At 42.8% G+C, this 512462-nt stretch overlaps 2 protein-coding genes across 3 annotated transcripts; one reads left to right on the top strand and one right to left on the bottom strand.

Moving 5' to 3' along the window:
* Positions 1-1256: 1256 nt before the first annotated feature.
* stard9 (StAR-related lipid transfer (START) domain containing 9) lies at positions 1257-375660 on the top strand. Of its 2 annotated transcripts, none has more exons than XM_078562913.1 (34): positions 1257-1534; positions 16152-16221; positions 25438-25554; positions 139329-139445; positions 149195-149227; positions 153524-153585; positions 160292-160404; positions 172876-172945; positions 182220-182292; positions 184534-184601; positions 192878-192975; positions 195473-195664; positions 198571-198668; positions 199529-199606; positions 201096-201170; positions 207887-208066; positions 215490-215541; positions 225773-225910; positions 229569-229651; positions 235308-235414; positions 243958-244008; positions 287712-287932; positions 307552-308083; positions 315237-326795; positions 331351-331554; positions 332843-333026; positions 333604-333738; positions 349234-349345; positions 359099-359229; positions 363202-363266; positions 363746-363951; positions 370478-370557; positions 374791-374949; positions 375047-375660. In XM_078562913.1, the coding sequence occupies exons 1-34, from the start codon at positions 1488-1490 to the stop codon at positions 375146-375148; spliced, it is 15612 nt and encodes a 5203-aa protein (XP_078419039.1). In that variant the 5' UTR covers positions 1257-1487; the 3' UTR covers positions 375149-375660. The 2 variants fall into 2 exon arrangements, with proteins under 2 accessions (XP_078419039.1, XP_078419040.1); XM_078562914.1 differs by having other exon boundaries at positions 359102-359229.
* A 189-nt stretch (positions 375661-375849) lies between these two features.
* cdan1 (codanin 1) lies at positions 375850-479262 on the bottom strand. Its single transcript, XM_078562917.1, has 28 exons — positions 479157-479262; positions 477492-478165; positions 467422-467646; positions 458982-459157; positions 457893-458012; positions 453278-453353; positions 452245-452365; positions 451054-451163; positions 446821-446910; positions 437555-437630; positions 436551-436756; positions 431312-431426; positions 425518-425661; positions 420766-420932; positions 410716-410797; positions 408056-408136; positions 400552-400606; positions 398943-399076; positions 398121-398224; positions 395274-395423; positions 393914-393977; positions 388248-388326; positions 383514-383674; positions 382155-382262; positions 380686-380749; positions 379668-379864; positions 377250-377363; positions 375850-377132 (listed from the first exon to the last, which is right to left on the bottom strand). The coding sequence occupies exons 1-28, from the start codon at positions 479244-479246 to the stop codon at positions 377028-377030; spliced, it is 3888 nt and encodes a 1295-aa protein (XP_078419043.1). The 5' UTR covers positions 479247-479262; the 3' UTR covers positions 375850-377027.
* Between the last annotated feature and the right edge of the window lie 33200 nt (positions 479263-512462).

A 512462-nucleotide genomic window follows, 5' to 3' on the forward strand; every position in this document is an offset into this window, starting at 1 on the left:
ACGCTTTAAAAATGTGGCCTCTGGTTCTCGATCCATTTACGAACGAAAACAGTTTCTCTCTATCTACAACAAAAACAGAATTACCTGGAAAAACTCAGCAGGTCTGGCAGCATCGGCGGAGAAGAAATCAGTTAACGTTTCGAGCCTTCATGGTCCTTCGGCAGAACGGGCCATGAAGGCTCGAAACGTTAACTGATTTCTTCTCCGCCGATGCTGCCAGACCTGCTGAGTTTTTCCAGGTAATTCTGTTTTTGTTTTGGATTTCCAGCATCCGCAGTAGCTTTTAGCTTTTTGTTTTTATCTCTCTATCTACTCTGTCCGGACCCCTCATGATTTTGAAAACTTCTATCAAGTCTCCTCTCAGCCTTCTCCTCGCCAAAAAAAACAGTCCCAACCTCCCCAATCTTTTCTCATAACTGAAGTGTCTCATTCCTGGAACCATTCTCATAAACCTCTTCTGCACTCTCTCCAATGTGTTCACATCCTTCCTATTGCGTGGCACCCAGAACTATACACAATGCACCAGCTGAACAAGGACAGAACATGTCTACTTCTCTTTAGCTCTGAAGAAGTCATACAGACTTGAAACATTAACTCTGTTTCTCTCTGCACAGATGCTGCCAGACCTGCTGAGTTTTTCCAGCATTTTCTGTTTTTATTTCAGATTTCCAGGATGCGCAGTGTTTTGCTTTTATCTACATGTTCGTTTAATTTTTCTTCAGCGCTCATCAATCTCTGACCTTCTATTTTGCTCCCCCCCCTACAGTATAAAATCCATCACATTTCTACCTCTCTTGTTCCTCTCTCCACAGATAAATGCAAAATACTGCGGATGCTGGAAATCTAGAACAAAGTCAAAAATAGCTGGAAAAACTCAGCTGGTCTGGCAGCATCTGCGGAGAGGAGCACAGTTAACGTTTGGAGTCCGTATGACCCTTCATCAGAACAATGATGAATCAGTTTTGAGGAAGGGTCATACGAACTCGAAACGTCAACTGTATCCCTCTCCGCAGATGCTGCCAGACCTGCTGAGTTTTTCCAGCATTTTCTGCTTTTATTTCAGGTTTCCAGCATCCGCAATATTTGTCCCTCGGCCACGCCCCCTTTGCCACCCACCCAATCACGGCTCTCTTCTCTAATTATGGTCACCGCCCCTTCGATGTGATTGGCACCTGCCTAACGCCCCGTCCAGTCTGATTGACAGTGGGCCCGCCCCGCGCCGCCCCGCCCCGCCCCGCGCCGCCCCGCCCCGCCCCCTGCACAATGCGGACCGGGTAGAGGGAAGATTTGGGGGGGCCAGGAGCCGGCGGAAAGTGGGAGCGGAGGAGGCGGCGGCCTGAGCAGAGAATTCTTATCCGGACAGACATCACATTCGAGGCGAGGGCGAGCCCCAAGCCGGGTTATACCGGCGGAAAATGACGACCAAGACGTGAGGCTGCGGAATAAATTAAACTCCGAGACCAACCCCTTGCTCAACCCCATCCCTGATGGCGAATGTGAAAGTGGCCGTGAGGGTCCGACCTCTGAGCAAGAGGTGAGAGGAAGGGCGATAGAGGGAATAACGAAAATAGAGAGGGGGGGTGAGGGTGAGGGGGAGGAGGGGACAGAGAAGGGCGTGAGTGGCAGGGAAGGGAGAGTGTGTGTGTGGAGGGGACATTTGTCAAATACTGATTCAGACGTGGATAGCAGTTGGTGGGTGGGTGGTACCTCACTGGGGGGGGGGGGGGAATAGAACTGTTAAAAATGTTGAGTTGTGAAGTTGGGACTGTGCGCTTCTCAGATCTGTCAAAGTGCTGCGCTGTACCGAGTTATGGAGATAGATCTCTGCGATTTATTTGTCTTCTCTTTAGGGTTAGTCTTCAGAGTTAACCCATCTCATTCAGATTGGATTTGGTCTCTGACTGGTGGCAGATTCTAATGAACTAGCTTTCTATCGTATGAGATTGTATATTCAGATTATTTAGCTAGAATATAATTTTAGTTTGTTGTTAGGAACGGAAGTTGGGTGGGGGGGGGGGTGGTGGTGGTCGTTGAGTGGCGAGGGAGGACAGAACAGAGATCATCGGCAATGGCTGTCTTTTTAAAAATAAGTATGCTTCCAAATTTGGTTACGACATACATCTGGTTGGCATCTGTCCTGATAATTTAGAGAGGAGCGTATAAATTCTGGCGAGAGCTTGGCAAAGACATAACTTAGTGTCTATCCGCTAAACACTGCATGGTGTTTTCGTGTACTGTATGTATTGTGTCGAGATCCCTGGAGGAAACACCACTAACGCCGATATGTGGTTTCCTTAAACTTCGATCAGCAACAAACTGTACACTTATCACTTTAGATGATTTTAGTTTTATTTGTATAAAGTTGATTTAAGAAAGACAAAGCAAAGTTTATGCAATATTTTAACCATGAATTGTTTAAATTAGAATTCCAGCTAAGTATATTTTGGTAATATTTAACATAAGTTTTTCCAGCATTTTCTGTTTTTATTTAACAAATGTTTTGTGCTCAGACTTCCCCTAGAGTTTGGTACAGTATAAGCTGTTTGTTATAACTAAATGCTGCATGATTCTGTGATTGAACTGGATGGAGGTCAGTGGAGATTGCTGTTCAGAGGTACTGCAGAGAGGTGGCTCAGTGCAGGGTCTGTTTTATCCTGAAATAGCAATCTGATTTTAAAGGAGGCAGCTTGACATATACTTGTCTAGTTGTAAAAGTGTCAAAATTCCTGTTTGTTAATTTTGGCAGAAACAAAACTGAATAAGAGTGATATTCTTCTACCACCATCTCCTTTAAGATGCTCCTTAAAACCTACCTTTTTGACCAAGCTTTTTGTCACCTGTCCTTGTATCTCCTCCTTTGGCTTGGTGCCACTTGTTCTAATTGCATGCAGGTGAAGAGCCTTGGGTTGTTTTACTACATTAAAAGCATTAAAAGTTGTTTGCTCTCTAATTTGTGATTTTACTCAAATTAGCAAAACCTTCAGGAACCCTGCCCATGTTCTTCTGACATTGCTCTTTGTGTTATTGTGGATTTACTTCTAACTGACCATTTAAATATCCTGTGTAAACACCACTTAAAAAATTAGAAGTGCCAAATGATTATTATATTGCTACCATGGATGACAGTAAAAGAATCAGCACATCACCTTCCGGTGTGCTTCAAGTACTTCAAACACTTGTTTAAAATAATCCAGTGTATGTTTTCTGTCAACCAGAGAAATAGAATACTGTAGATGCTGAAAATCTGAAATAAAAACAGAAGATGCTGGAAATACTCAAGTCAGGCAGCATCTGTGGAGAGAGAAAAACTGAGTTAACATTCCTAGTTGATCATCTTTCAGTCCTGATGAAAGATCATTAAACTGAAATACTTAACTGTATTTGAGTATTTTATTTCAGACCTAATCAGAGTTTGGTTTGTTTGGAAAGCAACAAGATCTGCAAAAAATATTAAAAAATGGAGTGATGAAAAATTTACCAATGGCAGTCTAGCCTTGTTACAAATTGTGCTGAAAATTATATTTTGTATATTGTTATGGAGTTCATTTACGATGCCCTTAATGCAGAGGATAAATTGTAAATGTTTATTCATAGATGTAAATCGTTTTCTGTACTAATTTAACATATCAAATTTATATATAGAACTGTCATAAAATAACAATTAAGTTGAAATATTAAAATGTACTTAAAATTTTCTATACACTAATTCTACCTGGAGCTTTAAGTTCTCCTTTCCTCAAACAGTGGGAGAACCCCATATCATTAGTTCCAGACTTGATTGTTCCAATCTTCTCCTGGGCCAGAATTTTGTGTTCTGAGGCTGGGCGCTCGACCGACCCGAACGCACCTAAAATTGCGTGAAAAGGCGAGTGTCCCGACGTCATCGTGCACACGTGCAATATTGAGGTCAGCACGCATGTGCGGGAGTTGGAGCAGCGCCCGCTGACAATTAACGGGCGAATTAAGGCCAGTAAAAAGCCAATTGTCCGTGACTTTGCGTTGCCTGTCCGATTTTTAGCTCGTCGCAGGGGCAAAACGGGTGGGTGGAATTCACATTTTTATCATTTCCTTATCCACGGGTGGGATAAAAGGCCCCTGGAGCAGTAGCACTTTCTCTGTCATTGCCAGTCCTTTGCTGTGTGAGTACAGAGTTGTCCCAGAGTTTCTTGGCATCGCGTTTGATTGTCAAACCTGCCTTCCAGCATCTCAGGTCCTCATCTTCCCTGGAAGGTTCCTCTGAGTATTGCAGCATAGCGCCCCTTCATTTTCAAGGCACTGCTCCTCTGCATCCCATCTAATGGGGATAGCGTATTCCGCCAGTGGAACCTCCTCTGAAGAGGGAGAGGAGGCCAAGTGGGCATGGGCAGCATCCCAGGGACAGACCTTTGAGAGGAGAGGCAGGGGCTCAGATGGTACAGGGCCAGCAGGGAGGCCAAGGCAGGAGGGCACACTGAAGGTGCCACTACCCAGCATCTAGAGTGTTCAGGCAGCGCTCCTGGGTGACCAGGGCTAGACCTTGAAGAGGTGGCTGATGGCCCCACTCCATCACCCAAGAACTGAGGCCGAGGAGAGATACAACAGGAGACATGCCTCCACAAGGGTGGTGGTGGAGAGGACCATCGGGTTGCTGAAGATGCACTTCAGATGCCTGGCCCGGTCAGGGGGAACATGGCAGTATCCTCCAGAACATAGTTCTCGCATGCTGCGCCCTGCACAACCTGGCTCTGGCAAGGTGAGACCCACTGGAGGCTGAGGAAAGTGAGGCAGCTCCACGGGCCATGGAGGATGACTCGTGATGGCTCAGAGGAAGAGCCTGGGGAGGCACAAGGTGAGGACCTCGAGGCAGAGGACAGGAACCCTCATGGAGGCAGGGACACCAGGGATGCTTTGATCCAGCGAATCTTCTGCTAGGCATCCAAGGCATCTATGCTTCGTCAAACCAATGGCACTGTCTCCTTTGCTAACAATCAATAAATGAGAACCCAACACATTACTCCAGCACCACACAATGCCATACTTTTACAAGCTACATTTGGCACCCCTTCATACCATCCAGACAACGCAGCCCATTTAAGTAAAATAAATGTTTGTGGTACCTAACATGAACAAACAAAGTGTCCATCCCTAACACAAGAGTCAAAAAAAAATGCAAAAAATGTCACCCGTGACATTCCCCTGCTGTACTCGAGGTGCCTTCAACTTGTGTTTGCAGGTGCTGTGCATCCTGGTGTTCCCTCCACCCCCTGCCCCTCGCTGACAGTGGCGTTGGAGGCAGTCTGCTGACTCTGCTGTCCTGGTGGCCCTGATGACCTTGGCGGTCGACTTCTGGCCACCGGAGCCTGAGGGTGCATCCCGTAGCTGGGCTCTCTGCCATCGTGGCATCATCAGATGCAGCAGCCACTGGCAGAGGAGCGGAGGAGCTGGTGCCCTCGTCCAGGGCGCCCTGAGAGAAGCCCACAGGGACAACAGGCAGCTCGTCTGCCAGCGTGAGGTGCATTAGCACCTCCCTGCTCACCATTGATGGACGGGGACCTAGCAGGGAGACTAGGTGCCTCATCCATCTCTCACACTGGCAGTGACCTCCTGTGGTCACTGCCTGTCTGAGGGCTTGCAGGTCCGAGTGCAACCCTAGGAACCCCTGAGTTTACTCCTGAAGCTGCCTCTCCATGAGAGTTGCCAGTCTCAATGGAGGAGGCTGTGCGCTCGGTGTTAAGGGTCAATACAGAATTCATGCTCTGCATGGACTCCTCCATGAAGGAGACCATGGCATGCAGACCCTCATGGATCTCCTTCAATTTTCCTTGTGCATCCCACTGGACATCCAGCATCTGTTGCCTGATGGACGACTGCAGAGGCTTGTCATCTGCCTCAGACGCAGCATGGTCCTGGTCTCCAGCTGTGCTTCCACTGTCGGCTCCCTGGGATCTTTCTGCCTCTGCCAGCTCCTCAATTGAGTGTGATGTGCCTTCACCACTGTGCATTAACCGCAGAGCCAAATACATAATGCCCACCGACGTGCAAGTATCTGTGCTGGTGCCTGGTTCAGAGACAATGTGACAGTGGTGCAGGTGTGCTGTTTTTCCTGGAGCTCGGTGGGGGGTCCTCAGGGTTGCCAGTGGCTCCTGTGGATGGCACATCTGTGGGAGGAAGGCAAAATATCAATATATTCAATCATCATTGTACACCTAGCATGCATAGTGACAGAGGAGGTAGTGGAGACGTGCTGCATGGTGCCATCTGCATTGGAGCTTCAATGGGCGCTCTGGCTACGACAGTTCACTTTCTGATGAGAGGAGCCTGTTATGTTTCCTGTACCCACCGCACACGCATCTGTCACCTGCACTCTTACCTTTATCTGAGACCCAAGCCTCACTGCGACCGGAGCGCGCTGGCCGGTGGCATTCAAGCTCTAGCGCATTGCTCTTGTGCTTAGTGATGATGCACAGATTTGGCACTCCTCCACTCATTCTGCTGCACTCCGCGGCGTTATGACTCCTCTTCTCCTGACGGAAAAATATATGCTCATTATTGCTCCGTCTCCCTGATAGTCCTTTCCTGGTTCCCAACCACCTTCCCACCTGGACATTGGGCTGGCCATGTCACTGTGGCACATCTCACCCTGCAAAGCACTGAGGCCAGTCGTGCTGACATCCCAGCCTTGGCAGGGCAGGCTTAAGTGCCAGTTAGCATACACATTCTTAGACCCCTGAACGTTCTGGGCAATGGGCACCTGACTAAAGTTCTCCACACAGGTCCATGCCATTTCTGCACTTACCCTTGCTGACTACAGGAGATCATTGAATCTTTTGTGGCACTGAAACCACGTGCGGTGCACCACCACGTGCCCGCTGACCTGGGTGGCGACCTCTGTCCAGGCCTTCTCACTCAGATGGGGCAGCCTTCTCTTGCCATCCCTGGGCATTAAGATATGCTGCCTGGCACTGACCTCCTCCACCCGCACTCCCAGGCACTCATCTGAGAAAAGAGGGGGCAGAGTGCCTACCCAACTTGCCCTCCCACCTTCCACGGCCTCCAGGTGCAGAGGCCTTGACTGTACACCAGGATACTTCTTGAGTAGCTTCCAGACATCTTCCTCAGCCTGCCCCACAACTCCTGGCAGCCTTCAGGGAGCTGCCTCTTCCATTTTTGAACACCCCACCGGGCCCGATGCATTCCCACCCCTGTGCATGGAACACACATCCGGCGGTCGTGTTTCACGCCGACCGGGCCTTAATTGGCCACCCAGCGTAAGATCGCGTTCATAGCGCAATCATGGCTGGGACCGGGTTTTACATTCGCTTTCAGCCACGCCGAGCTCTGGCGCACTTCAAGGGTAAAATTCAGGCCCTGGTTCTAGTGCTTTGAGCAATCTTTCAGTTACTTTCTTATTATTACCTTATTGGTATGTCTGATTAGGCTTCTGCGAAGCACTTTGGGATGTTAAAGACATTACAGAAATAAAGTTGTTGTTAAAAAGGTCACTTACGGTAATGGTAAAGTTAAAAAGATGGAATTGCTTCGAAGACCATTTGCATTGCTCAGTGACTTCTGCAAGTGCTTTTGGAGGGAGCTCTATCTTAGTGACCAAAATTATGTTTACAATGAGAAGCGCTGGCCATGTGTTTATTTGGCCAGTGAGGTGGTTTTGGACTTGCTCGTACCTTGCACATCATAGTTACAGTTGCAGTTAGAAAACAATTGTACAAACCAAGCTGTCATTATGTTGTCTTGACTGCTGCAGAACCTGTTGTACAAACAAGGTGGTTTCCACAGCACCCAGGACGTGGAGTTGTACAGGTACTGCAGAAATGCTTCCTGAACTCTTGGGTACTTTTCATACTAGTTTACATCACAGGAGTAAATGACTTTGTCTTGTATTTTAGCTTTCAGTATAATGCTAGGTTGGATGTCTCTTTACTGAATTAGCCTCCAATGTAAATATAGGCGATTGTAATATAAAGGCTTTTCTTAACTTTTTTCTACTGATTTTTACTCTCCATTCCCAGGTTCTAATGGGCCTAGAAATTAACACACCAGTTGATCATGTAAAAACCTCTTATTTTGGCTCCCAATTGGCAGAAGACAGACTTGGATTTTTATAGTGCCTTCACAACTTCAGGACATCCCAAAGCAATTTAGAATCAATGGAGAGTTGGGGGACTTGCATTTTTATAGCACTTTTCAAATACTTTTTGAAGAGCAGTCCCTGTTATGATGTAGGAAGCATGGCAACCAATATGCACACAGCAAGCACCCCCTCCATCCGGCCAGTGTGCTCACAGCAAGCACCCCCTCCATCCGGCCAGTGTGCTCACAGCAAGCACCTCTTCAATCCGGCCAGTGTGCTCACAGCAAGCACCCCCTCCATCCGGCCAGTGTGCTCACAGCAAGCACCCCCTCCATCCGGCCAGTGTGCACACAGCAAGCACCCCCTCCATCCGGCCAGTGTGCTCACAGCAAGCACCCCCTCCATCCGGCCAGTGTGCTCACAGCAAGCACCCCCTCCATCCGGCCAGTGTGCTCACAGCAAGCACCCCCTCCATCCGGCCAGTGTGCTCACAGCAAGCACCCCCTCCATCCGGCCAGTGTGCTCACAGCAAGCACCCCCTCCATCCGGCCAGTGTGCTCACAGCAAGCACCCCCTCCATCCGGCCAGTGTGCTCACAGCAAGCACCCCCTCCAGCCGGCCAGTGTGCTCACAGCAAGCACCCCCTCCATCCGGCCAGTGTGCTCACAGCAAGCACCCCCTCCATCCGGCCAGTGTGCTCACAGCAAGCACCTCTTCAATCCGGCCAGTGTGCTCACAGCAAGCAGCCCCTCCATCCGGCCAGTGTGCTCACAGCAAGCACCCCCTCCATCCGGCCAGTGTGGTCACAGCAAGCACCTCTTCAATCCGGCCAGTGTGCTCACAGCAAGCACCTCTTCAATCCGGCCAGTGTGCGCACAGCAAGCACCCCCCATCCGGCCAGTGTGCTCACAGCAAGCACCTCTTCAATCCGGCCAGTGTGCTCACAGCAAGCACCTCTTCAATCCGGCCAGTGTGCGCACAGCAAGCACCCCCCATCCGGCCAGTGTGCTCACAGCAAGCACCTCTTCAATCCGGCCAGTGTGCTCACAGCAAGCACCTCTTCAATCCGGCCAGTGTGCTCACAGCAAGCACCTCTTCAATCCGGCCAGTGTGCACACAGCAAGCATCCCATCCATCCGGCCAGTGTGGTCACAGCAAGCACCTCTTCAATCCGGCCAGTGTGGTCACAGCAAGCACCTCTTCAATCCGGCCAGTGTGCTCACAGCAAGCACCTCTTCAATCCGGCCAGTGTGCTCACAGCAAGCACCTCTTCAATCCGGCCAGTGTGCACACAGCAAGCACCTCTTCAATCCGGCCAGTGTGCGCACAGCAAGCACCTCTTCAATCCGGCCAGTGTGCACACAGCAAGCATCCCATCCATCCGGCCAGTGTGGTCACAGCAAGCACCTCTTCAATCCGGCCAGTGTGCGCACAGCAAGCACCTCTTCAATCCGGCCAGTGTGCACACAGCAAGCACCTCTTCAATCCGGCCAGTGTGCTCACAGCAAGCACCTCTTCAATCCGGCCAGCGTGCTCACAGCAAGCACCTCTTCAATCCGGCCAGTTTGCGCACAGGCAAGCAGCCCCTCCAGCCGGCCAGTGTGCGCACAGCAAGCAGCCCCTCCAGCCGGCCAGTGTGCGCACAGCAAGCAGCCCCTCCAGCCGGCCAGTGTGCGCACAGCAAGCAGTCCCTCCAGCCGGCCAGTGTGCGCACAGCAAGCAGCCCCTCCAGCCGGCCAGTGTGCTCACAGCAAGCACCCCCTCCAGCCGGCCAGTGTGCGCACAGTAAGCAGCCCCTCCAGCCGGCCAGTGTGCGCACAGCAAGCAGCCCCTCCAGCCGGCCAGTGTGCGCACAGCAAGCAGCCCCTCCAGCCGGCCAGTGTGCGCACAGCAAGCAGCTCCTCCAGCCGGCCAGTGTGCGCACAGCAAGCAGCCCCTCCAGCCGGCCAGTGTGCGCACAGCAAGCAGCCCCTCCAGCTGGCCAGTGTGCGCACAGCAAGCAGCGCCCCTCCAGCCGGCCAGTGTGCGCACAGCAAGCAGCGCCCCTCCAGCCGGCCAGTGTGCGCACAGCAAGCAGCGCCCCTCCAGCCGGCCAGTGTGCGCACAGCAAGCAGCGCCCCTCCAGCCGGCCAGTGTGCGCACAGCAAGCAGCCCCTCCAGCCGGCCAGTGTGCGCACAGCAAGCAGCTCCTCCAGCCGGCCAAGGTGAAAATGACCAGAGCATCTGTTTTTGTGATGTTGGTTGAGAGATAAATATTGACTAGGTCACTGGGGATAGCTCCCCTGCTCTTCTTGGAAACCCACAGGACTGTTTTTTACATCCAGGGTAGGCAGATGGTACCTTGGTTTGAGGTTTCATCTGAAAGATGGCAAACCTTTGACACTGCAGCACTCCCTCAACCCTGATTTTTTCTTTTTGTTCAGGTCCTGGAGTGGGATTTGAACCTGGAACCTTGCGACTCAAGATGCAAGAGCAGGGTGACCAAATATCCCATAATTCAAGGGATTGTTCGTTTTTTTTTCTGTTTGCCCTGTGTCCTGTCCCAGGGAAAGATTATATGCCTTTTGTTCCATATTTTTAAGGTACCGCTGTGGGAGAGTGCTGGGATCTCCTGTTACTGTTGCCTTTGCCATTTTGGTTTCCTTTTGACCATGTCCACTAGGCTCTCACCATCAGCCACTGGGGGGAGAAAGTGTGTTGAGCGGGACTGCAAGTAGCAGCGGATAGTGGCACTGAAACTTGGAGGGAGTCCTTCCTGTGAAATGCCATGCAGCAGACCCATGTAGATGCCATGACTGCCTAAGGTAAGTTTTGCATTTGAGCTGCTATCATAGCACCACCACCATCACACCCCCTCTTTTCCCCTCACCTGCCACATCACCACTCTCATGTGTGGTCCAAATATCACTTTTTTTTTTCTCAACAGTTGGTCACCCTGGGCAGGAGTGCTACCGACTGAGTCATGGCCGATGCTAGAAGTGTAGTCACTGTTGTAATGTAGGAAATGATTAATCTAGGAATCATTGAGCTGGTTGATGCATTGAATCATTACAATGCATTTAACAGTGCACCAGATAAGCTACGTATTCCGACATCAGAATTCAAGCTCAATGAAAGATCACTTAGATAGTCAAGTGAGTTGACCATCTTCACAATACATTTGACATACAGGATGTTGAGTTAACAGCACTGAGTCTATCAATGCCCTTAAACAGATTATTTGAATGATCCTAAAAGTGCTGTGCAGGTTTACATTGCAGACTCACTATGAAAAGAGGAAAGAAGGAATTTGAATTTATGTAAGTACTTTTCATGATCTCATGATGTTCCAATGTGCTTTACAGTCAATGAAGTACTTTTTGAATTGCGGCCACTTTTGGAATGTAAGAAATAGGGCAGGCAATGTGCTGACAGCAATGCCTCCCAAACAGCCGTGTGACAATGGCCTGATTATTTATTTTACTGGTGTTAATTGAGGCAAAGCTGGGGCAAAGTATTGCCCAGTGCTGGAAGAACCGCTCTGCTTTAGATAGTGTGATGGGATCTTGTAAGTTTGCATGAGACAATCTTTGCATCAAACAGCATAAGAGGAGACCAGCTCATTGTGTTGGCTGTCTGATAGAGCCAGAGCTCAGTGTGTTAAGCCAAAAATAACTTTTGAAGTGTAGTCACTGCTGTAACGTAGGACATGTGGCAGCCAAATTGCCCAAATGAAACTCCCACAAAAGAGCATTGTGATAATGACCAGATAATCTCTATTAGTGCTATTGATTGGGAGATAAATACTGGACACCAGGGGAACTTCCATGCTCTTCTTCAAAATAGTGCCATGGGATAGTTTTGTATCCACCTGAGGGGGCAGATGCATGCGAGTGTCAGCTTAGATTTTTGTGCTTTAGTCCAGTATGAGAATTTTTCTACAATCTTGAGACTGGTGGCATCAACAGTTATGTCTGGCGCTTCATAGTGTGTACCTGGTGCTGGTTGAAACATAACTTCGGGCGACATTGATTTAGAGACCAATGTTTTTGGCAGTACTTGAAAATTTGTTTGCCATATTCTGGATGTCTTCCTTGTTGTGGGCAGCTCGTGCATAGCCAACTGCATACAGAAGCTTTTAGATTACTGCCACTGATTTTGGTGGGGGTGCACACTCTGGAGAGACTGAAGAGCTTCCCTCAACAGAAACTAATATGATGCCTGCAGGCATGTTTCTGTCAGCTGAGAGATTGAAGAGTTAGGGAGCCACGCTTTATCCTTGCTTTATGTTGTTGGTTGCCAAAGGCATCAGACATCTTACCATAGACACAAACACATTCAACCATGCCATCGTGCAGTAGGTGTGGGATTTTGGCAAATTTGTTTGGACGTCCTAGATTGGATAGCAAGTGCCAAAGACCAGATTGACTCTCACTGCCAAAAGCTTTGGGTAGATCAATGAACAACATATATGTTGCTCATGGCACGTTTCTTGGTGTCTTGCTGCAGACACCATTATCGGCTGTCCCACGGTTAGCCCTAAACCCATATTGATTCCAGGAGGAAATCATCTCCGAGACTGTCTAGTAGGCTGTTTAATAGGATCCTTTTAAGGATCTTTCTTGCAATTGAGAGAAGACTTATTCCTTGGTAGTTGGCGCATACAATTTTGGATCCTTTACGCTTCCAGATGTTGACTATGTTGGCATCCCTGAGGTCCTATGGTTTGTCAACCAGTTTTGTATTATTACACTTCCAGGAAGGCAAATATAACCTATTGACCCAGAGGAGAGAGTGTTACAGCCTAGTCACAGGTAACACCTCTGCTGTTGTTTGCTATCATTAAGCGTCTGTATGATGGCTTTCATACTGGTTGCAAATGGAGACTTTAGAAACCAGAAAACTTGAAGCTAAAAACCTGGTACAAAGACCCTCATTAGAGATGGCTTTGTCTTTCAGAGAATGAAAGAAAGAAAGGTGCCATATGCATAGGGCTGTGTTGAACGCTGTGAGAGCTAATAGTTATGGGATAGGAAACTGACCTGTCTTTCAGTTGCCATCCTTCTCATGGCATATCTGCTTGCTGCCTTGAGCAGATGTTGTGGCAGAGATCAGGAGTGTACCCTTGTTGAAGTAAGATGCACAATAGTGCACTGGAAAACATCTGTTAATTTCATGCTGCTGGTACTTGTCAAGCTGAAAATTAAAGTGAAACAAAGGAAACTATTTTTTCAAATTTAAGTTGCGATTAAGAATAAATCCATAATACAACCCAACTATTGTAGGATGCTTAACCCACTCTTTAGAAGTTGCAATATTCTTCACATTTATTGCCATCAGACAAATTTATAACTGCAGTGAATTTGGTCGTATTGTGTTGGAAAAATACTTTTCTTGGCCATCCATCTTATGTCTCCATTTGCTCCTGGGAAACAAAATACTGTGGAGTTCAAAATTCAAGAAAAAGCAGTGAACAAACTGGCTTCTCAAATTGTTGAGTTCACTTATTAAATTATTTTTTGTTTGATTTGGTTGCTTGAAGTGTCAGTTGGTTAACTTCAATAACTGTCATGGTAGAAAGTCATCTTTCCTCATTCTCCTTGTTTGCCGTTCTATCACTGGAGATTACACTAAGCAGTTGAATCTCTGTCTTTTGGCATAATGCAGGTATGCCTCAGCTTTCTACTTTGGTCAAAAGGACATTGGAAGCCCAGTCAAGAGGATCCAGCATTTCTGGTTCCTTTGTTTGCACTTCTCCCTAGTGTGATTTGAGTTTGGGCTCGCTGTAGGGGTTTTTGAATTTGTTCTTGTTGGTTTTGATCTGCTGTTCCATGGGCATCTAGTTATTTGTTTCATTGTAACTAGGGTGTTGTTCAAAAGAGGACAAAATATTTGATGGGTTTAAATTAATCTTTAAAGACTAATATTTTGGTGATAGATTTTAATCAGTGTTTATTTAATGAAATGATATATGGTTACTAATACCTTACCTTAGAAAAAGCTCCCAAGGTACTTCACAGAGGCATAAATCAGACAGAAATGGACACTGAACCAAAAGAGGAGGAAGAGAGAGAGAGAGATTAGGAGGGGTGACTAAAACAATGGCCCAAGAGGAAAGTTTTAAGGACGGCCTTAAAGAAGAAGTAGAATGTTTGAGAGGAAATTCCAGAGTTTTAAACTCAGGTGACCGAAAGCAGAGCTGCCAATGCTGGAGCGTAGGCAAAAGGAAGGGCAAGGCAGAGCATCAGAATTCAAAGAATGGAGAATTCTGGGAGGCTTGTAGGACTGGAGAAGGTTGCAGATATGGAGAGGTGAGGACATGAAGGGATTTAAGCATGAGGATAAAAATGTTAAATTGGTGACACTAGGGTACCAGGAGCAAGCTCAAGAGTGATAGCTGAGCAGATCCTATTGCAGGATAGGATGCAGGCAGCAGTTTTGGATGAGCTCAAATTTACAGAAAGTGGAGGACAGAAGGCCAGACTAAGAGAGCATTGGAATAGTCAAGTCCAGAGGTGGTAAAGGCATGGGCTTGATGGGCTTGGCAGGGATAGGAGGTGGACTTTGTGATAGGGAGCATATGGGTTTGGAAGACACTCAATTGATGTTGATTATCTAACGTCCTAAAACTGGCATTTATCACTGTTCAAATTCTTAGGATAACACATCAGTTGACATAAACCATCTGAATTATAATGAATGTTTCATACCTTTAGTGTCAGCTTGGTTTAATGTTAGCACTTATCATTCAGGACAAGAGCACATAATCTGTTCATTGTCAGAGATGTCACCTTTCAGATGAAATGTTAAACAGAGGCCGTGTTTGTCCTCTTGTGGACAAAAAAATTGTTATAACTAAGCAAGATAGGCAGTGAAGGATAAAATAAGACTAATCTTTACACACACATTATTTAGAGAGACAAACCCAACCAACATAGTTTCGGTTTGCCACAATATATAGGAGCACGAGTGAATTGTCAGTTATTGGCCACCATCTGATACAGTTAACATCCAATTCGTATACAATGAACAAAGTTCCCATGGTACTATTTGAAGAAGAGCAGGGGAGCTCTTTCAGTGTCCAGGCCAACAATTATCCCTTAACTAACATCACTAAAACAGATAATCTGGACATTGCTTTTAGTGGGATTTTGCTGTGCAGAAATTGGCTGGCACATTTTTCTACAGACCCAACAGTGACTGCATTTCAAAAGCAATTCCTTTTAGGGAGAAGTGGTTTGGGATGTCCCGAGGATGTGAAAGGCACAATACAAATGCAGGTTTGTTCTTTTAACTGTTTTTAAAGCATCCCCATTTGAAAAGTACAGATATTTTTAAATTTAATAAAATGATTTCTCCCACTCCTTTTCTCTTGTAATCTAATTTTGCCAGGAGATGATATGGTTTCAAATGCAAGTGTCTTGCTATGACTAGCCAACAGCTTTGGGTTCTGTTTCTTCTCTCTGATCTGAATTTTCCTTTCCATGCAGTGACTGTGATAAATACAAGTAACCCCCAAACTAAGGTAGTCCTGAGACTTAAGGGACCTTTTGGTTAGGTGTTGAGTTGTAAACTAATTGAACACTCTAGGTGCCAACTGAAGGTAATTAAAGATTATTTGTGTTATTGTAGATTGTAGATGAAAACCATAATTATGTTATGAGCCACACATGTAAGAGCAATTTTAAAATGGGGTTTATTCTTGTATATTCACGGAAATGATAGCATTAATGGTTGTGAAACAAAAGTTATTGCATCCTTTCTAAATGGTTTTAGCAATCTGGTTATTGTACCAGAACAGTGCTTCAATCAGATGGATGGGAGGATGGGTGGATTACATTCATGTAACTTGATGTTATTTTTTTTGTGAAATTCATGTTTTGGGATAGTTTTTCAAGGCATGTTTGGGAAATTGTGCAATGCAATGGATTAAAAATATTTTGTTAGAATTGCTCAAGTACAAATGACAAAAAGGAAACCTAGCATGTTAGACTGAATTTTGAAATGCAATCTCGGCTTTATCCTTGTACATACAATGTATTTCCTGGCATCAAAACTGCCTTTGTAAGGTATATTTACTTATATCCATGTGTGTCTCCTTCAGAGAAAATGCGGAAGGATCAAGTATAATTGTGCATGTGGATGACAAGACAGCCAGCATCAGAAATATGAAGGTAAGAGTCCCTCTATTTGGAACTGTACTTCAAGTGGCAGGGTATTCTAATTCAGATAAATTGAGGATTTAGTCTGTAAATATTAAAATTCTCACCATTGTTCTATTGAATACAATTGTTTTGACAAAAGAGCCTTTCTGATTAGGAGTTTCATGCATGTAAACATAAGAAAAACATTTGCAGATCTTTTTTTGATATACTGGGCATAGTATCTTACAGTACAGAAGGAGGTCATTCACCCCATTGTGCCTGTGCTAGCTTTTTGAAAGAGTTGTCTAGTTTGTCCCATTTGAAAGAGTTATCTAATTAGTCCCATTTCTCTGCTCTTCCATTTGTAATTTTTCATGTAGAATTACTTTTTAATTTAGTATTATGAAAGATAATAAACTTTTTTGAGCAGTAAATAGTTTAGACAGTTTAGAGTGAAATTTATACTTTGTCCTTGAGGATTTCCATTGTTTAAAAATATCTGGAGAATTGTTCTCCATGTCTAATTCTGATATGACTAATTGTGATGCTTTCTTTCATAAGTATTGTTAGTGGCTGAGAGTAGTTAGGGTAAACAGGAAGCCTGAGCTCGGGAAAGAATTCTTGACATAGGAACTTTAACCCATTGAATGCTGAAAACTCTCAACAGCTTTGATATACGCTTTAGGGTGTGGCGTGGAAATCAGACCTTTAAATAATAATAGTATTTTATTCAAGAAACATGTTTGCAGCCTGAAGGCTGAATTGAAGTGTGACCTTCATTGAAAAATTCACATATAGATTTTAAAAAATTCAACAAGTTAACAGAGAAATCGTGAAAGTAATATGAAACGAAGAAATATTGAATTAACATCTATTAAAGTTACAAACCAATGCACCATTCCTACATTACAGACACTGAACTACATATAACCCTTATAATTTAAATACTTCATTGAGGACCCAAACCATGTAAGGAATAGATATCTTTCTGTCCTTCTACTTACAGGGTTAAAGTTAGTCGAACCTCTCATAAAGGCCCAGATTTTCGTTGCCCAGGCAAGTAGCACGAATCAGGAAATTTCATGGCTTGCCACAACTGCCTCGAGAGAAACCAATGGCGGGATCTTCGTTCCAGGGGCAGGGTGCGGGATGGAGTTGGGTCCAGCGCCCCGGATGCAGATTGGAGATGGCCACTGGGGCAGCTGAGGGCCGAGGCTGCCTGTTTAACAGGCCTGCCTCAAGTCTGGGGGACTTCATTCCAGTTAGTTGCTCATATTTTAGGCCCTCTAGCCCTCACCCCTCACAGCTGCTCATCGCTCCCCACCCACTTCCATGGCCCATCTATGCCAACCCATGCTCCCCATCCACTAGCGCCCCTTATAGCCCATGCCAACTTAATTACAACTCAGCCGACTCATGCTACTCACCCACCACCATAGCTCCTTATAGTTTCCTTTCTAACTTAATGCCTACTCATGCCAGCCCACCCACCATCCTTTACCCTTACATCCTCCATGCCAATTCACCCAGTATCCTCCAGAGCCATGTTGAGATGAAATAAAATAAAGTTCTAAGTATCTATTGTAGCCTTCACTATATTTAAAAAAATCTTGCATTCATGAAAGTCCATTCAAAACTTTAAAATCCCCTCAAGTACTTAATCCCTTATCAACAGACTTAAATTCATAACCCCACACCAAAGACAGCTACTCTTTAATAACCTCTTTGAGCTATCAATCAAACTGTGAACTTGGAACTCCCTGCAGTGATAATGGTATGTTATGGAAAGCAGCGAAGCATTAATAATGACATAATGATAGCCCTTGGTAATGCCAAAAACAGTTATTGTGACTGCTAAAACAGTTTTTTTTAACTTCTCACTGATGCAGGCAGGCTGTTTTTTTAAAGAGATGGGGTGTAAATAACTTCATAGCTTGACAGTTCGAGAGAACTTATTCACCCTTCAAGGGCATTTACATCTACTCTAACACTATGTAATTCCAACGCTCCGTGCTAAGGCCCTTGCTACAGCGAAAATGGGGTATGTTTGAACTTGGCACTGAGTTCAAATGGTCCTGCTGAGTTCAGGTTTCCTCCATGTGTGAGTCATGCCCTGGCCCCTTTCACCTATTGGTGAAAATTGGATCTATTAGAAATGGAGATCCTGCCATCACTTTGGCAGGTGCGTAGAGATTCCATGATCGAGCGAAAATCTGAGCCAAAATAAAGTCCATTTATAGTTTTATGCATTAGAATTAGAGGAAGGTTAAGAAAGACCTGGGGAATAGTTCTTAATTTCTTAATCCACGCCTTAAAAGCCAACCAAAGGACATTACAGAACATAAACAGGCCATTTAACTCAAGAGATTTGCGCCAAACCATTTTCTCCACATATATGGCAGTTGGTTTGATCCCACTCTCTTGCTCCCTTGCCTTACCCTTTTTAAAAAAAAAAGTTCTTATTCCAGCAAGTAACTAATTCCCTTTTTAAAGTAACTTATGATCTTTGAATCACTCTACATGAGAAACTGTTAACAAAAACAAGAGTGCATGGCATTAGAAGCAACCTGTTGGCTTGGATAGAGAATTGGTTCGGAGGTAAAGCACAGAATAAGAATAATGGATATGTACTCAAATTGGGATGGGATTAGTAATGTTTTACAACCTTTCACTATATTTATTAATGACTTCTGTGGGAATAGATAGTTTTATATCTAAGTTTGCTGACAGCACTAAGGTGGCACAGTAAGTGGTGTAGCTTGGAGCAGAAAGTTACAAAGGGACGTTGACAGATTAAGTGAGTGGGTAAAACTCTAGCAGATGGAGTTCAGTGTAAGAAAGTCGGAGGTCATCTGCTTCAGGTCCAAGAAGGATAGGTCAAATAGCGAGAAGATAAGGACTATGGATGATCAGAGAAATTGTGGTCCAAGTATAGAAATCACCAAAATCTAATGAGCAGGTACAAAAAAAACTTAAAAGATGAATGGAATATTGGTATTTATCTCAAGTGACCCAGAATACAAAGGTGTGGAAGTTATGTTACAACCACACAGAGCTCTGGAATACTGTATTGCACTGCACCCTAGTTATGACCTTCAAGGAAGTGAAGTGTAGATTCGTCAGAATGATACCAGGGTTGAAAGTATTTAATATGAAAATAGGTTGCATGCACTTGGCTTGTATTCCCTTGAATATAGGAGATTAAGGACTGATCTAATTGAGGTGTTCAAGGTGGTTAAAGGAGTTGATGAGGTAGCTAGAGAGAAACTATTTCCTTTTTGGGTGGTGGTTGGGGAGAGGTGGTGGTGGGGAGTCCAGAAATTCCTTAAAATTAGAGCTAAGCCATTCAGGGGTGATGTCAGGAAACACTCCCTGAAGGGTAATGGAAATCTGGAACACTCTCCTCAGAAATCTGTTGCAGCTGGGCGTCAATTGAAAGTATAAAACCGAGATTGATGGATTTTTCTTGAGCAGGGCATTAAGAGTTACAGAACCAAGGTGGGTAGATGGATTTAAGATACAAAAAGACTTGCGTATCTGTAGTGCCTTTCATGACAACCAGACATCTCAAAACAGTTACAGCAAATTAAGTTCTTTTGAACTGTAGTAAAGGTAGGAAGCACAGAGGCAATTTGCTGACAGCAAGCTCCCACAAATAGCAGTGTGATGATAAGTAATCTCTTTTTGTGAGGTTGGTTGAGGAATGAATATTGGCCAGGACACTGGCAATAACTCCCCTCCTCTTCTTCGAAATAGTGCTATGGGATCTTTTATGTCCACCTGAATGGGCAGATATTTAACACTTCATCCAAAAGACTGCACCTCCAACAATGCAGCACTCCCTCAGTACTGCATGGGAGTGTCAACCTTAATTTTTGTTCTTGATCCCAGGAGTGGAACTTGAACCTGGAACTTAGTGACTCAGAGGCAAGAGTGCTACCAACTGAGTTCCAACTGATACAGGTCAACCATGATCTAATTGAATGGCAGACCAGGCTTGAGAGGACGAATGGCTTCCTTCGTTTCTAAGTTTCTATCAGCAATGCTGTATGAAGAGAATTCCATATTCTAACCACGCTCTTTGCATAGGATTTTTTTCTTCTAACCGCCTCCCTTAATTTTCCCCGTCTTTTTACTATCTTGCCAATCAGTGAAATCACTGTCTCTCCATCTTTCAAAATTTGCAGATGACACAAAATTTGGAAATATTGTGAACTGTGAGGAGGGTAATATTAAATTTCAAATGGACAAAAACAGGTTTTACGTGGACAAGTGTGAAGTTGATTCATTTTTGTTGGAAGAATGTGGAGAGACAATATAAAATAAAAGGCATGATTCTAAAGGAATTGCAGAAGCTGGGGGTATATGCGCACAAATCATTGAACGTGGCAGGACAGGTTGAGAGAGCGGTTGATGAAGTGTATGAGTTCCTGGGCTTTATAAATATGGACATAGAACACAAAAGCCAGTAAGTTACAGTAAATCTGTATAAAACACTGATTTGGCCTCAACTGGAATATTGCATCCAGTTCTGGCTAACACACTTTAGGAAGGATGTGAAAGCATTAGAGAAGGTGCAGAAAAGATTCATGAGAATGGTTCCAGAGAAGAGGAACTTCAGTTACATAGATTAGAGGAGTTGGGACTGTTCTCCTTGGAGAATAGAATGTTGAGAGAGATTTAATAGAAGTATTCAAAATCATGAGGTGTCTGGACAGAGTAGATATAGAGAAACTGTCCCCATTGGTGGATTGAAAACGAGAGGGCACAGATTTAAAGTCATTAGCAAAAGAAGCAATGATAAAATGAGGAATATATTTTTTACAGAGGGAGTGGTTAGGATCTGGAATGCAATGCCTGAAAGTGTGGTGGAGCCAGATTCAAAATGGCACTTAAAGGGGAATGGGATCAGTATCTGAAAAGAAAAATACGCAGGGCATGTTCTGTAATAGAATTGTACATTACATCAATTACATTCAGATATGAAGCCAAAGATTCTGTTTGCCTTCAGTTGTCAGCATTATTTACTTGGGTAGTTCTTTCATTTCCATTTTTAGGAGTTACTGATATATTCTTGAATAAAGTTGTCCTGTGGGGGCAGTACTTGGCAATTTAAAAAAAATCCGAATGTTTAACAGCAGTGTGCCATGAAACAGATAAGTAATTTGTTGTCATTGTGGTAAGTGTGGAATTTCCCAGGTTTGTTGCCATGTCATTTGCCCTCACAAGGTCTTGAATGAATTTTCCATTGTAAGCCATGACTAGACTGCTGCCACTTTCTGACCCGCCTTAGGTGAGTAGAAATGGAAAAAGTTTTTTTTTCCCCTTTATCCTTTGATGGGATGTGGGCGTTGATGGCAAGGCCAGCATTTATTGCCCATTCCTAATTGCCGTTGAACTGAATGGCTTGCTAGCCCATTTCAGAGTTAAGAGTCAACCACATTACTCTGTGTTTGGGGTCACATACAGGCCAGACCAGGTAAGGATGGCAGATTTCCTTCCTGAAAGAGACATCAGTGAATTAGATGGGTTTTTACAACAATTGATAGATTCATGGTCGCCATTACCGAGACTAGCATTGTATTCCAGGTTGTTATTAATTGAATTTTAAATAGCACCAGCTGCTGTAGTGGAATTTGAACCCATGTCCCCAGGGCATTAGCCTGGGCCCCTGGATTACTAGATTACATCACCATCTCCCTCAAATGTTGAGTAAGAAGTGAAGCCAAGTTGGAAGATAGTTATTTATACTAGATAAAGAAGGAACGAGTGTAGCTTGACAGGTTTGTCTTTTAACCTACTTATGACTTGGCTACTTTCAGTGTAGCTTTTCAGCTTCTCCCTGCAGCCTACAATTGCAATACATATATCGAGAGTTGTTTTGAGGAATATATAGGGCAAAAAAGAAAGACTTGAATTTCACGAATTTGGGAGGTCCCAGAATACTTTACGGCCAAACATCGCAGCCAATTTGTGCACAACAAGCTCCCACGATGGCAGTTGAGATAATGACCAGATAATTTGTTGTTCAGTGATGTTGGTTGAGGATAACTATTGGCAAGGACACCAGAAAGAACTCCCCTGATTTTCTTTGAGAAATGTTATGACATCTTTTATGTGCACATGAGAGGACAAATGTGGTAATTATGGCTCTTGCATGATTATCAAATCAAATATTTCCCTCTGTATTAAAGTCTCCTGACCTGTAATAGAATGCAGAAAACAGAACTGTGTCGTAATAAAACATAAGTTCCCCTATTGGGCCCAATGTAGAGTGCTGTGTACTAGCTTAAAGATGAGGAATCCAACACTCAATTGTTACAGCGCAGAAGAAGGCCATTCGGTCCATTGTGTCTGCACCAGCTCTCCAAATGAACAATTCACCTGGTGCCATTCTCTTGCCATCTCCCTATAATCCTGAACATTCTTCCTTTTCACATAACAGTTTAATTCCCTTCTGAATACCTCGATTGAACCTGCCTCCACCACACTGTCAGACAGCGAATTCTAGATCCCAGCCACTTGCTGTGTGAAAAAGTTTTCCCTCATTGCTTTTGCTTCTTTTGCCAATTACTTTAAATCTGTGCCCCCTCGTTCTTGATCCTTTCATGAGTGGGAACAGTTTCCCCCTATCTACTCTGTCCAGAACTGGGAGCTGACGGACTTTTAAGATTGATGTATAGCACACACTTCAGTGCCTTCAGCCACAATACCCATTCACCTGGGAAAACTGATAGTAAGTACTTAAGGTTCTGATTTACCGTGTTGCTGTACACTCAACTGCACCTCATTGAAATAATTATGACAAAAGAATTGATCAGATTTTTCTTCCCCCAGTTTGCTAAAACTCTCTTTAGGAGGAAACATTTTGAGGAGTAGTTTGTCCTATAAAAACATATTGTACCTCTGCAAACTGTGTTCAGCTGTATTGTAAAGAATGATGCTTTTTGATTTCAGTAGTCTAGTGCTCAGCAGGAATAATTCCCCCTTTCTGGAGGGTTTGGTTGCTGATTGTATATCAGGGATTGTAAGATTCCTCAGTGGATCCAGGCGACAGTCTATGCTTATTAGGCAAATTTAGACATACAATCCTAACTACTGAACAAATTAGAAAGGAAATAAATGTCACGATGAAGAAAATCTACTAAAAAGTTCACCTTTAGAACTTTTTCAACTGCACATGGATTAATTCTATTAAATAATGAATAATGGAGTGATTGAAAGACCATAATCCGATAAAAGGCTCACCAGTTCGGCTGTCTTTTTAACTGCAGGATGATATAGCCATGGAATCACTCAAGGGTATTTAATTTATTTATATAGTGTATTTCCCAGAGTGGATTAAATGCTGTACTTTTGTCCAATCAAACTCAATGCATGAAGATTGTGAATTAATCCCTGCAGAGATAGCTGAATAAAAATAACGCAACCAATACTTGTTCAGGCCAATAACTTATTGATTAAAGAATCTCGGACATAACAATGTCATGTGCAGCTTGTCAGAGCTCCATCTCCCATATTGCCCCCATCTCCCATTATTCTTTTGTTTTATAAACTGCAGCTGCGTATGTAGCATATAACTTGCTACCTGTAATACACTTGACGTGTCAATCTAGTATAAATGCAGCATAATGTAATCTATTCCACGTTGTAAAGCTAATTGGGAATAATATGTATTTATTTCTTGAGTAATTTGTGGTTTTCAGTAAAATATGCAGATAAACTCAGTGTTCTTGCACTCCTACTGGGAAGTTGCGCTTGAAGAGAGTGTGGATCAGAGACAAGCTATAACCCTGTCACATGTTCAATGCCATGTATAAAATCTTCCTGTGTTGCTCCTTGTTAGAAGTGTTGAATAACTGAGTTTATAGAATTCCAGAATTCAATTATTTGACACAGTTTTACAGGTTATTAAGACTTTGGTGTTAAAGCACGCATTCCAGGATTAAATTTAATTGAGGATAGCATTGTCCGCTGATAAAACAGTGGGTTTTGTCTATGAGCCAGAGTGCTATATTTTTAAGTAGCTACTTGTTCAGATGTGGGTAATGATCACTCATTTTTAATTAACCAAAAAGGAAAGTTGTCTGTTGTATTTCAGTCAGTACATGTCACCATCCTTTGTCTGCTGTTCCTTGTTAATTGACAAGAGTTTACATGGATTTGTCAGTTTGACAAAAACATAAGTCACTAGCCATGGATTTTGTATTGTCATTTGTTGATTTTTATATATTGGGGTCTATAATGAAATTTGCTGCAACTATATATAAGTAGCCTTAAGATAAAGGCAAAATACTGCAGATACTGGAAATCTGACAGCATTTGTGGAAAGACAGAGTTAATATTTCGAGTCCATATGACTTCTTCAGAGCTGGTGTTGTATATGTAGCCGTGGCTGGCTGTGTTGATAATATTGAAATGTTTCAAATTGAAACAAAATTTACACTTAGTGAACTAGAAATTCAAGATAAAGAATTCAAAAACTATTTATTTCCCTATCTGTTTAAATTCTTTTTGATATGTTCCGGTGCTGTGTCCTTCCCCTAGTTGGAAGGATGAAGCTAGACATTTGTTCCTGGCCTCCAACAGTGCCACAAGCAGTAGTCAGGATTTGCTGAACAAGCAGCTTGGGGTGACCGACACTTGGATTTTTCCATCTCCTTTCAACTGTAATGTTTTAATTTATATCAGCTTCATAACAGGAAATAGTATATTAAGATCTCAAATATGTTTGGTTTTATAACATGTGGCACTGTTATGTGACACATCTCAATAGATTTATTCAGTATTATTGCATTGAAAGAAATTATGTTGTGCATCCTTGGACATTTATTTTTTCAGATTGAACTTCCTTTTAAAAAGGTGCACTTTTGTAAGAACGCTTTTTCATCAATAAAATTAGTCAGCAATTAGAATATTATTCCAATATGATGGGAATGATCCATGAGTGTGAGCCATAGATAATGAGTGCCTTAGGTGTTAATGATCTTGCATGAGCATTCCAATGAGATGAAAGTACTTTTTCTACACTGACGTTTGTTGGAGTTTTTTTGGAGTGTGTGTCCTCAGTTCATTTTCATTTTAATGAGTTACTGCTTTTCAGACCATGATAAATATAACTGACAATCACAAAATTAGTATAATTGGCCAGATCTCTCAAAAGGTCCGATGAATATAATTTAAAATGTGCATTTGGTAAGTGAAATTGGTTTTAAATCTGTTCTTGTTTTCTGAATCCTGTACCAGCTGGATTCCCGGCTTGATAGTCCTGGGAATACAAGGGAGCGGAATATAGAGTTCACCTTTGATTACTGTTACTGGTCAGTGGATCCTGACTCTTCCAACTATGCGCCTCAGGAACTGGTGAGTATTGAGTAGTTATCCAGTTCCTTTATTATCCATTGCAACCTCTTTTTCTTTTAAGTGTGTACTTATGGTTGTTGTCCACTGTTTTAAAACACAATTGTGATTGCCTGATATGCAGACTGTTGGAAAAACTCCACCAAATGTAGCTGCAGGAATGAACATTTTTTTTGGTAAAGTAATGCACAATTGCACTGAATGCAGGCTGCAGAACTGGTACATTTGCACTCATCCATTGAAATTCACACCCGTTAATATGGAACCTTGCTGTATAAGTTCAGATGTTGATTCAATACAGCATAGAAGATACAGCTGACTTTGTTAGAGCAATTAAGAATGCTATATACTGGAATCTTTGAATGATCAACCTTCTGATTCAGAAGTGAGAGTCTTTCCAGTGAAGCCAAGCTGACTCAGGTGTGGTGAATTATCAACTCACTCCTAAAGCTGCCACTGTTGTGATTTCTTTCAGACATTTAATCAATACATCTAAAACAACAATATAGTTTTGGATGTTTAGGATTCTAAATACATTTTGTAGGTTTTTTTGCATTTTTAATGGTAGCTAATTCTCATTTATTAGTAATTTATTTTTTAATTGCAAAGTTGATAATGTGTTGTGCCAGTTGAGGGTGAAATTGACCTAGACCACATGAAATTGATTGTAGTGAATCGGCAAGCCAATTGAAAAATAAAATTGAGTGGGGTGTAAAACGGATTGTCGATTTGCTGAGAGCCTGTTCTGTGTTGCTGCTGCAGATCAGTTTCACTCCTATTAATTGCGGGTGTGTGTGTATAATATGTGCATAATTAATAACCCCCAGTGAATTAAGGTTGTAATCCAATCAGCTTTGTGGGGTAGGCAGGTGATATTGTAAACCACAAGAGCAAAGCAAGATTAGTTTATGTTTGCCACCTGAACCCAGGTATTAGATTGCTGTCTTATGTTTAGCAAGAAATATATTGCTCCTTTATAACATAACGTTTCAAATTTCCCTTTTGAATTTTTTTGCTCCTCTTTGTGGCGGTGTTGTTGCAGTATTACTGCATGAGATGGGGTAAAGGATGTCACTCATTTATATGATGTTGCACCTGAAGAGTATTTAGGGTTTTTTTCTCATGATTTGGACGAAGATTAATTTGGCTTGGGTGTGCAGTATATTGTACTTGACAGTAATTTTTTCACCTCCAGGTAGCATTCTGTGTTAAATGTGAACAAATATAGTGTAAATCATGAGAAACTGGTTCCAGTAAAAGGAGGGTTGATAACCAGACAACATAGATTTAAGGAATTTGCATGCATCTGGTAATGTAATAGTGTGGGTAATAGAAAAGTATAGTAGGTAGTATAAGATGGGTTAAGAAAATGAAGCCGTCTTTTTAAATTATGACGGTTCATTTTCTCAAAGATGGAGGTGTCATGAAAGTATAATAATTTTTGTAATATTTTTCTGGTTTATTGTAAAGTAGGTTTATGAGGGCAAGTATAGTTGGGTCTGTCTGTGTGTGAGTTAGTTACATTTGGAGTCAAGTAGACTGCAAGCTTTAACTCATCACGAGAATCTAGATGCTTGACATGCTAATGAGTAAACATGGATGCTGGCTTAGCATGTAAGGTGTGAATGGAATTTGAATTTTTAGATGAATGAAGGGAGATTTGGATTTCAAAGGGATCTCAGTCTGTTTATAACTAGCCAGATAAGTAAGGCTAAGGAATGTGTTTATTTTTCCCAAAGGTTACAGATAATAAATAGTAGCAACATGAAAGTTTTATATTGTGAGGAAGATACAGTTTCAAAGACATATGAAACAATAGAATTCACATATTAAAAAGAGAGAAACATATATAAAGAAGAATAAAGGGCTATGTATGAGGAGAAGACCATGTGAGATCTAACAGAAGTGTGTGAAATAGCCTTAATGAAGCCTCCAGTATTTGTGCATAAGGCTGCTGTGCACCAAAACTGAAGTTGGAGAAAAGCCATTTGGAATTCCACTGTCCAGGGTATTGTGTTAATTTGCTGGATCTGTTTAAAATCTACAATCTATTTTTAGATCATTGCCTTAAAGGGGATGTAACTGGGAGTCAGGTTAATTAGGAATTTTAGGAGTTATTATAGTAGAAATTTGTAGTCTTGTGCATGTGTTTGAAATCTTTTCTTTTGTTAATAAATATTTTAATTATTTTTTTAAAATCCCCAAGTCTTGGTGGTTATTATTTCTGAATTCAGTGCACGCATCTCAAAATAAATACAAATTGCAAAACTGTTGTGATAACGCAACCAAGTTTCCCTTGTGGATTTTGGACCAGATGATATATCTGCTGTGTTGTAACAAATCCAACAAGGCAGATGAGACTTTTCTTTAATACAGGGAGTTCTGAAGATCTGGAATGCACTATCTGAAGCAGAATCAACATTAACTTTCACCAGGGAATTGGATAAATATTTGAAAAGGAAACAAAAATTCCAGGGCTTTGGGATAGAGCAGGGGAGTGGGTCTAATTGGATTGTTCTTTGCAAGAGCTGGCACAGGCACAATGGGCCAAATAACCATGTTCTGTACAGTATGCTACTATAATTCTAATGCAAGTACAAGAAGGTCAGTGGTCTCTGTCACACTCTCAACCAAACATTATTGAGATCTTAAATATGGAAATCTGTAATTTCTTCTCAGTTAAGCAAAACTCAAGCATGTTCTCTCTTTTATTTCCAATCCCTGGCAATTCCACAAATACAGAACTCAAATAATGCCAGTTAATTCATTAATACCAAGGAACATCCTCCTCACAGAAAGCAACAGGAACTTGTCTTAGAAAATAAACCTTCACACAATGCAACTGCTTGGCATGCACCTGAATGTTTCTTTTGATGAAAAGGGAAAGTTTTTAAAAGCTGCATTTTGATAGCTTATTTGTTTATATGCAACATTTTCGTGGGAAAGACAAAAATGCAGTGTATAATCTGTAACTGAAACTGTCAGAAACCATCAGTTCATCTTAAATCTTTTCTGCCTCAATTTGTGCACGAGCAACTAACGGAAAAAGACGTGCCTATACTGACAACCTCGTGGCCCATGTTCCAACATACAATCCTAGTAAAACAAAAGCCAAATTTTCTTACGGATTACTAATGAGACATATTAATTGAGATACTGTCAGCTTAAAAAGTTGATGGTTGCATGGACGTTCTGAACTTAGATTTTCTCTGGTACTTCTCCAACCGTAGTCTGTAAACTGTTGCTTCACTCATGCTTCCCCTCTTCCTGTAACCTATGTGGTTTAAAAATCCAAGATTGGCATTCTCTGAATACTGCTCGATTTATCCCAAATCATCTTATCTGCTCTTTAAATCTTGGTGGCGTCTTGCATTGTGGGATTTGTCCCTTCACCCAAGTTTCTGTTTTGGAAAAAGTCACGTTAATTGCATTTAGTATTGGTACCAGCATACACTCATTACTAAGCCAACTATGCCAAATTCATCGGATGGCTGACGGTCGTATACTCAAAGACCTTCTGTATGGCGAACTGGCCATTGGGTCATGAGCTCCTGGGCATCCATACCTCCACTGCAAGAGAGATATGAAGATGGTAGACATTGACACTGACAACTGGGAGACGGTCATGACCTCTGGAGGCTGACTGGAAGAGCATTGGAAGAGGCGAGCAGAAACGAAAAGCTCAGCTGGCCGAGAAGATTACAGGCCAGTCAGTCTAACCTTGGTGGTGGGGAAGTTACTAGAAATAATTCTGAGGGACAGAATATATCTGCACTTGGAGAGACATGGATTAATCAGGGATAGTCAGCATGGATTTGTTAAGGGAAGGTCGTGTTTGACAAATTTGATCGAATTTTTTGAGGAGGTAACCAGGAGTGTTGATGAGGGTAGTGCATTTGATGTGGTCTACATGGACTTAAGCAAGGCTTTTGATAAGGCCCCTCATGGCAGGCTGGTCAAGAAAGTAAGAGCCCATGGGATCCAAGGCAAAGTGACACTTTCGATCCAAAATTGGCTGAGAGGAAGGAAGCAGAGGGTGTTGGTAGAGGGATGTTTCTGTAACTGGAAGTCCGTTTCCAGTGGGATTCCGCAGGGCTCAGTGCTGGGACCCTTGCTGTTTGTGGTGTACGTAAATGATTTGGACTTAAATGTAGGGGGTATGATCAAGAAGTTCGTGGATGATACGAAAATTGATAGAGTGGTAAATGGTGAGGAGGATATCAATGGACTGATCAGGTGGGCAGAGCAGTGGCAAATGGAATTCAACCTAGAAAAGTGTGAGGTAATGCCCTTGGGGAGGGCTAACAAGGCAAGGGATTACACTATAAATGGTAGGACCCTGGAAAGTACTGAAGATCAGAGGGACCTTGGTGTGCACATCCATAGATCCCTGAAGGTATCAGGGCAGGTAGATAAGGTGGTTAGGAAGGTATATAGGATACTTGTCTTTATTAACCAAGGCATAGAATACAAGATCAAGGAAGTTATGTTGGAACTGTATAAAATGCTGGTTGTGCCACAACTGGAGTACTACGTGCAGTTCTGATCACCACATTATAGGAAGGATGTGATTGCACTGGAGAGGGTGCAGAGGAGATTAACCAGGATTTGCCTGGGCTGGAAGGTCTGAGCTATGAGGGAAGATTGGATAGGCTGGTGTAGTTTTCCTTGGAGCAACGAAGGTTGATCGAGGTGTATAAGATTATGAGGGGCGTGGATAAGGCGGATATGAAGGCACTTTTTCCATTAGTAGAGGGGTTCATAACCAGGGTGGGGGGCATAGATTCAAGGTAGAAGGCTAAGAGGGGAGTTGAGAAATTTTTCACCCAGAGGGTGGCGGAAGTCTGGAACGCACTGCCTGAAAGGGTGGTTGAGTTAGGAACTCTTGTAACATTTAAGAAGTATTTAGATATTCACTTGCGTTGCCATAGCCTCCAGGGCTATGGGCCAAGCGCTGGGGATTGGGATTAGTGTAATCAGATCTTTGTTGACCGGCGCGGACACGATGGGCAAAATGGCCTCCCTCGTGCTGCACATGTTTATGAATCTAAGAGGGCCCAGAGAAAACCGAGGCCAGCAAATCATGCACCTTCTCAGCCCACTGTCTTCCTCTGCAGCAGACACTGCATGCCAGAGTGGGACTCCTGAGCCACACCAGGCAATGCTGAACACAGTTTGCGCCATGGTGATGAGCTCTATCGAGAACTAGGGGGCACTGTTTTAAAATTAGGGGGCGCCCTTTCAGGACAGAGATGAGAAATATTTTCTGACGATTGTGCGACTTTGGAACTCTCCGCCTCAGAAGGCGGTGAAGCGGGGTCATTGAGTATTTTTAAGGCAGAGATAGATAGATCCTTGTTAGGCAAGGAAATCAAATGTTATCGGGGGTAGATGGGAATGTGGAATTAGTAATACAAACAGATTAGCCATAATCTTATTTAATGGTGGAGCAGGCTTGACGGGCCAAATGGTCTACTTCTCCTATCTTGTATGTACGTTTGTATGTATGTCTTATGAGACAGAAGGTGCTGTGCTGCCAACAATGTTGCTGTGGGTTAAGTGTCTCACAAGTGTGGAAATAGGAACAATATCAATGGTCTTTATCTGATTAGTATGGATAAATACATAACACATCTTCATATATTGTTATTGTGAGAGCACAAAACATGTTTGATATATCTTTTTACGGAAGGCATTGTGTAACAAGTAGTATTAATCTACCTGTGGTTTTTTGCAAAGAGATGACAAGTCTGAGCTTGTTGACTGCTATCAGTTGCCGTTTGTGTGGCATGTTCGAAACCCTTGGAGGTCCACTACAGATTAATGGCATTGATATTACTCTTGAGTGTCAGAAATGAAGAAGGGTTTTGACTTGATCAATTTATATTATGCATCAGATGTTTTAGCAGCACCACAAGCATTTAATGCTGAAAAGTATCCCAATGCTTGTATATATATATATATATATATTTTGAGAGTCTTGTTGTTCTCTAGGAAGGTCCAAAGATTTCTTCATTCGTAATTTTGAGTGCGTTGTAAAGGGATTAATAAGGTAAATATAACATGGGGGTTTGACCCACCAGGTACATTTATTTTGAAACAAAGGAAGGTGAAAGTCTCCATTACAGGCGATCGCAACTAATTTGAACCAGAGTCTGGGTACAGCCAGCATAATGAGATAACATTCTCTGTCTGTTAGTGCAGTGCAATAGGATCATGTTCTGCACAAGAATTGTAAACACTTTGTGAATAGTCTGTTATTTAACAGCATGTAGCATGCTGCTTTTGGCTGTTTGTGAGAGGTATTGATACAGAAAAATAGAAATATAATCAGACTGATTATAATGATTGGGATGATGGTTTCTGTGTTTTTATTTTCCTGCTTTAGAGATTGGAGCTTTAGCAAAGGTGCCAACAGGTTCCATGGAATAGCTTGGAAATTACAACACCAAAAAGTAATTCCTCAAGCCAGTCCATGCTGATGTTTGCCTTGCTCACAAGTAAGGATCCTAATCCCATGTCAGCACCTTTTACCCCTTTCCTCAAAAACAAATAAAACATACTCTACAATGTTGACATGGTCTCTCCTTCTCCAACTACTAACTCCAGCAGTGAATTTCACAGCCTCACAACATGGTAAAGTATCCCTTGCTTTCAGATCTGAAACACTTGCATTTCATTTTGCATTTGTTTACATCTGCCCTACGCTATCTCTTCATAATTTAAAATATCTCTACCATCACCCTGCAATTTCCTCTATTCTAAAGCAAATAGCCACAGAAGTTCTGATTTTTTTTATATTTCCTCATAGCAGGCAGGGTCCTGGCATACACTCTCTAAAGCCTCAACATCTGTTCAATAGTGTGGTTTCCAAAACTGCACAGTTTCCAATCCTAGCCTTATGGCAGTTTGATATAGATTGACAGATGCATCTCAACTACATATTCCATTCCTCTAGCCACAAAATCCAGAATAGCTATTCTCGTAGCCTTATTCACTTGAGCTGTTTTTCATATCTAGTGTACCTGAAAACCCCATTCCGTCTTCCCTTGCACATCACCTAAATTTCAAGTATAATTTATAATGTTTTCAAAATAACACTTGCATTTGCTGGCATTAAATTCTATCTGTCACTTTCTTTGCCCATTTCTAAACCTACTCTATCCCCATGCCTTTGGTCCTCAATTATTTACTGTACCTCCTATTTTAGTATTATCTGCAGGTTTGGTCTCTGCTCCCTTTAGCTCTATATCCAAAACATTAAAGTATACAGTGAGTCGGTGGTCCCAGAACAAACCCCTCTGCAACACCACTACCCATTTTCAAACACTCCTAGAAACAGTCCTAAACTTCTATTGTCTCTCCCCTCTCGTAACCAACTTTTGCTCCAATTTATTTGTTTTTCCTCTAGGCATTTGCAAATTTGGATATAACGTTAAAACAATGAAATTGAACAAATTTAATTAAAGTTGGGAATATGTTTTGAAGGCCCATAGTTCCATGATAAATGACTTTAGAAAGCTAGGTATAGATAGTGAGTGAATCCTCTGAACTGGTGGCACATTGAATTCTGGTAGGTGATGACACCATTTTGATCACACCAACTGGGTGTAGATAGGCTGCAATGTAACTGTAGCCAGTTTGCAGCAAATCTTCTGGACCACCTAGGAGCTTTAATTTTAGTCAGAACTTTTTTAATGATATCAACATAGAATGACACAGAAATTACAGCACTGAAACGGTCCATTCGGTCCAACTAGTCTATGCTGATATTTATGGTCTAAACAAAGCTTTATCCTCCCTCGCTTCCACTATTCCCTTCCCCCTCATGTATTTATTCAGCTTCCCCATAAATGCATTTAAACTATTCATCTCAGGCAGTCCTTGTGGTAACACGTTTCATGTTCTTACCACTCTGTGACACTAAGAATCCTTGAGCGCAGAGCCATTCAGCCCTTCATGCCTGTGCTGGCTCTTTGATAGTGTGAATAAAGGAAGTAAAGTTGGTTGGAGCAAAGGGGTTTCTCTGCATCACAGGGTGAGGCACTGCAACATTGCCAATGATAAGCGGATGTAAATATAGTGTGACAATGTTGCGTAGGCAATTTCTATTTTAAATGTGGACATGGAAAGTTATAAGGGAAAGTGTTGACAACAGCGTCTTGTGGACCAGAAGTCCATGCAAATCTAAGATTTTTCAAATATATAAATCAAAACACCTGAGCAGCAACAGAAACTGTTCATAAGACCTGCTTATCTAAGGATAATGTGAGACTGTAAAATAGATCCAACCAGGAAAATATTCTGTTAGTGTTGGTGAATGGTTTACTTTCCTGTCGTAGATGTTTCTTTTTTTTTGACTGACCAGAGGCTGGTAGAGAGCTGACAGCATAACTCAGCACTTCTCTTCCTTACCGGTCTAAAACAGGTACCAGTTCAAATAGGTGCTTAGAGTATAATGGCTTTATGAATACAATGTTAATAAATCGATACAAAGTCTTATTAAGAAGGACATTTCTCTAAAGGAGCTATGCTAATTTTTCACAAAGCAATAATACTTGATGCACTTAAATTATGTTCCATTGTGATTGCTGTACAATGCAGGCTATAAATTAAATATGTTGCTTCGGTTTAAAAAGAAAGGGAAGTTTCTTACCATTTTTTCTCCCCTTCCTGTCTTGCCTGAAGGCATTTATTTCTAACTGTGGCACATTTCCTTTGCTAGACACATTCACTACCCAGTGCATTTGGCTATTATTCATTGTAAATCTCAACAATGAGTGTTGATGGGCTTTTCCTCCATGCCCAATCCTGATACCCACATGGCATGTATAGCAGGAGTCTCTGGAGGAGGGGGCCATGGGCTATTCACCCCTTCCTAACCCAGGTACAGGGAGGCTAATTGTATCTTACCCTTGTCCCTGTTCAGGCTGAAAGCATCTAACTCAGGACAGGCCAACGATTGAGGCCCATACCTGGGATCCTTTTGTCCTCACTGAGTCAGAAAACTAATTTTTACTGCACCGATGCTGCTTACAATACCAACATCTCAAATGCTTACAGCATTACACATTGCTTCTTCATTAATACCTATTCAAGAAGAATTTATTGGGCTTGAAATGGGTGCAACGCAGATTCACTGGAACAGTACTGGAGCTAAAAGTGGGTAAATTATGAGGACGGGTTCCATAGACTAGGCTTGTATTCCCTTGACTAGAAAAGAAAAAGAAGGTGCGAACTAATTGAGGAGTTTAAGGTGAGTAAAGGATTTTATAAGGTAGGTAGAAACTATTTCTTCTGGTGGGGTGTGTCCAGAACAAGGGGGCATATCCTTAAAATCAGGGCTGGACTGTTCAGGGATGATATCAAGAAGCATTTCTAGAACCCTCTCCCCCAAAAACCTCTAGGGGCTGGGGGGTTCAATTAAAAATTTCAAAGTGAAATTGATAGATTCTTGTTGAGCAAGATTTCTTTAAAAAGTTTATTCGTTCATGGGATATGGGCAATTCTGGCAAGACCATCATTTATTGCTCATCCCTCATTGCCCTTGAATTGCCTTCTTGAACCACTGCAGTCCATGTGTTGTAGGAACACCCACAGTGCAGCTAGGAAGGCAGTTCCAAGATTTTGACTCAACGACAGTGAAGAAACCGCGAGATAGTTCCAAATCATGATGTTGTGTGGTTTGGAGGGGAGCTTGAAGGTGGTGGTGTTCCCATGTGTCTTCTGCCCTTGTCCTTCTAGATGGTAGGGAAAGAGGTGGAAGAAAAAGCTTCAACAGAAATCCTGACCTGAGAGAAGCTCCCAACAGCAGCTGAAGATGCTGAGAAAATTGGCCAGAAAACGCTCCAGAGAAAAGAGCCTGGAAGCTGAAGGCAGAGATTTTTACTGCAGCAGATGACTCCACTGAATCTCCCTTGGAAGTCCAGCTTCAGAATGCAGAGTCCACAAAGCCTGCAAGGGTGAGCTGCAGCTAGTGCTGAGAGCCCTTTCACTAACCCAGTGTCAGAAGCATCGTTTGAACGAAACTGGTCACTAAAACCCAATTCCCAACTCACAGCCTTAACGTGTGGTTTGCAAGCTCTTAAAAGAGGAAATAAAAATAATTAAATCTCTTGCGAACATTGCGACTGTCCAACGTGGCAAACAGCAAGCTTATGTTCAAATTTAAATACCTTGTTACTTGGAAAAGCAAACTGCTGTACAAAAGAAGTCAGCAGGCAGCCATTATTTTTTTAAAACTTCCTTCAAAAAGAGACATCGTCATTTTGTGGTGCCCGCCAGAATTGGCAAGTGCGGGAAATTCTTTGTATTATAGTGAATGGCGACGGAATCTTGAAAGCCTGTAAGCTCTTAAAGCTGTAACTGCAAAAGAAGCAATGAGAAAAGAATGATTACGGCACGCACATTTTTAAAAGGGCAATGACTTTTAAAGTTGTGACTGCAGAAAAATATTGCATGACCATGGATCAAAAATGCAACTAACCAGATCAGTTTGGACTCATCCCAGGGCCAAACTTAACAAAAAACTGGGTGTCCTGGAGAAGAGAATTTTTAAATTATCGGAATGCATCAAGTCTAAGCACAAAATCTGAAGACATCCAGATTAATATCTTTTTATACTCGTTTGGTGAACTTGCTGACGAAGTAATCCTAATGCAGTGCATTGATGAGTTCTCAACTGGCTTCGATGAAATATTAAGTGCCTTTGACAAATATTTTAATCCTCAAGTGGAAGAGCCTGCAAAGCTTAAAAAGAGGCATAGAAAACCCTCAGAAAAGCAACAAAAGGGAAAAAGACAGCACCCGAACAAACCACATAAGGACACCAGAGAGGCATAGAACTTTCCTGAAGTCCCAGGAATATATCTTTTTGGGCAGCCCCAAGACAGAAGTCCCAAATGAGTTCCTTTTCGAAGACCCAGACATGGTTTGACAACTGTACCAGCAGCTAGTAGTAAATGACAAGGAAAAAACCCTGTGGTAAGCAGAGCAAGAAAAAGAAGCAAAATCAGAAAATGTTCGTATCAAAGCTGAATTGGAAGATTTGGCACGCAAGCTTCAAACTGAGTATGTACATTTGAACATGTACGATTAAACTAAAGTCTTCAATGAACCGATTGCTCGAGATTGGAACAAAGAAATTTCAGAGATGAGACAAAGATACAAGGAGGAAATAACTATCCTCAATTCCAAGGTTGGCAAAGACTCGTAAGCTCAAAAAAAAACAACTGAAAAAGAAGAAAGGAATCAAAAATTTGGCTAAAATTATGGAACAGGTACAAATAATGATGGTTCCATTGTTGAAACGTGAGCGTTCACATACATTGAGATGGCCCACGTGACGAAAGAAGGAGAAAGACACGCCAGGGAGATGAATACAAGGTTCGTCACCCCAACGATTCAGAGTAACCGCAACCACTGATGAATGCAACCACCGAACCGACCAACTGCGGTACAACATGAAGCAATAGAAGAAAAGAATGAAAGCATACCCAAATGCCAGTCCAACCTCCAAGTCAACAGGAAGAGCCAGAACCTACCACTCCTTCAACAGAATGGCAAACGAGATATGGAAGGGTTATAAGGCCTCCAGACCACCTGAACCTGTAAATTCAAACTCTTTCGAGTTATCAACAGTCACAGATTGCAACTCTTTCGAGTACAATCACAGTTCTTGGTTTCCGGGAGTGGGACACGAACCCACAACCCTCTGATTCAAAGGCAAGGGTGCTATGAACTGAGCCACAGCTGACACCTCCAAATTGTTGGTGATCCTAGAAAACTCTTTCGAGTTATCGACAGTCACAGATTGCAACTCTTTCGAGTACAATCACAGTTCTTGGTTTCCGGGAGTGGGACATGAACCCACAACCCTCTGATTCAAAGGCGAGGGTGCTATGAACTGAGCCACAGCTGACACCTCTAGAGCTGAGAGAAAACTCTTTCGAGTTATCGACAGTCACAGATTGCAACTCTTTCGAGTACAATCACAGTTCTTGGTTTCCGGGAGTGGGACATGAACCCATAACCCTCTGATTCAAAGGCGAGGGTGCTATGAACTGAGCCACAGCAGGACTTGAAGTGGGGAGATGGGGTAGTGATAATGTTGTAGTAGTGCTAATGTAGTAATAGCAATAATGTGGTAACAACAATGTAAATCCATGAGACTGATAACATGAAGTAAACTAGTGTAAGTTCGTATACATTGGATAAAGACTTGGGGAGGTGTAGTATAAGGGTCTGGCATGTATAGCGTAATTGCGTGACTGAGAACAGTATCGTCCACACAGTGATGTAAGAAGGAACGTGACCTAGACCTGGGGTAAGTGTGGTGTTGAGCAGAGATATGTCTAGGTTTTCACACAGTTCCTTGTCTGTACCCTTTACTATATATATGTATAGTTACAAGTAAAGACTTTCTGTTAACCTGCTGAAGACTACAAAGACTTTTTTAAGAGACACCATACTGTAACCAACACCCTCCTAACATGTAAAAATCCTGGAACTCCCTCCCTGACAGCACCTTAGTTAACCAACACTATACAGACTGTAGCGGTTCAGGAAGGCGGCTCACCACCACCATTTTGAGGGCAATTAGGAATCAGCAATAAATACTAGTTTTGCCAGTGGTGCTCATATCCCATGAATAATTTTTTTAAAACTTTGTTTTACTGTAAATATACTTAATAATAGAAAAAAGCCAGGTCCAAAGCCACAGTCTGGTCAGCCTGGTTGAACTAAGAACAAGCGTGGGAGAAAAACACTTTGAGCGAGTTTAAATCAAAGTCCTAAGCAGAAGTTCACTTGGAACTACTGAAAAGACAAATTGTTGCTCATGAGAATAAACTGTGTTCTATTTCTCTAAAATAGACAATTTGATCATAATTCAGGAATTCTTCTGCAAAGTTCATGAAGTCTTTATTGTATTTCAAAATGTATTTTTTTTAAAAAGTGTTCATTCTTCCAGCCATTCCCCAACCCTTTCCCACCCCCCTGAATCTTGGCTGATATTAAATTGAAGAGTTGGCAGTGATCAGTGATATTACTTCTTGCCTCTGTGATTGTGGGCTCAAGTCCTGCTCCAGGAACTTGAGCATTAATCCTGGCAGAACTGAAGGATGTGGCATATTCTTTGCTCATCAGGTGGATGTAACAGACTTCAGGTCACTGTTCAAACTGTTCTCCCAGTATCTTGCCCAACATTAGACCCTCAACCAACAGTTAAAACAGACTATCTGGCCATTTACTTTATTGCTGTTTGTGGGACCTTGCGTGCAAATTAGCTGCTGCATTTCCTATAGTACAATATTGGCTATACTTTATTAAAAATAAAACAATACTTCATTGGCTGTAAAGCTTTTAGCGATGCCCTGAGTTGGTGAAAATGAGATAAAGTAAGATTGAAAGTCTTACATTAATAAGTTCTTGTAAAATTTATGTGTGCGATTATCCTGTGGAAATTCTTATTGTTAAATTTATATTCAGCAGAGTGGTCAATTATTGTTGTATTACTGAGTTTTTGAATCAACTGCATGAAGGCCAGAAAGGTCAGGTCATGCAAAATGGAGCCCTCTTGGACAGCTTCCCTATCTTGAATGGTGTTAAGCAAGGATGTGTTCTGGCATTGACTTTTCACTCCATTTTCTTCAGTATGATGCTTTAAGAGGCAAAGACAGGCTTGACAGAGAGCATATATATCCACTTCCAAGCAGATGGCAGTCTCTTCAATCTGTGACATCTACTGGCACATGCCAAAACTGCAGAAGAGCTTATCTCGGAGCTTCTGTTTGCTGATAGTTGTGCCCCTCTGATGCACGAGGAGGAGGCAATGTGCTTTCATCAATGCTGTCTTCTATCCATCACTAACATCAGATGGCAGGACTACATCACAAAGAATGAAGTCCTCAGCAGAGCCAATCTGCCCAGCACTGAATGTATTCTCTTACAATGCCAGTTGCGTTGGGCAAGGCAAGTTTCATGCATGGAGGATTCTGGAATGCTAAAAGCAGTGGTTTATGGTGAACTGCGCTTCAGTAAGCGAAACCTCAAAAGCTTCACGAACCAGCTGCGCGGGAGGCTGCCAACAGAGACAGTTAGCACACCACAGCCGGGAAAGCATCCTACAAGTTCAAAACAGATACCTGGCTGCTGAGGAATCGCACAGATAATGGGAAGAGCCTGCCTATATAAGAAACCCTCCAAATTAGGAGTTCTTACATCCCAATTGCTCAAGAGCTTGCAGATCAAGAATTGGCATCTTCAGTAACAAACAGGCATGTCAACTACTACAGATCTTCGCCTGCAAAGAATCTGCCATCGTCATCACTGAGTTTTTATTGTACCATTTATTTATATATATACATATATATTTAAAATCTTCATAGTTCACTTGGAAGTATTGTTCTCTTGTACATAATATGCAGAGACAGAGTTGATCTTGCTGAAGTACTCTGATCGCTAGAGAAATAATTGCCAATGACTACTAAAATGATGCAAGTCTATATCTTTTTCCCACTGTTAGTTATTTTGTGGATTTGTGAACCTCACAAAAGATAGTTTTATCATGTATGCCATTTGACTTCAAATTGAATGCCTTGTCTAATTGGGCTTCATGGTATTGTGGGATTTGTCAATCTGGGCATTTCTCATTGTTTCTAGTCTACATATCTATAAGAAAGCTTAAGTATATCTGCTCTGAAGGTTGTGCAAAATCTTAAGGGAACACCAAAAGCATAAATTCTTCTTTTTAAATTTAGAGTTTTTTCCCTGGTCTTAATTGTCCGAAAAAAAAGTCACAACTTCCTGTCTGCATGACAGCTAAAAATAGTTAGGCTGGATTTCCTTGATTTTGCTCCAAAGCCCCAGTGTATAAGCTGCAGACATTAGCCTCATTATTTTTTAGCTTAATTATAAAGGGGTTGGCATCTTTCCATCTACAATAGATGATGAAGACATAGAAAACAATCCATTTCAGATGGAGTAACTTCATATGGTGCACCGTCGCTGATGGCTAAAGAGATCCATCCTCGAGAGGCAGGTTCTGCCACAAGTATCACATATGAAGTACCAGGTGTTGTTGTGGGTTGTTGTTTTGGCATTGGTGTCTGTTGCCAAGCTGCTGTAGCTACTGGTCATTGTGGCGGTGCACACCAACCCACAGGAGGCGTCACCATTTCCGTCCATTGTTGGCTCGTAACTCCCAGGTGTGATGATCTATCTTTAGGGCCCTCATATCACACTTGCAAGCATCCTTAGAGTGGAGCTTTGGGCATTCTACTGGTCAGCTGGTTCCAGCTAATTATACGGAGGTGTTCATGTTTGTAAAATGCTTCAGTTGTAAATACAACTTTAGAAATCACAGTAATTCAGAAAAAATTGTTAACTTATAATTCCTTCTTTCCTGTGCGTGTATTTCTCCTTCCTCTCACACCCTCCGGAACATTTGCCCCAAAACAATCAGCACACAAGCAGTACTTAGGCATTGTGCAAATAATAGGGTTGTAAAAAGTAATCGATTGCTAGTTGCAAAAAGCTAGCAATGATTGCTGTGCTTTATTTCTTTATTAATTTCCCCCTCCTCTCCTGCAAGCACTGAGTCTATCCTGGGTTTTGGCACGCCTGTGATATATGGTCCAAGTTGTAATTTTTCACATTTGAACCTGAATAGTGAATATAGGCAGGCTATTTGACTGTGGAGGGCACTGCACCTGTTTGTCTACATGTGGATATTCTAGCAGGAGCAATTGGAGAGAGAACTCTGGCTGACATTTTAATCCCCCTTTACCCTTAATGCCCAGGCCAGGTTTAGTCCTACTTTAATTGGAATCAGCTAACATAGGGACAGAAAGAGGTCATTCACTCCTTTGAGCTTGTTCTGCCATTAATAAGATCCATATCTCTTGCTTCATATCCCTTGAAACTATTACCCAACAAAAAGAATGTTTATTTCAATCTTGAAAGCATTAATTGCCACAACATCCAGCAGCCTTTTGAGAGGGTGAGTTCCAAATTCTGCTACCCTTCGTGTGACAAAGTGCTTTCTGATTTCAATCATGGGCATCCTGACTCTCATTTTAAGATTTATGGCTCCTTGTTGTGGATGCCCCACCAGAGGAAATAGTTTTGAATCCACCCTATCAAATCCCTTTATCATTTCAAAGATCTTGATTAAATCTAAACATGAGTAAATACAGGCCAGGTTATGGAACCTGGCCTCACAATTTAATCCTTTAGCCCTGGTAATGTTTTGCTGAATCTATGCTGCACTCTTTCCAAGGTCAGTATATCTTTTCCGAGATAGTGACCAAAGCTGAATGCAGTATCCCAGAAGAGGTCTGACAAGGCACTGTACAACTGAAAAATTACTACTTACCCTTAATGTTACAGCCCCCTTGAGATAAATGACCAACAATTTGTATTTTAATCACTTTCTAACTGTGCAGTAGTTTAAAGTGCTTTGACTACATGAGCCTGATACTTTTTACTTAGTATGGTTTAGTGCCAAACCATCAGTGCACTCTACCCAATAAGCCATCTGAGGACTTGTGTGAAGCATATTTTGGATTTGTGTTGTTGACCATTGCAGTTTTTCTTCACTCTCAGGTAGTGCTTGAATTACGCCAAGTGCTGTCACTGAGTTCACATACTTATTCCTTGTCTAACAGCATAACCATTTTTTTTGTGTGCCAATTGATGTCCTTTTTAATAGGAAGGATTTATTCTAGGTGCCGCATAGTTGCATTTTTGTTACACCCCTTGACTGATGAAGCATGTGACTCAGAGGTCTTTTGCTGCTCCACCCTAATGACACATGATATCCGGTGAAGGAAGCTAAGATTTAGGGGCGTAAATCAGGAAAATCTTTTGCCCCTTAGGCTTTGTAAAGTAAATGTATGTCCAATTAATCAAAAATTTATGCAATTAAGAAAGAAATACACATTTATACTGTTTTTCACAGCCTCAGGACTTCCCGGAGTGCTCTACAGCCAATGAAGTACTTCTGAAGAGCAGTTATTATTGTATTGTAGGAAACATGGCAGCCAACGTGCGCACAGCAAGCTCCCACAAAGAGCAATGTCATAATGACCAGATAATTTGTTGAAATTGCTTGAGAGAGAAATTTTGACTAGGAAGTTAGGAAAACTCCTCTGCTCTTTCAGTAATAGATCTATCAAAGGATTATACATATATTAGATCTTGTTGATGACTTGAGAGGTGTTAGGCAGAATGGGAGAAAGGCGGGTACCCCACCATAAACATTACCAATGCATTTGCATGTAATAATGTAGTGGCAGTGATGGATTATTTTGAATCTGTGTAAGTGTAATGGAATAAGACAGTGAAATCTGTAATTTTATCAATTGTTTCATAAGGTTACATGCAGAGTTTAAAGCCTAGAAAAGTATTTTGAATAAAAGGTACACAAAATCGTGAGGGGTCTGGACACCGTAGATAGGGAAAAACTGCTCCCATTGGTGGAAGGATCAAGAAACAGAGGGCATAGACTTAAGGTGATTGGCAAAAGAAACAACAGCAACGTGAAGAAAAACATTTTTGTGCAGCAAGTGGTTAGGACCTGGAATACACTGCCTGAGAATGAATCCACCATAATTGTGTCCTTTCAAAAGAGAATTGGATCATTATCTGAAGAGGAAAAATTGTAGGGTTAGGAGGAAAAGGCAAGGGAGTGGCACTAGGTGAATTGCTTTTGCAAAGAGCCGGCACAGACACAAGAGGCCAAAAGGCTTCTCCCTGTATTGTAACCGTTCTAATTATTCTATGAAATCAAAATGTGCTTTCAACACCTCCAATTTTGCGAGCAGCTTGTTCCATACTACAAAATGTCATCAATCTGAATTGGTCACAGATTAATGCATAGGATGTAACGTTTTATGAAAACACTGATGGGTTACAATAGTCACAAACTATGAAAGCAAAGCTCGAGTATCTTTATTGGTGTCATCACAGCCTCAAGCTGTGTTACATCTTATGTTTGTTGTTATTCTGTACAGAAGTGTGGTGATTTGAATTTTTGTCTTGGATTTGTTTTTATGTTTAGTGTATTTTAGTGGGGACTTCCTTGGTGGCTAGCAATAAATGATCAGTGTATCATATGATTAAGCCACAGACAACATCTTATGAGACTGTAGTATAACAAATGATGTAAAGGAGAAGCATAATTTTGATATATTAAAGCCGAAGAGCTGGTGAGGCCTGAAAGAACTCCATTCTACAGCAGTGCTGTCCAATAGAAATCTCTTTAGCCACAAGTATGGATACAACAGAATTTTATCCACGTGAACTAATTTTAGTACAAACTGTCTGACACACAATCCAGGCAAATGTACAAAATATATATTTTTTTAACAAACATCTCCCATCATTCAGTAACCAAGGAAGTCAAACACAACCATTAAAAGCACTTGTACACTTTTCTTTTTATCTTAGCATTTTACCAATTATTATACAAGAAGGTTAAAATTCACATGTATGTTCTGTGTGAGTATGTATATTGAGATCACAAAGACAGACAGATTTGCATTTCTATAACGTTTTTGACGACCTCAGGACATCCCAGAGTGCTTTACAGCCAATAGTATAATCCAAAACCCAATTAATCTCATTTGGATTACCAATTTAGTCACGCGGCTAATGTATTGGACAACAGTACTTTCCAGTATGTGCTGATCTACAACTGTAGCATCACTAATGGACACAGAAAACTGCAGCAATCAATCTAATATTTCTGGGAGTGAAAAACGTCATTAATTTTTTAACATTTTAGCATAAACGTAAAATGCTATCAATACCTTGTGATGTTAGAAGTGTAAACATTCAAAAAAATTCGCTTAAGCGAATATTGTGATATCTTTAATGTAACAAAGAGAAGTGACCTGTTTTGATATGTCTTTGCACCAGGGAATGTGAGATAAGACTTATTGTTAACATGGTGACAATACAGAGGCTGCAATAAGCTTGTGTGACTACAGTGTATTGCAGTCACAATAAATGCAGCTAGGTAAATTTTAAAGAATATTTTGTACTGAAGTTGTAACCAGGTGAGCTTGTTACACTAGTTGGGTTGCTGTATTTAAAACAAAATTATAAAGCAGCAGAGCCAAACCCAGAATTAGAAGTAAAATTAAGAATTTAGCCACTAATTCATACTGTTTGTTTGAGTGGATAATCCAGACTGACGCTCCAGTGCAGTGCTGAGATGCTGCATTATTGGAGGTGCTGTCTTATGGATGAGAAGTTTAACTAAAGTCCCTTATTTGGCTCCCTGACGTGGGTGTAGAAGATCCCATGGCATTATTCGAAGAAGAGCAGGTGAGTTCTTCCTCAATTTCCTGGCCAATGTTTATCCCTCAAGTGACATCACTGGTCATTACCTGATGGCTGGTTATGGCACCTTGCTATGTGCAGATTGACTGTCAACTTCCAAATTACAGCTAAAATTTAAAATGACTAAATTGGCTGTAGGCACTATAGAACGAGATTGTGATGGTGCAATATAAATGCAAAGTCTTTATTTCCAAGGTTCAAAATTTAAAATTGAATTTTTTTTCTTAAAATTGCTAGTTTAAAAAAATTATAAAATGTTGTCTCCAAGCAAGCATATTGATTTGTTTTGTATTTTTTTGCCTCCTTTACTGATTGTTGCTGAATGGCAATCCTCTAGTATCTGACCATTTTCATATTTCAGCCTTGACAGTGGTGGGTTTGTCTGTCATGCAGGGCATTACAGGCGATCCTGATTTCATCTGACTTGGAATCGGCGCAGTTTCCAGCAGGAATCACTGGGCAGTGATTGCAGCAAGAACCCAAACTGATTATTTCTTTTACAGCAGGCATTCTGGCCTGTTATAGAAATTTAACTGACTTGAGCAAGAAGCTCAGCATAAACCAGTAAGTTTTCCAGCACTTTCTGCTCTGTATGTGAAACAATAGTTGGTACAATTACCAACTAAATTGCCAAGGAAGCAGGCAGTTGGTTTTATTTAAGTTTTTAGAAGAAAGCTGTTTAAAATTTTCCCAAATTAAATGTCTAAAATAAAATAAGGACTAAAATAAGTAATATATTAAAGTTTGTTGTAGGGGATAATTTGGATTTTACTTCAATAAAACGTTACAAACTAACAAGCCATTAAAACTGTAATGGCTGAGTATTTATATTTGTGCTCTGTAGTTTGTAATCTTGAGAGTGAGTTAGTGTTTTTTGGCAGTTCTTTTGAGATGCATGCATGCCAGCACCATCTGATATGAATTATTTTTTAAAACTGAAACGTCTTGCTGAAGAAGTGGTTAAACATTGCTTTATTAGTTAGATTCTGCTTAAAACTGCCTTTCTTGGCTCGGGACCTCTCCACGTCTATGCTGCACAGAAGATAGATCTGTTTTCTCCATTTACTTTAAAAATAAGCGCAATTCTTAAAGATTAAATTGCAATTTCATGATGGAATGAAACTATACCAGAAAACCCAGCAAGGACAGTAAAAATGGTAACCGATATCCCCAGGCGCTTTCTTATGAAGTTTTTGCATCTTTTTTTAAAAACACAAATAATTCGTTCAGCCTCTTTTGAAGAAATATCGCTTTTTAAATCATTATTAACTCTTGGTTAAAATCATCTAAATGTAGTTTTGTAGTTTTACTGAGAGATTTGTCTCTGTTTAATCCAGATTTAAAAAGGTGATGCTCAACTCCAGGAAAACACATGCTTTATTCAAATGTTCCATTCTGGGGTGGGCAAACCTGGATCTCATTGATCATCTTTGTGTAGGTTTCTTCATCCCAGTGTATTATGTTCACCAGTTTTGTTCAGAGATTTACTAAAACAGTACCAGGATGATGGGTTTCATTTATATAGAGAGACTGGAGAAATTGGGATTGTTCTCTTTACAGCAGATAAACTTAAGGGGAGATTTAATAGAGATATTCAAAATTGAGCAATTTTGGCAAATAAAGAGAAGTTATTTTCAGTGGCAGGGGGTCAGTGGCTGGAGGACACAGATTTAAGATGATTGGCAAAAGAGCCAAAAGTGAGATGAGTTTTTTTTTACCCAGTGAGTTGTGATTATGCACTGACTGAAATGATGGTGGAAGTAGATTCATTAGTAAATTTCAAAAGGGAATTTGATACATAGTAGTAAAGGAAACATTTTCTAGGCATTGGAAAACATTTGGTGTGTGGGATTAATTGGGTAGCTCTTTTCAAGTCTGTGCAGGCATGATGGGCCAAATGGGTGTCGTCCTCTGTCCTGGATTATTTTATGAATTATGCATTTTATTTATTGTCAAATTAAACATTACCCAACCACTATCGAAATAGAGACAGCATTATATTACTGGAAAAGAGCTGTTCGTTTTCATAGAATTGTAGAATGATGCATTTAAAAGAATATAGTTGGATGAAATAAAAACAGAAAATACTGGAAAAACTCAGCAGGTCTGGCAGCATTTGTGGCGAGAGAAACAGAGTTAACGTTTCGAGTCTGTATGACTCTTCCTCAGAGCAGTTGGATGAATGTGTAATTGTCTACTTGGCTCAGTAGTGGCAATTTCACCTCTGAGCCAGAACTATGGTGGGATCAAGACCCATTCTAGCACTTGAGCAGATAAACTAGGCTGACGCTCGGGGCAGAATCTTATGACACTTGCAGAGGCAGAACCGGGAGTGAAATCCAAAAGATTGCTGTTGGGTTGGCAGGACGATGCGTTCCTGCTTTTGGGCGATCTTGCCAGAGATGGGTAAGCAATGGAAGTGGCTACCCGCCATCAGTAGCGGGTGGCCAATTAGGACCAGGTTGGGGAGGTGCTGGGATCTTACTGGTGATGGGCGGGCACCACGCTGTGGGTGAAGTCTGGCATGTCCCTAAAGGCAGCCTGGGGTCCTCCCCACTTCACAATAATAGCCTCGCAGCTATAGCCACAAATAATCTTAATAATTCCACACATCTTCCGAGCATGCCTTCACTCTCCCTGTGGCAGGACATTGCTGTGGGGTCTGTCATGGGGCCATCTGGGTATCTGTTCCCTCTGCCGTCATTAATTGGACAGTGCTCTCGGAAGCTGCTGCTTATTCGGCTGCTTTTGGCAAGATTGCACAAGTGGACAGCTAGGCATCACTATGATGACATAGACCTGCATTTGGTCCCAACCTCAAAACCTTCAAAGGCAGTAAGATTTTGTTCTCCAACGCAGTAGTGATGAAGTTCTGCTTTGTTAGATGTGCCACCTTTCCTATGAGATGTTAAACCAAGGTCTGCTCAAGCAGTTGTAAAGCATTACACTTTGAGGAGGGGTAAGGGTGTTTTCCATGTGTCCTGGCCAAAATTTGTCCTTCAATATCACTAAAAACAAATTAGCTGCTCACTTAACACATTGACGTTTTGGTACCTTGCTGCACGCACGCGCACACTGCTGGGTTTGCCTGGCGATTACATTTCAATCGTACTTCTTTTGCGGTAAAACTCTTCAAGAGAAGAACTATATAAATGAAAGATGCTATCTAAATCTACATTCTTAACCCTGCACATTCTTCCTTTTCAGATGACAGTCTAAATTTTTCCTTATATTGCTTTTGCTTCTTTTGCTAACTACTTTGCATCTGTGTGCTCTTGTTCTCAACCCTTTTGCAAGTGGGAACAGTTTATCCCTACTCTGTCCAGATCCTTCCTGATTTTGAATACCTCTAGCAAATCTCCTCTTAGCCTTCTTTCCTCCAAGAAAAATAGTCCCAACTTCTCCAATCTGCCATCATAATGAAGTTCCTTATCCCGGAACCATTCTTAAGAATCTTTTCTGAAATCCTTCCAATGCCTTCACATCTTCCCGAAAGTGTGGCTTCCAGAACTAGACGCAATACTCCAACTGATGCTGAACTAGTGTCTTATAAAAGTTCAACACAACCTCCTTGCTTTTGTACTTTATGCCCCTATTAATTAAGCCATCCTACATTCTCTCCTTTATTCCTCCCTCACCCTCTCTCCCACACTCTCTTCTATTCCTCCCTCACACTCTCTCCCATATTCCTCCTTCAGTCTGCTAACAGAGCCTATAAAATGAAAATATATATCTTTTTCTCTTTCCTGGCAGTCCCAGGGATAGTTTCACTGGTACCAAGACACAGTTCCTAATTTAAGAACTTAAGAAATAGAAGTAGGAGTAGGCCATTTGGTCCCTCGAGCCTGCTCTGACATTCAATAAAATCATGGGTGATATGTTTGTAGCCTTAACTCCACTTTCTTGTCTGCCTCCCATAACTCTTGATTCTCCTGTATGTCAAAAATCTGTCTAATTCAGCCTTGAATATATTCAATGCCGCAGCCTCCACTACTTTCTGGAGTAGTGGATTCTGAAGATTAATGACCCTCTGAAAGTAGAAATTCCTCTCCATCAACATCTTGATTGGAAAACCCCTTATTCTGAAACTGTAGCCCCTTGTTTGAGATTTCCCCACAAGAGGAATCATTCTCTCAGCATCTACCCCGTTAAGTCCCCTCAGAATCTTATATGTCAATAAAATCACCTCTTTGTTCTAAACTCCAATGAGCACAGGCCCAATTTGCTCAACCTTTCCTCAGAAACAACCCCTTCATCCCTGAAGTCAGCCTAGTGAACCTTCTCTAAACTGCCCACAATGCAAATATATCTCTCCTCACATAAGGACGCCAAAACCATGAGCAGTAATCTAGGTAAGATATGAGGTACATACAAATTAGGAGCAGGAGTAGACCCCTTGAGCCTGCTCCGTCATTCAATAAGATCATGGCTGATCTGAATGTAACCTCGACCCCACATTCCTGGCTACCCCCGATAACCTTTCACCCTCCTTGTTAATCGAAAATCTATCTGGCTCTGCCTTAAAAATATTCAAAGATTCTGCTTCCATTGCCTTTTGAGGAAGAGTGTTTCAAAGACTCTCAACCCTGTGAGAGAAAAAAAATTCTCCTCATCTCTGCCTTAAATGAGCAACCACTTATTTTAAAACAGTGACTGCTAGTTCTCGATTCTCCCACAAGAGGAAACACCCTCTCCACATCCATCCTGTCAAGACCCCTCAGGATCATAAAGGTTTCAATTAAATCGTCTTACTCTTCTAAATTCCAGCAAATGCAAGTCTAACCTTTCCAGCCTTTCTTCATAAGGCAACCCACCCATTCCTGGTATTAGTCTAGTAAACCTTCTCTGAACTGCTTCTGACACATTTACATTTTTCTTTAAATGAGAGCAGTGCTGCACACAGTACTCGAGATGTGGTCTCATCAATGCCCTGTACAACTGAAGCATAGCCTCCCTACTTTTGTAATCAATTCCCTTCACAATAAACGATAACATTCTATTTGCTTTCCTAATTACCTACTGTACCTGCATACTAACCTTTTGTGATTCATGTGCTAGGGCACCCAGATCCCTCTAAATCTCAGAGCTCTGCAATCTCTCAGCATTTGGATAATAAGCTTTTTTATTCTTCCTGCCAAAACGAACAATTTCACATTTGCCCACATTATACTCCATTTGCCAGATCTTTGCCCACTCATTTAACCTATCTGTGTCATTTTGTAGCCTCCTTATGTCCTTTTCACAATTTACTTTCCTACCTATCTTTGTGTGGTCAGCAAATTTAGCAACCATTCCTTTGGTCCCTTCATCCAAGTAATTTATATAAGTTGTAATAAGTTGAGGCCCCAGCACTGATTACTGTGGCACACCACTGATCACATCCTGCCAGCCAGAAAAAGACCCATTTATGTCAACTCTCTGGCTAGCTAACAAGAAGCAATCTTCTATCCATGCCAATATGTTATCCTTATACCATGAGCTTTTATTTTCTGCAATAACCTTTGATGTGGCACTTTATCAAATGCCTTCTGGAAATCTAAGTACAGTACATCCACCAGTTCCCCTTTATCCACAGCATATGTGACTCCTTCAAAGATCTCCAATAAATTGGTTAAACATGACTTTCCTTTTACAAAACCATGTTGACTCTGCCTGATTGCCTTGAATTTTTCTAAGTGCCCTGCATCTTTAATAATAGCTTCTAACATTTTCCCTATGACAGATGTTAGGCTAACTGGCCTGTAGTTTCCTACTTTCTGTCTCCCTCCCTGAATAATGGAGTTACATTTGCTATTTTCCAATCTAATGGAACCTTCCCCAAATCTAGGGAATTTTGGAAAATTAAAACCAATATATCAACTATCTCACTGGCCACTTCTTTCAAGACCTTGGGGTGAAGTCTATCCAGACCTGGAGATTTGTCAGCCCGCAGCCCCAACAATTTGCTTAATACCACTTCCCTGGTGATTGTAATTTTCCTGAGTTCCTCTCTCCCTTCCATTTCCTGATTTACAGCTATTTCCAGGATGTTACTCGTGCCCTCTATAGTGAAGACTGAAGCAAAATACCTGTTTAATTCATCCACCATCTCTCTACTTTCCATTATCAATTCCCAAGATGTATTTTCTATCGGACCAACGCTCACTTTGTTAGCTCTTTGCTTATTTAAATATCTATTGAAACTCTTACTATATGTCTTTATATTACTAGCTAGCTTCCTCTCATACTCTAATTTTTCCCTCCTTATTAATCTTTTTGTCATTCTTTGTTGTTCTTTATATTCTTCCCAATCTTCTGACCTGATTATATGCTTTTTCTTTAAATTTGATACTGTCTTTAACTTTTTAGTTAACCACAGATGGTGGACCCTCCCCTTGGAATTTTTCTTTCTCACTGGAATGTATCTATTCTGTGTATTGTGGTGAAATATCCCTTTAAATGTCTGCCACTGAGCTTCTATTGACCTATTCCTTAATCTCATTTTCCAGTTCACTTTAGCTAGCTCAGCTTTCATGCTCTCATAATTTCTCTTATTTAAGTTTAAAATACTAGCTTTGGACGCACTCATTTCTCCCTCAAAATGAATGTAAAATTCAATCATTACGATTGCTGCTACCTAGAGGTGCCTTCACTATGAGGTTATCAATTAATCCTATCTCGTTGTGCAATACCAGGTCTAGTATAGCCTGCTCTCTGGTTGGCTCCAGAACATGCTGTTCTGAGAAACTATCCCGAAAACATTCTATGAACTCCTCATCTATGCTACCTTTGCCCATCTGATTTCAGCAGTCCACATGTACATTTAAATCCCCCATGATTATTGTTGTACCTTTCTGACAAGCTCCCATTATATCTCTTCTTTTATATTCGGCCCTACCATGTAGTTACAATTAGGGCACCTGTATACCACTCCCACAAGTGACTTCTTACCTTTATCATTCCTCATCTCAACCCAACCCACTTCTACATCCTGGTTTCCTGAACTTGTGTCATTCCTCTCTAATGTGCTAATGCCATTATTAGTTAACAAAGCTGCCCCCTCCATCTTTTCCTAACTTCCTGTCCTTCCTAAACGTCACATACCCTTCAATATTCAGGTCCCAATCTATGTCATCCTGTAGCCATGTCTCTGTAATGGCTATCAGATCATGCTTATTTATTTCTATTTGCGCTATCAGTTCATGTGTTTTGTTCCAAATGCTACGTGCATTTAGATACAGAGCCTTTAGTTTTGTCCTTTTATTATTTTTGTAGCATCAAGACATATCTGCTGATTTACTCTTTAGAGTTGTACTGTCTGTCCCTTCTTGTCATGGTCTGTTTATCATTTCCCATATTGTTATCTTTCTCTCTTGCCTTGTCTCTACTCTTTGGTTTACCACAACTCCCCAAATTTGATCCCTTGCGCCCACTATTCTGTTTAAAACCCTTTCTACTTCCCTAGTTATGTGGCTCGCGAGGATACCAGCCCCAGCACAGTTCAGGTGCAGACCGTCCCAACGGTACAGATCCCATTTTCCCCAATACTGGTGCCAGTGTCCCACGAACTGGAGCCCACACCAGTCTTTGAACCACGCATTCATCTCTCAAATCTTATTTGTCCTATGCCAATTTGCACGTAGCTCGGGTAATAATCCAGAAATTATTACCTTTAAGGTTTAGCTTCTTAATTTGGTGCCTAGCCTCTCTTACTGACTCTGCAGAGCCTCCTTCCTCATCCTGCCTATGGCGTTGGTACCTACATGGACCATGACCACTGGATCCTCCCCCTCCCTGTACAAGATTATGAGGGGCATGGACAGGGTGGATAGGGAGCAGCTGTTCCCCTTAGTTGAAGGGTTAGTCACAAGGGGGCATAAGTTCAAGGTGAGGGGCAGGAGGTTTAAGGGGGGATGTGAAGAAAAACCTTTTTGCCCAGGGTGGTGACGGCCTGGAATGCACTGCCAGGGAGGGTGGTGGAGGCGGGTTGCCTCACATCCTTTAAAAAGTACCTGGATGAGCACTTGGCACATCATAACATTCAAGGCTATGGGCCAAGTGCTGGTAAATGGGATTAGGTAGGTAGGTAGGTCAGGTGTTTCTGATGTGTTGGTGCAGACTCGATGGGCCGAAGGGCCTCTTCTGCACTGTGATTCTCCCACTGTAAGTTCCTCTCCAGCCCTGAGCAGATGCCCTGAACCCTGGCACCGGGCAGGCAACACAGCCATCTGGACTCTTGCTTTGCTATAGAGAACAGTGTCAATCCCCCTCATTATACTGTCCTGTACTATCACTATGTTCCTTTTTGCTCCCCCCACTTGGATGGCTTCCTGTACCACGGTGCCATGGTCAAATTGCTCATCCACCCTGCAGCCCCTGCTCTCATCCAAGCAATCTAAGAGAACCTCAAACGTATTGGACAATTGCAGAGGCTTATACTCCTGCCCTCTGGGTCCCCTTACCTGCATCACTCGCAGTCACACCCTCCTGTACCTGGCCATTGACCACACCAGAAGACCCTATCCTAAGCGGTGTGACTGCCTCCTGGCATAAAGCATCCAGGTAACCTTTTCCCTCTCTGATGTGTTGCCGAGTCTGCAGCTCAGCCTCCAGTTCAATGACTCTGAGTTGAAATTCCTCAAGCCGTAAACACTTTCTGCAGATGTGTTTGCCCTGGATCACAAGTTTATCCAGGAGCTCCCACATGCTGCAGCCTTGACACATCACCTGTCCTGCCACCCTTCATGTGTTTTATATAATTAATTATATTAATCACTTATTTATGTTGCTTTCTTATATAGTTTTATTAACTTTACCACCAATTTCTGTACTATTTTAAACATTAAGGATAGAATAGAACTTATCCACTTACCAGATACTCACTAAACAGCTAGCTCCTTTCCCTGTAGTAGAGTGGGAACCAATTTCTATGGGGTGAGAAAGATAGAAAAAGGAAACAAACACATCCCCCCGCACCCCACCCCCAACCTCAGCCTGCTTACACAGTGCTTTCCAGCTAATTACAGACTAGATTAGATTTTAAGAACAAAATTAACATTTAAAACTCCCCTCTCACCAAACTCCAAGTCTTCACTCAGTTAGCTCAGCTGCACTCCATTTGCAACTCGCTCCCGTGAGTTTAAACAGTAGGTGCTGGCCATGAAGACGTGACATCTGAACCTTACTCCTGTACTCTGTGAACTTGTATCGAATGTTTGTTTCTGTGTTGGCTAATTGGGTGGATCTCAAAGGCATGGACTGTGTCATGGCTATATCAATATAAATGCAGAGTGTAGAGTACCTGCAATATGATTGGATTCATAACCAACTTCCTAATTTTTGTGTACCTGATGGTGGTTAAACAGGGCCATAGAGAATATTCCATTCAAGTCAAAATACCCATTCAGACTGCTGGTTCTGGAAATTTGATTGGCAATATTCTAATTAAATGACTGCTCTGTTTACCTGCAGCTAGGTTATGTTAAATAGAGTTTAGGAATAATAACTGTAGGAAATGGAATTACATCTAATACTACATAGAAATTACAGCATAGGAACAGATCGTTCAGTCTAACTGGTCTGTGCTGGTATTTATGCTTTTTCATTTAACTCGATCGGCATATCCTTGTATTCCTTTCTCTCTCGTGATTATCTTGTTTCTACCTTTTCCAATAAAACCACAGTAACGTTATGGGCGGAATTGTCCCAGATTTGCACCAAGTGTGGTAATGGGCGGGTAAAATGACATTTTACCTGCCGGCTACAATGGCGGCTTTTCACGCTATATCATCCCAAACCCGTCGCATTAATTATGCATTCCTGAAAAACACACCATTTCCATGGTGGGTGGCCTCTCATTCGCCTGCCACGCCATCATCTCGCCGCTTCATCACTCCAGGTGCCGTATTTAAAGTTCAGCCGCACGCACACCTCTCAGTGCTTCCAGCCCAGGACTGCTGCAGGGAAGATGTCTACGAAAGGCAAAAAGACTGCAGCCCCCAGGCTTAATGATGCATCACTGGAACTCTTTTGGACAACGGGGAGGCCCACTGCGATGTCCTCTATTCCCTGCTCTGGCCGCAAGATAGGCAGCGGCGTGACCAACCAGAAATGGGAAACGGTGGCAGCAGTGGTCAGCGCCAACGCCATTCACAAGAGGACAGCCACCCAGTATCGCAAGAGGATGAATGATGATCTCTGTTCCACCAGGGTAAGTCACTCTTCTCATCACTCTCAACTCTCACACTCATATACCCATTACTCACTCACTGCCAGTTCAAGGGACATCACCATTCACTCTCTTTCTCACACACCTTCGTTGCCCTCATCCCGTCCATGGGACAACTCACCATCCATACATGCCAGGCACGTTTATCATCTGGCTTGCCAGGCGTTCTGCTTACACTCCTTCATCTCTATTTATGCAGGACAAGCTGGCAAACAACAAGAGGGAGAGGTCACAGACCGGCGGAGAAATGCTTGAAATCAAGGTCCTCACAGACTTGGAAAGCAGAGCCATCCAGCTGGCTATTGAAGATCTGGACTGTTCCTGTGCTGACGGTGAGGTTGGTGGTGCTCTACCAAGTGAGGATCCAGCAGTGCAACATCCATCAGACAATCATGCTGTGACTGATGTCTCCTGTTTCACAGGCTACTGCCATGCATTAATTATCTCCCCTTACTTCCACAGGTACGTCTGGGAAATAGCCAATGGAGTCCATGACCCAGGGCCTCCAATCAAGCCCTGAAGAAACCTCTGAAGAGGAATCTGGAAGCACCCTCCCTGAAGTCCCATCACAACCCTTGCCCACACCCTCCACCAGCACAGAGACACGCACCTCAGTGCAACCTAGGTTTACAGTAGCCTCAGGATCACAATCTGGTGAGTACATCGCACTGTCTGATCCACAGCATGCGGTGGCAAGGACTTCCCTTGTGTCCAGCACTCGGAAGACTGCTGGAGACCAGAAATTTGCTGAGTCCGAGTCAGATGACAAGCCTCTGGACTCGGTCATGTCATAGTTGCTGGAGCTGCAAAGGCAAGCTCAGGAACATCAGAAAGGGATGTTCGCTGCACTCAGATTGCAAGGCACGATGGAGATGTCCGTCCACCTTCAGGCTGAGGTGACCCTGCACTGCTGCGTGGGCTCAACTCCATCATTGACGCCATAGTTGGCCTCCAACATTGTGTACGCGAAAGGGGTGCAGGCAGCTCCATCTCACTCCAGCTGCCCCTTCTCTTCAAGGAGCCAGGGACCCTTGGACACCCATAGCAAGGAGGATCAGCATGTATACTTCCCGGGGCCATCCATCCAGGTTACTCCGGGAGTGTCCGGCCCATCCAAATCTCCTCTTCCTGTGACCTAAGCAGCTCCAGCACCACAGGCCGAGGAGGGTGCCACTGCCATGCAGCAGGCTTGGGCCCTCCAGGTCTCAGGCCTCCAGAGGATGCCCACCAAGGTCATCCCAGACAGGGCGTAGCAGTCAGCATGCTGCCTCGACCTCCACTATTGATGGCCGGGGAACACCAAGACATAGCAGCAGGGTTAGGAAAGTTAAGACAATGTAGTCACACAGCCTGGAGATGGGTGGTAGTCACTTGTACCTACTGTTCACTATTGTCAATATACTCCCAAGAATGTCTCCCTCCCTATGGCTCCATGTTCTGATGAGCAGTGTTCTTGTCACTCAGATGTGAAACCTTTCTGCACAAGATAAAAGGCAGGTGTCTCAGTCCACGGCCTCTTCCCTGTGCTCTGTGCAGCCTTCAGACCAAAGTGATGGTCCGGCTTCTCACTCCCTGGACACATAACTGATGCCTGCACCTCAGTGGTGCTTGTCATTGCTGCCAGGATGTTGTGGACAGGCGTCACAGAGTACCATCATTCTCTATGTGTGCTCTCAGTACCTTTTTAAGGTGGGGCTGGCCCCCATCTCTCCAGCAATTGTGACCAGTGACGCTCTGCTCCTGAAGGAGTGAGGTGCCGAAGCCGAACAAAGGATCAGATGCTTTTAAAGTTTCATGTCTGCGTCCCTATGATATGATCCTGATCACAGAGCGCAAGCTAGCTGCCCTCGGCCAGACAGGAGTCAGACATTCTCAGAGGCTATGTGAAGATATATGGAGTGTCCTCACTGCATGTTGCCATCATCCTCCTGCTATTGAGTGACTATTAGGGACTCCACTGCGTCTCCATGACAGGAGCATTATCACAGAGGGTATGTGTGTTGTCATAAATCAGACTGGAGTCAAACGTTCATAGATGCAACATGAGGATCTATGGTGTCTCCTCACCCTCCACAAATCTAGCAGCTGTGAGGGCCTCCCGAGTGCACCTGCCTAGTCTGGCCAGTGCGAGGGCCTCATCCCCGTCATCGTTGCCTTCGAGGACCTCCTCATTCCCATTGATGTCCTGCTCATTGAAGGAGATCTCCAGTTCCTGCATTTCCTCAGCCAGCTTGTCTCCCCGATGCAGCGCCAGGTTGTAAAGGGTGCAACAGGTGACGACGATACATGACACCCTCTGTGGACTATATTGCAGGGCTCCACCAGACCGGTCCAGGCACCGGAACCTCATTTTCAGCATCCCAATGGTCTGATCGACCGAGTTGTGAGTTGTAGCATGAGCCTTGTTATACCTTCGCTCTGCTGCAGTTTGAGGCCGCCGCACGGGTGTCATCAGCCATGTCCTTTTCCTCGAGGAGCCCATCCCTGCAGCTTCTCTGGACCCTGGAAGACTTCAGGGATCTGTGACTGACTGAGAACGTAGGAGTTGTGCACACTCACTGGAAACCGTGTGCAGACCTGCAGGATGCATTTGTGATGGTCACACACCAGCTGCATATTCAGTGAATGGAATCCGTCGCAGTTGACATAGTTGACCGTGTGTTGCAACGGAGATCTGAGTGCCACATGAGTGCAGTTGACGGCACCCTGCACCTTTGGCGAACCCAAGATCTGGGCAAATCCAATCGCTCTTGCATCCTGGCTATCCTGGTCCTGGGAAAAATGCACAAAGTTGTGTGCCCTTTCGAAGATGGAATCCATGACCTCATGGATGCATTTGTGGGTGGAAGCTTGTGATATCCGAGGTCACCTGTGGAACCCTGAAAGGAGCCACTTTCACGGTCACTGGCAGTGGATGCCCTCCATGTCTCCGTGGTGCCCAATCCTGCAGTAGCTGGCAGATGTGACCAACCAGTTTCCTAGACATCTGCAAGTTCTTGGCCATCTGCAGGAATGAAAAGCGGCGTCTTCAGCCCTGGGTCTAACTAGGTGCTGACTGGCGATGACACACTGTGGCTCTTCGGTAGCATGTGCAGGAGCCCAAGCCGCTGCCTTCCAGAGTGTGCTGCTTCTCCCTCTGTGCAGCCAGGCACTTCAGTCGCTCTCTTCTCCATTGTCTTGAAGATGGTACACTTTCCAATCCCGCAACGACCACAGAGACTCAGGCTTCCTTTTAACCGGTTTTATTCAAGCATATGCTCCCTTATTTCCCCCTAACAATCTTCACTCTCTGTAAGCCACGAGGCATACAGCTAGTTCACCAGGCTCCATGATCCTGATGATGTACTCCTGCAGGATGAAAGCGAGAGACACATGGGTTAGCATGGGTGTACTAAGAACCTGTCTTGGGTAAGTCTGAAGGCCTCTTACTGCATCCTGGAGAGTGCTAGCCACCATTTGGATGGTCAGATGTTAGTGCACTGCATGGGTGCCCGAAACCCCGCCACTTCTGCCCACTCCACCTGTCCGATTGGCGGCAGCCTTGCCCATTGGACTGCATACTGTGCTCTCAGCTCAGGCATTCTCCTAACCCGCGCTGCAAGGCTGCGCTGTTAGCTTGAATCATGGGGGAGACTGGTCCAAACCAGGATGCTGACATTGCAAGGGTCTGTGAGTGCCTCCACCAGTAACTGCTCCATGGACAGCTTTAGCAAGGAGATTGTACAACGTGCCCAGTCATCCAACTGTTCTGCAGTCCACTAAAAATGCTCATTACTTTGCAGTCTGTGCCCGAGGGGTGAAAAGCTCTGGAGCACTTGGTGGCACTTTGATGTCTCTGCGTTGTTTGAGTGGGCAGATAAGTTAGAGGCCTGACTCCAATCATATCAATGTGGCTGCACCTGAATTGTCTAAGCAGCAGAGGAGTGGTCACTTTATACAAGGTTTCCCTAATGCGTGGCCGCTTCCCTCATCCACCCTCCTTCATGTGCTTGTCTGCCATCTTCAGTGGCAGGTGAGTCCTTGTCCTCCCCCACCTCCAACACACCTCAACCTTGAAGTCCAACAGGCAACCCAGGCAAGTGCTCTGCAATGTTACTATGTACCCACCTCTGACTTCCCTTCAAGTGCACGCCTTTTATATGCCGTTGTGAAATGTGTTGGCGTACAACGATGAGGTTCTCGACGTCTGACACTGGGAAATGTGGCCTGTCGTCAGGAGTAGATGATCACAAACTGTTTCACAACGTTGTGAAACCAATTTTTGGCCTTGTCGCCATGTTGTCCGCTTACGTCATTGAACACGCCCAACCCCAGCGGGCACAGAAAATCTCAGCCTATGTTTTTGTTTCGTTGTATGCTTCACTGCTAATGCTTAAAATATTAAGGAAAAGAAGCTAGTTTTCAAGAAGAAATGTTCTTTGATTGCAAGGAAGGGGTGTCCAGTAGTAGTGGGTGTGGAATGTGAGTGCTAGTTTAGCAGTCTAAAATATTTGCAAGGCTGCATTAATTCCTTAACATTCTAATTCAGTTTTAAATGTCCCATAGACTGCAGAAGAATGTCTGTTTTGTGCATTAATTGAATATGGTGTCTGCTTAGATCAGTGATAGAGCATGTGGAGGCTTGAGAATATTAATATGTTGGGGGAGGGGAGTAGAAAATAAAGGTTTAACCTCTGTTTCTGAGCCAGTCATGGGCCTCTTCACTTATGTGGCCCTTTTGCAATCAAAAACTTCAGACTATGCAATTCAATTGTATAATTTTCATTCCTTAACTGGAGTAGGCAACTTCATGAAAGTTGGAAATTTGCCTCTTGAGACTGGAGAAGATTCTAAATTTTTTCTCTATTCTCAACATATTTTGAAATTGTTTCTCCCTTTTGCTCATGATGGGGAAAAACATAGCATTTTATACTGACATTGATAGTGAAATTGTCCAGGTAGATGTAAAGTTCCAGCCCTCTGAGTATGTATTTTCTTTGCATTGAAGCCTGTATAAGAGCAAGAGACAAACTTTTGGATGTGCTTGACAGTGTGTGTATGTGTGTGTGGTTGGATTGGTAGGTGTTGGAAGGAAATGGTAATTGTTATGTAATCTTTATTAAAACTTCCTACTAGGACATTACCAAATTTGCTTCTTTTCTGGTTGTGTTCCTTCCATATTAAACAAAAAAGGCACAATAGTGGCATTTGACCCATTTGCACAGTAATACTGTTGATGGAAACGTGTGCTCCACATCTGGTTCTGATAAAAGATGCTCCGAGTTCATTTACTGCATTTGGCAAGGAAAATAATATATTTGTAATTTGTTAAATTATTAATTTTGATAAAGTAAAAACATAGGGCAACAAATGAAGATTTCTGCTAGTCATTTGTTGTATAATTGTCTCCAAACATTTTTAAATTTGCAATGTTCACAAACTCAATTTTTTTTAAAGCCAATTCTACACCTAGTTTTGATTTTGTAGAGTCAGCGGTTGGTGATCGCATTGAAATAAGTGAATTACTGTCTGCTACTCTCACCTTGAGGTTGACTTCTGATTTATGTTATTGGTTCTACAACAGCCTTGGATTCCGGCTAGTAGAATTTTTCTGGTTTCTCCTGATAATAGCCTCAACTTCTGTGCCTGATTTCTGTGTATAGCTAGAATGATGAGTAGCTTATTTTGCAGAGACCTGCAAAACATTTGTGGTGAACTAGTATCTTTATTGCATCAGTCCTTATTTAAATCCCCAAACCATGGCAGTCCATCCTTCCTTAGCCATTCCTTTCATCCCTCCCATATCATCCCATCTCACCTTCTTCCTGTGCCACCCCATGCCCAATTCCATTCCCCCCATTCCATCCCAGCCCCAATTCCACACCTCCCTGGCCATTCCCCTCCCACCTCCCATAGTGTTTCCATCCATCCCTCTCCCCGTGCCATACCGCTCTGGATCCGCGTCACCGTCATCATGAACCCAGTAATTGAGGCCGGAGAGTAGCTGCAGCTGGTGGCCAGTAACCTAGACCAGGGAGTGACAGGGCCTATTGGCCAGTAGCCGAGGCTAAGGGCTGCCAGGTCCAGGGCCAGTAACTGATGCCGGGGAACGGCGGAGTCTGGGAGCCAGTACTGAGCACGTACGTGTCAGGCTCCACCCACCAACCAATCTGAAAATGTGGACAGACAGAAACTGTATTTTAGATTGTGAGCAATTCCTGTAAGCTTTCATAAATTTTATATTGGTTTCTGTTGTTTTCCTTTCTATTCATAAAGAAAGCATGCTTTCTTATTTTATTATTTCTTATATTCTTATTTCTTATGTTGATGTGAATCATGCACCCAGGTTAATATTTAACATTTGCAATCTCCCTCTCTTTTCCTCTCTCCCTTTAATGCTCTATTCCCTCCCGCTCCCTCCGCTCTTGTCTGCTCCTCCAACTGTGCTGTAATTTCTCCTCACTACTCTACTACCCTCCTCCTCATTTTAACCTCTTCATCCCCTCCTCGCTTGCTTCTTCCTCCTTCCTTCACCCACTGTTGATTCACTCAATAAGTACATTTATCATTAAACCTCTTGTGTGCAATGTCAAGGGAGATTGCCTTGCACGTTTAACAAAGGAACAAATTAAAGTATGCTAGGAATTAATTCAATGTTGCTTAATCTTAATGGGAACAACTTGCATTTCTATATCATAGAATCAGAAACTTACAGCACATCACATCATCTGATCTGTCATGTCTATGGTGGTGCTTTGAAAGAACAATAGTGTTTAGCTCTGTATCTCCACTTTTTGTCCACAAACATGCAAGTTCCTCCTCCTCCAGTACCTGTGCAACACCCTTTTAAAACAATTTATGGAATCAGCTTCCACCAACTTTTCAGGTAGAGCATTCCTGTTCCCAATAACTCTTCCCTCTAGATCTTTTGGCAACGATTTTAAATCTATGACATCTGTTATTGATCCACTCACCAGAGAGAATAGTTTTTCTTTCTCAACCCTCTCAAAACTTCTCACCATTTTTAAAACCTTGATTAGGTAACCTTTAACCTTCACTGCTCCAAGGAGAACAGTCCTAACCTTGCCCATTTCTCTTCATAACTGGAGTCCCTCATCCGTGGTAACATCCTGGTAAACGTCGTCTGCACCCTTTCTAAGGCCTTTACATCTTTCCTGAAATTTGATGCTCAGGATTGGCAACAGTACTCCACCTGAGGCCTAACCAGTGATTTATGAAGTTTGAGCATGATCTCTGCTTTTATATTCTATTCCTCTGTTTACAAAGCTAAGTAACCCGTATTTTTTTTATACCCGTTATCAACTTGTCCTGACGCACTGAAGGGCTTGTGTAGACTGACACCAAGGTCTCTGCCCACCAACTTGTTTCATTTATAGTATGCTATCTTTCCATATTACTCATCCGAAAGTGCATCACTTAACACTTCTTGCATTGAAAACCATCTGCCATGCTCCTGCCCATTTCGCCATCCTGTCTGTCATCCTGACGTCTACAACTATTGTCACTATCTACTACTTTGCTAAGTTCCATATCATCTCCAAAACTTGACAATCTGGCTCCCTACACCCTAGGTAGTTTATAAAAATTACAATGAGTAATGGACCCAAAACTGACCCTTGGCAGCACCACTGCAAACCACTTCCTGTTACTGAGCCAGTTCTGTATCCATCCCGTCACTTTCCATGGTTTTCCATCTTCTTAATAAGTCTCCTATGTGACGTTTTGACTTCCAAAAATTCATATATACAATATCTGCTGCAATACTTTGATCTACCTCTGTTATCTCATCGAAGAATTCAACAAGTTAATCAGACACTATTTACCTTTAACAAATCTATGCTGACTCTTCTTGATTAACCCATGCCTTTCCAAATTAATGTTTATTTTGTTCCCGATAATAGTTTCCAGTAACTTCCCCACTGCCAATGTAGTCTGTATTTTCCTGCTTTATCTCGCACTACTTTCTTGAATAGTAGTATAACATTAGCAAGCATCCAGTCCTTCAGCAGTAATCCTGCATCTAGTGAGGATTGAAAGATTGTGAGCAACACCTCTGCTATTTCAACCTTTGCTCCCTTCAGCAACCTAGGATGCATTCCATCTAGACCAGGGGACTTACTAATTTTCAGTAATGCTGATCATTTTAGGATGTTTTCTTTATCTGTTACATTTGTGTCTATAACTTCCCTTCCTCTTTTAGTGTAACCTTCACATCATCCACTTCCTTTGTGAAGATAGATGCAAAGTACTCATTTAATACTTTAGCCATGTCCTCTGCTTCTACATGAAGATTTCCGTTTGGGTTCTTAATAAGCCTTTACCCCTAGCAAACCACTTATACTTTATATGTTTACAAAATGTTTTAAGATTTAATTTAATGTTCTCTTAATCTCATTTTGCCTCCCATATTATTTTTTAAAAATCCCTCCTGTACTTTCCATGATCTTCTGGCTATTAACTGAATATTGCTCCTAACATTTGTCATAAACCTCCCTTTTGTTTTATTTTAAACTTTATTCATCATCCAAGGCACATTATCTTTGGATATTCTATGAAGATATTCCCTTCAAAGAAATATGCCCAGTTGGTTCCTGAACATTCTCTGAATGTATTTCATTGCTCTGTTACTGCTTTACTCTACATTCATCTTTTCCAATCTACCAATCTAAGGCCTTTCTTAAATCACTGAAATTAGTTCTTCCCTAGTTGAAAATTTTTACTTTTGATATTTTATGGTCTATTTCCATAATTACTTTAAACTGAATTATGTTGTGGTCACTCTTAGCTAGATGATCTACTGTAACACATTGTACTTTCCCTACTTCACGGCGAACAGAACTCCATACACTACTCCAGTTATGGTCTTACCACGGGTCGATACAGGTATAACATAACTTCTCTACTTGTAAATTGGGGAGATGATGGCATAGTGGTATCCAGAGGCCATTTCTCTGGGGCCATGGGTTCAAATCCCACCATGACAGCTGGATAAAGAAAGAGAGGGCACAGATTTAAAGTAAATGACAAAGGAAACAAAAGCGATATGAGGAAAAACCTTTTCACACAGCAAGTGGTTAGGATATGGAATGCACTGCCTGAGAACATGGTGGAGGCAGGTTCAGTTGAAGCATTCAGGAGGGAATAGGATGATTATTTGAAAAGAAACAATCTTCAGGGTTATGCAGAGAAGGCAGGAGAATGGCACTTGGTGAACTGCTCATTCAGAGAGCTGGTGCAAACACAATGGGCCGAATGGCCTCCTGCACTGTAATAATACTGTGAATTTGGTGCAGTCCCCCTCAGTATCTACTATCTGTGCCAAATTGATGTCATCCGCAAATTTATAAATTGTATTTTTGATTCCAAAGATCAATAAATTTGGCAGCTGAACTCTCACCTGTCAAACTTGTTTTAAACTGTTGAAATCCTAGCTGCTTCAATCACTAACCCCTTTAATGCATTCCACAGCCTCACAACCTGTTAATAAAATTTCTGCTACTCTGTGTCCTAAACCTCCTGCATTTAATTTTGCATGTATCTAGCTCATTGGGTATAGGGGTTAGAAATGGGCATCCGTCATTTTATAAATGGAGAATGCTGATCGTTTACAATAAAATGAGAAAATGACACATACACTGTTAAGTAATCATCTGAGAAAGAAAAGTTAAATGTTTCAGTATGACCTCTTCATTGCACTGGTGAAAAGCACCACCCAGAACATGAGCTTGTTTTCTCTTTCAGATTCTGATCAATATGCTATGCATTTCCACCAATTGTCTTTTGTTGTGCTGTCATTAGTTTAATGTCACATGATACGTTCAAGCTTTTCTCACAGAGGGAGCTAAATTTTCCCTCTGCTGCATGCAACTGATAATTGAAAACTTATAGATTCTGCTTAGTAAGACACAATTGTTCCCCCCAAAATATATTATTCCCCCTTCTCATAAATGTAAATCCAAGATGTTGGATATGTGCAAGGTTCCACCTTGATCAGTGATCTTGGAAAGATGAACTGTATGGCCATACAAGCTGTGCTTAGGTGCTACATTTTGCAGGATGATTTCTATCAATTGCACTGCCTGAAGTAAAAGAAGGAAGCAAAGATCATTTATTATTATTGATTTTGTTAAACAATCTGCACCTGCTAAGTTTTGATTTTAATTATATACTGATTTATGGTTGGATTTGTACTCTTGCTCTGGTCATGTGTAAGCACTAATTACATCTGAAGCATAAATAAGAGATTAAATGACTGAAAGATTGAATGGACCAAAGAAAATCATAACACTGTGAGCTCAGTCAGAAATTGTCCCATCAACACAAACCCTTCATGTTATCTACTATAAATTTAGGCATCCTTGCATTTAAGAACATGTGAAGCATGAGCAAGAGTGTACCATATGGCCGCTCAAGCCTGTTGCACCATTTAATACAATCACGGCTTATCTTCAGCCTCAACTGCACTTTCCTACTCGCTCTCCATATCCCTCGATTCCCTGAGAGAGCAAGAATGTCTCTATCTAGGCCTTAAATATATTCCACACTGGAGCAGCCATAACCCTCTGGATTACAGAATTCCAAAGATTCACAGCCCTTTGAATGAAGAAATTTCTTCTCATCTCAGTCCCAAGTCATTAGCTCCTTATCCTGAGACTGTGCCCCAGTGTCCTGGATTCCCTAGCCAAGGAAAACAACCTCTGAGTTTACCCTGTCAAGCACGTTCAGAACCTTTTAATGTTTCAATGAGATCACCTCTCATCCTTCAGGGCAACCTTGTCACCTCAGGATCCAATCTCAAGAAGCTTTGCTGTATGACCTCCAATGAAAGTATAAACTTCCTTAGATATTGTTTCAAGTTCAAGGACAACAGTGCTGCTTCAGTGTCTGTCTCAGTGGGAGGTCTTTATTGAACTGTCTGTTAGGATATCTGCCTCCACAGACACAGCCTCATGGCATAATCAAATGACTATGGAAAGCCAGATGTGACATTAGACTGATTGCATTTCAAAACCCAGACATCCCCCTTTACGTATCGAACAAAGAAACAAACATCGCCCTTTTCCTAGTGAACAGATGACACATTGCATGCACGATCCTGTGTGACTGAGTTACCCAAGTTACCCACTGTTCTCATGCATTAACAACTGTTTGTTTTACTAGTCAGCCACTGCACATGCATTGTATACACAGTCTTTAAATCGTGCTGGTCTCTTAATGGTATGCATGTGGGTTGGCATTGGGCGTTCATCTAAGTGATGTTCTTTGTCTGCAGGTGTCTTTCCTCTGGCCCTTGTTGCCTTGATGACTGTTGTTGTTCCATTGTGGTTGTTGGGGATACTTGGACCTCTGGGATTGACGGTAGTTCTGTACTCAGTACAGCTGGTGAGACCCCTTCTCCTTGACTGGTCAATTGCTGTGAAGGAACAGCTTCACTAGTTGATCGTATATCCCTGCGGTTGTGCTGGTATATTTGGTTGTTCACTTCCACCATGTATGATCAAGGTGACAGTTTCTCTATATGTCCCAAGTTTACACGTGGGCTGACTCCTGTTAAGAGCATTGAGGGTTTGTACCCTGACTGACTCCTCATGTTCTTCCACGGCTACATAGTGATTCTTCAAGGAATCTTTCAAGGTTGCAACTTCTTGGCGTGCCTTTTCTGTCTACTGTTTTGCCTGGCTGTACATCTGGTTGAGTTTTTTCAACTCCAACTTTGAGTTGCCAACTGTGGAATTGAGGGTTATTATTTCCTCCTGATACCTTTTGTGTTGTCTCCAAAATTTGTTTGTTCAGACCTCGTACAGTTTGGTTCATTGAAGACTTCAGTTTATCATGTGTTGTCAAAGGTATATATTCAGCTGAATTTTGCCCTTCAAATCTTCCAGTTCAGCTCTGATGTGTACATTTTCCTGTAGAGCTGCTTCATTTACCTTTAACTTGTGCATTTCATTGCACTGATGTGGTCAGTAACCATCTTGTGGTTTACTTAAATATTGTCTCCCTTGCTCTGGAGTCTTTTGTTTCCCTCCCTCTGGGGTTTTCTGTCGCCTTCTCTCTGGAGTCATTTGCTGCCCTCCCTGTGGGGTCTTTTGCTGCCCTTTCTCTGTTGGCATGTTTAGGGTTACCAACCCAAGATTTAGACTTGCCCAAGCTGAGATGAGTGGCCATTGTGTCCCATTTATGATCTGGAATTCTAGACCTTCCTTCTTGCCATTGCATTGGGCTTTCGGACTAATTTGTATTCTTGGTATGAGTATTGTGCCATCATATAGCCTCAACCTCACTTTTGAGGGTTTCATTTGCGGATCGCTATGTTGTGCCATTTTGCACAGGTCTATGAAGGTCATGATGTTGCATGATTCACCAGTGTCTGTCTGATATTTCTTGTTTGCTTAATTCTCTCCCTCTATGGTCATCATTGTTACAGTCACAAACCATTCATTGCCTATAGATTTGACGGAACCAACCGGTTGTATTGTGTATAGTTCTTCATCAGACTCTTCTGCTGATATTTCCCCAGTAGCCATCTGTATAAGCTTGTGTTGCTTCTTTCTAGCCAAATGCTTGTGTGTGAAATGATTCTGCTTCTTGCAGTTAAAACACTGCTACCCCCATGTTGGGCAATCCTTCTTTCCCTTTGTATGCTGTCCTCAACAGTATTTGCATCCTGCCCTTTGTCTGTGATTGCTCTGCTCTTTCAGCCTGGAATGTGTCTCAGCCTAATCTCCTGGTCTGCCCTGCCATACATGTGCTCTAGCTGAAGTTTCACAAGTTCCACATTTTGACACATGTCTCTTGCTTTCTTCAGCATCAGTTTCTCATCTTTTAGTAGACTTGCTCTCACCGAGGGCTCTCGCACGCCTAAGACTAATCAATCTTTAATCAGGTCATCTTTTAGCTTTCCGAATTCACATGATTCTGCAAGCTGTGCCACTGCAATCACGCACTGATTTTACGGTTTCTGTCTCTCCTTGAGCTCGAGTGTTGAATACAGAGCATTCATACGTAACTTTCACTCGGGGTTCAAAATGTTCATTCAAGGCATTCAAAATCTCTGCTGTCTGTTTTCTTTGCTCATTGGTTAGATTTAGGATGGCATACAATTTATAGCAGTCCATCACCAGCAGTGCTAAGAGTGTGGCTACTCTTATCAGTTCCAGCTTGTTAAGTTCATTGCAATCTCATAGTTTTGCCATTGCAAGTGGAAAAACTACCATTTTGCCATGTATCTCCTTTAATTTCAACTGGAGATGGGATTGGAAAGTTTACAGCAGAGATGTGACTCACTCAGTATTTTACTTGCAGCTTTTGGTATATGTTCGCCTTTTCTTGTCCTTTTCAGCAGCTTTTTGCAAATTTGAACATTTCTGTGTGCCTTTCTGAACTGTGTCTTCTATGCAACATTTCCTGGTTTGAAAAATCTATTTTTTCTCCATTTCTGACACCATGGGTGCTATTTTCCACACCCGCCCGCTGCCAGCATCTTCCGGTCCCACCGCAAATCAATGCATTTCTGGCTGGGGCATGGCCTTGCTCACAGCAGGTCCCACCTGCGACGGGGCTAGAAAATCCTTGCCCATGTTTCAAGTTTAAGGTCAGCAGTGCTTCTTCAGTGTCTGTCTCAGTGAGAGGTCTTTATTGAACTGCCTGTTAAGATGCCTGCCTCCAGAGATATACAGCCTTGTGGCATAGTCACATGACTACAGAAAACCAGATGTGATATCAGACTGATTACATTTCAAAACCCAAACAGAGATGGAGACCAAAACAGCACAAAGTATTCCAGGTGTGGGCCTCGCCAAAGTCCTGTATAATTGTAGCAAGACTTCCTTGTTCTTGTATTCCAACCCCATTGCAACAAAGGCCAACTCGCCATTTGCCACTTTAATTACCTGCATTCCTTGTATGAGTACACCCAAAAGAGCTTGAACTAAGAAAGGAATTGCAAGTGCGGCTCACAACCAATCTAGAAGATCTTCAAACATTCAACTCAGTTCCAGAATGATGAGATCAAATAAAGTCAGCTATACTAGATTCCTGTGCCTAGACCATTAGGTTCAAATGCTCTCGTCACCAGGACTGGCTCGATGAAAACGATGCTCAAATATGTGACCACCTGGAACGAAAACAGCATTCTTCATGGCCTGGCAGAATAACCCGTCGCGACTCAAGAAGGTAGCACTCTAACAGCTCAAGGCTGACGCACAAAGAAGATCTGGAAAATAAAGGACATGTAGTGGGAAGAGAAAGTCCAAGAGATTTGACAATATGCTGATCATCATGCAAAGCTTTTTTGAAGCCACCAGGGCCATCTGTAGGCCATGGTGGACAAAATCCCTTTCGTTCACAGGATGGTGTTTCCCTTAAGGATGACAATGTCATCTGTTAACACTGGAAAGAATATTTTGAACAATGCCTCAACCATGAATCCATACTGGCAACTGATACTCTCCAGACTATCCCCTTGTGAGTATCTCCCCCTGGTATCCCCCAGTACTCTGTGGTAGAATCCATGGGTGAACCACCATCAATGGGAGAGCTGCAACAAGCAATCAAACAATAAAATGCAACAAAACCTATGGTCCCGATCGTTTTCCAGCTGAGTCCTTACAGCAGACTTTTCCTCATGTCAAGAGTCCATGCACTTATCCAACAGATTTGGGAGGAAAAAGAACCCCCCCCCAACCCACCCCGAATTCAGGAATGTGTCAATTGTAAATACCTTTAAGAAGGGAGATAAAACATGCTTTGGGGGTATTGAGCAGGGAAAATCCTGACATGCATTCTCCTAAATTGCCTACTGCCTGTGGCTGAGGAAATCCTCCCAGAAACAATGTGGCTTTCGACCTTGCAGAGGAACCTCTGACTTGGTCTTTTTTGCCAGATAAATCCAAGCAAAATGTTGAAAGTGACACCAGGAACTCTTCATTGACTAAAGCATTTGACTCCGTAAACTGTGAGGCTCTGTGGATTGTGCTTCAAAATTTGGATGTCCACAAAACTTCATCTCAATCCTGAAATTGCTTCATGATATGACTGCAACTGTCTTAAGTGAGAGATCTGAAACAGCCTCCTTCAGAAGCTGGACTGGAGTCAAGCAAGGCTGTGTGATAGCCTCCATATATTTACAATCTACTTGACAATGGTTATTCACCTCATCAAAGATCAACTGTCCTCTGGTGCCATTATTAAATACTGTCTAGATGGAAAACTCTTCAACCTCTGTTGCCTCCATGCCAAAACAAAACTGACCTGCATAGATATACGGTCTGCAGACGACTGCACTCTGCACTGGATTTGCAAGCTACTCTTAATCTCTTCAATTATACAGGATACTCGGCCTGTCCTTGAATATTGCCAAAACAAAACTCAATTCACAGCTAGTCAGCCAAATATTCCACCTCCAATATACATTGAAGGAGAGACTCTGGAATATGGTATTTTTAATAATGCTATTTTATTCAAGAAACAAGTTCGCAGCCCAAAGGCTGAATTGCACTATAACTTGCATCGAGAATTCATGTATAGACTAAATAATCAAGTTAAAAACATGTGACAGTCATGTAGTAACAAAAATAGCAAACAACTTCAGCAGGTAACAGGAAATTGGTGGACAGATTATTAAAAGAAGGAACGTTGAATATATTAAGCACTTCCCATACCTTGATAGCTACCTCTTTCAAAAGGCTGCCATTGACAAGGAGACCCAACACCAGATCAGCTGTGCCAGTTCAGCCATCTGAAAATTATGACAGCAAGCGTTTGACAACAAAGACCTCCATCAGTCTACAAAAGCCCTAGTGTACAGAGCAGTTGTCATCAACACACTCCTGTACTGCAGTGAGATCTGGCGCAACTTGTGCAAAATCAATTTCAATGGACTGGCGCTGTGTCCGGATGGCCAAAAACAGCCTCCCTCCTCCCCCGGCAGTTCCTGTTTTCTCAACTGCCAAATGGCCAACATTCTAGCGGAGGACAAAGAAAACACTTTAAAGACATCCTGAAGCTCTCCTAGAAGTATGACAGCTTGACGTTAATAACTGAAGGAGCATTCAGAATGGTAACAACTTGCCCATCAATCTGCATCACGCTTCGAGTCCTACCGCCTTAATTATGAGGCAGAGCAGCAACAGAGAGAGAAAGAAATGGAAGCAAATTCTGTATTTCAGATCCCACTACCTCATGGGACTTCCTGCTCCATGTGCCCAAAGATCTGTGGGTCAAGAAGCCTGTTCAGTCACTTGAAGACCCATGGCAGAAACTTGCGACCCTGAGAGGAGGTTATCCTCGAATTGAGGGATAGCCAGTGATGACACCCAGATGTCTTTGAACGTCAACATTTAAAAGTCTTTTAAAAGTATTCTGCTTTTCTATTCTTACTACCAAAGTGAATAACCTCACACTTCCATTTGCCATTTCCCATACTCTATTTGCCACCTTGTTGCCCACTTGCTTAGCCTTTCTGGCTCTCTTTGTCGCCTCATTGTGACGTTCTCGCAGCTTGCAGTTTCACCCAGCTTTGTATTTTCAGCAAACTTAGATACATTGCTCTGTCTCTTCATGTAAGTCATTGATATAGATCGTAAATAGCTGAGGCTCCAGCATGGATCCTAGCGGCGCTCTGGTAGTTGCGGCCTGCCAACCTCCTGTCCATTAACCAATCATCTATCCGTTTGGTGAGAACAGTCAGTTTGCAGAGTGCATATATAATACATGATTGTCTTTTGAAAGAGAATTCTTTCCTGCTCCCCAATTTTATAAGTCTACATTGTTCTTTGGGATGTTGTGTATATGAAATACTGGAAGTGTGGAAAACTTCCAAGTTTTATATCCCAAGGTAAAGTGTAGGCTTTAATTGCTGATGGTAGTGGGTGTGGGGGGAACTATTTCCCTTGAGAAAGTCAAGTCTGCTTTTTAAAAATATTATGACCATGGATCTGAGTTTCTTATTAGCCTAAATAAGAATGTTGATTATCATTTGCAGTTTTTACATAGATGGCAGAATGAGAGCGTTGGCAGACTTCACCCTTGCCATCCTATTAAACTGAAGAATGTCACCATTTTGCTCCCTGGCTGCTGGCTGCGGTGCCTTACATAATTACCCAAAACCATACAATTACTGTCCGGGAGCCTATCGTTTTGTGCCAGCGTAGCATGGTTAATGAGGGTTTTCTGTACAATTACACTTTGTTTTAGTCTGATATCACATGGAGAATGATGAGAGACACATGCAACTGTTTTGAACTTTGTTTAGTAACGCTCTGAGATTACTTTTGGAGAAGCAAAATATCTTTAATAAGAGTCATGAACATCCTGAAGCAAATTACACTTCCCTGTTTTTCTACTAGACCCCTCCATTTTTAAAATTATATTTCTAAAAGAGGTAGTGAGGAATCCTTTCTAATAGTTATGGGATAGCAGAAAAGGCCATTTATTATCAGGAATCAGACTTTGAAACAACACTTCAGTTTGGTGTTTTTACTTTGTTTTTAGAGCTTAGTTCCCAAATTTAAATGAAAACGAATGTGAACAGTTGATGCAACAAATTTGGACCTCTCGCTGTAAAGCACTTACATTGTTTGCAAGAGAGAAACATGGCAAATATAAAATCGAACTTCAAACGTTTATGTGAAGGTAACTGACGAGCTGGAAGATGGAAAATGACAGACTGAGTTATAAATGTGTGTGAAAAGTTAAAGGTTTCAGAGCTTGATCCTATCTATATCTTAACTAGGGTGTTAACTAGAACATCAGAGGGTCTATAAAAGAAACAGTCTTTTCAAACCACATGATCAGTAAGGGGCGCATGAGGAGCCAGGTGACTGCTCCAGAATGAGATGGAGATTGACTGAATAGCAAATTAGGCTCACGTGGGAATCCGGTGCCCGGGGAAAGAGGTGTGGTATACATTGGAATTGTGTTAAGTTAATTCAGTGAGTAATTAAGTTAACTAAATAACACCTGTCCTGCCGTTGTTACTTATGTTGCAGCTGTGGAATGTCGGAGCTTTTGGACACCAAAGCAACCCATGACAAATACGTTTGCAGAAAGTGTAAGCAGCTAGAGGAATTCTGGATCAGGATTATTGATCTGGAAGTTGAACTGCAAACACTGTGCAACATAAGGGAGGAGGACAAATGCCTGGACACTTTGTTCCAGAAGACGATTATGCTTCTTAGAATAGGGTCGTCCGTTTTTGGTCAGCAGTGAGGGACAGGAGGATGTGACCATGAGTGAGGCAGGTAATGGGACTGAGCATACAGAAGTGGAGGAGCCTTAGACTTTGCAATTGTCAAACAGTTGCTCATATCCTGTGGGACAAAAGTGAAACCTGCAAGGTGGATGAGCAGGCTGGCCATGGCACCATGGTACAGGAAGCTGTTCCAAGTGCGGGGCGGGGAACAAAAAAGAATGTCGTGGTAGCAGGGGACAGTATAGTGAAGGGGATTGACACTGTTCTCTACAACAAAGAGTGAGAGTCCAGAAAGCTGTGTTGCCTGCCCGGTGCCAGGGTTCGGGACGCCTGCTCAGGGCTGGGGAGGAACTTGCAGTGGGAGGGGGAGGATCCAATTGTCATGGTCTATGTAGGCACCAATGACACAAGCAGGACAAGGAAGGAGGTTCTGCATTGCCAGTATGAGAAGCTAGGTACTGAATTAAGAAGCAGAACCTCAAGAGTAATAATCTCTAGAGCATTACCTGAGCCACATGCAAATTGGCATAGGGCAAAAACGATTAGAGATGTATGCATGACTCAAAGACTGGTGTGGGAGAAGTGGATTCTGGTTCGTGGGGCACTACCACCAGTACTGGTGAAATTGGGGGCTGTGTTGTTGGGACAGTCTACACCTGAACCATGCTGGGGCTTGTGTTCTTGCGAATCGAATGACTAGGGAAGTAGAGAGGGCTTTAAACTAAACAAGATGGGTGAGGGATCATGCTTGGGTAGATGTGGAAAATCAAGGGGCAGATTCAAGGCAGGAGACCATAATAATTAAATGGGAAATGAGGGTCATAGAATAGCAGAAAGGGACAGAGATAAAACCTAAGAATACACCAATAGACAAAGCTAGATGTTACAAAGGTAACAAAAAGACAAAACTAAAGACTGTGTATCTGAATGCGCATAACATTCATAACAAAGTAAACGAATTGATAGTGTACATTGAAGTAAACAAGTATGTTCTGGTAGCCATTATGGAGACATGGCTGCAGGATAATAAGGATTGGGCCCTGAATATTGAGGGGTTTATAATATTCAAGTAGAATAGGAAGCTAGATAAAGATGGAGGGGTAGGACTGTTGATCAAAGATGGCATTGATGCAATAGTTAGAGATGACCTTGGTTCAGGAGATCAGTATGTAGAATCAGTTTGGGTGGAGATGAGGAATAGTAGGGGAAATAAATCACTAGTGGGAATGGGCTACAGGCCCACTAATAGTAACCACAAGGTAGGACAAAGTATACAAGAAGAAGTATTGTATGCTTGTGATGAAGGGACAGCAATAATCGTGGGTGATCTTAACCTACATATAAACTGGAAAAATCAGATTGGGAGTAGTAGCCTGGATGAAGAGTTCATAGAATGCTTTTGAGAGAGTTTTTAAGAGCAGCACGTTCTGGAACCAGCCAGAGAGCAGGTTATATTAGACTTGGTATTGTGTAAAGTGACAGGATTAATTAATAACCTCAGAGTAAAGGCATCCCTAGGTAACAGCAACCACAATATGATTGAATTTTACATCCAGTCTGAAAGGGAGAAGAGTGGGCCTAAGACTATTTTAAACTTAAATAAGGGCAACTATGTGGGCATGAAAGCTGAGTTAGCTGAAGTGAACTGGGATACTAGGTTAGGGAATAGATCAATAGAGAAGCAGTGGCAGACATTTAAGGGGATATTTCAGAATACTTAGAATAAGTATATTCCTACTATAAAGAAAAATTCTAAGGGGAGCACCCACCTTCCATGTTGAAATAAAGAAGTTAAGGAAAGCATCAAACTTAAGCAAAAAGCATAAAACTGTGCAAAGATGAGTGGCAGGTCAGATGATTGGTCAGAATATAAAGAATAGTAGAGGATGACTAAAAGGTTAATCAGGGCCAGGATTTTGCCCTCGGCGGTAGTGGGTGGGAACAGTCAGGAAGCTGACCATCACCTGTGATCGGGCAGTGACCACGATTTCACGCTGGTGGGCCAATTGAGGCCTGCCCAGCATGAGATGCATGCTGCAGATCTCAGCGCTGTGTGTGTGTGTGTGTGTGTGTGTGTGTGTGTGTGTGTGTGGGGCGGAGGAGGGGGTGGGGGGGGGGTTGCGGGAGGAAGAAGAGGAGGAGGAGGAGGGCCAGTGGGGAACCTCGTGCAGGTAAAGCTCCCTGAGGTACAGAGCTACCTCAGGGAGATGAAGAAGATATAAAAAAAAACGAAACTTAAGAATTTTAAGGTGTTAAAAAATATTTCCCGCTCATGTGACTCTGTCACGAGCAGCGATATGTTAGAAATTAGTATGAAAATTTTCAATTTTTTTTAATGACGGATGGAAACCTCATCCCGCCCGTGGATAAGGTTTCGCAAAATATGTAAAGGCTGCTTGGCATTTTCACCTGCCAGCTAACTGTTAATTTCGGCAGACACTTTGCCAACTCCCCTGCGCGCCCTCGCTGACTGAAATATCATGCATCAAGACGCTTGCCCGACATCATCACGTGTCATTTTACACTTGTTCGGGTTGGGTGCACGCCTGTCCGACGAGCAGAAAATTCAGCCCCAGGAGAAAGAAATTAGAGTTTTGGGAGGAAGCTAGCTAGAAATGTAAAAATGGATAGCAAGAGTTTCTCAGGTATTTAAAAAGGAAAAGGGTAAGTAAAGTGAATGTTGGTCCTCTAGAGAGTGACAGTGGGGAGTTAATAGTAGATAATAAATTCACTAGGCTGATTCCTGGGATGAAGGGGTTGACTTATCAAGAACGGCTAAACAAGTTACGCCTTTATTCATTAGAGTTTAGAAGAATGGGGGTGATCTTATTGAAACGTACAAGATTCTGAGGGGGCTTGACAGGATAGATGTTGGGAAAATGTGGAGGAATCTCGAATGAGGGGACATAGTTACAGAATAAGGGGATACTCATTTAAAAATTAGATGCAAAGGAATTTCTTTTCTCAGAGGTAATGAATGTCTGGAATTCTCTACCCCAGAGAGTTGTGGAGGCTAGACCACTGAAAGCATTTAAAGAGGAGGTAGATAGATTTTTGAAATATCGGGGAGTTGAGGGCTTTGAGGAGTTGGCACGAAAGAGAAGTTGAGGCCTGGAGCAGATCAGCCATGATCTTATTGAATGGCAGGGCAGGCTTGAGGGGCCAAATGACCTTCCCCTGCTCCTATTTCTGATGTTGTTATGAATACCAGAGAGTCCGAGTTCCTCAAGGGTTGGTTCATTGGAATGGGCTCAATTTCAGGTGCAAATAAAATAAAATGGAACTAGAGGCAGCAGAAAAATAAAAGGAAAGAGCATTTCAAAGGGGACAGGCAGGAAAGAGAAAGAAAACAAGAAAGGTAATTAGAAATGGCGAGGTTAGAAAAGGCGGGAAGAGAAAAAGAGAGAGAGAGAGAGAGTTCCAGCTCAAAATGCAAGCAATTAAAAAAAGAGACTCCAGGAGGTGAGGAAGGACTTATTTCCAGATCAGAACCCAGTGGGAAGATGTTTAAATTTGTACAAGCTCTTCCAAAGTTTGGAGAAAGAGATGTTGAAGCATTCTTTATTTCATTTGAGAAGATAGTTAAACAGATGAAATGGCCACAGGAAAATTAGACATTGTTGTTGGTGGGTAGAGCACATGAGGTTTATGCTTTGCAGTTAGAAGAGGTATCGGGCAGATCAGCCATGATCTTATTGAATGGCGGGCAGGCTTGAGGGACCAAATGGCTTACTTCTATTTCCTATGTTCTTATGTTGTTATAAATGATGGATGAAATGAACAAATATTTTGCTTAACAAAAACAGAAATACCTGGAAAAACTCAGCAGGTCTGGCAGCATTGGCGGAGAAGAGCAAAGTTGATGTTTCGAGTCCTCATGACCCTTCAACAGAACTAAGTAGAAATAGGAAAGGCAATATTTTGCTTCTCTCTTCACTATAGAGGATACAAAAAACCTTCCGGTAATAGCTGTAAATCAGGAGGTGGAAGGGGGAGGGGATCTTGGTGAAATGACAATCACAAGGGAAGCGGCACTGAGCAAACTGATGGAGCTGCAGGCTGACAAGTCTCCGGATCCTGATGGACTTCATCCTAGGGTCTTAAAAGAGGTAACTAATCAGGTTGTAGATGCATTGGTGTTAATTTTTCAAAATTCCCTAGATTCTGGAAAGGTTCCATCAGACTCGAAAGCAGCAAATATTAAAAATATAAAAGTAACTCAAGAAGGGAGGCAGGCAGGAAACTAGAGGCCAGCTAGCTTGATGTCTGTCGTGGGGAAGGTGTTAGAATTGATCATGAAGGTGGTTATAGCTGGGCACTTAGAGAAAGTCAAGGTAATCAGGAAGAGTCAGCATGGTTTTGTGAAAGGGAAATCATGTTTAATCAATTTATTAGAGTTCTTTGAAGGAGTAACATGTGTGCTGGATAAGGGGGAGCCTGTAGACATGCTGTACTTGTATTTCCAGAAAGCATTTGATAAGGTGCCACATCAAAGATTATTGCGGAAAATAAAAGCGCATGGTGTAGGGGGCAACATATTAGCATGGGAAGAAGATTGGCTGGCTGGTAGAAAACAGAGAGCATGCATAAATGGGTCTTTTTCTGATTGGCAGGATAAGACCATAAGACATAGGAGCAGAAATTAGGCCATTTGGCCCATCGAGTCTGCTCCGCCATTCAATCATGGCTGATAAGTTTCTCAACCCCATTCTCCTGCCTTCTCCCCATAACCTTTGAAGCTATCTATCTCAATCTTAAATACACTCAATGACCTGGCCTCCACAGCCTTCTGTGGCAATGAATTCCATAGATTTCATAGCTAAAGAAGTTTCTCCTCATCTCTTCTAAAAGGTCTTCCCTTTACTCTGAGGCTGTGCCCTCGGGTCCTAGTCTCTCCTACTAATGGAAACCACTTCCCCACGTCCACTCTATCCAGGCCTTTCAGTATTCTGTAAGTTTCAATCAGATCCCCCCCTCATCCTTCTAAACTCCATCGAGTATAGACCCAGAGTCCTCAAATGTTTCTCATATATTAAGCCTTTCATTCCTGAGATCATTCTCGTGAACCTCCTCTGGACCCTCTCCAGGGCCAGCACATCCTTCCTGAGATACGGGGCCCAAAATTGCTCACAATATTCTAAATGTGGTCTGACCAGAGCCTTATAAAGCCGCAGCAGTACATCCCTGCTTTTATATTCTAGTCCTCTCGAAATAATTGCCAACATTGCATTTGCCTTCCTAACTACCGACTCAACCTGCAAGTTAACCTTAAGAGAATCCTGGACTAGGACTCCCAAGTCCCTTTGCACTCCAGATTTCTGAATTCTCTCCCCATTTAGAAAATAGTCTATGCCTCTATTCTTCCTACCAAAGTGCATGACCTCACACTTCCCCATGTTGTATTCCATCTGCTACTTCTTTGCCCATTCTCCTAACCTGTCCAACTCCTTCTGCAGCCTCCCCGCCTCCTCAATACTACCTGTCCCTCTACCTATCTTTGTATTATCTGCAAACTTAGCCAGAATGCCCTCAGTTCCTTCATCTAGATCATTAATGTATAAAGTGAAAAGTTGTGGTCCCAACACTGACCCCTGGGGAACTCCACTAGTCACTGGCCGCCATCCCGAGAAGTACCCCCTTAACCCCACTCTCTGCCTCCTGCCAGACAGCCAGTCTTCTATCCATGCTAGTACCTTGCCTCTAACACCATGGGCTCTTATCTTACTGAGCAGCCTCCTGCGCGGCACCTTGTCAAAGGCCTTCTGGAAGTCCAAGTAGATAACATCCATTGGCTCTCCTTTGTCTAACCTACGTGTTACCTCCTCAAAGAATTCTAACAGATTTGTGAGGCATGACCTCCCCTTGATGAAACCAAGCTGACTTTGCCCCATTTTACCATGGACTTCCAAGTATTCTGAAATCTCATCCTTAATAATGAACTCTAAAATCTTGCCAACGACCGAGGTTAGGCTAATCGGCCTGTAATTTCCCGTCTTTTGCCTCACTCCCTTCTTAAACAGGGGGGTTACATTAGCGATTTTCCAGTCCTCTAGGACCCTCCCTGACTCCAGTGATTCCTGAAAGATCACCACTAATGCCTCCACTATCTCTTCAGCTATCTCCTTCAGAACTCTGGGGTGTAATCCATCTGGTCCAGGTGATTTATCCACCTTCAGACCTTTCAGTTTTCCTAGCACCTTTTCCTTGGTAATGGCCACCATACTCACCTCTACCCCCCGACTCTCTTGAATTTTGGGGATGTTATTCGTGTCTTCCTCTGTGAAGACTGACGCAAAGTATCTATTCAGTTCCTCTGCCATTTTTATGTTCCCCATTATTACTTCTCCAGCATCATTTTCCAGTGGCCCAATGTCCACTTTTGCCTCTCTCTTACCCTTTATATATCTAAAAAAAACTCTTGCAATCTTCTTTTATATTACTGGCTAGTTTACCCTCATATTTAATCTTCTCCCTGCTTATTTCTTTTTTAGTGTTGGTCTTTGTAGGCTTCCCAATCCCCTGGCTTCCCACTGCTCTTCGCCGTATTGTATGCTTTCACTTTAGCTTTTATGCTGTCCCTGACTTCCTTTGTCAGCCATGGTTGCCTCGTCCTCCCTTTAGTATGCTTCTTCTTCCTAGGGATGAATTTTTGCTGTGTCTCCCAAATTACTCCCATAAACTCCTGCCATTGCTGTTCCACTGTCTTTCCTGCTAGGCTCATCTCCCAGTCAATTCTGGCCAGCTCCTCCCTCATGCCTCTGTAGTTACCTTTATTCAACTGTAATACCGTTACATCTGATTCCAGCTTTTTCCTCTCAAATTGCAGGGTAAATTCTATCATATTATGGTCACTTCCTCCTAAGGGTTCCTTCACCTTAAGCTCCCTTATCAAATCTGCCACATTACACATCACTAAATCTAGAATTGCCTGTTCCCTAGTGGGCTCCACCACAAGCTGCTCCAAAAAGCCATCTCGTAGACATTCCACAAATTCCTTTTGGAGGATGTGATGAGTGGAGCCCTGTGGGGGTTTGTGCTGGGGCCTCAACTTTTTACAAGTTATATTAATGACTTAGATGAAGGGTGTGAAAGCATGGTAGCTAAATTTGCAGATGACACAAAGATAGGTAGGAAGTATGTTTTTTGTGTGTTTATTGAAGAGGACATAAGGAGTTTGCAGATGGATATAGGTAGGTTGAATAAGTGGGCAAAAATCTAGCAGATGGAGTATCGTGTGGGAAAATGTGAACTTGTTCATTTTGGCAGGAAGAATAAAAAAGCAGACTATTACTTAAATGGAGAACAACTGCAGAATTCCGAGGTGCGGAGGAATCTAAGTGTTCTCATGCATGAGTCACAAAAAGTGAGTATGTAAGTATAGCAAGAAATTAAGAAGGCTAATGGAGTGCTATCCTTTATTACAAGAGGGTTTAAACATAAAAGTAAGGATGCTATGCTTCAGTTATACAGGGCATTGGTGAGACCACATCTCGAATATTGTGTGCAGTTTTGGTCTCCTTATTTAAGGAAGGATGTAAATGCCTTGGATGCAGTTCAGAGGAGGTTTACTAGATTGATACCTGGAATGAGTGGATTATCTTATGAGGAAAGGTTAGACATACTGGGCTTGTTTCCACTGGAGTTTAGGAGAGTGAGGGGTGACTTGTTTGAAATATTTAAGATCCTGAACAGTATTGCCCAGGTAGATGTGGAAAGGATGTTTCCTCCTGTGAGTGAGTCCAGAACTAAGGGGACTGTTTTAAAATTAGGGGTTGCTCTTTTAGGACCGAGATGAGAATTTTTTTTTCTTCTTAAGGTTGTGCGACTTTGGAACTTTGTCTCCAAAGGTGGCGGACGCGGGCTCATTGAATATTTTTAAGGCAGAGGTAGGTAGATTTTTGTTAGGCAAGGGAATTAAAGGTTGTTGGAGGTAGATGGGAATGTGGAATTTGAAACACAAACTGGTCAGCCATGACCTTGTTGAATGGTGGAGCAGGCTTGAGGGGCTGAATGGCTTATTTCTGATCCTATTTCGAATGTAACTATGCAGTTACATAGTTACTGAAGTGGTGGATTGCATTACCTGCTGTTGGATCCTAGTCACCAGTTTGCATGCTTGTTGTAAGGGGTGGCCGATTTGTACTAATGATAGAGTTAACTTGCAGACACTTCATAGGTAGGAACTCTGTGTTTATTTACAAAGGGACACAGCAGCAACTAAACATGTGCTTACACTTCAAACTCTATCTCTACACTACTCTAACTACTAACTACATACTACTAACCAGAGAGGTATCCTGCGCTACTCTGCTGTTGGATACTAAATGTGATCTTCCATTATAACATTCTTCTTAAAGGTATATTGCACATCGGATTACCACAATTGCCACTATGCACAAGGTCATAACACAAAGATAGGTGGGCGTACCTTTTAGCTGATCTTAGCTCCTCTTTTCAAGAAAGAAAAGTTTTGTCATGGGATCCAACAGGTTCTTGAAAGAAGGTTATTGTTTGCATTTCTGTTGTTGAAAGTCTATTCCGGGTCCTCATATTCTGTAAAAGAATTTTTTCTGATATTGGTCGTAAATGCACCTTTGATCCAATGCCCTCTTGTCTGACGTCATGAATTAATTTGGAGTGGTACTCTAAATGCACTTTTTAAAATCAGAATTAGAATCTCAGAATTGTTACATTGCAGAAGGAAGCCATTCAGCCCATTGTGTCTGTACCAGCTCTCCAAATGAGCAGTTCACCTAGTGCCATTCTCTGCCTTCTCCCCGCAACCCTACATATCCTCTTTTCCGTTAACAGTCTAATTCCCTTTTGAATGCCTCAATTGAACCTGTCTCCACCATACTGTCAGGCAGCACATTCTAGACTTTAACCACTTGCTATGTGAAAAGGGGTTTCCTCATGTCACTTTTGCTTCCTTTGCCAATTAATTTAAATCTGAACAATCTTTTAAAAAAAAGCCCAACTTCTCAAGTCACTTTATAGCTGCGACTCATCATTCCTAGTAATATTCCAGTGAATCTGTTTATATAGCACCTTTGACAAAGGAAGAGGCCCCAAAGCACTGCACAGAGATGCAGTCAAAGAAAATGGGCACCAAGCTAAGGAAATTGTCTGTGGTTTTTCCTGCATTATAACCCTGACTATACTTCAGAACCACTTCACTGGCTGTAAAGTGCCTTGAGATGCCCTGAGATCATGAAAAGATGCCCTATAAATGCAGGACTTCACTTCCTTTATCAAAGGCCTGATTACTTTCTGATATTGCTAGTGTGCTAGTACTTAGCTATTTGTCACTGTCCTAGTTCATTCTCTGATGGTGAAGGGAGGCTCCATCCTACTTGCTCACTGGTACTTAAAAATGCATACATTGTGTTAAGATGGGCATGATTGGCATGTCCACTAAGATCGAACTAACTGGCAAGCAGTTCTGAGGAGCTGAATGGCTTCCTCCTGTTCTTATTCATTCATCCTAATTCATTTGAGGGAGTTGTGGAGCATGATTTTACCCTGCCGCCCCACACTATAGAGTTCCCTATCACAAAAGCGATGCGTGTTGTGGGGTGGTGTCGAAGCAGAGCTCAGCTGATACCATGTGAAAAGGAGAATCTAGTGATGATGGTATCCTGTGGCAGATGGTTCACCTGACTGCTTTGTGTAACTTGGGAGGATCAGGGAATGGGGAGAAAAATAACTTGGTTTCCAAAAAAAATCCAATTTTGCTTTTGTTTGGAAGAAGCATAGAGACATCATACTTTGAAATAAAAAAAAGCTCATTGCTACTTAATGGAAGAAAGGCTTAATGACACATTTAAATTGAATTACAAAAGTTGATATGAGGTAAGGAATATGTCATAGTTTCAGAAGACATTAATCATTATCACAGTAAGTGTTTATTTTGGAGGCTCATTCAACTTAGTTTCTTTTGATTGATGCTTTTTATTTCAGATAAATCCCATTTCTTTTTTATTCTTGTTTAAGTCTATTTGCTGCCAAATATTTTGAAGACTTCTTGCAGTGAAGTTCTATGGTAGGGCATTAACTTCCTGGAGAAGTATTTGTTTAGTCTAGAGTACATCACAAGAGTGCATGATGTTGGGAAGGCAACTTTGTATTCAAGAACTGTGTTCAAAATCCCAGCGTCAGCCTCCATGATTATAAGCATGCAAAATTCTCAATATATAAACAAACAGCTTGAATGCCAGAATAGCAATGGACCAGAGCTGATACTGCATCATGATGGCATGCACCTGGTTCCTGTGATTCCTGGAGTGATAGGTTTCATGTAATACATTTGGGGACAGTTTTTAGAAACAAATAGGGAACAGGCTGTTTTAGATCTAGTAATTATGTAATGAAACAGGGTGAATTATAAATCTTTTATAGGAAAGGATTATTTGGGGAAGTGTGTTCTTAATAGGACAGAATTTTATTTGAATTTGGGAGTGAGTTGGAAACTAGGGTCTTAAACTTTAAACAAAGCCAATTGCATATCTATGAGGGGTGAGTTGGTTGAGGTAGATTGGGAAGTTAGATTAAAAGATATGACTGTACATGAGCAGTGGTGAACCTTAAAAAAAAAAAATCACCTCTCAATTAACATGCATTCCCTTCAGGAGCAAAAATTATTGGAAGAGTGGTCCAACTGTGTAACTGGAGAAGTTAAGGATGTATTAGATTTAAAACAAGAGACCTACAATGTTGCCAGAAATATTGGTAAAATTGAAAATTGCAAGGTTTTAGAAATTGGCAAAGGATTAACAAAAAGTCACAAGGAAAAATGGAATGTGAGAGTAAGAAATATATAACAGATTGTCAGAGATTTGTAAAAAGGAAGAGATTAGTAAGTGGGTGCCTTCGAGCAGAGAAAGGAGAAATTATAATGGGGAATAAGAAAAGTAAAATATTTTGTCTGTTTTCACAGGAGGCATTATGGGAGTATATAACAAGGGTAATGCAATAATCGTGGGTGAGAGAAAATAGTTGGGAACCAAGAGCCAAATGAAAGTGAGGAAGCTAAAAGTACTAATAAAGAAAAAGCACTGGAGAAATTAATGGGACTAAAATCTGATAATTCCCTGGACCTGATGGTGTGTTTTAAGGATTGTCTTAAAGGAGGGAAAAGAGGTAGAGAGACAGAGTGGTTCAGGAAAAGAATTCCATAGCTTAGGGCCTTGGCAGTTGAAGGCTCAGCCGTCAATGTTGGACCAATTAAAATTGGAGATGTACAAGAGGCCAGAATTGGAGGAATGCAGATAACTCAAAAGTTGTGGAGCTGGAGAAGGTTCCAGAGACTGGGATGGACAACGTCATGGAGGGATTTGAACACAAGGATGTGAATTTTAAAATCAAAACATCACTTAACCAGAGGCCACAAGCAGTTAGGAAGGCAAGTAGTAATTTTTAGCAAAGGGACCTGGAGTATAACAGTAAGGAAATATTGCTGCAGTTGTCTAGGTTCCTGATGAGAGTGAAGTACTGTTTGCAGCTTTGGCCTCTTTATCTAAGGAGGGATACACTTGCTATATAGGGGTGTAATGAAGGTTCAAAAATACACTTAACACCCATTTGATATACAATTAACACACTAGATTGATTCCTAGGATGAGAGGGCTTTCCTATGAGGGGAGATTTAGTAGAATGAACCTCTTTACTTTCCTGTTTAATAGAATGAGAAGTGATTGAATTAAAACATGTAAGACTCTGAGGGTGTTTGACAGGCCAGTTGCTGAGGGTTGTTTCCCTGGCTGGAGAATCTAGAAGTAGGAGTCGTAGTCCAAGGATGGGGGTTGGACATTTAGGACTGAGATAGGAGAAATTTCCGCACTCAAAAGGTTGTTGTCGGCCATCCCTCGATTCGAGAATGTGTATTTGGGGTCTTAAGTTTACAGTCACAGAAAGATCTGCGACAGAAAGGCCGATTCTCAACCTGCAGGTCTTTGGGCACATGGGACAGGGCGTGTCACAAAGTAATGGGTTCCGGAGCAGAAGATTTGCTTTCTTTTCTTCTCTGCCACTGCTCTGCCTCATTAAGGTGTTTGGACTCGAAGCATTTTGCAGCTTGATGGACAAGTTATTGCCATTTTGAACAATTGGTTGTGAATGCTCAGTCATTAAATATATTCAAAATGGATCACTAGGTTCCTGGGCAATAAGCAAGTCAAGGAATATGGGGATAGTGCGAGAAGTTGAGGAAAAAGATCAGCCATGACCTCATTGAATGGTGGATGCATTCCCATGAAGGACAAGTCAACAGAGAGTTACAGAAATTCCTTCAACCAAATACCAGTATGCAAGATATGTGATAATTTACTTACAAGCCAGACACACTCATTTTCCACACGAATTGCCTTGGCTCAGTGGTAACAATCTTGCCTCTGAGTTAGAAGGTCATAGGTTCAAGACCTACTCCAGATGCTAGAGTATCTGGCATAGATACCATGCTATGGTAATCTAGACTGACTTCCCCAGCTCAATACTGAAGGAGTGCTGCACTGTTGGGGATGCTGTCTTTTGGATGAAATGTTAAATTGAGATCCTGACTGCCTTCTCATTTGGACATAAATATTCCCATGACACTATTTCATAGTGCAATGTCCTGGCCAATCTTCGTCTCGCAACCAACATAATTGAATCAGATTGCCTGGTCATTTATCTTGTTGCTGTTTGCAGGAGCTTGCTGTACTCAAATTGGCTGCCATATATCTAAGATTAGCAATGCTTCAAATATGCTTAATTTGAGAAAAAGTGCTTTGTGACATTCTGTGGTTACTGGATTAATGCAAGTCTTGCTTTTTTCCCCCCCACTTTCCCCCCATTGTTCAGTGAATTTAAGAAGTGAGTGGATGAACCCGGGAAGTCCCAGGGCTACAATTGGCCCTGTGAGGTAGGGATGGAAAATCAGCCATGGCCCCTGATCATTATTGCTATCTAACACCCTATGCGTGTGTGGACATGGTCAAGTTTGGTGATTCTATTTCCCCATTCTCCACCACCTACCACCGCTTGCCGCACTTGTACAGTCTTCTGACATTCATTGTAAGAGCTCAAGTATGAATAATGGCCACTTGGCATTAATGAAACAGTTACACAATATGGACAGGGAAGGCAAACTGTCGAGCAAAAAAATCGGCGCCATTAGTGTCACGGATATAATCATCAAACTTGGCCTTGAGTTTAGAGTTATGTTGATTTCTTAGGAATAAATCCCAGATTGAAAGATCTTAAAATATTTTAATACAATTATTATTGTTCAGTGTTTCCTTACAGCATTCTGATAACAAAGCACCTTCACACACTGATGCTCAGTTTGGTTGCTTTTTTTGATTGCTCTGGAAAGTCTCTCACCAGATTGAAATATTGTCATGCTATGCAGGACAAGCAATTAGAAGAGAGTTGAAAGGTGAAGCTTCAACAGGCATTCCAAACATCTGTTTTCCTGATATAAACCTCTTGGTTGGCAGGGATTTGTATGCTAAAGCAATGTTCCAGCCATGTGAGTAAGGATGCCCTTAGGAGAAGTTAGTTAATCTAATGCTGCCCCTCTACACATTGATATGTAATTGGAAATTGTTTATCAAACTTGAGGGCAAATATCTGAGAAAGGATTGCAATAATGCATTTCATTCTGAGCCAGGGATGTTTCCTAATAGATGCAGCAAAGATCTTATTTTTCACTTAAGCTTTTTGAAAATGTTGGTGAGTTTTTATACTGGCAGCTTTAGATTATTGTCATACCTTTTTAAAACACTTTTTATGAAATCTATTTGGCCAAAGCAAGTACCCTAGATTTCAACAATGGAGCCTCAAAATGATTTCTTTCTATTTGTGTGATCCTGTTCCAGTGGACTCCAGAATTGAATGTTTTAACACATGCTTAGTACGTAGTGAGCCAAAGGCATCCCAATCCTTGCCCATGCTGGGAACACACCAATGATATGCATCACTAGATTCACACCCAACAAGCGCTAGTTTTTGAATACTTCCTCTTGTCCCTATGAATAAGTATGGTCCCCATGTGGATGCTGTAGTTAGTTTATGCTTTAAGGGTCAAGGTGACAGCACAATTGGCAGTAATCTGTTCAGGTGGTTTTGATATAGAACCCACAACTAGATTCATGCTCTGGACTGACACATTTGTTGTGCTCTACAAAAGTAAACTGTATATGAGGTAATTGCACCCCCAGTGGCAATGAGATATAAAGGGAATTGCAATAAATATAATAATCTATGATTGTAATCACATGATTGGTATAATGTGACAATATTTGTTTTACTTGTGGCAGGATACAGAAAGATGTAGAATACTTTACACCATAAACCATTACAAATACAAGTGTCAGCAGTATGTGTACTGAAGATTTATTGTAAAAAATATTCCTCCCTAAACTTAAACAATATTTATGAAATGTTCAATTTTTAAAGAAATTGTATTATAAAATGTAGATACATTTAACAGAGTAACATGCAACGCGCTTTTCAGGTTTAAAAAACATTGTTAAAATGGTATCAGTTATAGCTCAATGGTAACATGCTCGCCTCAGAGTCAGGAGGTTGCATGTTCTTTTCCAATTCTAGGAACTTGAGCACAAAATCTAGGCTGACATACAAGTGCACTGCTGAGTGAGTGCTGCACAGCCAGAGGTGCTGTCTTTACAATGAAGTGTTAAACGGAGGCCTATATGCCCCCTCAGGTGGATGTAAAAGATCCCATGGCAGCATTTGAAGAAGACAGAGCTCCCTAGTGTCCTGGCAGTCCTGAGTTCTATTTGCTGCAGTTCCTAAGAAGCTCTTTTTAAATAAACTCTGTAAATAGATAGTAAAATAAACTTTACTATGAGCCCTGCTGCAAGTCCTGCACCATCTCCAACTTATTGGCTGAGACAGTGCCATCAATAGAGACTTTGAATATTTATCCCTCAACCAATGTCACTAGAATAAAATGGATTACCTGTCATTATCACATTGTTGTTTGTTGTCACGACTCACTGGGGATCGTGCGTTGTAATATCAAGCCCCACTGTTCCCCGAGCCGCGACAAATGTGAAAAGTTTGACCAAACCGTAAAATTGCCCAATTCTACCTAATTGTTTAATTTAGGTTAACAGAATACAAATACCAGGTTTGTAAACTTAATAAGTAGATAACTGTTTATTGAACAAATTGTCTTTAACTAGTGGCAAAAGAAAGAAATATGAACTGCTAATTCCTAACATCATAACTTAAACTCTATCCCCTTCTTAAACCACTCCCCCCCCCCCCCCCCCCCCCCCTCCACACACACACACATGCACAGGGTGACATAAAACAGTTTAATAGCACCAATCTGGAGTACAGGATTCGATGGGTTGATTTTGATAGATGTCTTCCAAATTCCTTTCAGTTCTTGTTGATGACACGAGATGGTCTTCCAGCACTTTCAGTATTTAGTTCACTGAGAACTTGCTTTTCAATGTCTCTAAGAGTGGTTTCCCCCTTTTCTTTTTTTACAGGGATTTCCTCAGAGAAAGAGCAGGTTATAGAGAAATGAGAAGAAGAGATTTTAGATGTTTTCTCTTTGCAGGCCATGAGCTTTCTGCTGCACTGTTAACACACAAAACCCTGGTCATTTGGTCAGGAGCCAATTAAAATGCTGTTGTCAGGCAGCTCCCTTGGTCCAGGACTCTTTTCCGGCACCATCCTGACTTTCATGTCACACTCTATTCCAGGACTACAATATTGTTTATATCTCTCATCCTGTCCCTGTGGACATGTTTTTCAACCTGCAGTCATTGTGATTCTACCACAGTCCAACAGAAAATAAAAAGATATGTTCTTTACAACAGTTCAACAGAAATAAGAAGATATGTTCCTTACGTTGTGGAAAGTTGCAAATTACTGTGTTTTCTACATTACAACATTACTTTTCATTGCCTCAAATGTTTTGGAACATTTCTGAGGTTGTGAAAGGTGCTGTATATACAAGTTCTTTCTAAGGTGTTTGAGAAGTATGTTGATTGCTCTCTTTCAGTTGACTCTTATTTTCTCTGACACAGTAGGAAAATAACATTTTTGCAGGTTGGGTATAGTTGTCAATTTTTGCCATTCCTAAATTAAAACACCTGAAACCTGAATTTTAGTTATTTCATGATTCTAACAGTTACATAATGTAAAAAGGTTTGAGAAAAATGTTGCCGATTAGAATTACTTAGTGGTCTTGGCTATGCCAACAAAAATATTGTTTGAATTTGATATGCAGGTTAATCCAGAATACTGTACCAGAACACACTATCTGTTGAGAGACTCATGCATACAGTAAAATGAGTTGATGACTTTATTTTCTTCAAAATGGGGTGTTTTTCGTTTTATCTAAGGACAGAGATGCTGCTCTTGTTTCAACTGAAGTATAAATGAGCCACAAGAACCTGTAGACAGTATTTAAGAGGCAAAGGATTAGCCTAAATTAGCCACAGATGCATTGGATGTAATCAAGAATGGGTAAATAATCACAGCATTATACAGGGTCTCTAGAGGAATGGCAGAGTTGATGCAGCTACTCTCTGTTCCCTTTATTTTCTGATTGTGCTGTGAAGGATGCACATTTCCTTTTGAGGCTCATTTGCATGCTGAGCAACAGATACTGATGTAATTTGTTTAGCATCGAAAAAAGAAAAGCAAACTAAAACAGGAACACAGGATTTAAAATAACATTTAGTTTGTCAAAGTTGTCCTGTTGCATAATTTTGATGGGAATTCTGGTGATCTTGAGAATGTATCAATTTTCTAGATATGGAAGTTCCCCAAATTGTTAATGTTTACCCATCAGAAACTTGTATCTGTCAGCTGCAGCCCAGTTAGTAGCACTCTTGCCTCTAGGTCAGAAGTTGTGGGTTCATGTGCCAGTCGGTGACCGTTAACACGAAAGAGAAATCTAAACACCTTGTTTCAACCAATGGAACCACGCCACAAGATTTCACTTTTTTTTTGACGAAGCAAACTTTATTGTATATAAAAGAATTAAACAAAAACAAGTACCATTAACTTAACAATACGGTTTATAACTATGGATGTTATGCACTTACTTCCCCGAAGAACTCTCTTACAAGACACAGCAAACTTAAAGTTATTTACTTCTGTCGGGACCACCCATTAATATGTCACAGTCCTCTGGAGAATTCTCCTCAGCTGCAGTTATCCTCAGAGGTAAAACTTTCGTTTACCATCTCTTGACTGTGGAGGTCTCTGTCCCTTGTTCTGGTTACTTTTAATTCTAAATACTTTCAAGCTAATCTGCATGTTGCTTTCTTCGACACAAGGGGGGAACCACTGTAAATTCTTCTTCTAGTTTTAAGGTAGGCAATCTTCCAGCTTCTGCTTCTTCACAAAATTCAAACTGAGATTAAGCCTCACCTACATTCCAAATAGTGAATGAAGAAGTTAGGCTTTTACTCTGCTTACAGTGCAGGCCTAGCTAACTATCATTTACTTTGGCTATCTCTTAGTGAGCTCCAAATCACACTGGCCCCAGTTGCAACTAACTCTCTCTGTAAACACCAGATAAGTTGAAACCAAAGAACCTCCCGAAGCTCCACTTATTTCCATGATAACGTAGCCTGCTCTAGGTTGTCCTCAAACTGACCTTTAGGTCCGTTAATCTCTCATTTACAATTTGCTCTTTAATCCAATGAAGTAAATGGGTTTTACAATCTTTCAAGGTTCACTGAATGCTTTTAGACTAACTTAGCTCTAACTCCCAAAATAAAAACATTTCTCTGGAATGCCCTTGATGCAAGCATTGCAGACATCATGTCCCCAGCTCCCCAGCTAAGTGAGCCCATCTGTTGTTTAATGATCTTACCTATCTAGCTGCTAACCTCTTAACTCAACGTGCCCCACATTTTAATTGTAGTTGGCTCCAAGCTTTGATTGCATTTATCCCATTTTCTACAGTTAAACTTTAATTCCTAAAACTAGAAATAATATATAAAATGCATGAATCATTACACCATGAACTAGGTATTCACATCATAATACAGGGTTTGAATATAAAAATCTAGGCTGACACCCAGCGCAGTACTGAAGGAGTGCTGCACTGCTGCAAGTCCTGTCTTTCAGTGAGATGTTAAACTGAAGTCCTGTCTGGCCCTCAGGTGGACGTAAAAATCCTATGGCATTATTTCAAAGAAGAGCAGGACAGTTATCCACAGTGACATGTCAATATTTATCCCTCAATCAACTTCACAAAAACAAATTATCTGACCATTAGGACATTGCTGTTTGTGGGACCTTGCTGTGCACAAATTGACTGCCACGTTTCCTACAATAGTGACAACAATTCAAAAGTACTTAGTTGGCTGTAAAGTGCTTTGGGGTGCCCTGTGGTCATGAAAAAAGCTATGTAAATGCAAGGCTTTTATTTCCTCTGAGACCAGAGGAAACTATCCTTTTAAAAAATGCACAAGAAACTGGGTAGTTATATAGTGAAAAGCTGCAATAGAGCCCAAGGAAGTGAAATTAACCCCGACAATAAAGAGTGACATAAAGGCAATAGAGAGAAAGGATCTTAGCCTGGAAAATCGGGATGTAGAATCAGTGTGGATGGAGCTTCTAAATAGCAAACAACAGAAAACATTGGTAACAATAGTTTATAGGCCACGAACAGTAATCATCGTGCTGGACAGAGTGTTAATCATCAAGTCAGAAGAACGTGCAATTTTGCGGACTTGAATTCTCCTCTGGACTGGGCAAATCAAATTGGCAAAAGTAGGTTGGAGGGCAAGTACATAGATTGCATTTGAGAAATATGTTGAGGAGGCAAAGGTTATTTTAGATGTCGTATTGTTCAGTGAGACAGGGTTAATTAATAATCTTAGAGTCAACGATCCTTTAGGGAAGGGTGATCATAATAGGATAGAATACAGTAGAATTTCATATTTTTGAGTGTGATTAAGCGGCTCTTTATTTTAAATAATCAATTGTGGAGGTATAAAAGGTGAGTTGACTGAAAAAGATTGGAAAATTAGGTGAAAAGACATGACTGTAGATAAGCAATCAGATAACATTTAAGGAAAATTCATAACTCAAAATGAATATACATTCCCTTTAAACTCCACTGTTCTAGAGTAGGTTCAGGTTCAAACCTGGTGACTGCCTCACCAACATGGGTCCACAGCTGATGGAGGCAGTGACAGCCAAGGTCTCCGACATCCTGAGGACTGCTCAAGGTCAGGCCCTTGCTGAGACAGAATCCGATAATGAACCTCTGCATTTGACCCTAGCAGACCTCTTAGAGATGCAGAGTCAGGCAGGGGAACATCAGACAGAGTTGTCAGAGGCTGTCTGCTGTTTTGGCTCCTGCGTGCAAGTTCATCAAAGTCTCCATTGGAAAGTGGCAGCTGCCATGGAGACCCAGATCCAGCAGTTACTGCTGGATTTGTGCTTGGACCTGCACATCATCACTCTAGCCATGGGTGCATTTCAGCAATAGCTAGGCAAGAGCTACTTTCAGCCTCCTTCCAGGTGCCCCTTCTTCCCAATGAAGTCAGGGAGGGGCTATCCTGCAATTAAATGGAGGAGTGCTAGCCAGACACCCTGGGGGCATCCACCCAGGATACTCCAATGGCCACCCCATGCAGGTGAAGAATGTCCTAGAGGTCCACAGGTGGCTGAGCAACCCCTTCAGACATGACTGTGCATTTACAATGAGGGCCTTGATTCAGGCGAATACACCCATGCGCTATAACCCTCAGTCAGACGATTGTCAGCGTGCCTCCATTAGCCTAGACACTCACTATCAATACCCTAGTCTTGTACTAAAGTCATGACTATAAACATGGTGGCTTGTAGGCCATGATCATCACAATGGGAGTATTGAAGCTTATGTTGTGCATGTAGCTCCTGTTCAGCAGCCGTAGCCCTTGATTGTTTGATCCTCCTTCTCTTTTTACATACCTCTGTCAGGAACAGATGGCCATTCAGACCAACCATAGCCTCAAGTCTTAATGGTTTCTCGCATTAATGTGCACCATTAATAAAGGAGCACTGCTCATTCAGTGGGCATTTGACCCTTGAAACCAGTACTCAGCTGAGCCTTGTTCTCCATGTCTTGAGCATATAATTAAGAGGGTGCCCCTTCAGTTGGCCAAAAAAAGTAGTGCCAAACTCCTCCCACATGCCTGGAGACCCCTCTCATATCGTCTTTCTCAAACTTATTTTTCCAACTGCGTCATTGATCACTAAAGGCGAACATGGTGCTCCTTACCTATGTGAGTGTGGCCAACAGCTTCCAACACCCCCCCCCAACCTAGTCACAAACCAAGTTCCTCCCATCCTCCTCCACAGTCACTGCCTCCTAACTCTCATCCCTCCTGTTGCTATCTAGCTTCCCTCCATTACCCTTAACCCTATCATTGTCCACGTTGATATTCCTGTTCTCCCCTGCCTACTCTCGTTCCCTTCAATGTTGATGTCCCCATGCCTTTTGTCGATCTGACCCCTCCCTTTCTTGAGGCCACATGCACCCTTCTTTTCCAAGACCAACCCCCCTCATGAGAGCATTCCCCCCCACCATGGCTTTATAATTGCTGACCTACAGAATCCAGATGCCTCCCCTAAATGTAACTATACCCTCTGCTGCCCAATACTATGACTCTAACCTCCAGGAGCAAATACCTTGGTTGACTGACCACTCCCTACACACCATTCTGTGCATGACTGTCACTGCCCAGAGAGGCCTTCCCCCACCCAAGACCGGGACCAGTACAGAACCAGGACAGTCTTTGAAACATGCCCCTGACAATGTGGCTTTATTCCCTGGAGAGTCTCATGAACGTGCCCCCCGGACAGCCTTTCAACCTTCCCTGGATAGTCTTTCACTCTTCCCCTCCTGTTCTTACCCCCGCTTCCCCTCCCAGTCCTGCCTCCATTCCACCTTTCCCCTCCTGTCATTTCCCCCCCACCAGTTCTGCCTCCGTCCCACCCCTCCCCTCTGGTTATGCGTCCCGTGCCCAGCCTTGGAGCAGCTTGGTGCTACTGGCACCTGATGTATCTCAGTGATCTACTGACCTGCAAGCCCTGGATGAAGCGAAGCTTGCCACATGTGCACCACTTATATACAATCATAAAACAGAATGTTCTAATTAGCCATTGGTGGGACATTTACTTTGGAAGGGGAGCATGATTCCGGCGAGTTAGCCTTTTAATAAGCATTTATACTGAAGCAGTCCATGTCCAAATGCAGCAAGACCTGGACAATATCTAGGCTTGGACTGCCTAGTGGCAAGTAAAATTTGCGTCACACAAGTGCCAGGCAATGACCATTTCCAACAAGAGAGAATCTAACCATCGCCCTTGAATATTCAATGGCATTCCCATCACTGAGTCACCCACTATCAACATCCTGGGTGTTACCATTGACCAGAAACTGAACTGAACTAGCCATATAAATACTGTGGCTACAAGAGCAGTTCAGAGGCTAGGAATCCTGTGACAAGTAACTCACCCCCTGACCCCCCAAAGCCTGTCCACCATCTGCAAGGCACAAGTCAGGAGAGTGATGGAATACTCCCCGCTTGTCTGGATAAGTGCAGCTCCCACAACCCTCAAGAGGCTTGACACTGTCCAGGACAAAGCAGACCGCTTGATTGGCACCGCATCCACAAGCATTCACTTCCTCCACCACTGACGCACAGTAGCAGCAGTGTGTACCATCTACAAGATGTGCTGCAAGAATTCACCAAGGCTCCTTAGACAGCACCTTCCAAACCCACGACCACTACCACCTAGAAGGACAAGGGCAGCAGATAGATGGGAACACCACCACCTGGAAGTTCCCCTTCGAGTCACTCGCCAACCTGACTTCGAAATATATCACAGTTTCTTCACTGTCGCTGGGTCAAAATCCTGAAACTCCCTTCCTAACAGCACTGTGGGTGTGCCTAAACCACATGGACTGCGGTTCAAGAAGGCAGCTCACCACCACTTTCTCAAGGGCAACTAGGGATGGGCAATAAATGCTGGCCCAGCCAGCAAAGCCCACATCCCATGAATGAATAAAAAAAATGCGAATGAATGCAAATGGGGTTCGCGACATTGCTCAGTGGGAAACTCAACCTGCCTTTTGCCCGCCTTGAAAGTCAGGAGAACAAAATTCCAAACTATTTTTCCGCTGGCAGGAAACTGATTTTTTTCATTCACACCAAATTAAGTGTCCCCGCCCACCATGATCCCTGCTGCTGGTGAGAGTGGAAGATCCCAGCCATGAAGAGAGACTGGATAGGCTAGGGTTGCTTTCCTTAGAGCAGAGAAGGCTGAGGGGGGACCTGATAGAGGTATACAAAATTATGAGGGGCATAGATAGGGTAGATAGGGAGAAACTTTTCCTCTTAGCAGAGGTGCCAATAACCAGGGGTCATAGATTTAAGGTAAGGGGCAGGAGGTTTAGAGGGGATTTGAGGAAAACGTTTTACACCCAGAGGGTGATTGGAATCTGGAACACGCTGCCTGAGGGGGTGGCAGAGGCAGGAACCCTCACAACATTTAAGTAGTATTTGGATGAGCACTTGAAACGCCATAGTATATAGGGCTATGTGCCAAGTGCCGGAAAATGGTATTAGAATAGATAGGGGCTTGATGGCCAGCACGGATACAATGGGCCAAAGGGCCTGTTTCTGTGCTGTATAACTCTATGACTTTATTTCACCCTTTGTGTCTGTCTTCACAGTAGAAGATACAAAGAACCTACTGGAAATAATGGGGGACCAAAAGTCTAATGAGAGTGAGGAAGTTAAATTAATTAATATTACTAAAGACAAAATACAGAATAAATTATTTGGAATAGAAGCTGACAAATCCCCTGGACCTCAGGCTTTAAGAGGTGCTGCAGTGATGATGAATGCCAAGGTTTTGAACTTGCAACATTCCTTAGACTCTAGAACAGTCCTCCTGAATTAGAAAGCAGCAAATGTAACCCCACAGTTCAAGAAAGGAGAGTGAGAGGACATGAGGACCTGTAAGCTATTTAGCCTGATATCAGTGGTAGAAAAAATATTGGAATCTATTATTAAGATTGTGGCAACAGGGCACTTAGAAAATCACTATGATCAGGAAGAGTTAACACAGTTTTATGAAAAGGAAATAGCATTTGACAATCTACTGGAGCTTTTTTTGAGGGCGTAACTGGCAGGGTAGATGAAGGGAACAGTAGCGGTAGTATAATTCGATTTTCAGATGGCAGTTGAGAAGGTGCCCCACAAAGATTTTGCACAAGATTAGGGCTCATGGAATTGGAGGTAACATATTTGCATGGATTGGGATTGGTTATGGACAGAAGTAGGGAATAGGAATAAACCGATCATTTTCAGGTTGTTATGGTGCTGTGCCTCAGCTATTTACAGTTATGTCAATGGTTTAGATAAGGAGACTAAGTTTAATGTACAATGTATAAATTACAGCCTTCCGGACTGAATATTGAGTTCAACAATTTTAGATCTTGAACTTTCTCCTCCATCCCCACCCCCTTTCTGTTTCTTCCCCCTCCTTTTTGTTTTTTCCAATAATTTATATAGATTTTTATTTTCCCACCTCTTTCCATTCTTTTTAAATGTATTTCCGCCCATTGTTTATCTCTACCTTTTAGTATTCCTTCACCCCACTCCCACTAGAGCTATCTGTACCTTGTCTGTCCTGCTTTCTACTCTTAATTAGCACATTCCTTTAGATAATATCACCACCTTCAACACCTCTTTGTCCTTTTGTCTGTGACATCTTTTGGTTATCTCCACCTATTACTGGCTGCTGGCTGCTTGTCCCAACAACAGCCCCCCCCCCCCCCCAAAACCAGCTTATATTTCACCCCTTTCTTATTTTTACTTAGTTCTGTTGAAGGGTCATGAGGACTTGAAACATCAACTGTGCTCTTCTCCGCCGATGCTGCCAGACCTGCTGAGTTTTTCTAGGTATTTCTGTTTCTGTTTTTGTTTTGAGTTTAATGTATCCATGTTTGCTGCTGATAAAAATCTAGGTGGAAAAGTAAACTGTGAGGAGGATGCAGAGAGACTATAAAGGGATTATAGATAAGATGAGTGGGCAAGAATGTGACAAATGTAGTATGTGAGAAAGTGTGAAATTATCCACTTGGAAGGAAAAGTGGAAAAGCAGAATATTTTCTAAAACCTGAGAGACAAGTAAACGTACTAACATTTAGAGGGATTTTGGTGTCCTTGTGCAGGAATCACAAAAAATTTACATGTAGGTACAGCAAGCAATTAGGAAGGCAAATGGTATGTTGGCCTTTAATAAGAGCAAGGAAGCCTTGTTACAATTGTACAGGGCTTTGATGAGACCAAACCTGGAGCACTGGGTGCTGTTTCGGTGTCTTTCACCAAGAAAGGATATACTTGCCTTAAAGGGGTGCAACAGAAGTTCATGCGATTGATTCCTAGGATGCAAGGCTTGAGTTATGAGGACAGGTTGAGTAGAATGGGCCTATATTCTCTGACGTTCATAAGAATGAAACGTATAAAATTAGTAGGCTTGACAGGATAGATGCTGAGAGGCTGTGTCCCCTGACTGGAGAGTACAGGACTAGAAATCATAGTCTGAGGATTACTATTCAGCTATTTAGGACTGAGATAATGAGCAATTTCTTCATTCAGAGGGTAGTGAACTTTTGGAATTCTCTACCCTAGAGGACTGTAGATGCTCAGTCCATGAGCATATTTAAGACAGAGGTGGATAGATTTTAAGATACTCAGGGAATCAATGGATAGGGCTGGAAAGCAGAGTTAATGTACAAATTTAGCCATTATCTTACTGAAAGACTGAGTAGGCTTGAGGGGCTGTATGGCCTACTCCTTCTATTTCTTATGAATCCCTAAGAGGTATTTGAGATGTGGATTTTAAGAAGACACTTACCAGAGATGGAGGAGAGAGGAGTTTAGGGAACAAACTCTATAGTATGGGCCTATGTAACTGTTGGCAAGGCCACCAATGGTGGGGCAAAAGCAGGGAGGCAGAGGATCAGAAATATGGCTGAGTTGGCTTGGCGGATTGGAGAAGTTTAATAAGGTGGAGAGGAATGAAGCCATTAATGGATTTAAACAGGAAAATGATAATTTTAAATTTGAGGCTTTGTGTGGATGGTGAGGGTGATCAAGACTAGTGAAGATGTAGATGATGTGTGAAGGGGACTTGTTACAGCTTAGTATATGGGCAGCAGAATTTCTAATGAGCTGATTTAAAGAGGATTGATGTTTGGAGACAGGCCAGGAGAGCTTTGGAATATACAAATCCGATGATCACATTGGCATGGATGAGGGTTACAGCAACAGAGGGCTCGGTTAAGGGCAGAGGCAGGAGATGTTTGAGGTGGACTAGGTGACCTTTGTGATAGTATAAAGATTTGCAGATTCAGTTTAGGGGTGAAGAGGCTTTGAACAATTTGGTTCAGCCTGAGATAGTGGCTTGGGGAGGGGAATCAAATCAGTGGTGAGCATATCGCGTTTGTAGTGGGTGCCCAAGAGAGTGGCTTTGCTCTTAGCAATGTTTAGCTTGAGGACATTTGGATCATCCAAGGCCAGATGTCAGACATGCAGGTTGGACAATACAGAAGTATTAGAGGGGCAGAGAGAAGGGTTAAAACTGGGTGTCAGCAGCTACATCTGGAAGCTGACCCTATCTCTAGGATTGATGTTGCCAAGGGTATGCAGATGGGGAAGTGAAAGAGGCCAAGACTAGAAGCTGGGAGACTCTGGATGTGAAGGTTCATGCAGAAGGACAAGGTGTCAGAGGAATATCAGAAGTATAGCCAGATAGCGAATCGTCAATACATAGCAAGGTGTTGCCACCTGTGAGCTATGTTGTAGTCAAAGCCAGGATGTCAGTGCAGCCATCCACAATAAGTTGGTAAGGAGCTTGTTCACAAGTGAATGAATATTATGTAGGGAAATGTGGAGGGGGAAATGATTGATTTGGTGGTAGAGCCCAAGGGGTCTGCCAGATTGGTGCAGTTCTGCACCACTTGCACTTGGAGTGAAGATGAGAACCAAGCCAGGAGGAACAACTGGGTTGGAAAGAGTGAAGATTTGCTCAGGGCATCAAAGGTTGAGGTGAAGGGATGTCTGAGCAAATCAACAATTACAGAAGTGTCCTGGTCAATGGAAGGAGATTACTTAGTCAGACAGACTGACAGAATGTATTGTTGGGTATAGTTTTAGCATTGAACATGAATTTTGTTTGCACATCAACTTTGTTGCACCAGTCCAGTTAGGGTGGCGTTGTTTGTAGCAGTTTAGATGGCTTTCATAAAATTAACTAACTGCTAATAATTTTCCACATGGTGGTTTGTCTTCTGGGACAGGCATTTTTTTTGTTGCTTTGTGCTGAGATGAAAGTCTCAATGCAATAATATTTTAAGTCAGATAAAACCTATAATAATGCTCACAACACACTGTCATTATTCTTCCAAAAATTAATTATAACAGTCAAATTGTTGCAATACCAGTGGCCAGGTATGCTCCTCACGTTTAGCTGGCTGAGATGTTAACTACAGGAAAACCCTAGAATGCTTCATAACACCTTGGAAAATGTTGGAAATTTCCACAGAGCTGCTCCCCACCGCCCCCCCCCAACCCCGAATATAACTTTGCTAGAAATGTGACAGAAGCTCTGTTTGCACGCACTAACTGCCCATGTTTCTGGGCAGTCAGCAGGATCAGCTACAAGGAAACTCTCAGCCTATTTGTGTTTTAATGGAATTTCAGTTTGTTTTCATTATGTTATATTACATAGGAGTGTCACTTCTGTGGATATCTGTGTAGGGTGCTGTGAATTATTGAAGGCAATCATGAAGAGAAAAGGATGGGAGAAATCTAAGGAAGTTTCATTTTAACTGCACTATGAATGTTTGCTAGCATCCTGTTTTGTTTCAGAAGCACAGTGTTTGAAAGAGATGTGATGGATTTTGATTTCAATCCAAGAATGATTGGTGAACTTGTCAACACTTTTATGCTCTCTGGGTGTTGGGTGAACACTTTCCTCCATGCCCTTTTCTGTTGAAATTGCTTTTCATTTAAATACAGTGATTGAGAAGCATTTACAGAGGTTATTGAACACTAGCACTTTGGTTGGCCTGCATCTCCATGATTGAATGAATGGATGGAGCTTTTGCATTTTTCATTGACTCACGAAAGACGTCAAACGATTTTAGATACTTTTATTGGCACCGTACTATTGTAGTGAGGGTAGTTTACTCCATCAATGGCATAATGGTGAAGACTTTGTCAGCTACTAATCCATATGGCCAGAAGGTTCCTGGTTCAATTTCTGGTCTGTGCTGAGTTAGTTGATTTCAGCTGAGGTGGCGTACGGAATGCAACAATTGATCTCAATGTTATTTTCCTCCCTAGCATCATGATTTCTACCTAAGTAATCATGTGTGAGGACAGGACCAGTCCCCACAGTCAGAGAGCCTATCATGTTCACCATCTAGATTTAGACATGACGAATTGACAACTGGTTGAGGTACTGGGGGGCTGCTGGTACCCATTGAAGTTGTTTCCTGCAAGACTTAGTGCTTTCAGGAGAGGAGAGGTAAAAATTAGATTGAGGGAAAATGAAGGATCTGGAGTAAAGTGACTTTTCCTTACCCATCATTAAATTTCCTCTTCAAGATGTGAGTGAGAATAGCTTTGCACAAACTTTGACTCTCACTTTCATTTTGTTGCTTGTCACATTGCTGAGCATCTCCTCTGGATAGCAGGGCTTAGAGTCTGTTGCAAGTCTTCACCCAATCAGCACCATCAGCAAAAATCTCCTTTAATTTTATATATTTGGTGTCTTTAAGATTATATCGGCTTCAAGCCCTTAGAAGTATAAGTCCTGTTTATTCATTACTGTCTTTAAGAGTAAGGACCGTGGATATGGGATGCCAGTGCTATGAATAAAACATCTTTCTACTTTGACACCCAGTGGCCATGTCAAACTTTCCTGACTTGGATGCTTCTTAATCTTCGTGGAAGAGCATCCACTGATGTGACAGTTTCACCTTCCGCACTAGCTATCCTCATGGAAGAAGTGAGATGGGATTACACAGCAACCCAGTGTTCTGTGTTAGAAATCCATGATATTTTGAAATTGAAGCAAATCAGCAAAATCTCCTGGATAATGTTTGGACTTTGGGACCATTTCCGGGCCCTGAAACTTCTCGGGTCAGTGATCCGCTGGCAGGTGAGATGTTCTGGGAGGTGCCTCTGTGTTTTCTGTACATTTAGGATGGTGGGCAGAACAGGGATGTGGGAACACCAACGGGAGATCCACAGGAATGCGCTCCTACTGGGAGAGGTGAGCGGTACAGTGGAAGAGGGCACACTTCAAAATGGAGGCACTTGCAAAAAGTTCCCAAGTCAGCTTCAAAAAAGCATGGCACAAAACAGTGAGGGGCCTCAGAGTTCTGGGGGGATCTTTCCACAAGGCACCAGCCATGAGTGAACCTCTTTGAACCTTGCGGTTCCCTAATCCTGACATTTCATTCAGTCTCTGAGGGCCCTCCAACCTCCTGCCAAGAGGCTACCTCTGATGCGTCACTGCGGTCCTGAGACAGCAGAGGGCCCATTGACATGGGGAAAAATTCCATTAATATTAGAAAATGGCCCTTGATTGAGTTGTTAATTATGCTGAGAGTTTGGTCGCTTCATCGCGTGAGTTACTGATTCCATTGGCAGCCTGTCCCTGGCCAAATGTTCTTCAGCTGAGCTAACTGAGTGAATACTTGGAGTTTGGTGCGGGGGAGAGTTTGGGGAAAGAGGTATTTGTTTCCTTTTTCTATCTTTCTAACCTCATAGGAATTGATTCCCTTACAGGGAATGGAACTAGCTGTTTGGTGAATATCCAGTAAATAGGTAAGTTCTATTCTATCCCTCAGGTTTAAAATAGTACAAAATTGGTGGTAAAGTTGATTAAATATATTTAAAAAAACATAAATAAGTGATTCATATAATTAAGTAATTATTTGAAACGCATTAAGGATGGCAGGATAGGTGATGTGTCAAGGCTTCAGCATGTGGGAGCTCCTGCATAATGTTGTGATCCAGGGCAAACACGTCTGCAGTAAGTGTTTGTGGCTTGAGGAACTTCAGCTCAGAGTCATTGAGCTGGAGGCTGAACTGCAGACTCTGCGACACATCAGGGAGGGGGAAAGTTACCTGGATGTTTTATACCAGGAGGCAGTCACACTGCTTAGGGTTTTCTGATCTGGTCAGTGGCCAGGCACAGGCTGTGAGTGAGGCAGGAAAGGGGACCCAGAGGAGTGTCAGCCTCTGCAATTGTCCAATAGGTTTGAGGTGTTCTCAGCTTGTTTGGATGAGAGCAGTATCACTACTCAGCAACAATCTCCTCTCAGGTGCCTCAGTTTGAATCCCTCCATCGCCACTTGGTGTCAAGAAAACAAGAAATTGTAATATTTTTCACCCGTTAATATTGCTGTCATTTTTCTTATGTACTAGAAGACAGGCGGCTGTGTAATTGGAGTAAGAGCCAGCGTGACTGAACGAGTCTAAAACCAACAGTAAGAAGTGATTTTGATATGTTAATGAACCAAGAGGAACTTGAATCAGAGTTTTACATAAAACAATAACAGGAGTGTTTTTGAATTGAGTTGTTTTAGTTCAAAGGAAGATATATGCAGGTTGTAAAAGGTGCAAATAAGGGAAAATAGGGTAGGTTTGTTTTTACATGTCTAAGAGCTAGGATAACGAAACTTGTTTGATCAATTCTAGGAAGAAAGCATTTCTGAAGAGACTGGTTGAGACAATAGGGAAATCAAAGGGAAAGAATGCATTTAAGGAAACCCTGATGCCTAGGTGGGTGTAGCTGGTCAGATCTCCCAGAAGACAGTAGAGTAGCTGCTTAGATCTCCCAGAAGAAAGCAGGATAGCTGGGCAGAACTCCCAGAAGACAGTGTGAACAAGGCCAGACGTGAAGACCCAGTTGCTGTCAACCTCAGAGCACACCCCAAGGAAAAAGGCACTGTGTGGTAAAAATTACTGGAATTCTATAGATTTTAAAATCTATAAGGATAGTTGTTGAACATAAAAAGGGAAGGTTGGCTTTAAGGGTAAAGTTAAGATCTTGTGGAACTGTTTAAAGCACTGTTTACTGTGTAAAGCCATTCTTGTGTTTAAGTGTAATTGTGTTCTTTTTTCCTTTTATTCTTTTAATAAATACTTACTCTACTATAAAATCATCACAAGTAGTCGGGGACATCATTTCCTGATTTCAGAACCTCTCTTCATCCTGTACGAATTGCAAAAACCGTTTTGGTGGCTGTTTCAAGTTTCCCCCTGGGATTTGGGCAACTCAGCATTTACTATCAGCCATGCCATAACATTGGCTCCAGACCTCTTTACAGCCTTGGTTCTAACATAGCAAAAATAGCTGACTTCCAGAGGTGGGGTGAAAGTGACTACCCTTAATATCAAGGCAGCATTTGACTGAGTGTGGCATCAAGCAGCCCTTGCAAAATTGAAGTCAATGGAAATTAAAGGGAGCACTCTCCACTGATTGGAGTCATACCTAGCACAAAGGAAGATGGTTGCGGCTGTTGGAGGTCAATTAACTTAGTCCTGGGACATCCTGTAGGAGTTCCTTAGGGTAGTGTCCTAAGCCCAACCATCTTCAGCTGTTTCTTCAGTGACCCTTCCCACTAACATAATGTTAGAAGTGGGGGATGTTCACTAATGATTGCAGTGTTCAGTAACTTTCTTGACCTTTCAGATACTAAAGCAGGCTGTGCCCACATGCAGCAAGACCCAAACTGCATTCAGGCTTGAACTGATAAATGGCAAGTAACATCGCGCCACCCAAGTGCCAGGCACTGACCATCTCCAACAAGGGAGAATTCTCCACCATCAATATCTAGTGGGGGTGGGGGGGGGGGGGGGGTGTTGCCATTGACCAGAAACATAACTGGACCAGCCATAGAATTCTGTGGAAAGTTACTCACCACCTGACTCCCAAAAGCTTGTCCAACACCCATAAGGCACAAGTCAGGAGTGTAATGAAACACTCTTCACTTGGAGCTTGACACCATCCAAAACAAAGAAACTTGCTTAATTGGCACTCCATCCACCATCTTAAACATTCACTCTCTCCACTGCTGATGCACAGTGGCAGCAGTGTGTACTATTTACAAAATGCATGGCAGCAATTCACCAAGCTACCTCCGACAATACCTTCCAAACCCGTGAACTCTACCATGTAGGACAACAAGGAGAGCAGACACATGGGAACATCATCACCTGCAAACTCCCCTCCAAGCCCCCCACCATCATGACTTGGAAATGTATCGCCATTCCTTCACTTTGCTAGGTAAAAATCCTGGAATTCCCTCCCTAACAGCATTGTGGGTGTACTGACACTACACGGACTGCAATGATTCAAGAAAGCAGCTCACTATCACCTCCCCAAAGGCAATTCAGGATGGACAATAAATGCTGGCCTTGCCAGCATCGCTTACATCCCAAGAACAGATAAAAAAAAATAGCAAGCTTTAAGTAGAGTTGTTGTGATCTGACCTGGAATACACTGCCTGTAAAGGTCATGGAAGCAGATTCAATAATAACTTTCAACGGGGAACTGGATAAATACATGAAAAAGGAAATTGTGGAGAGCTGTGGGAAAGAGTGGGACTAAGTGGATAGCTTCCTCAAAGAGTAAAATGACCTCCTGTGCTGTAAGATTCTATGATTCTAACTTCCAGCTCTTGATGTTTTGTTGACCTGTTGCCAGTTGCCTGTTGGAGATGTTGTATAACAAACTGTTGGGAGATTTGTGAAGGTGGCCTGGAATAACTTGTTTGCCTCCTTCCCATTTCCCTTCCTGAACTTTGATATTTTGTCTTATTGGCAGCAGATATAACGAATATAGTAAAGATGCAAACCCATATGTCCCTGTTGAAAACCTTCCTTAAATTCAGTTTCTTCAATAGCCTGTTCCAGCGTGATAATAGTATTGTGTTGAGTGCAATTTGCTTTGTTCTTAAGTAATGTATCATTACTGGTAGGTAGAAAATCAGAGCTTACAAATACTGTTAAAAGGATTAGTTACTTGTGGCCACGTTACCTCTGAAGGAAAGTTTTGCCCATAACAATATTTACACCGTGTCATACATATCAGCAAGATTATTAAAACTTTGCAGCGACTTCATTTTTGTACCTCAATATTGACAATATTTTCCTAGTTGGATACTTTTTAGAGCCTTGGAGCACCTTTTTTATTTTGAATCTGGCTAGTATTTTGCATATAGTTCCTTCTAGCCACCCATGCACCTCAAAATTAAGATTGTGATCCACAAGAGTGATCACTCTAAGCTTCATCTCTGCACCAAAGGTACATGATTTGGTCTGCTTTAGTTGTGAACATAAAATTACTCAGTATTTGTGATGCTTTTGTTGGTGTGCTCGATGTTTGGAACAGATGTGGTTTGTAGCCAGCTGTTTAATGGGATCGGTGAAAGAGCAGAGCCGATGCTGCCAGACCTGCTGAGTTTTTCCAGGTAATTCTGTTTTTGTTTTGGATTTCCAGCATCCACAGTAGCTTTTAGCTTTTTGTTTTTGAGCTCTTCTACTGTTGTAAAACCATTTATAAAACGTTTCATGGCTGTTCTTTGCAATATAAATTTACCCATCTTGCAAGTGGGAGACATAAAACAAATCTCCAGCATACGTCAATTCAAGCATTGCCTCTTCAGCCTTGAAGTAAAGTGTTTCATTAACTACATCTATCTGCTGCTCTCTAGTTTCCCCCATTTGTTTTCAGTAACTTCTTCTGCTACCCAGAGGCTAGGAGCTTGTGCTCATATCCGGGGCTGTCATGACTCGGGCAACATCAGCTGAGGAAAGTCGGATTTCTTCAATAGAGCTCCATCATGGGCAACTAAGTGGAGCAATAAATGTTTACTGACATCAGAACATTATGGGTGGAATTTTCTGGTCCTGCTAGTGGTGAGAGTCGTGGTGGGTGGGAGTGGAAAATTTGGAGTGAGGCAAAAAGTCAAATTTCTGTCGGTGGGAAAACAAGTTGAAATATTCCCCTCAGCTTTTTCACAGTGGCCTAATGGTGGGTCAACTTTCCCTCTGGTCCACGTTGGGAGCCCCATTTGCATGCACTTACATGTCGTGAATGCTTATTGAAAACACAACGCACCGGAATCACGTTTTCCCTCCTAATTACGTGCCATGGCAGCGGAAATTAAACCGGTGTGATTCACGCCCAGATATAAGTGACATGCACCTGCCAACCTTGGCTTCACTTGTAACTTCCAGATGCGTGCAACTTTGAAAGTCTACCAGCAACAATGCTGCCATGACTCGTCACAGCTGCCAAAGCTGCGCTCTCAGGCAAAACATGGGGTTCACACTGGATGCTGCAGGGCACAGGCAAGGCTGTACTCTAGCAGCGGAGTTCAGCGTGGGGGTAATAGGCAGAGGGAACAGTAGACGGAGTGGGGGGGATGGTTGGCAGAGGGATGACGGGGGTGGATGGGGGTATTAAGAACAAGGGAGGGAGGGGGGATGGCAGGCAGAGGGTTGATGGTGGGTGAGGAAGCTGGAGCCCAACATGGAAGGGATGTACACAGATTTGGGTGGGGGATGGGTGGGGTGCATGTGGCACAAGTGGGAGGGGGTGCATGTAGACTCTGGACTAGGGGCAGAGGGTTTCCTGTTGCACAGGAAGGGAGGGCTTCACGCAGACTAGTGACTGGAGGAGGTTAGGGTTGCACAAGAGGGGAAAGGGTACACAGAGACTCATGACTGGTTGGGGGAGGGTGGTGGGTGGGTGAGCCCTGAAGGAAGTGGGGGGATGCGTGTCAGACAGTTATAGTCCTGGGACTGAGGCCCAGTGGTTGGGGTGAGAAGTTAAAGGCAGCCTTGGTGATCTGAGGACCACATTGTCAAGGTGAGAGATTAAAGGCCATCCTGGGGCTTAGCTGGCCATAATACAGGGCTGTGCATGACATGAACATCATGGTCCTGGCCCAGAGAGGGGCAAGGCGTTTGTGCTCTATCGGGGTCGTGCACAGCATGGTATGCAGGGCCTGGACAATGCCTCACGGTGGTCATGGAGGTGGCTGGCTTGCTACTGGGCTGCAGATAGAATAGTCATGGTCAGGGGAAGCATCTGCAGCCTCTAAATGGGGAAATGTAATGGGGGTGTTGTGACTCGAAGCTGTCATGGTGGAGGGTGGGTGCGGTGGGGATTGTGACCGTGCACACAGCCTCAAGATGGTGAGGGGTGAGGTCCACATGGGGCAAGGGGACATCCCATAATGATGGGTTCGGGGGAGGGCATAAATGCCCACAACAATTGCAATGGGTTCCAATGGGGTAGGCTGGAGAATGACCAGAGCAAGGTCTACCTGCACTTCATGGGGTTCCGGGATGGTTGGAGAGATGTGAACGGTGACAGAGGGAGGGGTCAAAGCTGGCCTGGAAGTAGAAGTGCAGCACCACCATGATGAGACACTGAATCAATGGCCCAATTTTAAACTGGAAAAAGATCGCAATGGAAAGGGCCTGAGGCAGTATGGGAGGAGCCCATGGCTGATCTCCAGGGCCCGGCGCCATCTAGCACAGCTCCAAGAGGAGTTATGGCCTGAGGTCCATTGTCCAGGGGTGTCCGGGAACACCCAGAGGCTGAGGAGGTCAGACCCATCCCACGGATGGGACTGGCTCGACCAAGGATATGCTGAAGATGCCTCCTATTTGGAGATTAGTGAGAGGCTGTGCACGTCTACGTTTGTCAAGAGATGTGGTGGCTCATATCTGCCATGTTCTGCAGGAAGATCTGATGCCGCATGGATAGAGGCCAGTGCACCTGAAGGTCATCATCGCACTCAATTTCTTTGCAAGCAGCTAGCTCCAGGGATCCACATGGGACCTATGTGATGTACCTCAGGCCTCAACACACAAACATATAAGGAAGGTGACAGATGCCCCCACAGTAAGGCTCATCATTATATAAAGTTCACAATAGATGAAGCTAGTCAGACTGCTAGATTTCTTGGATTTGGGGTGAACTCCCGCCTCCCAAGAGTGTAGGGAGTGATCGATTACGCACGCTTTAAGAGCTCTCTGGCAGCAGCCCCTGCTCTTCATTAGCAGGAAAGGGTTCCACTCCATCAATGTTCAGCTGCTCTGTGATCACCAGAAGCAAATCATGAACGTGTGTGCCAGGTACCCTGGGAGTTCTTGTGACTCCTACATATTGAGTCACTCCCGATGCTACAGATATTCAAAGAGTCGTAGTGCTTACAGGGTTGGCTGCTGGGTAATGAGGGGAACCCGCAGAAGTGATGGTTCGTGACACCGTGCATCATCCTCAAAGTACCTCTGTGGAGAGATACCAGGAATAGATCAATAGAGATGCAGTGGTGGACACTTAAGGGGCTATTTCAGAATATACAGAACAGCTGCATTCCAACGAGAGAGAGAAACTCCAAGGGGAGGACCCACCATCCGTGGTTAACTAAAAAAATTAACGATAGTTTCAAACTTAAAGGAAAAGCATATAATAATACAGAGATGGGTGGCTGGTCAGAAGATTGGATTGAATATTTAATAAAAAGACAAAGAATGACCAAAAGATTGAAAAGGAAGGAAAAATTAGAGTAGGAGAGAAAGCTAGCTAGAAATATAAAGACAGATAGTAAAATTTTCTAAAGATATTTAAAAAAGAAAAGAGTTAACAAAGTGAGAGTTGGTCCTATACAAAGTGAACCTGTGGAATTAATAATGGAAAATAAGGAGATGGCAGATGAATTGGATAGGTATTTTATATTGGCCTTCGCCGTAGAGCATACAAATAACATCCCAGAAATAGCTGTAAATCGGGAAATGGAAAGGAGGGAAGAACTCGGGAAAATTACAATCACCAGGGAAGTGGTACTGAGAAAATTGTTGAAGCTGCAGTCTGACAAGCCCCTGGGTCCTAAAAGACTTCATTCTAGGGTCTTAAAAGAAGTGACTAGTGAGATAGTTGATGCATTGGTTTTAATTTTCCAAAATTCCATAGATTCTGGGAAGGTTCTATTATATTGCAAAATAGTGCATGTATCTCCTTTATTCAAAATGGGTGGGAGACAGAAAGCAGGAAACGACAGGTCTGTTAGCTTAACATCTGTCATAGGAAAAATGTTGGTAGTTATTACTAAGGATGATATAACAGGGCACTTGGGAAAAATTTAGGATAATCAGGGAAATCGTGTTTCCCCAATTTATTGGAGTTCTTTGAAGACCTAACATATGCTGTGGATAAAGGCATTTGATAAAGTGCCAAGTCAAAGGTTATTGTGGAAAATAAAAGCTCATGGTGTAGGGGGTAACATATTGGCATGATTAGAAGATTGACTAGCTAACAAGAAATAGGGTAGGCATAAATGGATTTTTTTCAGTTTGGCAAGATGTAACAAGTGTGTGCCACAGGAATTGGTGCTGGGGCCTCAACTTTTTCCAATTTATATAAATGACTTGGATGAAGGGAGTGAAGGTACGGTTGCTAAATTTGCTGTTGACAGAAAGATAGGTAGAATAGTAAGATGTGAAGAGGACACCAGGAGGTTACAAAGGTATATAGTTAGGTTAAAGTGAGTCAGTAAAGATCTGGCAAATGGAGTATAATGTGGGCAAATGTGAAATAGTTCACTATGGCAGGAAAAATTAAAAAGAAGCATATCTAAAGATGCAGAGGGATCTAGGGGTCCTAGTGCATGAATCACAAAAGGCCATAGAACCATAGAACACTACAGCACAGAAAACAGGCCATTCGGCCCTTCTAGTCTCTGCCAAAATATTATTCCACTAGTCCCATTGACCTGCACCTAGTCCATAACCCTCCAGACCTCTCCCATCCATGTATCTAGCTCATTCCACACTCTCACCACTCTCTGTGAAGATGTTCCCCCTAAACCTTTCCCCTTTCACCCTAAAGCCATGTCCTCTTGTGTTTATTTCTCCTAATTTAAGTGGAAAGAGCCTACTCGCATTTACTCTGTCTATACCCCTCACAATTTTGTAAACTTCTATCAAATCTCCCCTCATTCTTCTACGGTCCAAGGAATAAAGTCCTAACCTGTTTAATCTTTCCCTGTAACTCAACTCCTTAAGACCCAGCAACATCCTAGTAAATCTTCTCTGCACTCTCCCAATCTTACTGATATCCTTCCTGTAGTTAGGTGACCAGAACTGCACACAATACTCCAAAGTTGGCCTCACCAATGTCTTATACAACCTCACCATAACATCCCAACTCCTATACTCAATACTTTGATTTATGAAGGCCAGTATGCCAAAAGCTTTCTTTACAACCTTGTCTACCTGTGACGCCACTTTCAGGGAATTATGTATCTGAACTCCCAGATCCCTTTGTTCCTCCACCAGTAAGCAGGTACAGCAAGTAATTAGGAAAGCTAATAGAATGTTATTGTTTATTGCAAGGGGAATTGAATACAAAAGTCGGAAAGTTATACTTCAGTTAGACAGGGCATTTGTGTGACCACATCTGGAGTACTGCGTACGGTATTGGTCTCTTTATTTAAGGAAGGATGCAAATGCGTTGGAAACAGTTCAGAAAAGGCTTACTGAACTCATACCTGGATTGGGCAGGTTGTCTTGTGAGGAAAGTTTGGACAGGCTAGACTTGTATCCGCTGGTGACTTGATTGAAATCTTTAAGATCCTGAGGGGTCTTGATAGGATTGGTGTGGAGAGGATGTTTCCTCTTGTTGGAGAAACTAGTACTTGGGACCACTGTTTAAAAATGAGGGGTCACCCATTTAGGACAGAGATGAGGAAAAAAAATTTTCTCCGAGGTTTGAGAGTCTTTGGAACTCTCTCCCTGAAAAAGCAGTGGAAGCAGAGTCTTTGAATATTTTTAAGGTAGAGGTAAACAGATTCTTGATGAGCAAAGGGGTGAAACATTGTTGGGGTAGACAGGAATGTGGAGTTGGGTTACAATCAGATCAGTCATGGTCTCACCGAATGGTGGAGCAGGCTCGAAGGGCCGAGTGGCCTACTACTGCTCCTAATTCGTATGTTCGTATTTATGCACGTATGGTGCACTCTGACAAGTTCCATCATTAAACAAAACCATTAAGATCCTGAAGATGCACTTCCATTGTTTATACTGTTCAAGGTGCGGCTCTGCAGTACTCTCCAGAAAGGGTGTCCCACATCATCATCATGGTTTGTTGCGCCCTGCACAACCTGGCGCTTCAAAGGGGAGATCACTTCCTACAGGGATACATGGAGGAGGCAGAGACTTCCTCAGACAAGGAGGACTTGGAAAGCAGGAACCTGAGTAGGGTGATGATGGTCAGCTTCAATGTGAGGATGCCATCGCAGTGGCAAGATGCGGAAGATGTGCCCGCGATACACCGATAGCCACAAGCTCCAGCAAGAGTAAGGTCCAGGCAAAGGGGCCCGAGCACATTTCTCCTGTCCCTTAGCGCATGCCAGTGATTGGAAAGGCCTTTACAAGCAGTGACATCACAAGCAAGGTCAGCATTTGGCCTTGGACCTGTAACCCCTGAGAATCCTGAAGCCCTCATTCTTGGAAAAGTCAGCACCCATAGCTGCATATAGCCAGTGTGTGAGGTGAAAGACAGCACACCAGCATGCACCCTGTGGCAACTGCACATTGTACAGTTGTTGCCACCCAAAGGAGACACTTTCAGCAGCCAGAGAGATTTTCACATGGTTGTAGAGACCATAATGGCTCCAGGTCATGTGTTTTCACACTCGCAATGAACACCGCTCATTGTTGATGAAACAAGCTTACAGTCAACCCTCCAATACATGAGCACACAATATCTGTGGTGTATTGCTAGGTTTAAAGGATCAAATCTCAATGTGCAGACATTTTCAGGACATGGCTTGACATATCTCCATTCCATGACACAAGGGGTGAGAGAGCAACCATGACACAAGGGGTGAGAGACCAACATGAGTCTGTTAAACATCACATGACTCTGAGGCACACAAAGGGAGGCAACCATGGAGTGGTAGCTTGGGTCACCCTTGCGATAAGAGGGCACATAGGTTCATATGCAAGAAGCATTCACAAGATCAGACCATTATCAGGAACTCCAAGGGTGGAATTTTACGCCTGTGGGATTGTACGGTTTCGCTGAAGTCAGCGGAGCTTTGAACGGCTTGCTGAATTTTATGGCCCCGCCCTAGGTGCAATGGGGCATAAAATTCCACCCCAAACATATTTACAAAAATGCATGGTGTATACAGCGAGTGAACCCTTGTGCTCTCAGTATTTCTTAATTTTTCTCACTCTACCGCTAAGTCTAGGTGCATCCTTGACATCCACAACAGAGGTGCAAGCAGCCTGTTGACTACTATGCCCTGTTGTCTGTGATGACCTTGGAGGGCCGAGGGCCTGGAGGGCCCTGGCCTGCTTTGGGCCTCCTGCATGTGCACCCTCCTCAGCCTGCGAATCTAGAGTTGATGGGGTTGCAGGCAGAAGGGATTGTGTGTGGCTGGCCACTCTCGAATTCTCCTGAGTAGATGGCCCTGCGGTGTCCAGCTGATGGTCCTCCTCCCTTTGGGTGCCTGAGGGCCCCTGCCTGATTCCTTGAGGAGAAGGGGCACCTGGAGGAATGTCTAGATGCCCCGCCCCCTCTTCCCTAGCCACTGATGAATCACACCTGTGCCTAGAGTGATGGGGTGCAGGTCTGAGTGCAAATCCGGCAGAAGTTGCTGGACCAAGGTCTCCAAGGTGAATGCCACTTTTCCCCTGGTGACCTCGATGCGTTCGCATGCCGGAGAGCTATGACATCAGACATATCACGGCCGGACTCCTCCATCCTAGTTCTAGCCTGTTCACTGCCTCTTACAACTCTGCCTGATGTTCTGCTACCTGCCTTTGCATCTCCAACATGTGTGCCACGGCTGTTTCCAGAGGTTCATCATCTGACTCTGACTCAAAAGGTCCCTGTTTTCCAGAAGTCCTCCAAGTGCCAGAGACCTATGCTGTCACTGCCTCCGACTGCCGTGCAGGCCTGTCAATGAGGTGTCCTCCAAAAAGTGACCTTGAGCCTAATCTAGATCTAGCCCCCAAGGTGCATGTCTGTGCTGCTGGAGGATGCTGGTGAACGCTGTGCCAGGTCTTCATTGATTGGTTCCTCATCTGAAATGAGCTGGGGCTTGGGAATGATGGGCTTGCTGGACCTGTATCTGGGCCTGCTGGTGCCTGTAAGAGAGAGAAGATGGATTTAGGGAGTAACAGTGTGTAGGCAGAATGCATCATTGCATGTCACTCACTATGAATGTCAAGGTGTGATCAACCAATGGAGGGTGCATCCATAGTGGGGATGCTGATCTTGCCTTCGCCATGGGAGCAATCCCTGTCCTTCCTGCTAACTCGGCTGCCTCCTCCTTTAGGAGAATGAGCTCCTGGATGTCCGCCATCCCTCCTCTGGGATTTCAAGATGTTGTTTGTGCAGCATGATAGATGAGATGGTGGTGATAATGTATGTGAGACAGTCAGTGCTGATGTCTCCTCCACTAATATTGTGAAAGATCCCTGAGGAGTGTAACTCTTTGGTTGCCTGATGTCATTATGAGAGTGTATGTTTGGAGTGAACAGAAGATTGACTTACCTGACGGAGTGGATTAGATCATTCATCCTCTTCCTGCACTGCAGGGCATTTCTTTTTTGGGTGGCAACCCCCTCCCAGGCCAGCGAGGTGAGGTTGGTGGATTTTCTGGTTCCATCCCTCAGGAAGAGGACATCACACCATTTGTGGACTGTGTTGAGGAGAGCCACCAGGAGGAGTTGTGACTGAACCTAGGGGCACATGACTTCTTTCTCCTAGGGGTCATCTCAGGAAATCCAGACCACACAGCTGGGCTGCAGAGAGTGAATGTGTGTGTTTGGCTGGTGTTTAAATATGGTACCAGGATCTTTGACCCCATTAAGTGATGGTGGGGCAGACAAATTGGTGCCTGCCCTGCCATGTGATTTGGTGAGCAGGTCACCAATGCATATAATAAGGTTGCAAACATACAGTCGGGCGTGAGAACCTGCCCTGCCGTCCAGCAAGAAACGCATTGCTTATCCTGCCTGCCACCAAACTTAGTCTCCAGAATGGAAACTTCCGCCCTATATGCCATACAATACAATATACAAGGAAGTTTGATGCAAAAACTGTAGATAGAAAGGAACTAAGTTTGATCCACAATAAGAATAGATGCATCTGTCACCACAACCTTGGCAGCCACGTCTTCAGTTATTTAGGCCCTAAGCTTTGGAATTCCCTCACAAACCTCTCCATCTCTTTACCTCTCTTTTAAAATGCAGCTTAAAACCTTCCTCTAGATCAAAACTTTTGATCACCTGTCCTCATGTCTCCTTACTGGGCTTTGTGTCAGTTTTTGTCAGATTATGTTCCAATCAAGCGGCTTGGGATACTTTGCTGCATTAAGGGTGATGTATAATTACAAGTTGTTATTATTGAATGGATACTTAATTAAAAGAATGGCAGTAACAGATTATCTGGTCATTATCTCATTGCTTTGTGTGAGACCTTCCTGAACGCAAATTGGTGACAAACATACATACATGCATCTGAATTATGACAGACCAGGAAAGAGCCTCTGGTCCATCCAGCCAGTCCCACACCATCATTTATCACAATATGTAGACTCCCCAACCTATGCAGGATGTGATCTCCTGGGAGAAGTGTAAAATCAGTTAAATCCCAGACCAATTTGGGCATTAAAAGATCTGGGATAATCCTCTCTGACCCCCTTAAAAGTTCCAAACTCATCCAGGAGAACACTCTAGTTCTGATTAGTATTACTAGATATCCACATTGTGTAAGAGGGGATCTCCAGTCTGTTAGAATCAGGTCCAACTCCTGCATGAAGGAATTCAGCAAATCGACATCCATTGCAAGAACCCACAGCTTGTTCCAGAGGTTCACTGTTCTCTGGGAAAAGAACCACCTGCTGACATCTAACCTAGATCTGGCCTTACACAAATTAAAATTATGACTCCTGCTATTCCCTAATCTACTTAATTGGAACAAACTGTCAACTGGGGCATAACCTACTCTCTTTGTTATCACATAAACTTCGAACAATGATCACCGTTGGTCCCAACTATTTTACCTTATCTTGATAACTAAAATGCTTTGAAGTGGAATTAGTTTAGTGACCCTCCTCTGCAGCCTTTCCAAAGCCTCAATATTACCCAGCATGTGAGGAGATGATAACTGAACACAGTAGTCTAACATGGATCCTTGTGCAACACATCTGGTGGCTGGTCTCCAAACAGGTAGACACCCAAGCCCTGTCAGCCAGCACATTACCACTAATATAAGAGGCTTCAATCTTGTCGAGAAACCTTTTGTACGGCTCCTTGTAAAAACCTTTTTTTGTAAGTCTGTGTAGATAACATCTACTGGGCTTCCCTCATTCACTATCTTGTTGACTCCTTCAAAAAATACAATCAAAATTGTAAGCTATGATTTTTTTTTGAAGCCACATTATGTGTCCCTGACTTGTTTCCCTCTAAGTATTCAAACATTGGTTCCTTAATGATTCCCTCATGCATCTTTCTTATCATTGACACAGCTTTAGTCACCCAGGATTGAGCTATGTTGATTCTTATTACAACAATGACTACACTTCAAAACAATTTCCTTGGCTGTAAAGTACTTTGAGGTTGTGAAAGACCCTGTATAAATGCAAGTCCTTTCTTTTGCAAATAACAAAAATCAGCAGATAGTGGATTCCCAGTCAAACCATATATATGCTGCAGTTTATGGATCTTTGTCACTTTTGTAATGGGGGGGAAACAGGTAATAACAGCCATTAACTATTAGCATAGCTCATGACTACCATAAAAAATCCTCGGTAAGAAGATTTAGACTGCTTTTGATTTAAGGCTCTGGGGAGATTTAATTACAAGAGTTTCTTAAGCTAATATGTCATGAGCTGCACATAATAGTAGTTTAATAGGTGTTTTGCCTGTATAACCTATGGGAAGCCAAAAGTTGTAAATAAAAATTAAACCAAGTAAATAAACCCTTACAGTAACCTTCTGCAAATTTGACTGTTTGAGCATCAGGATGGTGCATTTACCACTTTTCCGCAATAATCTTAGCGTGGAAGTCATGGCTAGATAAGATGCAAATATTTAACCTTAAACTACAGTGAAAGAAATGAGGAAGAATTCGCATTGATATAATGTCACCGATGACCTCACGACGTCCCCAAAATACTTTACAACCAATGAAATGCTTTTGAAGTATAATCACAACTGTAGCATTCCCCCAGTATAACACTGAACATAAGTGTAAGTTTGGATTATGTACTCAAGTCTCTGGAGTGGAGTTTAAATGCACAACTTTCTGACTCCAAGGTGTGACTGCTACCACTGAGCCATGGCTGACACCTTAAAGAGTGCAATTTATGTGCTTTTACAAATTCTTTAAATCGCCTCATTGCCATGTTAAAACTTGTTTGTCAGTTTGCTCCTTAGTTTAAAAATGCTTAGGTGTTGAGATGCATTGGAAGAGGGAACAGAGCTGTGTGTGACATTATGGGACAGATCCAAGTGTTTTAGTCAGCTTGAGGTCCCGTCAGTCCCACAAGACACGCTGGAGTCATCAGTGAATCTGAACACAGAGCCATTTTGCATGTTAAATTGAGTTGAAAGAATGTGGAACCCTGCCAGGGCTTATTGTCTGCACATCAACCAGTGAAGTCTTAAAATTATATTTACTTTGGTAAGTCACTCCTCTTTGTTTGAAAGGCTTCAACAGAAGGATCAAATAGATGCAGTTATACCAGTTTTAATAGTTTTTGGTTCCTCCTGCTCCTTTCATTTCTGTTGTGGCAACAGTTGAATTGACTTCTGTTTACTATGTTAAACGTAAGAGGTAAGCGCTATAACAGGCCGTGTAAAACTGCATTGATAAAATAATTAAAATATATTTGTTGAAGTTTTATTGCAGGATTATACTGAAGATTGTGAGTGTACCTGATGGCAGATATATTACTTAATTAGTGTGTCAATCATCAAAATTGTTTGGTGGCATTCATTTCATCTCTCACTCAAGCCCTGTCAAGCTGTCAGGATGGAGCAAAGATATACATAAGTGTTGCAGGGTCTAGAGTTAAAAACCCTCCCTGGCCTGAATGAGTGGACTTGCTGTCAATCCCTGCTGCTGGACCTGCAGTTCATGCTAAGCTCTAACAAGATTCCATACAGTTGAGCAGCATGAAACTTAGTAGGTTGAATCTGCAGCACTCTGTCATTGCCAGGCCTGATGAACATCAGAGGCCATCCTTTTTGTTGTTTGAGTCATTCAACCAGCTTTGAACTGATAAAACCTTTCAATAAGCTAAGGTGCTAGCGCCACTTAGCTGGGAGCCATTGTAGTGAGAGAGGGCTTTGAGGAAGTAAGTGGAGCATAGCAACTGAACATTGAAGTCCTCAAACCGTTTGACTATTTATTTGGATCATGACTGATCTGTATCGATGGAGAAAGACTGAAGCACAAAGGGATTTGAGGGTCCTCGTGCATGAATCCCAAAAAGCTAGCATACAAGTTCAGCAGGTAATAGGTAAGGCAAATGGAACGTTGGCCTTTATTTCAAAGGAATGGAGTATAAAAATAGGGAAGTCTTACTAAAACTATAAAAGGGACTAGTTAGACCACATCTAGAATACTGTGAACAGTTTTGGTCTCCTTATCTAAGGAAAGATATACTGGTATTGGAGGCAATCCAGAGAAGGTTCACTAGGTTGATGCCTGGGATGGAGAGATTTTCTTATGAGGAAAGGTTGAGTCTGTTGGGCCTGTACTCATTAGAGCTTAGAAGAATGAGAGGTGACCTTATTAAAACATAGAAGATTATTGTGGGGCATGACAGGGTAGATACTGAGAGGTTGTTTCCCCTTGTGGGAGAGTCTGGGACCAGAGGGCGTAAACTCAGAGTAAAATTCAGAGCTGGGTCGTTAAGTATATTCAAGGCTAAGATGGACAGATTTTTAATCAGTAAGGGAATCAAGGGTTATGGAGAAAAGGCAGGGAAATGGAGTTGAAGATTATCAGATCAGCCATGATCTCATTAAATGGCAGAGCAAACGAGATGGGTCGAATGGCTTACTTCTGCTCCTACATCTTATGGTCTTATCCTAACTCCGCACAACCATTTTTGCCCTGTAGCCCTTAACTAAAACCTGTCAACTTCAGTTTTGAAATTTTCAGTTGACCCTCAGCTGCAACTTTTTATGAGGATGAAAGTTCCAGATGTCCACTACCCTTTGTGTGTAGAAGTGGTTCCTAACTTCATTCCTGAAATTAGCTTTGTCCCCTGACTCTAAATTTAAGGCTATTCTCCCTTGTTCTGGATTCCCCTACCAGGAAAATAGTTTCTTTGCATCTATCTCACCAAATCCTTTAAACATTTTAAATACTTCAATGAGATCACCCCTTAATTTTTTTTTAAATCGTTCATGGGATGTGGGCACTACTGGCTAGGTCAGCATTTAAAGCACAACCCTAATTGCCCTTGAGAAGGAGGTGGTCAGCCACCCTCTTGAACTGCTGCAGTCTAAGTGGTATAGGTACACTCACAGTGCTGTTAGGGAGGGAGTTCCAGGATTTTGACCCAGCGATAGTGAAGGAATGGCGATATATTTCCAAGTCAGGGTGGTATGTGGCTTGGAGCGGAACTTCCAGGTGGTGGTGTTCCCATGCATCTGCTGCCCTTGTCCTTTTAAGTGGTAGCTGTCATGGGTTTGGAAGGTTCTGTCAAAGCAGCCTTGGTGAGTTGCTGCAGTGCAGGGAGTGACTGTTTTAAGGTGGTAGATGGGGTGCCAATCAAGTGGTCTGCTTTGTCCTGAATGGTGTTGGGCTTCTTGAGTTTTATTGGAGCTGCACTCACCCAGGCAAGTGGAGAGTATTCCATCACACTCCTGACTTGTGCCTTGTAGATGGTGGACAGGCTTTGGGGAGTCGGGAGGTAGTTACTCACCACAGAATTCCCAGCCTCTGACTTGTTCTTGTAGCCACAATATTTTTATATGGCTGGTCCAGTTCAGTTTCTGGTCAATAGTAGCCCCCAGGATGTTGATAGTGGGGTATTGAGCGATGGTAATGCCAATGAATGTCAAGGGAAGATGGTTAGTTTCTCTCTCAAATTAAAGCAGAAAGTGCTGGGAAAACTCAGCAGGTCTGGCAGCATTCATGGAGAGAGAAACAGAGTTAATGTTTTGACTCCAAAGAAGAGTTTAAGAAGTTAACTTGAAACATTAACTCTGTTTCTCTTGCCATAGATGCTGCCAGATCTGCTGAGTTTTTCCAGCACTCTTTTTATTTCACATCTCCAACATCTGTAGTATTTTGCTTTTATTTTAAATTCTCTCTTGTTGGAGATAGTCATTGCTTAGCACTTATGTGGCGTGAATATTACTTGTCACTAGCCCAAGGCTGAATGGTGTTCAGGCATTTCTGACGCAGCAATAATTCTACAAAGGACTAGTTTGTTGTAAGTGTCACCTGGCTGAGAGAATTGTTTTTTTGTTTAGAGTCCAGTTATGAACTATTTCGCAACATTTCTATCGTTGCTCGGAAAAGCTATTGATCTGCATCAAAATACTTGACACAGCATTGAGAATAGGTCATTAACCTCCAGCCCTGGGATAACTAGAGGTAGTAAAATGTCATCTGCCCAACATTGCACTAAAGCTTTGAACCATTGGGGACCATTTATTTCCATCTTTCAGGACATTACATTCCCAATCTATGCTGCCTAGATACTGTTGATGTTGTATGTAGACTTGCTTGGCAGTTGTCAGCTGAAGCCCGATCCATGTGCTTGCTATTTGCTTTCAGTCATGCTGGCACACAATTGGAGGGATAAAGAACTATTTTGTTCGAGATGAGCTGCTTGATCCTACTGACTTATAAGTGGCTACACCTTTATAAGTTACAACTTCAACAATACTTGGTTTGGTCATGGCTAGTTAATGTTGTAGGTCAGACAGTTTTGTGTGGCACCTGCAGGTAGCTTTAGTTACTGTGCTCATGTTGTGTGGCCTCCTAGCTATATATTCAGACAGGGAATTAGGTACTAACATTACAGGTTCAAATGTTTATTAAAACTGTTTGTGAGGTTCTTCCAAATCCTTATATTTGTGCTCAAGGCAAAAAGGCTGCCTTCAGAGGCAAGACTATAATTCAAATTAACTGAAACTTGGTTGAAATATTGCGTTAATGTAGTTAGTATGCTTCATGGTGAACAGTGAGCCCATTATAAAGTTGGGGTATAAGCAAAAGTATATCATGCCCAGCGTCTTCCAGTCTTTTTCAACCGGCAGGAAGCTGTTCATAGTACATTGTATCAGTTGTGGCCCAGAGGGCAGCACCTAGACTCTCTAGCCAGGGGAAAGCCTCTCAGCATCTACCCTGTCAAGCCACCTCAGAATCCTGTATGTAAGATAATCTCTCATTTTCTAAACTCAAGAAAATATAGGCCCATTCTGCTCAATCTCTCCTCATAGCACAATCCTCTCATACCATGAACCAATCTGGTGAATCTCTGCTGCAATGTCTCCAAGGCAAGTGTATCTTGCAATTGTAGCAAGGCCTCCTTGTATGTCAGCTCCTTTGCAATAAAGGCCAACATGCCAACTGACTTCCTAATTGCTTGCTGTACCCACTAACTCTCTGCATTTCTTATATCAGGATGCCAAAATCCCTTTGAACATCAATATTTAAATATTTCTCACCATTTTAAAAAAATCTGATTTTCTGGTCTCTTAATGAAGCAAATAACCTCTCATTTCCCTACATTATACTCCATCTGCCACCTTCTTTCCTACGCCGGCCGCAATGGCGGGTTTTCACGTTGTATCAACCCAAGCCTGCTGCATTAACTATGCATTCCTGGGATACACGCCGTTTCGATGGCGGGCGGGCTCTGATTTGCCTGCCATGCCTTCACCTTGTCGATTCATCACACCAGTCACCATGTTTAAAGTACAACCACGCTAAGTGCTTCCAGCCCAGGACTGCAGCAAAGGAGACATGGCCCCGAAAGGCAAGAAGACTGCAGCCCTCAAGTGCCTTTTGGATGCCACGGAGGCCCATTGTGATGTCCTCTATCCCCGCTGCGGCCGCAGAGGTGGAAGCTACATTACCACAATGACATGGTAGGCGACGGCAGTGGTGATCAGTGCCAATGTTGCATGGAAGAGGTTGGCCATCCAATGCAGATAGAGGATGAATGATCTCATCTGTGCAGCCAGGGTATGGCAACCATCTCATCACTCTAAACTCACACATTCAAGCCCATCACACATTCACTGGCATCTCACTCATGCCAGCTCAAGGGACATCACCACCCATTTTCTCACACATATCCTCACATGTCCATCTGGTCTCATCTCCTTTGGAGACTGCCTCCTCAGATCGCATCATCTTGAGGCCACTTGCACAGATTAACATGTGCCCCCACACACACCCTGGATACCCTCCCTCCCCAGTACAGCTCTCATCTTGCAACCTCTTCCCTTGCCTGAAGCCACCCCCCCCCGCAAGCAAGACCTTTCCCTGCAGCCATTGAAAAGCCACGCTTATATGGCTGATCTGGTAAGTAAGAGGCCTACCCGTGAGCTCCCCTAAAAGTGATGTGGTGCTGTCTGTGAAGCCTGGTGCTGATGACTGCAAGTGCTGACCGAAGCAAGGTAGGCAAACAAACCTTGAAGTCCTAAGCAAAGTGCAGCCTGCCATGTGCACACCTTTATATATGCTGTTGTGAAACACGTCGGCTTGCTTTCCCGCCGACGTGGGCAGGCGATCCAGTGGGGGCCAATAAGTCTGGCGGGCTGGCCTTATAATGATATGCTGATGTATTACAATGAGGTTCCCAATGTCTGATGGCGGGTAACAGTGGCCGGAGCGGACAATTGCAAACTGGCTTCATGACTAAACCGATTTTTGGCCTTGTTGCTATATTGCCTGCTCACCCCACCTAACATGTCTGACCCTGGTGGGCATGGAAAATCCTGGTTCCTGTTTCCAGTGGCATTGGTGGCAATGGGGAGCTGCTGGGGTCCTAAATCGCAGGGAAGTCCCATCACTGGCCAGTTAAGTGCCTGATGGGCAATTAATTCCAGCAGGCCTTCCCCAAAGGAGTTGACATGAGACCCCTGTTGCCACATCAAATTCTGCCCCGTGTGTGGAAGATGTGTTGAATTAAAGTTCCTACGAAGTTATCACGAAAGAATAAACACAGGAGATTGGAGTTCAAGGACTGTCTTTATCAAGTGGCTAGGTTTTGGTTGTCATGCTTGTGTATTAAAGCAATCTTTCCATACAGTTGAGGAAGAAAATTAATGTGAAGAATTGTGTATGCCCTCAAATCGCATAATATCATTGTACTGAAAATATGAAGTTCTGTTTCAGCTAAGACTTCGGAAACCTGCCACAGCTGAATTAACACAATTCCTGGTCCATTCCAAAGGAAACTTGAAGTTTGACTTCATTTGAAGAATATGGAAGTCTGTGGAATATGTCCCCATGAAGGCAGGGAAACACCACAGTTTACCAGATATTAGAAATAAACTTTTGAAATAGACTATGAAAAGGCAGGGTCTGCTTTTTGCCTATGGTTGGTTACAGCATAATGGAGCAATACTGTTTTCTTCTTTTAATATAACTTAATTTACACTTGTGAAAAGCTGATTTCTGAAGAAAAAATATGGATTTAGTTATCAAGCTGCTTCTGTCTCTGGGTTAGCTCGAGTGAGATACATTATAGCAAACCTAATCTAGTTGGTTAGTCATTGTACTCTATTGCATTGGGCAGCAATGCACAGCTGTACTCTGGGGTCAAACTCACTGTAGCAGTAAACTTTCTCATTTATACTATAACCAATGATAAGGAGGAAAAAAACAGACTTTATCCTTTCATTGGGTTTATTCCCCGTTTCTGGTAAAGGTAGTGTTTCTGAGTCTTGGTGAGAATATAATTGTTCACATTCAAACTTGCATATTCTTGAAATCATCTCAACCTTCCAGCTAGCAATTTCCTTTGGGGTAGATGGTGCTCTGGGTTCGGGATGGTTCATTGCATGCTGGGGCGCTGTGCAGTCCTATCTGTTTGACTGATACAGGCACATGGTTGATCTGTGAGGAAGAGCAGTGGAGCTGGAGTGAGATTCTGCTCTTACAAAGATTTATTTTACATATGCCACCTTTTTATGCCATTATTAATTATTTTAGTTTGCATATTAGAATAGTCAGTTCATTGTCTGCTGTCCAAGCCCAAGAAGAGCCAGACTTGAGGGCCAGTGGGAATCTGGACATCTGAGTTTTGCAAGATCTTAGCTGGATTGTTACAGTGGGAGGTGCTTAGAACTTAATGGTTTCTTTGTTTATAAAGTTCAGTTTATATCCTACTGAGTCATGTTTTATTTTATGGCTTCAAAAGTAGATGTGAGTTATGCAACTGTATATTAAAGCTTTAAAAGGATGTTCAAGGATTGGGATGGCCATGCAAAGCGTGGAAAGATTTCAATATTAAACATGTTGTTTAAAATAGGCTTTTGTTTGAAAGTGAAAACTCTTGACCTCCATTAAATAGATCTTCTAGTAATGAATTCAATTTAATGGGGAGAAAAATGCTGTCTTCTATTGCACCATTGTTGCATTCTCCATGTAAAATTTCTGTTTCAAACTCACTGCATCACATACCATCTAAATGTTGTCATCTTTTGATGAACATCAACCCTTCATTAAAGATTATAGCAGTAATTTGCACACAACAGATATTTATCCGTTCCAGTAGAGATTGGCATACTTGGCAAAGTGAATGTTGCTCAATAGGAGCTCAATATTTCAAGAAAATTCTTCCCTCCTCTCTTAGGACAGTGACTCATGCTAAGATATAGTTTGGCCAGGTACTGCTCATCCTCTAGTACCTCTCCCAGTTGCCACACTATTTGAGCTGACTGGGCTAGTCAAATACAGATGGTATATAACATGAACCCAGCTCTGTCTTTGCCTGATATCCCTGTAATGCAGGCAATTGGGAGCCTCGATACCAACTTCCACTCCCTTTGCCTAATCCAGATTGAGATAAGCACGGGAATGGAAACTGGTCTATGCAACTCCTTTCTATGCTGCCTTTACCAGCTGAGTCATCAAGACAGCCATAGGAAGAGAGTGCCAGATTATAAAACCTAGTTCTTAAAGGAAATATGTTTGCTTTAAATAAAACATAGAAAGATTTACTGCACAGGAGGTGGCTATTCAGCATGTCCATGCCAGCTATCCAATGTAACCCCATCTTCCAGCTCTTGGTCCTTAATCTTGTCGATTATATACATAAGTGCATACCCAAAGTGTTTTCTGAATGTGATGAGGGTTTCTGCCTCTGCCACCCTTTCAGGCAGTGGGTTTCAAACCCCCACCCATCTTCATAAATATCTTTTGTACCCTTTTTAGTGTGTTCACATCCTTCCTGTAATGCAGTGACCAGAACTGTACACAGTACTTTGGCTCAGTGGCAGAAAGCAGCTAATTTTGGATCCAACTTGCTACTTGCCTTTTGGATCCCATGAGCTTTTAATTTTCTGAACAGTCTGCCATGTGGGATCTTGTCAAAAAGTTTGATAAAATTCATGCAGACTACACTAAATGTTCTACCTTCAGCGACCCACCTAGTTACCTCCTCAAATAATTCAATCAAGTTAGTCAGATACAATTGCCCCTTAACAAATTATTGGTTAATAATCATAGAAACATAGAAAATAGGAGCAGAAGTAGGCCACTCGACCCTTTGAGCCATTCATCATGATCATGGCTGATCATCCAACTCAATAGCCTGCTCCCGCTTTCTCCCCATATCCTTTGATCCCTTTCACCCCAAGAGCTATATCTAACTCCTTCTTGAAAACGTACAAATTTCTTGCCATCAGCACATGGGTGACCTTGAATCTCTCCCGCTCTTACCACCTGCCATTGGCCTATGTTGGAAGGATTTTACAAGCTGATACTCAACATAGTGTTGGGCAGTGTTGTGAATGCACCTTCCTTGGCCATCAAGTCCTAGAGTGGGACTTGAACTTGGGAGCTTCTGGCTCAGAGGCAGGGCTGCTACCACTGTGTCAAAATATTTCCTTGATTAATTTACGCATTTCTAAATGAAGATTTATACTGTCCCTCAGAACTTTTTTTCCAAATAATTTGCCTACTACTGAGGTGAGGTTGACTGGCTTGTAATTACTTGGTCTATCCTTTCCTACCTTTTTGAACAATGGGAGAATGTTAGTTGTCCTCTAGCACCATTTCTGTAGCCAGAGATGATTGGAAAATGATGGTCAGAGCCTCCACTGTTTCTTTCCTTGCTTCCCTTAGCAACCTCATGTACATTTCATCTGAACCTGGTGACTTATCTAGTTTCAAGGATGCTTAATATTTCCTCCCCATTCAATGCTTTGCACTCCTCCTCCTTTACTACAATGTCTGCTTTGTTGTCGTCTTTTGTGAAAACAAATGCAAAATATTCATTAAGAGCCACACCCATGCCTTCCACTTCCACACATAAGTTACCTTTCTTGTGTCTAATTGACTCTACTATTTCCTTAGTTATCCCCTTGCCTTTTTGGTTTATAAAACATAGAATCAAAGAATGGTTACAGCACAGATGGAGGCCATTCAGCTCTTCATGCCTATGCTGGCTGTCTGCAAGAGCAACTCGTCTAGATCCACTCCACTGCCCTTTCCCCATAGCCCTAAAATTTTATTTACTTCAGATAATTCTCCAATTCTCTTTTGAAGCCACAATTGAATCTATTTGTCCTAATGCCACCTTTGGCTCTTTTGCCATTCACCTTAAATTGGTGCTTGGGTTTTCGATAATTTTATTTGACAATATTTTTTCGTGTTCTCTCTTTGCTTTCCAAATTTCCTTTTTAATTCCACCCTGTATTTTCTATACTCCTCTAGGCTTTCTGCAATACTGATCTTTTGGCATCTGTTATACACATTATTTATTGGCCTTATCTATGCTATTTGACACCCAGAGAGGTTTAGATTTGTGAGTCCCACCTTTTTTGTGTGTGGAAACTTTTGTTCTAAACCATCTCTCTCCTCTTTGAATGCTCCCCACTGCTCTGCTACTGATTTACCTTCAAGTAGTTGTTTCCAGTTCAATTTTGCCAAATTACATCTCAGCTTAGTAACATTGGCCTTTCTCCAATTAAAAACTTTTAATTTCAGTCTACCTTTATCGTTTTCCATAACTACACTAAATCTAAATGAATTACGATCACCAACACCAGAATGCTGTCCTACTAATATCCCTTCCACCAGATTTATTCCCTGAATCTGAAGTCCAGTACTGCCCCTTTGCTTTTTGGGCTGGCTAAAAACGTTCTCTTCAATGCATTTTAAGAATTCTGTACCCTCTGCAGCTTTTACACTGAATTTATCTCATTTCAGGAAGTTGAAATCTCCAACTATTAGTGCCCTTTTGTTTCTGTACTTCTCAGTAACTTGCCTACATGTTTGCTCTCCTATCTCCCTCTGACTATTTGGGAGTCAATAGCACACTCCCAGATGCATACTTTCCCTTTTTTATTACTCGGGTCAACCCATGTGGCTTTGTTTGATGATCCCTAAATCATACCATCCCTCCTCACAGCTGTGACTGTTGCTTTAACCAACATTGCTACCGCGCCACCCCCTCCCATCCTTTTTTATCCCTTTCTTTATCCAGTCTGAAAACTATTTAACCAGGAATATTGAGTTGCCATTCCTGTTCTTCTTTAAACCTTCTTTTAGCTATAACATCATACTTCCAAGTGTCTCTGTGCCTTCAGGTCATCTGCCTTATACATTGGACTCCTTGCATTGTAGTATATGCACCAATCATTGAACAACCCCTTTGTCGTCTAAATTCTAGTCTTTGTTTCCTTGACCTTCTGTACTCTCTCTCTAATTTTCTGTCTTCTATTTTCAGTTTTGCTGCTCTTCTTTCTGAAACTATGCTCTGGTTCCCATTCCCCTGGCAAAAGATATCTCCCAACAGCACTAGCAAACCTCCTCACCAAGGTATTGGTCCCAGCCTCTTTGAGGTGCAACCCATCCAGCTTGTGGAGGTCCCATCTCCCCTAAAAGCAAATGCAATTCCCATGGAATCTAAAGTCCTGCCTCCTCCACTATCTCTCCAGCCGTGCATTCAGTTGCACTGTCTTTGTTTCTGTACTTACTAACATATGACACCAGGAGTAACATAGAAAATAGGAGCAGAAGTAGGTCATTCGGCCCCATGAGCCTGCTCCGCCATTCATATGATCATGGCTGGTCCTCTATCTCAATGCTATGCTCCCTCTCTCTCCCAATACCCCTTGTTGCCTTTAGAGTCTAGAAATCTATCTCTTTCCTCCTTAAATATATTCAGTAACTTGGCCTCCACAGCTTTCTGTGGGAGAGAATTCCACAGGTTCACCACCCTCTGAGTGAAGAAGTTTCTCCTCATCTTGGTCCTAAATGGCCTGCCCTGAATGTTGACACTGTGACCCCTTGTTCTAGGACCCCCAGCCAGACAAAACATCATCCCTGCATCCAGTCTGTCCCACTTGTCAGAATTTTATACGTTTCAATGAGATCCCCTCTCATTGTTCTAAACTCCAGGGAATACAAGCCTGGTCGACCCAACCTCTCCTCATACGACAATCTAGGGATTACTACCTTTGAGGCCCTACTTGATAATAACTCCCCTAGCTCCCTGAAATCTGCCTGAAGGACCTTATCTCTCTTTCTACCTATTCATTGGTACCAGTATGGGTCATGACCTCTGGCTGTCCACCACCCCCCCCCCCCCCCCCAAAAAAAACTCAATGCCCTGCAGCCGCTCAGTGACAGCATCAGAGGCAAGATGCCATCCTACAGTCATGTCTGTGACTGCAGAAATGACTGCCTGCTTCCCTAACTATTGAAAACCCTATCACTATTGCTTTCCTGACCTTTCTCTGACCACTGCCCCCTGCCCCCAACCCCATGTAGAGCTGAGCCACATGTGGTGCTGTGGACTTGGCTCTGTCTGCACTCCCCAGAGAAACCATCACCCTCGCCAGTATTCAGAAATGAATGCTGGTTGGAGAGTGCGATGCACTCCGAGGACCCCTGCACTACTTGGCCTGGTTCTATTTGATTGCCTGCTGGTCATATATTTTCTCTCTGCCTGCCTACTCTTAAGTTGTGGTGTGACCACATCCAGAAATGTGCTATTCATATAGCTTTGAACCTCGCAAATTGACTGCCTAACTCTACTAAGTTATATAGAGTGTTTTTAATGTGATGCTTTTCATCACATTGTAGTGGGAAATGTCAGTGTTATACACAGTAAAATACACTATCAAATGCAGAAAACCTCCAATTGGGCTTGTTGAGAGAAATTAATCATTCTTTCATAGAGTTTGCCAAGAATCATGATGCAAACATTCCCATTCTGACAGATGCAAGTTGTATCGACTGCTTTCCTGATCAGGAAATGATTGTCATATGGACAAGTACCAATTATTCGGTCTTCAGCCAAATGGGTTTAACATGTTTTTTGTGTAGCGCTGATTTAAAAGGGCTCATACCTAGCCTGTGGTGTACTGTGTCAGAAGTGCCTGTTTCTTTTTAATATCTTATGGAAATATATTTAACTATGGGGGGGAAAAAAACCCTCTTTGACTCTAAAGTGTCATTGTGTAGTGTGTATGTATATATTTTATCGACTGTGCTACAGTACCAGCCTCACCACTGTTCCACTAGGGAATAGTTGAAGAACAAAGTCACAAATATAGATGTTTTACCTGTTTTAAAAGGGCTACTGTCTCCTTAGATTCTGAATTCCTGTGTGTCCTTGAGTTAGCAGCTCCTGATATCCGCACAGTTTTTCCCCATGGAATAAATTTGGCTACAAACATCTGTACAACTGCTTCAATTCCTTTACCGGATTTACCAGCCAGAAAGTTTAGCTGAGTGGTTTTTCCATCCCTTCCTTAGCTTGATTGAGGGGACCCTGGCGAGATCTAAAGTTGATCAAGTCGAAAAAGCAGTTTTAGCAAAATTCGCAATGCTGATATTCCATGTTAAGTATGCCACATGCTACCTGGGGTGGGGGAAGTGTATTAACAAAGCTGTTCTTAGCAGAATGATTCACGTCATAAAAAATATTTAGCCCACTTGTGAATGAGCAGCAAAAGAGGGGAAAATGTTCTTTTAAGATTTTGAAAATAAATTTGAGTTGCAGAACCACTTTTCCTTTGAGAGAAAACCTGAACATCTTTGTTGGCCACTTACATAGCCAGATGGAGTGGGGCTACTATGGTGTCATATGTATATGATTTAAATGACACTTGAGAGGGCAGGACTTGTTACCCTGCAGTGTGGATCATGACTGGCACAGTAAGCAGTATGACTGTGTTAATAAAATAACACAGACAACATTTGAAGAAGTTTAAATTTTAGTTCATAGCCTGAAGCAAATAATAACCCTCCAAGTAAAGCTTAAAGTGAAATCTGTATATCCCTGAGCCAAGCAGACATGTGCTTCGGATTTTAACTGCAACGTCTTATTCAAATAGCTGTAGTGTAAATGGAGCCAAAGTTGCCAGCCCTGATCTGGCAAGTAAGTGGGCATAGGTTTTTATCCCAATCAAGAGCATAGGTTTTTTTTGCATTTTAAGGAAAACAGATGGAATGCACGGGCAAATTGATGGAATTATGACAACTTTAACCTAATTGTATAACAAAACTGCTCTCAAGTCTCAGAAAGATAGCATTTGATAGCATTATATAGCTTATGCCATTGTCAAAGCACCCCTTCCCCACCTAGCTTCCTTTTTATACACATAGACTGTAAAGAAAGCAGTGGAATTTTTCATGCATTCTACATCCTAATGATTGTGCTGCAACTGATCATAAGATTTAAAAAAAACATGCATTACGTCAATTGAATACTGTGCTGCCTCTGTACAAAACAAAAAAAAAGCCCCTTATTAATTCTGAGCTGCAGCAATTCTGATTTGCTGCAGTATTTTTAAGAGAACTGAATATAACAGAGTTGGTAACAGCACTGGCACTGTTACAGCCGTTGGTATCTTGATGCTGACACATGAATGCCTGAGCTAGTATAGGCAATGGCTGTAACTTATTGTCACTGATTAGGCCGGATTCTGTAGTGTATTATGACCTGGTATTCATAACAAAAAACCTCTTGGTTTGACCCTATGCAAATGCTACTGTGCCCTTATTATTTGACCTCTGTGTCTGCTGCTGTGAGTGCCTCTCAGTACAAGTGCCTCTTTCACTGAAGTACACAACTGCTGTGTCAGTTGTTGCTGGGCTTCCCACAGTGCACTCCTCGAGTGACAGAGACACTGGGCTGTCTTAGAGTAAAGAGATTTGCATGTTTGCCAATCACTTTCACATACAGTGGGTCTCTGGTTGATAAGTGTGCTTCTCTTCAGCCTTTTCAAACATTGTGCTGTTCAATAAACATTTGAATCATTCTAATAAGCTAAGTGAGGCTGAAGCCTGTTCCGGTATTCAGTTAGATCATAGGTGACCTGTACTTTCACTCCATCAACCATCTACTGCTCCATCAATGACCTTCCCTCCATCATAAGGTCAAGTGGGGATGTTCGTTGAAGCAGTCCGTGCAGCACAACTTGGACAACATTTAGACTTGGGCTGATAAGTAGCAAGTGACATTCGTGGTGCGCAAGTGTCAGGCATGACCATTTCCAACGGGAGAGAATCTAACAATCTCTCTTTGACATTCAGCGGAAATTCTTCTACTTCAGGTAGCATCCTTGATTATTCGAGGCTTGCCGAACCATGGCTTATGCCGTGATTTAATTATAGGGCAGGGCGAGGACAACCAGAAAGGGCATCGAACTCCGTGCTGTTGGCATTATTCTGAACCCCACACTAGCTATCTAGCCAGCTGAGCTAACCGGCCCACCTCAGCAGCATTACCATTGCTGAATCCCCCACCATCAGCATCCTGGGGGTTACCATTGGCCAGAAACTTAACTGGGCCAATCATATAAATAAGTATGTCTCCAAGGTCAGAGGCTGGGAAGTGTGGCACGGTGTTGCTGTGATAAGAGAGCTGTCAGCCATTAGATTGGCCACCAGCTCTCTTGAGGCAGGACTTTTTGTTCAAAGTGGGTGGAAGTCCCGTCTCAAGCTGATTAGAGGCCGATGCCAGTAAATGGCTGTGGGACAAGCTAGCCAAGTGCAGGTGGGCTTGCCCCAGATTTTTATGTAGGGGAGCAGGCAGGATGGCAGGACAGGCTTGAGGAGCTAAATGGCCTATTTCTCTTCCTATATTTCTAAATACTCCAGGCACCCTGGGAGAACCATAATAACCCCTTAAGTTCTGTCGAACTAGGTTGAGGCATATTGCTAGACAAGTGTAGAGAGAGCTATCTGTACATCTATGTTACCTGATCTGGAAATACTTGATGCTGCTAATTGCTCCCTGAGCTAGTTATGTTTCCCAGCACTAACAATCTCGATGAACAGGAAAACTTTAACCTCTGTTTTCTCCTCCCATCCCAAAAAAAATCACATCACAAACCAAAATATGGTCACACACTGAGTTTTGGTGAAGAGCCCTGCAAAAATGAAGCTTTCATATTTACTGCCTATATTTTCCTATTCCTGAACATACTGTTCAAATTGTGTGCTGCTGAGCACAGACTTCTGTCTTAACTGTCTTACTCTTTACCTTCTTCACTTCCCATTTTATTCCTTGAAGGTTGAAGAATGTTGCGACCAAAAGATGGCAATCAATCATGCCAAATCAACTTCAGTAATCGAAAGAAAGAAAATTGCATTTATACAGGCTGATTTGTGACTTTAGACCATAAGACATAGGAGCAGAAATTAGGCCATTCGGCCCATCTAGTCTGCTCCGCCATTCAATCATGGCTGATAAGTTTTTCAACCCCATTCTCCCGCCTTCTCCCCGTAACCTTTGATCCCCTTACCAATCAAGAACCTATCTATCTCGGTCTTAAATACACTCAATGACCTGGCCTCCACAGCCTTCTGTGGCAATGAATTCCATAGATTCACCACTCTCTGGCTAAAGAAGTTTCTCCTCATCTCTGTTCTAAAAGGTCTTCCCTTTACTCTGAGGCTGTGCCCTCGGGTCCTAGTCTCTCCTACTAATGGAAACCACTTCCCCACGTCCACTCTATCCAGGCCTTTCAGTATTCTGTAAGTTTCACTTTGGGACCTTCCAAAGTGCTTTACAGTCAATGAAGTACTTTGTGAAGCAGGGGTCAAAATAAATTCTTTTTGCGGGCTCTTCTTGATTTTTGTCAAAGTCTACCTTTTGATTTTCAGGGGTTACTTTTTCATTCTCACTACCTGGAAGCTTAGTGTATGCAAAATGGCTGCATGTCCATCTCTAACATAGTCGCTGAGGTGTCAACCTGGTGAAGCTATAACACAGGACTACTTGCGTGCCAAACAGCATAAGCAGCAATGGAGACTGCAAAGGCTAAGGGCTCTGACAATATTCTGGCTATAGTACTGAAGATTTGTGCTCTAGAACTTGCCGCGCGCCCTAGCCAAGCTGTTCCAGTACAGCTACAACAGTGGCATCGACTGGCATTGTGGAAAATTGCCCAGGTATGTCCTGTACACACACAGCAGGATAAATCCAACCCGGCCAATTACCGCCCCATCAGTCTACTCTCGATCATCAGTAAAGTGATGGAAAGGGTCACCAGCAGTGCTATCAAGCAGCAATTGCTTAGAAATAACCTGCTCACTGACACTCCATTTGGGATACATAAGAAATAGGAGCAGGAGTAAGCCAATCCAGCCCCTCAAGCCTGGCCCACCATTCAATAAGATCATGGCTGATCTGCCCCAGACCTCAACTCCTCTTTCATGCCAGCTCCTCATAGCCCTCAACTCCCTGAGGGTTAAATACTTTCAGTGATCTAGCTTCCACAACTCTAAGGTAGAGAATTCCAGATATTCACTACCCTCTGAGAGAAGAAACTCATTTGCACCTCAGTTTTAAATGAGTGTCCTCTTATTCTGTAACTATGCCCCCTAGTTCGAGATTCCCCCACTAGTGGAAACATCTTTTCAACATCTACCCTGTCAAGCCCCCTCAGAATCTTGTATGTTCCAATAAGATCACCCACCATTCTTCTGAACCTAATAAATAAAGGCCTAACCTGTTTAGCCATTCTTGATAAGTAAACACCTTCATCCTAGGAATTTGCCTAGTGAATCTGTTTTGAACTGCCTCCAATGCCAGTATATCCTTTCTTAAATACGGGAACCAAAACTACACAGTACTCCAGGTGTGGCCTCACCAACACCCAGTACAGTTGTAACAAGACTTCCCTATTTTTAATTTCCAATCCCCTAGCAATACAGGCCAAAATTCCATTTGCCTTCCTAATTACTTGCTGCACCTGCAAGCTAACTTTTTGTGTTTAATGCACAAGAATACCCAGATCCCTCTGCTGTACTTTTCTGGAGTCTCTCTATTTAAATAATAGTCTGCCTTTTGATTTTTCCCACCAAAGTGCATGACCTCACACTTTCCTACATTAGACTCCATCTGCCAAGTTTTTGCCCATTCACTCAACCTGTCTGTATCCCCTTGCTGATTCCTTCTGTCCTCATCACAATATGCCCTCCCACCTATTTTTGTATCGTCAGCAAATTTGGATACATTACACTCTGTCCCCTCCTCCAAGTCATTAATATAGATAGTAAATAATTGAGGCCCTAGGACTGATCCTTGTGGCACTCCACTAGTCTTTCCAACCTGAAAAAGACCCATTAATCCGACTCTGTCTTCTGTGTGTGAACCAATCGTCAATCAATGCTAATACATTACCCCCAATATCGTGAGCTCTTATCTTGTGCAATAACCTTTTATGAGGCACCTTGTCAAATGCCTTCTGGAAATCCAAATACAGTACATCTATCAGTTCCCCTTTATCAGCTCTGCTTGTTATATCCTCAAAGAACTCTAGCAAATTTCTCAAACATGATTTCCCTTTCACAAAACCATGTTGACTCTGATTGCGTTAAGTTTTTCTAAAGGTCCTGCTATTTCTTCCTTAATAATGGACTCCAGCATTTTCCCAACGACAGATGTTAGGCTGACTGGCCTATAGTTTCCTGCTTTCTGTCTCCCTCCCTTCTTGAACAGGGGTGTCGCATTAGCAGTTTTCCAATCAGCTGGGACCCTCCCAGAATCCAGTGAGTTCTGGAATGTTTTGACCAATGCCACCACTATCTCTATAGATACTTCCTTTAAAACCCTTGGATGCAGGCCATCAGGTCCTGGTGACTTGTCTGCCTTTAGTCCCATTAGTTTCTCAAATACTTTGCCCCTCGTGACAGAGACTGTTACAGGATCTTTCCTCACATTAGCTCCTTGCTTACCTGATATCTTTGGAATGTTTGTAGTGTCCTCCACTGTGAAGACCGATGCAAAATATTGATTTAAATTAATCTGCCATTTCCATGTTCCCCCTTTCAGTCCATCCTCCAAAGGTCCCGCGCTCACTTTAGCTACTTTCTTTAATATACCCATGGAAGTTCTTGCTGTTTGTTTTTAAATTTCTTGCCAATTTATTTTCATAATCCATTTTCTCCCTCCTTTATTAGCTTTTTAGTCATCTGCTGCTGGTTCCTAAAAAAAATTCCCAATCCTCTGGCATACCACTAGCTTTTGCAGCTTTGGATGCCCAAGTTTTTGATTGGATACTCTCCTTGACTGCCTTTGTTAACCACAGGTTGTTCAACCTTCTCATCGAGTCCTTCTTTTTGACCGGGATAAATTTTTGCTGAGCGTTATGAAGTATCTGCTTAAATGTCTGCCACTACTCATCCACTGACCTTCCCCTTAATCTTTTTCCCAGCCCACTTCAGACAACTCTTTCTTTATACCTCTGTAATTACCCTTATTTAAGTTAAGGACACTGGTTTGAGGCCAGAGTTGCTCGCCCTCAAACTGAATTTGAAATTGTACTATATTGTGATCGCTACCCCCTAGAGGATCCTTAACTATGAGACTCTTCGGGAGCCTATAGACGACTCCCACCCATGACTTCTTCCCCTTGCTATTCCTTGTTTCCACCCAAACTGATTCCACATCACAATCTATTGTACCAATGTCACTACTCACCACCGCACTGATACCTTCCTTTATTGACAAAGCTACCCCACCTCCTTTTCCTTCTTGCCTATTTTTCCAAAATGTCGAATACCCTTGAATATTGAATTCCCAGTCTTGGTCATCCTGCAACCACGTCTCTGTAATAGCTATCAAGCCATATCCATTTATTTCTATTTGTGCTGTCAACTTATCTATCTTGTTACAAATGCTGCGTGCATTCAGATAAAGAACCTTAAGCTTTGACTTTTTACCATTCTTACTCACTCTGGTTTTAACTTCTGCTGCACTCTTCTACTTATATTTTCTGTCCCTCCCTGTCACACTTTGATTATCGTTCGCCTCTTCACTACCTTGTACCTCTGCTTTCTCGATTATTTTTGATTTTCTAAACTTCCCTTCAATTGAACCCTCCCTGCCACTAATTAGTTTAAAGCCCTATCTATAACCTTAGTTACACAATTTGCCAGGACACTGGTCCCAGCATGGTTCAAATGAAGCCCGTCTCAACGGAACAGCTCTCTCCTTCCCCAGTACTGGTGCCAGTGCCCCATGAATCGGAACGCATTTCTCCCACACCATACTTGAGTCATGTATTTACCTCTCTACTCTTATTTCCCCTGCACCAATTTGCAGGGGTTCTACCAGGGCCACTCATTGCTGACCTCATTACAGCCTTGGTTCAAACATGGACAAAACAGCTGAACTGCAGAAGTGAGGTGAGAGTGACTGCCCTTGACATCAGTGCAGTATTTGACCGAGTGTGGCATCAAGGAGCCCTAGCAAAACTGGAGTCAATGCGAATCAGGGGGAAAGCTCTCTGCTGTTGGAGTCACACCTAGCACAAAGGAACAAAAACAGAAAACAGAAAAAACTCAGCAGGTCTAACAGCATCTGTAGAGAGAAAAAAACAGTTAACATTATGAGTCCTTCTGACTCTTCAGAGCTAAAAAGAAGTAAAAATGTAATGAAATTTACACTGTTTAAGATGGGTGGAGGAGGTGAAGCTGGATAGAAGGCCAGTGATAGGTCAAAGGAGAGATTGCCAGAGATGTCATGGACAAACAGACAAAGGGGTGTTAATGGTAGTGGTACTGGCTAAAGGAGATGCTGTTGGTGGCATTAAGGTCAGAAAGCAGAATGTGATAATAGCAGGACAAGGGTAAGCACTCTGGAAAGGACAACATGAATAAGTGACAGATGTCCCTTGTGGGGGTGGGGTAGAAGAGAGGGGATGGTGGTGGGAAGAAATATTGAAAATAGGATAAAAGGTGGAGATAAAACAATGAATAAAAATGAAAATAAATAAAAAAATAAAAAAGTAAAAATTAAAATTAATATTGAAGAAAGGGGATAAAAAGGAGGTGAGGATGGAGGAGGGAGTTCATGGTCTGAGGTTGTTGAACTCAATGTTAAGTCCGGAAGGCTGTAAAGTGCCTAATCGGAAGGAGGTGCTGTTCCTCCAGTTTGCTTTGGGTTTCACTGGAACATTGCAGCAGGCCAAGGATGGACATATTGGCATGAGAGCAGGATGGGGTGTTGAAATGGCAAGCGACAGGAAGGGTTGGGTCACCCTTGCAGACAGACCGAAGGTGTTCCGCAAAGCGGTCACCCAGTCTGCATTTGGTCTCCTCTACATGTTCGCAGAAGATCGCACAATGTTCAGCACCATTTGCGGCGACTCAGATACAGAAGCAGTCCACGTCCAAATGCAGCAAGACCTAGACAATATCCAGGCTTGGGCTGACAAGTGGCAAGTAACATTTATGCCACACAAGTGACAGGCAATGACCATCTCCAACAAGAGAGAATGTTACCATCATCCCTTGATATTCAATGGCATTACCATTGCTGAATCCCCTACTATCAATATCCTGGAGGTTTCCATTGACCAGAAACTGAACAGGACTAGCCATATAAATACTGTAGCTACAAGAGCAGGTCAGAGGCTAGGAACCCTGCGGCGAGTAACTCACCACCTAATCCTCCAAAGCCAGTCCACAAGGCACAAGTCAGGAGTGAGTTGGAATACTCTGCACTTACCTGGATGAGTACAGCTCCAACAACACTCAAGAAGCTTGATACCATCCAGGACAAAGCAGCCTGCTTGATTGGCACCCTATCCACAAACATTCATTCCCTCCACCACCAATGCACAGTGGCAGCAGTGTACGCTATCTACAAGATGCACAACAGGAATACACCAAGACTCCTTAGACAGCACCTTCGAAACCCATGACTGCTACAATCTAGAAGGACAAGGCAGCAGATACATGGGAATACCACCGCCTGGAAGTTCCCCTCCAAGCCACTCACCATCCTGGCTTGGAGCTCTAGCGTCATTCCTTCATTGTCACTGACACAAAACCCTGGAACTCCCTCCCTTAGAACATTGAGTGTACCTACACCACATGGACTGCAGTGGTTCAAGAAGGCAGCTCACCATCACCTTCTCAAGTGCAATTAGGGTTGCGCAATAAATGCCGGCCTAGCCAGTGATGCCCACGCCCCATGAATGAATAAAAAAAGGCTTCCCCTACCCCCTTTGCAACCTAGCCCCCTTTCCCCTGCAGCTGCTCCTTCCTCCCCCTGCAGCTTCTCCTCTCTCTGTCTTTCTCTGTTTCTCTCTCTCTCTGTCTGCCTCGCACGCTCTCTGCCTCGCACTCACTCGCCCTGTCCCACTCTGTCCCACTGAGTGGCAGGACCTTGAGCTTTCATTGTGTACATCCAAAGGCTCTCGCACGGGCAGGAGGTTCACTCTGTGCACTTGCCAATCCTGACAAACAGTCAATGTTGTTCTGCCTGCTCCTCTTCGATTCTGTTACTTCCATGTACTTTCCTCTCATTGGTGATTGAATTTTCCCAGGTATTTTGGGGGCTTTCGGGGGTGAATTCGCTCACCACCCTCATGTATTTTGAAGCCTGGTACAAAGTGTAGTCACTTGTAATGCAGGAAACAGAGCAGCCAGTTTGTACATTACAAGCTCCCACAAATGGCTATGTTGTAATGACCAGATCATCTGTTTGAGTGATGTTGATTGAGGGATAAGTATTTGCTTATACTTCAAAATAATGTCATGGGAACATTTATATCCACTTGAAAGGACAGCCAGGGCCTCAGTTTAATGTCTCATCTGAAAGACAATATATCTGACCGTGCAGTACTCCCTCAGCACTACACTTGCATGTTGTCCTGGAAGATTTGAACTCACAACTTTCTGACTCCGAAGGGAGAGTGATACCAATTGAGCCTTGACTGGCACTTCATCATAATTAATAGTGCCCAGATGTCTGTTTAATAAAGAGAAATGCACAACACATCTGTTGACATCTGAAAGAGAAGTGATTGATTAACGTTTTGGGTAGGGATGCTCGATCAGAACCACCTAAGTGCTAATGTGTCATTTCGCTCAGATGCTGCAAGACTTGTTGTTCACTTCCTGTATTTATTTGTTGTCTTTAATATCCAAATTCTTGCATTGCTGGATTTTCTATTTGTCTGTAATAAGACCATGAGAAATTCATTTAATTGAGCAAATTCTGATGCTGAAAACCATTGAGGTTCTCTGTAATTACTAATTGTATCATTCAAACCCGTTGATTCAATGACTACCATTCTTAACTGCCAGGCATTTCAAATGTGTTGATACATCTATCATCTAGCAAGGGCATATTTTGGGTCTTTAAAAGGCTAGGCTGTGCCTTTTGAAACTCTTCATTTCTGTGATATTGATGGCATTGAATATGCAATTCTCTAGCCCACTAATCCTATCTATTCTCTCCATCTGCAGGTGTACCAGGATCTCGGCACATCCGTCCTGTCGGGAGCCATCGAGGGTTACAATGTCAGTCTGTTTGCCTATGGACAGACTGGCTCAGGGAAAACATACACAATGATGGGGACACCTGTGAGTAATCCCTTCATGCATTTTTCGAATTTTTTCTACTGCCATTCACACAAGTAAAGCAGGAAGCCAGAGTACAGTTCTGTATCATTTTGTTAGTTCTATTCATGCATCCTTTTTTTTTCTTTTACACTAACTTATTCACTTCAGCTATGAAAGACACACACTATCTTCCATGTCCATCTGCACAGCTGTCAGACTAGAGTGAGAATAATGCCGAATGGATTCTTGAGCAGTGAATGGCTTCATTTGGAGTTTCTCAGTCACCAAACATTTTCTGGCTTAATTTTCCTTTCTGACTGACATAGTGATGAACAAGTTATCCAGAAGAATCACTGTCATTGAGTGGTCTTTACACAGCGTCACTTCGACCTAAATATTTCCTTCAAATGATTCATCTGAGAGCATGTCCATTACTAGCAATGACTTTAAAGGGGCCTTACATTACAGCAGTGACTACTTTTCAAAGTACTCCTTTGGCTTAAAACGCTTTAGGAAGTCTCAGGATCATGAAAGATGCTGCATAAATAAAGCTCTTTCCTTTCTGTAGATAATAGCTACAAATGGTAAAAGCATTAGAGGAAGATGGGGCAAGTAATCCTGACTTTGAGGCATATGTTGAAATAGTTACTGATCACGGAAGTAAAAATAATCCTGAACTCTATTGTATCAGTTCTTGATTGTAGCTTTAATATTCTGGTTCGAAGTTTTTTGATTAGGTGGTTTTACAGTTCCACATCTTTCACTTTTAATCTACACTTGCAATTCTCTCTACACTTGCAACTCACCAAGGCTACTTCAATAGTATCTTCCAAACCTGCGACCTCTAACTTCTAGAAGAACAAGGGCAACAGACACTTGGGAACACCACCACCTGCAAGTTCCCCTCCAAGCCACACACCAACCTGACTTGGAACTGTATTTCAGTTCCTTCACTGTCACTGGGTCAAAATCCTGGAAGTTCCTCCCTAACATCATTGTGGGTGTAACTTTACCACATGGACTGCAACAGTTCAAGAAGTGGCTCACAACCACCTTCTTGAGGGCAATTAAGGATGAGTAATTAATTCTGGCCGTGTCAGTGGGACTCCTACTTGCGCCAACTCCTACTCCGGCCAAGAATGAATAAAGAAAAACTTCCCTTGGCAGCTGGCAGTTTATGGGAATCCAAACATCAGAATGAGGTGCTTCGTATTTGATTTTTTTTTAAATTGAGAAGCTCAGTGAAGGATCAAAGCCCATAGTGCAGGTCATCAAGGGAATGAGGTAGGTTGAATTGAGTTTACTGATGAAAGAAAGACTTGTCTTTCACAACCTCAGTAAGTTCCAACGTGCATTAAGGTTAATGACATATTATGGAAGAGTAGTCACTGTTGTGATGTACTAAATGTGGCAGTCAATTTGTGCGCAACAACGTCCGCAAACAACCATAAAATATATGACCACATAACCTGTATTGAGTGATGTTTTATGGGATGAATATTAGCCAGAGCACCAGAGAGTGAAAACTCCCCTGCTTTTCTTTGAAATTGTATCATAGCATCTTTTACATCCACCTGAGAGCTTTAATGTCTCATCTGAAAGATGACACTTCCAATGGTGTAGCAATTCCTCAGTACCACAATGAAGCTTTAGTCTAGATTACATGCTCAAATCTCAGAAATGGGATTTAAACTCATAATCCTCTGACTCAAAGGTGGGATTGCTACCCACTGAGCCACTGTGGCTGGGTTTTAAATGTTATTTAAATTTCAACTCCACCGATAAGCTCATTTGGGAAAAGTGGTGAGCAATTGAGTCACAGGCCCAGATTTTCCGGTCCCACCCATGGCGGGAAATGTTGCGGGTGGGATGGAAACTCTGGAGAGGCAGCCAAAAGTCCATTGACTTTGGACAGGAATTTCTGGCCCTGCCAGAACTGCACGGGATTAGAAAATCCTGGCCACACGGATTTTCAATTCTGAGCCTCTTTTGAAGAAGTTAATCTCAATTGAAGAGAGAACAAAAGACTTTCACTTATACAACACCTTTCACAAGCATAGGATGTTCCAAAGCGCTTTCCAGCCAGTGCAGCACTTCTGAAAACTACAACTGGCCTCAGGATCCTTGGACTAGAGTGGAAAAAGTCAGTCAGGGTTCCTATTCTAGAGTGCTAACTAGAGTCGCTGCTGAAAAGTGCCCATGTTTGGAGGTCAGTGGATGAGAGGGTGGACACAGCTGAAGTACCGTCAGATCTTGTCTACAAATGAAGAATGGCCTGTTCATCAAGAAACCACAACCCATTTGAATTCATCACTTCAGAAGAGATGGGGTCAACATTTCCCAAAGGAAAATTGGATTACATTAACATGATCATCACGTTTTACAGTGGTTAGATTTATCAATTAGCTAAACCACTGAAAATATCATCCAAAGAAAGCTTGCTTAGTAATTTAGCTCAGCTCGAGTGGTTTAGTTTCAGTGTATCCACCCTTGTAGCTTTTTTGAGGAGTGAAGCAGGGATATAGGAACTGGATTGAAACTGTTAAAACTCACCACATGAAAACAGTTGAATTCAGATTTAATATTATGAAGGTCTAATTTGATGGCTGATTAATGGAAAATTTAAAAGTGCTGTACTGAAGAAAGCAGCATAAATAAAAAAAAGTTGTTTGTAAACAGGTAGTGGGTTGTACAAAGAGCCATGTGGGTATGGTGTATGTTGTTGAATATGCTTAAAGCAATTTAACACAACTTTACTTTGAAAGTAGATTATAACAAGTGGTTTCTGGTGAACCATTGATGCTTGCATTTCTACCCATTTATCTTGTGAATGAACTTAAACAGATTCCTGAAATGTGACCCTTACATAAATTATTTGATTCAATCCACTCAAGCCTTCAACAACTTACTCCAAAGGATGGAGGGCATTGACACTTAGATAAAGATAATAGGACTAGCTATTATGTTAGGGTGATACTGATTGAGCGATCAGCAATGGAAGACAATAGTGCAGTAATTAATTCATATGAAGAATTACCCTCAGCTTTGAATAGGAGAGATAATACTCATTGGACAACTATTGTGTAATCATAAAAGCAAAATACTATGGATGCTGGAAATCTGAAATAAAAACAAAGTGCTGTAAGTACTCAGCAGGTCTGGCAGTATCTTGGAGAGAGTAACAGTTTCGAGTCGAATATGGCGCTTTTTCAGAACACGAACACGTGATCGTGTAATCATGTTGCACTCTTCTCCGCTGAATTAAAGATGTTTTTATTTTAGTTAAATTTTGATAAAATCAAAATTGTTGCATTACCAAGAAGTGAGGAACTTCAGTTGTGTAGGGAGACTAGAGAAGCTGGGATTGTTCATATTTGTGTCACTTTCATCTCTAATTGTTATGACTGATGCAGTTGGTAAAGCTGAGTTATTTAAAATTCCTAGAGGGAAACTTTAAACAACTGTCGTAACCTGTAATTTTTAGTGTTATGTTTGAGATGCGACTCTAAACTCAGGAATCAGACCACCAGTTTTTGAGGTTTTATATTAAACTAAATGAAAAATTTTATTAATTTACACGGGTTAAAATATATATACACACATGGCTACAAATTACTACTATCATAACTTTTAACAAATTCATAAACTAATCTCCATTAAGGCAACAGCAACCCATAGACTTAACCAGACACCAGGCAAAGCATTTTCACCTTACGATTTTAAAATTAGGTTCTTTTCACTTTGGTTCCTGTGGAGCCAGTTGGAGGCTTACAGCTGCCTTTTGATCTCACATTACCTCTCCTCTGCATACCAGAAAACTGCTAAAGTTATACCTACCACCCCCATTGAATGTTAATTCTCATTGTATCAATAACCTCTGAACTAAACCTCTCTAACAATAAAGCCCCTTTCATAGTGCCAATTGTATTAGTAATATAAACATATGGCTTGGTATCTGCTAGATAGGTATCATTTTTCACCCCACCTCTTGAATACTCTATTCAAAAAGTGCAAATGCACAATACCTTTCTGTTTACATCTCAAAACTAGTACATATCAAAACACCCAGACTAGCCGGCTTTAATCCATGTAAGACACACCCACAGACTAAACCTCTATTTTAAAAGAAAAATATTTTCCAAAGTATTATATACATTAATAGCTTCATGACATTCTCCTCCTGACCAGAAAGAAAATGAATCGTCAGAATTCTAAAGACGGCCTCATTTTACTAACCCATCTCACATTATCTCCCACACTTATTACGTTACCAGATGCATGCATTAACATAACATATATACACAAGTCTTTGGTATCAACAGAAATCACTCCAATTCACTGTCCAGGTTTTTTTTTTAATATCCCATTTTCCTTTAAGCTTCAAACCCTTGATAATGCATCTGCGAAAAGATTTTCTCTTCCTGCAATATGTATAATACGTAGATTAAATGGTTGTAATAAAAGACTCCATCTGAAAAGCCTTGTGCTTTTGTTTTGAAATTTGTCCAAAAACTTCAAAGGATTATGGCCTGTATAAATGATTGTTTCTGACGAATTGTTTGCAACATAAATTTCAAAATGCTGCAATGCTAACACCAAACTCAAAGGCTCTTATTCGCTCGTTGAATATCTTCTTTGTTGTACATTCTGCTTCCATGAAAAATACCCCATCGGTTTTTCAATTCCAGCATCATCTTCTTGTAATAGTACAGCCCCAATGTTTATATCACTTGCGTCAATGGCCAACTTGAATTGCTAGGCATAATTGGGTACTGCCAACACTGGTGTCGTAGTTAACACAGTTTTCAAACTATCGAATGACTTCTGACACTCCAGTGTCCATTGAAACTTCTTGTTTTTTAATAGTTCAGTCAGTGGAGCAACCACTTGGCTAAAATTTGGCACAAATTTCTAGTAAAACCCACTCTCAGAATCACACAGTGCAGAAGAGGCCCTTCAGCTCATCGAGTCTGCACCGACATGTGAGAAACTCCTGACCTACCTACCTAATCCCATTTACCAGCACTTGGCCCATAGCCTTGAATGTTATGACGTGCCAAGTGCTCATCCAGGTACTTTTTAAAGGATGTGAGGCAACCCCCCTCCACCGCCCTCCCAGGCAGCGCATTCTAGACCATCACCACCCTCTGGGTAAAAAAGTTTTTTCCTCACATCCCCCCTAAACCTCCTGCCCCTCACCTTGAACTTATGTCCCCTCGTGACTGACCCTTCAACTAAGGGGAACAGCTGCTCCCTATCCACCCTGTCCATGCCCTTCATAATCTTGTACACCTTGATCAGGTTGCCCCTCAGTCTTCTCTGCTGCATTCATGCCCAGAAATCTCAAAATCTCTCGCTTTGCTGTAGGCACTGGGAAATTCACGATAGTCTTGGTTTTCACATCTCTTGGAGCAACCTTACCATGTCCATTGGTATGGCTGAGATACATAACTTTCGCTTTTGCAAATGCACTTTTAGCCAAGTTCATCACCAAATTAGCTTCTTGTAGTTGAGTAAATAATTCTTCCAGATGCTGTAAATGCTCCTCCCACTTCTGACTGAGATAGATAGGTTCTTGATTGGTAAGGGGATCAAAGGTTATGGGGAGAAGGCAGGAGAATGGGGTTGAGAAACTTATCAGCCATGATTGAATGGCAGAGCAGATTCGATGGGCCGAATGGCCTAATTTCTGCTCCTGTCTTATGGTCTTATGAAAACAATTAGATCATCAATATAAACGGCATAGTTGCTTAGACCCGCAATTATTTTGTTTGTCAGTCTTTGAAATGTCACAGGTGCATTCTTCATACCAGATGGCATGACTTTAAACTGATATAGTCCACTTGGCATTATGAAACCTGATATCTTCTTTACTCTCTCCAACAATGGTACCTACCCTTTTAGCAAGTCAATTTTTGTGATAAATTTTGATTGTCCCACTTTCTCAATGCAATCCTCCAACCGTGTTATGGGATGTGAATCAGCTTTTGTCACCGCATTCACCTTTTGATAGTCCACACACAGTCTTTGCATCAATTTATTTAGGTGAGAGTTTTATTTTCCTATTTTCTTTCTTATGTGTGTGTCATAAGTGCTATTTCCACATTGACTATCAGGCAACATAATTGGTGGTGTGCGAAGAGAGGATATGTATATTCTGTCTATTCTATCAGTCTTGACATAGTGGTAGCACTCTGACTTGAGCTAGGTCATCGGGCAAACTCCACTCCAGCATTTTGTAAAAAATTCTTTCATGGGACGTGGGCATTGCTGGCTAGGCCAAGATTTTTATTGTCCACCCCTAATTGCCCTTGAGAAGGTGGTGGTGAGCTGCTGCAGCCCATATGGTGTAGGTACAACCATAGTGCTATTTGGGAGGGAGTTCCAGGATTTTGACCCAGTTACAGTAAAGGAATGGCAGTATATTTCCAGGTCAGCGTGGTGTGTTGCTTGGAGTGAAATTTGCAGGTGGTGGTGTTCCCATGCATCTGCTGCCCTTGTCCTACTAGGTGGTAGAGATTGCAGGTTTCTGTCAAAGGAACCTCGATGAGTTGCTGCAGTGCATCTTGTAGCTAGTACACACTGCTGCCGCTGTGCGTCAGTGGTGGAGGGAGTAGATGTTGGAGGTGGTGTATGAGGTACCAATCAAGTGGGCTGATTTGTCCTGAATAGTGTCGAGCTTCTTGAGTGTTGATAGAGCGGCACTCATCCAGGTAAGTAGAGAGTATTCCATCACACTCCTGGCTTGTGTTTTGTAGATGGTGGACAGGCTTTGGGACGTCAGGAGGTGAGTTACTCGCCACAGGATTCTGACCTCTCATAGCCGCAATATTTACATGGCTAGTCCAGTTCCGTTTTTACGGTCAATGGAAGCCATTAGGATGTTGATGGTGGGGGATTCAGTGAAGGACAACCACTCTCACCTTGCCTATTGACTTCAGCTCTTTTGTCCATGTTTGGACAAAGACTGTAATGAGTTCTGTAGCCAAGTAGCCTGGTGGAACCCAAACTGATCAATAGTCAGCAGACTATTGTTGTGTGATAGACTGTCGATGACTCCTCCCATCACTTTGCTGATGATTTAGAGTAGACTGATGGTGTGGGAATGGGCCACATTGCAGTTATCCTGCTTTTTGTGGACAGGACATAGCTGGACAATTTTCCACATTGCCAGGTAGATGCCAGTGCTGTAGCTATACTGGAACAGCTTGGCTAGGAGCATAATAGTTTTGGAGCACAAGTCTTCAGTACTATTTCCGGGATTTTATCAGGGCCCATCGCCTTGGCTGTATTCAGTGTCTTCAGCCATTTCTTCATTTCGCATGGAGTGAATCGAACTGGCTGTCGACTGGTATCTATGATGGTGGGAACCTCAGGAGGAGGCCGAGATGGATCATTGATTTGAGCATATAATCGAGGTTGACACTCCGGTGCAGTACTGAGGGAGTACAGTACTGCACTGTCAGATGATGCTTTTCAAATGAAACATTATACCAAAGCATTTTTTTCTGTTCTGGTGGGTGCAACTGATCACATGGCAGTATTTGAAGAAGAGTAGGAGAATTCTGTTGGTGGCCTGACCAACAATTTCCCTTGACCAGCATTACCAAAGCATATTAACTGGTTATTTATCTCATTGCTGGTTGTGGGACCTTGCTTTATACAAATTGGCTGCCATGTTTGCTTACATGACAGTGACTATACTTCACAATAATTAACTGTGAAGTACTTTCAAACGTCCTAAGTACATGAAAGGTGATATCTAAATGAAAGTTCTTTATTGTATTTCACACACCCTGTATTGCATCAGTTTCAAACTCACTAGAACCTGTTAAAATTTGTCTTGGTATATATATATAGTCGATCAGTCACCAATCTACATCTAAATCCTGTGTATCTACACCACATTAACTGCAATGCACCAAGGCAGCTCACCACACAGAGTGCTGTCAGGAGGGAGTTCCAAGATCTTGATCTGGCAAAAGTGAGGAATGGTAATATATTTCCAAAGCCAGGATGGTGCTTAGGTACAAGGAGACCTTGCAGGTGGTGGTGTTTTCATGCATCTCCTACCCTTGTCTTTTTAGGTGGTAGAAGTTGTGGGTTTGGAAGGTGCTGTCGAAGGAGCCTCAGTGAGTTGCTGTAGTGCATCTTGTAAATGGTGCATGCTTCTGCCACTGTGCATCAGCGTGGAAGAGAATAAATGTTTAAGGTGGTGGATGGGGTGCAATCAAGCGTGTTGCTTTATCCTGGGCAATGTCAAGCTTCTTGAGTGTCATTTGAGCTGCACTCATCCAGGCAAATGGAGAGTATTCCATCACACTCCCGACTTGTGCCTTGTAGATGGTGAACAGGCTTTTGGGAATCAGGAGGCGAGTTACTTGTCTCAGACTTCCCAGCCTCTGGCCTGCTCTTGTAGCTACGATATTTATACGGCTGGGTCAATTAAATTTTTGGTCAATGGTAACACCAAGGATGCTAATAGTGGGGGATTCAGCAATAGCAATGGCAATGCCATTGAATGTCATGGGGAGATGGTTAGTTTCTTTCTTGTTAGAGATGGTCATTGCCTGGCACTTGTGTGATGCGAATGATACTTGCCACTTATCAGCCGAAGTTAGTGTCCAGGTTTTGCTACATGCGGGCATGGACTGCTTCAGTTTCTGAAGAATCGCAAATGGTACTGAAAACTGTGCAATCATCAGTGAACATCCCACTTCTGACCTTATGATGGAGGGAAGATCATTGATGAAGCAGCTGAAGATGGATGGGGACTAGGACACTACCCTGAGGAACTCCTGCAACAGTGTTGTGGGATTGCAACAAGTGGCCTCCACATCTTCTGTGGATTCAAATCCTACTCCAGCACCAAGCACAAAACCTAGGCTGAAAGCCGTGGTGCAGCACTCTCTGAGGTGCCATCTTTCAGATGAGATGTTCAACCTGGGCCTCATCTCATCTGGGGTCTCAGGAGATCTCCTGGCAATAAAGTCAACCAAAAGCAGGAATGGTCCGCCTGATATCCCCACCATCATTCATTCCTGAACCATGCAAAATGGCTGTTGTATTTCCTTTATTACAATAGTGACTACACTTAAAAGTTCTTTATGGGCTGTAAAGCGCTTTGGGACACCCTGAAGTCTTAAAAGGTGCTATATAAATCATGGGGAGGTAGTGGCGTAGTGGTAATATAACTGGACTAGTACTCCAGAGACCCAAGGTAATTCTCTGGGGACCTGGGCTTGAATCCTACCATGGCAGATGGTGAAATTTGAATTCAATAAAAAAAAATCTAGAATTAAAAGTCTAATGATGAAACTGTTGTCGATTGTTGTAAAAACCCATCTGGTCCATTAATGTCCTTTAGGGAAGGAAATCTGCTGTCGTACCTGGTCTGGCATTGTGATTGACTCTTAAATGCCCTCTGAAATGGCCTAGCAAGCCACTCAGTTCTCAAGGGCAATTAGAGTTGAGCAATGCCCACATTCCATGAACGAATAAAAATATACGTGATTATAAAGAGGCTATTGATAATTAAGGACAAGATGTAAATAACAACAAAAAAATTGGAGGTGGAAAATTAGGAAAGTATTTTGAATTGTCTGGATTATGTACTAATGAGGAAAATATTTCATGGTGTTGCAAGTGAAACTCAATTTGCTTAATTCAATATATAATGAGAAATAAATGACTGTCAGTTGTTGGTTTTGAGGAAGGAAGTTATCCAAGTACAAGTTTCATATAACTCATTATTCCTCTGTGTCCTGTAGGCATCTATTGGGCTGACACCAAGGATATGCAAGGTAATTGCTTTCCCATAAGTAACTTAGATATTATTTATCACACATTTCATCACCCTTGGTTCATAGCATGTATGTCATCACAGTATCTTTACAGTACAGAAGGAGGCCATTTGGCCCATCGAGTCTGCACTGGCTCTCTGAAAGAACATTCCACCTGGTCCCACTCCCCTGCCTTATCCCTGTAACCTTGTGCATTCTCTCTTTTCAGGCAGCAATCCAATTCCCTTTTGAATACCTTGATCAAACCTGCCACCACCACCCTCTCAAGAAGTTTGTTCCAGATTCCTACCACACTCTGTGTGAAAAAAATTTTACTCACATCACGTTTATTCCTTTTGCCAATCATTTTGAATCTGTGCCCCATAGTTCTTGATGTACTCATGATAGGGAACAGTTTCTCACTATTTACCCAGTCCATACCCCTCAGGATCTTGAATACCTCTATCAAGTCTCCTCTCAGCCTTCTTTTCTCCAAAGAAAACAGTCCCAGCCTCTACAATCTATCTTCATAGCTACAGTTCTTCACCTCAGAAATCATTCTTATGAGTCTCCTCTGTGCTCTCTCCTTCCTCAAGTATAGTGCCTAGAACTGACGGGGTACTCCAGATGAGGCCTAACTAGTGTCTTATATAAATTCAACATGACGTCCTTACTGTTGTACTCAATGGCCCCATAAATAAAGCCTAAGATATAATATGCTTTATGAACTGCTATCTCAACATGCCCTGCCATCATCAATGACCTATATATGTATACACTGAAGTCCCTCTGTTCCTGCACTTCTTTAGAGGGAGTCCCTTTATTTTATACTTTCTCACCATATCTTTCCTGCCAAAACGAATCACCTCACACTTCTCTGCATTGAACTTCATCTGCCCCTTGTCTGCCCAATCCACCAACATGTCTATGTCCTTTCGAAATTCAAGACTATCCCCATCACAGTTGACAACATTTCCAATCTTTGTATCATCTGCAAATTTTGAAATCATGCCCTGCACACTACAGTCTAGGCCATTATTATATCCCAGGAAGAGCAAGGGTCCCAAACACTGACCCCTGAGGAACTCCACTACAAACCTTCCTCCAATCTGAAAAACAACCATTTATCACTGTTTCCTGTCACTCAGCCAATTCTTATCCAAGTGCCTACTTTCCCTTTTATTCCATGACCTAGAATTTTGCTCACAAGTCTGTTGTGTGGCACTGTATCAAATGCCTTTTGAAAATCCATATACACCACATCAACGTGTTTCCTTTATCAATCTTCTCTGTTACCTCCTCAAAAAACTCTAGCAAGTTAGTTAAACATGATTTTCCCTTGGTGAACTCATGCTGGCTTTCCTTAATCATGCTGCACTTGTCTTAGTGATTATTGATTTTATCTCATACTATACTTTCCTTACCACTGAGGTCAAACTGACTGGCCTGTAGTTGCCAGTTTTATTCTTGCACTTTTTTTTGAACAAGGGTTTAACGTTTGCAATTCTCCAGCCCTCTGGCACCTTCCCTGTGTCTAAGGAAGACTGAAAGATTATCACTGGTGTCTCTGTAATTTCCACTCTCACTTCCCTCAGTACCCTTGGATGCATCTCATCTGGTCCTGATACCTTTATCTATTTTATAACATAGCCTTTCCAACACCTTCCTCTCAATTTTAAGTTCTTCTAGTGTACTAGATACCTTCCCTCTCACCTTAGCCTGGGTAGCAAGTTCTTCCTTTGTAAAGGCAGATGCAAAGTACTCGTTCAACGCCTCCACTATTTCTCTAGCCTCCACATTCAAGTCCCCTTTTTGTCCCTAATTGGCCCTACTCTTTTATCATCCTTTTATTATTTATATGCTTATAGAAGACCTTGGGATTCCCCTTTTATGTTCGCTGTCAGCCTCTTTTCATGCTCTCTCCTTGTTTTTCTTATTAGTTTCTTCACTTCCCCTCTGCTCCTTCTACATTCAGCCTGGTTCGCCTTTGTATTTTCTACCTGAAGTGCGTGTACTTCTTCCTTTTCATCTTTACCTCTATCTCACTCGTCATCCAGGGCACTCTGGATTTATTTGTCCTACATTTCCCCTTCAAGGAATTATACCTTGACATTGCCAGCAATACTTTTTCTTTGAAGGTGGCCCATTGTTCAGCCACTGTCTTTACTACCAACATTTGATTCCAACTCAGTCGACTCGGGTGCATTCTCATCCCATCAAAGTTGACTTTCCCCCAATTAATTATCCCTGCTCTGGATTGTTCTCTGCCCTTTTCCATGATGAACCTAAACTTTATGATACAATGGTCACTGTCCCCTAGAGGCGCTCCCACTGATATTTGATACACTTAGGTCAACTCATTCCCCAGAACCAGGTCGAAAAGTGCACGTCCTCTTGTTGGACTGAAAACATACTGCTGTAGAAAATTATCTTGAACACATTCCAGGAACTCTCACCCCTCTTTTTCTTTTGTACTATTCCTATCCTTGTCTATATTTGGATAATTGAAGTCCCCCACTATGATTACTCTATAACTCTTGCACCTCTCCATAAGTTCTTTGCTAATTTGTTTCTCCGCATACCTTCCACTAGTTGGTGGTCTATATATTAGACCAATCAATGTTATTGCACCTTTCCCATTCCTTACCTCTAGCCAGAGAGATTCTGCCCTTGACCCTTCTGGAATATTCCCTCTCTCTCTCCAGTACTGTAATGCCATCTTTAACCAATATTGCTGTTCACCCCCCTTTCCTTGCTTTCCTGTCTCTCCTAAACACCTTGTACCCAGGAATATTTGATGCCTGCCCTTCTTTGACCCAGATCTCTGTTATAGTAATAATATCATAATTCCATTTGTCAGCCTGTGCCTGCAGTTCACCAATCTTATCAATTACACTCTGTGCATTCACGTACATGCACATTAGCTCCAATTTAGGATTTTTTACTTTCCTGCTTATTCTGACCCCATCTAATGACTTAGTGTTGCCTACTCTAATTCTATGAAATTCTCCAAGTATTCTATCTACCTTGATGCAACTCTCTTCATTATCAGTTTATACTTGACTACCTCACAACATTTAAGAAGTATTTAGATGAGCATTTGAAACTCCATAGCATACAGGGCTACGGTCAAGTGCTGGAAAATGGGATTAGAATAGCTAGGTGCTTGATGGCCGGTGCGGACACAATGGGCCGAAGAGCCTGTTTCTGTGCTGTATAACTCTGACTCTGTGACTCTACTTCCCACTGCCAGTTTTTCTCCTCTGCACTCTGAATTTCCCCCCAGGTCTCCATCCCCCTGCCAATCTAGTTTAAACCCTCCCCAACAGCACTAGCAAACCACCCCACGAGGACACTAGTCCCAGTTCTGTTGAGGTGTAACCCGCCCTTCTTGTACAGGTCCTACCTCCTCCAGACTGATCCCAATGCCTCAGAAATCTAAAGCCCTTTCTCCTACTCCATCTCTCCAGCCACATGTTAAACTGCTCAATCTTCCTATTTTTATTTCCACTAGTATGTGACACTAGGAACAATCCTGAGATTACTGCTCTTGAAGTCCTGCTTTTTAATTCCCTTCCTAACTCCCTAAGATCTGCTTTCAGGACCTCATCACTTTTCCTAACTATGTCATTGGTCCCCGTGTGGACCACGACCTCCGGCTGTTCACCCTCCCCCGAAAGAATGCCCTGCAGCCATCCTGACACCCTTGACCCAGGCACCAGGGAGGCAACACACCATCCTGGAGTCACGTCTACAGCCACAGAAATGCCTGTCTGCTCCTCGAGCTATGGAATCCCCTACCACTATAGCATTTCCACTCTTCCTCTCCCCTTCCTGTGCAGCTGAGCCACCTGTAGTGCCACAGACTTGGCTCTTGCTGCTGTCCTCTGAGGAACCATCTCGCTCACCAATATCCAAAATGGAAAAGCAGTTAGAGAGCGAGATAGCCTCAGGGGATTCCTGCACTACCTGCCTGTTTGTCCTAGATACTCTGGCGGTCACCCATTCCCTCTCTGCCTGTGTATGTCTTAGCTGCGGCGTGACCATCTCTCTAAATGTGGTATCCACATAATCCTCAGCCTTATTGTTGCACCACAGTGACCCCAACCACCGATCAAGCTCCGCAACTTGGAGCTCAAGTTGCAGCTGGTGACACTTGCTGTCGATGTAGTCATCGAGGGCCCTTTGTGCCTGCATGACTTCCCAGATCCTGCAAGATGCACATTCCACATGGCCGAGCTGCACTAACATACCATATACTTTATATAAAACATTTACTACAGTATTTACTAATTTATTTTAATTGTCTTTTCACAGGGACTCTTTTCCAGGATTGATGACTACCAAGAAAAGCCAGCATCATGCAGAGTAGAAGTTAGGTGAGAATTAATGCTATTATTTTAAAATCCCACTTAAATCGACCTCTCTCTTGTGCACTATCTCCACCTCCCTCCCTCTCCACTGCTTTTCTTACTACCCAGCAATGGCGCTGAAAGTTTGAATGAGTTAATTTGGCTGCTCACCTGATCATTTGGAGGATGAGAGAGTCTAGTATTTGTACAATTGCATTCGGTACTGTGGTGTGCCCAAATTCGTATGGAGATATCATTGAACGTGCTCTGGTCAATATAAATGATAAACTTTGAAGTACAGTGAAGCCTCTATAAATGGACATCTGCAAAAAATGGATATGGGAGACCTAGAGAATTTGCACAGTAAGGTATACAAAATGGAATCTGAAAACAGTTGGTCGCAATGTACTGTGGACAATCTTCAATGTACCAAGCCCCTTCTGTAAAACACAAACACAGCTTACTGCAAAGGTGCTGTATCTGGAAGTTTCACTGAATTACGATCACAATTTGCTTGTTCTCTGCCTCCAAAGTCTCATGAGGTCATTGCATGGTGATCAGCATGTGGCAGCTTGTGAAAGAAACCACTTTTGTGCAATAGTGTGCACAATGGCCAGGAAACCACTCTATCTCTGGAATTGAACGTCTCTGTTCCAGGTAAAGAGTGGTTTTTCCGCTGCTATGAATGCTGGGAAAATAACTCTCCATTCTACTGAGAATTTTTACAGTGCATATAGAGACCATTTTGAAAATAATGACAGCTGATGCCAATCCCTAAGGCGTCCATAATTATAGGTTTCACTATATTTGTAATTTTTTTAAGCTTTGCAATACAAGCTCAAATACAGTGAAAAAAAGTGAGAAGAAAGGATGAAGATAAATGCAAAGCCTTGATTAATAGCTTTATTTTAAAGCAAAGTAAACACCGGGAGCACCTTCAGCAATTAAACTGAATACCACTGGATGTGCCTTCTTGTGAATATGTATATTGTGCGGCAAACATCATGGATTAACACTGCCGAAAGTACTATGAGAACATATTATTTTGGACATGACTGTGGAGCAACCTCTGCTGTACTTAAAATATTCCTGTATCACAATGAGACCAGAAAATTTTGTTTGAAATTGTTCCCATATGCTTGGAATGATGTCAAGAGCACAGTCCCGGTTTGGACCTTGAATGTATTGATGTAACACTACTCCCAAATGTGTGATAAAATGGCGTTCCCTATCTATTTTCCTCTGATTTTCCTACCCTTCCCGTGTACCAAATTGGCATCACCTGGGAGCTGTGTAAGAAATGTAGGAAAATCGGAGCAGGAGCAAGTCATTCAGCCCCTCAAGCCTACTCTGCCATTCAGTTAGATCATGGCTGATCATCTACTTTAATGCCATTTTCCCGTATTATCCCCATAACCCTTGGTATCTTTAATATCCAGAAATCTATCAATCTCTGTCTTGAATATACTCGATGACTGAGCCTCACAGCCTGCTGGGGTAAAGAATTCCAATGATTCACCACCCCCTGACTAAAGAAACTCCTCCTCGCCTAATTCCTAAATGGCTTACCTCTTTTATTCTGAAACTAAGCCCCCTGATTCTAGACCACATTTCCAGCCAGGGAAAACATCTTTCCTGCATCTAGCCTGTTGAGCCTTGTAAGAATTTTGTGCACTTCAATGATATGACCTCTCATTCTTCTAAACTGTATAGAATACAGGCCCAGCCTCCTCAATCTCTCCCCATAAGACAATTCCACCATCCCAGGAATCAGTTTGGTGAACCTTCATTACACTCCCTCTATGGAAAATAGATTCTTCCTTACTTAAGGAGACCACAACTGTATGCAATACTCCAGGTATGGTCTCACCAAGGCTCTATACAACTGCACTTCCTTACTCCTGTACTCAAATCGTTTTGCAATAAAAACTAACATATCATTTGGAATTGCTTGTTCAACCTGCATGTTCACTTTGAGTGATGTATAAACAAGGACACCCAGGCCCCTTTTGACTTCAACACTTCCCAGCCTTTCACCATTTAAGAAATACTCTGCATTTTTGTTTTCCTACCAAAGTGGATGATTTCACATTTTTCCACACTTTATTCCATCTCCTATGTTCTTGCCCACTCACTTAGTCTCAGTCTCCTTGAGGCTTCTTTGCACCTTCCTCACAACTCACATTCCCACCGAGTTTTGTGTCATTAGCAAACTTGCAAACGTTACATTTGGTCCCCACATCCAAATCATTGATATAGATTGTGCAAAGCTGTGGCCCAAGCACTGACCCTTGTGGTACCTCACTAGTCACAGCCTTCCATCCTGAGAATCACTCTGCTTTCTGTCCATTAATTCAATTCTCAATCCATGACAGTATATTACCCCCAATCCATGCCTACCAACCTCGTGTGGGACCTTGTTAAAAACCTGATATCCAAATACACCACATCCACTGGTTCCCCCTTATCTATTTTGCTAGTTACATCCTCAAAAACAATCCCAACAGGTTTGTCAAACATGGTTTCCCTTTTATAAATCCGTGTTGTCATTGCCCAATCATTATTATCCAAGTGTCCATTTGGCACATCCTTTATAATAGAAACTAGCATTTTCTCTACTACTGATGTCAGGCTAACGGGTCTATGGTTTCCTGTTTTCTCTCTCTCCTTGTTCTTAGATAGTGAGGTTCAATCTGCAGGAACTGTTCCAGAATTTATAGAATTTTGGAAAATAACCACCAACACATCTATCTCTACAGCCACCTCTTTCAACACTCTGGGATGTGGATCATCAGGTCTAGGGGATTTATCAACTTTTAGTCCCATTAATTTCTCCAGTACTACTTTTTTTTTACTAATAATTGCTTTCAGTTGCTCAATCTTGCTAGTAGTCCCTTTGTTCTCTAGTATTTCAGGGAGGTTTTTTGTATCCTCCTCCGTGAAGACAGACGTGAAGCATTTGTCCAGTTTCTCTGCCATTTCCTTATTCCCCATTATAAATTCTCCTGTCTCTGCCTGTAATGAGCCCACATTTACCATTACTAATCTTTTCCTTTTTACATATTCATAGAAGCTTTTACGGTCCGTTTTTATGTTTCTTGCTAGTTTACTCTTGTATTCTATTTTCCCTTTATCAGTTTCTTGGTTCTCCCTTGCTGAATTCTAAATGCTCCCAAGTCTCAGGCTCTGCCTACTTCTTTTGGAAACTTTATAAGCCTCTTCCTTTAACCTAATACAATACTTAACTTCTCTTGTTAGCCATGGTTAGATCATTTTTCCAGCTGGGTTTTTGTGCCAAAAGGAGTGTAAATTTGTTGTGGACCTCTTGTATTTCTACCTTCTCAAACCTCATAACTGCCTCACTCAAGTCACGCCCTCCTGTCCCTGACAACTGATCAAATTAGAAGACCCTAACCTAAGGGGTATGACTGCCTCCTGGAACAAAGCATCCAGGTAATATTCCCCTTGCCTGATGTGTCACAGAGTCTGCAGCTCTGCCTCCACTCAATGACTCTGAGCTGAAGCTCCTAAGTTGTAGACACTTACTGCAGATTTGTTTGCTCTGGATCACACTGGCATCTAGGAGCACCCACAACACACCACCTGCCCTGTTTTCCTTATTGTGGCTTAAGTAAGTAAATAATTATTTTTAAATTATTTTTACGTTAAATTAATGCCTCTTCTCACCACTTTCTGTACTAATTTAAATTTTAGTAGTCCATTAAACCCTACCACTCAATAAAATAAATAATGGCCTCACTAGATTCTTAATTCCCTTCTGTTAGTGTTTCTTAATTAATTATAATTATAAGGTAGCTATTTAAGGGTTATTTAAGTTTTTTCTATTTTTATTCTAAATTTCAGCTCTTTACATGTACAGCCTAACAGCAGTTACTCACTGACCAACTTATTGTTTTCCTGTAAACCTTACTGATATATAAATCCTATTAAGCTCTCTTGTAGTATTAAGCCTTACTTTGAAAAAGATCAGATGCACCAGTTTAATCCCTAGTTTAGATAGGAAATACTCACCAGCCAATCACCTACCTCCTTCCCTGTGATGTCGTACCTTGATTTCTTAGGTCCTGACTGGCTCCTGTGAGATTTTAACCCTCACTTTGCTCTCACTGATTCTCAGACTGCAGCCCCGCTCTGTGTCTCAGCACTTATAGCCCCCTCTGCTGCTCTCGTGAATTCTCGCACTGTGGTCCTGCTCTGTCTCTCCACGTTTTTAAGCTCCCCTGCTGCTCTCACTGATTCTTGCACTGTGGCCCTGCTCTGTCTCTGAGCTTTTAGCCTCCACTGCTGCTCTCACTGATGCTCGCACTGCAGTCCTGCTGTGTGTCTCCGCCGGTAGAATGGATTTTTTAAAAATTATTTTGAGGGAATATTGTGTTATTCTGTAAAGAAGGCCTTGGGAGGCGGTGTGTGTGTGTGTGCGTGTGATTTAGCTAAGTTGGACAAGAGTTTGATAGGAGTCAGGTTGTCTTGGGGTTTGAAACATGAAAAGGATAGAGGTGTTAAGTTGAGGTACAAGTAAATGAGTTAGATCTAACATTTACATTTTTAGATAAATTGAGAGGTTGTTTGAATATCAAAGGGGAGTCAGAGGTGATGAGGAAAACATTTGCATCTTGCAGGAGTTCATAGGTAAACAAGTAGTGGGGATATTATATTTTATTGACCCAAAAGCAAAGACAAGATAGAAACATGAAAGATCTTATATTTGGAATGGTTTGAGTTTCAAAGAGGTGTGTGAGAACAATGGGACTGAGATGAGTAGGATTAGAGTTACTGTGGATAGCTGTTAAGCTAGAGAGCTAGAGATAGCTGTTGAACTGGACAGCTATTAAGCTGGAGATGGCTGGAGAGAGCTGGAGCTGGTTGAGCTGTTGAGATAGCTGGAATGCTGGGCTGCACTTCGACTCACCTATCAAGTCAAGCCAGAAAAGTCTTGGGCTGCAGCAAGCAGTTTTATTCTGAAGTGGATTCCACTGCAGAGTAGAAGAGGTTAAAGGTCATGTGGTACACCTTTATTGAAGCTACAGTGGTTTGTCTTGTGTAATATTACTGGATTTCATATTTAAACATTTATAAGGGAGTGTTGCCTGGAAGGTGTTTACTTGTGGGTTTGACCAAGTAGAATGTTTTGTAAGACTAACCTTAATTGTGTAACTGTAATCTTGTATGCTTATTTTTGTTAATAAAACTTTAACTTTTAACTTTTAAAACCACAAAAGTGTTACTGGACCTCTTACTGCTGAGATCAGTACGCCACCTTCTTGGTTTCAGAATACAAAAAAATTTCCCTCCGGGATTTAGTTTGCACAGCAGTTAACACCGGCTTTGGTCATAACACTGTGCTTTTAACCTCCGCTACTGCTCGTGCTGATTCTCACACTGCAGTCCTGCTCTCTGTCCGTGCTTTTAACCCCCACTGCTACTCTTGCTGATTCTGGCACTACGGCCCTGCTCTGTCATTCCACGCTTTTAGCTTCCACTGCTACTCTCACTGATTGTCGCATCAAAAATATGACCACCATAACATCCATAACACTAGTGAAAGTAGTTTATTCCCTTCAGTGGAAGAAGGATGCTAGAATGACACTTCACATTGTTGAGGTCAATAGGAGTGGTTGAAAAGGAAGAGAGATAGGAATGGTTTAAGTTAAATTCTACAATGAGCATGCAAGAGATTAATTGGTGTTGGGTGGGTGAATTGAAACACTATGGCATGCAATTGTATAGAAATCATAACATAAAAACAGGACATTTGGCTCAACCAGTCCAAAGGAGCAACCATCCCAAATCCCATAATCTTTTCCCATACCCCTTTCTTTCAACCACCCATCTAACCCAATCTTAAATGTCAACATAGTCTCTGTTCAATCACTAACCATTCCACAACCTCAGAAAACTGTAAATAAAACTCTGCTGTCTGTCCTGGATCTCTTATGTGCCAATAAGCGCACTCATAGGTTGTAATAACCGTATGAAAAATATTAGTTTCAACTCTATTGTTGACCAAAGTTTTGATCTTGTGATTTCTACAACTTCCACCTCATTCTCATAAGGCTTTGAAGCATTTAGCAATGCACCACAGTAACATTTTGTATTAGATCTACCTTGACCCTGGTGGCATCATTCCAGCTCAGGCGAGGTGAGTACCAGGACCGCAGTGTATTAATTATTGGATGAAAAACTGAATTTTGACATTTCTCAACCCTTCCATTGTTTAAAATTGGTCTGTGTATCGATTGAAAGCATATTTATGCATTGAGCAGACTCAATGTTGAAACTTGTGATGTGAGAGGTTATCTGTATAAATAGGAAACCTCCAATTTTACATGCTCTTGGCTATTAATTATTTAGCCCTGTAACAGAAAACATCCACATGATGAGGACAAGGTAAAATTTGTGATAGATTAGATGAAGTGGGGTGGGAGGAGGCTTACGTGAAGCATAACCACCAATATGGATTAGTTGGACCAAATGTCCTGTTTTGTCCTGTAAATGCTATGTAATTCTATGTGAAACCAGAAGCTTCTTGCACTGAACAGGTCAGGTGGAAGAAAAGCCAACCGACAAATCAACCCATCTTTCTGAGGTGCTGACCGACAAGCCAGGCGTTCCTAGCAATTTCTAATTTTACTTTCTATTTCCAATGTTCAGGCTTTTAAGTAAAATTGCTCTTTATTAACAGTTCACTAATAGGAGCCTCTTCCTTTGGCAGCTTTCTGGAAATTTATAACGAGCGTGTCCGGGATCTTCTGAAGCGTTGCGATGGAAACAAGCCCTACACACTTCGTGTGCGTGAACACCCCGATAAGGGCCCCTATGTGCAAGGTGATCTCACACTCATTTTATGAAATTACATATTTTTCTGACTTTGACAACTTTACTCACAATTTGTGCATAAGTCTGCCCATCTTCACTTAGTTCATCAAACCATTATAGGCCTTTAGGTTGGAGTATTTGTCCAAATATACAATGATTATAGCACAGAAAAAGGCCATTCGGCCTGTTGTCTGTGCTGGCTGCCTGCAAGAGCAACTCACCCAGTCCTATTCATCTGCCTTTTTCCTTCTAACTCTGCAAATTTTTTTTACTTCAGATATTTATCCAAATCTCTTTTGAAGCCCACAATTGAATCAGCCTCCAACAAGCTCTTCAGGCAGTGCATTCTAGATCCTAATCACTCGCTGTGTAAAAAAAGCTTTTCCTTCTATCACCATTGCTTCTTTTACCAATCACCTTAAATTGGTGTCCTCTGGTTCTCGATCTTTCTGGCAACAGGAACAATTTCTTCTTTATCTACTCTGTCTAGATCTCTCATGATTTTGAACACCTCTGTCAGATCTCCTCTCAACCTTTTCTTCTCCAAAGAAAACAGCCCCAGTTTGTCCAGTCTAGCAAGTAATTGAAGGTCCTCATCCCTGAAACCATTTTTGTGAATCTTTTCTGCACAATTTCTAATGCTTTAAAACCCTTCCTAAAGCACGGTGCCCAGAATGAGACACAGTACTCCATTTGAGGCTGAACCAATGTTTTATATAGATTTATCGTAACTTCCATGCTTTTTTGTATTCTGTGCCCCTCTTTAGAAAGACAGCTAAACAGCTTAACTTCCTTGCCACCCTTAATGATTTGTGCACATATACCCCAGGTCCCTCTGCTCCTGCACCCCGTTTAGAATTGTACCCTTACTTTATATTGCTTTTCCTTATTCTTCCTACCAAAATGAATCACTTCATATGTGTCTGCATTAAATTTCATTTGCCCACTTCACCAACTTGCCAATGTCGTTTTGAAGTTTAACCTCAGCCTCAGTGATGGATTGGCGATATAGTTTCAAGACTGGATGCTGTATGGCTTTGGAGGGGCACTTGGAGGTGGTGGTGCTCCCATGCGTCTGCTGCCGTCGTCCTTTTAGGTGGCAGAGGTCATGGGTTCGGAAGGTGCTGTCAAAGGAGCCTTGGTGAGTTGCTGCATTGCAATCACTGTGTCAGTGGTGGAGGGAGAAAAGGTTTAAGGTGCTGGATTGGGTGCTGATCAAGTGGGCTGATTCATCCTGGATACTGTCGAGTTTCTTAATTGTTAATGGAGCTGCACTCATCCAGGCAGGTGGAGAGTATTCCATTGCACTTGTCACTTGTGCCCTGTAGATGGTGGACAGGCTTTGGGGAGTCAGGAGGTGAGTTACTCTTCACAGAATTCCCAGCCTCTGACCTGTTCTTGTAACCACAGTATTTATATGGCTAGTCCAGTTTAGTTTTTGGTCAATGGAAACTGCTAGGATGTTAATGGTGGGGGATTCAGTGAAGGGCAATCACTCTCACCAAGCCATTGGTTTCAGCTCTTTTGCCCATGTTTGGACAAAGGCTGTAGTGAGTTCAGGAGCCAAGTAGCCTGGTGGAACCCAAACTGATAATCAGTCAGCAAGCTATTGTTGTGCGATAGACTGTCGATGACTCCTCCCATCACTTTGTTGATGATCTAGAGTAGACTGATGGGGTGGGAATGGGCCACATTGCAGTTATCCTGCTTTTTGTGGACAGGATGTATTTGGACAATTTTCCACATTGCCAGGTAGATGCCAGTACTGTAGCTATGCTGAAACAGCTTGGCTAGGAGCGTAATAGTTCTGGAGCACAAGTCTTCAGTACTATTGCTGGGATTTTATCAGGGCCCATCGCCTTGGCTGTATTCAGTGTCTTCAGCCATTTCTTCATTTCACATGGAGTGAAACTGGCTGTCGACTGGTATCTATGATGGTGGGAACCTCAGGCAGAGGCCGAGATGGATCATTCACTCGGCAATTCTGACTGATGATTGTTGCAAATGCTTCGGCCTCGCCTTTTGCACAGATGTTGCTGGGCTCCCCCATCATTGACGATGGGGATATTTGTGGAGTCACCTTCTTTGATTAGTTGTTTAATTTTCCACCACCGTTCACGACTGCTTGTGGCAGGTGTGCAGAGCTTTGACCTGAACCGTTGGTTGTGGGACCATTTAGCTCGATCTATTGCATGCTGCTTTTACTGTTTGGCATGCAAGTGGTCCTGTATTGTAGCTTCACCATGTGGCACCTTATTTTTAGGTATGCCTGATGCTGCTCCTGGCATGCCCTCCTGCACTCTTCATTGAACCAGGGTTGATCTCCTGGCTTGATGGTGATGGTAGAGTGAAGGAGATGCTGACTGATAAGATTGCAAATTGTGGTTGAACACAATTTTGCTGCTATTGATGGTCCACAGGGCCTCATGGATGCCTAGTTTTGGGTTGCCAAATATGTTTAAAATCTATCCCGTTGGTCATGGTGGTAGTGCTACACAACACGATGGATGGTATCCTCAGTCTGAAGACATGCCTTTATCTCCACAAGGATTATGCCATGGTCACTCCTAACCAACACTGTCATGGGCAGATGCACCTGTAACAGGTAGATTGGTGAGGGTGAAGTCAAGTAGGTTTTTCCCTCTTCTTGGTTCCCTCACTAAGTACCATAGGTCCAATCTGGCAGAAATGTCCATCAGGATTTGGCCAGCTCAGTCAGGAGTGGTGCTACTGAGCCATTCTCTGTGGTGGGCATTGAAGTTCTCCACCCAGTGTACATTTTGTCCCATTGCTGCCCTCAGTGCTATTCCATATTGTGGTCAACATGGAAGAGTATTGATTCATAGTGGTGGGCAAGTGGTAGGTAGTAATCAACAAGATGTTTCCTTGACCATGTTTGACCTGATGCCATAAGACTTCATGGGGTCCAGAGTCAATTTTGAGGCCTCCCAGGGCAACTCCCTTCCTCCCTCCTGACTCTATACCATTGTACCGCCACCTCTGCTGGGTCTTCCCTGCTGGTTGGACAGGACATACCCAAGGATGGTGAAAGAGGTGAAAGACGTTGGCTGTGTTACAAGGATTTTTTTTTTTTGAAGGTTTCTTTTCTGGCTGGATTAAAAAAAAACTGAAACCTTCTAAAAGACAATGGAAACTGCCAGAAGGCTACAACATACAGCTTGCATTCCACCAAGTGGGATGGAAAATGAAAGACACTCAACCCCCTGGGCAGCATGAAAGACCCCAGCTCCTGATGGCTTTGCACAATCCTGAAACTTTGAAAATGTTTCTGAGATCAAACATCAAAATATAATTACCTGTTCTAAAACAATGACTGCAGCAGGCATGGACTAATAGAATTTCTCTGGGGTATACAGCCAGCAAGGTACTTCAAGAGACTGTGCTATCAAGTAAAGAGAGATCAGAATGCTGATTGAAACAGGCTGCAAAAGCTATTTGTGTTTTCTCACTCTCTCTCTCCCACCCTCTCTCACTCTCTCGCGCTCGCTCTCGCTCTTGCTCCCTCTTGCTCTCACTGCTGGTCCAACAGCAGCATCCTCTCCCAAACCAACTTGCCCAGCATGAAGGTGCTAATCACTCAAAACAAGTTTTTGCTCCACTGGACAGACATGTTGTTCATTAGTCTGATATTGTACTTCTGAAACAATTGCTCTACTTGGAACTCGGTCATGGCAGAAGACTCCCGTGAGAACGGTGGAAACACTTTAGGGATGTCCTAGATGTATTCATTGAAGAGGTCAAACATCCTTGCTGACTCAAGGGAGACCCTGGCATGTGACTGACCAAAATGAGAAGGCTCATTCGAGAAGGCATCAAACACACAGAGAGACTTTGTTGGGAAAGTGCAAAGGTGAAGTAGAGTCATTGGAGGGAGTGCACAAATCTCCAAACAACCCATCTATCCAACCCTTTAAGCACCACCTGCCCCACATGTGGCAGAGTCTGCAGATTTCACATTGGACTTTATCACCCATCTCAGAACCCATCACACTGGAGTGGAAGCAAATCACCCTCAGTTCTGAAGGACTGCCTAAGGAAAAGAAGCCCCTTTTATTCCATGAGATCTAACTTTGCTCACAAGTCGGTTATGTTGCACTTTATCAAATTCCTTTTGGAAGTCCACATCAACCACATTACCCTTTCTGTGACCTCAACAAAAAGTCCAACAAGTTAGTTAAGCGTTAAGCATAATATGCCCTTATTAAATCCATGTTGATTTTCCCTAATTAAACCACGTTTGCCCAAGTGACTGTTAATTTTGTCTCTCATTATCTGGGTGTTACATTTGCAATTCTCCTGTCCTCTGGTACCACTCTGTATCTAAGGAGGATTGGAAGGTTATGGCTAGTGCCATCGCAGTTTCCACCCTTACTTCCCTCAGCATCCTTGGATCCTTTCCTGCAGTCCTGGTGACTTATAAACGTTAAGTGCAGCCAGCTTTTCTAATACCTCTCCTTTATTAATTTTTAGCCTATCAGGTGTCTCAACTACCTCCACTTTCACTATGACTTGGGCAGCATCTTCCTTGGTAAAGACCAATGCAAAGTATTCATTTAGTACCTCAGCCATGCCACACTGCCCCCCCACCCCCACCCCCACACCGTCGCCATGCAAAAATCACCTTTTAAGTCCATAATTGGCCCCACTGCTTTTTACCACCTGTTTACTATTTAAATGCCTATAGAAGACTTTTGGATTCCCTTTTATGTTGGCTGTCGGTCTCTTCTTATAGCCTCTCTTTGCTTCTCTTATTTGTTTTTTCATTTCCCCTCTGTACCCTCTGAACTGAGCCTGGTTCTCAATTGTGTTATTCTCCTGACATCTGTCGTATGCACCCTTTGTCTGCTCATCTTGCTGTCCCTTTCTCATCATACAGGAAGCTCTGGATTTGTTTGTCCTACCTTTCCCCATCAATGGAATGTACTTTGTACCTGAACTATCTCTTCTTTAAAAACAACTCATTACAGTTTTGCATGCCAATCTTTGATTCCAATTTATCTGGGCCAAGTCTGTTCTCATCGCATTGAAGTTTGTCCTCCCCCAATTAATTATTCTAGTGTCCAATTCTTGGCCCCACACTTTAGGAAGGATTTCAAGACCTTCGTGGAACTTAGTAGAATGGTATCAGAGTGAAGAGACGAATTCAATCTGCGATTGTTCTTCTTGATTCAGAAAAGGTTAAAGGGGGACATGATAGAGATTTTCAGTGGTAAGAGACGTGGTAACCAGAGGACGTAGATTTAAGGAACTTGGCAGAAGAACTAGAGGCGGCGTGAGAAAAGAGGTGTTTACACAGTGAGTTAACATGATCTGGAATGCACTGCCTGAGAGTGGTGGAAGCAGATTCAATAATAATCATGAGAATGAAATTGGATGAGCACTTGAAGGGGAATAGTTTGCTCTGCTATGGAGAAAGAGCAGGGGAGTGGGGCTAATTAGATAATTAATTCAAAGAGTTTGCACAGGCACAGTGGGGAGAATGGCCGCCTTCTATGTTGTTGCATTCTATGATACTGAATTTGTCAATGCGCCCTAATGACAGGTTGAATGATGAGGTGATGGTTGTCATTTTGCTGACCACTTTTGTACTTTTGCCATCCAGTTTCAGGCAGTAACACCCCCAGCCCCAGGTCTGGTATGGCGCAGGGATTAATCTGCATTGTACCCTGAGGGAAAGCGCTGGGGCCGTTCTTGCTGTTTACTGTGAGCAGGTACAGATAGTAACCCAAAAGGCTAATGGAATGCTGTATATCTATAGGGCTGGAATACAAGAGGGTGGAAGTCATGCTTCAGCAATGCAAAGCCTTGATTAGTATACACCTGGAGTCCTGGTCACCACGCTTTAGGATCGATATGTTGGTTTTGGTGGGAGTGCAATGCAGATTGACCAGAATGACACCTGGACTCCAAGGGTTAAATGAATGTTCTCCCTGGAATTTGGAAGGTTAACGGGTAATTTGACCAAAATTTTCAAGACATTAAAGAGAATAGATAGGACAAAACTATTTCTCCTGTTTGAGAAATCTGGGGGCATAGGTTAAAAATTGGAGTCGGACCTCTCAGGACTGAAATTAGGAAACATTTCTATACACAAAAGGCTGGAGATTCTTCGTTTAGTTGCAACCTCAAGGTCTGCCTCAATTCCAGGTCAGGAACCCAATTGAGGCTGTGCCGAATGTTGCTCATGATCTTCCTGGAGTCAGCCACATAATTGGCTGCCCCTGGGAGTCCCATCCAATTAAAGACAGCAGGCAGATCAGTCAAGTGAGAGGCCCAATCAAAGAGTCCATTGCAATGTCTGGCTGGCAGCCCCATCAGGATAGGTAGGCACTGTTGAGACAGGAAGGAGTCCACGCTGGCACTACAAAACAGAGGAGCTGTCTACTGCATTTATAAAGTTAAAATCCTTCATGGCCACAGCTGTCAGGCCTTCATAGTAGAGGTCAAATCCCAATGGGTCCATGCTGGGGTGGTGGAGAGGAGATGTTGATGACCTTCCTCTGCCCCTTCTGGCCTGCTGCCAGGAGGCTGTCTCCAGTTCAATTCCAGGCTCCAGCCTTAGCAGGAGGGCTTGTCTGCTGGCAGGAAGATCCCTGCAGCGCTGGCAGTTTTCCCCTAATTTTCCCAGGCTTATTTAGTTACCCGTCCCTGCCGCAATCACCCCACCTTGGGCATGAGCGCTCGGAGGCAGAAAAGCATCAGGTAGCTGATCTGATTTTGCTAATTTTGCTCCCCATCCCCTTCATAAGACCAGGAAAATTCAGCCCACAGGGTGGTAGGTGTTTGGAACTCCCTTCCATAAATGATAATTAATGTTAGTTCAGTTGTTAATTTTAAATATGGGATTGATGGATTTTTGGTATTAAGGGACATGGAGCACTTTAGAGTTAGATCACAGATCAGCCATTATCTCAAAGTCCGTTGCTCTGTTATGCTGTCCCTGCCATACTCGCATGCTCCTTGTCTCTGCCGCTGTCTTGTGAGCTCTGTCTCTACCGTGCTCTCGCGCACACTCAGTCCCTTGTGCCATCTTACATATGCGCTCTGTCCCAGCCATGCTCTCTTGTGTGCGCAGTCTGTCCCTGCCACGCTGTCTCACGTGTTCCTGCTGTGCTGTTTCTTGCACGGGCTCTGTCCCTTCTGCGTTGTCTCTTAAGGCACGCTCTCTCATGCCTGCCCTGTCCCTGTTGCACTCTCGCCTGCGTGCTCAGTCCCTGCCATGCTCTCGCAGCACATACGGGCATTGTCCCTACCACGCTCTCTCCCTGCTGTGCTCTGTCCTCGCTGCGCTTGTGTGGCCATGCATGACTGCCTTGTCCCTGCGCATTCTCTTGATGTCTCCCTCTGGCCCATGCACGCCGCTGCCTCCTTGTCTGTCTCTGCTCCCTCCTGGTCTCGCTCTCTCACTCTTCCCTGTTTCTGTTTCTTCCTCCTTTTGGCTCCCTTTGTCTCTGGCACTCTCCCAGTCGTCTTAAAATCAAAAACAGAGCAACAGAATATCAGGACCGGAAGCCTGGACTGGAGTCTAAATGGAGAATTGACATAAAATTTCTCACCAGGAGGATCGGGCTCCTTGTTACTTGTTATTTTACCACTACACACGCAGGTGACTTGAGTATCCCATAGCTTTGAAAGCCTCAAAGAGCTATGTTCTCCTTTGTCTACAACTGTGGATTTTTAAAAATGTGCCCTCTATTGAGCCAAACTCTGTCCACATTTTTAGCTCACTGGACCATTGGCTGGCTTGCAAAGTATTTTACTGTTCTACATTAATACTAAACATAACCCCAGCACTGGGAACTCCTTGTATCCTGTTAAATCCTTTTCAGAGAAGCCTTATGTTGCAGTAAGGCATAGAGTAGTCCTTCAGAAATATTCTTTAACTTTGGCCATGTGTTTTGATTTTAGAAGCAGCCAGTCCAGCTGTTACTCATGGGTAAGAGGATAATTATGTATTGTGCATTTTGCTATGTATGAGTTTTTCAGTTTATTGGAAGTAGCGCCAGCATTTCAGGCTTTATATGGATTATATTCCAACAACAGTCTCTCACATACCACATGGAAAAGAACAGCCTCCAAATGTTAGAATTCCTTGCTCCTTCTTTTAATGTGTTTTGTGATAGGATGGATTTCTAAATCTGAAGCTTCAACGGAAATACTTTTTGTTGCACGTGACAGTGGCCTGTGGCAGTTGTAGAGTACCCTCATCTATGATGTTTAAATTGATGCAGGCCTGCTAAGGCTGAGAATTTTATAACAGTCCGCATGAGTCAAAATAGTGTTTCAGCACGAGATTACTCAGTTTAAGATCCAACAGCAACATGCTATGGTTCATGGCCCAGCACCGTTGATAGTGTTACCACCTCCTTATACCAGACCTTTAATAATATTCAGTCCTTAGTACACCATTTTAGGCCTGTGATAACTGCCACAGTTACCTAATTCATGTTTTTGCTGCTGTCAGCTGTGACTCAATGGTAGCACTCTTGCCTCTCAGCTGCATAAAGGAGGTATTGTCTGACCTCCCAGCTGGGCATTAAAGATCCCATGGCACTATTTTGAAGAAGAGCAAGGGGGAGTTCTCCCCAGTCTCCTGGACAATATTTATACCTCAACCAACATCACTACAAAAGATTATTTAGTTGTTGTTATCTTAGGGAGTTTGCTATGTACGAATTGACTGTCATGTTAGTATGTCATTGGCTGTAAAGTGCTTTGGGACATCCTGAGGTGTTGAAAGAAGCTAGTCCCTTTAAAGCCATGTTTTCAATAGAAAGATTAAAACTCCTGATTAAAGTTCTAATCATTATCTATTTCCCTTTGGTTTATTCTCAAGTATTCGCTAGATTGGAAAGTAACAGCTGTTCCCTTAAACTAAATGCAATGCCAAAGATAGGTTTCATCCAAATTCCACAGTCTGAAAAAATGTTTTTGCTGTGTATTACAGCTTTTCCTTCCTAATTTGCATTGTGAAGCAGGAATATTTTCTTTTTAAAGTATTGAAGGATTCCTCCTGCCACTCTCTCTCCCCCACCCCCAACCTTCACCACCCCAACCAAATGTCTCTGCTGCCTGCTTGCTACGGATTGACTTCATGGGTACAGCAAGCTGTGCAGTGTCTTCATCAACTAGAGGCACTGTGCATTAATATGCAGCAAGAATTGTGGCTGGTCTTTCTTTATGCTAAGATTAACTGCAGCAACCTCAGTTCCAGCTTGTCCAAGATCTCCAAATCCAGTACAATCAGTGATTGGGTCTTGGTGCTGCATAACCAGTCAATGCATTCATTGGCTGAGACATGGGGAGGTAAGAGACGTTGAATACAGTGATTGTGAATTCATAATCTAATCAAGGCTATCAGATGGTGTCATAAAGTGAGTAAAATTTGATCGGTTTATAACCATCTGACCACCAAATCCATTCACTTTAACTGATCTATACTGTGAAGGTGGTGTCTTGGTGCACACCAGTAGCTCTGTTGTATAAGGGACATAGCATTAAGTTTCTGAACTATCAACTCTCACACTGTTTAAGCCCTGTGTTTTGAATGGGATACCTACTATCTTGAAGGAGGAAATCCACATTGGCCTCCTTCTTCAACATCTCCAAAACATCTGGGCTGATGCCCTCCCCATAGTCATCTTCTAAACAATTAGAATCAATGTGCTGCAGCTTGAAACTCCTGATGATTGTATTTCACCTTTAAGAGCCAGCTGCAACCTTTTAAGAAAAATTATTTTTGATGTTCCAATTGGCAGTCAACCAGCCATATTCCCACTGCATTTTCAGATTGTGCTAAGATCCCAGTATAATAAGGGAACAGGGCCAAAGTCAGAAATTCCACCCAGATCAGCTGTTATTCTGTCATATATGCACCCACACAACGACATGCCTGCATACACGCACCATTTTCTCAGACTTGGAAAGTTGGGACTCCAGTGTCCAAATTCCACATGGTATGGTGCAGTTTAGACGTTGAGTAAAAGCACCTTTTTGATGCCACATCTCAGAAGCACCCCTTTCTAAGCCATTACGATATCTCTTAGCACTATGCATGCAGTAAGCAGGATCCTCTTGACTTTAAACAATAAACATACTTCCTTTAAAGGAATCTGCAGTGAGATTGTGGGACAGTTACAAGGGGTTTACCAAAACAATGTTTATCATTCAAGTCAGACATAGTAAAAGTTTCCAAGTTTACTTTCCTATATTCTCAAAATAAAAGACCAACTCAGAAGCCCTACTACTTTTAAATACTTTTTTTGTATGGTCAAATGGAGTTTCAACTGACAGGCTGATGCAATCACTTAGACACAGCTACTGGACTCCAGCCAGCCATTATCAGCAAAGAGGAGACTGATTTCTGGAGCAAGCCACATCTGACATCTGTGCATGATCCCATTGATAGCAGGAAGTAGCTAATTAGTCCACCCTTTTCCAGAAATATAACTCCCAATAATTTTGAGCTAAAAGATGTTTGAACAGGCTTTAATATTTGAGATTTTTAACTATACAATTATAGAATAGCACTCCATCTTACTGTTCTCTGACGAAATATGAATCTTGCATTTATTTCAAATTCAGGAAAGTGATCTTCTGATTGACATTTGTATGAAATAGTATTTAAAAAAATGTGTGAAAGTTAACATTGCAGCTTCAGTTCAATATTGTGACATGGCCTTGAAATCTGAGACTATGTAATAATCTGAATCTACCAGTTGTATTTGTAATGGTTTTATTGTTGTGTTTAACCGAGTACAATGCTTGGTCAGCAAAACAACCCACATAGAACTGAAGGTAACAATTATGTTTGCTAGAGAATGTTTCGCTCACTGCAGTAAGTGTAATCACTAAGCGTAAACTGCTCAAGATATTGTTCTGCAGATGTATGCAGCTGCTTCAATCTCCCTTAGAGCTCCAGGAACCTATAAGCATAGAGGAGAACACAATGTACAAAGAAATAGCCAGAATTATTAACTAATAAGGCCAGCAACCTCATCACCATGAGCTGTTTAAATAAGAACATAATGTAAATAGATAGCAGTAGGAAAAATATCATCATGCTTTTTAACTTTTTGGGGGTGGCTTAGTTTTGGGCAACTGGCTTCAATCAAACTGCCTAATGCAGTTTGCTGGATTGAGGCCAACCAATATTGGGCCTCCCTGACTTGTGGAAAAATGTGAGGGAGGGTGATATGGGGTCATGATCACGGCGGAGAGAGGTGGGATCATGATTGTTTTCAGTCAAACATGATACAGTAGCAGTTGAAAAGTTAAATCGTTTCACCTAATTGACACACGGGTGGAAGAAAGTTGGCTGGCTTTTCTTTACCCTATCATGGGATGTGGGCATCACTGGCAGGGCCAGCATTTGGTGCCCATCCCTAAATGCCCTTGAACTGTGAGGGTTGCTAGGCCATTTCAGAGGGCAGTTAAGAATCAACCATTGCTGTGGGTCTGGAGTCACATGTAGGCCAAACAAGGAAAAGATGGCAGATTTCCTTCCCTAAAGGACATTAGTGAACCAGATGTGTTTTTACAACAATCAGTGATAGTTGTCATGGTCACCATTACTGAGACTGGTTTTATATTGCATATTTCTTCATTGAATTGGTGGGATATGAACCCATGTCCCCAAAGTATCAGCCTGGGTTTCTGGATTACTAGTCCAGTGATGTTACTACGCCACCATCTCCCCCAAGAGGCTTAGGGATGAGGAAGCATAATGTCTTTTTAGTGGTACCTTGCGTCTTTTTGGACATTTTCGGATGTTTTATCCTCTTATTTGGTTCTTAATCCATTATTCCTAGCCAAGAATGAGATGAAAATCAGGACCATTGCTGCTCTGAAACATACTGCCTTAAGGTGTGTGAGAATCACTCTCTTTGGTTTCCTCTTCCTCCATCCTTTTGAGGAGGTCCACCTATTGCTTGGTGCACAAATAGAATTAGAGATTAAGACTATTGGCTTGATCTTGCATCTCATCACTTCACAATACAGAATGTTAGATGCTGCCCTTTACCTAATCTGTATGGCAATATGCCCAAGTTTTGCATTCCCACAGAACGTTAATTCAAGAAGTGGGGTGGTGCACTATATTAGGTATATCATAGTATATCTAAATCACATAATATTTTAGAATTTATTCTGCTCAAAATAGTGGTATAAACACAGACATTGCTTAAGTCAATGTTGCAGTTCTTCTTATCAGTGCAATAGAATGGGAGGTAGATTACAAAAGCATAACTGATCTAGACTGTTTGTTAGGATGTGAAATACTTTCTTTTTCTTTATTCTTTCATGGGATGTGGGCATCGCTGGCAAGGCCAGCATTTATTGCCCATCCCTAATTGCCCTTGAACAGAGTGGCTTGCTAGGCCATTTCAGAGGGCAGTTTCCACTTGCACTGCTTTGCTATTCTCACTGATTTTATGCGGTGATGCTTTTGTATTTCCACAGGATTATCTCAGCACTTGGTTTCAGACTACAAGCAACTTGTAGAGCTTTTGGAGGAAGGAATTTCAAACAGGTATTGATCATCATGTGGATTTTCCTCCGGTTTAATGCAGATTTTCCTCTGGCTTAATGTATGTTGAACGTTTGCTATAAATCGTCAGTTTGTAGGACTATTTAGTATTTAATTCTCTGAGGAAACAAGCATGATTTTTTTCTAGTGACATTTGTACTAAATGAGAAATTTTACAGCAGTATCTGATCATAGAATTATACAGCACAGAAGGAAGCCATTCACACCACCATGGTGGTCTGATTAGTCCTATAGCGCTCCTAAGGTTTTCCCTTCAAGCAATTTATCCAATTCAATTTATAAAGTTACCATTAGATCAACTTCTACCTTCAGGCAGTAGATTACAGGGACAGAATTTTTCACCTCGCAGGCAGACATGCTCCCAACCCAAACAGGAGTGAAATAGTGTATGATGCTGTTGGGCGAGCATCCTGACGTTATCGCGCATTCTCGCGATCTTTCGGCCAGTGGGCGCAGTGAGAGGCGGCAGCGCGCCAGCCGACAATTAAGAGGCTTATTAAGGCCCTTAAGCAATTAATTAATTTGTATTTTCCACTGCCCCCTCAACCGTTCGGTTGCTGGGCAGGCGAATAGGCCAGGCAGTCTTTGTATATTTTACGAAACCTCATCCATGGGTGGGATGAAGTTTCCAATGGTTATTGAAAAATACAATAAAAATCTTTAAGCATTTTTTTTTTACATATCCCTCTCCATGTGACTGAGTCACATGTGGGGACATGTTTATATCATTTGTAAAATGTTTATTTTTGTATTTAACATTCTTCAGCTGCCTTCAGGGAGCTTTCAGTGTGCGCTCCCCCACGCATGCGCAGACTTCAGTGCTCACGCTCCTTCCGCCCCCACCCCGGCAGCGCTGAGGCTCTTAACACACACTTCACGCAGGCTGACCATTAGGCTGGCCATTAATTGGCCAGCCAGTGTGAAATTGCGGCCGAAGCCCAATCGCAGATAGCGGTCCGTCTCGCGGCCGTTCCCGGGCCCGCCTGACAAAGGGAAAATCCTGCCCAGATCATCACAACTTGTTGCATGGAAAAGAAATTCTCATCTCCCCTCTGTTTTCTTGCCAATGATCTTAAAGCTGTGCCCTGTGGTTAACGACCCTCCCACCAGTGGAAACAGTTTCTCCCGATCAACTCTATTATACCCCTCCATGATTTTGACCACCTCAATTAAATTTCTCCTTAATCTTCTCTGTTCTCAGAAGAATGATCCCAACATCAGTGTCTGCACTTAAACTAATTCAAAACTTAAATTATTTTAAGCTGAAACCTAAAATGTAGGTATGTGTCAAACAGCAATGACTTTGATGAAAGATTGTTCTTCTTCCACTTCCTAATGCAGCTGAGGAGACAAGGTACATCTTTTGTGTCTAGTGTGGAAACAGATGAAACTGACTCCCAACAAACTTAATGTTCTTTCACAGAAGTTGTTCCATTCACTTAACTTGTTCTCACATGGAACAACTTCTCTCTTCAGCTGTATTATGTATCTGTCTTTTCATGGGACATGTGGAACATTCTTTGTTTCAGTCCTACTCAGGTCCCCTCCCTCATCTTTTTCTGGTGTTGGTGCTGTTTTCTGCCTTCACTCCAAACTGGAAAATTCCATCAACTTTCTTTCAATTTCCACCCTTCCCTCACTTTCTCAAGGTACATCTCCAACTCTTCCATTCCCTTTCTTGGCACATCTGTCTCCATTTCTGGGGATAGACTATTGACCAATAGCCATCATGAGCCCACTGACTTCCACAGCTATCTAGACTACACTTTTTCCCACCCCACTTCCTTTAAAGGCTATTCCATTCTCCCAATTTCTCTGTCATGGTGCATGATGAGGGAGGGGACCTGAGCAGGACTGAAACAAAGAATGTTCCACATGTCCCATGAAAATACAGACACATCATACAGCTGAAGAGAGAAGTTGTTTCATGTGGGGGCAAGTTCAGGAGAGAACGTTAAGTTTGTTGGGAGTCAGTTTCACCTCTTTCCACACTGGACACAAAAGATGTACCTTGTCTCTTCAGCTGCATTAGGAAGTAGAAGAAGAACAATCTATCATCAAAGTCATTGCTGTTTGACACACATCATGTCACCTCCTGATATGTCTTCCATTCTCCTCAACCAAGTATTACATCCCCCCCCACCCCCACCCCCCCCCCCCCACCCCCACCCCCGACCCCTCTCCCCACTGGTTGATAGGGCCCTCAACAATGTCCGTTCTATTTCATGCACTTCTGCTCTGAACCATTCCCTTTCCTCCCAGAACTTTGATAGGGTTCCACTTGTCTTCACCTTCCACCCCCATCAACCTCCATGTTCAATGGATTGTCCTTTACCATTTCCACCAGCGTGTTGCCCCATCAAACATATCTTCCCCTCTCCTCCCTTCCTCTTTCAGAATTCCTGAGAGCCTGTACCCTCCATCACGTCAGGTCCATTCCACAATCACCCCCAATACCTGTCATTCTTTTTGTCATTTAATCTTGCCTGCCTTCCATGCTTTCACAGACAATCACTTTTGTTCTTTCTTCCTGCCTTTCCCTGCCTCTGTATTGGTTAAAATCTGTTGCATCACTGACCATTTCAAGTTCTAATGAAAGATCACCAACTGGAAACCTTCACTCTGTTTCTTTCCAGTATTTCCTATTTTTATTTCAGATTTCCAGCACGAGTGGTATTTTTTTTTATTAAGGTACTCTTTTGTTGGCATGGGACTGCCAGGAGATCAGTGTTAGTGTAATTGTTGTGCCTTTTTTTTGTCTTTTGGAGTATCCTGTTGGTCTAACCGAGGCCCACATTCTGCCCCTGTTTCCAGTGGCTATTCAGTAGGACCAATAAAATTCCTGAACACAATCAGAGAAAACAAGTGTGCCACTGTCACCGTGTGCCCAGGCCAATGAATGCTGGTTTTCATGAAATAATGAATGGAGTTGAGGAATATCATCCCAGTATATTGGCAAAACTTTACAAAAAATCCTGTAACTCCACAATATAAAAGCAGAATTTTGACTTGTTCAGTCACCATGGACAGAACCTTGTCCTTGACGGGTGGGCTTGGCGGGGCAGTCGGAAAGCCAACCGCTGCCCGCGAGCGAGGCCGGAAGGTGATTTCACGCTGGCGGGCCAATTAAGGTCCGCCCAGCGTAAAACATGAGCAGCTGCACTCAGCGCTACCTGTGAGGGGAGGAGGGGGAGCTGGCTGAGCGTGAGCTTTGTGCATGCATGCGAGTGCGTGCTTCAGAATCTCCCTGAGACACAGCACTGCCTCAGGAAGATGAAGGATTAAAAAAGAATTGACAAATGTATTAAAACATGTCCCCTTATGTGACAGAGCCACATGAGCAGGGACATGTTATTAATTAAATTTTAAAACTTTTATTTTATTTTTATTTGCTTTAGGAAACCTTACCCCGCCCATTGATGAGGGTTCCTAAAAAGTGCAAAGGCTGCTTGGCCTTTTCGCCTGCCCGCCAGCTGTAAGGTTGGACAGGCAGCAAAACATTTAACTTAATATCCTTGTTAATGGCCTTAACAGGCCTTTGAATTGTCGGCAGGTGTGCTGCTGACTCCAACATGCGCCAGCCAGCCGAAATGTCACGTGACTGTGCGTTAACATTGGGATGCTCGCCCGACGTCACTGTGCATTGTTTACGCTCGAGTGGGTTGGGTGCACGCCTGCCTGCCCGCCCACCGAGCTAAAAATTTTGCCCCATGGATAAAACCATGTAATAAAAACAGAATTTATTTTAGTCACTGTCAGACAATGGCCCTGCAAATGTATCAGTCATGCCAGGGATATCCGTGTTCCTATGCTGATAAGTGCATTATAGATCAAAAGTTGCAGTTATCCAACAAAATAAAACTTTGCCCAGTACGGGTGTAACAGGTGCCAGGGGCCATATTTTCAATTACCAGTGGGGTTGGGAGTGAAAGAGGGCATGTTTTACTGATTGTATTCCCGGAGGGCACCTCAGGATCCTGATGCCTTCAGGGCACGTCTGATTTTCAAAGGGAAGGGCATGGTGGGTGTGGATAACAGGGAACTCGCTTCAGCTAATGGTCCATTAAGTTTCTTGTGTCACTTGTTAATGGGCTGGTGGGGGTGGGGGGGAGGCAAGGATGGAATTTTCAGTTGAGAAATTGACTAACCCAAAAATGGTGCATGTTAGTGCAAAGCTGTTGGGTTCAATGAATGGAGAAGTGAAGAAACAGTGAAAAGTATTGCAACCTGTGGGGTTTTTCACTGGATCGTGCACATTACCTCTCATGTGGCCACTTTTTCTGTGCAGTGAGGCTACTGGGCCTCCGAGATGCTGCCTGCTCTCTTCAGCAAGGTAATGATCAGCCCCATCACTGCTGCCATCTGCCTTGGTCATGCTCCGCAGGCAACCCCCACCTCCTGGAGACCCCAGTGCCAGTAATAGTGTGTCAAGCTCAACTCTGCCCCAGCTGGTCCCAGTTATTATCAATTATTTTGTTCTTTATTTCAGATGGCATTTAATTTTCTCAAAAGCAAACCTACTAAACAGAATTGTGCCTGACTTTTGTTTTGTGTTTCAAAATTATCCCGAATTCAAACAGCAATGTTGTTGGGCTGACTTTTTTAGTGTTCAATTTATTTCTTCCCAAAACAATCTTTTCCTCTTCTTTGATACACAGAAACTGCCTGGACTGTTTTCCATAGCCTTTTTGAAAATTGACATTTGTTTGTCCCCTTAAGCTTCAGGTAAATTTCCCTTAGAGTGCTTGAAGTAGCAATTCATATCATGTTATTTTATTAATTCTAGTTTCATAACCAATCATGCCCAGGCTTGTTGATTTTAGACGGAGTTTTCACATCAGAGACAGAAGTGCTTGCAGGCAGAGGTAACTTCCACATCTCCCGTATTCAAACACTTCATCTCGAAAGATAACTATTGGCCTGAATGCCTTTCAGAATGTTGATTTTAACCAAAGCCTTATTCCAAACTTATCACCACGCTGCGCTTTAATTCTCAAAACTGCTGTATTCACATGGAGCTGGAAACCATTGTCACCTGTTCTGACCAAAAGCCCAACAGGTTAATGTGTCCAATCATAACTAAATTTAGAAACTTAAAATTAATTATGCTCAATATACATTAAGCAATATGAAAGTTGTGTGGTGAATTTTAAAAATCAACTGTCAGCAGAAAGAGTTAACCTAGCTACTTGTTTGGAGGGGGCAGAGAAAACTGTGCTCGCTGTTGCGTTACTTTTTTCAATACTTTTTAAAACTTTCCTATGGGAAAAAATTTTCCCCTGTTGAGGGGGGGGGGAAGTGTGGGAGCAGCCACGGGCGGGCGTGCCTCCGATTAGCACCCCCATTTTACGTGGGCGGGCTAATTAAGGGCCGTCCAGCATGATGTCCGCCAGAAAGCGCTATGCGCTCCCTTTGCGGGCGGTAGGGAGGATTCCCACAGCCAGGAGTGTGCTCTTTCGCGCATGCGTGCAAAAGAGTGCACAGATCTTCCTGAGGCTAAGTGCTGCCTCAGGGAGATCAGCTCTGATTTAAAACTTTTAATAAACATGTTTAATAATTTTCCCTGCCATGTCCCCTCATGTGACACTGTCACATGAGTTGGGACATGTTCGTAAGTTTTATTGAAACCTTTCTTAAAAATTTAAATACCCTCATGAAACCTCATCCCGCCCGTGGATGAGGTTTCATGCTTTTTCCAAAGCCCGCCAGGGCTCCCAGCCTGCCCGCCAACCTAAAGGTTGGACAGGCAGGTCCATTAACGACCTTAATTAGTTTTTCAATGGCCTCAATAGGCCGTTGACAGGTCGGCGGGCGCACAGCTGACTTGGCTGCACCCCTGCCGACCTGAAAATGGAAATGACATGGGGTGACGTCGGGAGTTCCACCCTACATCATCCCACATCGTTTTACAAGGTCCTGCCCTTGCTCACCAACCGGAAAATCCTGCCCTATATCTCTCTTATTTATTCTTTTTCTGTGTTAAAACCAATTTTTTAGCAGTATTTTTCAACTGTGGAGCGAAGTGCTTTGAAAAGTTCAATTTGAATTTCTTCAGTCTTCACCTTTTCAAGCTTATCTTTATATTTTGAGAAACAAACTGTAGAGCTTTTTCACAGCTGTACAAGTACATGTTAATTCATACATAAAGGCTTGCTTTCACTTAGTAACTTCAATGCTTAATTTTTCTCAGCATGGAAGCTCGCAGTATTTTAGATTAAATTTAGATCCAAACTTTTTTGCTTCTTCCTCAAACCAATTTTATTTGAATTTCTGATGTTTACAAAGAACACCCTGCTTCAACATTGATGCTGTTTCAAAGGTATGGTATACTCTCAGCTGGGCAAAAGTACTACTTCACGGGTTTAGGGTAATGATCATGAATAGTGGCAGTGGTGAAGTCAGAGTTGACTAATGTTAATTGCTGATGGCGTCCATTATCAACAGTGCAGCCTACTCATCTCCCACCACCAAGGGAGGCCTGCTGGGGTCACTGGGGATCTGGAGTTACTTTCCCAGGTACCTGATAGACCACTGCAACAGGCGTCCCAGGCCACTGTCTTAACTTTCAGTGGAGACCTGTTTGATGATATCTAGGACCTTGTGAAAATCAATATTCCTTTGCTCTGAGATGCTTTGAAGATCAGCCTCTACCTCTCTGTTCGAGCCTTTGGTCAAAGTGTCCATCTCTCACTTTAACTCTAGAGAACATGCAGCTAGGCGAACCTATTTAAGGTCATCTTTCTCAACTCCAGTTGTGAGATCTTAAAAATTTCCCAATTTGGTGTGAGGAGCTGTGGGCCGGTGTTCATATCCACTGTCACATATCCACTGTCACATCCAATTCTTCTTTCAGAGCCCTAACCTCATCAGGGGAAAGGGACCAGTGCAAGATTGCGATTTTGACCACTTCCCTGACCCCAGTGGACAAGGATGGTTCTTCACAGTTTCTTGCACCCCTTTCTGTCTTCATTTTGATCTTAGTGCCTCCAGTTCATGTGACCACACACACTGGGATTCCCTTATCATATGGAGCAGAAGGGGAAGTGCTTTCAGCTATATTTTTCCAGCAAAGGTTGGAGTCCCTCACCTTGGTTTAGAAGACAGCAGCCAGGACTACCCACAGTTGACCAATTTGTGTCTGAAGCTGTTTAATTTTAGCTAAACAGCAAGGTGTGGCCTACTTCACAGGCGGCAACACTTTGTTGCCAAAAGCTCCCTCAAAGTCCCCTTTGCATTTTATAACTCCTCACCTCACCTGGTATTTTCTGTCTGTAAATCAATGTTTTGTTCGTGTTTGGTCTAGTTTTTTCTTGTACAATGTGCTCTATCATGCCCTCATCTTCCCAGTGTAACTAATTGTGTTGTTATACTGGAAATAATTATTGAATATTAATGCTTTCCTGCCAGCCTTCACTTACCTTTTGCAATTTACCTACCCGTTCCTTTAACTCCTTTTAATTTTTACTCAGCTGTAAGGTGCACAGATGTGCACCATAGGGCAATTTATTCTGAACCTTCTTTAATTTAATCTTGCCTTTTTGAACCTCCTTTATGAAATGTATCAAGAATACACCCGTAATCTGTGCCACATTCTCCTACAGCTACTAGGATATCTCTCACTCCAGACACACCTGTTTTTCAATCACCTATCAGTCATATCCAAGCATATGCCAATGCTACTGTGACTCCTGGCTTCACTTAAGAAATATTCCACACGTTTAACTGCAACCTAAGCCTGTTTGTTCTCAAATTTCAGTGACACCTCAGCCACTGTGAATCCCACTTCTGACACCAATTCTTAAGATTTAAGGTTCGAGAGTCATGTACACCGTAAGTGATTTTAGGATAGTTTATTAAGAAGCAACAGGTTAAATATGATGCATTAGCTAATTAGACAGGAAAAGTATACATCCTGTGACAGGTGACAGTTTACTGATCCCCAAGGGCGATGGTCAGTTGGTACAAAGTGTGTTGATCTCAGTCGCTTGTGATAGCAGCATTCTGCTCCCTAATTGAAGTGTTAGGAACCTCTTCGCCAGCCTTTCTCCATCTTCCCTGGTTCACCTTCCATCTGAAAAAAATGGCTCTCTGACGAGGACTGTCACTGTCTCCAAGCTCTCATTAACATACTTTATTTCTAGGGGCTGGTAGGTTACCCTGTGTCGATGACTTGTTTGAATTTTTCCAACCAATGAATACAAGACAGCTACCCAAGATGTGAAGATGCTCATACTGAGGGCCTTTTGCCAACCCTTATTAGACACTTGTATAGATAAAGGGTTACATGAGGCGCCATGCTTTCGACTTAGGAATGTCAACATGGAAGCCTGAGCCAAGACGACATTTCTAGGGACTGTTTGTGTTTTTCCAGAGAGAGAAAGAAAACAGTTTCCCTGCTGGGGTGGCCATATGCTATACCTACCAATTCCATAAAAATTCTAAAACAAAAACAAAATGCTGGAAAAACTCAGCAGGTCTAACAGCATCTGTGGAGAGAAAGACAGAATTAACGTTTCAAATCCGTATGACACTTCAGAGCATAAAAATTCTATATTTATTCTGAAAAATATCATTTGTTAAAGGTCCCATTGCTTACATATCTAATATGGAACTATTCTGTTCTCTAGCACTACCTAGTATTCTAACATTTTCCCCTTATTCCTCTTTCCTACTTCTATATTCTGGTGCCCAGCCCCCCTGTGGATTTAGTTTAAACCCTCCCCAACCACACTAGTGAACCTGCCTGCAAGTGCAATGGCTCCAATCCTGTTGAGGTTCAACCCATCCCTTTTGAATATGTGTTTCCTGCTCCAGAACTGGACCCAGTGCCCCAAGAACCTGAAGCCCTCCCTCCCTCTGCACTATGGTTCAAGTCACGCATTGAGCCTTGCTATCTTCCATAATTCTATTCATGCCCGTGCATGTCACTGGGCATCATCCAAAGATTGCTACCTTTGAAGTGCTTTTTAACTTCAATAGTAACTTTCAGAAGAAAATGGAGAGCATAAATAAATAGGAAAAATTTGGAGGGCTATGAGGAAATAGTGGAGGACAATGACTAATTGGGTAGCTCTTTCAAATAGCTGGCACAAGCATGATGGGCTGAATGGCCTCCTGTGCCTAGTGAGTCTATGAAATGACTTTAGAATCTACTTTAAATAATCTATAATTCAAAACATTAGAGGTCAAAGGTTGATGTTTAATGTCGCTAGTATTTTGTTCCTTTTCTTCCAAATGTTGTGTGTTTCTGTTTTAGAATCACTGCTGCAACCCACATTCATGATGCCAGCAGCCGATCCCATGCCATCTTTACCATCCATTACACTCAGGTTTGCCAAATGCTGCATTGATGTGTTTTAGTCTGTCTCCTTCAATTTGCTTTCTAAACAGGATACACCCCTTCAACAACTGTTGTTAATTCCATTTTTTCAAATTGTGCCTCTTCAGCCAAGGGACTGTGATTTTGTGACTAGCTTGCTCCTCGCACAAGAGAAACACTCTTCAAATCATCATTCAAGTCCAAAATTTTTTTACTGAAAACCATAGTTACACCTTTACCATGTATTGTATTTGACGGTCATGTGCTTAGAACAGGAGTTGGATATTTAGCCCCTCATGCCTGTTCCACCATTCAGTTAGATCAAAGCTGATCGGTACCTTAACTCTATTTAACCGCCTTTGCTCCATATCCCTTATTACATTTATCTCACAAAAAACTATCGATCTCCGCTTTGAAATTTTCAATTGACAGAACCTCAACAGTCTTTTAGAGTGATGGAATTCCAGATTCCTGTACCCTTTGTAGGATGAAGTGCTTCCTGACATCACCCCTGAACAACCTGGCTCTGATTTTAGGCTGTGCCCCCTTAGCCTGACCTCCCCCCACTAGGGGAAATAGTTTCTCTCTATCAACCCTATCAACTCCTTTAAGCACCTGAAATACCTGAATTAGATTGCCCCTTAATCTTTTACCCTCAAGGAAATATAAGCCTAATCTATGCAACTTGTCCTCATAATTTAACCCTTATATCCCTGGTATCATTCTGATAAATCTATGCTGCACCCCCTCCAAGACCAGTATATCATTCCTAAAGCTAGGTGCTTAGAACTGTACACAATATTCCAGATATGTTTAAAAGTGTGGAACAGCTCTCAAGGGGAGATTTTTCTCTTCGCTGTGCATGGGGAATGTTTTTGAGAGGAAAAGGGGGATCTTTAATGGAGGTCTCAATTCCATTACACCAAAGATTTCCTGGGGACCCATAATTGGACATAGTTAGGATTAGGTGTGGTTCCCCCAGTAGGCACAGGCCAGTCTTCGTTTTCAAATCAGACTGCAGGTTATTTCTACACCACCTGGCTCATTTTCTGCTGAACCCACCCATAAGATTACCCAGAAATAGAGGTACACTACGGGAAAACTAATAGTGGTACCGGGACCCTCTGCAGATTTACCCTCTGATCTTCCTTTCCCTCCTCGTGATTTCTGACTTCTGCTTGGTGGCCCCCTGAAAACCCATGCCAAGATGAGGAACTTGCTATCTACTGACCATAGGTATGATTTAATGTCCTAGCCTCCTTAGACACTAAGAATGATAGAATGATGTGGCAAAACTCCCTGTTACCTCACTGCACTTGTCTCATTGTTAAAATATATATTTTCACCTTTCTCAACCCTTTATTTATTCTTGATCAAACAAATAACAGTTTTTTTTTTATTTTACAAAAACTTATAAGTTTGTGATTTGTTTATTTTGTGGTCACTAATCAAAGTCTAAGGTCAAATCCAATCTCGGGTATTCTTGAGGTGTTATCAGTGTTATTCCTTAATTGTCACTGGGAGTAGTGTGTGAGTAATGTGTAGAAAGGGCTGGCTTTCCTGTTTTCCTTTCCTCTGTGCAGCATCCAAACTTGTTGACCCACATGCAAACCCTGCTTGAAATGGAATTGAAGTTCTGCTCTGGTTTAGAATGAGATGTTTTAATATTTTGCTAAAACTCAAGTGGTAAGAATGGTCGGGTATGTTACACTTTATCAACAAACTTGCAATAATTCATCTTTAGGCCTTCAGTAAAGGTTTTTGTGTTTAAAGTGCTAAAAGGGTTCAGCAGAGAAATAACTCCCTCTGGTGAATGGAGCCTGGAAAAAGGGGGCATAGCCTTAAAATTAAAGCTAGGCCATTCAGGAGTGAAATCAGGAAGCACTTCTTTGCATAACAGTTAGTGGAAATCTGAAACACTCTGCCCCAGAGGTACATAGGAGCTTTCAAGTCTTGGAATTTTATTGGATAAGGATATCGAAGGATATGGAACAAGGGAGGTAAATAGAGCTAAGGTGCTGATCAGCCATGATCTAACGAACGCTGCAGACTCAAAGGACTGAATAGCCTACTTCTGTTCCTATGCGTGTATTTCATTTGTACCGATATATTTGTCAATCAAATACGACCAAGATTTTAAAAAGTTAAAGATACAAAGAGTTTGCTCAGTGAGTCTTTTAACTTCCACTATAAATATTAATTAAATGTGTTTGGTAATGTAACTTAATGTAACTCCATTTCAATATTTTAGGCGACATTAGAGAATCATCTTCCATCAGAGATAGTTAGCAAAATCAACCTTGTTGATTTGGCAGGCAGGTGAGTCTTTGGGTATTTTGTATTTTTTAAGAAATGAATAATCCATAATAATGCAGTTTTTGTAGTCTGCAATCTTCTAATTGGTTGGTGGGTTGATTTGGTGGGTGGAGCCTGATGCACGCAGAGGCATGTGGGGCGCACAAAGGACTGGAGCGTATGACACACATGTGGCTGCCAACAGTTGGTCATGATGGTGGCAGCATGTAAGAGGGTGGCTATTGCAGAAAAACAACAGCAGAAGGTAGGCAGAGGAGAAGATGATGTTGGGGGAGGGGGTGGATGTCGGCATGGAATGGTAGGATGGCATAGGAGGGATGGAAAAGGCATGGCATGAGGAGAGAATAGCCTGGGATGGATGGGATGGAGATGGCATGGGAGGATTGGAATGGCATGAGAGGGATGGAATGACATGGAATGGGGATGGCATGTGTGGGGTGGCATGGGAAGGATGAAGTGACATAGGATGAAATGGCATGAGGGTGGGGATGACATGGGATAGAAATGGCACAGGAGGAGTGGGTGGAAGGGAATAGCTTCAGAGGGAATTAAATGGAAGGGTGGGAAGGGAATTGGGAGGGGATGACATGGGAAGGATCGAATGGCATATGATGGAAATGGAATGTTTAGGAGGAGATGACATGGCAGTGGTGGCATGGGAAGGATAGAATGGGTGAGAAGGATGACATGGGAAGGATGGACAATCAGAATTGCAATGGGACTGATCCAGGAAGGTACCCAGGAACCCTCCCCACTGCTCCTTGCATTAAGGAGTGAAGCTGAGATCCTGTTCCACTTTGTGAGTTAGCACAGCTTTGTGTTTAGTTTAGGCATAACCAATCCTGTTGAATTTTAATTAGATGATTTTCAAGTGTCAGCCGAGGAACCACTGCTTGCAGAGAGGTTTGGTGGGAGTGTCGGGGGGAGAGGGGTGGGGGTGGTGGCAGTCAGGATCTATGTGGAAATGTAGTGGGTTGGGGATTGCATGAGAGGATTGGCACGCGATGGGGATGGCATGGGAGGGAGGGTTGTCATGGGAAGGATGGAATGGCATGTACTTTTAAGCTGCATCGTGACATCACTATGACATCATCGTGTGTAAGACTGGAGGATAAAAAGGTACAGCCTCCATATTAGATGTTCACTATCACCTGTGATCTCTACTGCAGATGATCTCTGCTGCAGATATTCACTACTGTCTGTGACACTGTATCAGAAATACTTCATGTATACCTTGTGAGACAGGCAATATAGTCAAGGAATCAGCCTATGTAACTGTTAGGACTCAGGCTGGATCAAGGCCTGTGCAGAGCTGTATATTGTTGTTGCTAGTAATAAACTTCATGTAACTGTGTTTGACCATAACCCTCGTCTGTCTCAATATCTTGCTTAGCATAGATACAGATCCTTTTGAGGTCTACATCAAGACCCTCAACATACAGACCGTAAGAGACCACAACAAACAGAATATATTCCCTATTAAAGTGATAGATTGATCAGGCATATTCTGAGTTAACAGGGTCTTGCTTGCACTCGTTAATGGTTAAAAATCAAATTCTTCTTTGAATCTGTCTTTGTTTTCAAAAAGATGCTATTTTAAAAATCTTAACAATCTTAATCATGTTAAGGAAATAGTTAAAGATAAGCAAAAAAACCTATTGGTTTTTAAGAGTGCAAGAAGCAGCCCACATTTGAAACAATTTTCACTGCATTCCCCAGGAAATTTATACAATAGCTTCCTACTCTTAAGAACAGACTGAAACCACACTCAGGCATGGAACTAGTATGTATAGGTATAATTGGCAGCCAATAAAATCAGAATCTTACTAACATAGTTACCCAATCATTTCACACATTTGAGTTCAGCTCTTGCACTGCACTTGTATTTTTCAAATGGAAACATAATAGAAAATTTTTACATTTGTATGAGTTGAACAATTTAGGTCACAGCAGTATTAAACTGGCCAATATTTAACCCTCAACCAACATCACCAAATTAGATTATTTTGAGATTATTACATTGCTATTTGTGGGGCTTGCTGGGCACAAGTTGGCTGTTGAATTTCCCATATAACGGTGACTTCATTTCATAGGCTGTAAAGTGCTTCAGGACATCCCGAGGTCACAAAGGTGTAATATAAACTGTAGAGCTTTCTTTTCTTTGCACAACTCTGGAAAAAAGAACACTCCATACAGTGCCAAATTACTCAGAGCAATTTCTATGTGTATGTTGTTCAGTTTCCATGGGAACGGGGAAGTAAAATAATATGGTCTTTGTGGTTACTATGAAACCAGCAACATTACAAGTTGCCTCCTTAAGGTGTAAGTGCACAGTTGGAGCTACTCAAAAGGTGTAATTTATGTAGGATCATTTTTAAAGTATTTTTATTACTAGCTCTTGAAATAGATCATACGAACGCCAACTTTACAAATGGTGAGATGACGACTTTATTTGTATGGGTGTAATATTATTATATTCCTCTTAACGTTGCTTTAAATCTTCCATACTGCTGCTGGTGTTTTCTGTTCTCTACCTCACCATCTACCTGGAGATACTTGCCATCACTCTGTATTCAGCGATTAAAAGTGTTACAGCAGCTGGAAGGAACTCCAAGGACGGAATTTGCCCTGAAATTGGCAAAGCCTGAAATTGGGTGGGGGTGGAGGGGGGGTGGGGGGGTGGAAAAAAACAGCATTTGACCCGTTGATGACAATGCTGGAATTTCACCCCATATCATGTGGAACATTACAGAGGCACAGATTTTACATTGTCATGGAGAGGCGGGCGAATCAGATGCCGTCCCATCAGTGACCCAGAGTTTCAGTAATTCGAGCACCATATTTAAGAACCACCCCTGCACAGACCTAGCACTTTCCAAGGGATAAGAAGCTGCTGGGAACTGATGGCTGCCAAAGGGAGGAAACATGCTGCCCCCAAATTTAACAACGTTTCCCTTGAGCATCTACTGGATGCAGTGGAGGCCCACCGCGATCTCCTCTACCTCCACTTTGGTCGAAGTCCAGCAAGCAAGGTCACCAATCCAGCAGTGGGGGGGTAGCAGCAGTGGTCAGTGCCAATGTAGTCCAAAAGAGGCCACCCAGTGCCAAAAGAGGATGAATGATTTCCCCCATTCCACCAGGGTAAGTCACTGTTCATCACTCTCGGCTCTCACACTCTCAAACCCATCACACATCCAGAGGGATCTGACTCACTGCCAGCTCAAAGGACATCACCACTCACCCTCACATACATACCTTTACCTGCCCTACGGATCGTGTCCTCATCCCATCCATGGCACCACTCACCACCCACACATGCCAGGCATCCTTCTCACCTGGCCTGGCAGGTGTCCTGCTTACACTTTCTTCATCTGTCTTCATGCAGGACAAGCTGGCACACAGAAGGGAGAAGTCCCAGACTGGTGGAGGAATGCCCGACCTTGAGGTCCTGACACACTTTGAAAACAGAGTAATTCAGCTGGCTGGTGAGAATGTGGGCGGTGAGGTCGGCGGCACCAACCAAGTGAGGATCCGGCACTGCAACATCCATCAGACAACCATGCTGTGAGTGATGTGTCCTGTTTCACAGTCCTCTGCCATGCATTAATCACCTCTTCTTTCTTTCGAGGGCACATCTGGGAAGCAGCCGAGGGGGTCCATGAGCCAGGTCATCGATTCCAGCCCTGAGGACACCACAGATGAGGAATCCACAGATGCCAACATTAAAGACCCATCACAGCCTCACCCACACCTTCCGCCAACGCAGAGACACAAACTTCAGTGGGATCTAGTTCTAGAGTAGCCTTGGGGTGACAATTTGGTGAGCACATCACACTGTCTGATCCACAACAGGCAGAGGGAGGGACATCCCAGGGTGCCAGCACTTGGGGGCCAGGAACCTACCGAGTCTGAGTCAGATGATGAGCCTCTGGATTCGGTAAAACCTCAGTTGCTGGAGCTGCAAAGACAAGCTCGGGAATATCAGGAAGGGGTGTCCGCTGCACTCCTCAGATTGCAAGGCACGATGGAGGATTCTGTCCACCTTAAAACAGAAATGATAGCGCAGGCATACCAACACACCGAGGTCAACACTGGTAGGGTGGCATCTGCCATGGAGACCTTGGTCCAGGACAATGGGCCTGCACTGCTGCAGGAGCTGCACTCCATCACAGATGCCAGCAAGTGCCTCAAACAGTGTCAACGTGTGGGGAGGGGCATCTCAGGCTCACTCCAGCTGCCCCTTCATCTCAAGGAGTCAGCCCATAGGGAGGATGATCAGCAGGTGCACACCCCGGGGCTATCCATCCAGGTGACTCCAGGAGTGTCTGGCCCATCCGAATCCCCTCTTCCTGTGACCCCAACAGCTCCAGCTCTGCAGCCAGAGAGGTTGGCGCTGTGACACAGCAGGACCCTGATAGCAGGCCAAAGCCCTCCTCCAGGTCTCCGCCCTCCAAGGTCATCACAGACAACGAGGCGAGCAGTCAGCAGGCCGCCTTCACCTCTGCTGTGTATGTCGGGGGAGCACCAAGATGTAGCGGCAGGGTTAGAAAGGTCAAGAAGATTTAGTTGACAACATCGGCAGAGGTGTTAAACACAGAATCACACAGTGCAGCAGAGGCCCTTTGGCCCATCAAGTCTGCACCGACACGTGAGAAACACCTGACCTACCTACCTACCTAATTCCATTTACCAGCACTCGGCCCATAGACTTGAATGTTATGACGTGCCAAGTGCTCACCCAGATACTTTTTAAAGGATGTGAGGCAACCCGCCTCCACCACCCTCCCAGGCAGTGCATTCCAGACCGTCACCACCCTCTGGGTAAAAAAGTTTTTCCTCACATCCCTCCTAAACCTCCTGCCCCTCACCTTGAACTTATGCCCCCTTGTGACTGACCCTTCAACTAAGGGAAACAGCTGCTCCCTATCCACCCTGTCCATGCCCCTCATAATCTTGTACACCTCGATCAGGTCTCCCCTCAGTCTTCTCTGCTCCAATGAAAACAACCCAAGTCTATCCAACCTCTCTTCATAACTTATATGTTTCATCCCAGGCAACATCCTGGCGAATCTCCCCTGCACCCCCTTCAGTGCAATCACATCCTTGTACTTACATGTTGACCATAGTAAATACACTGCCAAGGAAGTCTCCTTATGATGAGCAGTGTTTGTGTCAATCAAATGTGAAACTTTGGTTCCTGCACAAAGTGAAGGCTAGTGCCACAGTCCAGGGACTCTCCTCTGTGCAGTGTGTAACCCCCGGAGCACAGTGATTGTCCGGCTTCAAAGTCAAAGTCAGTCTGCAGATCAGTGATGCCTGCACCTCAATGTTGCTTGTGTTTGCTGCAAGAATCTCAAACCCAAGTATCACAGAGTTCCGTGATGTTCTCTGCGTGCTCTCAGCACCTGAGAGGCGGGTCTGCCCCCCTCCACCTCCCCCCCTCCCCCCAACCCATCCACCCATCTCGTCAGCATTCCTGAAAAGTGAAGGTGTGGTGCTGAAGGGTGATGAAGCCTACCAAAGGATCAAGTGCTGTTAAAGTCTAAGATAAAAGCAAAATACTGCAGATGCTGGAAATCTGAAACAAAAACAGAAAATGCCGGCAAAACTCAGGTCCAACAGCATCTGTGGAGAGAAAAACAGAGCCAACGCCCCGAGCCCACATGACTATAGGAATACATTTTATTTTTTTATCCACTTATTTTTATTTGTTTTCATTTTTATTCATTGTTTTATCCCCACCTTTCATCCTATTTTTGATCTTTTTTCCCCACCACCGTCCCCTCCCTCTACCCCACCCCCACAAGGGTGATCTGTCACTTGTTCATGTTGTTCTTTCCAGAGTGCTTACCCTTGTCCTGCAATTATCACATTCTGCTTTCTTACCTCAATGCCACTATCAGCACCTCCTTTAGTCCTTACCACTAACATTAACACCCCTTTGTCCTTTTGTTCATGGCATCTTTGGTAATCTCTCCTTTGCCTCCACCTATCACTGGCCTTCTATCCAGTATAAATTTCATCACATTTCTACTTCTCTTTAGCTCTAAAGAGGAGTCATACAGACTCGAAATGTGAACCCTGCCCTTCTCTCCACAGACGCCGCCACACCTGCTGAGCTTCTCCAGCATTCTCTGCCCTTGAGCTGTTAAAGTTTTTGCACCCGCTGAATCTCAGCAGCGTCTCCATGATATGAGCCTCTTCGCAGAGTGTCTGTGCACTGCCCTCAGCCAGACAGGTGTCAGGTGTTCCCAGACCTTGCTGTTGCTTTCCATTTCAACACACCATCCTGCTCTCATGCCCACATACGAACATAATATATGAACATGTGAATTAGAAGCAGGAGTAGGCCACTCAGCCCCATAAGCCTGCTCTGCAATGCAATAAGATCATGGCTGATCTGAATGTAATCTCAACCCCACGTTCCTGCCTACTCCCTGTTAATCACCTTGTTAATCAAGAATCTATCTAGCTCTGCCTTAAAATTTTTTAAAGGTTCTGCTTCCACCGCCTTTTGAGGATGAGAGTTCCAAAGACTCTGAACCCTCAGAGAAAAAAATTTTCCTCATGTCTTTCCTTAGCCTGCTGCAATGTTCCAGTGAAGCCCAATGCAAACTGGAGGAACAACACCTCATCTTCCGATTAGGCACTTTGCAGCCTTCTGGACTTAACACTGAATTCAACAACTTCAGACCATGAACTGTCTCCTCCATCTCTACTCCCTTTTTAATCCATTTAAAAAAAAATTATTTCAATTTTAATTTTAATTCTTATTTATTTTCATTTCTATGTTTTATTTATTTGTTTTTATTTATTCATTCAGTTTTTTATCCTTTTTTCCAACCCTCACCCCCACAGGGCCATCTGTCACTTGTTTCTATGTTGCCCTTTCACAGAGCACTCACCTTTGTTCTGCTATTAACACATTCTGCCACTATCAGCACCTTCTTTAGTCCTTACCACTACCATTAACACTCCCTTTGTCTTGTGTCTATTTGTCAATCTCTCCTTAGCTCCCACCTATCCCTGACCGTCTATCTTGCTTCACCTGCTCCATCCTCTCTTAAACAGTATAAAACCCATCACATTTCTAGTTTGCTTTAGCTCTGAAGAAGAGCCACATGGGCTCAACGTTAACTTTGCTTCCCTCTCCACAGATGCTGCCAGATCTACTGAGTTTTTCCAGCATTTTATGTTTTTATTTGCTTTCATATCCGTTTCCCAGTGGGTTTTTACTGCTTGGACTGGGAGCCCAGTGGCCGGGATTCGGTGGCCTCCTTGACAGGTACCATGTGCGACAGCAGGGCCAACACATTTTGCACAGCTTCACTCGCCCTGATCTACCCAAGAGCAGAGTGTTGCTGTTCAGTCTGGCTCCGAAGCAACCACACAAACACGGTAGATATCCACCTCTGCAAAATCATGATTATTTCTGGAAAGTTGAGACCAACACCACTCAAGTAGCTTCCTGTGCTAGCACATATTGAATGTCCTGAATGCAGGGAAAACATCCTCTCAAAGAACACCATTGGCTGACAGCTAACAAAGAACTCCCACTGACACAGAAGCTAAAATAACACACACTCCCTTCTGAAATATCTCAGTCCCTACTGGAACAAGCTCTACACCCTACCACCTGATGACAGCCCCACCTCTCGGTGACACACCTCCTGACAAACATCACCAACCACCACCTAGTAACTGACTTGAGTGGTGAAGTCTCAGGTTTTAGCCTCCCACGGAAAATATGGACAACCCTCAATCGTTTGAGGATAGGCCAGGGAGGGTACGGCCACTTGCTCCACATGGCAGCATCGCAACAATTCATATTGCATCAGCTGAAGCTGTTGAATGGATTGTTAACTTTAACATTGAACTATAACTGCTCCTGCAGCCGTACAAACATATTAAGTGTATTAGTGGCACATATACCTCAGCTAGACAAAAGAGAAAGATGAGAAGTAAAAAAATGAAATTATTTTACTTATTATATGTATCGTTTTCTGTTGAGAAGATATGATGTTGAATAATTTACTTTTAACCATGTTCAAGTGCCTGAAGAGCAGAACCGGATATTGGGTGAAATAGTGTGAAATCTAACTTTCCTTAGTCTATTGTTTTGACAAATAGAAGTGCATCATGAAGGGTTTAATAAGAAAATAATGTAATTATTGCCCCCTAATAGCTTAGTTGTAACTTGATACAAGTACTAAGGATTTATTCAGTTTGGGTCACAAAGGAATCTGTTTATTTCTCTTTAACTCAATTTTTCTTTACAGTGAGAGAGCAGATCCAAATTTCTGCAGAGATAGGATCACAGAAGGATCAAACATTAACAAATCACTGGTTACTCTGGGAATAGTCATTTCCACTTTAGGTGAGATATTGTCACAAACCTTTAAACCTCTCGGCACCAGGTACTGATAAAATAGAAATATTATAAAATAGAAATAACTGCGATTTTAAGATTACAGTAAATATATAGTTGAATAGAAGAAAGAGGATATTCTTGAAAGGAAAATAAAGACTTGTATTTATCTAGCAACCTTTCACATCCCAAAGCACTCCACAGCAAATTAATTACTTTTGTAGTGTACCCATTGTTGTAATCATAAAACCTTAGAGCACAAAAGGAGGCCATTCACCTGTCATGCCTGAAAGAGCTGTCCAATTTAGTGCCACACCCAAGCTTTTCCCTCATAACCCTGAAAGTTAATCATCTTCATGTGCATGCCCAGTTGCCTTTTAAAAGTTCCTATGGAATCTGATTCCACTGCCCAATTGCTAGGGAAAGTATTTCTCCCTGCTTAGTCTAAAAAGAAGCCCTCATAATTTTGAATAGCTCTTTTAGGTCTCCCGTTAACCTTCTATAGCAACATAAATTAATTTTGAAAGAGAACGTCAGAGGATATCTGTGTGATGAATGAAAGGTTGGTATCCAATGATGGACCAGGGAGCAAGAGTCAACAAAATCAGCAAAACATGATTTGCTGATAAATTTTTTTTTAAATGAGAGTTACACTACAAAGTAGATTTGTTTACCTGCATACGAGATATGATCATGAGTAAAAAGGTTGAAATCTCTTCTTCAATGCTTAATATCAGTAGAAAGAAACACTTCCAAAACTACTTTCCTGTTGATGTTCACTCACAAACAAGCCATACACAAGTCGAAAATTGAATGGAAAAGATATTCCAAGTAGCAGTTGTTACCATCGTTTCCAAACTTTAGTGACAGAAGAACCTGACACGTGGTGATAAATATTCACAACATGCTAGATGCCAACATTCTTGTGATTGCCCATTTATTGGTGACAGTTTTTAGAAGTGCTGTCAATCAATGCCAAATAACAAGGAAGTGATAAGAAGCTGCTTTTTTAATTAGTTGTTAAATTCATCAGACTGATGTCAACTGAAAACTTGTTTAATCCTACAATTTGCGACTCTTGCCTTAAATAAGGTGTCTCCGCATCAGAGTCCTCCATCAAATATCAGATCTGTGTAAAGGATTACATTTGTCTCATTATTTCCCATTTGTTTCTGTTTCAGCATTTCTTGAAAAGCAGATGGTTCTCCCCTTATTTGTGCTAACATTCTCCTCTCAGTGAATATCACTGGAAACTGGAATAACGGGTTACCCATTTTATCATTGTTTTGAGGCTTTTTAAAAATTATTTTATGGAATGTGGGTGTCGTTGGCAGGGCCAGAATTTGTTGCCCATTCCTAATTGCCCTTGAACTCAGTGGTTTGTTAGGCAATTTCAGAGGGCAGTTAAGAGCAATTTGCTGATAAATAAATAAAAAATGAGAGCTACACTGCAAAGTAGATTTATTTACCTGCATACAAGATATGATCATGAGTAAAAGGGTTGAAATCTCTTCTTCAATGCTTAATATCATTGCTGTGGGCTTGGAGTCACATGTAGGCCAGACCAGGTAAGGATGGCAGATTTCCTTCCCTAAAGGACATTAATGAACTAGATGGGTTTTTACAACAATTGATGATAGTTTCATGGTCACCATTGCTGGGACTAGCTTTATATTCCAGATTTATTAATTGAATTTAAACTCCACCAACTGCCGTACTGGGATTTGAGCCCATGTTGCCAGGGTATTAACCTGGGCCTCTGGATTACTAGTTCAGTGATATTACCACTATGCCACCATCTCTGTAGAACGGCCACTGCATTTATCTGGTCACTAATCATATTGCTGTTTGTGGGAGCCTGTTACTCACAAATTGGCTGCTATGTTTGCTACATACAGGGGAGGCGATGGCATAGTCGCTGCACTAGTAATGCTCTGGGGATCTGGGTTTGAATCCCGCAAATGGTGGAATTTGAATTCAATAAAAATCTGGAATTAAAAGTCTAATGATGACCATGAAACCATTGTTGATTGTTGTAAAAACCCATCTGGTTCGCTAATGTCCTTTAGAGAAGGGAATCTGCCGTCCTTACCTGGTCTGGCCTACATATGACTCCAGACCCACAGCAACGTGGTTGACTCTAAAATGCTCTCTGAACAAGGGCAATTAGGGATGGTCAATAAATGCTGGCCTAGCCAGTGATGCCCACATCCCATGAATGAATGAAAAAAAAACAATAGCAACTACAATTCAAAAGTACTTCATTGGCTATAAACCACTTAGCTACATCCTGAGGTTGTGAAAGTTGCTAAACAAGTACAAGTATTTTTCTTTCTATTTGCCTGCATTAAAGGCCATTGGATTCTAAAACTAACCCATTGTGTGATGCTTTAGATTTTCTGACAAACAACGAGGGTTGCATATGTTCAATGTAAGAAAGATCCATGATGTTGTGTCATTTCAAGTAAATACTCCTCAATTTGTGCATTTTCTTCCAATTATGCAGCACAAAATTCCCAGATGTCCAGCAGCTGCCAGAGTATAAATAGTGTAGTGAGTGAAGGAGATGCTGGAAACCATTCTAGTGCATATTCAGGGAGCAGCAGACGCCAGTGTTATGTTCCTTACCGTGATTCTGTCCTCACCTGGCTTCTCAAGGACAGCCTCGGAGGAAATTCTAAAACCATCATGATTGCAAGTGAGTATTGTGGTTTTTTCATAAAGCAGATTAAAAAATAAGCTTTTTATTTAATTGGCCTATAACAACAGCAAAAACTTGTATTTCTATAGTTCCTTTAACATAATAAAATGTCCCAACCCGCTTTTCAGGAGCATTTTAAAGCAAAATTATACACATGATGGCCAAGAGCTTGGTCAAAAAGGTAGGTTTTAAGGAGCATCTTAAAGGAAGATAGAGAAGAGGAGAAATTGAGGGGGGATTCTAGAGCTTGGGGCCTAAGGAAGATTTGAATAAGCACATAATATTTCAAGAATTTCTCAGTGTGAAATTTTTTTGAACTTATCTTTTGTGTATAAGTACCCTTTCCAAGTGTTGCCCAAGCTAGCATTATTATCTGAAGAAACCAAGAAGGAGCTGCTAATGTTGTTATGCTGGAGGTTTGCAAAAATAGTCCAGGGTAATATTCACACCCTAGGATACCCTCCCCATCAGAGTGAATGAGATTGGAAGCAAAGTTAAAGTCACCATCCTTCACACATACTATATTACACTACCGTATGTAACTTTTCATCCCCCTCTTTTTTCCATCCCCCCCTATCCTGCATTGTTTTCTGACCCTTAAGCTGCACTGTGTCTTCATCTGAGTGGGCCCTACCATTAGGAATAGCCTGTTCCTGCGTAGTCCTGTTGCCTGTCTTGGGCATCCAGTAGATCCAGTCCACCCTTCGACACCCCAGCATAGAGCCAACCAGCCTCTATGAATTCTGAGTAAAATCCAGACCATATCTTGACCTGGCCACTAGGTGGAGTATGCTACAATGCAACTCGGTTTGGAGGAACTGGCAAAACTGTTGGGACTGCGTTTTTGGTCCAGTAACTTAGTAATGTTTTTGGTGATTGTGGAATCTGTGTCCATCATAAACTCATGTTTGGCTAATTTTAATCCTGTGAAAATTTTAATTCATTATCTCAATTAGAGGAGGACATGTGATGGGAGGCTGCAGTCACAATTATGAAAAAACACACATTCAAGTAAATCTGTTGCCCCTGCTACGCAAGCATATTAACAGAAAGAAGTTAATCAACTGTATTAGCCCAAATTATTTGCACTTCTATATTGCTGACATCCCGTGACCTAGTCACAAAGTGCTCATTATGACATTGAGCAACCAGGACTATTTGGCGCTTGGCTCAGCAAAGGATGCACAAACATGTTCTGGAATGTTATATCCAGCATGACGTTTAAAAAAAATGTTTTAACTGCATTATTCAAGCTTGTCATTTACAGTATTTTTTAGTTGAAAAGATGAGATGCCCAGTTACAATGCTCAACTTAGAGTTATTTATTATAAATGTCCGATGCATTACTAATGTATTTTTGAAATATTTTACTGGATTAGTGTAACATGTTAAGTTGTAATACAGTTTTCTAGAATGTTATCACACATTGCTCAGTAATTTGAAAATGTTAACCAATTTGTTTGCTTTTTTTTGCCCTACATCTGTGCTATAATGCATTGTGAAAGTGGAAATAATGCAAAATACTTTTTTTTTAAAAAGTGAAAGCTGCCCACTTGTGTGTGAAACTGTGATGAACTCTGTTATAGTCTCGATGGAGACCAGTAATGTGTTTAGTTTATTTTTAGAATCTGAAAACCCAGGTATTTACTAAAGAATGAAGCCCACAGGGCTCAAGGTTTAAAACAAAAGAATTTACTACACAAAAGTCAAAGAACATGAATACTATTAATTACAATCTATCTTAAATAGTTAGTTATGTTAAAGATATTAAAAGTACAATGAACACAGATACTTATACTTTAACCAAATGTTTTTGCTCAACTTCCTTTCTGCACCCATTTGACTTACATCCCCAATAACTCAAGTCAGATGCTTATCAGAAATTGGAAGATTAACCAATTGAATACTGTTTCAAAGATTCATGTAAGAGCTGAGGTTTCTTGGGTCTTCCAGTTACTTCTGGCAAGAGTGTCTGTCTCTCACTCTCTCTGTCTCTCTCTCACTCTCTCTCCCTGTCTCTCTCTCACTCTCTCTCCCTGTCTCTCTCTGTCTGTGTCTCTCTCTCTGTCTGTGTCTCTCTTTCTCTCTGTCTGCCTCTCTATGTCTGTCTCTGTCTGTCTGTGTGTCCCTCTCTCTCTGTCCCTCTCTCTCTGTCCCTCTCTCTGTCTGTCTCTCTATATATGTCTCTGTCTCTGTCTCTCTCTCTTTCTCTCTCTCTCTCTGTGTGTCTCTGTCTGACTCTCTGCTGTTCTCTGTCTGCCGCTCTCTGTCTGTGTGTGTGTCTCTCTCTCTGTCTGTCTGTCTGTCTGTGTTTCTGTCTCTCTGTCTCTCTGTCTCCTTAGCTTGGCTATCCTTAAAAGTCCAACACATTGCCAAGAGTCCTTCAGTTAACAAGAGTTTTAAACTCTTTTAGCTAGCACATACACAATTTCAAAAAGAGTCATACAGACTCGAAACTTCAACTCTGTTTCTCTCTCCACAGATGCTGTCAGGCCTGCAGAGTTTTTCCAGCATTTTCTGTTTTTGTTTCAATTGAATCCTGCTTGAAAGGAATAGCTCCTGCAGCAAGTTCACTTAGACTGGAGCCACACCCACCGTTCTATAATTAACTTCCATTTGACATTTTTTCTTTGGCTTATTTCCCAGGCAACTTGGTCACATGATCAGTTACTGGAATCAAGGTGCTTTACCAGAAATAATCTCCTAGAGAAACCAAATTCTTAAAGGGACCATCATACCAACATAAAATATAGGTCTTCCCCAATAACTGTCGTGGCAGTCTACTTTCTCAGATCTTTTCTTTTACTTTGTGTTGATTTGCAAACACATCTTGCTTGTTCTTTTATTTTTGTCTGTTCCTGATTCACAATATGATCATTACAGCCTATGTTTTTTGACTGCAGCCATCTCACCTGCAAGCACAAGTTATAGTGAAACCATCAGCACCTTAAGATATGCAGCACATGCAAAGAATATTATCAATAAACCCCGTGTGAATGAGGTGAGAAATTAGTGGTTGTTTTCCAGGTAACTGCATTCAAGCTGTGTCTCGTTTGTTCTCTTTTAATGTAACAACTCTCCCAAGTGGGTCAATTGGTTATTTTGTTGTTGAGTATTGGACTAACCCGTGTAAAGAAGAAAGGCATCATGCCTGTGCTAGGTAAATAAGGGAGATTCTGCTGGGACTCGACAACCCTTGAGCTGTGGAGTGGAAAGATCAGCCATGGTTCCCGCTCCCTGGTCACTATTCAATGACCCCAATGGAGCGTGAGAGCATGCAAGTAGTGAGTTAGTTTAGTATCAGACTCACTTATGATGTTTTTACTCCAATAACTTGCTGACACACGAAGAATGAATGTTGGGTAAAGTACTAGAAATGCAGCCAGCACCAACGGAAAGTTACATTAAATAGTGTCTTAACATAATTAAATGCCCAGAAGTGCTACACAGGAGAGTTATTGGACAGCATTTATTTTTCAAGCCAATGAGGTAGGCTTTGAGGACCAGCGTAAAGGAGAAGTGAGACGTTGAGAGGCAGAGAGGTTTGTGGGGGAGAATTCCAGAGCTTAGGTCCCAAGTAGCTGAAGGCATTGCTGCCATTAGTGAAATGATTAAAATTGGTGATGCAGAAGTATTCAAAATTGGTGGAATGTAGGGTTCTCTGAGCATTGTTGGAGCATCAATGAAATGGTACTGTAGTGTGAGTTTTTGTTTAAAAAGAATAAGAATATTTACAGTGATAAGTGAGATTACTGTGTCTCCAAATTGGAATTTTTTTTGTATTTGATATATATAAAATGTATTTTGTAATTGTACTGGACATCATTACAATGTCTTAAGAGTCCCCTTAACCCTTTTCAGGATGCTAATGTAAAGTTAATTAGAGAACTGCGTGAGGAGATTGACCGATTAAAAGCCATGCTCATGAGTTTTGAATTGGTAAGTGATGCGTTCTTGCCTAAAGTCATAGAGAAAATAATAAGTTAAATATTAATATTGACTGTATTTTATTATTCCTTACTACCATGATAAATAAAATGACATCTGATCAAAAAAATTATTTTGAAAATTGTATTTCAGGCACTATCTTGTGTAAAGTTTGGCTGAAGTCTTTCAAAAGCATATTAATTAAATATCCTTGTTTATTTCCTCTGAAGATTTATGTACAGTTATGAGTTCTGGGAAATGTGGATTAAAAAAAACACACCTCAATTCTTGATAATGTCATCAGATACTGGATCATCTGGTGTGGCATCTCATCAAATTACTTTTGGAAATCCAAGTATACTGTGTATTACCCTTTTTCGTGATAACAGCAATAAATACTTGCATTTATATCACACCTTTAAGAAAGTAAAATGTTCTAAGGTGCTTCACAGGAGCATAAACTTGGTTGGTTTTCTCAGCTTCCCATCTCTTCATAAGGGCAGGGGAAAGGGTGTGTAATATTGTTCCCCCCCTCCTCCTTCTCTGTATAATTTAGTGGGGTTTTTGACTGACAGGATACAGTTATTGGCAGGGTGGGTTTAGCTTGCCTTGCAGATGACAAGCTGCATAAAAACAATAATCATAAAAAGAAAGAAGGAAGGACTTATATTTATAAAGTAACTTTGACATAGTCAGGATGCCCTAAGTGCTTCACGTGCAGTGGATTACTTTTGAAATGTAGTCACTGCTGTTTTGTAGGTAAATGGAGCAGCCAATTTGTGCACAGCAAGGCCACATACAGTAGTTAGATAAGTGACCAATTGATCACTTGGTAGTATTGGTTGAGGGTTACCAGGAGAACGTTCTTGTCCTTCTTTGAATAGTACCATGTAGTTATCCACACTCACCTTAACTGGTAGATGGCACCTCCACCAATGCAGCACTTCCTCAGGTGAAGTGACAACCTAGATTTGGTGCCCTGGAGTTGGTAGGTCTTCACTCAGATCTTTTGACTCAGGGGACTTGGTGGGCGAGGGGCAACTAAATCAAACTAACACTGAAGAGACAAATTTGGTTTGGGGTGAGGGAGAGAAAAATTGGGCTGATTTAAGTGCAGAAAATGTCCTGTGAAATTATTTTTCAATGGTAAAACAAGAGGGGATGATCTAGGTTCATCCAAATTTTGTATTGTTAGACAAGAACTAACTTGTTTTATGCTTGTCAGAAAGGCAGGTAATAGGCTTGTCCCAAAGCTTCTGATACGGAGCAGTCGTGCTTAATAAACCGATCAACATGGTTGCAGGAATGTACTTGAATGACCCTGCTAGACTTTGCAAGGATCTTCTGTCACTACAAGAGCACTGTTGTGTTGTCCCTCATTACCTTAACCCCAAATTCAAAAACTACTGTGGCAGCCATGATCCTGTTAGCTGTACACCTGGATTGTGTATTCAATCAATTTAGCACAAAAGCAAAAATAATCTGTAATGTTGTTTTGTAGCGAAACTTCAGTCCTTCTTTAAATGATGAGAAAGATGGAAGCCTAACAGAAATGCTACTTCAAAATGAACTCAAGGTTGGTTATACTCTTTGTACGAAGGAAAATAAGATAAGATAGATAAACTAGTGGCACAAATAGAGTTAAATGGTTTAGATCGAATCACCATTACAGGGACATGGTTAAAAGGTAACCAGGGTTGAGAAAAAAATATTCCAAGGTACACAACATTTTGAAAAGACATACAGAATAGAAAAGGTGATGGGTAGCCCTGATAATAGAGGATGACATAAAGGCACAAGTGAGAGGGATCTTGGCTCAGAAAATCAGGAAGCAGAATCAGTATGGGTGGAGATTAGAAATGGGAATGTTCAGAAAATGCTGGTAGGAGTAGCTTATTGACCTCCAAGCAGAAGTTATACCATTGAACAGAAATGATTGGAACTTGTAACAAAGACAATGGGCAGAATTTTGCCGTCAGCGAGCGGGGGGCGGGGCCCTCTCGCTGCCACGTAAAATGACGTGGGATGACATTGGGCGGAACCCCGACATCACCCCACCCCATTTAAATTTTTAGGAAGGTGGGGGCGCAGCAAAATCAGCTGCGGGCCTGCCGACCTGTCAATGGCCAATTTAGGCCATTGACAGGATCAATTAAGCAATTGAAGGATCTACCTGTCCAACCCTAAGGTTGGCGGGTCGGCCAGGAGCCCCGGCAGGCAATAGAAAAAACATGAAACCTCATCCAGCGGCGGGATGAGGTTCCATGTAGGGTTTTAAAAATTGTAATAAAGTTGTTATGTAAATTATGAACATGTCCCAACTCATGTGACATTGTCACATGAGGGGACATGTAAGGGAATTTTTTTTTTCTATTTTTAATATTTTTAAAAGTCAAGGCGATCTCCCTGAGGCTGTACTTAGTGCACTCTCGATTTCAGGGATTCCCCCCGCCCGCACAGGGAGCGTATAGTGCTTTCCAGTGGATGTCACGCTGGGCGGGGCTTAATTGGCTTGCCCACGTAAAATGGCGGTGTGGTCCCGATCGCTGGCGGCGATCAGCTCAGCGCCTGCCCGCCCAACACATGGAAAATTCTGCCCAAGGTTGTTGTGGGGGACTTCAATCTTAATATAAACTGGACCAATCAATTTGGCACAGGTGGTCTGGAAGATGAGTTTGTAGAATGCTTTTGTGACAGTTTCCTGGAGCAGTATGTTGTGGAACCAACAGGGGATAAAGCCAGGAATATAAAAATAGATTGTAAGAGCTTTTACAAGTATATTGAAAGGAGGGGAATAGCTAAATTAAATGTTATTACCTTAGAAGCAGAGACAGGAGAAATTATAATGGGGAATGAGGAAATGGCTGAGACATTGAACAAATATTTAGTGTCTGTCTTCACAGTAGAAGACATAAGTTACATATTTGAAATAGAGGCTAACCAAGGGGCTAATAAGAGTAGGGAAAATAAGGTAATTAATATCAGCAGAAAAAAAGTTCTGGAGAAACTCAAGGACTAAACTTCGACAAATCCCCAGGACCTGATGAACTACATCCTCAGGTTCTAAAAGAGATTTACTGCATAGATAGTGGATGCACTGCTATGATTTTCCAAAATTCCCAAGATTCTGGAACGGTACAGCAGATTGGAAGTTAGCAAATGTAACACTGCTATTCAAGAAAGGGGGAAGAGAGAAAACAGGGGACTTTTGACATCAGTCATCAGGAAAGTGCTGGAAGCCAATTTTAAGGAAGTCTTAACATTGCACTTAGAAAAACATAGCATGATTAAAACAAGTCAATATGCCTTTATGAAAGGTAAATCCTGTTTGACAAATTTATTGCAGTTTTTTGAGGATGTAAAAGGTGGGGTAGATAGAGGGGAACTAGTAGATATAGTTTACTTGGATTTCCAAAAGTCATTTGATGAGGGTGCCACACAAAAGGTTAATACACAAGATAAGGACTCAAGGAGTTGAGGGTGATATAGCGTGGATAGAGGATTGGTTAATGGACAGAAAGCAGAGGGTTAAATGGGGCACTTTCAACCTGGCAGGCTGTGACTAATGGAGTGCTTCAGGAATCAGAGATGGGATCTCGGCTATTTACAATCTATATTATATTAATGACTTGGATGAAGAGACAGAAAGTAATGTATCTAAGTTTGGTGACGATACAAAGCTAGGTGGAAGTGCAAACTGAGTACACAAAGAGATATAGACAGGTTAAGTAAGTGGGCAACAAGACGGCAGATGGAGTATAATGTGGGAAATTGTGAAGTTATTCACTTTGGGCGTAAGAATAGAAAAGCAGAATTTTTTTAAAGTAAATGAAACTTGTAAATGTTGATGTTCAGGGAGACTGGTGGAGCAGGTTCGATAGGCCTGCTCCTGATCCTATTTCTTATGTTCATATGTGTGCACCACTGTCATACAGGTACTTAGCATTAGAGACTACTGAGAGTGAATGACACTTTGCAGTGCCATGCCACCAATGGGCAAGGGATTACACAGGAGGGAACAACCTTCCAAACCAGTGACCCTTACCGCCTAAAAGGATAAAGGCAGCAGATGCATGGGAACATCACCACCTGCAATTTCCCCTCCAAGCTGCACACAATCCTGATTATATCGCCATTCCTTCACTGTCACTGGGTCAAAATCCTGGAATTCCCTCCTGAACAGCACTGTGGGTGTATCAGCACCACATGGATTGGAGTAATTCAAGAAAGCAGCTTACCATCACCTTCTCAAAGGCAATTAGGGATGGGCAATAAATGCTGGCCTTGCCAGCAATGCCCACATTCCATGAAAGAATGAGAAAAACCAAGTGTAGAAATGCAATTTTTATAGAAGATTTCATAGTCAGGGAGACAGGCATGCATTTCTGTAACTGATATCGTGAGTTCTGCATGTGGTGTTACCTCCCTGGTGCCAGGGTAAAGGACATCATGGAGAAAGTGCAGAATATTCTGCAGGGGGAAGCAAGTGTGCCAGAAGTTGTAGTATACATTGGTACTAATGAGATAAAGAGGGCAGATTTTGAGGTCCTACGGCCAAATTTTCAGGAACTAGGGAGGAAGTTTAAAAAGTAGGACCTCAAGGGTAGTAACCTCTGGATTACTCCCAGTGCCATGCCCTCCCGAGAATAGAAATAGGAAGATAGGGAGGATCAATGATTCCCTTGAGGCATGGAGGGATGCTTCAGGTACTTGGGGCATTGGGACCAGTTCTGGGATGGTAGTTATCTATTCAAAAGGGATGGGTTGCCCCTCAACAGGACTGGAAACAATTTCCTTTCAGGGAGATTCACTAGTGTGATTGGGGAAGGTTTAAACTAAATTGGCCTGGGGATGGGAACCAGCATATAGCAAAGAAGATGCATAAAGTAAGATTGTTGGATAGAACTAGAGAAGGGAGTGGTTCAATGTTAGATATGAGTTGGCTAAGAGGAACTACGAGGAATGCCAAGACAGGATTACAATGCATGTATGTAAATGAACAAAGTGTGTGAATAAGGTTGGTGAACAAGGTTTGTGAACTAAAAGCACAAATGGCTGTGTGGGAATATGATGTAATGGCAATAATAGAAGCGTGGCTTAAAAATGGTGAGAACTGGGCGCTTAATATACAAGGGTATAAAATGTTCAGAAAAGAAAGGGAAGACAAAGAGGGAGGTGTGGTGGTAGTACTGATTAGGGAAGATATTGCAGTGTTATCACGAGGGAATGTCATTGAGGGAACAAGGATACAATATCTTTGGAGTTGAGAAACAAAAGGGGCATGATCTCTCTATTGTTGGTATTCAATAGGACTTCAGATACTGAGAGAAGATAGAAGAACAAATCTGCAGGGAAATCACAGAAATGGTAGTGATATTGGGGGACTTTACCCAAATATCACCACATGCAGGACTCACAATAACAGTTACAGAAATGCCTGTTTGTCTCCCTGACTATGAAATCTCCAATAACTGCAATTCTACACTTTGTTGTCCCCTCCTGTATAATCCCTTGCTCATTGATGGCATGGTCTTGACTGCATTCCGCCAAAGTGTCATTCACTCCCAGCAGTCTGCTGAGTATCTGTCTGAGAGTGGGATACACCCTGAAGACTCATGAAGTGTTGGAATCAAGGGTGAGGAGGGGAAGGAATTTCTGAAATATGTTCAGGAGAACTTCCTTGAACATTATGTTCTCAGCCCAACCAGAAAGGAGGCAATGTTGGCTCTGGTGCTGAGGAATGAGGTGGGCCAAATGGACCACTGGTATGTGGGGGAATACTTGGATAAGAGTAATTAATATATATTAAGTTTTGGACTAGTAATGCAGGACAGTAAGGAACAACCTAAAGTGGAACATGTAAATTGGAAGGGACTAATTTCAATGGGATGAGAAGAGATCTAACCATAGTAAAATGGAATCAAAGACTGACAGGAAAAAACTGTAATGGGAACAATAGGCAATCTTTAAGCCAGAGATGATTCAGGTACAGGCTGGGTGCATTGCAACAAGGGAGAAAGATAGGGGAACAAAAACCAGGGCTCTTTGGGTGACAGGTGAGATAGAAATTTATGAAAAACAAAAAGAAATGTTGTATGTTGCATGTCAGATGTTTTCTTCAAGCGCAATGGGTTGAAAGAGGAATTGAAGAGGAAAATAAGACTGGCAAAGAAAAAATATGAGAATAGAATGGCATCCAATGTAAAAGGAACCCAAAAATCTTCTACCAGCATGTAAATTGTGAGCCAGTAGTAAGAGGTGGAGCGGGTTCTATTAGGCACAAAGACGGTGATATATGCTTAGAAGCGCAGGACTAGACTAGAATACTTGATGAGTATTTTGTATCGGTATTTACTAAAAAAGAAGCAAGGATAGTAGATGTAATGGATGGGATGAAATTGAGATGGAGGTGGTACTGGAGAGTCTGGTTATGTTTAAGAGTAGATAGGTCGCAGGGTCTGGATGGCTTACATCCCAGGTTGTTAAAGGATGTCTGGGTGGAGATAAGAGAAAGGCTTGCCATAACCTTCCAAAGAATTGCAGAGTGGGAAATGTTATTTCTTATTCAAGAAAGTAAAGACAGTTCTAGCACTACAGGCAAGGTAGTTTAACATCAGTGGTGGGTAATGTTTTGGAATCCATAATCAGGGGGAAAAAAAATCAACAGGCACTATGAGAACTTTGAGTTAATTAAGGAGAGCCAGCACTGATTGTAAAAGGCAAATAGTATTTGATTGATCGAATTGAATTTTTTGATGAAGTAACAGGGAAAGTTGATGAAAGGAATGCAGTGGATGTTGTCTATATAGATTTTAAGGAAATGTTTGACGAAGTACCACATAAAAGACTAATTAACAAAATTGAGGCTAATGGAATAGGAGAGTCAGTGCCAAAAAAAACTTGAGAACAAAAAACTGGTCATGGTAAATGGTTATTTTTCAGACTGGAGGGTGGTAGACAATGGTGTTCCCCAAGGGTGAGTTCTAGGACTGCTGTATTTTTTTTTTTGCTATATATAAATAACTTGGATATTGGAATGCAGAGCAACATTTCAAAAAATTGTCAATGGTACCAAGCTTGGAGATGTGGCAAGCAGTAAGGAGGATACTAATCGACTGCGACAGGACATAGGTAAGCTAGCAAAGGGGCAGACAAAGTTGCAGATGGAATTTAATAGAGAGAACTGTGAGGTGAAGCATTTTGACAAAAGAGATAGGGAGAGGCAATATAGACTTAATAGCACAGTTTTAAAGAGTATGCAGGAACAGAAGGACCTAGGCGTGCATATGCATTGATCTTTGAAGATGGCAGGACATACTGAGAGAGTAGTTAGCAAAGCATATAGAACCTTGTGCTTCATAGATAAAGGCATTGAGTACAAAAGCAGGGAAATTATGCTGAGCCCTTAATAAAGCAGTGGTTAGGCCCCAACCAGAGTATTGCATTCAGTTTTGGTCACAACACTTTAGGAAGGATGTGAATATTCTTGAGAAAGTGCATAAGAGATTTACCAGAATGGTTCAGGGATGGGGGATTTTAGTTACAAGCTTGTGTTTGAGAAGCTGGGATCGTTCTCCTTGGAGCAAAGAAGATTGAGGGAAGTAAAAACAGAAAAGGCTGGAAAAACTCAGCAGGTCTGACAGCATTAGTGGAGAGAGAAACTCTGTTTCTTTCTCCACAGATGCTGTCAGAACCTGCTGAGTTTTCCCAGCCTTTTCTGTTTGTATTTCAGATTTCCAGCATCCAGAGTATTTTGCTTTTATATAAGATGGAGGGTAGATTTGAAAAAAAGTATATAAGATTATTCCAGTTTTGGATGAGGTAGACAAGGAAATACTGTGCCCATTACCCAATGGTACAAGGATTAGGACACACAGATTTAGGGTGTTGGGCAAATGATATGGGGGAACGAGTGAAAGAACTTTTTTATGCACTGAGTGGTAATGACCTGAACCTCATTGCCTATGAAGGTGGTAGAAGCAGTGACAGTCAATGATTTCAAAAGGAAATAAACTTGCAGGGGAATGGGACTGACTGGACTGCTCTGTGGAGAGCTGGCATGGGCTTGATAAGCTGATCGGTCTCCTTCTGTACTGCAAATGACTCTGTGACCCTTAACATCGAGCTGTGACTAGCATGTTGAGGCATTGAAGTGGCAGTCAGATTGCCTGAATGTTTTCCAATTGATTACACTTCATTACATAAAGTTCCTAATTAATGCTGTTTTATAATCTTAGTTGGATGTAGCTTAGATTAAATACTGAAGACATGAATTGCTGTGATCTTTCTCAGGTGGACCAGCTTACCAAAGATTGGACAGACCGATGGAAGGACACAAAAGCAATCATGGAGGAATACTACGTGGACATAAACAGAGGGAAAGCAGGGGTGATTGTTGCCTTCCAGTTACCTCATTTAATAGCAATGGATGAGGATATATTAAGTACAGGTGTTGCTCTCTATCATCTCAGGGTAAGATTTCAGACCTGTTTTGAATTGATTCACTGTTGATTTAATTCCTTAAATTTACATATTCTCCTGGTTATATTTTCTCTCTCTCTCTCAAAGATCCTTGTATAAGATCTCTTGACTAGTGGGTTACCTGCTTCTATGCTTATGCTACTGTAGATCAGACAGGAGGAAGTGCAAGTAGACCCTTTCAATTTTCCTGTACTTATTTGTTCTGTCCTGCCATTTGGAAACATCTCCATAATCCTCCTAGCTGTGAATAATTGTAGAATTGGTGATTACACCTCATCATTCTGTAGAGAAACTTTTGAATGTGTTTCCATGGAGACCTTGACAGTTGAAGGGCTAAGGTTCATAGGCACACCAGCAGTATCAAGAGTAAAAGGCAAGAGTTACAGATTTGACAAAGAGCCCTTAATTATGTTAAATGGCTTTCTGGTGATCGTGCAAAATGGCTATAATATTCTCCTTTCTTCACCATGCCAATGCAGATAGAATAAAACTATTTAGCAGACTTTTTTCCAAGTTTAAAAGTACACAGAACTGGTTCCTCTACCAATCAGAGAGGGCAGGCAGGATATGCACCTTAATAAGCAATGAAGCATCTCTAAAGGGCCATCAGCAGGACTCTCAATGGCAGCAGTCATTGGAGTATGTAGGATAGCAGTGGGAGTGAGAAAGGAGCTGAAGAATGGAGGGAAGATATGGAAAGGCACCCCCCTCCTCTCCAGTTCCCTGACTTGTGCTTAGGGGTGTGATGATTGATGCAGAGTGGGCACAGAGAAGCCCTCTCCCTTGGCTGCAGCAGGAGCCCAGCCAGCTTCACCAAGTGGCTGGAGATTGCAGAGGTGGTGAGCAGCCAAAGCGAGGTGCCAAAGACCTGGATTCAGTGCCGGAGAAAGTTTAATCCCCTTATGAGGCCCGACAAGGTGAGTATCCTCTCTCATTTGGCAGTCTCTCTTCTGGCAAACATTGTCCTGAACAGCGGTCCTTTGACCTTGCTGTCACACACACTATTTTCTCTCCAGCTTCCTCCTCAAATCTCTATCTCAACAGAAAGCACTCACACTCGTCCTTGTCCTATTGCCCTTTTGCTCCCATTCCTCACAGTCACCTTCCTCAAATGCTTACCCTCCATCCTCTGCAATCAGTTTACTCCTCACAGCCTTAACTCTTTGCCTTTTCTAATTGCAGGAGAAGAGAGCCCATAACACTAGGGAGAGACGGAGAACTGGGGATGAATCTTCAGCCATGGCCGACCTGACATCAATGGAGAAGGAAGGCCTGGACATTGGCAGGGTGACACCTGTACAAACCATCACCGATGGAGGGATGACAGTGGCCCAGAGCTCTGGTGACAGCATTAGACATCACAATACCACTTGGCACTGAACTGTCACTCATGTTGAATCAATGTCAGCAATTTATTAAATGACCTGATCTGTAGAATGCTGCCTTAGAACCCTATTTCACCTACATTCAGCAATAGCTCATGTCTTTCATCTCCCACAGACCCATCAACAGTACTAGTGGAGGAGATGAGAGAGGAACCTGACGAACTCCTCCGAGGGGAGGAGGACCAGCACTCTGAGGATACACTGTCAGATGACTCGTGCACACCCTCCATCTGTACAGATACACACATTAGATTTAGACAGAACAGCACATGATGAGGAGCATATCACATGTGAGCAGGAGCAGTTGCTGGAGAGAGGAACAGCAGTAGAGAGTCCCCGTTGGACGGTGCAGGACGCTCCAATGTTTGCTCAGCCGGACACATACTGAGTCTCGGGTCGTACCCATTTGGGTACTTGTGGAGTAGCAACAGGGAATGTATGAACTTCTGCCAGAATTTCCAGAGACTATGCACATGCTTGCATAGAAAATTGAGGAGTCCACTTCTAGTATGAGTGCCATGATGTCTCAGGCGCTTGTGCTGATGACCACCTCCATTGAAAAAGTGGCTGATGTCATGAAGAGGTAGGAAGGCCACTGAACGCATGCTGGCCTATGTCCAATGGCCTACGCACTCTGTCAGTTTACAGAGGTTCAAACAAAGCATCGCCTTGATGGCTGAATTCCACAGTGATGTGCAGCCAACTGCTGTCCTGCTCTTGGTTCGCAGGGGTGTGCAGGAGGGCCCTGAGAGGGAAGGTAGAAAAAGGGCTGATGGCAATGGGGGCTCTTCTCAAGGCATACCTACTTCACCACCCTTGCCTCCCCATACCCCCTCAGACAGAGTCTGCTCTGGACAAGTGCAGGTATGGCAGTCTTTGGCAGGACCCTTATGGGCTCCAAAGTCCAGAGGATGTCTGCCGCCGGGATCTCATGTCTCAGTACAGGGGAAAGAGCAGCCATGCAAGACACAGAGGTTGGACCACATAGAAGTAATCGAAAGTGTATGAGGAAAAGGCCTTAGTTGCATAGAGGGAATCACTTGGGTACTTATTACATAGTTAGTATTGCATTGATGCTCTTTATGTGAATGGAAGAATGAATATATGTGAAGTGCTCATTGTCATAGCCTCTACTTTGATTGACCCCCATTGACCCTGGTCAGTTTCATTCCGGTGAATGGAATGATAGGCCTTGATGAGGAAAGGCTGTTAATGTGATAGTTGGCTGGGTGACCAGAAGGAGGTTTGCTGTAGGGTAGTTGCATGGGAGTCTTGATAGAAAACTTGCAATTTTGTGACTACATTTCTCAAGTGAAGCATGCCAGGATGAGGCCGTCATGGGCTTCTCTGGCAGACAGCTCTGTGGCTACAGGCACCAATGGCACATCATGATGCTTCTTCTCCTCCTCTGAGCATGCTGAGTGCTTTCCACCTACCTCTCGCTCCTTCTCCATTCCTCTCTGCTGCACCATGTTGTGAAGGGCACGGTAGACCACAACAATCCTGGAGATCCTTAGTGGGGCATATTGATGGGCATCTCCAGATCAGTCAAGGCAGCAAAACCTCATTTTGAGCAAGCCGATGGCTTATTCTATTGTTGCCCTGGTGATTACATGGTTCATGTTGTACCTCTTCTGTGCCCCTTTTGTAGGGCTGCTCACTGGGGTCATCAGCTAGGTCTTGCCGCCCAGGAGCTAACCACTGAGACTGTCTAGTAGAACGAACACCTAAGAGCTTGAGACTGCCAAAGTATGAAAGAGTTATGGCAGCTCTCTGGATACCAGGCGCAAACTTGAATGATGTCCTTGCGGTGGTCAGAGACCAGCTGCACATAAAGGAAGTGGAAGCCCCTCCGATTACCAAAGATGCTTGGCTAATCTGATGATGCCTTGATTGCCACATGACCACATAGGATTATGTAGGATATACGGCACAGAGGAAGGACAGTCAGCCTAACCTGTCCATGCCGGTGTTTATGTTCAACTTGAGCCTCCTCCCATCTTTTCTCAGATAAATCTATCATTGTAACCCCCTATTACCTTCTTCCTCATTTGGCTTCCCCTTAAATGCTATTGTATAAATACTATTTACTTTAATCACTCCCTGTGGTAGTGGGTTCCACACTTTCACTATTCTTTGGTAAAGAATTTTCTTCTCAATTCCCTATTGAATTTCTTGGTGAATAAATGACTCACAGAGGAATCAAACCTGCAACTTTAGCATATCTGCATCATGCTCTAACCAGCTGAGCTAAACAGCCATTAGTACAGTCTATGAATCCCTGGACTCATGGAAATCCTACAAGGGAAGCAAGGCCGACAGCCCTCTGGGTTTGAACTGACCTCATTCATCTTAAACTGAATATAGTTGGAAGCGCTCACAAGCAAGACATCAGTGACCTGGCTGATGCAGTTGTGGGCTGCAGATTGTGAGATCCTACAACAGATCCCTAGAAGGAGGCGGTTGCATATAAATTGAGGGCCACAGTCACCTTGACAGTCACAGACAATGCGAGGTCTGATTCCAAAAGGCTGAAGATGTCTGCATCTACCTACTGCAAGAGCCTGAGAAGTGGAGGAAGCTGCCCCTTGGTCTATAGACCCTATGCTGAGGATATTGCCTCCTTTGAGGTGCAGCCCCACGTCTATTCCCCCTGTTCCATGCAGCTGCATGTGGCTGTGGAGAAGGCAGCTACTGCTTCCGCTATCGCTGGAGTTACTGACTCTGTCCCTGTGGCTGTTGGACTGCACCTCCTCCTCAGAGGTCCAACTAACTACAGAGCATGTTGTAGGGAAATTTCAAGAATAGGATTAGCCTCAGTGCAATCCAAGGCACTTGAATGTAACTGTCCAAAGTTGCTGATCAGAAAGAAATCAATGAATTTAGACTGAATGGCTCCTGTCACTACTAGCCTTTCACTGTGGCTGACCTCAGGCTTGCCAATTTCAGCCTTTTTACGGTTGCTATCAGGTCAATTTCACTTTATGATGAGTTCCCAGTCTGCATTTGCCTTCTCCAGCCTGGCAAGGTACAGACACTGTGTGGAACTTATGTGCTAGGTGGGAAAATCCAAGTTAAAGAGGTGCTCAATTTTCTTTTAAATTGCTGCAATTTGCTTCCCATCAGCTCCAAACGGGTTTCCCTGCTGGCCTGAGCATGTGCACTGGGGAAAGCCAGAAAAGGGCAAGGTGGCATCCAGATCCCAATCTGGTATCAATTTTAATGGATTTAACTCATTGCATGTACACAAACGTTCCTCCCATTGCCTGCAAAATTTGCCCCAATTGTTTCTGAAAGAAGTTATGGGCCGTAACTCCCAAGCTTCCCAGCATTGGATTGGCAGGGGGTGGAGCTACATCAAAGATGTACTAGGGAATTCCTCTCGCAACTTCACAGGTAAGCATGTGTGCAGCAGTTGCCCAGAATGCAGACTTCCTCTGGGCAACTGCCCTGCGCTGTGAACCACCTGAAAATGTAATTTAAGCTGCAAATTTTGGATGGTTGCAACAGGGTTACACCAATAGTGACTCAGAAAAAGTTAGAAGAATTAAAACCTCTTCTAACTTCTGGGTAATTATTGTAAAGACCCAGGCTGATCCCCCACGGGACGCCCCCAACCACCCCGACCCCCCAGGGGACTCCCCCACCCCTAACTAACCACCCCACCCCCACGGTATTCCCTACCCCCCAACCCCAGTGGAACTCTCCCCCCCCTACAACCAGCCACATGGGACTCCTCACCCGACCACTCCCTCCCCCTGCAGGCCTGACTCTCATTCCCCAACCTGACCGGGCCTCCAACACAGCTGGCCTAGTGCTCACCCCTGACCCAACCTGAACCCCCACCCTGCAGGCCCAACCCAACACACTCTCCCCAACTCCCGAGGTCTGACCAGACCCTCACCCTCCCCCCACATGTCTGACCCTTCCAACCCCTCTTGTTGGACCCCTCCACCCCCCCAACACTCCCATTGTCAGACCCCTCCGACCTCCCCCTCCCATTGTCAGACCCCTCCACCCCTCCACCAACGTCCCTCAATGTCAGACCCCTCCTTCCTCCCCCCCCCACTCCCGTTCTCTGACACTGATTGTCACTCCGAGGAAGTTACGGTCCTATGTATGAAATACCAACCCTCTCCCATAGAGGTACAGCCAATTTGGAACTAGGAGCCTGTCCCTAAATGATTTGGATGTCGTTTCTATTAAGCAAAAGCAGGCCTCTTTGATGATCAAAATACTCCTCCTCCATAGAACAGCAATTGCAGTGTTAACTAGGTTCAACTCTTAAATGGATGTTAACTCATGTTTCCTTTTGTAATTAAAACCACAATACCATTTGTGGGGATTGAAAGCGACAATTCTAATCTCAGTGTAAATTCTATTTCAATTAACATTATTACATTACTAATTACATTACTATTACATTAACATCTCAAATTAGCAGGAGATTGGGGTAAAACCACTAGAATTTTTACCCCATTGTCTGTGGCCCTCCTAGTTGAAAACAGTTCCCATTTTAGCTGTTTTGAAAACTATGAATACAGAAATTATCCTTTTTTACAATGTGTTCCATTGTTTAGAGAAATAATGAGGAGATCGTGCAGTGGGTTTCGGTTTCAATATACTCTTGTTTATTATGTTTAAAGTTTAGATGGAATGAAAGATGAAGATCAGAAGGAAGAGCTATGACCATCATAATATTGTTAAAATGTAGAGATGGAGAGAGGTCAGAGGTTATAACTGATAAGCCATTACTTTTAAAGAGAAGACAGTGTTACCCACCACATTTTTCCTTCTTTGAATTACCTTTCTTTTTCTCTTGTTCTGTTTGACTCCTTTATCTTTCTATTGGACCTCCTGAGCTGTAAGTAAGGAAACTATTACTAATAATTCGTCCTTCTATGTGTTGAGCTTACTAAAATTAAATTGTTTGCTGTGATAAATCTGCATGTTTTGCTCCCTGACTTTAGAAGTTATTTTTCTCTAAAAGTAATGAAAGTTAAACAGTACACTGCAGATGTATTAACATTTAAATGGGTCCGTATGTTTTGCATACCTGTATGCTGTTAGTATACCAATCTCTATTCAGCAAGATCCCAAAGGATTCTTACCCTAGTCTGCTGACTTGCTCATTACAAACAATTTCCCAACTGCCTGTCTGCAGCAGTGTGGTTGCGAGGTGTACAATGTCTGGAGATAGCACAGATGATCTCTAGAGTATATATTTCCATGACCTAATTCCATATCTTCAGAATGTTTGGCTTTTATTTCATTTTACTATTTTGATATTAATGGCACTTCATAGAATTATACAAATAGCCCAGAAGAATGCAATTCAGCACATCATGCTGCCTTTTAAAAGAACTATTTAATGCGTCCTATTCACCTGTGCATTCCCTGTGCTCTGCAATTCCTTTTCATGGAAACATACAAATTCCCTTTTGAAAATTGCCACTGGATCTGTTCCCACTGCCCTTTCAGAAAGTGCATTCAAGATTGTAACTTTCACCATCCAGAATGTGACTACTAGTGAAAACACAAATAACACCCAGCTATGTTTCCTTGCTAATTAATGAACTGCCTCCTCACTCTTTCTCAAAAATGTTAAGATACCCTTGTAACAGAGTTGTGACCCATAGTTTGGTTGGTTATGTTGTTTTTCCCACCTGTTGTGATGTAGCTTAGTAGTGAGGAAACCCTTCATGTTTCATCTGCAGTGGAGTGTCTTTTGAATTCAATTTTTAACTTGTAGAATGCTATTTATGAAGCTCTTATGAAAAGGCAGTTTTAAATTATTTTCATATTATATGTATTGAGACTTTAATATATTTCAATGTAAATAGAACCTGACTTGAAGTGATGGTTTAGTGTTAAACATTAAGATTTAGACTCAAATATTATGCTTTCTCTGGAGCACATGCATCTGATCTTGAAAAAGAGGTTTGGTTCTTCTCTCTCTGGTGCAACTTTGTGAGTTTCTTGTGCTTGGTGAGGATATGTAGTTGGTTTAAATGTCTTCATGGTTTTAGGAAGGAACAACAAAGATTGGGGGAGTTGACGCTGAGACAGACCAAGACATTGGTAAGTGCACAAAAATGGGTTTGTCTGACAGTTATAATGATTTTTTTCCACTTGAGCCGTGTGTAGCAGCACCTTTACGATATGGATCTAAATTCGCTGATCTTTTACCTATATCCATGTTAGAATTCAGAACATAACTAAAATAATAGACAACTACAAAGTGAAAATAAACTCAGCTCGTTCCCTTATTATCCATTTGTAGGTTTATACTATCCCATCATTCAGTTGGCTAGAGGCTACTTCACAGCTTTGGAGGGCATATGATCCCCTCTCCTCACTGAAATCCATACTCCATTCTTCTTTGTCTGGTGTTACCTCCAGTGAGAACATTGTTGCAATGAACTGGTTTTATAGCACAAAATCTAACCATAAAGTCTTAGATATTTTCACTTAACTACTCTCTGTTTGCTTTGCTTGCTCTTCATCCCCATCCCCACATTTGACACCAAAACCCCTAGCTTGATCTCAGCTGCTGAGGCTGCCTTCCCCTGTAGCACACATTGTGGCAGAATCGCTTATTTTATACAAGTTTGCTTTGTTTGTGAGCTCAAGTTTTCCTGTTTTATGCAACACGATTTTTTTGGAGGGGGTGGTGGAGTGGGGAGAGCCTTTCAGTCCAACGTTGCAAGAGCAGCTTGCAACGAAATTGAAATTGAAGCAGTATTTATAAAAATGCACGGGAAAAATTCATTTGTTTTTAGTGGCTCGCCTTGGATAGTATAAATCTTTCAACTGCTGTGTAGCCTCTGTAATGTTTGATCTCTTGCAAACCTTTAAGCCAGCAAGTTTCTTCCAACTTTTAACTTTAACCAACTGAAGTCACAATTATTCAAGCCAATGGCTACTTATGTACTGAAGTTTCAATTCTCAAAAGCCCACTACCACTCATCAGAATGAATGGTTCATGTGCTGTACACCCAGTAATAGATTACCTGCAGTTTGAACGGTGTTTAGGCAGCCTTAACCACTTATTCCTTGCTAATATAATTGCTGAATTTCAATTGACCCAAGAAGTTATAATGGCAATACTTCTTAAACACCTCATATTTAATCAATACATCGACACCTTGCAAGGTAGGACATGAAGTTTAACAATTGTTTGCACTCATGCCGCTTCCCTGCAACTTTATAGGGCCTGAGTGAGACCACACCTGGAGTACTGTGCACGGTTTTCGTCTCCTTAACTGAGGCAGGATAGAACATGCCTTAGAGGAAGTACATTGAAGGTTCACTGGACTAATTCCTGGGATTAAGGGATTGTCCTATGAGGAGAGATGGAGTAAACTGGGCCAATATTCTCTAGAATTTAGGTGAATGAGACGTGATTTCATTGAAACATATAAAATTCTCAAGGGGCTTGACAGAGTAAATGCTGAGAAAATGTTTCCCTTGGCTACGGGTCTAGATCACAGGGTCACAGTTTCAGAATAGGGGGTTGGATATATGAGGAGAAATGTCTCTACTCCATTTGCTTGAAGATCTTTGGAGTTCTCCACTCCCATGGGCTGTGGATGGTCAGCTATTGAGTATATTCAAGACAGATATTGCTGGATTTTTGGATACAGAATCACAGTGCAACAGAGGCCCTTTGGCCCATCGAGTCTGCACCGACACGTGAGAAACACCTGACCTACCTACCTAATCCCATTTACCAGCACTTGGCCCATAGCCTTGAATGTTATGACGTGCCAAGTGCTCATCCAGGTACTTTTAAAGGATGTGAGGCAACGTGTCTCCACCACCCTCCCAGGCAGCGCATTCCAGACTATCACCACCCTCTGGGTAAAAAGGTTTTTCCTCACATCCCTCCTAAATCTCCTGCCCCTCACCTTGAACTTATGCCCCTTTGTGACTGACCCTTCAACTAAGGGGAACATCTGCTCCCTATCCACTCTGTCCATGCACCTCATAATTTTGTACACCTCGATCAGGTCGCCCCTCAGTCTTCTCTGCACCAATGAAAACAATCCAAGTCTATCCAGTCTCTCTTCATAACTTAAATGTTTCATCCCAGGCAACATCTGGTGAATCTCCTCTGCACCCCCTCCAGTGCAATCACATCCTTCCTATAATGTGGCAACCAGAACTGCACACACTACTCCAGCTGTGGCCTCACCAAGGTTCTATACAACTCCAACATGACCTCCCTACTTTTGTAATCTATGCCTCGATTGATAAAGGCAAGTGTCCCATATGCCTTTTTCACCACCCCACTAACTTCAGAGATCTATGGACACACACGCCAAGGTCCCTTTGTTCCTCAGAACTTCCTAGTGCCATGCCGTTCATTGAATACTTCCTTGTCAAATTACTCCTTCCAAAGTGTATCACCTCACACTTTTCAGGGTTAAATTCCATCTGCCACTTGTCTGCCCATTTGACCATCCCGTCTATATCTTCCTGTAGCCCAAGACTCAACCTCACTGTTAACCACCTGGCCAATCTTTGTGTAATCCGCAAATTTACTAATCCTACCCCCCACATAGTCATCTATGTCGTTTATATAAATGACAAATAATAGGGGACCGAGCACCGATCCCTGTGGTACGCCACTGGACACTGGCTTCCAGTCACTAAAGCATCCTTCTGTCATCAACCTCTGCCTCCTACAACCAAGCCAATTTTGAATCCACCTTATCAAATTACCCTGTATCCCATGTGCCTTTGCCTTCTTTATAAGTCTCCCATGTGAGACCATGTCAAAGGCTTTGCTGAAATCCATATAAACTACATCAACTACGCTACCCTCATCTACACACCTGGTCACCTCCTCAAAAAGTTCAATCAAATTTGTTAGGCATGACCTCCCTCTGACAAAGCCATGCTGACTATCCCTGATCAAACCTTGCCTCTCCAAGCGGAGATAGATACTCTCCTTCAGAAATTTCTCCAATAGTTTCCCTACCACTGACGTGAGACTCACTGGCCTGTAATTCCCTGGCTTATCTCTACAACCCTTCTTAAACAGCGGAACCACATTAGCTGTTCTCCAGTCCTCTGGCACCTCCCCCGTGGCTAGAGAGGAATTAAAAATTTGGGTCAGAGCCCCTGCGATCTCCTCCCTTGCCTCCCTCAGCAGTCTGGGACACAAATCATCCGGACCTGGAGATTTGTCCACTTTTAAGTCTGCCAACACCTCCAATACCTTGTCACTCCCTATATCAATTTGGTTAAGAACCTCGCAGTCTCTCTCCCCGAGTTCAATACCTTTATCCTCATTCTCTTGGGTGAAAACGGACGTGAAGTATTCATTCAACACTCTAGCGATGTCCTCTGGCTCCACCCATAGATTGCCCCCTTGGTCCCTTATGGGCCCTACTCTTTCCCTGGTTATCCTCTTCCCATTGATATACTTATAGAATATCTTTGGGATTTTCCCTACTTTTACCAGCCAGAGCTTTCTGATATCCCCTCTTTGCTCTCCTAATTGCTTTCTTAAGCTCCACCCTGCACTGTCTGTACTCCATTAATGCTTCTGCTGATTTGCTTCCTTTGTACCTGCTAAAAGCCTCTCTTTTCCTTCTCATCGTAACCTGAATATCTCTGGTCATCCATGGTTCTCTGGGCTTGTTACTCCTTCCTATCACCCTAGAGGGAACATGTTGAGCCTGTACCCTCCCCATTTCCTTTTTGAACACCCCCCACTGTTCCTCTGTAGATTTCCCCACAAGTAACTGTTCCCAGTCTATCTTGGCCAGATCCTGCCTTATTTTACTGAAATCCACTCTCCCCCAATCCAAAACATTTTTTTGCAACTTGTCGATTTCTTTGTCCATAACAAACTTAAACTGTACCATGTTGTGGTCGCTATCATAAAAATGCTCGCCCACCACCACCTCAGCCACCTGTCCGGCTTCATTCCCCAGAATTAGGTCCAGCAATGCACCATCCCCTGGACCCTCTACATATTGACCTAAAAAGTTCTCCTGTACCCATTTCAAGAAATGCACTCCATCCAAGCCCTTAACACTATGTCTATCCCAATGAATGTTGGGAAAGTTGAAATCACCTAATATAATTACCCTATTGTTATTATTTTTACACACCTCCACAAATTGTGCACATATTTGCTCCTCAATTTCCCACTGACTATCTGGGGGTCTATAATAAACACCTAATAATGTGGTTTCCCCTTTTTTATTCCTAAGCTCTACCCACAAAGCTTCATTCGATGCCCCCTCCAAGATATCATCTCTTCTTACTGCAGTAAAGAACTCCTTAACTAATAATACAACGCCTTCTCCTCTTTTACCCCCTCTCCTGTTTCGCCTGAAGACTCTATAGTCTGGAATGTTGAGCTGCCAATCCTGCCCTTCCTTCAACCATGTCTCAGTGATGGCTACTATATTACAATTTCACATGTCAATCCTCACCCTTAACTCATCCGTTTTACCTGTAATACTCCTGGCATTAAAGTAGAGGCCATCCAGCCTTGCTTTGCTCCCTTGAAGCTTATTGCAGCTGTACTCGCTCTGACTTGATTGTTTTACTGTATTATGATGTGTCCCTATTCTGCTAACGTTCTGTGTCCCCTCCCCCTGCCGAATTAGTTTAAACTCCTCCCAACAGCACTAGCAAACCCTCTCGCAGGATGTTAGTTCTGCTCTGGTTCAGATGTAGACCGTCCCACTTGTACAGGTCCCACCTTCCCCAGAAACTGTCCCAGTGATCCAGGAATCTAAAACCCTCCCTCCTGCACCAACTCTTAAGCCACGTATTCATCTGTGCTATTCTCCTATTTCTGAGCTTGGTAGCACATGGCACTGGGAGTAATCCAGAGATTACAACCCGAGAGGTCTTGCTTTTTAGTCTACTGCCTAACTCCCTGAATTCTTAATGCAAGATCTCATCCCTCTTTCTACCTATGTCATTGGTACCAACATGTACCATGACCTCTGCCTTATCACCCTCCCCCTTCAGGATGCCCTGCAGCTGTTCAGTGACATCCCGGACACTGGCACCAGGGACGCAACATACCATCCTGGAGTCACGTTGACGGCCACAGTAGCGCCTATCTGTTCCCCTGACTGTAGAATCCTCTATTACTATTGCTCTTCCTCCCTTCCTCCCCTCCTGTACAGACAGGCTGCTTATGGTGCCAGAAGCTTGTCTCTGTCCGCACTCCCTGAAGGAACCAGCACCCTCATCAGCCTCCAAAATGGAATACCGATTTGCGAAGGGTCTCCTGAACTACTTGCCTTGGACTGCCTGGTGGTCACCCATTCCCTTCCTTCCTCAAATCCCTTCATCTGCGGTGTCACCACCTCTCTAAATGTGCTATCCACGATGCTCTCAGATTCGCGGATGCACCAGTGTCCCCAGCCGCCGTTCCAGCTCTGAAACCCGAGCTTCCAGGAGCTGAAGCTGGGCACACTTCCTGCACACATGCTGGACCCGGGCACTGGAAATGTTCCCGGCTTCCCATATGGAGCACGAGGAGCACACCACGGCTTTGAGCGCTCCTACCATGACTTATCCCTTTAAATTAAACCTTTTAAGTCAATTACTCTAGGGCCCTTCTTTCCTGATCCTTGTTACTGTACAGTATACAAACTGTAAACCACAAAAAGACCTTAAACTATAAGCGATTAAAGTAGTAAATACCTTACCCACTACTTACCAGTGATTCCTTTCCCTTGTAGCCTCTACTGCTGCAGAACGCTCTGAAGGTTTAAGAAGCTGGATAGCAGAAAAAATGCAAAGAGCACCTTGTCCCCTACGCACCGAATTCCCGCCTTGCACCAAATTCCGAATACCCACTCTGGCTGTGCCCCACTCTCCTGTTCCTGTGCAAGCACGCTGTAGCGTGCTTCAAGATAGTCCCTTTCTTAAATAGAGCTGACTTGACTCACCACTAGTTAAGCTTCAAATAGTAATTAACCCCTATTCAGGCCCTAATCAGGCTTCAGGTGACTGACAGTTAACTGTCGCACAGTCAGCTGAGTGAGCTACCTTACCAACTAGACTACTGAACTTACAAAAATTAAAGAGAAATTAAAGAGAAAGACTTACCAGTTCAATTCCCACCTTGCACCAAATTCCGAATACCCACTCTGGCTGTACCTCACTCAGGATGTGCTCATTCTCCTGTTCCTGTGCAAGCACACTGTAGGAATTAAGGGATATGTGGGCAGCATGAGAAGATGGAATTCAGGTCGAAGTTTGGCTATGATTGTCTTGAATGGCAGAGCAAGTGCAAACTGCTGGATAGCCATCTGCTACTCCCTCTCTTTATGGCCTAATGAGGCAACTGTGAATTCATTCTACTTATGCAGCCTCCATTTCTCACAGAGTACTGTAGCAGTATTTAAGTACTTGCACTGTGCATCACTGTCTTGATTTATTAGGACAAGGTGATGAATGCTTAAGCAAGATAGAATCTTACAATGCAGAAGGAGGCCATTAGGCCTGTCACTTTAAACTCTTTGAGAGAGCTGTCCAATTTAATATCACACCCCAGTCTTTTCCCCATAACCCTGTAAATTAGTTCCCCTCAAGTACATGGCTAATTGTGTCTTTCCCATGGAATCTGAATGCACCATCCTTTCAGGTAGTGCCGTCAGTCTCATAACTGTATGAAGAAATTTCCCCTCATTTCCCCTTTAATTCTTTGCCAATTTTTAAATCTATGACCTCTGATTACTGATCCACTTACCAGAGGAAGTAGTTTCTCCTCTTAAAGAAAAGCCTTCATAATTTTCAATACCTCGATTACCATATATAATTGAGTAATAGTCGATCTCTTGGCCAACCTTTGGCCAAAAATTCCTTAATTGTACATATATCTCATGTATAAGTCAAGCCCCAACTTTTGGCCAAAAAATCCTAACTCTTTCTACTTACCACTCGCTTACTAACTCTCCCACTGGCCAACTCTCCCCCTCTCGCTGACTCTCCCGCTCGCTGCTTCCCTGCCCGACTCTCCCACTCTCGACACTCTCACTCTCTCTGCTTCCCTGCCTGACTCTCCCGTTTGCCGCTTTCTCTCCCGAACCCTCAATGTGAGCGTTCAGGAGAGGATCCGCAAGAGGAAGGAAGTGAGCAAAAGGAACTGCGAGCAAGAGACTCAGGCAGGGAGTGGCAAGTGGGACAGTCGGGGAGGGAAGCAGAATGAGAGCATGAGTCAAGCAGGGAAGCCGAGAGAGAGAGGCAGGGAAGCGTTGAGCGGGAGAGTCGGGAAGCAGTGAGCGGTAGAAGCAGCTCCAACATGACGTCAGTCAGATAACACACGATCTGTCAGCCCCAGCATGAAATAATTTCAACCCCTCAAAAATTCCTTGTGTATAAGGTGACTCCTTACTTTTTCCCTAAAAGTTTGGTCTCAAAAACTCACTTTTACATGAGCATATACAGTCACCCTTAACCTTCACTGATTTGAGGGGAATAATCCCAGTTTTTGCAAACTCTAAATAACATGTCACCCCTCTATCATCATGATAAACCTTTTCAGTACTCTCCCCTGGGCCTTGACATTCATCCTAAAATGCATTGCCCAGAATTGTACACAGTACCCAAGCTGAGGCCTAATCAGAGATTTGTAAAGGTTCAACATGACTTCATACGTCTGACAGCATCTGTGGAGAAATGTAGTTAATGTTTCAGGGAAGATGGTAGCGTAGTGGTAATGTCACTAAAGGTCCAGAGGCCCAGGCTAATTCTCTTGGGAATACACGTTTAAATCCCACCATGGCAGCTGGTGGAATTTAAATTCAATTCATAAAAAACTGGAACTGAAAGCTAGTTTCAGTAATGGTGACCATGAAACTATTATCAATTGTTGTAAAAACCCCTCTGGTTCACTAATCCCTTTAGGGAAGGAAATCTACCATCCTTACCCGGTCTGGCCTACATGTGACTTCAGATTGGCCCACAGTAATGTGGTTGACTTTTTACTTTCCCTCTGAAATGGTTCAGCAAGCCACTCAGTTCAAGGGCAGTTAGGGATAGGCAACAAATATTGCCCTCGCAGCGATGTGCTGCCTGATCTGAGTATTTTCAGCATTTCGTTTTTATTTCAGATTTCCAACGCCTCAATATTTTGCTTTTCTATCTTTTTGTGTTCAGTGCCCCTATTTACAAAGACCAGTGTCCCATATTCTTTCTGAAATGCTCATCAACTTTCCCTGCCACTTCAAAGAATTATGAATGTGTATCCCGCAGGTCCCTCTGTTCTTGCACCCCCTCAACATCGTACCATTCAGATTATGCTGACTCTTCATGTTTCTCCAGAAGTGATCACGCTGCCCTGAAATTAAACCCTTGATTCCCTAAATCCTACACTATTCCTAATCTGTGTTGATCAAATGAAGATTTGACAGTAGGATTATCTGTTTTGCTATGGTGGTCTCCTTCAATCATTAGCCTCTATATTTAGAGCTTCCATCCAATCTGCCCTTTTACTTCTGACTAAAGCTTGTTGTCCTTCAAGATTTCAGTCATCTCACTGTATTTTGGATCCGGTGCTGCTTCTCTCAAGAACTGAAAGTGAAAGTATTAATGCAATGAGCGGGCTAAAACTCATCTAATTTCTAAAGGAGAGAACTTCTTCAAGGGAAATCTCTCCCAAATTGACTCAATATCCTGCCAGATTCAGTATCCTGCCCTATATGGAGAGTTTACTTCAATCCAAGATTGATAAAAACCCACAGTAAAGGAAGGCTATTCATTTCTTTAATTAATTTGTTAATAGTTAATTTCCATTAATTATTTTGTAAACCATGAAATAAGTTATACAAAATTATAGTGCTCGATGTTATAAAAGAAATAAGAAAACAAATCAAATGCTACCTTTAATACTAAATTTAGCACCTGCAGATATGTGTAAATGTGATGGTGCAAGATTCAATCGTGGCTTTCAAACGGGAATTGGATAATTATCAGAAGAGAAAAGAATTTGCAGGCCTATGGGGTAAAGGAAAGGGAATGGGACTAACTGAATTTTTCTGACAGTCTTGACATGGACATGAGGAGCCAAATGGCTCTTTCTTCTGTGCTTTTTTTCTGTGATCCTCCTTGCTATCTGAGTAGCATTAGCCCTTCAATTTCTTTTTCTACACCAGACCAGGACTAAAATGGAATATAGAGGCACTGATGAAGGTGCAAAACAGATTTACAAGAACTGAGAGACTATAATTCTCAGAAAGAGAAAATTGAACAGGCTGGGCTGCTTTTCTCAAGAAAAAAGAAGATTGAGAGGTGACCTAAAGAGGTCTTTAAGATTATGGAAATGTTTAATAGGGGATATGTAATAATTATCATAATTATGACTCCTGTATAATAACTTGTGACTTTTTAAATGTTGGTTAAATACATCTGTCCCACAATACAGCAGGATAAGTGATGAAACTGAATTTGTTCATGTATTTGTCATTGATTTTAAGTAATTATTAAAAGAAGCAAAAATGATCTGAGAACAAACTTTTTAACACAGTGAGCGGTTAGGGTTTGGAATGCACTGCCTGAGAGTGTGGTGGAGGCAGGTTCAATTGAAGCATTCCAAAGGGGATTAGACTGTTATCTGAAAACGAAGAATGTGCAGGATTATGGGGAGAAGGCAGAGGAATGGCACTAGGTGAGTTGCATATTCAGAGAGCCAGTTCAGACAGGATGGGCCAAATGGCTGCCACCTGTGCCGAAACAATTCTATGGTTCTTTGTCAACAAAATGCTTTCATTTGTGGAGTAGCCCAAAAAGAGGGGCAATAAGTATAAGGTAGCCACTAACAAATGCAATAGGGAGCCCAGAAAGTGATCAAAACATGGAACTTGCTTCTACAAGGAGTAATTGATCTGGATAGCAGAGATACATTTAAGGGCAAGCTAGATAAATACATGAGGGAGAAAGAAATAGAATGATATGCTGATGGGGTTAGATGGGGAGGGGTGGGACGAAGGTCCATGAAGTTTTTATAACTGGTGTGGACCATTTGGGCCAAATGGCCTGTTTCTGTGCTGCACGTTTTATGTAGTTATACATAAAACGTGCAAATGAACATAAAAGCAAGTTTTGATAAGACTTTACTGCCATAATCTAGAGTCTCTTTAAAATGTTCATGTTAGAATGTTAACACGAGCTGAGCCAATGGATAAAAGTCCCTTGCAAATGACCATTTGTGTGCCGTTAATTGGATTAAAGGCAACTAAAGTCAAATTTAAGAACCATTCCAAAATAGTGACCTAGTTTCAACAGCATTTGACTGGGAGAAAACTCATTATAATTGTCTTCATTTTAGTTCTGCGGGGTCCTTGGGTGGAGACAGAGCACTGTGTCATTCATAATGACAATGGCGTAGTGACACTTGAACCAATTGGAGGATCACAGTGCGCTGTTAATGAACTGGACATCACCCATTCATATCGTTTGTCTCAAGGTAAATACTGACTTTTATCACTAATCCATCCAGTTAGCACCATCTGTGCAGAATTACTTTTAATAATGCCTAATGAATAATTTGAAACCGATCCTTGTTCTTCTCTTTCAAGTTATTCTGTCCACAGGCTATCCTTGGTCAGATATTCAGTGAACACAAATGGCACTGATGCTAATGGCACATATGCACCTGTGAACTTCAAAGTATATAAAGCCAAATTGTTTTTTATTGATCCAAGGATATTTCTACATAATTTTCTAGTGATTGTTCAAAATTTTAAATGTTATTTATAACTTTTAATATATTGAGTCTTTCATAAAGCTCACAGCTCCTGTAAATTTTTTATTTTGTGCTATTTCACTTGCCTCGCTATAATACCTGCTTGTCATGATTATACTTAAGCTGAACATTGTACTTGCCTCCTAGTAAGTCATTCTACCTTTGGGTGACACTAATACACAGCACCGCCTACTGCAACCAAGGTGTCTCTTCCCACCTTTCTCTTGCTGTCCTAGCCTATCCTTTACTCCTACTTAGCCCTGTTCTGTTCTCCATGGTGTTCCTTCCCTAACCTCACTGCCACCCTGACACTTTCCTTATTTTTAAAAAAATTCTTTCATGGCATGTGGGCATTGCTGGCTAGGTCAGTATTTATTGCCAATTCCTAATAGCCATTGAGAAGGTGGCAGTGAGCCGCCTTTTTGAACTGCTGCAGTCCATGTGCTGTAGGTACACCCCCAGTGCTGTTAGGAAGAGTCCCAGGATTTTGACCCAGCGACAGTAAAGGAACAGCGATATAGTTCCACGTCAGGATGGTGTGTGGCTGGGGAAGGGAACATGCAGTTGATATTCCCATGCATCTGCTGCCCTTGTCCTTCTAGGTGGTAGAGGTCACAGAGGACATAGTTTCTCCATATCTGCCCTATCGAATCCCTTTATCATTTTTTTCGTTTTCAGGATGTAGGTGGTGCTGGCTGGACCAGTATTTATTGCCCATTCCTAATTGCCCTTGAGAAGGTGGCGGTGCGCTGCCTTCTTGAACCACTGCAGTCCCTATGGTGTAGGTACTTCCACTGTGCTGTTATGAAGGAGTTCCAGGATTTTGACCCAGGGACAGTGAAGGAGAAATATGGCTGGGAGGCTTCACTAATTCCACTCTGTTATTTAAAACACAAACCACTTAAATTGGAATGGCTGACTTCAAACTGTTTGCGCTTTAAGTTACAGAGCCTTTACCATCTCAGTATTCGGAAAAACTTTTAGAAACCTCAAGCAGAAAAAATGTGGTTTTAGCTTTGATGCGAGCAATACCTTTAATTTTCTAAGACAGTGAAAGCACTGAATAAGAATACATCCTTTTTTCACTACAACACTTCGACAGCACTTTCCAAACTCATGGCCTTTACCATCTAGAAGGACAAGGGCAGCAGATGCATGGGAACACTACCACCTGTAAGTTCCCCTCCAAGCCACAACACCATCTGTAACTACATGACCTGGCATATCCCCCACTCTACCATTACTGACAACCTGGGGAATCAGCCCTGATTCAGCGAAGAGTGCAGGAGGGCATGCCAGGAGCAGCAACAGACATACCTAAAAATGATGTGTCAATCTGGTGAAGCTACAACACAGGTCTACTTGCAAACCAAACAGCAGAAGCAGCATGCAATCATCAGCAAAGCCGATAATACTATCAAGTGGCATATACTCAGCAATAACCAGCTCACTGACGCTCAATTTGGGTTCTGCCAGGGCCACTCAGCTCCTGACCTCATTACAGCCTTGGTCCAAACATGGACAAAAGAGCTGAAGCTCAGAGGTGATGTGAGAGTTACTGCCCTTGACATCAAGGCAGCATTTGACAGTGTGTGGAATCAAGGAGCCCTAGCAAAATTGAAGTCAATGGAAATCAGGGGGAAAACTCTCCATTGATTGGAGTCATACCTAGCACAAAGGAAGATGGTTGTGTTTGTCAGAGGTCAGTCATCTCATGTCACCGGTACATCGTTGCAGGAGTTTCTCAGAGTAATGTCTAGGCCCAACCATCTTCAGCTGCTTCGTTGATGACCTTCCCTCCACCATAAAGTCAGAAGTGGGGATGTTTGCAGATGATTGCACAATGTTCAGCACCATTCGCGATTCCTCATACTGAAGTGGTCCATGTCCATGTCCATATGCAGCAAGACCTGGACAATATTCAGGCTTGGCTGATAAGTGGCAAATAACATTCACACCATACAAATGCCAGGCAATGACCATCTCCAACAAGAGAGAATCTAACCATCTCCCCCTGACATTCAATAGCAATACCATTGCTGAATCCCCCACTCTCAACATCCTGGGGTTACCATTGATCAGAGACTGAACTGGACCAACCATAGAAATACTGTGGCTACAAGAGCAATTCAGAGGTTTGGGAATTCTGTGGCGAGTAACTCACCTCCTGACTCCCGAAAACCTGTCCACCATCTACAAGGCACAAGCCAGTAGTGTGATGGTATACTCTTCACTTGCCTGGATGAGCGCAGCTCCAACAATGCTTGAAGCTCTACACCATCCAGGACAAAGCAGCCTACCTGATTGCATCCCCCCATCTCGCAGCCATCCACCACCTTAAACATTTACTCCCTCCACCACCGACACACAGTGACCAGCAGTGTGTACCGTATATAAGATGGACTGCAACAACTCACCAAGGTTCCTGCGACAGCATCTTCCAAACCCTCAACCTCTACCACCTAGAAGGACAAGGGCAGCAGATGCATAGGAACACCACCACCTGTAAACTCCCGTCCAAGCCACAACACCATCCTGTTTTGGAACTACATTGTCGTTCCTTACCTGTTGCTGGGTCAAATTTCTGGAACTCCCTCCCTCCTTGTGGGTGTGCCTACACCACATGGACTACAGTGGTTCAAGAAGGCTAATGAACACCTCCTCACGGGCTATTAGGGATGGGCAATTAATGCTGGCCTAGCCAGTGATGCCCACATCCCATTAATGAATAAAATAAACCTATCATAGTAATGAAAACTTCAATTTCAAGTTTTCATATGAGCATCATCATGGTATTCAAGAATGGGAATATCACTACAATGCTCTTGTAGTAAAAATGCAAGATGATTTATTCAATGACTGTAAATATATAGCCATGATGAGAGAATTTGCATTTCCACAAACTCACCATGAGCTAGATCATGCGGGTGCCACATATGTAAAAGATCTTGCGTTTAGCACATTCCCATCACACTTCGATGTATCACACCTTGTTACAGCTGCAGCGTGTTATATAAAAAGAAAATTTTGCACTGAATCCTTCTAACCTGGAGCCAGAAATTTACAAGCCATTACAATCGTTGTCTGATTACAAGAGCAGCAGCAATCGATTTGTATCACATGCAAGCATAAAGTACCCAAGAGGCCAAGTTAGCAGGAAAATATCTCAACTCTGTTCCACAGATCGACCACAATTTTTTTTTCTGCCAAAAGTTAAAAAAATTATTTAAAATATCTTGTCTCAAAGAATGCTGGTGTTTTCTGTTTCTTTTTGTAGCGAGGTAATCATGCCTACATGTTGTCCATAGCTCTGGAATAACAGAGTCTGGTCTTCCATTACTTCTGAGCTTTATTTAGCATGATTCAATTTCTTTTACAGGTGCTGTTATAGTATTAGGAAAAGTGCACAAATTCAGGTTTAACCATCCAACCGAAGCTGCAAAGTTGAGACAAAGGAGAGCTGTGAGTTTATACTCTGACCATATGTACTTAATTACTAAATGTTTTTGTAGTTTGCACTGTGGCAGGTCTAATAATTCCCTACTTCTTGGTGTGTTTAAAAAGCTTGGAAAGAATGAGATCCGCATTGTCCATCACTGGGAATCCTACAAAACATCTTTAGATAGAATATACAGCCTAGGAACACAGGCTAGGCTAATTTTTTTGAAAATTATAAAGTAAAAGTGGCAGTGTTTCCTTCGAGCAGCACAGAATACAGTTTGCAATAAGAACAAAAAGCAACCTAGAAAGATCAAGCAGTCCCAACAAAATCAGGCAATTCACCCTTACCCACACTGTGGGCAGCCTTGCAATCAGGCTGCAGCCATGTATTAGAATACACAACAGATGACTCTACACATGCAGGAAACAGCTATCTTCGATAACTAAGGGAAACAGATAACAACACATGACTGTGGAAATGGATTTGGGTCTGAGTTAATACTGCAGCCCCTTTCCTATTCAGATCGGAACTATCCATGTGCTCGCACAACAATTTGCTCTCACACTATGATAGTGGATCAACGCCAAGAGATGATTCATTTGATTTAATTGGCGTTTCCTACCTTGAAAGGACATTAACGTTTTGTGGTAATCTGATGTATAATATACCTTTAAAAAGAATGTTATAATGGAAGATCACATGATCTTAGTGTCCAGTAGCAGAGTCGCATGGGCTACCTTAGTAGTCAGTCGTGAGTAATCTAGAGTTAGAGTCTAATGTAGAGACAAGATTTGAGTTGTAATCACACAAGTATAGCTGCTGAGTTCCTTTGTAAATAAATAGAATACGGTCTACATAAGAACTGTCTGCTGATCTACTCCGTCTGTGGTACCAACTCGGCCATCCCAAAACAAGCGTGCAATCCGGATCCATTAGTCCACTTAGACTAGTGACCAGGATCCAATAAACTGACGACAAGGGAAAAAGCAAGAAAAAGAAAGGAAGGACGATAAAAAAGCAAGAAAAAGTGAGGAAGGAAATCGAGTGAACTGAACTTGGGCCGTACCTCGCACCATAATTGTAAGTGGAATTTCCATGCTAATCGTCGAAGCAGCCCCCTCGAAGCATGCCGCAGTTTGGAGGAGTTGATCCTTTCGACCCAACCGCGGACAATTGGTCTCATTATTTTGTACGCCTCGCGTTCTTTTTCCAAGCTAACAACATTGCGGGGGAGGAAAAGAGGTGAATGATCCTCTTATCCACGTGTGGGAGTAAGACCTATGGATTGATTCAAAGTTTGACCCAGTGCCCCGGATTTGAAAAGTTTTGATGACTTAGTGAATCTTGTGAAGAGTCATTACCAGCCCAAGCCCTTGGTAACGATACAACGGTTCAAATTTAATTCAAGAAATAGAGCCCCAGGGGAGGCAGTTGCTTGTTATGTGGCAAGTCTGAAACAGTTAACAGAATGTTGCGAGTTTGGTCATATATAAATGATATGTTTAGAGATGCTTTGGTGTGCGGTATAAATGAAGATACAATTCAGAAGAGATTACTGTCTGAAACAAACTTGGATTTTCAGAAGGCATTAGAAATATGGAAAGCGTGGTGAGGGACTCGAAAGCCATACACGGAGTGCAAAATGGTGCCGTCCTCCATGTTGGGCAGGGAGCCCCAGCCAAAAAGGGCATGAAAATGCACAGCTCTGATGAGAAACAGGAAGCAGCCACCGCTTTCAGCCAAATAAAAATAAATGAGTTAGCAGCGAAAACATGGAATAACAGTAACAGAGGTGGAAGCAGACAACCTTGTAATAAATGGAAAAAAATTGAATGTTTTTACTGTCATCGAATCGGACACCTCATGAGACATTGCAGGGATAGAATCAGGCAGATTTTCAATCAAAAGAAAAAATATCCATAGCGTAGAAGAGCCTGAAGTAACAGATTCAGATATTTATTTGTTGTATAATTCAACGGTTAGGAAGAACAGAACCAATCCATGTGACTGTGAGGGTGAACGATACACTTATCAGAATGGAGGCGGACACAGGAACTTCCATTACGGTGATAGGCAAGCATACCTTCACATAGCCAAATTATGGAGAATGTAAGATAAATTTGGAAGAAACAGATGCCGAATTGAAAACTTGCACGGGAGAAGGCATCAAAATCAAAGGCATAAGCAGTGTTACTGTGTAGTACGGAAGTCAATCAGTAAAGTTACCCTTGATCATGGTAGCAGGTGAGGGGCCAAGCCTCCTTTGATGAAACTGGCTGAAAGAAATTAAATGGGATTGGGCTAAGATCTTCCAACTGAGAGCCAGTGGACCACCTGAGCTACTACAAAAATATGCCACAGTTTTTCAAGATGGACTTGGAAAGATCCAGGGGCTACAAGCAAAAATTCATGTGGATCCAGAGATCACTCCCTGATTTATGAAGGCAAGACCTTATGCAATGCGGGAAAAGGTAGATGCCGATTTGGACAGGTTATAGAAACTGGGAGTTATACAATCTCTGCAGTCCTCAGAATGGGCAGCACCAATCGTCCCTGTACTTAAATCTGACCAAAGCGTTCAAATTTGTGGAGACTACAAATTGACTGTTAATAAAGTGGCTAAGTTGGACAGACACCCTATACAAAAATTGAAGACATGTATGCTAAGCTGGCAGGTGGAACCGCCTACACGAAGCTCTATGAGTCATGCTTATCAACAATTGGAGTTAGAGAAGACCTCCCAAAAATTTGTCACAATTAATACACACAAAGGGTTGTACCAATATGCCCATTTGCCTTTTGGTGTATCCTCAGCTTGCGCCATATTCCAGAGAACAATAGAAAGTTTACTGCAGGGATTGCTTCACGTTGTAGCTTATTTAGATGATGTTCTGGTGACTCACTGAAAAGGAGCATTTAGCAAACTTGGAAGAAGTTTTGAAACATTTCTCAGAGGTGAAAAATGAAAAGTGCACGTTCCAAGCGAAAGAGAATTTATTTAGTTCACAGGATAGATTTACAGGGCCTCCATCCAACTGAGGAAAAAGTAAGAGCCATTAGAGAGGCACCAACGCCAAAGAACACCTCCGAGCTCAAATCGTTCTTGGGGATGATCAATTACTATGGACGCTTCTTGCCTAATTTGTCGACAGAACTGGCAACCCCTGTATTACCTACTCAAGAAAAACCGATGTTGGTCTTGGCAACACCACAGAAAGAAGTTTTCACAAAGGTAAAACAGCTGTTACACTTATCCACCCTATTAGTATATTTTGACCAAAGAAAAGAGTTAGCTTTGACATGTGACACATCACCCTATGGAGTGGGAGCTGTGCTCTCCCATCGAATGGACGATGGCTCATAAAGGCCTATTGGATATGTATCAAAAACACACAACACAACGGAAAAGGGATACTCAGAGAGAAAAAGAAGGGTTGTCAATCATCTTTGGTGTCAAGAAATTTCACCAAGTATGTACATAGTTGTCATTTTACTATCGTTTTGAACCACAAGGCTTTGCTAGGATTGTTCAGCAAGGGCAAGGCTATACCACCCATAGCCTCAGCAAGAATACAGAGCTGGGCGTTGATTCTGGCAGTGTATGAGTATACTTTCATTCACAGACCTGGAAATCAGATTGCAAACGTTGATGCACTTAGTCGTTTGCCTTTGAAAGAAAACGATAAGAATGTTCCAGCTCCTCAAGAACTCGTTTTATTTTTAAACTTCTTAGATTCATCACCAGTATGTGCTAGACAGATCAGAAATTGGACAAGTCAAGGCCCAGTCTTATCCAAAGTACGAGAACAAGTTCTTCATGGTTGGTCACAAGAACAGGAAACTGAAGAAATGAAACTCTACTTTTACAGAAGATATGAGATGTTAGCCAGGATGGTATCTTATTGTGGGGAGCTTGAGTGATTGTTCCTCCAAAAGGGCGAAAGCCATTGTTAACTGAACTGCATAGTGCACATCCAGGCATTTCCCGAATAAAGACCGTGGCACGTAGCTACCTATGGTGGCCTGGAATGGATGGAGAAATAGAGAGCTTAGTGAAAAGCTATATGCAATGTCAGCAAGTGCAAAAATTACCCCCAACAGCTCCGTTACACCTGTGGGAGCGGCCAGGAAGGCCATGGGTGCGATATTGACTATGTAGGACCTTTTATGGTAACAATGTTTCTCATTGTTAATGTTCACTCAAAATGGATGGACATATATGAGGTGGAGTCACCAACATCTTCTGCTACAATTGACAAGCTATGACAAAGTTTCACCATCAACGGACTACCAGAAGTGGTTGTATCAGAAAATGGCACGCCATTTATGAGTGCTGAGTTTCGACAGTTTATCAGCCTCAATGGTACCACTTGTAAAAACTTCACTGTGCCACCCTTCATCAAATGGACTGGCCAAGAGAACGGTTCAAACATTCAAAACTGACATGAAGAGATTAACTGGAGACTCCATAGCGACCAAGCTAGCACGTTTTCTTTTCCATTATAGGATCACCCCTCACACCACAAAAGGTGTCACACCTGTGGAGTTGTTGATGAAACACCATCTGAGAACGACATTGAGCTTAATAACGTCAAATTTAGGGGGTGGGGGAATGGTGGAAAGGAGTCGGGGAAGTCAGAAAACTGGACATGACTGGCATAGTCGTAACAAAGTTTACCGTAGGAGATATGGTATATGTGAAAAATTTTGGAGAAGGACCCAAGAGATTAACAGGTGAGATAACTGGAGTGACTGGACCTCTTTCTTACCACATGAAAGTGGAAGACCTAGTCATGTGGAGACATAGAGATCATGTAAGGAGGAGAGAAACAAAGTATCAGGAAATGATTCCCCCAATGTTCATGACTATGTCAACATCTGCCTTGTTGAAAGAACTCGACTGAATGCACGTGTCTGAATGATCAGCTGTACCTGCAAGAGTTGAGGAAACAGATTCGCAGGCACCTACCGAAGAACCTGACGTTCGGACACCGGAAAAGGAGGTTCCTGACAAAGCATCTGAAGCTGTAGAGCTGAGATGTTCTACATGCATAAGGAAACCCCCAGAAAGACTGAATTTTTAAATTACTTATCTGTGTAAATAATTTGCTATTTTGAGAAAAATTGTAATTGTAACTGTAAAACATATTTCTGAGTACAGGGGCTGCTGTGGTAATCTGATGTGTAATATACCTTTAAGAAGAATGTTATAATGAAGATCACGTGATCCTAGTATCCAATAGCAGAGTAGTGCGGGCTACCTTAGTAGTCAGTAACGAATAGTGTAGAGTTAGAGTCTGTAATGTAGAGACAGGGCTTAAGTTGTAGCACACAAGTGCAGCTGTTGAGTTCCTTTGTAAATAAATAGAATGTGTTCTACATAAAAACTGTCTGCTGATCTACTCTGTCTATGGTACCATCTCAGCCATCCTGAAACAAGCGTGCAACCTGGATCCATTAGTCCAACTAAACTAGTGACCAGGATCCAACATGTTTGACTTGTCTTGCCTGCTTGAACTGTGCTTCCTACCTGAACCTTGAATCAGGCATGGCTGCAGTGTTCCTCTCCCAAATTACCTTGCTTGCCTGTATATGGAAGGATGCTAAATTTTTAAATAAATTGATTTATATTATCTTCAATTCATATAATCTGTATTTTTCTCCCCCTTTGTATAGAGTAGCAGTATGTCTCTGGCAAGCAGTGGCTCCTGTGAGTGGCTGGATTTGGATGGAGAATTCAACTTTTCCCCTCCTTATGTTTTATCTCCTCTCATGCAAGCAAGGTAGGAGATTCAATTGTGAGAACCACCAACTGGATGCTGGCATATGTAACTCGCCAAATGATAGTGAATTACTGTTTCAAAAGTAGTGCCAGTGTACAATCAAGCAATTGGAGTGGGAAAGTAAGATCTTTTAGGCACAAAAAAAGGCCATTTCAATCAACAAGCTCAATCTTTTCTAAATCCTGCCCCATCAACACCTGCAAGAATAAGCTGGCCGCTTGATTTGTTTTGAAGCCTTACTGAACTAATGAAATGCATATTCAGAATCCTGTATCATTTTTCAAATGTTAATGCAGTGCCAGAAATGGATTTGCTTTTCAACTTCAGCTTAATCTCATTGCTAACCAAGTATGTTTTCCTGTGGATTCAATTCTTTAATTTGAATGCCTATGTCTTAAACTAATGTTTATACTGCAGAAAGCTTTACTTCGAGTTAATACATATTTAACTGTAAAATAATTCTAAATTTTAGTATTAATCATTATTAGTTACCCTGTGTTTTTATATGAACACACATATATGTCTGCATTAAGGTTGGGGCCAAATGAATTTAACTACGTATGTCAGGCAGTTGGACACTAAATTTCACACAATTTCAGAGCTGACCAGTATTCAGATTGCCAGCATAAGAATCATGTTAATTCTAGATATACCACATTCTATTATGATTTAAATGTAAGCCAGTTTATCGATCTTGCAACAATTTGCATTTATTTAGCGTTTCAATGTAGTGAAACATCCCAAGGCACTTCACAGAAGCATTATGAAACAGAATTTGATACAGAGCCACGTAAGGAGATATTAGGACAGATGACCAGAACTTAGTCAGAAGGATAGTGTCATGAAGCTATTAATGTACACAATATTATTGGAAAATATTTTTCTTTTAAAATAGAGGTTTAGTCTGTGGGTGTGTCTGAATTGAATTAAAGCCTGGGTGCTTTGAAGTGCTTTTGAGATGTAAGAGAGGTAGAGTACATTTGCATTTTTTGAATAGAGCATTCAAGTGGGGTGAAATCTGGCACCTAGCGAGCAGAGACCATGCAATATGTTTATATTGCTAATAAAATTGGTACTATGAAAGGGGTTTTATTGTTAGAAGAGGTGGGTTTAAAGAGGCTGGTGATGTAATGAGAATTTACATTCAATGAGCTGTGCTAGGTATAACTTCAGCAGTTTTCGTGTGTGCAGAGCAGAGGCAATGTAAGATCAAAACAGCTGTAAGCCTACAACTACCTCTACAGGAACCAAAGTGAAAGGAACCTCATTTTGAATTTGTAAGGTGAAAATGCTTTGCCTGGTGCCTGCTGAAAGTTTTTGGGTTGCTGTTGCCTTAATGGAGATTAGTCTGGGAATTTGTTAAAAGTTATGATAGTAGTAATTTGTAGCCATGTGTATGTGTTTAATGTGTGGCAACTTAATAAAATGCTCATTTAGTTTAATAGAAAAACCTCTCGAGAACTGATGGTCCTAAATTTAGAGCTGCATCTCAAACATACCACTTAAAATATAGGTTATGACAGTTGTTCCCTCTGGGATTTTTTTAATGACTCAGCTTTACCGAAAGGCTGTCTCATAACAGGTTTTTAAGGAATGTCTTAAGAGGAGACAGGTGGAGAGATGTAGGAAGGAAATTCCAGAGCTTAGGGTCTCGGCAACTGATGACATGGCCTTCAGTGTTGGAGTGAGGGAAATCAGGGATGCCCAAGTGACCAGAATCTTAGGAACATAGAGATCTTGGTGAATTTTAGGGCTGATGGTGATTACAGAGAAGGGGGTGTGTGAGACAATGGAGGGATCTGAAAGCAGCAGAACTTAGATAATTGGAAGTGATGGTTTACCAGTAAAACATGGTTGCTGGCTTTTCTTGCTACAGTACAGAACAGCTCTTACAAAATCACAAATGGTACCCCATGTGACTGTAATAGTGGTAAATTATCCCTTGTCATCCTTCTCGACCTGTCTGCAGTCATTAACACAGTTGGCCACACCATCCTCCTTGAATGCCTCTCCACCATTGCCAGCTGGGTGGGACTGCTCTCACCTGGTTTCATTCTTATCTTTTCAGTCACAACCAGAGTATCACTGAGTAGCTTCTTTTTCTGCTCCAGCATCGTTAACTCTGGTGTCCTCCAAGGATCTACCTGAGCCCCCTCTTATTTGACACCATCTGAAAACACAATGTCAGTTTGCACATGTACACTGATGGAATTTAGCTCTACCACCACCTCTCTCAAGGCCTCCACTGCCTTTAAATTATCAGACTGTTTGTCCGACATCCAGTAGTGGATGAGCCAAAATTTATTTGAACTAAGCATTGAGAAGATCGAAGCCATTGTCTTTGATCCCCATCACAAACTCCATTCCCTAGCCAACTACTCCACCCCACTCCCTGGCGCTCTTGATTGTGAACCAGACTGTTCACAGCCTTGGTGTCATATTTGACCCTGAGATGAGCTTTCAACCATATATTCTCCCCATCACTAAGGGTGCATATTTTCACCTCCAAAACATCACTGGACTTCTCACCTGGTTCATCTCATTTGCTGCAGAAACCCTCAACCATTTCCTTGACTTGCTTATCCCAGTGTACTCCTGGGTTGTTTCCTGTGTCTTGACTCACACCAAGCCCCATTCACCCATCCCCTGTGCTTGCTGGCCTACATCCTTGATTTCAAATCCCTCCATGATCTCATCTCTCCCTCTCTCTAATCTCCTCTAACCCCACAACCCCCCCCCAGATCTCTGGGCTCATCCAAATCTGGCCCCTTTGACCATCTCCAATTTTAATTGCTGCACCATTGACAGCTGTGCCAAGGCCGTAAGCTCTGCAACTCCCCCCCCACCCCCAAACCCCTCTCTCTCCTCCTTAAAGATGCCCCTTAAAACCTACTTCTTGACCAAACTTTTGTTACCCTCCCCTAATATCTCCTCATGTGTCAAATTTTGTTTGATAACGCTCCTGTGAAGCATCTTGGAATGCTTTGCTATGTTGCGTTTGTACTACTGCATTCCTAATATCTGATTGTAATTATTGTGTGTAAACTGCTACCAGTAGTTATTGAATTCTAAATAATGCCGCCTGTAGGCTCACTGGTTCAAATTGTGCGTTGTTTCCAAGCAGTTATTTATGGGGTATATGCAAATCAGAGAGGCAAATGGGCTAAGTTTTCGGCTTAATTTTGGGTCAATTCATTTGTTTAAGAATGGGTGAAAGGCCAGGAATAAATAATAGCGAGGATGAACAAGAGCTTTATCTGGTTGAAAAATATTGTGTAGAGCTTGGTAAATTTGGTAATAAGTATGTATCTTGGTCTTTCCTTAAGTATCTGGATACAGATTTAACTTCCGGAATTGTAGCAATTAAAATTAAATGGAGAATTGTGCAAAGGTGTGATTGAAGCAGTCCTTTTTACAGCAAAAATAACTATTGCATGCCATCAGTGTTCATGTTCAGTGGTGTCTTTCAACTGCTCTTTCAATCTTCATTTGATGCTGCCTAATGTGCATCTTGAGCAGTGCATTACATTCAAGCACAGAACCTAGGAGTGATAAAGCCACACTGCACGATATTGTTTTCCCCAATGTGCCTGGTTTTATTATTTATGTTGGGGGGGTTTACAGGCCGGGAGAAGGAGGCTAAACTTTTGGCTTGCAGTCTTGGCTTCTACTTCGTGATGTACGCTCATATTGGAGCCAGGTCCTGGAGCAACAGGGGCACGGAGTGAAGGTCAGCACCATTTGCAAACAAACTACATCTTCAATCTAGTTTTTTTTTCTCTCCATAGATGCTGTTAGACCTGCTGAGTTTTTCCAACATTTTCTGTTTTTGTTTCAGATTTCCAACATCTGCAGCAATTTGTTTTTATCTTCAATCTTGTTTCTACTTCTTCAACGTTTTCTTCTAGTCAGTCCTTAATTGTGAAACTTTGTGCCAAGTGCGATTTAGTTTTCCCTTGCATTTTAGCACATATTTATTCTTCTTGCGCTTGCTTTCCAATGCCTGACATTCATTGATCCAGTTTTCCACCTGCATATTGGAAATCACTAGAGGTCAGCTTATTCTAAGAACATAAGAAATTGGAGCAGGAGTAAGTCATACAGCCATTCAATATGGTCGTTTAATTTAATTATAGTTTAAATAAAGTATTAGTTAAAGCTTCCTTGTCCCTAATTTGCACCACTCCCCTAGCTTAGAGAGCAACAAGTTGTATTACTCACCAACTGTTGTCCTGTATCACCGGGTCCAGGTGTAGTCTACCCCAGCCCAGCAGGCAATGTTGGAAAATCTCAAGATTTTTTAAACCTTATTTGGGTATCTTAGTCCTTTTACCTTTGATCCTTCACTAATCTTAGTATGTACTTATTTATAAATAATTACCTTTTGGTCTCTTCTAAGTTTTCCTTTCAACTAATACAAAAGCAAAATACTGCAGATGCTGGAAATCTGAAGTAAAAATAGAAAATGCTGAAAATATTCAGCAGATCTGGCAGCATCTGTGGAGAGAGAAATGGAGTTAATGTTTCAGGTCCAAAACCTTTCATCAGAATTTATTACTCTTCCAGCATGTTCTGCTTTTATTTAAGGTTTCTGCTTGTTTGCTTTAATAAACTTAGCGCTAAAACACTGATTTTTTTTTTTAGCGATTCACTGGATGTGGGCGTTGTTGGCTGGGCCAGCATTTATTGCCCATCCCTAATTGCCCTTGAGAAGGTGGTGATGAACTGCCTTCTTTAACCACTGCAGTCCAAGTGGTGTAGGTACTGTCTAAGTTTGGAAGGTGCTGTCTAGGGAACATTGGTGAATTCCTGCAGTGCGTCTTGTAGATGGTATACTCTGCTGCTACTGTGCATCGGTGAAGGGAAGTGAATGTTTGTGGTTTTGGTGCAATCAAGCGGGCTGCTTTGTCCTGGACGCTGTCAACCTTCTTGAATGTTGTGGGAGCTGCACTCATCCAGGCAAGTGGAGAGTATTCCATCACCATGCTGACGTGTGCTTTGTAGATGGTGGACAGGCTTTGGGGAGTCAGGAGGTGAGTTAGTCGTCACAGGATTCCTAGCTTCTGACCTACTCTTGTAGCCACAGTATTTATATGGCTAGTCCAGTTCAGTTTCTGGTTAATGGTAACCTCCAGGATGTTGATAGTGATGATTCAGTGATGGTAATGTCATTGAATGTCATGGGGCGATGGTTGGATTCTCTCTTGTTGGAGATGGTCTTTGCCTGGCACTTGTGTGGTGTGAATGTTACTTGACACTTGGCAGCCCAAGCCTGGATATTGTTCAGGTCTTGCTGCATTTGGACATGGACTGCTTCAGTATCTGAGGAGTCACGAATGGTGCTGAACATTGTGCAACCATCAGCGAACATCCCCGTTTCTGACCTTATGAAGGAAGGAAGGTTATTGATGAAGCAGCTGAAGATGGCTGGGCTGGGAACACTACCCTAAGAAATTCCTGCAGTGGTCCTGGAGCTGAGATGATGATTGACCTCCTTTGTGCTAGGTATGACTCCAACCAGTGGAGAGTTTTCTGCCCGATTCCCATTGGCTCCAGTTTTGCTAGGGCTCCTTTATGCCACACTCTGTCAAATACGGCCTTGGTGTCAAGGGCAGTCACTCTCATCTCACTTTGGGTGTTCAGCTCTTTTGTCCATGTTTGAATCAAGGCTGTAATGAGGTCAGGAGCTGAGTGGCCCTGTCAGAACCCAAACTGCGTGTCAGTGAGCAGGTTATTGCTAAGCAATGCCGCTTGATAGCAATGCCGCTTGATAGCATTGTTGATGACTCCTTCCATTACTTTACTAATGATCGAGAGTGGACTGATGGGGTGGTAATTGGCAGGGTTTAACTTGTCCTGCATTTTGTGTACAGGACATACCTGGGCAATTTTCCACATAGCCGGGTAGATGCCAGTATTGTAGCTGTACTGGAACAGCTTGGCTAGGGGTGCAGCAAGTTCTGGAGCACAAGTCTTCAGTACGATTGCCAGAATATTGTCAGGGCCCATAGACTTTGCACTATCCAGTGCCTTCAATTATTTCTTGATATTACGTGGAGTGAATTGAATTGGCTGAAGACTGGCATCTGCGATGCTGAAGACCTCCGGAGGGGGCCGAGATGGATCGTCCACTCAGCACATCCGGCTGAAGATTGTAGCAAATGCTTCAGCCTTACCTTTTGCACTGATGTGCTGGGCTTCCCCCAATGTTGAGGATAGGGATATTTGTGGAGCCTCCTCCTCCAGTGAGTTGCTTAATTTTCCACCACCATTCACGAATGGATGTGGCAGGACTGCAGAACTTAGATTTGATCCGTTGGTTATGAGATCGCTTAGCTCTGTCTATCACTTGCTGCTTATGCTGTTTGACATGCAAGTAGTCCTGTGTTATAGCTTCACCAGGTTGACACCTCATTTTTAGGTATGCCTGGTGCTGCTCCTGGCATGCCCTCCCGCACTCTTCATTGAACCAGGGTTGATCCCTTGGCATGATAGTAATGGTGGTGTGGGGAATATGCCGGGCTATGAGGTTACAGATTGTGTTCGAGTACAATTCTGCTGCTTATGGCTCGCATGGATGCCCAGTTTTGAGTTGCTAGATCTATTTAAAATCTCTCCCATTTAGCCACCCAACATGGAGGGTATCCTCAATGTGAAGGCGGGACTTCGCCTCCACAATGACTGTGTGGTGGTCACTTCCTATCAGTGCTGTCATAGACAGATGCATCTGCGGCAGGCAGGTTGGTGAGTATAAGGTCAAGTATGTTTTTCCTTTTTCTTGGTACCCTCACCACCCGCCGCAAAGCCAGTCTAGCAGCTGTGTTCTTTAGTCCTAGGACTCGGCCAGCTCGGTCAGTAGTGGTGCTACCGAGCCACTCTTGGTGATGGACATTGAAGTCTACATTCTGCACCCTTGCCACCCTCAGTGCTTCCTCCAAGTGGTGTTCAACATGGAGGTGCACTGATTCATCAGCTGAGCGGGGGAGCGGTATGTGGTAATCAGCAGGCGGTTTCCTTGCCCATGTTTGACCTTTTGGAGTGGATGTTGAGGACTCCTAGGGCAACTCCCTCCCGACTGTATACCACTGTACCACCACCTCTGCTGGGTCTGTCCTGCCGGTGGGAGAGGACATACCCAGGGATGGTGATGCCTGGGACATTATCTGTAAGATATGATTCCCTGAGGATGACTATGTTGCTTAACTAGTCAGTAAGACAGCTGTCCCAATTTTGGCACTAGCCCCTGATGTTTAATAAGGAGGACTTTGTAGGGTCGACAGGGCTAAATTGTCGTTTCCGGTGCCTAGGTTGATGCTGGGTGGTCTTTCCGGTTTCATTCCTTTTTTGAGACTTTGTAGCAGTTTGATGCAACTGAGTAGCTTGCTAGAGGACATTTAAGAGTCAACTTGGTCTGGAGTCAGATTACCTTCCCTAACAGATGTTAGTGAACTGGATGGGTTTTTACAACAATCGACAATGGTCATCATTAGACTTTTAATTCCAGATTTTTATTGCACTCAAATTTCACCATCTGCCATGGTGGGTTTCAAACCTGGCTGCCCAGAGCATTACCCTGGGTCTCTGGATTACTAATCCAGCAACAATACAACTACACCATCACCTCCCCTACCTACTGCTTATGCTATCTACTGCTTAAAACTTACACAAACCTCTAGAAGCATCAGAAGTAAAAAGAAGCACACCCTTTCCCCTCTTCACTGAAATCGTGCTGTCAACAAATTCTCAACTTCCCACACTGGTTATATGGCCCTCTGTTCATGTTGCTCTCTGCCCTACATTGGTGACAAGTGGCTGTGATTAACACCAGTAATCATGAGTTGTTTTGTCTTTTTTTACTCATTCTAAGGATGTTGGCACCACTGGCAAGGCCAGTATTTATTACATATCCCTAGTTGCCTTGAGTTTCATACAATTGAGTGGCTTTTCTTGGCTACCTCAGAGGGCAGTTAAGTGTCAACCATATAGGGGGTGGGAATGGAGCCACTAGACTGGATAAGGGCAGTAGATTTCCTTCTCCAGAGGACATTAGTGAACCAGTGGGTTTTTATGGTAATCGATAGCTCCATGGTTAAACTGTCATGGTGGTACTTGAATTTATATTCCGTGGTCTAATCCAGCCTCAGGATTACGAGTCCAGTAGTATAACCACTGCATGATAGTACCCTAGTCTGTGGTGCTGTTGACTCCCGGAGTGTAGTGTGTGTCTTGTATAGTTCATGGCACTCCCCAGTGAGGATTGCCCCACTTTTCTTGTTCCGACAGCCATGAGGGAACTATTTCTCGTGGATCTCCTGATCTGCCATTGGGATTAGCTCCAATAAGGCTGCAAGGCACAGGCTTTAAATGTAAAGACAGGAGAGTGTTGCACTTCAAAACCAGGACTGGGCAACAGTGTAATACTTCTGTAGCCTGCTTGACTTTCTGTTCTGTTGGGAACTGAGATTTGTATATTTGCAAAAGAAAGATTGTCACCAGGACAAGTGAAGGTGTTCTAACGAAGCTGATCTGTTGCATTTTTACAGCTTGGAACATGACAAAGACAAGGATGAAGAAATGGAGCTGAATGAAACCAGGTGAGAAACTGGCCTAAACATTTGTATCCTGTCCTTTGTTTTTTGGAAGGCGAGGGAAACTTTAAAATCTGCTTACTATAATTTTCAGCTTATTCATAGAATGTACCAACAGTAGAGATTATCTGTCTTTCCATGTACTTTTGTTGCATTTTAGTCTGTCTAATTTGTGGGGTGAGTTTTATGTCACAATGTTCATCTGGAAATACTGTTAACATACAAAGGTTTATTTTGCTCATATGAGTTTTAACAGCAAAGAAATGGAATCACATCTCTTAAAGTAGATAGGAATTCTATATTTTTGTCACTCGCATGTTTTAAAGATTTGTCTGTAAATGCTAATCTATCATTTCAGTGATTTAAGATTGCATCACACATTATACAAATGGTTCGATGGTCTGAACCTTTGAAATTATGATCCTTTAATGTCAAATGGATTGTGTCTTTCACATTTCAAGCTTTTCCAGCAATGCACAGAGCCTATTTCTGAGGGCTAGATTCTAGTGACATGTATAAACTGGCTCTTCATCATTTCTGTGTGAGATACACTAACAGACCAGCTTCCAGGCACAAGGTACCCAGATAACAGAAATAAAAACAGAAGATGTCATGACAGGCCTGTTTCTCTTCACAGATGCTGTCCGATCTGCTGAGTATTTCCAGCATTTTCTATTTTTGTTTGAAATTTCCAGTATTTTGCTTTTGTACCCAGATAAAAGTGATTCTTCTTAAGTGAATTCCTTTGCAAATGGATCTGTTCAGAATCATTTGTGTGTCAACAGTGGCTCAGTGGGTAGCACTCTTACTTCTAAGTCACAAGGTCTTAGATTCAAGTCCCACTCTTTAATCTAGGCTAACGTTTGCGTGAAGTACTGAGGGAGTGCTGTTGTGTTGAAGGTGCCGTTATTCAGAAGAGATGTTAAACAGAGTCCCCATCTGCTTTCTCAAATGATTGTAAAATACCCCATGGCACTATTTTAGAAACATATAAACAGGCGTGGTCCATCCACCTCCTAAGCCTGTTCCACTTGCCCAGCTTAGTTCTGTAACCCTTAATATCCTTGCCTAACAAAAATATATCAATCTTATTTTTGAAGTTTTTAATTGACCCCAGCCTCAATAGCTTTTTGGGGGAGAGAATTCTACATTTCCAGTGCCTTCTGTGTGAAGAAGCACTTCCTGTTAGCTACCCTATCAAATCTTTTAATCATCTTAAATCTCTCAATTAGACCATCCCTTAATTTTCCATACTCAAGAGACTGCAACCCAAGTTTATGCAACTCGTTCACCTGCTTATCCCAGATATCAATCTGGTGAGTCTGCACTGCACTCCTTTATTACCTCTAGACTTGACTGTTCCAGCTCACTTCTAACCAGCCTCATGCTTCCACCCTCCATAAACTTGAGGCCATCCAATAATCTGGTGCCTTTATCCTAACTTTCAAGTTCCTTCACCCATCTCCCCTGTGTTCCTGAATTACATTGACTCCCAGTTAAGCAAAGTCACGATTTTAAAATTCTAATCCTTGTTTTGAAATCCTTTCATGGGCTCACCCCTCTATATCTCTGTAACCTCCTCCAGCCCTATTTCTGCGCTCCTCCAATTCTAGCCTCCCCGATTTTAATTGTTCCGCCAATTGGTGGCAGTGCCTGCAGCTGCCAAGGCTCCAGAATAAAACCTCTCCACCTCTCAACTTCCAGTTCCTTCTTTAAAACCTACCTCTTTGACCAAGCTTTTGACTATTTGCCAAATATCCCCTTATGTGTAAATCTTTTTTTGATAACATTACTGTGAAGCACCTTGGGGCATTTAACTATGTTAAGGCCAATATATAAATACAAGTTGTTGCTGTGGCATCCTCTCCAAGCCCATTATATTTTTCCTAGACAAAATAAAAACAGAATTACCTGGAAAAACTCAGCAAGTCTGGCAGCATCGGCGGAGAAGAAATCAGTCAACGTTTCGAGCCCTCATGGCCCTTCAGCAGAACTGAAGCATAGTTTCAACAAGGGAGAAATATAAATTGGTTTAAGGTGGGTGGGGGGGAAGAGACACATTGAGGGTGTGGTGTGAGCAGATAATCAAAAGATGTCAGAGACAAAAGGGTCAAAGAGGTGTTGAAGGTGGTGGTCTTTGTCTGAGAAAAGTGCTAATTAAGAATGCAAGACAGGATATTCAAAGTACAGCTCTAGTGGGGGTGGGGTGGAAAGACTAAAGGTTTTAGTTTTAGATTTAAAAATAATGGAAATAGGTGGGGAAAGAAGAATCTATATAAATTATTGAAAAAAAAGGCGGGTGGGGGGGGGAAAAGAAACGGGGTGGGGATGGGGGGAGGGGGGTTTAAGATCTAAAGTTGTTGAATTCAATATTCAGCCCAGAAGGCTGTAAAGTGCCTAGTCGGAAGATGAGGTGCTGTTCCTCCAGTTTGCGTTGGGCTTCACTGGAACAATGCAGCAAGCCAAGGACAGACATGTGGGCAAGAGAACAGGGTGGAGTGTTAAAATGGCAAGCGACAGGGAGGTTTGGGTCTTTCTTGCGGACAGACCGCAGGTGTTCCGCAAAACGGTCGCCCAGTTTGCGTTTGGTCTCTCCAATGTAGAGGAGACCGCATTGGGAGCAACGAATGCAGTAGACTAAGTTAGGGGAAATGCAAGTGAAATGCTGCTTCACTTGAAAGGAGTGTTTGGGCCCTTGGACGGTGAGGAGAGAGGAAGTGAAGGGGAAGGTGTTGCATCTTCTGCGTGGGCATGGGGAGGTGCCATAAGTGGGGGTTGAGGAGTAGGGGGTGATGGAGGAGTGGACCAGGGTGTCCCAGAGGGAACGATCCCTACGGAATGCCGTCAAGGGGGGTGAAGGGAAGATGTGTTTGGTGGTGGCATCATGCTGGAGTTGGCGGAAATGGCGGAGGATGATCCTTTGAATGCGGAGGCTGGTGGGGTGATAAGTGAGGACAAGGGGGACCCTATCATGTTTCTGGGAAGGAGGAGAAGGCGTGAGGGAGGATGCGCGGGATATGGGCCGGACACGGTTGAGGGCCCTGTCAACGACCGTGGATGGAAAACCTCGGTTAAGGAAGAAGGAGGACATGTCAGAGGAGCTGTTTTTGAAGGTAGCGTCATCAGAACAGATGCGACGGAGGCGAAGGAACTGAGAGAATGGGATGGAGTCTTTACAGGAAGCGGGGTGTGAGGAGCTGTAGTCGAGGTAGCTGTGGGAGTCGGTAGGCTTGTAATGGATATTGGTGGACAGTCTATCATCAGAAATTGAGACAGAGAGGTCAAGGAAGGGAAGAGAAGTGTCAGAGATGGACCATGTGAAGATGATGGAGGGGTGGAGATTGGAAGCAAAATTAATAAATTTTTCCAGGTCCCGACGAGAGCATGAAGCAGCACCGAAGTAATCATCGATGTACCGGAGAAAGAGTTGTGGGAGGGGGCCGGAGTAGGACTGGAACAAGGAATGTTCCACATACCCCATAAAGAGACAGGCATAGCTGGGGCCCATGCGGGTACCCATAGCCACACCTTTTATTTGGAGGAAGTGAGAGGAGTTAAAGGAGAAATTGTTCAGTGTGAGAACAAGTTCAGCCAAACGGAGGAGAGTAGTGGTGGATGGGGATTGTTGGGGCCTCTGTTCAAGGAAGAAGCTAAGGGCCCTCAGACCATCCTGGTGGGGGATGGAGGTGTAGAGGGATTGGACATCCATGGTGAAGAGGAAGCGGTTGGGGCCAGGGAACTGGAAATTGTTGATGTGACGTAAGGTGTCAGAGGAATCACGGATGTAGGTGGGAAGGGACTGGACAAGGGGAGAGAGAATGGAGTCAAGATAACGAGAAATGAGTTCCGTGGGGCAGGAACAGGCTGACACGATCGGTCTGCCAGGACAGTTCTGTTTGTGGATTTTGGGTAGGAGGTAGAAGCGGGCCGTCCGAGGTTGGGCGACTATCAAGTTGGAAGCTGTGGGAGGAAGATCTCCAGAGGAGATGAGGTCAGTGACAGTCCTGGAAACAATGGCTTGATGTTCTGTGGTGGGGTCATGGTCCAGGGAGAGGTAGGAGGAAACGTCTGCGAGTTGACGCTCAGCCTCCGCGAGGTAGAGGTCAATGCGCCAGACAACAACAGTACCACCCTTGTCAGCGGGTTTGATGACAATGTTGGGGTTGGACCTGAGAGAACGGAGTGCAGTGAGTTCAGAGAGAGACAGATTAGAATGGGTGAGAGGAGCAGAGAAATTGAGACGGCTAATGTCACGCCGACAGTTCTCAATGAAAAGATCAAGAGAAGGTAAGAATCCAGAGGGAGGGGTCCAAGTGGAGGGAGAATATTGGAGGTGGGTAAAAGGATCCGTTGAACGGGGAGAGGACTCCTGCCCAAAGAAGTGAGCACGGAGACGAAGACAGCGGAAGAAGAGTTCAGCATCATGCCGAGCCCGAAATTCATTGAGATGAGGGCGTAAGGGTATGAAACCAAGTCCTTTGCTGAGCACTGAACGTTCAGCATCGGAGAGGGGAAGGTCAGGGGGTATAGTGAATACGCGGCTGGGGCTGGGATTGGAAGATGGGGTGAGGACGGAGGGACAAGCAGGGGTGGAGGGTCCCCGATGGGTGTTGGAGTCGATGAGTTGTTGGAGCTTGCGTTCCTTAGCACTTGAGAGAAAGAGAAAAAGTTTCTTGTTGAGGCGACGGATGAGGCGAAGAATAAAATGAAACTGGGGGCACGCGCAGCTTTGAAAAAGGGTGCGGCGGTGCTGCTGGAGGGAGAGGTCGAGTGTGTTCATATGGCGGCGCATGGCACTGAGTGTGGATCTCAGAATGCGACGGGAACAGCAGTCCGAGAAACGTTTTATGTCCCGGAGATACCTGGACATTCCTAGAGTTTTCCTAGAGTTTGACTCAGAACTAATTTCAGTACTTCAGATAGAGTCTAACCAGAATTCTGTACAGTTCTAACAACTTCCATTTGAATGCAGCCCCCTTGAAACAAAGGCCAAGATTCTTTTTGGAATACTTTTTGTATTTGTTCACTAACTTTTAGTGATTTTTGTACTTGATCTCCTAATTCTCTTGCTCATTTGCATTTCCTAGCGCCTCATCATTTAGAAATACTCTGATCTATCTTCCTTGGATCCTAAGTGGACTTTCCTACATTTCCCTGTTTTGCTCACTTTATCAGGAAGCTGAGGCAGCAATGGTAGCAAGAGAAGCAGAAAATGAAACAAAAGTTTCATTTAAAAACCCTGTGCTGTACTTGCCTCAAGCCGCTACTGAAGTTAGATCCATCATGTAAAAAGAGAACCATTAAGGCATCTCATTGCAGGTTTTTTTATTATTACACTCAGTGAGCAGAATTTAGTGAAGCTCCCAGGAGCGAGAACCAATGCACTGAGGTACGTTGTCAGACACAATTTCCTCTTGGAATCCATAAGCAGCAAACAAACTACACAAAATATCTAGTTTTGTTAGCTTTGTTAGTTCGATTCATTGGGAACCTCCCAAACCACTTTGAATGGTTATCTATCACAATGAATAACTATTGCCTTTCAAATTTTGCAAAATCTATGTGCAGTCTCTGTCACACTCTAGTTGACCCTTTCCATGGTTGCAGAGGCACTGATTGCACGGGAGGCAAAATATCAGCTTCCTGATGGTGGGATGAAAGTGGGGAAATAAGCTAATGGTGGATTAAAGTGGGTCATGGTTCCCAATGGCAAGCGGCAGGAACCTATTTTAATAAATTAGCATGTCCTGCGTACTCATTAAGACACATGGTCACTAGACTGAATTTTACTTTTGTGATTAAATTGGCAGCAAATGAGAAACACGTGCCTTTTAGATTCATGACTGGCTAAAGGTGGCATGCAGCTGGTGAGGCAGTTTTCCTGGTGAGGTTGGTGTGAATACGAGCTGCATTTCTTGAATAGGGAGCTTTGTTGGACCAGGCGAGAGGAGGCTGAGCTGTTACATTGAGCGCAGGTGATGGCTGTCAAGGAGGTCGGGGCATGGCTGTTCAGGGAGGTTGGGCATGGCTGTCCAAGGGAGGGAGGTTGGATTGTTACAAACCAAGAAGGTTTATGGGGGACAGAGGGAGGGAGCTGGACGACAGAAGAAAAGTAGCCGAAGGCAGCTAAAGCATGACAGAGGGGAGATCAAGAATGATTGAGGGCACATCAATGGTGAGCTGTGAGAGTTGATGGTAACTGAGGGCAAGTCAAGGGTAATGGAGGAAGGGTTAAGGATAACAGTTGGCAAGTTGAGGGTGACTGGGAGCAGGTCCAGGGTTCTGGGGGCAGCTTTGATGTTGGGGGGTAACTCTAGTTTGACAGACAATTGATCAAGGTAGGTTATTTGAGGGTCACAGAATGCAGGGCTAGGGCGATGGAGGGGAGGTCAAAGGTGATTGAGGGAGGGTGGCGGGTGATGGCTTGCAGCTCCAGGGATTCGTGTGGCAGGTGGGGAGGGGTTGTGGCAGCAGTTTAAGTTCAAAATCTGCCTGTCAGACAGGCAGAATGATGCTGCTGGATTGCAGAGAGTGGATGTCTAGCCAAGTGCTGTTTAAATAAGGCACCTGGATCTTTGATCACCTTGAGGCTACTGTGGAGTCGACAACTTCCTACCTGCCCCCAGTGCTCAATTGGCTGTGTCCCTCAATTGTGCATAGCTAATTGGCAAAAGAATCAAGGGGAGGGGGTGATGGGGCTTCTGATATCTTGGGAGAACAAAAACACTGATGCATACATATGGAGTTCGAGTACCCAAATGAGCTGGTTTATTCTGGTTTTGGTTTATATACATGCATACACAAATGGCCACAAGGGGGTGCAATTACACTCCTCCCTCCGAATGAAAAAGTTACACAATGTTCAATTTTCATACAACTTATATACATTCCTTGTTTTTCAATTATTTACAAATCAAACTTAACTGCTGGCTTCCTATTCCTAAGAGGATACCACCTTTTTTGACCCAAACTTTCAGAACTTACGAAAGGACCTTGACCCATGTTGGCCTGAGTCTGAGGAGAATTTTTCTCCAAAGACCGAGTTTGCCCTTGACCTTCAATTAAATCTTCCACTTCATCAGACATGTCTGCCTGACTCTAACTCAGATCTGAACTGGTTTCAGGCACAACTTGTGTCGGAGTAACTATTGGCACTTTACTGATATCCCAACTATCCAATTCATCAGACTCATTTGATTCTTCCCAACTTCCTTCTTTATGAATCTCTGAAGGTAAGCATGATCTATACATACAAACCTAATCTTTCTCCTATTAAATATCTTGACCAAGTATGTGCGAGGACCACATATTTTCATGACTCATCCTGTTAACCACTTCAAACACTTATGATGATTTTTTACTCTAATATTCTAGCTCAACTTCAGACTTCCTTATTTCACTTTACCCCTATCATGACTGTCTTTTTGCCTGAATTGTTTCTCTTCTACTGACTGTGCTAAATGTGGCTTCAGCAATGAAAACCGTGTTCTAGGCTATCTTCTAACAAGTCAGCTGGCATTCTGCCAGTAGTAGTGTGCGATGTGGTATGATAAGTAAATACAAAATTCACCACTTTATGATTTAATGACAGCTGTTGTTTCTCCAATTTTCTATATAGCATTTTCTTAACAAGAGCTTACTTAACAATTTGTACTATGTGCTCTGCTGCTCCATTTGAAGCAGGATGATGCGGTGGAACTCTGTGCTTTAACCCGTTCGTTCTCATGAATTTTACAAATTCTTCTGAACAAAACTGAGGTATGTTGTCAGGCACAATTTCTTCTTGGAATCCATAAGCAGCAAACAAACTACACAAAATATCTAGTTTTGTTAGCTTTGTTAGTTCAATTCATCGGGAACCTCTCAAACCACTTTGACTACCTATGATGATGAATAGCCATTGCCCTTCAAATTCTGCAAAAATCTATGTGCAGCCTCTGCCACACTCTCATTGGCCATTTCCATGGTTGCAAAGGTACCACTGACAGCTTCTTTTCTCGTAGTTGACATACTCTACACTGTTTCATTGTGTCTTCTATGTCCTTATCCTACCCTGGCCACCAAAGATGGCTTCTCGCTATACTCTTTGTCAAGTTCATCTTTAAGTGTTGACCATGAAGATCACATGGCAACTGTGATCTATACCTTTCAGGAATTACACATAACACAACCTTTATCAACTGACAACTCATTCTTATGCATAAAAAATGGCCTGATTTCTTAATCTGGTACCTGTGTTGACTACCTATTTGCAATATAGTCGTGTACCCTTGCCAAAACAGGGCCCTTACAAATTGTTCTACCAATGCCATCTGCTGTGACTAGCAACTCATCTACAAGTGAAAAGCACATCCTCCCTGTTGGGCTCTACCTCTGATAAGGATGGTAATCTAGACATTGCACCGGAATTATGATACTGACAAGCAGACAAAATCAAACCCATTTCTGCATGTGGTCTGCAGCTAAAATGGGTGTTAGTGACTTTGCATTGTGGCTTATGATCAGTTTCAATCGTGAAACTGTGACCATACAAGTATTAATGAAATCATTTTACTGCAAAAATCAAAGACAGTCCTTCACATTCTATCTGAGCATAACTTCGTTCACTGGCACTGAGGTGCATGAGGCAAATGCCAATTGGTCTCACCTCACCATCCTCAATACATGAGAATTCACAGCACCCGCTACGTATGGAGAGGCATCACATGCCAGCTCAATCGTTTTGGACACATTGTAATGTACAAGCATGGTACCATCTACCAATTGACGTTTACACAACTTGAATACTTTGTCACACTCCTTTGTCCAATTCCCTTCCTCAAGAGTTCATTCAATGGATGCACTAAGGTTGCCAAATTTGGTATGAATTTACCGTAGTAATTCATTAGCCCCAAAAAAGATCTGAACTCAGAGATATTCTGAGGGCGTGGTGCATATTTACTGCCTGAACCTCAACTCTTGGTAGGATGTAGCCCATCTCCATGCTTTTAAAAACATTGGAGCACCCTATTCAGCCTGTCATCATGGGTCTGCCTGTTTGGAGCTGAAACAACTATGTCATCCAAATAACTACTCCCTGAATTCCTTGCAAAATTTGGTTCATCACCCCTTGGAAAGTCCTGGGTACTTGAAGCAACACCAGATGGCAGCCTATGAAACTGAAAAAGACCCATACGTGTATTAGTAGTCAAATATGACTTAGACTCATTGTTTAACTCAGGTTGCAGATAGACATTTGTCAGATTGAGCTTTGAAAATATCTGGCCTCCTGACAACATTGTGAATAAATCCTCCACACTTGGCAAAGGATCAGGTGAATTACATTCCAGTACCTGATTTATGGCTACCTTATAATCACCACTTATGCTTACGCTACCATTTGACTTTGGTACTACCACTGTGGGAGTAGCCCAATTACTCTGTTCTGCTTTAGAGATAATGTCCTCAGTCTCAAGTCTTTTCAGCTCTTTCTCTACTTTCTCCTTTGGAGCATAAGATACTAGGCGAGGCCTGCAATAAACTGGTTTCACATTCCTCCGAACCCATACCTTAGCCTGGCATCCTGGAATCAGTTTGCCGGATTCACGAAATGCCTAAGGACTTAAAAATTGATCACATTGTCCTACAATGTCCTTTGACGTGAAAAAGCTCACTCCAATTTAGTTTACATGATGCTAACCAGTTCCTTCCTAACAAGGTTGGTTTTTTACCCTTCACCACGATGATGGAAAATTTAGCACATTGTTCATTGCATGTGACTGGTACTGACACACTTCCAATTATGGGAATTTTCTCTCCTCTATAACTTCGTAATTCTATACGCGATTTCTCTAGCTGTTGCTGACTCAACTTTTCAAGATACAGTGATTTAGGAATCACTGTAATTGAAGCAGTTGTGTTGACCTCCATGTTACTGGAGCTCCATCCAACAGTACTTAGACCACGATGCCTTGTGAATTTCCAGTAGACACCCTTGTGCTTTGGATCGTGTGGACCTAAACTGATCCCTCATCGTCCTGCTGTTGTTCAACAACCGAATGTAGTGACTGATGTTCCCTCCAGCTAGCATTTTCTCCATTTACCTTCTTCGGACATGTCTTGGCAAAATGATCCTTCCTCTTGCAGCTGTTGAACTCTGCCTTCAGAAATAGACAATTCTGAGTCCAATGTTAACCTAAGCACCATAAACAGGTATTGTAGTAGTGCTGCTACTACTAATTGCCTTCGCTGGGCCCTGGCTTACTCAGCTGCAGCTTATTTGCTTCAGCAGACAACCAATGGTTGTTAACTCTGACTTCTTTTGAGTCAAGTTCTGCCATGTTCATGGACAATGCTGTTTGGCAAGCTATGTCAAAAGTTAACTTTGCCAATGTAGGCAACTTAATGCGAATGCATTCACTTTTTAACTGCACACAAATTCGTCCCGCGATGCGCTCTCTTGAAATTCTTCAAAATTACAATGAATGGACAGTGCTGGCCAGGGGATGCAGAGAAACTCCTGAGCAACTTTTGTACTGAAGTAACCTGAGCTCAGTCACTGGCCTGAGCTGGCTGGAACCGGTTTGAATTAGCAAAGACAAAGGAAATGTGATGAGACACAAAGTCCTTATTTAGAAAAGGAGTAATGAGGTTATGCTGCCTAAGTCCTTGGGACAGAGCCAATAAAGAGATGCCACAGACTAGGCAAGCAGGCCTAAACCAATGGGAGAGAGACAGCACAGCTTGGAGAGATAAGATTTCGGAATAAGAATGAAGAATTTCGGGCGTGGGGCCAGCGAGAACTCCGCAGACCAACCATCGCAGAAGCGGAAGAACCTACATCAGCAATGTAGAGACGCAAGAGAGAGAGAACGGAATGCCTGGCCAGCGTCAGCTCTCCTTTTCGGGTATTAGCTTTTATATTCTGTGACCACTCGGAGTGTCAGAGAAACCTTAGTGGGTGTGCGTTTAGATCCTAGTTTTGGGTATAAAACTGTATAACCTGCTGTAAACTGCATGTCTATATTTAACCAGACGTATAAGCTATATGTAGATGATCTAACAACGTGAATAAAGCGAATTTAGAGTTAAGAGAGAATTGACTCTTCTCCTCTTTGTACTAAGCCAACAACCGTTACCGGTGACCTCCGGCAACAACAGCTTTTTCAAAGCCATGATAAACTCTCCAATGTCCTCACTAGGCAACAGATTCCTTGTTTCAAATTGATAGCTTTCTGCAATTTCCAATGGTTTTGGATTGTGTTGATTGTGATTGTTACGATTGTAGTAATAACAGTAACAATAATAACAGATTGTGCTTCTCAAATTTACACAAAATGTCAGCAGTGTTTCTTATGGCTTAGCAGGGGTGAGCAAATTCTTGCGCATGCATTTCATGCATTTCAAGGCCTGCTTCAGTCAAAACTATTTCCCATTTCCTTTCCCCCGCTGCCTGATTAACAGCTGGATTATCAGGATCTTCAAGGATATTATTAGCAGTGAAAAACATCTCTAGCTGCTCCACATACGCACGGAAAGATTTTCAGTCATAGCTGTGTCCTTCCAGTTGCCCAATAATACCTGTTGATGCAGCCGTCCTCGAAGGTCAGTCCAACCACATGTTCAAGCAACCTTTTTTTCTAAGAGCGGATCTTTAAGCCTGTTTCTTAGCAAAAAACAAAATTCTCAGTTCCTCTGCTGATTTGCTGGAAGCTTATCCAACCCAAATTAATTTGCTATGGAAATCCACAATCCCACTTTGTTGCCAACTGTGATATCTTGGCAGGACAAAAACACTGGTGTGTACACATGGAGCTCTAGTACCCAACTGAGCTGGTTTATTCCGGTTTTGGTTTACATACATACACAAATAGCCACAAGAGGGTGCGATTACATGAATGGTAAGGAAAAATGTTTTGTCTGGTGAGTTTTTCCAACCTGGAATGAACTGGCCAAAAGGGCAATGGAAGCAGAATTAATATTAACTGGCATATAGGGAATTGTATATAAACTCGAAAAGGAAGCAATTGCAGGGCTTGGAGAAAAAAGCAGTGGAGTGGGACTAATTGAACAGCTCTTTCAAAGAGCTGGCACAGACATAATGGGCCAAATGGCCACCTTCTGTGGTGTAAGGTTGTATGATGGATGCAACTGCTTGCACAGCATGAAACCAATATGTTGCCTTTCTGCTAAACCTAGTGTTTCAGCTGGTAACCATAAATAATATTGAAATATGTTCTTTATAGGTGATCAGTGCTTGAAATCAGGACCTACTTATAGAGTATAATGATGTAAACACTGAGACTTCGACTGTTCTATGCGTATGTGAAAACATCAGAAATCTAGTGCAATAAAAATCTTTAAGTGCTCAGTTATCTTGATAATGTGGTTGTGTTCATGGCTGTTCCAGTTGTACATATAGATTAGATGAATCGGATTAACAAAGGTAGCCTGGAAAATGAGTTCATAGAGTGTATTCAGGACAATTTCTTAGAGCAATACATTCTCTTGCCAACCAGGGAGCAGGCTATTTTTGACCTGGTAATGTGCAATGCAACAGGATTAATTAATGACCTCATAGTAAAAGAATACTAGGCAACAGTGATCATAACATGATAGAATTTCGTGTTAAGTTTGAGGGCGAGAAATGTGGGTCCAGGACTAGTGTCCTAAACTTAAATAAAGACAATTACAAGGGCATGAAGACAGAGTTGGCTAAAGTGAGCTGGGAAAATAGGTTAATAGGTAAGACAGTAGAGGAGCAGCAGCAGACGTTCAAGGAGATATTTCCTAACTCTCAGCAAAGATATATTCCATTAAAAAAGAAAACCACTATGAGAGGGATGCACCATCCATGGCTAACTAAGAACATTAAGGATAAAATCAAATTGAAAGAAAAAGCATACAATACTGTGAAGATTAGTGGTAGGTCAGAAAATTGGACAGATGTTAAAAACAAGCAAAGAATGACAAAAAAAATAAGGGGGAGAAATTGGAGTCTGAGAAAAGGCTAGTAATATAAAAACAGATTCTACAAGTATTTAAAAAGAAAAAGAGTAACTAAAGTGAGTGTTGGTCCCTTAGACAGAGACACTGGGGAATTAATAATGACGAACAAGGAAATGGCAGAAGCGTTGAACAGGTATTTTGTGTCTGTTTTTACAGTAGAAGTCATTAAAAAAAAGTCCCAAAAATACTTGAAAATCTAGAGGCAAAAGGGAGGGAGGAGCTTGAAACAATCACAATCACCAGGGAAAAGGTACCGAGAAAACTATTAGAGCTAAAGGCTGACAAGTCCCATGGACCTAATGCTTCATCCTAGGGTCTTAAAATAGTGGCTGCAGAGATATTAGATACATTGGTTGTAATCTTCCAAATTTCCCTAGATTCTGGAAATGTCCCAATGGATTGGAAAGTACTAATGTAATACCTCCAACAGGAAACTAGAGACCAGTTAGCCTAATATCTGTCATAGGGAAAATGGAGGAATACATTATTAACGAGCCAATGTCAAGACATTTAGAAAATCATAATACAATCAGGCAGTCAACATGGTTTTGTGAAAGGTAAATCATGCTTGACTAATTCATTAGACTTGTTTGAGGAAGTAACAAGCAAAGCGGATAAAGGGGAAATAGGCTAAAAGGTAGAGATAAAACAATGGATGGAAATACATTTAAAAATAATGAAAATAGGTGGGAAAAGAAAAATCTATATAAATTATTGGGAAAAAAAAGGGGGGGATCGGAAAGGGGGTGGGAATGGAGGAGAGAGTTCATGACCTAAAATTGTTGAACTCAATATTCAGTCCGGAAGGCTGTAAAGTGCCTAGTCGGAAGATGAGGTGCTGTTCCTCCAGTTTGCCTTGAGCTTCACTGGAACGATGCAGCAAGCCAAGGACGGACACGTGGGCATGAGAGCAGGGTGGAGTGTTGAAATGACAAGCGACAGGGAGGTCTGGTCATGCTTGCGGACAGACCGAAGGTGTTCTGCAAAGCGGTCACCCAGTCTGCGTTTGGTCTCTCCAATGTAGAGGAAACCGCATTGAGAGCAATGAATGCAGTAGATTAAATTGAGGGAAGTGCAAGTGAAATGCTGCTTCACTTGAAAGGAGTGTTTGGGCCCTTGGACAGTGAGGAGAGGGGAAGTAAAGGGGCAGGTGTTGCACCTTCTGCGGTTGCATGGGAAGGTGCCGTGGGAGGGGGTTGAGGTGTAGGGGGTGATGGAGGAGTGGACCAGGGTGTCCCGGAGGGAATGATCCTTGCGGAATGCTGCCGGGAGGGTGAAGGGAAGATGTGTTTGGTGGTGGCATCATGCTGGAGTTAGCGGAAATAGCGGAGAATGATCCTTTGAATGCGGAGGCTGGTGGGGTGATAAGTGAGGATAAGGGAGACCCTATCATGGTTCTTGGAGGGAGAGGAAGGTGTGAGGGCGAATGCGCGGGAGATGGGCCGGACATGGTTGAGGGCCCTGTCAACCACCGTGGGTGGAAAACCTCGGTTAAGGAAGAAGGAAGACATGTCACAGGAACTGTTTTTGAAAGTGGCATCATCAGAATAGATGCGACGGAGGCGAAGGAACTGAGAGAATGGGATGGAGTCCTTACAGGAAGCGGAGTGTGAGGAGCTGTAGTCGAGGTAGCTGTGGGAGTCGGTAGGCTTGTAATGAATATTGGTGGACAGTCTATCACCAGAAATTGAGACAGAGAGGTCAAGGAAGGGAAGGGAAGTGTCAGAGGTGGACCATGTGAAAATGATGGAGGGGTGGAAATTGGAAGCAAAATTAATAAATTTTTCCAGGTCCAGACGAGAGCATGAAGCAACACCGAAGCAAGCATTGATGTACCGGAGAAAGAGTTGTGGGAGGGGGCCGGAGTAGGACTGGAACAAGGAATGTTCCACATACCCCATAAAGAGACAGGCATAACTGGGGCCCATGCGGGTACCCATAGCCACACCTTTTATTTGGAGGAAGTGAGATGAGTTTAAGGAGAAATTGTTCAGTGTGAGAACAAGTTCAGCCAGACGGAGGAGAGTAGTGGTGGATGGGGATTGTTCGGGCCTCTGTTCAAGGAAGAAGCGGAGAGCGATCAGACCATCCCGGTGGGGGATGGAGGTGCAGAGGGATTGGACGTCCATGGTGAAGAGGAGGCGATTGGGGCCAGGGAACTGGAAATAGTTAATATGATGTAGGGTGTCGGAGGAATCACGGATGTAGGTGGGAAGGGACTGGACAAGGGGAGAGAGAATGGAGTCAAGATAGCCTTATAGAGTTGCCGGCCAATCAGAATCCGGCAGCTCTGTGCCACAGCAGGATCGATAGCCTCTGCCTGTATTGTAGAAGGCCCAGGAGGAAGAGAATCCATGGATGCTGCCAAACCCAGGTAAGTCCGAGATCTCGCCAGGGCCAGGTTGGCCATGAGGAATAGGGAGAAGGTGGATGCAGGGAAACAAAACTGTGGGTGAGCAGCCTCCAATTAGGCCCGGGAAGGAGAGAACCCTTCCTAAACCTGCCAGGCTATACATTGAGCGCAGGCCAATCCCACTTTCTGTCAGATTGGAGTGGGGGTGGGAAGATGCCTTTAATTGGGCATTAATTGCCCACTCAAAGGCTTTAATTGGACCAAGGGCGGGCAGTTCTTCCATGACTACCTCAGTGCCTCCCTGCCACCCGTAAAATGGTAGTGCACATATTGCCAATGACACGGTGTCCTAATTTACGGGTCCACCCACCTGTTTTCCCATCCATGGGTGGCCCGTAAAATTCAGCACATCTGCAGAAAAATCAGACATTGAATTCAGCACATGTCTACAGAAAAATTAAACATTGCAGAGTATAAAATATTTTTAATAAGATAGAGAGGGGAAAAGGGGAGGTGGAGTAACTACTTATTTGGGATAACAATGGCAGTGGAAAATAGAGAGGCAACCATCAACAAGATAAAAAATAAAATCCATATGGATAAAGATAAGAGTTAATAAAGGATTAATCACACGAGAAATACTCAGACAAATTTGGAAATTGAGTGAAAAACAGAATAATAATCACGGGGGATTTCAACAACTCTGATATCTATTGGACAGAAGAGCTAGGTAAAGGGGGATAAAGGAATGGAGCTCCTACAACAGGAATCCTTTCAAATTGTCACGGATACTTTAAAAGGTGTTTCCTCAAAGTCACCCTGTGAACAATGCATTTGTACGTGAATGTGTGTATTTCACCCTAGGGTGAATAATTCATTTTAAAATAAAGCAGCAAAATTTTACTTAAAATGAAAAGGGTTAATTTATTTCACTCTATTTCTCTGCAAGTTACTAACACACACACAAAGATTAGTTACAGATGAAGATAAAAGTAATACTTATAAAAATTGGATCAGTTTAGTCCATATTCGGTGCAGGCCTGATTTTTTTGAAGTCGGGATGATGTGCTGTCTGAAGTGAAGGTCTTAAAGTTGTAGAGTTGTTTCTGCAACTGTGATGACTTCCACTGTCGAATTGCTGGAAATTGCTTTAACAGATGAGCATAGTAGATAGAGTCAGGTTTAAAGGGAGTAGAGAAGTTCCTTATTTCTGTTCTGCAATGTGGCATTTTTAGTAGCTATTGTTCTGGATGTCCCCCTTTTGTGTCTCCTTATTTCCAGCTAGCAGTTTTCTTTTCTGATGCATTGAAGCTTCTTCAAGATCGTTCAAGATGGATCTTTTTTTTGTGTGTGTATTTTATCCTTAGCAGCCAAACTAAGATGGCCACTGTCTCAAAAATGCCAATTCACATCCATATAAAACAAGTGGTAATCCCATTTAGCAATACGAAGTTTATCATCTGTAGTAATCTAAAGGGCCAAGGTTGTTCACACCCTACAGTGGTTATCAATTACTGCCTTTGTGTTTGGAGGAACTCATTGTTTGGAACACTTATTGAATTTCAAATGTATATGCCTGAGATGTCTCTTCTCTGTCTGGTTTAAGGGGTTCCAGCCAGAATTCACAAGGAGAAAGTCAGGGGAACCTCAGAGTCCATTTTGGAAGCAGTCTTTAAAATTCAATCTGAGATTTACAAAATGTGACCATCGATATAGATAGAACCATAGATAAGTCACGGCGCATTCAATCCATCGTGTCTGCATTGCCCAAAAAGGAAAAAAAAAGAGACTAGCTGCTCATTTTGATCGTACTTTCCAGCACCTGGTCCTTAGCTTTGCAGGATTCAGTACTTCAGGTTGAAGACCCTGGTACCTTTTAAATGAGTTGAGCGTTTCAGCCTCAACCAACAATTCAGGCAGTGAATTCCAGACATCCACCACCCTCATGCCCCCTCTAATCCTTCTACCAACCATCATAAATCTATGCCCCCTGGTAATTGACCCCTCAGCTAGGGGAAACAGGTCTTTCCTGTCTACCCTAATTGACCCCTCATAATTTTGTACACCTCAATTAGGCCACCTCTCAGCCTCCTCTGTTCTAAAGAAAATAACCCCACCTATCCAATCTTTCTTCATAGCTGCAATTTTCAAGTCCTGGCAACATTCTTTGTAAATCTCCTCTGTACTTCCTGTAATTGTGTACAGAACCGTACACAAAATTCCAGCTGAGGCCTAACCAGCGTTTTATATCATTCCAGCATTACATCCCTCATTTTGCATTCAGTACCTCGTCCAATAAAGGAAAGTATTCCATATGCTTTCTTTACCACCTTATCCACCTGTCCTTCCATCTTCAAGGACCTGTGAATATACATTCCAAAGTCTCTCACTTGCTCAGTCCCTCTCGATACCCTCCTGTTTATTGAGTATTCTCTTGCCCTCCCCAGATGCATTACCTCACACTTTTCCAGAATGAATTCTATTCACCACTTTTCTGCCCACTCAGCTAAACCATTGATACTTTCTGGAGCCAACAGCTATCCTCTTCACTATCAATTGCACAGCCAAATTTCGTCATCTGCAAATTTCCAGATCATGCCTTCTACATTTAAGTCCAAATCATTAATGTGTACAGCAAACAGCAACAGCCCCAACATTGAGCCCTGTGGAACGCCACTGGAAACCGCTTGCCATTCACAAAAACATCAATCAACCATTACCCTTTGTTTCCTGTCATTGAGCCAATTTTGGATCCAACTTACCACCTTTCCCTGTATCCCATGGGATATCACTTTTCCAACCAGTCTGCATGTGGGACCTTGTCAGTTGCCTTACAAAATCCATGTAGACAACATCCACTACACTACCCTCATTAATCCTCGTTGTTAGTTCCTCAAAAAATTCAATTAAGTTTGTAAGACACAATCTTCCCCTAACGAAACATTAATAAGTAGAGGGTATCTAGACCAGAAGCAGGGGATTACTGTTTTTAGAATTTAGCATTTATAGTAGAAATCTAGCCCTAGGGAACGTATAGTTAATAAGGAGTCAATAAGCAGTTATTAGATTTAAATTAATTTATTAACTAGTTCTAGAAATGGCAGTTGCTGGGGTGAAGTGCTTCACCTGTGGGATGTGGAAAATCTGTGATGCTTCAAGTGTCCCGGACAACTACACTTGCAGGAAGTGTACCCAATTGCAGCTCCTCACAGACCGCATGGATTGGTTGGAGCAGCAGTTGGATGCACTCAGGAGCATTCAGGTGGTGGAAAGCGTCATAGACAGGAGTTTTGCAGATGTGGTCACACCCAAGGTACAGACAGGTAGATGGATGACTGCTAGAAGGGGCAGGCAGTCAGTGTAGAAATCCCCTGTGGCTGTCCCCCTCTCTAACAGGTATACTGTTTTGGATACTGTTGGGGGGGATGGCCTATCAGGGGAAAACAACAGCTGTAGCCACAGCAGTGGCACTACGGCTGGCTCTGTTGTTCAGCAGGGGGGGGGTCAAAGCACAGAAGAGCAATTGTCATAGGGGACTCTATAGTCAGAGGCTCAGATAAGCGCTTCTGTAGTCGTGAAAGAGACACCAGGATGGTATGTTGCCTCCCTGGTGCCAGGGTCCAGGATGTCTCTGATCGGGTACGGGACATTCTGAAGGGGGAGGGAGAACAGCCAGAGGTCGTGGTACACATTGGTACTAACGACATAGGCAGGAAGAGTGACGAGGTCCTGCAGCGGGAGTTCAGGGAGTTAGGCAGAAAGTTAAAAAACAGGACCTCTAGGGTTGTAATCACAGGATTTCTCCCTGTGCCACGTGCCAGTGAGGCTAGAAATAGGAAGATAGTGCAGCTAAACACGTGGCTGAACAGATGGTGTAGGAGGGAGGGTTTCCGATATCTGGATCATTGGGATCTCTTCCAGGGCAGGTGGGACCTGTACAAGGACGGGTTGCATCTAAACTGGAGGGGCATCAATACCCTGGCTGCGAGGTTTGCTAGCGTCACCCGGGAGGGTTTAAACTTGTATGGCAGGGGGGTGGGAACCAGAGCAATAGGTCAGCAGGTGAAATAAATGACTGGGAACTAGTGAATATGGCCAGTAGAACTAAGAGGAAGAGCAGGCAGGGAGAAATTACTAAACACATTGGGACTGGGGGTCTGAAATGCATTTATTTCAATGCGAGAAGTATAACAGGCAAGGCAGATGAGCTTAGAGCTTGGATTAGTACTTGGGACTATAATGTTATTGCTATTACAGAGACTTGGTTGAAGGATGGACAGGATTGGTAGATAAACGTTCCAGGATTTAGATGTTTCAGGCAGGATACAGAGGGATGTAGAAGAGATGGGGGAGTTGCACTGCTGGTTAAGGGGAATATCACAGCTGTACGACAGGAGGACACCTCCGTGGGCTCATGCAGCGAGGCAATATGGGTAGAGCTCCGGAATAGGAAGGGTGCAATCACAACGTTGGGGGTTTACTATAGGCGTCCCAATTGCCGGCGGGAGATTGAGGAACAGTTATGTAGGCAGATTTTGGAAAGATGTAAAAGCAATAGGATTGTTGTGGTGGGTGATTTTAACTTTCCCTATATTGACTGGGAATCACTTAGTGCTAGGGGTTTGGATGGTGCAGAATTTGTAAGCTGCATCCAGAAGGGCTTCCTGAGACAATATGTAGATAGTCCAACTAGGGAAGGGGCAATACTGGACCTGGTATTAGGAAATGAACCTGGCCAGGTGGTTGAAGTTTCAGTAGGGGAGCATTTTGGGGAAAGTGACCATAATTCAGTAAGTTTCAAGGTAGTGGTGGATAAGGATAACAGGAGTCCTCAGGTTAAGGTGCTTAATTGGGGGAAGGCTAATTATAACAATATTAGGCAGGATCTGAGGAATCTAGACTGGAGGTGGATGTTTGAGGGCAAATCAACAACTGACACGTAGGGGGGCTTTCAAACGTCAGTTGATAAGAGTTCAGGATCGGCATGTTCCTGCTAGGATGAAGGATAAATATGGCAAGTTTCAGGAACCTTGGATAACGAAGGATATTGTGAGATTAGTCAAAAAGAAAAGGGAAGCATTCGTAAGGGCTAGAAGGCTGGGAACAGATGAAGCCCGTGGAGAATATAAAGAAAGTAGGAAGAAACTTCAGCAAGGAGCCAGGAGGGCTAAAAGGGGTCATGAAAGGTCACTGGCAACCAGGATTAAGGAAAATCCCAAGGCCTTTTATACATATGTAAAAAACAAGAGGGTAGCCAGGGAAAGGGTAGGCCCCCTCAGGGACAGAGGTGGGAATCTGTGTGTGGAGCCAGAAGAAATGGAAGAGATACTAAATGAGTACTTCTCTTCAGTATTCACCAAAGAGAAGGACTTAGCGGTCGATTTGTCTAGGGAAGAGTGTGTAGATAGCCTGGATCATGTTGAGATCAAAAAAGAGGTGTTAGGCGTCTTGAAGAATATGAAGGTGGATAAGTCCCAAGGGCCAGATGGGATCCACCCCAGAGTACTGAGGGAGGCTCGAGAGGAGATTTCTGGGGCCTTGACAGAAATCTTTGTATCCTCACTGGCTACGGGTGAGGTCCCAGAGGACTGGAGAATGGCCAATGTTGTTCCATTGTTTAAGAAGGGTAGCAGGGATAATCCAGGAAACTACAGGCCGGTGAGCCTTACGTCAGTGGTAGGGAAATTATTGGAGAAGATTCTTCGTGACAGGATTTACTACCATTTGGAAGCAAATGGGCATATTAGTGAGAGGCAGCATGGTTTTATGAAGGGGAGGTCATGTCTCACTAACTTGATCGAGTTTTTAGAGGAAGTGACAAAGATGATCGACGATGGAAGGGTAGTGGATGTTATCTACATGGATTTCAGTAAGGCCTTTAACAAGGTCCCTCATGGCAGACTGGTACAGGAGGTAAAGTCGCACGGGATCAGAGGTGAGCTGGCAAGATGGATACAGAATTGGCTTGGTCATAGAAGACAGAGGGTAGCAGTGGAAGGATGCTTTTCTGAATGGAGAGCTGTGACTAGTGGTGTTCCGTAGGGATCAGTGCTGGGACCTTTGCTGTTTGTATTATACGTAAATGATTTGGAGGAAAATGTAACTGGGCTAATTAGTAAGTTTGCAGACGACATTAAGGTTGGAGGAGTTGCAGATAGTGAAGAGGATTGTCAAAGGATACAACGGGATATAGATCGGTTGGAGACTTGGGCGGAGAAATGGCAGATGGCGTTTAATCCGGACAAATGCGAGGTAATGCATTTTGGAAGGTCTAATACAGGTAGGAATTATACAGCAAATGACAGAACCCTTAAGTGCATCGACGGGCAGAGGGATCTGGGTGTACAGGTCCACAGGTCACTGAAAGTGGCAACGCAGGTGGATAAGTTAGTCAGGAAGACATATGGCATGCTTGCCTTCATCGGCAGGGGTATTGAGTATAAAAGCTGGGAAGTCATGCTGCAGCTGTATGGAACCTTGGTTAGGCCACACTTGGAATATTGCGTGCAATTCTGGTTGCCATATTACCAGAAGGATATGGAGGCGTTGGAGAGGGTGCAGAGGAGGTTTACAAAGATGCTGCCTGGCCTGGAGGTTATTAGCTATGAGGAGAGGTTGAAGAAACTCTGATTGTTCTCACTAGAGCGACAGAAATTGAGGGGCGACTTGATAGAAGTTTACAAAATTATGAGTGGCATGGACAGAGTAGATAGTCAGAAGCTTTTTCCCAGGGTGGAAGAGTCAATTACTAGGGGACATAGATTGAAGGTGAGAGGAGAAAACTTTAGAGGAGATGTGCGGGGCAAGTTTTTTACGCAGAGGGTAGTGAGTGTCTGGAATTCGCTGCCAGAGGGGGTGGTGGAAGCAGGTACTATAGTGGAGTTTAAAAGGCAGCTTGACAAGTACATGAATAGGACGGGAATAGAAGGATACGAACCCCGGAAGTGCAAAATGTTTTAGTTTGACAGGCAATATGATCGGCACAGGCTTGGAGGGCCGAAGGGCCTGTTCCTGTGCTGTGCTTTTCTTTGTTCTTTGAAACCATGCTAACTATCCCTGATGAATCCCTGCCTTTCTAAGTTACAGTTTATCCCAGTTCTCAGAATTGATTGCAATAATTTGCCCACCACCAAAGGCAGACTGACTGGCCTATAATTTTCTGGCCTATCCCTCACACCCTTTTTAAATGATGGTACAACGTTCGCAGACCTCCAATCCTCTGGTACCCCTCACCTTTATTTAGTGTGGATTGGAAAATGATCCTCAGAGCATCCGCCATTTCCTCCCTGGCTTCCTTCAACAGTCTGGGATACAATCCACCCGGCCCTGGTGATTTATCTACCTTCAAGGATGTCAGTCCCTCCAGTGCTTCCCCTCTCATTATGCTTATTGTATCAAATATTTCCCTCTCCTTAGTGAAGACAGAGACAAAATACTCATTGAGAACCCTGCCCACATCTTCAGCATCAACGCATAAGTTACCACGTACATCTCTGATAGGCCCCTATCCATTCCTTAGTTATTCTCATGCTCTTAATGTACTGGTAAAACATCTTTAGGCTTTCTTTGATTTTATCTGCCAATATATTTTCGTATCCCCTCTTTGCTTTCCTAATTTCCTTTTTTACTTCACCCCTGTACTTTCCATACTCTAGGCTTTCTATAGTATTAAGCTTTTGTGACTGTCATAAGCTTTATTTTTCTGTCTTATCTTACCCTATATGCTTCCGGCTAATCAGGGGGCTCTAGATTTGGCAGTATCAACCTTTTTCTTTGTGAGGACATGCCTACACTGCCCGTAGGATCTCACTTTTTAATGTCTCTCACTGAGTTGACACAGTTTTTCCTTCTAGTAGCTGTGTCCAGTCCACTTTTGCCAGTTCACCTCTCAGATTTGTAAAATTTGTCTTCCCCCATTTTAGAACTTTTACTCCTGTTCTATCTTTGTCCTTTTCCATAATGATGTTAAATCTAACTGTATTATGGTCACTATCTCCAAAATGGTCCCCCACTGCTACTTCATCCACTTGCCCAGCTTCATTTCCTAACACTAAATCTAGAATTGCGCCCCCTCTCGCTGTGCTGGCTAAAAAAAGTTCTCTTGAATGTAGTTCAAGAATTTTGAGCCCTGTGTGCCCTTCACACTACACTGTTCGTATCCCAGTTGATATTAGGGTACTTGAAGTCTCTAGCTATTACTGCCCTATAGTTTTTGCACTCAGAAATTTGCCTACATATTTGCTCTTCTAACTCCCTTCCATTATTTGGTGACTTTAGAACACACCTAGCAGTGTGGTTGTCCATTGTTTATTTCTGAGCTCAACCCATATGGTCTCATTTGATGATTCTTTTAGTATACCATCCTTCCTTATAGCTGTAATTAATTCTTTAACCAATAATGCCACACCCTCACCCTTTTTATCTCCCCCCAGCCACCATCCTGTCTGAAAACTGTGTATCCAGGGGTGTTGAGCTGCCATTTTTGCCCCTCTTTAATCCAGGTCTCCGTTATAGCAATGATATCATGCTGTCATGTGTCTACCTGTGCCCTCATCGGCTTTATTTGCTATACTCCTTGCATTTTTAACACTGCCAAATTTCTGTGCTGTACACTTTTTAACCTGTGCTTCTTCTGTCTTTCAGAGTCACTCACTAATTTTCTATCTCTTGTTCCTGCTCTGAATTTGCCCTCAGTTTCCCATTCCCGTGCCAGTCTAGTTTAAACCCCCCGCCAACAACACTAGCAGCAAATCTCCCTGCGAGGATATTCATCCCAGTTCTGTTCAGGTGTAGACCATCCTGCTTGTACAGGTTCCACCTTCTCCAGAACAGGTCCCAATGCCTCAGAAATCTGATGCCCTCCCTCCTACACCAGCTTTCCAGCCACATGCTTAATCACTCAATTTTATTATTCCTATATGCACTTGCATGTGGGACTAGGTGTAATCCTGAGATTGCTGCTTCAGAGGTCCTTCTTTTCAATCTCCTTCCTGGCTCCTAAAATCTGCTTTCATGACCTCATTCCCTTTCCTACCTAAGTCATTGGTACCAACGTAGACCATGCCCTCTGGCTGATCACCCTCCCCCAGAAGAATGTCCTGCAGCCGCTCCGTGACATCCTTGACCCTGGCACCAGGGAGGCAATATGCCACCCTGGAGTCAAATCTACAGCCACAGAAATGCCTGTCTGTTCCCCTAACTAATGGATCCCCTATCACTACTGCTCTTCCTTTCTTCTTCCTCCCATTCACAAACTTGGCTCTGATTGCACTCCTCCGAGGAACCAATGCCCTCACCAGTATCCAAAATGGAAAACCGATTGAAGTGGGGAACCCAGGGGACTCCTGCAGTACCTATCTAGTTCTTCTGGGCTGCCTGGCATTCATTCATTCCCTTCCTGCCTCCAGGTTCCTAAACTGCGGTGTAACCATCTCCCTGAACATGCTATCCACTTAGCTCTCAGCCTTCCAGATGTGACACAGTGACTCTAGCCGCTGCTCAAGCTCGGAAACCTAGAGTTCAAGTTTCTGCAGCTGATGACGCTTCCTGCATGTGCGGGTAGTCTTGGACACCGGTAGAGTCCATGACTTCCCACATATTAAAGGATACACATTCCACACAACAAAGCTATCCTGCCATGACTTCAATTTACTTCCCTTATGTTAACTTTAGTTTACTTTGGTTTACTCATACTACTTTATTTTACCTGGCCTTGACAACTTTACATCTCTATTGCTTGTGCTTCTTACTTAAATCTAAGTAGCTACTTCTTTTAAAAAGAATGACTTTTTCTAATTTTCAGCTACTTAAAGACCCTCCCTAACAACAGTTTCTTATCAACCAATGACTTTATGTGATGTCACTCTTGGATTTTTTTCAAATTCAGCCCCCTCGTGCAGTTTTTCAACTGCTGGCCTCCCGGAGGCAAACTCACACTAATTACACTTGAACCAGCAGTTTTTGGAAAAATGTGTAATATCATAATTGCACAGCATAACACTAAACCAATATTTAAAAAGCCAAACAAGGAAGATCCTCTATTGGATCTAGCAATGAGGAATGAATCAGAGCAGATAAGAAAAGTAAAAGTAGGGGGAGCATTTAGGCAATAGTGACCATAATATAATGCGCTTTACGATGATAATAGAAAAGGACATAAGTATGATGAAAATCAGGTTAATAAGTTGGAGAAAGTCCCTCAAAATCAGCCTGAGATTAGAACTTAAAAATAAAATGGGACATGATATTAGCAAACAGTGATGTAGAACAACAGATTACAGGAAAATTATCACAGAATCATAGAATTAGTCATTTGGTGGGACAGAACTTGAGTATTACTGAAAAAAGAGACATGTTTGAAGCTTTTTCTCTTGCACTGATCAGGATTCTTCGCAAGAATACCAATATAAGGGGAAATGACAATTTATACTGTGTGTGAAGAGAGTGCTGATTGGTTGGCAAGTGGACTCTGATTAGTAGAGGTATTGCCATGGAGAATGCACCAGTGATGGTGTCTGACAGTTAACTGCCAAGCATTGGTGGAAATTTAAATCATGCAGCTTGACCCTGATTGGTCAAGGCATTGCCCTGAGGAATGAGTCAGCAAATGGCTATCACTTATTTTGTTTAGCTGAAACAGGTGCAATGTGCGTACATGTTCTTTCTGTCTGCAAAGAACAGGGCCCTGTGAATTAATATATGTAGCTTCCAGTACACAGAAATGTACCACACTATGAGCCTGACTGACAATCTTAAATTGGTTGTCAGCGTAATTCTTAGCACACTAAGGATTATTTAGCAAATGTCATCCAATCATGGAATCACATCTAATGTTAGACACTGTGTTTTGAGTTTTGCAAGCACGGGCTGGTTGGGTACTGTCTGCACCTTGCCTGTTGCAAACAGCAGCTGGGGCATGCTGTTTGACAATCTGCCAGTCTTTTGGATGCACAGCCTACATACCTAGCATCACACTGGCACTGAAATTCATATACAGCATTACTCATTTGTGTGATAGGCAGAATGCCTTTTTGGTTTGATGGCAGCATCCTGTTAGTGGAGAATACCACTTATGTTGCTTCTCCGTGTATGTGGAAAACCTGGTCAAAACTGGTTGTAACAATTCACCCAACCATTTGGCCAATTTACGTTGTGCAGAACTGGTCATAGATCAGATAGGCTGCAAAGGGTCATCACTTGTGTGTGTCTTGGACAGTCCATACATACACAGACGTAACGAATCGTGAGGACGAACCCTGTCATTTATATCACATGGTAGCTCATCGCTCTTACAAAAGCCCAGCAAGTGATTTTTTTTTAGCTTACTTTCGAGCAGGGCTGTCTGGTCATGTTGAGTGGCAGGTCCAATGGATAAGAATTTGGATCTGTCAATAAGAATGGTGTGCATTTTGTTGATATAGTCTCGCTTGTTAATGACTATTCCCGTCCCTTTGTCAGGTTTACTGATGTGTATGACTGTCTGTACCAATCAGAGTCCACTTGTCAACCAATCAGCACTCCATTTGCTCACCATGCAAGCTTGATGCTGAAATAGGGCGCATCAAAGGCATCTTGCAGGATAATGGCTACCCTGATCAGATCATTTCATGCTATATTTCACGCAAACTCAGGAACGGACCTAAGGCCGTCACTTTCGGTCTTGAAAAGTGCAAGTCTACCTCAAATTACCCTGGAAGGACAAGATATCTCAAAAATTTGAGCAACAGGTGAAGCTACCTGTTTTACGCTGCTACTATGTGGTGGCAACACGAGTGGCATTTGCCACAAACGGGAGGCTGCCATCAAGCCAATCACACAAATTAGTAATGTGGTATATGAATTTCATTGCCAGTGTGATGCTGGTATGTAGGCCACACGTCCCAAAGACTGGTGGATCGTTCAAACAGCACGTCCTAGCCACTGTGCACAACTGGCAAGGTACAGACCCAGCCCATGCTTGCAAAACTCAAAACACAGTGTCCAACTTTAGATATTCCGCAATTGGATAACATTTGCTAAATAATCCTCAGTGTGCTAAAAATTAGGCTGACAACCAATTTAAGATTGTCAGTCAAGCTCGCGGTGTGATGCATTTGCGTGTACTGGAAGCTACACATGTTAATACACAGGGCCCTGTTCTTTGCAGACAGAAAGAACATGTACACACATTGCACCTGTTTCAGCTAAACAAAGTAGGGGATAGCCATTCGCTGACTCATTCCTTAGGGCAATGCCTTGATCAATCAGCATCAAGTTGCCTGGTTTAACGGCCAAGCGTTGTTTGAAATTTAACTGTCAGTCACTGTCACTGGTGTGCTCTCCATGGCAATGCCTAGCGTCCACTTGCCAACCAATCAGCAGTTTCTTAACATACAGTATAAATTGTTGTTTTTCCCTTTATATTGGTATTCTTGCAGTGTCCTGATGAGTACAGGATGAAAAGCTTTGACATGTCTCTCTTTTCAGCAATCATAGAATTGTTGCAGCACAGAACAAGGCCATTCAGCCCATGGTGCCTACGTGGCTATAAGAGCAATTTATCTAGTATCACAGTATTCTCCCTGTAGCCCTGCACATTCTTCCTTTTCTGATATTTCCCTCTTGGGTGCCTCAACTGAACCTCCCTCTACCATGTTCTCAGGCAGTGCATTCCAGACCCTATTCACTTGCAGCGTGAAAATGTTCTCCCTCACGTCACCATTGCTTCTTTTGCCAATTACTTTAAATCTGTGTCTTCTGGTTCTTGATCCTTCCACCAATGGGAACAGATTTTCCCTGTTTACTCTGTCCAGACCACTCATAATTTTGTATACCTCTATCAAATCTCCTCTCAACCTTCTCTTCAATTAAACCATTCCCAACTTCTCCAATCTATCTACATAACTTAAGTTCCTCATCCATGCAACCATGCCCCTGAACCTTTTCTGCCTTTCTAAGGCTATCTCATCCTTTAAGGTGACGATGCTCCAGTTGAGGCTGAAACAGTGTTTCCAGCAAGTTTAACATAACTTCCTTGATTTTGTTCCCTATGCCCCTATTAATGAATACTGTATGCTTTGTTAACCGCTCTCAACCTGTCCTGCCATCTTCAATGACTTATGCACATATGTTAGATTGCAGTAGCTGCTTGATAACAAAGACAGAGACCAAGCCTTGACATCTTCAAACAGAGTTTTATTTTGATCACATAAAACTCCCTAGACACATTATCTCACCTGTTTTCTCTTTATACACACCAAGTGAAGTACTTAGCTTGTTAACTTACAATTAACCCACTTAAATACTCCTTGACAGTTTAACTGTTTCCTTCTCTAACAGACACTTTTTAAAATGGAAGTAACCCTTAAGCATATATAGTAAAACAAGTAAAGATGGATCTTCTTTTCCATAACACAAACATCAATATATTTTTCTTCATTCAATAAATCCTCCTTATTAGAAAAAAGCATGTATAGAAATGTCCCAAAAAAAAAATCCTTTCTGTCTTCTCCTCTTTGAGGATCTCCAATAACTTTTTGGATCTCGCTGCTCTTTGTGAAGCAGTCGGACAATTGGTAGTTGCTATCAACCCATTTGATCTTGACAATGGGTTTGACATTCTCTAAGTAGGGTTGCTGATGTAAAGTGACGTGCGATCCACTCTGCCTGAATTCCAATCCAATGTATTTAGACGTGCCAGAAGCCTGACTTCTAACCTTGAACTCTATTCTGAGCCCATTAATGGCAACCATTTAAAATTTGTTACTACCACCCCACACAAAATCGTCCAGATTGCATAAATTGTAAATCCACAGGTTTTCCAAATACAATGGCCTTGTCATTTTCCATGTTCAGCTTCATTTGCGCTTTCTTCATCGATGGTCTGCTGAACAGTAATGGTATTTCACTTGACACTACATACATGCTGAAGAAATGAATGACTACAGCTACCTTACAGGGAGTCACTACCCTTTCTAAAGATTTTAGGGTGTTATCATCTCCAAATCTGAAACCGGTGGAACTCTCAAATTTCTTAACCTTAATTCGGTCCTTGTCATTTAAAGGGTCCTGGTAGCATTTTAACCAGTCTATTCCACATAATAGATGCGCATCTGCTATCTAGCACCACAGTTGAAGGACTCTGCAACCAAGACATTCACGACTGGGCAGAAACTTCTTGTAGTTAATACTATGCCCTCTCCTTAGTCAATATCACCATCTTCTTCTTCCGAGTCTTCTGCCGCAGGTTTAATTTCGCACACCTTATCATAACGTTTAGGACAGTTCATTGCATAATGGTATTTTGAATCGCACCTGAAACATCAATTGACCACACCCTTGGCATTTCTAGGGTTCATTCTTTTGCTGTAATTCCTCAATTCTTTTCTCCTCCATAATTGTCAAAGGTATTTCTGCCCTCATTGTTTCTAGTTACAAATCTCCTTTCGTACTAACGCCTGCGTCCTGTTTCCAGATGATCTCGCCATCCCATTAACATTGTATCCTCCATTTTCTGTCTTACCGCCGAATGACCCATTTGTGCCATGAACGCTGCCGGAGAGGAATGTTTTTCGAGCATTTTTTATTTTGGAGCTTGTGACGTCTGTTCTAGCAGTGTGTGTCTTTCCACAAATATAACTCCCGTCAAAACTAGAAGTCTGTCCGTATTCAATACTTTGGCACAGTCTAGTAACTTAAATGCCAGCACTGATAGTGGAATTTCTAGATTGAATTTTTGCAACCTTGCATATAGTGTACTGAATTTCATTATGTTATCTTCTATAGAACTATCCTCCAACTTTCCGAATTTGTCAAAATCTGTCCATGCCTTATTGGCACTTAATAAGTCATCCTTTTGATAAATTTTATCCATAAAATCTAATAATTTCTCCAAACCTTCATCCGTGTCCAAGTGCTCAAGCTCCAACTCCGAAAATACTTTGCATCTTATTTTGCTTTCGTGTGGTAGCGAAAGTGCCAAGGCCATTCCCTGTTTTTTCTTTGACAAGGATGTAACCGGTGTCCACATAGTTACTTCATCCTTCCAATGATCATATGGTTGACATTCAGAAAACATGGGTGGGTAATCATACCCTGACACTCTACATTTTGATTCAGACATTTTTCTAAGTGACTCGAAGCCACCCTTCTCTTAAAGATAACTCCAAATACAATCTTTTGTCTGAAGAAAGCTCAGTTTCCAATATTTTACTTATAAGCAGTGACCATCCTCTGCTACCACTGTTAGATTCCAATAGCTGCTTGATAACATAGACAGAGACCAGGCCTTGACTTCTCCAAACAGAATTTTATTCTGACCACATAAAACTCCCCAGACACACTGCCTCACTTGTTTTCCCTTTTATACACCAAGTGAAGTACTTAGTTTGTTAACTTACAATTACCCACTTAAATACTCCTTGAGAGTTTAGCTGGTTCCTTCGCTAACACATACACACCCAGAACCCTCTGCTCCTGCACCCCCTTTAGAATTGTAGCCTTTATTTTATATTGTCATTCTGCACTTTTTCTTGTTACCAAAATAAATCACTTCACACTTCCCTGCATTAAATTTCACCCACCATTAGTCCACCCGTTCCACCAACCTGTCCTTTTGAAGCTCTACGCTATTCTCCTCACAATTTGCAATGCTTCCAAGTTTCATATCATCCACAAATTTTAGGTCTGCACTGGAGTGCTGCTTTGGGCTGCATTAGAGTTTGGTGAGTGAGGCATTTTGGTGAAGAGGGAAGGAGGTGATCCTTTCATTTTCTAAATTTGCTCAGCCTCCAGTAGCTGGCTCTTACTTTGCTACAGGGGTAGCCCATAAAGCAGTGGGAGTGCAGAGAGAGAGCCCGGAGTTTACAGATAAAATCTAACAGTGACGGTACAGGAGCCCTGTAAGTTGGTTGGTTGGTAAGTATAGGACTGGATGCTGGTGGATGGTGAGTGAGGAGTCATAATTTTTTTAAAATCTTTTTGTAAAAATCTAGTTTTGTTTGTGGTGATCATTTAACTGAAATCTACAGTTTAAATTCTAAAGTTCCCAGCCTTAAGCAGGGTTTTAACAAGGTTTTCACTGGATGAGCAGTTGGGCTTAGTTAATTAAGGAAGCAACTGAAGCTAGTTCCTCTGTAACTGGGTCAGCTAGGCTTTGTCTTAGGAGCATATAAAGCCAGCCAACTTACTGCGACTTAGAATAGAGTGCTGGGAGTTGGGTCATTAAGGGAGTTAGGGGAGGAAGCAAAAGAGGTGTTCCTTGCTTTTGCTTTTGGCATTTGATAACGTGAGAGGATCAGTGGCCTTAAAGAGCGAGGGGAACCAGGCCCAAGACCAGAGTAGGACCAGGAGCCAGCACGAGAGGAGCAGCGGTCTTGGTAAGTAGGACCTGGTGAGTATTTCTACTGGCCTTAATATTCCTTAAACTAGAGGAAGTAAGAGTAAAGAGAGCTATTTAAGGGCAGCTCGGCCAAGTGGATTAGTCCTCCTGTGCGATGTGGAAGTCAGGGACACTTCCATTGTCCAGGGCGACCACGTGTGCAGGAACTGTCTTCAATTGCAGCTACTCGAAATCTGAGTTTCGGAGCTGGAGCTGCAATTAGAGTCACTATGGAACACCCACAAGGCTGAGATCTTTGTGGATATCACGTACAGTGAGGTGGTCACACTGCAAGCAACACATGCAGAAAGGGAATGGGTGACCACCAGACAGTGTAAAAGTACTGGGCAGGTATTGCAGGAGTCCCCTGGGGCCCTCTCACTCTGTAACCAATTTTTCATTTTGGATACTGCTGGGGGGGAAATGATTTAACAGGGGAATGCAACAAAAGCCATGTCCGTGGCACCACACGAGGCTGAGCTGCACAGAGGGGTGGGGCGGAGAAAAAAAGAGTGGGAGTGCAATAGTGATAGGGGATTCTATCACAAGGGGAACAGATACACGTTTCTGCAGCCACAGATGTAACACCAGGATAGTATGTTGCCTCCCTGGTGCCAGGGTCAAGCATGTCACTGAGTAGCTGCAGAAGGGAGAGGATGCACAGCCAAATGTCCATATCGGTACAAACAACATGGGTAAAAAGAGGGATGTGGTCCTAAAAGCAGAATATAGGGAACTAAGAAATAAATTAAAAAGCAGGACCTCAACAATAGTAAGATCAGGATTACCCCGAGTGCCACGTGCTAGCAAGATCAAGAATGGGAGAATAGACCAGATGAATGCGTGACTGTAGAAATGGTGTAGGAGGGAGGAATTTAGATTCCTGAGGCATTGGGATTCTGGGGAAGATGGGACTAGTGCTTCCTGGACATGTTGCACCCCAGCAGGACAGGGGCCAATAACCTTGCAGGGGTATTCACTAGTATTAATAGGGGAGGGTTTAAACTAGAATGGCAGGGGGTTGGGAGCCTGAGCAAGGAGACACAAGAGAGGGAAACAAAGATAGAAATGAAAGACAAAAAATTAGGAAGCAAAAGTGGACGGGAGAGGAAACCAGGGCGAGCAGCAAATAGGGCTATAGTACAAAAAGGATGTGTAAAAATGTTAAAAAGACAAGTCTAAAGGCACTGTATCTGAATGCACGGAGCATTTACAATAAGGTAGATGAATTAACAGTGCGAATAGATATAAATGGGTACAATATGATTGCAATTGTGGAGACATGGCTGCAGGGTGACCAAGACTGGGAACTGAATATCCAAGCGTATTCAATATTTAGGAAGGACTTGCAAAAAGAAAAAGGTGGTAGGTGACGTTGTTAGTTACGGATGAAATCAGTGCATTAGTGCAAAAGGATATTGGCTCAGAAAATCTAGATGTAGAATCAGCCTGGTTGAGCTAAGAGGCAACAAAGGGTGGAGAGCATTAGTGGGAGTTGTCTATAGACCTCCAAACAGTAGTGGTAAGGTAGGGGACCGCATTAAACTGGAAACTAGAGATGCATGTAATGGGGGTGCTACAGTAATCATGGGTGACTTTAATCTACATATAGACTGGGAAAACCAAATGCCTTGCAACAGTTATGCATTCCTTTCTGACGCAAAAACACAACAGGAAAAGTGGTCCAGGAAAACCAAATTTGCAGTAATACGGTGGCAGATGATTTCCTGGAGTATGTACGAGACCAGTACATCAAGGAACCAACTAGTGAACAGGTGACCCTAGATTTGGTATTGTGCAATGAGAAGGAGTTAATTAATAATCTTGTTGTGCGGGGCCCTTTAGGGAACAGTGACCATAACATGATGGAATTATTCATTAGGAGGGAAATTGAAGTGGTTCGATTCGAAACTAGGGTCCTAAATCTAAACAAAGGAAATTACAATGGTATGAGGCATGTGTTGGCTAAGATAGATTGGGAACTTCATTAAAAGGCATGATGGTGGATAGACAATGGCTAATATTTAAGCAACGAATGCATGCCTTGCAACAGTTATGCATTCCTTTCTGACGCAAAAACACAACAGGAAAAGTGGTCCAGCAAAAGAAATTAAGAATAGCATTAGATCCATTGAGGAGTCATATAAAGTTGCTAGAAAAAGTAGCAAGCCTGAAGATCGGGAGCAGTTTAGAATTCAGTAAAGGAATTCAATAAAAGAAATTGATTAAGAGGGGAAAAATAAAGTATGAGAGTAAACTTGCAAGGAACATAAAAGTGGAATGTAATAGCTTCTATAAGTACATAAAAAGAAAAAGATTAATGAAGACAAATGTAGATCCCTTACTGTCCGAAATGGGAGAATTTATAATAGAGAACAAGGAAATAGGACAATTAAAGTTATTTTAGTTCTGTCTTCACGGAGGAAGATACTAATAACTTCCCAGAAATGCTAAGGAACCAAAGAGAATCATGAGAAGGAGGAATTGAAGGAAATTAGTATTACTAAAATAATGTGCTGGAGAAATTAATGGAACTGAAAGTCAATAAATCCACTAGGCCTGATAATCTACATCCCAGGGTACTAAAGCAGGTAGCCATGGAAATAGTGGATGCGTTGGTTGTCATCTTTCAAAATTCTATAGATTTTGGAACAGCCCCGGCAGATTGGAGGGTGGCAAATGTAACCTCACTATTTAAAAAAGGAGTGAGGGAGAAAACATGGAATTACAGACCTGTTAGCCTAACTTCAATAGTAGGGAAAATGCTAGAGTCTATTATAAAGGATGTGATAACAGGACACTTAGAAAATATTAAAGGGATTAGACAAAGTCAGCATGGATTAATGAAAGGGAAATCATGCTTGGCAAACCTACTGGAGTTTTTTGAGGATGTAACGAGCAGAATTGATAAGGGAGAATCAGTGGATGTGGTGTATTTGGATTTTCAGAAAGCTTTTGATAAAGTCACCAGTCACTGAAAGCAAGCATGCAGGTGCAGCAAGCAGTTAAGAAGGCAAGTGGTATGTTGGCCTTCATTGCGAGAGGACTGAGTACAGGAGAAAGGGTGTCTTACTGCAGCTTTACAGGGCCCTGTTGAGACCACACCTGGAGTGTTGTGTGCAGTTTTGGTCTCCTTACCTAAGAAGGGATATACTTGCCATAGAGGGAGTGCAACGACGGTTCACCAGACTGATTCCTGGGATGGCAGGTTGTTGTATGAGGAGAGATTGAGTCGACCAGGCCTGTGTTCATTGAAATTTAGAAGAATGGAAGGGGATATAATTGAAACGTATAACATTCTGATAGGGCTGGACAGACTGAATGCAGGGATGATGTTTCCTCTGGCTGGGGGGTCTAGAACAAGGGGTCCCAATCTCAGGATATGGGGTAGGCCATTTAAGACTGAAATGAGGAGAAATTTCCTCACTCAGAGTGTGCTGAATCTGTGGAATTCTCTACCACAGGAGGCTGTGGAGGCCAAGTATCTAAGAAGGAATGTATTTAAGAAGGAAATAGATTTCTAGACACGAAAGGCATCAAGGGGTATAGGAGAGAGCGGGAGTATGGCATTGAGATAGAGGATCAACCATGATCATATTGAATGGTGGAGCAGGCTTGAAGGGCTGAATGACCTACTTCTGCTCCTATATTCTATGTTTCTAAATTTTCAAATTGTTCCCTATACTACAAGGTCCAGGTCATTAATATACATCAGGAAGAGCTGGGGTCTCAACACCATCCCCTGCAGAACCCCACTACAAATCTTTCTCCAGTCTGAAAAACATCCATTAACCACTACTTTGTGTTTTCTGTCACTCAACCAATTTTGCAATTTTGCTACTGTCTCTTTTATTCCATGAGCTATAACTTTGTCCACATATATTCTGCTTAAAGGAAATTCATTAAATATAGGAAATGATAGACCTGTCAGCTTAATATCGGTGGTAGAAAATATAATGGAACCCCAACTAAAGGAGAGGATGGAAGAACATCTCAAAAAGAAAAATATAATAGTGAATAGTCAGTCAGCATGTATTCCAAAAGGAAAATCTTGCTTGACCAGCCTTATTGAATTTTCTATGGAGGTAATGGAGTCGAGAATGATCTTGCAATAGATGTAATTTATCCAGATTTTCAATAGGCTTTTGATAAGGTGCTCCACAATAAACCACAGAATAAGGCCAGAGAATTTGGAGTTGGGGGCAAGTGGCAGAATGGATTGCTAGCTGGCTTCAAGACAGAAAGCGGAGAGTGGGAGTAAAGGGTAGTTATTCAGAGTGATAAAAGGTGGGAAGCATCAGTGCTGGGCCGACTGCTGTTCACGATTTACATTCACAATTTGGACTTTGGAATCACAATTTCTCAATTTGAGAGTAACACCGTTTTGGGAGGTTAGTCAATACTGAGAAGAACTGCAACAAATTACAGGAGGATGTTAATAAACTTGCAGAATGGGCAAATAATTGGCAAATTAAGTTGAACAAATATGAGGTAGTACATTTTGGTTGGAAGAATAGAGAGGCCACTTATTACTTGGAAGGTGCGAGTCTGGATTGGATAGAGGAACAAAGGGATCTTAGAGTACAAACACATCAATCACAAGGCCATTTAAAAAATGCAAAACAACCACTAGGCTTTATTTCTAGAAAGTAGGGAAGTTACGCTAAACCTATTAAGGGAAGGTCATGTTTGACAAGTTTGATCGAATTTTTTGAGGAGGTAATCAGGAGTGTTGACGAGGGTAATGCATTTGATATGGTCTACATAGACTTTAGCAAGGCTTTTGGTAAGGTCCCCCATGGCAGAATGGTCAAGGAAGTAAAAGCCCATGGGATCCAAAGCAAAGTGGCACGTTAGATCCAAAATTGGCTGAGAGGAAGGAAGCAGAGGGTGATAGTAGAGGGATGTTTCTGTGACTGGAAGTCCGTTTCCAGTGGGGTTCCACAGGGCTAGGTGCTGGGGGCCTTGCTGTTTGTGGTGTACATAAATGATTTGTACTTAAATGTAGGGGATATGATCAAGAAGTTCGCGGATTATACGAAAATTGGTAGGGTGCTAAATGGTGAGGAGGATAGTCATAAACTGCAGGAGGATATCAATGGACTGGTCAAGTGGGCAAAGCAGTGGCAAATGGAATTCAACCCGGAAAAGTATGAGGTAATGCACTTGGGGAGGGCTAACAAGGTAAGGGATTACACTATGAATGGTAGGACCCTGGAAAGTACTGAAGTTCAGAGGGACCTTGGTGTGCATATCCATATATCCCTGAAGGTAGCAGGGCAGGTAGATAAGGTGGTTAAGAAGACACATGGGATACTTGCCTTTATTAGCCGAGGCATAGAATACAAGAGCGGGGATGTTATGCTGGAACTGTATAAAATGCTGGTTAGGCCACCACTGGAGTACTGTGTACAGTTCTGGTCAGCACATCATAGGAAGGATGTGATTGCACTGGAGAGGGTGCAGAGGAGATTTACCAAGATGCTGCCTGGGCTAGAGGGTCTGAGCTATGAGGAAAGATTGAATAGACTGGGGTTGTTTACCTTAGAGCAGCAAAGGTTGAGAAGGGACCTGATAGAGGTGTATAAAATTATGAGGGTCATAGATAGGGTGGATAGGAAGGCACTTTTTCCATTATCAGAGGGGTCAATAACCGGGGGAGTTAGATTTAAGGTAAGAGGTAGAAAGCTAAGAGGGGAGTTGAGGAGAAATTTTTTCACCCTGAGGGTGGTGGAAGTCTGGTACTCACTGCCTGAAAGGGTGGTTGAGTTAGAAACCCTCGTAACATTGAAGAAGTATTTAGATAATCACTTGCATTGCCATAGCCTCCAGGGCTATAGGCCAAGCACTGGAAAATGGGATTAGCGTAGTCAGATCTTTGTTCACCAGTGTGGACACGGTAGGCTGAATGGCCTCCTTTTGTGCTGTAAATGTCTATGAGTCTGTATCAAACTGTGGTTGGACCACAATGGGAGTACTTTATGCAGCTTTGGTCGCAATATTATAAAAGCATATGGAGGCAGTGGCGAAGGTGCAGACAAGATTTGCAAGGATGACGCCAGAAATATGTGGATATACATTATCAGGAAAGGATGAACAGGCTGGGTCTATTTTCTCTTGAACAAAGGCTAATAAAGTCTTCAAAAAATGAAGGGTTTTGATCGAGTGCATACATCTTGTGGGACGAGCATAACTAGAGGCCATCAACATAAGATAGTCACCAAGAAATACAATAGAGAATTCAGAAGAAGCTTCTTTACCCAAAGACTGGTGAGAATATGGAACTCGTTGGCACAGCAAGTAGTTGAAGCAAATAGTATGCACACATTGAAGGGGAAGCCAGGCAAGCATATGAGGGACAGGGAATAGGGGGTTACGATGATAGATTTAAATGAGGAAAGCTGGGAGGAGGTTTGAATGGATTATAAATGCCAACGTGGACTGGTTGGGCCACATAGCTTGATTTTGTGCCCCATATCCTATGTAATTACTTCTGTGCATGATATGTTGCAAACAGAATAGTCAATGTGTAGTGATAGTTAAAAGATTGCCTTGCCTTGTGAAACTGTTTGCATTCGTAGAAATAGGATTAACATATACTCATGTGGGCACCACTATTACGGCATATCTTTGTTAAATTTATTATACTCCCACACATTTTTTCCTCTCCATCTCTCTGAACCTTCTCCATTGAGCATTTTGTTTTTCCTTGTCCTATACAGTTGCCAAGAGATGTGGGCAATTGCCATGGGTGATTAGCAAGACTGGTCTATCCTTGCAGGTCCTACAGCATTATTTCAAAGAAGAGTGGGGGAGTTATCCCCAGTGTTCTGGCCAATATTTATCCTTGAACTGACTTCACTAAAACAGATGAACGGCTGTTTGTGGGACTTGCTGGTACAAGTTGGCTGCCCTGTTTCCTACATTACGACATTGACAACATTTAAAAAGTACTTAGTAGGCTGTAAAGTTCTTTGGGATACCCTGAGGTTGTGAAAGGTTCAATGTAAATGCAAAACTTTAATTATTCTTGCCTCCTCTCTGCCTCTGCTTAATAACTGCTGTTGGTGGACAATGACATTTCACATAGTGGTAAGTCATGACATGATCCTAGGCCTTGCAATTGTATGCTGAAAGTCCAGTGTATTTTAATGCCATATCACTCCTAGATAAGGAGGGCGTTTCAGGGAAAGGAAAGTATGTTTGATGGAAATATTCCTTCTGTGAAAGAAAATGTTAGGCTCGGGAGAATTTTCTTCACTTTCTTTCTCATAAATGTCAATTTTATTGCTGGCAGGAAAAGGCGTGAATAGGTTTCTCCTTCCTACTACATTGATCCGCTAATGTTACTGACCAGAAGCATTCGCTTGAGCTGATCAGGAAATACTGAGGTCCTCAACTTCAGACCTCCCTGAACAACTCTAAGGCTGTCCGACCCAGGGAACCACATCAATGCTTGGGAATGTAGAATCCTTGCCCAATAGCATGGTTTCCTGCATTATATGACTCCAAAGACACCACCAAAGTGTCATGTCACCAGAGCAGTCTATCAGGGAACTAATCAGGCTCTAGGGATGTTATGCTGGCAAGGTAAACGTTTTTAAAAATGTGTCAAAGAAAATTCTCCTGAGGTCCATGAACATAATTCCGTCAATAAGATGAGAAAGGATTTGAACAAAATATTCTCATTGCCCCACCCCTTTAATTATTTAGTCTTACGATATCTGAGATTTTCTGGCAAGTTTGAAATCTGACCAGTGCAACTTCCTTGCTGTATCAATTTCTTCTCCCCATGCCCCATTTCCACACCTCTTCAGGAATTTAATGACTCATAGGGTTTCACATATCTCAAGTAAGTGACTGTGATGGGGGGAAGGTCAAAGTGAATATGATCTTCGTCCCATTGAACAGCCACAGATCTAAATGTGCAGTCCAAAAGGAATCACCAACTAGTAGACAGTTATCCCTGTTTGAAAGTGTTAGCCCTGATTCGGTGGGTAGTGAACAATCCTGAGTCTAAAGATTGTGGGTTCAAGTTCGACTGCAGAGACTTGGGCACAAAATCTAAACTGAAACTCTCTGCAGTACTGAAGGAGTGCTGCATTGTCAGAGGTGATTTCTGTTGGATAAGATGTTAAAACCAAGGTCCCATCTGTCCCCTCAGGTGGCTGTTAAGAGATCCGATGGCAGTTTTTCGATGCAGAATGAGGGAATTCTCCCGAGTGCCTCATTGATATTCTGTGTGCTCATTGACTGCCATGTTTGAAACATTGCAACAGTGACTACACTTTACAAAGATACTTAATTGGCTGTGACATCTTAATGTCATGAAAAGCACTATATAAATGCAAATCTGTCTTTCTACAGCAGTCAGAAGCATGAATGATGAGCAACCTACTCTCTCTCCCAGGCCAAGGACTGCTAAAGCCAACCCGGGACACCCCATTTTCTCCTGACTATTAGCTAAGGCGACAAAGTCTTGGGGTCAAACTTGAACTTGCCTTGGTCTGTATTGCTCAGTATCTCACTGTGTTGTACATCAATCCCCTGAGAGGTGGGGAGCATTGTGGCTTCCGTAATTGGAAACAAAAGTAGTTCTAGAATTAATAAATTATCCAATTTGTCACCAAAACAACTGGGATTTAACAAGGAAATTGTGTGGTATGTTGGAAGTTGTGTTGGGGAGCTGGAGTGGCTGAGTGGGAATCTCCTGCCTCTAAGCCAGAAGGCCCTGGGCTCAAGCCCCACCCCAGGACTTTGCCACGAAAGAACCCAACCACTGGTCCAGGCAAGTCAGCGTGTATCAGTGCCAGTTCCCAGCATAGATAAATGGAGAGGGTTAGCAGCAGGAAGGGCATCCAGCTGTAAAAAAACACTCACTAAAGCCAAAAATAATGGTTGATATGAAGCAATGATCAACCAGCATTGTGGTGACTCCATGTAATATGGGAAAAGCCAAGAGGGAGATGTTGGAAGTTGTGTTGGTAATGGTGCTTTCCAGATAGCCATAAAAGTACGTGTGCATTGTAACAGGAAATATGATACTGCATTTCACCAGTATTCTGACACTCCTAGGGGACTCAGCAGTTGTTTTCCAGTCCCTGAGGTGTAATGTCTTAAGTGTTTATGCAGTACTCCACATGATGTGGTTTGTGGAATATAAACAATGACTGCCACGAGCCATATTGTGTCCACTTGCCTGAGTTGGCAGCAATTTGGCCTCTTCATAGAGGGTTTTAGCTTTGAGCCACAATCTAGAATATTAACTTGAGCTCTGACCTACCTGCTCTAGTGGATGTTCAACTTCCAGTGCTGCAGGGTGTCACAGCAAGTGTCCTGCCCTCAGCCAATACTACCTAAAAACAGAATCACTCTGCTCACATACGTCTCAGATGCTGCTGATGATGTGAAAAAAGCAATTTGTTGTGCAAAGGCCTTTGTGATCTTTCAACGTAAAACACTCTGTATAAATATAAATAGACAATACACTGCAGATACTGGAATCCAGGAACTAAAGCAGAAAAAGCTGAAAGCACATAGAAGATTTGTGGAGAAACAGGAGTCAGTCAATCGATGTTTCAGGTCTTTAAACTCTGGTAAACTATCTTAAGATTTGAAACATTAACTGATTTTTGTTTTTCTACAGTTGTTGCCTAACCTGCCGAGTGTTTCCACATCACTGCATTTTTATTTAACAAATAAATACTTTAGGTTTTGTTTATTATTCAATGATATAATGAAGAGAAGAGAGGCTTGGTATGATAGTTGTTATACTTAACTATTCTACTTAAGTTATTTAAAGTTACCATGTAAGTATAAGGAATAAATATTCCATTACTTAATATGTCCATGAGAATATTTGTATATATCGCCATTCCTTCACTATTGCTGGGTCAAAATTCTGAAACTCCCTTCCTAACAGCACTGTGGGTGTACCTACACCACATGGACTGCAGCTGTTCAAAGAATGCAGCTCACCACCACCGCCTCAAGGGCAACTAGGGATGGGCAATAAATGTTGGCCCAGCCAGCGAAGCCCACATCCCGTGAATGAATAAAAAAAAATTGATGCACATGAAAGAAATAAGAATAAACAAGCCTTCCCCAGTAAAAACAATAAAGCAGCTAATTTTGTTCTAATGTTTATATATTTAATTAATATCCATGACTGGCACAATGATGAATGTGTTTTTGCATATGAGGTTGTTGTTTCTAAACTTTCTTTATATGGGTCCTTAAGTGGAAAGACACTTGTTGAAACTACTTGTTCAGTTGTTGCCATAGTTGCAGTAGCCGCTTGGTGCAGTATGTTGGACACCACCTTATAGTACAGGCAAGCTTATTTCAAAATAATGTTCCTGAAGCCTCCATTAAGACTTAAACTTTAGGGATTTTCAGAACAGCACAGTTTGGGTTACTAGGACACTGGCAACAAGGCATCTTTGGGGTTAGATCATTCATTCTTTGATGACGATTTGTTCACCTGCAAAATTATTGTAAGACTAGCAGCTGCAAATACAAATTGAATTGTGTATGTGAGTACACTGTATGATTTCATATTTAATATTCATATCTTGTATATAATACATGCCCTAAATTAAATTTTCAGCTGTAATAAGTGCCAAAGACTCAGTATTATGTTACATTGCTTAGATACGCTTTTAACATTCAGTAAACAAGTTGTATTTGGAGCTGATAGACCTCAGTGTTTTGAGATTTTGTGCCTTCTGGGTTTTCACGTAAGACCTCTTTTTTATGACTCACTCAACTTGTTTATTATAGTTTATTTGTGTTCTTGGCTAAGTTCTTTATCTTTCTTTGTTGGGTTTATGTTTGCTAAGCTGTACCAGCACTCAGTATTATTGCTACAGTCTACACCATTTTCTGTGCAGCATAAATACAATGATTTAAGTTTGTTATTAGACTCCTAGTAAATTTGCCAAATTAGTATGCTCATGATTTTGAAGTTAATACCAAGTTTCAAATCTGTAGAAAGGTGTAACATTGAAGGCTATTAGTTTGAATACAGTGCACTACCATAGTTTATAGTCTATTTAAAACATCTTGCCAAATCACTGAACGGCTTGTACCTATGTATCTCAGTCCCTGCGCATCCAAGCGAGCTTTCTTTGTAGAACCCAAGCTGCATTGTTGCTAGGTAACTTAACGGCTGGCTCTGTGAGGAATCGCACCAGAAGTATCCTGAACAATCAGTGATGAAAGAACAGATTAACGTGTTGGTGAAAGGAAAGAACTTTGTTTTTAAAACTCAAGTTCAGTGACCAGGTTAAAGCTCGGGCAGCTGCTATCGGGTAAAGTATTTGCTTGGCCGTAACATACTGCCACTGCTAATGTGTTGCAATGTTAGTTACAATTTCACACATGTATGCTAAAGACTTTCCAGCTAACTACAGTAAAACATGTATGAAGTTGCAGGTTTAATAAGTGAAACTGATGATTTTCAGGAGCTGAAAGTCTCACGTTCAGAGGATTTCCTTTTGCTGCAATGTTAATCTTTCGAGAGTTGGCGATCCCATAATCTGTCTCACTTTCTGGACTAGCTATTAGTTTATTTCCAGTTTGACTATACCTGAATTAAAACAGCTGGTATTGTGTCAGGATGAACCTCCATAGCCAGCAATTATTGCCTATCCATTGTTGCCCTTGAGAGCCATCTTCTTGAACTGCTACAGTCCGTGTAGTGAAGCTGCTCCCACGGGGCTGCTGGCTATGGAGCTCCAGCAATTTAACCCAGCGACAGTTTAACCCAATGATAATGAAGATATATGGTGATAAATGTCCAAGTCAGGATGGCCTTGTCCTTTTTGGTTGGTAGAGGTTATTGATTTGAGAGGTGCTATTGAAGAACCTTGTGTTCTGAGCTTTCTCTGCTTCTACAGTGTGAACAGTGCTGCTTGGAGATAGTTTGGTGTATCAAGCTCCAGAAGAAACTTTCAGTGAGCTTTGAACCCATGTACGCATAAGATTTTACTTGCTATTGTTTATCCTCAGGAAGCAGCTGGTGGAACTTCAGAAGCGATACCAGAACAAACAGCTGGAGCATGAAGAGTACAAGCAAAAGCTGAAGGGATTGGAAGCATTTTACCAAGAAGAGATACAGCAGCAGCAATGCTACATTGAGGAGCTACGCCAGCACATCCAAGCAGCCCAGTCACAGGCAGAACAAGAGCTTGAACATGATCAGGAACAGCTCAAACAGCAAATTGAGCAAAGTACGTAGACACAACCTTTTCTTTCAACATGATTCACTCAATATGGAAAGGAGATTCTGATTGAGAGGGGCAATGTATGTGTACAGGACAGCGGAGAAACAAAATATTATGTGTAGACATGACCAAATGCAGCTGTTTTCTTTGTTGTCATCTGAGGCAGGAAGATCAGAAAAACGGATTTATTTACATAAATATCAGCGCCTGCAGAAAGCTGCAGCTCTGCCAATTCGATAAAAGTGGAGAAATTAATTTTTCTGCACGCATAGCATAGAAAGGATAAATGCTGATAAATGAAAATCATTTAGAGAGAGAAACTGTACTGAGCATATTAATAGCTTGCTTCTACATTCTGTAGCTACTTGCATCTCCTCTGGACCCATTTTTTTTGTACTTATCCCATTGCCACCCTCTTTTGCCTGGAACTATCATCATTTAATCACTCTTGCTTGCAACCTGTATGGACGAAAGTGGGGGCTGCAGGCTGGATGAGCAAACTGACCATGACACCACGGTACAGGAAGCCATTCAAGTAGGAGGAGTTAAAAGGAATGTAGTGGTAGTAGGGGACAGTATGGTAGGAGGGATAGACACAGTTCTTTGCAGCCGAGAACAAGAGTGTTACCTGCCTGGTGCCAGGGTTTGAGACATCTGCTCAGGGCTGGAGAGGAACTTGCAGTGGGAGGATCCAGTGGTTGTGCTCCACATTGGTACCAACGACATAGGCAGGACTGGATTATTACCTGAGTCACGAGCAAATTGGTGTAGGGTAAATAAGATTAGAGTTAAATGTGTGGTATGAGAGAAATGGGTTTCAATTCATGGGGCACTAGTGTTAGGAAATAGTGGTAGTTTAAGTAAGTTATATCTGTATTTGTGGGTTTAAGGAATGAGTTTTAGCTCTAATGTTTAAGTTTGATTTCTATTTCTGTATCTGTGTTAAGAAAGGCCAAATTGGGTTTTAGTTTCACTTTAAATGAGATATTTACAACTCTAACCTAAGTTAAACAAACAAGAGTAGAGAAATTGGGCTAAAAGCAAAATACTTCGGATGCTGGAAATCTGAAATAAAAACAGAAAATGCTGGAAAAACTCAGGTCTGACAGCATCTGTGGAGAGAAAAACAGTGTTAACATTTCAAGTCCATATGACTCCTCTTCAGAGCTAAAGAAAGAGCTAGAAAAACTGGGCTGTTGCCTAGCAACAGAGGTCCAGGGAGGCAGGTCCCTCCCACAAACACACACAAGAAACTAGAAACAGCAGTTTGATTTGGAAGCTGTTTGAGTTCAGTTGGCTTTGAAAGTAGCTGCCAGGAGAGACTGGAGCAAAGGAGACAGATAGCCAGTCTGAAGCGAAAGAAAAGACCCCAAAATCCAGGGGAGTGGAATAAGAGTCACAAGCAGACCTTCTAGTCGAAGGAAGGACATGAACTGGGAGAAGGAACTTGTATGTGGAAGTGGAAGTGAGGAGCAGAAAGGAAGGCTTCAAGCTCAAAGGAAGCAGATTTAAACCGAGAAGCCAGAGATGGCTGAAAGTCTGTAACTCTTTGCTATGGGCATGTGAAGCAGTGGTGTACTGTTGACGGCTGAGTCAGTGAGAGAGAGTGCGTGGAAGACAGCTTGAATGTGGTGACCCGGGGAGAGGAACATGGGAAGGAAAGTTCGAAGCCCTGGAGGTGAACCCTTGCAGAAGGCATCTGAGAGAAAGTATTGGTTTGGGAGAAGATTCCAAAGTGAATCCTTCTGAGAGTGGAGATTAGAAACCCTTGTGTGAAAGACGGAGTTCAGTGAGACTGGTTAGCTCATGTTGTGACAAGTGTCTGGGAGCGAGTTGAGGAGAAATACATAGCATCTGTCAATTGGTTTCAGAGCATGGTGTGCCTGACCACAGGTTGCCTATCGGTTTACATAGACTGTACTTACTGTGAACATTAGAGTATAAGATAGCTTTTGTAACTTGTGTTTTCCTTACAAATTTGTATATATCTGTAAAGATATAGTTGTGGGTGAAGGAGTACTGTAATGTAGTTCATCTTTTCTTGTGTAATAAATGTTTTATGCTTTTGTTAAAAGTTCATTAGCTGACTCTGTTCAGTAACCCCTCTGCACGTATCTTTACAAACAAATAAAAGTTAGGATCTATCAAGCTGGGTTCCAGCCTGGGATCAGGCTTGTCCTGTGATAACAAAAACAAAAAATGCTGGAAAAACTCAGCAGGTCTGACAGCATCTGTGGAGAGAAAGACAGAGTTAATGTTTTGAGTCCATATCTCAGAGGTAACCTCAGCTGGTGATCATAACAATGTGGGGGCTCTTGCGGGATTTGAAACGAGGATAGCGGGTGATTGGACGTGGAATAACAATTGGTCTGGGATTGGAAATCCTTAACTTTTGGTGGAAGCTGTGAATCCTTTTGAAACAAGTACATGGAGATAAAGAGGTACTGGACTTAGGAATTGGAGTTGCTGTGAGGTATATTATACAAGTTGGAATTGAAAACGGCTTTGGAGGTTGCTAAGGCATTTTTATAGATGGAGGATGTAACACTGACTTTAACAGAAATCAACCAAGAGTAAGCTAATGGAATTGGCGGATAAGCCGGAATTTGAATTACCCCAAGGGGTGAAGAAAGTAGATATAGTCTACTATCAGGGGAGGCGGTGGCGTTGTGGTATTGTCACTGGTAATCCAGAGACCCAAGGTAATGCTCTGGGTACCCGGGTTCGAATCTCACCATGGCTGATGGTGGAATTTGAATTCTATAAATATGTGGAAATTTTTTAAAAATCTAATGATGACCATGAAACGATTGTCATAAAAACCCATCTGGTTCACTAATGTCCTTTAGGGAAGGAAATCTGCTGTCCTTACCTGGCCTGGCCTATACGTGACTCCAGACCCATAACAATGTGGTTGACTCTTTAAAAAAAATGCCCTCTAAACAAGGGCAGTTACAGATAGGCAATAAATTCTGGCCTAGCCAACAACGCACATTTCCCACAAACAAACAAAAAAAAAAGTTGAGATAAATAGCACAGCACTTAAAACTGGATGGGATACCAGAGAAGACCACATTTTCCAGGGGGTGAGCCACAGTGAGACTTCAGTTACAAATGAAAAAGCTTGAACTTGAACAAGCAAAGGAACTGAAGAAACTTGAATTAGAGGGGAAAGGAAAAGGTAAAGAAAAAAATTGGATTTGGTAGCAGTGGAAGGGTGCTTTTCTGAATGGAGAGCTGTGACTAGTGGAGTTCCGCAGGGATCAGTGCTGGGACCTTTGCTGTTTGTGGTATACATAAATGATTTGGAGGAAAATGTAACTGAGCTAATTAGTAAGTTTGCAGATGACACTAAGGTTGGAGGAGTTGCAGATAGTGAAGAGGATTGTCAAAGGATACAACGGGATATAGATCGGTTGGAAACTTGGGCGGAGAAATGGCAGATGGAGTTTAATCCGGACAAATGCAAGGTAATGCATTTTGGAAGGTCTAATACAGGCAGGAATTATACAGTAAATGGCAGAACCCTTAAGTGCATCGACGGGCAGAGGGATCTGGGTGTACAGGTCCACAGGGGACTGAAAGTGGCAACGCAGGTGGATAAGGTAGTCAGGAAGGCATATGGCATGCTTGCCTTCATTGGCAGGGGTATTGAGTATAAAAGCTGGGAAGTCATGCTGCAGCTGTATAGAACCTTGGTTAGGCCACACTTGGAATATTGCGTGCAATTCTGACCACCACATTAACAGAAGGATATGGAGGCGTTGGAGAGGGTGCAGAGGAGGTTTACCAGGATGCTGCCTGGTCTGGAGGTTATTAGTTATGAGGAGAGGTTGGAGAAACTCGGATTGTTCTCACTACAGCGACGGAGATTGAGGGGCGACTTGATAGAAGTTTACAAAATTATGAGTGGCATGGACAGAGTAGATAGTCAGAAGCTTTTTCCCAGGGTGGAAGAGTCAATTACTAGGGGACATAGATTTAAAGTGAGAGGAGAAAACTATAAAGGAGATGTGCGGGGCAAGTTTTTTTACGCAGAGGGTAGTGAGTGTCTGGAATTCGCTGCCAGAGGAGGTGGTGGAAGCAGGTACGATAGTGGTGTTTAAGAGGCAGCTTGACAAATACATGAATAGGATGGGAATAGAGGGATATGAACCCCGGAAGTGCAAAATGTTTTAGTTGACGGGCAATATGATCGGCGCAGGCTTGGAGGGCCGAAGGGCATGTTCCTGTGCTGTACTTTTCTTTGTTCTTTGTTCTTTGAAAAAGCTAGAGGCAAAGGAACAAGAAAAGGAACGAGAAAGGGAGAAAAAGGAAAGAGAGCAGGAGTTAAGGAAGTTAGAACTGGAATTTCAGGCAAGAGAGAAGGAACAAGAAAGGGAAGTTGAAAAAGAGATCTCAGTTGCTGAGGAAAGTTCTGATGATGAAAAAGCCTTCAATCCAAAACCTAGTGGTGAGATGTTTAAGTTTGTGCAAGCTGTCCCAAAGCTTATTTCATTCTTTATTTCATTTGAAAAAGTGGCTAAGAAAATGAAGTGGCGAAAAGAAACCTGGACATTATTTCTACAGGGTAGGTTGATAGGTAGAGTTCATGAGGTGTATGCATTGCTATCAGAAGAGGTATTGGTGGATTGTGATGCAGTGAAAAAGGCTATTCTGAGTGCGTATGAGTTAGCCCCTGAAGCAGACAGGCAGAAATTTTGTAACGTGAGGAAATAGCCTGAGCAGACCTATATTGAGAGAGTAAAGCAAAGTAATTTTCACCATTGGATAAGGGCATTAAGGGTGGAGATGACATATGAAGCTTTCAGGGAAATAATTCTCCTAGATATAACCCTTGTTGAAGACCAGAAGGTTAAAACAGCGAGACAGGCAGCAGAGATGGCTGACGGCTATGAACTGGTCCATAAATCTAAACCCTTTTTCCGTCATCCCCATAAACCCGAGAAGGATAGAAGATGGGAAAGTGAAGGAAAGGCAAGTAACCAGGGAAGAGAAAGGACAGTTGGGGATTCTCATAAAATTTCTCCTCGAAGCAGAAAGGAAAGTACTGAGGTTGTCAGTGACATTCAAAATCCCCAAGTGTTTTCATTGTAACAAGTTGAGACATGTTAGGGCAGATTGCTGGAAATTAAATGATAGGCCTATTGCAGTAGTAGGAATGCCCAAGGAACCCCCAGGAAAGGTTGCATCAGAAAAGGAAATGGTTGTTAAAACTGTAGCAGTGGTACAGGCGAAATGTGTTCCCTCCGAACATACAGGAAAGGGGGATATGGTTCATGATAGTCCAGAGAATTCTCCTTTGATTGCTGGCGAAGGAAGTTGACCTATTGGTGGGTCTGGATGTTTTGTTTCAAAGGGAGTAGTGTTCCCTTACTCCTCCAACAAAATAAGTAAGCAGATTAAAATTTTGAGAGATACAGGAGCAGATCAATCATTAATGGTGGTTGATGATGCAATTTGTGATCTGGATAGTTTTATCAAGGAATAAGTATTTAAAAGAGGTATTAATGGAATTTATGAACCTGCTTCTTTGTGTAAAGTTAACTTACAAAGTCACTTTGTAAATGGAATTGTTACAGTGGGAATTATTCCTAAATCACCTATTGAAGGGGTGGATTTTATTTTGGGTAATGATTTGGCTAGTGGAGCCAGTAATGTGGTAACGACTGTATTGCAGCAGGCGGTTGATCATGCTGATCTTAACCAACTTCAGAAAACTACTGTGGCCAAAAATGTGATGCTTATTGCTGATAACAAGAAATTGAAGGAAAACCTGATTAAAGTAGAGCACCAACTTTCACGTATAAAAGAGGAGTTTGCTAATGGAAGAAGAGAATTGTTGAGACCAGTCACAGAAAGTAAAACACTTGACTGAGGACTTGAAATGTCTAAATGATAAACTTGTAGAAGCAAACTTAACAAAGGTCAATCTTCAATTAAAACTTGATGAACTTCAAGCATCAGTAGTTGCTATGAAATATCATGGAAAGTGCCTTGAACAAGAAAAGGAATTGTTGATAAGTCAGAATAATTGGTTGATTGCAGAATTAAAAACCAAAACTAATGAACTGTTAGAACTTGTTGTGGAAAGAGTAATGAGATTCTTGAACTTCGAAGCAAACTGGAAGAAAGGAAAGAGATATGTGGTATTGAGTATCACAGTTCCAAAGTTGTTCTTGTGAACAAAAACTTGTTGCTGAATTGTGGTCCAGCTGAGCAAAGAACTGATCCAAGTAACATTACTGATATATCACCTTCAGTAATAGACAATATGAAGACAACTAAAGTGCATGCAGAATTGGAAATCAAGAATTGCCAACAAAAAGGACTGAAAGTGCAAAATGGTCTGGAAAAGTCAATGACCAGAGACACTGATTTACAAGTGCTTGCTGGTGCTAATATACAAAATACAGCAGTTGGAATCCAGGCAAGTGGATAGTTTGCAAAAGACTACCAAAACCTGGAAAGGAGTGGAATGATGTAGTTCGTGGATTATGCAAAAAAATTGAAGGGTTGGAACGAACTATAAAACTCCACAGGGAGAATATAATTGACACTGCTCAAAGAGAAGTGGAAAAGACCTGTTTGAAATGGGATCTGGAGAAACAGCAATATCATAAAAAGTTTAAAGATGAAACCAAGTAGGTGATGAAACCCTCTTGTGTGAATATAAAAATCATCTCAGCAACATCCTTGAAACGGCAAAAAGAGATTTTGACCAGGGAAGGGATGAGATGTTGATGCACAAAAATGTCATTTTGCCTTTGCTAAGTCAAAATGAGAATTTACCACACTTAGAGTTCAGAAAATGAGCTTGAGGATGGAATTACGCCTACAGCTAATGAGAAGGACAATTGGGTTGTATGCTTAAATGAAACATTCTTTGCTGAGTTAAAGACTGGGAATAAGAGGAAAAAGAAAAATAAGGGTTGAGTTATGATCAATCTATGATGTACAAATTCTGCTAATCTTATTGCATTGATTGACTTTGTTTTGCTTAAACCTTTCTAATTGTACAATATAATGGGTAATTGTGATGAGATGGAAAATTTATTTCTATAGTATGTAATAAGCTATTGTTAGAGGTATAAATCTAGCTTACCTCGGGGATTCGCAACCTTGTCTCCAGGGAGCAGACTTGGAGGGAGGAGCACCGGAGCGGTGACCTCGGAACACAGAGTAACTGAAGCCAAAACTGAAAACGTGACATCACAGGAAAGCTGTGACCTGATTGGTTGGTAGGGAATCTGCACCAAATTTGAAAAAAAAACAATGCAAAGCTAATTAATAAATTAATTATCTAAGTCGAGATGGCTGGGCAGGTGATGTGCTGTAGCTGTATGATGTGGGAGCTGGCAGATCCCATTGCGAGCCGCAGTGACCACACCTGCAGCAAGTGTTGGTTGCTGGAGGAACTCCAGCTCAGAATTGATGAGCTGGAGTCTGAGCTCCGGATGCTGCAGCACATCCGGGAGCGGGGGAGTTACCTGGATGCTTTGTTTCAGGAGGCGGTCACACCCGGTAGATTAAGTACCTCAAGTTCGGTCAGCGGTCAGGGTCAGCAGGGTGTGACTGCAAGTGAGGCAGGTAGAGGGATCCTGTGTTCAGGAACAGAGGAGCCTCAGCTCTTGACCATGTCCAACAGGTACGAGCTACTTGCTCCCTGTGTGGATGAGGAACAGGGCTGTAGGGAGGATGAGCCAGCTGACCACGGCACCGTGACACAGGAGGCCATTCAAGAGGGGGGAGCAAAAAGACAAGTGGTAGTTGTAGGGGATTCTATAATTAAGGGAATTGATAGCATTCATTGTAAGCAGGATCTAGAGTCCCGCATGGTATGTTGCCTACCCGGTGCCAGGGTGAGGGACATCTCTGACCGACTTGAAAGGATATTGGAGAGGGAGTGGGGAGGATCCAGTTGTTGTGGTCCACGTCGGGACAAATAACAAAGGTAAGACTAGGAAAGAGGACCTGTTTGGGGGTTATCAGGAACTAGGAACTAAATTAAAGAACAGGTCCTCAAGGGTTATAATCTCCGGATTACTACCCGAGCCACGTGCAAATTGGCATAGGGACACGAGAATAAGGGAAGTAAGCACGTGGCTAAAAGAGTGGTGCAGGAAAGAGGGGTTCCATTTCGTGGGGCACTGGCATCAGTATTGGAACAGGAGGGATCTGTACCATTAGGACGGTCTCCACCTGAACCGATCTGGGACCAATGTTCTAACGAAAAGGGTAAATAGGGTGGTCAACAGGACTTTAAACTAGAAAGTGGCGGGGGGGGAGGGAAGGGTAAAACTCCAAGATGTATGACTAACGGGAAACAAAGCAGCAGGTTAGCGTGTGGGGGGGGTGGATTCAACTTCATGGAAAATTATGAAAAAACTGAAAAGAAAGGAGAGCCCAGGAGAGGCTATTAAAGTCTCCAGAACACAAAATAGGACAGAGTGTTTGGAAAGGGCTAGGAATCTAACTTCAAGCACATCGGATAAAGGGACAACAATGAGAAAGGGGACGGGAAATACAGGACTGAACGTGTTGTATCTGAATGCACGCAGTATACGAAATAAGGTAAATGAGCTTGTGGTGCAGATTGAAATTGGCAGGTATGATGTGGTGGGCATCACGGAGACATGGCTGCAAGGGGATCAGGACTGGGAGCTAAATATTCAAGGATATACATCCTATCGAAAAGATAGGCAGGTTGGCAGAGGGGGTGGGGTTGCTTTGTTAGTAAGAAATTAAATTAAATCGATAGCAAGAAACGACGTAGGGTCAGATGATGTAGAATCTGTGTGGGTAGAGTTGAGGAACCACAAAGGTGAAAAAACCATAATGGGAGTTATGTACAGGCCTCCGAACAGCAGTCAGGATGTGGGGCACAAGAACACCAGGAGATAGAAAAGGCGTGTAAGAAAGGCAAGGTTACAGTGATGGGGGATTTCAATATGCAGGTAGACTGGGAAAATCAGGTTGGTAGTGGATCCCAAGAAAAGGAATTTGTGGAATGTCTACGAGATGGCTTTTTGGAGCAGCTTGTGGTGGAGCCCACTAGGGAACAGGCAATTCTAGATTTAGTGATGTGTAATGAGGCACATTTGATAAGGGAGCTTAAGGTGAAGGAACCCTTAGGAGGAAGAGACCATAATATGATAGAATTTACCCTGCAATTTGAGAGGAAAAAGCTGGAATCAGATTTAATGGTGTTTCAGTTGAATAAAGGCAACTACAGAGGCATGAGGGAGAAGCTGGCCAGAATCGACTGGAAGATGAGCCTAGCAGGAAAGACAGTGGAACAGCAATGGCAGGAGTTTCTGGGAGTAATTTGGGAGACACAGCAAAAATTCATCCCTAGGAAGAAGAAGCATACTAAAGGGAGGACAAGGCAACCATGTCTGACAAGGGAAGTCAGACAGCATAAAAGCTAAAGAGAAAGCATACAATGCGGTGAAAAGCAGTGGGAAACCAGGGGATTGGGAAGCCTACAAAGACCAACAGAGGACAACTAAAAAAGAAATAAGGAGGGAGAAGATTAAATATGAGGGTAAACTAGCCAGTAATATAAAAGAAGATTGCAAGAGTTTTTTTAGATATATAAAGGGTAAGAGAGAGGCAAAAGTGGACATTGGGCTGCTGGAAAATGACGCTGAAGAAGTAGTAGTGGGGAACAAAGAAATGGCGGAGGAACTGAATAGGTACTTTGCGTCAGTCTTCACGGTGGAAGATACGAGTAACGTCCCCAAAGTTCAACAGAGTCGGGGGGCAGAGGTGAGTATGGTGGCCATTATCAAGGAGAAGGTGCTAGGAAAACTGAAAGGTCTGAAGGTGGATAAATCACCTGGACCAGATGGATTACACCCCAGAGTTCTGAAGAAGATAGCTGAAGAGATAGTGGAGGCGTTAATGGTGATCTTTCAGGAATCATTGGAGTCAGGGAGGGTCCCAGAGGACTGGAAAATCGCTAATGTAACCCCCCCTGTTTAAGAAGGGAGTGAGGCAAAAGACGGGAAATTACAGGCTGATTAGCTTGACCTCGGTCGTTGGTAAGATTTTAGAGTCCATTATTAAGGATGAGATTTCAGAATACTCGGAAGTTCATAGGGCAAAGTCAGCTTGGTTTCATCAAGGGGAGGTCATGCCTGACAAATCTGTTAGAATTCTTTGAGGAGGTAACGAGTAGGTTAGACAAAGGAGAGCCAATGGATGTTATCTACTTGGACTTCCAGAAGGCCTTTGAGGTGCCGCACAGGAGGCTACTCAGTAAGATAAGAGCCCATGGTGTTAGAGGCAAGGTACTAGCATGGATAGAAGATTGGGTGTCTGGCGGGAGGCAGAGTGGGGATAAGGGGGTCCTTCTCAGGATGGCGGCTGGTGACTAGTGGAGTTCCGCAGGGGTCAGTTTTGGGACCACAACTTTTCACTTTATACATTAATGATCTAGATGAAGGAACTGAGGGCATCCTGGCTAAGTTTGCAGATGATACAAAGATAGGTAGAGGGACAGGTAGTATTGAGGAGGCGGGGAGGCTGCAGAAGGATTTGGACAGGTTAGGAGAATGGGCAAAGAAGTGGCAGATGGAATACAATGTGGGCAAGTGTGAGGTCATGCACTTTGGTAGGAAGAATAGAGGCATAGACTATTTTCTAAATGGGGAGAGAATTCAGAAATCTGGAGTGCAAAGGGATTTGGGAGTCGTAGTCCAGGATTCTCTTACGGTTAACTTGCAGGTTGAGTCGGTAGTTAGGAAGGCAAATACAATGTTGGCATTTATTTCGAGAGGACTAGAATATAAAAGCAGGGATGTGCTGCTGAGGCTTTATAAGGCTCTGGTCAGACCACATTTAGAATATTGTTAGCAATTTTGGGCCCCGTATCTCAGGAAGGATGTTCTGGCCCTGGAGAGGGTCCAGAGGAGGTTCACGAGAATGATCCCAGAAATGAAAGGCTTAATATATGAGGAACGCTTGAGGACTCTGGGTCTATACTCAATGGAGTTTAGAAGGATGAGGGGGGATCTGATTGAAACTTACAGAATACTGAGAGGCCTGGATAGAGTGGACGTGGGGAAGATGTTTCCATTAGTAGGAGAGACCAGGACCTGAGGGCACAGCCTCAGAGTAAAGGGAAGACCTTTTAGAACAGAGATGAGGAGAAACTTCTTTAGCCAGAGAGTGGAGAATCTATGGAATTCATTGCCACAGAAGGCAGTGGAGGCCAGGTCTTTGAGTGTATTTAAGAGATAGATAGGTTCTTGATTGGTAAGGGGACCAAAGGTTACGGGGAGGAGGCGGGAGAATGGTGTTGAGAAACTTATTAGCCATGATTGAATAGCAAAGCAGACTCGATGGGCCGAATGGCTTAATTTCTGCTCCTATGTCTTATGGTCTCCCATGGTGCTTACATCCTGAGACACTCCCAAGTGCTGAGGCTCTTCAGTGCTCCAGCCCAACTGAATGGATGGCTGTTGGGTGACAAGGGCTATCCCTTGAAAAGGTTGCCTCTCCACCACCTAAGAACAGAGGCAGAGCAGCAGTATAACATGAGCCATGCCTCCACAAGGGCGGTGATAGAGAGGGCCATAGGTCTTCTGAAGACTTGCTTCCGATGCCTGGACCATTCAGGGGGAACATTACAATACCCCCAGAGCGGGTGTCACTGATAGTGGTTGCATGCTGCACTCTCCACAATCTGGCACTGGCCAGATGGGACCCACTGGAGGAGGAGGATATTGACACAGCTGCACAGGCCACAGATGATGAATCCAGTAGTGAGTCAGAAGAGAAGCATGGTGAGGAGAATGCTGAGGGCGTGGAGGCAGTTCCCTGTAACCTCCAGGGAGGCAGGGACATCAGGGACGCCTTGATCCAATGCCTCTTCAGCTGGGCTGCCAAATAAGCGCTACCACCTCATGCCAGGGTTGCCGCCTCCATCCTGGATGTCTGAAATGGCCCTTTCCTTTGACCCCAAAGTCCACTCAGTGCCTGTGCAATTAAGGATCAAGCCGCCCACGTCCAGCAATACATATTGGCGTACCCGGCACCAGAAAGAAAAAAGATGAAGCTTACTCGGACAGTCAGAACCAAAGCAAATTTAATGTTATTGTCACGTTGAAAGCATAATGACATGACCGTTACTGGTGTTGATGTCCACACCAGCAGACATATAAACCAAACATAAATGAACAGAAAATCACTGTGAACTGCCCCTCTTGTGCTCATGGTGCCTTTAACTTACGTTTCCAAGTGCTACGTCTTGGTGACCGCCCCCCTCACTGGCACTGGCATTGGAGACAGCTTGTTGACTGTGCTGTCTTGTTGGCCTTGATGACCTTGGTGGTCATGCTGTGCTGGCCCTGCCTGGGAGGGAGCAGCCAGTGCCACGGCTGCCATCTCCCCAGTCATTGCAGCCTCATCAGATGCCATGGTCACTGGTGGAGTGGCGGAGGAGCTGCTGCTGTCATCCAGAGCACCCTGAGAGTAGCCTGCAGAGACGACAAGCAGCTCGTGCACCAACGTGAGGTCACTCTGGACCTCCCTGCTCACCATTGATGGACCTAGCTGGGATACTGGATGCCTCATCCATCTCCCACACTGGCACTGATCACCTGAGGTCATTACCTGTGTGAGGGCTTGCAGGTCCGAGCGCAACCCCAGGAACCCCTGATTCTGTCCCTGGAGCTGCCTCTCCATGAGAGTCGCCACTCTCTCAATGGAGGAGGCAGTGCACTCAGCCATGGGGGTCAACGCAGTGCTCATGCTCCACATGGTCTCTTCCACAACGGAGACCGTGGCATGCAGACCCTCATGGATCTCCGCCAGATCCTCCAGCACATCCCGCTGGACATCCAGCATCTGCCACCAAATGGCCAACTCCAGAAGCTCATCGTCTGCCTTCAACTGAGCATCGTGCTGGTCTCCTGCAGTCCTCTGACTGCCGGCACCCTGGGCACACTTTGCCTCCTCCTGCACCTCAAGCAAGTATAAAGTACCCTCACCAATGTGCACCGGCATTCTAGCCGCCGCTCTAATGCCCACCGAGGTGCTTGTATCTGCACTGATGCCTGGTTCAGACAGCAGGTGTGACGCAGGTGCAAATGAAGCTCGGTGGTCCTCTGGTGTCAGGGGTGGCTCTTTGGGGCCAAAACGTGAGTGCGTGCTGGCAAATCTAAGCGAGAACAAGTCATTAATTAAAGTCATCACTCTGTCACTGTGCATGCCAGGCACCCTAATGAGACAATGGAGATCTGCACCACAGTGCCATTGCCTTTCGACTCCAGGTTTGAGGCTACTGCCAATGAAGAGACCACGCTAGAATGGTTGCACAATCTGAAGCTCTCATCTCTGTGCACTGCACTTTTACCCTCATCTGGCACACCCACTTCTCCATGCCCGGTTGCACATGGAGAGTGCCTACCCTCCAGCTCAAGGGCGTCCTGCTCGAACCTGTTGAGCAGCAGCAGGTTGGGCAGGTCTCCGCATGACCGTGACCTCTCCAATTGGTTATGGCCTGTCTTCTCCTGAAATAACAGAGGTACATTGATTAGTCCACTCTCTACCTGCAGCACCATTACAGCCTGGCCAACCACAGCTGAGGAATACCTTGCAGGGCACATCCGAGTCGTGGCCCTCGAGCCGCAAGGCACTCAGACCAAGCATCCAGGGCACACCCTTGACCGACTCTGGCATCACTGACAGTTGGCACTCAGTCACTAGCACCCCTGAGGTCCACAGGGGGATGGCCACAACTTAACACTATTGCACCCTGACCCATGCCAACACAGTACTCACCCTTCCTGAGCACAGCAGGTCATTGAACCTCTTCTGGCACTGCAACCACGTGCGTTACACCATGTCATGGCTGCTAACCAATGCTGCAACCTCCTCCTATGCCCTCTTTGTGAGGTGCGGTGGCCGCCGCCTCCCATCTCTGAGGACAAGGGTGTCCCTCCCGGCAGCCACCTCCTCCAGGAGGACCGCGAGGCACTCACCCAAAAAGCCGGGGGGGGCGAGTGCCTACCTGACCTGCCCTCCCACCTGCAGTGTCCAGCCGCACTCAACTCCATTACTTGAATGTTGAAGACTCAGAGGAGACATTCTTCCGTGGCAGCCTTCCAGGGACTGCCTGGGCCATTTTTAAACCAGCCACCAGGTCACTATTGGACCCGGTGGCCGACAGGCACCTGCCCCCACCCCTGCCTGCCCCTTTCTGACTGAGTGGCAGGCTGTTTCGCGGCTGCTCCTGGGCCCGCCGACTGCACCCGCCCGCCGACCTCAAAATTCTGCCCACGATGTTAAGTTTATGTGAGGCAGATGTAATGCCATCATAAAGAAACCTTCACTGTGTGAAGCTTTCTTTCCTCCAAAAGGTAAGTTTTTGGAAATAGTGGAGAGTTTAAGTAAGTTATATCTGTATTGTGGGTGTTAGGAATGAGTTTTAGCTTTAATGTTTAAGTTTGATTTGTATTTCTGTATCTGTGTGTTAAAAAAGGTCAAACTGAGTTTTAGTTTCACTTTAAAAGGTGCCTGCATTTCTAATGAGAGTTTTACGACTCTAACCCAAGCTAAACAAGTCGAAAAACTGGGCTATTGCCTAGCTAAAAGGGTCCAGAGAGGAAGGTCCCTCCCACAGACATACACAGAAGAAACTAGAAACAGCAGTTTGATTTGGAAGCTGTTTGAGTTCAGTTGGTTTTGAAAGCTGCCAGGAGAGCCTGGAGAAAAGAGGACAGATAGCTAGTCCTAAGCTAAGGAAAAGACCCCAAAATCCAGGGGAGTGGAACAGGAGAAAGCCCCAAGCAGACCTTCTAATCAAAGGAAGGACAGGAACCGGGAAAAGGTCCTGCTCTGTGGAAGTGGAAGTAAGGAGCAGAAACGAAGGCTCCAAGCTTCAAGCTTAAAGGAAGCAAATTTAAAGCGAGAGGCCAACTCTTTGCTATGGGCATGTGAAGCAGTGGTGTACTTGTTGATGGCTGAGTCAGTGAGAGAGAGTGAATGGAAGACAGCTTGAATGCATGTGGTGACCCAGGGGAGAGAATCATTGGAAGGAGATTTCAAAACCCTGGAGGTGAACCCTTGCGGAAAGCATCCTGAGAGAAAGCATCAGTTAGGGAGAAGATTCCAAAGCGAGTCCTTCAAGAGTGGAGGTTGGAAACCCTTGTGTGAACAATGGGGTTCAGTGAGTTTGGTTGGCTCACGATGTGACAAGTGTCTGGAGGGAGAACGGAGTTGAGCAATCCATAGCATCTCTCTGGGGTGGCATCTCCCACTTGGTTTCAGAATGTGGTGTGCCTGACCACAAGTTGCCTATTGGTTTACATGGACTGTACTTACTGTGAACATTTGAGTATAAGATAGCTTTTGTAACTTGTGTTATCCTTACAAATCTGTATATATATGTAAAGGTGTAATTGTGGGTGAAGGAGTATTGTGATATAGTTCATCTTTTCTTGTGTAATAAATGTTTTATGCTTTTGTTAAAAGTTAATTAGCTGACTCTGGTGATCTAAACAAGCAAATGAAAGTTAGGGTCTATCAAGCTGGGTTCCAGCCTGAGATCAGGCTTGTCCAGTTGTAACCTCAGCTGGGGATCATAACACTACTGGGGAAAGCGGGAGATGTACCGTTGGGATGGCTTTCATCTAAACCGTGCTGGAACCAGTGTTCTGGTGAGTTGTATAACGAGGGCAGTGGAGAAGGTTTTAAACTAAATAGTAGAGGTGAGGCATCAAGTGTGGGAAGATGTAATCAGTTAAAGAGAGAAGACAAGGCAAGAGAGCAAGTTAGCAATAAGGTAAATGATAAACAGAGCATGGCAGGAAGAGACAGAGCTTACAAACTTAAGAGTGAACCAGCAGGTAAGGCTAGAGGTTGCGAAAATAGTAAAAGGACAAAACTAAAGGATCTATATCTGAATGCGCAGAGTATTTGTAAAAAAAACCGGATAATTGAGAGCTTAAATAGAAATAAATACATATGATCTGATAGCTATTACAGAGACATGACTGCAGGATGACAAAGACTAGGACCTGAACATTCAAGGGTACATGACATTTCGGAAGGACAAGGAGCTAGGAAAAGGCAAAGGAGTAGTTCTCTTAATTGAAGATGTCATAAGCACATTGGAGAGGGATAACCTTAGTTCTAAAGATCAAGATGTAGAATTGGGTAGAGATAAGAAGCAGTAAAGGTAAGAAGCCACTAGTGGGACTAGTTTATAGGCTCCCAAACAGTAACCACACTGTAGGACAGGAAGAAATAATGGGGGCTTGTGACAAAGGTACAGCGATACTCCTGGGTGATTTTAATCTACATATAGATCGGACGAATCAGATCGGCAAGGGTAGCCTGGAAGATGAGCTCATAGTGTTTTTGGGAGGGTTTCTTAGAACAGTGTGTTCCACAGCCAACCAGAGATAGACTTTTCTAGATCTGGTAATGTGCGTTGAGACAGGATTAATCAATGACCTCATAGTAAAGTCCGTAGGTAAAAGTGAATATGATTGAATTTTGCATTCAGTTTGGGGAGAGATAAGTGGATCTAAGACTAGTGTTTTAAACTGAAATAAGGGCAATAATGAGGGTATGAAGACAGAGCTGGCTAATGTGCACTGGGAAATTAGGTTAAGGGATAGGTCAGTGGAGATGCAGTAGCAGACATTTGAACAGGCATTTCATAAGATTCAGCAAAGACACATTCCAGTGAGAAAGAAAAACTGGCACCCTCCATTGCTAACTAAGTTAAAGATAGTTTCAAATTGAAAAAGAAGTGTACAATTCTGTGAAGATTAAGAGCAGGTCAGAAGGTTGGACAGAATATAAAAATAAGCAAATAATGACACAAAGAATAATAAGGAGGAAGAAATTAAAGTAAGAGAGAAAGCTAGCTAGAAACATAAAAACAGATAGTAAGAGCTTCTACAGATATTTAAAAAGGAAAAGAGTAACTCAAGTGAGTGTTGGTCCTCTAGAGTGAGACTGGGGAATTAATTATGGGAAATGAGGAAATAGCTGATGAATTGAACAAATATTTTTGCATCTGTCTTCACCTAAGAGGATACAAATAACATCCCAGAAAGTAGTAGGAAGTGAAGTTAAGAAGGAACTTTAATCACCAGGGAAAGATTACTGGGAAAATTAATAGAACTAAAAGCTGGCAAGTCTTCATGTCCTGATGGGCTTCATCCTAGAATCTTAAAAGAAGTAGCCGCCGTGGTAGTAGATGCATTGGTTTTAATTTTCCAAAATTCCCTAGATTCTGGAAAGGTCCCATCAGATTGGAAAATAACAAATGTAACTCTCCCGTTCAAGATAGGAGGGAGACAGAAAGCAGGAAGCTACAGGCTAGTTAGCTTAACACCTGTCATAAGGAAATTGCTGGAATCTGTTATTAAGGAGGTTGTAGTGGGGCACTTAGAAAATCTCAATGCAATCAGACATAGTCAATGTGGTTTTGAGACAGGGAAATCGTATTAGAGTTTGAAGAAGTAACAAGCAACATCGATAAAGGGGAAACTTTGGATGTGCTCTACTTAGATTTCCAGAAGCATTTGACAAAGTATCACATCAAAGGCCACTGCACAAAATAAGAGTTCATGATGTAGGGAGTAACATATTATCATGGATAGAGAAACGGTTAACTGACAGGAAACCGAGAGTAGGCATAAATGGGTCATTTTCAGGTTGGCAAGAGGTAACGAGTAGAGTGCCACAGAGATTAGTGCTGGGGCCTCAACTATTTACAATTTATACCAATTATTTGGATGAAGGGACCAAATGTATAGTTGCTAAATTTGCTGATGACCCAAAGATACAAAGGAAACTAAGTTGTGAAGAGGACATAAGGAGCTTGCAAAGGGATATAGATAGATTAATTGAGTAGGTAAAAAATTGGCAGAACCAAAGAAGTGTGAATTTGTCCACTTTGGCAGGAAGAATATGAAAGCAGCATATATCCAAATGGAGAGAGATTGCAGAACTCTGAGGTACAGAGGGATCTGAGTGTCCTGGTACACGAATCACAAAAAATTAGTACACAGGTACAGCAAGTGATTAGGAAAGCAAATGGAATGTTGTTGATTATTGTAAGGGGAATGGAATATATAAGTAGGGATGTTTTGCTACAGTTGTACAGGGTGTTGGTGGGACCACATCTCAAGTACTGTATACAGTTTTGGGTCTCCTTATTTAAGAAAGGATCTAATTGCTTTAGAAGCAGCTCAGCAAAGATTCACTGATGGGATTATCTTCTGAGGAAAGGCTGAATTGGTTTGGCCTGTATCCATTGGAGTTTAGAAGAATAAGATGTGATCTTATTGAAACATATAAGATGCTGAGTGGAGTTGACAGGATGGATGCTGAAAGAATGTTTCCCCTTATGGGGAGTCTAGAACTAGGTGACACAGCTTAAAAACAAGGGGTCTCCCATTTAAGGCAGAGGTGAGGAGAAATTTTTTCTGAGGGTCATGAGTCTGTGGAACTCTTCCCCCAGAGAGTGGTAGAGGCAGGGTCATTGAATATTGTTAAGGCAGAGGTAGATAGATTCTTAACTAACAAGGGAGTCAAAAGGTACCAGGAGTAGGCAGGAAACTGGCATTGAGGCCACAATCAGATCAGTCATGATCTTATTAAATGCAGAGCAGGGTCAAGGGGAAAAATGGCCTACTCTTGCTCCTAATTCATATGTTCATATACATGTTGCCCTCTACCCTATTACAGACCTTCCCTTTTGTTCTTACCCTGTCCCACTTTGTCTTGCCTCTGTAGTACTTATAAACGCTTAAATCTCTAACTTCTTCTGGCTCTGATGAAAGGCAATCAACCTTATATGGAGGTGTGGAAAGTGCAGTACCGCAAGGAAAACTCAGCAAGGCCTGGGATGCAGGGTTGCTACAGAATTTAATGGCAGTTTTCATAGTGATAAATTATAATTCTTTTTTCTGTTTCCCATCAGAAGCTGGTCAGATTAACGAGTTGGCCAGCTGCATGTGGGAAAACGAGCAGCAAGAGGCCACAGCAGGGGAAGTTTGGAGACGACCCCAGCAAGGGAACCAGAGATCAGAACTTGGTGTAGGGATGGGAGGGGTGTTCTGTGGGGGGTGGGGGGAGCAGGTGAGAGAAGCCGCGATTGACATAAGGAAGGCCAAAGGCTTCCATGAGGGTTTTGGGGGACCACTCCTCCTAGTTCACAAATAGTAGCCTGAAAGACTTGTACCTTCTGGAGCTAGCAACTCCTGCTTCCGTTTTACTCTAGGGTTTCCTGAGCCCTGAAGAAAAATGCCCAGCAACTGTCAAATTATATATTAGGCTCCCAATTGCACTGAGCCTGACAGAAATGTTATAATGAAGTGTTCCAGTCCTCAATGTTGGGAAACTCTCACGGCACGCTACCCCCTTTCATAAAAATGGTGGTAGGTGCATATGTGCAGTTTGGAGATGTGTTTCCATTTTAAAACTTCCCCTGCCCATCATTTGGGGGATAATATTGATGCTGTTAAATCTGTTTCTTGCTCCCCAGATGCTGCCTGTCCTGCTGTGTTTCCAGCATTCTCTTTCTATTTCAGGTTTCCAGCATCTGCAAATCTTGTTTTTGCCATATTAACAGCTGTCTGTTCCTTTATTCTCAGACCAGCAATGCCTAGAGAATGAAGAGAAACGCTTAGTGTCCCTGGAGCAGCACCGACGAGAGTTGGGGATACAGACAGACACTGCATCATTTACTGAGTGCGGGGTTCAAATCACACCACAAACCGAGGAAATTTCTACGATCGAGCAGGATAGGAAGCGACTGGTGCAGCTGGAATTGCTGCAGAAACACTTAATGAGGAAGGCCGAGCGAAATATCAGCAAGAAAAGAGTCAAGTACCAGCTGGAGAGAATTGCTAGGAAGCACAAGCTTTTGGAAGCAAAAACAAACCTGCAACACCTGGAGGCTGCAAGTTTACTCAGCAAGGATCAAGTCAAGCAACCGATTATAGACAAAATGAGCACGTTACAAGCCAGTTCAAACCCAAAACTGACCAACTGGAACAAATCATTTCCTCCATACACATTGCCAGCAAAAAAACATTCATCATCTGTTCCTTTACTAGCTAGGAGGCATTCAGATTCAAATGACCTGGTATCACGCCTGTACCCACAGTATGTCCCAGTTTATAGGTATGCTCTTGTTATACGGAAATGGGTCTATTTGCAGCTCATGTTATTTGCTAAATACTTAACTGGGGAAGACAGTTGGACAATCCTTTTATGCTTTGGAATAAAGTACACATCCTCTCACTCGTTAAAGCAAATTTAACAAATTAAAAACACTAAATACAGAATAGATCAACATTTGAAAGGGAGTCAGGTTAATGAAGTGCCAATCATAGATTGGTAGTAGCAGGCTTGCCTCTAAGTTACGAGGTTGTGGGTTCAAGCCCCACTCCAGAGACTTAAGCACATGAAGTATTCAATGAAAGGCATGACACTAGGAAGTTCTGAGGAGCAAAGGGACTTTGGCGCGTGTGTCCATAGATCTCTGAAGGCAGAGGGAGGGGCATGTTAGTGGTGTGGTGAAAAAGGCATGTGGGACACTTGCCTTTATCAATCGAGGCATAGATTACAAAAGTAGGGAGGTCATGTTGGAGTTGTATGGAACCTTGGTGAGGCCACAGCTGGAGTACTGTGTGCAGTTCTGGTCACCACATTATAGGAAGGATGTGATTGCACCTGGAGGGGGTGCAGAGGAGATTCACCAGGATGTTGCCTGGGATGAAACATTTAAGTTATGAAGAGAGGTTGGATAGACTTGGGTTGTTTTCATTGGAGCAGAGAAGACTGAGGGGCGACCTGATCGAGGTGTACAAGATTATGAGGGGCATGGACAGGGAGCAGCTGTTCCCCTTAGTTGAAGGGTCAGTCACGAGGAGACACAAGTTCAAGGTGAGGGGCAGGAAGTTTAGGGAGGATGTGAGGAAAAACTTTTTTACCCAGAGGGTTGTGACAGTCTGGAATGCACTGCCTGGGAGGGTGGTGGAGGCGGGTTGCCTCACATCCTTTAAAAAGTACCTGGATGAGCATTTGGCACGTCATAACATTCAAGGCTATGGGCCAAGTGCTGGTAAATGGGATTATGTAGGTAGGTCAGGTGTTTCTGATGCATCAGTGCAGACTCGATGATTCTTGATTCTGTGACCTAGGCTGATGCTCCACTACAGTTTTGAGGGAGTGCTGGATTGTCAGAAGTGCTGCCTTTTGTTTTGAATGAGACACTAATTTGAGGCCTTTTCTTCCCGAGATATGAACAAACCCATGGCACTGGTTTTGAAGAAGACTAGGAATTCTCCCAGAAGAGTCATGCTATTTCTCTTGCTTAGTGACACGTTTTAACATTTAACACACAAACTCACTAAAAATCTGACTGTGCCAGCATCCCTACTTCTCCCAATTCTGGTAGCTCTCCTCTGGCCGAGCATAGGAGCAAAAGTAGGCCATTCAGCCCCTCGAGTCTACTCCACCATTCAATTAGATCATGGCTGATCTGTTTGTGTTTCAAGTTCTACATTCCCATCTACTCCCGATAACTGTTGGTTCCCTTGCCTAACAAGAATCTATCTACCTCTGCCTTAAAATATTCAAAGACCCCACTTCCACCACATTCTGAGGTAGAGTGTTCCAAAGTCGCACAACCCTCTGAGAGAAAAAAATTCTCCTCATCTCTGTCCTATAAGGGCAACCCCTAGTTTTAAGAGCGCCCTCTCGTTCTGGAATCGCCCACAAAAGGAAACATCCTTTTCATGTCCACCTTGCCAAAATCATTCAGGATCTTATATACTTCAATCAAATCACCCCTCACCCTTCTGGCTCAGCCTGCCCAACCTATCCCCATAAGACAACCACTCATTCCAGGTATCAACTGAGTAAACCTCCTTTGAACCGTTACCAATGCACTTACATCCTTTAATAAGGATACCAAAAATGCACACAGTATTCGAGATGTGGTCTCACCAATGCCCTGAAGCATAACATCCTTACTTTAATGTTCACGTAATGAAGGATAGTATTCCATTAGCCTTCTTGATTACGTGTTGTACCTGCATACTAACTTTTGTGACTCATCCCTCTGCACCTCAGAATTCTGCAGTCGTTCTCCATTTAAGTAATATTCTGTTCTTTTATTCTTCCTGCCAAAGTGAACAACTTCACATTTTCCCACATTATACTCCATCTGCCAGATTTTTGCCCACTCACTCAACCTATCTATATCCCTCTGCAAACTCCTTATGTCTTCTTCACAACGTGCTTTCCTACACATCACCTGTAAATTTAGTTACCACTCCTTCACTCCCCTCATCTAAGTCATTGATGTAAATTGTAAAAAGTTGAGGGCCCAGCACAGACCCCTGCGAGACTCCACTCATCACATCCTGCCATTAAGGCAAAGACCCATTTACACATAGTCTCTCTTTCCTACCAGCCAGCCAATGTTCTATCCATGCTAATGTGTTACCCCCTACACCATGAGCTTATATTTTCTGCAATAACCTTTGATGTGGCACCTTATCAAATGCCTTCTGGAAATCTAAGTACAGCATGTCTATATAGGCTCCTCTTTTTGGTGGCTTCTGGTGTCTGGTTGTTACTAGCTGTGATTTGGCTGATTGGTTCCTCTTGGATGAATGATGTCTGGTGGCTGGTGAAATAGGAACAAGAATGGGCCATTTAGCTCCTCAAGCCTGTTCCACCATTCAGTGAGTTCATGCCTGATTTGTGACTTATCTCCATATCCTGTACTTTGCTCCATATCCTTTGGTTAACACAAATCTACCAATCTCAGATTTAAAATTAACAATTGATCTAGCATGACTACCCTTTGTTGAAGAGAGTTCTAAATCTCTACCACCCTTTACATGAAGAAGTACTTCCTAATTTCACTTCTGAAACAGCTGGCTCTAATTTGTAGACTATGACCCCTAGCCCTAGACTCCCCCATGAGTGGAAATGGTCCTTCTCTATCTACCCTATCTGTTCCCTTAATACCTTGGAAGCATTACTCAAATCACCCCTCAACCTTCTAAATTTCAGGAAATGCAACCCTAGCTCATGTAATCTTGCCTGATAATGTAATCTTTGGAGTCTAGGTATCATTCTTGTAAAGCTATACAATGCTCCCTCAAAGGCCAATATAACCTTCAAAAGATGTGGCGCCCAGAACTGCTCACTGTGCTCCAAATATGGTCTACAGAGCTTTTTTTTATTCATTCATTGGATGTGGACTTCACTGGCGAGGCCAGCATTTATTGCCCATCCCTAATTGCCCTTGAGAAGGTGGTGGTGAGCTGCCTTCTTGAATCGCTGCAGTCCATGTGGTACAGGTATCCACAGTGCTGCTGGGAAGGGAGTTTCAGGATTTTGACCCAGTGACACTGAAGGAACGGCGATATATTTCCAAGTCAGGATGGCGAGTGACTCGAAGGGGAACTTCCAGGTGGTGGTATTCCCATCTATCTGCTGCCCTTGCCCTTCTAGATGGTTGTGGTCATGGGTTTGGAAGGTGCTGTCAAAGAAGCCTTGGTGAATTCCTGCAATGCATCTTGTAGATGGTACACACTGCTGCTACTGTGCGTCGGTGGTGGAGGGAGTGAATGTTTGTGGATGTGGTGCCAATCAAGTGGGCTGCTTTGTCCTGGATGATGTCAAGCTTCTTGAGTGTTGTGGGAGCTGCACTCATCCAGGCAAGTGGGGAATATTCCATCACACTCCTGACTTGTGCCTTGTAGATGGTGGACAGGCTTTGGGGAGTCAGGAGGTGAGTGACTCGCCAAAGGATTCCTGGCCTTTGACCTGCTCGTGTAGCAACAGTATTTGTATGGATAGTCCAGTTCAGTTTCTGGTCAATGGTAACGCCCAGGATATTGATAGTGGGGGATTCAGTGATGGTAATGCCATTGAACACCAAGGGGCGATGATTGGATTTTCTCTTGTTGGAGATGGTCATTGCCTGACACTTGCGTGGCGCGAATGTTACTTGGCACATGTCAGCCCAAGCCTGGATATTGTCCAGGTCTTGCTGCATTTTGACATGGACTGCTTCAGTATCTGAAGAGTCGCGAATAGTGCTGAACATCGTGCAAACATCAGCGAACATCCCCACTTCTGACCTTATGATAGAAGGAAGGTCATTGATGAAGCAGCTGAAGGTGGTTGGCACGAGGACATTACTCTGAGGAACTCCTGCAGTGATGTACTGGAGCTGAGATAACTGACCTCCAACAACCACAACCATCTTCCTTTGTGCTAGCTATAACCCCAACCAGCAGAGAGCTTTCTCCCTTATTCCCATTGACTCCAGTTTTGCTAGGGCTCCTTGATGCCACATTCTGTCAAATGCTGCCTTGATGTCAAGGGCAGTCACTCTCACCTCACCTCGGGAGTTCAGCTCTTTTGTCCATGTTTGAACCAAGACTGTAATAAGTTCATGAGTTGAGTGGCCCTGGCAGAGCACAAACTGGGCATCAGTGAGCAGGTTATTGCTGAGCAAGTGCCGCTTGATTGCACTGTTGATGACCCCTTCTATTGCTTTACTGATGATGGAGTGTAGACTGATGGGACGGTAATTGGCCGGGTTTGAATTGTCCTGCATTTTGTGTACAGGACATACCTGGCCAATTTTCCACATAGCCGGGTAGATGCCAGTGTTGTAGCTGTACTGGAACACCTTGGCTAGTGGCGCGGCAAGCTCTGGAGCACAAATCTTCAATACTATTGCCAGAATATTGTCAGGCCCCATAGTCTTTGCAGTATCCAGTGCCTTCAGCCATTTCTTGATATCACATGAAATGAATCGAATTGGCTGAAGACTTGCATCTGTGATGCTGGGAATCTCCGGAGGCGTCTGAGATGGATCATCCACTCGGCAATTCTGGCTGAAGATTGTAGCAAACGCTTCAGCCTTATCTTTTGCAGTCATGTGCTGGCTCCTCCATGATTGAGGATGGGGATATTTGTGGGGCTTCCTCCTCTAGTGAGTTGGTTAATTGTCCACCACCTGCCACATTCAGTCGTGAATGGACTGCAGAACTTCCATTTGATCCATTGGTTGTGGGATTGCTTAGCTTTGTCTATCACTTGCTGGTTATGCTGTTTGGCATGCAAGTAGTCCTGTGTTATAGCTTCACCAGGTTGACACCTCATTTTTAGGTATGCTTGGTGCTGATCTTGGCATGCCCTCCTGCACTCTTCATTGAACCAGAGTTGATTCCCTGGCTTGATGGTAATGGTAGAGTGAGGAATATGCTGGGTTATGAGGTTACAGTTTGTAGATGTATACAATTCTGGTGCTGCTGATGGCCCACGGCGCCTCATGGATGCCCCGTCTTGAGTTGCTAGATCGCTTCAAAATGTATCCTATCTAGCACAGTGGTAGTGCCACACAACACGATGGAAGGTATCCTCAATGTGAAGGCGGGACTTCGTCTCCACAATGACTGTGTGTGGTGGTCACTCCTACCGATATTGTCATTGACAGATGCATCTGCGACAGGCAGGTTGGTGAGGATGAGGTCAAGTATGTTTTTCCCTCTTGGTGGTTCCCTCACCACCTGCCGCAGACCCAGTCAAGCAGCTATGTCATTTAGGACGGCCAGCTCGGTTAGTAGTGGTGCTACCAAGCCACTCTTGGTGATGGACATTGTAGCCCCCCACCCAGAGTACATTCTGTGCCTTTGCCACCATCAATGCTTCCTCCATGTGGCATTCAACATGGAGAAGCACTGATTCATCAGCTGAGGGAGAGCAATACATGGCAATCAGCAGGAGGTTTCCTTGCCCATGCTTGACTTGATGCCATGAGACTTCATGGGGTCTGGAGTCGATGTTGAGGACTCCCAGGGCAACTCCCTCCTGGCTATATACCACTGTGCTGCCACCACTGCTGGGCCTGTCCTGCTGGTGAGACAGGACGTACCCAGGGATGGTGATGGTGAAACACAGTGTCTGGGACATTATGTGTAAGGTATGATTCTGTGAGGATGACTATGTCAGGCTGTTGCTTGACTCATCTGTGTAACACTCTCCCAATTTTGGCACTAGCCCCCAGATGTTAGTAAGGAGGACTTTGCAGGGTCGACAGGGCTGAGATTGCCGTTGTCGTTTCCGATGCCTAGGTCAATGCCAGGTGGCCTGTCCGATTTCATTCCTTTTTTGTGACTTTATAGTAGTTTGATACAACTGTCCAGCTCCCTCTTGAATGCTTCAGTTGAATCTGCCTCCACCGCACTTTGGGGCATTGCATTCCAGGTCCTAACTAGTCTCTGCGTGAAAATGTTTTTCCTCATGCTGCATTGTTTCTTTTGCCAATTACCTTAAACCTGTATCCTCTGGTTCTCGATCCTTCCGTTAATAGGAGCAATTTCTCCCTATCTGCTCTGTCCAGATGTCTTTGATTTTGAATACCTCTATCAAATCTACTTTCAACCTTCTCTTCTCCAAGGAAAACAGTCCCAACTTCTATAATTTATCTACTTAATTGAATTTCCTCATCCCTGGAACCATTCTCGTGAATCTTTTCTGCACCCTCTCTAAAGCCTTCACACCCTTCCTAAAGTATGGATGCAACCAATGTTTTATACAGCGTTTTGTATGTTTTTGAATCCATTTTCTGTAGCTCACTAATCCATAAAGATGCTTCTAATTAGATTTACAAGTTAGGTTTGGAGAAACTGATTTAGCAATGTATGACAGGTTTGCATTTTTATAGCACTTTTCACGACCTTGGGAAATCTCAAAGTGCTCCGCATCTAATGAAGTATTTTTGAAGTGTAATCACTTGTAATATAAAAAACACAGCAAACAGTTCCCACAAGTTGCAAGGAGATAATGAGCATTTCATCTCTTTTAAGTGTTGGCTGAGGGCTAAATATTGGCCTGAACACTGGAGGAAACTCCTCTGCTCTTCAAAATGGTGCTGTGGGATCTTCCACGTCCACATGAAGGGCAGATGGACTTTCAAATGAAAGTCTCAGCACTCTCTCAGTACTGCACTGGAGTGTCAGCTTGAAATGTGTACTCTGGACTTGAATGTGAACCCACAACCTTCTGACTCAAAGGCGACAGCACTGCACACTGAACTACTGCTGTCACCAATGTAAATACTAGGAGGCAGCTCTGAGGCACTCGGGTCTCAGAACCAGTATTAAAAATTAATATTAATGCAGCTATAAACAGACTGAATCGCAAAAGTAATTAGAAATGATGTAGAAATTAAATGTAATTTTTTGAGGTGTGACTTTCCAATGATGTAATTATTTAATGTTTTCCATGCTTTTTACAGTGATTTCCTAAAAAGAAAGAACCCAGCTACTTCACCTCAAACAATGAAAAAGCACAATTCAGCACAGAAGTCTTGCTCAGTGGGATCTCTGCAACAAGTGGGATTGTCCATTACAAAGAATCAAGCTTTAAAACGAGGGAGTGAGATCGTTTCACCTGCATGGGGCCAATTACATAAGAAACAAAAGGCTGTAGAGCATGAGGAAGTCTCAGAGACCCAAACCTTAAAACAATCAACTGAAGGCAGTAATTTCCCTAGCAAAGAGCAACCTAAAATGGATGGCACAAGCAGCCTACAGCCAGAAGTCCAACAACTAGTCAGTAATGTACCTGAAAGTAAAAATTCTTCAGGCTGTTTGCTCTCCGAGACTAGGACACTTGAATCTGATTTGATGGCAAGCTCATTGGATGTCCAAACTAACACAAATAAGCTACTTAAACTAACTAATGAAGACATGAGGCTGGATTTAACACGGAAATATTTGTTCGTGAATGCTGGCAATAAGTTATCACCTTCCAGGGTTTGTAAAAATCCACCATATAGACGACTGAGCAGAGCCAAAAGGGTCTGCAAGGAGAGTGCCTCACAAACGTCTTCCCCAAGCCAGGGCCAGCTTTCCATCAAGAGCGCTTCTTCAATGGTCAATCTCAGTGTACTTTGGGAACCAGTGCCTCACCCTGGCAAGACGAGGAAGTGGCACAGTGACAAAATACTAAATGCTGACACCACAGTTGCTAGTGATTCACTAAGGGGCTGGTTGGGAGGGGAGGGAATGTCAGATGGTGAAAGTTTGTATTCTGTGGACTCTCTCTCTTCTGCATATGCAAACGCTTTAACAGAGCAGTTACAGGAGGAAGAGTTGGAGGGACAGCGATGCAAATGGCATGAGGATTGTAGCGAAAGTGATGACAGTCAGATGTCCCAGGATTCACTAGTGGACAAGGACCCAAAACTAGCTGGCATACTGAATGCTAGTAAACACGATGCCCATGTTTGCTTTTCTTACAATAAGGTAGCAAGGCACAAACTTGCAAATAGAGGAAGAAGTATTTCTCTGGACAGCTTAGCTGATGTGGAATGGCCAGGTGACATTTTCAGATTGGATTCAGCTGAATCAACAGCATCAGATGAAATGCCTGCTGAAGTGTACTGGAACCTACCTTGGTCTGAAGGTGATGAAAACGAAACCTGCCAGCCACCTGAAGTACTAAAGGATAAAAAAGAGAGTAGTGAAAGACAGCATTTCTATTTTAGCAGTAACACAGAGTTGAGGGCTATGGACATGGAAAAAAGTATACAGTTGGAAACTCTGGAGCCTAATGAAAATGATATGGATTCTCTGATCATGACAGATGCTTGGTCATCATGTGAGTCTAGTAACAGGAGTAATTTGAAGGTAGATTCACCTAGTGGTACTCCTGTTCTGGCAATCTCATTAGGGCAAAATGATATGTGTAGGGATGTGGGGCCTGAACTAACTGAAGGAGCAGACCATATTTGGGTCCACTCTATGTTTAATTTTGATCCACCACACAAGATGCAGCATCATAATGCAACCCATAATTTTCATGATACACCTGCATTTGTTACACTCAAAGAGAACACACCATGCACTGAGAACAAAGATGGCACATTAGATCGAGAAAAGGATTCAGCCCAAATAAAGGAACTTCTCATCTGTACACCTAGAACTTATGGAGTAACTATGCAAGAACCAAGTTGCACTGATCATACCATGCCTCGTGTTACTGAAATGCTTGACAGTTCAGAAATAGAAACTATACATGTACCTGCAATGAAGACACCAATAGGAATATCTATTGTACCAGATAGTGTACTTTCTGCACAGCAATCTCGTTCATTAATGGAATCTAAAGAACTTGTAGAGTCTTCTATGCCCAACACTTATTTGAAACTTTCGACATCTGGTACAGATACAGTTGTTTCCATACAGAATGATGATTTTGAAATGGAGGTAACACAGAGAAAACGACAAGAGAATACAGAAACAGAGAGAACCTGCACATGGTCTCAGTGCAGTCTGCTGAGTGATGACGAGTATCACAGAAGATATGATGTCCGTGGCAGTGCTTCAAGAGTGAATACAACCAAGTGCAATTCCTCGTCCAGCTTGGAGAAGATAACCATTTTTGGCACCGAACAACTTATTCTACAATCAGAAGAATTATTTTGCCATAGTCAATCTTATGATAAGACAGAATCCCAAACCTTCTCCGATTCTTCTTGCCCTGCAGCTGTTTGTAATTCCAGTAGTCTTTACAGACTAGCTGCTAGACCATTGAAACAGGTAGTGGAACCCAAGGCGGTGGTGGAAGGTTGTGTATATGTGGAAAAGAATGACCCAGTAGACAATAACTTGCTTATTGAGAGCATGATTCTGGCACCCTCATTAATCCAGAACGAGAGCAAACCCTTTTTGGAACTTAGTACAGTGCAAGATATGGATCCAAGTATTGTTCACTCAACTTTAATGAAGGATGGAAATAGTCAAACAGAACAATCATCTTTAGTACATGATAGAAGCAGACAAACTGTAAAACCCATTGTAATGCAGGGAAGTCTAGACACAAGATGTGCCGTAACCAAAGGAAAAGACAGTTGGGATCTGATACCCAGTTCAGCAATAAATGTTGACCTACAGAAAGAAAAGAACCACTTGGATCTGTTTAGGAATGACAGCAGGTATACTTCAACAGAAACTCTGTTACAGTCTGCAACCAACCCAGTGGATTCTGAAACCAAGGTCAGTGAGCTCAAGACTCTCGATGATGAGCATTTACACATGGTGAATAGTATGATTTGTTCTGAAGATTTCCAGGTGATAATTGAAGGTTCCTTTTCACAGGAACAAAACATTGCGAGCGGCACTGTGTCTAACAAAAAAAAAGTATGTGCATCAAAAGGCAAAAGTAATGAGAAAGAGATGAGCAAAATTTCATACAATCCTGATGTTGAAAAATGCTTGAACTATAAAAGCATCCCACTTAATGGTAACTCACAAGATCAGCAGCATAATAACAATGTACTTGCGGAAGAAATCACTGTATTAAATTTACCTGCTTCTGGGCAAAGTGCTCCCAACCCTATTAGTGAGAAACCTAAAAAAAATGCCATTGAAAGCGGGTTTTGGGATGGATTTAATCGCGATTACAATATTGCAGCAAAATTGAATAAAGCCTACAGTATACTTCCAAATAAACTCAACTTTCCTGCTGAATCTACTTCAAGGGGTCACCTGCCACAGCTTTTTATCAAAAAGCCTCAAGATATTAACAGGCTTGTTGAAGAAGGATCAGAAATATCACGCAATCCCAACATAGAAAGAATCCCTATGATGGATACAATGACATGCCAACTAGAAACAGAAAATCCACAGATAAATAAGAATGGTTTGAAAACTAAAGTTAACCAATCTACCCACGACTATAAAGAAACAGATGTAGCCATTGACTTATTAACAGCCCAATGTATTGAAGCAAACAGTATAAGAGAAGAAAGAATTATAAGTGACCATTTATTATTGGATTATGAAGAAATTGGTGTTGGCAATGTTAGTGCAGCAAAACTTGGCAAAAGTAATATGATGGTAAATAATGCAGTTCAAGGAGACCTATCTTATTTTGACCACAACTTGCCAGCAGATATGACTGAAGATTCAGGAACAATGACAGGCACTGGATTTTTGGAGGGATCTAAAGAATATGAAGTCACTGTTGAAAAGCAGATTAGTTCTGCAGGAACTTTCAAACAAGTTGTTCAAGGAACTGGCCATGCAGAAGAAGAATTGCTCAACAGGGGTGTTGAAGATCAGGAGAGAATTGTTTGCACAAAGTTAATTCTAAGAGATGGAGCAGCATGTAACTATCAAGGACAGAGCAAGTTAAAGGAAAACAGTGTTGTGAGTGATACAGCAGAGAAAGTTGGCAACAATTTTAGAACAACTGACAATTATTTTCAAGCTATGTCTCTGATAACCAGAAGATCCAGTGTAGCAGAAACGGGTGGCAATATCAGGGCCGCCAGTGTCAACATAGCAGATAACTCCGAAGTCTGTGCACTTCCTATTTTACAGAAAATCAGAACCACCTGTGCACCTAAAAGTAGAAACAAATCCAACGAAGTAATATTCTTTCATAATGAGGGCTTTGTAAAATTGAATGAGAATGACAGTGGTGAAACAAGAGCATTTCAAAAGGCGACAGAAGTGAAAGGAGACAGGATGCCTGGGGGCTTCAGATCTTCTAAATATTGCTTAGAACAAACTGGAGCAAGAAAATATTTTACAGAAAATGAAGATGCGGTTGGTGGAGCAGCTCGGGAGAGATCTCAGTTATGTGATTGGACTTGCACAGAAGCATGTAGCATAGCAGACACATCAAGTGTGGCATGTCAGAGCAAGATCAATGCTTCTTATGATGCTAGTCATACAAGAAATGCAGCAGGACAAGCCAAGCAAGAGACCTTTATGGTGGCTCAGAGTATTGTGATGGAAAACAAGAACCATCTAGAAACAGAGCACAGCACTGAAACAGTCTTAAACCAAACACAGTCAAAGTATGATTGTGAACTTCAAGTGGGAACTGATTTCTTAACATATCCAACTGAGAGGAATGAAATGCTGACAGATATCATTCAGGAAAGGTGCAGATTGTGTATTGAATCTAACCAGGAAGGAAATGACGAAGAGTTAATTCAAGACAATAACCTAATTGTTGAATTTGAGGGCAGAACTAATGATAGGTATATCCCTGATATAAATTATGTAACAGAAGCTGTAGGTAATCAATCACCGCCCATGATGGTTGACTGTACTCCAGATCTAAAGGAGATCACTGAACCTGCATGTGTACCTAAAGGTGTTACCAATATGATCACTGAAAATACAATGACTAAAAATTATGAAAATGTCAAGGGTTTAGCTAATAGTAAAAACTCAGTGGAAACCAGAAATAGAGCTGAACAAAATGGAAGACCTCTCTTAAGTTATAATGACAGTCAAGAAACCAAAATGGCTACCTGTGAGCTAGTGGAAGGATCGATACCACACTTGGGCACTAACAACAGATCCCAGTTGTCTCCAAGATCTGTTGAAGATACTAAAAATATTAAAGTAACGGGTACAAATTCAAAAGAATCTCCAATCAGAAAGGATATGTGTGAAGAAAAAATGCTAAGCTTCAGCAGAGCTGAAACTGAACATCGAGACTCCATCAAAAATCCTCATACAGTTAGTAGAAGTAGAACCTGCACTTTTAATGATCAGGGAACAGACAGCTTTCATAGTTCTACATTTATGGCACATGAAAGTGAAGTTAGACAAGTATTTGATATGCTACAGAGAGATGTCACTACTGTGGCGATAGGAGATGAAGTTGAGAGTGAGATAAATAAGCAGTACTGTCCAAAGATTTCTAAATTTATAAAATCAGCAGTGAGTTGTATGAATACCTCTAGAAATGAAGAACAAAAGGTATTGCAAGAGAAAATGTTGTCTGTGATAGAAAACTCAGACAGTGAGGCACTTCAAAAGACAAAGATGTTTGAAATGGTTCATGATGGTCATGAAAGCTGTTTGATAGCTACACTGTGTGATGTGGGTAGACATTCATTAAACAGTCAGCAACTGCGGACAAGTCAGGAATGTACACAAGCAAGAAGATTAGAGAATCGTGCAACCATGGATTTGAAAATATTGCCAGGTCTTCTGAAGAACAACTTAATGGCTGATTCTGTGGAAAGTAATTTGATCTCCAGTAATGGTTCTGCAACAGATGAGAATTTTCATTTGAGGAGGAGACTGAACCACAAATTGTCTTGTGAAAATATTGCACAGCAACAGTTGGCTGAAAGCAGAGCTATTACTGACACAGTTACGTGTTCAAAGGACACTCCTCTACTGCAAACCAATGACCAAAGTGTGTCATATGAAGAGACAGTGTCAATTTCAAAGCCAGCAGGAACCATCCAAGACACAGGTAGCTCACAATCAAGGAGGAATATAATTGAAAGGCAAAGCACAAGTGACGGTGTGGTGTCACTTCAGTCCTGTCTCTTTAAAGACAATCTTCAGGAAATTGATGAAGAAAAAGCCAGTGCAGGCGACTGCCAAATTAACAGTTCCATCTGCAAGAAGCAAGAATGTTCAGCAGCAGGGACATTGCCAAGTCAGGATATAGTTTTAAAGGAGGTGGTAGGTAGACACGTAATGTGGTACCAACTTGACGCAACAGCTATTTCTAATGTGAGCGATTTTCAGGCTGACCCACAGGCAGCAGAAGCATTAGTACATTCAGACCAGACCAGGCTTGCTGACCACCATTTGATGAAAGCTAGTGATGGGGCAGTCGCTAATCAAAAGCAGAAAACTTCTGAAAATATTGTTTATTCAGATCTAATTATGGCAAATTTAGGTTCTGTAGATACCATGACTTTACCTCAAAAGCACAATGTTTTTAAAAGCCATCAATCACTCTTGTTTTTACACGATCAAAATACATACAATATATGTTTTCCAGCCTCTGGCTTAAATGTTGAAAGCCAAACTGAAGTTATTAAAAGTTCTCTGCAAGATATTTCCCAGTTGGATGGAAGTCAGGTGGTACATGGGAAATCTGAAGTATTGCCGGCAAGGCCATTTGCCCATCAGTATGAAGAATCATGTACAAGCAGGTGCACGTCATCCAAATCTGTCCCAGCGAAACAAGAAGAAAAAGAGGTCCAAACTGAACAGAAATTGCATCTCCACAAAGAAAAAACAATTGAAACTCAGACACTAGGGGGTGATGCAAAGCATGTTGTCATGCCTAGATCAACTGGGTCAAGCTACTTGGAAAACATGTTGGGTTCTGAGCTGTTAAAGAAGCACCCTGCAGCAAGAAGGGATCAGGACCAGGCCCACATTCAAGGGCTCCAGCAATCTGTTCATGAGCAATCTTCAAGCATCACTGCATTGTCACCATCTTATCTGTTAAAGGCAGGAATTAAGCGCCATGATATTCATTTCTCAAATGCTGACTGTGTAAATACATTCAAACCACAATGCTTCATTGAATCATTTGGCCACCAGAAACAAGCTGCCTTGTGTTGCAGAAGGGGAAGGGAAGATTCTTCTGTGAGTTTGGTTGACGGAGATCTTGTTGGAATGGGTATTTCAGAGCTAACTGCGAATTCTTCAAACTTGCATGTAACAACATCAAAACAACCTTTAAAACATAGAGAAAAACCCATTACAGCTGACAATAAGATGACTTCTGAAACAGTTGGGTGTGCTAAAAACCACAATGATAAAGATATACCTGAGTCAACGAGGAAGGAGGTAAGTGGTAGTGAAAGGTATGAAGAAGCACAGTTACTGCTGAAAAATGAACTGAGTGCTTTTAAGCAAGAACTGTTTCGCAATGGAAGCACACTATCAGTGGATCTCTGCAATAAAAATCATGAAGTCTTAGCTAATGTAAAGGAGGAAAGGAAGTCCAAGTGCCCCACTGAAGTTGACTTCATACCTCAATACGTACTTGAGTGCAGTAACAAGGCCAGTGTCCAAACCAGGATTCAGAAAGCAGTTGAGACTGCTACGTCAGAATGTAAATCAGAAATGCACCACAGTGACAGACTTATAAAGTTGTGCACCCCTGTCCATCAGACCCATGTACAAGAACAGCCAGTAGCACATTTACAACAGACTCAGAATCAGTTGACTCCTGGACATAATCTTAGAATCGAATCCAAATTGCAAATAAAGGATCTGTACAATACTTGTGCTCCAGCTGAAACTGCTGAAACATACAACAAATTTTCCTCTCAAGAAAGTGATGATCTGCCACATGGCAGCGATCTGAGTTCTGACATTTATGAACAGAATGAGGTTTCAGTCCAACAGTGCAAACAGATTAAAGAATTAGGTTCTCAATCACATGAAAGCAGTAAATACACAGAAATGGATGGCGCTTGCCATACCACAGATCTCGTGGTACTTTCAGATTCTTGTAACAGTAGTTGTTCTGCATACTTTTCGGTAACCCAAGTCAATGAGGTGGATACTGAAGGACTTGGTTCTTCCAATTCAGAATTTTTGTATGGTTCAGATGCAAGATCTAGCACAAATACAACTAGTGCTCTAAAGAAGAAATCACAAAGGCTTAAAAGAATGAAACCTAAGCCGAGTGCAGACAAAACAAAGGACTCATCGAGCTCAGGTGAAGAAATTGACATTGAATTCCTTTCACTTAAAGAGCTTCGAACCAGACAGTGTGGGAGGGATATCAACAGGTTGCAGTCATATGTTTGTAAATGCCAAGAGTCAATGAGTACAACTAGGACTAAACTAGAAAGTCACCAAGAAGAAGTGAGGGTACCATTACTGAAACAGAAACAATCAGCACCAGTTGTCCATTTGTCTTCACCTAATGTTGACCTCTTGTTGCAAGGTTCCAGTGGGCACATTCCTGCTGCAGCGCTGATCACCAAACCTTTGGATACATTAAACCCAAGTGATGTTCCAGCATCACCATATGGAGAACAGGTTGTATACCAAATGGAAGCATGTGCAGAAATAGACATGGATAGAAAACGTGGACAGAAACTAAATCTTGAGTCTGAACTTGCAAGAGAGAGGGTTTCAGTCAATACTGATTCACACATTTCTACTAGTTATGCAGTAGCCCATTCCAGGGTCACTTTACCTTATAATCGAGGACAGATTAATCAGTCAGTCAAACAGCAAAGTGATGATTGTTGCATCTCAACGACATTTGATGAACTTCATCCAAGAAACTTTACTGAAGGAAAACTCAAAGACCAGCAGTTTGCTGAAGTAGAATTGAACTCCCATAAAAAGAAAGAACGAATGCATTTTGCTTCCAGTGATATTAATCCATTCACCCATCAGCAGGAAAGCAATGAATTGAGCAGAGCCAATTGGAAGCAGTGTGCTTTTGGAAGTGCAAGCAATGTGTGCAATGTCCAATCAAAACTAAGTCATCCTGGTAGTGTTATGAGATGTTCCAGTGTTGATAATGGATTGAATGTTCAAAATTCCCCCTTTAATTCACATTTAAGTTGTTTTGTCAATACAAGAGCAATATCTGACACGCTAAGTGATATAAGTGACTTCCAAGGGGAGACTTTTGAAGCTGCATACCCTGACCCTGGTGACCTTGATGGGGATACCTATCAAAGGTCATGTGACCCACCCATGGCTGCTTCATTCTTCCGATCGTCACAATCTCCAAGTTCTAATTCTGAATTTGAAAACGCTAGATCACAAGTTGAGGAGATTGTGCTTCCTTATCCGATAGAGTCTTCGGTAAAGTCATCCTCTAATGGGTCTTTGAAATTGACCTGCAACCAAGAAACACAAACATCAGGTGAAGTGAAACACCAAAAACTGTGGAAATACCAGAGAAGCTACACCCAAACGCCAATGCAGACACCCACGCAACAAGGTCCCTGGTCAAATCTTCAGAACCTTTCTGCCCATCTTTCACAGCTTCTTCATAGCACCACAGAGCTATTGGGTAATATCCATCCAAATGCAGACCATTCAAATGAAACCACTTCGCCATCTAATCAAAACAGTGGTACATCAGGAACAACCAGAACAGCAGACAGTTGCACCCAGACAGCAGTGGATGTAGCCATTCAGACAGAAATACTGTCTAATAATATCAACAAAGATAGCCAGGAAAATCCAAGAAAGGAAACGCAGAGACATTCAGAGTTTAATGTCATTGTAAAAGTGATTGGTTCAGATGTTAATGTGTCTCAAGAACACACTAATGTGACATTAACACTGCAGGAACGACAACAGAACAATGCTGTGTCAGATCTCGATATTCATCATGCTATTTTGAGACAATCGCTTTGTTCTCCTCCTTTCACGGAAGGTGGAAATTTATCCGTCAGGACGTCAACCCCTGCCTCACTAGATGCTCAGAAATTGGTAGCAAACTCTTCACAACTTTCTTCATTCAGTGCAGGCATTTCACCAGTCGCAGCATCATCACAGACATCAATAGACTGTGACCTCACACAAGGTACAAGTATCAGCTCTTTGAAAAGTGCGTCAGAATTTTCAAAGATGGAAACTAATTATCCCAGTCTCTCCGAAGATAGAGAAATGAATAGCTTTGCACAAGGTCTCCAAGCTGGACAAGAACCTACTTCAGCTGATATAAAGTCATCTGTCCTGGTGGACCGAGCATCATCCCCTATTCGAACATTCGAAGCTGGGTCAGGAAACCAGAGGTCCCGTAGCAAGTCTTTTCTGTACCTTCAAGGTGGAGAGCCACGCGAACGTTCTGTATATTGGCAAAGAAAGCAAAAGCCTGCTTCTTGGTATGGTTTTAATGAGAAACAGCAACAAAAGATTAATTCCATACAAATGGAGTCAGAAGGTGAGCAGAAGATGGAAATAAATGGTGTACCATTGGTTCTGTTGCATGAGCAAAGTAAATTTACACCGTGTGATTTGTCATGCTCAGCTAAACTAGACAGCGAAGCAGATCCACAGGATGGAGTTCAATCCAATTCAATTCGATCATCTGTGAGGCCAGAAGCAGCAAAGGCTTGCAATGAACATCACAATTGGCAGCATGAAAAAAATGTGATGAGATTAGGTCATGTTGTTAAACAAGTACCACTTTGTAACTCAACACAGTCCAAGGAAAGTAAGCCACAATTGATTCTTCAAAACATTCAGATGCTCTCTACCTCAAACAGTGATGGAAGAAAACAGGCAAATTATTCTGCCTTTCCAGCAACATTTCATAATTCTCCACTGGCTTCCCTTCCTCCCACTCTTAGTAAAATCAATGATGGTACCACGAGGCTATCTAGAAGGATCTTTCATAGATCTTCCAGTATGTCTTCCATGCAGCACAGCCCTCTTTCTGAAAATAGGATAGACCCCCATGAACAAAATGGCAGAATGTCACAGGATCAAACTCCACACCAAGATGATTCCATGAATGATTGTAATTCTATGTCAGGGGCATCCATAATGAGTGAAGACACTATCGAATTTGCCGCTGAAGACGCCCAATCCTTAGTTTCAAGTGGATGCAACACAGAAGTGCTTCTGAATGAGAACCCCTCCACACCTGGCTGCAACAGGCCACAAATGTCCAATTTGAGGACAGAGAACTGCAGAGGCCCAGAAGACTTACCTTTGCACAACAAGTTCTGCAACTGGTCTGGGGTACACTATAGTCCTCTGTCAACAACAAATTGTATTAGCACAACCAGCAGTTCACACAGACAGGCAGAGCAAAAGCAAACTAGAGACAGAGTTACAGAAATGGTGGGCTTCAAATCAGAGGTTCAGGATGAAAGGCAGAAGGAAATTGAAAGCTTGCGCCAAGAGCGCGCTCAGATCATGTCAGGAATTTACCTGGACTTTAACCAACACCAACTGACTGTGGAACTCACCGAAGCAAAGCTGAATTATGGCCTGGGGGAAACAGATGCTTTGTTAAGAATACTTCAAGGTGGAGCAGCGGATGACTTAAATGTTCCTATAAGGCAGCAGCTTTATGACAGGTAAATGTAAGAAATTGTCACCCACTTAACGTTTGCTGCCTGGTTGCATATTAACTAGCTGAAAACACCATGATGTGACATGAAAGCCTAGTTCATTATCACCTGGAACCTGTTCATCCAAAGTAATCGCCCACTGTAGGTTGCTGCCTATTTTTGCCACAAAGGCTAATGATCTTTGCCATTCATAAATTGTTTATCTTACAGCTTCAAATAATTTTCTCCTTCACATTTTTGTTTTCACCATCCTTGACCCTGATGACTTGCTCTATGTCTCCTGTCAGGAAGCTACAAAGGAAGTGGTATAAGTTATAATCCTTGTACAATTCCCTCCCGACTGGGGAAGCATTTTCTCTACTTGTGCATCACTATGTAACCACTGATGGGGAATGACTACACTGGGAGTCACAAAGCAACTACTTCTGCTCTGCTCATCTAACTCTGATACTTGACATACCACCTGAAATTTCCAATCAGAAGATCATAGAATCACACAGCATAGAAGGAGGCCATTCAGCCTATTGTGTCTGTGCCAGCGCTGAAAGATCTAAAAGAGCTATCCAATTTTTCCCCACAATTTTTCTTTTTTAGGTATATTTAACCCAATTCACTTTTCAAAGCTACTATTGAATCTACTTCCACCACTCTTTCAATGTATCCTGTATAACAAGTCATTGAGTAAAATATGTCATGACTGTTGTGTTGTGCTAGGATAAAAAGATATTTTCAATGTGATAATCCAATGTGCCACACATATATATATTTTTGTGAAAGTTAAGAGTGCAACACTCCATATATCATGTTTTGTATATAAACACAAGAAGTTCACTAGAGAACCAGGTTTTCCTGCTGCTTTCTAACTTTGCATTATTTAGAAAAGTTGCTGAGTTAACAGGAGTGGAGCCAAGAAACTACCAACCTAGAGAAAGCTTGAATTGACTTCAGGCCCTATTTAGACCTTTTCTGTCCAAAGAGTAGCTGAACAGTGCCTTAAATAATTCTGAAGACTCCAGAACGAGCCGCGCCCCTAGCCAAGCTGTTCCAGTACAGCTACAACACTGGCATCTACCTGGCAATGTGGAAAGTTGCCCAGGTATGTCCTGTCCACAAAAAGCATGGCAAATCCTACCCAGCCCAATACCGCCCCCCCGGCCACCCAGCCAATCAGTTCTACTTTCAATCATCAATAAAGTGATGGGAGGTATTGTTGACAGTGCTATCAAGCGGCACTTACTAAGCAATAATCTGCTCACTGATGCTCAGTTTGGGCTCAGCCAGGGCCACTTAGCTCCTGACCTCATTACAGCCTTGGTCCAAACATGGGTATAAGAGCTGAACTCAAGGTGAAATGAGAGTGACTGCCCTTGACATCAAGGCAGCATTTGACCAAGTGTGGCATCAAGGATTCCTAGCAAAATTGAAGTCAGTGGAAATCAGGACATCACTGCAGGAGCTCCTTGGGGTAGTGTCCAAGGCCCAACCATCTTCAATTCCTTCATCAATGACCTACCCTCCATCATAAGGTCAGGAATGGGGCTGTGTGCTGATGATTGCACAATGTTCGGCACCGTTCACGACTTCTCAGATACCAAAGCAGTCCGTGTTGCGAGTGATAATAAACTGGAACTCGCATGGAGTTGATGGCAGCGGGAACAGTCAGTAATTTCAAAAGGAAATTGGATGTGCACTTGAAAATAAACTTGCAGGGCTATGGGGATCGAATGGAGGAGTGGGACTGCCTGGATTGCTCTGTGGAGAGCTGGCATGGACTTGATGGGCTGGGTGGCCTCCTTCAGCGCCCTAAATGACTCTATGGCTCTAAGTTCATATGCAGCAAGCCCTGGATAGCATTTGAGCTTGGGCTGATAATGTGGCAAAGTAACATTCATGCCAGGCAACGACCTCCAACAAGAGAGAATCTAACCATCTCCCCTTGACATTCAATAGCATTACCATTGCTGAATCCTCCACTATCAACATCCTGGTGGTTACCATTTACCAGAAATGGAATTGGACCAGCCATAAAAATACTGTGGCTACAAGAACAGGTCAGAAGCTGGGAATTCTGCAGTGAGTAACTTACCTCCTGATTCCCCAAAGCTTGTCCACCATCTACAAGGCACAAGTCAGGAGTGTGATGGAAAACTCTCCACTTGCCTGGATGAGTGCAGCTCCAACAACACTCAAGAAGCTGGACACCGTCCAGGATAAAGCAGCCCACTTGACCGTCCGTCCCCGCCCCCCCCCAACCACCACCTTCAACATTTACTCCATCATCAATGAACAGTAGCAGCAGTGTGTATCATCTACAAGATGCACTGCAGCAACTCACGAAGGCTCCTTTGACAGCATCTTCCAAACCCGCAACCTCTACCACCTAGAAGACGAGGGCAGCAGGTACATACCACTACCTGCAAGTTCCCCTCCAAGCCACTCACCATCCTGACTTGGAACTATATCACCATTCCTTCACTGTCACTAGGTCAAAATCCTTCCTAACAACAATGTGGGTGGACTACAGTGGTTCAAGACGGTGGCTTGCCACCACCTTATCAAGGGCAATTACAAATGGGCAATAAATGCTGGTCTAGCCAGCGGCTCCCACATCCTGTGAATCAATAAAAGCAAGGGACATGTCAGGTTAACAACTAAAAATCCCAGTTATGCTGTAAATCCCACAGTGCTTGTGAGCCATACACGAGAGATCCAGCTATTTCGTTCATTCTTAGGACTGTACATATAAATATGGGGAAGAATTTTCCCCCCATTGTGCAGGAGCGGGCGTGTGCAGGCGCGCCTCCAATCGGCGCCCCCAACTGGGGGGCCAGGTAAGGCTATGCGGTCCCTGTGCGGGTGGGGGCAGATTCCCTAAGCCAGGAGTGCGCTCTTTCGTGCATGCGCATGAAAGAGCGCACTTGTTTCCCTGAGGCTAAGTGCTGCCTCGGGGAGATCGGCGCAAAATTTAAAAATGGTCAATGGACAAAAATAAAATTTCCCTGACATGTCCCCTCATGTGCCACTGTCACATGAGTTGGGACGTGTCCATCACTTTTATTCAAACTTTTATTCAATTTTTAATAACCCTCATGAAACCTCATCCCGCCCGTGTATGAAGTTTCATGCTTTTTCTGAAGCCCGCCAGGGCTCCCGGCCTGCCCGCCAACCCAAAGGTTGGACGGGCAGGTCCATTAACTACTTGAATTAATTTTTAAATGGCCTCAATAGGCCGTTGACAGGTCGGCGGGCAGACAACTGATTCGGCTGCGCCCCCGCCAACCTGAAAATTGAAATGATGAGTGATGTAAGGAGTTCCGCCCAACGTCATCCAGCGTCATTTTACGCATCGGTGAGCGGGCCCCCCCCACCCGCTTGCCGACCTCAATATCCTGGCCATTGTGTGTAAGCAACAAGTTGTCATAGCTTGTGCACCAAAATTAATTTATTTTATTGCTTTTGAGCCTTGTATAAATGATCAGGAATATGACCCAGACCTTTTACCACTAATTAATTGTAAGGAAACTGAAAACATGTTGGCTCAAACAACATAGCTGAGTGCACTTTAAAAAACTGTAGCTAACAAGCTCTTAAAATTCATTCCCATCTTGTAAACTTATTCTTTCTAATTACTTTATGCTATTGTAGTCTTGTTATGTTAGTATTTGCTGCTTTAAACTGCTGTTAGCTTTTAACTGTATATGAAAATGATAACAGGAGGCCATTCAACCCCTCAAGCCTGTTTTGCTATTTAATTAGGTCATGACTGAATATGTATCTTAACTCCATCCACCAGCTTTGGGTTCCATAATTCTCAACACTAAAAAAACCCACCAATCTCAGTTCTGAAACTTTCCATTGACCCCGTCCCACCCCCGAGTCTCCCCAGTATTTTGGGGAGAGTGTTCTAGATTTCTTCTACCCTTTGCGTGATAAAGTGTTCCCTGACATCATTCCTGAATGGACAAGATCTAACTTTAAGTTTATGCCCCCTTTTTTCCAGACTTCCCCACCAGAGAAATAGTTTCTTCTATCTATCCTATCAACTCCTTTAATCATCTTGAACACATCAGGTAGATTTACCTCTTATTCTTCTGTACTCCATATTATCAGCATTGTCACCTTAGGAAAGAACCAGCAGCCATTGATTGAAATATCTGCCGCCATGAAGCAAACTCATTTCTTAATGTCGAATTGGATTTTTTTTAAATTGTACCTTTTATTGTAACCATGGCAACCCCACTAATCCGTAATAACTGCACATTGCTATAGTAACAAAGAGATTGGGTATCATGATGGAGACCAAAGGGATAACCCTCTGATTGATTAGAAGTTGTCTGAGCAGAAGCGACATTCAAGGCCAAAGATGTCATCCATTTTAGTAAATGTTGTGGTAACTAATATTTATGCATTTTGATAGTGCACTCAAATTAACTCTGCTGAAGGACCGAATGTGATGCAGTCTGCAGCTATGTTAGTCACTTGATCGTCGCTAAAGTTTATTAAACTATATCAAAAAAATCTGCACACTGATTTTCTGTATTTCTTATAAACATTACAAAAGACACATGAAAACCATAGAGGCCTTGAGAAAGGAGAGAGTTGAAAAACTACAGAAATTCAGAAGGACTCGTAGCCTGAGCCCACAGAAACATATAACTTTACGCTGCCAAAAGAATCCGACCACATCCCATCATGAACAAGACCTCCCAAGCAAATGGAGGAACTACCTGCAGCGGTTACGCCAGGATGTTGTGGAAAACACAAGGTAAGTCCTCAATTATATAAGGAAAATTTCAGCAAGGAATTGTTAGACAAGTGGAGCATCAGCACCACTGTGGAGAAAAATATTTATATTGAGTGAGTGTTCCAGAAGCATTCAATCTTTCATTTGTCTGTTTATTTGAATCATGTTACACTTCTTACATTTAGAACAGTTTAGGATGTCCAGAGGTCACAAAAGGATAGGCTAACAAAGCAGTTAATAAAGCAGGTAGGATCCCAGGCTTTGTGAACAGAGGCAGAGAGTACAAAAGCAAGGAAGTTATGCTCAACTTTTATAAAGCACTGGTTTTGCCTCAACCAGAGTATAGTCTCCAATTCTGCATGCCACATTTTAGTAAGGACGTCAAGGCCTTGGAAAGGGTGCCGAAAAGATTTACGAAAATGGTCCCAGGGATGATGGATTGCAGTTGCAGGGACAGACCGGAGAAGCTGGGTTGTTCTCCTTAGAGGAGCGAAGGCTAAGAGGGAATTTAATAGAGATGTCAAAAATCATGAAAGTAAGGAGGAAACATTTTCAATGGCTGAAGGATTGATAACCAGAAGGTACAGATTTAAGGTGATTGGCAAAAGAACCAGAGGCAACATGAGGAAAACCTTTTAACACAAAGAATGGTTAGAATTTGGAATGCAATGTTGGATAGGGCGGTGGCAACAGATTCAATAGTAGCTTTCAAAAGGATAAATACTCAAAAGACAAAAAAATGCATTGATATGAGGACAGCAGGGGAGTGGGACAAATTGATTGCTCTTTGAAAAAGCCGGCACAGCCACAATGGGCCAAATGGCCTCATTTTCATGCTGTATTTTTCTATGATTCTATGTAAATGTCCTTTTTTATCTTTCCCTTTTTTCTTTCTTTTCCCAAATTTGACCAATTTACATTTCTGGGTCCAAGTTACTAGTGTATATTAGAAACAATGCTGGCCCCAATACTGAGCCCTGATCCCCCACTCCATACGTTTTCTAACTCATTTTTATAATTTTTCCCTTGCACATTTAGTCAGGAAAGGTTAGAGTAAAATGTATGGCATTCTTCAGAGAATTGATTGTTGTTGAACTGTATCATGAAATTTCAAGAACTATGAACAATGTTTTGTGCTTTTTGGTTATGTAAAGGAATCATTTCATCATCGGTGAATGGATGTCAGTGATAGCCTATGCATGATCTTAGTTTGTTCCTGCCTTGAAGATCTTTGCCAAAGCAGTAGTTAAATCCAAGAAAATAAAACACACAATGTCTGGTGGTAACATGCTTTGTTGTAACCCTCTAGAACTCAAGCAGTTGTCAAGGGTAGAGAGGAAACCACTTCAGAAATTGAGTATCTACTTAGAGATTATCAGAAGGCTCGAGAGGAAGCGAAAGTGGAAATAGCAAAGGCAAGAGATAAGCTACGTGTAAGGGCTGAGAAGGAGAAATGCCGTTTGCAACAACAGATGATCTCGCAATTATTGAAGGTAACCTTCAGGAGATATCAGATCTAATGGGACATTTGTGTACATACTGAATAGCCATGAGTCATTTGACATTAAATGTATTGTTATATGAATAAGAGTTTAGTTTAAACTTGTAATGATTTTTACAACAATCCCATTGATGAAAACTTTCAAACAAACCTGACACTGCAAGTATATGATGTGCATTTAAATCTGTAACTGAATGAAATTAACTAGCAACATTGTTAACCATTTGTTAAAAGAAAAGATGAGCACCACAGTCAGAATTGGAGTACGGAATATAATTACAAGCAAGTAACCTCTCTGAAAATGACAAAATAGAATATATTCCATTTGACACAATTATTTACTTATTAAACTATTTACTTAACTATTAATGTAAAAGTGAAAAGAATAATATGCCTGCAAGCGTGCATATACGTGCACTTTCTAGGAAATGTCTTCACATCGATCAAAAATATTTTTTTTATTAATCCTCAACTTTTTTAGAGCAGTTATACATTTTGTGAAGATTTGGTTCCACTGATTATTACTCAGTATTAATTTTTGAATGTTTGTTATATTTTTCCCTCAATAGGAGGAAGGAAGGGTGAAGAATGTAGCTAGCAGAAGCAGCCTGTGCACGGGGTCAAATCTTAGTCTGTCTTCCAATCCCACATCAGGCTACAGCAGCAGCAACACAGCCTTACCTGACACCAACCCCCAAACCAAGGTCAGAATTCACACACTGGTAAACGAGCATTGGCTGACTGATGAGAATTTGAGTTTTTTTTTAGTTCTTATGATGGATAAAATGTCAGTTATTCTTGGTCCTAATATCCCAGCTTGGTTCGATATATAAGAACCAAATTATCCCAATCACTCTTTGTTAAACAGCATTTACATAGCACCTTTCACAACCTCAGAGCATCCCATAATGCTTTACTGTCAATGAAGTGCTTTTGAAGTGAAATCACTGTTGAAACTGGCAACTAGTTTTGAACATAGGGCTTAGGTGCAGGAGTAGGCCATTTGGCCCTTTGAGCCTTCATCGCCATTCGATAAGACCATGGCTGATCTGACTGGGGCTTCAACTCCACCTTTCTGCCTGTCCCCCATAGCCCTTGACTCCCTTGTCTACCAAAAAAACCTTTCTAACTCAGCCTTGAATAAATTCAATGACCCAGCCTCCACTGCTTTCAATGGAAGAGAATTCCACAGACTAACAACCCTCTGAGAGACCCTCATCTCTGTCTTAAAGGGGACACATCTCATTTTTAAACTGTGTCCCCTAGTTCTAATCTCTCCCACTAGAGGAAATATTCACCTGCTATCCACCCTATCAAGTCCCCTCAGGATCTTATATGTTTCAATAAGATCACTTCTCATTCTTCTAAACTCCAATGGATATAGCCCAACGTGTTCAACCTTTCTTCTATAATAAGTCCTTTATCCCAGCAATGAGCCAACTGAACCTTCTCTGAATTGTTTCTAACACAATGATATCCTTTTGCAAATAAGGAGACCAAACCTGTACACAGTACTCCAGTCATGGTCTCACCAAGGCCCTTTTATATTCCATTCCCCTTGCAGTAAATGCCAACAATCCATTTGCCCTCTTAATTACTTGCTGTACCTGCATGCTAACATTTTGTGATTCATGTACCAGGCCCTTCTGTACCATAGAGTTATTCAATCTCTCTCCATTTAAATAATATACTGCTTTTCTATTCTTCCTGCCAAAGTGGACAATTTCACATTTTCCCACATTATACTTTAGCTGCCAAATTTTTACCCACTCACTTAACCTACCTATATCCCTTTGTAGACTCTTTACTACCTCTTGACAACTTACTCTCCTACCTATCTTGGTGTCATTGGCAAATTTAGGTATCATACATTTGACCCCTTCGTCCAAGTCATTGATATAGATTGTAAATAGTTAAGGCCCCAACTCTGATCCCTGTAGCACTCCACTTGTTACAGCTTGCTTACCCAAAAAAGATCCATTTATCCCTACTCTCTACTTCCTGTTAGCTAGCAATCCTTTATCCATGCTAAGGTGATCCTTTATTCCTTATCCATGAAGAGGTAACAGAGAGAGTTGATGAGAGCAATGCAGTTGATGTTAAGTACATGGACTTCCAAAAAGCATTCATTACAGTGCCACAATTTCCTAAATAATAGAACCTAGCAATTTCCCAGTGACAGATATTGGGCTAACTTGCCGATAGTTTCCTGCTTTCTGTCTCCTTCCTTTCTTGAATGAAGGTGTTACATTTGTGATTTTCCAATCCGCTGGGACCTTTCCAGAATTGGTGCACAACAAGCAGCAATTAAATAATGACTGGAATATAATGACTCTTTTAGTGATGTTGTTATTCCAGAAAGTATCATGGTGCATCTATGTTATGAGAGGGTAGACGAGGTCTCATCCAAAAGGCAGCACTTCTGACGGTGCAGTATTCTCTCAGTATTGGAACAGAGTATTTACTGTGTATAATACATCTGAGGTTAGAAATATCAGATTTGTATGTATTTTTTAATTACTCAAAAACGTAAAAAGCTATACATTAGATCATGATCATTTTTACATCTGATTTCCAGTAATCAGTTAGTGTACAAGGCAACTTTTTACTCTTTATACAAGATGGTCTATTGTTATAATCCTTGGCCAGATCCTGGGACATGAGGGGGAGATGCGGTTAGGGTTCACTAACGTTTTGTTTAAAATAGATAAAGTTTGAGAGCCCAGATGATTAAGTGAATAAAGCCACAAGATTCCACTATACAAATTCAGAATGATAAAACAATTTACAATATCCATCTTGTACTCTAACATTCAGGGTAAGTATGAGGTACATGTGAATTAGCAGGCAATCTATGGTCTGACACACCACAATACACAATAGATGACAGATGCAACCAAAACGGATTCCATGGATTTCTCAACAACCCACCCAGACGTTTGTCACATTGTGAGCCAACCAATCGCACTGAAACTTCATCTTCCGCACGAGGGTTTCTAATCTCCACATTTGAAGATCTCGCCTTAGAATTCTCTTCAAAAGTCACTCCCACTCAGACGTCTTCAACCATGACCCACCTTGCAGGCTTTCAGTCTCGCTTTCTGAGATTCTTTTCCCCTAGATTTCTAAGTACGCTCAAGCTTCACTTTCCATGCACAATTTCAGATCTTCGGCCATGCCAAGCAGAACACCACTGTTCCAAACCTTTGCCCCAACGGCCCGCAGCACGGAGTCACCAAACTTCAGTTGCTTTCTCGGATCTTCTGGGCTCCTCTCATGCACACTTTGCTTAAAGTCTGCTCCCTGCAGTTCTTTCTTGAATTCGGAGCCTATTACTCTGCTCCTTTCTTTAACTTCATTTAAGGGAACCTTGCCTGTCTTCACCCCTTGCCTGGGACTGACTTTTGGGACCACTCCCTGTTTTCTTTCTCCCCCCCCCCCACCCATTTTGCCCTGCTCCCTGGGACACACTCTTACAATCGCATTCCCTTCCAGGTCATCTGACCTGCCTTTTTGCGGTGTTCTGTTTCTTTTCCTTTGGCACAGGCGCACAGGGCTGGTTCCCAGCCTGAAGAATGCAAAAAAAAAAACTGCACGCGTGTGGCCATTTCCCAGCAGCGCATGCATAGGAGGCCTGAGGATCGTTGGGAACCGGAGCTCCTGACCTACGAACTAAAGGTAAGTATTTGAGTTTCTTAGCAGTATAAAGATGCAACCAGACTCAATTTAAATAAAGAGAGAGATCCTACAAAATAGACCCTCATGATTGCTCTGTTACATATGGTCCCCAGGCGAGGTTCCTCAAATTAACTTCCTGAACAGGCCCCCCAATTTTATTCTGCTCCTGGGTGAGGAGGAATGAGCTGGCTTCCCTGCTTTATTCGACCCCCTTGGTTGGTCATAACAAGGTTAATTTAAAAGGGATCCCTTCCTTCATGGATACCTTTTCTTAGTCCAAATGTATTTATGTTTTAGAAGGAGCCAATTTAATCAGGCTTTCTTGAGTCAAAGAAAGAGTAAGTTTATTAGTTGCTAAAAACCTGAGAAAAAATAATAAAAACACAACACACATGCACACATCAGAAATGAGAAGTTGAGTTCAAAAATAAAAGTTTTTAAAAATATGCAAATCAGTCTGCGGAGAATAGATGGTGAAACGTTGTGGCTGTTAAGTTGGGTGATTCTGGTACAACTGACATTGGCAGTTGAACAGTTGGTTTGGAGACACGAAGTTCTGCAGGTTAGCTGAAGGAGCTGTCCTGTTTCCTTTTTAACTGTGGCTTTGCTGAATTGTCTCCAGCCACAGAGAGAGAGAGTGAGAGACTTTTACCTGCAAGTTGATGTTCTTCTGTTGTGATACTTACAGCAGAACTAGAACACACAAATCAGGTTGGAAGCTGGCTTTTTAACCCATTTCCGAAAACAAACAAGTCTTTTGCCCGGAATCTGCTTTCTTTCAACTCAGACCATTTCCACATTCTGAGATATCACTCGAGATGGCTTCAGCTGAGATGTGGTAAGCAGTCTCCATTGCTTCCGCAACCATAGGAGATTAAAGATCAGAATTGCATCTTTTCCTTTAAAGTGTCTCTGTCTGAAGTAGGCCATGACATCTTTTAGTTGCGACGTTCCATGGTCCCTCTGGACTAGTCTGTCAAGTATAATCCATATAGGAATTTTACAGCAAACGGTTACTTTACATTCTCAGCCAGCTCTTGCTTGTAGGACTTTTTTAAAAAAACACACATCTTAAAAAGTTCAATATGCCCATAAGTAATTCGTTGCTCCGTTGTCATGACACTTCCCCACATGATGAATGAAATGAGATTTATTCCCATTTCATTACAAAGGGAGAAAAAAAAACAACAAACACGCTGACACACACCTTCATTCTCCTAGCCTTGGTCGATATTATCTCTTCAGTTCTAACCGGGTCTGTTTAAGCTCTGGACAGGGCATATGCAATCACATTTGATTTCCTGGCAATGTGGGTGATTTTTAGGTGCTACGGTTGGAGAAACAAACACCAGTGGAATAACCCGGCATTCTGTGTCATAAACTTTTCCACAAAGGTTAATGGGTTGTGATCAGTACAGATTGGGGTCTCTCTGTATTCATTTCAGACATTTATCTCAAAGTGTTTGAGAGCCAGTAATAAACTCCACTGTGGAGTACCATTTCTGATGCTTGTTTAGTGTTTTGGAGAAGTACCCGATTGGCCTCTCTATTCCTGATTCGTCTTGCTGGAGGAGGACAGCCCTGACCCCAATAGAACTTGCATCAATGACTACTTTAAATTCTTGGCCAAAGTTCAGAGCTGAAAGCATAGGTTCACCTATTAAAATAGCTTACAGCCTTTTGAAAGCTGTCTGGCATTTCTCCGCCCAACACTACCTTTGCTTTTTTCCTGTAGTAGATCTGTTAGCAGGGCGGTTTCTGTGCTGAACTTTGGGATATATTTGTGATAGAAACCAAACATTCCCAAGAATGTCATGATTTCCCGTTTCGTTGTGGGAGTGGGGAACTGTGCTTGTGCCTTTGCAGTCCTGGGCAGTACTTGTTCTTGACCCACTGCATGTCCTAGATAGGTCACTTGAGCCTTAGCGAACTCGTTCTTTACGAGATTGACCACTAGGTCAGCTGGCAGTACTTGCTCTAAGTGAGTTTCCCAGGTGTCGCTGAACACTAGGGGCAGAATTTTTCGCTCGGTGGGCGGGCGCATGCCCAATCCATTCGAGCGTGAAATAACACACATTGACGTCGGCTGAGTGTGCTGACGTCAAAGTGCACGCTCGCGATATTTCGCTAGGCGGGCGCGTGAGGGAGATGGAGGCGTGCCTGCCATTAATTAAGAGGCTAGTTAAGGCCCTTGACACACCAATTGTCTCTGAGTTTACGTAGCCCATGCAGATTTTTAGCTGTTGCACAGGCAAAACGGGCAGGCGGCCAGGCCACAATTTGCAAAAGCTCATCCACGGGGGGGATAAGAAGGACCAGCAGCATTGTCAATGTGAGTAGTGAAGAGTTTTGGAGATCCCGTGCTGCTGGTTGCTTTTGTGAACTGGACAACTTCATCTCACTTCAGAGCTGCATTCTGAGCAGTTCTAGGCTTTGTTTCAGGACTCATTGTCTTCCAGGCCTCTGGAGGATTCAGGCCATGTGGGCCCTTCCAGGTATCAGACAGCTTTCCGTAACCCTGGTAATGGGGATTGTGGTCTCCGCTGGTGGCACCTCCTCTGAGGAGGAAGAGAGGGGCAGAAGGGAGAGGTGGCCATGTGTCCCAATGCAACTTCCAGAGGAGGGACCTGTGGGAGGAGAGGCACAGGCACAAGGGGGGCAGGGCCAGCTGGCAGTCCAAGGCAGAAGAGGCCACAGAAGACAGCACTATCCTGCTGCCAGGGTTTACAGGCAGCAATGCAGCTACCTCAATATGTCCGAGGTGCAATGCCGAAGGAGACTCCATCTCTCAAGGGAAACAGTGGCCTCCGTTTGTCAGAGGATTGGGCCTGAGATCAACTCCCACTGTGTGGATACTGGACGTCAATGTTATGCCCAACGAGGTGCTGGTATCTGCGCTGGTGCCTGCTTGACAGTGCCTGCTAGAGGGTGTGACACATGTGAGTATGGTGGTCCTCTGGGGTCAGGATCCCCATTGTGACCGCCTGCTGGTGAGCCTAAAAGGGACAAGAAGGACATGTAATTAGTTTAAGTCATGACACTGTCACTGTGCATGCCAGGCATCCAGGTGAGACAACAGATATCTGCATCGTGGTGCCCTCGTCTTTTGATTATCAATGGGGACTCCAGTTTCGAGGCTCATAACAATATAGAGACTACACTAGAATGGTTGCAATAACCAACATTCTCACCTCTGTGCACTGCACTCTTACCTTAGTCTGGCACCCCAACCTCACTGCAGCCATTTGACCGAGGTGCATGTCACCTCTCGAGCTCCAGTGCTTCCTGCTCATAGTGCGTGAGGATTAGGAGGTGTGGGGGGTCCCCCGTCAGGCCGCGACCTCTCAATATTGTTAAGAGATGTCTTCTTCTGGAAGGATAGAGGAGCATTGATTAGTTCGCTCTGTACCTGCATCACCATTGCAGCCTGGCCAACCCCAGCTGAGGAACACCTGGCAGGGCTCAGCCAATTCGTGGCCCTGGAGTTGCAAGGCAATCAGTCTGAGCAGCCAGGGCTCACCCCCTTGGCTAGCTCCGGCATCACTGACAGTTGTCACTCGCACTCTAACACCCTGAGGTCCACGGTGGGGGTGGCCAACCCTCAACTGTTCCATACACTGACCCATGCCAACATAGTACTCACCCTTCCCGATCGCAGGAGATTGTTAAAGCGCTTCCAGTGCTGCACTCATGAGCGCTTCATCATGTCGTGGCTGCTCAGCCTGGATGCCACCTCCTCCCAGGCCTTTCTGGTGTGGTATGGGGGCCTCCTCCCGTCTCTGGGGACAAGGGTTTCCCTCCTGGCTGCCAACTCCTCTGGGAGGGCTGCAAGGCAGCCATTGAAGAAACATGGGGCTGACTGCCCTGCCGACCTGCCCTCCCACCAACGGCACTGGAACCCATCGAGAGTTCAGTGTCCTTCCGTGGCTGCCTGGGCTGCTTTTGAATCGACCACCGGGCCGCCGTTGGACCCAGCGGACATCATGCTCCTGCCCCTGCCTGCCCTTCTCGGAGCTTCCCCAGTTGCCTTTCAAGCGGGGCGAGCCTTAATTGGCCCATCAGTGTGAAATCGTGGTCTATTCCCGATCGCGGGCAGCAGTCAGCTTCCTGAGTGCCCCCACTGAGCCTGCCTGCCAAGGGCAAAATTCTGCCCCAGGAGATTGTCTAGGTACACTATGCAATTAGATAAGCCCGCCACTAAATCCATCAGCCTTTGAAAGGTGGCTGTGGCATTTCGGAATCCAAGAAATTCGACACTGATCTAACCCATCAGGAGTTAAGAAAGCGGAGATTTCCTTCACGCGGGCAGTCAAGGGAACCTCCCAGTATCCCTTGAGTAAATCTATCTTTGTAACGTAGGTTGCTTTACCCACCCTATCTATGAAGTCTTCCAGTTGGAGTATCGGGTAGAAGTCGGCCCTGGTCACTGCATTAACGTTTTGGTAGTCAATGCAGAACCTTGTGGAGCTGTCCGGCTTGGGCAGGAGCACAACTGGGGAGCTCCAGCTACTGCTGCTAGGCTCTAATTAGTTAGTGCTCCAGCATGTAGTTAACCTGGACCTGGGCCAGCTTTTCTGGGCCTAGACGATAGGGATCTTGCCTTCTGGCAGGGGCCTCTCCCACATCCACATCATGTAGAGCTAGTGAGGTGCAGCCTGGCTCTGCATAAGCCTTTAAATGCAGTGAGCAGCCTCGTCCAGTCTGCTCGCTGTTCTGCACTTAAGTGGGTGAATAAGGAGTCTAAGTTCGCTAGTACCTGTGTTGGTCAGCCAGGTAGTAGGGGGTTCAATGTGGGCCTCACCTGTGCCTCCCTCCAATTCCTCCCCATTGCTACCTTCATCTTCTAGGTTGATGGCAATAGGACAGACCATTAGCTGCTTGTCCCCTTCTCAGCTGTGATATTGCTTTATCATATTGACATGACACAGCCTCCAATGCTTCCTGCTCATAGCGCATGAGGATTAGGAGGTGTGGGGGTCCCCTGCCATCCGTGACCTCTCAATATTGTTATGAGATGTCTTCTCCTGAAAGTATAGAGGAGCATTGATTAGTTCGCTCTGTACCTGCAATGAAGCTTCCCCCACCCCTCCGATCTGGGGTCCCAGTTAGATAGCTTATTTTGAGCTTCTTTGCTACTCTGTATGGGCCACTGAACCGGGCTTTTAAGGGTTCACCTGTAGCAACCTGCTAGTAGGAGCACTAACATAGAGTCTCCTGGCTGAAAGGCTCAGGCTCTGGCATGTTTTTCATAGCTGTCTAGGAGATTTTCAAGTGTTCTTAGGCCACATCACAGGCTCTCATGAGTCTCTCCCGGAACACAGTTACGTAGTCTAACATGGAGACTTCCTCCTTCTATTCTAACAACCTCTCATTGATTAGGTTCAGAGGCCCTCGCACTTGGTGTCCATAAATTAATTCAAATGAAGTAAAGCTTGGGTGAGTCCCTGGTGGGGAACAGAAAACCTATATCCCAGTCATGGGGATACTCTTGGCAGTATATCCTGATCATTGTTTTTATGGTCTGGTGGTACAGTTCTAGCGCCCCCTGTGACTGCGGGTGATATGCTGAAGATGTCAGCTGGGTCACGCCGAGGTTATCCATGACTACCTGGAATATTTTGGACATGAAATTTAAGCCCTGATCTGACTGGATCTCGGTGGGCTGACCATACCTGGTGAAGAATTGGGTCAATTCCCTCACCACTATTTTGGCAGATATGGTTCTCAAGGGAACCGCCTCTGGGAAGCAGGTAGCCATGTTCATGATGATAAAGTTATACTGGTAGTCCCCTTTTGTTTTGGGCAGGGGCCCCACACAGTCCACGAACACCTTGCTGAATAGTTCCCCAAAATCCAGCACAGGAATCATAGGTGCAGGTTTTAATGCAGGCTGGGGTCTTCTCACAACCTGGCAGGCGTGGCAGGTTCTGCAAAACTTTACTACATTCCCGTGGAGGTGTGGCCAGTAAAAGTGTTGGTTGATGCGGGCTTGTGTTTTATGCATACCAACATGCCCAGCCATTGGAATTTTGTGAGCTAGTCATAATATTTCTCTATGGTACTTTGGTGGCACCATTACCTGGAGGATCACTGTTCACTCCTCGTTTGCAGGTCTGTGAGGAGGTCTCCATTTCCTCATTAGCACCTCATTTTTAATGTAGTAACATTCAGGGACTGCTTCTGCCTCAGCTTCAGTGTGTGCAGTCTGAGCTAATGTTTATAACATTGGGTCAGCTTGCTGGGCCGCTACCAAGGAAAATTTATTTATTTATTGACTCCCGAAAGAGATTTTCGATAACCAGACCGTAGGGTCTTCTGCCTGTAGTGTCACTTCAGCCTCCATTTATGGAGCTTATCTGGCCATAGACTGTGTTACCACACAGTCAGGGAAAATGCCAGACACTTTCTCCTGCAGCTGTTCTATCTTCCTGACCTCAGTGGGCTTCTCTGAGACCACTGGGGATGCTATTACCTTTGATCTTGGCAGGTCATTGCCGAGGAGCAGGATGACCCGTCCATAGGCAAATTGGGTTGACTCCCACGATCACTGGTCCTGACACAAGGTCTCACTCCAGATGCACCCAGTATAAGGGGATGTTCATGTACCCTCCTTCCCCCTTTACCAACACCTTGGCATTTACTGCACACTCTGGTGGGAAGGTCATGCCTTTTGCCAGCAGTTGAGTTTGGCTGGCCTCTGTATCCCTCAGTATCATTTCAGGCTTACTTGCCTCACCGTGGAGAAATGTGGCCATCCTTGCTTCAGATACAAAATCCTTGTAACTCTCAAAGATTTGTTTAACCTCATCCGTGCACTCAGAAGTGCATCTACAGGGATTCGCAGTCACAATCAGAGCCATAGCCTGGTCTGCTATGCTCTCTGACTCCCATTCTCTGCATAGGGTGCATGTGCCCTGGTGAATCCCGTAACCTCCAGCATTTGGCCCGGAGGTGCCCAACCTTTCAGCAGTTAAAACACACAAGCTTCTTGGCCTTACTTTTAGTTTCAGCACCACTCTTTCTGTCCTGAGGATGACTTCCAGCATTTCCTTCTCTCCAATGGGTGCTCAGTTTCCTATCACTCTCTCCACCTCTATCCTCCCAGTTGGTTGGAGGTGACTAGGGGAGGGTCTCTTCTGGGACAAGGGTTTGTGGATCAGCACATAATCATCTGCCAGTGTGGCTGCCTGCCTGGCTCTTCTTACCCTCTGTTCCCCTAGGTGTATTCTTATTGGGAAGGGTATGGAGCTTTTAAACTCAAGGAGAATTATTTCACAGAGGTTTTCATAAGTGGCTTCTGTTTTAAGTGCATGCACCCACTGGTCAAAAGCAAGTTGCTTAAGCCTTTCAAGTTCCAGGTACATCTGATCAGGCCGTTTCCTAAGGGTACGGAATTTCTGGTGGTACACCTCCGGCACTAACTGGTACGCACTTAAAATAGCCCTTTTTGCTGCCTCATAATCAATGGCACTTTCCTCAGGCAAGAGAGAGTAAACCTCGAGAGCTTTTCCTGGAAAACTTACTCTAGTAATAGGGACCAATGTTGAACTGGCCACTTTAACCACTGTACTAACCACTCAAAAGAGATAAAGAAGGCTTCCACCTCTGCTTCATCAAACTTAGGGATTAAATGACCAAACTGCTTTGCCTCAGCCCTTAAGTCTGAGCTAGTGGTGTCTTCAAGGGACACAGTAGGATTCCTGCCCATCAGCTCAAGTTATTTTAGTTTAACTCACTTTCCCTCTCTCTGTCCTGAAATTCTCTCTTTTCCCTCCGTGCCCTTTCCTGTCTTTCCTGTTTCGCTTTCTTTTTCCTTTTCTCCTTCCTGAAACTCTAATTTCAGCTGTTCCAATTTTAATCTCTCTATTGCCACTCTATCCATTTCATCCTCCTCAATTTCCACCTGTAGGCCACCCCTTGTTGGCCACCCCTTTTAAAACTTAAGTTTTTCTGGCTTTCAGGTGAAATTCTGAGCCTAAGTGCCTCGCTAGCTCTTTTAACTGTTTGAGGGACAGAACTTTTAAATCCTCAAAAGTAACTTCCCTAATTCTCCTCAAAAAGCACTGGCATCAAATCTGGATATTTCTACACTTTAATAGCAGAGACTCATGAAATCCTTTTTGCAGTTCTTAAAATTGGCTTCAAAGGAACAATTCACTTTCCTCAGCTAATTCTTTCATTTCATTTGCGGGAACTATCTGGGCACCGAGCCTTCAATTTACTATGATCAATTGGGGGGTGAGGCCCCCCCCAATTTATGATCTCGGACGAAATACCCCAAATTGTTAATTTCCCGATTGGGACCCCAATTTTGTTATGTACCCGGGTGAGGAAGGATGAGCTGGCTCCCCTTCTTTATCAACCCCCTTGGTATGTCACAACAAGGTTAGTTTAAAAAGGATCCCTTCCCTCGTGGATACCTTTTCACAGTCTAAAAGCATTTAAGGTTTAGAAGGATCTAATTTAACCAGGCTTTCTTGAGTCAAAGGAAGGAATGTATCTTTTTATTTCTGTTAGACAGTCATAAAGGACATATCTTTTTATTTTCTGTTGGATTGTGAATTAGAATTACAATGGCTGCAGGTTGAAAGACATATCCACTGGGACAGGATGAGAGATATGTACAATGTTGCAGTCCTGGAACAGAGTGTGCCATGAAAGACAGGATGGTGCCAGAAAGGAGTCCTGGACCAAGGGAGTGCCTGACAACAGCATTTTAATTGGCTGGTGACCAGGGTTTGTGTGAACAGCATGCAACTGAATAGCTCCTAGCCTGAAAGGAACAAGACCTAAAACCTCTATCTCTTGTGTGTGGAAGACTCCAGTAATTCCACAATAAGCTAGCTGGCTTTTTCTCCTCGTATCTCTATAACCTGCTCTCTCTGAAAACCCCTGTCAGGAGGCAGAGGGGAAAGTCACTGTTAGAGACATTGAAAGGCAAGTGCTCAACCAGTGAACTAAAGACTGAAAGTGCTGGAATACTACCTCGTGTCATCAACAAGAACTGGAAGGAATTTGGAAGACATCGATCAAAATCAACCCATCAAATCCTGTACTCCAGAATTGGTGCTTTTATCCCACCCTTAAAACCCATGTTTTTGTGTGTCTTATGCATCTTGTATGTGTGTGTATAGGGATTTAAGAAAGGGGTAGAGTTCAAGTAATAGCATTAGAAATTAGCAGTTCATATTTCTTTCTTTTGCCACTGTTTAATGACAGTTTGTTCAATAAACAGTTATTTACTTATTAAGTTTTACAAACCTAGTGCTTGTATCCTGTTAACCTAAATTAAACAGTTAGGTAGAATTGGGGCAGTCTGGTGGTTTGATCAAACTTTTTCACATTTATCGTGGCTCGGGAAACAGTGGGGCTTGATATTACAGTGCACCCAGTAAGTCGTGACAAAGTTTGGGGGTTCGGGTCCAGGATATTTTGGAACAAAAGACAATGATGATTTGGGTGTAGATTTAGTATGTGATAAGAGCTAAAATGTTTATACTGCCAAAAATAAGATGGCACTGGAAACTGCTAAAGCAAGCTTTTTTTTATTCATTCCTGGGATATGGATGTCACTAGCGAGGCCAGCATTTATTGCCCTTCCCTAATTGCCCTTGTTCAGAGGGCATTTGGGAGTCAACCTTACCTGGTCTGGAGTCACATGTAGGTCAGACCAGGTAAGGACAGCAGATTTCCTTCCCTAAAGGACATTAATGAACCAGATGGGTGTTTACAACAATCGGAAATAGTTTTATACAAAAACAGAATTACCTGGAAAAACTCAGCAGGTCTGGCAGCATTGGCGGAGAAGAAAAGAGTTGACGTTTCGAGTCCTCATGACCCTTCAGCAGAACAGGAAATAGTTTTATGGTCATCTAATTTCAGATTTTTTTTTATTGAATTCAAATTTCACCATCTGCCATGGTGCGATTGGAACCCAGGCTCCCAGAATATTACCCTGGGTCTCTGGAATACCAGTCCAGTGACAATACCACTATGCCACTGCCTCCCCTGGAAGAGATGTCCCTGACAATTTTACAGAGGTTCCCAAAAGCCAGGTTAATCAAATTGGCAAGTAAATTAAGGATTGCCTGCCATAGCTAAGAAGGCAGAGATAATCGAAGAAGATGGCACAGCATTCGAAATTGGAAGAAATACCCGAGAGGCTGAGTTCTCTAAGGGGTGGTTCATTGGAATGGGCTCAAATTCAATTGCAAATTTAAAAAAAATTGGAACTAGAGGCAGCAGAAAAGGAAAGAGAAATGGAAATGCAAAAACTTGATCTCAAAGGGAGTTAGAAAAGGAGGAAAGAGAAAAAGAGAGAGAATTCCAGCTTAGAATGCTGGCAGTTAAAGAAACACTAGTAGGTGAGGACTTATTCCCAGATCAGACCCCAGTGGGGAGATGTTTAAATTTGTACAAGCTCTTCCAAAATGCGAGGAAAGGGATGTTGACTTATTATTTATTTCATTTGAAAAGATCGCTAAATAGATTAACTGGGCAAAGGAAAACTGGACATTGCCCATGCAAATCAAATTGACAGGTAGAGCACAGGAAATTTATGCTTCACTGTCCGAGGAGGTTCCTATGGATTATGATGTGATGGAAAAGGCCATTTTGAGTGCATATGAGTTAGTCCCTGAAGCATACAGACAAAAGTTTCAAAATTTAAGGAAACAGTCTGGGCAAACTTACATTGAATTTGAAAGGATTAAGCAAAGTAGTTTTGATAGGTGGATTTGAGCATTAGGAGTTGAAACTACCTATGAAGTTTTCAGAGAGACCATTCTCTTGGAAGAATTTAAGAACTCCCGACCTTCTACAATAAGAACCCATGTTGCAACTGCTAAACAGGCAGCAGTAATGGCTGACGATTATGAGCTGATCCATAAAACTAAACCTTTTTCCATCACCCCAATAAATTTGAAAATGATAGAAAGTGGGAGAGTGGAAGGAAGGCAAGTAGTCAAGGTGAAGAATGGATAGCTGTTAAGGAATACCTTAAGATCTTCTCCCCAGATCAAGAAGGAAGGTTGGAGGTGAAATTCGAAGGCCTAATTGTTTCCATTGTAATAAAGTGGGACACATTTGTTCAGATTGCTGGGAGTTCCGAGGGAAGCCCATGGGACTTATTGGAGTTCATAAGAGTGAGTCCGAAAAGAGAACTCAAAAAATAAATGCCACAGATCAAATTGTAGCTTTAACTACAAATAAGGGTCTGGAGGTAAACATTGCTGTGAATGCAGGTGAAGTGAATAAAGTAGATGAGAGATATAAAGGGTTTTGTCTAAAGGAAAGATAACTCCTTTTTCATTAAATGATGCAGCTAAACCCATCAGTATATTAAGGGACACAGAAGCTACTCAAACTCTTTTGCCGGAGAAGGACCTAGTTTTCCCTTCAGAGAGTTGAATGAAAGCTAAAGCATTGGTAAAAGGGGTAAGTGGAGTGTATATCCCAGTTCCATTGTACTAAGTACAATTGGAGTGTGATTTGTTATCTGGATTGGTGGTTGTAGGAGTGGTTAAGAAATTACTCGTGGATGGAGTTGATTTACTCCTGGGGAATGATTTGGTAGGAGTGAAGGTTATAGCTTCGCCCATAATTATGGAAAGTCGCAGAGAGGCTAAAGATACAGAGCAGATACAAGAACAAGTTCCTGGTATTTTTCCATCGTGCGTGGTGACCAGAGCAATGGCTAAACGAGGTCCATCAACAGAGGTCAAAGTAATACCACAAGCAGATGTTACAGTAGCTGAAACTTTCTTTAAGGATGAGGATAATTCAAAAGAAGTGTTGGCATGCCTTCATTAATTGAGGCTCAGTAAGCAGATCCAGAGTTCAACAAGTCAGCAGAGTCAGCTCACACTGAAGCTGAGGCAGAAGGAGTTCCAGAATGCTATTACATTAAAAACGGAGTTTTGATGAGGAAGTGGAGACCCCCTCACGGACCTGCGGATGATGAATGGATGGCTGTTCATCAGAGAGTGGTACCGCTCAAATGTCATAAGGAGATATTGTGAATAGCAATGGTGCATGATTTGAAGGGAATTTGCAGATGGTAGTGTTCCTATCCATTTGCTGCCCTTGTTCTTCTTAGTAGTAGCGGTTGTGGGTTTGGAAGATGGTACTCACTGTGCACTGGTGAGAGTGAATGGTTAACGGTGGTGGATGGGTTCCTAGTTAAGCAGGCTCATTTGTCCTGGATGGTGTTGAGCTTTAGGTATTACTGCTGACTTTTGCCTTGTAGATGGTGAAGAGACACCTGCCTTATCGGTTGGTTAACTCGGTGTTTTAAGCATCTGTGTAAAACAAATAATGGGCTAGATGTTTCATCCTCTGCCCATGAATGCACGAAAAAAAAGCCCGTAGGAATTCCACAAGCACAAGAGTAATGAATGAAGCTTTATTGCTGCGCAGACATTTTGGGTTCAGATTTCTGCTACTTTGTTTACACCATATAAACTGATTTATAAAGCAAGTTATTTCAGCTCTTTATTATTTCACTGTCTTTTTAATACTAGAACAAAAGTAGCACTGATCCCATGATGCCCAGTAGAGGGCGCACAGCATATCGAAGTTTGCAGGTTAATGTAAAAGAACATTCGGCAACGGGAATCGTTCAAAGTTTCCATGGTGAGTAACGATGAACATCCTCCACAAATTCATCTGCTTGTATCCTAACTTGCACCAACTCCCATTCATCCATCATCCCTATGTCTGCTGACCTACATCGGCTCCTAATCGAGCAGCACCTGAATTTTAAAATTCTCAGCCTGTTTTAAATTCCTCCATGGCCTTCCTATCCCCTCCAACCCTAAAACCCTCCAAGATATTTACGCTCCTCAAATTCTGGCCTCTTGCACATCCCTGATTATCATTGTTTCACCATAAGCACTTGTGCCTTCAGTTGCCTAGGCCCTAAGCTCTTTTAACCAAATCTAGCAGAGTAACTGACTAGTTCAAACTGATGTATTTCTGTTGAAAAGAACAATTTGCATGATCTTGAAGAAACATGTGTAAAATACACCAACAAAGCAAGTTAATAACTCAAAAACCTCCATTACTGAATATCCTTCTCTCTACCCACTACAAATAACAAAATATCTCTCTCTGTTCCCACTTTGATAGCTAAATATCCTTCACTGTGCCCCCTTAAATAACTGAATACCCGTCTCTGCACCCCCTCAAAGTAACTGAATATCATTCTTTGTATCCACTCCAACAAATGAATATCCTTCTCCGTATCCACTCCTTCTCTGGAAAATAATATCCTTCTCTGTAAACAGAGTGCAGCTGGCTAACTGTGTGAAGACTTGGAGTTTGGTGAGAGGGGTGTTAATTTTGCTCTTAAAATCTAATCTAGTCTGTAATTAGCAGTAACTGGAAAGTACTGTGTAAGCAGGCTAAGTTCTTTCTTGCAGTTTAGACAGGGTAAACTCACTCTAAGCTGTAGGAACCGAGTAGTTAATTAGCTAACTGGTTGAATCTGGCTACTGCGGCCCCAGTTCAATTTACTATATGAAATATAGAAAAATAAAATTTCCCTGATGTCCCCTCATGTGACACTGTCACATGAGTTGGGACATGTCCATCACTTTTAATTGAACTTTTATTAAATTTTTAAAAACCTACGTGAAACCTCATCCCACCCATGGATGAGGTTTCATGCTTTTTCTGAAGCCCACCAGGGCTCCTGGCCTGCCCGCCAACCTTAACTACTTCAATTAGTTTTTAAATGGCCTCAATTGGCCGTTGACAGGTCGGCAGGCGGACAGCTGACTCGGCTGCGCCCTTGCCGACTTGAAAATTGAAATGACACGGGGTGATGTCAGGAGTTCCGCCTGACGTCATCCCGGGTCATTTTACGCGTCAGCGAGCGGGTCCCCCCCCGCTTGCTGAACTCAATATCCTGCCCTTGGAGTTTGGTGAGAGGGGAGTTGTTTGTTTCCTCTTTCTATCTTTCTCACCCGATAGGAATTGGTTCTTACTCTACCACAGGGAAAGGAGCTGTTTGATGAGTATCTGGTAAGTGGATAAGGTTTAAAATAGTACATAATTTGGTGGTAAAGTTAAAATTTATAAGAAAGCAACATAAATAAGTGATTAATATAATTAAGTAATTATTTAAAACACATTAAAGATGGCAAGGTAAGTGATGTGTCAAGGCTGCAGCATGTGGGAGCTCCTGGATAACATTGTGATCCAGGGCAAACATGTCTGCAGCAAATTTTGCGGCTTGAGGATCTTTGGCTCAGAGTCATTAAGCTGGAGGCTGAGCTGCAGACTCAGCGACACATCAGGGAGGGAGAACATTACCTGGATGCTTTAAACCAGGAGGCAGTCGCACCACTTAGGAGAGGGTCTTCTGATTTGGGCAGTGGCCAGGGACAGGAGGGTGTGACTGCAAGTGAGGCAAGTAAGGGAACCCAGAGGGCAGGAGTTCAGGAGTGTGAACCCCTGCAGTTGTTCAATAAGTCTGAGGTTCTCTCAGCTTGTTTGGATGAGAGTGGGGGCTGCAGGATAGATGAGCAAACTGACCATGGCACTGTGATACAGGAAGCCATCCAAGTGGGGGAGCAAAAATGAATGTAATGGTAGTAGGGGACAGTATAGTGAGGGGGATTGACACTGTTCTCTGTATCAAAGAGCGAGAGTCCAGACAGCTGTGTTGCCTGCCCGGTGCCAGGGGTCAGGACATCTGCTCAGGGCTGGAGAGGAACTTGCAGTGGGAGCGGGGGGATCCAGTGGTCATGGTCCATGTAGGTACCAATGCCATAGGCAGGATGAGGAAGGAGGTTCTGCACTGTCAGTGTGACGAGCTAGGCACCAAATTAAGAAGCAGAACCTCAAAGGTAGTAATTTCTGGATTATTAACTGAGCCATGTACAAGTTGGTATAGGACAAATAAGATTAGAGAACTGAACAAGTAGCTCAAAGACTGGTGTGGAAAAAGTGGGTTCCAGTTCGTGGGACACTGGCACTAGTGCTGGGGAAAGTGGGATCTGTACCGTTGGGATGGTCTACACCCGAACCATGCTGGGGCTGGTCTCCTTGCGAGCTGCCCAACTGAATAGTGGGGGCAAGGGATCAAATTTGGGGAGATGTGGTAAACCAAAGAGTAGAGACAAGGCACGAGAGACAGGTATTAATATGGAAAATGATAAACAGACTGTGACAGGAAGAGACAGAGTACAAATCTAAGAGTAGATCAGCAGATAAGGCTAGATGCTACAAAAATAATAAAAGGACAAAACTAAATGCTCTGTATCAAAATGCACATAGCATTCGAAACAGAACAAATAAACTGATGGCGCAAATAGAGATAAATAAGTACGATTTGATAGCCATTACAGAAACATGGCTATAGGATGACATAGATCGGGACCTGAATGTTGAAGGGTATGTGACATTTAGGAAGGCTCAAGGAGTTAAGAAAAGGTGGAAGGGTGGCTCTGTTAGTTAGTGATGGTGTTAGCACATTACAGAGGGATGACCTAAGTTCAGGAAACCAGGATGTAGAAGTGGCTTGGGTTGAGATGAGGAATGATAAAGGCAAGAAGTCACTTGTGGAAGTGGTGTACAGGCCCCCTAATTGTAACTACACAGTAAGATAGAGTATAAAAGAAGAGATAATGGGAGCTTGCCAGAAAGGTACAGCAATAATCATGGGGGATTTTAACCTACATATTGACTGGAAAAATCAGATGGGCAAAGGTAGCATAGATGAGGTGTTCATAGAATGTTTTCGGGATAGTTTCTTGAACAGCACGTTCTGGAGCCAACCAGAAAGCAGGCTATACTAGACCTGGTATTGAGCAATGAGATAGGATTAATCGATAACCTCCTCATGAAGGCACACCTAGGTAGCAGCGATTATAATATGATTGAACTTTACATTCATTTTGAAGGAGAAGCGTGTGTCCAAGACTAATATTTTAAACCTTAAATAAGGGCAATTATGAGGGCATGAAAGCAGAGCTAGCTAAAGTGAGCTGGCAAATGAGGTTAAGGGATAGGTCAATAGAAGTTCAGTGGCAGATATTTAAAGGGATATTTCAGAATACACAGAATATATACATTCCAATGAGAAAGAAAAATTCCAAAGGGAGGGCCCACCATTCATGGTTAACTAAAAAGTTAAAGATAGTATCAAATTTAAAGAAAAAGCATATAATTACGCAAAGATGGGTAGCAGGTCAGAAGTTTGGAAAAAAAAATAAAGAACAGCAAAAAATGACAAGAAGATTAATAAGGAGGGAAAAATAGTATGAGAGAAAGCCAGCTAGTAATATAAAGACAGATTTAAGAGTTTCTATAGATATTTAAATAAAAGTTAGTAAAGTGAGCATTGGTCCTATAGAAAGTGCATCTGGGGAATCGATAATGGAAAGTAGGGAGATGGTGGATGAATTAAACAGGTATTTTGCTTCGGTCTTCACTATAGAGGACACGAGTAACATCCTGGAAATAGCTGTAAATCAGGAAATAGAAGGGAGGGAGGAACTTGGGAAAATTACAATTGCCAGGCAAGTGGTATTGAGCAAATTGTTGGGGCTGCGGACTGACAAATACACAGGTCCAGATGGACTTCACCCTAAGGTCCTGAAAGAATTGGCTAGACTGATAGTTGATGCACAGGTTTTAATTTTCCAAAATTCCCTAGATTCGGGGAAGGTTCCATTAGATTGAAAGATAGCAAATGTAACTCCTTTATTCCAAAAGGGAGGGAGACAGAAAGCAGCAAACTATAGGTCAGTTAGCTTAACATCTGTCCTAGGGAAAATGTTAGAAACTATTATTAAAGATGTTATAGCAGGGCACTTTGCCTGATTGCCTTGAATTTTTCTGAGTAAACATGATTTTGTGAAAGGGAAATCATGTTTAACCAATTTATTGGAGTCCTTTGAAGGAGTCATCTTTGCTATGGATAAAGGGGAACTGGTGGATGTGCTGTACTTAGATTTCCAGAAGGCATTTGATAAAGTGCCACATCAAAAGTTATTGCAGAAAATAAAAGTTCATGGTGTAAGGGGTAACATATTGCCATGGAAAGAAGATTGACTAACTAACAGGAAGCAGAGAATTGGCATAAATGGGCCTTTTTCTGGTTGGCAGGATGCGATGAGTGGTGTGCCACAGGGATCAATGCTGGGGCCTCAACTTTTTACAATTTATATAGATGACTTGGATGAAGGGACTGAAAGAATGGTTGCTAAATTTGCTGATGACACAAAGATAGGTAGGAAAGTAAATTGTGAAGAGGACTCAAGGAGGCTCCAAAATGACATAGATAGACTAAGTGAGTGGGCAAAAATCTGACAAATGGAGTATAATGTGGGCAAATGTCAAATCGTTCATTTTGGCAGGAAGAACAAAAAAGAAGCTTATTATCTAAATGGTGAGAGGTTACAGTGCTCTGAGATTCAGAGGGATCCTGGTGTCCTAGTGCATGAATTACAGAAGGTTAGTATGCAGGTACAGCAGGTAATTAGGGAAGCTATCATGTTATCATTTATTGTGAGGGGAATTGATTACAAAAGTAGGGAGGTTATGCTTTATTTATAGAGGGCATTGGTGTGACCACATCTGGAGTACTGTGTACAGTACTGGTCTCCTTATTTAAAGAAAGATGTAAATATGTTAGAAGCAGTTCAGAGAAGATGCCAGCGTTGTAGCTGTACTGGAACAGCTTGGTTAGGGGCGCGGCAAGTTCTGGAGCACAAGTCTTCAGTACTATTGCTGGAATGTTATCAGAGCCCATAGCCTTTGCAGTATCCAGTGCCTTCAGCTGTTTATTGATATCATGTGGAGTGAATCAAATTGGTTGAAGACTGGCATCTGTGATGCTGGGGAGGCCGAAATGGATCATCCACTCGGCACTTCTGGCTGAAGATTGTAGCAGATATAAAAACAAAAAACTGCGGATGCTGTTATCATTTATTGTGAGGGGAATTGATTACAAAAGTAGGGAGGTTATGCTTTATTTATAGAGGGCATTGGTGTGACCACATCTGGAGTACTGTGTACAGTACTGGTCTCCTTATTTAAAGAAAGATGTAAATGTGTTAGAAGCAGTTCAGAGAAGGTTTACTAGGCTAATACCAGGAATGGGTTGGTTGTCTTATGAGGAAAGGCTGGACAGGTTAGGCTTGTATCCACTGGACTTTAGAAGAGTAAGAGGAGACTTAATTGAAATCTTTAAGATCCTGAGAGGTCTTGACAGAGTGGATGTGGAGAAGATGTTTCCTCTTGTGGGAGAATCTAGAACTAGGATTCACCTTCTCTGTATCCACTCTGATAACTGAATATCCTTCTCTGTAAGCCTGCTAAATAACTGAATATCCTCTGTATCCACTCCAATTAACTGAATATCCTTCTCTGTATTCACTGCAAATAACTGAATGTCCTTCTCTGTATCCACTCCGATAACTCAATGCCCTTCTCTGTATCCACTCTGATATCTGAATATCCTTCTCTATAACCCCTCCAAATAACTGAATAGCCTTCCCTGTATCCATTCCAAATGACCGAATATCCTTCTCCGAACCCACTCTGATAACTGAATATCTTTCTCTATATCCACTCCGATAACTGAATATCCTTCTCTGTATCCACTCCTAGTCTGGCCTACATGTGATTATGGTCCAGACCCACAGCAATGTGGTTGACTCTTAAATGCCCTCTGAAATGGCCGAGCAAGCCACTCAGTTATAACAAACCGCTACAAAATCACAAAAAAGGAATGAAATTGGACGGACCACCCAGCATCAACCTAGGCACCGGAAACAACAACGGCAGTTGCAGCTCTGTTGACCCTGCAAAGTCCTCCTTACTAACCAATCGGGGCTAGTGCTAAAAACGGGAGAGCTGTCTCACAGACTAGTCAAGCACCAGCCTGACGTAATCATCCTCATGGAATCATACCTTACAGATAATACCCCGACACCACCATCACCATCCCTGGGTATGTCCTGTCTCACCAGCAGGACAGACCCAGCAGAGGTTGGTGGCACAGTGGTAGACAGTCAGGATGGAGTTGCCCTGGGAGTCCTTAACATCGACTCCGGATCACATGAGGTCTCATGGCATTAGGTCAAACATGGGTAAGGAAACCTCCTGCTGATTACCACGTACCGCAACCCCTCAGCTGATGAATCAGTGCTCCTCCATGTTGAACACCACTTGGAGGAAGCACTGAGGGTGGTAAGGGTGCAGAATGTACTCTGGGTGGGGGAGTTCAATGTCCATCACCAAGAGTGGCTCAGTAGCACGACCATTGACAAAGCTGGCCGAGCCCTAAAGGACATAGCTGCTAGACTGGGTCTACAGCAGGTGGTGAGGGAACCAACAAGAAGGAAAAACATACTTGACCTCATCCTCATCAACCTGCCTTCTGCAGATGCATCTGACCATATCGGTAGGAGTGACGAAGTCCCACCTTCATTGAGGATAGCCTCCATCGTGTTGTGTGGCACTACCACCATACTAAATGGGATAGATTTTAAACAGATCTGGCAACTCAAGACTGGGCATCCATGAGGCGCTGTGGGCAATCAGCAGCATCAGAATTGTACTCGGACACAATCTGTAACCTCATGGCCCGGCATACCCCTCACTCTACCATTACCATCAAGCCAGGGGATCAATCCTGGTTCAATGAAGAGTGCAGGAGGGCATGCCAGGAGCAACACCAGGCATACCTAAAAATGAGGTGTTAACCTGGTGAGACTATAACACAGGACTACTTGCATGCCAAACAGCATAAGCAGCAAGTGATAGATAGAACTAAGCAATCCCACAACCAATGGATCAGATCTAAGCTCTGCAGTCCTGTCACATCCAGTCATGAATGGTGGTGGACAATTAAACAGCTCACTGGAGAAGGAGGCTCCACAAATATCCCCATTCTCAATGATGGAGGAGCCCAACATCAGTGCGAAAGATAAGGCTGAAGCATTTGCTACAATCTTCAACACAAAACAAAAAATAAAAAATACCTGGAAAAACTCAGCGGGTCTGGCAGCATCGGCGGAGAAGAGTACAGTTGACTTTTCGAGTCCTCATGACCCTTCAACAGAACTGTTCTGTTGAAGGGTCATGAGGACTCGAAACGTCAACTGTACTCTTCTCCGCCGATGCTGCCAGACCTGCTGAGTTTTTCCAGGTATTTTTTATTTTTTGTTTTGGATTTCCAGCATCCGCAGTTTTTTGTTTTTATATCTGCTACAATCTTCAGCCAGAAGTGCCGAGTGGATGATCCATCTCGGCCTCCCCAGCATCACAGATGCCAGTCTTCAACCAATTTGATTCACTCCACATGATATCAATAAACAGCTGAAGGCACTGGATACTGCAAAGGCTATGGGCTCTGACAACATTCCAGCAATAGTACTGAAGACTTGTGCTCCAGAACTTGCCGCGCCCCTAACCAAGCTGTTCCAGTACAGCTACAACGCTGGCATCTACCCGGCTATGTGGAAAATTGCCCGGGTATGTCTTGTACACAAAAAACAGGACAAATCCAATCTGGCCAATTACCGCCCCATCACTCTACTCTTGATCATCAGTAAAGTAACAGAAGGGGTCATAAACAGTGCTATCAAGCGGCACTTGCTAAGAAATAACCTGCTCACTGGTGCCCAGTTTGGGTCCCGTCAGGGCCACTCTGCTCCTGACCTCGTTACAGCCTTGGTTCAAACATGGACAAAAGAGCTGAACTCCCGAGGTGAGGTGAGAGTGACTGCCCTTGACATCAAGGCTGCATTTGACCTAGTGTGGCATCAAGGAGCCCTAGCAAAACTGGAGTCAATGGGAATCAGGGGGAAAGCTCTCTGCTGGGTAGAGTCATACCTAGCACAAAGGAAGATGGTTGTGATTGTTAGAGGTCAGTCATCTCAGCTCCAGGACATCACTGCAGGAGTTCCTCAGGGTAGTGTCCTCAGCCCAACCATCTTCAGCTGCTTCATCAATGACCTTCCTTCCATCATTTAGTCAGGGTGGGGATGTTCACTGATGATTGCAGCATGTGCGACTCCTCAAATACTGAAGCAGTCCATGTCCAAATGCAGCAAGTCCTGGACAATATCCAGGCTTGGGTTGACAAGTGGCAAGTAACATTCGCGCCACACAAGTGCCAGGCAATGACCATCTCCAATAAGAGAGAATCTAACCATCATCCTTTGATGTTCAATGGCATTACCATCTCTGAATCCCCCCTGTCAACACCCTGGGGGTTACCATTGGCCAGAAACTGAACTGGACTAGCCATATAAATACTGTGGCTATAAGAGCAGGTCAGAGACTAGGAATCCTGTGGCAAGTGACTCACCTCCTGACTCCCAGAATCCAGTCCACCATCTACAAGGCATAAGGCAGGAGTGTGATGGAATACTCCCCACTTGCCTGGATGAGTGCACCTCCCACAACACCAAAGAAGCTTGACACCATCCAGGTCAAAGCAGCCCGCTTGATTGGCACCACATCCACAAACGTTCACTCCCTCCACTACTGACACACACTGGCAGCAGTGTGTACCATCTACAAGATGCACTCCTGGCATTCACCAAAGCTCTTCAGACAGCACCTTCCAAACCCATGGCCGCTACCATCTAGAAAGACAAGGGCACCACCTGGAACATCACCACCTGGAAGTTCCCCTCCAAGTCACTCACCATCCTGACTTGGAAATATACTGCCATTCCCTCACTGTTGCTTAGTCAAAATCCTGGCGCTCCATTCCTCACAGCACTGTGGGTGTACCTACACCACGTGGACTGCAGCAGTTCAAGAAGGCAGCTCACCACCTCAAGGAGGCAGTTCAGGGGCATCTAGTGATAGGCAATAAATGCTGGCCCAGCCAGCAAAGCCCACATCCCATGAATGAATATATTTAAAAAACTGAATATCCTTCTCTGTATCCACTCTGATAGCTGAATACCCTTCTCTGTAACCGCTACAAATAATTAACCTCCTTCTCTGTGCCCACTCCAAAAACTGAATATCCTTCTCTGTGCTGCCTCCAATTGACTGAACATTCTTTCTGAAATTGTGGCATCCAAGTTGCACATGCCTGCAGTCTCACGTGGGCCACGTACAATTTTTCAGTCATCTCTGTGGGCTTAGCTTGCTAAGCGTCCCAACGTTCAGTTTGGTTTTTTTCAAAACTTGGGAACATAGCACTGATGGCTTTACTCACTGTTCCACTGAAACCCCAAGGATCTTACTCTTGCTTCAGTACTTCTTGGGAGATGTTGTAGTCTTGTAAAGGCTATGGGATCTGGCAGAGGAAAGGGTCTGTGGTTTAAAAAGACAAATGAAATTGCCATTGGATATCTGGAGTGCTGAACATTTTTCAGTAGAAATAAAGTATATTTAATTTTCTTGCAGCAGCTTCCTGTCCACCAGTTGAATCAATTACAGGGAACAGTGAAAAAGGCAGCAGTCACACAGCAAGTTCCAACTGCCTTAAAAAATACCAGGATTTGGCAACACACGCTATAGCTTCTGTTAAAGCTGAGGTAAGTTTTCCCTGATTTCTGATAGTGTTGATGAAAATGTCTCATTAACCAGATTGCAGGCTGTCACTGCCACCTATGATGAGAATGCTAACAACCCTTCAATCCTTCTTTCGAGTGGCCCATTCTTAATGTAATTTAAAATGAAAGCAAAATACTGTGGATGCTGGAAATCTAAAATAAAAATAGAAAATGCTGGAAGAACTCAGCAGGTCTGGCAGCATCTATGGAGAGAGAAACAGAGTTAACGTTTCAGGTCTGTATGATTCTTCTTCAGAGCTAAAGAGAAGTAGAAATGTGATGGATTTTATACTGTAAACAGTATAAGAGAAGGTGGAGCAAATAGAAGGTCAGGGATAGGTGCGAGCTAAGGAGAAATTTGACAAAGATGTCATGGACACAGGACAAAGAGAGTGTTAATGGAGTGTTAAAGACTAAAGAAGGTACTGATAGTGGCATAAAGGTAAGATAGCAGAATGTGTTGATAGCAGAACAAGGGTCAGTGCTCTATGAAAGCAAAACATAAGAACAAGTGACTGATGGTCCTGTTTGGGGTGGGGGGTCGTTGGGGGGAAAAAAAAGAAAAAATATATGTAAATTAAAAGATTGTTTTTTAAAAATAATTGAATTATAAAAGGGGTAAAGATGGAGGTCTGAATTTGTTGAACTCAATGTTAAGTCCGGAAGGCTGTAAAGTGCCTATTGGGAAGAGGAGGTGCTGTTCCTCCAGGTTGCATTGGGCTTCACTGGAACATTGCAGCAGACCACGGACGGACACGTGGGCATGGAAGCAGGATGGTGTGTTGAAATGACAAGCAACAGGAAGATCTGGGTCATACATGCGGAATGAGCGAAGATGTTCTGCAAAGTGGTCACCCAGGCTGCGTTTTCTCTCCCCAATGTAGAGGAGACTGCATTGGGAGCAGCAAATACAGAATACCAAATTGAAAGAGGTGTAAGTGAACCACTGCTTTACCTGAAAGGAGTGTTTGGGGCCTTGGACGGTGAGGAGGAACGAGGTGAAGGGGCAGGTGTCGCACCTACTGCGATTGCATGGGATGGTACCGTGGGAAGGGGATGAGGAGTTGAGGGTAACAGAGGAGTGGACCAGGGTGTCACGGAGGGAACGATCCCTACGGAATGCTGACGGGGTGGGGTGGGTGACGAAGGGAAGATGTGTTTGGTGCTGGAATCATATAGGAGTTGGCAGAAATGGCAGTGGATGATCCTTTGAATGTGGAGACTGGTGGGGTTAAAAGGGGCACCCTATCATTGTTCTGGGAGGGAGAGGAATGGGTGAGGGCAGAGGTGTGGGAGATGGGTCAGACACAGTTGAGGGACCTGTCAACCACAGTGTGGGGAGCAGGAACCCTCAGTTAAGGGTAAAGGAAGACATGTCAGAAGTGCCATTTTGGCAGGTGGCATCATTGGAACAGATGTGATGAAGGAGGAGGAACTGGGAGAATGGGTTGGAGTCTTTACAGGAAGTAGGGTGTGAGCAGCTGTAGTTGAGGTAGCTGTTGAGGGAGTCGGTGGGCTTGTAATGAATATTGGTAAATAGTCTATCACCAGAAATGGAGACAGAGAGGGCAAGGAAGCGAAGGGAAGCGTTGGGGCTGATCCATGTGAAGGTGAGAGAGAGATGGAAATTGGAAGCAAAATCGATACAGTTTTCCAGGTCCAGACGAGAGCATGAAGCGGTACCAATATAATCATCGACTTACATGAAATAGAGTTGTGGGAGGGGGCCTAAGTAGGACTGAAACAAGGAATGCTCCCTGCAAAAAGACAGGCATAACTGGGGGCCATGCTGGTATCCATAGCCACACCTTTTATTTGGAGGAAGTGAGACAAGTTAAAGGAGAAATTGTTCAGTGAGAGAATAAGTTCAGCCAGGCACAGGAGGGTGGTGGAGGATGGGGATTGCTCGGGCCTCTGTTCGAGGAAGAAGTGGAGAACCCCCAGACCATCCTGGTGGGGAATGGAGGTGTTGAGGGACTGGGTGTCTATAGTGAAGAGAATGTGGTTAGGGCCAGGAAACTGTAAATTGTTGATAAGACATAGGGCGTCAGAGAAATTGCCAATGTAGGTGTGAGGGGACTGAATAAGGGGAGAGAGAATGGAGTCAAGATAGAAAGAAATGAGTTCCATGGGGCAGGAACAGGCTGACACAGTCGGTCTACCGGGACAGTACTGTTTGTGGATTTTGGCAAGGAGGTGTCTGGGGTTGGGAGACTGAGGTTGGAAGCTGTGGAGGGAAGATCTCCAGAGGAGATGTGCTCAGTGACAGTCCTGGAAACAATGGCTTGATGTTGAGTGGCGGGGTCATGGTCCAGGGGGAGTTAAGAAGAAGTGTCTGAGAGTTGGCGCTCAGCCTCTACAAAGTAGAGGCCAGTATGCCAGACAACAACAGCACCACTGTTGTCGGCAGGTTTGATAAAAAAGTCAGGGTTGGACTTGAGAGAACGGAGTGCAGCAAGTTCAGAAGGAGACAAGTTGGAATGGGTGAGAGGAGCAGAGAAATTAAAACACATCAATAGTTCTCAGTGAAAAGATCAAGAGCAGGTAAGAGGCTAGAAGGAGGAGTCCAAGTAGAGGAAGAATAAGGGAGGCGGATGAAAGGATCTGTTGAACTGGGCGAGGACTCCTGCCCAAAGAAGTGAGCACCGTGATGAAGGTGACGGAAGAAAAGTTCAGCATTGTACTGAGCCCGGAATTCATTGAGGGGATGAAACTGAGTCCTTTGCTGAGTACAGACCATTCAGAATCAGAGAGGGGAAGTGAATACTTGATGGGGGTTGGGATTAGAAGAAGGGATTGGGTCAGAGAGATGGGAAGGGGCGGAAGGTCCTGGATGGGTATCAGTATCAATAACTTGTTGGAGCTTGTGTTCCTTAACACCTGGAAGGAAGAAAAAAAGTTTCTTGTTAAGGGGTCAGATGAGATGAAAAGTGAAATGGAACTGGGGACAAAGACAACTTTGAGATAGGGTGAGTTGGTGTTGCTGGAGGGAGAGTTCGAGTGTGTAAATGTGGCAGCGCATGGCACTGATATGGATCTCATGTTGTGGCGAGAACACAGTCTAAGGAACATTGTATGTCCCGAGATACCTGTAACCCTGGGTGGATTCGAAACGTGAGGGATGGAACTTCAGTTGGAATCCATGTGGGGTAAGTCAGAGATGGAGACAGTCGCTGAGGTAGGAAATATGGCTGTGAAAGTGAGTTTTGGTAAACACCTTGTCAAACACCAGGAGGGAAATGGAAAACAATAAAGGTGAACAGGGCAAAAGAGTCAAACAGAAATCCTGTCGGAGAGAAGAGCAGTACTTCTCCAAGGTAGGCATTTCTGGAAGAGAAGTGGCAGCGAATTAAACAGTAAAATAAAAACAAAATACTGCAGATGCTGGAAATCTGAAATAAAAACAGAAAATGCGATCTTAGCCAGTGAATTTCAATAGGCTGTTTAACCTTGGAAGGATCATAGCTAAGCCTGATTTTGTCTTTACATCATGTCCCTATAAGTACAGTTCCAACAGGGGTGACTGGATAGTGTCTAAAATTCGAGGTGATCTCCCCCCCACCTCCCAACAGCCACTCCATCCTTTTAAAACCAGGGGCACTGAATCCAATAGTAACAGCGCTCCTCCCAACCAGGATGAACCAATTCTGCCCAGATGAAGGACCAAATGTTACAATACCATACTGCATGCTGTTTTTTCTTTTTGCTATTCATTCTTTAGTCCATAGCTTTACAGCCATGTCTGAAATGTGTTACCCATCCCTAGTTGCCCTCGGCTGTGACTTGGCGGGTTACTTGGGTGATGGTGGTGTTCCCATGGGCCTGTTGCCCTTGTTGTGAGTGATAGAGATCAGAGGTTTGGAACCCCTCAACTATCAAGAGCCAACATTTCATATCTTGATATCTATATTTATATTGTCCATGAAATATATCATGAAAATCTTATCTTTTCAGATCATGGTGGCATCTGTCAACAATCTCAGAAACCTTCTTAATGGCAAATCAGCAGCTGGGTGGAGGTAGGTGTAATCATTCTGACACAAGTAAAACAGATATACAAGGTTTACCCTTTCAGTCCTTAAAGAAGAACTTGCATTTCTAAAACTTATTTCACAACCTCAGGACTTTTGAAGTGCACAGTTGTAGTTGTAGTGAAGTTGTAACCCAGCAGCCAAATTGCACACAGGAAGCTCCGACAAACAGCAATGTGGTAATGACAAATAATCTGTTTTAGTGATATTGGTTGAAGGATGAATATTGGCCAGGGCACTGGGGAGCATTCCCATGTTCTTCTTCAAAATAGTGCCATGGGATCTTTTACATCCACCTGAGAGGGTAAGCAGGGCCTCAGCTTACACCTTATCCAACAGTGCTGCACTCCCTCAGTACTGCCTAGATTTGTGCTGAACTCTACACAAAGGCAGAAGAAATAGCTTGTGCTTTATTCTGATCTCCAGATGAACATTGTGTAATTCCAATATTTTTTAATGTTCATTAGATACCACTGCACCGAAAAAGGGATCCTAATGTTCTACAAGCAGTACACCTCCCCAACCAAACATGGCTTTATGGGTGTTGGCCTGATTGAGAAACCATTGCACTGTGTTTGGTGCGTGGTGAAAGATCACAGTAAGAGGCAGCTGTATGACAAGACAATAAAAACTGTGGAAATACACCGGCAGCTGGGAAATGGTATTGAGCTTGGTAAGATCCCACTACACCGAATGGCTCTCTGAAACAGCAAAATAATGTAATTGCTGAAAAAAGACATTTTGCCTAAGCTTTCTGTCTTGCATTCATTAAGACAATCGCAAGAATACCAATGTCAGGGGAAGCAACAACTTTATACTGTATGTATACTGTTACAACCAGTTTTGAACAAGTTTTCCAGTTATACAGTGAAGGATTCCTTCACATTTGCGAAGACTATACAGGACTTGCATATTGATAGCAATGCTGTGTCCATGTGCTCATTTGACATTGCGAGCCTATTCACCAATGTTCCACTTAAGGAAGCCATAGATATTTGCGCTGCAGCATTATAGCACCTAGACCTGCCACCATTTCGTGAATCAGTATTTATTGAGCTTATGAACTCGGCAACTCAAGCAGTTGAGTTCAGCTTTAACGACACCAGGTATGCCCAAGTAAATTACGTTACCATGGGACTCCCCCTCTTCTAGGCCCAGCTCTAGCAAACATCTTTGTTGGGTTCCATGCAAAACGTGTCTTTGATGGAATAACACCTAACCTCCTACCACTTGCATATTTCTGATATGTGGATGATTTGCTATATTTAAATCCGTAGCAGCATGTAAAAATTCCTTGCATGTCTGAATGGGCTGCATCCTGCGCTCTAATTCACCTTTGAAATGGAGGAGTCAAATGACGTACTAGTCGAGAAACCTGCCAGGGAATTCTCTACCACGGTCTACCGCAAACCTACCTTCACTGGTCAACACACGCGTTGGGATTCTTACAGTTTCACATGCTATAAGATTGGTCTTGTCGGCAACCTTGTAAATAGGGCCCAAGCCATTTGCTCACTATGCAAGCTTGATGCTGAAATAGGGCGCATCAGAGGCATGCTGCAGGATAGTGGCTACCCTGATCAGATCATCTCACACTCTATATCACGCAAATTCATGAACGGGCCTAAGGCCATCATTTTTGGTCCTGAAAAGTGCCCAGTCTACCTCACCTTGCCCTTCCAGGGTAATCTATCTCAAAAATTTGAGCAACAAGTGAAACTTGGTGTCCTACACTGCTACTATGCAGTAGCAACACGAGTGGCATTCACCACTAATTGGATCCTGCCGTCAAGCCAAAAAGACATTCTGCCTATCTTGCAAATGAGTAATGTGGTATATGAATTTCAGTGCAAATGGGATGTTAGGTATGTAGGCCGTACATCCCAAAGACTGGCGGATTGTATCAAACAGCATGTCCCTTCTGCTGTTCACAACGGGCAAGGTACAGACCATACCCAACCAGCCCATGCTTGCAAAACTCAAAACACAGTGTCTAACATTAGATGTGATTCCGTGATTGGACTACATTTGCTAAATAATCCTCAGTGTGCTAAAAATTACACTGACAACCAATTTAAGGTTGTCAGTCAGGCTCACAATGTGGCGTATTTGCGTGTACTGGAAGCTACATATATTAATACACAGGGCCCTGTTCTTTGCCGACAGAAAGAACATGTACACGCATTGCACCTGTTCCAGCTAAACAAAATAAGTGATAGCCATTCACTGGTTCATTCCTCAGGGCAATGCCTTGACCAATCAGAGTCAAGCTGCCTGGTTTAAATTTCAAACAATGCTTGGCATTTAACTGTCAGTCATCATTAACTGTTGCATTCTCCATGGCAATGCCTTTACCACTTGCCAACCAATCAGCACTCTCTTTTCATACAGTATAATGTTGTCGCTTCCCTGATATTGGTATTCTTGCGTGTCCTGATGAGTGCAAGATGAAAAGCTTCAACAAAATGTCTTTTTTTCAGTAAAATAATATTATTTGAAAAATGAAGTTTTAAGAAACAGGTGTTGGAGAAATTTCATGCAATTACTTCCATGGCTTCTGGTCTTCCAGAGGTTGTTCTGAGAAATGATGTTATGGGAGATAAGGTCAGGTGGTTGATCTTAATCTATCCCAGTCCTTCAGATACCATCCCTTGTAAGCAACATCACTGTTATTCCTATGCATGGGCTAACATACAAGGGGTTTCTCTTGAAGCTGGCGGGAGTAACCTGTGTGTCCTCACTGAATTGCTTTCCTCATGTTTGTCTGCAAGTTCTGGTTGGTGTGGTCCTGACACTAATATGTCTTGGCACATCCTGTTTGCAGTTGATCTCATTCTGAGTATGTCAAATGTGAACTCTTACTGAAGATTTGCTAGTCTGAGCAGGAACTATGACCAGGTCATTGCTGAGTGGAGATATGGGGCTTCTTTACCCTGCTGTCCCTAAGGTCTTGACTTCATGGCCTAAGCAGGCCTGCCTGCTTCTGATGGTATTAGTACAATGCCCACTAAACTTGGTTAGTTGGTGTTTTCAAGGATATATCAGGGTAACTTTTAGATTCTGTTGGTGTTTTTTGAAACATTCTAAAGGAGTTCTAAGTGTTCACCGAAAACTTTCCTCGAGAAGTAGCTCGAAGATATTTACTAAAGACCCAAGCCGTCTGTACCTATGGACACATTGGCTTGTTGTCTCTACCCTGGCATCCATATGTTCTCCATAGCATATTGCTGCACTGTCCTCGACTAAGTAGAAGTCTGCATGTCTAAATGTATTATCCAGGAATTACTGCACTATTGTTGATAAGAGAGTTGAAGATGTTCTAAACTGAGGAGTTTTGAAAAAATTGAAAGGGAGACTGACAGCTGGGATGGTAAACCAGAAGGAACAGATTTAAGATAATTGGCAAAAGATCACAGGCAAGATGAGAATATTTTTCATGCAGCAAGTTGTTATGATGAAAATCAAAGGCAAATCATGTTAACTAACTTGATGGAGTTCATTGTTGAAGTAGCAAAACGGATTGATGAGGTTTGTGCTGTCACTGTTATATATATATGGACTTTTAAAAAGCATTTGATAAAGTGCTTCATGATAGACTTGTTAACACAATTAAAACTCATGGGATTAAAAGGACAGTATCAGCATGGATACAAAATTGGCTAAAGGACAAAGAAAACAGAGTCATGGCGAACAGTTGCTTTATAGACTGGTGGGGCGTTGTACAGTGTTGTTCCCTGGGGGTTGGTATTAGGACCACTGCTTCTTTTGCTATATCTTAATGACCTGGACTTGGGTATAGAGGGCATAACTTCAAAGTTTGCAGATGAAAAGAAACTCAAATGTAGTAAACAATGAGAAGGACAATAATAAACTTCAGGAGAACATAGACTGTTGAAATGGTGCACAAACAGCAACTGAAATTTAGCTCAGAGTAATGTGAAGTGATACATTTTGGTTGGAAGAAAGAGGAATATAAACAAAATGAATTTAAAACCCTGCCAAGAATGGAGAGACTTTGACTTACACTGATCTTTGAAGGTAGTTGATAAGGCTATTAAAAAGGCATAAGGGAACCTTGGCTTTATAAATAGAGGCATTAGAGTACAAAAACAAACAAGTTATGCTAATATTTATAAACCATTATTAGACCCAGCTGGAGTACTGTGGGCAATTCTGTGTTCTGCACTTTAGGAATGGTGTCAAGGCTTGAGAGAGGGTGTAGAGATTTATGAGAATAGTACCAGGGATGAGGAACTTCAGTTACGTGGAGAGCCTGGAGAAGCTGGGATCGTTCTCCTTAGAGCAGAGAAGACTAGGAGAAATTTGATAGAGGTATTCAAATTCATGAAGGGTTTTGATAGAGTTAGTAAGGAGAAACTGTACCCACTAGCAGGAGGGAAGTTAACCAGAGGGAACAGAATCAAGGTAATTGACAAAAGAACCAGGGGTGGTATGAGGATAAAAGTTTTTACACAACAAATTGCTATGAAATGAATGAACTGCTTGAAAGGGAAGCAGTTTAAATAGTAACTTTCAAAAGAGTATTGGATGAATGCTTGGGAGGGGAATAAATTTCAGGGTATGGAGCAAGTGCAAGGGAGTGGTATAAATTGGAGAGCTCTTTCAAACAGCTGGCACAGGCATAATGGGCTAAATGGATTTCTGTGCTGTATGATGGGACAGAACTATACAGTTAAAGAATTAGGAGATGAAAGCAAATACTGCGGATGCTAGAAATCTGAAATAAAAACACAAAATGCTGGAAAAACTCAGCAGGTCTAGCAGCATCTGTGGAGAGAGAAACAGAGTTAACGCTTCGAGTCCGTATGACTCTTCTTCAGAGCTAAAGAGAAAATGTGATGGATTTTATACTGTGCAGGAAGGGCGGAGCAAGATAGCAGCTCCAGGATAGGTGGGAACTAAGGAGAGATTGACAAAGAGGTCATGGACACAAGATAAAGGGAATGTTAATGGTAGTGGTAAAAACTGGAGACAGTGCTGATAGTGGCAGAAAGGTAAGATAGCAGAATGTACCTCTCCATGACACCCTGGTCCATTGCTCCTAATTCCTCATCCCCTTCCCATGCAAATGCAGAAGGTGCAACACCTTCCCCTTTACTTCCTCCCTCCCCACCTTCCAAGGCCCCAAACACACTTTTCTCACAGATGAAGCAGCACTTCACTTGCACCTCCTTCAATTTGGTCTACTGTATTCCCAGTGCGGTGGTCTCTACATTGGGGAGACCAAACGCAGACTGGGTGGCCACTTTGCGGAACATCTTTGCTCAGTCCACAAGCATGACCCAGACCTTCCTGTCATTTGCCATTTCAACGCACTATCTTGCTGTCCACATGTCCGTCCTTGGCCTGCTGCAATGTTCCAATGAAGCCCAATGCAAACTGGAGGAACATCTTCTGATTAGGCAGTTTACAGCCTTCTGGATTTAACATTGAGTCCCAACAACCTCAGACCATGAACCCACTCCTCTATCTTGACCCCTTTTTTAATCCAATTATTTATTTATTCATTTTATTCTTTTTATGCTTTTCCCCCCCACACCCCACCTCCCCCACCAGCCCTCTTCCCCCCACCCCCACAGGGCCATCTGTCACTTCTTTATAAAAACAAAAAACTACTGTGGATGCTGGAAATCCAAAACAAAAACAGAATTACCTGGAAAAACTCAGCAGGTCTGGCAGCATCGGTGGAGAAGAAAAGAGTTGACGTTTCGGGTCCACACGACCCTTCAACAGAACTGAAGTATAGTTAGGAGAGGGGTGAAATATAAGCTGGTTTAATGTGGGGTGCCGGGGGAGAGAAGTTGAGGGTGGGGTGGTTGTAGGGACAAGCAAGCAGTGATAGGAGCAGATAATCAAAACACCCTGGTCCACTCCTCCATCACCCCTTACTCCTCAACCCCCACCTATGGCACCTCCCCATGTCCACGCAGAAGATGCAACACCTGCCCCTTCACTTACTCTCTCCTCACCGTCCAAGGGCCCAAACACTCCTTTCAAGTGAAGCAGCATTTCACTTGCATTTCCCCTAACATAGTCTACTGCATTCGTTGCTCCCAATGCGGTCTCCTCTACATTGGAGAGACCAAACGCAAACTGGGCGACTGCTTTGCAGAACACCTACGGTCTGTCCGCAAGAAAGACCCAAACCTCCCTGTCGCTTGCCATTTTAACACGCCACCCTGCTCTCTTGCCCACATGTCTGTCCTTGGCTTGCTGCATTGTTCCAGTGAAGCCCAACACAAACTGGAGGAACAGCACCTCATCTTCCGACTAGGCACTTTACAGCCTTCTGGGCTGAATATTGAATTCAACAACTTTAGATCTTAAACTCCCCCTCCCCCCATCCCCACCCCGTTTCCTCCCCCTCCCTTTTTTTTTCAATAATTTATATAGATTTTTCTTTTCCCACCTATTTCCATTATTTTTAAATCTACAACTAATACCATGTCAATCTTTCCACCCCACCCCCACTAGAGCTGTACCTTGAGTGTCCTGCCATCCATTCTTAATTAGTACTTTTCTTAGATAATATCACCACCTTCAACACCTCTTTGATCCTTTTGTCTGTGACATCTTTTAATTATCTGCTCCTATCACTGCCTGTCACTTCTTTATGTTGTGCTTTCACAGAGTGCTGGCCCTTGTTCTGCTATTAACACATTCTGCTATCTTACCTTTATGCCACTATCAGCACCTTATTTAGTCCTTACCATTACCATTTGTTTTGCGTCCAGGACATCTTTGTCAATCTCTCCTTAGCCCCACCTATCCCTGACCTTCAATCTTGCTCCACCCCCTCTCAAACAGTATAAAATCCATCACATTTCTACTTCTCTTTAACTCTAAAGAAGAATCACACAGACTCGAAACGTTAACTCTGTTTCTCTCTCCACAGATGCTGCCAGACATGTTGAGATTTCCAGCATTTTCTGTTTTTTAATCCAATAGGAGGTTTGGTACAGCTCTAAAATAGGTGGCCATCTATATAGAATTCATTCAGAGACCTAATATGCAAGCTACATATTAATATCAATTCATTTGCAACTGATATGAATGAGTACATTTTTTTTGGCAATTCAATCTCAATCTGTAACACATAGCTTTAAATATAAAAGTGCTGAATGTTCCACTTTGAAAATTCATGCTCCCTTTTTATTTGATAATTTCTTTGTCTCAAGTTTATCTTGTGAATGACACCTCTGTATGCTACCTCAACCAGCCCAGGGACTTCTGCTGCATCAGTGTGGAGGCAAAAGAGGTAAGGTTGACAATTACCTTTCTTTTGAAGTTGATTCCTTCCCTGTTAAAGCAGTGGATATACTAACCATTGCACCACTTGAATGGCAAGTAACATTCTTGTCACCATGACACTGGATTAATACATGCAACAGTCACAAGAGAGTGCTGAACTAGAAAAGGCTGTTTGTCAGTTCCAAAAATAATAATGTTCAAATCACCCAATCTTCAAATTCACCCATTTTCCATGCAGCTGCCTCACCGAACAGGTATATTCTACAGGTTTACCACCTCTTGCATTATGCACTTAAACCTAATCTGTGTGCATTTTGTCTTGTTGCAGCTGGATCATGTTCTCTGGTTCTAATGTTAGTGTTGGTTCAACAGATTGAGTTCTACTTTTGAATATTATTACCATGACCCTAATTCTGAGTAAACATACCCAGGTGGTTCAACTTCTTCATGGCTCAGAAACCTTGAACAACACAGAAATTTGATTACAGTTCTCTGCATGCCTCATCTCAATATTGTAGTTGTATGATTAATATCACTGCACACAGTATTTAGTGTGACTCTACCAGCTCAGTCAGAGAGGCATGGATAACCAAACACTAGAGGTTGCCCTGATTACTGCTTTGCTTTGAGCTGTTGCATTTGAGAGCTATCCCCTGGTATGTTTTACAGTCTAGAGTCATTTAGTGTAAATCCCATTAGCCACTCACCTCTTCATGTTCCTGCCCGCTCCAAATTTCTCTCACCCACCTGACTGCTTTGTTTATGGTCCTAGTATGCCCCATGACACTGGACTCACTGAAATGTTGTAAGAAGTCAGATAGCCAACACAGAACTTAGAGCTTGCTTTATGTCCCTCAAACTCCAAAGTGCTCCATGGCCAATAAATTGCTTCCATAACTCATGTTGTACTGATTCTCAGAATTGTTACAGTGCAGAAAGAGGCCATTTAGCCCATTGTGTCTGCACTGGCTCTCTGCATGAGCATTTCATATAATGTGGTTCTCCTGCCTTCTCCCTGTAACCCTTCGCATTGTTCTTTTTCAAATAACAGTCTAATTGCCTTTTGAATGCCTCGATTGAACCTGCCTCCTCCACAATCTCAGACAGTGCAGTCCAGAGCCTAACCACTCGCTGTGTGAAAATGTTTTTTTCCCCTCATATTGCTTTTGCTTCCTTTTTCAATTATTTTAAATCTGTGCCCTCCCATTCTCAATCCTTTCACAAGTGGGAATAGTTTCTCCCTATTTACTCTGTCCAGACCCCTCATGATAGAGGCAAAGACATGGGAGCCAAGTTAGTCAGGTCGTCTTGTAGAGTCCAGCATTTAACTGTCTCAAGTTCAGTGTCATTAGTCGCTCCTGTAAATAGATCCCGTATGCCTGATATGGAGGACAACTTCACACCTCAGTGATAGCAGAATATGAACCTTGTTGGGTGTATTGGATACTGTGATCTCATTTAGTGCTAGGTGTGTTTCCCTAGCTTGTCAGAAGGCACAGTTTGCATTCTAGTAAGATAAGACCACTTTGTAAAGTAAGAGGCGCACGATCAGTGATGGGAGACTTCGGCCTGAGTGAGATAAAGACCCAGTGAACATACTTGGGAATTTGGTTCAAAGTAGGAGTTCAACTGGTAAATCTTTTTCAATTTCAATTTTGCAGTAAGAATCAGATTCTGACCTAGAACTAACAATCCAGAATTAACAGCCTTTAAGTTAAGTAGCCTAGTTAAACAGGCAACTGTCTTAGTGGCAGTTATCTGTCAATCACCTGAAAGCCCTTTGCCTGAATAGGGCCTAAATTAGGTGTTGATAACTATAGCAGGAAGCTAGGCTGGAGACTGACTCATCACAGATCTATATAAGAAAGGGACTTTTAAAGTGCACAGTTGATAAGAGGCGCACAGTCAGAAAGGGGAGACTTCGGCCTGATTGAGACAGAGACCAAGTGAGTATATTTGGTAATTTGGTTCAAAGTGGGAATTCATATTCACATTCAAATAGGGGGAAAGAGGTGCTTTAGGTAAGGTTTACTGTAAGAAGTGCGACTTAGAATAGAGTGCTGGCACTGGGTAATTAAGGAAGTTAGGGAAGGAAGGGAAAGAGGTGCTCTTTTGCTTTCTAACTTTCTCAGCCTTCAGCAAGTGGTCGTACTTTGCTACAGGAGAAGAAGCTAGTTATTTGGTGAGTATCTGGTAGGTGACTAAGATTTATTCTATTCCTGAGGTTCGAAACTCACAGCAAGGTTAATAAAATATATTAAAAAAGTAAAATATATAATTGAATAAAATAATTAGTTAATTAGAACACATTAAGGATGTCAGGACAGGTGATGTGTTACAGCTGCAGCATGTGGGAGCTCCTGGATGCCAGTTTGAACCAGGGCCAACACATTTTCAGTAAGTGTTTGAAGATTGAGTAGCTTCAGCTCAGAGTTTACTACAGACACTGCAACTTATCAGAGAGGGGGAAGGTCACCTGGATTCTTTGCACCAGGAGGCATTCATACCTCTTAGGTCAGGGTCTTCTGATTTGGTCAGGGACAGGAGAGTGTGACTGCAAGTGAGGCAGGTAAGGGGACTCAAAGGGCAGGAGTTTCAGCCTTTGCAATTGTCCAACAGGTTTGAGGTTTTTTCGATTGTTTGGATGAGAGTGGGGGCTGCAGGGTGGATGAGCTAAATGGCACCATTCAAGTCAGGGGAGCAAAAAGGAATGTAGTGGTAGTAGGGGATAGTATAGTCAGAGGGATTGACACCATTCTGTGCGGCAAAGAGCAAGAGTCCAGAAGGCTGTGTTTCTTGCCCGGTGCCAGGGATGGAGTGGGAGGGGGAGGACCCAGTCGTTGTGGTCCATGTATGTACTAACGGCATAGGCAGAACTAGGGAGGTTCTACATAGTCAGTATGAGGACCTAGGTGCCAAATTAAGCAGAACCTCAAAGATTAGAATCTCTGGATTATTACCCAAATCACGTGCAAATTGGCATAGGACAAATCAGATTAGGGAGATGAATGTGTGGCTGAAGGACTGGTGTAGGTACAAATGGGTCTTTTTCAGGTTGGCAAGATGTAACAAGTGGTGTGCCACAGCAATCAGTGCTGGGACCTCAACTGTTTATAATTTATATAAATGACTTGGATGAATGGGATGGTTGCCAAATCTGCTAATGACACAAAGATAGGTAGGAAAGTTGTGAAGAGGACATAAGGAGGCTACAAAAAGATATAGATAGGTTAAGTGAGTAGGCAAAGATCTGGCAAATAGTGTATAATGTGGGAAAATGTGAAATAGTCCATTTTGGCAGGAAGAATATTATCTAAATGGTGAGAGATTGCAGAGCTCTGAGCTGCAGAGGGATCTGGGTGTCCTAGTACATGACTCACAAAAGGTTAGTATGCAGATACAGCAGGTAATTAGGAAAGCTAATAGAATGTTAGCATTTATTGTGAGGGGAATTTAATACAAAAATAGGGAGATGATGCTTCATTTGTACAGGGCATTGGTGAGACCACATCTGGAATATGTGTACAGTACTGGTCTCCTTAATTCAGGAAAGATATAAATGTGTTAGAAGCAGTTCAGAGAAGGTTTACTAGACTAATACCAGGAATGGGTTGGTTATCTTATGAGGAAAGGTTGGACAGGTTAAGCTTGTACCCACTGGAGTTTAGAAGAGTAAGAGGCGACTTGATTGAAACTGTCAAGACTCCTCAGGGTCTTATATGACTGGATATGGGAGAATCTAGAGGACTAGGGGGTCACTTTAAAAATAAGGGGGCGCCCATTTAAAACAGAGATGAGGCAAATTTTTTTCATTCAGAGGGTTGAGTTTTGAATATTTTTAAGGAAGAGGTGGATAGATTCTTGGTAAGCCATGATAGGCGGGATGCAGATTTCAGGTTACTGTCAGATCAGCCATGATATTGAATGGCAGAGAAGACTCCAGCGGCAGAATGGCCTATTCCTGCACCTTGTTCGTACATAAACCAAATTTTACGTGAAATATATGACCAGAACCCAGTTTTTCAGTGAGTAATGTCATTTGCCTCCTTATAGTGCCCACCCCTATTTACTTTACACACATCCCAATAGATAAGGGGGGGGAAAGGGAAGCAGGTCACCTCCATCTATTGATGAAAAATCAACGAGCTCCTCATGCTTGCTGGTAAGGGATATGGTTTATCAGGGAGGAATTGACGCTTCAGCTAGAGTACACATTTTGAACCCATCGTTCTTTGACTAGGACCAGCAGTACATTCTGGCAATGCAGTCAATCTATGAGGAATCAATGCCTCGGCCTGTCAAGGAGTTTGTACGAGGAGAAATGATGCCAAGTGGCTGGATTCTACAGCCTGACAGACATAATGGAAAGGAAATAACAAGACTTATCTACTTGACTCAGGTAAAAAAAAAATGCGTTAAGATCAAATTAGAATTTTTTTTAAATGTTGTGATACCAAAATGGTGAATAAAGCTGAGATTCCACTCTGATTTTTAAGGTTGATCTTGGTGCTCCTGCTCTCCCTGCCAGACTGTTGGGGTCAGTTGCCAAGCGACAGCCTTTGTGCATTGCCAACCTTGCCAGCTTGCTCTCCTGCTGACTTTAAGACAGGTACTGTAGATCCAGGGTACTGTAACAGAGCAGCCTCCCTCTGCATTTCTAATCTGGCCAGACTTGGTTACCTGGCCACCTAATTCATGATCAAATTTGGAATACATGTGTATTTTGAGTAGCATGTAAGGTTGTGTATGATATATACAGTTTTGTACAGATTGTTGTATTGTATAATTGAACTGAAACTGTTTGCAGTTACTGACTCAGTCCCTCAAAGTTAAAGACAATCCTTGCTAGTGGACAAGTCACACCACATCGAAGTAGCTTAATACAAGCTGTTCCAGATTTTTCTATTAAATGTACAGTTAAGATTTTTATTTTTGTATGCAAAATCAAATGCCCAAATTGAACTTATTTATATATATAAATATAAACTGAAGCATTTTATACAGTTAATTCCATAGATTCTGACAAATACAGTTTCAGAATTGTCTGAGCATTAAATAGTAATGACCAGAAATTGTTTTGATTTTAAATATACAGTTTGTTGAAGTAAAATGTCTCATGTCTTTATTCCATTTCCAAGCTAGTGAACTTTACTATATTCAATTCACTGCCAAAATTACTAAGTTCTGTTTCATAGAAGGATCAGCAACAATGTGTGAGCTGTTAGTTAAAAATGCTTCATGCTTGAATAGTGTTTGTCTGGTTAAATGTTACATCACAAAAAACACATAGTCCACACACTGCAAGAAGGTTTTTTTATTCTGGCGAATGTTTGAAACAGGTAGGTGGTAGATATCTTTTAGCCCATCAGTCTTTCACTTTTTTTTCACATTCATCTGTTGCTTGTGAGCATCACTAGCCAGGCTGGCATTTATCACCCTTGCTTACTTAAGGTAAGCCACCTAGTTCCACCCACTGTGCTGGTAGGGGAAGGAGTTCTAAAAGAACATCCCTTCTCCTATAATACAAATTGCTGCTGTTGTTTGAAATTTTGCATTTGTCCTGATGTGTAAGACAAAAAACTTCAACATAATTACTACCAAACAACAATCGTTGTGGCACAGAATATTTAATTTTAAAGTCCCTAAATTATGTTACTTCCTGGTTTAGACTCCATGGGCAGAATCTTCTGGCTGGCGTGCGGGTGGAGGAGCCCATACACCAGCGCACGAGTGGCACTGTGATATTTCAGTCAGTGGGTGCGCTATGCGCCTGCCATTAATTAAAGGCCTCGTTAAGGCCCTTAACTTGCCAATCATCGATTTTGGGGGGCCCATGCGAAATTCAGCTCACGGGCCCGCAAATTTTTTTTTACAAACCTCATCCAGTGGCGGGATGAGGTTTGATAGCAGTTTTAAAAATGTTTAATAAAGTTTTTGTTTATTTCATTAACATGTCCCATCAAGGGGGACATAATGAATTTTTTTATATTTGCCAGCCTTTCAGCAATCTCCCTGAGGCAGCACTTTGCCTCGGAGATGCGTGCATGTGCACACTCTGGGGAATCTCCCCCCCACCCCCTGCCCAGATAGTGCTTCCCGTCAGGCAGGCCTTAAATTAGGGCAAAATTCTGCCCCATGTCTCAGTATGGATTCTTCAATGCAAGTGCTTCCCCCTTCTGGCAGATCCAAATGGTGCCATTCTGAAATGGATCACTAATTATTTTAAATTGCCATAAGCTAAACCTGCAAGGCTTGTTAACTGAAAATCTAGGCCAACATCGCAGGATTAATTACAGCCAAATAGAAAGTGGTCCAATGTGAACTACATTTAAATATTCACTTTTGAATATTTGATTAAATTTAGCAGCATCAGTAAAAATATAAAATATTCCCCCCATCCCAAATGAATTGCACTTATGAATAGCAAAATACTGTGAGAATAAGGCTAGATTTTTTTTCTGCAGAAGTCCATCTATTTTACTCCATATATCTTTGTTCTTTTGGCATCTGGTCTTCCATTTTATCTGTCTTTGCCAGTTCTGAACACATTCCAAATATGGATTCTATCACATGCTTGAAATCCTGGAAGAAGCAAGAGAAATGCTGTTTTTAAAAGAACTTAGGATTTCTATTAATAGGGATCTGACTACCCCTTGGTTAATTTATTGAACAAAAGCAGAACAAATCAAACTCCATTACCTGGGGCCAAGCATACTGTGAAAGGTCCCTCCAGCAACACTCAATTTCTGTGGTCTTCATCAGCCCCTGCTCAGTAAGGCCACGAATTAGAAACGAGAGCTCATTCCAAGATAACTGATGAGAGGAGAAATTGGTCATAAACATCTCAGCTGTTCTTATCCTCTCTCAAAGTTTTCTCTAGTTTAATTTGCAACACAATCTCCTGTTAAACAAACATGCACGTTCACCTGGACAATTCATTTCTACCCATATTTTCGCAAAAAACCAAATCTACAAATGGTTAACCTGGCCAGCTGCAGTGTAAAAGGGAGCTTAACACAGTCCCTGCAAGAAACCATTTGGGAATTTGAAGCTAAGTTTGGAGTTCTTCTTTAAATGGGAATATCAGGCTATTTGAACTTTCTGTTCACTGATTTAAATAAGCCTGACAACAAATTTCCCTGGATCCTATATACAGGATTTAATAGCTTTTGCTCGTTGCATAACTTGCCATATTGTTGTTTATACATTGTTTGCTGTTTTCAAATCTATTCATAGCACAGCATCCACCCCATTGTTTCTGTGACATATTAAGAGACATTAAATTTAGGCAGCCTTGTAAGAAGTGCCACAAAGCATAAAATATATGGGAACAAGGACCAGGAAGAATTTAAAAACAAAAAACTACTGCGGATGCTGGAAATCCAAAACAGAATTACCTGGAAAAACTCAGCAGGTCTGGCAGCATCGGCGGAGAATTTGTCTACTTTAATCTTCATGACAATAGTACAATGTGGCAATTAGTGAAGCACAATCATTTGACCAAAGATATTTTTGTGAGACAATTCAGCACAACCCAAGCTACATTAGGTCTTGATACAACTGACTGAGGTTTCTCCTTCAAATAAGCTAAGTTAAATTGCTGTGACAATTTATTGTATAGCTATTGTTTACCAAGCATTTGACTATTAGTTCTAAACCAAAATATTAGAAAGATGTTGTTTTTCAGGTTATTCCTAGTGCCATGAATGGTTACCATGAATCTTCAGGGCTGCCAGTAGTCACTGCACCAAATGCTCAAGTTCAAATCTCACCATGGCAACTGGTGGAATTTAAATTCAATTTTTAGAAATCTGGGATATGAAGCTAGTGACCATGAAACTATCATCGATTGTCGTAAAAGCCCACCTGGTTCACTAATGTCCTTTCTAGTCTGGCCTACATCTGACTCCAAACCCACAGCAATGTGGTTGCCTCTTAACTGCCCTCTGAAATGGCCTAGCAAACCACTCAGTTCAAGGGCAATTAGGGATGAGCAGAAAATGCTGGCCTTGCCAGCAACTCCCACATTCCATGAAAGAATAAATTTTTTAAAATCCTGGAGACCCTTTGAGATCTACACCTAATATTTTTTACTTGCCCAATGTACAGGGAACATATTACAAATACTTAAACCGAGCTCATAGAACCATAGAAAAGTTACAGCACAGAAGGAGGCCACTCGGCCCATCTTGTCCATGCCAGCCCAAGGACACCAAGGTGCCCTTTCTAATCCCACCTTCCTGTACCTGGCCGATAGCCCTGCAGCTTACAGCACTTTAGATGCAGGTCCAGGTACTTTAAGAGTTTCTGCCTCTACCACCAACTTGGGCAGCGAATTCCAGACACCCACTACCCTCTGCGTAAAAAAGTTCTTCCTCATGTCCCCCCCTACACCTTCTGCCACTTATCTTGAATCTATGTCCCCTAGTTCTAGAATTCTCCACCAAGGGAAACAATTTTATCCTGTCCATTATCTATTCCCCTCATAATTTCGTACACCTCAATCAGGTCACCTCTCAGCCTTCTTTGTTCTAAGGAAAATAACCCCAACCTATCCAATCGCTCCTCGTAGTTACACTTTTCTAACCCTGGCAACATCCTTGTAAACCTCCTCTGCACTCTCTCCAGAGCTATTACATCCTTCCTGTAATGTGGTGACCAGAACTGCACACAACACTCCAGTTGTGGCCTCACCAGTGTTTTATACGATTCCAACACTAAATCCTTACTTTTATATTCTATACCTCTGCCAATGAAGGAGAGCATTCCATATGCCTTCTTTACAACCTTGTCTACTTGAACTGCTGCCTTCAGGGACCTGTGTACTTGTACGCCAAGATCTCTCACTTCATCTACCCCTCTTAGTGTAATCCCTGTATCTGTTTGACCTCCCTAAATGTATGATGTCAGCACATCCAGGAAGGTCAACTCCCCACTTCACTAGCATGGGACTATTCAGTCCCCAGGATTCAGGGAGTCAGACTTCAAATACAATTAGCACACCTGAAGTTCAAATAAGATAATTCGAAAACCAAAGTTTATCCGAGTCATACGAAATGTCTGTTAATTCCTTCACAATGGGACCAATCATATTTCAAAAGCACTGACAAGAGTTACCTTTCGATTTCTTGTCTCTATTGTATACGAAATGTTCTTCTCACTAAATATTAGCCGAAGAGGTACAGGCACACGGAAATCATCCTTCCACAAAGCAAGGAGGCGGCTGAGCGAATGCTGGATGGATTTGCAAAAAGAAGCCTGGTCTCTGACATCCTTCTTCACATTAGAGTCGGATAGTGGAACTTCTCCTGCAACTGTGGAAAAGGACCAGGTGAGACTTTGGTTGAGTAGAGCTGAAGCTAAGAGTAATCTAGTCCACCACGGTTACAAGATACTGTAAATTCACTAAGGCAAAAGAGAGTTCTCTATACCACACATATAAAAAAAATCATAAAATTGTATTAGGAAGCCTCCCAGATTGGTGCAGAGACTTAGTCAGCCTCACAAATGGAAGTCTCAAAACATAGAGGAAAGCTACACAAACAGCTTTTAGTTCAGTGAAAAGTACAAACTAGAGTAAAGGTACAAAAAAATAGTTCCGTTGTTGAAGATTACTATAGTGATATAGCTGTGGCTCACTGGCAATATTATTGCCTAAGTCGGATCATGATTTCAATCCCACACCAGAGTGTAAAGACAATCTAGGCTGACTCCAGTGTTGCACTGTCAGAGGTGCTAACTTTCCTTAGACAGGCCATGTCTGCCATCTTGGGCAGATATAAAGCATCCTACAGTGCAATTCAAAAGAGAAGCAGGGGAGTTCTCTGTGAGCTGGGCATTACTTTTCCATCCAAAAAACAGACAGACATAACTCAATATTGGCTACCACATTTGCCTACAAAAATACTTCATGGGCTGTGAAACATTTTGGAACATCCTGAAGATGTGAAATACGTTATATAAATGCAAATATTCATTCTTCAGTTTACAGATCGTTACAACTTACTCCACCAGTAAAATAAAAAACATTGTCCCTCTAGATAGTAACTACAATATATGTACAATTACTTGTACTTGAAAACATCTGAAGATAGAAGAAATAGGAGAGTGAAAAAAAAATTCTCCAATTACTTACCTAGCAAAAAAGCAAGCTCCACAGTGTATTTGGCAAGGGCCTGTTCAATTACTGGACATATGTACTGCAAAAAAACAAGTCACAGTTCACCAAAAGTCCCTTCAGTATTCAGTTTCATAATGAAATGATGACAGGATTACATAGAATACACTGCACAGTCATCTAACCCATCTGCTCTATGTCAATATTCATGGTCTATAGGAGCCTCCTCCTACTCTACTTCATCAGCAAAACTTTTACTGCATTCTCCCTCTTGTACTTATCTGGCTTCCCTTAATTGTATCTATGCTATTCACTGGAATCACTCCTTGTGGTAAAACTTTTCATATTTTAACCACTCACTGGATAAAGAAGTTTCTCCTGAAATTCCTATTTATCACACAATCTCAGTGCAGAAGAGGCCCTTCGGCCCACCGAGTCTGCACCGACACGTGAGAAACACCTGTCCTACTTACCTAATCTCATTTACCAGCACTTGGCCCATAGCCTTGAATGTTGTGACGTGCCAAGTGCTCATCCAGGTACTTTTTAAAGAATGTGAGGCAACCTGCCTCCACCACCCTCCCAGGCAGTGCATTCCAGACCGTCATCACCCTCTGGGTAAAAAGGTTTTTCCTCACATCCCCCCTAAACCTCCTGCCGCTCACCTTGAACTTATGCCCCCTTGTGACTGACCCTTCAACTAAGGGGAACAGCTGCTCCCTATCCACCCTGGCCATGCCCCTCAATCTTGTACACCTCGATCAGGTCGCCCCTCAGTCTTCTCTGCTCCAACGAAAACAACCCAAGTCTATCCAACCTCTCTTCATAACTTAAATGTTTCATCCCAGGCAACATCCTGGTGAATCTCCTCTGGCCAGTATCATCCTTGTTAATCTTTTTTGCACCTTCTCTAATGCTTCTATATCCTTTACATGATATAGAGACCAGAGCTTTGCACAGTACTCCAAGTGCGGTCTAGCCAAGGTTTGACACAAGTTTTCAATTCTTTTACTCTAGATAAGAAACGCTGATTGTAGAATTCCTAGTTTGAGCTGCCAAATAAATTATTCAATTTCATTTGAGAAAATGGAACATACTTGCCTTAATACTAAGCCAGTGATTTTTCCCAAGTTGAATGCATACCAACTTTGATGGGCCAAATGGCTTATCATCCTTGACTCTTGTTTATAAAAAATTGACCTATTCCCTTCCACACACGTTTTCCCTCCTGTCCATGCCAGCCGCAACCCTGATTCAAGAAACCTTGAAGTGACTTGCTCCATCCTATCGTCATCTGCAACCAGAGCATAACTGGCCACCAAGAGTGATGCCAGCCTGGAGTCTCTCCCAACCACTTCCTCCCTCATTTTGGATCTACATTTCCTAGAGCAGTATGGCTAAAATTGATAATTCACTCAACAGGAACCACAGACAAGGTCCCAGAAATGCATCCTATTAAATGAACACATTTGAATAAAAAGGCACACCTGTCTACATCTTAGTGTTTGACATAACCTTCCTAATAAGTCATCAAGTTGTTTGTGGTCCACTGTTTCATCGCTGTGCCTGGGACCCAATGTAATACTCAACAGCTCCTATGAAAGGGAGAGAATACACACAACAAATTAGGCTATAGGTTTCCAAACATGTCTACCAGAGATTTCAGCAAAAAGCCCATGGCATTAGAAGGTATAAATTCCTTTCTGCAAGCATCAGACTGACTGAATTATTCAGTGACCAATGCTTGGGTCCTAATTTGTTCAGATAAGGAACTAAGGATAACATTGAACTTGTGTCCATTCTGTACTTTACCATTGTCCTCCATTCCAACTCCCCCACCACCTCTCTCTGGGATCCTGTACCACAGACACCAGAAGTGCTCCAGTCTCTTGGCTAAAGGTTCATACTGAGTGAGGCCAGTGAATATCAGCATACAATTTGAGCATGAAAAGCATCATGTCAAACCTCCTTCCCTAACCCAATATAGAGGCATGATTTCTAATTCAATAAGAGTCATTGGAGGGAACCCTGCTAGATCTTCCCATTCCCACCATTATCCCAAAAAACAGCCTTTAATGCGTGGCTTGGGTTATTGTACAGTGACCCACCAAGGCCTCCTTGGCAAGAATGATGCCCATTCTGAGGAAATACTTGTGCCTTGCTGTGTAAAGCCGTTCAAGTCCTGCTGTTTTTCCAGGCCACATCGACAAATAATGTTGCCGTGGTGGGGGAGGAAACCAGCAGGGTTTCACTTCCGTGACATGTTACAATGTTTATAAGTCTTCAGCATCATGCAGAGTGAAATACTGGGCACAGACATAGCTCAGTCATATGAACCAGATCAAGAATCTGAGACAGGAAGTAGAACAATTCCACTACTGCAACTGGTCTTTCAATAGCCTGAGCAAGAAAGTTTTTTCTACATATTCCCACCCCAACTGCTCAAAACAGAACTCATCAGTGTGGAAAGACTCCAGGCTATTGCAGGCACACAGTTCAAAATGACAAAGATTAATCGTGCTTCTCAGCATCAGGCTAATAATTCCTTCCAGACAATTCTCATCCCAACCAATTGATATCAATAAATTGCATGCCACAAAAATCAATTTGCAGGAAACTAAACATAAATCTCAGTCCCTTGTAACAGTTTGTGGATATAATGCAGAAACTACACAGATAAAAAATTCCCACATTACACATTGAATTTATTAGACTTGTAGAAATGGATATGGATTAAGATGCTTATTTAAAAAAGACTCGGGGCTGTTTTTTTACTAAAGCAACCGCGTTGAACATTGAACAGATTTTCCATTCTATCACATTTTATGAATGGAAATGTAACATACCTTAAACTCACTGGCTATTTGGGAGGGTGGTGGGGCATCATGCTTACACTCTGGTGAGCAAGTCCTTATTGCTCCAGGAACCTCACTTACATTTGTCGATTGCACGGTTTGAGATTTCTTCAGTCTGTCAAAACTGAGCTTCATTTCTTTTCTAATTAAAGCTGACAGTAAAACAAAAAGAAAAACCTGATCAAGAGTGCAAACTACCACAGGAGTGCAACCTCAAGTACATTTTACACAACATGCTCCTCTTTGACCAGACACAGTGTGCCAATGGAACATGCATTTATTATTCACCATCAGAGGATACATTCAAGGCAAGTTCTTCCAGTGACTGGCTCAAAAGGATCTGCATTCCTCACTCAGCTGGGCAAAGAATGTTGAAACTAGGAACCATCAAAGTGACCTTAAAGTAATTATTGAATAAGATAGAGTACATCATGCAAAAGTACATCAACTGGTTTCAAAAGTCATTGTCTGTTTGCAACAAGTAGACAGTAAAAGCCTGTTGGCCCACTGTCTCTCCGCATCCATTCACTACATACCCTGCTGTGGAACAAGATTAGGGCTATCTACTTTTGGGTGAGAAGCAAGTCAAAGAAAGAGGTACTCAATCCCAGCACCATCCCACAGTCTGCACTGCACTGGGATGGCAAGGGAGAGGGAGAATCTACAATATAGGAACAAGAGAATGCCATTTACTTTCCTGAGCCTATTCCGTAATTTGATGAGATCATGGCTGATCTGTGACCTAACTTATGATTAATACAAATTTAAATCTGAGCAATAATTGCCGTTTGCAGAAAAGAGCTTCAAACTTCTATCATCCCTTACATGCAAATGTTTCTCAACTTTACTCCTGAAATGTCTGGCTCTAACTTTTAGACTATGTCTCTCTTCCTACACTCCCCAACCAGCAGAAATAATTTTCTCTAGCTACCTGATCTGTTCCCTGTAATATCTTGCAAACTTCAAACAAATCACCCCTTACCCTTCTAAATTCCAGGACACAAGCTGTTTTATAGAGACAGAGTCTATAGAGCTGTCAGAAACATTGGCCCAGATTGAAACCAAGTAGAGGTCACATAATCCAGCTCTTAGCTCAAATCCAGTATATTTCACTTAACAGATAGTCTGCTACAGGGACAGAAGGGGCAACAGCCTCACCTCCACTGCCCCAACCTCTTTCTTTGAAAATTCTGTCAAAGTGGAGCTGTTTATGGTTTGAAAACTGACCAGAAGACCTTATTGCTGCAAACCATGGGTTCTTAAAGGATTCCAAATCAATACCACTGTCTCCAAGAGTAAAGAGAATCAACCAGTCACAACCGCGGAGTGACTGCTCCTGAGAGAAACTGTGAACAAGCATCCGAACAGTCCGTGAATAATTTTTTTCTTTTTCTGACTTTACCTTTTACTTGGCCAAGTTTTAAAATCTGATACTCTGCAGAGTTTTTATTTCTTTTTTGCATGCTTGAGGAGGGGGGGGGTGCGGTTGTGCGTGTGTTGATTTTGCATTAGTGGGTAGTTGGACATATTTGTAGATTTTAAACCTTTTAATAATTTCTGCATCTTTGCCTGAGTTAGTTTTAGCAATAAACTCTTTATTTATTAACTTAAGGAACCTGGCTGGCTTATTTCTTACACAAAGCATATTGAATTGGCAACATCACCTTTTTAAACCCAAACTCTGTTATAACCAACCCAGGAATGGGACAAACAGAGGAGTCAGTTCATCCCTCCTAACCTGGTCGTAACAAGAAATAAAAGCCAGCACTCCATTAACCTTTCTGATTATTTTCTATACCTGTTCATGACATTTTAATGATCTGTGTACCTGGACCCCCAAATCTCTTCGAACTGTCACTGTTACTAGCTTTTCACCATTCAGAAAGTTTCTGTTCTATGCTTTTTAGGTCCAATGTTGATGGCCTCACAATTGCCTACACTGGAATTCATTTGCCAGCTTTGCCTAATCACTTAATCTAATATCTTTAATTTGATGTTTTCATCTGCACTGCTTATAATTTCCCCCTATATGTCACTAACAATTTGGATATGAGACTTTCTATCCCATCATCTAAATGGTTAATAAATCTGGTGAACAGTTGAGGCCCCAACACAGAACCCTGTGGGACACTTGTCATATCCTGCCAGTTAGGGTACCTATCCAAAATCACTATTCTCCATCTTCTGCCTCTCAGTCAATTTCCTAACAGGTCAATAACTTGCCTTCAATTCCATGACCAGTCTCTGATGAGGAACTTTATTAAATGCCTTCTGGAAGCCTTCATAAATAACATCTGTAGACATTTCCCGGTCTATTATTGAGTCATTCTTCACTGAATATTCAAATCAGAATTGTCAGGCATGACCTATCCTTTAGGAATCCATGCTGGCTCTCTCTGATCAGCTGAAAATGTTCTAGGCATTCAGTCACTCTGTCCTCACTTCAGTAATTTCCAAACAACAGGTTATTTTTCCCTTGATTACCCCTCTCATCTTTCTTAAATTGTGAAGTGGTGTGCAATTTTCAATGTAAAGGAACGATCCCGGAATCAAGAAGATTATAGTTAAGGGATCAACAATACTCTTAACTACTTGCTTTAAAACCCTGGAATGGAAACCATCTGGTCACTCTTTAGTGCCAATATTTTCTTCATTACTGTTACTTTGCTTGCTCTCTAGCCATCGACTCCATCACTTTCCATGACAACTGGCTGAAGCTGAACGAGACTGTTCACAACTTTGGTGTCATATTTAACACCAAGATGAGCTTCTGACCACACATCAACGACGTTGCCAAGATTACCCGTCTCCACCTTTGTAAAATCACTCAACCACACCCTCGCCTCAGCTCATGTCCTGCTGAAACCCTCATTCAAGACTCTGTTACCTCCTGACATGACTATTTTAAGACATTATTGTTCAGCCTCCCACATTCGACCTTCCATAAACTTGATGCCACCCAAAACTCTGCTGCCCGAGTCCAAACTCGCACCAAGCCCCATTCACCCATCACCCGTGCTCACTAACCTACACTGGCTCCCTGTTAAGCAACATCTTGATTTTAAATTTCTCGTCATCTTTTCAAATCTCTCATGGCCTTCCCCTTCCTTACCTCTAACCTCCTCAGCCCCACATAAAGTATTTCATATGCCTGTCATTTCCTTATTTTCATTTATATCACTGTTGCAGCTTTCAATGGCCCACGATGCTGCTGATCAGCCTCTTTTTCCAAATTGTAAAAGATGTGCATTTTGATTTTGATATCCCTTACAAGTTTCTCTTCATACTCCCGTTTTGTAGCTATTACTATTTGTTTTGTCACTTTCTGGTATTGTTTGTCTCTCTCCCAATTGCCACGATCTTCGCTAGTTTGGTAAATTTTGCCTCTTTAATCATCCACAGCTGAATTTTTTTTGGCAGGCAGAGCTCTAGGTTCTAGATTATGTCAAACTCTTTTTTTAGTACCAGATCAGAATCCACTGATCTTCTATACATTTACCCAGTATCAGATTTGCTCAGTTTACTGAGGACAAGTCTCTGTCTCATCCCACTGAAGTCAGCCTTATCTAAATCTAGAATCTTTGTAGTTGCTTTGCATTTCTCCTTTCAAAAACAACCTTGAATTTGATCATATTGAGATCCCTGTTTGATAGATGTTGCTGTTAACTAAACCTGTCTATTACTAAACATAATAAAAAGCATGCCTCCTTGTTGGTCCGAGGATATACTGTTTCTGAACACCATACTGAATATATTCAAGAAATGTATATATTTCTGACACAAGCTAGTCTGTTTATTCCAATCTGTGTCGGTGGAGATTCAATGGGCCGAAGGGCCTCTTCTGCACTGAGAGATTCTGTATGAAAGTTAAAATCCCCCATTAAAAGCACTCTTTTGCTGCATGCTTGTCTAATCTTCTCGTTTATATAATTATCACTTCACAGCTGCTTCCATGGGGCCTAAACACAACTCTCACTGCGGTCTTAAAATCTTTTCTATTTCTTAATTCTACCCATAAAGTCTCCACTGCCTGCTTACATGTCATTATATCATCTCTCATCATTGAAGCAATTTCACACTTAATCACTAAGGCTACTCCTTCCCTTCTATTAGTTTCCCTCCCTTATCTGTAGACCTTATAACTTAACTATTCGACAGCCATGTCTCAGCAATGGATGTCATCATACCCTCAAAGTTGAATTTGTGCCTGCAATTTAATTTGCTCCTTATACTCTGTGCATTTGCATGAAGAACACATATTTGGCTGGAGAACTCAAATGTTTTTCTCTCATTTATTTCTCTTTCTTGATTGAATTATTTTACATCTTTTAGTTATCCCCTTGCCTGTAGTGCCTAAAGCACCATCTCTAACTGTTACTTTACTCTTCCTACAAGATACTTGCATTCAAAAGGATGAGAGGACACAGAGGAATTCTCACAGGTCCTACTCCAATAAGTTGTTTCCCCCCCCACCCTTTGCTATGAGCTTCATCATTGAGAGGCTGGGTTGCCAAAAAAAAATTATTTGCACCTGATCTACAATCTCCTGACACCCAATTTCCTGATCTACCCTGACAGCATTCTTAAATTGCTGAAGAAACCATTTCTTGCACTCAGCATAGCTGTGAGCACTGTGGGGACGTCAGTACTGCATGTTGCAGCTGCAATGAGTTTCTAGTGATCCTGCACAAGAAGCTGATATTTTAAGGTTATGCTTCTTTGTACCTGTGACATTGGTGGAAAGCCACATACAAGCTTTCTCGGTAGCAAGGCGGCTTGCAATACCTTCGGCTGTACTCAGCACCTTTTAAAAAAAAAGCGTAATTACTTACAAATACCACAATTGATCCAAATAGCAGAAAAGCAAATGCTTTACAAAGCGGGCAGGGGAGGGGCAACACCGAGAGCACTGGAGTGCTGCTTTGGGCTGCAGTAGAGCGCTTAAGTTGGAGTTCGGTGACTGAGGGAATTTAAGGGTTAATTTCTATCTAAAGTCTAGTCTTTCTTTAATTTATTAACTAAAAGTTGCTGTTTGGGTTGGAAGGTGGTGGGTTTTAGGTCAGCTTTAAAACAGGGTTTCTACAGGCTCTGCTTGCAGCTACAATTAGTTAATTAGATAACTGACTTAAACAGGTTTTCAGAGGCTAGATTCAGAGGAGTATAAAAACAGGCCATCTTACAGTGCTGACTGTCTGCACTGGAGTGCTGCTTTGGGCTGCAGCAGAGTGCTTAAGTTGGAGTTTGGTGACTGAGGGAGGAGGTGAGGAGGGAATGAGGTGATCCTTTGAGTACCATGAGTATGGTCGGTTAAGTATTTACACTTTTATCGCTTATAGTTTTTAAGGTCTTATTTTGTGGTTCATTGTTTATAAGGGCTATATTCTGTAACAACAAGAGCAGAGAAGGGGGGCCCTAGAGTAATTGATATTATTTAATATTAAGCATCTTCCAAAAGGTTTAATTTAATTTAAAGGGGTAAGTCATGGCAGGAGAGCTCAAAGCCGTGGTGTGCTCCTCCTGCTCAATGTGGGAAGCCGGGAACGTTTCTAGTGCCCAGGGCAGGCATGTATGTGGGAAGTGTCTCCAGCTGCAGCTCCTGGAAGCCCGGGTTTCAGAGCTGCAGCGGCGGCTGGGGACACTGTGGAGCATCCGCAAGATGGAGTATCATGAATAGCACATATTGAGAGGTGGTCACATGGCGAGCTAAGAGTCCACAGGCAGGAAGGGAATGGGTGACCACCAGGCAGAGCAAGAGGACTAGGCAGGCAGTGCAGGAACCTCCTGTGGCTATTCCCCTGCAAAACAGATATACCGCTTTGGATACTGTCGAGGGGAATGGCCTCTCAGGAGAAAGCAGCAACAGCCAAATTCATTGCACCACGGTTGGCTCTGCTGCACAGGAGGGGAGTAAAAAGTGTGGGAATACAATAGTTATAGGGGATTCAGTTGTAAGGAGAATAGATAGGCATTTCTGTGGCCACAAACGAGACTCCAGGATGGTATGTTGCCTCCCTGGCGCTACGATCAAGGATGTCTCAGAGCGGCTACAGGACATTCTGAAGGGGGAGGGTGAACAACCAGTAGTCATGCTACACATTGGTACAAACAACACTGGTAAAGGGGAGGTCCTAAAAGCAGAATACAGGGAGTTAGGAAGTAAGTTGAAGAGTAGGACCTCAAAGGTAGCGATCTCAGGATTACTACCAGTGCCACGTGCGAGTCAAAGTAGAAATAGCAGGATATATTGGATGGATACGTGGCTGAAGAGATGTGAGGGGTAGGGTTTCAGATTCCTGGGACATTGGGACCGGTTCTGGTGGAGATGGGACCAGTACAAACTGGACGGGTTACGCCTGGGCAGGACCGGGAATGATGTCCTAGGAAATTTTTGCTAGAGTGGTTGAGGGTTTAAACTAAAATGGCAGAGGGATAGGAAGCTATTCAAGGAGTCAGAGGAGGGGGAATCAAGGACAAGAACAAAAGACAGAAAGAGGAATAAGAAAAGCGATAGGCAGAGAAATCAAGGGCAAGAATCAAACAGGGCCTCGGTGAAAAATAGTGGGAATGGGACAAGTAATGTTAAAAAGACAAGCCTTAAGGCTTTGTGCCTTAACGCGAGGAGCATTTACAATAAGGTGGGTGAATTAACTGCACAAATAGATGTAAACAGCTATGATATAGTCAGGATTATGGAGACATGGCTGCAGGGTGACCAGAGATGGGAACTGAACATCCAGGGGTATTCAGTATTTAGGAAGGACAGACAAAAAGGAAAAGGCGGTGGAGTTGCATTGCTGGTTAAAAGAGGAAATTAACGCAATAGTGAGGAAAGATATTAGCTCCGACGATGTGGAATCTGTGTGGGTAGAGCGGAGAAAAACTAAGGGGCAAAAAAAGTGAGTGGGGGTTGTATATAGACCCCCAAACTATAGTGGTGGTGTTGGGAATGGCATTAAACAGGAAATTAGAGACGCATGCAATAAAGGAACATCTGTAATTATGGGTGACTTTAATCTGCATATAGATCGGGCAAATCAAATTAGTAACAATACCGTAGAGGAGGAATTCCTGGAGTGTTTACGGGATGGTTTTCTGGACCAATGTGTTGAGGAACTAACTAGAGAACAGGCCATCTTAGACTGGGTATTGTGTAATGAGAAAGGAATAATTGGCAATCTAGTTGTGTGAGGCCCCTTGGGGAAGTGTGATTTAGACAAGCTGAGTGAGTGGGCAAATGCATGGTAGATGCAGTATAATGTGGATAAATATGAGGTTATCCGCTTTGGTAGCAAAAACAGGAAGGCAGGTTATCTGAATGGCTATAAATTGAGAGGGGGGCATGTGCAACGAGACCTGGGTGTCCTCATACACCAGTCACTGAAGGTAAGCATGCAGGTGGTGGTAAAGAAGGCAAATGGTATGTTGGCCTTCATAGCGAGTGGATTAGAGGACAGGAGCAGGGATGTCTTGCTGCAATTATACAGGGCCTTGGTGAGACCACACCTGGAATATTGTGTGCAGTTTTGGTCTCCTTATCTGAGGAAGGATGTTCTTGCTCTCGAGGGAGTGAAGCAAAGGTTTACCAGACTGATTTCTGAGATGGCAGGACTGACATATGAGGAGAGATTGAGTCAATTAGGATTATATTCACTGGAGTTCAAAAGAATGAGGGGGGATCTCATAGAAACCTATAAAATTCTAACAGGACTAGACAGGGTAGATGCAGGAAGGATGTTCCCAATGGTGGGGGAGTCCAGAACCAGGGGTCACAGTCTGAGGATACGGGGTAGACCATTTAGGACTGGGATGAGGAGAAATGTCTTCACCCAGAGAGTGGTGAGCCTGTGGAATTCGCTACCACAGAAAGTAGTTGAGACCAAAACATTGTATGTTTTTAAGGAGGAGTTAGATATAGCTCTTGGGGCGAAAGGGATCAAAGGACATGGGGAGAAAGCAGGAGCAGGCTATTGAGTTGGATGACCAGCCATGATCAACATGAAATGGCGGAGCAGGCTCGAAGGGCCTTATGGCCTGCTCCTGCTCCTATTTTCTATGTTTCTGAGAGAAGGAGCACAGCAGAGAAGAGGTAACAAAGTGAGTGAGTGATGATTTAGACACAATGGGGAGAAGTTAAAGGCACGAATAAAAACTGTTCTTAACAGATACCAAAAATGGCAAAGCACCACCAACCAATGGCAGTCTAACCCTGTCGCAGCAAGTAGGCTGCACTTCTTTGTGATCTCGCACACATTCCACATCAAAAAGACATGTAGAAAGTTTGTAATGAGTTGGAGTTAATGTAGAGTACAACCTGGGAAACACTCTCGTGTCCAAAAGGAGGAAGTCATGCTAAACATTTATAAATTACTGGTTTGACCCCAACTGGATTATTTTGGAAAATTCTGTGCAACCTCTGGAAGGATGTCGAAGCCTTGGAGAGGATGCAGAAGCATTACCAGAATGGTTCAAGAGATGAGGGACTTCAGTTACATAGGGAGACTAGAGAAACTGGGGCTGTTCTCTTGAGAGCAGAGAAGGATAATGTCAGATTTGATTAAAATTTTCAAAATTTTAAGTGGTTTGATAAGAGTTGATAGGGTGTGTTTATTTGTGTTGCAACACTAGGGGAGCACATCCTACACATACACATATACAGTGTCAGTCACGGTGAATCAGTCTGTGATTTTATCATTTGCAACTAGACAGACATGCTAAATTAAGTTTTGAAATGCAAACTGAAACCTGGTATTAGGCAGTAAATTAAAACAATGTTAGGATTGACTGTTCCCCAAATGTTCTGTTCATTTGTCAAACATTATTAAAATGCTCATCAGAAATACATCAGGGTATTGCTTTTTTTTTTAAACTAGACTTTTTGCTGATGTTCGCCAAAGGATTTATTCTATTTTCTACAAATATTTACACAAATGATAATAAATTTTTAAAAAATCACCACCCAATGTAGTGTTCAAGACCTGGGCTTAAGTGCCCCATTAGCTGGGAATTGTCACCACGAAACCTTTCCAACTTGCTTCAGAAGACTGTTCTTTAAACCTGCAATCACTATTCCCATTTCATATATCTGCGGTGCATTGCGAGTTCAACAAGTTTTCCCCAATAATAAAGAAATCTTAAGTGGGATTTGATGTTCTGCAGCTATGTGCGTGCCAATGATGCTTCTTATGCCAAATGGAAAGGCGTCAAGGTCAACTGCACATCAGTGGCCACCAGGTGGGCCGAGTGCTCATGCGCAACTGCACCTGACACGTTTCCAGTCAATGGGAGGAGTTATAATCAAAACTATTTCCACTGGCAGAAGGGTCAGAGAACCAGAGAACAGAAATTTAAGAAAACTGGCAAAAGTAATGAAAATTATTTTTACGTAGCCATTTGTGATCTGGAATGTGTTGTCAAAAGGGTGGTGGAAGCAGATTCAACAGTAACTTAAAAATGGAACTGGATAAATACTTGACTAGGAAACATCTTGATGGTTAGGAGGAAAGAGCAGAGGAATAGAATTAATTAGGCAGTTGTCTCAAAAAGCCAGCACAGACACAATGGGCTGAATGGCCTCTATGTGCTGTATGATTCTATGGTGCAATGAAGGGGATGGTGTGGTTGAGAACTTCACTATCTGCTAGGTGAGATAATAAAAGTGGTTGTGGGTGCTTTTGGTGATGAACTGGATGTAGTGTTTGAACACCAGAGAATACCATCCGGTTCAGGCAAGTGGCCAGGGCGGGAGAAAGGAATAAGTGACCAAGGAGTGCAGTACCTGCTAAGATCCCAATGGAAAAGCTATGATCTTGCCAATGTTTAGCTGGAGGAAGTTCCAGCTGGGGCATGCTCACAACAGCAGGCAGCAAAAGTTTTGAGAATTATGGATAATGGTGAAAAAGCACATCCAATACGAGAATATATACAAACAATGTTCACTGCTATCCATCAGGGAGGCCTCGGGTGTCGAGCTCATCACATTGCATAATCCTTCATTAACCCTCAATAAACTTTTTGCCATTTCCAATTCTTATCCAATTCTTTAGAATTTGCTGGTAAAGGCAGCTGCACTGCATCCCCTGGCAGTCTTCAACTGGCTGTAGTTAGCATTTACATTAGGAACCTACCTCATGCTTATGGGGATATTAAGAATTTCTATGGTTTCAGTCATCCAAGATCTCTGGTGACTATCAGTCTCTGTTTTGGGTTGGATGAAAGCTGGACTGAAATGAGTCAGATACGTGTTAATGGGAGGTATGCATGGAGTTGGAGAGCAGCAATCTTTTTGCGGACCATGGGCCGGAGATAGGAAGGGCTCCCCACCCACCAACCCCAGGGATGCAGGATAAGGCAAGTGGGGGGCTGTGTCTAAACAGAAAATCTGAAAATTTAACCGAGGCAGATGTCTCTTCTGGAAGCAGAACTTGAATTGCTTCTGGTCCCTTTCTGCCACAGAATCTGAAAAGGTAAAAAGAGAGAAATATTTTACTTAAAGAATACTTTCAAAATCCAAATTTGAATTTTAACATCAGATAGAGGGATGGCTGAGCCATATCTTATGACATGATGATAGAAACCCTGAGCCCTCAGGCAAAGCCTCCAATCGCAGCCCCCCAGAACTTCTGGGTGCGTCCGTGAAAACACAGGATGGAAGAATGCATGAAATGTTCATCTAAGACAGCAGCAACAGTAATTCTGAATCAACAATAGGTCATCTAATCCAGTGATATATATTTGATTATGGGAGGAACAAAGTCAGTTTGCATTACATAACTGAATGAAATGAATAGTCAATTAGAGATAGTGAGTAGTTGCCTGTCTCTGCACATCATTACAATTATTTCCTCATGAAGTGGGGAAAAAGACTTTAGGCTTCACCTCAGATCAGAGCTGGGTGCCCTAGTGATATAACCAATGGACACGTTTATGGAAACACACACAAAGGTTCCATTCAGCCCACTGTGCCTCTGCTGGCTCTTTGAGCTACCCAATTAGTCCCACTCTCCTGCTCTTGCCCCATAGCTTTCTAATGCTTCCTTTTTAAGGATATTTGCAATTCCGTATTGAAAGCTGCTTACTATTTAATCTGCTTCAACCACTCTTTCAGGCAAAGCACACATCAAAACACTAGATGAAAGGAGGCCAGATAGGAGGACTTAGATGGTAGGGGTATTTCTCTGTTCATGCATCTCCCCTGGGCTGGTCTCAAATGCCAATTTGCAAGATTTTTAAGAGGGTTCTCAGTCACAGCCATAACCTAAATCAAAGTGTGAAGATGGAAGAATGATCCCCACATGGTCAGAAATAATGAAAAGGGTACTGATTTCAACAAAGGATATTTTTCAGTCCTGTTAATGTCCGTGGGCCATTTTAAAATTTTTATCCTTGTGTTCAAATCCCTCCATGGCTTTACCCCACACATCTTTGCAACCTCCTCCAACCCTGCAACCCTCGAAGATCTCTGCACTCCTCCAATGCTAGCATCTAGTGCATCCCAGTCTTCATCAATCTGCATCTTCGCCAAAGATGACCATGCTTTCACCTGACTAGACTGAGGTTCTGAGCCTTGGGACATTTTGCTAAGTTAAAAATGTTATATAAATGCAAGTTGTTGATATGTTATACTTTTTCACACTATCGTCTTCCCCCAACCTGAGTTGCAATTTTTTGTTCAAAACAGGAAACAATCTGTAGGTCATCGAGCATGTATATTTGTCACATAACCACCACCACTCAAATTTCAGAGATGCTTACTCTCTGCCTTTGATCACAGCCTGCCTGCCTTCTTCACAGAGATCAATGATCACACTTTCAAGTAGCTCGGGTAGGTTGATCTTCTCGTCCTTCATTGCATTTTGTAGCATTGTTGTCCCGCGTTTGACTAGATCAGATACCAGAGTCGCCCTAGGAAAGGGAGCATAGGTAGTAATTGAGTTTTGCTTCATTGTTACACTCCCAACAGTGAGCTCATCAAAACTATCTCAAAGCTCATCAAAATATCCCAGTTTTGGCTCAATGTCGCCCCCAAGTTTATAAGGGAGTCTTGGTGTGCTGAGTTAGTTGCCAGCTAAGGCTACTGATTATTCACGGGTTGTGGCGTTCCACTTCTGAGACCAATGTTGTTCACAATTTACATAAACGATTTGGATCTGAGAATTGCAATTACAATTTCAAGATTAAGCATGCCAGATTTTTGGAGGGTGGGGGGTGGAAACGGACGTAATTAATACGGGGGTGGGGATGGCAACAAAATAAAGGAAGACATTAAAAACTTGCACAGTAGTGTGATGTTGTACATTTTGATAGGAAGAATGAGACAGCCACATACATGGAGGCCAACACTGCAGTGTAAGTGCAGATGAGACATTAAACCCTCTCATAAAAAATCCCATGGTGCTATTTTGAAGAGCAGAGGAGTTCTTCCCATTGTTCTGGACAAAATTTATTTCTCGACCAATATCAATCTGGTCATTATCACACTGCTGTTTATGGGACCACGCTGTACGCAAATTGGCTGCTGCACTTCCTACATTACAACATTGGCTATACTTAAAAAGATCTTCATTAGCTGTAAAGTGCTTTGGGACATCCTGAGGTTTTGAAAAGTGCTGTTTCTATTACCTTCTTTGGCTCAGTATAAACTATTGTCTGATTACAAAATGTTTCCCTACATGAAAAGTGCAATACAAATGCAAGTTGTTATTCCCTACTGAAAATTCCAAACTGGTAAAACTAAGTGGTAAAACTGAGTGAATAACCTATCGGCTAACTAGTATAGCATGTAGTGGGCTGCATCAATCAGGGTAAAACAGCTAATTATCAGTATTTTGGGAGGTAACTATGGCTCATGCAGGGGTGTTGATTGCCACAAGTCCAGCTGCAAACATCCCAAAGGGTTTTATGTAAAAGTGCAGAAGAAAGGGAAATGTGATAACACTTGCAGGAAAAATTGACCATGATTGCTGAAGCTATTCCATTTGAAGTAAACAATCTTAAATGGAACCAATTCCCTTTTATCTTGTACATTTTCGAAGACCTTATTAATATAAGAGTTACAGTCATTTATGGTATGGAAAGATTCCATTCAGCCCATTGAGTCCACACTGAGTTCCTGCACAATCATAAACAATATGGAACTCAAAACATGCAGTATCTTTTGTTTATTTAAACAATGAGCTCATCAAAACTATCCCACTTTTGGCTCATCTATGTCTCCCGAAGTTTGTAACTGACGGAAAGATTCAGTCTCTATGTGCTGAGTTAGTTGCCAGCTAAGGCTACTGATTATATGTGGGAAGTGGTGTTCCACAAGGATCAATGCCAAGACCACTGTTGCTCATAATTTACATCAACCATTTAGATTTGAGAATCAGAATTACAATTTTAAGACTTGTGCACGCCAAAGGTATGTTGGGGGGCTGGGGGAGAGGGGGGATGGTTGGCTGGAATTAATTAATACAGAGGAGGAGGATGACAAAATAATGGGAGACCTCAAAAACTTGCAGAATATTAAGTGTGATGTCGTACATTTTGGTAGGAAGAATAAGGCAGCCACATACACCTTGGAAAATAAATGTCCAAATCAAATAGAGGGGTAGAGGTACACAAATAACTAAAAGTAGCAATACAGGTTAATAAGGCCATTAAAAAAAACAAAGCATTGGGTTTAATTTCTAAATAGATAGCATTGAAAAGCAGAGAAATAACATACAGAATCTTGGTTAGAATAGTACATCACAGAGAGGCTATCCGGCCCATCAAATCTGCACCAGCTATTCCAAAGAGCAATCCAGTTAGTCCCACTCCCCTGCTCTTCCCCCGCACCTCTAATTTTTTTCTCTGCCAAATATTTATCCAATTTCCTTTTGGAAGTTATTGCATGCACGAACTCTTATCTTGGTTAGACCACTTGGAGTACTATCCACATGATGAATAGTTAAGGTGTTGGAAAAGGATGCCAATTAAGTGGGCTAATTTATCCTGGTTGATGAGTTTTCTGAATGTGGATGAGCTTCTAGTCAATGGCGACTCCCAGGATGTTGATGCTAGAGGACTCAGCAATGATGATGCCATCGAATGTCAAGGGGGAGTTGGTTGGACTCTCTCTTGTTGGAGATTGTCATTGCCTTGGCATTTGTGTGGCACAAATGTTACTTATCAGTCCAAACCTGATCATTGTTCCCACTGCACGTGAGAACAGCTTGCTTCATTAACAGGAGTTGTGAATGGAACTGCAATTATAAGTAAACATCTCCACTTCTGGCCTTGGGATGGAGGGAAGGTCACTGTTGAAGCAGTTGAAGATGGTTAGGCCTAGGACACAACCATGAGGAACTCCTGCAGTGGTGTCCTGAGCTGAGATAACTGGCCTCCAACAATCACAACTATCTTCCTTTGTGCTAGATATGATTCCAGCCAATGGAGAGCTCTTCTGCCACTAATTCCCACTGACTTCAATTTTATTAGGTTCCTTCATTCGAAATTTGAGAATGCATTATTTCCTAAAGAAGGTACCTGAAATATGACACTTTTTAAAAAAAAGTTCTCTGCAATATTAAAATACCATTCTTAATTTAACAATAACAGACTTGTTTCACTCACTTGATGTGCTTTACACAGTTAGATCCAACTCTTTCAGCCACAAACTCAACTGTTTTGCGAAGTGATGGTGGTTGATTGTGAAAAAAAGCCTCCTCCAACTTTACCTGACCAGGAAACACAAACTCAACATTAAGTACACAGCGTAAAATTCTTCTCCATTTACTTGAAATTTCACACTCCTTGTACATTATCTTGGAGTTAAATCACCAAGATAATGCCATGTAAATGAATGGTTTGCCTGTTCCAATGGCTCATTAGTTATTGCACTCAATGCTCCATGTAACACTGAGCCCGTACAGACCAAGTTAGTTCCCTCTTGGCTAATCTAAACTGTGGCATTGAAGAAGTGCTGCAGTTGGTCTCAGTGACCACTAGCAGGAGCACATCACTGACTTTGGTTTTGATTCAAGGCTGTACGAAAAGCAATTCTATACTGTGATGGAGGAGCATTCACCCAGGCACTAGACAACTCACGGACCCAAGCCTGAGCAAAGAGCCATGAGATGCCAGCCCCCACTCTTCCAATAACAATTATCCAAACAGAGTGCTAGAAAGCAAGAGAGTTATGTTATCAGGGGTTAAGAGAAGTCATTGGAAAGAATGTAGGGAGGACAGATACTTTACTGGTCGACAGTCAATCTGAGGCACTAAAAGTAAGGAAATACGTCCACCCTGCTTTGAATGGACATTATGCAGGAATGTGTCATTTGGTTATATGCAGGGTGGTCTATATAAAATGAAAAATTCTGAGACAGAAACATAAATAGTATGAAGAGCATGCTCTTGACAGACGATTTGAGCACGCAAGGATGAAGGCGTTACCTGGAGTCTCTGCTGTGATTGTGCTAAAGTTGGTACTAAAGGCTCTGCAGCAGTTGGTGTGATTTTTCTCATGTATCCTCCATTTTTAACCCCACTGCCAGCTACGTAGGAAGCCAATAGCTTGCGTAACTCACCTGCAACAGAAGACCGGGTGAAACATCTTGTCATGGCTTACACTAACTGGCACACATTGTTAGTAGTTAACACACACATATTCTGTGGCAGTTAATCATTTCCATCTGGTCAGTAGAGGCTGTGTGGGTAAATAAAATGCAATAAACTAATACATGTAATATCAGAACACATGCAAGTTTGCATTTTGTAAAGTTTTGGATCTGAATTCTCCATGGTTCCCAAGGAGACACTTAACAGAAACCAAGCACTCTGGAAGGGAAGGGGTTAAATTAAGAAAATCGCCACAGATCACCATCACACACCTCTGAGCAATAGCCTGTGGAGCTGTCTTACTGAAAACCTGAGAGCCTGTCTTCTAACCAAGGATCGTACTTGACAAAGGCAAAGATCAATAGATTTTCTTTTTATCAGGTATGGGTATGAAGGGATATGGAGCCAAGGTGGAAAATTAGAGTTAAGATGCAGATCAGCTATGCTCTGACTAAATGCAGAAACAAGCTCAAGGGGCAGTAAGGCCTACTCCTGTTCCTAAAAGGGACAAGATGATATTCATAGGTAAAATAAGATAGAAACCAAAAATAAAAAGAGCTGACATTTAATAACAAAAATACCTTTCCAAAAAAATTGAGTTTCCTTTCCCAAAAAAAAATACCAACTTCTTCAACCTTTCCTTGTATCTTAGATAGCAGAGAATGCATTAACTTGGGTTGCCACACACAGCACCCTCTCAAGAGGTCTAATGGCTTTCCAATAGTATGGTGAGCTGCGATATTTTAAAGTACTATTCTGATTGTATTAAAGTATCACTCTTCAATAACCAAAGAGCATAACTTCCACTCCAGTTCCTTGTTTTCCATGCTAGTAATATCTTTGAAAAACATCAGGTCAGTTAAGTGTGACTTAAAAACAGAAAATGCTGGAAATGCTGTTCTAGGAAACATCTGCATCCTGAAAAGTTGACTGTTTCTCTCTCCAGATGCTCCAGAATATTTTTAGCATTTTATTTTAATTTTAGATTTTCAGCAGCCACAGTATTTTGCCTCTTTATCAAGCCATGCTGCTCCCAATCCTTTAGACATTTAGTTTATTGGTTAAATCAAAAACAAGTTTAGTTTTCAGTAACTCTCTCAACCTTTTTAAGTAACAATACAACATTTGCAACTATTTACTTCTCAGGAATGTCTCTTGGATCTAGTAAACATTTAAATAGTTAGTGGCCGACATATAAGCAGTCAGATAAGTATGAGGGAAAACTCATCAGGTCTAACAGCGTCTGTGCAGAGAAAGACAGAATTAACGTTTTGAATCTGAGTTTTTCCAGCATTTTCTGTTCTTATTTCAGATTTCCAGCATCTGCAGTATTTTGCTTTTATCAGATAAGTACAAGCTTTATTTGAAGTAGTAAACCTCTATATATTTTTCTACCGCTTATTCCTCCTACTAACCAATCATCCAATGCCCAAAATATACTCACTCAGATAGGGACAGCAGAGATAGAGCAGTTGCTGATCAACCAATGGAACAGAATCCTGAAAATAGAAAAAAAATCATACAGCACCATTCAGTTTCGCCTTCAGTCTCAGTGACTTGACCTTTTGGCAGCTTTAATGCGACAGCGTGACTGAATTTCACATTATGTCCAGAATTTCCTGATTTGAACCAGTAACCTGGAAGACAGAGAAGTGGATGCTTTCTCAGAAAGGAAGCATCAATCACTCTGACCAGTTTAGAGCCTTGGCACAGTTTTGAAAGCAAGTCTATATAGTCGGTCCATTTGGTTAATGATAGCACCAATACATGAGAAGTCATAAGCAAAAGTGTAATCATCAGTCCTTTCTTTGAATCTATTAGACTGAAACGAAAATTTATGTTAATGAGGTTGTAACAAAATTCCTGCATTTCAGAATGGACAGGAAATGCAAAGATTGTTTAATTTTTTGAGAGGGGAGAGATCATTGCATTGTTGGCATCCTTTCAATAACACATATCTGCAACTTTTCACAACTTCCCTTTTTTTTTTCTTCTTTCATAGGATACGTGCATCACTGGCAAGGTCAGCACTTATTGCCTATCCTTAATTGCCCTCAAGAAAGTGGTGGCGAGCCTTCTTCTTGAACCAGCCAATGTGTTTTAGATACACCCACTGTGCTGTTAGAGAGGGAGTTCCAGGATCTTGACCCAGAGACAGTGAAGGAAAGATGATGTATTTCCAAGTCAGGATGGTGTGTGACTTGGACTTTCAGTTGGTGTCCCCATGCTGCCCTTTTTCTAGATAGTAGTGATCACAGGTTTGCAAGGTGCTGTCAAAGAAATCTTGGTGAGTTGCTGCCGTGCATCTTTTCAATGGTAAACACCGCAATCACTGTGTGCTAGCGAACAATAGAACCATTGAAAAGTTACAGTGCAGAAAGAAGCCAGTCAGCAGATTGTGTGTGTGCCGGCCAAAAAGAGAAAAAAAGAAACTAGCCGCTCATTATAATCCCACTTTCCAGCACCCTGGCCCGTAGCCTTGCGGGTTACAGCATTTCAGATGCAGATCCAGGTACTTTTTAAATGAGTCGAGGGTTTCAGCCTCAACCACCAGCTTAGGCAGTGAATTCCAGATTCCTGGGTGATAAAGTTTTTTCTCGTGTCCCCTCTAATACTTCTGCCAATCCCTTAAATCTATACTCCCTGGTAATTGACCCCCTCAGCTAGCGGAAACAAGTCTTTCCTGTCTACCATGTCTAGGCCCCCCATAATTTTGTACACCTCAATTAGGTCACCGCTTAGCGACCTCTGTTCTGAGGAAAACAACCCTAGCCTATCCAATCTCTCCTCATTGCTGTAATTTTCAAGCCCTGGCAACATTCTTGTAAATTTCCTCTGCACTCTCTCCAGAGCAATTATGTCCTTCCTGTAATGTGGTGACCAGAACTGTACACAAACTGTAGCCTAACCAGCGTTTTATGCAGTTCCATCACTACAACCCTGCTTTTGTATTCAATAGCTCGCCCAGTAAAGCATTCCATATGCTTTTTTGACCACCTTGTCCACCTGTCATGCCACCTTCAAGAACCTGTGGACATGCACTCCAAGGTCTCTCACTTCCTCAACGCCTCTCAATAACTTCCCGTTTATTGAGTATTCCCTTGCTTTGTTTGCCCTCCCCAAATTCATTACCTCTTGCTTTTCCGGATTGAATTGCATTTGCAACTTCTCCGCCCACTCAACCAAACCATTAATATCACTCTGGAGTCGACAGCCATCCTCTTCACTGTCAACTACATGGCCACTTTTTCTGTCATCTGCAAATTGCCAATCAAGCCTCCCACATTTAAGTCTAAATCATTAATATATACACCAAACAGCAAGGGCCCCAACATTGAGCCCTGTGGAATACCACTGATAACCGTTTTCCATTCGCAAAAACATCCATTGACCATTACCCTTTGCTTCCTGTCACTGAGCCAATTTTGGATCCAACTCACCACCTTCCCCTGTATTCCATGGGATCTCACTTTTCTGACAAATCTGCCATATGGGACCTTGTCAATTGCCTGACTGAAATCCACGTAGGCAACATCCACTGCACAACCCTCATGAATCCTCCTTGTTACTTCCTCGAACAAAACCATGCTGACTATCCTTGATTAATCCGTGCTTTTCTAAGTGACAATTTATCCAGTCTCTCAGAATTGTTTCCAATAATTTGGCCATCACTGAAGTCAGACTGACTGGCCTATAATTTTCTGGTCTATCCCTCACACCCTTTTTAAATAATAGTACAACACCCACAGACCTTCAATCTTCTGGGGCCTCGCCTGTATCCGGCGAGGATTGGATAACAGCATCCGCTATTTCCTCCCTGGTTTCCTTCAACAGCCGAGGATACAACCCATCTGGCCCTGGTGATTTCTCCATCTTCAAGGATGCCAGTCCCTCCAGTACTCCCTCTTTCACTATGCTTATTGTACCTAGTATTTCACACTCCTCCTCTTTAACTAGAATGTCTGCATCATCCCTCTCCTTAGTGAAGACAGAGATAAAATAGTCATTGAGAACCCTGCCCACATCTTCTGCATCAAATTACCATGTACATCTCTGACAGGCTACTACCCTTTCCTTAGTTATTCTCTTGCTCTTAATGTACTGGTAAAACATCTTAGGATTTTCTTTGATTTTACCTACCAATATTTTTTCATATCCTCTTTGCTTTCCTAATTTCCATTTTTACCTCACCCCTGTACTTTCTGTACTCCTCTCGGCTTTCCACAGTATTAAGTCTTTTGTGACTGTCATAAGCTTTCTATTTCTGCTTTATCTTGGCCTGTATGCTTCTGGATAATCAAATCTGCTCTAGATTTGGCAGTACCACCCTTTTTTTTGTGGGGACATGTCTAGACTATGCCCATAGAATCGCGCCTTTGAATTCCTCCCACTGATTTGACAGTTTTACCTTCCAATAGCATATGCAGTCCACTTTTGCCATCTCACCTCTCAGCTTTGTAAAATTTGTGTTCCTCCAATTTAAAACTTTTACTCCCGTTCTATCTTTGTCCTTTTCCAGAACAATGCTAAATCTAACTATATTATGGTAATCGTCTCCAAAATGGTCCCCCACTGCTACTTCATCCACTTAAGACTAAATCTAGAATTGTGCCCCCTCTCATTGGGCTTATGTGCTGGCTAAAAAAAGTTCTCTTGAATGTAGTTCAAGAAGTTTGCGTCCGCTGTGCCCTTCGCACTGTTCGTACCCCAATTGATATTAGGGTAGTTGAAGTCCCCAATGATTACTGCCCTATTGTTCTTGCACTCAGAAATCTGTGTGTTTTCTACTCTAACTCCCCTCCACTATTTGGGGGTCTATAGTGCACTCCTGGCAATATGGCTGCCCCTATTTTATCTCAGAGTTCAACTCATATGGCCTCATTTGATGCTTCATTTCGTAAATCACTCTTCCTCACAGCTGTATTTGATTCTGTAACCAATAATGCTACACCCCAACCATTTTTATCCCCCTCTCTATCCTGCCTGAAAACTCTATATCCAGGGATGTTCAGCTGCCTTTTTTGCCCCTCCTTAAGCCAAGTTTCCGTTTTAGTGATGATATCATGCTGCCATGTGTCTATCCGCGCTCTCAGCTCATTGGCTTTATTGACTATGCTCCTTGCATTTACATATGTACCTTTTAACACTGCCAAATTCCCGCACTATACACTTTTTAATCTGTGCCGCTTGTGTTCCAGAGTCACTCACTAATTCCCCATCTCCTGTTCCCTGCTCTGAATTTGCCTTCAGGTTCCCATCCCCCAGCCAATCTAGTTTAAACCACCCCCCCACACCCCCCCACCCAGCTGCACTAGCAAATCTCCCTGCGAGGATATTCGTCCCAGTCCTGCTCAGGTGTTGTACAGGTCCCACCTTCCCCAGAACTAGTCCCAACGCCTCAGGAATCTGATGCCCTCCCTCCTACACCAGCTTTCCAGCCACGTGTTTATTCATTCAATTCTCCTATTTCTATACTCGCTTGCATATGGGACTGGGAGTAATCCTGAGATTACTGCTTTAGTGGTCCTGCTTTTCAATCTCCTTCCTAGCTCCCTAAAGTCTGCTTTCAGGACCTCATCCCCTTTCTTACCCAAGTCACTGGTACCAACGTGGACCACGACCTCTGGCTGATCACAATTTCCCAAAAAAAATGTCTTGCAGCCGCTCCGTGACATCCTTGACCCTGGCACCAGGGAGACAACATACCATACTTGAGTTACGTCTACGGTCATAGAAACACCTGTCTGTTCCTCTAACCAAAGAATTCCCTATTACTACTGCTCTTCCCCTCTTCTTTCTCCCCTCCTGTACAGCAGAGCTGCCTGTAGTACCACAAAACTGCACTCCTCCAAGGAACCAACATCCAAAATGGAAAACTGATTGGTCAGCGAGACCCCAGGGGACCCCTGCACTACCTGCCTAATTTTCTTGGACCGCCTGGCAGTCACCCATTTTCTTTCCAACTCCAGGCTCCTAAGTTGCGGTGTGACCACCTCTCTGAACGTGCTATCCACATAGCTCTTGGCCTCGCGGGCGCCACAGCGACTCGAGCCACCGCTCGAGCTCCAAAGCCAGAGCTCAAGGTTCTGCAGCTGGTGACACTTACTGCACATCTACACATCTGGTCTGCCATGGCTTCAATTTACTTCCCTTGTGTTAATTTTATTTTATTTTGGTTTGCTTATGCAACTTTATTTTACTTGGCTTCGACTTCACTTTATTTTCCTGTTGCTTGTCTTTCTTACTTAAATGTAAACAGCCTCTTCTTTTAAAAAAAGTGCGCTTTTCTAATTCTCAGCTACTTGAAGAGCCTCCCAACAGCAGTTTCTCACCAACCAATGAACTTATGTTTCTCCTGTGATGTTAGGTGCTGCTATCTGCCTGTCCCAGGGTCCTCCTCCCACATGAATGTTTAAAGTGGTGGATATAACACCAACCGATTGAGTGTTTTTTTTTTCTGGATGGTGTCAAGCTTCTTGCGTGCTATTGGAGCTGTACTCATCCAGGCAAGTGGAGAGTATTCCATCACACTCTTGACTTGTGCCTTGTAGATAGTGGGCAGGCTTTGGGGAGTCAGGAGGTGGGCTACTCACCACAGAATGTGCAGCCTCTAGCCTGCCCTTGCAACCATAATATTTATGTGGCTGATCCAGTTACATTTCTGGTCAATGGTGACCTCCAGGAAGATGATGGGGGATTTTATGATGGTAATACTGTTGAATGTTCAGGAGATATGGTCGAGATATTCTCTTCTTGGAGATGGTCATTGTGTGGCACAAATGTTATTAGCCACTTTGGATCTCAAGCCTGAATGTTGTCCAGGTCTTAAAGAGGTCTGTTCCGCTATGCAACATTATCTGAGGAGTTCTGATGGAACTGATCATTATGCAATCATCAGTAAAAATTCCCATTTCTAACCTTATGATGGAAGGAAGCTCTTTGCTGAAATAACTGAAGATGGTTGGACCGAGGACACTACCCTGAGAAACTCCAGCAGCGATGTCCTGGGGCTAAGATAAATGACCTCCAGCCACCACAACCAACTTCATTTGCACTTGGTATGACTCCAACCAGTGGAGAGCTCTTCCCAATGACTTACTAAAAGGTCCTTGATGCCACACTCTGCCAAATGCTGTCTTGATCTTAAGAACAGGCATTCTTACAAGTACGTAATCAAATTGTCCTACATTTAAAAAAAAATAAACAGTGGCCTCTTAGTCACAAACTTTGATCTCTTTATTGACTAACTGGAAGACACCACTGCATAGACACCACTGCATTCTGTTCCAGTGATTTGAACATCCATCATAATCATACAGGGGTGAAGGACATTTTACTAAAAAAGATGAAATGAACTGAGATAGCACAGAGCAATATTTTCTTCAAATTCACCCTCAGGATTTGGCGTCACTGACAAAGCCAGCATTTACTGCCCATCTCTAACTGTCCTTGCTGGGCCAACATGTGGTTGTGGATCTGGAGTCACATATAGTTGCGGATCTGGAGTTACATATAGACCAAACCAGGTACAGACAACAGGCTTCCTTTCCTGAAGAAGGTTAGTGAGTCAGATGGGTTCACCATCCAGTGGTTCTATTACCGATAATGGTGTTTTATTCCAGATTTTATTTATTGCCTGAATTTAAATTCCCCAGCTGCCATGGTGTGATTTGAACGTTCATCTCCAAATCATTAGCCAAGGGCCCTGGATTATGAGTCCACTATGCTACCATTCCTTATTGATATGACATGGATGGAAGCTTGCATTTCCTAGAGTTTCTAATCTTAACTGAGCTGCAATGGAGAGACACTTAGCAGAAGGCTGGGATTATCTACTTGAGTTGAAGGGGTGAAGGAAGAGTACCAGAATGTGTCTAACCAGGACCTGCGTATCAGGTAACAAGTAATTGGGAATGATAACATACTGGGTTGTTCCTTTAACATTTACAATAAAGCAATAACTCAGTATTACACCCCTCCCCATTATCTGTTTACCTCTAAGGAGGACAAAACACTGTTTTCCTTTTAGAATGTAGGTTATTGAGTGAAGGGAGGGTTATGGAGAGGTTTTCCAGTCAATTGTTTTGTAATTTGAAGATCAGCAAAACGTATTAGAATCTGCTAAAAAATGTCACAGGCCAAGATGGGTATAAACAGATAAATAGAAGAATGGAACCTGTACCAGAGGGGAGAAAAGTTCTTGAAAAGTTCAGAAAAAAAAAATGCAATATCTCGATAGCTATAATTAGAATTGTGCATTGACAGTTTAAATTACTTTTCACAAATGGTGGTGACTAAGCAGAATGGACTGCACAAAGAGGTCATGTGTGAAGACATTCAAAGAAGAAAAAAAAGATATATTTCAGGTTGGGCAACTGAAAGGCATTAGATTTCGGAAATAGGCTGTTATTTTCTCACCTATAATAAGTGTGTGTGTGTTGGGATACAGGAGCACACCAGCATAAAAGGATGTGGTAAATGTCTTTCTTCTTTTTCACCACCATTGCCTGACTCTTGCTGGTGTATAGTTCTTGGACACAAGTGGCCTTATCTCAGTTAACTGTTCTCTGGGAACTTGGGGCAGTGTGCATTGACAGACTATGCTGTCTTGGAGGGCACAACAGTCACACCCAATCCTATTTTCACATAACTGTCACACATACATGGTCCGGTGCACCAACTGATAGCAACTTTCCTCACCAGTATTACCCCAAATGCTTCCATGCCCAAGATCAGCAAACATATTATGGATCAAAAGGTAACCATTTGCTCTGCATGGTTTAGCATTATAATGGCTTTATCCAGTAAATAATCTGGAAATCTCATGAACATTTTAATTATATAACAAAGACTGAGAATTTAAAAGAAAACTCAACTGTGGATTGAACAGCACTTAGATGAGGCAATAAAAAGCTGAAGGTGTAACACCCGCTTGATGGATTACTTACTAAGCCTTGATCCGATATGTTTATTTCAAATCCATCAACATTCTCTTCATTGAAGAACATTTCTTCAGGAACTGCTGGAATCTAAGAAAATATCGACAACGTTGTTGAAATTTAGATTATATTCCATGCATGCACATTTCACATCTTAGTATTTTCATTGCTCATTTCAGAGCACGTTTTGTTCCCATAAGACCCAAATCTCTGAAGCTGGAAAAACTCTGGAGACTTTGGAATGTAGTCATTTTCAAAAGATTCTTCTTTTATCACCTGTAAGAATTCTGATTTCACAGGCCCCAAACCTTCCTTTACTAGGCACAGACCAACCCAATTAAACTGCCCAGTAAAAATGCCTGGTGAGACAAGCAGAAATACCACATTGGGACACTGTTGGAGGTGTACTGTTGAGGTAAACTAGGTAAACAGAGAATAGCTGAAGAATTACGAGGTGCAGAGGGATCTAGATGTTCTCGTACAGAAAATCACAAGAAGTTAGTATGCAGGTACAGCATGTAATCAAGGCGGCTAATAGAACGCTATCCTTTATTACGAGAGGAATTGAACATAAAAGTAAGGATGTTATGCTTCAGTTATACAGGCCATTGGTGAGGCCACATCTCAAATACTGTGCGCAGTTTTGATCTCCTTATTTAAGAAAGGATGTAAATGCATTAGGGACAATTCAGAGGTGGTTTACTAGATTGATACCTGGAATGAGCAGGTTGTCTTATGAGGAAAGGTTAGACAGGCTGGGCTCATTTCCACTTTTAGTTTAGAAGAGCGAGGGGTGACTTGATTGAGTATTTAAGATCTTGAACAGTATTGACAAGGTCAACATGGAAAGGGTGGTCTCTCTTGTGGGTGAGTCCAGAACTAGTGGGCACTGTTTCAAAATTAGGGGTTGCCCTTTTAGGGCAGATGTGAATTTTTTTCTCTCAGAGGGTTGGGCTATTTTGGAACTCTCTGCCTCAGAAGGCAGTGGTGGCAGGGGTCATTGAATACTTTTAAAGTGGAGGTAGATAGATTCTTGTTACACAAGGGAATCAAAGGTTATCAAAGGTAGATGGGAATGTGGAATTCAAACACAAACAGATCAGCCATGATCGTATTGAATGGGGGAGCAGGCTCAAGGGGCCAAATGGCTTACTTATGCTCCTACTTTCTGCACCTGCATTTAACCTGGAAGTATTTGATGGGCCATGATCCCTCTTTCTGATTCCCCTGCAATGTACCTCTCAAAAGCATAGAGATTTATGACAGCTCGGCAAAGTCTTCTGAAGCAAGAAAAGACATGCAGGATGAGGAAGACACCATTGTACTTGTACTTTAAAAAAGAAGCCTACTAATACATTTTGGAAAAGTTGCAAAGTGCACATGCTCAGAATGTGACGTGGTTTGTAACTCTACAACTGTTCAGGGGATAAAAACATCCAGTCAAAACCTAAGCTTTTGAGATCAGCTGAAGTAAAATCTTTAATGAAGGTGTTGAAAGCCACAAGAAGTTCCATGGGTAAATTTAATCACATCACTGTGAAATTGGGTGACATTTTTAAAGGTTTTATTTTGCGGAAAACTATTTTGGCCCAATATTCCTTTAATTTTCTTTGTGGGTTTTGTTTATTACAATGCGCGATTAACATTTAACATTTCTGAACAATACCTTATAGGGGACAACCTGCGAATTGCCTGCGCAGTACCTTCTGGATTGCTGTACGACTACGCACATGCAGAGTTCAGCAGGGCACTGTTCCGGACATTAAAAAATTCACTTAGGAAAAAAGGCTGACATACAAATGGACTTGGATTTTTTTTTCTCTACAGCAATGGGATTAACTTTCCGTCTTTTAAAAAAAAATCATAGGTTCTCCTGACTGATTAGATTGTTTTCAGAAATCCTCAATAGTTTCTTCCTGTTGGTTTCTCGGCTGTTTTCAGTGGCTCAGTTGCTAACACTCGCCTGAGTCACAAGACTGTTGGTTCAAGTCCCACTGTAGAAACTTGAACAGATAACCCAGGCTGAAGTACTGAGGGAGTGCTGCATTGTCATGCCGCCTTTTCGGTTGAAACGTTAAGCAGGTGCTCCATCTGCTTGCCCAGCTGGACATAAAATATTCTATGGCACTATTCAAATAGGAGGTAAGAAGTTCTCCATAGTGTCTTGGCCAATATTTATTCCTCAACCAACATCACTAAAAACAGATTGCTGTTTGTGGGACCTTGCCAATTCACAAATTGACTGCCACCATTCCAACAACAGTGACTGCACTTCAAAAGTACTTAATTGGTTGTAAAATGCACTGGGACATCCTGAGGTCACGAAAAGACACTTCATAGTTTTAAGTCTTTCTTTCCTCACATATGATTCATTCTCAAGAAAACCTGCATTTACTGTCCCTAGTGACCCTTGAGAATATAGTAAGCGGCCTTACTGAACTGCTACAGACCATGTGGTGAAGGTGCTCCCACAGCACTGTTAAGGGAGGATAGTAAGAAGAAGTCTTGAAGCAAAGACTGACACTTGCAGCATTCTCTACCAATGAACTATCCAAATTATGTATTACAAATCAGTCAGACATTTGAAGAACCCATTACCTCAAATATGCATTCAGTAGTTTTCAAACCCAAAACCAAATAATTTCATTTAACACTTGATAAATACTTGCCTGGAAAAGCCATCCCAGTACAGCAAGGATCAACAACTTGTTCAGGAAATTTCTATTTTGCTCACTTGTTAGAACCAAGGATCTGTTTGATGAACCAGAGTAATGCCATTTTAATTTTATATATAAACAAATATCCAGGTTTCCATCTCCTCCCTCTTTTAAAGTATACTATCAAATACCAGAGAATCATTTGTTAACCAAATGATTATGACTGGAGGAAGTTCTTGGATTGAACAGTGTTTTTTTAAATTTACCAATCAAAACAATATATCTTGTTATATATTTTGCTCTCAGGGCATTTTCAGGATCATTCATTTCTATAAAGAGCTCTTGTTGACATATGTGGATATACTAGTATAGCAATGCTATACTGTTCAGAATCAGGGTGTTTTGTTGGCAGAACTTTCATTGTGAAAGTTTGATTGACCAGAGCAATACAAAGTATAAAAACCATTGTGCTAAAACACTAGGTAGGTACAAAGAAAAAGGGAGAAACAGCAGTATCCCCAAAACTGGTGCTGGATTAGCCAATTAAGATTTTGTATCCTCTATTCCAACTGTACCGGATTTGAAGAATAATTCCACTGGGATAGGTGGGTTCGGTGTCCCAGTCAACAATTATCCCACAACTAAATCAGACTAACTGATCATCTCATTGCTGACTGTGGTACTTTGCTATACACTGTCTGTCTGTCCAGCAACACTCAGGAAGGTCAACACCATCCATAGAGCCATAGAAAAGTTACAGCACAGAAGGAGGCCATTCGGCCCATCTTGTCCATGCCAGACCAAGGACACCCAGGTGCCCTTTCTAATCTCACCTTCCTGCACCCGGCCCATAGCCCTGCAGCTTATTGCACTTAAGGTACAGATCCAGGTACTTTTTAAAGAGTTTAGAGTTTCTGCCTCTACCACCAACTTGGGCAGCGAATTCCAGACACCCACTACCCTCTGCCTAAAAATGTTCTTCCTCATGTCCCCCTCTACACCTTCTGCCACTTATCTTGAATCTATGTCTAACGGTTCTAGAATTCTCCACCAAGGGAAACAATTTTATCCCGTCCACTCTATCTATTCCCCTCATAATTTCGCACACCTCAATCAAGTCACCTCTCAGCTTTCTTTGTTCTAAGGAAAATAACCCCAACCTATCCAATCTCTCCTCGTAGCTACACTTTTCTAACCCTGGCAACATCCTTGTAAACCTCGTCTGCACTTTCTCCAGAGCTATTACGTCCTTCCTGTAATGTGACGACCAGAACTGCACACAATACTCCAGTTGTGGCCTCACCAGTGTTTTATACAATTCCAACACTAAATCCTTACTTTTATATTCTATACCTCTGCCAATGAAGGAGAGCATTCCATATGCCTTCTTTACAACCTTGTCTACTTGAACTGCTGCATTCAGGGACCTGTGTAATTGTACGCCAAGATCTCTCGCTTCATCTACCCCTCTTAGTATATTCCCATTTATTGTGTAATCCCTGTAACTGTTTGACCTCACACTTCTCTATGTTAAAATCCATCTGCCACTTTACCGCACACCCCACCAACCCATCTATTTCGTTTTGGAGATTATGGCTATCCTCTACACTATCCACTACTCGGTCAATCTTTGTGTCATCTGCAAATTTCCCAATCGTGGCCCCCACGTTCTCGTCCAAATCGTTAATATATAACACAAACAGCAAGGGTCCCAACACCGAGCCCTGTGGAACACCACTTGAGACAACTTTCCATTCGCAAGGGCATCTATCGACCATTACCATTTGTTTCCTGTTACAAAGCCAACCTTTTATTCAGTTTGCCACATTACCCTGAATCCCACGGGCTTTTATTTTTCTGACCAATCTGCCATGTGGGACCTTGTCAAATGCCTTGCTAAAATCCATGTACACAACATCCACTGCACTACCTTCATCAACCCTTCTTGTCACTTCCTCAAACAATTCAATCAAATTTGTGAGGCAAGACCTTCCTTTAACAAATCCATGCTGACCATCCCTGACTAGTCCATGCCTTTCCACATGACAGTTAATCCTATCTCTCAGGATTGATTCTACTAATTTGCTCACCACCAATGTAAGACTAACTGGCCTATAATTGTTTGGCATTTCCTTTGATCCCTTTTTAAACAATGGAACTACGTTTGCATTTCTCCAGTCCTCCGGTACCTCCCCTGTATCTAGTGAAGATTGGAAAATCGTCTGCAGAGCATCTGCTATCTCCTCCCTGACTTCCTTCAGCAGCCTCGGAAATAATCCATCTGGCCCTGGTGACTTATCAACTTTCAAGGATTTCAACCCTTTGAGTACTTCCTCTCTCTTTATGACTATCCCGTCCAATATCTCGCAGTGTTCCTCCTGGACTACTACATCCACATCCTCCCTTTCCTTTGTAAACATGGAGACAGAATATTCATTCAAAACCCTTCCCACAGCCTCTGCATCGACACACAAGTTTCCATCTTCATCTCTGATACAACCATAAGACATAGGAGCAGAAATTAGGCCATTCGGCCCATCGAGTCTGCTCCGCTATTCAATCATGGCTGATAGGTTTCTCAACCCCATTCTCCCGCCTTCTCCCCGTAACCTTTGATCCCCTTACCAATCAAGAACCTATCTATCTCGATCTTAAATACACTCAATGACCTGGCCTCCACAGCCTTCTGTGGCAATGAATTCCATAGATTCATCACTCTCTGGCTAAAGAAGTTTCTCCTCATCTCTGTTCTAAAAGGTTTTCCTTTTACTCTGAGGCTGTGCCCTTGGGTCCTAGTCTCTCCTACTAATGGAAACATCTTCCCCACGTCCACTCTATCCAGGCCTTTCAGTATTCTGTAAGTTTCAATCAGATCCCCCCTCATCCTTCTAAACTCCATCGAGTATACACCCAGAGTCCTCAAATGTTCCTCATATGTTAAGCCTTTCATTCCTGGGATCATTCTAGTGAACCTCCTCTGGACACTCTCCAGGGCCAGAACATCCTTCCTGAGATACGAGGCCCAAAATTGCTCACAATATTCTAAATGTGGTCTGACCAGAGCCTTATAAAGCCTCAGCAGCACATCCCTGCTTTTATATTCTAGTCCTCTCGAAATAAATGCCAACATTGCATTTGCCTTCCTAACTACCGACTCAACCTGCAAGTTAACTTTAAGAGAATCCTGGATGAGGACTCCCAAGTCCCTTTGCACTCCAGATTTCTGAATTCTCTCCCCATTTAGAAAATAGTCTATGCCTCTATTCTTCCTACCAAAGTGCATGACCTCACACTTGCCCACGTTGTATTCCATCTGCCACTTCTTTGCCCATTCTCCGAACCTGTCCAAATCCTTCTGCAGCCTCCCCGCCTCCTCAATGCTACCTGTCCCTCCACCTATCTTTGTATCATCTGCAAACTTAGCCAAGATGTCCTCAGTTCCTTCATCTAGATCATTAATGTATAAAGTGAAAAGTTGTGGTCCCAACACTGACCCCTGCGGAACTCCACTAGTTAGCGGCCGCCGTCCTGAGAAGGACCCCCTTATCCCCACTCTCTGCCTCCTGCCAGACACCCAATCTTCTATCCATGCTAGTACCTTGCCTCTAACACCATGGGCTCTTATCTTACTGAGCAGCCTCCTGTGCGGCACCTTGTCAAAAGCCTTCTGAAAGTCCAAGTAGATAACATCCATTGGCTCTCCTTTGTCTAACCTACTCGTTACCTCCTCAAAGAATTCTAACAGATTTGTCAGGCATGACCTCCCCTTGATGAAACCATGCTGACTTTGCCCGATTTTACCATGCACTTCCAAGTATTCTGAAATCTCATCCTTAATAACGGACTCTAAAATCTTACCAACGACCGAGGTCAGGCTAATCGGCCTGTAATTGCCCGTCTTTTGCCTCACTCCCTTCTTAAACGGGGGGGTTACATTAGCGATTTTCCAGTCCTCTGGGACCCTCCCTGACTCCAGTAATTCCTGAAAGATCACCACCAACGCCTCCACTATCTCTTCAGCTATCTCCTTCAGAACTCTGGGGTGTAATCCATCTGGTCCAGGTGATCCACCTTCAGACCTTTCAGTTTTCATAGCACCTTCTCCTTGGTAATGGCCACCATACTTACCTCTGCCCCCCGACTCTCTTGAACTTTGGGGATGTCACTCGTGTCTTCCACTGTGAAGACTGACGCAAAGTACCTATTCAGTTCCTCCGCCATTTCTTTGTTCCCCACTACTACTTCTCCAGCGTCATTTTCCAGCGGCCCAATGTCCACTTTTGCCTCTCTCTTACCCTTTATATATCTAAAAAAACTCTTGCAATCTTCTTTTATATTACTGGCTAGTTTACCCTCATATTTAATCTTCTCCCTCCTTATTTCTTTTTTAGTTGTCCTCTGTTGGTCTTTGTAGGCTTCCCAATCCCCTGGTTTCCCACCGCTCTTCGCTGCATTGTATGCTTTCTCTTTAGCTTTTATGCTGTCCCTGACTTCCCTTGTCATCCACGGTTGCCTCGTCCTCCCTTTAGTATGCTTCTTCTTCCTAGGGATGAGTTTTTGCTGTGTCTCCCAAATGACTCCCAGAAACTCCTGCCATTGCTGTTCCACCGTCTTTCCTGCTAGGCTCATCTCCCAGTCAATTCTGGCCAGCTCCTCCCTCATGCCTCTGTAGTTGCCTTTATTCAACTGTAATACCGTTACATCTGATTCCAGCTTTTTCCTCTCAAATTGCAGGGTAAATTCTATCATATTATGGTCACTTCCTCCTAAGGGTTTCTTCACCTTAAGCTCCCTCATCAAATCTGCATCATTACACATCACTAAATCTAGAATTGCCTGTTCCCTAGTGGGCTCCACCACAAGATAGGTCCCACTTTTTCCTTAACTAACCTTTTAGCATTAATGTATTGGTAGAACATCTTTGGGTTATCTTTAACTTTACTTACTAATCTTTTTTCGCGCCCTCTCTTTGATTTCCTTATTTCCTTTTTTAATTCGTCCCTGCACTTCCTATATTCGTCTAGGCTATCTGCATTGCTTTGTTCTTTGTGCCTATCGTACGCTTTCTTTTTCTGTTCAATCTTCCCCTGTATTCCTCTAGACAACCAGGGAGGTCTAGATTTGGCAGTACCATTCTTATTTTTGAAGCGGACATGTCTACTTTGTACAATTAAGATCTCGCTTTTTAGTGCTTCCCACTGGTTTTCCACTGTTTTATCCTCCAGCAGTGCTGTCCAGTCCACCTCAGCCAAGTCCCTTCTCATTTCTGCAAAATTTGCCTTCCCCCAGTTCAAGACTTTTATTCCTGCCTTATCTCTGTCCTTTTCCATGGTAATGCTAAATCTAACTGAATTTTGATCACTGTCCCCGATATGGTCGCCAACTGTCACTTCACCCACATGCCCTTCTTCGTTCCCCTGGACTAGGTCTAGAATTGCATCTCCTCTCGTTGGGTTTGTCACTAATTGGTTGAAAAAATTTTCCTGGACACACTGCATGAATTTTTCTCCCTCAGTGCCCCTTGTATTGTTTGAATCCCAGTTGATATTAGGATAGTTGAAGTCTCCTTCTATCATTGCCCTCTTGTTCTTACAAGCAGAAATTTGCCTACATATTTGTTCTTCTATCTCCCTTTCACTACTTGGGGGTCTGTAGTATACTCCCAGTAGTGTGACTGCTCCTTTTTGATTTCTAAGCTCAATCCATAAAGCCTCGTTTGTTGACCCATTTAGTATATCATCCCTTCTCACAACTGGAATTGATTCTTTAACCATTAGTGCTACCCCCCTCCTTTTTTATCTCCTACTCTAGCGTGCCTGAAGACTCTATAACCAGGGATATTAAGCTGCCAGTTTTGTCCCTCTTTAGCCAGGTCTCCGTTATAGCAATGACATCCTGCTGCCATGTGTCTACCTGTGCCCTTAACTCACCTACCTTGTTTGTAATACTCCTTGCATTGATGTATAAACAGTTTAACCCCGTCAATTTCCCTTGCTGGACACTTTATAAACTTTGCTTCTCCTGTAACTCCATATCTATCACAACGCGCCTAGCTAATATTCTACCTCCATTTTTCTGATCTGAATCTGACCTATCTGATCCTACTCCTGGGATCCGATCACCCTGCCACACTAGTTTAAATACTCCCCAACAGAACTAGCAAACGCAAGGACACTGGTCCCAGCTCTGCCTGGGTGCAGCCCGCCCGGTTTGTACAGGTCCCACCTTCCCCAGAACTGGTCCCAGTGCCTCAAGAATCTGAATCTCTCCCGGCTACACCATCTCTCCAGCCACGTGTTCATTTGATCTCTTATTCCTGCTCTCGCTAGCACGTGGAACTGGGAGTAATCCTGAGATTACTACATTTGAGATCCTGCATTTTAATTTATCTCCTAACTTCCTGTGCTGAGCTTGCAGGTCCTCAGCCCTTAGTTTACCTATGTCGTTGGTACCAATGTGTACCATGACCGCTGGCTGTTTACCTTCCCTCCCCAGAATGTCCTGCAGCCGCTCCATGAAGTCCAGGACCCTGGCACCACGGTGGCAACATACCATCCTTGATTCACGTTTGCGGCCACAGAAGCATCTGTCTGTGCCCCTAACTATCGAATCCTCTATCACAATAGCCCTGCCACTTGTTTTCCTCCCGCCCCTCTGAGCAGCAGAGCCACCCACGGTGCCGTGAACTTGGCTCTTGCTGCTTTCCCCTGAGAGGCCATCCCCCCCCAATAGTATCTAAAGCGGTATATCTGTTAGAGAGGGGGATGACCACAGGGGACTCCTGCACTACCTTCCTGAGTCTTTTACTGTTTCTGATGGTCCCCCATTCCCTTTCTGCCTGTGTAATCTTCACCTGAGGTGTGACCACCTCGCTAAACGTGCTATCCACGACTTGCTCAGCATCGCGGATGCTCCACAATGAGTTCACCCACAGCTCCAGCTCCGAAATCCGGTTAGCTAGTAGCTGCATTTGGACACACCTTCCACACATGGTCACCAGGGATGCTGGAAGCATCCCTCATTTCCCACATCTTGCAGGAGGAGCATATCACGGGTCTGAGTTCTCCTGCCATGACATCCCTCTCGATTAAGCTAGTTACTCCCTTAAAAAATACACAAGACAAAGCAGCCCACTCGATTGGCACGCCACCTACCATCTTAAACATTCACTCCCTCCATCACTGACGCACAGTGGCAGCAGTGTATACTATCTACTAGATGCACTGCATCAACTCACCAAGGCTCCTTTGACAGCACCTTCCAAACCTGCGACCTCTACCACCTAGAAGGGCAAGGTCAGTAGATGCACCAGTGTGATTTGGACAAGCTGAGTGAGTGGGCAAATGCTTGGCAGATGCAGTATAATGTGGATAAATGTGAGGTTATCCATTTTGGCGCAAAAACAGGAAGGCAGATTATCTGAATGGCTATAAATTGAGAGAGGGCAATGTGCAACAAGACCTGGGTGTTCTTGGACACCAGTCGCTGAAGGTAAGCATGCAGGTGCAGCAGACGGTAAAGAAGGCAAATGGTATGTTGGCCTTCAGAGCCAGAGGATTAGAGTACAGGGACAGGGATGTCTTGCTGCAATTATACAGGGCCTTGGTGAGACCACACCTGGAATATTGTGCACAGTTTTGGTCTCCTTATCTGAGGAAGGATGTACTTGTTTTGGAGGGAGTGCAGCGAAGGTTTACCTGACTGATTCCTGGGATGGCGGGACTGACATGAGGAGAGATTGAGTCGATTAGGATTATATTCGCTCGAGTTCAGAAGAATGAGGGGGGATCTCATAGAAACCTATAAAATTCTAACAGGACTAGACAGGATAGATGCAGGAAGGATGTTCCCAATGGTGGGGGAGTCCAGAATCAGGGGTCACAGTCTGAGGATATGGGGTGGACCATTTAGGACTGAGATGAGAAATTTCTTCACCCAGAGAGTGGTGAGCCTGTGGAATTCGTTACCACAGAAAGTAGTTGAGACCAAAACATTGTATGTTTTCAAGAAGGAGTTAGATATAGCTCTTGGGGCGAAAGGGATCAAAGGGTATGGGAAGAAAGCGGAAGCAGGCTACTGAGTTGAATGATCAGCCATGATCATAATGAATGGCGGAGCAGGCTCGAAGGGCCGAATGGCCTACTCCTGCTCCTAGTTTCTATGTAAACACCACCATCTTCAAGTTCCCCTCCAAGACACACACCACCCCGGCTTGGAACTATATTACTGTTCCTGGGTTAAAATCCTAGAACGCCCTTCCGAACAGCACTGTGGGTGTATCTACACCACATGGACTGCAGCGGTTCGAGAAAGAGACTGGCCGTCACCTTCTCAAGGACAAATAGGGATATGCAACAAATGCTAGCTTAGACAGCGATGTCCACATCCTGTGAAAGAATAAAAAAGAAATTTTCTGGCATTCAGAAGAATGAGAGGTGATCTCATTGAAACGTTCAAGATTATGAAGGGGCTTGATAGGGTTGATACCGAGGTGTTGTTTCCCCTGGCTGGGGAACATAGAACAAGGAGACACAGTTTCAGGATAAGGGGCCAATCATTTAAGACTGAGATGAGGAGAAATGTCTTCACTCAACGGCTTAAGAATCTTTGGAATTCTCTACCGTGGAGGGTTATGGATGTGTCATCATTGAATATACTCAAGGTCGAGAAAGACAGATTTTTTTGCCTCTCGGGGGAGTCGATAGACATGGGGAGCGGCAGGAAAGTGGAGTTGAAGCCCAAGATCAGTGATGGTCATGTTGAATGGCAGAGCTTCTCCTGCTCCTATATCCAATGCTCTTACCTTCTTATTGCAAGCATTCCTTTGGAGCAATGCCCATGTGAATCTGGCTATAGAAGCTGCAGACTGTGACATCAGAATTAGCACCATGTCCCTACCCCTAATCACAAGAAGCCATTCAACCCAACTTCAATCACCCATCCAGAATTAAAGAACATCAATTCATTGAATAGACTCTTGAATAAGTCTAAAGTTTTCACCTCTGTTCTTTCCAGAATACCATTCAAGTCGTTAGCACCCTGATGGTCTTCCCAATATCTGGTCCTAAATTTTTCTGTTAGCTGAGACATCCTTGCTCTTATATCCTGACACATTATGAAATGATGATCCAATTACAACATTTAATAATTTGCATACTTTTATAAGATGCCCGTTCAATCTTCTCCTCTCAAAGCTTAAGAGCTCCAGTTTGTCTCCTTTTTCTTTATAACTCAATCCTGTGGTATCAGGGAACAGCTTTTTGTTTTTCCTGCAACACTGACTACATTTCAAAAATATTTCATCTGCTGTAAACAATTTTTCCTGAAAGGCACTATAGAAATCCAAGTTTGTTCATTCTTTTATCTGAATTGCCTCCATGGTTTGAATGTCTCCCATGAACACAATAGTCAGACTGCTGTCTGACCAGTATACTATGCGGCTTTAACATGACATGTTCTGACTAATACATAACTGAACAAGCAATACAATCAAAAATTCTTAATTCTCCTGCCTAAGAATTGACAAAAATTAAATGCAATGTGCAAATTCTAGTAGAGTAATAAGAAACTAGCCTATTCACAACAATGAAACTAACAGCTAAAAGGCTGGGCTTCAACACTGTGGTCCTGAGCCCAAGGCATCTCTAATAAATGAAAAAGAGAAAATGCTGCAAATACTCAGCAGGTCTTGCAGCATCTGCGGAAAGAGTAACAGTTAGTGCTTCCTACAAGCAACATGATAATCATCAGAATCTGTTTTCGTGGTGTTGATTCAGCCAAAAATACTAAGGTAACACCCCCTCCTCGCTCTTCTCTGAAATAGGCCATGTGATCTCTTATTAACGGAGATGCGATTTAATGTTTCAGTCAAATTCTCAAGTCTCTGGTGTGGGACTTGAACCCACAACTTTCCAGCTAAAACTCAGTGTGACTAATGAGTCATGGCTGACATGTTATTTATATCCCACAGTATACTGTTATGCCATCAATCTGTCATTCAAAAAAAAGAAATGGAGAGAAGAAAAAAGAACTCCTGCTTAGCTACCAACCCCTGACACTCACCTGTATAAATGCAAGAGGAGGGTAAACACTCTGCGGTAATAATCCAGGAATGGTGCTACATGGTCCACCATACTAAGAAACTCAACCACCCAGGGCACAGTGAAAATAGTGCGTCGATTTTCAATTGACTTTATCAGTAACCTGTACACATCAAGAACAGGTGCACCCTAGGCAAGTAAAGACAAACAAAAGTATAGTGCAGCAAATATCGATTTATATTTAATATATTTGGTCTGTGACAACATTTAATAAGGCAGAGCGTTACTGAGGCTTCTTCTAGAAGCTTTCCCCAAGAAGACATCAGAGGGATCAAGGGGCTCAGAGGGCACATACCTTCACAACTTCAAGTGCTTCCTGATTCGACAGCTATGCAGTGATGTTTCTAGCACCAACCTGCATTCATTAGATAAACGTCCATGAAGGCGTATTAGTTTGATGTGGGATATGATATAGCCAGCAGAGTTAACACAGGGCAAAAACAAAATGGAACATTTTACAACAAATATACATTCCTTTAAGGCACCAAAACCTAACAGGAAAAATGAGCCCACTGTGGCTCACAAAGGAAGTTAAAGATTATATTAGGTCAAAGAGGCTTATAATGTTGCCAAAAAAAGTAGTAGGCCTGAGGATTGGGAGCATTTTAGAATTCAACAAGGAGGACCAAGAAACTGATAAAGAAAGATAAAATAGAACATGAATGTAAACTAGCAGGAAAGATAAAAACAGAATGTGAAAGCTGTGTGAAAAGGAAACGATTAGCTAGGACAAATGTGGGTTCATTTCAGGCAGAGACAGGAAAATTTACAATGGAGAATATGGGAATGGCAGAGAAGCTAAATAATTACTTTGTGTCTGTCTTCACAGAAGATGATACAGACCTGTTAGTCTGACGTCAGTAGTAGGGAAAATACTGGAATCTATTATAAAGAATGTGATAACTAGACAATTAGAAAATAATGAATTGATTGGGCAGAGTGTTTATGAAAGGGAAGTCATGTTTGACAAAACTGTTGGAGTTTTTTGAGAATGTTACTCGCAGAATAGATAAGGGGGAAACCAGTGGATGTGGTGTATTTGGATTTCCAGAAAGATTTCGATAAAGTCTCACACAGGAGTAAACAAAATTAGAACAAATGGGATAGGGGGGAATATTCTAGTATAGATTGAGGATTGGTTAATGGACAGAAAACAAAGTAGGAATAAATGGGTCATTCTCGGGTTGGCGGGCTGTGACTAGTGGGGTACCGCAAGGGTTAGTACTTGGGGCCCCAGCTGTTCACAATCTTTACAATGATTTGGATGTGGAGACCAAATGTAATATTTCCAAGTTTGCAGATGACAAAACTAGGTAGGAATGTGAGTTGTGAGGAGGATGCAAAGAGGCTTCAACGGGACTTGGGACAAGCTTCGTGAGTGGGCAAAAATATAGCAGATGGAACATAATCTAGATACGTGTGAGGTTATCCACGTATCTACATTATAGGAGAGGAGAGGGGTGCAGGATATTTCTTAAATAGTGGGAAGTGTTGGTGTCCAAAGGGACCAGAGAGTGTTCTTGTTCACAAGTCACTGAAAGCTAGCATGCAAGTGCAGCAAGCAATTAGGAAGGCAAATGGTATGTTGGGCTTTATCACAAGAGGATTTGAATACAGGAGTAGAGATATATAGAGCCTTCGTTAGGCCACACCTAGAGTATTGTGACCATAAGATGAGGGAGCAGAAGTAGGCCATTCGGCCATCGAATCTGCTCCGTCATTCAATGAGATCATGGCTGATCTGATGATCCTCAACTCTATTTCCTGCCTTTTCCCCATAACCTTTGATTCCCTTACTATTTAAAAATATGTCTATCTCAGCCTTGAATATACTTAACAACCCAGCCTCTACAGTAAAGAATTCCACAGGTTCGCTACCCTCAGAAGAAATTCCTCCTCATCTCGGTCTTAAGTGAGCGACCCATTACTCTGAGATTATACCCTCTAGTCTAGACTCTCCCACAAGGGAAAATAACCTCTCAGCATCTACCCTGTCAAGCCCCCTAAGAATCTTCTATCTTTCAATAAGATTGCGTCTCATTCTTTTGTGTACAGTTTTGGTCCCCTTACCCAAGGAGGGATACCTTTGCAATAGAGAGGCTGCAGTGGAGGTTCACCAGGCTAATTCCTGGCATGGCGGGACTGTCCTTTGAGGAGAGATTGAGGAGATTGGACCTGTCTTCTCAAGAGCTTAGAAGAATGAGAAGTGATCGCATTGAAACTTTTAAAATTCTTAAATGGCTAGACAGAGTTGATGCAGAAAGAATGTTGGCTGGCTGGGAGGTCTGGAATAAGGGGCAAGCCATTTGGGGCTGAGATCAGGAGGAATTTCTTCACTCAGAGGGTAGTGAGTCTTTGGAATTCTCTACCTCAGAGGGCTGTGGAAGCTCAATTATTGAACATGCCCAAGACAAAGATCAATAGATTTCTAGATACTAATGACATCAAGGCAAATGGGGATAGCACAGTAAAATGGCATTGAGGTAGACAATCAGTCATGATCTAGTTGAATGGCAGAGCAGGCTCGAGGGCCTAAGTGACCTGCTCATGCTCCTATGTGAAAAGAAAACCATTTCCTCCACCATTCAAAAGAAACATTTATATTAGTGAGACAAGAAACATTTCCCAAACTGTTGCTCTATATCAGAGTACTTACATGGATAAAACAGCAACTTAAATTATACTTAAGATAATCTCATTTAACATAGCAAAGCCTTCTTATGCATATAAGTTGCAGGGTCTACAATCAAAATATTAACCTAGTTTTTTATAAATATACTGATAGACCTACCAGTATTGCAGATCCCCCTTTTTTATTTCAAATTGTCAGTATTTAGAATCATAATCGGCACAGAACGAAGCCATTCGGCCCATCAAGTCCACGCCGACTCCCCACGAAGCACTCCAGTCAGTCCCACTCCTCCACTCGATTCCCATAGCCCTGCAAGTTTATTTTCAAGTGCCCATCCAATTTCCTTTTGAAATCATTGCTTCCACTGCCATCACCTTTGTGGGCAGCAAGTTTGTCATTTGCAGTTGCTGCGTAAAAAAGTTCTTCTGCACATCCTCCTGCATCTCTTGCCCAAAATCTTAAATCTGTGTCCCCTAGTCCTTGTACCTTCAGCTAACAGGGCTACATATCTAGGTCTGCAATAATCTTGTACGCCTCTATCAAATCTCTTCGATCTTCTTTGTTCCAAGGAGAATAACCCCAGCCTTTGCAACCTAACCTTGTAACCAAAATCCTCCATCCCTGAAACCAGACTGGAACATAGCTCCTCTGCACCCTCTCAAGGACCTTCACATCTTTCCTGAAGTGTGGTAACCACACTGGACCTATTACTTTAGCAGAGGCCTAACCAGAGTTTTATCAAGGTTCAGTATAACTTCCCTGCTTTTGTACTCAATGCCTCTTTTTATGAAGCCCAAGATCACACATGTTTTGCTACCTCAATATGTCCTGTCACCTTTGTCATGCCCAGCAGACATGAGAACATTACAATTTTTAAAAAACTGTATGCCTTCTTTAAAAAGGGCAGCTGATCTTTAAGTTCACCTGACTTTTAGAACTGCAAGTTGTCCAAGCTTCTAAAAGTGGATTACAATGAACATGCCTGGAAAACATCCTTGTGGAATGCTGCACTTGCCATTATCAGGACTTATCCCAAAACAACAAGGACAATAAGACAATAAGCCCTCAGACTTTCTGACTCCCGTTCTGCCAGATAACAAAGGAGAGCTAACAAAACTGATTATGCACAAGGAAGTGTGAAGGATCTCTATCTGCCTCTTTTGTATGTCAATGGTTTTGACCATTTGTGGGGGGGGCGGTGCTGGAGGTGGGAGCTACCTCATTAATATGAACTGGCTATTGATTACTTTCCATGATATAGCAACAGCCAGTCACCACATGTCCAAAACTTTAATTTTTGAAAACCTCTGATTATAGGCCCTGCTTGATTTTCACAGCAGAGTGTAGACTGCAGAATGCAGGAGTAACATCAGAAGGATGGTTTAATCATAATCTCCATCTTCCTCATCATCCAAGGAGCCCTGTTTTGAGCTCCTTTACCATTTGCCCTTGTTGGAATGTACCTAGCCTATACCTGAAGCATCTCTTAAGAAAATCATCCATCATTCCTTTACAGTTTTTCCTATCAGTCTCTGGTTCTATTCTACCCTGGCTAGACCCCTCCTCATCACATAAATTCGCCCTCTTCCAATTTAGAAGTTCCATGTCAGATTGTTCCTTGCTCTTTTCCATTACTAATCTAAGCCTTGATACAATGATCACTCTTACCCAAATGTTCTGCCACAGACACTTGGTCCACTTGGCCCACCTCATTTCCCAGCACCAGATCCAGCAATGCCTCCTTTCTAGTTGAGCAGAGAACATACTGATCAAAAAGAATCCTTCCCCACCTTAACCTTTACTCTAACATTATCCCAATCGATAGCTAGGTAATTTACAATATTTTTCTTTTCAATCATCCATGCAAGCCAAGTCAGTGTTGATTTTTTTTCCAAAAAATAAAGGGAAAAATGACTGGCATTTTGCCAGGAGATGGAAAGGGGAAAAGGTGTTTCAAGAAATTGATGAGCATGATTAAGGTTTATAAAATTAACTCAATTGACCAGACAGGTTAAAATCAACAAATATATGCCTACAATTGGATTATCTAAAGGAAATGTGAAAATTACTCCATGTGTGCACCTTGTTCCTCAGGGAAACTGCTGCCTCTTGCATGTCCCTTGTTGGTTGCTCTCCTGTACGATAAGGGAGGAAGGCAAGGAAACCAAGAAACTTAGCTAGAAGTCTTGCTGCCATCAAGACCGAGGCAAAATGCTCCTTTTCATCCTAAAATTCAAACAAATAAAGAGAAGAAACTGCTTCAACAAAATAACTGGCGTATTGTTGGGAGCATGATACCAAAGCATAGCACTCAGCCCCAGGAAATCAAAGATCTACCAGGTCACATCTTCACTTCATCATGTCACTGAGCTCTTGCTGCTGTTCTGCTACAGTCAGAATAACTAAGTGTGTATGCTTAGGAAGGAGAGAGGAATAACAAAGTTACTGGGAATCTCAACTTACAACTTTTTCAAGCACCTCCTCACATCTGTTTATATAACAGCCTTCCTTTCCCTGCCAGTTCAGGAATGGTACATATTACTCCCAAAAATGTTGAGACTTGTTTATTTCCTGGTTTTTATTATATTACTCTGCTTACGATTCTTTAAAACTCCCTGGATTCTAGGATGGCCCCTGCAGAATGGAAGGAGAGAGAGAAAACAGGGAACCACAGACCAATTAGCCTGACATCAGTCATCAGGAAAATGGTGAAATCTATCATGAAGTAAGTCTTAACAATGAACTTAGAAAATCATAATATGATCAGGCAGTCAACAAGGTTTTATGAAAGGGAAACAGTGTTTGGCAAATTTATTAGAGCTTTTTTGAGAATGTAAAAAGTAGGATAGATAAAGGGGAGCCAGTAGATGTAATTGGATTTCCAAAAGATATTCGATAAGTTGCCATATAAACAGCTAATATTTACCCCCATGTAGTTGGGGGTAATATATTAGCATGGATGGAAAATTGGTTAATGAACAGAAAGTAGAGAGTAACTCATGGAGTGCCAAAAGGATCATTGCTGGGGCCTCAGCTATTTACAATATATATGAATGACTGAGACAAAGACTGAGCAGCGTACCTAAGTTTGCAGACGATACAAAGCTGCGTGGTAATGCAAGCTGCGAGGACACTAAGGCTTCAGAGAGATATAGACAGGTTAAATGAATGGGCAACAATGTAGCAGATGGAGTATAATGTGGGGGCATGTGAGGTTATTCACTGTGGTAGCGAGAAAAGAAATGCAGAATGCTTTTTTAAAAGGTGCACAACTTTTAAATCCCTCCTTCCAATCTGCAGGGACCACCCAAAAATCCAGGGAGTTTTGGAAAATCGTAAGCAGAGTAAAATAATATTTTGGGTGTACACATACAAGGAATATAAAGTTAGTATGCATGTACAGCAGGCAATTAGAAAGGCAAATGCATGTTGGGATACAAGAATAAGGAAGTGTTGCTACAATTGTACAAGGCTTTGAAGTGCCCACACCTGGAGTAGTGTGCGCAGTTTTGGTTTTCATATTTAAGAAGGATATACTTGTCTTGGAGGTACTACAGTGAAGGCTCACTAGCTCACGGGGATGAGAGGATATCCTATGAGGCTGAGCAAATTGGACCTATATTCTATGGCGTTTGAAAGAATGAGAGGTGAGCTCATTGAAACATGCAAGATTCTTAAGGGGTTTTGACAGGGTAGACACAGGGTCACAGTCTCAGGATAAGGGATTGATCATTTAAGACTGAGATGAGGAGAAATTTCTTCACTAAGAAAAAAGGAAAATATTGCGGATGCTGGAAACCTGAAATACAAAGCCCTGAAGAGTCATATGAACTCAAAACATTAATTCTGTTTCTCTCTCCACAGTTGTTACCAGGCCTGCTGAGTTCTTCCAGCAGTTTCTGTTTGTATGTGAAATTTCTTCATTCAGACTGCTGTGAATCTTTGGAAATGTCTACACCAAAAGATTGCAGATGCTCCATCGTTGAGTATATTCAAGACTGAGCTAGATAAGATTTTTGATCTCTCAATGAACCAAGGGATATGGGAAGTAAGTAGGAAAGTAAAATTGAGGCAGGTGGTCAGCAATGATCATACTGAAAGGTGGAGCAGGCTCAGGGGGCTGTATGGGCTACTCCTGCTCCTATTTCTTATGTTATGTACTCTTTCGTAACATTCACATTTCAATTCATATCCTTCGGTGCTATATAAGTTCTGCCCATTTTACAACATTCTTGTACCAGAACATTAATTAATGGTTTGGGCATAATCTTTGTCCCAATTGTTACAAATGCAAGGCGTTGTAAGATTGATATGTTTCAGGACTGTGTCTTTAATTTAGGGTAAAATGGAGGAAAGAGGGTCAGGTGACCTGTTCTGAATTCTGCCTGACAGCAAGCTTGGGTGCTTGGTTGTTAAAGGCAGGCCCAGGTTGTTTAACTAAGAGGAAGGTGCAAGATATTCACACCTGTGAACAATCTCCAGAGAAGCTGTGCTGACAGTGGGTGACTGTTACTCTCCAAGTCACAGGGAACGGTTAGGAACGTCAGGTCTTGTAAATGGTTATAACAGGCTTTGGGGAGTCATGAGGTGAGTTACCCACCTCAGTATTCCCAGCCTCTGACTTGCTCTAGTAGCCACATTAGTTATATGGCTAGTCCAGTAAAGTTTGTCATCAATGGTAACCCACAGAATGTTGATAGTGGGGGGGATTCAGTAATGGTAATTCTATTGAATGTCATGGCGAGATGGTTAGATTCTCTCTTGTTGGATATGGTCATTGCCTGCCACTTCATGGCATGAATGATACTTTCCACTTATCAACCCAAGCCTGAATGTTGTCCAGATCTAGCTGTATATTAGCATGGACATTAGAGATAAGCAATAAGTGCTGGCCTAGCCAGAAATGCCCACATCCCATGAAAAAAAATTTTTAAAAACTGCTTCAGTATCTGAGTCATCGTGAATGGTACTGAACATTATCAGCAAACATCCCCACTTCTGACCTTATGATGGACAGAAAGTCATTGATGAAGCATCTGATAATGGTTGGGCCTCAGACACTACCCTGAGGAACTCCTGCAGCAATGTCCTGGGACTGAGATGATTGACCTCCAACAACCACAACCATCTTCCTTTGTGCTAGGTATGACTCCAACCATTTCTTGATATCACATGTAGTGAATCGAATTGGCTGAAGATTGGCATCTGGGATGCTGAGAACCTCAAAAGGAGGCCAAGATGGATCATTCACTCGGCACTTCTGGCCGAACTATGTAATATTCATGTATGCAAATGCTCCTCAGCTGTGTCTTTTGCACAGATGTGCTGTGCTCCTCCATCATTGAAAATAGAGATATTTCTGGAGCCTCCTCCTCCAATTTGTTGTTTAATTGTCCACCACCAGATGTGGCAAGACTGCAGGGCTTTGATCTGATCCATTTGTAGTTATCAGACTGGAAAAGGGAAAGGAGCTTAGAATCACTTTGGACTTGTGCCAAGAAAATAGTTTATCTACTTAAAGGCTAGAATGGAAGGAGATTCAATCATTGTAAGAGCTAAATGGGGGATCTTTTCTGTAGTAAAGAAGATAAGTTGCCTACTGAAATAGCGTTTCATCAAGGTTGCTTTGAGTTTGTTTGTTAAAGTAAAAGTCTTAAAACTTTAAATCTTGTTGCATGATCCTTTTAGTCATTCACTGGAAGTTCAAAATTATTTTAAAAGTTATCAGTCTCTATGGGGATTGTATCACAATGCAAACAAGTCCCTCAACTTTTCTACCCTAAAGCTACCAATCACTAATAAGTGATACAAAGTTAACCGAATTGCTCCAATCTCTTCACCATTTTCTTCACTCAAGTCAATTAGATTTATAAAAACATACATGAATATTACACAGTTCTAAAAAAAAAAGCCACTAAGCTTGATATTAAATTATTCAACATTTGAAACTCTTAGCATACAGAATGCAATTTAAGCTTACCACTTTCTCTTCAGTCTAAACAGAACGGACAGGGCTTATCAACAGAAGTTGCTGCATGTTTTGAATGAACTATTCATCCATCTGATACAGCCCAGAAGGCCTGTGCCAGTTCTCTGTAAGAGCTGTCCAATTAATTCCACTCCCTCCTCTCTCCTCATCGCAAAGGTTTCCTTTTTAAGTATTTATCCAATTCCTTTTTGAAAGTTATTATTGAATCTGCTTCTGCCATTCTTTTAGGCAGTCCATTCAAGATCATAACTTGCTGTATAAAAAGAATTCCCACCACCCCTTGTATTTTCTTTTTGTCAATTACCAAGCAGAAAAAATAATCTGCTGTTTTAATGAAGCATTCCAATTTTCTTAATGGGCAAATCTCTAGCATTCGGCTTCCTCATTTAAGTCAGGGAGAAAAATTTCAAAGCTGTTGCAATTCATAATATTGCCAGTGCCATCAAACAGCTGTTTTAAATTCACATTTCCAGTAGCAATTTTGGATGCAAAACAGAATCCACTTCCAAATCTTATTTCACATGATCATAGAATGGTACAGCAGTTAAGGAGGTCATTTGGCCCATCGAATCTGTGCCGGCTCTTTCAAGAAACAATCCAGTTAGTCCCATTTCCCAGCTGTTGACCAATAGCTCTAATATTTTTCTTCAAGTGTTTACTCAATTCCCTTTTGAAAGCCACTACTGAATCTATCCCCCACCACAGACAACAGTGCATTCCAAATTCAAACCACTCATTTTTCGTCATATTGCCTCTAGCTTTTTGACAATCTGTGCTCTCTTATCAACCGTTCAGCTATTGAAAACAGGTTCTCTACTGTATCTAAATCCTATAAATGCCTCTATATCTTCTCTCAGTCATCTCTTCTCAAAGGAGAACAATCCCAGCTTCTCTAGTCTATTCACGCATCTGTAATCCCTAAAACCCGGAACTAATCTAGCAAATTTCCCCTCTCCAAAGCCTCCACAGCACTCCCAATGTGTGGCACCCAGATTTGGCCACAACTGCAACACTGGCTGGGGCCAAATAAGTGTTTTATATAGATTTAGCATACCATCCTGGGTTTTACACTCTTTGCCTCCAGTTATAAAGCCCAGGATTCGATGTGCTTTAATAGCTGCTTTGTTAACCTGTTCTGTCGCCCTAAGCGAATTGTGCACAAACATTTCCAAGGTCTCGCTCTCTCTCCTGGCACCCCCTTTAAAATTGTACCATTTAGCTTCTAATGTTCCACTATTGAATTTCATCTCACCCGTGCCATCAGTCTGTCTCCTTCTGGAGTCTATTTCTGCTCATTAACAAATTACACCAAGTGATGACAGTTTTATAGTTTAATGGAGTGGGTGAAATGGAATGTACATTCTGGGATTCTGCAACAAGGGCTTTCCAGTTCTTTGGTATTTCTAGTACGCACATTTAAATAATACATAGCAGGTCAAAGAAAAACCACCATATTGAACCCATCAGAAATAAAACAAGGCACAATAAGCAAGCCCCATTTATACCATGCCGAGATTGATTTTGCCTTTATTGCTATGCATTAAAAATCTATTGCAATAAGCACAAATTTAACCCAATTTCACTTTAGCCTGATGCATTCTCATCCATAAACATACAGCATTAAGCTTGGATAATTGAAGTTGCTCATTGTGTCACAAAGACCAATGTTCAGCAGCTTAGCAGATAGATGTTTTACTAGCATTCTCATTTCTCCCAATTCAAGAACAAGAGATGATATTCTTAGCATTGCAAACTAAACTATGAATTATGCATCAGGATTTCTGATTTCTGGCACAAGAATGCAAGAGCAATCCTTTGTCAGGAGAAACATTTGTGGACCACTGACACTCAATTAAAAATTGACAAAGCTTTGCATCAATGCTTTACCTGTTCATCCATATCCACTTCACCTTCCGAGGACTCGTGCCTCGGAATTGCAATGCTGTCCAGCTCCAAAATCTGCTGGCAAAGGGTGTCTGATAAGTGCTGATTTAACTGATGGCTATGTAAGAAAAGGAGAATGAAATTAACCATTTGGATAAATGAAGTGGCTACATATATTTTGAATACATATTATAACATGAAAATGTATGTTAAAAAGTTACAAAATGGGACAAGTTATATTTATTTATTGAGGATAGGTTGCTTTAAAGAGGAGGGATGTTACTTTACGTCAGATTGTATTATCAAAGCCACTAATTTATCAACATTAGCAGCAGGCCAAGTATTTTGGGAGCACTGCAAGGGGACCCTGACATTTGACAGTTTGTTCAGAAGGGGGCCTTGAATTTGGGAGTATTGACAAGAGTTCCCAGGGTTCCTGGAAGAAGGGAGCAAGGTCTGTTAACCTCTTCCCTTGACCTTTTTGGCCAACAAAACGCCCTCCACCATGTTCCCAGTCATCAGCCAATTCCTATCTTAGAGAATTCAGTGTTTGTCCATTAATAAAGGTCTTTAATAAACAAATTTTGGCCAAATCATAGAATCTTACAGCACAGAAAATTATCATTCAGCCCACCATGCCTATGTCTGCTCTTTGAAAAAATTACTAATTACACATACTCCTCTTTTCTTTCCCCAAAGCTGTGCATTATTTTTAACCTTTCAGTACATATCCAATTCCCCATCAAAAGTTATTTCCATTGCCACCCACCCTTTCAAGCAGTGTATTCCAGATCATAGTTACTTCTAAAATATCAATTGTTTCTGTAATTCCATGCTTTTAAACAAAAAAAAATGTATCCTTAAGCCACAAAAAGTTTGTCAGCTTTCTCAGAAGAAAAGATTTTTTAAATTGAATTCTGGCCAAAATGAAGAGGAGAGAAGTTTGCCCTGACTGATTTAGAAAGCAGCCAACAGGAAGAATGCAATAAATTAAATTCATCACCCTGCTAGGATTAAGTCATGCGAAAAATGAACTGCAATCCCTGTCTGAAATCAAGTTTTAGAGAATTAAATCGCTAATTTATTTCACAGGAATAAATCTATGAGGTCTATAAAATCTATTTAATATTTGTTCATAAAATCACAGCTCCATTGGAGGCCGTGCTGGCTCTTTGAAAGAGCTGTCCAATTAATCTGCCCTGCCTTTTCCCCATAGCGCTATAAATTTTACCCCCTTTAAGTCTATCTTTATTTTTTATTCGTTCATGGGCTGTGGGCATCGCTGGCCAGGCCAGCAATTATTACCCATCCCCAATTGCCCTAGTTCAGAGGGCATTTAAGAGTCAACCACATTGCTGTGGGTCTGGAGTCACATGTAGGCCAGACCAGGTAAGGATGGCCGGTTTCATTCCCTAAAGGACATCAGTGAACCAGTGGGTTTTTACGACAATCGACAATGGTTTCATGGTCATCATTAGACTTTTAATTCCAGGCTTTTATTGAATTCAAATTCCACCATCTGCTGTGGCGGGATTCGATCCCAGGTCCCAAGCGCATTACCCTGGGTCTCTGGATTACTAGTCCAGCGACAATACCACTACGCCATCGCCTCCCCCAAATCCACTTCCCTTTGAAAAGTTACCATTGAATCTGCTTCCACCATCCTTTCAGGCAGTGCATTCCAGATCATAACTCACTGCATAAATAGAAATGCTCATCTTCCCGCTAGTACTTTTGCAATTACATTAATTCATGGTTTTGCTGAACCGCATATTAACTGTGGCAGATGGTCAATGCATAGCCTACTTTGGACCTTATGATGGAGGGAAGGTCATTGATGAAGCAGCTGAAGATGGCTTAGATCACTACCCTAAGGAACTCCTGCAATAAAGTCCTGAAACTAAGATGATTGACCTCCAACAACCATCTTCCCTTGTGCTAGGTTTGACTCCAACTGGTAGAGAGTTTTCCCCCTGATTCCCACTGACTTCAATTTCGCTGGGGCTCCTTGATGACACACTCGGTCAAATACTACCTTGATGTCAAGGACAGTTACTCTCACCTCCTCTATCGCGTTTAGTTCCTTTGTCCATGTTTGGGCTAAAGCTGTAATGACGCCAGGAGCCGAGTGGTCGTGACAGAACCCCAGCTGAGCATCAGTGAGCAGGTCATTGCTGTTTTAATGCCACTTGATAGAACTGTCGATAAAACTTCCCTTTGCTGATGATCAAGAGTAGACTGATGGGGCGGTAATTGGCTGAGATGAATTTGTCCTGCTTTTTGTGGACAGGATATATTTTCCATATTGTTGGGTAGAAGCCAGTGTTGTATCTGTATTGGAACAGTTTGGATAAAGGCATGTTGTCAGGGACCACAGCCTTTGCAGTATCCAGTGCCTTCAGCCATTTCTTGATATCATGTGGAATGGGTCAAATTTGCTGAAGACTGACATGTGTGATGCTAGGAACCTCAGGAGGAAACCGAGATGGATCATCCACTTGGCACATACGAACTGGGAGCAGGAGTAGGCCACTCAGCCCTTAAAGCCTGCTCTGCCATTCAATAAGATCATGGCTGATCTGACTGTAACCTCCCGTCTATCCCCAATAACCTTTCACTCCCTTGTTAATCAAGAATCTATATAGGTCTGCCTTAAAAATATTCAAAGACCCTGTTTCCACTGCCTTTTGAGGAAGAGCTCCAAAGACTCACGACCCTCAGAAAAAATTTCTCCTCATCTCTGCTGCAGATATGCTGTACTTGCATACTAATCTTTTGTGATTCATGCACTAGGATACCCAGATCTCGGAATCTGAGCTCTCCGATCCCTCACCATGGATCCAATCGGTTTATAGATGGCACTCATGGAGCCATCAATTAATCCATTCAGTTACCTGAACAGAAAAGCCTACAATTCATTTAATGTTCATTAGTGACCAACACAACAGAATGTGAATGCCAAGCCTACTGGCAGGTGCTACAACTCAAACCACATGATAAGAAAAAAGCCCCATGTCAAAAATGGAATTTGACTTGTTCAAGCACAACCAAAATATCTAGGCAGGGATTTCCCCCAGGAGCTCCGCCCACATCTTTGCTACTTTAAAGATAGATCCTGGTTTTATCACTGGGCAAAAAAAAAATTAAGCAAGGTTAATTTACAATACACTACTGTGCTTTAAACTTTTAAACTCCACTACACAATAAAGGGGTTTACTTTATGTCCCAGATTGAAACAAATATTTGCATTTATATAACCTTTTGTTTCAGCAACATCTCCTAAAGCGATTCTCAGAACAAATTATTTCTGAACTGTAGGCAAAGGTTAAGTGCAGTAAGGGTTAAATGAAGAATAAGAATAAAAACCTCCGGGACACCCTGGTCCACTCTTCCATCACCCCCTACACCTCAACCGCCTCCCACGGCACCTTCCCATGCAACCAAAGGAGCAACACCTGCCCCTTTACTTCCCCTCTCCTCACTGTCCAAGGACCCAAACACTCCTTTCTATTGAAGCAGCATTTCACTTGCACTTCCCTCAATTTAGTCTACTGCGTTCGTTGCTCCCAATGCGGTTTCCTCTACATTGGAGAGACCTAACGCAGACTGGGTGACCGCTTTGCAGACCACCTTCGGTCTGTCCACAAGCATGACCCAGACCTCCCTGTCGCTTGCCATTTCAACACTCCACCCTGCTCTCATGCCCACATGTCCATCCTTGGCCTGCTGCATTGTTCCAGTGAAGCTCAACACAAACTGGAGGAACAGCACCTCATCTTCCGATTAGGCACTTTACAGCCTTCTGGACTGAATATTAAGTTCAACAATTTTAGATCATGAACTCTCTCCTCCATCCCCACCCTCTTTTCAATCCCCCCCCCTTTTTTTTCCCCAATAATTTATATAGATTTTTCTTTTCCCACCTATTTCCATTATTTTTACATGTATTTCCATCCATTGTTTTATCTCTACCTTTTAGCCTATTTTGATCCCTTCCCTTCACCCCACTACACCCCCACTGCGGCTATCTGTACCTTGCTTGTCCTGCTTTCTACCCTTAATTAGCACATTCCTTAGATAATATCACCACCTTCAACACCTCTTTGTCCTTTTGTCTATAACATCTTTTGGCTATCTCCACCTATTACTGGTCCTCTATCCAGCTCTACCTGCCCCCCCCCCCCCCCCCCCGCCGCCTTTAAACCAGCTTATATTTCACCTCTTTTCTATTTTTACTTAGTTCTGCTGAAGAGTCATACGGACTCGAAACGTCAACTGTGTTCCTCTCCGCAGATGCTGCCAGACCTGCTGAATTTTTCCAGGTATTTTTGTTTTTGTTTTGGATTTCCAGCATCCGTAGTTTTTTGCTTTTATATAAGAATAAGAGTGTTGCCTTCTATTCTGATCTGTCAATACATTCTTGTCTATGAAGGGTACCTGTGCTACATTAGTATGACATTTTCACTTCCTATACAGCCCGTTCTTTTGGCCTTGTGAGTAAGTTTGCCAATTAGCACCAACTTTTAAACAATTTTATACTCTGAACTCACATCTGCTTAGCTCTCCCACACTGGCCTCCAGCTCACTTCTGCTGGCTCTGGTCATCTGGTCACCTCGTCTCCCCTGCTGACCACCCTCCACCCCTACTGGCTGACCACCCTCTGCCCCCACCGGCCAACCCTGCTCCCCCACTGGTCTCCTCCATGGAATCCCTGATTGGACATTCCATCAGAACTCTCTGGCCAACCAGGGCACTGAAAGACAAACCATGTGTCAGTAAATGGAATCTGAGAGGTGGGGTAAAGAGGATGGTCCACAATGAAGCTGAAAATCCAGACGCTTGAGCAATTTGGAGGAAACTGTCGGGACATCAACGGTTTAGTAAAAAACCCAGACTGTCCTGGCAAAACTGGGGGGTTTGATCACCCAAATACTTTGTTATTTAATGCTCCTGTGAAACACCTTAGGAAGTTTCATTATATTAAAGGTGCTATACAAATATAAATTGTGTTATTGGTAAATAGGGCAGATTTAATCACTATCCAGAGAGCTGGTAACAAGAACACATGAACTAGGATGAGCAGGAGAGAGGAAGAGTTTAGGAGAGTGTTTCTTTCATAAGTGCAAAGGTTGTTAGAATGCTTTATCACAAGAGGTCTTGAAGCAGAGTTAATCGTAACATTCTAGAGGAAATTGAACATGATGAATTTCTATTCCCAGAGCAGAATAAAACAGAACCAACCTTCCTGCACACAGAAGGAAATCCCTGAAGAACACTTGGCAACCAGAGAAAGTTGGAGGGGGACATGGTCCCCCAATATTTTGAGGCACAACAAAGCGCTCCTGCAGCCGTTTCAGTTTGGTTAGGTTGCTTGTTCCAAACATGTCCAGTACATCTTGGTCAGGATGTTCACTGCCTGCGAGTGCTCCAACTGTACCCTTACACATCTATCGGAGAAATATGGAGGATTTTTCGTAAATCTAGGTGCGAATATCTGAATTAAAATAAAATTCAACAGTCCCAAAGATTAGATAGTTTTGCAGAAACCATAAGGGGACAGATAGTTGTACTTAAAATACTTGTTCCCCTCTAACTCAAGTGCACAGAGGCATGTTACCTAATTTGGCACAGTGTGGGCAGAAAACCTGGGCCTCCCGGTCTCATTAAAGGTCATCAGTATAAAATAGTCATGAAGAAATTCAAAAGGATATTCAGGAAAATTATTTTTGTGCAGAGAGTGGCAAGAATGCATAACTCACTACTACATGGAGTATTGCAGGTGAATTAGCATTGATGCATTTAAGAGGAGGTGAGATAAACATGAGAAAGATAGGAATAGAAGATTTGCTGATAGGGTGAGATGAAGACAGGTGAGCTGAATCCTTCTGTGATGTAAATTCTGTCAGTCATTCTTTGTGCTATTAGATGTGACAACTAAACAGCTCTATATTATATATAAAAAAAAAAATTATACACACATACAATCTGTGGTTCAAAAGTCAGATTTGAACCAGGTGTGGGAATGCAGTAATCCAGACTTTATTGAATTTCATCTTACCTTGCAGCTACAAAACCTCAAATACAATTTGCTGGATGAAAGGGGTTGCCATTCTGCTTTCCTTTAAATCATCTTATAACTAAGAAAACAAAATACTCATTTATGACAACTACCTAAACTTCTGCATCACTGTCAGGATAGATTTGGGAGCAATAAAGGATGCTGTAAATACAAACCACATACTCACCCTTATCAATTGTTTCTGAAACAGCCTTGCAAAGTGGTTATGGTTACAAGCTGTGCTTAGATTGACCATCATATTCCTAGAATAAAAAAAATTCAAAATACAGTTACAGTACGCACATATACCCCAGGATAGGAGTTTGATGGAAGTGAAGTTAAAGCCACAATCAGGTCAGCTGTGACGTTACTGAATGGCAGAACAGGTTTGAGGGGCTAATTGGCCCACTCCTGCTTCTTGTGACCTGATATCACCTTGTTTAGTCACCTCTCTGCCTGGATTCCCCATTTCAAGCCACACAATCCTACACTTACTGTTTGACTTTAAAAGCTTTTAGAAGTGCTCATTTTTTTCATGAGAACGTTTTACAGAAAAGCATAGAGGTTCATCAAAATTTGGCAAAAATTTACTGGAAAAAGCCCTGAAAAGGGACTGCGGGTTTGGATTATGCAGAGCAATTGTATAAATTGGGCATGGAATTGGGCTGGAATAGAAAAAGGTTGAGAGGAGATCGGATTGCTGATTTTTGCATTTTATTGGGACTAGATAATGGAGACCACAATGAGCTGTCCAGAACAGTAGAGCCAGAGGACATAGTATACACATGAGGCAGAATAAATTTAAAGTGAAACTATAGAAATGATATTTCAGTGAGAGAGTGGTTGATCGATGGAGCAAGCTGCCAAGGTGGGTGGTGGAAACAGTTTGTATTGATTTATTCCTATGCAAATTAAATCATTTATTTTAGAAAATAACACTTTGATGATCTAACACATGAAAAGTGGTAAGTGTAGTGTGCTTGAGAGGAACAGATAACTTCGGGCCTATGGTTCCCAAAAAACCACTGGGGTTTTCCTTGCCTCATGTCTGAGAACATTTTAGACCCATTGATAGAGATTGATTGTTACAATTAGTCCACAACTCCATTATTGTTGTATCACGTGACTACAGGATGGCAGGTGAGCTTGATGGATTGTGCTTTTTTTTTTAATCTACCAATTCTTATTTTTCTATTGACACATGGCTTTCTTATTTGGCTGGAAAGTCAGTCTAGAAAACAAAACAGGTCTAATCCTTATTTGTGTCAGTGTCCACCATTCCAGACAAAACATCAGCTGCATATGCTTTTGAGTCATGAGCCGAGTTTTGCTGGCTGTTAACCAAATACTTACATGATGGGGAAAGGAAGTAAACACCTTAACAGTTCAATTCATTCACTCTACGGTTTGCTTAACAAAATGCAAAAAAAAAATAATAAATAAACAGAACTAACCCAGGGACTCCTACTATAGACTGCAGCCACCAACCATCTACACAATCACTGTTAGCCAGGTAACTTAAGGTGAGTTCAAAATTTTGCTTATTCATAGTTTAATCCTCCAAATAAGTCAAATTCCTTACAAATGAAGCTAACCTGATTTAGAGAGACAAGGTTCATCAAGTGTATCATCCTCAGCCTCAAACTTTCCCAGGGTGTTTATGAGCTACAAATGGCTAATTTAAATATCCCAAGCTAAGTCTCTTTCGGACTCATGTCACACCTCACCACACCCATATCACTCTCACTGACAGCCCCATGACCACAACCACACCACACACACTTCATAGTATGATATAGTACAGGAGGCCATTCAGCCTGTAGTGTCTGTGCTGGCTCTTCAGTACAGTTGACCATTTAGTCCTATTCCCCTCCCCTTCACCACAGTCTAGAAGATGAGCTTGTACAGTGCTTTTGTGACAGTTTCTTGGAGCAATTCGTTGTGGAACCAATTAGAGATAAAGCTATCTTAGATTGGGTATTGCATAATGATGAAGGGTTATTTAGTAATGTTGTAGTAAAAGATCCACTGGGAAATAGTGATCATAATACCACTGAATTCCACGTTAAGTTTGAAAGTGACATACTCCAATCTTAAATGAAGCCAATTACATAAGTATGAGGGAGAGAACACGCTACGGTTAATTCAGTAAATATAATAAAAAGGATGGAGGTGAATGAATGGTGGGAAACATTGAAAGAAGCAATTCAAAATGTTCAACAAAAATATATGTCATGGCTCACTCAGGAAGTTATGGATAGTATTAGATTAAAAGAAGAGGCTCACAATGTTGCAAAAAACAGTAGCAATTCTGAGGATTGGGAATGTTTTAGAAACCAACAAAGGATCGCCAAAATGTCGATAAAAAGGGGAAAAATAGAATGAGAGTAAACTAGCCAGGAATATAAAAACAGATTGTAAGAACTTTCATACGTTATGACAGTATTGGTAGGAGTGACCACCACTCCACAGTCCTTGTGGAGACACAATTAGGATACCCTCCATCGTGTTGTGTGGCATTATTACCATGCTAAATGGGATAGATTTTGAACAGATGTAGCAACTAAAAACTGGGCATTCGGGAGGCGCTGTGGGCCAGCAGCAGAAGTGTATGCAACTGCAATCTGTAACCTCAAGGCCCAGCATATCCTCCACTCTACCATTACCATCAAGCCAGGGAATCAATCCTGGTTCAATGAAGAGTACAGCAGGGCATGCAAGGAGCAACATCCAGGCATACCTAAAAATGAGGGGTCGACCTGGTGAAGCTACAAAGGACGACTTGCATGCCAAACAGCAAAAGCAATATATGATAAACAGAGCTAAGCAATCCTACAACCTACAGATCAGATCTAAGTTTTGCAGTCCTGTCACACCCAGTCGTGAATGGTGGTGGGCAATTAAACAACGAACTGGAGGAGGAGGCTCCACAAATACCCCCATCCTCAATGATGGAGGAGTCCAGCACATCAGTGCAAAAGATAAGGCTGAAGCATTTGCAACCATCTTCAGCCAATTCGATTCACTCCATGTGATATCAAGAAACAGCTGATGGCACTGGGTACAGCAAAGGCTATGGGCCCTGACAACATTCCGACAATAGTACTGAAGACTTGTGCTCCAGAACCAGCACACCCTTAGCCAAGCTGTTCTAGCACAGATACAACATTGGCATCAACCCAGTAATGTGGAAAATTGCCCAGGTATGTCCTGTATCAAATGTATCAAAATTTGCTGATACCACCAAGTTAGGTGGGAAGGTAAGCTATGGGGAGGACAGAGAGGCTGCAAAGAGATATGGACAAGTTAAGCAAGTGTGCAAGATGGCAGATGGAGTCTAGCGTGGGGAAGTGTTAAGTTATGGTCAAAGAGACTTGGGTATGCTCATACAAGGAATGTAGAAAGTTAGCATGCAGGTGCAGCAACCAAGTAGGAAGGCAAACGGCATGTTGGCCTTTATTGCAAGGGGTTTGGAGTACAAGAATAAAGAAGTCTTATAATTGTACAGGATTTTGATGAGACTATATCCAGGATACCATGTGCAGTTTTGATCTCCACATTTAAGAAAGGGTTTACTTGCATTGGAGGCAAAGCAACACTAAATTTGGTCCCTTGGATGAGGGGGTTTATCCAATTAGGTGGGGCTAAGTAAATTGGATTTATATTCTCTGGCGTTAAGAGTGAGAGACGATCTCACTGAAACCTACAAAAGTCTGAAGGGGCTTGATAAGGTAGACGTGGAGAGAATTTTTTCGCTGGTTAGGGAATATAAAACATGGGGGCAGGGTAAAGGGCTGATCATTTAGGACCGAGATGAGGAGAAATTACTTCACTCAAAGGGTTGTGAATCTTTGGAATTCTTTACCCCAGAGGGTTCTGGATGCTTCATCATTGAATACATTTAAGGCTGGGACAGGCAGATTTTTGGTCTCTCAGAGAATTAAGGGATATGGGGAGCAGGTGGGAAACGGAGCTGAAGCCCAAGATCAGCCATGACCGTATAGAATGACGGAGCAGGCTCAGCAGGTCTACTCCTGCTCCTATTTTTTGTGTTCATAGCCCGGGAATGTTTGTCCCTTCGAGTATTTATTCAATTCTCTTTTGAAAGTTACTACTGAATCTGCTTCCACTGCCACTTCAGACAATGTAATCCAGACCAATTCGACTCTCATTAACATACATTAAAAAAAATGGTCCTGCTCCTGACCCCAGAAACCACAGTTTACACCTATTTCTCTTCAGTCTGAGAGAGAACTATTCACCACTACTCTGCTTTTTGTCCCTTAAAACGATTTTGCCACTACCCCTTTAATCCCTCGTGCTTCAATTTTGGGAGCATCTCTATTATGCAGCACTTTATTAAACATCTTTTGAAAGTCCATGTAAACAACATCAACTGCACCACCCTCATCAACCCTTAACATGATTTCAAAAAACTCAAGTTAATCAAAGATTTGTTTTTAATAAATGTGCTGACATTTATTTATTAATGCATACTTTTCCAAATGTCAATTAATTTTGTCCTGGAGTATTGTCTGTGAAAAGTTTCCTCACAAGCCTAATTGCCCTATTGTTGCTGAATTTATTGCCCTTCCCATTTTAAAAAAAAAATAGGGCCTTAACATTTATAATCTTCTATTCCTCTGGTGCCACACTCAGATCAAAAGAGGACTTGAAAATTGTGACCAGAGTCTCTGCAATTTCCTCTTTTACTTTCCCTCAGTAACCTAGCATACATCCCATTCTAAACAAGTAACTTTTCTACTTTGAGAACTGCCAACCAACCTTTTAAGTACATCCTCTTTATTTTTAGTCCATTCATTATTGTTATAATGCCACCTCTTTCACTGCTACAATAGCAGTACTCTCTTCTCTATCAAAGACAGATTCAAAGGACTCATTTAGTACCTGTCATGCCTTCAGTCACCACACCCTTCCTGTGACTACCTTCTTACTATTTATGGGGATATTTCAGAATACTCAGAATAAGTATATTCCTACTATAAAGGGAAATTCTAAGGGGAGGACCCACCATCCGTGGTTAACTAAAGAAGTTAAGGAAAGCATCAAACTTAAGGAAAAAGCATATCACTGCACAAAGATGAGTGACAGGTTAGATGATTGGTCAGAATATAAAGAACAGCAGAGAATGACTAAAAGGTTCATCAGGAGAAAGAAATTAGAGTATGAGAGAAAGCTAGCTAGAAATGTAAAGTGGATAGCAAGAGTTTCTACAGATATCTATAAACGAAAAAAGTAAACAAAGTGAGTCTTAGTCCTCTGGAGAGTGAGAATGGGGAGTTAATAGTTGATAATAAGGAAATGGCAGATGAAATGAACAAATATTTTGCTTCTGTCTTCACTATAGAAGATACGAAAAACATTCCAATAATAGCTGTAAATCAGGAGGTGGAAGAGGGAAACTTGGTGAAATTACAATCACTAGGGAAGTGGTACTAAGCAAACTGATGGAGCTGCCGGCTGACAAATCTCCAGATCCTAGTGGACTTTATCCTAGGGTCTTAAAAGAGGTGGCTGATGAGGTAGAAGATGTGTTGGTGTTAATTTTCCAAAATTCACTAGATGCTGGAAAGGTTCCATCAGACTGGAAAGTAGCAAATATAACCCCTCCATTCAAGAAGGGAGGGAGGCAGAAAACAGGAACCTACAGGCCAGTTAGCTTGATGTCTGTTGTGGGGAAATTGTTAGAATCGATCATTAAGGAGGCTAAAGCTGGGCATTTAGAGAAACTCAAGGTAATCAGCAAGAGTCAGCATGGTTTTATGGAAGAGAAATCAAGTTTAACAAATTTATTGGGGTTATTTTAAGGAGTAACATGCGCTGTGGATAAAGGGAAGCCTGTAGATTTGCTGTACTTGGATTTCCAGAAGGCATTTGATAAGGTGCCACATCAAAGGTTATTGTGGAAAATAAAAGCTCACGGTGTAGCAGATAACATGTTAGCATGGATAGAAGATTGAATGGCTGGCAGAAAACAGGGTGTGCGTAAATGGGTCTTTTTCTGATTGGAAGGATGTGACGAGTGGAGTCCCGCAAGGATCTGCACTGGGGCCTCAACTTTTTACAATGTATATCAATGACTTAGATGAGGGGAGTGAAGGCATGGTAGCTAAATTAGCAGATGACACAAAGATAGGTAGGAAAGTATGTTGTGAAGAGGACATGAGGTTGCAGATGGATATAGATAGGTTGAAGAGTGGGCAAAAATCTGGCAGATGGAGTATAATGTAGCAAAATGTGAAGTTGTTCATTTTGGCAGGAGGGATAAAAAAAAGCAGTATATTACTTAAACAGAAAACAGCTGCAGAATTCCGAGGTGCAGAGGGATCCAAGTGTTCTAGTGCATGAATCACAAAGTTAGAATGCAGATACAGCAAGTAATTAAGAAGGCTAACGGAATACTATCCTTTATTACAAGAGGAATTGAACAGTAAAGATGTTATGCTTCAGTTATACAGGGCATTGGTGAGACCACATCTCAAATAGTGCACGCAGTTTTGGTCTCCTTATTTAAGGGAGGACGTAAATGCGTTGGAGGCAGGTTTATCAGAGAAGGTTTGTAAGATTGATACCTGGAATGTGCAGGTTGTCTTCTGAGGAAAAGTTAGAAAGACTGGGCTTGTTTCCACTGGAGTGTTAGAAGAGTGAGGGGTGGCTTGATTGAAGTATAAAAGATCCTGAACGGTATTGACAAGGTGGATGTGGAAAGGATGTTTCATCTGGTGGGGGTGTCCAGAACTAGGGGGCACAGTTTTAAAATTGGGGTTACCCTTTTAGGAGAAATGAAGAGAAATTTTTTCTGAGGGTTGTGCGACTTTGGGATTCTCTGCCTCAAAAGGCGGTGTCATTGAATATTTTTAAGGCAGAGGTAAATAGTTTGCTTTGCCTAACAAGAATCTAAGGTTATCGGGGTAGATGGGGATGTGGAATTCAAAACACAAACAGATCAGCCATGATCATATTGAATGACAGAGCAGGCTCGAGGGGCCAAATGGCCTACTTCTGCTCCTATTTCGTATGCATTTATAAAAAAAGACTTTTGGGTTCCTTTTAGGTAGCAATTATGCTATTCTCCTTCTCTCGCTTTGCCCCTTATTCCTTTTTTTTTTAGATCTCCCTTATGCTTTCTATATTCAGCTTGGTATACATACACTTTTTGCCACTAACAAAGCCAACATTTATTTGCATCCCTAATTGCCCTTGAGAAAGTGGTGAGCTGCCTCCTTACACTGCTGCAGTCCATACGGTAGAGGTACTCCCACAGTGCTATTAGAAAGGGCGTTAAAGGATTTTGACTCAGTGACACTGAACGAACAGTGATATATTTCCAAGTCAGGGCACCGCATGACATAGAAGGGAATTTGCAGGTAGTAATGCTGCGATGCGTCTGCTGCCCTTGTCCTTCTAGGTGGTAGAGGTCATGGGTTTGGAAGGTGCTGTTAAAAGAGCCTTGGTGAATTGCTGCAGTGCATCTTATACTGCCACTGGACACCAGTGGTGGAGAGAGTGATTGTTTAAGGTGGTAGGTTAAGTGCTGATCAAGTGGGCTGCTTTGTCGTGAATGGTGTTGCAGCTGCACTCATCCAGGCTAGTGCAGAGTCTTCCATCACACTCCTGACTCACGCCTTGTAGATGTTGCAAAGACTCTGGGGAGTCAGAAGATGAGTTATTTGCCACAGAATTCCCAGAATACTGAACCAATTCCAGTATTTCTGTGGCTTATCTAGTTAAGTGGCTGGTTCAATAATAACCAGGATGTTGATAGTGAGGGATGCAGCAACAGTAATGCAATTGAATGTCAACGTAAGATGGCTAGAATCACTCTTCTTGGGAATGGTCACTGTATGGCACTTGTGTGGTGCAAATGTCACTCGCCACTTAGCCCAAGCCTGAATGTTATCCAGGATTTGCTGCAGGTGGGCATGGACTGCTTTAGTATCTGAGGAGTTGCAAATGGAACTGAGCACTGTACAATCATTAACGATATCCCCACTTCTAATCTTATGATGGTGGGTGGTGGGGAAGAGCAGTTGAAAATGGCTGGGCCTAGAACACAACCCTAAGGAACTCCTGTAGCTATGTCCTGGGCAGAGATGATTGACCTTCAACAATCACAACCATCTTCCTTTGTGCTAGGTATGGCTCCGACCAGTGGAGAGTCTCCCCTCACCCGCAACCACCCCAATTCACACTGACTACGATTTTGCTAGGGCTCCTTGTTGTCTCACACGGTCAAATGCTGCCTTGATGTTGTCACAGTTAGCTCTGGAATTCAGCTCTTTTTGTTTGGACCAAGGCTGCCACGAGGTCTAGAGCCAAGTGCCTCTGACAGAATCCAAACGGAGCATCAGGGAGCTAGCTATTGATGAGTAAATGCCGCTTAATAGCATTGCCTATGACCCCTACCATCACTCAGTTGATGATTGAGAGTAGACTGATGAACAGTGATTGGTTGGGTTGGATTTGTCCTGCTTTTTGTTAAAGGAAATATGTGGCCAATTTTCCATATTGCCAGATAGATGCTAGTTTTGTAGCTGTACTGGAACAACTAAGCTAGGGGCACGGCTAGTTCTGGAGCACAAGTCTTCAGTATTACTGCCAGGATGTTGTCAGGGCTCAAAGCCGTTGCTATGTCCAATGTTTACAATGATTTCTTGGTATTACAAGGAGTGAATCAAATTGGCTGAGGACTGGCATCTGTGATGCTGAGGACTCGGAAGGAGGCTGAGGTGAATCTGTCTCTTGCACTAATGTGCTGGGCTCCCCCACCACGGAGGACGGGAATGTTTATGGAGCGTCCTCTGGAGACTTATTTAACTGTCTGCCACCATTCAGCATTGGATGGAGCAGGACTGTAGTGTTTGATCTGATCTGCTGGTTTTGAGATTGCTTAACTCTGTCAATTGCATGCTTCTTCCACTGTTTAACATGTCCTGTGCTGTAGTCTCACCAACTTAGCGCATCATTTTCAGGCACGCCTGGTGATGCTCCTGGCATGCTCCCCTGAACTCCCCATTGAAACAGGATTGATCCCCTAGCTTGATTATAATGGTTGAGTGAGGGATATGTTAGGCCATCAGTTTACAGATTATGGTTGAATACAATTCTGATGCTACTGATGGCCCATAGCACCTCATGGATGCCTAGTTCTGAGCTGCTTTATCTGTTCTGAATCTATCCCATTTAACATTATCCTCTAGTATGCAACTCTCTCTCCTGCAAACCAAGACTCCTGGGTAGCCAGAAAATTTATCCAATCTGGAATTTAACAATGGAACATTTAATACAGATTTGTTTTGCCATAGCTACATGTCCAAAACTGATTACAAAAAAAGATAAATTGACTCAATCATATCCCCCATGGGTGTATGCAAACAGCTTTCCGTTTCTTGATCTTCTTTTCAACCCGAGAATGGCAACATTCTGCCGTACCTGATTCGAAGACCCAGTGATCTCTCAAACTCCCAACCAGGATTTGTATGCTTGTCCTCCCACTCACGCAGCAATTCATAGAAGACATCTCTGGAAGAAAGTTAATGGATGCTGCTCTTAATCAGTGTTTCCACTGAAGGGCTATTGTACATCACTTATTTGTTTTCATTAAGCCTTGACAGATTTGACTTACAAATGGATAAATGTATAGAAACAAAAATGTTACAATATGTAGTACGTTGAGAAAACAAAATTGCCAATATTTCATTTTAATGCAGAAATTGAATCGGAAGGATGACCTAGATGGCTTTAAAATTATTAAGGGGTTTGGCAGGGTGAAAACAGAACAGGTTTTCACTTGGAATCATTAATATAAGATGGTTACTAATAATTCCAACCGGGAATTCAGAAGACATTTCTTTACCCAGAGAGTGGTTAGAACGTGGAACTGTACCACATGGAGTACATGAAGTGAAAAGCATAGAAGTATACCAAGGGAAGACCATAAGACTATAAGACATAGGAGCAGAAATAAGGCCATTCGGCCCATCAAGTCTGCTCCGCTATTCAATCATGGCTAATAAGTTTCTCAACCCCATTCTTCCGACTTCTCCCCATAACCTTTGATCCCCTTACCATTCAAGAACCTATCTATCTCAGTCTTAAATACACTCAATGACCTGGCCTCCACAGCCTTCTGTGGCAATGAATTCCATAGATTCACCACTCTCTGGCTAAAGAGGTTTCTCCTCATCTCTGTTCTAAAAGGTCTTCCCTTTACTCTGAGGCTGTGCCCTTGGGTCCTAGTCTCCCCTACTAAATGGAAACATCTTCCCCACGTCCACTCTATCCAGGCCTTTCAGTATTCTGTAAGTTTCAATCAGACCCACCCCACATCCTTCTAAATTCCATCGAGTACAGACCCAGGGTCCTCAAACGTTCCTCATATGTTAAGCCTTTCATTCCTGGGATCATTCTCGTGAACCTCCTCTGGACCCTCTCCAGGGCCAGCACATCCTTCCTGAGATACGGGGCCCAGAATTGCTCACAATATTCTAAATGTGGTCTGACCAGAGCCTTATAAAGCCTCAGCAGCACATCCCTGCTTTTATATTCTAGTCCTCTCGAAATAAATGCCAACATTGCATTTGCCTTCCTAACTACTGACTCAACCTGCAAGTTAACCTTAAGAGAATCCTGGACTAGCACTCCCAAGTCCCTTTGCACTCCAGATTTCTGAATTCTCTCCCCATTTAGAAAATAGTCTATGCCTCTATTCTTCCTACCAAAGTGCATGACCTCACACTTGCCCACGTTGTATTCCATCTGCCACTTCTTTGCCCATTCTCCTAACCTGTCCAAATCCTTCTGCAGCCTTCCCACCTCCTCAATACTACCTGTCTCTCCACCTATCTTTGTAGCATCTGCAAACTTAGCCAATTCCTTCATCTAGATCATTAATGTATAAAGTGAAAAGTTGTGGTCCCAACACTGACCCCTGCGGAACTCCACTAATCACCGGTCGCCATCCTGAGAAGGACCCCCTTATCCCCACTCTCTGCCTCCTGCCAGACACCCAATCTTCTACCAATGCTAGTACCTTGCCTCTAACACCATGGGCTCTTATCTTACTGAGCAGCCTCCTGTGCGGCACCTTGTCAAAGGCCTTCTGGAAGTCCAAGTAGATAACATCCATTGGCTCTCCTTTGTCTAACCTACGTGTTACCTCCTCAAAGAATTCTAACAGATTTGTCAGACATGACCTCCCCTTGATGAAACCATGCTGACTTTGCCCGATTTTACCATGCACTTCCAAGTATTCTGAAATCTCATCCTTAATAACGGACTCTAAAATCTTACCAACGACCGAGGTCAGGCTAATCGGCCTGTAATTTCCCGTCTTTTGCCTCACTCCCTTCTTAAACAGGGGGGGGGGGGGTTACATTAGCGATTTTCCAGTCCTCTGGGACCCTCCCTGACTCCAGTAATTCCTGAAAGATCACCACCAACGCCTCCACTATCTCTTCAGCTATCTCCTTCAGAACTCTGGGGTGTAATCCATCTGGTCCAGGTGATCCACCTTCAGATCTTTCAGTTTTCATAGCACCTTCTCCTTAGTAATGGCCACCATACTTACCTCTGCCCCCCGACTCTCTTGAACTTTGGGGATGTCACTCGTGTCTTCCACTATGAAGACTGACGCAAAGTACCTATTCAGTTCCTCCGCCATTTCTTTGTTCCCCATTATTACTTCTCCAGCATCATTTTCCAGTGGCCCAATGTCCACTTTTGCCTCTCTCTTACCCTTTATATATCTAAAAAAAACTCTTGCAATCTTCTTTTATATCACTGGCTAGTTTACCCTCATATTTAATCTTCTCCCTCCTTATTTCTTTTTTAGTTGTCCTCTGTTGGTCTTTGTAGGCTTCCCAATCCCCTGGCTTCCCACTGCTCTTTGCCACATTGTATGCTTTCTCTTTAGCTTTTATGCTGTCCCTGACTTCCCTTGTCAGCCATGGTTGCCTCGTCCTCCTTTAGTATGCTTCTTCTTCCTAAGGATGAATTTTTGCTGTGTCTCCCAAATGACTCCCAGAAACTCCTGCCATTGCTGTTCCACTGTCTTCCCTGCTAGGCTCATCTCCCAGTCAATTCTGGCTAGCTCCTCCCTCATGCCTCTGTAGTTGCCTTTATTCAACTGTAATACCGTTACATCTGATTCCAGCTTTTTCCTCTCAAATTGCAGGGTAAATTCTTTCATATTATGGTCACTTCCTCCTAAGGGTTCCTTCACCTTAAGCTCCCTTATCAAATCTGCCTCATTACACATCACTAAATCTAGAATTGCATAGGAAGCTAAATAAGTAATGATGGAGACAAGTAATGATGGAGAAACAAATAGAAGAATATGCTGATATGGATAAATGAAAGGAGGAGGGATAGATGAAGGGAGGTGGGATGAGGCTCGTGTGGATCATAAATGCCAGCAACGACCCTTTGGGCCAAATGGTTGGTTCTCTGCTCTATATAATTCTATGTACTAGTACTGTGAGTAAACAGTTATATTTTCATCAAGTGTGGTTTTAGAACCTTTTACTACCACAAAGCAACCTGTGAAAAGAGTAATCAGTTTGTAACAATAGTTGGATGTATTTTAACTTTCTTTCTAAATAAACAATGGTTTGCTATACATTAGATTAGCTGTTTATCTGATAGAACAGTTACATGGGGGTCACCTTCAACTCAGTATTTGAAAAATGCTACCATACAAACATCAATATTTAATTATGGACTTCCAAATTCACATTGAATTGACCTTCATTCTTTATTAAATGAGGTACTTTTGTGCCTCCATCCATTTGAAGAGGTTTTTGGCATTTAAGGCACTATCTAACCATGTTATTTATATGGACCTCCTGAAGACATTCAATAAGGTTCTACACAAGACCATCAGCAAAATGAAAGCACATGGAATTGGAGGGAACCCATTCTTATGGACAGGGAATTGGTTCGGAGATAGGAGGCAGAGCAATTAGGTAAGGGCAACAATGCTGCCTTTGTCAGCGATGTTTACATTGAATGAAAGAATTTTAAAAATCCAAATTCACATCTAACCCAGTTACAATGATTGGACATGATAGCAGAGGCGACTGCTTCATAGGAAACTTGTGAAATGGAATCAGGTAGCACCTGCACAGTGATTCAGTAGCTACAGTAGTTTAATCAAACCCAGGTGGTAGCACTTTCACCTCCAAGTTAGAAGATTGTAGGTTCAAGCCCACTCCAGAGGCCCGGGCACAAAAATCTAGGTTAACACTTCAGTGAGTACTGAAGGAATGCTGCACTGTCAGCGGTGCCAACTTTGGGAGGAGCTATTAAACTGAGGCCTTGTCTGCTTCTCAGTTGAACATAAAAGATCTCATGGCACTATTTTGAAGTAGACCAGTGTCCATATATTTGTGTCTCAACCAACATCACTAAAACAGATTATCTGGTCATCATTACATTGTTGTTTAGTGGGACCAAAGAAAAAACTAAAGTGATTCAATGGCTAAAAAGCACTTTGGGATATCCTACGGTTGTGAAAGCCATCTTTCTTTCTGAAACTTAAAGTTATCTTATAGGCATCTCCTTCTTGAGAACAGCCATGATCTAATTGAATGCAGAACAGGTTAAATGGGCTGAATGGCCTGCTGCTATTCCTATTTTATATTTAGAACTAAACGTGCTCTGTACCTTTGCTTCTTGAAATTCTGAAAGGCTCTGTCACTGGTAAAATTTGATCGATTGTCAGTTTCAGGTTGAAATGGAACAGACTGTATGACTGAAGGGAGAGCGAGCGATACCTGGAAAATAAGCAATTAACACTGAAATGACATGGTCCTTCTTTAGTGATGGTGAAAATGTAAACCATATAATGGGAAGGATGGCAAATCTAAAATCTAAAAGGTGGACATTCAAATATCAATATTTCTTTGCTGGTGGCAGGAGGCAGGGTGGTGTAATGGGGAGAGGGTATTGAGGCAGAGGATCATTACATATCTTTGCAGCAAAATACACATGTTCAGTGAAGTACTCAATGTCACACGCTGACAATGCACCCAGCAATAAGAATTAAATGTTCAACAGAACCAACTCACTTTTCCTAACTAGTCAGTATTTTCACATCCCTCCATTTTACTCGGAATCACAGGTAAACCGTAAGACCCATAATTACAACTTCCAGAGGCGACAGAAAGAATACAAAACCTGAAAGGTCATGTAATTGTCCCCAACATAGCACTAGACTGTGAAGTTGACTGAGGAGATACGCCATGGTGATAGTGAATTTCTGAGGTTTAAATCAGGTTTTTGGTCTAATATTTGGATAACTAGATACAAGCCAATTAGATGACCTAGTTTTCAAGAGCCCATTGATACTTTAAGACCATAACATCCAACCAGAGAGAAGTTAATTCACACAAAAAGATATGATAATGGAATTCAGAAGCAGGCGGTTAATGAAAAGTTGGCTTTCATCTCAAGAGGGTTAGAGTACAAGAGGGTGGAAGTTATGTTACAGTTGTACAGAACTCTAGTTAAACTCTATTTAGAGTAACTGTATTTAGCTCTGAGTACACTACACTTCGGGAAGAATACTTAGGCCTCATATACAGATTCATAAGAATGATACCAGGGTTAAAAGATTAAATTACAAGGATATGTTGAATAGATTAAGCTTGTATTCCACTAAAGCTGGAAGCAGCAAATTTCAATTATAATTTCATGGTAATTAATAAAGGAAGATAGTCCATAACTAAGAAATCCACCTAATAGAAACACTTAACATACGATTAAAAAATGAATTTAGATTACCACAAACTCAGACAGCAGTAAAGGTATACCGCAAACTACCATCAGACAGCAGTAAAGGTGTTATTATCTCACCTGTGCAGTGCTGACCTCATTGGCACGGGTCAACTGGTCACGTAATGAAGCAGAGAATATACCAAGTCGGTCATTCTCACCAAGAAGCCGTATAGTCCCCTTATCCAAATAAGAAATTATCCTACAAGAAGTAAAATAAAATTGAGAATGCGATGCATATTATTCCGCCTGGTATATTTTCCAACTTTTCTTAAAAAGTTTCTTAAAAACCCACAACCACTACCATCTAGAAGGGTAACAGCAGCAGACACATGGGAACACAACCACTTGGGAGTACCTCTCCAAGCCACTCACCATCTTGACTTAGAAATATATTGCCATTTCTTCACTGTCGCTGGGTCAAAATCCGGGAACTCCCTCCCTAACAGCACTGTGGGTGTATCTACACCACATGGACTGCAACCGTTCAAGAAGGCAGCTCACCACCACCTTCTCGAGGGCAATTATGGATGGACAATAAATGCTAGCCTAGCCAACGACACCCACATCCCATCAACGAATAAAAAAAATGGCCTAAGCCATGCAGGTCATGGCCGCCAGCTCTTCTCCAATACAGCAATTGAGTGGCGAGAGAATAAAAGCATAAGCCTGAGAGGGAGCAATGCAAGACAGTCTATGTTCGCAGAAACTGAATGCATTCTAAAGAAAATCAAGTGTGACATCAGAGGGAAGAGGTAAATGATTGATTGGTGAGTGTTTTTCTCTTTTCTCTCTCTAACCAGGTATCTGCTCAAATTAGGAGCTGAGAAATTAAAAATTACTAGTTTAAACAGGGTACTAACTGGGAACAATGAGTTTAGTCTTTGAAGAAAGGCTAGATATGGAAATCCCCTCAAACCAAACACCTGCCCTCAATAATGAACAGTAAAGTTATTTCCCTCAATGTTTCCCTGGCAAGCCCACTATAATGAAGAAGTTGACCTCAAAAGTTACCACAACAGATGTAGCCAAGGTAAATCTTATTTATTTGCGCTATTGTTGTATCCACAATTTTAAAACTGTGCAAGTTCAATAACAGGAGAACAATACCCACGTGAACTGTGTTTCCAGAACTCTAACAGCAAAGTAGATGCAATTATGCACACTCCTGAAGTATTGCCTTTCAGCATCTAGAAAATAAATTAATTTTACATTTAGATGTAGAAATTATAAAGGACAGAGGAGGTAAGAAAAAGACGCTTTTTTTATGATCTAATATTTTATAGGTTTTTCTTAAAACTCCTTTTCATAATTTATATCATTTAGGCCACAACCAGCATGTTTATCTGGTGTAGCAAGTGGCTATTCTTGACTAGCACCTTTCATAGTCTCAAGACGTTCTGAAGTATTTTATAGCCAAGTGTTGTATGTAGAGAAACATAGGACCCAATTTGGACAAAGCAAGTTCCCAAAATCAGCAATGGTCAAGAGATAAATATTGGCTAGAACAGAGGGGAGGAGTCTCCTGCTCTTCTTCAAATAATGTTGCAGGATCAGGACTGCGAGACAGGATTTACTACCATTTGGAAGCAAATGGGCGTATTAGTGACAGGCAGCATGGTTTTGTGAAGGGGAGGTCGTGTCTCACTAACTTGATCGAGTTTTTCGAGAAAGTGACAAAGATGAGCGACGATGGAAGGGCAGTGGATGTTATATACATGGATTTCAGTAAGGCCTTTGACAAGGTCCCTCATGGCAGACTGGTACAGAAGGTAAAGTCGCACAGGATCAGAGGTGAGGTGGCAAGATGGATACAGAATTGGCTTGGTCATAGAAGACAGAGGGTAGCAGTGGAAAGGTGCTTTTCTGAATGGAGAGCTGTGACTAGTGGAGTTCCGCAGGGATCAGTGCTGGGACCTTTGCTGTTTGTAGTATACGTAAATGATTTGGAGGAAAATGTAACTGGGCTAATTAGTAAGTTTGCAAACGACACTAAGGTTGGAGGAGTTCAGATAGTGAAGAGGATTGCCAAAGGATACAACGGGATATAGATCGGTTGGAGACTTGGGTGGAGAAATGGCAGGTGGAGTTTAATCCGGACAAATGTGAGGTAATGCATTTTGGAAGGTCTAATACAGGTAGGAATTATAGAGTAAATGGCAGAGCCCTTAAGTGCATCGACGGGCAGAGGGATCTGGGTGTACAGGTCCATAGGTCACAAAGTGGCAACGCAGGTGGATAAGGTAGTCAGGAAGGCATATGGCATGCTTGTCTTCATTGGCAGGGGTATTGAGTATAAAAGCTGGGGAGTCATGCTGCAGCTGTATAGAACCTTGGTTAGGCCACACTTGGAATATTGCTTGCAATTCTGGTCGCCACATTACCAGAAGGATATGGAGGCGTTGGAGAGGGTGCAGAGGAAGTTTACCAGGATGCTGCCTGGTCTGGAGGTTATTAGCTATGAGGAGAGGTTGGAGAAACTCGGATTGTTCTCACTACAGCGACGGAGATTGAGGGGCGACTTGATAGAAGTTTACAAAATTATGAGTGGCATGGACAGAGTAGATAGTCAGAAGCTTTTTCCCAGGGTGGAAGAGTCAATTACTAGGGGACATAGATTTAAGGTGAGAGGAGAAAACTATAGAGGAGATGTGCAGGGCAAGTTTTTTACGCAGAGGGTAGTGAGTGTCTGGAATTCGCTGCCAGAGGAGGTGGTGGAAGCAGGTACGATAGTGGTGTTTAAAAGGCAGCTTGACAAATACATGAATAGGATGGGAATAGAGGGATACTGACCCCGGAAATGCACAATGTTTTAGTTTGACAGGCAATATGATCGGCGCAGGCTTGGAGGGCCAAAGGGTCTGTTCCTGTGCTGTACTTTTCTTTGTCCTTTGATCTTTTACATCCAATTTAAGGGAAAGACAAGGCCTGAGTTTAATATTCAACTGAAAAATGGCATCTCCAACAGCAGTTCCTCAACACTGCACTGGCCTATCCAGCCTGGGTTATAGGCTCAAGTTTCTGAAGTGGGAATTGAACCCACAACCCTTTACTCCGGAGAGTACTACTGACTTGAGCCATAGTGGACACTGCAAATCAGGTACAGATCAGCCATGATGTATCTGAATGACAAGGCATGCTCAAGGGATTGAATAGCCTACTCCAGATCCTATGTTAGGAGGAGTAAAGAGAATTAAGTCTCTTCAAAAGACTTCAGTCAATAGTTTGTACAGAAATTAAGTTATAATTACAAGATATAGACAAATGCGTATCCTTCAGGAAAGGAAGGACACAGACAACTCTCATCTAGTTCCCAGCTCCTGCCTCCAAGCCAGTATTGGAGGAGGACTGGCCGTTTGCACGAGGAGGAAAAGAACAGAATATTCAAAGAACAAAGAAAAGTACAGCACAGGAACAGGCCCTTCAGCCCTCCAAGCCTGCGCCAATCATATTGCCCGTCAACTAAAACATTTTGCACTTCTGCCATTTACTGTATAATTCCTGCCTGTATTAGACCTTCCAAAATGCATTACCTCGCATTTGTCCGGATTAAACTCCATCTGCCATTTCTCCGATCTATATCCCGTTGTATCCTTTGACAATCCTCTTCACTACCTGCTACTCCTCCAACCTTAGTGTCGTCTGCAAACTTATTAATTAGCCCAGTTACATTTTCCTCCAAATCATTTATGTATACTACAAACAGCAAAGGTCCCAGCACTGATCCCTGCGGAACACCACTACTCACAGCTCTCCATTCAGAAAAGCACCCTTCCACTGCTACCTTCTGTCTTCTATGACCAAGCCAAATCTGTATCCATCTTGCCACCTCACCTCTGATCCCGTGTGATTTTACCTCCTGTACCAGTCTGCCATGAGGGACTTTGTAAAAGGCCTTACTGAAATCCATGTAGATAACATCCTCTGCCCTTCCATCGTCGATCATCTTTGTCACTTCCTCGAAAAACTCGATCAAGTTAGTGAGACACGACCTCCCCTTCACAAAACCATGCTGCCTCTCACTAATACGCCCATGTGCTTCCAAATGGTAGTAAATCCTGTCGTGAAGAATCTCCTCCAATAATTTCCCTACCACTGACATAAGGCTCACAGGCCTGTAATTTCCTGGATTATCCCTGCTACCCTTCTTAAACAATGGAACAACACTGGCCATTCTCCAGTCTTCTGGGACCTCACCCATAGCCAGTGAGGATACAAAGATTCCTGTCAAGGCCCCAGCAATCTCCTCCCTTGCCTCCCTCAGTACTCTGGGGTAGATCCCATCTGGCCCTGGGGACTTATCCACCTTAATATTCTTCAAGACGCCTTACGCCTCTTTTTTGATCTCAACATGATCCAGGCTATCCACACACTCTTCCCTAGACAAATCGACCGCTAAGTCCTTCTCTTTGGTGAATACTGATGAGAAGTATTCATTTAGTATCTCTCCCATTTCTTCTGGCTCCACACACAGATTCCCACCTCTGTCCCTGAGTGGGCCTACCCTTTCCGTGGCTACCCTCTTGCTTAATTGGGGATAGGTCGGAGTAAATACAACAAATATACTTTGTTGTTTTGCAGAAAAGAGTGATTTTGGTCAGAGTATTAAGATTCTTAAAATACAAGGCAGACTGTGAAAAAGAAAGCCTTACAATGCAGAGCTGAATAGCAACATTCCACAGCAGCAACCAATTAATTTTTGAATCATTTCTAAAAGTTATTATTTTGACACTGACTCAGCAGTCTGTGTTAACTCTGATAATCCTCTTAGCATTCACAGAGTTGGCACATCACAAAACCAACAGCAGTCAGCAACTTTCTCCAATCTTTGGAAACTGCCCTATGATCTGGCTGTACTAGATTGTTACTTCAAATGATTAAATTTGCACCTGGAATCTTGTTTGATTTAGAACTTAATCTAAGGAAATTATGTTTATGCTTTGACACTAGTATCTATCCTATTTGAACAAATTAGCCCTTACGTCATAAGATCAGATGTCCCACAAAAAACTCCTGTACAATTTAGCCACACTGACATGGCAACAAGCAGACTGATGACTAAATGTGTAATGGCCTGTGTATTCCTTACTCGTTTTTGATGAGTGATCTTTTGGCCTGCCCTACAGAGTCTAACCATGGGTGACAGTCTCCTTCCTTTGAGGGGTTGGGTAGGTGGACATAGTCACTGGCATCTATAGAACAAGCAACTGCTTACTACAATGTCTTCTCAATGCTTGCACCACTGTGGATTCAGAGGTAAGACTGTGATACAAGTTGATTCAGCCCTTCCTCGAAATGTTCAGATGTATGAATTTTCAATCTATGCAAATGGGTCCCTACTGATTTTCACACTAGATTTTAAAGAGGAATTTCTGTTGGTACGCATGACTCTATAATTCTGGTGTTAAGCTCACTTATACCCGGCTTCCAATCCTCCATTGTTCTCCTTTCAGTTCAGCTATTTCCATTATCTAGTCATTAACACATTGTTACTTGTGGGACTTTGCCGTGTACAACTTGGCTGTCACATTTCCTATATTACACTTCAAATATGTACTTAATTGGCTGGAAAGCACTTTTGGGACATCCAGAGGTTATGAAAGGTGCTATATAAATGCAAGTTCTTCCTTTCTATTAATTTGCATTGCTGTATCATAAATCTTGCATTTGATTTGAACCACAAATTGGAGTACAAATGTCATTACAGCTCCTCACGAGATAACTCTTACCTTTCACCCCAGTGGCATATTCCACCTCGTCTTCCAAATCATCCGTTGATGCTCCTCCCCTGGATGTCAACAACTGCAGTACGAAGAACAGCTCCAGAAAAATGTTTGGCACTAAATTCTCTAGAATTAGAAGAATATAACATTATTGGTATATATTATATTGTTTCAGCCATCCTCCTATCTCCTTACAGCCCTCAGGCAGCCTGCATCGTGGGCATCTTTACACTTCGTTAAGGGTCACTTTATCACCAAAGCGCCAGGTCCCTGTGTTAATATTTTTCCCTATCTAACAGAGCTGCCAGAATGTATGCTGTGCACGGTATTGTAAGCTACCTGTGAAAATGCCCAACTAATTTAAGACTGTGGAGCCCTGGCATCATTAAATCGGACATAAGCTGACATCCCTGAGGATCAAGTTCTTTGAAAGACGACAAAGGGAAATAGCACACTCAAGTCACCATGTTAAGGGGAAAACTGCTTCATTTTACTTGCTTTATCCAGATAACATAATAGTCTCCTACAAACTCCCCTGGTGAGCATCCAAACTCAGCTATAGCACTGGAAATGTGAGACAGTAATGCACATACTTCCCACAAAATCCACAGTAAACAGTCCTCCACAAAAAGGGCCTACCAAGTATTTTAAATACACTGTAAACTAGTCCTACAACCAGATTTTTTATTTGACACAAATCAGAAAACTCTTCCATCAAATAAGACACTGTATTTCACCATAAGAAATATATATGCCAGTACACTAGATTTCAAATGCATTAATCGGCACAGTTCAGGTTACCTATTAAATTAGTTATGTTCTACACATAGCAATGCACTAAGAATCAGAGAATTGTTCGCCACAAGAAGCCATTCATCCTATAGCATCTCCTTGAGCATGTATCCAATTAATCCCAATTTCCCATTGCCCTTAATGTTTGCTTTTCATATATATCCAATTCCCTTTTGAATGTTCCTATTGAATCTGATTCCATTGCCCATTCAGGCAATACATTCCAGACCATTACTCACTGCATAAAAAAAATTCATCTTTCCTCTGATTCTTTTGTCAATTACCTTAAACATAATCACTTACCAGAGATACAAGCAGAGTATAGCTGAGCCAACACATCCAACTGGTTTCTATGAGAAACTTTGCTTACATCAGCACATACAGCAATACTGTCTGAGGAAAAGCTAAAAGATCTTCCATACTGGCATTTAGTGGGTGTGGTTGGGTCCAAGACTGATGGCTGCTGAAGCAACTTGGATCTAAATAATTTGAAAACAAAATATATGGAAATAACAATTAATATAAAACCTCTAGGAGAGTCATAATATATAATTGTTTTATATACATTTCTGATATCCCTCAATTTTCTATGTACCATTCAGCAACATATTGTTAATCCATAAAAACCAGTAAAATTATAGGACAAAAAGAAAAATGGTAATTAATTAATAAAAACAAAAACTGCTGGAGTTGCAAGTCCATCAGAATCTCTGAAGAGATAAAACTGTGCTTTTATCTTTTTATTTCTTGCTATTTAAAAACTATATTTGTTAAGTGGTTTAGCATTTCATTTCCTCTCTCCTTTCACCCCTCTCATCTCCATATTCCTTCATCATGCATCACTTGCCAGCTCAAAGATTTGACATATCACCAACTCACACATCTGTGCCAATAACTGCACCGCAGAATTGCAATTTCAGAACGTGGGTTCTCCTGGGCGCCAGTATGACCCAAAACAAATGCATCTGCAGTAAGTGTCTGCAACTTGAAGAGCTTCAGCTCAGAGTCATAGAGCTGGAGGCAGAGCTGTAGACACTGTGACACATCAGGGAGGAGGAATGTTACCTGGGCGCTTTGTTCCAGGAGGCAGTCACACCCCTTAGGTTAGGGTCTTTTCATTTGGTCAGTCATCAGGGACAGGAGGGTGTGACTGAGATCAAGGCAGGTAAGGGGATTGAGAAAGTAGAAATGAAAGGGGACTCAACCTTTGCAATTGTCCTGCAGGTCCGAGGTGCTTGCAGTCTGTATGTATGAAAGTTGGGGCTGCAGGATGGATGAGCGAACTGGCACTGTGATACAGGAAGCCATTTAAGCAGGGGGTGGGGGAGTTAATAGGAACGTAGTGGTAGTAGGGGACAGTATAGTCAGGGGATAGACAAGGTTTTCTGCTACCGTGAACGAGAGTCCAGGAGGCTGTTGTTGTAGTCCGGTGTCAGGGTTCTGAACATGTGCTCAGAGTTGGAGAGGAACTCGTAGAAGGGGGAGGATCCAGTGGTCATGGTCCACCTAAATGCCAACGAAGTAGGCAGAACTAAGAAAGAGATTCTGCTTACTGAGTATGATCAGCTAGGAGCTAAATTAAAAAGCAGAACATCAAAGGTAATAACCTCTGGATTATTACCCGAGCCACGAGCAAATTGGTGTAAAGTGAATAAGATTAGAGTGCTATGTGCGTGGCTCAAAGACTGGTGTGGCATAAATGGGTTTTGATTCCTCGGGCACTGGCACCAGTACCAGGGAAAGCGGGACAGTCTTCACCTGAACTACGCTGGGACCAGTGTTCTGGCAGATTAGAAACTAGGGCAGTAAAGAGGGCTTTAAACTAACTAGTGGGAATGAAGGATTAAGTTTAGGAGGATGTGATAAATTAAAGAGAGAGGAGAAGGCAAGGATACAATGTAGCAATAAGGAAAATGGTGGTTAGAATGTGGCAGGAAGGGACAGGGCATACAAACTTAAGTGTGCGCCAGCAGATGAGGCTAGAGGTTGCAAAAATAATAAAATGACAGAATCAAAGACACTCTACCTGAATGCATGCGGCAATAAGGTAGGTGAATTGATGGCATAAATAGAAGGAAACAGGTATGACTTAATTGCCATTACAGAGATGTGGCTGCAAGGTGACCAAGGTTGGGAACCAAATGTTCAAGGTTATTCAACATTTAGGAAGGATAGACTAAAAGGAAGCGGATGTGGGGTAGCGCTGTTAATAAGGGATAGGACCAGTCGTGAGAGAGGATCTTAGATTGGATGTAGAATCAGTTTGGGCAGAGCTAAGAAACGGCAAAAGGGCAGCAAACATTAGTAGGAGTTGCTTATAGACCATCAAATAGTAGTGATAATGTACAGCACAATATAAATCAGGAAATTAGAAATGCATGTAACAAGGGTAATACAGTAATAATGGGGTACTTCAATTTACATATAGGCTGGGTAAACCAAATTGGCACTAGTGCTGTGGAAGATGAATTTCTGCAATGTATACAAGATGGTTTTCTGGAACAGTATACTGGAGGACCCAATTAAAAACAGGCTTAGATCTAGTGTTGTGCAATGAGAAAGGGCTAATTAATAATCTTGTTATAAAGGAGTCTTTAGAGGAGTGACCAATATACAATAGAATTTTACATTAAGTTCAAAAGTGATGTGCAGTAAACTCCCACCATTCGCGCCCCCCCATCGCGATTTCATTTACCCACGCAAATCTGTTTGTGTATTAAATCACAGTTTGCGCCCCCGAAACCTCGCTCATCCGCGGTTAAAACCGCAACAATCCTGACTTAAACAGCACACATGCACAAAGTTTAATAAAGAACATACTGTACCTTACAAAATTCCATTAAAAACTTTATCCTCTTGTTCTCTAAGCACGCACTGCAAAAGTCCCTTCACTGTGCATGTGCAGTCTCCATGTGCATGTGGGTTGTTATGATTTACAGGATTCTACAGTAGTGCAGTATTTTGCAATACAGTTACAAGATAGCACTTTACTAAAAATGTGAGAGTCGCAGCCAAGCAGAAAACGTATGAGGAAGGTGATAACACTTGAACAAAAAGTCACAATCCTAGACTGCAAAACTGCTTCCATGTTGGCCAGGGGATACTTTGTGAATGAATCCACAATCAGGTACATTAGACAGTCTGAAGAAAAAATAAGGGCCATTGTTAGTGTTTCTGGTAATCGTACTGCCAAATTAACTTGTGTAAGCAGGAGAGATCCACACTTAGACAGGAAATGGAGAAGTTACTCAACGTGCGGATAGAGCATCAGCATCAAAGGAGGATGCCAGTTAATGGTCTAATCATTCAAAACAAAGCCCTTGAATTACACCAGAACATAAAGAGTAGTAAAGAGGGTAGTGTTGGTGACGATGAAGATGTTGCATAAGGTGCCTCTCCTTCTATTTCCAAAGAATTCTCAGTCAGCACAGGATGATTTGATCACTTTAAAAAGCATTTCAGGCTACATAATGTGAAGTTGGTGGGGGAGACTGCTTCTGCTGACCATGCAATGCAGAAGAGTTTCCCCAAGGTGCTGCAGGAATACATTGTGGAGAGAAGCGACCAGACAGAGCAGGTCTTCAAAACAGACGAAACTGGCCTGTTCTGGAAGAAGATGTCAAGTCGACCTACATTTCAAAAGAAGAAAAGACAGCTCCTGGGTTTAAAACAGCAAAAGCTGACACTTCTGCTATGTGCCAATGTGGCTGGCTTTAAATGTAAACCAATGCTGGGTTTTCTGACCTATAAACCTAGAGCTTTCAAATGGAAAAATAAGTAACTGTCATCTGTCAGTCCTTTGGAAGGCTAAAAGCAATTCCCGAGTTACAGCATCCATATTTGAAAACTGATTCGCCAAATGCTTTCTGCCAGAGGTCCACATTTATCTGAGGGAAAAGAACCTGTCTTTCAAAGTCCTACTAATCCTTGATAATGCACCTGGACATCCACACACTCTTGCCGAGAACCATCCAGATGTTGACATTTTGTTTTACCCCTAAACACGACTTCACTTATCCAACCAGGGGTCATTACCTCATTCAAGGCTTACTATACCCAACAAGGTTTCAGCCACATCCTTCATCTTCTGGAAGCAGACCTTTCAACCGCAGTCCATGACTGTTGGAAGGAATTCAACATCCTCATAACAGTAGGCATAATTAAGGACTCAAGGGATGAAGTTAGAGCTTCAACCTTAAATGCACGCTGGAAAAAAGTTTGGCCTGAGGCTGTGAATGGTTTCACAGGGTTCCCCAGTGTGGAAGCTGAAGCAGCCAGGATTGTTGACTTGGCAAAACAAGTTGTAGGGGAGGGGTTTGAAAACATCACCACAGCTGAAATGGTTGAGTTGCTTCAATCTCATCGAGAGGAATTCTCTACGGAAGAATTGGTTGAACTGATGAGATAAACGAGCCTAAACAGGAACAGGAGCGGGAAGAGGAGCCTAAAGAGGCTCGGTTCACAACCAAGATGATCACAACCTCATAAGGACGGCCAGAGATTTGAAAAAACAGGCAACAGACCATGATACAAGCATGGAAAGAAGCATCACTTTTTGTAGAACAGTTGACACAGCTGCTGGTCCTTACCGAGAACTTTACAAAATTGACAAAACAGTCAGCAATAACATCGTTCTTCTCATCCAAATCATCTACATCAACACCTGCATTTGCCACGTCATCCACTCCACCTACTTCCACTCTCAAGTACCTATACTGTAATGTACTGTGATTTGTAAATTATACAAGTACACTCTGTATTCTGCAATTGATAAGTTTTAAATTGTGCCTGTTTCCTTGTGCTCACAATTTCAGTAAAATTGCCTTCAATGTACCTGTAAAGTACTGTACTGTGATTTGTAAATTATACTGTACTCTAATTGAAAAGTTTTGCATTGTTTTTGTTTTCTTTTATTGACAATTTCTTCAGTAAAATTGTCTTTAATTTACTCAAAAAGAGAGTTTTTATTGACTCCATTAAGTTAAAAATGTGAAATTTGGGGATGGCTGGAACATATCTAATTCAGTTGCATTATAAACTATGTTCGCGATTTCACCCCTCATGAGATCTCGCAGGAACGGAATCCCCAGGAATGGTGGGAGTTTACTTTAGTTCAATTCAAAACTAGGGTCTTAAATCTAAACAAAGGAAGCTACAGAGGTATGAGGGACAAGTCGGCTGTGGTAGATTGGGAAACTACATTAAAAGGTATAACAGTCAACAGGCAATGGCTAGCATTTAAAGAATTAATATATGGTCTGCAACAAATTGCCCAAATAAATGTGGTTGCCAGGGGATTCCCTCCCCACCCTGCCCCAGCCCTCGCAAACATCTTTGTCGGTTTCCACGAAAAACACATCTTCAACGTAATATTTCTCATACATAGATGATACGTTTGCTATATTTGAATTCTCAGCTGCACGCAAGAATTACCTTACAGATCTTAATAGGCTTCATCCTGCACTCAAGTTCACCTTTTAACTGGAGCAGTCAAACAAAGTCCCTTTCCTCAACGTGCTAGTTGAGAAAGCTGCCAGTGGGTTCACTAATACTGTCTATCGCAAACCTACCTTTACTGGTCAATACACGCGTTGGGGTTCCTACAGTTCCACGCACTATAAAATTGTCTTATTGGCAATAGGACCCACACCATTTGCTCACCCTGCAAGCTTGATGCTGAAATAGAGTGCATCAAAGCTATCCTGTGGGGCAATGGCTACCTTGATCAGATCATCACTTGCTGTATATCGTGTATTGAGTATAAAAGCTGGAAAGTCATGCTGCAGCTGTATAGAATCTTGGTTAGGGCACACTTGGAATACTGCATGCAATTCTGGTCGCCACATTACGAGGATATGGAGGAATTGGAGAGGGTGCAGATGAAGTTTACCAGGATGCTGCCTGGTCTGGAGGTTATTAGCTATGAGGAGAGGTTGGAGAAACTCGGATTGTTCTCACTAGAGTGACAGAGATTGAGGGGCGACTTGATAGAAGTTTACAAAATTATGAGTGGCATGGACAGAGTAGATAGTCAGAAGGGTGGAAGAGTCAATTACTAGGGGACAAATATTTAAGTTGAGAGGAGAAAACTATAGAGGAGATGTGCGGGGCAAGTTTTTTTACGCAGAGGGTAGTGAGTGTCTGGAATTCGCTGCCAGAGGAGGTGGTGGAAGCAGGTACGATAGTGGTGTTTAAGAGGCAGCTTGACAAATACATAAATAGGATGGGAATAGAGGGATATGGATCCCAGAAGTGCAAAATGTTTTAGTTGACGGGCAATATGATCGGCACAGGCTTGGAGGGCCGAAGGACCTGCTCCTGTGCTGTACTTTTCTTTGTTCTTTGTTCTTTCTTTGTGTAAACTCATGAATGGACCCAAGGCCGCCACTTTCAGTCCTGAAAAATGCCCACCTTACCTGAGATTACCCTGGAACAACGTGAGCAACGGGTGAAGCTAGCCTTGCACGTTGTTACTATGCAGTAGCAACACAAGTGGTATTCTCCACTAACAGGATGCTGCCGTCAAGCCAAAAGGATGTTCTGTCCATCACTCAAATTAAGTAATATGGTGTATGAATTTCAGTGCCGGTGTGATGCCAGGTATATAGGCTGGACGTCCCAACAACTGGCAGATCATTTCAAACAGCACATCCCTTCGGCTGCTCGCAACAGGCAAAGTACTGACAGTAACCAACCAGCCCATGCTTACAAAACTCAAAACATCACTTCCAACGTTAGATGTGATTCCACGATTAGGCAATATCTGCTAAACAATCCTGACTAAGCTAAGAATTACACTGAAAACCAATGTAAGATTGTCAGTCAGGCTTACGTGTGGCTCACTTATGCATGCTAGAAGCCACATATATTCACACACAAGGCCCTGTCCTTTGCAGGCAGAAAGAACAGGTCCATACATTGTGCCTTTTTCAACTAAAAAAAATCTTGGGGAACAGTCATTCCCTGGTTCATTCCCCACAAGGCTTTGACCAGAGTCAACCTGCCCCATTCAAATTTGAACAAAGCCGGGTAGTTAACTGTTTCATACTGCATTCTCCATGGCAATGCCTCTACCAGAGTCCACTTGCCAACCAATCAGCACACTTATGTAGCACAAATTGTTGTTTCTCTTTTACTGTTGGTAATTTCTTACAAGCTGTCCTGATGCATGCAAGAGCAATTAGGAAGTCAAATTGAATGTTGGTATTTATTGCAAAGGAAGTCAAGTATAGTCTTTCTGCAGCTCTACAGGGCTTTAGTTAGACCACATCTGGAGTGCTGCATACAATTTTGGCCTCCTTACTTAAGAAAGGATATAATTGCCTTAACAGTTCAGAGAAGATTCACTCGACTAATTCCTGGGATGAAGGGGCTATCCTATGAGGAAAAGTTGAACAGTTTGGGCCTATACCTATTGGAGTTTAGAAGATTGATAAGTGATCTTATTGAAACATAAGATCCTGAGAGGGCTTGACAGAGTGGATGCTAAGAAGATGTTTCCCCTTATGTGGGGGTCTAAAACTAATGGACATAGTTTAAGAATGTGGGGTCTCCCATTTAATACAGGGGTCTCCCATTTAATACAGAGATGAGAGAATTTTTTTCTGAGGGTCATTCGCCTGTGGAATTCTCTTCTCCAGAGGAGTGAAGGCTGAGTTAGATAGATTTTTTGACAAGGGAGTCAAGGGTTATGGGGTGGGGAGTGGGGGCGCAGGGTGGTGGGTGCATGCAGTCAGGAAAGCGGAATTGAGGCCACAATCAGTTCAGCCACGATCTTACTGAAATGCGGAACAGGCTCAAGGGGCTGAATGGTCTACTCCTGCTCCTAATTCTTATGTTCATTCCGAATTGCCTTGGGAAGGTGGTGAGCCGCCACAGTCCATGTCACAAACATGCTCACACACGTGGATTTTGACCCAGTGACAATAAAGGAATAATAATATAGTTCCAATTTAGGGTGGTGCATTACATTGGGGGGGGGGGGGGCTGCAGGTGGTGGTGTATCCATACTGCCCTTGTCCTTATAGGTGGTGTAGAGGCCATTTGGGAGGCTCTACCAAAACAGCCTTGGTGAGTTATGGCAGTGCATCTTGTAGATGGTATGCATGGAAGCCATGATGCAGTGGGAATGACTGTTCAAGATGGCGGATGGGATGTCAAGCAGACTGCATTGCCCTGGATGGTGTTAAGCTTCTTGAGTGTTGTTGGAATTGCACAATCCAGGCAAATGAATACTTCTATATTCAAGGAAATTCAAACCAAGTGTCTGAAACTTGTCCTCATGGTTTAACCCTCTAAGTTACTCTGGGGTCTGCATCACAATTGCGATGTTTAGCAACTAATTTAGCCTGTGCTTTTAAGTTCCTTCCTTGTTTGCTGGAATGGTGAGAGATGCCATACCCAAAAAAATAAAAGAATTTCTTGTACTCCAAGGGTACACCCTGCACTGTTGAAATCCTGACTCTCATGCATACAAAAGAAGTTATCAGAGAACACTTTTCTAATCCTATTACTTCTGGAAAACAAGTACTCAACAAGGTACAGCTTGAAAATATGCTGAGGTTAATCATTAAGTAATTTGTACATTTCAAACTCCAGGTCAGATCCCGACTGAAATATCTGGGTTTCTCTCCTGCATCTTGAAGAAAGTGCAACAATGTGCAGTAGAAACAGGAAAACAGAAATACATCGAACACAAATAGAAATTTCTGCCACACGTATAGTAATTTTTTCTTTAAATTACCTTTCGATTTTCAGCATCTCACGCTCTTCCTGCAAGTTGCTAGGAGGCGAACCTTCAGCAAATCCCTCCAGTCCAGCTCGAAATGCCTCTGAAACAGCTCCTACAGAGTATGTGGAGGATAGTGATTGATTCAAAGGAGTGGAGGTGAAACATATCTTTGGTTTGGACTGCAGCCGCTCTATACTGACTGGAGTAGGGTTAATTCTTCTTGATGGTTTTGTTTTGCTGAAATAAAAATTGAAATGATTATTTTGACCCATAAATACGCCCTAACATATGAATTAGAAACAGGAGTAGGCCACTCAGCCCCTCAAGCCTGCTCCACTATTTAACAAGGTCATGACTGATCAGATTGTAACCTCAACTCCACATTACGACCTACCCCCAACAACCTTTCACCTTCTTGCTTATCAAGAATCTATCGACCTCTGCCTTAAACATATTCAGAGATGCTGCTTGAACCACCTATTGAGGAAGTGGGTGTCAAAGACTCACGACCCTCAGTGAAAAAGTTTCTTCCATCTCTGTCTTAAATGGGTGACGCCTTATTTTTAAACCGTGACCCCCTAGATCTAGATTCTCCAACTAGAGAAAACATCTTCTTCACACCCACCCTGTCAAGGCCCCTCAGATCTCATATGTTTCAATCAAGTCACCTCTTACTCTTCTAAATTCCAACAGAGTTGTCCAACCCTTCCTCCAAAGACAACTCACCCATTCCAGGTAATAGTCTAGTAAACCTTCTGTGAACTGCTTCCAACACATTTACATCCTTCCTTAAATGAGACCAATACTGTACACAGTACTCCAGATGTGGTCTCACCAATGCCCTGTGCAAATGAAGAATAGCCTCCCTACTTTTGCAATAAATCCCTCTCACAATAAACAATAATATTCGCTTTCCTAATTACTTGCTCTACCTGCATTCTTAGCTTTTGTGATTCATGCACTAGGACACCCAGGTCCCTCTGCACCTCAGAGCTCTGCACTCTCTCGCCATTCAGATATGCTTTTTTATTTCTGCCAAAATGGGCAATTTCACATTTTCCCACGTTATACTCCATTCGCCAGATCTTTGCCCACTAACTTAACCCATCTCTATTCTCTTCACAACTTACTTTCCTTACTATCTTTAAGCCATCAGCAAATTTAGCAACCATACCTTTGGTCCCTTCATCCAAATCATTTATGTAAATTGTAAAAAGTTGAGGCCCCAGTACTGATCCCTGTGGCACACCACTCGTTACATCCTGCCAACCAGAAAAAGACCCTTTTATGCCTGCTCTGTCTCCTGTTAGCTGGCCAATCTTCTATCCATGCCAATATGTTACCCCCTACACCATGAGGTTTTATATCCCGCAATAACCTTTGATGTGGCGCCTTATCAAATGCCTTCTGGAAATCTAAGTACAGTACATCCACCAGTTCCCCTTTATCCACAGCACATATTACTTCCTCAAAGAACTCCAATAAGTTGGTTAAACATGATTTCCCTTTCATAAAACCATGTTGACTCGACCTGACTATCTTGAACTTATCCAAGTGCCCTGCTATAATGTCTTTAATAATAGCATCTAACATTTCCCTATGGCAGATGTTAAGCTAATTGGCCTGTAGTTTCCTGCTTTCTGTCTCCCTCCTTTTTTAAATAAAGGAGTTACATTCACTATTTACCCATCTAATGGAACCTTCCCCAACCAAGGGACTTCTGAAAAATTAAAACCAACGCATCAACTATCTCACTAGCCACTTCTTTTAAGGCCCTAGGATGAAGTCCATCAAGACCCAGGGACTTGTCAACCTGCAGCTTCAAGAATTTGCTCAGTACCATTTCCCTGGTGATTGTAAGTTTCTCGAGTTCCTTCCCCCCTTCCATTTCTTAAGTTGCAGCTATTTCTGGGATGTTACTTGTATCCTTTATAATGAAGACCAATGCAAAATACCTGTTCAATACATCTGCCATCTCCTTATTTTCCATTAATTCCACAGACTTACTCTCTATAGGACCAACGCTCACTTTGTTAACTTTTCTTTAAATATCTATAGAAACTCTTTATATCTGTCTTTATATTTCTAGCTAGCTTTCTCTCATACTCCAACAATGTAATTATATTATAGAAAAGCTTCATATAGTAGTACCATAAGAAAACTTGAATTTATATAGCACATTACATATCCTCAGGTCAGCCTGAAGTGGTTTACAGCCAAAGTATTTTTTGAAACATAGACACTATTGTACTGTTGGACAGCAATGACCACACAATTTATTTCAGTGATGTTGATTGGGGGAGAAATATTGTCTGGCACACCAGCAGCAATCCTTCTTCCAATAGTGTCACACAATCTTTTACACCCACCTGAGGAGGCAGATGGGGGTCTCAGTTTAATGTCTCATTCCAAAAATCACTTTCAACAGGCAGCACTCCTCAGTACCGCACTAAAGAGTCATCCTTGAATATGCACTCAAATCTCTGGAGGGGGCTGTAAGGATGCCAATATATTTTTGCATTATTCTATTACAGGACAAACCTAGGACAATGAACGTAGGCCGAATTGGTTTGGATTGTGTCCTCGCCAATCCTATTTTTCTCTATCAATGACACGGGTAACATTGGAGGAGGATGCACTATAAGGATAGGCACATACAGATTAAATAAATAAGATAGTTGATATCAATGATAAAATATGGAGCGAAAGGGTTGTCAATTTAAAGCAGAGGCTTTATTAAAACTGATACTTTAAATGAGTTAGCGGAGCTCCTTAAAAAAACACAGGATGGTGTTTGATGAAGCCACGTCCTTGACCAACAGAATTAATTGTTTAATGAAAGAGTTAAATTGAAAACCTGGGAAGAAACAGTTAGAAAAGGAAGCACAGGCAAAGGATATCTAGCAATTTGAAGATGAGCTGTTGACCAACAAGCACCAGAAACTTGTTCAGAAGCAAATAAAGTTTCTGCTGCAAGAGACCCTCTCAAAATAGAGTTATGAATGAAATGAGAGAGGTGTACATATGGTCTGGCAGCCACAGGATTGAGATCAGCAGCTGAAGTGATGCACCCACTTACAGGCACTTCCAGCAAGTTACCCAAGGCCCTCCATCTATGACAGCGATGACCAGAAATTGTGCAGGAGATGCAGCAGCTCATTAGTCCCGACACAGCAGACAGGCTGTAAAAATTCCTTTGTTATGTACATGAGAAGCAAGGCCTGATTTAGGAAGAAAAAAATTAAAAGCCCACAGCAAATAGATCAAATTTTTTTGAGTTGCTGAGAGCACAAGAATGGTTAAGATTGTGCACTTTTCAATTTAAGGTTCTGTCCCCAGTATGTGAAAGGTTTAAGGAAAACTTTTGTACTTTCATTAAAAGTGTTTGGCTTTATACATTTTAAATTAATGGTGTGTGGTATCGATTTATTTTGACTGAAAAATACATTATACCTGTTAAAATGTGTAAAGTTTTACTTTAAAAGGGTAATAGCACCCTTGGAAAATTAGTTCGTTTGAACAAGTCCTCCACCCAGAGTACATTCTGCGATCTTGCCACCCTCAGTGCTTCCTCCAAGTGGCGCTCAACATGGAGGAGCACTGATTCATCAACTGAAGGAGGGCGGTACGTGGTAACCAGCAGAAGGTTTCCTTGCCCATGTCTGACCTGATGCCATGAGACTTCATGGAGTCCGGAGTTGATTTTGAGGGCAACCCAGGGCATCTCCCTCATGACTGTATACCACTGTCCTGCCACCACTGCTGGGTCTGTCCTGCCGGTGGGACAGGATATACCCAGTGATGGTGGTGTCTGGGACATGATCTGTAAGATACCTAGCACAAAGGAAGATGGCTGTAGTTGCTAGAGGCCAGTCATCTCACCCGCAGGACGTCACTGCAAGAGTTCACCAGGATGGTGTCTTCGGCCCAACCAACCATCTTCAGCTGCTTCATCAATGACCTTCCTTCCATCATAAGAGCAGAAGTGGGGATGTTCGCTGATGATTGCACAATGTTCAGCACCATTTTCAACTCCTCAGATACTGAAGCAGTCCATGGCCAAATGCAGCAAAACCTGGACAATATCCAGGCTTGGGGTGACAAGTGGCAAGTAACATTCGCACCACACAAGTGTCGGGCAATGACCATCTCCAACAAGAGAGAATCTAATAATCACCCCTTGATGTTCAATGGCATTACCATCACTGAATCCCCCATTAACATCCTGGGGATTACTATTGACCAGAAACTGAACTGGACTAGCCATATAAATTCTGCGACAAGTAACTCACCTCCTGACTCCCCAAAGCCTGCCCACCACCTACAAGGCACAAGTCAGGAGTGTAATGGAGTACTCTCCACTTGCCTAGGTGAGTGCAGCTCCAACAACACACAAAACTTGACACCGTCGAGGGCAAAGCAGCCCGCTTGATTGGCACCACATCCACAAACATTCACTCCCTCCACCACCGACGCACAGTAGCAGCAGTGTATACCATCTACAACGTAGGAATTCACCAAGGCCCCTTAGACAGCACCTTCCAAACCCACGACCACTACCATCCAGAAGGACAAGGGCAGCAGATAGATGGAAACATCACCACCTGTCTCTTTAAATTTAGGGTAAATGAAGGGGGTCATGTGATCTGTGCTGGAGTTTGCCTAACAGTAACTTTGGGTGGTTGAATTATTAGAGATCAAATGAAGACGCAGATTGTTTTATTGAGGGGGGGTGAATGGTATTTAGGCTGGGAGACAATGACAGCAGTTTCTAAGTCTACAATGAGAAGCCCCAGAAAAATATTATAGTCATTGAGTAAAGAGTGGTGTGGTAAATGATCAATTTATTTCTAAGAGGAAAGGGAGTTGGGATCAAAGATAACCAATTAGCATTTTCGTTTAGTTACAAAGCTATTGTATCCTATGGCAACAGAAGAGGGAGCCATTTTTGAGATAAGGTTACAGGCTTCCCTATAAACCCATGAATATCACAGACGGACAGCAGTTTGCAGTTTTGTTTTGTCTGGTCTGCAGCCTTCTGAAAGGTTGAGAGAGCAAGAGATAGATGAAGCCAGATCTGCGCCTTAAGCACCGAAAATGCTGACTATCGTTCATCAATGCGGGTGGAAGCACACGCTTGGATTGAAGGCTAAGTGTGAGAGAGTCTAAAAGGAGGCTGAAAGATTTGCCTAGCTTGGAGCAAAAGGAAGAGATCTATGGCATAACCCTCACAATGAAAGGCAGTTCTGGGATTATAAGTTACCCAGCTGGGAAAGTTAGAAACGAAGCAAGCCATCGGGAGCGGAGAATAATTTTAGCCTGCTTCTTGGAGAATGGAGTGTTCACTTAAGAGAAAGTGTAACTTTTAACCGTGATGGGGAGATTTTCGGTCATGCTAAAAGCTAAATGAGGAATCTCTTTTCTGTAGTTTAAAATAAGTCGCCTGCAAAAAGAAAATAGAGTTTAGTTAACGGTGTTACTTGTAATCAAGTGCTACTGTAAAACTTATAAAATTTGAAATCTGTGTGTGTCATTCTTTCAGCTGTTAAATTCCCAAAATCCTGTTGAAGTCGAAGGCCAGTTTTTAGATTTATTCAGTAAACAAATATTTTGCTTCAATTTTCACTAGAGGATACCAAAAACATTCCAGTTATAACTGTAAATCAGGAGGTGGAAGGGAAAGGGGAACTTGGTGAAATTACAATTACTAGGGACCCTCTATCCATGTCACTCCTTCAAAAAACTCTCAAATTGCTTAAACATGATTTCCCTTTCACAAAACCATGCTGACTTGACGATCAATTCTAACACCTTCCCCATGATAGACATAAAGCTAACTGGCCTATAGTTTCCTGCCTCCATCCTTTCTTAAATAGATCGGTTATATTTGCTACTTTCCAGAATCTAGCGAATTTTGGGAAATTAACACTAGCATTTACTACCTCATTAGCCATCTTTTAAGACCCTAGGGTGAAGTCCATCTGGACCCAGAGACTTGTCAGCCCGCAGCTCCATCAGTTTGCTCAGTACCACTTCCCTAGTAATTGTAATTTCACCAAGTTCCCCTTTCCCTTCCACCTCCTGATTTACAGTTATTACTGAAATGTTTTTGGTATCCTCTATAGTGAAAATTGAAGCAAAATATTTGTTCATTTCACCCATTTCCTTATTGTCTACTATTAAGTCCTCACTGACATTCTCTAGAGGACCAACACTCACTTTGCTTACTCTTTTCCTTTTAAGTACCTGTAGAAACTCCTGCTATCCGTTTTTACATTTCCAGCTAGCTTCCTCTCAAACTTTAATTTCTTTCTGGTCGCCACATTACCAGAAGGATATGGAGGCGTTGGAGAGGGTGCAGAGGAGGTTTACCAGGATGCTGCCTGGTCTAGAGGTTATTAGCTATGAGGAGAGGTTGAAGAAACTCGGATTGTTCTCACTAGAGCGACGGAGATTGAGGGGCGACTTGATAGAAGTTTACAAAATTATGAGTGGCATGGACAGCGTAGATAGTCAGAAGCTTTTTCCCAGGGTGGAAGAGTCAATTACTAGGGGACATAGATTTAAGGTGAGAGGAGAAAACTATAGAGGAGATGTGCGGGGCAAGTTTTTCACGCAGAGGGTAGTGAGTGTCTGGAATTCGCTGCCAGAGGAGGTGGTGGAAGCAGGTACAATAGTGGTGTTTAAGAGGCAGCTGGACAAATACATGAAAAGGATGGGAATTGAGGGATACGGACCCCGGAAGTGCAAAATGTTTTAGTTTGACAGGCAATATGATCGGCGCAGGCTTGGAGGGCCAAAGGGCCTGTTCCTGTGCTGTACTTTTCTTTGTTCTCCAGATTAACTTTTTAGTCATTCTCTGCTGTTCTTTATACTCTGACCAATCATCTGACCTGCCACTCATCTTTGCACAGCTATAAGCTTTTCCCTCAAGTTTGATGCTTTCCCTAACTTCTTTAGTTAACCACAGATGGTGGGTCCTCCCTTTAGAATTTTTTATAGTAGGAATATACTTATTCTGAGTCTTCTGAAATATCCCCTTAACTGTCTGCCACTGCTTCTTTATTGATCTATCCCCTAGCCTAGTATCCCAGTTCATTTCAGCTAGCTCAGCTTTCATGCCCACATAGTTGCCCTTATTTAAGTTTAAAATAGTCTTAGACCCACTCTTCTCCCTTTCAAATCGGATGTAAAATTCAATCAGATTGTGGTCCCTGCTACCTAGGGGTGTCTTTATTCTGAGTGTCATTAATTAATCCTGTTAAATTACACAAATACCAAGTCTAATATAACCTGCTCTCTGGTTGGTTCTAGAACGTGCTGCTCTAAGAAACTCTCTCAAAAGCATTTTATGAACTCCTCATCCAGGATGGGAGGCAGTCTGATTTTTCTAGTTTGTGTGTAAATTAAAGTCACCCATGATTATTGACATCCTTTGCTCACAAGCACCCAATATTTCTTCTTGTGCTCTGTGCCCAGCCAAAACTTCCTTAATGATCGATTCTAACACCTTCCCCATGACAGACAGTTAAATGGCCTATAGTTTCCCGTTTTCTGCCTCCCATCCTTCTTGAATAGAAGGGTTATATTTGCTACTTTCCAGTCTGATGGAACCTTTCCGGAATCTAGGGAATTTTGGACAATTAACACCAACACATCTACTAACTCATCGGCCACCTTTTTTAAGACCCTAGGATGAAGTCCATCATATACTAATGATTTAGATGAGGGAATTAAATGTAATATCTCCAAATTTGCAGATGACACAAAGCTGGGTGGGAGGGTGAGCTGTGAGAAGGATGCAGAGATGCTTCAGTGTGATTTGGGCAAGCTAAGTGAGTTGGCAAATGCATGGCAGATGCAGTATAATGTGGATAAATGCGAGGTTATCCACTTTGGTAGCAAAAACAGGAAGGCAGATTATTATCTGAATGGCTATAAATTGAGAGAGGGGAATGCGCAACAAGACCTTGGTATCCTTGTACACCAGTTGCTGAAGGTAAGCATGCAGGTGCAGCAGGCGGTAAAGAAGGCAAATGGTATGTTGGCCTTCATAACCAGAGGATTCGAGTACAGGGGCAGGGATGTCTTGCTGCAATTGTACAGGGCCTTGGTGAGACCACACCTGGAATAGTGTGCGCAGTTTTGGTCTCCTTATCTGAGGAAGGATGTACTTGCTATAGAGGGAGTGCAGCGAAGGTTTACCTGACTGATTCCTGGGATGGTGGGACTGACATATGAGGAGAAATTGAGTCGGTTAGGATTATATTCGCTGGAGTTCAGAAGAATGAGGGGGGATCTCATAGAAACCTATAAAATTCTAACAGGACTAGACAGGGTAGATGCAGGAAGGATGTTCCCGATGGTGGGGGAGTCCAGAACCAGGGGTCACAGTCTGAGGATATGGGGTAGACCATTTAGGACTGAGATGAGGGGAAATTTCTTCACCCAGAGAGTAGTGAGCCTGTGGAATTCATTACCACAGAAAGTAGTTGAGACCAAAACATTGTATGTTTTCAAGAAGGAGTCAGATATAGCTCTTGGGGCGAAGGGGATCAAAGCGTATGGGGAGAAAGCGGGAGCAAGCTATTGAGTTGGATGATCAGCCATGATCATAATTAATGGCGGAGCAGGCTCGAAGGGCAGAATGGCCTACTCCAGCTCTAGTTTCTATGACCCAGAGACTTGTCGGCCCACAACTCTATAGGGGGCCTGTAGACCACTCCCACCAATAACTTATTTTCCTTATTCCTTATCTCCACCCAAACCGATTCTACATCCTGATCTCCTGAACCAAGGTCATCTCTAACTAATGCCACCCCTCCACCTTTACCTAGTTTCCTATTCTCCTTGAATGTCATATACCCCTCAATATTTTGGACCCAATCCGTGTCATCCTGCAGCCACGTCTCCGTAATGGCTACATATGAATGATCTGCATATTAATTTACTTCAATATGTGCTATCAATTCATTTACTTTATGAATGCTACATGCATTCAGATACAAAGCCTTTAGTTTTGTCTAATCTTTGAAACATCTGGTCTTGACTATTGGTGTATTCTTAATTTTATCTCTCCACCCCTTCCTGCTATCTTATGACCCTCATTTCCCATATTACTATTATGATCTCCTGCACTGAATCTACCCCTTGATTTGCCACATCTACCCAAGTTGATTCCTCAGTCTCCTTGCTTAGTTTAAAGCCCTCTCTACTTCTCTAGTTATGCGAATGGTAAGAACACTCATCCCAGCACCTGAACCAGGTGTAGACCGCCCCAATAGTACAGCCCCCACTTTCCCCACAAACTGTGTTAATATACAATAGGAAATGTTCAAGTCAAAATGTTAATGTTGTCAGATTCCTTGTATTGACTCTTATTTTGTCACTTCAAATTGTTCCTATCATTCCAGACTTACCTATAATCGACAATAACTAAGCCTCTACACACAAGTCAAGTTTGGAAAGGCAAGATCTACAATGGAGTCGTACAGCTGGGAGATTCAGTTAAGGTTTATGCCCACCTTACACTTTCAGATTGAAGTCAGAATTTGAGAGTTTGTTTTACTGTCAAATAAAGGAGGCCTACTCCTCAAGGACAATTTTTACACAAAGTCAACTACAAAAAGTAAAGATTACAACTTGCAGCTGCAACATTTAAAACGGAAGGTGTGCATTTAAAAGCACCTTTCGCAAAATTAAGACATCTCAAAGCACTTTACAGCTGACGTGCACAATAAGATCCCGTAAACAGCAATAAGGTAATGACCAGATAATGTTTTTCTTAAAAAGTGACGTGGGTTGAGGAATAAATATTGGTCAGGACATCATAAAAATAGGGTTAACTTTTTACATTCATCCGAGGGGGCAGATGAGGCTGGTGTTTAATGTCTGTTATGAAATATGGCATATTCAACAATGCAGCAAACCCTCAGTATCACACTGGACTGTAAACCTTCTGACTCAGAGGCGAGAGTGCTACCACTGAGACATAACTTGCACTTCAGATAACTCACTGAAGAATTCCAACTGTGAACATTTACTGAACTGTAAATTAATCCAATAATACAGATTCACATTACCTTCCCAAAGTTAATGTACCCACAGGTGGAAACTCCTCTAGGTTATTTATATTTAACTGAGGAGCAGGCTGAGCCATGCTAACAAACTCTATCCTCCGCTTATTGCTACTCCACGTTGCACCATCCTCTTCAGCTGGGCACTTTGTCGAGTCCTTGGCTACCTGTCGGCCACCGACTAACATGTTCTTCTTCTTGGAACGGCGTTGAGATTGGCTTTCAGGACCTTGGATGATGAATTGCCCGAGGTTGGCCCTCTGAGCTGACCGTCGCTCACCATAGCGCGGCGCCATGCTACAGCTGAACTCTGGGCTAACTGATGAGTCCAAAGTGTTCAAGTCGCTGTTTGACTTTGAAAAGAAAGAGCCATTGGATGAGGGGTACTGTGCGAAACTGCCAGAGATAAAGGAACTATTTGGAGTGTCAGAGAATAACTGAGCTCGAGTCCCTTTTGATGTCTCTGTGTTACTACTCCTTTTTTCTATCTGGTTATTTTCATTCAAATCCCGATGACACCGGGCAGGTTTCAGTCCCTTGGCAGAGGATATCTTTGCAGGAGTAGATGGACCATTTGCAATTAGTTGGTTTGTCTGTTCTCTTAAAAAATTTAAAAGGAAGGGTACAAAGTCTCTCCGCAGGGAGTTGTATGCCAGAAGCTTGTCACTCAATTCACCATTCTGTAAATAGAAGTCAAACAAAAAAACTCTCTGAAAATGTGATCATACATGTAAAAAGATATTTTCGTGACCTTACTACTGAAAGGCATATTCAGGCATTATTCTGCAGCACTTTTACCTTCTCTTCTCCCACCCACAAACTACTAGGGCAAAGCAGCAAAATGGTTTACTCTGAGTGAATGGCAAGTGGGGAGCCTGTAGGGGGTGGGGAGGTTAAGGTTCGGGGGTTTTCAGGGTAGTGGAGCAGAATAAGTGGTGGAGGGTGATTGGTGCTGGAGGATTGGGGTTTCAGAGTTTGGGGGCTGGGGGGCGGCAGGGGGGGTGTGGTGAAGTTGGTGATATGGCGGGGGTTTGTTGGAGAGATCCGGGGCGGGGTGGAAAGGCTGGTGAAGGATTGTTTGTGGAGGTCAGGGATGGGTGATGGGGATGAATATGGGGTGAAGAGTAATGGAGGTGAATAATGCTTTTAGTGGGGCAAGGAATGGGGAGGTTGTTGTGGTGGGTTTGTGGTGGTGATGGAGTGTCAGCAATTTGGAAGCATAGGTGGTTTAGAGGGAGTGGGTCTCACTGTCTGAGGCCACTCTGACCGCAGTTTGACTAGTTAGAACTGATGAGGGCAGGTGTGTGAGGTTGGGGGGGAATGAGAGGTGGCGTTGTCACTAGTTTGGATTATTGGGCCATTGTGACTAGAGTGGTTTGTCTGGAGAGGAGGGTACAGCAGGGTGATTTATGCCGAGATTAGGGTTTTTGCAGGGGGGTGGGTGGGTCTGGAGGAAGATGGGGAAGTGGTCACCTCCAGGTGCAGGCGGTCTCCACGTCCCCTCGGGGTGGGGGGGCGGAGAGAGGGGGTGTCTGGTCGGGGGAGTGGAGGGTCTTCGGGGGGCGGGGCCTCTCCCACCACTCGGTTCACGGACGCGGGCTGAGCAGGAAAGGCCTCGGGCTCCATTTCCTCTCCCTTCCCCCCTGCTGATGCCGGCACCTCCCCGATTACCTGCTCCGGTCGCCACTCTATTTGAAGCCATTTCACCGCCTCCACCGCCGTCACCTCTTCCCTCAGCAACAAATCCAACACGGCCGCCATGACTGGGCACGGGCTTCCGCGCAGGCGCTGTGACCCCTCCGTAACCCCGTCACTCGCGGCGGCGGGAAATTCAAACCCGCTCCGAGTGGATCCACCTCCAACTCCAATTAAATCACTCAGGATCCACTCGCGCCCCAATTAAATCACTCAGGATCCACTCCCGCCCCAATTAAATCATTCAGGATCCACTCTCGCCCCAATCAAGTCATTCGGGATGCGCTCCAGCCCCAATTTAAACACGGGATCTGCTCTTACCCCAATTAAATCACTCAGGTTCCTCTCCCGCCCTAATTAAATCGCTCGGGGTCTGCTACCATTTCAATTAATTCACTCGGGATCTGCTACCATCCCAATTAATTCACTTGGGATCCGCTACCGACCAAGTAAATCACTCGTGGTCCACTTCCGCACCAATTAAATCACTCGGCATGCTCTCCCGCCCCGATTAAATCACTCGGGATCTACTACTTCCCGAATTAAATTACTCAGGTTCCACTCCCGCCTCAATTAAATTACTCAGGGCCCATTCCCAGCACAATTCAATCACAGAGGACCCACTCTCAACCCAATTAAATCATCTAGGATCCACTCCCACCCCAATTAAATCCCTCAGGCTCCACTCCTATCCCAATTAACCCTCACTCTCACCCCAACTATATCATTAAGGATTATCTCCCATCCCAATTCAATCACTCAGGATCCACTCCTACCCCAATTAACCCTTGCGTGATCCACTCTCACCCCAGTTAAATCATTCGGGATTCACTCCTAACCCAATTAACCTATACAGAATCTAAACCCACCAGTGTTGCCAACCCTCCGGCATTAGCCTGGTGTCTCCAAGAATTGAAGATCAATCTCCAGGACATTGCTGTGTGCAACCCTGCTGAAAAATCATTGGGTGATTAAAAAGATTGTTCTTTTTTAAAAACATTTTGAACATTTCTCTCTAGATATAAAAATATTTAAAATGGAAGGGGGAAAGGCTGTTTGGCTGACAGTTAAACATCATCCAATTGGGTAATGAGTCTTTTTGCTTTCCAGTTGACATAGGAAGACAGGGTGCGTTGGCAAACTAATGACTGGAGCATGGGGTGCAAGTCATCTGATGAAACCTCCAGAAATACAATTTAATTTAATCACAGTTGGCAATACTACTCCCACACTAAATTAAGCCACTCACAATCCACCCTCACGCCAATTATCTAGCTCAGGAACCACCCCTACCATGGTGAACCCACTCAGGATCTACTCAATTAAAAAATTCAGGATACACTCCCAACCCAATTAACCCACTCAGGATCTACTCTTACCCCAATGATATCATTCAGGATCTACTCCCATCCCAATTATCCCACTCAGGATCCACCCCCACCCCAAATAATCATTCAGGATCCACTCTCACCACAGTGGAATATTCTCCACTTGCCTGGATGAGTGCAGCTCACACAACACTCAAGAAGTTTGACACCATCCATGACAAAGCAGTCTGCATCCTGGCACCCCATCCACAAACATTCACTCCCTCCATCACCAACACACATTGGCAACAGTGTGCATCATCTACAAGATGCACTGCACAAACTCACCAAGCCTTCTTAGATAGCACCTTTCAAACCTAGGACCACTACCATCTAGAAGGACAAGGGCAGCAGACACATGGGAACACCACCACCTGGAAGTTCTGCTCCAAGCCACTCACTATCCTGTCTTGGAAATATATTGCCGTTCATTCACTGTCGCTGGGTAAAAATCCTGGAACTCCCTCCCTAACAGCACTGTGGGTGTACCTACACCACATGGGCTGCAGTGGTTCAAGAAGGTAGCTCATCACCACCTTCCCAAGGGCAATTAGGAATGGGCAATAAGTGCTGACATAACCAACGATGCCCACATCCCAAATGAATTTTAAAAAGTAAATCACTCAAAATCTACCCCACCGTAGTCAATTTACTCAGGATCCACTCCCAGCCCAACAAAATCACCCAGGATACACTCTCACCCAATTAACCCAAACAGGATCCACTCCCACCCCAACAAAATCACCCAGGATACACTCTCACCCAATTAACCCACTCAGGATCCACTCCCACTCCAACAAAATCACCCAGGATAAACTCTCACCCAATTAACCCACTCAGGATCCACTCCCACCCCAACAAAATCACCCAGGATACACTCTCACCCAATTAACCCACTCAGGATCCACTCCCACCGCAACAAAATCACCCAGGATACACTCTCACCCAATTAACCCACTCAGGATCCACTCCCACTGCAACAAAATCACCCAGGATGCACTCTCACCCAATTAACCCACTCAGGATCCACTCTCAACCCAATAAAATCACCAAGGCTGCACTCTCACCCAATTAATCCACTCAGGATCCACTCACACCACGACTAAATCATTTGGGATCCACCCACCCCAACTAACTCCCTCCAAATCCACACATCAGGAAGCACTCCATACCACAACCCAGTGCATTCACTGTATCAGGTTCCATTCTTTCCATCACACAATCCATCATGATCCAACCTCCACCTCTTATCATTCACTCCATCAGGATCCACTCGCCCCACGCCTCTCCATTCACTCATCCAATCAGGGTACATTCTTATTCCAATGAAGGGTGCAGAAGGCATACCAGGAGCAGCACCAGGCATAGTTAAAATTGAGGTGTCAACCTGGTGAAGCTACAACACAGGACTTCTTCTGTGCCAAACAGCATAAGCAGCAAGTGGTAGACAGACCTAAGCGATCCCAGAACCAACGGATCAGATCTAAGCTCTGCAGTCCTGCCATGTCCAGTTATGAATGGTGGTGGACAATTAAACAATTCACTGGAGGAGGAGTTTCCACAAATATCCCCATCCTCAATGTGGGAGGAGCCCAGCACATCAGTGCAAAAGATAAGGCTGAAGCATTTGCAAAAATCTTCAGCCAGAAGTGCCGAGTAGATGATCCATCTCCTCTGGAGGTCCCCAGCATCACAGATGCCAGTCTTCAGCCAATTCAATTCACTCCACGTGATATCAGAAAACGGCTGAAGGCACTGGACACTGCAAAGGCTATGGGCCCTGACAATATTCCGGCAATAGTAATGAAGACTTGTGCTCCAGAACTTGTTGCACCCCCTAGCCAAGCTGTTCCAGTACAGCTATAACACTGGCATTTACCCGACAAAATGGAAAATTGTCCAAGAATGTCCTGTACACAAAAAGCAGGACAAATCCAACCTGGCCAATTACCGTCCCATCAGTTTACTCTCCGTCATCAGTAAAGTGATGGAAGGAGTCATCAACAGTGCCATCAGGCGGCACTTGCTTAGCAATAACCTGCTCACTGATGCTCAGTTTGGATTCTGCCAGCGCCACTCAGCTCCTGACCTTATTACAGCCTCAGTTCAAACATGGACAAAACAGCTGAACTCCAGAGATGAGCTGAGAGTGACTGCCCTTGACATCAAGGCAGCATTTGACTGAGTGTGGTATCAAAGAACCTTAGCAAAACTGGAGTCAATGGGAATCAGGGGGAAAACTCTCCATTGGTTGGAGTCATACCTAGCACAAAGGAAGATGGTTGCGGTTGTTGGAGGTCAATCATGTCAGTTCCAGGACATCACTGCAGGAATTCCTCAGCCCAACCATCTTCAGCTGCTTCATCAATGGCCATCCTTCCATCAAAAGATCAGAAGTGGAGATGTTCACTGATGATTGTGCAAAGTTCAGCACCATTCATAACTCTTTAGATACTGAAGTAGTCCATGTCCAAATACAGCAAAGCCTAGACAATATCCAGGCAATGACCATCTCCACCAAGAGAGAATTTAACCATCATCCCTTGATGTTCAATGGCATTACCATCACTGAATCCCCGACTATTAATACCCTGGGGGTTACCATTGACCAGAAACTGAACTGGACTAGCCATATAAATACTGTGGCTACAAGGGCAGGTCAGAGGCTAGGAATCCTGCGACTAGAAACTCACCTCCTGATTCCCCAAAGCCTGTCCACCATCTACAAGGCACAAGTCAGGAGTGAGATGGAATACTCCCCACTTGCCTGGATGAGTGCAGCTCCTACAAAACTTGAGAAGCTTGACACTGTCCAGGATAAAGCAGCCCACTTGACTGGCACCCCTCCCACAAACATTCATTCCCTCCACCACCGACAAACAGTGGCAGCAGTGTGTACCATCTACAAGATACAGCAAGGCACCTCAGGCAGCACCTTCCAAACCCACGGCCGCTACCATCTAGAAGGGCAAGGGCACACATGTGAACACCACCACCAGGAAGTTCCCCATCAAGCTACAACCATCCTGGCTTGGAAATATATCGCCATACCTTCACTGTCACTGGGTCAAAATCCTGGAACTCCCTTCCTAACAACATTGCAGGTATACATGAACTGCAGTGGTTCAAGAAGGCAGCTCACCACCACCTTCTCAAAGGCAATTAGGGATGGGCAATAAATGCTGGCCCAGCCAGCGAAGCCCACATCCTGTAAATGATTTTTTTTAAAAAATCCTTGGTCTCTTTTAAACCAGTTAAGAGAAACGCCCACTCCTTTGGATGCACATTTTAAGCACACTTATAGTCAGGAAAATCTGTCTTATAATAGCTTTTCTTCCAGTCAATAGTCACAAAGTTAAGGACATAGCATCAAAAGCATCAACATCATAAAAACATGTTAGCTGACATTGTTACGAGCTTCCCTCTACCACACTATCCCCGTCCCTTCCAACATTGCCTTAGTCATTCCCTCCCAATTTAAATATTCCCACAATCTATTCAACCTCTCCACCACCCTATCTGTTGACTGCCCTCTTTTCTCAAATGTTGTCAAATGAGTTTTTGTCAACTCGCAGCTCACTCAAAATCTCCAAGTTCAAAATTCTCCAGTTGCACATCAATCCTTCTCACATTAATAAGACGTCTTTGTGCAAAATCATGAACAGCATTTGACAGGGTGCAGCACACCACCTACTTCTCTCTCCTTATTCGGTCAGATGTGTGAAACTGTCTTTGGGTGATCCCACCCCAGCCAATCACAACTGATCCCATTCCATCCTATCCCATCACCTTTATTTGTCCATTGGGTTGTGAGAGGTGAAGGCGAGAGGGCTGTTCTTTGTTTTGCTATCATTGTTACAACTGGGCCTTTTAAACAGCCCACCGTGTAACTCACCTTCTGATTCCCCAAAGCCTGTCCACCATCAGTACTCGGCAGCCCCTGTGGCTGCCTCTGGACTCTTTCCGGGGGGCAGTGGGCCCTACTCCAGTTAGCACCCGCCTAGAACAAAAATTTCATCTTTGCTGGCACTTTCTCCCAAGGTGGACGGGCTGAGCTGGGAAATTTCCTGACTCTCACTACTTGCCTCCAGAACTGGAGTTTCTGAGTTGCTAGTTCTGAAGAAGAGTCATATTTGACTCAAAACACTAACTCTGTTTCTCCCTCCACAAATGTTGCCAGACCTGCTGAGTATTTCCAGCAGATTCTGGGCCTGAGCCTCCATGGAGTGGCAATTAAATCAGATTGTCACTCCTCTACTAGTTTATTACCTGGGAACCCATCCACTCCTTCCTGGCCTTCCGACTCAGGCCTTTTCTTTTAGCAAAAATATACTTTATTCATAAAATATCTGAAAGAACATTAAAAAACATTTCAAAATGGCCATCACAAAAAGTGCAATAATATTCACGTTTTCCACATAGATCATATCGCACCCTGAGGTTCTTCAATACAATCAAGGAATATTACGGACATTTCAAAATGGTCATAACAGATAGTCAGGCAGTGCAATGGTATTTAATTTGTCTACATAGATCATGTTGCACTCTGAGGTGCTTCAATGCAATTATGATACATGTAATATTCACTGCATATGTTCAATGTGAGCCATACAGTCCGAGGGGTCTGTACAATTCCAGTCTGCAAAACTCAGCTGGGACAACTCTTTGCACTGGAAGACCAACAGGTTTTGGGCAGACAAAAGAACGTCTTTCACCGAGTTGATGATCTTTGAGCTGCAGTTGATGTTTGCCTCAGTATGTGCCCCTGGGACCAGCCCATAGAGCACAGAGTCCTGTGTCACAGCACTGCTCGGGATGAACCTCGACAAAAACCACTGCATTGCACTCCAGACCTTTTTTGCAAAAGTACATTCCACAATGAGGTGGACTATGGTCTCTTCCCCACCACAGCCACCTCGAGGGCAGCGTGCGGAAGGGGTGAGACTCCTGGCGTGTAGGAAGGATCTGACGGGGAGGGCCTTTCTCACCACCAGCCAATCTACAGCTTGGTGCTTGTTGGAAAGTTCTGGCGATGAGGCATTCTGCCAAATGACTTCGGCAGTCTGCTCAGTGAACCATCCAACAGGATCCACCATCTCCTTTTCCCTCAGGGCCTCTAGGACGTTACATGCCGGCCACTGCCCGATGGACTTGTTGTCAAAGGTGTTTCTCTGCATAAACTTATCCACAAGGCATGGGTAGTATGGCACAGTACAACTACTTGGAGCGTTCCACGGCAGCATGACCAGACCAATCCTTCGCAGGTAGGGGACAGGTAGAACCTCAGCATGTAGTGACACTTGGTGTTTGTGTACTGAGGGTCTGTGCACAACTTGATGCGCCACACACAAAAGTGGCCATCAGGATGAGAGTGATGTTGGGCACGTTTCTTCCCCCTTTATCTAGAGGTTTTACATCGTGTCCCTGTCAACACAGTCCATTTTTGACCTCCAGATAAAGCGGAAGATGGCTCAGATAATCGCCACAGCGCAGGAGTGAAGAATGGCTCAGACCTGTGCCACATGCAGCAACACCAAGAGTGCCTCACACCTGATGGCCAGGTTCTTACCCGTAATTGAGAGGCAGCGTCGCTCCCACACGCCCAGTTTTTTTTACCATGGCTACTCGCTCCTTCCAGTCCATGCCCTGGACCCTCCGAACCATCGAGAACTCTGTAGTGCACAGCATGTTCCTGAGGCCTTGTGTCGAGGGCAGTAGAGTCAGAGGTAAGGAAGCCACACACCTTTTTTTTTATGGCAATAGCTGCTGTAAAGCAAGTAATGTTAAAGGTCAAGGCAACTTTTAGAAATCAAGAAGGTAAGTTTGTAAGGTAAGAGGGTAGAATTGGGGTGGGGGTTTGGGGAAGGGGGTCAGTTGGTTGGTTGGGGAGGTAGGGGTCGGGTGGTCAGTGGGGAGTTGGTCAATGGAAGGGTGGTCAGTTGGGGGTGGGGGGTGTCGGATGTTCAGGGGCTTTGGTTTGTCGGGGGATTCGATTGGTGGGGGTTGGTGGTCAGGTGGTCAGTGGGGGTGGTCAGTGGGAGATTGGGTGGTCAGTGGGGTGGTCAGTGTTGGGGGTCGGGGTCAGTACTATAGTTACTCAGGAGTTAGTAACGGTTTTAATTCTTCTAACTTTTCCTGGGTAACTATTATTGTAAGTCAGTTGGAACCATCTGAAGTTTGTGACTTAAATCCTACTTTCGGATGGCTCCAATTGCAGAGCAATTGCCCAATGGAAGTTTGAAGTGTTATGATGTGGCAGATGATGTGTGCCAGGCAGACCAAATCTGCAAGGGAAACTTGGCCACGCTATCACAATAGTTTTGCAATTTGTATTTACTATGAGAAGATGTGTGCACTGAATTCAGAAGTAATGAGTCCACTAAGACCTTAGGGATTTAAAAAAAATTAAATTCAAATATTTATTAACAAAAGAAAAGATTTCAAGCACATACATAATTCTACGAATACTTAATACTATAATAAATCCTAACATTCCTCATTAACCTGACTCTAAATTACACACCCCCTTTAAGGTAACAGTCCAAAATAGATTTTAAACTTAAAAAGCAAGCCAGCAAGTTACCACAGTACCCATTTGACAATGGAATTCCAAAAGCTTGTCTCCAACTTTAGTTACTGGACACAGCAGACTTATGCACAAATGGCTGGAGGCCTCCAAAAGGCTATTTCACTGGACTGTTGCCTTAAAGGGGGTGTGTAATTTAGAGTCAGGTTAGAGAGGAATGTTAGGATTTGTTAAAGTATTAAGTATTCGTAGTCTTATGTACGTGCTTGATATCTTTTCTTTTGTTAAAAAATATTTGAGTTTAATTTTTAAAAATCTCTAAGGTCTTAGTGGACTCATTACTTCTGAAATCAGTCCACATGTCTTTTTGTAATAAATACAAATTTCAAAACCATTGCGATAGCTTGGCCAAGTTTCCCTTGTGGATTTGGTCTGCTTAGCACACATCATCTATTATGTCTTAACATCCTGTTAGATCTTACATGGCCCCCCAACAGAGCCTTTCATTCCCCTTTATATATGTGTCTCTGTCTTTAATCTGTAAATTCCAATGTTCCATATGCCTTTGGAAATGCATTTTTCCCATAATACAAAAAACTTTCATGTTGCCAATATTGTCAGTAATCTTTGGGAAAAATAAACACACTGCTTGCCCTTGCTTATCTGGCTAGTTGTAAACATCCTAACATCCCTTTGAAATCCAAACAACTCCTTCACTTAGCTAAAAATGCAAATTTCCTTCACACTTTATATGCTAAGGCAGCATCCATGTTTACTAATTAGCATTTCAAGTACACTTCTACACCCAACTTTTGATAATTTCGAGCTTGCAGTCTCACTGACTCCAAATGTAATTCAATCACACAGGCAGAACCATCTATGCTCACTCCCATAAACCTACTTGTCAATAAACCAGACTAATATTATGAAAATGATTATACTTTCATAACAGAACTTCCTGGGCAATTGCTGTGCAATCCATACCTGAGAACTTCCAGCAGGGTTTGTGGGGGGGGAGGGGAGGTTGGTGGGGGGAGTTGGAGGTACCCCCCAGTCACAACACCCCGGAGTCTAGAGGTTATGGGCCTCTGCTCTTATTTCAAATGTCCAGAATCAGCAGTATTTCGCTTTTATTATAGTAGTGAATGGTTGTTTATGGTTGATGGTATATAATGGGGTTTCCCCATGGGTGGTATTAGGACCATTGCTTTTCTTGATATACATTAATGACGTAGGCTTGGGTGTGCAGGGCACTATTACAAAGTCTCCAGAACACAAAATTTGGAAGTATTGTGAACTGTGAGGAGGATAGTGATAAACTTCAAGAGGACAGAGGCTAATCACAGAATCTTAATGGGCAGAATTTAGCCCATGTCGGGCGGGATTGGCGGGGGCAGCTGGGGGTGGTCGGGAGGCTGACCACTGCCCGCGATTGGGGCCAGACTGTGATTTCATGCTCGCAGGCCAATTAGGGCCCGCCCAGCGTCAAACGTGGGTGGCAGCGCTGCCTGTGCGGGTGGGGGGAAGGTGGGGAGGCGAGTGGAGTGAGTGCAAGCTTTGCGCATGGACGCAAGTGAGTGCTTGAAAATCTCCCTGAGGCAGGGAGATGAAGTGTTTTTTAAAAAAAATAAAGATTTGAAAAATGTAATAAAACATGTCCCCTCATGTGACTCTGCCACATGAGCAGGGACATGTTATTAATTAAATTTTAAAACTTTTATTTTATTTTTATTTGCTTTTGGAAAACTCATCCCGCCCATGGATGAGGTTTCCAAAAAAATGCAAAGGCCGCTTGGCCTTTTCGCCTGCCCGCCAACCATAAGTTTGAACAAGCAGCGAAAAATTTAAGTTAATTGACTTCTTTAATGGGCTTAACAGGCCTTTTAATTGTCGGCAGGCGCACTGCTGACTCTGGCGCGTGACCACTGCCGAAATATCATGTGACTGCGCGTTGATGTCGGGGTGCTCAGCTGACATCAATGCGTGTCATTTCACACTTGAGCGGGTCAGGTGTGCACCTGCCCGCCGAGCTAAAAATTTTTCACAATGGCAGAGAAGGAGGCCATTCGACCCATCATGTCTGCACCGGCTCTCCAATGAGCATTATGACCTAGTGCCATTGCCCTGCCTTTTTCCCCGTACCCTTGCACATTGTTCCTACTCAAATAATCATCTAATGTCCTCTTGGATGCCTCAATTGAACCTGCCTCCACCACACTTCCAGGCAGTGCATTTCAGACCCGAACCACTTGTGTGAAAAAGTTTTTTCTCACATCACACTTGCTTCTTTTGCAAGTCACTTTAAATCCGTGCCTTCGCATTCTTAATACTTTTACAAGTGGGAACAGCTTCTCCCTATCTACTCTGTCCAGCCCCCTCATGATTTTAAACATTACTATCAAATCTCCGCTCAGCCTTTTTCTCTCCAAGAAGAACAGTCCCGACCTCTCCAATTTATCCTCTTAGCTGAAGTTTCTCATCCCTGGAACCATTCTTGTAAACCTCTTTTACACCCTCTCCAATTGTTCACACCCTTCCTATGTACCCAGAACTGTACACAATATTCCAGCTGAGGTTTAACAAGTGTCTTATATAAATTCAGCATAACCTCCCTGCTCTTGTACTTTATGCCCCTATCGATAAAGCCCCGGATACTATATGCTTTATTATCTGCTCTCTCTACCTGTCCTGCCACCTTCAATGATCTGTGCACATATACACTCAAGTCTTTCTGCTCCTGCACCCCCTTCAAAATTTCACCCTTATTTTATATTGTCTGTCCATGTTCTTCCTACCAAAATGCATCACCTCACACTTCCACACATTGAATTATATCTGCCGCCTATCTGCCCACTCCACCAACTTGTCTTTGTCCTCTTGAAGTTCCACACCGTCCTCCTCACAGTTCACAACACTACCACGCTTCGTATCATCTGAAAACTTTGAAATTGCTCCCTGCACATCAAGATCGAGATCACTAATATACATCAGGAAAAGCAAGGGTCCCAATACCAACCATTGGGGAACTCCACTACAAACCTTCCTCTAGCCCGAAAAATATCCATTGACCATTACTCTCTGCTTCCTATTTTTCAGCCAATTTTGTATCCACATTGCTACTGTCCCTTTTATTCCATGAGCAATATTTTCTCCAAAGTCTGTTGTGTGACACTGTATCAAATGACATTTCAAAGTCCATGTACACCACAGCAACAGCATTACCCTCATCGACCTTTCTGTTACCTCTTTGAAAAACTCCAGCAAGTTACTTAACGATTTCCCCTTCAGAAATGCATGTTGGCTCTTTCTTATCAACCCATATTTTTCCATATGACTACTAATTCCATCCCAAATAATTGTTTCTAGAATCTTGCCCACCACTGAAGTTAAACTGACTGGTCTGTAATTGCTGGGCTTATCCTTACAACCTTTTTTGAACAAGGGCGTAATGTTTGCAATTCTCCAGTCCTCTGGCACCACCCCTGAGTCTAGGGAAGACTGAAAGATTAGGGCCAGTGCCCCTGCAATTTCTACTCTACCTTCCTTCAATATCCTTGGATGCATCTCATCCAGTTCCAGTGTCTTGCCAACTTTAAGCACCGACAGCCTATTCAACACTTCCTCCTGATCAATTTTGTACCCTTTTAGTGACAGTTTCCTCATCTGTCACCATGGCCTGGGTAGCATCTACCTCCTTGGTAAAGACGGATGCAAAGTATTCATTTAATACCTCAGCCATGGCCCCTTCTTCCATGTGTAAATTCCCTTTTAGGTCCCTAATCGGCCCTTCTCCTCCTTTTACCACCCTCTTACTATTAATATGCCTATAGAAGACTTTGAAATTCCCCTTTATGTTGGCTGCCAGTCTTTTCTCATCATCCCTCTTCACTTCTCTAATATGCTTCTTTACCTCCCCTCTGAACCTTCTGTATTCTTCTTGGTTCTCAATTATATTTTCTACCTGACACCTGTCATAAGTGCAGTGTTTCTTCTTTATCTTAATTTCAATCTCCTTTCTCATCCAGTTTGCCCTACCTTTCCCTTTCGATGGAATATACCTTGACTGTGACCGAACCAATTCTTTTTTGAAGGTAGCCCATTGTTCAGCTACAGTTCTTCCTGCCAATCTTTCATTCCAGTCTATCTGGCCCAGCTACGTTCTTGCCCCATCGAAGTCGGCTCTTGTCCAGTTAAATATTTTTACTCTGGATTGCCTATTGTCCTTTTCTATCATCATCCTAAAATGTACAATGATCACTGTCTCCTAAATATTCCCCCACAGACACTTGATCTACTTGGCTCACCTCATTTCCAAGAATCCGGTCCACAGTGTGTCTTTTCTTGTTGGATTGGACTGTAAGGGGGAAATTAAAAATGCTGAAAGAGGATATAGTAAGAATTTACTGAAAAATCCTTAAAATCTCCAGGCAGACATGGCTGCTAAACATATTAGGAGTTGAAGATTACCAGATGAACATTGCACAGACTTGAGAGTCAGACTGGAGACACAAGCAGGAATTAAGTGTACTCCCCTCTCACATAGGGAAGGGGCAGATGATTTTAGCTTAGATATGGGAAGACATATAATAGACAAAGAGGGGGCTTTGATGAAACACTAACAGTCTTGAGCTGTGAGAACCAAGGTCTTTGCGTACGTGTTTTAATTTTGATTGGATAATATAATTATGTATACATCCTTTAGAATAATTGGTTAGCAAAATCACATGTTTATGTACTCAATAGGATAGAGTTAGCATGGGACCGGTGTGTCGGTTATTGGAAATATTCAAACATACTCAAATGTATTATGATTAAAAAAAAGTACAAAAGTAATGAAATGTAATCAATCTGGGAGCTGGGTGTTCATCCTTAGGAATGATTGCGGCTCCCTTGCACATGCTTGAATAAAACCGGTTAAAGGAAACCTGAGTCTCTGTGGTCATTGCGGGATTGGAGAGTCTTTAGGACATATACTGCTGTAGAAAATTTTCCTGAGTACAATCTAGGAACTTTTGACCCTCTCCACCCTTTACACTACCATTCAGGGAATTAAAGTCCCCCATTATAACTACTCTATAATGTCTGCATCTCTCTGTAATTACCCTGCAGATTTGTTCTTCTATGTCCTTCTCACTATTTGGCTGTCTATAGACTACATTGAGCAATGTAATTACACCCTTTTTGTTCCTTAGCTCTAGCCAAATTGATTCTGTCTTTGAACGCTCTGGGAGATTCTCTTTCTCCAGTGCTACAATGCTTTCCTTAAAAAATACCACCATCCCTCCTCCTTTCCTTCCTCCTCCGAAAACCTTGTACCCGGGAATATTTAACACCCAGTTCTGCTCTTCTTTGAGCCAGGTCTCTGTTATCACCACAACATCACATTTCCACATGGCAATCTGTACCTGTAACTCCCCAATCTTATTTACTATACTCTGTGCATTCACATATATGCATAGTAACCCTGATTTAGATTTTGTTACTTTCTCCCTTACCCCGACTTTACCTGTTAACTTACTATTCTCTATATTAGTGCTATCTGTCCCTCCCAGTATTTTTGCACCCTGGTATTTCTCTCTAATATTTTCTCTCGGTTCCCACATCCCTGCTGAGTTAGTTTAAGGCCCCCCAACACCACTAGCAAAACACTCTGCAAGGAACTCAGTCCTAGCTCTGTTCAGGTGCAACTCATCTGGCTTGTACAGCTGCCATCTTCCCTAGAGCCAGTCCCAGTGCCCCAGGAATCTATAGCCCTCCCTCCTGCACCATCTTCCCAGCCACGCACTAATCTGCTTTATCCTCTTATTTCTGTACTCACTGGCACGTGGCACTGGGAGTAATCCAGAGATTACTACATTTGAGGTTCTACTTGCTAATTTTCTACCTAGCTCCCTAAATTCGATTGCAAGACCACATCCCCCTTCCTACCTAAGCCCTTGGTACCAATGTGGATCACGACCTCCGGCTGATCACCCTCCCCCAGAAGAATGTCCTGCAGCTGCTCTGTGACATCCTTGACCTTGGCATTAGGGAGGCAACATACCATCCTGGAGTCACGTCTATGGCCACGGAAACGCCTGTCTGTTCCCCTAACCAATGAATCCCCTATCACTATAGCTCTTCCTTTCTTCTTCCTGTCCTCCTGTACAGCTCATAGTGCCACAAACTTGTCTCTGACTGCACTCCTCTGAGGAGCCAGTGCCCTCACCAGCTTCCAAAATGGAAAACCGATTTGTAAGCGGGACCCCAGGGTACTCTTGTACTACATTTGATTTGTCTAGGGAAGAGTGTGTAGATAGCCTGGATCATGGTGAGATCAAAAAAGAGGTGTTAGGCATCTTGAAGAATATTAAGGTGGATAAGTCCCCAGGGTCAGATGGGATCTACCCCAGAGTACTGAGGGAGGCAAGGGAGGAGATTGCTGGGGCCTTGACAAATCTTTGTATCCTCATTGGCTACGGGTGAGGTCCCAGAGGACTGGAGAATGGCCAATGTTGTTCCATTGTTTAAGAAGGGTAGCAGGGGTAATCCAGGAAATTACAGGCTGGTGAGCCTTACGTCAGTGGTAGGGAAATTATTGGAGAAGATTCTTCGTGACAGGATTTACTACCATTTGGAAGCAAATGGGCGTATTAGTGAGAGGCAGCATGGTTTTGTGAAGGGGAGGTCGTGTCTCACTAACTTGATTGAGTTTTTCAAGGAAGTGACAAAGATGATTGATGATGGAAGGGCAGTGGATGTTATATACATGGATTTCAGTAAGGCCTTTAACAAGGTCCCTCATGGCAGACTGGTACAGAAGGTAAAGTCGCACAGGATCAGAGGTGAGCTGGCAAGATGGATACAGAATTGGCTTGGTCATGGAAGACAGAGGGTAGCAGTGGAAGGGTGCTTTTCTGAATGGAGAGCTGTGACTATTGGTGTTCCGCAGGGATCAGTGCTGGGACCTTTGCTGTTTGTAGTATACGTAAATGATTTGGAGGAAAATGTAACTGGGCTAATTAGTAAGTTTGCAGACGACACTAAGGTTGGAGGAGTTGCAGATAGTGAAGAGGATTGTCAAAGGATACAACGGGATATAGATCGGTTGGAGACTTGGGCGGAGAAATGGCAGATGGAGTTTAATCTGGACAAATGCGAGGTAATGCATTTTGGAAGGTCTAATACAGGTAGGAATTATAGAGTAAATGGCAGTACCCTTAAGTGCATCCACGGGCAGAGGGATCTGGGTGTACAGGTCCACAGGTCACTGAAAGTGACAACGCAGGTGGATAAGGTAGTCAGGAAGGCATATGGCATGCTTGTCTTCATTGGCAGGGGTATTGAGTATAAAAGCTGGGAAGTCATGCTGCAGCTGTATAGAACCTTGCCTAGGCCACACTTGGAATATTGCATGCAGTTCTGGTCACCGCATTACCAGAAGGATATGGAGGCATTGGAGAGGGTGCAGAGGAGGTTTACCAGGATGCTGCCTGGTCTGGAGGTTATTAGCTATGAGGAGAGGTTGGAGAAACTCTGATTGTTCTCACTAGAGTGATGGAGATTGAGGGGCGACTTGATAGAAGTTTACAAAATTATGAGTGGCATGGACAGAGTAGATAGTCAGAAGCTTTTTCCCAGGGTGGAAGAGTCAATTACTAGGGGACAAATATTTAAGGTGAGAGGAGAAAACTATAGAGGAGATGTGCGGGGCAAGTTTTTTTATGCAGAGGGTAGTGAGTGTCTGGAATTCGCTGCCAGAGGAGGTGGTGGAAGCAGGTACGATAGTGGTGTGTAAGAGGCAGCTTGACAAATACATGAATAGGATGGGAATAGAGGGATACGGACCCCGGAAGTGCAAAATGTTTTAGTTTGACAGGCAATATGATCGGCGCAGGCTTGGAGGACCAAAGGGCCTGTTCCTGTGCTGTACTTTTCTTTGTTCTTTGTTCTACCTTTTCACTTATCTTGGACTGCCTGATGGACACCCATTCCCTCTCTGTCCTCAGGCCCTTAAGCTGCGACGTGACCAGCTCTCTGAACATGCTATCCACAAATATTTTTAAAATTATTTAAATTACACCCTGTGTCTGGAGCCTTGACCCGCACAGGGCCAGTTTGTTGTTTGTGTTTGGAATGGATGGGCACGTGGCAGATGAAATTTAATGCAGAGATGTGCCAGGTAGGAAGAATGAGGAAAAGCAATATGAATTAAAGGGTGCAACTCTAAAGCAGAGTGAGCAGACAATCTGGGGGGTACACATGCACAAATTGTTGGAAGTGGCAGGGCAGGCTAAGAAAGTATAAGGCATATGAGATCCTGGGCTTTATAAATGGGGACATGGAATACAAAAGCAAGGAGGTTATCATGAACATTTATAACACACTGGTTTGGCCTCAAGGAGTATTGGGCACCACACATTAGGAATGATGTGAAGACACTGTGGGTGTTGCAGAAAAGATTTACGAGAATGAGTGACTTCTGTTATGGGTATAGATTGAGGAAGCTGGGGCTGATTTCCTTAGAGAAGAGGTGGCTGAGAGGAGATTTGACAGAGCTGTTCAAAATCATGAGGATTCTGGCAAAGTGGATAGAAAGAAAGTGGCAGGGTTGAGAACAAGAAGACACCAATTTAAAGCGCCATTGTCTTCCTTGTGGGAGGCAGTGGTGCAGTGGAAAAGTCACTAGATGAGTAGTCCAGAGGCCCAGGCTAATTCTTTGGGTACATGAGTTCAAATCCCACCACGGCAGCTGGTGGAAATGAAATTCAGTAAATAAATCTGGAATTAAAAGCTAGTCTAATGATGACCATGAAACCATTGCCTTTTGTCTTAAAGTCACATCTGGTTCACTAATGCCCTTTAAGGAAGGAAATCTGCTGTCCTTATCTGATCTGGCCTACATGTGCCTCCAGGCTGGTTTGACTCTTAAATGGCCTACCAAGTCACTCAGTCGTATCAAAACACTATGAAGTCTAAAAGGAATGAAACTAGACGGACGACCTAGTGTTATGACGTGGCAGGTGATGTGTGCCAGGCAGACCAAATCCAAGAGGACCTTTAAATTACACCCTGTGTCTGGAGGAACCTTGGTTGCGCAATCACAATGGGTTTGCAATTTGTATTTATTACAAGATGTGTGCACTGAATTCAGAAGTAATGAGTCCACCAAGACCTTTAGAGATTTAAAAAAATTAATCTAAAATATTTATTAACAAAATAAAAGATGTCAAGCTCATACATAAGACTATAATTACTACTATAATAACTCCTAAAATTCCTAATTAACCTGACCCCCTCAGTTACACTCCCTTTAAGGCAACAGTTCAAAAATAGATTTTAGATTTAAAACAGACTCAGCAAGTTAACACAATACCCTGGACAGCGGAATTCCAAATAGCTTTTCACCAGATTCAGATTCGTTATATAGCAAACTTATGCATAAGTCTGTTTTAAATCTAAAATCTATTTTTGAACTGTTGCCTTAAAGGGAGTGTAACTGAGGGGGTCAGGTTAATTAGGAATTTTAGGAGTTATTATAGTAGTAATTGTAGTCTTATGAATGTGCTTGACATCTTTTATTTTGTTAATAAATATTTTAGTTTAATTTTTTTAAATCTCTAAAGGTCTTGGTGGACTCATTACTTCTGAATTCAGTTATGCTAGAGGCTTTATTAAGGCTATTTCAAACACTTTTGTTAGATCTTACATGGCCTTCTGGCACATAACCCTTCATTCAGCTTTATATATGTTTCTCTCTTTTTAATATGTGAGTTCTATTGTTCCATATGTCTTTGAAACTGTATCTTCCTCAAAACATAAAAACTTTCATGATGCCAGTATTGCCAGTAACCTTTGGGATAAATAAACACATTAGCCTTGCTTATCTAGCTAGCTGTAAACAGACAAAGACCCCCTTTGAAATCTAAATATCTTTTCATTTATCTAAAAATGCAAATTCCCTTCACACATGACGTGCTAAGCCAACATCCGTGTTTACTCATTAACATATCAAGCACTTAGCTTCTTTTGATGATTTAAAGTTTGCAGCCTGCTTGACTACAATATGTAACTAAATCACACACAAACCCAACTATACTTAGCCCCATAAATCTAGTTTACAATAAACCAGAAAAATGTTACAAAAAAAATGTTAGTTTCACGACCTTTTAGATCTCTGAAGGCGGAGGGGCATGTTAGTGAGGTGGTGAAAAAGGCATTTGGGACACTTGCCTTTATCAATCGAGGCATAGATTACAAAAGTGGGGAGGTCATATTGGAGTTGTATAGAACCTTGGTGAGGTCACAGCTGGAGTACTGTGTGCAGTTTTGGTCACCACATTATAGGAAGGATGTGATTGCACTGGAGGGGGTGCAGAGGAGATTCACCAGGATGTTGCCTGGGTTGAAACATTTAAGTTATAAAGAGAGGTTGGATAGACTTGGGTTGTTTTTGTTGGAGCAGAGAAGACTGAGGGGCGACCTGATCGAGGTGTACAAGATGATGAGGGGCATGGACAGGGTGGATAGGGAGCAGCTGTTCCCCTTAGTTGAAGGGTCAGTCACGAGGGGACATAAGTTCAAGGTGAGAACCAGGAGGTTTGGGGGGAATGTGAGGAAAAACTTTTTTACCCAGAGGGTGGTGACGAACTGGAATGCACTGCCTGGGAGGGTGGTGGAGGCGGGTTGCCTCACATCCTTTGAAAAGTACCTGGATGAGCACTTTGCACGTCATAACATTCAAGGCTATGGGCCTAGTGCTGGTAAATGGGATTAGGTAGGTAGGTCAGGTGTTTCTCGCATGTCGGTGCAGACTCGGTGGGCCGAAGGGCCTCTTCTGCACTGTGTGATTCTGTGATAACACCTAGGCACCGGAAATGGCAACAGCATACCCAGCTGTGTCGACCATTCAAAATCTTCTTTACTAACATCTGGGGGCTAGTGCCAAAATTGGGAGAGCTGTCTCACAGACTAGTCAAGCAATAGCCTGACATAGTCATCCTCACAGAATCATACCTTACAGATATTGTTCCAGACATCATAACTGCCTCCTGGGGAGCGAATTGAGGATGGGCATGGTATGAGGGAATGGTGAGAATGATCAAGGGCATAGTGAGGCGGTAGGGTGGGAGGGTGAGGATTCGATGGTAGCTGTAGAAGGGGCAGCAAGGATGGTTGGCAATGGCAACACAAGAGGGAAGCAGGGCATCTTGATGTCCCTCCAGGTGCTCCTTTCCCTCAACGAGTCAGGCTGGGGAGATGGAAGGTGATGGCGGGGGTGGTGTCAACTGTGATGGAGGAAAGGAAATGGATGACTGGGGGAGGGTAAAGGACAGGGGAGCAAAAGTAAAACCAAATTAGCACCATGCTGTCCAAATTGAAAGTGAAAGGAGAGTGTGGTGGGCGAGATCAGATGCTGCATGGGAGTGTGATCAGTGGGTGGGTGGAGATGCAGGTCAACTGAAAGTGAATCCCATCAGGCAGCATTGAAAATACTCGGGGCATTGAAATGAGTGTGAAACAGGAAGGATCCGTGTGCGTGGGAGAGTGCTTGCCTGAGGCTCCGAAAGGCCCTGCCACACACACAAAAACGCTTCTCCCTCCAGAATCTCATGTGGAACGGCTGGGGTTCGCTTTCAGCTGTCCATCTGAGCTGACCCGCATCTCCGCCCACCCACTGATCACACTCCCATGCAGCACCTGATCTCGCCCACCACACTCTCCTTTCACTTTCAATTTGGACAGCATGGTGCTAATTTGGTTTTACTTTCGCTCCCCTGTCCTTTACCCTGTCGGCAGCAAATTGATATAGGGAGTGACAAGGTATTGGAGGTGTTGGCAGGCTTAAAAGTGGACAAATCTCCAGGTCTGGATGATTTGTGTCCCAGGCTGCTGAGGGAAGCAAGGGAGGAGATCGCAAGGGCTCTGACCCAAATTTTTAATTCCTCTCTGGCCACGGGGGAGGTGCCAGAGGACTGGAGAACAGCTAATGTGGTTCCACTATTTAAGAAGGGTTGTAGAGATAAGCCAGGGAACTACAGACCAGTGAGTCTCACGTCAGTGGTAGGGAAACTATTGGAGAAATTTCTGAAGGAGAGAATCTATCTCCACTTGGAGAGGCAAGGTTTGATCAAGGATAGTCAGCATGGCTTTGTCAGAGGGAGGTCATGCTTAACAAATTTGATTGAATTTTTTGAGGAGGTGACCAGGTGTGCAGATGAGGACAGTGCAGTTGATGTAGTTTATATGGATTTCAGCAAAGCCTTTGACAAGGTCCCACATGGGAGACTTATAAAGAAGGCAAAGGCACATTGGATACAGGGTAATTTGATAAGGTGGATTCAAAATTGGCTTAGTTGTAGGAGGCAGAGGGTGATGACAGAAGGATGCTTTAGTGACTGGAAGCCAGTGTCCAGTGGCGTACCACAGGGATCTGTGCTGGGTCCCCTATTATTTGTCATTTATATGAATAACATAGATTACTATGTGGGGGTAGGATTAGTAAGTTTGCAGATGACACAAAGATTGGCCGGGTGGTTAACAGTGAGGTTGAGTGCCTTGGGCTACAGGAAGATATAGATGGGATGGTCAAATAGGCAGATAAGTGGCAGATGGAATTTAACCCTGAAAAGTGTGAGGTGATACACTTTGGAAGGAGTAATTTGACAAGGAAGCATTCAATGAACGGCATGACACTAGGAAGTTCTGAGGAACAAAGGGACCTTGGCATGTGTGTCCATAGATCTCTGAAGGCGGAGGTGCATGTTAGTGGGGTGGTGAAAAAGGCATTTGGGACACTTGCCTTTATCAATCGAGGCATAGATTACAAAAGTGGGGAGGTCATGTTGGAGTTGTATAGAACCTTGGTGAGGCCACAGCTGGAGTACTGTGTGCAGTTCTGGTCACCACATTATAGGAAGGATGTAATTGCATTGGAGGGGGTGCAGAGGAGATTCACCAGGATGTTGCTTGGGATGAAACATTTAAGTTATGAAGAGAGGTTGGAGAGACTTGAGTTGTTTTTGTTGGAGCAGAGAAGACTGAGGGGCGACCTGATCGAGATGTACAAGATTATGAGGGGCATGGACAGGGTGGATAGGGAGCAGCTGTTCCCCTTAGTTGAAGGATCAGTCATGAGGGGACATAAGTTCAAGGTGAGGGGCAGGAGGTTTAGGGAGGATGTGAGGAAAAGCCTTTTTACCCAGAGGGTGGTGAGGGTCTGGAATGTGCTGCCTGGGAGGGTGGTGGAGGCAGGTTGCCTCACATCCTTTAAAAAGTACCTGGATGAGCACTTGGCACGTCATAACATTCAAGGCTATGGGCCAAGTGCTGGTAAATGGGATTAGGTAGGTAGTTCAGGTGTTTCTCGCATGTCGGTGCAGACACGATGAGCCGAAGGGCCTCTTCTGCACTGTGTGATTCTGTGAACCTGCCTCCTCCTGCTGCAAACGCACATCCGTGTGGTGACCACCAGACTGTGAACCTGAGCCTGCTCTAGATCTAGGTCCCATCGAGGTGTGTGTTTCTGCACTGGTGCAGGGTGTGGGTAAGCGCTGTAATGGGTCTTCCAGGCTGCTTATTTCCAGCTCTTCAATGGAGGAGGTGTCCTGTTGGCTGGAGGTGAGGACCTGGATGGAGCTGAGGGTCTAACTGGCTGAGGGTGTTGGTCACTTGGCAGAGCTCCCTGTGAACCAAAGTAGAGATAATTCGTGCATGTCAGCAGAGTCAAAAGCAGGAGAGAGAACACTCACAGTTGGGCCGAGAGAGGGATGATGCGATGTAGAATCCTCACGTGGGTGTTCACTGTCAACGTCACCATCTCTGCAGGCACGGTCCACGTCCTCACCAGTCAGTGCGATGGCACACTCCTCAAAGTGAGTGAATTGGGCTACTCCACCCCCTGGTCTGGGACCTCTCCCTGCTGATGTGAGCAGGCTTCTCCTGCATGGAAACAGATGGCGAGAGTGTGAGCAGGAATCATGACACTGTGTGGAATGTTTGTGAGGTGAGCGGAGCCATGGACGGGATAAAGCCACGAGCTCAAGAGGATTTGAGCCTGATGGAGGTGTGAGGGTGTGTGTGACAGTTAGTGGTGTTGTCCCTGGAGCTGTGAGATCCCTGTGGATGTGTGATGGGTTTGTGAGTGTCTGCGTTGAGAGTGATGAGAAGAGTGAGTTACTCTGGCAGAACGAATGAGACCATTCATCCTGTAGGAGCCCTGGGTGGCTGTCCTCTTTTCAGGGCACTGGTGCTGACTACCACTGCCACCACCTCCCATGCTGGATCAGTGATGCCGCTGCCCATCCTGTGGGGGTAGAGGACCTCCACGGCATCCAAAAGGTGCTCAAGGGACGTGTCACTAAACCTGGGGACTGCAGCCTTTTGCCTTTCTGGACTTGAAATATGGTGCCCGGCATGATGGAGCGGCGGGGTATTGGCATGGTGGGTGAATGAAAGCCCGCCCGCCAAGGAAATGGCGTGTTTCCCGGGAATGCATAATTAATGCGGTGGGTTTGGGACGATACACCATGTAAGGCTGTCATTGCAGCTGGCGGGCAAAACATTGTTTTACCCGCCCGCTACCGCACTTGGTGCAAATCTGGGATGATTCTGCTATTTCTCTGCCAGTGAACAACATCATTGTGACAGCTTCCTTTGCACATGCTCAGTATGCTCTAATTAGAATTAACCCTTTACTCTGCATCTCCCCCCAAGTTTACTCTTCCCACAAACTGTTACCTCAAGGTTCCATCCATCTCCTACTCTCTGCCTCAAAATTCACTTTCTTTTTTTTTAAAACAGTGCAGAAGAGGCCCTTCGGCCAATCGAATCTGCTCCGACACATGAGAAACACCTGACCTACCTACCTAATCCCATTTACCAGCACTTGGCCCATAGCCTTGAATGTTATGATGTGCCAAGTGCTCATCCAGGTACTTTTTAAAGGATGTGAGGCAACCCGTCTCCACCACCCTCCCAGGCAGTGCATTCCAGACTGTCACCACCCTCTGGGTAAAAAAGCTTTTCCTCACATCCCCCCTAAACCTCCTGCCCCTCACCTTGAACTTATGTCCCCTCATGACCTGACCCTTCAACTAAGGGGAACAGCTGCTCCCTATCCATGCCCCTCATCATCTTGTACACCTCGATCAGGTCGCCCCTCAGTCTTCTCTGCTCCAACAAAAACAACCCAAGTCTATCCAACCTCTCTTCATAAACTTAAATGTTTCATCCCAGGCAACATCCTGGTGAATCTCCTCTGCACCCCCTCCAGTGCAATCACATCCTTCCTATAATGTAGCGACCAGAACTGCACACAGTACTCCAGCTGTGGCCTCACCAAGGTTCTATACAACTCCAACATGACCTCCCTACTTTTGTAATCTATGCCTCGATTGATAAAGGCAAGTGTCCCATATGTGTTTTTTCACCACCCCATTAACATGCCCCTCTGCCTTCAGAGATCTATGGACACACATGCCAAGGTCCCTTTGTTCCTCAGAACTTCCTAGTGTCATGCCATTCATTGAATACTTCCTTGTCAAATTACTCCTTCCAAAGTGTATCACCTCACAATTTTCAGGGTTAAATTCCATCTGCCACTTATCTGCCCATTTGACCATCCCGTCTATATCTTCCTGTAGCCCAAGACACTCAACCTCACTGTTAACCACCCGGCCAATCTTTGTGTCATCTGCAAACTTACTAATCCTACCTCCCACATAGTCATCTATGTCATTCATATAAATGACAAATAATAGGGGACCCAGCAGAGATCCCTGTGGTACGCCACTGGACACTGGCTTCCAGTCACTAAAGCATCCTTCTGTCATCACCCTCTGCCTCCTACAACTAAGCCAATTTTGAATCCACCTTATCAAATTACCCTGTGTCCATGTGCATTTGCCTTCTCCCAGGTGGGACCTTGTCAAAGGCTTTGCTGAAATCTATATAAATTACATCAACTGCACTACCCTCATCTACACACCTGGTCACCTTAAAAATTTCAATCAACTGACTTCAAGCTGACTTTCACCAAAGGCGTTAATCCCCAACAGTGTTCTTGGCTCTCTTGGAGGATGTGTAGGAACTATGTGCTCCCTTATCTTCTCCTTGGAAGGCAAACACATTGGTGGAGTAGGATTGCAGCTTCTCATGGCAGCTGGCTCCTGTGCTGTGACTCTTACGATTATCTGAATGTAATCGAGGAAAAACTGATTCAAGAGAGAACCCTCCAGGACTTGGACAATCAGGGCACTTAGAAATTTTCAAGGCAATCAGGCAGAGTTAACATAGTGTTGTGAAATGAAAATCATGTTTAACCAATTTATTGGAAATCTTTGAAGGAGTCACATATGCTGTGGATAAAGGGAAACTGGTGTACTTAGATTTTCAGAAGACATTTGATAAGGTGCCACATCAAAAGTTATTGTGAAAAATAAAAGCTCATGGTGTAGGGGACAACATATTAGCATGGATAGAGAATTGGCTAGCTGACAGGAAGCAGAGAGTTGGCATAAATGGGTCTTTTTATGGTTGGCAGGATGTGACGAGGGTGTGCCACAGGGATCAGTGCTAGGGCCTCAGCTTTTTACAATCTATATAAATGACTTGGATGAAGGGACCAAAGGTATGGTTGCTAAATTTGCTGATGACACAAAGATAGGTACGAAAGTAAATTGTAAAGAGGACATAAGGAAGCTACAAAGGGACGTAGATAGGTTAAGTGAGTGGGCAAAGATCTGGCAATGGAGTATAATGTGGGCAAATGTGGAATTGTTCATTTTGGCAGAAAGAATAAAAAAGAAGTACATTATCTAAATGGTGAGAGACTACAGAGCTCTGAGATTCAGGGGGATCTGGGAGTCCCAGTGCACGAATCACAAAAGGCAAGAATGCAGGTACAGCAGGTCACCAGGAAAGCTAATAGAACGTTATCATTTATTGTGAGGGGAATTGATTACAAAAGTGGGGAGGTTATGTTTCAGTTATACAGGGCATTGGTGAGACCACATCTGGAGTACTGTGTACAGTACTGGTCTCCTTATTTAAGGAAAGGTGTAAATGTGTTAGAAGCAGGTCAGAGGAGGTTTACTAGACTAATACCAGGAATGGGCGGGTTGTCTTATGAGGAAAGGTTGGACAGGCTAGGCTTGTATCCACTGGAGTTTAGAAGGGTAACAGATGACTTGGTTGAAACCTTTAAGATCCAGAGAGGTCTTGACAGGGTGGATTTGGAGAGGATGTTTCCTCTTGTGGAAGAATCTAGAACTAGGGGTCACTGTTTAAAAATAAAGGGTCACTCATGTAAGACAGAGATGAGGGGAAATTTTTCTCTGAGTGGCGTGAGTCTTTGGAACTCTGTTCCTCAAAAGGCGGTGGAAGTATTTGAATATTTTTAAGGTAGAACTAGATAAATTATTGATTAACAAGGGGGTGAAAGGTTATTGGGAGGTTGAGTTTACATTCAGATCAGCCATGATCTTATTGAATGGCGGAGCAGGCTCGATGGGCCGAGTGGCCTACTCCTGCTCCTAATTCATATGTTCGTTTGTAGTGCTGTGTGACTGCCAATAGCTGGGTTTGTAGTTCAGTCTTCTCTTTTAGGTAGTTAGACTTCTCCAACTCTTGATAATTTTAATATGTTCAAGCTCCATTTGATGCTTGACTAAATTTTTCTAAGGTACTCTTCAGCTGTAGAGGCTCTGTAGTTTGGGCCTCTGCTTTTTTACTGAAAGAAGAAAGTTTGTGTGCTTCCATGGCTCGCTCATGAGATCCAAGTGTGGGCTCCAGCTTACATTTGTACAGGTTAATAACCTCTGAACTTTCACTATTGATTTGATCCAATTTGGAGTTAAGCATCTCGTTCTCCCTGGATAGCTTTCTGCTGGCTGCTTGCAATTGTTGATGCATGTCATTGGTGGGCTCAGTGAAATAAGTAGACAAATTCACCTCTTTATTACATTCTTTAGCAAAAGGACGATTCCCCTTAAAAGAAACAACAAAGATGTCACGATCATTGGCAGTGGAATCAAAGAGTGCAGCAAAGTCCAGGACCTCTTCTTCCAAGGATCATCTGCCTCTGCGGAGGCTTCATTCTCTTGCACACTCCCTTGAAAGAGCAAATTAAGGTCTAGAATCTCATCTAACTGGTGGTTACCATCGTTGTTGGTGCATCCTGTTTCCGCCTCCTCTAGCCTGCCTACAAAGAGAAGTGAAAGATCTGTAATATCCTCCTATGGTCCTAGGGATGGCAATTGTTCAATAAAATTGGCTCACTCTGTGATGAGGCAGCTCCAATTTCTGAGAAGGTTCAAAGCTACACAAGCATGCCTGTTTAATAAAGAAAACTGCTGATTTGGAAGGACATACAGTGCATCAATATTCTCTCTCCCATTATGGCAAAGGATAGCCTGAATCTGCCCTCATGCTCTTATTGTGATACCTTCCTCATCGTGAAGTTGCTTAGAGGAAGGTTGCACAGTTATTTTATTCAACCATGAAACTTAGTCAAATAGCACCAAGATACCTGCTCCTGTGTCTAGTTTGAATTCTGTCAGATGTCCTTTACCTCAATGTCCAAAACTGGTTTTCATTATTTGTGATTTCTATTATTTCTCCAAGCAAAGTGTTTTCCAGGTGATCAAGGTCTTGAGTTTTTTGAGTTGAGGTTCCATTAACAGATTTGTCCTTCTGTCTTATAAACAGAGATTTCCTGGAACAGCAGACCATTTTAAAATGGTCGAACTTGCCACACCCATGGCACTGCACAATTTGGGCGGGGCATTCTTCCCACCTATGGACCTTCTTCCTGCCAGAATGGAGACATTGGAAAATGGTGGCTGGCGCCTTTTCAGGATGTCTCCCCGATTGATGCCTTACAAAACTTTCCGTTTTAGAACGCACAAATTGAATGACTTAATTGGGCTGTTCATGGGAAGTTACCCTCGCATCGCAAACAAAAGCCTTATCTGCAGCCTGCCTGGCCAGTGGTACAGCTTTGCCTAAAGTTAAATCTTCCAAGATTGTACCAAGTCAGGGGCATCCCCATCTAAAATGCCAACGACTATTCAATCTCCGATCAGGTTGTCTTTTAGTGCTCTGTACTCACAATTTTTGGCTAAGTGCTACAAATCATTGATGATTGAGTCAATCCCTTCACCCTGTTTTTGATTGGGCCAATTAAATTTTGCCTCTCAACAACAATATTTTTATGAAAACTCCGATGACACCCTCATAGGAGGCTGTCTTTTTGTTTACCCCATCTGGTGAGCACATCATCTGCTCTGCTCCCAACACCGTACAACAAAGTGCTACCTTGATCTTTGTTTTCTTTAGTTACAAGGCCTGAGGTGTTGTGTTATCAGGAAAAATGTTTTCACCAATTTTGCCATTGTCCAGCCTGTCTGGGCCCTCAATATTTTGAAAAGGTTCTGCTAGGTGCAAAGTAGTAGCCATTGCTTACCCGGATTCAAGGTTGTCTTTTCCTGTGTGTTTTGTCCTCCCATCACTGGGCGGCCGTCATTCTTCAGTGGTCTCCGGTGTGGTTGCTGGGTTGGCCTCAAAGTCATTCACTTGCTGAGCTACACTAATTGCTGGGCTTCACTTGAGGCTTTTCTTGCCATTTTCTACTGTTCTGCACAGAGTGTAGTCACTGCTGCCACCATCTGTTATCATAGGTTTGCCTCAGGATTTGTTAGCTTATTACTCCAGAAGAGATTTTGCTAGAGGCAATGGGTCTTTGTTCAAAAACATTTATTTACATGCTATTTACAAAGGTTAAATAAGCCTAACATATAGTTAGAGCTGCCCTCTGATATGTTAATCAGACATCCTCAGTGAATGACATCACTGTGGCATAGTTTCCTTTGCATATGCTCAGTATGCTCTTATGAGTTAACCTTTTACTCGAAACTACCTACCAACCTGGCACCCTACCCACTCTGCTACCTACCACCCTAACCTGCTGGCACCCACTTACTTCACTCACACCTATTCACTAACACAGTATAAAAGCTATTTAAATGCCCCAAAGCTTTTCATTGTGTTAGTGAATGAAGCAAAATACAGCAGCTAGTGTTGTAAAAAGGCGGCATGGCTTGGCTTACCCCAATGAAGAAGGGCTCCCAGAGCAGGCATGCTCTGCATTTCAGAACAGGCTCGGTTTGGAGGTCTGGGCCAGAAACTTGGAGCTCTGGCGCTGTGTAAAGAAATAGGAGTGGAGTGGCAAGCCGACGGTGATTGACGCTCCTTGGAAGATTCGACCCAATCTGCTTTATGTTATGTTGATTGGAGGATAAATAATGGCCAAGACAAGGAAGAGAACTACCCTGATCTTCTTTAAAATGGTGGCCATGGGATCTTTTATGTCCAGCTGAGAGGGCAGACAGGCCTTTGGTTTTAACATCTCGTCTGAAAGATGGCACTTCTGTCAGTGCAGCATTTCCTCAATACTGCACTAGAGTGTCAACCTGGGTTTCTCGTGCTCAAGTCCTGGGGTAGAACCTGAACCCAGAACCTTATGACTGTAAAGATGTTAACGAGACCGAAAGTCTTGGACTTAATCCTCTTTGTATGTTTAACTGTTGCCAACAGGGTGTCTTGGACTTTGCTGCTGCCTCAGGGTTTCCCAATGTGTGAGCAGCCACAGGAAATGCTACTTATGGGCCGAGAAGAGTAGGAGAGCTTCTTCTCAGTTCTTCAAGCTCCCCTCACCATCAGAAACCAGTGAAAACTCAACAGCATTTCCTTTTTTATTTATTCATCCATGTGAGGGTTGCTCATGGCTAGGCCAGCATTTATTGTCTGTCCCTAATTGCCCTGGAGAAGATGGTGGTGAGCCCCTTTCATCAACTGGGGCAGTCCACTGGCTGCAGGTACTCCCAATGCTGTTAGGGAAGGTATGCTAGCTTTTGATCTGGTGACAGTGAAGGAATGGCAATATAGTTCCAGCTCAGAATTTTGTGTGGTTTGCAGGTGAACTTGTAGGTGGTTGTGTTCCCATGCGTCTGCTGCCTTGTTCTGCTAGGTGGTAGAAGTCGTGGGTTGGGAAGTACTGTCGAAGGAAGCTTGGCGAGTTGCTGCAGTGCATCTTGTAGATGGTACACACTGCTGCCACTGTATGTCTGGAGTAGGCAGAATGAATGTTTAAGATTGTGGATCGGCTGCCATTCAAGCAGGCTGCTTTGTCCTGGATGGTGTCATGCTTCTTGAGTGTTGTTCGAGCTGCACTCATCCAAGCAAGTGGAGAGTATTCCATCGCATTCCTTACTTGTGCCTTGTAGATAGATGGTGAACAGGCTTTGGGGAGTCAGGAGATGAATTACTAGCCACAGAATTCCCAGCCTCTGACCTACTCTTGTAAGACAGTATTTATATGGTTCCAAAGAAGTCATGAACTGTTTCACTTACCACAGCTTCTGCTAGATCTGCTGAACTTTTCCACAGTATTTTGCTTTTATTTATATGGCTGGTCTACTTAAGCTTCAATGGTAACCCCCACAATGTAGATGGTGGTGGATTCAGTGATGCTAATGCTGGTGAATGTCAAGGGCAGATGGTCATTGTCTGGCACGTGCCCAAGCCTGAATGTTGTCCAGGTTTTGCTGCTTGTAGGAAACAATTGTTTCATTATCTTACAAGTTACAAGTGGCACTGAACACTATGCAATCATCACCGAAGATCCCCACTTCTGACCTTGTGTTGGAGGGAAGGTCATTGGTGAAGATAGTTGGACCTAGGACACTACCCTAAGGAACTCCTGCAGCGATGTATGGAGCTGAGAAGATTGGCCTCAGTCACTGGAGAGATTTTCCTTGATTCCCACAGACTTCAGTTCTGCCACACTCAGTCAAATGCTGCTTTATTACTTTCACTTCACATGCAGGAAAATCCAGACTTATAGGTTTCTGGCACACTCCCAACTCCTGCATCCCTCCAAACTCAACAGGCCAAGTCATTAAAATAGCACCCCCCAACCCAATTCAGAAAAAACAAGGATAGGAAGTGACCATGTGATGTGACAAGGCATTAGGGTGCCCATATTTGTCCAATGATCCGTTCGATGATCTAAGGTTCATAAAACACCCAATAGAGTTTGAATCAAACAGGAAGCCAAACAATTAATGAAAATGGCACAAAGAAGATTATAACATCTCATTCAGTAGGAACTTGACTACCGTTAAGACCAGGTAGCATGGACAGGCTTGGAAAAGCCATGGTCCCAATTTCCCACTAAAATCCAGTAATTTAAGATGAGATTGTTGACCAACAAGCATCAATAGAAAAACAGAAAATGCTGTAAATACTCAGGTCAGACAGAAGCTTTGGTGGGTGCAGAGTTAATGTTTCAGGTTTGTAACCTTTTTTCAGATGCTGCTTAAACTGCTGAGTATTTCCAGCATTTTCTGTTTTTATTTCTGATTCCTGCATCTGCAGTATCTTGCTTTTGATCAAGCATCAATAGCTTGTCACAAACAATTAATGGTGCTATTGAAAAGAACCATCACAAATCTGATAGTGAAAAGGGGAAATGAGAGAGGTGCAAACGTGGTCAGTAAATCGCAGAATTGAGATCGGCAGCTGAAATGATTCACCAAGAGACATTCACTGGTACTTTTGATAAGTTTTCCAGTTTCCCCCATCTATGTCATTACATCCCATTATTCTTCCAACCAACAGATAAGGTGACAAAAAATTGTGCAGGAGAAACAGTTCCCATTATCTCATTCATAGCAAACAAGAGTAAGGAGAGATTTAGGAAGAGAAAGAAATTAAAAGTCCACAGCAAACATTTTTTTTGGTAAGGAAAAGGGTTAATGTAAAAGACTAGCTTATTTTCTTCTGTTTATAATGTTTAATCCCTCTAAATGTGTTCTACTTTCTGTTGTTTCATGCTACAGCTACCTCATAGAACTAAAAGCAGTTTAAACTTCTGGTCCCTGTTAATAGGGGTAATAAGCATTTTAATCAGCCTTTCTAATTAGCATACATTGTTCTACATTGTTAATTAATCTCCCTATATATGTGTACAGATTAGTTATTTTTGAGAGAGAGAGTCCTATTTTGGGGTCTGAAACCTGAGTTTACAATGTGTGATCAGGTTATCAATATTGCTTGCACATTGGTGGCCACATTAGAAAACTAGTTCCATAAATTACGTGAACAATCCCCAGCACAAAACTTGGGATTATCACATAATATTCTGAATTAATACTTTTGAATTAATAAACCCCTAAAAAGGAATCAATATTTCAGGTAAATGTGAGCAAGTAAGGTTTGAATGATTGAGTGCAATTAAGATACCTGGAGTTATTTTTGGCTATCCGATTACACCCCTTTTGAGTTTAAATCCATATTGCAATGCATCAATACTTTTTCAAGCTTGGATAATCTTGCCTACTATTTTATAAGAAGTTTAAGGTGAATGTTTTGAAACAATAAATGAAGTTACTGACCACCAAATTACTGTCCCTAGCTTTACAAACCTGATAAAAGGATAAGGAAATAAATATCCTAATGGATTTTAAGGGATATTGCAATTTCCCTGAATCAAATCTTTATCACAACATGTGGTTATGTACAAGGTGTCAGTCTTAGCTCAGTGGCAGCATTGACTTTTGAGTCACTTGAGCATAAAATCTAGACTGACACTCCAGTGCAGTAATAAGAGTGCTGCATTGTCTGAGAAGTTGTCTGTTAGATGGGGTGTTAAATGGAAGCCCCGCTATCCTCAGGTAGGTGTAAAAGATCTCATGATACCATTCGGGGAGCAGCGCATTTCTCCCTGGTGTCTTGGCCAATATTTATCCCTCAGCTAACATCATTAAAACAGATTATCCAGTTTTGATCACGTTGCTGTTCGTGGACGCTTGCTGTGTGTAAATTGATTGCCACTTTCCCTACATTATAACGCTAACTACACTTCAAAAGTACTTCATTAGCTGTAAAGCACTTTGGGTACATCCTGGGGTTGTGCATCAAGCTATTTAAATGAAAGCGTTTCTTTTTAATAAACAGTAATTTTACTAACATTGCATTTGTAATGGAGGTTTATGTTGGAGATGTGAAGAAATTGAACAATTTCCCTCTTAGGTATCCAGTATCAAACATTCCCCAATTATTTGTAGCATGGATTGAGTGCCAACTAAAGCTTCCTGCTCTTATTTATACCACACTTAGGCCTCAAGCCTCAGAAAGGCATGCTTATTGCATCGCCACGGCAGATGGTGGAATTTGAATTCAATAAAAATTTGGAATTAAAAGTCTAATGATGACCATGAAACCATTATTGATTGTTGTAAAAACCCATTTGTCTCATAAAGGGTGAATGATGGAGGAGCCCAGCACATCAGTGCAAAAGATAAGGCATTTACTACAATCTTCAGCCAGAAGTGCTGAATGGATGATCCAACTCGGCCTCCTGTGGAGGTCCCCAGCATCACAGTTGCCAGTCTTCAGCCAATTCGATTCACTCCACATGATATCAAAAAACGGCTGAAGGCACTGGATACTGCAAAGTCTATGGGCCCTGACAATATTATGGCAATAGTACTGAAGACTTGTGCTCCAGAATTTGCTGCGCCCCTAGCCAAGCTGTTCCAGTACAGCTACAACATTGGCATCTACCCAGCTATGTGGAAACTACCCAGGTATGTCCTGTACACAAAAAGCAGGACAAATGCAATCTGGCCAAATACCACCCCATCATCAGTAAAGTAATGGAAGGCTATACTTAGCAATAACTTCCTCACTGACACCCAATTTGGGTTCGCTGATGATTGCACAATATTCAGCACCACTTGCGACTCCTCAGATACTGAAGCAGTCCATGTCCAAATGCAGCAAGACCTGGACAATAACCAGGCTTGGGCTGACAAGTGGCAAGTAACAGTCGCACCACACAAGTGTCAGGCAATGACCATCTCCAACAAGAGAGAATCTAACCATCGCCCCTTGGTGTTCAATGGCATTACCATCACTGAATCCCCCACTATCAACACCCTGGAGGTTACCATTGACCAGAAACTGAACTGGACTAGCCATATCAATACTGTGGTTACAAGAGCAGGTTACAGACTAGGAATCGTGTGACGAGTAACCCACCTCCTGACTCCCACCATCTACAAGGCATAAGTCAGGTGTGTGATGGGATACTCCCCACCTGCCTGGATGAGTGCAGCTCCCATAACACTCAAGAAGCTTGACATTGTCCAGGACAAAGCAGCCCGCTTGATTGGCACCAAATCTACAAATATTCACTCCCTCCACTACCCACGCACAGTAGCAGCAGTGTGTACCATCTACAAGATGCACTGCAGGAATTTACCAAGGCTCCTTCGACAGCACCTTTCAAACCCACGGCCACCACCATCTAGAAGAACAAGGGCAGCAGACAGGTGGGAAAACCAC

This window comes from Cetorhinus maximus, chromosome 18, assembly GCF_964194155.1.
Source record: "Cetorhinus maximus chromosome 18, sCetMax3.hap1.1, whole genome shotgun sequence".
Lineage (NCBI taxonomy): Eukaryota > Metazoa > Chordata > Chondrichthyes > Lamniformes > Cetorhinidae > Cetorhinus > Cetorhinus maximus.

Excerpts from the sequence above, each read along its gene's own strand:
- stard9 (XM_078562913.1), top strand. The coding sequence starts at position 1,488 with ATGGCGAATGTGAAAGTGGCCGTGAGGGTCCGACCTCTGAGCAAGAG. Across the intron at positions 16,222-25,437 it reads CCAGCATCAGAAATATGAAG|CTGGATTCCCGGCTTGATAG; the intron begins GTAAGAGTCCCT and ends ATCCTGTACCAG. Across the intron at positions 172,946-182,219 it reads GAGGAAGGAATTTCAAACAG|AATCACTGCTGCAACCCACA; the intron begins GTATTGATCATC and ends TTTCTGTTTTAG.
- cdan1 (XM_078562917.1), bottom strand. The coding sequence starts at position 479,246 with ATGGCGGCCGTGTTGGATTTGTTGCTGAGGGAAGAGGTGACGGCGGTG. Across the intron at positions 451,164-452,244 it reads ATGAGGTCAGCACTGCACAG|GTATCGCTCGCTCTCCCTTC; the intron begins GTGAGATAATAA and ends CTTATTTTCCAG. Across the intron at positions 377,133-377,249 it reads CACAGTATGCTTGGCCCCAG|GATTTCAAGCATGTGATAGA; the intron begins GTAATGGAGTTT and ends TGCTTCTTCCAG.